Consider the following 536868-nt stretch of genomic DNA (forward strand, 5'->3'; position numbering starts at 1 on the left):
GTGAAACGGTAGGATATGATCCGATCATCGTTCAGGTTCACCCCGCTAAGCAGGCAAAGCACTATTTTCGTGTTCTATACGATATCCACCTTGGTCGCCACCTTCCTAGGTCACAATTCTCCTATATGTTCCCAGGCCCTCAACCTCAAGCTGCCCTGCGATGACAAAATATGGGAAGCCCAAACCGAATCTCAGTGGCATTCAGCTATCGAATCGTCGAATCATACACGAACCACGAATGTTGACTTCCAAGCGGCAGCACATGCACTCCTTATCAAGGACAGAATATCTGATTGTGGACACGAGTCGGCTGGCTCCTTCAGCCAATACGTGCTGTTGTGTGCAATCTCGGAGACAATAACTCTAGCGAGGAGGTCCCCATTGAATTATTCTTCTCTGACAGGATACCAATCCGGTAACATGGATGATTTTCTCCTACGAACTGACATGGTCGAGGTACTGAAGATATGTAGAAGCCTCTGGTGGGCAAGCCCAGAATGTCTGTGGGAAACATCTGCCTGCGCTCATCCTTTCTCGGAAAACAACCTTCTGCTACAATATATGCTGATCTCCTTGAGCAATTTCGAAAGTTCTCGAGATGAACTGTATGGCGAGTTCCTCATTGGCCTTGATGCGGCTGCAGAAGTGTTCTGCAGCTGTTCCAAGGTCGGGTTCTGTGAGGTATGTACCACGATATACCGCTACTTGGTTGGTTATGGCTTCTTACACTCACAGATCTCCCGCACTTGTCGCAAAACAATCAGTCGCCCCGGTCGGCATTGTGCCGTTGCCAGCGCCAGGTTCCTGAAGCGTTGGGCTAGTGGTGTTGACCCTTCTTCCTATCAGGACAAGAAGAACCAGCATGAACGGCTGATTTTCGGGCAGGTCTGTCAAGCTCTGAAGAGAGGTGCCAAGGAAGGGTTTTCAATGAACCTGAGTTGCCCGGAAACCTTTGAAGCTATAATTACCGACGTTTGGTGTACGATTCTTGGGGATCGCAATTGGATATGATATGGACGTCGAAGGAGACCGAAAACAATCGACGTTTCTTGGCTTGACATCAATCGCCATGTGAGGTCTGTTGCTCACAGACGAGGAGAAGACCCTCCAGTCCTTTCCGCAACCACCTCAGCGAATGTACCCACGATAGCACTCTGCATAATATCCGCAACGCTCACCTCAACGTGTACCGCAGTCAACAGCCAGTTCCTCAACTCAACTGCAACAAGTGAATCGACCCCCAACTGCGCCAGTGAAGACGATACCGACAGTTCTCCCGCAGCCGAGCCAAAGATCGCAGCCACTTTTCCCAGTATAGCCTTACTGTAGACTTCAACCAGCTCGGCCTTGGACCTGGCCCGTTCAACCATAATCTGCAGTGTATCACCCGCAGTCTGCTGCCCTTGCCCAGCCACGCTTGTCGTTGAATCTGTGATCCGCAAAGGTGCAAACCGCACATCATCTTGCCATGCGACTTCGTCTCCCTCTACGAAGGGGAATACTCCCGTAAGCAGCTGTCCTTGCCCGTCGACGCCCTGCGGGTGTCGTACCGCCAACTCGATAACTCTCATCACATGCTCGATCGACATCTCCCGGTGTCCAGCTTTTCGCAGACGCTCCGCCACTTCCTCGCGCTGTGCAACATATCCCACGTCCGCAATCGCGCCCAGATCTATACTCACGGCCGGGAGACCAAGGTCGATCCTGTACCGTGCAAAGGCGTCCTGAAAGGCGCCGGCGGCGGTGTAGTTTGCCTGCCCCGGATTGCCGGTGACGCCGAGGAGGCTGGAGAGCATGATGAAGAAGTGCAGGTTCCGTGGAAGGAGGTCGTGTAGGTTACGGGTGCCGACGGTTTTCGCGGCGAGAGTGGTTGACCAGGCCGTGTGGGACATATTCTCGAAGATCGAGTCCTGCAGTGCCATTGCGCCCTGAAAGACGCCTCGGATCGGAGGGGCAATTTCTGATAAATCGTGCAGGGCTCGCGCCAAGCCGTCGTGGTTGGCGACGTCGCAATTCCGTGCGTAGATGCAGACTTTATCGCCGCTCAATGCCTGTACCGCCGCCGAAGACTCTGCGCTTCGTGACAGGAATATAACGTGCTTCGCACCATTTTGGATTGTCCATTCTGCGATGCTGCGGCCTATGCCATCGACGCTTCCAACGACCAGGTAGGAGAAGTTTGGCGAGAAGAGAGGTCCTGGAGAGGACTTTTTGAGCTGCCGAGATTAGTATGATTTTGTAATACAGGTTGCTGAGAGTACTTACCTTCACCTCATCTCCAGCGTGCGGCTTGATGACAAGTTTACCGATATGCTTGCCCATCTGCATCTCCCGGAAAGCTTTCTCCATGTCTCCAGCAGGAAAAACCCTGACTGGATCGACCGGACGAATATTGCCTCGTTCCATAAGCTGCATGATCTCCCTCAAATTCTCGCAGATAATGTCTCCACGATGCTCAGCGACCTGAACAAGATCAAGCGCCGCGAACGTCGCGGCACGCCTCATCGGTTCCATATCCAAGAACGAATCCGAATAGATGTCTCTCTTACCGATCTCGACAAACCTGCCGAACCTTGCGATACAGGTCCAGCTAGCTGAAAGCAACGGTCCAGAAAGCGAGTTCAACACAACGTCGACACCCTTTTGCCCGGTCATAGCCATCACACCGCGTACGAAGGAAGCATCTCTGCTCGAAAATATGTGGTCGTAACTGATGCCATACTTGCGGTGTATGAACTGTCGCTTCTCTTCCGAGCCAGCCGTTGCGTAGATTTCCGCACCAATGTGTTGAGCCAGCATGATTGCAGCCTGCCCGACACCACCTGCTCCAGCATGGATCAGCACCGTCTCGCCACGTCGAAGATGCGCGATGTGGTAGAACGCATGGAAGGCCGTAAGGAAGACTGTAGGTATCGATGCGGCTTCCTCGATTGTCATTGTTTTGGGGATGACCGCCACGTGAGTGCTGGCTACGCGAACGGACGTGCTCCAGTGGCCTCCGATGACGCAGACACGGTCGCCGACTTGGACATGCGGGTGTGACGAGGTTTGGCAGATCTGAGTAACGACTCCACTGCATTCCAATCCCAGACGTCTGCCGTCGTCGATTTGGCCCATGGCGACCATTACGTCGCGGAAGTTCATGCCGAAGGCTTCAGCTCTTACTTGGACGTAGTCGTGTGGCAGTTCCCGCTGCAACGAAGCGTCTGTTGTGAAGTGGAGGGTGTCGAGTAGGCCTGGGGTCTCGATGTCGACATATGTGTCCTGATTGATCAGACCCTGATTGAGGGTCGAGGCAGTAGATAAGCTAGACCACTTTGCAAGGGCTGTGGATTGTTCCTCTGGGATCTTGCCAACACGCTGAATACAGATCTGCCCGTTTTGCTCCGCGAACTCGACGTCAAGAGCTTTGACATCGCGACGCTGCGCCAGTGCTGATTTGATAATTCTAGTGACGGCCTGCGATCTTTGTTCAATCACTTCTTCCCAACCATTTGCACGATCCAAAGCCAGTGAGAGGTAGTGTTTTCCTTGGTTTTCCAGTCTTAGCGTGCGGAGTAGTCCAGAAGCCAGAGCAAATCCAGGATGTGAATCCATAACCCAAATGACCCCTTTGGCGTTGGTCAGCAAGTGCTTTATCTTGTCGAAGTCATCTGAACTGATGTCTTCTAGCAGTGATTTCTGCCCGTCGTCTAAGACGATGCACACGCCATGCAAGCACGATGCCGCTTTGAAGTCGCCAAGCTCTGTCGAAAGCCCTGTCCCTATTTCCAGTTGCTGTGCAAATGCCATCAGGCTCGAGGAAGATATGGCCGAAGTGGGTGACCGTATCAGTGAAAGCTGCGTTGAGGAGCAGCCCTCTTCTAATGCTGTAGAGAGCATAACGCTGACCGTCGCATTCTCCTCCTCGCAGTCACCCACCTCAACGTCTAAACCACTGAAGCCTGCTTCCTGCAGTACACAGTCCCAAGCTCGAGCACTGATGTTAGGACCGTCTTGTCTCTCGACTTCCTCGCCTGCAGCTTGTTAGCAGATTCCCTTCAAGATAGAGCTTACACTTACTCAGCCACCACCCAGGAAGTGTACCGAAGATCATTGGGAGTTCGATAGTGTCGTGGACGATTTCTACTAGGATTAGCCTTCCGCCTGGCTTCAGTAGCTTCCGGACGTTTTGTAGTGTATCGTTCAGGTTCTTGGTGGCATGCAACACACCACTAGCAACAACGACATCATAGGACTGCACGTCGAAGCCTTGTGTTTCTGGATCCTGCTCGATATCCAGCGTTCGGTAGCTGATTGCGTCACCTCTGTCGCCAAAGTCTCGTTGGGCACCTTCAAAGAATCCAGATGACACATCCGTGTAGTCGAAATGGGAATATGGTGTACCGCCGATGATGTTAGCTTGATGTAGACCCTCGAAAACAGCCTTTGTGCATCCGCCTGTTCCAGCACCAATTTCCAATAACTTTGCTTTCGGGTGTTTTTCCGCAAGCATCTTCATAAGCATACTGACCTGTTTGTAGGACCGCTTGTACCTCAGGGACTTGCTGTAATAGTCTTGCAAGAGGTTGTCTTGCATCATGACCTCCAACGCGGAGGTCTTCTTCCGTAGAATGTCTAAAAGAGCCTTGCCCATCTGTCGAACTAGCTTGCCTTCGACGCTCTTGTCCGCGGCTTCCTCAGTGTGTAGATATTGGTTGTCCTCGCCTGAGCATACAGAACAGGTGCACTGGGACACGGTGCGAGTCTTGGACGCCTTCTCTGCCTGCCGTGTCATCCACTGCAGTAGCCTTTGGTGCTGCCAGTCCATCTGCTCAATGTCGTCTGGCGTCAAAGCGGCGAGTGTCTCATCAATGATCTGCAACGCAGCGCACACAACTGTTTCTCGGGAGCGCTGCTCTGATTCTTCGCTCTTGAAGCTCAAAAGCCTCTTCATGTCAAGCTCATTTGCCATGGAGATGTCGGGTACCCATTTCATGGTGTAGCACAGGTCCGAGTGACCAGTAACGCGTCCATTGACGTTCTTCGCGGCCACTGCCTGCAGAAATAGCCCGTCAACCGCGACGACCGGGGTTGTGTTATTTGACAATTTGTCCTTTGTCGTTAGCGAACACGTAAACCCTTGTTTGTTCTTGCTTGACAGTCTCGAAATGCTTTCAAATTCATGGCCTGGCTCATTGCTGATCTCAGCTGAAATGAATAGTTGCTCAATTGATCTAGGTAGGGTCAAGACCTTCTCGTTGGTCTGAGGCAGGATTGGATATGCAGCTTGAAGGACGGAATCAATCGTAGTCGGGTGGACTTTCGGCGGCTTCTGCGAGCGGTCGAAGTCCATTGCGCTGACATTGTCGACTGCGAAGACCGCCATTGAGATATCTTCGCTGATTACGATGTTCGACATATTCTGGAATCTGGGCCCATGTTGAACGCCAGCGGCTCGAAGCTGGGCATAAAGCTGACTGGGATCCATGCGATCCTTGCTTTGTATGTATCCCTGTTCGTCCGGGGTGCACTGAAGCTGAACTGCATCTGACGACCTCGTCTCATCGCTAACGTCTGTCGAGGAGCTGCCAGACACGAAACCATGGCAATGCTCTGTCCATGTACCTTCTGGTGTCCGGCAAGACTGGATGGAGAAGTGCTGCCACTGATGAAGCTGGAGGACTCTTGCATCGTGACTTTCAACTGACAGGTGAACCTCGATGTTCTCTCCAGTCTCTGGAATTGCGAGGACGTTTTCGAAATGGATGTCCTGGAACTGATAGCCTGCGAGTAGGCCCTGGTGAATTTCGCCCAATGCTTCCACGACCATGCAAATATAGCCCGCAGCGGGATATACTATCTGGTTCTGTACTCGGTGGTCGGCGAGCCAGGGCATGTTCTCTGTGCTAACGAAAGTCCTCCATGTCGGGACAGAAGGGTGCAAGCCAGTGGTTCGAGGTCCGAGCAAAGCACTTTGAGGTCGCGATCTTTGCCGATATTCTCGATGCAAACGCGGCTCTTTCCAATAGGCTTTTGAGTGATTCCAAGCATAGGTTGGGAGTGAGTGCAGTATCGACATACCTTCGACGCCGTAGGGGAAATTCACGGCCTGCAGATCGAGCTTGCATCCATTTCGCAGGAGATTGCATGCCAAGTCGTGCATTGTTGAGACAGCGTTCTGGTTCCTTATCAGACAACTGCCATATGCGACGTCCTGCCCGAATGAACCCAAGTCTGAGATTGTCTCCCTGATTGGTCCAGCAAGGGCTCCATGGGGACCCACCTCAATGATCATGTCAACGCTGCGGCTGGGCTGGTCGGCAGCCGATGGGAGGTCGGAACACATAACCTGTAGAGCCTGCATGAAAAGGACCGGTTGTGTCGAATTTCTGACCCAGTGCTCTGGTCCAAGCTGTCGACCAGAAATGATTCTTCCACCAGTGACGGGAGAATAGTACCTCACGCTTCCAAAGTCGCCTACTTCACCAAGGTCCTCGAGGCAGCGTTGATAGTCGGAGGCCATTGGTAACATGTGGTGAGAGTGGTAGGCTGCCGGTACTCGAAGTCTTCGGGTGAATATCATCTCCGTTTGCAGCATCTGTTCAATTTCCTCAATGGCTGCTGAATCTCCTGATAACGTGACGCTGGAAGGACTGTTGACACACGCCACTACAAGTTCGCCGGATATGACCCTATCGACGTACGACTGCGCCTTCTCTTGCCCCAGGCCAACCGCGAGCATACCACCCTGTAGGCCAAAATTTTTGACATGTGTGGTGCCGACCATGACGCGGAGAAAAACGGCTCGCAGAGCTTGTTCGAAGGATAACACTCCTGCAGCGAAGGCAGCTGCATACTCGCCGCTCGAATGGCTCGTAATGGCTGATGGATAGACTGACCATGAGTGCAGGAGCCTTACTAGACAGAGCTGCAGAGCAACACAAACAGGCAAGCTCAGTTCCCAATCAACCAGACGGCTTGTTACGGAATCGCGTCCAAGCTCATCTGCTTCTCGTCAGATCATCACAGCTTCAACTTCAAAGCTACCATGCACTTACCTAGCAATGACCATGAAGATCCCATACTCGTGAACAATCTGTCAGCTTCGACCACGGCATGTTGATAGACAGGATATGCGTTCAAAAGCTCACGACCCATTGCGTGCCACTGTGCCCCCTGCCCATTGAACACAAAGCCAATCCTGCACGAAGAGGGCTTCTGTGCTGCAAGGGTGGTTTTGCTCTTCAATGCATCTTTGAACTCTAGTAAACTGCTGGCATGGATTGCAGTGGTGTAGGCGAAGGAAGAAAACCGCCGGATTAAGGTGTATGCTATATTGCCGAGTGCAATGCTGTTGTCCCTTTCATGCTGCTCTAGATACGCCAACATGCTGGCGGTCAGGTCGCTAAGTGAGCTTGGCTCCTTTGCTGAAATGGGAAACAACCAGCGACGATTGTCTGTATCCTTTTCGGCAAGGGCATTTCCATCGGGAGAGGTTTGGATACCTCGCTCTTGAAGCGCCAGATATTCGTCTGCTGCATCGATGATAGCATGTGAATTGCTCCCACCATATCCAAAATTGTTGATTGAAGCCCTGACCTTTCTGTGTGGGGGCCACTGTTGAGCCGCGCGTGGTATCTCCATACCCCAGCACTCGAGGTCGATTTGTGGGTTTGGTTTGTCGAAGTGTATGTTCGGCGGAATCAGCTTGTGCTCCAAAGCAAGCACGACTCTGATCACGCTAGCAAGGCCGCTTGAAGCTTCACTATGACCGATGTTAGGTTTGATCGATCCCACGAATAACGGCTCTCCTCTGCTCCTCCCACGACTGAAGACTGATCCTATGGCCTCGGCCTCCACAGGGTCACCTGCGAGCGTGCCTGTCATGTGGGCTTCCACAAACGTCGTGTCAGCTGGATCGAGCCCAGCCTTTTCGTAACAAGATTTCATGAGCTCTTGCTGTGCCTGAAACGAGGGAGAGGTGATAGTCTGAGTCCTGCCATCTTGGTTGATGGCTGTCTGTCTTATCACAGCACGTATGGGATCACCATCAGCAATTGCATCGTGTAGAGGTTTCAGTATCAAAGTGGCAATTCCTTCGCCCCTGCCGTAGCCAGACGCTCTGTCATCCCACGAGTAGCATTTTCCTTCCTTAGACAAGACTCTAGACATTTCTGTAAGCATGTGTCGACATTATGGGTTGTGTGGACTTACCCAATGTTAGAAAGCGCAATGAACATTTCAGGACCCAGCAATAGGTTAGCAGTCGATACAACAGCCATCTTAGACTCTTTCTGCTTGAGGCTCTGGCATGCCAGATGTAGCGTTGTCATCCCAGTTGAGCAGGCAGTATCGACGGTCAAGCTAGGACCTCGAAGGTCGTAGAAGTGAGATATACGATTGCTCATCATAGCTGATCCGTTGGCTGTCAAAGTACTCCGTGGAAGCTGGTCAGCATCCTTCAGCAGACCCTCAAAGTAGTCGCGCGCAAAAACTCCAGCGAACACAGAAGTGTTCGAGCCGGCAACAGCGGGTATAGATAGGCCGGCGCTTTGGAAAGCCTCGTATGTCGTTTCCAATTGCATACGTATTTGGGGATCCATTGTTGCAGCGACTTCGGTAGAGAGATTGAAGAACGATGCGTCAAATGATGAGACATCATGTATAAAATGCGCACCTTTGGCTGGAAATGTTCCGGTCACTTCGCTATCTGGATGATAAAAGCCGGTTGGATTGAAGCGATCCTTGGGGACGGTCGACCATGCACTGCGCATATCTGTACATAGCTTCCAGAGCTTCTCGGGATCGGTGACTCCTCCCGGGAATCTGCAGCCCATACCAATGATCGCGACGGGCATAGTATCATTGGAGGATTCCATAGTGGTCCCCATTCTATTGAGGAAGAGCGCTCCAGTAAGCAAGTTGTTGCGGCATTAATATAAGACGGATGGGCTTCGGCTGCGTTCTTGGTCGATCGGCTGGTTTTCTGGAAGCAATCATATCAGCATGAGCCGGCGTGCCTGTAGCAATCTGTCAGGCTCCAAGGCATGACGTGTCGATGGTTCCTAGCTGATCAAAGCGTGTTGTGTCGGGCAGTCCCTCGACATGTTATAGTACGCCGGTGAGGATGGAGCCATGGATGACGGGAATTGTCAGGGTACTGCAACTCCCAAGTATAGCACACAGCAGGCAAGGCTATTTTGGTGAGCATATCGTTGGAGCTCACCAGGGAAGCCTTGCGTGCGACGATACTAAGGCCCGTTCATCGTGGCGCTATCGACTGTGCCTTCGTGATGATGCAATCCGGGGGACAAACCATATAGTGGATGAGCCAAGCATATGGTCTAGATGGAGCTGTGGTGTGAGCATCTCTACGCAAGCGCGGAGATCATGAATGGAGAGGACGGATGAGGCAGGAGTGAAGAAGCCAAATGGAGAATCTCTGTTCATGGTGCCAAATTCAGGGCCACGTGGCTCGGGAGAGAAAATAGACAAGATCTGAATGCCTCAGGGACGGGCTGAAAGGTGCGTTGGCCACCTAGTGAAGTTTCCAAAGTTGCCTCGCTTGTCGCTCTGCTTGCCTAAGTTTATGTTTCGTGAGCAGCAACGTTGAATGTCCGGGACGTTGCCGCGATCACGTGGAGCTACCGTTGCTTGGCGCCACCAGGCTACGCGCGAAGCAGCTACTAACGATGAGAAAGTGGATCACAACATCATGAAATGCATCCGTCCATTTTCGCGCGATGAAGCTCAATCAACCACCTCTCGAATACGCCATCTTATGTGAGTGCCAGCCATAAACTTTCTGAAACTATCACTCCAGTAGGCACCGTGGTAAGCTATGTCAGAGTTATAGGGAGTTTCTGTCTAAACCTGGCCTAGGTCTCGCTTTACTCATGTGAGTCGCAAGATGAGCTACTGGCTAAAGGCTAACAGTGGCTTTCCGACGCGCAAGCACGATGAGTTCTACTATCGGTATCGCGGCCGTCCGCGTCAATGTGCTCGGCACATGCATTAGGCGAGCCTGTTGCTGGTCACAATATACTTGGTTCCTAGGTACTGTTCGAGACCTCAAACGAGGATGTAAGCGGCATGTTTCTTCGCCAATTGACTATCTATAGAAGAGTGGCTTCTGCTGCATATGGCTACTGACGGATCGAACTTTGACGCGTATGAGCGTGTGCCTATCTCCCACAAGTCATCTACCATGATCGAAGGTTCAGTGACTAGACGGACCATGCTATCTTGGTCGAAGCTATTTGAGTGACTGCATGCTGAATCCGTTGACGTCCCTCGAAGATAGCATGTCGCCCAGACTCATCTGTCCAGCCTCGATCATGTATTCCAAACGTGCTTGCCTTCGGCTACTGCTGCATCTTCCTACTGTAACGTTCGATCCTTACACCTCGAGGCAAAGTCGCTCAAAGAGCACAATTATAGACTAAGGCCGCTCAAAGGGATCTCAAGTGCCTATGGGCCACGCTGGAACCTTAATGAATGATGAGTGCTGATCGTGTGTCACGTTCTATTCGTGGCGGTCAAGGACGAGATTAGAAACGGTCTTTGGAGGGTTTGGATGCCCGCATATCCTATCATCAGAGTCTATATAATGGCTTCATGCTGCCACTCAACTGTTTGCATTCATCATCACAGCAATCACTTCAAACATCACACCTCCGGATTTCCTACGAATTCCCTTACTGTTTTCCTTTGGAACACTCACTTGAACAAGTTCATATTCTGTCACTGATAACCGAATCCCAATCACTCGTCAAGATGGTCTCAGCAACTACATCCACCTTGCTCATCGCGGGCACAGTCCTCACCCTCATCCAGCCTTGCCCAGCACCCGTCGTTGCAGCAGGCATTGCAGCAGGTGCCGGCATCGCAACCGCTGCCGGTACCGCCGTCATTGCTGGTGCGTCAGTCGCGCAAGCTGCCCAGAAGCGCGACCTAGACTCGTTCTCTGGCGGCGTACAGACAACCGGGCAAGCACAAATCACCATCGCGAGCGACGGAACAATGCAGGTATCTGGCCTGTCCGGCACCGGAATCGAAGACGTCGTCAACAAATGGAACAGCTACCCCAACATCACTGCTTTGGAAGCTGCTTATGGCAAGGTTGCCATGGTCGACACCGACTCCCTGATGATCTGGGACTACCCTGCTGTCATGGCTGACTTCGTCATGTGGGGACTGCCTGATGCGAGTGCGCCTCTTTCGTCTGGCGAATCGAGCACCCCACCTTTCTTCTTCAATCCGGGACCGTTCCGCTCTGATAATGCTGATCAAGTTCCACGAATCACTAGAGTCAATGGGCCGGATGCCGCCGTGACGGATGCCGTCACTGGCCCTACTGGCCGATTCAATGCTGCGGCACGAAAGGCCTGAGATATCAGTAAGCATGTCCTCGTGACACGTTGAGCAATGACAGAAGCTAATCGCAAATAGAGTGGTCTGAAACAGTGATAGGAAGTGGTGTCTAAGGGACTATAGTTGCAACGACACACGACATTCGGATTTAAACCGGTTTTACACATCACGCTCGTTATAGGCCGGACGCGGTCTGTCATTGTACTGGGAGTTTGCATGCGTTCAATTGATCTATAAGCAATAATATATCACTCGCTTATAATGTATCACTCCGTTACAGGATTCCAATCCTCCATACTGTTTCTAGTGCCCTTGTTCATCTTTGAGCTTCGCAAGCTGTTTCGACGTTGCTATGATATATCAGTCGCCTACATGGCAGGACAAATGGTCAGGATGATAGTGGGTAGTCTGTGTCATATGGGGCTCATCCAAGTATGGAGTGTCTCGGAAGATCTTTGTCTTGAGAACGGAAGTGCTGCAGGGTCTACCTGATGGTTGTCGGAAACCTTAGGCCAGACGTTGTTTGGTTCTGGTTCGCTGCTAACATTGGACTATGTACATAGAACCCCCCGGTAATGCCGTCTCTAGTAGCAGCGGAGGAGGTACATATCTCGCCAGCGACCCTTTCAGGAATCGCACCTTTGCTATCTCTGGCCACTCCTCTGGTCGATAACCAATGCGACCTAGGACTCTTCGGCCGTCCCGTAGTGGTGGCAGGTTTAGGAAACTGAGATATGGATAGGTTAGAAGATGGGGATCATTGCCGGATGACAAGTGGTTTCAGGATGTCTATGCGGCATCAGAAACATATGATTATACAAGGTATACTACGTAGTTTCCCGCAAGCGTCCTAACGTTCTATCACCAAGATCATAGGTACACTATAAGTAGGTTTGGCGCCATGCGACAGTATATCGAAGCGCTCCGGACAGCTGCTAGAGCCCGGAGAAGAGCGTGACCATGCTACTAATAGTCAACCTTCCATGGCCCTCTTCGTTTAAGCGACCTGCCCCAACAAATTTTCTACACCTGCTGGTCGACACTATTGTGAAAACTACATTGAGTGTTGTAGGATACGCACAGTGCGTAGGTTCCAGCATATCCTGGAGATGAGATTATGCGACTCCGTCCAGCGACTATCGCCATATATGGAAGGAGTCAAGGGTGTATGATCGCCCTCGGGAGCGGGCAGGAAGCCTTGGCATGCCGCCAAGATAGTGGGGAACATTCCTCATCTGGTAGCCAAAGCGGTTGTCGGAAAACTATGAACACGGTGGGGAAACTCCTTCGGTCGCCTAAGCTTCAAATAATTAGAGGCCACGGGCAGGATCATCTCTCCTTCCGGGCATCGATTGGTGCCCGTGGTGCCTAACCATTTAGTGCATGGGCGGCCGAAGGGCTTTTCCCACCGTGTTCATAGTTTTCCGACCACCGGTCTGGTAGCCACTGGCAGTGCACGAAAGCCTCTATCTTTAGCATCGGTGCTTTCCGATGTACTCTCATAGCGTGAACTGTGCGACCTAGCTGCTCGCATTTAATCAACCTAGATACAGAGTATTTCAGATTGTAGCGAATGACGAGTGAGAAAAGCGGGGTAAGTACGGCCCAAAGATTCCGAAAATACATAAACCCCACGGGTTCACGTATCCGAGGCCTACCGTCACGGTCCTCAACAGTATGATGCGCGGAGCTAACTTGACACGAAAGCCAGTGAGGTACAACATGCTCTGAGCACCTGGGTAGGCTCAACCTGAAGAACGTCACATCGAATATGACACTGCGAAGCCAACCTTCGTCAACACGGTACGCCGTCATTAGGCCGCGCATGTACAAGGAGCTGAACCATGGTATACTACAATGTACTATTTTCTCCCCTCTGTAGCGGCTCAAGTAGGAACCATGTGCGCTACACGGCTACAGCTCTTAATAGCTACGATCTCGGCTTTACACAGGACACCAAGCTGGTTAGTTGCTTCAGTTCTAGAAGGAACACCAGCATACCGTCAGATGGAATTACTCGAGATGACCGGATGAATACGGTTCGATATCCTAAGGCTAGCCGCAATCCCTTCGCAGGTCGCCGAGGTGTCTATAAGACTTTGATCCCATGCATTAGCGCGGACTTCACAGCGACGCCAGCACGAAGCACTAGACAGGTATCGCAGCACGAAGGTTCCAGAAGTACGGGTATAGACTAATATGCTACCTATGCCGCCTGTGTCAGGTCGCTCTCCGAGTGGAGTTTCAGACCTTCAGCTATCTCACCGTCATCGTATACATGATACGCCAATTTGCGCCCCCAACTTCATCTCCAGATCTCTGCCCTTGGGAGAGCACCAACCCAGCCTTCCAGAGGTTCACTAACTTGCCTCCAAATCCCACCCACCATCACCTCACCTCACCCCACACTCCATCTTTCGAAACATCATCTTCGGCAACGACCAAAACATAAACCCCCAAGTCCAGATATGCCCCACAACCCTACTCAACCCGGGCCACGCCCTCATCATCTTCCCCGCCCCAATCACACCCCCAACCCTCCCAGCCACCTCCTCAACCTGCATCGCCAAAACCTGCATCCCAAACCACCACACATCCTCCCACCACCCACACCTCATGCCCACCGCCCAAGTCGTCATCCCATGCGCCACCCCACTCAGCCCAAAAACCACACACACCATAAGTATTCGTCCGGCCACACTCCGACTCTTAATCCGCAGTATCCCCAGCACAAACCCCGCGACCGACGTAAACGTCGGCGCAACGAGTCTATGCCAGAATTTGGCCCAAAAATTACGGACAGATGTAGTATGCCGGATTGACCCGAAGAGGGGCGGCCATTCGTCTGGGGTGTCTAGACGGAGGATATCGATGGAGAGGAGGGAGAAGGCTGTGTGGAAGAGGTTGTCGACGATGTAGGTGGAGAGGACGAAGTCGATGACTGTGAGGGCTCGGAGGGCTGTTTCGGGGAGGGTGACGGTGGCGATGGCGGTGGGGAGGCGGCGGATGTAGGTTGCTTGGGTGTGGAGGGGTGTTGTTGTGCGAGGGAGGATGGTGGTGAAGGCTGAGGTTATGAGGTTTTGGTGGGTGTGGTAGGCGGCGAGGAGGGCTAGTGCCCAGAAGAGGCGCTGTGGGAAGCCTGCTGGGGGAGCAGCGTTTGGTTTCTGGGAATTGATACTTTCTGCGCCCGGGCGCTGATGGGAACCTGGTTGCTTTGTGTCCCCGTTTTGATGGACCGCATTGTTTGACTTGTTGATACGGCGAGGATTGAAGAGCATCTTGTACGTGGCAAGGTAGGTTCGAGGTGGCTTCACTTGCTCCTGCTTGCTTCCATAGTCCTCCAAAATCATGCAAGTGATATGAAGCAGCCAGATGAGTACGAAGAGCCCCAAGGCGCTGCGTATAGACAGGTCGGACGTGACGTTTGTGACGCCATTGAATGACGATATTCCGAGGTAGTATATAGGTAGAAGGAGGGAAGTTTGAAATAGTCTGTGACTGGTCTGGAGCGCAATGAACGCCAGTATCGTGGCGAACGCGAAAGTGATGAGTGGTAATTGGGTTGAATAGTCAGCGTCCATGATGTACGTCGCGGCCGTCATGTCGTATTCAATGGCTCGGGACGTTATCACTGGCTCCGGAATTGTCAAAGTGGTAATCAACGCATAGGCAGTCAAGATGGTGACTATAGTCGTTTGAAGGTGCTGAGGTGATTGAGTGAATCACTGAATGTTGTGCTAGCGATTCGAGGCACAAAGGTCGGAAGGTGAACCGTGAGTATTAGCAGAGATATGGCTGACCGACCATCAAGATTTAGCTCGTGGTCGCCGAGGAGCATACGTTGCACTGCAATACTGAACGTGTCAAAATAGAGCGACCCAAATATGGCGTACGCTAAGTAAGCCCCATGTTCGAATCCATCTCAACTGGCCTGGTGTTCGCCTAGATGCCTCCGAGCTAATGATCCTTTGCGGCCCCCAGAACATCGTTAGGCACAGAGCAAGAATAGCCCTCTTCATCCATCAAAGTTCAGACTGTTGGCATGTCCTGGAAATAGACTAATTTGCTATGCACGGAGCTCGTCAATTTTCTCTGCAACCTGCCATGGTCTCTCAACCTCAACCTTCACCATGAAGTCAAAGAACTTGCTACTGACTGTGTTGCACCACAGTCTCCTGCTGTCGGCAGTATTCGTGGCGTTCGAGTGCTTGAGACTCGTCGCCCAGGCCAAGTCACCGTTAGTCGTTGTGACCTCCGAGTCTATGGAGCCCGCCTTCAGTCGAGGCGACGTCCTATTTGTATGGAACAGGGTCCAGGATATTCGAGTCGGTGATATCGCAGTTTGTTGGTTCGAAGGCAGAGAACTTCCAATGGTCCATCGAATCATCTCGAGGACTACAATCAGCGCCAATGCTGATAGCGTTGGTTGGCATGCATCCTCAACTTCGACAGCGTTTGTGGAAGGGCCAATTTCGCCTGCACATGAACAGCTGGGTCGACAGTATGCCTGGCTGACGAAGGGCGACAACAGTCCGGTGGATGACAGATCCATCTACCCGCCTGGCAAGGAGTATTTGGGACGAGAGGATATTGTTGGGATAGTGAAGGGGTATCTGCCAGGTATTGGATGGGCAGCTATATTCGTCTCTGAGACCATAAACGTAAGATGGCTGTTTTGGGCATTCATTGGATTATCCTGTGCGACATCAATCGGTAACGCACCGGCAGAACGTCGTAGATCCCTGAGGTGAAACTTCGTCGGCCTTGGTACTCTGTCAGTGAGCAGTACAATAGAATGAGAGGCTAGAAGAGAAAACTGCTATGAGTTCGATGCATACTCTTCGAGAGCAGACCTCACACGCCTGCCTTGGAGTCGTCGCTCAAAGAAAGTCGTTATGCCTGTACATATCTTCCTAGCAGTGCCCGCAGCACCAACCTTCCGCCTGTCATAAAATCGTGTAGAACGTGTTGTACAGTATGGATAGTGATCAAGAGACCAAACAATGCAGTCCTGCTTTCGAATATGGTTTCGTCCCAAGCACATGTGAAGCGCTGCGTCCTCCTGATCCGCGCATGAACCTCCATTTCAACGCTTGGATGTTGCAAGTCCTGGTGCAACCAAGATATTCCAACCCCCCAACCTTGTACCTGATGGTATGCTCCAAAACCCAATCCTTCCACAAGATCTTGACCCTGTTATAGATGCATTTCATATGTCTCGTGCGTGCCCAGTAATTCAACCTTGTGTCAGTGCCGTCCTACTCCACGATCTCGAGTTCTCCTTCTCGTTCCTTAGAGAATGTGTCTTTGTGTTGGTCCCAAAGACTCTTCAGCTCCTCAACGTAAGCAGCGTGAACTTCGTCAAGATATGCTTCGTCGACCTTGCCATCAGAACCGCTACCACCTTGCTGCTGCACGGCAATCGGCTTTCCGACGACAACATTAACAGCTCTCCTGTACGGCATGAGTCCAACATCGTAATTGAAGATACCCCGTGCGTGAAAGAGTGGCACTGTGAAGCCCATCAGCTTCTTCACAACAAGCTGGAACTTGTGAATGTACGGATGGCTGACCGAATCGACCTGTTCGTACAGCTCGTTCTCGCCAAAAGCTAGCACCGGAACTAGGTCTGCACCCTGCCGAATGGCAATCTTGACGAATCCTTTTCGTGAGTTGAGGACCAGCTTCAGCTTATGAGGTTGCGCATCCAAGGACTCTTTTGCTCCACCTACCACAATAGTAACGGCTCGACCCATACCTTCGTTGTTGTGACCACCTCTTGATAGCAAGTTCTCGATCGACTCACGAGAGACTGAAGCAAGGCCCAATGCAAGGGCATAATCGCGGTAGAACGGCACTCGAAAGTTCGAGTCTAGGGTGAGGAGTGTGTTGGTGATACCTGGGAAGAGGTCTGAAAAGCCAAGGGCTTCTGTGCCAAAGGCTGCAAAAGCGCCGTGAGAGATAATTCCATGGGGATGGTAGCCGAAGATGTACTTCCGAGTCGGCACAAGAGGAACAGTTCGATGAAGACGAGCTGGGAAGTAGGAAGCAAAAGCTGACCAGACTTTGGAACGTCTCATGAAATCTGAGCGTCGTTTGAGTCGACCGTCTGTCGAGTCTTCGGAGAAGATCAGAGTGTAAATCAAGTAGGGGATGAGTAGTGGCCAGGCCAGAGGGATCGATGCGAGTAAAAAGAACAGCGACAGGAACAGTGCAATAGACGTGGTGTGCCACAATACTGCGATCATCTGAATTCGTCGCTGTAGGGGGACATTCATAGGAGCCCAGCGTATCCTGTGAGTGAGTCAGTATACTCCCATACAGGTTAGTATGGCTGGAGCGTACGCTGATCTCTCCCAGCCTGCGCCAGCTTGCCGACCAGTCTGCAGCTGCGTCTTAGTAGTATCTTGCTGACCCGAGATACCCTGCTCCTTTGATCTGCTTTTGGGCTCTCTTGACGCATCCCGAGACCTTGGGGCAGTCTCTTGGTTGTGCTTCAAGTTCTCTTCATAGCTAGGATCAGGTTTCACACTAGTCAACACTGTCCCATTGCCATCCGAGTACTTTTCAAACTTGACTTTGTTCTCGTCAACTCTCTTCCCAACGTTAGTATCGTGGGACGATGTCCGTGAATGTTCAGCGCTGCCGCTGTGCTTTGCATCGCCGTTAACGTGCTTGTAGTCGCTGCCTTTGGTTTCCTGGGTTGAATCACCGTCTACTACCTCTTGAGCAGCATCGGCATACGACTTCGGGGGAAGTTGCTCGTGAGCTCGGTCTTCAGGATCAGCAGGTTCAGGATTAAGCAACCCCTGCTGTTGTTTAGTGCTCATCGTCGCGGTTGAGGTTGGGTCAGATATTGAATATTCCGGACCGAGATGAGTATGTATGGTAGCAGCCCGTTCACGAAACCATTGATATTCAGAGTTATCTCTGCGCAACATATGTTCTGTCAGACGGTGGATCTACTGCGTTTGTCACGCAACTCAAAATGATCCATCTTCGCATTATTTTGTGGAAGCTGCGACGGCATCAACGTCCATCCGGTCGCAGTTTCCTGAGCTCGAAGAATATGACGTCGATGAGAACGCGTTCGTTCTTGCCCAGTTTAGGGCTCCGCTTCAGGAGTCTGCCAAGTTTAGGCGCTTTAGGCGGGTAAGAGCCCTTGCGCCGCTCGGAAGTCAATCACGCAGACTGTACAACGTGTGGGAAAAGCAGATTTCAAGCATTTCATCCTTCCTCTCTGTGGCTATCTTCACCTCGAGCCATACCTCAGGTTTAGGGGCTTGTTGCGACCGCACGGCACCAGATAGAATCACTGCGGCAGCAAAGAGAAATCTAATGATGCAAGCGACAATGATTCACGGCCGGGTCTGCGCAAACTTCGTCTGAACTTCACTCGCATTCTCCTTATGAAGCTATGTGCCGTCATGTCTCGTGAGAGAATTTCCATAGCTCATCCTCAGCTCCTCAGGCAGTGAAGTCGTTGCATTTGATCATGTTATTGTTGAGACAGTGCTCCCGGCAGCCTCAAGATCAACCATCCTCTCCCGGCGGTCATCCGGTGTTTTGTCACCAGTGTTCCCCTGCGATACCCCGCTTACAAGTCCTTTGGTGCGAATCCAAACCGCTCGTTATCGGCATCGAACACCGCAAGGACAGCCTTCAAGAACACATCGCCATAGATCGACAAGCCGATGCCCTGGTTCCCCTGAAGGCCACCAAAGCACTGAGACCCCCCAACGTTACCCAAGCTCATCAGGCTAGATGGGATGGTAGCTTTCCCAGTTCCAATACCTAGGACGAAGTCCGGTAGCTCAGCGCTGCATGGGAACACATATCCGCCCTGGGTTGCATCCATCTGTGCGCCCTCGACCTGGCTGTAGTAGTCCTCAACGACAGAGTCATCCATGAGAAGCAGAGTAGTACCAGTGTCGGCGATAGCGTCAATGGACTGCTCTTGGAAGTTTTCTTGGCCAACTCCGTATCCGGTACCGGTGAACTCCCAGAAGCCCTGGGAAGTATTGATGTCTGTGTAGACGATCTCGCCAGAGTATTTGCTGTCGTCGATGAAACCGAAGTCGTATGTTCCTGGCTGGCCGTGCTTCAGGTCAACGGTGAACAGCTTCTGCTCGAAGAGGCCTTGTGCGATACCGCTGTCGAACCAGGTAGTCTGTGCCTTGGGTTGGACAGTATTGATAGAGCTGAACGCAAGACCGAGGAGCCCATCGTTTTGTGTATCTTGAGCGAACTGAGCTGAGACTTTTTGAGCGAGCTCAACGGCCTGTCCTTTGACGGTGATACCGCCGACCTCGACGTCGTCAGTGTAGACGTCTCCAGAGGCGCCCGAGCCATCGCCGTATTGGATCTTCCAGGTCGAGCCACTTGATTTCTTTGCGGTCTTGGACTTGGTTGGATCGTAGATGTCGTGGCCTCTGGTGTATTGGGAGGAGAGTTCGGAGGAGAAGACCCAGCTGCACAAATTAGTTAGTTTTTGGTCAAACCGCAAGAACATGTGAAGAGATTCAACTTACAGATCAGCTGATCCAGTATCGAAGTCGAGGTTTAGTGTCTGCCCTCCAATGCTGACCTGGCTTAAGTATGCGACATCTGATGGCTCGGGAACGGCTGGTACACTGCCACTAGTGCTGGCAGCAGCAGCAGCGACGTGGTCTGGAACAGCCTTGCCATATTTCTTGTAAACATTCGCGAGTTGAATAGGGTAGGCAGGAAGTGGCCGTGCGACAGTGCCAGTGATGGTGTAGCCAGAGCTTCGCTTGGTCGGAGTCTGCTGGATTGGTGCTGCTAGGGCCACCGATGCTAGGAAGGCACCAGCTGCCAAAATTGAAGCGAAAGAAGGCATCTTGAGTGGTCGGATTGCTACGAAAGACTGACTGATCGTCGGTCTGGTGCTTTTGGTGGATGCTAAAAGAGTGTGATTGTGAACGAGCGAAAATGATCAAGTACGGAAAATGAGTGACTCTGCCGGAGAGGTGCGAGATCGATGCTGGAATGGAAATTGAAGTGAACAAGTGATTGAGGTCGAGAACTTATATTCCAGTGAAGGTCAACTGAGGCGGGGTCCATCCGGTTTCGAATTCTGAATTCACGAATATCGACGAATTGCACGACGGCACATTCCTTGGCTGTACGAGCAAAAGGTCCTTGGCTCATACAGATTCAAGATCAGCAGACTCAGAGCATATTGTGATTGTCATCTGTGTACATCCATCTGTGTATCGAACGGTCTTGACATCCGTTCTAGGTAGCTCGCAAGATAAACAAGTGCCGACGGGGTTAAAGCATGTTGAAGGCAAGCTCACCAAGGCAAACGATTCGACAGTCAAGCATGCGGAAGACTTGATAAGCAATGCCACCATGCGAGCTTGTTTGCTCCTCTCTTGTCATCGATAGTGCTGCAACATTGCTTCAGGGTCGCCATTGGTACACCTTTGATCACGGGTTGTCTCCGAGTGACTTCAAGTGTCTAAAGTGGAAAACAGAGTTACGGGGAACAATTGAGGAAGGAGGGTAGAATACACAACGTGAATGGTACACTGGCTGCAGTGTAATTTAAACAGTCAACATGCGGCAGTATGGTGCAACTCTGTAGCGCGTTTGAGAACACTGAGACGAGGTGAAGAGGGGAGAAGCGACGTGAAGCTGTACAGAGCCAAGTCGCCAAGGAGAGTGCTTGGTTGGACAAGCCTTAAAGGCGCTAACCCTTGCTTCCGAGACGTGACCGACGCTTCGCCTTTCTATTGGCTCTCTCTACCGAGATGAGCTTCGATTGTGGATCTGAAGATCTTGAGCTTCAGCGCCGCTGACTCTGCAGTACAGTTGGCGTGTTTTCTCTGCTACTCAGGGTGCAATGAAACTTGACATTCATGGCTCGACACTGTCACGTTGTCGCTGTGATCTGCACGGTCTCGATGTGTATTATACGAGCTTTTCTCCCTCGGCATAGGAATAAGAGACCTGCAGAAGGTCTCGTCAGGTCGTGTTCCTGCCACTTTGCCGAAAGACAGCGACCCTGATCACTACCGTGGCGATGACGATGGCCGGATAGTGCAAGGCCAAAGTGAGAGCAAAGGATGCCCTGTCATGCACGAGCCATCGGATGTGGACTAAGCATATCATTCCGCGCCAAGGGCTGCAGCTTGGTGAAGTCGGCCTTGGAGCTGATAGCAATAGCTCGAACATGTACTGTATGTGATCCGGACGTCATAACAAAGAACCACTTTTTCTTCCGTCCTCAATGAAGCGCAAGCTAGGGTATAAGATGCTTGACACAGTCTTGATAGTGCATGGCCTGCGTGTATAATAGGAATAGCCATGGCCTGACATCTGTAGATGTTGAATCCGACGTACTGATGATATTTGAACAATTTGCAATTCACATTCTTGATCTATCATGCCGCTAAACACACTCTCATGAGTATATGCCCAACCCCCTCCTAAATGCGGGAACATCAAAATGATAATCGCTTGTAATGAAAATTCAGTCCGAGAAAACCAGTGCTTTGGGTCATGCCGTTCTCCTCCGCAAAATTCAGCCTGGATCCTGCTGGGGCCTCGGGGTTCTTGATTGACTGTATGAATGCTCTCGATCTGCCAGCGCAGCCAACGTGTCTGCAGCCTCGCTCTCAGACTGATTTGGTGTGTTGCGGGCCGGTCCCTGTCTATATGCCATCGCCTCATTCGTATAACTGTACGAATGGACTGCATTGGGTGTTGCCAGCCCCACGAAACCACTAGCTGATTTGGTAGTAGTTGTACCCGCCGACTGTCGGAGCGGCGGCAATGTTCTTTGCGAGCTCGCCGCGGGCGAATCTTGCCCGTGGTAAGGATCAATGAGCTGCGAGATCGGCACTGAATTCGTCTGTTGCGCGGGTATCGAAGGCCCGACAGTGTAGTAGGACGCATCGGCACCGCGATCATGCCAATGATCCGTGATACCGCTTGGGCTTGTGGCTGCTGCTTCGGGGGCCGAGAAACCGTAGGTCGTTTGCCTATTTAGCCACGGTTGACTGACTGACCCGAAGCCATAATCTCGACGTCCAGACCTGATCATCGTAGTAGATGGTGATGGAGAGGCCCCAGGAGAAGTGCCAATAGACAGGGCTGATGCTCGGGACAAGGCGTCTGTAGGATCGAATCGTGGCGTGCTAGAGTCTTCCGAGATGGAGCTTTGAGTAGACGCTTGAGTAATCAATCGCCTTTCTGGAAAGTACTGATGCGGGGAAGTGCCTCTCCGCCTGCTTGGTACGTTCGTCAATGGTATGGTGGCGATGGAAGGCAAGGTGGACGACACTGCTTGCGAGGTGACACTCGCTGAACCGTTCGAGAGCTGGCGCGCGTGGCCAGGTATCTGATGAGCTAGAGCCTCGGGATTTTCGCCGGCTGAAGTGCCGCCAGATAGGCTAGAGCTGCCATGATGATCCAACTTCGGTCTCTTCGTCTCGCCTTGAGCGGCATTCTTCGCCTTGAATTCTGCGAGGTACTGCATATATTCCTTGTAAGCATCTGTCTTTTTGTAATCAGTAAGTTCTTTGTTATAGTTCTCCTTAAGCGAGCTAGCATGAGATTCAAACATTTCCTTCTGGCTCGGGTCGATATTCTGCCATCTCTCGCCAACTAGGCGGGCAATTTCGGTGAATGATAAGTTATCCGCTTTCACCTCTTCCCGTATGCGGTTCGAGAAGAGTACATAGGCTGAAGGCGGCTTCTCTGGCGCGTTCTCGTCGGGCTTGGGATGACGGCGATACTTTCGCTTCTGCTCTGTTGCATTGGCCGATACTCGTTCCTTGGTATTGCTCGATTGAACAGCATCTTCCACTTTCGGAACTGATTCGTTACTTGAAGAATCTCGCGGAGGAGACCTTAGTGGACGATCATTTGCAACGCCTCTATACTCCGCTATCGCCCTTTGCAGTTTCTACCAGCCATTAGCTCCAAGATACCTGTGTTTGGTGAATCCAACTTACTCGGCGGTGGCCAAGCTTAACGTCGAGGCTTTTGCTAAAGATGTGTCAGCTTTGCGGCATCCGCCTGATCCAAAGCCACGTACAGATCATTTTCTTGAATGTCCAGCACTGTCTCCCATGTATCAAACCCTTCATCAAGGAAGGCTTGATAGTACTGGCCGAGGCCGAGACCCTGTAGCACTGGCTGGATGTCTGTCATTCAAACGGGTCTCTGCATTGGGCTTCGTAGCAGATTGTAAGTGAAACTGTAGGGTATGTGCCTGTACTAAGACTCTGAAGACGAAATGCTTCAACCCGTTCAATGTACAGGGACACCAACAATCACTGATGAGATTGCCACAACGGAATCTGGGTCTCGTAACTCGAACCTCCTCCGAGGGTACTCCTGAAAGATGGTCTTTCAGCGGTTGCCCCAATCCGAGTATCTCGTAAACAGCGGCTAGCAAGGACAAGGCGTACCGGTGGTTGGCACTAGCACTGAATGCACTGTACATAAGGATGGCGATGCTGTGTAAAATCTGAATCTTGCGATATCGCAAAAGACCGTCGAACAACCTTAGCTTGAACGGAGTGGGGCACAGTGCCTTCAGATGAGCTGCATTAAGACCCTTGAAGATGTATGTGGACCGGTGCGGCTCTTGAGCACTGCAGCAGGGTGCTGCAACGTGTGGTCGGATCACGAAATCCAGTGCTGGTATGGAGCAACACGAGGCAGATCGACAGACGAGAGTAGTATAGCCGCAGTCGAGGCAAGAGAAAGCCTGCTGTTTGCCTCCTATAAGTGGATGATAGAGATAGTGGGCGACAAGCGCCAGTGTACTGAAAATCGATGGCAACCGAGGAGGGTGGGATTGGGCAATGACTCGGATGATAATACTGTGATGATGCTACCGAATCGAGGAAGAACCTTTGGTGCTTTGTACAGGACGGCCTGTGTGGGCCCACATAAAACCATGCAAGGGTTTATGCACTTGGGTACTGCTGGAGAGTGGTTACTCGTGGAGCATCAAGACCCAGGTCTGACCGCTCACCATACTGTTTAGCTTCGTACACGGTACCTGCATGCCACAGTAAGCGCAGGTGCTCAGACCTACAGGTGGAAACTCGACGACCGCTCCTGTGGGAAAGCAGAACACCATGGTTTGGGGATCTCAATCACTATCCGCTGCCACCTGACTCATTAGCCACGGATGAAGTATGCATGGCAGCCGTGGTTTCGATGCGCGATGAGGATAAGACGTTCGGTACCTCAGCAAATGGCCGCCAAAAGAGCGGAATGCTTGGAAACTAACCAATCGGCGCTGCTGTCGTCTCACAATGCTGGCTCAAAAGCCGCGCGCAAATACGAGTATCAGTTCTAACTTCGCATTGAGCTAAAGCAAGACTTGAAGTGGCCTTCGCACTAGGTAACGAGAACCATGCTTGAGCAGGACTCTTCACCGATCGTTCTGCAAAGTTGCGATCGTGGCGATAAGCGGTGCAAAAACGATGGAAAAGTGATAGTCCGAGACACGAGAGATGCTGCACCAAATTCTCGATGTCCAGCTTCCTGGTTGCCAAGCACGAAAGCAGATCTTGGACAGATTCGTCCACGGCACGTCCTGTCCAAGGTTCTGGAGAACACATGATGTGGTCGTCCCCCGGGCCGATGGTTTAGAATACATGAACTTGTACTTATGTTTGCCATAGACGGCAAAAGGAATCGGCCGATACGTTGCCATCTATAGCCACTGTAATCTGGACTACTGTGACATACTGAGGGCCAATACAACAAGCATCACAACTCTATCGCACCTGTCTAACAGCGCTCTTCCAGCGGAATAGTCCGAACAGGGTCTCACAAAAGGGCAGGCCAAGCCATGGTCTCCTGGCAAGCAGCCGTTACCGAGTCGGTCACTCGCTATCAACTATTATTGAAACTGGTGGAAGGCAAGAGCAGAAGCCATGGAATGAGATCGTCGATGATCGGATAAGGTTTCTGCGCCCCATAGATTTCGAGCCGCGCTAGACGTGTATAGAATAGCGCAGAACACGGGGCCAATCGCCTTACAGTGCATCGGTGATCTCGGATTGTTCTCGCCTCTCACTCTGTTTGGTAGCTTTTCACGTACGAGTACTGCAGGGAAACGTAGGTTCGCCGCAGTCGAGATTACGAGTCAAGGTTTACCGGTGGTGCTGAAAGATAACCCTCGGATAACAACAACCACGGTTCCGGTTCCTGCACAGACAGCACGGCGTGCACGGACAGGCAAAGGACAGGTTTCCACTCTCAGCTGCCGCGATACTCTATCTTGGCAGTGGCGGAACCGAACATATCAAGAGATCAATCAGTACTCTCAGGTCTGCGCAAGCATTATGGCTCAATCAGACAATCGTGATGGGACGCGTAAACCGAACGGCGAGCCCGCCAACCTGCAAAATTCGCAGCAAATGGCGGCTGAAATGGCACAGGTATGATCCCCGCCGACCTCAGAGCAAAAAATCAAGCTAATAAGAGGCCAGGCATTTCAAGAACTAGCAAAGTAAGTCCCCGCGTTCCTAATCTTATCAGTGCCTTACATAGGTAGGGGCGAACAGACAGCATCCGCCCTTGAAAAGCAGCTTGACGGCATAGAGAATCGCATAGACGAGCTGTTAGCTGCAGCAGAGGCTAGCGCAAATACAAGCGGAGACGATTCACAGGGCTCAAGTGGCCGAGTCAACGACGACACGTCAAACGGACGAACGAAAGAGCAGTAGGTGATCTTTCAACCCTTGCCATGACCGCAGCTCAACAGCCCCGTGATGGTTTGAGCTTGCTACATACCACCAATGCTCGAAGGCTTAATATCAGCCTCTTCCTTCGTCATGCTGGCGAATATTGAATCGAAGTTGAAGTTCAAGCTGCCGCTGGCCTTTTCGACGACTCCAACTTCAGTAATGATACCGTCTATGAGATTCGCTGGCGTAACGTCGAACGCTGGATTCCAGACATCAACGCCGATGGCAGCAGTGCTAACCGTCGCGGGCTCACCAAAACCTCCTTCGGGAATGACCTGTGGACCTCTCACTTGCGTGACCTCGTGGCCGGCACGCTCTTCAATCACAATATCTTCGCCAGATGCTGTGGCCCGATCAACGGTAGTCCGTGGCGCGGCAACGAGGAACTTGACACCATGGTGGCGAGCCAGTACGGCCAGAGAGTATGTTCCGATCTTGTTAGCAGTGTCACCGTTCGCAGCCACACGGTCAGCGCCAACAATAACAGCTGCTATGTTCGACCGCTCTCTAGCCATTATCGAGCCAGCCATCGAGTCAGTAATTAGTGTTGCTGGTATGTTGTCATGGACGAGCTCATATGCGGTCAGTCGCGAGCCTTGATTGTACGGTCGAGTTTCTGACGCATAGGCGCGCGTTAGACATTGAGCATTGTGCAGCGACCGGATAACACCTAGCGCAGTTCCATAGCCGGCAGTGGCCAACGACCCAGTATTGCATATTGTCAAGATGCTCAATTCCTGTGCAGCATTTGAAGCTCTGGACTTGCCAGCTTCTGTGTTCTCCATGATCCATTTTGCACCATTCGCTCCGATAGCCTTGTTGTCAGCAACATCATCTACCAGCATGCGTTCAGCAGCCGCAATATACTCTTTCACAACAGCTTGGGAGTCGGTAGCCGATGAACTAGCAGCAGTAGTCACGATCTTGCTCAACTTTCCCACAGCATCTCCAAGATTCACAGCGGTCGGCCGACTCGTCTTCAAGTATTCTAGCCTTTGTATGATATGGTCTTTCGCCTCCGCCGCAGACTGAGCTCCATCGTATGTTGTACCCAGTTCTACCGCGAGAGTGAGGGCAGCAACAATGGCTATGGCCGGTGCGCCTCGCACTTTCATCTGCTTGATTGCCTTGAATCCATCTTCGCAGTTCTTGATCGGCTCATACACCGTCCGATGGGGTATTTGAAGCTGATCGAGGATTTCGAGGGAGGCAGGGCCGTCACCAGAGGCTGGCGTGTACTTGATCGCCTGAAGCACCATCAATGCAATTACTGTCCTGGCTTCCAGGTCAAGGGGGTCTTTCGTCTGACGGTTGCGGCAGTCAGAAACAGACTACGAGTGAGCTACGAAATACGAGTAGTTTCCAACTGCAAACACCTACGATTTCCTGAAACTGCAACATGCAGATCTTGAACCGGAACAAAAAAACTTCCAGGAAACGATTGTGGATCTGCGGCTCAAAGTGGGGCAAGCCACTGGTCCCTCATTCGTACTACTGTGTTCCCATCCACAACCGACCCTGCGCCCAACTTCCTGCAGCAAAAGGCCCGTGACTTTCCGAGAAAGCAATCTTCTTGACTCGTCACTCGTATCTGTGCCCTCGACTGTGCTACCCTCCCGAACAACTCCAGCCAATTACGTAAAGCCAGGGTGCGAAACTGTTAATCAAACACTCCCCATGTCAATCGCATCCGTAGCCCAAACAGGCTTCGCATCTTCCACAGCATACGATACCCACCGACCATCGTATCCTCCCGAAGCAGTAAACCGCCTGATTCAACTCCTCGAAATCGAAGGCCAGAATGGCGTCAAAGTGCTCGACCTAGCAGCAGGAACCGGCAAATTCACCCAGCTCCTGTCTGCAAGGCCCGAGTCCTACGAGATCATTGCTGTCGAACCCCACGATGGCATGCGGAAAGAGCTCGAAGACAAACAGCTCAAGAATGTCACGGTGAGGAAAGGTACAGCTGAGAACCTGGAAGGTATACCAGACCAGGAATTTAGTGCTGTGGTGGCTGCACAGGCATTTCACTGGATGGCTAATATGGATGCGTTGAGGGAGATACACCGTGTGCTTAAGCCTACTGCTGTGCTGGGACTGATATGGAATATTGAGGATTACAACGCGCCCAAGGATTGGCAGATACATGAGGGCTGGCAGTCGACGATGAGAGATGTTATGCATGAGCTCGAGGACGATCATCCTCGGTTTCGAGATCAGCAGTGGAAGAAGGTATTCGATGAGCAGGGGAGCAGCAATCCTATCTCGTTGCATTCCGCTGATACGTTGTTTGGTCTACCCATTGGTGAGGAAAGCTTTGAATTTGTGAGGTGGCTGCCAAAAGAGGATGTGTGGAAGACATTCAATACATATAGCCAGGTAGCTAATCTGGATAGCGACAGGCTGTCGAAGGCCGAGAAGACGTTTTGGGAGGCTATCGACTCATCGGAAACCGAAGTGGACGAGCAGGGAAGGGTCGCTGTGCATGGCAAGACTGTGATTGCCTGGACTAGTAGTATACCAGATATGCCTCTTAAGAGTGGTGGTTGACCTCGAGATCAATCCTTCTTTCTGCCTCTTGAAGATGCTGCAGGTTCACGCACCAGACTGCTTCCATCAAGATATTATCAAGCTTCGACCGTGTGCGCACAACGCTCCTGCCCACCGCTTGTTCCATGATTCTTAGGCCTGCTCTTGCCTCCAATCACTGATGGCCTACACCTTTTACGTTTGAGCTCGTATTTGTTGTAGGCATCGCCCTTTCCTCCTCAGTATGCGCTTCTGAAAAGTACTCTGCAATTTTTGAGTCCTCACATTCCAGATTGGTCGCTTCGAATTGGCCCCGTCGATCTTAATATGGCCCTCAGCGCCTTTTCTCCTTCAAGTCGAAATATACAGCACATTGTTCCCTCGCACAAACGCATCACCATAGTTCCTCCGCAGCTGACCATTCACAAACTCCTCGCACTTTTCAAGCGCGATATTCATGTATCCATCGACAGATTGTAGTTCGCCCTTGTAGACCACGCCTGAGTTGAGCTTGACGGTGACGGGTGCTCCGATGATGCTAGAGAGGAAACTGGCTGGGTCTTTGCTGTCGCCAGAGTGGTTCTCCATGTTTGCACCGTAATTTTGTCGAGGCAGCAACGACAAGAGGTGATGGATGTATCGACTGAGATATGTGTGGGAAGTTGTAGTGCTTTGAAGTGGAAGGAACTCGTATAGTGAAGATCGCTTCAATATCGCAACGGAAACACCCCGCGTTAAGAACCTTGTCAACGCGTCGTCTAGAAGTGAATCAGTGAACACTTTGAGAACCACGAAATTTACGGCGCTCACCGCTTAGTCACGACTGAGTACTCACACCATGCATAATCGAGCTCTACATAGACACCGGTGACATATATCCCACCCATGGCTCTCAAGAAATCACTCTTCTCCAAGCCAAAATGGGCTGCGAAAGCAGCTTCACCCGTTGAGGTTGACCGCCCCATCTTCGAGCAGAATGTCTACGAAGATATCCTCGAAGTGAACCGGAAGAAGGAGGAGAAAAGACTAGCTAGACAGAAATTGAAGGAAGAAGAACGCCGGCGCAAAAGCGAGAGTCGAGATACGAAGGTTGATGAGGATGACAAGCCTGTTAAGAAGCAGCGCATTTCGACTGAGCCCATCCACATCGAAGAAGATGGTGATGATGATTTCGACAGGAGAGGGTCAGACTCTGACTCGGACAGAAGCTCAAGGAGCAACAGAAGTCGTAGGAGGAGGAGCGTGACACCAGAGAAGAAACAGGAAAAGCCCGTCTTACGGAGCAATCCCAAGAAGGACGAGCAGATAAGTAGTGGCCTTGACTTGAGATCACCGAGCAAGCCTACGTCTACCCCAATACCGCTTGACGCGGACGATGACTTTGCAATCATCGAGGTCGAGCCAGCACCCACCAAAGCGAATTCGAAGCAGAAGCCAAAACCACCTCCACCACCCGAATCAGAATCGGATCCAGAGGAGGATGAGTATATCAAAGAGCTGAAACGCCAGGCAAGAGCAGAGACAAAGGCCAGGAAAGCCGCAGCGAGCGCAGCAGCCGCAGAACAGCAAAGTGCAGACTCACCTGCAACGGATGGAAGATCAGCCTCCTTCAATCCACTACCTGGCACGGCAGGATCGGTATCAGCCAGTGCGACACCAACGCCAGGAGGCCAGGACCCCTCCGACCCAGAAGTCCAAATCCTAATCAAGACCCTGATACCCAACTGCGAACCACTGATCGTAAAACGGCGTGCTTCTCAACCACTATCGCAGGTACTGACATACTACATCGAGAAACATCAACTGGGCTACATGAGCTCAAAGCTCTTCTTCACATGGAACGGCACAAAACTGTTCAAGAGCACGACCATGAAGAGCATACTCGCCATGATCAAGGCCAAGCACGGGACGAAGAAGGACGGCAGCGACCTGGCAGAAGGCAAAATCGAAATTGAGGCTGTGACAGACGAGATCTACAGAGATAAACAAGCGTTCAAGGAGCGTGAACGGATAAGAAGAGAGAACGGTGATCAAGATCCTGAGCCTCAACCTGGCGGTGACACAGCTACGCAATCCCCAGCTGAAGATGAGGCGCCGAAACGAGGTCAGGGAACAGTGATACACCTCAAGTCGAATGATGACCCGACTCTACCGAACATGAATCTGCGTGTTCATCCGCACACGACTATAGAGAAGATCGTGAGGGGATATAAGCGGAAGATGGGCGTTGATATGGGGAGACAGGTATATCTTGTGTTTGACGGGGACAAATTGGAGGAAAACCAGACTGTTGGGGATGTGGGATTTGAGGATGGAGATTCTGTTGAACTCGGGGCTAAGAGCTAAGTGATCAACCACGATACTGTGACGGATGTTGCAGAAAGTAAGAGCGAAGTACAGAGGGAAAGAAGTTGACGGACATATCATTGAGGCACCTTGTTTGGACCATGAGCGAACAACATGCGGATGGCGAACGAGCGCACGCGAAAATACTATCCAGGCATCTGGCGTTGGCGAGCTCGAGAGACTTGCTAGGAATCTCTATAGGGAGAGTCGTTCGGTTACGAAGTTGAATCATGAGCATTAGTTGGTATGCTATTAGTATCTCCTGGATGATACGCAGCTTTGTATCTTTTTGATCTGATTTAGCAGAAGAAGTCAACAACAAGATTACCGTTGGTGTCGAGCTCATAGCATTTTGAGTGGACGATTCTTCCCGTTTGGCGACCAAGTGCCAGGTCTACCTCAGATAGCCACAGCAGGTTATGTATCGAAACACAAGGTGTCGATCACATCTATTGTTATGGTGACAACGGCTCAATGGTACTTGCATAGAGAAGTGCACATTCGATCCCGCACAGACTCGATGGATGAAGACGAGTGCCACTCACTAGTTGCATCAGATACAGCGTCATTCCAGCAGGTCATTGACACAAGTCTCCAGAGCTCAAGCAAGCCCATTAGCATGGACCAAGTTAATAGATGAGATGTGGGTTTGAACAGCCGCCTGAATTTGAGCATAAAGATCAGAAAGTGAGTATACACGAACAACGCAATATGAGGAGGAAGGCACGACTCGAGGCAGAACTTCTTCACATTACACTTTCTTAGGTATTTAATACCGAATATCCCAACCAATCAACTCTTTGGCCACCTGACTTCCAGGTCCCGATCTCAACCCTGTCAAGCACCGAGACGTCCACTTCGACTCTCCAGCTTTTACCCACATAGACACAACACCAAACCAACCTCAACCCCAGACGCCGTGAATCAATCCCCAACGCCAAAACCCAACCCCAAACTCCTGAACGCCCCAACTCCCCAACGCCCCAACGCCGGACCTCCTGAACGCCACGCACTTCGCCCGCGAGCGCAGTGGTCCTTCACTCCTCGGTCGACGATCAGTCAGTCGGTCAGTTTCAAAGCCACATTTCACTCGAGCTTGTGAAGACCCTCAACGAAGTCCCTGACCAGGACACTCGACTTCAACCCAGATACCTCAGTAATCGTCTGCAATGAGGTGGCGAGGAAATGTGCCCAGGGTATCTGGTTTTGTCTGAGGACGCCATACCTGCTTACCTACCTACCTACCCAATCAGCCACTTCACACAGTGCCTAGTCCTTGGACTCCAAACTAAACACTTCCGGTTATGGAGGGAGTTCTCTGGCGTGATAAGGGCCGGGACCGCAGTCGCAGTGTCGGGCTGAGCGCTTGCGCTAAGCTTGGCCGGTTCCTGGCTGTCTCGTCTCGCGAGTTCTTCGTAGTTCTCACTGTTCAGCGGTTCACCACCGGGATTCTGGTTCTCCTCCCAGGCCCATGCGTCGCCTCGCTTTGCAAGTTCGCCGTCTTCGCTCCTTTTACTGTTCAGTGGTTCACCGCCAGGATTCACCTCGAGTCCCCAGTTCCAGGGGTCGTTTCGAGTCGGGAGATCCAGCTCGCTGTTATCGCTCGATGGGACAGATGCAGAGACAGTAGGACGCATTCCCTGCCCGAACTGACAGCATTGATCGGCTAGAGCGCCGCAGACGACATAGCCAATCGGACATAGGTATCGAGGTGGAACGATGACGATAGTGGGTTTGTGATCTGGGGTTCTGGGGTCGTGCTCGTTGACCTCTGAATCCGAGTCCGCGGCCTCAGCGATGGCGATGTCCGATGTTGATGGTACTGGCGGGAGTAGGGCCGGTGGAAGGCCATTGGGCTCTGGGAGTGTCATGCCGTCTATACGGCAGCACTTGATTGGTTCAGTCCCGCAGAGCAAGAGGCCTGGTGGGCATTTTGCTGCTGGTAGGGGGAAGGTCGTCGAGGTTGATGTTGGTGTCGATGCTGTTTCGACGGTGGATGTTGGTCCGGGGGACAGGATTGTGACGGACCCAGATGGCAGGTCTGATATGGGTCCTTTGGCCGGGACTGTGGGCGTTGGGATGGCGACTGGGGCGGCGAGGACGGATACGGATGATGCGCCGACAATGGCGGTGAGGAGGGTTGTGGGGATCATGGCTGGTTGATGGTTGTGACGACCAAGTGCCGTTGGAGTTGTGTTGGTGAGCGGGTATGTACAGTACTTATCAGTTAACTTATGCAGTCTACGAAGAAGGGTGAGAAATGCGAGAGGAGAACGCGAAGGGAAGCAATGCTATATACCCAGGAAACGTGCGCATCCCGTCAAATGTGGTTCCAACAGCGTGCGCAGTAGAAGCGGGTGAGCAAGTAAGAAAGAATTTGAAGTCTGGTACCAGGCGCACTAGCATGGTGTACCATATATCATTCACCCAGATTCGTGCTCTCCGTTGTTTGGGAAAGTTTCAGATTGATACACCCTCCGCTCATTCCCCACTTCGGTTTCCCTCACTCCAGCCTGAACTGAGTCTTACTTCTGCAGAGCTCATGACCTGAGGTGGTCGCGCTGCTGCAGCGAGGCCACAAGACGCTCGGGAAGCCCATGGACGAATCTTACTTACACTGCTGGACAAACATAATTTTGAACCCAATTCTTGGCTGCACAGGCAGTGTAAAAGCCTTATACATCCAGCCTGCGACATTTCACTCAAGACCGCACCACAATGGATATCGTACCTCGAATCCAGAGCATCATCGCCAGTACAGCACACCCATACTCGAAGCTCACCTCACCTCACTCTTTCAACTTGGCGCGCTTGTCGATCTCTCCAAGCAAGAAGACGGCCCCAGCAAGTCAGCGGAACTCAGCGCAGCCTTGAATGGGCAGGTCAGCTTCCGCAATCGAGTCCGTGGCGCAAGCTCGGAATAAGCTGCTAGGCTCCAAGCATCGACGACGGTTTATGATCAGGTCGCAGCCCGTGAATGTTTTCCCACTAACCAGAATCAATGCTAGTGGCCAATCACTGGTGTCTTTCATGGTTGAGCAGCGATGTGGTCCGACAAACGTTGAGAAATGTGCTCGAGCATGATTGTTAGCAAGGCACGATTTGTACCCGGACAATGCAGAAGAAATTTCTGAGTAATATTGTTCAGTTATTGGCTAGCTTACCTTACTACATGTGTACCAGATTTGCTTTGATGCGTAATGTCGTCCAGTCTCAGACTGACATTGTCCTGGCACCACCACTAACAGCCACGGGCAACGGTAATCTTGGCATCTGATTTCCCTCTCGACTCCTTCTTCGCTCTGTGCTAGCTTCGGAGCTGACTGTCGATCTTCGTGGCGGTGTCTTGTACATATCACTTGTCTCACTGACTGCTTCCGATCTATTCGAGTCTGACCTCCTCTTTAACCACCGACTCGAAATACTCGAGATTGTAGATCGAGCAGGAGCACGAATGTTGTGGTGTGCGTATGCCCTTGCGTGACCTGAACCTGTACTGCTTTGGGAGAGGTTGCGCTGTAGTTCGGTTTGACGTGGTATGTGGTGCTCATTTGAGGTGGTTGGAGAGGCCAACCGAGACGTTGTAGCACGCGAGTGTTGCACGCCCAAGCCGAACAGAGGTGCACCCCAGCGAGGAGGTGTAGACGGTGCCTCACTGCGAGTTGCTTGTGCAGCGGTGACTTCTGACCCGGTTGAGTACCATCTCCTGTTGAGAAACGAGAATCTGCCTCGACCGCGTGGCTGTGCTTGTGCTTGTTGGGCATGGCTCAGTGAGCCCCGACTTCGTGATCGACGGCCAAAAACGATTCCTGTATCTTGAGTGGGCGATAGCCAAGCAGGTAGACCCTTCTCTATACTTGTCTCGCTACTGAACGTGTCTGATCGGCCGCTACTTCCGCCCTGATAAGTCTGGTATGCCTTTCGGCGCCGAACGAGACGGAAGAGGAGGTAGAAGGTTGTGGCGAGGGCGACGAAGCCGAAGACTGCTGCAAGCACGATGCCTGCTGTGCCCAGGGGGCTCGAGCTGGCTTTCGACTCGAGGCGGGAGTCTGCTTCGGTGACCGGTGTTGAGTCTGACTGGCTGAGGGATATTTCGCTGGTTCTAGCTGAGGCTGGAGTATCTGTAGAAGCTGTTGCGGTGACAAGTGGCAAGGTTGATGTCAGTAGAGTGGTTTGTGTTGTGCTGCTGGCGATTGAGCTCGTGGGAGACGACGCGGTAGCTGCTGTTGGAGTGGCTGATAGTGGTGACCGGGTTCCTGGTTTATGATGATCTTCCTCGTCGTGATCGTCATCGCTGAGCTCGCTCTCGTCGTCGCTAACTTCTCCTTCGTCATCACTGTCATCATCTGGCGGAGGTGGTGGGGGGTATGGAAAAGCTGTAGTGGTTGGCATGGCTGAAAAGCTAGGGATTGAGGGTAGGGTCACAGACACCATGTCTCCTCTTCCAGATCTTGCTCGTGAAGTTGCGAGTGTCCGTTTTGGGAACGAAGGATGACCAAGGGAGAATTGTCAGAAGCAACGTTAGAATGTAAGGAAGGGTCAAGTGGGACACGAATCAATCGCGCTTCAAGTCGTCGACAGCAACGGCAGGAACGAAACAGGCCAGCTGCTTGGAAGAAGCAAAGGAGGAAGGCATAAACATGAGATGTATCATATATGAGCCGCTCATACGCACATACCTTCGTCCTTCATACCTGTCAAGTCAGACGGCTTCAAATTGGAGGCACACCATCGACGGCTTGCCGCAGCATAGAAGTTTGAGGAGTCCCGAGTATCGAAACTGTCTGTGTCTCGACTTCGCATCTAGACCAGGGACTATGCTTGTGCAACGACTGGCTTTGAAGGTTCCGAGAAGATCTTTTGTGAGCCAGGCTCTTTCGGAAGCACTTGGCGAGGCTTTGCCTTGAAGATCATGAGAGAGACGTGTAGGAGCTGCCGCTTGACGACTGCTTGGTTTAGACCAAGACGCCGACGGGTAAGGAGGTGTCAGAGTACACGGAGCGAGCATGGATGTGACAACATGAAACGTGCTCGACGCGACAGCCTGAAACTGCGGGGAATTTCTGATTGGTCGAAGCCACATATCGAACATGAATCAGTGCCACTCGTGCGAGGCGGTTATTGAGTCAGCAAATACCCGGCAATGTGGGTCTGGTGGTCCGGAGGGATGGAAGAATCAATCTCTTGGAAGAGTATTTCGATTGAACATACAGGATTGCTACACGCTAATTTGCAAGAAATGCCGACACACCGGCTCACTCGTAAAATACCAGACATCTAACCTCAATGCTGTGTCGACCAGGAGCATCTGCTGGAGAGTTCGGGTCGACAAATGCGGTATGAGGAGTCTTGCCGGCCAATCCTTGAGCACCTCCAACATCTTGGCTTCGTGAATCGAAGCACTTGATGAACATGGCTTCTTCAGGAGTCATATCCTTCATATAAAAGAATTTGTGGTGCTCGCTGGGAGCTACACCGTATGTCTCGCCCTTGATCTCATAGCCTTCATACGAGTTTTGTTCTCTGTCCTCCACTGCCTTCTCTTTACCTCGATCGTCTCCATCATCCCCAGCCTCTCGTTTCGGGTAAAGCAAATCGACCTTTACGAAGTCCTCTGGCTTTGTGCTTCTCCAGTCCACGACAGCGAGTGGGAAATCCGAAGCAGGATGGCCAATTGGTCGCCAGACATTGATGATCTGATATCGTCCCTTCAGAAGTTCATCTGCTTCTTCTGCTGGAACATGCCTCCTGACTCGAACCTCGGCGGCCCCCGGGGTTTGATCGACGTGAACTTGCTGTACGGGCTGACGTGGCGATGCCTTCTCGTTCCTTCGAATGGTGTGGTCGAAAATGACAACCTTCTTGATACCTGGTAGCTTATCGCGCAATAACTGTTCTACCTCTTTATAGTATCCCTCCTCGACCTGCTTGTTGTCTGTGAAAGACTTCTCTTGCGCAGGGTAGTGATAGACACCGAAGCCGGAGACATCCGGTCCGAACTTGTCCTCCTGGCCTCTGATGTTCTCGACCGAATGCTTGCGATCGGTGTAGCGGAAGGATCGGCCACCATCATCGACCTTCCCCCATGGTTTGACAAAAGGCTCGGAACTGTCGACGTAGGATGTCGGGTCCATATATTTGAAAGTGGCGGACGTCATGGTTGAAACCGGTCTAGAGCTGTAAGTGCCTGCAAGTCTTGCTGTACGGAACTGAGGTTTGGTAGCTGCTCGAATGAAGGTTTGTGTTGCAGGTATCACGAGTCGCATAGATGAGAAAGGGAGGACGCTGATGGTAGTATGTATCTTTGTGAGAACGTAAGGCACGAACTTACCAGACTGCGGGTCATTACTTTATATCAGATACTCATGCGGTGGAGGTGGCCCTTCGCTTCTAGAACTGCATAGTCGCCGGCATGATTGCGTGATAGAACTGCGTTGAATGCCTCGGATTTGAGGGACAGATGACGTCGTCTTCAAAGAATTGCCAGGCCTGACAAACCTTGGTCGTTTCGAGACAGACATGATTGGAGGATATTTTGAAAAGCTCTGGCGGCTCTGACAAAGCGCTCTCGAGATTTTGGCCTGATTTTATGAAGTCCGGGGCTTAGTGCTGCATAAGTGGCCGCGTGAGAAATGCATAATTTTGTGGTCCTGTATGTGCTTGAATCATAGCAATAATGATAGTGCGGTGAAAGGATCTCTTGCTGCTACAGTAATCTGTGTGGTCTGTGTACTCTCTGTGTAATGTGGACAAGTCAGGAGTTTCAGCACCAAAAGTGGTAGATTCAGAAGCATATTCGAATGCCTAAGACTGGCGACGGGCTTCGAAATTCAAGAACGAAGCGGCACGTATGACATCTTGCTTCGTCGCTGTTTCCACACGGCGCCAGAGTCGACTTCAGGTTGTTGGCGAGAATGTGATGTATCGGTGAAGGCCTTGGGACAGATTGAGAGGACAACAAATCGAAAGTGAGTAGTGCGACAAGTTGAGCAGAAACAGCATGACAAGGCTGAAACTCAGCCTCATAGATCGGCGATAGCCTTAGGCAGTAACACGTGAAAGGACAAAGCCCCAGGCATGGATGCGCAGAGCAACCGTGCATTTCCCTTTCCCTGCGAACAATGCCTACCTGATACTTGTCGCCATTTCTTCTCTGTAAATTCCTAACGTCGACTTCGTGGGCAGAGACTGTATTACTAGTTTCTGCTTCCATCATAGCGATCAATTATTTGGGCGGTCGCGATGTCTAATATCAACCAGTTGATCCTCGGCGACGACGACGACGATGAATCAGAGACTGAATTCAACCCTGGCGCAGAAAGAGGTTCGGACGATGAGCAGTCCGATAACGAAGACCGAGACACGAAAGATGGAATTGCACCCAAGGCCGAAAGAGAGCAGACTGTTGACAGGATCAACGGCAACAAACCAAAAGCCCGAGACTCTCCGTCCGACGAACTGAAAGAAGAGGACGAGGATGACGCTGAAGGTGATCTGGACAATGGAGAGGATGATGAAGGCGAAGGTGAAGACCTCGGCAACGGGGACGACGATGACGAGGAAGATGAGGATGAAGACGAAGATGATGAAGACGCTGTCACTGGTAGACCTAGAAAGCGCAGGAGACGAGGTCTGAACCAGTTCATTGAAGAGGAAGCAGAAGTCGATGAAGATGACGACGAGCTGGAAGCAGATGAAGACGACGTCGCAGAAACTGGCTTCATCCAAGACACCCACCCTGACGACGATCTCGGCCCTGAAGCAGATCAAGACGATAGGAGGCATCGAGAACTCGACCGTCAACGCCAGATGGAAGCATCTATCGACGCCGAGGCTGCTGCTCAGAGACTGAAAGAGAGATACGGCAGAAGAACAACACAAGGTCTTTCCAAAGGTTCATTTGTGCCCCAAAATCTGCTCATGCCTAGTGTGGATGATCCTAGCATTTGGGGCTTTCAATGCAAGCCTGGAAAAGAAAAAGAGATTGTTATGGCTTTGACCAAGAAGATCCAGCAAAGAATGATTACTGGCAGATCTCTCAAAATATGCTCCGCCTTCGAAAGAGGTGGGCCAGGCGCTCCCATGCAGGGGTTCGTCTTTGTAGAAGCCAAGCGCAAACAAGATGCTGAGGACGCCTTGATTGGTATCTCCGATGTTTACGTACGACGGCAGAATCTTGTGCCTGTCAAAGAGATGCCAGATTTGTTGCGAGTCAAGAAGTCAAAGCCATTAGAAATAGGCGCCTATGTCAGAATCAAACGTGGTCCATACGGTGGAGATCTGGGCATGGTCAACGAGTTCGAGGAAAATGGAAACGATGTTGAGGTGCGCTTAGTACCACGTCTCGACTACGGACTCAACGAGGATGTGAACAAGCCTGTCCAGGAGAAGCGGAAACGCCCAAATGCTTTTACGCCAGCAGTGACCCCTGTCAATAGGCCCCCACAACGACTGTTCAACGAGAACGAGGCCAAGAAGAGGACTTCGCGTCTGCTGCAAAACATGAGCACCCTCACGGGCAGAAAGTTCATCTACGCTGGAGCCACCTACGAAGACGGTTTCCTGCTCAAAATGTTCAAATTGAATGCTCTCGAGACAGAAAAGGTAGATCCCAAGCTGGAAGAAATCACAAAGCTTACAAAGACTGCCGCCGATGGCTCAGAAACGCTCGATTTAGAGACACTGGCACACAGTCTGAAAAGTTCTGCTGCAGAAGGCGCCTACGTTCCGGGCGACGAGATCGAAGTATATCAGGGCGAGCAGAAAGGCATAATTGGCAGAGTGGAAGGCGTCATTGGCAGCATTTTGAGAATCAAGGTGTCACAAGGTGAACTTACCGGCAAGATCGTGGAGCAGCCTCTCAAAGGTGTCCGCAAACGATTCAAAGACGGTGACCATGTCAAGGTCATTGGCAGCAGTCGCTACAATGGCGAAGTCGGCATGGTCCTCCGAATCAAGGACGATCGAGTCACTGTTCTCACAGATACCAGCATGCAAGAAATTACCGTCTTTAGCAAAGATTTGAGAGAAGCAGCCGAAGCAGGTGGCAGTGACAACAAGTCGACTGGTTTCGACGTACAGGACTTGGTCCAGATCAATGCCACAGAAGTCGGCATTGTTATCAAGGCCGACCAAGAGGCTGTCCGGATATTGGACGAAAATTCGTCTGTTATTACTCGGTTACCGTCGCAATTACAGAAAGTTGAGGTCAAGAAGAACACGGTCGCTACCGATAGAAACGGTTCCGAAATTCGCGTAGGAGACATCATTCGTGAGGCGCAAGGCGAAAACAAGTCCGGTCGAATTTTGCACATACATCGAGCTCATGTCTTCGTTCATGACAGGCAGAAGATCGAAGATGCCGGTCTTTGGACGACTAGATGCATGAATGTGGTTACGATTTCCTCCAAAGCCAACATGACACAACAATCTGGTCCAGACCTGACCAAGATGAACCCGGCTCTTGGTGGCAATAACGGAGCGATGGCGCCACCACCAAAAACAATCGGCCGTGACAGACTCATTGGCCAGCTCATACACATCCGTAGAGGTCCATACAAGGGACACAAAGGTCTAGTCAAGGACACCACTGCGTCAGCTGCGAGAATCGAGCTCCAGTCGAAGAACAAGGTCATTAACATCGAAAAGCAGGATCTTGCTGTCGTAGAGTACGTAAACCTAATCCTTTTGTTAATGTGACCGCTAACATTTCTAGTAAAAACACGAACAAGACCATGGACTACAACACTTTTGCAAACTCACGAGGTCCACCACGCGCAGGTGGGATGCCAGGATCTCGTATTCCTGACAGTGGCTTCTCAGGAAGCAGAACGCCAGCCGTCGGAGGAGACGGTGGTCGGACACCCGCCTGGGGTGCATCTTCCGCCCGAACTCCAGCTTGGTCTGGCGCTGGAGGTGGCATGGACTCTGGTCGCACACCGGCTTGGAAGCCATCTTCTGGGTCTGCAACATCATACGGAGGTTCCGGTGGCATGACATCGTATGGTGGCGCTGGTGGTATGACATCCTACGGTGGTGCGGGCAACTACGGCGCTTCAGGTGGTGGCAGAACGCCAGCTTGGAGCGCGAGTGCCCGAACACCATATGGTGGCAGCGATGGCTTTGGCGCTGGTTCCGGCAGCTCAGGTTACGATGCCTTTGCAACTGGTTCGCGGACGCCGTATGCCGGTGCAGGCGCTTCGCGAACTCCAGCGTGGGGCGGTCCAAACAGTAATGCGACGACTGCGCCGACACCAGCAGCACGTCCATATGATGCTCCTACACCAGCAATCTCTGCGCCGACACCTGGAGGCTTTGACGGTAATGATGGTAGCTACACTGCTTATGGCGCGAATGCTCCAACACCTGGTGCAGGCTTTGACGCAGGAGCCATGGACGCACCTACCCCGGGATTTACTCCTGGATTCGCGAAGGGAAGCAACAGGGAGGAACTGAAGTACAACAGATTAACAGTGCCGGTGGCCGCTGCAACGCCTGCTGCGGGAGGGTATGATGCTCCTACGCCTGCGGCCGGTGGACCTAGGTATGCTGAGGACGATGACGATGAGTAGTCATCGCAGTCGGTATCGTGGACGACAAATTGAAGCATTTCTGTTTTGGTTACCACAGGGTGACCAGGAGTATGACAGCCACGGGGCGTGGCTAGGGCTCCTGTTCGAGCACGATCTTGCTGTCACAACATTTCATCGCATGTAGAACAAGAACAAATCGGGGTCGTTGAGCATTCCCCTGCTGAAAAGCATAAATAAAAATGCAATCATTCCGTGGCCTTGACGTCATTCGCTTTCAATCATCGTTTTGCCATGCCGTGATCAGTCCAGTAACGATGACTACTGTCTAACCCGATATTGGAGTACGAAGTCGGCTTTTACGCAGGTCTGTGACCACAGCAAAACACCCAGAAATCTATCTACTCCCCTAAAATTTAAAGAACACCATCCAACGAGGATAACGACAATACTAATACTCCTCCTGTCCGCGCAACTGGCGCGAATACGCACGTTATTGTAAAGCGCCCCAGCGCCCCAGCGCCCAGGAACACAACTCCATACACCATGGACTCAGCGCCACCCCAAGCCCGCCCCAACGGCGCCCCCCGCTCAGCAGACGAGTTACCACCCGAAGCAATCGCTCTCGCCACGCGAATGTTCGACGCAGCACGAAAAGGCGATGAGAGGAGTGTCGCGTTACTCACTCAGGCGCTGGGCCGGGGGTTACCGGCGAATTTGACGAATGATAAGGGGGATAGTTTGGTAGGACACTCATTCCCCCTACCTTACATATCACTGTCTTCACGGAGCGCTCTACTCTACAGCCAGTAAGTCGTGTGTTAATGAGGTAGCTAATAAACCACCAGATCATGCTCTCCTCCTACCACGGCCACGCCCCCCTCGTGCGTCTCCTACTCCAACACGGCGCGGATCCAAACAGACTGAATGATCGGGGACAGAGTCCGTTGGCGGGGGTGGTGTTTAAGAATGAGAGGGAGTGTATTGAGGTTTTGCTTGAGGGGGGTGCGGATCCGGAGGTGGGGGAGCCGAGTGCGATTGAGGCTTGTGGGGTGTTTGGGATGGGGGAGTTGGAGGGGGTGTTTAGGGGGCAGGTTGAGAAGTTGAGGGGGCGAGGTAATGGAGGGAGGAAGGAGGGGAGGAACGAGGAAGGAGGGGAGGGGGAGATTAATGGGGTGTCGTAGTTTGTGAGTGAAGTTTTGGTTGCGGTTGGAGGCTCCTTTGCGCTACGTGCAAGCACTCTGTGCCTGGTTGATCGGTGTGACCGCAGTTCCTGCTCTGCTGTAGCACACTGTCGACGAAAGGCTTTTCGTGCTCGGCAAGCTTACAGAAACCGGGTGCCTTATTTCGGCCTCCATTTGGCAGCCACCAAGTCTCTACAAAGGCAAAGCCGTTGCCTTGAGGATTGAGGCGTGCTCGAGAAACTCGTGCTATTTGGAAGGAGGGTCGAGGCGAAGATTGGTGCCTTAGGCATGAAGTACTCATTAAGCAAATCGCCTACAGTAAGTAGATGCATCTGTAGGACGACTTCAGGTGGTGAAGGTTTCTCACGATCAACACATCAGGGGTGTTCTCCACACGCAGAACGAGAGTTGGTACTCCGTAGATGCTGCTGAAGAAACGAGATGGCACCGTGTTGTGTACCTGCATTAGATGAGCCGATGATGGATTTATTGTCCTTCCTGAAGAAGTCGTGACCAGAACTCGTGGCCATCAAGGCTGAGAAAGCCACCTGGAGACCCTTGTCCAAGAGTGTCTAAGCTGGTTTTGTAAAGCCTATCCGCCACCAATGAAAAAGTATCCGGCGGGCTTAATTTAGGTCCAAGAAATTTTTCTCGGCGCCACGAAACCTACATGAAGGACCGCCAGCTGCAGGTTGGATGTAACACGACTTTATGTTCTGCATCTCTTCAAACAACACCGAGTTCATGTCACGCTACGTCTACCACTCGACAACTGCAGATACGAGTACCTTTCTTCGCCTGGCTGACGGAACCAAACCCAGCTGACGTTGCAACAACCACTTCGCTGCATCCGGAGGCTGACGGAAGGTTGCGGTTGAAACGTTCTCGATTCGATCACACCGAATGTTTCTCATCCTCCACCGTTGTCTCAAGACTTCATGTCTCCATCAAAACACCACCAACGCGATATGGGGTGTTCCAGCAATAAGAGTATCCCCTTTCCTTGAGATGATTCGTGCTTGATGAGATCCTTTGCTTATCTTTGCCTGTTTTCACATGCTGCTGACGACTCATTCGCCTGTTCCTTTGTCTGGGAACATTATTCCTACATAACCTGCCTCACAGACACTGACCTTTTGACGATCTTCGCAACCCTTGTCGATTCCACAACGAGCACAACCTCTAGCTCGATTTGTATCTCAAGTCCAACTTTCTGCCCTTGGGCTCAGCGTACACAAGCAATCGGTCAAGACTTACTCCCAGAAGTATCAGATCTTGTGCTTACGTGGTTTGCGTCGAATCGTCAGTAACATCCTCCCGGAGTTCCGAATACTGGTGGTCCACCTCACGTCAGTTGTGGTTGCACATTTCATACACAAAAGAGAGTCAAGCCTGCTTCACGACATATCTCAACCCGGCTCAACTCAACCCGCATTCGCCTGTGCTACCCACTTGTCACACAAGTTCTAGGTTTCGGCTGTGTTGTTCTTCTCTAGTCCACCCATCGTCATCCTAGACCCGCAGTTATATCAGCAAAGTCGAACCTTACTCAAACACGATTTGCTTACAACTCGCTATCCTGCAGGAATCCAGAAGAAGATCATACACTCAGCAGTGGAACCTCAACAGCTGTGAAGGCCCTGCATCTTTGTTGGTGTGATCCCAACTGTGTCTCCAGCCTAGTCTACAAGTTGCCCCGGATCGAGATAGTCTTAATCACTTGGCACGTCACTCGCTTCATTATTACTACACTTGATTTCCCGAGCGTTTGAGCCTCATCCTTCCAGAATACACGTCGAACACTTCTACCAAAAGCATATCCTTTGAACAGCAGATCGGCAGCAACATGCCTCAATCATTTGCAGACTATGATTCTCAATACCTCTCATCGAGCAGCCGTCGGAAAGGCCTCAGCTTCCTCCCCACTTCAAGATCATCCCACCAAAAACGTGATCAACATAAATCTACCTCCTCGATTCCAGCACATCCGTCACCACTGAATCCAGAGGTTGCCAGCCAGCAAATCAAACACAACCGGCATGAAAGCTCAGCGTCAGCGGCTACATCGGCAGCTACCTCAAGGTCGTCTACCTCCACCTCAACGACCTCTCACCCCTCACAAGTTCCTATGTCTATTAAGGAAGCTAGTCTAAAAGCTCAGGAGATACGGCCAACAGCGGATGTGGCTGAATGGGCACATCAGATGCACATGACACAAGGACGATCATACTGGTGGTGCCAAGGATGCTTTCCACGTGAAGTCGCTGAACCTTTACACATACCCAAGGCTGTTGAGAAGGTCATAACAGGCCGCAGGGTGAGGATCAATGAGCCTAGTCATTGCTATGATATATGATTTGTGGTACATTAGGTGAATAGTTATGTTGTTGAAGGATTAGCGATTAGATTCTTGTTTATTTTAGCGATAGACAGCGATAGATGGTTGCGATGACCTGGATCTAAGCTTAGCGAGGCGCTGGTTGATTTTCTGATTGCTTGCTGAGAAGCTCGTCAAGGCATGTCTACACTGGTTTGTATACAATACCCAGCTAGCAATGCTGAGTAGCACGCGTTATGTAGCGACTTGAGGGCAATTATTGGTAGTTATAGCTATCAAGTGCCTTTTCTCCTCTAAGCAGCTATATCCTGACCCACCTTTCAGTGTAGCCTCACTTCAACATCATCTTGACAAGCTCAACCTGAAGTACCCAGGTAAGTAGTAAGTTTAGAAGAGCGACCTCGAGTGTCATATTCTTCACGTGCTCAGATAAGTTCGGGCTAGCACCCCAAATGGGGGTAAGCAGATCTTGACGCGACCATCTGCGACGCGTTCCTGCCATTCAGTTGATTATCATTTTCTATCTGCGCAAACACCTTGCTCAGCAGCAACTATCTCGCCAGATCGAATTCTCTGATCATATACCACTTCCATCTGATCGCGCACCTCGATCAGATCCATTCTGTGCGACCATGCCTCCCAAGAAGAAAGTCCCTGCGCGAAGGGCATCGACTGGTAAGAGCGTCTCATTCAGTGGTTCTCCTAGCACAATCATTCCAAAGACAGCTTCGTCACCTTCCGGCCGTCCTAGAAGAGAGACTGCAGGCGAGGTTGACTACAAGGACACCCGTTCCCGTGCTCCCAATGGATCTCCCAAGAAACAGGCTAAATCTCCTCAAGATGCTCCAGCTCCCAAAGCTGTCGCCGCAGACACGCCTAAGAAACGTGGCAGACCTGCAAAGGCTACAACAGCAGAAGTCGCGTCACCGAAAAAGGCTGCGGCTACTACAGCTTCGACACCAGTAAAGATCGGTCGCGGCAGACCAAAGAAGACTGAAACGGTTCCAGCTCCAGCTGTTACCAAGTCGCCAAAAAGAAAGAGAGAAAACGAAGAGCCTGAAGCCGCTCCCGCTAAGAAGAGAGGACGGCCTTCCAAAGCAGGTACTGATGCTGTAGCTGAAGCTGCTACTCCTAAGAAGAGAGGTCGCCCTGCAAAGGCAGCTGCCACTACTTCTGCCACCAAGACTCGAAAGCCACTCCCAGTCAAGGTACAGAAGGATGAACCAAAGAAAGTTGCTTCTAAGAGCAAGGCCGTTGCTAAGCCTGCAACAAAGAGAGGTCGACCCGCTAGTAGCACCAATAAGCCGACAACAGCCACGAAGGCGACCAAGCCTGCGAAGAAGGGCGGGAAGTCGAAGATCCTTAAGGAAGATCCTGAGACTGAAGTAGAAGACTTTGTCGAAGGTCTCACGCAGGACGACGAACAAGAAGATGGCGACCTGCAATACTGGCTGATGAAAGCTGAGCCAAACACACGAATCGACAAGAACGTCGATCTCGCTTACCCCATCGACAAGCTTGCAAAGGCTACTGAACCTGAACCTTGGGATGGTAAGTCAGGGCACTACTTTCACGAAACTTATACTGATTCTTATAGGTGTGCGTAATTATGTTGCTCGAAACAACATGCGAGCTATGCGCAAAGGCGATCTTGCATTCTTCTACCACTCCAACTGCGACGTCCCCGGCATCGTTGGCGTGATGAGGATTGCTGAAGAGCACGACGTTGATGAAACTGCCTTTGACCCAGCTCACCCTTACTTCGACGAAAAGTCCGATCGAAACAAACCAAAGTGGGATTGTGTCAAGGTTGAGTTTGTCAAGAAGTTCAACGAGGCTATCACATTGAAGGAGCTCAAGAACACGCCTGAGTTGTCTAACATGCAAATTGCCCAGAAGGCATTCAGTCGACTCAGCGTCCAGAAAGTGACACCTGATCAGTGGCAGTTCGTCCTTAAGATGGCAAATGAACCAGAGGATCTTGGTGTTACCAGCCCTGTCAGTGGATATGAGGCAGACACCAACGGCGAAACAGATAAGGAAGCTGTTGACGAGAGTGTCACGGGCGAGGAACCTGATGCGGAGGCAATTGCTGCCTACGGAAAACCGGACGATGCTGCTGAAGATGTTATGAATGATCAGGCCGTTAATCTTGCTGCCTATGGTGCACCTGACGATGTTGCTGACGATATCGTCGACGACGAAGACCTTGATGACGTTCAACCTCGAATGAACGGCCACACCGCTCCAGTCACCAGCTCTCCTTTGAGACGCATGGACGACCTTGAAAGAGACGAGACGCCGGTCTCTGGCGACGACGTCTAGGGTTCAGCCATCGAATGGTCCACACCCAGAGTCTCCTGATTTCTCTTGTCTACAACGTGTCGCAAGCCTCGAATGACTGATATCAGAATACCTCCAATGATGTACAGAGCAAGTCAGCAGAGGCATTCGTGTCTGTGATTATTTGGGGGATTTTTCAGCTTTCAATGCCGTAGGGCAACCGGATGCAGTCTGCAATGGCACACTATCATACAATTTGCTTTACAACTCTCGAGAGAATTTCAAAGTGACAAGGAATAGGCAGAGGAAAAGAAATAAATGGATTCCTTTCGAAACCATCATAATTCTCACTTCGGCCTCAATGCATACATTCTCACCGGGTACAAACTCTTCGGAAATCCACTCTGTACATCACTCCTCACAATCTTCAAACCCGCCTCCTCAAACAGCTGCTTAAATTTCTGATCTGACCTGGTGACCGAGGAATCAACATCATCAAACAAATCCTCACCCCACTCATCCGTGCTCAAATTCTCCTTCACCATAATCCAGCCCTGTGCCTCCCCTTCTCCTTCATCTCCATCTCCCTCATCATACCCAGCTAACGAACCAGCAGCTAGCTTTAGAAACATGACAGCCTGTTTATCGGTCAGATGACCCAGACACCACTGCACCCATACCAGGTCGTATTTCCTATCTGCTGGTGGTGACCACGACTCCAGGCCTACATTGAAGATCTGACCGACTTTGCCTTGATCGGGCGAGGGTTTAAGCTGTGATAGGACGTCTGTGAATTTGGGGACTGGTTCTACGATGTCGACTGTGTGCGCGACGTTGAGGAGGAGGCCTGATGTTATACGTCCGATGCCGGCGCCGCAGTCGAGGGCTAGGTTTAGTTTCTTTGGGGCGGGGCGGATTGGGGTTGCTGGGGATTTGCCGTTGTTTGAACTCGACGCATGTGTATCCTGTGACGGTGACTGACGTGATAATCGTCTGACCTTAGCGATGAAGTTCTTGGACGCTTGGAGATCGATTCGTGATACTTGGGGGTAGCCGCCTAGCATGCCGGTTATGTCGGCTGTTTGGGAGGACCAGTAGGATAGTTGGTGGGTGTGGGAGATTTGGGAGTCGAGGGGGGGATTGGTGGTGTCTGGGTTTGGTTCTGGAGAGGGGTCTGGATCTGGTGGGTGTTGGGATTGGGATTGGGATTGGGACGTTGTGGTTGCCATGGTGGGTGGGTTTGATCAGACGAAAGGAGTAGACTGTTTGTGGACGCTCTCTGAACTATTCGTTGATCGAGCGGACCTGTCTCGATTGTGCTATCTTGGCGAGCTTTTACCGGGTTGTTGGTCGCTTCGACAAGCCGTGCGCCAGGCTGATGAGATAGTCCTTTTGCCTTGCGACAATCCACCAATGATTCGAATTTGCTGTGTCTAACACTGCCGCCTAGGGATGTTTGTCTGGAGTTTTGTCTTGGCAAACTCTGACGGTTCCGCTGGACTTACAATTTGAAGCTCGGAATCACTTGCCTCAGCTTCGCCTCTACATGGGGCGGACGAGGCTTTGCTTGAACTCGCGCTTGCCGAGGCTTGATCATGCATAAAATCCTGTGAAGTCTAGGCTCAAAGTGGGAGGTTTATCCTTATCGTGACTGCCCCTCCGATCGGAGCTCTGCGTTTTATTGGTATCGTCAAGACGCGTCCAGGAGAGGAAAGCCTCCACGATGGAGGGGAAAGTGATATAAAAACATCCTTCAGGACTATAAACTCATGCTGTTCGGACCTCGCTTGCTTCTCAGCTCTTCCAGATTGGTACGATCTCAACTACGGCTCGAGAACTCACCCCGGATCTTACTTGCAAGGAGGACACGACTGAGCTGCGAACTGATCCCTGCTGCCGAGTCTCCGTCGAAGACCCTCCGAACTTTCAGCACGTCAAGGTCTCAGAAAGCAATGGCTGACCTAAAGGTCGATCTGATTGCTCCTAACGGCAGAAAGATCACTCTCCCTACCGGTATCTTCATCAACAATGAATTCGTAAAGGGCAACGGCGGAACCATTACGAGCATAAATCCTACAGATGAATCCGAGATTGCCACAGTATCTGCAGCTTCGGCAGACGACGTTGACACTGCAGTCAAGGCAGCCCGCAAAGCCTTCAATGACCCCTCATGGCGAGAGATGTCCGGCACTGATCGAGGTGCCATCATGTTCAAGTGGGCAGACCTGCTAGATGCGAACAAGGAGACACTCGCCACGCTCGACACCTGGGACAACGGCAAGCCATATCAAGTCGCGCTGAATGAAGATCTCAACGAAGTCCTTTCGTGCATCCGATACTACGCCGGCTGGGCCGACAAGATCCAGGGCGAGACCATCCCAACGACACCAGGAAAGAAATTCGCCTACACACTGAAACAACCAATCGGTGTATGTGCACAGATCATCCCATGGAACTACCCCCTCGCAATGGCCGCCTGGAAACTCGGCCCTGCCCTCGCATGCGGAAACACAGTCGTCATGAAGCCAGCCGAACAAACACCCCTCTCAATCCTCTTCGCAGCACAATTCATCAAAGAAGCCGGCTTCCCACCAGGCGTCATCAACATCCTCAACGGCTACGGCAAAGAAACAGGCCACGCCCTCGCATCCCACCTAGACATCGACAAGGTCGCCTTCACCGGCTCAACCGCAACCGGCAAAGCAATCATGAAGACCGCCTCCGTCAACATGAAGAATATCACCCTCGAGACAGGCGGGAAATCTCCCCTCCTCGTCTTCGATGACTGCGATCTCGAGCAAACGGCCAAATGGGCGCATCTCGGCATCATGTCGAACCAAGGCCAGATCTGCACCGCTACATCGCGTGTTCTCGTCCAGGAAACGATAATGGATAAGTTCCTGGAGGAGTTCAAGGAGGTCATCAAGACGACGTCTAAGGTCGGTGACCCCTTCGCAGACGATACATACCAGGGACCCCAGGTCACGAAGCAGCAATACGAGCGTGTCCTTAGCTACATCGAGGCTGGCAAGAATGATGGCGCGACACTCGCCACAGGCGGCGTACCGAAGAAGGACGTCGGCGACGGCAAGGGCTTCTTCATTGAGCCCACCGTTTTCACTGGCGTAACGGAGGATATGCGCGTGTACCAAGAGGAGGTATTCGGTCCGTTCTGTGTCGTTGTGCCATTTAAGAGTGAGGAAGATGCGATCAGGATGGCGAACAACACCACGTATGGGCTTGGTAGTGCTGTCTTCACGCAGGATGTGAACCGGGCGCATCGGGTTGCGGATAGAATTGAGGCTGGAATGGTGTGGATTAACAGTAGTCAGGACAGTGATGTGAGGGTGCCGTTTGGGGGTGTGAAGCAGAGTGGTATTGGACGCGAGCTTGGTGAAGCCGGTTTGGCGGCGTATAGCCAGACGAAGGCTGTGCATGTTAATATTGGGTTGAAGCTATGAGAAGTCAGTGGGTGAGTTAGGTATTGTGGTTTCACAGGACAGATTGTATTGGTCGATGAATGAGAGGATTGTTCTCTTCTACCTTTGCACTTCCATCTCCCCAGCCACGATCTTGCCGTCGCAACTTGCACCTTACTCTGACCCCACTTGAATCAACACAACGCTACTCACGTACTTATATCAAAGCAGCAGAATATTGTGCATAAAAGCCAATACATCGGGTCCGGTCTGATGGCCTAGATAGAACGGCGTTGCAGGTCCGACGCAGCGATAATCCCGACTATCTGGGGGATGGTCCCTTGAACGAGGAAGAGCCGTCCGGGGCAGTCTCGGGGATTTATCTGGTTGCCTTCAACTCGACGAAGGGGTAGTCATTGTGTTGTGCTGGGGTGGTGGCCAGCATGGCATGCTGGGCTACAGCTTTTTGGGTCTGTGGGAGACTGTGTTGGTCTTTGATAGATTGGAGTTGTGGGGGCTGGGTTCGAGTCTTGCCTCGAGGATGACGCGGAGTTCTGGTGTGCTTTGGGAGGTCAGTGAGGGCAATTGAAGACTGTGGCTGGGACGTGTTCACTGTGTCATTCACAGGTGTGGTAGTAGCACTGCGTCGCACGCCGAGTTCCGATAGGAGTATGACGAGACTGCGCAGACTCGCTAAGTCACTGAGCCTTTTTGGCGAAGAATATTCACATGCAATTGTCCTGCCTAGCGGTCAATCCTTGGGTTGCCATACCTAGGTATCAATACAGAGTCGGTGTATGGATTTGCAGTGACCGACGTTTCGTTCCCTATAGCTCGATTCACTGCCATCGCGTACAATCCTCTCACCAGCGCCTGGGTACACCCTCTAACGATCCTGGCTTTAAGTCCCGAATACCTCCTTCTACCAGCGCCAGATGCCCTACCGGGATGAAGACCGTCGCTAAATTTGCACTGAGTCCGTGCCAACTGGGGTTGCGTCAGCCCCTGAGCCCACTTCTCATCGTGTCGGTAACGCGTCAAGCTACATCGATTCTGCTCTCTCTACATCACAGACTCTTATCGTACTCAAGCACTCGTTGCAGACAGCGATGTCGAGTTATCGAGTTGGTATGCTCTTTATCCCAGTAGTAGAGAATTGCGTGAGGCTGCAGGATTTGCGCAGCTGTACTCGCTCTACCAGCTATCGTGAGTGTCCTCACGCTAAGATAAGATAAGACCTCCTGTTGGTTATCTCATGACAGCTTCGTCAGCTTGACCGACAACAGCATCACGCAACGAGCTGTATTTCGCTCATCGCATACGGATCGCCTGAAATCAGTCCGCGATCTGGTCGCAGACCACTCTCGGAATGCTGTGCGTTATCACCACGTAGATGGCTGTATCTTATATATATCTTTGTACCATAACCTCCCTTCACCCGGCTACTCCTGCCACACTGTAAAGTCATACAAATCGAAGAAACTTCGTCAATCATGGTATCACCACTTAACCAGAGAAAGCTCTCATGCTTAGCTACCAGCGAGCACTTCAACCGGAAACTATCGCGCCGCTTCTCCATCAACGACAAGGTAAGCTGCCGCACATCACGTGACTACCTCCCTGCTTACTCGATGACCCTAGGTCATCAGCTCTAATGCCAGCGAGCAATCCCAATCCACGCTTCTACAACTACCCTGCGAGGTCCAAATGCTCATCTTCGAGTCTCTCGCCGACGCCCCATCCCAAGTCGCTCTTGCCCTGACCTGCAAGCAAATGGCCCGCGTCTCATCGCAGATCAATCTATCCCGCTCACACGTATCAGCGAAATACGCCGGCCTTCTACCCAAGGAAGTCTTCGACATTCCCTGTCTCATGAAGCAACTCACCCCTTGGATGCCCGACAATCTCAGATTATGCGACCACTGTTTGACCAACCGACCGTGTGACGCGGAGTACTGGCGCACGGTGGCTATCTGCGCCGGTGGCACGTTCTGGGTGCAGAAGATCGGATGGTCTTTTTCTGATGCAACTTGGCATAAGCAGTTGCATAGTATATGTCCGCTGTGTCATGTGACGTGCAGCTTGAGTGATTATGTTGATTGTGATGGGTGTCGGGCGCTTGGGAGACTGGGGGATATTGATTGGAACAGGGTCGCTGGGTCGCGGAGGTGCCAAACTGAAGAAGAATTGCGGGCTGGAAACTGGACGACTTGAATGATGAACACAGGCTTGCTTGGGGCTTTTGCAAGGAGGACAGGTATGCAGGAGTGGTAAGATGTGCACACGGCTTCTGGTCTCGCGAGGCTATGTTCTTTCAGCGTACGATCATCCAGACGCATACGCCGCAGGATTGTTTGTTACCACTGGCCTTCCTTCCCCTTCTGACCTCTCATGACTCAGCTTCATTCCATCAACGACCTTCTGCGTCAGCTCGCCCACAACTTCACTCTCGAGCAGAATCAGCATAATTATTTCGAAGCCAACTACCTGCCCCCACCAATTCCTACCTCAACCACTGTTCGCACGGAGACTATCAATGCCCGTTTCCCCTTCGGCCAACCACGATGATAGACCGGGGCGTGAGCGGCGCTTGTGGTTACGGCTCAATCGCACGGACTCATTTCCAGCAAGACCGAGAACGGTGCGACTGATCATGTTTTTACCCATACAACATGATCAACAATAGGAGATGGCTCATCGATGGTGGCATATTCAAGTAGTGGTCACCGTCTCCATATCCCGGTGTAGCTGGGCAACGGGTATCGAGATGCTGTCTGGTATGTATTGTTTGCGGCATTGTGCCTGAGTTGGTCACTGGCATGTAAAGTGTGGCTATGTTTGGGCCGAATTGCAAAAAGCAGGACGATCATCAAGCCCACTGGTCGGAAGGTCGCGGTGTCCCCGCAAGCTGTGGTTAGGCGTGCATTTGTAGGATTCAGTCGGGTACATCGAACTTTGGAGCGTATTAACAAGGGGTAACAGGATAGCAGAGACGTGAACGCGGTATAGGTTCGAGAGTCTTGGTATGCATAGATAGTGGCATGATTAGCAACAGCAGACATAGTTGAGATGTGCATAATAGATCGAATATTCAGAAGTCATTCCAATATCTTACTTTCAAAAGCTCAAGCTAGATCGGCTATCATCTGGTATAGATTCTCGTGTCAACCCGTATTTCATGTCCCTCTTTTCGCTAAATGCCAATGGTATCTTACAAAAGTGCGACAGCGCCCACAATGGCGCCTAGAAGACCGCCAGCAGCCGGCACCGCAACTGGGTTCCCGAGAGCAGCGCTGCTGGCAGTAGCGGCGGCAGAGGAGGCAGCACTGCTGGCACTGCTAGCTGCGCTGGAAGCAGAGCTCGTGGCAGAGCTGGCAGACGACGCTACACCGCCAGTTGCAGAGGATGCACTTGAGGACGCGGGTCCGGAGGCCGAGGAACTCGAAGACGTACCGTTGGCGCAGGACGCAGTCGTGGGCTAATACCATGTCAGCACGTTCGAGCTTGCATTGCCATCACCGGACTTACAAGACTGGCGCCAACAGGCGTACAAACTGTGTTAGCATATGATAGAGCAGCTTGCTGGTCCGCTTCGTTGCAGTTGGTCTTGACGCAGCATGAGACGCTAGCTATCCATTCGGCGTCGGTGCAGATACATGATGGATTGCCGTTGCATTGCTCCGGGAGAGTGATACAGCTTGTTGCACCTGCGTAGGACAGTCCATGTCAGCATGTCTCTTCCCGTTAGGTGTTACATGGAGCGCAATCTGGGGAAATAGGCGGCCACCTACAGGTCGGGATGGATTGGGCGTAAGCGAGGCCCGCAATTGCGGAGACTGCCAGGACAACTGCTTTGTACATTTTTGCTGGTAAATGATGAGTGATATACCGATGCTGGTAATATTGCTGTTGCTATTAAGAATGTGTGATTTAGAAGGGACAGATGGTTGCTCTGCGCTGTTCATAAACGAGGACGCGTGCCAGCCCTTATGGGCGCCATTGATTGCAGCTGAGCAGGGTGTGTTCCCTAACTTGGTAAGCTTTGGTTCAGGCCTAGGGATCCATCTCTGCCTCTAAGATGAATCTGATTCGCGTAACAGGTTTGTGACCTTCCCATGGCTGGCTGCAGCATGGGTTAGCGGCAGCTCTGTTTGATCCCCAGAGCAGGTTCAGAGCTGGTGAGGGCTTCTGTTATCACAATTGCAACGAATCGGAGGAAAGCATCATTGAATTAAGAGCTTTAGGCTGTTAGAGCAGACCATGAAAGGTCTAGCTGCAACCATGGATGTTGACAGCTGAAGGCTGCTGCTGAAGGCGCACTGGCATGGCCATGGAGCTGAGGTGTTCGCACCATGAGGAGTTTCGTGCGCTCCTTTACGACTTCACATGATGTTGTACTATGACAGCAGCAATGTCGCTGAAGCTAGTGATTTTCGGCAACATGCCGCATATGCACCACCATGCATGGAGTTCACTGTGCAATATATTCAATCTATGTCTGTTGACAATCTGGATGAGACGGTGCGCTCCTAGACCTCTGACCGTGCTGACGCAGCACACAGTCTACTTTCTTGGATGGTAGGATAGGCACTTTTGTGGACGGTTGCCGTTGACGTTAGAGATTGAAGGAAAAGGTGCGATTTTCCTGTCTATGAGGCACTTGTCGGACGCAGTCATCAACCTCAAGAAGTTGAGTGTGAATCGGGGCCTGGAAGGTGTACTTCGGTAGGCGCTGGCGCAATACAGAGACTGAGCCATTGCAATGGATAAGGACGGTTCTGCTAATGTCCAACTCTGGTACGCAACGAAGAACGACGCTTTGGGTGATGCCTTGACTTTTAGGTGAGCAGATTTCTGGTACGTTGTGTGAACGACTTGGTTACCAGACATGACTCGGATACAGGCAGAAGAATATCCCATGGAGACAGATATAAAGTGCCAGGGCATGGTATCTGTCAATGCAGCTTTTTCAGCAGAAAAGGTTACGTACTTCCCGTGAAAGCTACCTACCAGTGGTGACCCTCCCCGCGAACAGAAGGTACCCGCCTCTGAATCTTGAAATGACCTCAGATCACAATATGGCGCCTTCTCCTAAGCGGAGAAAAACCTCAACACAGGTAGTAACTGACAGTGAACAACAACCGAACTGCGACACAACCAAGACCGAACCGACAAATCCTGCGAATGAAAGACAATCGAGGATACTTACAGACCTTCCAGTCGAACTCCTTTGCGAAATAGCAGATTTGCTGTCAAAGGAGGACGCCGTATCCTTTGCGCTATGCACGCGCACGCTGTACGGAAATGTGGGCAAGAAGAAGCAGCTTCTAGGTAGGCTTGTTTTCGACGATAAGGCCAGAGAGAGGTTTCTGGACGCCTACCGCCGTGATAGAAGCCCGGAATTGATGTCATGCGGAGGGTGCCATTTCCTGCATATCGTTCCGCAAAGGGAAAGTGGTCCATGGTATCAAGATCGGGACAAGAGGAAATGCGGCGATATCGAGCGCGAGGAGGCCTCCGATGACCATTTTCACGAAGGGTTCGGCTTCGGAGACGTTCAGGTGCTGGCGGAGATGGAACGACGCACTCGGGGGGACGCCCTGTGCGAAACGAGGCGTGATCATTACGCCATGCAGCTGTACAATTACTTGAATCAGACGTCGAGTTATGGGTGGTTGCACACCTTCGCCAAAGGTTTCCTTTTCGACTTCCGGGTGGGCGTCGGCAGCGACGGCGACGTCTATGTACGGAAACAGGAGTGGTATGTGGTACCTCGAGATGAGAGTCAATTTACTAGCATCTCGGTGAAGAACGAGACGAATTCTTGGATGGTCTGCGGGCACTTGACATCGCGAGATTTTCGCAAGGTGCACGCCAGTGACATTGAGAATTCCGAGAAAGCACTACGGTTCCTGAAAATACACAACACTTTGTCGGGTGTAGAGAAGGAAGTTGCAGACTCACATGTCAAGTTAACTGTCAACGCCGACTCTACTTGGGCACATCTCGGTCTACACCAGTGCAAATACTGTCCTACAGAGTACCGGCTTGATCTTGGTACAGCTTCCGACTCTGTGCTTGGCATTGTTCTTCCTAAGTGGATGCGTCTTGGGAGCGGGCGGTCAAGGGAAGACGGTCTCTGGCCGAAGCATCTTCGTCCCTCATTTCTTGATAGGCCCGTGCCTTATACTTTTGAGGCAGGCAGTATCATGGCTGCATTCGAGGGAGTCCCCGATCAAGAGCTGTATAGACCGTCGTGGCATACTGGTCTCGAACAGATGCGGGAGCAGTCAACACCATCCCTGTCTTAGCTCGTTTCGATTCAGCCTCAGTTCAGCCTCGGTTCTGGAGACGAAAGCAAGATTGGGATAAAACTGCGCTGAGCAGAAAGATCCTGACTTCTTCTGATATTCACGTCTCAACTCAATCTCAATCCGAAGATCAAAGCAAGGTTGAAATGCGACGGTGCTGAGCAAATATCCAGTTACTTCTCTCTGATCTCCACGCACGAACCAAAACAGAACCGAAACAGAACAATGCTCACATAGGGAACATCTGAAGCACCATGCACAAAAGCAGGCTAGCACATGTATCTTACTCATTATTAAAGGCACCGCAAGTTCATAGATTCAATATCCTCGTACAGTATCCCAATCATCACACATCATTTTGCCATCCCACATCTTACATTCTATCACACAATATTAATGGTATAAGTATAATCACTCGCAAACCAATAAGCATTCGTATGATCCAACCTCTCCTCAAAATTCATCATCTCGCTATCCCCCTTCATAACCTGCTTAAACCGATCCCAATTCTCCTGTATCGGCCCCTTAACCTCCGGCGACACCCCAAACCCCATCTGCGCATTCCCATTCCCAATCTCAAATATCCCCAACCTCTTAAACGTGCCCTTCTTCATCGTCGCGCACAAGATCAAGCCCTCGACACGATCCATCACGTCGATGACAGGAAGCAAATAAACCTCCAGCGTCTCAACCATTATCCCCGCACTCTCGTCGCTTAGTCTCGGCAGACGCTCATCGAACCACGCGTTCTCGAATCTGACTTCGCTGATCGTGCGGGACACGGCAAGAGAGAAAGAGCAATGACCCCAGTAGTCCCTCGTTCGCTTTAGGGAGCCCTTACCCATGAAGCCGCGGACTTTGATGCTGCCGCCTTCGCAGAGACCGAGTGGATCGTTATTCTTCATGTTTAGACTCACGTCGATGACCTCGAGACACGTCTGTTTCGAGGCTGCGGATGGTGCGGGTGAGGAGACCCTGCCGTCTATACTCGCCCATGTCCAGCTTGGCGCTCTGTATTTCCCTGGTCGTTTGCCGCCATCGTGAACACGCCAGAGGAGTGAATGGGGCATGGAGGGCCGCCATATCCCCGCTGCGTAATCTGAGGGTCGTAGGCGGTTGCGACTGAGATATTGCCGTGCTAGGCCGGATATGCCGAGGAGTTTGTCGGATGTGTATGTTTGGCGGCCCTCTGTGTACATTTCGACTAGGGTGTGCCAGTTCCCGGTTCGCTGGTGATGTGTGCGCTTGTTGAATGAGATCTTGGGCATGGGCAGGAGAGATCTACTTTCTGTGCTGGCGGGTGATGTTGGTGAGGGTCCTGCGCCGTTGTTCCGGAGTTCTTGTTCTGTCGCGTTTTTCATGGTCACTGGTAGACCTTTTGGGAATACTTCGGAGCAACACATCTGCTGGCACTCCCAGAGTAACTCATTGCGTGTGAAATGTAATGTTCGTTTACTTAGACATCGCTCTTGAAAAATCCAAGCTCTTTGTGCGATTGGAGATGTGTCGACTAAGTCGTCCCAGATCGTGCTTCGGAGGATCTTGTAGGATCCGGATGTTATGCCGAAGCCGTCGCCTACCTCGACCGTGGCTGGCTGCAGAGCTAGAACGTTGCGGTTGAAGAATAGGCCTGCTGAGTCGTCCGTGGCCCCTGTTGCTGATAAGTTTAGAGTCGCGTCGCCATATATTCTGTGCATATTTGCGACTTCTTCTAGTACTGCCTTTTCACTGTCATGCATTATGCAAAGGGCGTCAATCCAAAGATATCGGTAGCCGAGCTTAGCGGTCGCTACTGCCGCCTCAGCAAACGTCTTCGGTAAGCTCGAGCACGCGACGCCTTGTCTTAGTGCAGCCAACGTCTTCTTATGTAGTCGAATTCGTTTCATGTTAGGATCTCGCGATATGCCCCAGCAATGTGACAGCGTGACATATTCTGTGAAAGGGTCAAGAAATTGCCCATCGATGAGCTTGATCCCCGGTGCCCCTCTAGGGCCCTTGACTGTCACATCCAGTACATAGGTTGGCTTCTGAATAGGACCAGCTCCCTCATTCGCTGAGCACTTCATATGATTGAAGGAGCAGTCCTCGAGCCATTGTCTGGCGATTTCGAAACATTCGTCCGAAGATGTACTTGTGGCGGTCGAGCCAATGGTTCGCACGCCTGGTTCAACAGCATAGATAGGGTTCATTATGATCAATTCAACGCTCAGCTCCGGCTCCATGCGCCCAGCCGCTCCTGAGCTGGAATCTGTGCGGACCGTAATTTGAGATTCATTCCGCTGGAAGTAAGTCGCCCTCGCGTCTGCCGATTTGCCTTTCGCATCTGGAGATGTGACTGCCCCAGGAATTGGTACCCATCGAAAACCCAGTCTAGCTTGATCTCTAGCGATCGGATTGATGCTTACAAAGCCCCTGCTTAGGCTACCGTCATTGCTGTCTGGTGACGATCGTCCACCCTGCGTAAGGTCGATATACCTTTTAAAAGCACGGAGTGCGGATGGGTCGAGATTCATGTAAACTGTCACGCAGAGATGACAGCCTCTTTTGGCGGCCTCAGCCACACTGGCCAGGCTTTGGTGCGTTGCCTCGCCAGGTCTTCGTCCATCCTCAAATGACGCTTGAGGTGACGATGTCGTGCTCTCGCTATTGAACATCGATTTGCAAGCGGGGCAGAGCTGGCTTGTGGCGGAGGGTAACGTGACTGGATTCGCCAGTGTGTATCGTGCCGCGATTGTCGCATTGATGTTTTCGATGATACGGCTTCCATCCATTGGCTGGTCCATAACGGTTGAGTCCACCCTAGTTGTTGTTGCTACAGCGGTCATATTCGAGTACGGAAAGGACACTGTTATGTATCCCGGATCACAGGAGATGAGCCCCCGGCAGACGCGCCGAAGCGCTGAGCTCAAGGGAACCCGTGGTGAGGATCGATGGTGGAATTTTGCTGTACGATTAATTGGTGCTGCAAAGGCGTCGAGCGCGAGAGAACCGAGACAGAACGAAGTTGAGCGTGTAGTAATCCGTTCGCGGTAGCGAGATATGTGTAGGTATTACAGTGAGCGTACGTCGCTGTCAACAGTGACTGTATTGATACAAATGAGCGAAGCCCGTGAACAAGGACTGGCGACGATGTTTTCGAGGCAAAGACGAAGTCGGTTATCTCCACCATCACAGGCACGAAAAGGGTCAAGAGTAGAGACCCGCCCGATGACACATCAGGGGCCTTGCAAGCCGTGAGTGGTCTACCGGAAACTATTGAAGCCTGGCGAACACCGGGGTCAAATTGGGCCAACAGAAGGCAAAGCCCGACCCCTGGCCTATCGATGGTGAAAGGTCGTTTCAGCTTTGCCAAGCACAAGTCCATTCCGTATCTGTGATGGCGCCATGGCTGCAAAGGAGTCGTGATTCTGCTTCTTGAAATTAAAGATCCACCAGAGAACGATGCGCTCGCTCCGAGAGGCGTATCAGATTGCTTCGATGCAAGGACGCGTTCTCATAAGGCCCTATGATGAAGCTGCTCTGGCTGCGTTGTCTTTGTGGTTTTTATTCGTAGGCTCGTCACTATCGAATACGAGGATGCAATTCCAGGAATGAGCGATAGACGTGTTGGAATTTGGTAAGGCAGAATAGGGCAACGACTTACTCAGCTGCAGATGACCGGTCCGGCATCAATAGCCAGATCGAGCGAACCATGTTTCAGGTCGCCGGCTTAGCCTTCCAAGGCTGATGCCACATGGTAGCAAGACCGTGAAGCTTTTCACGTCCCGAATGCTTCAACAAAGCCACGAGGTTAATGTGCCTGCGGGTGACGTGCGTGATCGTGTTTGAAACGTCTGCGTATGCTTAGAATAGCATCACCGACGGATAGGGTTCGTTTCAAAGTACTCGGACAGCATGGAGCATTGAAGAGAGACGCAATGTTGCCGGTTGTTTATCCGCCAGTAGCAGGGATACGTTAGTCAAGTTCAGTCGTTAGGAAGGAAGGCACACGGTGGCTGTGCGACGACTTCTGGGGTAGACACAAAGGTAAAGGTTTAAGTGCAGGAGCCCCAGTCGCGCTCCGACTACAGATCCCCGTACATTCGCTGAGGCCATCGTAGAATGTAAGGAGAGGCAACAATATTTAATTGTATCTAAACATCTAACACGATCATCCAAAGCGGTCATGTAGACCTGCATATCCCCCACATGAACCATGAAATCTATCACCCAGATCAATGATAAGCCATCCTCGACCCAGTCGCCCCAACAGGAACACTCATAGCTGGGATATCCCCAAAATCAACACCATAAGCCTCCATATCCAGCCAACCGCCTCTCTTCGTCTTATCCTTCTTGCTGTCATTCTCCATCGCTGTACTGGTACTCCTGGTACCAGCCGAGCCATCAAAACCACGTGAGTTTCTGTCGAAATTATACTCTAGGCCGCCGGAATATCGGCCGATATGGGACGACTGACTCCTGGAAAGGTTCGATGGAAGTGGTGGCACATCGTTGATTTCTGGATGGAGTTCCTCCGCAAGCGACTTGCGGCGAGCATCGCGGGATGTTGGTCGCGAGACAAGGGAGTGCCGCGACGTTGGTCTGCTAGATCCATCGTAGGTCTTTGACCGGGTATGTAGCCGCGGCCGGGGCGGGTCATGGGTGCGGCGCTGCTGGTCGAGGACAGGAGAGGCCTGAGAGTTTTGTGAGATGTTGTTAGGGTCGAAAGGAGGCCGCCAAGCAAAGTAGTCTCCGCTCATAGATGGCTGCTGTTGCTGAAGACGGTCATCATGACTCGTAGATTGCCAAGGAGTGTCGGCATATGTGGTGTGTTGATCGGACTTGGCCTGAGCATTTTGACTCTGTATGTATTGTTCACGATCGGGAGAGGACTTCGCATAGAAACGATTCCCTGTGTATACAGGCTGATTCGAATGCCACGCATGAGAGGAATAGCCCTGCTCGGGGTATAAGCCATTGCGCCATTGATCAGGAGGCTGATCATATGATTGACGTGGTACAGGCTTCCGACGTACAGAATGAGACGGTGCCACGTGACGTAATGGCTGCTGCTGAACAGAACCACGGTCCTGCCCAGCCTCGTCCATAGATTCCCTCAATGTCCCACTGGCGGACAGTCTCCGAGCTCGCCATGCACTGGCCTGTGACGACCAACTAGGATATCGCGGCTCCCTCGTTCTTCTTTGGTGAGTGACATCCATAGGTTGGGGAGAATGGCACGGCAGCGGTGGTGGCTCGTCGTCAATCGCATGCTCGGGTTGCTCAATGTTGCCATCGGCTGAAGGTCTTGGAGAATATTGGGATGAGACGAGTACCTCGTCCGTTGGATTGCCAGGTTCATTCGTCTTGTCATCATCAATGTAGCTCGGTCGTGGCGAGTGAGGTGGTGGTGGAGGTGCCTCTTCTGGCTCGTCAATAGGTGTCGGCTCCGGAAACCGTGGGCTCGCGTACGCCAGCGGGCTAGGATGGATGGCGTAGCCATGTCGATAGGAGTAACGACGGTTGATTTCGTCCGGACTGGGCATTGGTGGCAATGGTGGAGCATCGTCCATCGACACACGTGCCTGATGCGGAAGCTTCCCTGGAATGCCTCCTCGATCATCGAAAGACCGGTGCGATGTTGGCTGTGTATTCCTTTCAACACTAGCAGACCTCCTAGCCTTCGAGAAATTCGAGGCTTCCACGTCATCCATCGTAGACTTTGGTCGTAGTGGCTTAGTCGTAATGTTAGATGGGCTTGTCCCTCGGTGGAATGATCTAGGCCGATTGCTCCGTGACACCGGGTTCGCTTCACATGGCTTGTTTCGCGCCATGTCATACGGATTGGCTCCTAACAGGTCTGCCACTGAGCCTAGGTCGCTGATGCTCAACCTACTAGGCTCGTTTGCCAAGGGTTTCTTCTTGGGCTCGTCCTTCTCGTCCGTCGACCGACCGAACCAACTCCTTGGCCGCGAAATCGAGCGTTTTCTCGTACGTGATTTGGATTTTGATCGCCCTTCTCGCTGTTCCTCCTCTGGTTCAGGTGATGGAAAGCGCAGGTCTTGCAACACAGGAACGAGTGACAGACGGGATGTATTGACACCATCTGTTGTATGGTCCTGCGTCTTGAAGGTCCTCTCTAATTCCGGTACAGCCTTCGACCGTTGCGCCAGATTGGTACGGGCAACACTTGGGACTTCGGGCACATTGAGACATTCTGTGGATACAAGCCGCTGCATCACTAAACCTCCAGCTACATCTGCTGTCGACTTTCTCCTTTGTTTTTGCAGTTTCTTTCTCTGCTTCTCCTTTTCTTTTGGGAGTAGAATGGACGAAGCCACGACCGACTCTGTGCCATTCGTTTCAGGTGGGGCACCAAAAGAAGAGGTCGAAGTCAAAGCAGACACAGATTCAATTGCCGCAGAAGTGGGAGATGGTGCCTTCGTAGAGGCCGTGGGCTCGACTAAGAGAGGCTTTCGGGACTTGTGGAAAGATTTCCGAAAAGCCAACATCAGCCCACGGCTTTCCTGCTTTTCCGCTATCTCCTCGGTAGGAGGTAACATAGTGCTTGAGGATGTGTTTGAGCTGTATCCACTGTCGGACTTAGTATTAGTGTTTGTTGAACCAAGCGCTGTAGCGTTTCGCGTGAGAGCCTCTTTGAGGGGAGACTTCTGCAGCCGTTTTCGTGGGGACATCGATCGTGTCCTTGTGGGCTGCAGTTCGACAGCTGATTTGAACTGTTCCTCAAGTGAGTTGTCAGTCTCCGGTACAGAGAAGAACGATGCAGGCGACTCAGGCCGTTCTGAGGCTTGCAGTGATGTAGCTGAGTCTGACTGATCAAGGGTAGGTGATGACCCGATGGCCTCATCGAAGAAAGAACGTCTGCTATGCGTCTTGTCTGTATGCCGTCGGACGGAGCTTTCTGACGTAGGGGTCTTCAGTACATCATGCGAGGTGGTGGACAGCGACTCGGCCTGGCTGTCTTGTTGGACATCCGACACCAGAGAGGGTGTGACGGTACCCAGCGGTAACTGCGCCTTCGTGTCAAGGGCTTGAGTTGAGACCGGAGGAGTTGCTGCCTCGTACGGACTCATGGGCAAATCTGCCATATAGTCCTCCGCCAGCATTTTCGTCTGGTCTTCCTCCTCAATAATATTAGATTGTTCGGTGTGCGCTGTCGGATTGCTGGGACGTCGCTCGGAATCATTGAACGTTGACTCACCCCCAGGCTTGAAAGAGAATGCTCGGTACACTCCTGGCATGGATTTACTTGCATCGTCTCCAGTCAGCCGGAGTGGTGGCTTATCCTCCCAAACACCTTTCACGCCCTTTCTCGACTTGGTTGTTTCGATCTCTGATTCAGCATAAGTGCTCGCTGAATCTCGCCGTTCTATCGCCCCGAAGAGAGGTCTACTAAGTCTGGAAAAGTCACTTGGAGCTGGTGACGAAGCTCCGTTCACCACGCGGAGAGAGCCCGGGCCCAAGCCACCAATGTTCGGATATCCCAAACCCGTTGGTGTGCCAGAACGGTTGTACTGTGGCGTACTATCCGAGCTTTCGTCTGCATTGGTTCGAAGTAGGTTTCTGACAACGTCCTGTACCGTCACAGCCTCCACCTCATCCACAGCAGGTTCAGTCTCCTCCGCAATTGCCTCTCTCGGCACGCTCACAGCTCTCGTTGCCATGCCTGGCGTGAAAGATGCTGTTCTCCTAGCTCGCGGCGCAGGATCGGCATTAAGGTCCTCGGTCGAAGATGCAGGGCTGACATTTCCAAGGTCCAATGCTCCGTACCTGTCCTTGCTTGATTTGCTGCTTACACTGGTCTTGTGGCTGTCCAAAGCTCGTTTACTACTCGGCGTAAGCGACACGGGGCGTTTAGGTAGAGTTGGAGAAGCGAGTGATAGCTGAGAAGTAGATGCTTGCGAGTTGTTCTTCTCGAACCTTGCAGTCATCAGCGCGACACTGGAGCGTTTAGACTTGGGTCTAGCCAGGTCCGCCTCTGAAGCTGACGTGAACAGGTATGATCGTAAAACGTCTCTTGACTCGTTCGGCAACATTGGCATCACGGGAGAGGAATCCTTCAGCGAAGCCTTACTCCGGCTTTTCTGCCGTGTCATCTGATGGATTGACAAAGACGACAGGTTCGTGTAGGAGGAGTTGGTTTGAGGCTTCGATAGACGCCTTCGGCGCTGGGGCTCGAGGTCTTCTTGGTAAATATCATCATGATAGACTCCGGACTTGCGACGTAGAAAAGCCATGGTCGCATGAAACGGTCGCTTTTAGCGAGGCCGGATCGTCAGTTAGGGCGCCGGCTCGTCGAGAAGTATCTCCATGCAGATAAAGAAAGCTTATTAAGGTTGTTGCGGTGAGATTCGACGTCTTCGTTCAGCCATTTAGATGTCCCAGGAAGCACTGCTGCTGCTTGAGCTGAGCTCGTTGTCTTGAAGATGTGAGATGGCGGAAACTTTTGTCTTGAGCACGTTGAAGCAAGATTCGGATAATTACAAGGATCATGAATGGGTTGCGATTTCAAACAAGGTACAGTGATGAGGCTTTGAAGAGCAGCACGAGGTCTTGTAGACGTGATTGGCTGTAAATACCTATGGTCCTCCAGATCGGAGATAGTCGAGAGGTTAGCCTCGAGAGGCTGCATCGCGCGGCGTGGTACCAGGATACCAGAAAGATTGTGGTTGGCTGATTACTGGCGACTTGTGGCAATGGAGCTTTTTGACTGGGTTGTTTACCTGGCCGTTGCTGCGGGAATCTTGGTTTCTTGCTTGTTTCAGATGGAGCTGGCCAGGAAAAAACACCCCGCCACAAGAAGACGCGAATTGCTCTAGGCCTCGTGGATCCTGTGATAATGTGGCTCAGCAGCTGGAGAGAGGTCGTAGGTTTTCTGGATCAACACTTTCCCGTGATAGAAGCTCGATTGTGGTGGCCTAAGCGCATTGTGAGTGCCTTGTTTTGTAAAGGGCACGGGCTTCAGCCACAGGCTAAAACAAGCGAAATAGGGAAGGAGCTGCTGACGCCATCTTTGCCATGGCTCGGCAGAGGAGATCCAAGTCCTGCCTTCTGTCATGATGCCGCAGTCCCGTTTCTCCATCTCCGTCGCGATGGACAATAATCAAGACTTCGAATCGTCGAGGCTGGGCCTGTGGCAGTTGCAGCTGCAGTTGCGGAGCAGGGACAATGCACGGCGCCCGCAGGTGCTGCCTGCCACCAGGATTGCCAAAGCGAATTTGTTGTAGAGCAACGCTGAGCACTTCTACTTACCCTTAAGGATCAAATTCAAAGAACACATATGGGTTATGAAGGTTATTTGATCTGTATACCGTAATAAGTTAAGGAAAGTGCATCAACTCTTTACCACGCAGCGCCAGGCTATTCAAAAGCAAGAACCGAATCTATGATACATGACCCATCACCACCCCGGACGCCCACACTCATCCTACCCACTGCGTCCCAGCAACGTCGTTGATCCCATCACAATGTCAATGTCGAGCCCAAGAAGTCGTCCAGTTTTCTACTGCCCATAGATTGATTAGCAACTGCCAGTACGGATGCACAGAAACAAGCACTGTATGGTCGATGAGGCGCTGGGGTAGGGAGTAGGAGTGGATCAGATAAACTCAAACTTCTTGTGACTCTAGAGCAAGCCCATCTACAAGATGTGCCCTCTACATATTACCGTAGCCAGCCACATATCTATCGATACAGCATTGAACAAGTGCATATCTCTGAGAACCTCCTCAGATACAACCCGGTCGTGCTTTTGTTGATACGTGACGTCAACTCTAGCCATCCACATATGCCATGCATTTCGAAAAGAGCTTGTAGTAGGATCCTCCAAACCAAGCAGCGTGCACCTCACAATGTGCGGGTACAACACAGCCTTCAACGCCGATTTCCTTCTTCGTACATATCTTCCCCATTGAAGCGCATTCACAATAAAGACATCATATCCATAGCAAGTCGAGGTGGTGGAACAAGTCCGTCGTGCAAAGAGATCAATTCTGATTGTGCATCTCCCTAGAATGCACGAGGGAACCCTGTTGGCTGAGGCGTAATTCCGTTGGTCTGTCCATACGGTGTTGGAGAAGGTGCTGAGCCGACTGGACCTTGGGTGAGCATGAGTCTGCCACCACCAAGAATGGGTGTGTTGTCCTCGTCTTTGGTCTGAGCAGCCTCTCGGGCCTTTCGCTCGTCGTTGTCCTTCTTGAGCTCAGCAATGGTGGATGCCTGCTGGCTCATATAGCTGATCATGAAAGGCATGGTGAAGTCGTTGAGGCCGTGTCGCCAAGAGATCTCCATGACGACATGTAGAGGAAGAAGGTCGTAGCATGCATAAAGCATACCAACATAACATTCGCGGCTGCCGATGTCGACGAACTATAATCTGTTAGCTGGTGCAAAAATACAAAAGAAGTGATTAGACTTACATATCTGATGAGCTCTTCGACGACTTGGGGCTTCCCAGACATTGCGGAAGTCTCGATGGCATCCTTGAAGAGCTTGTCCTGCTTCGACAGAGCAATCGATTTGTCCCATCGCTTCGTCTTTCGGTAAATTTGGGCTGCGATCTGTCGGAAGAAAACAAGCTCATGCTTCTCGAGTCGTTGAGCAAGCTCGACAGCATCAAAGTTGTCGTGGTTCTCAACCGAATCGCGAAGCGTCTTGTAGTCTTCCTCTTCGATCAGAAGATCGTGAATGGCGTTGTTAACGACACGCTTGTTCTGGTTTTGCACATTGAGCAGGAAAGGCTTGATGACGGGAATGTTATCAGACTTCTCGAACATCCGCACCACTCTGTTGACATCAACTCGCGGCGTGAGAGCCTGCAGCAGATCAGTCAACAATAGTGGCTGCTCTTGCAGGTAGTGGTTGAGAGCTCGGTAGTAGATCTCCAGGTTGGCCACCTTGACAATAATGTCCTTGAAGGAGTGGTGTTCCCAAGCATCAGCAGCACGCTCCATCATGGCAAGTGCGGCGTTATCCCATTCGTCATAGTGGCAGTATAGGAAGATTAGCTCTGGCCACAAATGTGCTTCCTCACAGGCACGAATCATCTTCGGGATGTTGATCCGCGACCAGAAGAGTTTGAGGTGCTCCATCACTTGGTCTGGGTGGTATTTGGAAAGAGCAATACCGAGCTCGGTGAACATGCCCATGTGTGCGCGCTCAAGACCGAGACCAGCCTGCAACAAAGCAATAAGCTCCTCAAAATAGCCCTCTCGCTCGTATTGCTTGACGAGGTCTTGCAGTTCTTCCGCATGGACGATGAGGTTGAGGCCGCAAATCTGAGCAAGCTTGAACTCCTTCTTAGCAACACAAGCCGCGTTGACCTCTTTCCAGACCTTGACGCTGTTTGCTCTTCGTGCACAGTCGACAGCAGCCTGGTACTCGCCAAGGTGAACAAGTGTCGTGGCAAGCTTGGCCCAGTTTGAGATGCTGGTGTAGAAGATCTTCGCAGCTTGGTGATAGCCCTCCTCATATGCCTTGTCACCAGATGCTTCGACATCAGCAACGTTTGTGGATCGCAAGAAGTCCTCAAGCTCTGGCAATTGGTCGAGTCTGGCATAACAAAAGGCCAGTGCAGTATCGACAGCAGGCTCTCTTTGTGTCTTTCGTGCCATTTTCAAGTAGTTGACAAGATCCTCATCCTTACCAGCATGAGTGGCAGTCTCGATGACCTCGTTATAGTTCGTTGGATCATTGGCCTTGATGTAGGACTCGATTGAGTCGGTGACTCGCAGTCCATCAAGTTGCGCTTTGGCAACCTTACTCCAGACTTCTGGTAGGTCGACTCGAGCGGCGTACTCCTGGGCCCTATCGATACTCACTATGTGATCGACAAGGACGTTAGTGGCAGCGGCGTGGTTGTCAACCTTCTTGTAGATTTCGAAGGCCTCTTCATACAAGCCTTGATCGATACACATCGAGGCAATCTCGTCAACACTGTACTCGTTCAGTTGTTGAATATAATCCATGAGCTTGCCCTTGTCCGCCTTAGCAGCAGTCAGCATCAACAAGTTCTGCAAGTTGGAGTTGTCGCTGAAAGGTGATGGCTCGAGGATGATCTTCTCGAGAAGCTCGATGAGCTCTCCTGGCATGTCTGCATCGAGGAAAGCCTTGACAGCAATGGAGACCTTGTCAGGCTCTGTCGACTCTGGAACAGCTGTAGCTGTGACTTGATCAACGAGCGATCTTCGGTAGACATTGTTGCCATTGAGGACGAATGACCAGACCTCGGGATCAGCACGTTCAAGCAGGTACCGGGCCTGAGCTCTGAACATGGAGTTCTCGTTGGTAATGTTGATGAGTTCGAGGTCGTTCTGGCCCTTGCGGTACGCAATGTACGCCAGGTTCGGGTCTCGCTTTTCACAGTATTTTCCGACCGAAAGTGTATCATATAGGTCGTTCTCTTTGAGAAATTGCTCAGGGTTGTGGTTGGAATCGATGTAGATCTTTGCAAGAGCATTGTATACAGCGGGCTGTTGGTTGCCAGCTTGCAGCGTGCTCTCCAAGAACGGAAGCAGAATCTTCAGTCGGTTCTGGTTCTCCACCTCTTGTACAAGTTCTTCCATGGGTACGGCATTAGGGTCGACAGAAGACAGCAAATTCTTGATGACACTCTCCTCACAGTCAAGTGCAAGCAAGGCACCCACCACGGCAGGTGTTCTTGATGGATTAACTCTTTGCACATACACTTCGATTGATTTGTAGTGCTGGTTTCGGTAGAGGTAGTTGACCAAGTCCTTGACGAAATTGAAGCGGTCGCAGACAATAATCAAAGGCAATTGTTCTGACAGTCGAGCTTCGATGAGGAAGTTCTTCACACGTTCCGCAGGCAGAAATTGATTTTCCCGGCAGATGCGCTCGACCTCTGGGAACTGCTGCATTGTAACAGCTGCTTCGAGGTACTTGAAGACGACCTCTGGGTCTTCACTCAAATTCACGATACTGCCAAGGTAGTAGTAGAGGCCCTCTGCAGTTCGATGTCGCTCGAACAGCTGGATCAAATTGCTGGGACCCAACAGCTCAGAAAATTTGGTAGCGATTTGCAAGACGGCCTGCAGGTTCTGTCGGATGTTGGCCTTCAGCATCGCATCCATGCAGTCGAGGGATTGCTCAACAGACATCTTGCCAAAGTATTGCTGAAGCCATTCAGGCTCGAGTTTGTCGGTCTGCACAATGATACGCTTGATCGAAGCTGTATCTTCGGTGTTCTCGAGTGCTCGCTGAAGGAGACCGGCCTGTTCACAGAGTCTCGAGATTCGTGCTCTGTCGTAATGCGAGAACATTTCGTTGCCTAGTATGGCATCTGCGACTTGTGGTGCATTCATCAGGTTCATTTCGAGAAGTCTTGTCTGCATATCTGCGTGCTCAGGCTGATTGTCCTTGAGAGCATCGAGTAAGAATGCAGTAGCCTGCTGGATCATGTTCTGAGACATGAAAATATCGACTACTCTGTTGACATCAATCAATGGACCTCCGGGGTTATTGGCAAGCGCTGTAGCAAATTCGGAGCCCTTGTCTGGGTTCGTTCGGACGAGATGCTGAAGGAGAGAGGTGAAATCTGGTTGATATCCTGTCTGCTGAGAATATGGCAGGATCTCTTCGATGCGGCCAGTCTCAGCAAGTGCTGCTACTGTCTTTGACGGCACGTTGGCTTCTCTGTAAATTTTCAAGGCCATCTCGGTATCGTATGGTCGAACGATATCACCAAGCTCTTCAGAAGACTCAAGCTTGCCTTCACCCATCCATTTGTCAAGAAGATTCTTCCGATTCTGCTGAAGGACCGGCTTGATCAACTCAACACTTTCGTAGCGATTTAGTCGGCCTTTGTCAAGCAGCATTCCGAAGTATTGCAGGATGACAGATAGTCCACCACCGGTTGCTGTGACACTCTTGAATCGGTTAATAGTCTCTGGCGTTCTCAAAAAACCTCTTGGAGAGTTCGCAGCGACTCTGGCGGCCTCTTGATAATTGCCCTGAGTGAACAGTTGTTCGAATTGATTCTGGTACAGATTTTCTGCTCCTGGGAGACCAGCTCGAGAAGCAAGCTTTACGGCAAGACCAGTATTGGCGTTCTGCAGGAGATACTGGATGACTGTTGTATCGTCGACGGTCACCGAGAGGACCTGACCCTTTCTGTTGATACCAACAATACCGGTACCGTCAGAGTCCCCTGCTGTGGTGAAGATGGTCTCGCTCGAGATGCGGTTCATGAAGATGCAGGTGCCCGACTCGAGATCGTACAGATGGATGAATCCATACTTCGTTACCATGTATATTATACTGTAACGAGATGAGATCTGCATGGCCACCGGGAAATCGTTGTGGGCCTCTGGTGGGAAGTATATGTCCATGGCCTTTTTGGCGTATCGCGCATTTGACTGATTGGGGTCGATTTCGACGATGTGAAGCTTGGCACCAGCTGCAGTTCGGACAGAGAAGGTGAATAGCTTGTAAGGAGCTGGCTGACCCTCAACCTCGAGTGTGCCAAAGGCTGCAGCATGACCTTCAATGTTCTGAGAAATGCCCCGGTCTTTCGAGTATAGCTGCATGGTTCCAGCCACTCTTCCCTCCTTTTGCGAGATACCAACGACTACCATCCACTTCTCGTCTTGGTTCACTCGGTAGTTGATGATCTGACAGCCGGCAAGGTTAGGGTTTCGCTCGAACATCTTGACAGGCACGGATTGGGACTCGTCGAATACGTTCCAGTGGTAGACGGATGTTTCAGTGACAAGACCCAGGCTCGTCTCGCTGAACCACTTCCAGAAGACGACATCCTCGTTCATGACAGTGGACTTCAGCTTCGACTTTGTGCCCAAGTTGAAGACCTGGATAGTCCGCTGCTGTGCTTTCAGAGCAAGGATCTCTTGATTCCAGTGCATGATAGCACTGTCAGCGCTGATGGCTCTTCTCGTGACCTCGTTGCCATTTTTCAGGTTTACTATTATGACTTGGGGCTTATCGTCATCGTTGAGCTTCTGCCGGACGCAGACGAAGGAGTCGGATTCTAATGTCTTTGCAGGGTTAACTGAATGTCCTTGGGAGGGGCCAGATACGACTTACACAAGAATTAAATCCTATGGATGCTTGCTGAATGGCGAGTTAGTTCGGTACTAGAACTGTGTTGCCTGTGTGAGCGCGCACGAAGCTCAACTTACAGCAATGTCATGTTTCGTCAACTAGAAGACGGTATTAGCAAGTAAGCCTAGCATCAGAGTCGCGACACTCACGTTCGTGATCTCTTGGAACTTGATGGGCAGAATATTTCCAGATCCTGCCATGGTCGCAACGGCCCCTTCGGCCTCATACACAACAATTCGTTATTCGTGGAATGGATGTAAAGGAGTGCGCGAAATGAAAGCTAGCGCAGCAGTATTGCGCGTCGTGATAGAGGGAGGTGGAAGCTATTATTACTGCGAAAAGAAGCAGAATGCGATGGTTGTAAGTTGAGGGAGATGGGAGTGGAAACTGAATTGCAGGAGGGAATAACTTGTCCTCCTATGGTTACGCCAAACCGCTCCTGACCGGGGAGCCTTGAGCCAAGGAACGAGTAGCAAACGCAGCAAACGTAGCAAATCTTTGGACAGTTCCAGAGAGCAGGCGTGCACCAGAGCATCAACCGGCTGCGCACCTGCGTCATCACGCACTAGTCTATCGCATTGTTCGTGCTATATTTCTTCACGTGGTAAAACAGTGGAAAGAGCTATCTGCAGCTGCCCTGCCCATTCTGTTCTTATCGCAAATGCATACAGTCCTTGTGAGAAGTAATCCAGTGTCTAGGATACCAGCCATAGTCAACAGAGCAACTCTTCGAAGAAGTTATTCCTCAGAAGCCCCTAAGCCTCCCTCCCCAGAGACCCCTCCCAAAGAAAGCACACACCGGCCCGGAGGACTAGGCGAACGGCTTCCTATCATCCCGTTTGCTGTCATTCTTGCCGCCACAAGTGGTTTGTACATGCTTATGGTCAAACGGAGAGCACAAGCACAGGAAGCAGCCGTCTCAACACCAACCACTTCCCGCTACCGACGAAACGCATAGTCTGTTTGCCTACCAGGTTAGCCATCTAAACAATGCCCGCCATTCCTCAGATAGACCCCACCTCAGGTGCGGCTCCTGAAGTCCAGCCGTCGATACCTCTTGCTTCTACAAACGTCACTCCAGCGTTCGACCCATCCAAGGTCACCGTGTTATTTATCCTGGGAGGTCCGGGTGCTGGCAAAGGGACACAATCAATTCATCTGGTGCAGGACTATGGCTTCAAGCATCTATCTGCAGGGGATCTATTGCGGGAAGAGCAGGACCGGGAGGGTAGCGAATATGGCCAGATGATCAAAGACTATATCAAGGACGGAAAGATCGTGCCAATGGAAGTCACGGTAACATTACTGAAAAACGCGATGCAAAGGGAGCTAGACTCGGGCAAGAAGTCTCGATTCCTGATCGATGGCTTCCCACGAAAGATGGATCAAGCCGTCTTCTTCGAGCAGAGCGTCTGTCCATCGAAATGCACAATCTTCCTCGACTGTCCAGAAGAGGTCATGCTCAAGAGACTGCTGAACAGAGGGAAGACGAGTGGCAGATCTGACGACAACGAAGAGAGCATCAAGAAGCGCTTCAGAACCTTCGTGGACACTAGCATGCCGGTTGTGGATCAGTTTGAGAAGGAGGACAAGGTCATCAAAGTGCTTGCGACGGGCAGCGAGAACGACGTGTACGAGAGACTTGTCGAGAATCTGGCCAAGAGAGACATTCATCCTGTGAAATAGAGGCTTATACGACGGAAGTCTTGGTGTCTCTTCTCTGCGCTCACATGCTACCGTTGAGGGAGATGGACGGAACAAGATGCTGTACGTGTCATACAAACGTAGCACACTGCTCACAGGACGGTCACACGGCGGAGCTGGAGGTGTTGCGAACAAGATATATAGAATTCATACACCCTTGCCGTCCAGATGTCAAGCGTTACGGACCTTGCCCAGCATCCCTCCACAAAACCTCTTATGTTATTTTTATAGAACGAGATTCGTTTCTAGCTTTGTGCCTGCAGCTGAAATTCCAGGTTGCGTGCAGTTCACAAGCAAATTAGTCGGCCAAACGCCGTCATATAGGGTCTAACGGTCTTCTCCGGGCGTGGTTTGGATAACCAAGCTCGCTGCCCTTCCAGGCGTGGAGGGGCCAGGTTGCTCAGCTACCACCGCTACTTCTGCGCAGTAATATAAGCTGATGCAGTTCCAGCTGCAACCACAACCCCCATGAACATTTCATGGCTACAGATTTGACACTCCCTGAAGTTTGGCACTGCGTCGAAAGAGAACCGTGGGTCAAGATTGTGAATTGAGGCCGTCCTGTGTTGATATACTGTATACTGCGTGCAGAAATTGAACCAAGGCGATATTTATACGAGATCTTCCAGGCAGCACCTCGAACGCATGACGGGCACAGAGCAGAATAGAACAAGCATGGTTTTGTGTCATTCGTACATCTCAATACAATCCAAGGATCTATCGACATGTACTGTATAGAAATCAGACATCTCCGTTCGACAAAAGAAAACCTTCCAAAAGAATGCTCAGGGCCGCCAATATCAAGCAAGCCAAGATGAAAGCCAGCACCAGATGTCCACCCAGCGCCCAAGACATCATGCCCTACTAATACGCAACGCCAACTACCTCCCCATCCCCCTCAGAACTCAACTCCGGCGTGATCATCCCATCCCTCACCTCCCCAACCCCACCACCACCACCACCGCCCCTCACCTCATCATAAATCTCAAAATCATCCTCCGACCCCATCCCAATCCCACTATCATACCGTCTCTTCCCCCTCTTCACACCACTATTCGCCTCCAACGCAACTCCCAGCCCCGCCCCCCGTCGTGCCTGATCATAGCTCACCAACCTGGGTACCTTCCTGTACCTCCCCCTCCCACGATTAACCTCAACACTCCCGGGTACACTCTCACTTCCACTCCCACTTCCACTCTCCTCCCCACCCTCAAAACCCTCATCGCCTTCGCCCCTCGCCACAACCCCATCCCTCTCAAACGTCTCAACCTCCGCAAACTCCGCAAACTTAACCACACTCGGCGTCCTCGACCCCGCCTCACTCCCAATCCCATACCCCTCCTCAACAACCGTAACCCCATCACTACTAATCTCCCTGTCATCATCCAACTCCATCTCCCAATTCGCAATCCGCACCTTCGCCCCATTAACATACCTCTTCCGCGCTTCATTGCCCTTCAGGACGGTCCGAACAAGCTGCTCCTGGAACGTCTCGACTGCCTCCGCGCCCTTCGCAACTTCAGATCGTACACGCTCCTCAAGTTTATTCTTTACGATCTTGAGTTTTTCGACTTCTGCGTTGGCAGATGCGAGGGCGGTGGCGAGGGATGTGATGCGGTTGTTTAGATTGCTGATCTCTGTGGTGTGTTGTTGGGACGATGTGAGATCTGAGGAATGGATAGTATTAAGTTGGGACTCGAGGTCTGCGGCATGACGCTTGGAGGTTGCAAGGGAGGTCTCGAGCTCGTTCATGCGCTGGAGACGTTGCACTGCGCTGATTTCTGCGGCGCGACGGCCGGTTGTCTCGGATGCGACGCGGGCTTCGAGTTCTTCGATTTTGCCGGCGGAGTGTGTGTTCTTGTCGTAGTCTTGTTGGAGGGTGTTGATTAGGGCTTCGAGACGGGCAATGTCGCTGCGGTACTTGTTCAGTGCATTCGAGAGGGACGTGATGTCTTTCTCTTTCTCGGAGAGATCGCGTTCGAGTTGTTGGCTGCGCATGCGCATGTGGAGTGTTTCTTCGGTTGTGGTGTCGAGTGTTGACTCGAGCTTTTTGATGCGCTCGTTGGCTTTTTCGGCTGCGATTATTGCTTTTTCGAAGTTGTTTTTTAGGTTGTGGTGTTGGTCTTTGGAGGATTTGAGCTCGTTTTCTTTTGCTCTGAGTTTGTTAGAAAGGAGTTTGGTCTTTGCGAGGATCTCGGGGAGGACGGAGGGGTTGTTGAAGCCGGTTGTTGTTTCGCCTGGGACTAGCCGTTCGAGCTCGAGACGTGCTGAGCGGAAGTGGTCTGCTATGACGGTTACCATGGCCATTGTGTCGTCTTTGTCTGTGTTGCCGAAGCCTAAGGATGTGATTTCGATGTCTAGGGCTGTGAGGGCAACCTCGGCCTCTTCTGCTCTGCTTGTTGCTTCTTTGAGACGCTTGTTGACATCCTGGTAGAAGCTTTTTGGTGTTTCTGGGATGCGGAAGGTAGAGCCATTTACTTGCGTGGGTTGCTGCTGCTGACGGACAGGAGTATCAGCGAACTGGAAGTCGAAAGAAGTGTTTACAGCTTGGTCACGGAAGGAGCCAAGAAGACTACTCTTCGCCTGTCGTGCTGCTTCAAGTTCGAGACCCATGGTGACAGCATCGGAATCTGCCACGTTCCGGCTTGGTTGTCTATGACTGCTTGGAAAGGGATCGGCGTCTTCGTCTTCGTGTATCATGATCGTATCACCTCCATCGCTACTCGGACCGTGCGTGCGAGGAACATGGTCCCACGATATGGGGTCGAGCTGAGTTGCGTTGTCGTCCTCGACAGCAGAGAAGCTTTGCCGCAGGGCTTCGAGTTCAGCTTCAACTTCATCCACACGTTGTTGAGAAGATGGGGGAGGCTGGTATGACTCCGGTGGCTGCAAGTGCTGCGCTTTGGTAGCCTCAAGCTCTGCTCGCAGTCTTTTGAGCTCACATTCCTTATCGGTCAGTTCCTTCTGCAGAGCGCTCTTCGTCTTCTTCTCTGCCTCGTAGTTGTTCATCTCCTCGCTCAAACCATTCCTCCTGATTCTCCTCTGGCATCGCTCGTCTAGAGTCTGCGTGAACGGAGTGAATTGGATGCTGCCTTCAATTGCCGGACGAGCAGGAGTCGCTGGTCGTCGTTGCTTGGTCATTGCCAAGGATGATCTTCGAAAGGCAGGAGTGAGCGAAGTGCTTGCAGCATTTGTGGGTGAGAACAAGCCAGGATCTGAGAAGCGGACTCGTTTCGATCTTTGTGTAGAAGGCGTCTTCATTTGCGTGTGGCTATCGGATGCGACCCGTGGCTTGGCTGGGGATGAAAGAACGCTGCTTCTGCGCTTTGGTCTGCGAAGAGCAATTGGCATGTCCATATCAGAGGTATTGAGAGATGCCATTTTGACGAATGTGGCTCTCAGCAATCACTTCCCTACAAGTATTGCTGCAAGAGACGTCCAACTCGTGGTGAGGCGTGATAGGCAATACTTTAGAATGGTTGCCTCAATCTTCTTCTCCTCCCTCGACACGCCTGTTGACTTTGTATCAGTTCTGTTCTTCGCAGCCGCTGAGCTTACTTCTCAAACTGCAATAAGGACGAGATTTCAAGGTCGGAAAGCCTCTTGTTGTTTATGTGGTCGCTGCACGGCCATGTTGACGTTTTTGTTATGCTTCCAAGTTAGGTTAGGCAAAACACCAACGGTATCCACATCTTAACTCACCTACACAGCACCGGCGTTTGCAATTCTGCCTGCACTTCGGAGCACGATTGGCTCTCCGGCTCTCCTTTCGAACACCCTAGGTTAGCCTCGTTGCTTGTCCTTCGTGTACGGACCCTGCATCTTGTCTCTCATGCCCCTTGTATCAACCTCGAAGCTCTTTGTCACTCTTCAGAGCTTCCATAGCTCTCTTCCCTGATGCACAGAAGCTCCGGAAATCAACAGCTGGCGGGGCCTTTATGTTGTCCAGGGCGACAGGGGAAGGCTCGTTCAGACTCTCGAAGGCTGAGCAATAGCATCGCATGCCGCTGTGAGGTGGCTAGCTCATCGCCGCTGCCTCGTCACTGTCGACATGCTGAGGGTCGATCGCGGAGCGCATGTCCATTTGTGACCGCTCCGTGATACTCAGCATGCCAGTGCAGTGATCATTGCGGCCCAGCAGAGCTGACTTTTTCTACGCACGCACGGCAGGTGCGCCTTCGTGATCATCAATCAAATGGGAGCGACGACTTTAGGAATGACGTCACGCGTTCTTGCAGCGGAATCGAGCCTTTTTCTGCGTGAGATGAACGAACATGACTACTACTAACAACTCCTGTTACCACTGACTCAACCTGACAGAAGTGTCTTCGATACGAACCGAATAATCGCGCGAAGATGGCGGACGAACCGTCGAAGGGCCCTTCGGACCACACCAAGTACCGCCTTCGAGTGACTGCCGGCCCAGCGTACGACCCATCCACCCACAAAGTGGTCAAGGTCAACAGCCCTGAAACCCTTACGTTCGAGAACGAACACATCATAATATCTCTGGCCGTCCGCCTGAAGCACTTCACTGGCTTTCCGTCTTCCTCTCCCCAGACCTCTTCATATTTCGACCATCAGCTACATAAATGGGACCAGTACTCAATAGCATTTAGTTTCGTACCTAAAGTGGACATACCTGGCACAGACTTGGTCTTCGGCAACGATTTCGACCGTCCCATTCGCGATCGGCTACCACCTGGCACAAACCAGGCCTTCAAGTTTGTCAAATGGTGGATCGATCCAGGTTTGGAGGGTGACATGTACGCAGACAAGCCATACTTATATGGTCCCGCCTTGAGCAGTTTCAACTACCTGCGCGTATGCGACAAGGTTGTTAACGACGACAAGATGGGCGACAAAGATGCTTGGAAGATACCCAACGCAACATCCTTCCATGAAGAGGTTGTGGAGGAGGGCGCAGAAGGAGATGGCCAGGAGAACAGAGCTCAAGCAAGCATTCCAGCCGATGCTGCGGCTAGAAAGAAGCACTTCCTGACAAAGGCAAACCTCGAAAAGTTCACGTTCGAAAAGGGAAGATTATACCAGTCCGATTTCGGTAATGGCTATCTGGACTTCAATGATTTTGCGTTAAAGCTGCCGGGCTTCACTGTCAACGTTATAGGATACGTCGATACAAAGACCCATGAGCTTCGGTACACTTTGAAGAACATGAAAACTGGTGAGGTATACTGCGTGGTCCTCTTTACGCTACTGTTTGGCGAAGAGCTGGAAGAAATGGTGAAGAAGGAAGGTGGTGATAACGCAGGAACTAATGAGGGTGAGCTTGCTTCGAAAGCTAAAGATCTGGAAAAGGGCGACAGCAAAGGCAACAAGAAGCAAGACGTTGCTGACGATGAGGAAGCACCCTCAGCAGACGATGTTGACTGAAGTTTTGCACGTATGAGATGAGCTTGCTACGAGGATATGAGGCACGAAGCATGAGAATGAATTCTAGAACATAGACCTAGTCGAACTCTGCGCGACACTGTTCAGGTATGACCGTACAGCACGAATTGGCGGCTTACTCCAAGAACGAGTATCTCAATCTCTCTCGTCCGCACGCACAACTCAAGCCCTCGCGGTGGTTCCTGGCATATTTGGCAGCTTCCATCTGAATTTTGCCATCTACCACGCGTCTTTCAATCGGGAGGAATAAGATCTCGAGAACCGGCAGAGGTGGTTGGCACCTCTTCTAACTTGGTCGAACACCAAAGCGTTTGGCAGCGCTCGCGAACGATCAGAGCACATGACCGACGAGGATGTTACGCCGGTGGCCCGGCAAGTTGAACCGACAGCATGCACGCCTGTCCTCAACGATTGGCTGCAAGCACTTCACAGGGCCCGCATTCACCGGCTCATCCTCGGTATTCATCTCGTCCAACCCCGCGGCGCGGCACCGAAGAGTTAAGGTGACCGACAGCCGGGAGTGATACGCATCCTCCGGAGGACAAAAAGTGTTCGTTACGACTGCCCTTCGCAAAGACTTTTCGGTATAGGGGTTTGACATGCGAGCTACGAATAGGCCTCCCCATATGGAGCTCCGTTTTTGGGTCAAGGAAGCGTCAAAGCAGTTCGGCAAGCCTCCACAAATACTCCACGGCCAATCACTTACTGAAAGTCTCTGGCATAACGTCGGCTGTTCATTAAAATGCACATACTCCAGCACCCGCTTCACCTCAGTAGCCGGCATGCACGCGGCTCAACTTCGCCTATACTTCGCCCTTTCAAGAGAAGCTCGGCAGCAGACCGTTTGATCGAGCACATATAAGGCGGGTCATCCTCAACCATGGCAGGCATCTCAGACAGATTGAAACAACTCGTTGCACACACCATGGGCTCAAACACTTCCGCCGCGCCGGACCTACCGTCTCTTGTGTCCAAGTTGACGCTTGAGAAAAAAGTCTCCCTCCTTGCTGGCAAGGATTTCTGGCAGACACATTCGGTCGACAGAGTGGGCATACCCACATTGAAGACATCAGATGGCCCAAATGGTGCGAGAGGTGGGCTCTTCAAGGGCGGTGTGACCAGTGCCTGCTTTCCTGCTTGCGTCTCCCTTGCCGCGTCATTCGATAGAAGTTTGGCACAAAGGATAGGCAAGGCACTTGCACAGGAGACAAGAACAAAAGGTGCCTCTGTTCTTCTTGGTCCGACAGTCTGCCTACATCGAGATCCTCGCGGTGGTCGGAACTTTGAGTCGTTCTCCGAGGACCCCTTTCTTGCTGGAGAGCTCTCGTCCGAGTACATCAAAGGTGTGCAGCAACAAGGGGTTGGCGCGACCATCAAGCACTATGCTGTCAATGAGTCGGAAACCAAGAGGTTCACCATTGATTGCCGCCTAAGCCAGAGAACACTGCGCGAGATTTACTTAAAACCATTTGAAATTGCCGTCAAGAAGTCAGATCCATGGGCAGTGATGACGAGCTATAACCTCATCAACGGTGTCCATGCCGACGCGAGTGAATTTTTCATCACAAAGGTACTGCGAGAGGAGTGGAAGTTTCCTGGTATGGTGATGTCGGACTGGGGTGGTACAAACTCAACAGCAGAGTCTCTGAACGCAGGTCATGACCTTGAGATGCCTGGACCTCCCAACAAGAGGACATTCGAGAAGATCTCAGCCGCAATCAAGGAGGGAAAGCTAACAGAGGAAACTCTGGACAAGAGAGTACTGAAGAACCTCGAGCTCCTCGTCAGATGCGACAAGTTTGCGCACCCGGAGGTCCCAGAAGAGAAAGCCGGCGATCTCCCAGAGCACCGAGCACTAATCAGAGAAGCCGGCGCAGAAGGCATGGTCCTCCTCAAGAACGAAAACAACATTCTGCCCATCCAACCCACAAAGCTAAAATCCATCGCAATGCTCGGTCTGGCCAAAGAATTCCTCGGCCACGGCGGCGGCTCAGCAGCCGTAAATGCCCACCACAAGATCACCGCCTACGACGCTTTCCAAGAAACCCTCGGCGACAAAGTCTCCCTCAAATACTCCGAAGGCGCACGCATCCTCCGCAACCTGAAACCTCTCAGCGAAAACGTCACCGACGACGAAGGCAAACCCGGCTTCACATGCCGCCTCTACACAGACGACTCCGACACCCCCATAGTCTCAAACCAGTCCGCCTCAGCCTTCATGTCAATCGAACGACCAACCCTAAAAAGCGTAACCCTAACAGCCACATTCAAGCCCACCACCTCAGGCTCCCACTACGTCTCCTTCGGCACAGTTGCCAACACCAAAGTCTCCATCAACGACGAGGAGATCTTCCGGCCGACGGCCCCTCAGCCGACATAATGGCCTTCCTCCTCGGCACAGCAAGCGAAGTACGTAAGCAATACACCTTCACCGCCAGCCAGTCCTACACCATCAAAATAGAAGCCATGGTCCTAAAAGGCGCAGACGAAGAAATGAGTATCCTCGCCAACCCCCTCGTCGGCTTCAACTTCGGCTTTGCCCTCCAAGACGAATTCGAAGCAGACCTGTATACACCCGCAGTCAACACCGCGAAGGACGCTGACATCGCAATCGTCTTCGTCGGGAACACCCCCACCCGGAAACCGAAGGCTGTGACCGCGACAGCATGGATCTCCCCATGAACGGCTCCCTCGATAAACTTGTGGCTGGCTGCGCAAGCGTGAACAAGAACACCATTGTCGTGAACTGCTCTGGCTCCCCCATCACAATGCCCTGGGTCAACCACGTATCAGCCATTCTCCAAGCGTAGTTCCCAGGCCAAGAGGCCGGGTATGCAATTGCAGACGTGTTGCTGGGGAAGGTCAACCCCGCCGGAAAACTGCCCGTTACCTTCCCGAAACGGATCGAGGATGCGCCCACGTACGGCAACTTCCCTTTTACGGGGAAATTGGAGGATCTCCACACCGATTACAAGGAGGATGTATTCATGGGGTACAAACACTATGACATTCATCCGGAGAAGGTTCTGTTCCCCTTCGGATTCGGGCTTTCGTATACCACGTTCACGACATCAAACATCAGCACATCAGCCTCGACACTCAAGCCCACCGATAGTTTCACCGTCTCAGCCTCAGTCAGCAACACAGGCTCAGTACCGGGCAGCGAGACGCTGCAAGTCTTCGTTGGCCCCGCAAGTGACAATACATGCGCCGTTGATCGGCCGCAGAAGGTCCTGGCGGGCTGGGCGAAGGTCAAGGATCTCGCGGCGGGGGAAAAAGAGGATGTTACCGCGGACATCAGTGTCAAGGAAGCGATGCAGTACTGGGATGAGGAGAGGTATAGGTGGGTTGTGCCGAAGGGCAAGTATATTGTCTATGTGGGCACGTCGAGCGCGGAGAAGGATGTGGTTGAGAAGATTGAGGTTGAGGTGGCGGAGGGGGGAGAGTTTGATCCTTGAGTATGTAGAGCTGTTGAAGTGCTTTGCACTTGATTTGCATGTTGTAAGTGGTGATGAGTCCACCGCAGATTGGTATTCAAAGGCATCGTTGTGCCTGTAAGATCTGCCAGCACCTCCCTGACATATCAATCGCGTTGACCACATTGTATCCTTTTACTCAGGCCCCTTGCTTCGTGAAGGGATCTCCTTGTAGTGATCCTTCGGAGTACTCAAGCTCCCCTGTGCGTCGCGATCGTAGTTCGTTCATCCGCTCCAACGCCACAACCTCCCAACATCACCGAGCCGGGGCACGACCGGAATACTGGAAGTCGGTCGGCCACGCACGCCGATAGCCGTCTCTACTTCCACCGGTCCCCTCGTGTCTCCGACCCCTCGTATTTCCCGAGTCTCTTGGTCTGCAGACCTGTTCTTTGCGATTGTCACGCCTGGTCTCGCCTAGTCTTCCTTCATCCTCGAAGTGCTTGGATAGAGCACTTGCTTTCGATATGATCTCGTCTAATGGGCAGACACTCGGCCTTGCTCGCGTAACCTGTTGTTGGCTTGTCTGAGAGCCTTGCTGTATGTTTCGCGGTCCTGTCCTCCCATTCACGATCTGAACCTTGTCCAGATGTAAGGGCGGGAAACGGGTATTCCTCTACCATGCTGTCTATTATTATGGATCCAACTCCACGGGCCTGCCGTTCTCCAATCTATGCATTGTATGAGCTCGTGACTTTTCCTAGTCTTGCCGTCCGTTTCTGTAGAACAGAGTTGAAGATGAATGTGCGCTTCGGATGTTCTGGTGACGACGAAGGCATTGGACCGGTCTATTCGGCGTTCATGTGGTCTGCGTGCTGCTTTGCATCATAGAAAGCTCTGACTCTCGGATTATCGTAAAAACGTGAACACGTTGTTTTCAGCCATGAGCAGCGTCCGATGCCTCCCGGCCCATGAGCCCCCAGATCTTGTCCATCAGCTGCGGGATCCTGAAAGGCTTAGTCACAATATCATCGACTCCAGCCTCTTTCTGCTCGTTACTCTGCTCAGCTCTCGCGTTGGCAGATATGGAGATGATTGGCAACCGGTCGTGCTGCCGTCCGGGGTAGCACGATTGCTGTAGTTGTGGCCGGCGGATGGACCCTCGGGCCTCGAGCTCGCGAATGGCTCTCGTGCACTCCAGACCTCCCATGACTGGCATTTCGATGTCCATGAGAATGACATCTACAGTCTTTACTGAAGACTCGCATGTGCTGTGTATCCGGTCAGTCCCGTCGACGGTGCTCGCTGCGTCTCCGTGCCATAGCTGTGTTGTCTTGAGGAAGTTCAGGGCCTCCAATCCATGTCCGGCGACAAAGACTGTGCATCCTAACCTCTTCAACTGCGTACTGAGCACTTTCTGGTTGACCATGTTGTCCTTTTGGAATCGTCAGTATCTCGTCGAAAGTGTCAACAGTACAGCCAACATACCTCAACAACTAACACACTGAGCTGCAAGTCGACTTGGTTCGTTTTCGATGGGATTGAGATGTTGGCACCAGTTGAACGCAGATTGACCTTGTCATGACCTTCCGCACTAAGTCCCGCGTTGAGAGATTTCATAGGCGACGTCCTCGGTGATGTGCGAGCTGGACTAGATGGTGGGGACAGCGGTGCTTCCGGCGCGGCCGTCCGTCGCGTCTGAATATAGAATGCAAACGTTGATCCCTTTCCTGCTTCTGACGCCACACCTATCTCGCCGCCTTGTAGTTCCGTCAGTTGCCTCGTGATGAACAGCCCTAATCCAGAGCCTCCATACTCGACATGTGTTTTGGGAGAAGCTTGAGAAAAACGATGAAACAGCTTTTCTTGCTCTTTCACACTCAACCCTCTCCCGGTATCTTGAAGTGAAAATTGTAAATATACAATCTCGCCGGATCCCCAATCGTTCTCCGTAAGGAAGTCGTCGGGAACCGATCGAGAAGCCGGAGCATATTGTACGTCTCCATTAGATGCTGGTGCTTCTAATGACGCCCACATTGTTAGAACTACTGTCCGTGTAGCTTCGTTTCGAGTAAACTTGATTGCGTTGCTGATGAGATTGATGAGGATCTGCTTGACGCGGGACGGGTCCATCATAAGCCAGTGGACGTCGAGGTCTTTATTGAAGTCATCTACCATTGTTGTGAACTCGATCCCGGCTTTTTGTGCATCCTTCTCGAACATTTTAGAGACATCTTGCATGACCCTGACTGGTTCGACTTTGACTGGCGTGATTGCTAAGAGGTGTGAATCCAGCTTCGATAGAGTCAGGACGTCGTCGATGATACACTTCTGATGAGCGCAGCAAGAAATAATCGTTTGTAATCCTGTATATCATGTGAGCTTCAACAGATGTGTGGCGCAGGTGGGTTCAAACCTTCCGATCCAATTCCAACTTCTTCAAGAAGCCTGTCTCTCAGCGGGGCTGGCAGGTGTTCGGTTGCTCTTGCCTGTACCAATGCCTGTATCTCGTTGATGGCGGCCAGGGCCGAATCGGCGCATTGCACCTAGTATACGTTAGTAAACATGTAACGGCCAAACCTGGGACGGAAGGGATGCTGGGTATATAGCGCTTGTATGTTTGAGCCGAAACAGACTGTGCAATATGTCTCGGATATCAAAGCATCAGGTAAGGCTTATTGCCTGGTCAAACCGTGACGGGCTGTTTAGGAAAGACGCACCATTGCACTCAAGGGATTTCTCATCTCATGGGACGTCATGTCGATAAAGTTTTCTTGTTGTCGCTTCGCCTCGAGCGCATCCTCAAGTCGAATGCGTTGAAGCGTCTCGGCGTATTTGAACTCTGAAATGTCAGTCAGCGTGCCGGTGCACCCCTGGAAGATGCCCTCGTTTGTGAACTCTGCGAAAATGCTCGCCAAAACCCAGAATTGTGCTGATCTGCCATCGGATGCGTGCCATACTCTTCTGGCGCGCATCTCGACCGTATTAACCTCTTTGTTCGCAATGGCTTGGTTGACAAGAACGTATAGCTTAGCGACATCGTCTTCAAGAAAACCTTCACCAATGTTGATGTCTTCGAAAGGTTTCTTCTTTGTAGTGGTCACTTCAAACCAGCGATCATTGCAGTAAGTCATTTTCTTGTTCGAGTCCAGGCTGAAGATGACGATGGGTGCCACGGTTGCAAATCGTATAAACCTTTCTTCAAACGTTCTGGCTCGTTCGAGCGCCTCAGCACGAGCATGCGCGATCTGCTCATTCAGTTTCTGAGTATTGATATCCGTCGTACAGCCGGATATGCTCTTCAGGTTGCCCTGGTCGTCGTACAGTGGCAGGCAGGCGGAAAGCACCCATTGAGCACCAAGTGCTTTCGCCGTTTTAGAACCCATATGCTTCCACCTCATCTCAAAGGTGGTTGGTTCACCGGTGAATAGCCGACTCCATGCGTTACCGATAATACCTGCGTCGTCAGGATGGCAAAGATCCAGAAATCTCATCTCTGTATGTGCCTGTGGAGTCATAGGATGACCGCTCAATGCATACCACGATTTGTTTGCAAAGATCAGTGTGCCCTCGAGGTCATATTCGAAAAAACCGACATCTAGCATGTCTACCGATCGATGCAAGCCATCCAGAGCTGTAGGAGCACTACCCAGGCTCACTAAGCCGCTAGGCAGGGCGACAGTCAGAGTATCGCCGACTTTCTGCTTGTTGGAAGAGTCTGTGCTGGATGTCGGCGTTGTAGAGACTGGGACCGCTCGACTTGATTGGACTTCAGTCGCAGAGGTGATATGTGACGGTACACAAGCCCTACTACGCTCACCGCCAGTGCGAGCAGCTGCGACATTGACGACCTTGTACCTCTTTTCGAGTATGAAGAAGGTCCACGATAGATCACCAAGAAGATATTCGGTCGATTTTGGAGCTGGTGAGTTGAGCCAATCAATGAAATCTGGTTCGAGTATCTGCCCGCTGATGATGAATCGTAGTAAGACGCCATACTGATCTGTGAATGCATCGTTGGCAAATTCCAGCTGAACACCCCTAGCGTATTTGGTATCCGACACGTCAATGATGATGGTCGGTCTCGAGTCGCTCAAGAAGACATCGCTGAGCTTGCAATGGGCTTCTTTGAACGTTCCTGAAGGTTTAAGTGCCATTTCTGTCGCACGACCTTGTGCTTTAAGGAAAAGCCGGGATCGACGCTCCCATTACTTAAGCATGACATTGTTGTATACTGAATTTTGTACCGTCATGTCTAAGATTGTCCTTGCGAAGGGCTCGAGGAGGCAAGATGCCGAAGGATGAAGGAAGGCGCAAACCAAGCCGCAACCACTCGGAAGGTGTGAGAAGGGTGTGAAGATTTTCGATGCAGGAGTACCAAGGCTCTGGTAAACTTTGAGGTTAGGAATTGCACTCTCGATACGTAGCAGTGCCGCCACGATGTTGAGCCACATGGACCCAACCCGCTGTTCTCTGGTGTTCTAGCCCGTCCAAGCCCACCGGATATGAGCTCCGTAATATTAGCTCGTGCCAGCACTTTCGTATGTGGCGTTCTCATCTAGCTTCAAATAAGGATCGAGAGAGTCAGAATCTTGCGTACATAACAGCTCATCAGAAAACGCGACCAAAGATCTGGCATAGCAAATAGTCAATGAATGTGGTCATGTTTGTGATCGAGTAACACCGAGCGTTGCGATGACAGGCGTCGAAGCACCTGGAGTTCTAGATTATCAAGTGCTGAGATAGCCGAAATCGGGGCTAATACGGAACCCTGCATTCACATCCAGAGGCAAAAGTTACAAATTGGGCGTCAGTGTGCTACAGAAATAGAATTGTCCACCAGAACCATCGGTCTAACAACTATCACCTAGCAAACACATTCGAGCCAGCACCTTGTATTCTTATATAGAAGTGCGTCTCTCTACTGACCTTCAGATGTCACACTTGTTCCATCTTCAATGCAGATGGGATCATCGAGCTTATTGCCAGCCCTGATAAACGGCGGCAAGCCAGGGAACTTCCTCTCTTCGGTCTTCACAGTGAGCGGCATAGATCTGGACAAGGTGTTTTCGTGTTGGACAGAGGCATGCCATGTGGTTTCCCGTCTTTCAGAGCACCACCTTCGCTCCCAACTTGGTCAGAACTCACATTATCACTTTCAAGCTCAGGCGTGCCCTCTTGAACTTCAGCTTCCCCAGCTTGCTGACCTGAAGGGTTCTCGCTTGTAGACAGCTCCGCGTCAATTGCTGCCATCCTTACAAGGAATTCTCGCTGCAGCCTCTGCATTCTGGTCAAAAGCTCATCGCTCTCAAGCGCGCCTTCTTTTGCTTGTGTTATTGTTTCCCGCATATGCACTGCTAGCTTTCTTCTCTTAGCCATCGCGATCGGCCCGAGATTGCCCTGCTTCGTGTTGTTTCGAGTGTTCAGGTCCTTCGAGACGCCAACAGCTATCTCCATCATCTCCTCCGGTAAGTCGACAAGCTGAGCGAGCGTCAGGCCATAGAATTTCTGCTCTTCCCTACCCTCGGACACTTTGTAGCGCATCCTCATCCTGCTGAAATCAGGGTCGATATCGACGCCCATGTGCATATTGTAGACACCAAGTCGCTCAGCGAGGATCCTTGGCAAATCGCGAAAGTGCGTAACGAACCAAACATACGCTTTGCTCTGGATCAGCGCCTCCGAGATGGCGATAGCAATAGCCAAACCGTCTGTTGTGCTCGTGCCTCGACCGAGCTCGTCTACAATCACAAGTGATCGTGCCTCAATGTTGCGAAGGATAAATGCCATTTCGCGCATCTCAGATGCGAAAGTCGAGACATTAGCCTCCATGCAGTCGTCTGTAGCCACACGGGCGAATATCTGCGATGTGATGGGAAAGGATGCATACTCGGCTGGGACGAAGCTGCCGACTTGCGCCATGATGGTTGCGAGAGCAATACTGCGGATGTAGGTTGATTTGCCAGACATGTTGCAGCCAGTAATGATTTGGAAGCGTTTGTGCTGCTGGGTTGCATATACATCATTAGGTACATATTCCTCCTTCTGTATCTTCTCGCGGATCGGATGTCTTCCTGACTTGATGGCTAAAGTTTCGCTTGAGATATCGGGTCGCACGTACGACTGAGCCGTAACAAGGCAGGCGAAAGATGTGAGGAGGTCGAGCAAAGCTAAGCCTTCACTGATCTTGAAGAGTGGATGAATCTTGGTCCGTACTGCGGTAATGAGTTCTTGGATACTGCTATCACTCATTGCGATACTTTCGTTGTGCGCATCTTTGATCTTTTGATTGTATTTGATCAAGTCTAGCGTCTGGCATTCGATTACCTTGCCTTTGCGGACAACGTTGACGAAGATATCCGGTGGAGTGGCAGCCAACTCAAGCTCGTTTGCTTTGATTTTGATGTAGAATTGCCGAGCAGTATCGTACTTCAGGTCGAGGGGTATTTCGTGCTGTGCTGAAATCTTAGCAGATTGTACACCACGCGAGGACGAACCGCACTCACCTTGTAACTGGTCTACCAACTCTCTCGCATCGCCAATGAACTCGTTGTACGATTGACGTGCGACATCTAGAAAGCCGTTCGTCCCGGCCTGCCCTCATCAGCTGAGCAACTCTTTCTGTGCTCCGTGTACGTACCCTGATTGCGAAAACGCGATGATTCCTCAGATCAGTCTGGTTCTGCGAGTACGTCACATCCGGGCTAAGTGCATAGTAGATCAGTTCCTGTACTTCGGCATAGTTTTCGGGACTACATAGCTATCCTGTATCAGCATCGGCGATTGCAGCTGGCTTGTATTCGTACTTCTCTGATCTTCAACAGTTCATCGCTTGACACTCCTGTCAGGCATTGCCAGATGGGTTTGATAGAATCGACGAAGGACTTGAGCATAAGGACATTGTTGACAGATTGTTCCATATATTGGAAATCGATGTTCTTTGGTAGCAGAACTAACTTCCACAAGTCAGCTTATCCATCACATCGTATTACCGCATACATTGGCAAGTGCTTTGTCTGTATCCACACATTGCTTTAGCTCTATGTCCACATTAGAACATGACATAGGCTCTTCTGACGGTGCGCTCACCCTCTCTGATGCCGAAGAAAAGTTCTTCTTTGGTGCTAAGCTCATTGACTGCCGCCCATCGCTGTTCAATTTTGGTTCTATCTGTTGATGGCTGTAGGACGTTGTTCTTCAGTAGTCGAGCACCCATTTTGGTGCCTGTTTCATTGAGTAGACCGAAAAGACAGTGCTTTGATTTAGCATTCTGTAGATTTTGTACAAGCTCAAGGTTGGCAATCGTGGAGAGGTCGATCATCATGGCCCCTTCCGACGACTCGAATTTGATACGCAAGGACTGCGCCGCGAAAATCTGGTGCATCCCTAGATCAATGAACCGAAGCACCTGACCACGTTAGCGACTCTCAGAAGCTCACCTTGTTCGAACAAACAGCAGCAAAACAGCAAACAGCAAAATAACTCCCAGCCAGTGATAGCTTCAAGGCCTCCAAATCATCTGGCAAAGCTAGTTGTCGAAGGTACTCATGGCCAGTAGTTTCTGACCAGTATCTTCGGTCGATTTGCGTCATCAATACATTGTTCTTCTCAACTTCTAGATTCTCCCGTACAATCGATAACAACTTCGAGTCAGTAGCGGTACATGCATAGATGATTTCAGTAGGACTAAAGACTTTGAGTTTGTGACATGTTCGAGCAAATGTTTGAGTATCGGTAAATTGACATAGAACAGCTTCGCAAGTAGATAGATTTACAAAAGCGAGGCCGACACTTGGCGAGATGCCACGGGATTCAGAGATTGCACAAAGGATGTCGTTGCCGAAGTATCCATAGCCCGTGGATGTGGCAGCAGTTTTTGGTCTTGATCTTCCTGTAAACGGGCGAGACCTCGATGTCGTGCCAGTCTTAGTTCGAGCATGTGATCTAGACATTATGGATCGTAGATGACGTCGACTGTGTTCATGTCTGACTGTATTATACGTTCTAGGAGGAACAAACGGAAGCTGATGGCCAGATAGGAAGCAGAACAGAACGATGAGAAGCTCTGAGCGAAGGATCAAGGTGACCTGGATGAATTTGGCAGGTTAAGCGACGGGGTCACGTGACTGCTAACTGCGTTGCGACTAGCTCGGCTACTCGTTCCTTATCACGCTTGTGTCCATATCCTGTCAATGCCACATTTAGGCGAACCGTAGTCATGTTCCGTTCTCACAAGACAGCGGCGACTCACGACAAACAGAACCGTTCAGGCGCCTCGGCCTTGATCGGCTCTCGCTTCTGCAGGTGAATAATGCCACGTATGAACGGTGCCCACTACGTATGCAACACTAACCTCAAACTAATTCCTAGCCGCCAGCGTAGTGCTTCGTGATACTCCGACCGACTTCTGAGAGCGATATAAGATGCCTCTCCCTCCCTTGAACCATGTCCTCCCATACAAGTATCAGTCTTACCGAACTTAGGGCCAAGAACTACCAACCATGGCTACAATCAACCCAGATCTTACCACTAGAGAAGCTCTCAGAGCATGGCTCAGCGAAGTCCACGGACCCAACGGCACCGCCTCCCTCGATGCTAAGCGCGTCGTAGATGATACCTTCACAGACGACATCGAGATCCGTTACGGGAACAACCCACCCATCACAGGGAAGCCTACAGCTTCAGCCATGTTCGAGATGCAGTATGGCGCTCTAGATGGCTTGACGCACGAGATTCCAGACTTCGACTTCATTGCTCCAGACAAGCTGTATCAGCCCGCTCTTACACGTTGGTTAGTCAAGGGAGACGACCCCGAGAAGGACTGGTACACGGTACAGGCTATGTCGACATTCTGGTTGAGAGAGGAGAACTCAAAGCTCAAGGTCAGGAAGGCTGAGATTGTGATAGACGTGAATGCTGTGACGGAGAGGATGAAGGCGAAAGGCTTGATATAATGAAAGCACTTCTTAGCTGAAGGGCAGGCACGGTGACTAAAGCAGCTGTCCGACTAGATGAAACGCCCTTCAATACGGCTGAGGCAGTTGATACCGATGAATGTACTGAGATGATACTAGGAAGCAACAGGCATCTCTGCGCTCTATTCAATATACACCTCGCTCTGCAGTAGATCATTGCAAGTGGGATACAACTTGTCATATTGCGAATGTAGTGGAGGGAAGGACGATTCGTCTCGGCTACTTGTGTGATAGGGTATACTCGATCAAATGCCGCCTCGAGGCGGAAGCTGACTACGGGAGCCCATACAAAGCGCACTTCATGATTTGTGACCAGCCGTAATCTTCCTCCTGTGACTCAGGCGGCCCCAACTGCATGCTCTCAAAGACTGTACTCATCGTCTTGAAAGTAAGTGCGCCGGTCGTGCTATGCAAACACAAACAGTAATATGAGCATTCCCTCCGCTCCAATAGCCTTGGAGTCTGGCACCTCGATCTTTACCAGCGACAATTACGCGTTCACTCCTTACGAGTACACCCTAAGCAGCACATCTTCCTCAGCCTCCCCAGCCTGGACAGGCGACGATACCTATCCAGTGTTCCCCAACGCCAACTACATTTCCCGATTCTATCACACGCCGGACTACGAAGCAGGCTTGACGATACTTGACCAAGAGCTCAACAACTACTGCTACCTACCCTACAACTCCGCAATCCACACCTACGACAAGCGGCAGGCCTCCAGTACTTCCACCTCGACCTCTACTCCCACACCCCGCCCAACCTACTTAATCGACGAAGCCCCCTGCAAACGCCAGTCAAGCATAAATGCAAACTGCTATTTCCAAAATACAAACCGCACTTTCGCAGGTCTCATCCCATACTCAGACCCACAATTAGAGACAGCCCTTACAGACCAACAAACATGCTATTGCAGAACCTATCCCTTTCTCGATTCCGTACTAGGCTGTCAAGCATGCTTCGAGCAGCACGGTGGAATAGAAGGACACCACTGGTTCCCCTCTGAATATGTCAGCGCAGTGAGCAGGACTTATTGCGCCGCGCCGAGCCTAACCACTGATTTCTATGGATTTGTGAGAGATTGGGCGAGTACGCAGACAGAGGTACAGGTCGGAAGTACCACCGCCAGTAATGTGTTGGGGACTGAGACGAGTATGGAGGCATATTACACGTATAATATAACCATACCGAGCTCTAGTACATCCACCAAAAACTCAATAGGAGGCATCAGTGCGAACCTGGCATGGACAGCATGTGCCTTGCTAGCATTTCATCTACTTTCCAATACAGTGATATGACACAGCTACCATACTCCAGCTACCACGAAAAGCTCGCCTCCCCTACCTCACAGCATCAGCAGTTCACTAACCATTACATTACTCATACATCCCACCATCACACCCAAAAATAAACCTAATCCGCTCGCGGCCGTCCAAACCACAAAACAACAACTTCCGCCCACCCATCCTACAACAACGCCCTCAATCCCCTCCCACTCCTCCCCAAATCCCCCCTCTCATCCAACCCCAAAAACCTCACAACCTGTCCCAAATGATCAAACCCCCAAAACCCCTCCTTCTCCCCCTTCGAGTTTTCGCACTCAAACCACGGCATCCCAAACGCCCCCCTCTCAAACGCCAGATTCGTATTCCCCACCAACCTATCCTTCACATCCTTCTCGCCCGTCCTCTTCACGATTTCCCTCGCGCGATCCTCATCAATCCCATCTACACTGCCCAACAACGCAGTCAACACCTCCGGACTCTTAACATCGAACTCCCCACCCTCACCTCTCCCCTTCGCGTTCTTCAGAACAGGGGACTGTGGACACCACAGCGCAGCCCAAAAAACATCCACGACTCTCTCGTACACCCCCCTCTCAAGATTGTCCTCCATCCCCAACGCAGTAAGAACCCTCATAGCACCAACCGTACTAACCGGAAAACCCGGCGGCGCACCATCGCGAATCGGGATAGCGAATGTCTCGGCCCACCGCTCTCGCTCGCGGTTAATCCACTCCTTTTTGTTCTTGATTAGGATTGGGGCGAGGTTGCCGCATTGTTTGTGGAGGCCGCCGAGGAGGATGGGGAGCGGTGTTATTTGGACGTTTTTGAATGTGGGGGAGTTCTAATTAGTACCGTCAGCACGTGTGTGCGATCGGCAAACGTGCACACACTGCCTCATTCTGAGTCATATCGCTAGGGTTGGGAGGCAGGGATGCTGTGCTGTACTGTGCTGTATCACACTGCAGAATGACTGAAGGGGGTTCCACAGACAGGACTAAGTAACTAACTCACCCTCAACATCCACCAAGCCAAATACCCAAACGGACTAACAATATCGATGTAGAAAGTGATCTTCGCTTGTCCCTGCCCTTGCGTTCGACCGCTTCCGGCGTCATCGTCTTGGATTTTGGCGACTGCGTCGTCGAGGTAGGATGCTCCGCCGGACATCGTGCTTGGGTTGTTGGCTGGCTGACTTGCTCTGTTGGAGCGGCAGTGTACTGTGGGAGCGTGGTATTAGGGCGCTGCGCGAGAAAACTACAGGTAATGAGGTGTTATGCAAAGTGTCTGTCTATGAAATATACTACGGATGGAATCACGTCGTCAGCGCCTGATCGAGCGTATATGAAGCTCACTATAAGTGAGGTCACGTTCAGCCGAGGTTCAAATGCATGACGAATTGGATACGATGTTGAAAGTCTATTTAGGCGTGGTGGACTGTCACAGTCAGGCAAATAGGGTACTGTACAATCCACCAGATGATTTGGAAACAACAGCGAAAACGATCGGAGGTAAGCTAAACGTGCTTTGATAAGTAGTCTAGCTCGATATGCTCACACGCCTGCTGCGTTGTATCTAGCCGTCCCCCACCTGAGCAAGTTGCTTCAGATACCATCAGCAGCAACTTCGGGCAACTGCGGGCTTGTCTGTCCAGATCTCGCTTTCTCCTCCTCCTCTCTATCAACCTCAGCACTCCAATCCTCAACGACCTCCTGCTTCAACAACTCCTTCCGCCTCTTCTCCATAGCCTTCTCTTCTTCCTTCTTCTTCTTTGCTTCGGCAAGCTTGCTCCCTAGAACAGTGAAGCTCGATCTCTGACCAACCGGCGCAATAGTCGGTGCAGCCATGGCGGCTGATCTCTTAGCTGCGACTTGTGACCAGCCTCCTGCTGCAGTGCTTGATGTGGTAGTTTGTCCTGCTTCATGAAGAACCCTTGGCTCAGCATGTGTGGAGGTGACATCGTACTCACATAGGATGGCCGATGACGCCAAACCTTCGCGAGAAACAGCAGCTGATATTATCGGCTGTAGTGTCTCTAGAAGAGTCTGCGTCTGTTCCTGTCCATTCCACTCGTTTCGCGGAAGTAGTGCTATACCATCAATGGAAGAGAGGAAGACGATGTCGAAGTCGTTTGTTGGCGCGACCGAACGAATGATGGGTCTGAGCTCATCTTCCGTCAATGCGAAACGTGGCTTCTTGAGCAAGAGACCGTTGTATTCCGGCAGCTTGACTTCGTTGGCCCGTGACTCTGGAGTCGAAGGGCGAGCGACAGGTGTAGCGACGCTGAGCTGCGCACGCTTGATCCTAGCAGCTTGCGCTAGCGTCTTCATGGGTGCCGCCACAAACTTGGGTGTCTTGAAGAGTACAATATGGCGGTGAGGTTCGGGATCCACGCTCTCGCCGTCGAAGCCAAAATCTTCGGCGAGGCTATGGATGAACGCTCGTTGTCGATTTCTCATGGGCCTGAAGCGGTATCGCTTTTCGTCCTCGTCAGCTGCGAAGATACGCAGAATCTCTTCTTGTTCGTGACACCAGGCGACGTTATCGACGTACATTTTCAGCGTCGTAGTCGAGTATGGGATATGATCATCGATGTGGTCGTCTGCAATGTTCAAGGCAACCGCCAACTTTCTGTTCCTCTCCAGCCTAGAACATTCATCATCGCACTTCAGCGAGTTCTGTCGACCAGGAGGATCTGGTACGCCAGCTCGGACATTGCATCTGACTTCCTCTTTCTTGCGTTGACAATCACAGGTAATGATGATCTTGAACGGACATGCCTTCTCCTCTTTGCACGTCGAAGGTGCATGACATGGCTGTTCGCAAGGATGACCGCATGTCTTCTTCGGCTTGCCGCATTCTTGCTGACAGTGTACGTGTGCATCTTCACATTCTCCTGGTCGGTGACAGGTCTTTCTGCATGCGTGACTACCGCATTTGAGACAGTTTCCACAAACCAAGCCGCAGAGCACATCGGCTCGCCAGCATGGCTGGTTTTTGAGTGTCTTCTTTCCACACAGACAGGGCTTCTCCGTCAAGAAGGGACATTTCGGGCACTCTTCTTCTTCGGTGTGGCAGTTGTGTGCGACTTGAGGATGACCACAAGACTTCTGACGTTGACAAGGAAAGTTGCAGGTCGGAGGTCGAGTACCGCATGGTAATGGTGCTTGCAGGACTGTTCGACCACAGTCGCAAGCGATGTCGTCAAAAATAGCTTCTTTGCAGGAACCACAAGGGCCTTTATGACAAAGGTCGGTGCAGTTGTGGTTGCCGCATTTTAGAGGTCGATCGCAAGGGCGTGTGCAAATGTGCTCGGCCTCGAAATCTTCCCTTCGGACAGGTGCAGCGTCGAACAGGGATTGCTTCTTACTGCGCTTTGCAGCCAGGCGCTGTGCAGCAAGAGACTCACCCGGACAGCATCGCTCACCACATTCATGTCGACCACAGTTTAGTGTGTGACGGCATGTCCGCATGCACCAGGGCGGCTCCGGTTCACCATAACCACCAAAGCATGTCGTCTCGAAGGTATTGCGCCCGCATCTACATTTGATGGGTATCTTCCGCAGACAAGGTGGGCATTCCCCAGTGTGACAGCTCTTTGAGCATGGATGACCACATCCTAGCTTCTTCCCGCAAGGTTTCGAGCAAGCTGGTATAGGATCAGTGCAAGCAGTCCGCTCGGTGGTTGACAATTCGGCAAGGCTCGTCTTGCCACAGGGACAATGTGTCACAACATCGGGCGACTTCGGGCAATGCGGTGTCTCTTCTTGCTGAGGATGGCAATTCTGCTGACAGGCGTGCTTGCCGCAATCCATAGCTCGATCACAAGTCTGGCCACAGTCAAAGACGCCAAGCCAGTCGTAGCTCTCCTTCTCGTCTGCTTGTTCATTACAAGGTATAGTCTTCTCGACCTTCCCGCAGTAGCACTTGGCAGGCACCTGCACTGTACAAGCGCCGCAGACGCCTTCATGGCAAGGTCTTTGGCAAGTATGCTCACCGCAGGGCATGATGTCGCCGCAAACCTCGCCACAACTCCATCCTGCTTCGTAATCTGTTTCCAGACATCTCCGTGTCGAGCTTTGTTTCCCGCAGAAGCAGCTCTGAACAGGACCTATGCTTGTACACGGCGGACACGGACCAGCATGACAGAGCTGATCACACGGATGAGGGCACGCTTTCGGGAATTTGCGATCTCTTCCGCAGGTCTGGCCACATGAGTGAGGTGGCAGACCTGTTATGACTTTCGGGTCCAACTCTTTCTCACACCAACATGTATAGGCAGATGGGTAAACCTCTTTGGGCAAATTGCAGCCAGGGCAACGCCATTGCTTGCCAATGTTGTCGTCTCCATTCTCTTCTCCTCGAGGTCTATGGACTGCGGAACCCTCGTTCTTTGACCATTTCTTTATGCAGCCAATATGGAAGACTGTCCAGCAGGTGCCACACGACCATATTTTCGACTTTCGGCCGACCTCGTTTGAGCAGATTGCGCATTCGTATATGTTATGGGAGATATCTTCATGGAGTCGAGTGGCGAGGTCAGGGGTTGTGGAACGTGATATCTGACGTGTGAGTGTCTGGCTCGATTTCGTTGTGTTGCGGGCGGGGGTGGTTGAGGTGGACTGCGGCGCTCGTGTTGCTGCTCTGGAGGGTGTCGGCGCCACTGACGAAGGTATAAATGCTGCGGCTTGTGCGCTGAGACCAGATGAAACGTCAGGCTGGGTAAGCTGGCCCCCAAATCTCCTACCAGTCGTCCTGCTGGCGACTTGAGGCTGTTGTACTTGTTGCAGTGGCGTTTGCGTGCTTGAATGATCGGTCGATCTGTCGTTGACCCTGCCCCGGCCCCTTCCGCCTCTGCCTCTTCGCTGTCTGTTGCCTCGCTGAGGTTGTGCTGGTTGTGGTTGTTGTGCAACTGGTGTGCTGACTATGGCGTCGGCCATGACTCAAACAATCGCTTCGCGGAATATGCTAATTTGCACCGACTGAAGGACGAGAGAATAGTAAAGAAATTGGGAGCTTCAAAAAACTATCTCCCTTGAACAGTTAGAGAAAGAACAACAAACAAAATGCGTAGTATTGCGTATAGCAGTGTATCAATAATTAGTGACAGCAGGAGGGAAGGCAAACAAAAAGAGCATGCGGAAGGAGCAACTGATCTCATACTTTCGGCCGGAATTTAGGAAGACCCTTGATCTTCGGCAGGTTTCCATCCTTGTCTCTGAGGCATCAATTTTTCGCCGCAGGGAGAGCAGTCTCTGTTCACATCCCTAGGGGGCTTGACCACAGGAAACTATCATGTGCCTATTTTGGCCATAGTCATTATTCAGATGCTACCGCAGACCATTCATACCGTGCCTAGCAACGCCGAAAACCAACACCAGAGCAATGAAGCCTGCTCTAGTTCACCTGGGTACCATAGCCTCGAATCTGATCAGCAAAAGCCCAGCTCTGGTTCTCCAGCTTCACATCTTCGTTGAGATCAACACCGTCCTTGGTGATGACTGCAATGCTGTACTTGTCCATACTCCGAGCATCTCTGTAGAACAGGACCTTCATGCATGCCTTGACCGCCTCAACCGCCTGTTCCTTGGTGACATTTGGCACGCTCTCCTCTTCGTCGGGCATAAGTCTTCTCAGAAGTGGTTGAGCCAAATGTGCGCCGAATCCTGTAGCGAGTGTAGGACTTGAAAAAGTGGTGCCGAGTAGATCTGCGCTTGCCAGGAATGGTTTGTCGTCTTCGTCGAAACCCGCCACCAGCATCATGTTCCATAGCGGGTTGAAATCGCTCCGTCTCTTGTACATGACCTTCGCTAGGTATGTGTGTAGGTTCTTTGCATTGAGGACGTGCTCTGTAGAGGAGAGATAGTTCTCTCTTATGTCGAGGGATTGTAGTAGTCGGTCGAGGTACTGCATATCTGATACATCGCCGCCGAAGCCAATGACACTATTCGGTGGGAACGTCCTTATTCTCTTGACGTCTGTGAATCGGGCGAGGGAGCCGTATGAGGCCAGATTGTCGGCCGCTACTACCACTCCATCCTTGAACTTGACGCCTAGCACTGATGTACCTGTTACTGCCGGCGATTGTGTATGTGTCTTGGGCATCGACGATTGCATGTACGAATGGTCGTACGGTCCGTACACATCATCTCGAGGCTGATAGTGCTGTCAGTACCTTCTCGTGAACAGGTATGGGAACAACTCACTCTGCCCCAAGCTTGCGGATGGTGGTTCATTGTGCCGGTTGATCTGGGAGTTGTATGTCTGGAGCCGGATCTTTATCGCTTGTTGCAGCGGGAAAATGTGGGAAACAGAACTTGCGCTTCAACTTGGGTCTTGCTTGCTAGCTGGAAATGATTGAAACAGTGTATTTGTGCTGCATACTGACTAGAGTATTGAGGCAGTCGCGTCACTCGTGCTTGCCTGCCGCCGATGAGGCTCCGCAAGATGTATTGCCTGAGGCAGCAACTCCATGAACAAACACTGTATCGGATCGCAGGTCAATGGATCCTTTGGCCTGGTCTAATGCTGATCTACATGCTACGTACCACAGCATGGTTGTAGCCTACCCAAGTCTGACTCGAGATGAATTCTTTCAAGCTGGCGAGGAGCTGACACGACTCTGCGAAGAAAAGTTGACAGGCAGCAGCTGGCTGAACATGAAATGGACCGGACACGAATTGCAGATTCAACAGAGAAGAAACGAAACTCCTGCGACAAGTAATCGTGAAGACACAGACTCGGACCCTGATGAGCTTGTGCAGGATGATTCAGTAATTGGCTGCCCTTGTCTTGTTCCACACATTCTAATGCATGTCTTAGGAGACATTTGATCGTGCTTGCAATTATCCAACCTCCAGCATAACGATCGACTTCTCTATCGTGCTGTCTCCCACTTATCAAGTGCCCGTTCTCTGGTTCAGCTTCTCCTCACAAGCCCCAACATCTGCCACAGCACTCGACCAGGTGTATGCTGTGATAGTGTCCCCTACTTCGAGAGACGGCCTTCGTCAGATAGGAGTGCTTGGCGGCATAAGCATTGCGGTACGTATCCTACTCTGACCTAGAAACTGTAAGCTGATGGGCACAGAATCACCCTATAAGCGACATGCCTGCTTTCTTCATCCATCCTTGCAGAACGCAAGAAGCCCTGGAGACAGTCCGACCAGACAACGAGATTTCTCCTTTGCAATATCTTCTCCTCTGGTTTGGGATCATAGGCTCTGCCGTCGGTCTTTCCGTGCCAGCTGATGTTTTCACAAGTGCATAGCCTCGACTGAGGGCCAGCGGCAATGTCAAGCTTGCGAAATAGCTGAGACTTTGCCTTCTACTTGGCGCAAGATCTGTCGTGGCGTGTCCTTGATCACGCTTCTCATTGTGCTTTCATGGAATATGACGGCGACCAGCAGTACTTCGATCTTTTTCGTAAATGCTGCTCAGTCATCATCATCTTCCTCCATAGGAGCATCGTCCTCGTCCTCCTCCATGGCAACATCTTCCTCCTCTTCCTCTTCAACCTCTTCTCGCGTTCTCTTCGTGCCATGCGGAACGCCGTCTGCCGCAGGCGTGAGACCATTCGTTACTGGCTTAGCTGGTATGCCTGATGGCGGTGCATTGAATATAGACTTCTGCAAGTCCGTGGACTCTGTTGTAGTGGCAGTGGGGGCAGTGGGCGGCTCGAAAGTCCCTCTCAGCTTGGGTATGATATCTGACGTGCCTCTCGCATACGTGATCTCCATCTCCTTGCCAAATATTTCGAACTTCTGCAATGCGCGCATAGCTTGTGTACTGGTCTGGACATCGCGAAAGCAGACGTGTGCCTGACCTCGCATCTGCTTGCCCTTCCCACTCCTTCTGCAAGTAATGATGTCGAGAACAGGCCCGTAAGTTGAGAAGAGCATATACAGAGAGCGCTTCAGATCCTCTCGATTGATCTTGTCGTTGAGGTTTCTGACATATAGTGTCTGATTCGGCGCTCCAGCATTCGCTGCTTGGTTTGGCGCAGCTTTCTGCAGAGGAGGTGGTGGTCGCGCAGCCATCTCGCTGGCGTCTGGTATATATCCGCTATCGCAGTAAGCGTATTTGCCTAGTAGATGAAGTCACTGTCGTCATATGTACAGCATTATTGAGTCGCGTGACTTCGAGACTTGTATCTACGAACAGACTTGGTGATAACTTGAAGCAGATCCGAGTTGAATCTTCAAAAAGTTCTCTTAGCGTCACAAAGAGACGGAGAGCAAGAGTGCGGGAACTTGAACAAGGAAAGGTGGAGACTCAGATTTCATAACCATAACGCGTGATCTCCTTCGTCTTCGGTTGGCGCATTCGAGGTATTCAAAGTAAGTTTCCTATGCTGTTGCGTGTTCGAGAGAGCTATCATCGCTAACCAACCTTGAAAAGTCGCTTTGGACAGGCCTTGCAAGAGAAGTGCAGCCACCACTCATCAAGCAGCTCACATTCCAGAAGGTAGAGGCCACTGCAGAGGATGTCCTCGTGATCCTTCGTACCTTGTACGAACGTGCTGGTGACCTGGGAATTGATGCCAAAACTCGAATCTCATTCCACGCCAACGCGCTTCTAGCAGCTGAGGGCGGGTTCAGGCCAGGAACTCTCGGCAATTACTTGAGAACATGTATAAGGAAACTGGCCGAATCTAGAATTGTCTTTGGTAGAACTACCTTCACAAGAAAGCTGATAGAGGAGGACTGCTGGTGGTTAAGGCTATCCTTTCTAGTGGAGACATCAAATCTACTGTATTCTCGATACCTGGTTATGCATGGAATGAAACAGCAGGAAGTCGCGACAATCTCTTCGTGAAAAGCGCTGCAAATGGTGAAAGCTCTATAATACCTCTACCTCAACATGGGATATTATAGCTTCACAGCAAAACGCTCCCTAAGCCATCCTCCGTAACGATACAAGAAGAATGGCGCTGGAAGAAAAGCCACGCCTATAAAACCTAGGACGCTATTCCCCCACCCAAGTCCTAGGTCTGCATACAAAGACGGCCCTGCCAATGGAATGAAAGCTGCAGCAAGAAGTCGGAGAATCACGTTCGCAGCCAACGCAGAGGCGGCAGCCTCAGCGCCGAAAGCATCTACCAGGTAGAGCTGAGTGGGCATTATGACCCAGAGAGAACCGAATCCAAACAAGGAGGTGCCGATGATGGGCACGATCCAATGAGCCTGCTTCTCGGCTGCCCAGCCATACCAGAAGATGCCGACGGGCACGGCGGGCATGACCCACATAATGGGCTTCAGGCGTCCTTCAGGTGTGGGCGAATCTCCAAGTGCCTTTTGCAGCTTGTCGCTCAAGGCGGCAAAGACTCCGAGAGAGACGGCCATTCCAATTCCAACGCCGAGATATGACAAGCCGGAAACGCCCGCGGAGAAGCTGTATTGTTCCTCAAAGACCGTAGGAAACGTGGTGAATAGCAGAAAGAGGAGGCCGAAAACGAACGCGCACAGGAGGGAAAGGAGGAGCACGATTGGTGACAGGATGAGAAGCTTTGTCGGTCGAACAATAGCGCGGAGGAATAGCTGGCGGGGGGTCAGGCCTCGATCCATTTTCGAAACCAGAGCAAGATTGCCAGTTTCTTTCCGGAGGCGAGTAGCTTTCCATCCTAGCAGCACGGCGGCATTGGTCTCGTGGAGGAAGAAGATTGATATGACAAATGCTACTCCTGCCTAGGTCGAACCGTCAGCGACTCGAGAATAGTAGGGGTTGTGCTCTACTCACCAGGATTACGATGATCCAAAAAGTCCATCGCCAGCCAATTGATTCCGACACAAATCCACCAATAATTGGGCCCAAGACCTTGAAAAATTGTCAGTGTCATGACGGTATGCGTGGGATAGTGCCACCTACTGGTCCCAGAAGTGGTCCTATGAAGAACAGAGACATTACTCTCCCACGCTGAGCTGGCGGGACGACGTCGGCGACGGTTCCTCCGCCAACTGTCAATGGACCCGAAGCAGCACATCCGGCAAGGAATCGGAAAACGAGAAACATGCCGGTGTTTTTGCCCAGCGCACATCCGATGATGAAGCCAATGTAAATGACATTGCAGGTGTGGTAGATCACCAGCCGTCCATAAAGTTCGGACAGCGGGGCAATGAACATTGGCCCAATGGCGAAGCCGCAGAGGTAAATGGACACGGTGAGACTGACAATGGTGGGACTCGTGATATGGAACTCCTTAGCAAGCGCGGCAGCTCCAGGTGCAAACATTGTCGCAGCGAGGTTGCTATATGTGTAGCAGTCAGTACGGGATTCGCTTCGTTCAAGGAGCGTAGGAGCTGCCTTACGCAGTGAGCAAAAAAGCGCTGGCGAGGACGACTTGAGTCATGCGTTTCCATGCTGGCCAATTCCGCGGATTTTGGGGATCGTCTGGCCCGTCCCAGTCGACGACATTGTCCTTTGTCTCTTGTTCAATTGCTGTTTGGTCAGGCTCGCTAGATTGTTGGTCATGGTGGCCGTCTTCCAATACGGCCAGTTTCTCATGGGCGGATTTCAAGTCGGCCGCCATGCTGTGTTATCGAGGCTGGTGTGACTCTGGGATATTGGCGTGTATTGATTCACCGGTGTCGGGCTTTGCTTGCTGTATATTCGAAGACAGCGTAGGCGGCCGGACAACGTCCGAACGAAGAAGATCCTGTAGGAAAGTCATGGCTATAGTTCTTTAAAGGCACGGACTGATTGTGCCAGCTGTTAAATCCGCGAAATGGTTCGTAAATGCGGAGCCAAAGTGGAGATAGCAGGGGAGGTAGGAAAGCGAGCGGACGCGGAGGGTCGGACGAGCAGGCATATACGGTCGAGCATTATGACACCTTGGCGTCGTGGACGGCACGGACGGTCGAAGCGGAGGGTCGGATGGTCGAACTATCGTTGCTTTCTCCATTGCCTCTCGGTTTGCGCCGCCAGACGTCTCCTTCCTCTTCTTGGAGTGGCTGTGAGTCTGTTTGAGAGCGGACCAGGGCACAATTCTGTTTTGGGCACACCCGGATCGCCGTGCGAGGTTGAGCTTCGCGAGCGCCTCAATGCAGGCACACCATGGCCGATAATGCTCAACGTCCGCGTCCGCCGCCAAATCGACGCAGAGACAAAGTCCAGCTTTCCTGCAACCCTTGCAGACACCGAAAGTACGTGCTCGATAGCCATCACGAAGTCGCGCACGCTTACCTTCGCCAGGCTGAGGTGCGACCGACAGCACCCATGCGGAGCTTGCTCAAGGCGTAATCTCACTGACTCCTGCAATTACGCGACGACACCTCCTTCTACGCTCGATGCTCAGCGGTCCGTTGCTCCGCGACAATCCACCAGCCTCCATGGCAGAATCTCTGAACTGGAGAGCCTAGTCGTGACGCTCATGAAAGGCCATTCACTCCCAAGTCCGCCCGCACCAGAATCGCCCAGACCAAGCTCGCTATCATCCGCAGAAGTGTTCCCTGAGATCTGGAGACCAAGAAAATCCCAAGATGAAGCTGCATCCCCGGCAGACCCTGGCACCCTAAAGTTGCGCGAGTCTGGAACCAGCTATGTCCAGAGTGTCCATTGGGAGGCCATTCTTACCAAAATCAGAGGATTGAAGGAGGACGTGATCACTGATAGCAAGGCTCCACGCGGTTCACACTTGTTCTATGGCCCGAACCGTCATGCAACTCGAGACGAAATACTGGCTGCTGTTCCTCCTCGTCCAGTTGTTGACCGCCTCATGGCCCTTCACTTCGATTCCTACCATATCACTCCGTGTCAGTACAACTAAGCTCTCTTTTCGCTCTCAGGGGCATTGACTGTGTGTCGTAGATCTCATCCATGGCAAGAAGTTTCTCCGAGAGGTGGGTTCTCAACCTGGCCGATTACAAGCAGTCTGACATTTGACCAGTACGAAACCTTCTGGAAAGATCCGTCTGCAACTTCTATCGCTTGGATCGGTCTCATGTACTCCATGTTATATATTGCTGCGCAGTTGCAGACCTTCACCATTGACATCACCGACGGACAAGCTGAATCGCTCAAGGCGGAATATCTCACCATGAAGGATGCCTTCCGGGAGAAGGCCGTTCAGTGTCTTATTCTGGCCAGGTATACGACGGGAGGACCATATATCCTGGAAACCCTCATAATGGTCCTTACTGGAGAGTTTGTACTTTTGAAAGATGGCGCTACTGACGGCTGGCTTTTGATCAGTATGATACTGCATCTTGCAATGCGCATGGGCTATCACCGGGACCCAGACCACTTTCCTGGAATCTCTCCATTCGAGGGTGAGATCCGTAGACGCATCTGGCTAACAATCCTTCAATTAGATCTCGTTCTCTCCTTGGAAATGGGCCTTCCTCGAAGTGCCACAGATAGGCACATCGATACAAAACAGCCCCGTAATCTGCGCGACTGTGATTTTGACGAGGACACGACCGAGATGCCTCCGCCGAGGCCAGAAACAGAATGGACGCCGGTGCTCCCTCTTATTGCAAGAGGGCGACTGATATCAGCTCTCGGCTTGATTTGCGACGTCAACACTGATATTAACCCCCCTTCCTACGACAAGGTCATCGAGGTCGATGCACTTCTTAAAGACGTGCACGATCGTGCTATTCCGCCCATACTACGGTGGGAAACTATGCCACATCCCATCACGGATAGTCCAACCCTTGTGGTACAGCGGGTAAGTGTAGAAACGACCTACTACAAAGCACGCATCCTCCTGTACCGGAGAGCTTTGATCAGCTACCCAGCTCGACAGTCTCAAGAGCGGGACATGGAGTCGGTGCGAATTTGTTTAGATTCCGCACTCAAGATTCTGTCGTTTCAACAGATGCTTCACGAAGAGTCTCAGCCATTTGGTCGTTTGTGTCAGCTTAGATGGAAGGTCACCCATATTTTCAACCAGGATGTTCTCCTCGCAACGAGCGTGCTCTGTCTCTACCTTCAAGACGTCGATAAATTTGAATTGCCCGAGACTGCAGGACAGACAACGCGGTCGCCTAGGGCTGAAGAGATTCGACAACGACTAACGATCTCGCACAAGATTTGGCTTCAAATGAGTACGGCATCTGCGGAAGCTGGAAAAGTAGCGAAAGCTCTGAGCATCGTCCTTGGAAACACAGAAGCGTCTGCCGAGGACGGTAGTGGGCACGCTTCTTACGACTTTCTGACGGATTTTGATGCCATACCTCTGAATGAATTTGGCGCAACGTTCAATAATCAATGTGAGAAGCACACTCGGTCATGCCGATTGCAACTAACAAAAAGACTTATCAGATTTTCCTTCTGGCTTCTACTCTCCTCTTACGTTTTTCGATAATGTACTGGAAACTCGGGGGACATGAAAATATGATTGTTTTGCTGTCAATATGGTCGTTACAGATGACATTCAACAAGCGCGCCACAATCAGAAATGCGGTAGCAAGCACGAACCGAGCGTAAAGGAATGCGATACCGAGACTGCATACGTTGTGACCGATGGATATTTGTTCTCGTATCCCTCGGCCTCTATACGACGATAGTCTCCATTGACCACATATTCTCAGGACCTGGCAGGTATGGCGGACAGTTTTTTCAGTTCAGCTCGCCAGTTCGTTAACTTATATTCGTAGTGCTGCAGTAGTCAATTTGCGCATCGTCGCACACCCACTTGAGGTTGGAAGCAAAAGGGGTTCGGTTGTGACAAAGAGAGACTCGCTGATGCACAGAGATTAACGGGTGAATTCAGAGAGCATTTTAAGGATAGAGAAGGCCTGGAGACTCAGAACCCTCTGCGCGAGAAGTCTGAGGCATGGAAACGTAGATTGGATGTGATAGGTCTTCACTCTTGAAGTTATAAGATATCAATGAACCTTCAGAAGCTCGTAGCGACACTTGTATTCCTTGGTAGGCACGCCCCAGACAGTCAAGATGAGCGCCTGTACGGTAGAGATTAGTGCTTGAAGCGCTCACGACGACCTCCCGTCACGTGATAGGATCTTAGCTCCGTTCACCGCTGTCGGTCCCATTTACGCCGAGGCCATTACGCACCTTCGAGCACATCCCACTACTCGTAGAGTAAGCTTTACCAGGCCTACAGTCTTGCACTCTTACCAACCTACTTTTCTACTCAACCAGCGGTAGTCGAGAGTCTCCTATCGCCTCTATCCAACCATGGCAGCCCCTGAAGTGCACCATCTCTTCCACCACCCCATCGCCGACCACTCCTTCTCATCCGACAGGCAGACCCTAGCCGTCGCAAAGGACAACAACGTCGAGCTCTACAACCGCTCCGGCAACAAATTCGTCCTGAAAGATGAACTCAAGGGCCACGACAAGACCGTCACAAGTGTAGACATTGCGCCCAACAGTGGCATGATTGTCACTTGCTCACAAGGTCCGCTCTAGCCACAATTACAGACCGAACCACCACTAACACATTCACAGACCGCAACGCCTACGTCTGGGAACCCTCCCCAACAGGCTGGAAACCAACCCTCGTCCTCCTCCGAATCAACCGCGCCGCCACCTTCGTCCGCTGGTCCCCCTCCGAGCGCAAATTCGCCGTTGGCTCCGGCGCCCGCATAATCGCAGTCTGCTATTTCGAGGAAGAGAACGACTGGTGGGTCTCAAAGCACCTCAAGAAGCCAATTCGAAGCACAATCACCACTCTCGCCTGGCACCCCAACTCCGTCCTTCTCGCAGCTGGCTCGACAGATTCACACGCCAGGGTCTTCTCCGGCTTCATCAAGGGCATCGATGACCGACCCGAGCCAAGCGTCTGGGGCGAGCGATTGCCTTTCAATACTGTCTGTGGCGAGTACCTCAATGACTCCGCCGGCTGGATCCACGCTGTCTCCTTCTCTCCCACCGGTGATGCGCTGGCCTTTGCCGCCCACGACAGCAGCATCACAGTCGTCTACCCTAGCGGCCCAGAGCAACCACCCCGAGCAATAATCAGCATCAGCACCCAGAACCTCCCTTTCACAAGTCTGATCTGGAACGGTGAGGCCGAGATCCTAGCAGCAGGTTACGACTGTGAACCGTACCGTTTCCGAGGCGGAGAACAAGGCTGGGAACTCGTCGGTTCAGTCGAGAGCAAAAAAGGACCAGGTGCTGGTGCTGCGGTTGAAGATTCTGCGAGGAACATGTTCAGACAGATGGATCTGAGGGGTAAGGCGAAGGATGATACGCAGTTGACTACTACCCATCAGAATACGATTAGTACGTTGAGGGTATTTTCTGGTAGTGCGTCGGGTGTCCAGCAGTTCAGCACGAGTGGTGTCGATGGGCGAGTCGTTATATGGAATGCTTAGATCGAAGAGCTACACAATACCACTCTATGGGGTGCATGTGAGGCGGTCAATACCGACTGCTATACCATAAAATCCAAAGCGAGATGCTTACGTCTGAGCCATAATTGCTAAAGCACTACCGCAAGTAATGCAGCCTTGTTGCTAGTGAGAGAGAAAGAACTGAACAATAGTATGCGAAGATACCTTTACTGTGAGTAACTACTGCGAGCCTATGCGACAGTGCAAGAAGTCGCATGCAAAAAGAACAAAAATGAATTCTAGTGTGCTTTCGGTAATGAAGTGGAGGAGGATCTACAACTACAACTATATCTACGCCTACAGACTCACCTGTACTTTTGTGTAGAATGTGCAGAATGTGAAGATAGGGGAGCACTCTCACACCACACCAACACCCACCACCATCACCCCATGCCTCCCATCTCCCCAGGCTCACTTCACAACACAGCGGGACTTAACTCCAGACTACCTACTACTACTGTAGCCTGAGAGCAACTCCCCCGCCGTGAGACCTGGACTGAATTCCCGCAGGCTGTTGAAACGAAAGCGGGTCATGCAGTATGTAGACTGAGATGGCTTAGTTGAGCGCAGAACGGTCGGTAGACCGGTGCACCTAACTCGGCCATGGGAGTGAGGTGCGGTGTGGTTTGTGTGATGCTTTTGTGGTCCATTTTTGGGAGTAAGATATATCATGGTGTGCTGAGAGTGAAACAGTGCTGAGTGACAGGTTGAGTGACTAACTGACTGATTGTTGAATTTGATTGCAAAAGTGACTATGCAAACGCGAACGTTGAACCCGATTCAGCAAGCCTGCGATAAACTGAACTACCTGGTATCGAAGCGTGCTCGCTTGTGGTGGATATCGACAGGTTCATGCTCCGACGACGGAGCCTGGTAAGGAGGGAAGGAATGCAGCACAGTCGGCTGCTATATGAACATTCGATCCTTGGGCCTCCAAGAACGTAGCCGCAATGTTGGAAGTAAACTTTGAAAGCCATCTACATCAACCCACCATACGGATCACTCCTCTCCCACGGTTCCCGTTTATGCCTCTCACCACTTCGCTCTCTTGTCCGCGGCACACCGCCCGATCCATATGTAATCCAGAAGCCGCCCCAGGACTTTCCACCGTTCCGCTTCTGTGGTTTGCTTTGAGCAATGGGCGTGCTCCACATGTCCACGTCTTCTCCCTCCCCTTGTCCCTCTTGATACATCGTCTCGTCTTGCACACCAGCGCCAGCATCAACAACCGCATAATCCGTCGCATCAGAACTCATCATCCTCCTCAGCCGTGCATTCTCCCGCGCGATCTTGGAGTAATTCACCTCCTTTACCAGAGCAGTCCCATCTACATGATTGCCGCTGTCCCGAACGTGCTGCTCGAGAAACGAAGTCGCGAACCCCATAAATTTGTTGATGTCTAGCCCGGCTGAGACAGATGGGATGATGTCCGCGATCTGCAGCGCGGAGAGCGCTTGTCGCAGCCAGGAGGTCGAGTCGTGAGTCGCGTAGACGGGGGAGAGCGCGTCGATGAGTGTTGATGTGAGAGTGTTGCTGTCGGTTCGTTTTATGGTTGTGCTTGTGGCTGAGGACTTTCTTCTTCCGGCGTCGGTGGGGATAGAAACTGGGGTGATTGAGCAGAGGAAAATTTTGAGGGTTGTGTTTGTGGGTCGTTGGACGGAGAAGGAATCCGGGTAGAGGCGGGAGAAGTAGTAGTGGTTGTCGGGCAGGAGTGTCTCTTCTTGTTGAGTAGATGGCATAGGTGGTGCACTCGAATTGCGGACAGATGTCTCCTCTTTGTGCTTGTGTGAGAAGTGAGAGAGGAGGCCGCGCTTATGTTGTCGTCTTGGTGAGGAGCTCCTGGACGGTGGGGCTGACGCTGAGATGTTTTGCCGAGTATGAGGGACGGTGAGCTGGAGACTCCATTCTGTGGTCTGTGGTTCATCTGGTGTTGTAGGTTTCGTGGCGAGAACGTAGAGCTTTGGACGCTTTGCCGGCGTCGAACTGCTGTTCGCTTGCGAGCCTGACTTCTGGCTCTTGAAGTGTTTCGGCATGATGGACATAATCTGATAGATGGATGATAGAGCTTGACGGCTGTATCAAGCGGGTACTACGGTAGACGCGCAATATATGTCGAACTAGTCCTAAGTTAGGGAGGACGCCTGGTTCTCATAAGCGTCACAAGGCACAATATCAATATACATATGAATTTAAGAACAGAGGGACCCACCGTTCAAGATGTTGGGGACATCACTCCGTGTATCATGTTATTGCCTCAACTCTTGGTGCAGCTGAGTTTCCGGAGCAAAAACCCTATCAATGATATGTGGCGATCAATGCCACAAGGCAAGCGAGTCATGACCTTGAGGACCCGCAACAGTCCATGCCCAGCTTCATTTCTTTGTATATAGCTCGATCTAAGCTTTCGTCATGGAGCTGTTGATTTGCATGGCAAATCCATAGAAATGAAGTAATTCTCAACGTCGATCGAGATGCGGAAAACTGATGCGTTGAAAGTTCCCATTGGCTGTCTCTGCACAGTGCGGCTGGCTTCTGTTAGAAACCAACAACTTCGAGCTCCTGTAGATGGTACTTCGCAGAGATAAGGAGCGAGCTGCAACGCGATGACAAAGGCTGGACAGTGTAATTTGGAAAGGTTCGATGTGGAAAGCTTAGAAGATGACCTCGGAGAGAACGTCGAGCTTCTGGAACGGCGAAGTCTCGGCATTTGGAATAGCCTCATCTACTGGTACTTCCTGTTCGTACGACAATCCTGTGCCAGCGGATGTGCTAGGAATCCTACTCTTACAGCATGCAGCCCAGCAGCCTGTCAGAGCGTCAGGGTCTTCTATCGTGATTACTTGAGACAACAAGGGGTCATCACAGTTCATGGAGGCGAACCCCCAGCTGGTTATCACAGCGCTTGGGCTTCGCTCACAGCACAAGCAAGATCAAGAGTTAGTAGTGAAGAGGACAAGGTCGAGTGAACTTAATGCAGAGAGGTATCATTGGTATCTTATTCAACCACTAATTACAGCCTAATCAATCCTTGATTCCCGCCCAAGATACGTGCGCTAAATGCAGCAGATGGTAAATATGTCCGAACAAAAGAAAGTCATAGGCGACATGTAAATCAATAGGCTTGTCCGGGCCCTTGATGATTCATTGGTTGGGCGTATGCACCAGGTATCGGCACTGCATCATACACCTGCTCGCCAGGTGCGGCAGCCACGTGATCGTTCCGGCGCTCTGCAGGTTCAGGCGACGATGATGGTAGCGGTGGAGATGGCGTTGTATGTACTGATGCTTCTCCGAAGCCGACTTGTGGCGTTTTGGGTGTTCTTGTTGGTGGTGCTTGTAGCTTGAATGGAGTGGATGTTGTCGCGGATGCGGGTGATGCGCCAAGTGATTGCTGTGAGTACCCGTTCTCTGCGGCGGAGTGAGGATCCTCCTTGCTGATCTCGGTCATTGCTGTAGGGAACCGTGGTGTTCGCGGCGTGTGCGCGAAGCCTGGTGTATTTGGTGCTGACTGAGTTCGAAGTTGAGCCAGATAGAGGTCGGATCGTGCCTTGTCTCGAGCGTCCATTGACTTCCTCAGACGGTTCTTCGAGTAGAATCGGTAGAAGACAACGCCGTAGATAGCGATGACGATTATCTCGACAACGATTTCAATAATGCAGCAAACTAGAGCCCAGTCTTGAAGCCGGCAGACCAAGGCGTAGTGCACATCATCCTGGAAGAGCTGTCGACGCTTGTTGTCCTTGCACGACCAGCCCCAGATGTCTTGGCCGTCGGAGTTAGCTTTTGTGCCTTGAAGCACAGCAGCGCCAACAAGCCACATGACGATGCTGAAGACGAAATAGCCCATGGCGAACATTGTGTAGTAGACTGCGACCTTCTCAGCTCTTCGATGGCCGCCTCGGCAATAAGCTGCCATGACGACAACTGAGAAGACTAGAGAAATTGCAGCGATTGTGAGGACAACAATTTGCGGCCATGGATTAGTCTTCGCCGACCAAGCTGGAAGACCATTTCGTGATGGAAGGGCTTTTGTAGCGTTGAAGATCATAAATGTCGTTGAGACCATAGAAAGAACGATCAGTGAGCAGGAGAAACTGACGCCTCGGAGGCCCATCTTTGCCATCCTCACTCGGGTCTTTATTTTCTGCAGCTAGTCAGTAACACGTTTCACTTAAAAGAGCCCATCGTGACCTACAAGATCTTTTGCTTGTTGCTTTTCAGTCTTTTCCTCTTCCCGCTCCAGCATCTGTTCTTCCCTGAAGGTTGGGCTCAATGGGTTGACGAGCCTGGTTGTTGTGCCTGGTGTCTTCATGGCAGACTTCAGCGGCGCCCCATTTGGCCCATACAAGACTGGTACTGTTGCATGTTGTTCAACTGGGCCATTGTCCCCAATGTAGCCAAAGCCGACATCAGAAGGTTTGTGCTCGGTGGTCGCCATTGCTGTTGGAGGATCTGCGAATGGCGATCTGTATTCACCTGGTCCTTTTGCTGGTGAATGCACCGAGGTTGCTTCTGCGAAACGAGTCTTGCGCGGGGTTGCCAGCCCGTCTGAGAAGGTACTCGAGTCGGAATCCGCTCGGACTGTTCTGGTCGTTACTTGAAGTTCCTTCTCGTCGAGATCGATGCTCTGAAAGCCGACAGTCCTGCTTCTTCGAGGTCCGCTAACTATGTCGGTAGGCGAAACTGGTGGATGCGCAGACGTAGGAGAGAGATATGACATGTCTTGTGGCCTCGGTTATTTTGGGTGGGAGGCCTGATCTTGCGTATGACAGCAAGGATACCAAGCACTCAGTCGTCAGATGAAGATCCGGTATACGAGATATCAGGCCGTAGCACAAAATTAGAGGCCTGCTCTTCTATATTTGCCCTTGCCGGTCGACGTTCTTCAGCCACACTGCCTCCGTAAGACGTCACAAGTATCGTGTGCCGAAGATACGATAGAGGCTCAACCGTGTTTCTGACAAACAGACAGAGGGTGCGTTGCCTTGCTATCAAAGAGTCTTTGACGATGGCCCGGCGACGGAATCTATGTTGATTCTGCTCAGAGTGCTGTTTTAAGCGCTTAGGTACTGTCTCGAAAGCGGTCGCTTCGGTGTAGCCTCTTAAAGGTTCCGATCAGCGGTCGAAGTATCTGGTCCTGCTGAGGTCAATGGGTAGCAAGAACGAGCAAAAGTCTCAGCGTAGCCTGCGCGAGAGAAACGGAAGATAGCGATATAAGTTTCCAAGAGAAACAGGTGCAGCAAGCGGCAAGAGGATATGGTACCTGTTAAGACGAGCAACGAGTATCGCGCTTGAGCAGCTCGTGTCTTTGAGACAGACATGGCACCTTCATTTCCGCAGGCCCTTCGACGGGCGCTTGAGCAAGACCATGAGGAGTGGGGACGAGACTCGAAGAGTCAATATGCCGACTGGTCATTCTGTGCAAAGAAAGAGACCTAGGCACCATGATTTGACTGGACGCGAAGAGATGGCAGAGGTGATGAGATGCACAATTGGCTGCAGAGAGTGTAGTAAGCGCCGACGGTAGAAGCCCAAATTCTGCAGTGAATGCGGATTTGAGCTTCTCATTGGTTGGGGATCTCGAGGCGCTAACGTCCTCGCATGAGCTGGCGACTCTTGGGCCAAGCGAATTTCAGGGCCTTGACTGCCACCACTGCTGGTCCCTCCACCTTGAGCGAGCATGAGACCCTGATATCTTCGACAGGCCCCTCGAGGCCTTCTACCTGATCGACCTGTCTAGCTTGCACCTGCTCAAAGTTGCAATGATGAACCTTTCGAGCAGGGCAAATTGCCTGACTCTTGTAAGATAGACCTGGTCGCCCAGAAGTTGGGATTAAAGCGATGTGCAATAATGCATTTGATTCATTTGAAAGGACTATTTACTACAGTAGCTATTTCCTCCTCGGTCAGAGCAACCGCTGGAAAAGGTGATGGATGCTTTTCCATCCAGACGTCTATTTTTGGCGAGCTGGGTGATCATGTGCTTGTGCCTGTGCAAGTGAAAGCTGCAGCCAAGCTCAATAAGTGGCGACTATGTTAAGAATAGCACTATTCTGACCATTAGGAGTTTTTTTGGCTTTTCTCCCGTCCTTCCACCTCGATAATGTACAGCCATTGGTGCGATATCTCTTCGTTATGCAAGGTCAATAGTGCTCCTGCAATGCTTTTGGCGATCATACCACTCCGCTCGTAACTTGTGATCTGCCACGTTGTTGAGGTGGCTCGTGCAGGATGCGGTCGCTGACATGGCGGAGGTCATGTGCTTTCGAAATCCGAAAGCCCAACGACAAGCAGGATAATGCTATAATGCATGAGGAATAGTCGAATATCGTTCGAGAACTCGTCAGGCCAACACTGCTTTGTGCTTCTCAGAACAGTATTCATCTTTGAAGTTCTGAAGTTCTGCCACACACATTTTCGATGTATCCACGCTGGAGTACTTATCGAGATTGCCTTTCCTACAGACCTTGACTGACGTGGGCTTCGATTGTTGGATATCTGCCTGACTGATGGTCAAAGATTGAGGCGCTTTGAGCTTGGCCGCCCTGGCCGCTGCTCTTGCTTCCTTCGCAGCTCTTTTAGCAGCCAAATCCTTCAGGACCTGTTCGGTCTCTACACGGTCCCGATCGTCCTGGCCGTCTTGCGTCATCATGTCGTTCTCGAGCCTTCGAGCCAACTCTTTCAGGACCATGTCATTTCTATGAATCATGTGATGGCAGAGTTTGACTTCGACTTTCGGCAGCCGTCGCGGAGCCATTTGCAGACATGCCTTTCGCCAGGGTGTATTTGGTACTGCAGATGCCAGATCGCATGGCCAGTCTCGCATGTGGGCTTCTAATTTGAGGTACTGCAGACCTGACAACTGCTCTCCCACTTGCATGCAGGCTTTGGTCCATCGTTCATAGTATTTGTCCCGATACCGCTGATGCTCTGTCATTTCTGGAAGTCCGTACCCTTTGTGGAGGATTTCAAGGTTTCTGATCGCCTGAAGTCCAGGTTTTGATGCAGTGTTCAGGAAGCGATGCAATGCCTTGGTGGAGGAAAAGCAGAATGTCGTACGGGAATACAGGTAAAGCTCGACATCATACCTAACTTGCTTGCAGGCTAAGAGCAGATCTTTTGTTATCCCTAAGCCCTGTTCGACCTGATTCAAGTCGAGGAGGTGGCACAGTCGTGGTCGTGGTCGTTTGTGCTCGACATTCTGCTCCGACCAGACATTCTTCGCTCTTGACAGCTCCTTGTTCGGTTTGTTGCACGTGATCAGAATACGGCATTCTGGAATGAGGTACTTATAGATCTCGTTTCGCAGTTCACCAGGTAAGGAGAGAAACCCCGTCTTCGCCTTCCGTTTAGACTTTCGCCGTTTTGTTCGCGATACCTTGCCCTTCGGTGCAGGTACCTTATCAGGCACGAAGACCCAAGTCTTGTGGCTTGAGTATGGTGCATTGCTGAGACAGCGCCAAATTCCTGGTTGACCGTCATGAAGTGCTGGTTGGCCGTCCACCCGCGGAGCATCCAGGCTTTCGCTCTTTACCCAGCAATCATCAGTCGCCGCAGGTGTGGGTTGTGCATTGGCTGAGGTTTCGTCCAGTGTTCTGTGCATAGAGTCTGGAGCAGATTGTGGTGGGACGAGCCCGGAAGGGGCATCGCGCTTGATGTGGTTGGGAATAGGGGAGGTATCATCAGCGCTTCGCAACGGCAGTCGAGTCTGCATACTCTTCGGACCAGCGTCTGGTATGGCATCCTTCTTAGCGGGATTGACGGGTGCTGATGGAATTCTTGGACAGCTCCTAGCTGAGTCCTGAATGCTTTGCAACAGTGCCGCGGTGTTGCTGATAATTTCTGGGCTTAGTCCGGTCGGTTTTGGAGCTGCCTCTGGTTCGTCATCTTCTTCAGCAACTCGAAGGCGGGAGCTCCAGCTCACGGACGGCTTGACCGCCGAAGGTTTGTATCGAGACCCTAGAGGCATTGTGCCACTTCAACCACACTGTATCACCAAGAGGACAACGCCTATTCTCGTAATTTGGGGAAAAGTTTGTGCTTTGACAGAAGTGTAGGGTTCAGATAGAAATACAAAAGTGTGACGAACCAAGGGAAGAGGTTATGGTACAGAAAGAATCGGTCGACCACTGGCAGGTGTCTCAATTAGTGCTTAGGCGAGAGGGGAGTTCACTTGTCAAGCCGAGTTGAAGTGTGGCATCATGACCTTCTGAAGATGTCGATAACCTTCTCGGTACTATGAGTCGTGGGTGAAGGTGGGGTTAAGAGGCTCAGCGTCTCTAACTATTACTGTAGAATCTATGGTGTGAGATCCTGAAAAGGCCAAAAGGAGCGAAAAGAGCTTAGGAAGTACTTTGTGGGTGACACGAGTCGGTACGGTACCAACCAAGAGTGTACCATCTTTCGAGGCCGATTGTTGCCTGATGACTCTGAAGCGACTCGTTTGGGAAGCCGCGACCATTGATCTTGCCTACCATCAGATTTGAGTTTTCCGGCGCCATGTGTCATTTCCATCAACTGGGGAAACGCTACTCATCCGTAGCTGAAGCTGTTTTGAGATCCTGACACGGTAATTCATCACTGACATGACTGGCAAGTCCTGACAAGCACGATGATTGTGAATAACTTATGATGCCAACGCCGCCCGTGCTGTTGGGACTTCTTGCTGCAGGTGGTTCATGCAAGGGATGAAAGACCTCAAGCTGCACAACACAGCCTGTTTGTTGGCTGGCTATACCAGATTAGGTCATCTCCACAGCGGGATTCGGCTTTCGATTGCGGCAAGCTAGGCAGACTTCCTGTCCGAAGTCCCCCATCAGAACCCGATGGCATAACATATCATTTGCCGAACCGAGCATACGACAGCAGCGCGCCTCTTGCTACTGTGACCATAAGAATGTTGACGATAGCTATGCCAGATGCAGCAAACGTTCTGCCTAGGAATTGTCTGATGAGAATCACTGCTCCTCATGCACTGCCTCTCACATCACGCCTTTCTCATCCCTTGGTTGAACAGTATCGATCGCATCAATTCATGCAACCATCGTGAATCCCTGCCATAGGTCGAGAACTAGGGTGTCGCTAGGACGATACCAAAGGTTCGCCAATCCCAACGATGTCGGCGGCAGCGTGCTCGACCTCACTACTCCATAAGACGAGGTTGCCTTATGCGGATCAAAGTATAGAGAGCGCGTCTTATTTTGCTCGTCTCAATATGATGCGCTGTATAGCTCATGACATAAGACGCAGAATCATGTTTATGACGAGCTCGACCTCAGAAAAAGAGGTCCGTCTGTGCTGGCTGGTCGCCCAGCACATATGAGTCAGGCCTTGACTCATTCGGGCACAGACACTGTAGCCGACCTCCAGCACATCTCACTTCAATTGACTGCCAACACTCATCTTAGCTTTTACCTTCTCAATTAGATCATCTCGGCTCAATTTCGAGTCTGGAGCGAAGCCATCTCTCTAGAATAACATTAGCCTCTCATAGTCCATCACCACCTGTACTCAAAGCATACGGTCCTCAACCATCTTCTCAACTCCTCCTCTGTCCATGTCTCAGGAGCACCTTTGGGGTCCTTTTCCGCTGGAAAGATGTCCCCTCCGAACAAGTTGGCAAGTGAAGCAACCGCTACCAAGCCCGCGAAGCCAAAGAACAAATTCCGTGATTGTAGCGCTCGGTCCATTGGTGTAGGCATGATCTCAAGCAGTTATTCCACGTCGTGTAGGGTAATGATGTACGATCAGGTAATTTGGAACGATAGTTGCTCAACAATAATTGGAAAATGACAAACACTTCGCAACTTCAAGTTGCCAGATACTCAAGCTCTCGAAACAGTGATGCCTTGTTCAGAAGGAGCAAAGGTGGCTCGAGCGCCTGACGTACGCCACACCTCTCATGGCAGCCTTAAATTCCAGGCATCTAGTATCCCGTCCACCCCACAAACAATTATCGAAAACGAACTCGGTATCTGCAGTGGTATCGACGAGCACAACCACAACCACAACCTCACGCTCATTACTGACCAACCCGAAAACCATACCAATCGCACACCGCAACCATGCCCCGAGAAGTCACAGACATCAAGCAATTCCTCGAGATCGCTCGAAGGAAGGATGCTACCTGTAAGTCAACAGTCGCAACCACAACCACTCTCAGTCGCAATCGCAGTCGCATCTACAACCACAAACATCGCACGACCGCACACCCACTACCCGAACAACTCAGATCTGGTTCCTATCAGCCGCGCCATACCCTACATATATCAAAGCAAAATAAGCTAACCAGAAACCACAAACAGCCGCACGAATCAAGAAGTCCTCGAAGCCAGGACAGAACGCAATCAAGTTCAAGATTCGAGCCCACAGATTCCTGTATACATTGACTCTCGACGATGCGAAGACTGATAGAGCCGATAAGTTGAAGCAGAGTCTGCCGCCTTGTAAGTTATCTACCTCTTGAATTCGAAAATGGGATGCACCGAGGATTGGTCAAGATGCGAGGGGTGGTCTGCGTGGGGATTGAAGAGAGGGAAAGAAGTGAAGAGAAGTGGAAGCAACAAGAGATAAGCGGTGCAGTCAGTGGGAATCAGGCAGAGCTAGCGCGATTGCATGGTGTCCCAGGGAACATGGTGTACAATGCAGAGAACGAATGCTAACGTTTTGTGTCACAGCTCTAAAGATCGAAGAGATCAACAAGAAGAATAAGAAGGCCAAGAAGGCGTAAATGTGACGAATAGGAGGACGATGGCTCGCGATTCTGCATGTAGAAGACATGAGGAGACGAAGGTATACAGAGCATCTGGACTCGGTAGATGCAGCAAGGCTCGCAGGGTCATTGCAGCATTGAACGAATCTGTCAGATAGCACGATTTGAAGACGAATGAGGTATAGCCATTTCACAATAAGAAAATTCATGCCAATGATAGACTGTGAGATCACGAGAAACGTCATTTGGACAGGTTCACTCTCAACCCGAGCTGATGACAGTACCGAGCGTGGTCGTAGTACTGTCCGACCTGCCCTCACCGTCCTTGATCTCTCTCTTCTCAGCTTCCAGCGGCAAAGCCTCACCAAGGCCATTCTTTGCCATTGCAGTCGTCGAGTTTCCCGTCTCACTGTGAGCGCTCCGCTCGTCCTGAGCCTCAAACACCGGCCTAACCTTCTCATCATTGCCTAATTCATACGCAACCTCAGCATAACCTTCTATGCCCCTCTCTTTCATCATCGTATCAACGTCCTCAGCCTTCAAGTTCGAAACTCTAAGCTCATACTCGCCAAAGAAGTTAGGAAAACCCTCCGTCGTCTTGAAGCCAAGACTCTCAAACAAGCCAATACTTTTTACATTCGTCTCTCCGATCTTGACGCGGTAGTAGTCCAGACAATCCACCGGCGTCATGTCCCTGGGTGCGCTGAAATACTCCTCCAGGATCTCCTGTTCGTGTTTCAGGACGTACGCAATGAATGTCAGGAGTGCTGCTCGGCCCAGGCCGCGTCGCATGTTGGATTTGTTACCAATCATGAGTTCGAGCTCGCCGACAAGAGAAACATTCCCACTGTCTTCCTCGTTGGCCAGTATGAAGAGGTTGACATCTCCAAGCATAGAATTCGTTTCTTCGTCCTGTGACTGCTGGAGGGGACTGACGATTTCGCTGCTCGCTGAGCTAGATTGGCAGGAGATGAACGTGAGCTTGTCCTTATCAGTGCGCCAACTCCGCTGCATGCCATATTCATCTTCTAGGCTTAGTGCTTCTGAGGCTGTTGCAAGCCGGATGTCCTGCAGGTGTTAGTTGCCGAGCTAAAGCTCGACATTTAGGCTCATACTGGGTCTTTCATCCATTCGTGATATCGCATGACATGGTGTTCACAGTACGGCACCAGCCTAACCTTGTTGGTATGAACGGCTAAATACGCGTTAGTTTCCTGGCTGTAAACAGGCTCTTGAACGTCACATACCTATGTCTTTGTTGATAAGCATATCTACCTGCTGCGATATGCTGACCCCTGATGCACGATAACGTGTATTGGAGTCCTCATTGGCGACCAGCGCGGTCGACCAGAAGAAACATCGATAGTTCCACACATATGTGATGCAGATCATGCTTAATCTGGTACCTGCGGCCAAACCGCAAAGAGTGTCTTGGCGCAGGAAAATAAATCCGAGCCATGCGGACGCGGGTTCTGCCTCTTGCGATTCAATCCGCCTAGTTCTTTCGTCATGTCCCCTCCGGCTGAACGTCGAATCTGATGATTTCGACCTCAAGTGTTTCTGTATCCAGTAGCACAATCTCGCCTGTCTCTCGAAATCGTGGTATGGTGAATAATCGGACCTGCTGTCCGGACGAGCCTTCGATCGTTGCTGTGTCAAAGCGAGGCTGGTTACCTGCGAAATATACATGTGGACACTTCGACAAGACAAAAGGATCTCGATCTTGGAAAGGATAGGACCAGAGGGTATCGGGTGCTGTTGGCGCACTTGACCTCCACCTCAGCATGCTCTCCATGACCTCAAGCCTCCCTTCTGCATCTGTGCCATCGGGACCACCAAGGTCGACGTACTTGAGGATATCATCTACTGGCTGGCCACTGTTGCCAAGCATGCGCCAGCCTTCGATGTCACTGTCCCAAGGATTGGTGACGGATTCAAACCATCCAGGGTCTTCCTCTTCTGGATGCACAAGATTCGTAGACGCGTATGCTCGTGAGTGCGGGAACATGGCTGGATGAATCGGCTGCTGAGGCAGGCCGTAGTTCGCTGGATCGAACTCGCCAGCCATAATGGTGACAGGAAGCGTGGGCAGCAACTCTGAGATAAAATTATCGAGGTGAGCGGTGGGTGCTGGATTGTATGCTGCCGCGTCGTAACCATATTTCTTCTCCTTGGGCCTCCTTGTCTCCTCCGTGCCGACTGGCTGGTTCACGATGACTTCTGGCGCTATTGAATTGCCTGCGATGACAAGACGAGAAATGTTGGTCGCTGCATCCTGATCTTCCTCGTCAAGTGCTTCTCCCAGCAAGTATTCCGTCAGCAGCGACAGATGGAGAGTATCAGCTTCGGTGCCTGAGATCTCTAGCCCACTCACAAAAGCAATCTTCTTGCCTTTTGTTGGAGCCCTATCAACTTTCATGCCATCCTCCTCTTCTCTTTCCTCGTCATCGCGCTTCCATCTTGGAGGTTGTTGAGGCAGGTCGGGAATGTGTATGTCCAGGACTTCGAAATCGCCATTAGCATTTTCGGTTCCAAGAACGGCAAGAATAACACCCGTAACCAGAAGGTTCTGCTTCAGCATAGCGCCTGCAAGCCGCAGCCTACCAGACGCATCCTCCAGCATGACTTGAGGCTCTCCGTCCGTAGTATAGTAAGATGTTCGAGGTGGTGCAGCAGAGATGAAATGGTCCTTGGTGACGTCTTCAAGAACGTTCGGCTTCAGTGGCAGATCAATGTAGATTGTTCCTACAACCCACGACAGTGCACCTTGACGAACGTCCAAGACTCTTTCAACTTTCTGAGCTCGTTCTCCTGCTATCTCAAAGTCCTCCCATTCCTGGGCAGCAATTGCCGTAACGGCTTTCTTGAGCTTCTCGAGACGCAGAAAATACATGTCTGCGAATTGCTGTGCATATTGCCGTTTCTCGCCTTGAGGCAGTCGGTAGCTGTAGAGAGGATTATATGTCGAAGGTTGTCGCTTCCGCTCGCCATACTTGTCGTCGGCACGCCATTCGTGCAGAAGGGTTTCGGGCCCTGCCATATTTACTGAAATGAGTCTGCGAACAGGCTGTGCATCGTCAACCAGGCATGTTGGGGTCAGACATAGGATGTGTTCCAATTAAATGCCATTTCGCATCTTCCTAAACTTTGGACTTGAGAAACCGCGACCACTAAACGCGTGACGCGCTGGAAAAGTGGAGCAAGCGCGCTCGATGTCCCATCGACATCCTGTTCCTTCCTCGATGAGTACAGAGCAGGTGAAGGCTTTTCGGAACCCTTTTGTTTTGTATCTTAACAAAGCTAGAAGTGGCTTGTGGTTTGCAGCATCTCACTCATAGTCATCGAAGGTGGTCAAGCGCTATGCCGCAAGATCGCTGCGCACAAGATTACGAAAGCAGTTGCATAGGTACTGTAGGGGGATACACAAGAAACCGAGGATATTGCAGCTGTGTGGTAAATGATTCCAATCTTCTTGCCACAGCTCATGTCGAGACTATTCTGAGATATGGTGGCAACAAGGTTATGCGACTGTGCCCGCAATCGCAAGCCAAAGTTCTTCTACTGTTGCTCATTGCTTTCTAAATTCGTTGTCGCATCTGACTGGCGCCCTCAGCGACTAACATAGGACCTTCTAATGTTTCAACTTAATAAGTATTACCTGTGATCAAGCAGGACCAGTGTGCGCCCAAAGAACAGATAGACGGACCTTGTCTCTTGCAACATGCGTGCCTTCACTAACTCGGAACGGCCAGCCTTTCGTCGAGATGCGTCAATCCCTACGACGGCCTCTTCGAATCAGCCGGTTGAGACTTTGAGGCTCTGCCATCTCTGCGACGCAATCCCAGCGAATACCCTGAGCTTGGAGCTTGGCTACGACCATTACTCAAGCATCAAACTGTTACGCGCCTCTGCTGGCTCGGAAGAGTACTGCCACTTGTGCCAAATGATGTGGGAATTCATAGCGACCAAGCAGAGGTTCAACATGGAAGGCGATCCAATGCTGTCAGAAGGCTGGCTCATCAGACTGTACGCTGTTCAAGCAAGTGGGACAGAATGGTCGTGGCGAGGCTATACGGCAATTGAGTTCCGCTCAGGCGATCGTACGAGCTCACAAGACTGCGTATGTCAACAACGCCTACCTGGTCATCGCCTGGAGTGGGAGGCACTGCATATCCCATCGTCAGTCGTTTCTACCTTCAACGAGGCGACAGTCCAATTCTCCGACTTACACTAACGCAGACCTGGATGCAAAATCGGCTTCAAGCATGGACCAAATTCGACGATGGTCCGTCAACTGCAGCTTGTACCACAGACATACAGATGTGAATATCCAGATTCGGTTACCGACGAGAGTCATTGTTGTAGATTCATGCTTGACACGACCAAAACTGTACGTGGATAGAGGACTGACCACAGGCCACAACGCTCTATACGCGGCGCTGAGCTATTGCTGGGGCAAATCGAAGGCAACAGTCACTACTACTAGAACTCTCGAACAGCATGCCACGTATGTTTTTGATCTTGCATCACTTCCGAAGACCTTACAGGATGCTGTCACCGTGACTCGTGCTCTCGGTCTACGGTACCTATGGGTCGATGCTCTGTGCATATTGCAGGGGAATGATCCTGAGACTAGGCGCGATTGGGACACAGAGTCTTCAAAGATGTCTTCAGTATTCAGCAACGCGTATGTCACAATCATCGCCGCAAGCTCGAGCGACTGCAACGACGGCATCTTCAGGAAGAGCAGCATCATTCCCACATCTAAGATCAGCACTGATGGGTTCCTGGACCGGAAGATCTGGTCCGCACATCGGAAGCTGGACTCAGACCTAGGCCTGTCAACGCAATACAACGTTAGAGCCTGGACATTGCAAGAAATGGTCCTTTCACCTCGAGCTTTGTTCTTTACACCATCAATGAAGTATTGGAAATGTGCCTGTGGCGTCATTGGCGAAGATTGCAAACAAGCCAGGTTCACGGCCGTTAAGAGTATGACCAAGGAGCTTGCTCAGAGAACTGGCATGCTGTGGTGCAAGAATACTCACGTCGGAAGTTAACAGATGGCGAAGACAAATTCCCAGCTGTTTCTGGTCTAGCACGTCAGTACCACGAGAAGCACCCCAGCCCATACCTCGCTGGGTTATGGGGAAACACTTTGCACAAAGACCTGCTGTGGCGCACAGAACTATGCGAGATATTAATGCCCCCAGTTCAAGCGTACCGGGCACCTTCGTGGAGCTGGGCTTCGACCAATGAATGTGTCGATTTCGACCCTGCGCCAGACAGCATCGAAGGAACAGACTACAGCGCTGATATCATCGCAGATGTTGTTCCGGGCTCGGTCGACCCTTTCGGCCGATCACACGAGCTACGTTGAAAGTTCATGGCAAGGTCGAAAGAGTCCGCCGCTTTGTCACCAATATCTGTCACAGTGCTGGTGATGCTATTACCGCTGATGGAGTTACTGTTCGTGCTTACATCGATCACAAGCAAAGATGGGAGGACGCTGAGGAGATCACATATGATTGCTATCTGCTGCTGATTACCCAAGCATGTGTGGCTGCTGATCAACCTTCCGACAAGGTGTCCGGTGAGTTTGGGCGAGTCGGTATGTTCGTTATCCCCAACAGAAGGAAGGCTACGCAGATTGAGGGTTGGCAGAGTAGGCCATTAATGCTTGTTTGAAAGGACCACGAGCCTCAGACACGCCAAAGCAATATCTGGTACGCGGTTGGCTTCCAACGCTACACAGACCAAAACCTGCTCAACACCATTATATGAAGCAATCGTAAAATATGATTCTAGACCTCAATACTTCCTAAAAAAAAATCCTTGATGGCTTTGATGCAATAGGGCATTCGTAAGGGTCGTGGACAATCCAAAGGATAGGATTTCTTCGAAAATGGGGCTCCTTGAGTGTGAGTACCCGTCGAAGTTTTTGCTCCTTTTCTGGTCTTCCGCAAGCGCATCGATGTGCATTCTGATTGCAAAGAGACGAGTTCAAGTCCCGTGCAGGAGCAAAGTCACGCCGGACGTCCCAGACGTGATTGTCTTCCAGGCTGTCGCTCACCTCGCTCACCTCGAATACCATTTTCTTTTTGTGCACCTTCTCCATCATCCACTTCTGCATTCGTTATAGCACTGCATCACCAGCCAGGGTTTGCTCTATGTCACACGTCCGCTGTTACAAACGAATACGTTAGCACCGATGTCAGAACGTCGCCCTTGACATTCAGCTCCCCTTCTTATGCATCTCCTCCATCCCCCTCTTCTCCTCCCTCCCAACCTTAACCAAAATCCTCCCCCTAACCCACTCCGGCACCAACCCCATCCCCCACATCTGCAAACTATGACTCCACCACCCCGTCACCTCCCCCCTCCCACACCCAACCTTCCCCAACACACTCCTCGCAAACTCCCTACTACTCGGCACAATCCAATTCGTCCCCGTCACCATCCCCCCACTCTGCACCTTCGCCGCAATAATACTCATAACCTCCACACTCTCATTCCCCGTCGCGACCATCTCCATCCTTAGACTCTTCGAGAATTGTCTATTAAATGCCTTCCCACCACTATAACCCACCAGATACGGCATTGTGACGGCCTCCGTCCCCACCGCACTCGCCATGTTAAGGATCAAACTGGGCTGATTCCGCTGTAACATCGGCAATACCGCCCTCGTGACCTGTGCAGGAAACGTAGCGTTCATATCGACCAAGCGCGTCAACTCCTCAACGCCGTATTCACTCAGCGGCGTGAACGAGCGCGCAACGTCCGGGTTCCCGCCTATATTGTTCACCAGGATCGTCAGATTTATATTCGACCCATTCAGCCGCTTAACCAGGCTGTCAAACTTCTCAGCCCACGACTCCCGGTCCGTAGCATCACAGATGAAACTCTCGTAGCTGTGATCTGGCCACTGCGTCCGTAACTCCGCGATTAACCCGTTTATCTTCGTTTGGTTGCGCCCATGGAGGATGATGTTGAATCCTGCGGATGCGAGTTCTTGGACGAAGCCGTAGCCTATTCCGTCGGAGGCGCCGGTGATGAGGGCCCAGGATCTGCTGTCATGTGTGGTAGTGTTGCCATTGTGCTGCTTGTTTGGGCTGGGACGGTGGTGGTAGAGGTGGAGCTTTGAGCGGTGGAGGATGTGTAGACGGAACCAGGAGAGGAGGGCGCGGGACTCCGGGAGGAGGATGCCGAGGGTGGCTCCAAGGGCGAGGGCTGTGTAGATTGTGGTTTGGGTTGGATGATCGGGGAAGAGGGTTGGGAGGAGGGATGATAGGGACATGATTGTGGGTTTTGTCGGTGTGGTTGGAACCAGTTTTCAGTGAGATTTGGTAGAGCACAATACTGTGTTGGCGTGCTCTGCATGGTCTGAATCAATGAATGGGCTCACTCCGATCTGCTGGGCATTCAGCTATACCTTGGATATGAGGCTGTCTGATATGGAGCTTCCGAGAGTTGCTACTTCAACCAGACTTGATAGCTAAGGTGAACCTTGGCCTCGGCTGCCATGTAATACGATCGTTAGTATTCTCCCGCGACGAACACTATTTATTTCAGCCTCACGGGCATTGGGCAAGCGTGAGGATGTCTTGCTTGTATTGTTCACCAAGTCTAAAGTGTGAAATTATGCATGGTGACGGGCAAGCAAAGAGAAGTACCAATCACATGCCAGCGAGGCTCCGTCCATAGTATTGAGGATGAAAGTAGGGATTCCAAGTGAAAAGAGCGAGTTTTGATTCATGCTAGTACATGCAAAAGCGTCTCATTCGTGATCATCAGCATCGTAGGTGTGATAGCTCTACTTCTCTAGCAAAGGCGCCTCGCGTCAAAAGCGTAAACAGCAAAACGTCGCAAACCCCAACCCCTTGCGTGACCCTCCCATCTAAAGCTCTTTCACCATTACCAAATTCAAGCCAATTCAAAACATTCAGGATCGAGAAACCACTGCCGTCAGGCGGTCTCCAATAGAAGGTCCCTGAGGCTCGTGAGGTCTTTGCGGCATAGGAGTGATCGGACGACTCGCACTCACAGCCTTCGGCAAACCTCCCGACGACACAAGCAGCTTGCCACATTCACCACAGCAATCCAGGTCCGTTGGTCGTCCGCTAAGGACGTCAACGGTTCCCTTCAGTGGTCGCCAGAACTCGTTCTTCGGTCGACGCAACTTCCAGTCTGTCTGCGTGGCCTCCAATCCGTCGTCGCCACCCATCGGGTTGAACACAACCTCAGAGCCTTGAACGCCAATCACAACTGCATTGCGGGGATCACTGTTGATCTCGTCTTGACTCTTGCCAGCAAACGTTTCTTCGAGGAATTGCATACATTTGATCGCCATTCTGAGAGCTCGGATCCGATCCATAGGTGAAGGCTTTCCACCTTGCTGGTAATGGCCTGGCACTGCAGCACGAGACTCGAATCTTCCGCGTGCTTCTTCTTTGATCATATCGGCTACCGCCTGGGTTGTGTAGGTGTCACTTGCGAGCTCGTTTCTGAGGATGATCTTTCCGGCTCTTGATGCACCCCTGTCGTGTTGAAAGCTCTCCCTCAGAAATTCGATGTCGCGAGCCAACATGTGGATGTTTATGCCTTCCTCTGGTATGTAGACCGCTAGAGCACCAATCGACAGGCCCGCCATGGTGGCAAGGTAGCCTGATTTACCGCCTTGTGTTTCGACTACGAAGACTCTCCGTCTCGAGGCAGATGCTGATTGCCTGATTGCATCACAGAACCCTATCAAGGTGTTCAAGCAGGTGTCGCTGCCTAGAGAGTATTCTGTGCCTGGGACATTGTTCGAGACTGTTGCTGGCAGGACGACCAAGGGTATCTTGAAGGAAGGATATTTGTCTCTGCTCTTTCTGATCTCGCTTGCGGCAGTAAATGCTTCGAAGCCACCAATCAGAAACAACGCGTCGAATTTGTAAAGCTCGAAACAGTAGGCGGTCTTGTCCATATCCTCACTCGGTAGACCCCGATTGGTTCCAAGCTCAGAGCCACCTTCGTTCACCCAAGGATCGACGTCGATCCATTGACATTCACGCACCGACCCTAGAGGTTTGTCATCATGGTGCCGCTGCAAGCCTGGAAACCCATTGTGGATAGCGATTGGAGTGTGGCCTCGAGAACGACAGTATGCAACAGCTGCTCGAGTCGCGGGATTCATGCCTCCAGCCGGTGCGCCAACATGAATGATGGCTATGCGCATTCTCTTTCCCTCTGGCAACCTTAGCGCAGTGTTGTCTGTCGACGTGGTAAGCTTGTAGCTGTCGAAGTATTCCTTAAATTCCACATCACGCAGTTTCATAGCTTTGGCGAAGTCTTTCTGCTTGATGGCTTCGGCTACCGACTTGGTCAAAGCAACACATTCTTGCAAATCTGAACGTTCGATTTTGTTCTCTCGGATGGTAATAACGGGAGTTTTCGTTTCGGGTGTGGCATCCAATATGGCATTCACGGCTTCCACGCCTTGCAACGTCGACAGCCAGCGGTCGAAGTAGGATGGTAGACCTCCTCGCTGTATGTGACCCAGCACAGTTTTGCGCGTGTCCAGGTTGAGTTTCTCGGTCAATACATTCACGACTTGGTCTGCCGTGATCTTCTTGAGTTCAGTATCTTGAGCACCTTCCGAAATGATTATGATGGTCCGACGCTTGCCCCAAGATCTGTGGCTTGTGACGATATCGCACATCTCCTCTTCCCAGCCCACACCGGGTGGCTTCTCTGGAATGAAGACGTAGTCAGCACCCGTCGCAATCGAAGCCATCAGAGCTAGCCATCCACAGTGTCTGCCCATAACCTCGATCACAAAGCCCCGTTTATGCGACGCTGCTGTATCAAAGACTGCGTCAACCATCTCGCAAATCCGCTCGAGGGAAGAATAGCAACCAATTGTGGCATCGGTGCCGGACATGTCGTTGTCGATGGAACCGACCAGACCGCAGATATTGAGGTGTTGGTATGGCTCGATCTGTTCCTGCTTTAGCTCGCCTGTTTTAACCAGCTCTTCCAGCAAGCCAGGCCATTCAGATCTGAACTTGTCTGCACCGGTCAAGCTGCCATCTCCTCCACAAATGATCAATGCATCCATGCCTCTTTCTATCATGTTCTTTGCAGCTTTCACTCTTCCAGGTCGTTCGTAGAACTCCATACAGCGCTTCGTGCCAATCAAGGTACCACCTCGTGAGAGGAATCCTCGAACATCGTCCCAGTGCATTTGCTTGATCAGGTCACCTCCTTGGACCAGGCCATCGTACCCCTCATAGACGGCATATGCCTCACAGCCCATATGTATTGCCATGCGCACGACTGATCTGACCACGCCGTTCATGCCCTGTGAGTCTCCTCCACTGGTCATGACACCGATTCGCTTCTTTTTGGGAGGCACAACTGCCCCGTTGAGCGGCGCCATGGTGGGCGTCAGTGTGTGTTTGAGTCAAGGCTGGTAGTTCTGCGAGATCGTTTGTGCTGTTTTGGTAAAGGAATTGCAGGTGAGAGGAGGGGTAGGATTGAGATGCGACACGTCTTTTATGTACTTCAGGGATGGTTGAGTGAATAGTCAGGGCACGTCAAAAGCAAAGAGGATCAGATGATAAGAGAGTCAATTATCAATGTTCTTGTACTAAGAATGAGCGAATAGTGTAGATAAGTGGTGGGCACGAGGTCAACAAGCTGCTGCAGGTCGCGGTCCTGCCTGTGGCAGTTGTGGTACAGGCACTCGCCTAACCGCCGATCACTTTTTCAGATCAGCCCAGAGTGGGGAGACCACCTAAACTTTAGCGATCCAAAGCTCCGCCACCCGCTAGTATTAAGGCAGCTTGTCGCCAAGTAGTGCTCCCATTGGCATACCTTACAGACGATCGCTTGACCTTGCCCAAAACAACTTCACTCAACTTTGATACCACTGCACATCGCACTCATCCCTTGCAACGACTCGGACGATCAGATCACAGCCTCGCCAAGCATATTCTTCATATCACTTAGTACATCTGCAATGCGAGGAGACAAACTCATGATGGCCTGCTAGCTGGCATGTTGATATGAACTCAGCAACCAAGCCGGTCTGATTCCCCGATAAACAGCCATCCTTGGGTTTTTGATTTAGGATCTCTTCATTACTGGACGGCCTGAAAGATGGCGCCCGGCGTGTCCTTATCTATTCCGCACGAGCTCAACGCTTCACGCAAGAAGGACAATATTCAAAGTCGAGTCCAGCAGCTTGTTCTACAAAAAGGTCCCTTTCGAGGTATCACTGAGGATAGTCTCCTCGCCGACATCCAGCGGCCTGCTGCAGAAGCCGACGATGATGAAGACCAAACTGAGGAAGAAGACGGTAATGCCTCAGAGACTGTGCAGGCTAGCAGAGAAAAGCTTTTCCAGACGCGAGTCGAGTATATGCAGATGAGTTCGTAGGTTGATATTCGAAAGATCATGATGGGCTCTGCCTACTGACATTGCCACAGATTCATACAGAACAGCCTTCTCACTGCAATTGATGGGATCTCGGCATCGCTTGCGGCGCATTCGAAGTATGCTGCCACGGCAATGTCGCCTGCTTTACAGCAAGTAGCTCCTGCCGGCTCTATCGAGACAAAATTGATCGAGTCTAAAGCTGTCTCGAAACCAGCATCGCGTCGAATGAACGACATCGCTACTGTGACTCAAGCCGAAGCCTTCACATCGGCAGCGGTACAGCTCTCCAGGGCTTCAGGCCGTCTAGTCACTGAAGCGCAACATCAGTCCAAATACTGGGAGCAGCTAGCGAGCTTGCGAAGCAACGGTTGGCCAGTAAGCAGAGTGCCAAATGACGCTAAAGCACTTGTCGTGCATTATGGCTCGGCTGATTCTGGTCCACAATATCGAAACAGAGGCGTTGCGGCACTTCGTCAAGACGAAAATGGTGACTTGACCTTCTCTGGCCAGGCCGAGTCCCAGAAACCAAAAACCCTGGTCGTAACAGTCCACCGAAGAGGAAAGTTGACTGGTCGATTTGCATTGAAGAAAGAAAAGTCGAGTAGGCGCTCGAAATTGGAGGACGATCTACTGCAAGCAAGAGAGGCATTATTTCAAGAAGAGCTTTTCAACGAAGCCAGCAAGGAAGCTCGTATCCTCGCGAACATGGGTGTGAAGACGCGTTCAAGTTCAATAGAGATCGCGGTCTCAGACGAATGCTCTGTGGCTGTCTCTTATGCTCGGCAGCCGCTTGAAGTTCCAGAAGTGTCACAAGCAGATGATAAGCTTGCTCACTTCGTAGGGAACGGCTTGCGACTGATGCTGGTTGTCGAGCATCAGCAGAGGCATTTGCAGAGAGCCGAACACAAACCCCTGCCCATGTCACAGAACCCAAGACCTGCCCCGGAATATGCTCTTTTGCGGCCTATCACATCTCTTTTACGGCATCATTGTGACATAGCCCCGCTGTTTGAGACGCTGGAGGATTACAAGGCGTCCTTTCGGCTGGCAGGTCTACACCTTTCTGTAGAACACCAGTCGAGCGATGGCACCGAATCCGCTTCCCCGGCCTTACAATTGCTGAGAAGAGTCGTCACATCTCAAGTGAGTATTACCTTACCCTCGGAAGACTCATTGAGTATCAGGGTGGAGACCCATCTTGGAGCGCCTCGTTTTGGAACACATTTCAGCTCTACACGGTATGACAGTGAATGTGGCTCCAGTTCATGTGCCGAGACATCATCTTGCAACGATGTTGTTCGTTTCTTGGGAGACGTACTATGCCGAGACATATGTACGTTAGTTCTTCGATTGCCGGGTGGCTCTGGTCAATGGCAGCTGAACAACAAGTATCCACTTGAGCTGTTGTTGGCAGATGGGAGTACGTCATTGGCAACCTTGCGAGTCGCCTGCGCTGATGGACGAATTTCTACTTCCTGTGTTGACTTGAAGAAGTCTTCGAAGCAGCGTGTGCAGTGGAACACACAGGAGATCAAAGTTACCGTTAACAATGAGCGGCAGGAACAGGCTAATCTAAAGCTCTTGGATATAGTCAATTCGATGGGCATGGAGCCAAGACCATGAAGTACGTTACAGAAATAGTAAGGCTCATGGGCTGCCCCTGAGCATATTGAAACTCTGTAAGCAAAAACGAGTCGTCTTCTGTACGGTGGTGATGCAGAAGCCTCTAAAATGCAGACGCGTCAGATCGCATGCCAGCTTGCGGGGTCATGATTGGTCACTTGCCTAGTCGCACGGACACCGCCGACGCCGACCGCACCTCTCTTCAACGACTCTGCACCTTCAAGTTTTCGTTAGCACTGGATAGAGAGGACCCTATCATCCGAACCAAACGGTGATTGATTTGATTGGACTTGCGTACACGTCCGGCTTAGACGACAGTAACGGTAGACGCAGCACAGCTCTTGGTTTGTTCTCACCACAAGCATTGCCAAACCGCTGCCAGCTTGTTCGCTGCAAACCCCTTACCACAGCCTCAGTGTGCAAACCAGAATGACTACCAGATATCGTGTCGAATGTACGGCCGACTCAGACCATCCAGTATTTGACCACCATTGACTGACAGATTCTAGATGCTTTGAAGGCACGTCAACCACCTCATGGACATAAACAAAATAATGCTAACGGCTAGCTTCAAGACTCACAGGCGAGATCAATTGGTATGACTACAGGACGTCAATAAGAATCCTTATTGACGTATAGCAGATTGAATGGATCAAGGTGTGCATCATTACGAGACCGAACACATTAATACCAATTTCTAATGAGAACCTCAGGGACTTCTCGCCGTGCCTTTCGTCTTGAACGCTCAACCAGCAGCACCCTATGATGGCGTCAGCTACGAGGACCTTGATAAGATGGCCCGGACCGCCCGCCAGCGGTATGCGGATATCTTCCGAGACGTCGAAGCTTTAATCAATGACCATAGTGAGCAGGCATCATCCAAAAGGAGCACTTGGCTAACTTGCTTGAGTTGCTCATCAAAGGACTAATTCTAGATCGAAGCTCGGCATGCTCGTTCCAAGCATTTCCACCTTCTTCACACCCCTTGCGCTGGAAGATGCATTTTTGGTGCAGGATGCTGCGCGTGCCATTTCGTCTCGCAGGTTCGTCGCGCCTTCCTTCAACGACATCAGACTCGTCTTGAATACTGCACAACTCCTATCACTCATTCGGCCTAAAGCAACTTCCAAGAGTCACTCAAATGGATCGATCCCTCAATCTCAGATAGAGCTTCTGACTTTCGACGGCGATGTTACTTTGTACGAAGATGGTGCCTCATTACTTTCACCAGAAGCCAATCCGGTCATCAATCGGTTGCTCCACTTCTTATCTGTTGATGTGCGGATAGCAATCGTAACTGCGGCAGGATATACACATCCTCAAAACTACTTCAACAGACTATCTGGACTACTCCTAGCCGTAAAGGAATCCACAACCCTTACTGCCAAGCAGAAATCGAATCTCGTGGTGATGGGAGGCGAGTCAAATTACCTGCTCGTGTTTGACGACACGGCCGAGCATTGCCTGCGATACACACATAGGAGGAACTGGATCCTTGATGTCATGTATACCTGGACTGAAGAAGCTATACAATCACTCCTTGACGTCGCTGAAACTGCTTTTGAATCATGTATCAAAACTTTGCACCTGCAAGCCAAGGTACTTCGCAAGGAAAGAGCAGTTGGGATCTACGCAGCCGATCAGAGCATCAAGCTCAACCGGGAACAGCTGGAAGAGACCGTCCTGGTTGTGCAACAAGTCGTCGAATCTTCATTGTTTGCCACACCGAAGCCTGCACATTCACATATACCTTTCACGGTATTCAATGGGGGTGCAGATGTATTCTTGGATGTCGGCGACAAGTCCCTTGGTGTGCAAGCATGCCAGAAATGGTTCGGCGGGATTCAGCCATCGAGTACTTTGCATGTGGGTGATCAGTTCCTCAGTGGTGGTGGTAACGACTTCAAGGCGAGAAGCGCTTGCTGTTGTGCCTGGATAGCCAGCCCAACAGAGACCCTTGCATTGCTGGATGAGATGATCGCGCTTGGGGCTTCAGCGTCGGATACTCGTTGAGCATAAATCAGTACATGGGTTTCGGAGCGCTTCTGAGATCATGCAGTCGCTTATGCGACAGTATGAGAACTTTGCGCAGCATTGTGTCGAGTCGCAGCTACCATATTTTCCAATACAATAATTGTAAACGAGTTTCAGTTCGCATGCATTCCGACACGCCTTTTCACGTGCGGCCGGCTGTAATCTACCTAAGCTCGGGCTCCTATCGGTATTTGCAATCCAAGCACATGCGTCATGAGGCGCTAACTTTAGGCAGACTCTGTTATCGATAAAAATTAAGAGAACCAGAAGACTGAAATTTGCCCTCCTTCTGGCGGCCTGAGCCAGTAGAAACTCTGGTTGCGGTCCATTTCCCAGCAAAAGCGCTGACCAAGGGTTGTCAACTTTTATTTACAGTACCTGGGAATTTTTCTTTTCTTACTTCCCTCTTAGCATAGAATATCTGCACGGCGCTGGTCGCATACAACTCTCCTCTCTTGAACCGACCTTTCTAGGTCTACCAACGCTGTGATCAAGAGATCTTGCTCTGGGCATTGTTAATTACCTCCAGATTATGCCCCACAGCGTGTCGCCCACCATGAGTGAGGCTACAGTCCCCGTGAAGACCGCCCACTCGGGCGTTGCCCCCTCCGCCGACGAGATTCACAGCATCCTCAAATCCATAACTGAGACAGAAAATGGGCAAACTGCGCTGGACAACTCCTATGCTCTGACCAACCTTCTCCTACAAACAATAGGCGTCAGAGGCCTTCTGACGTACGACCTAATCCCTCCGATCAAGAAAGCAGCAACAGACAAGAAAAATGCCACCAAACGAGACAGCGCTATGTTCATCCTCGGCGCCATGTTCGAGAGGTTTCCTCGCGACCAGCCACTGAGTGAAGTCGTCTTCCTTGTTCAGAATGGTGGCGTGCTCAACCTAGTGCTAGACTGTCTAGCCGACAAAGTTCCTTCAGTCCGCGAGTCAGCGCAGTATGCGGTAGACGAGCTGTTCAAGAATCTGTCGCCAGAAGCAAAGGTTATTGGCCTGCTGCCTGCGCTTACTTCCTACCTCTCAAAGTCGACTGGGAAATGGCAAGGGACCGTTGGTGCATACACGTTACTGGGCAAGATGGCAGATAATGCCCAAATTGGCGCAGAGTCAAAAGAGGAGGAGGAAGCCAAAGACGTACTCAGGGAATCCATGGGCAGAACCCTGAAAGACATCATACCCATTGTTGAGGGCGGCATGCATGATTTAAAAGCTGAAGTCGCCAAAGCTGCGCAGAAGACCATGCTGAGTCTGACCACTCTTTTACAGAACGATGATGTTGCGCCGAGGATATCCATGATTATGGACTTCATGAGAAACCCATCCGACAAGTCCCTGCAGAAAGCCATCCACGGACTTTCGCAGACTACATTCGTGGCTGAGGTTACGAGTCCTGTCCTCGCGCTACTCACACCCATACTTGAACGATCGCTCAATACGCCCGGTACATCGCAGGAAGTTCTCCGACAGACAGTCGTTGTCTGCGAGAACCTGACGAGATTGGTGCACGACCCTGCCGAAGCCAGAGTGTTCCTGCCAAAGTTGAAACCTGGTGTGCAGAAGGTGAAGGATCGAGCATCTCTCCCCGAAGTTAGAGAAATGGCGACAAGAGCAGTGGACGTCATGCTCAAGGCTATGGGCGACGATAAAGACAGTGTGACAAACCAGCAAATTGCGAAGTTGACCGCCGACGATGTGCTGAAAGTGCTTGACAAGGAGGTCAGAGCGCAAGGCGGCGTCTCGAAGGAAGACAATTCGCTCTGGAAGGATGGTCAGAACTACGTTTCTGCCATGGTTCGAGAGGACGTCAATGTTCGAAACTTCGACAGGATACCTGGCAGAGTTGGCCCCTACCTACGCTATATCCTGCCCGAGTCGTCGTCCAAGGCCGTCGCAGAAGGTGTGCAGAAGCACTTCCTGGAAGAAGACCACAAGAAGTATGGTGCGCCAATCAAGGACAATGATGACGAGGTCGAGGTCGTCAATGCCAACTTCTCTCTCGGATATGGTGGCATGTTGCTGCTTTCTCACACCAACCTTAGACTCCTCAAGGGCCATAGATACGGTCTTTGCGGCCGCAACGGTGCTGGAAAATCTACTCTGATGAGGTCTATCGCTGAGGGCAAGCTGGAAGGTTTTCCTCCCAAAGACGTGCTCAAAACTTGCTTCGTCGAGCACAATCAGGGCGAAGACGCTGACATCACTATCCTTGAGTACTGTATGAAGGATCCAGAGATCAGGGGCGAAGGCGAACAGAGGATCACTGAAGTTTTGTCTGAAGTCGGCTTTTCAGGTGGCCCAGAAGGAAAACAACACGACAAAGTCGGCTCTCTTTCTGGTGGTTGGAAGATGAAGCTGGCTTTGGCTCGAGCCATGTTGATGAGAGCCGATGTCTTCCTGCTCGACGAGCCTACTAACCATTTAGATGTTGCAAATGTTGCTTGGCTCGAGAACTACCTCAAGACCCACAACGAGATCACATCACTGATCGTTTCCCACGACTCTGGCTTTCTGGATAATGTCTGTACCGACATCTACCACTATGAGCAGAAGAAGCTCGCCCATTATCGAGGAAACCTGGCGGATTTTGTGAAGGTCAAACCAGAGGGCAAATCCTATTACACCTTGTCAGCATCGCAAATGTCCTTTAAGTTCCCACCACCTGGGATCCTTTCTGGCATAAAATCCAGCACACGATCCATTCTTCGAATGACGAATTGCTCCTTCACATACCCCGGTTCATCGAAGCCCAGCTTACAGGACGTCTCCTGCCAGCTCACCCTGTCCTCTCGTGTTGCCATCATCGGTGCAAATGGAGCTGGTAAATCGACCTTGATCAAGCTCTTGACAGGCGAAACCATCCCACAAACCGGCAAAGTCGAGAAACATCCCAATCTTCGTATCGGATACATCAAGCAACACGCACTGGAGCACGTCGAGATGCACTTGGAGAAAACGCCCAACCAGTACCTCCAATGGCGATATGCCAACGGCGATGACCGAGAAGTCCTCATGAAGGCCACTCGCGTATACACCGACGAAGAGCGAGAACAGATGGAGAAGTGGATCGAACTCGGCGATGGCTCGAGTGCACGACAGCTTGAGGCTCTCATCGGAAGACAAAAACACAAGAAAGTAAGTTGCACATCTCTTTTGACAGTAATCGCATGCTGACTGACTGTGATAGGACTTCAAGTACGAGGTAAAATGGCGCAATATGATCCCCAAGTTCAATACCATGGTCTCGCGTGAGACCCTCGTCGGATGGGGATTCGTCAAGCTTGTCCAAGAATTCGATGATCATGAGGCTTCGCGTGAAGGCCTCGGCTACCGCATTCTCGAACCTAAGGTCATTTCAAAGCACTTTGAGGACGTCGGTCTCGATCCTGAGATTGCAAACCACAACGAGATCTCCGGTCTGTCAGGTGGCCAAAAGGTCAAAGTTGTCCTCGCTGGTGCAATGTGGAACAACCCGCATTTATTGGTACTTGACGAACCTACTAACTTCTTGGACCGAGACTCGTTGGGTGGTCTAGCTGTTGCAGTCCGCGACTACAGAGGTGGTGTTGTCATGATTAGTCACAACGAAGAGTTTGTCGGCGCTCTGTGTCCAGAACAGTGGCATATCGCTGATGGACGACTTACACATAAGGGTCATCTGGCGGTTGATATGAACAGATTCGAGGACTCGAGGCCGGGTTCATCGAATGTGTCCAGTCAGGTTAGTAGTGCTACGGCGTCTGCCGTTAACAGCGGTGCCGAGGATCAGGGCGACCTGAAATTCAAGGCGAAAAAGAAGAAGAAGATGACGAGAACGCAGCTGAAGGAGCGCGAAGTTAGAAGAAGATTACGGCATATCGAGTGGTTGAACAGTCCCAAAGGGACACCCCACCCGAAGGACAGTGACGATGAGGACTGATCTCACGTGCGAGGAAGTACGGCGTTGCGGGATAGGACGATGTTGATACGACAAAACATAGATGGCATGGGTCACGATCACGGAGCATACTACGATTGGCATAGCGAAGGCGCATCTGATTTCTGGTCATAGACTTGTTATCTTTAAAGTGATGTTGGTAATATTTCGACGGAGTAGCTAGTGGAAACCCATAACTTGATAATCTTACAGGTAAAGCCGGTCACACTCCCACCGGCACATCTTCGCTAGTGGCGTGCCATGCTAGGATGAATCAACCGCAACTTGCGCTCTACGCTCCGGGTCTTTCTTCGTAGGGTTCCATCGGCTGGCTTGGCAGACTTGGCAGCATCGATAGGAAGCATTTTGACCAATCTTCTGCTTGACAAGCACCGAGGTTTTCTGTCTTGAATGCACCAAGCTCGAATCCACCGTCGCTTGGCTATCTCTACTCAAAGACACGGATTCCGCAGATAACCGCAGGATGCGAGAAGAGTTCGCCATCAACACCAGATGCTTTCATCTGGTTGCTCAATACGACACAACGTTTACAGAAGCCTAACGCATGGAAATCTATTAGCTATGCACCACGAGTATTATTGTCCCGAAGACCGGGCGGAAGGTGTACCCCAGGTCCCTCACGATGTACCTGATCTTCACCAGCCACCGATCGACGCTGCTCGGTCTCGGTAAGGAACCCTAGCAACCTGAAAGGATCCAATCACAAGAGCGACGTCATATTCTGGGGACAGCTGCAGGTCAGATGTAACTTTACACCTCGCGACCTGCTTCTTTGAGTATCGACACCAGGAACGTCTCCCCACCTTAACTTGATGCCTGCCTCACGCGAACAAGTAAGGTGAGCTCCGATTCGATCTGGCAGGATGACAACTGCCAGTCGCGCACCTTCCGCAAGCTGTTGCGGGGCCCGTATCTGATCGGCAAGCTCGACATGTGGCCAAACTGAAAAAAGTTGCCAGCGGGCAAGACACGACGAGGAAGGTGCCATGGGCTGAGAAGCATTTTGTTTAAGACTGCTGCTGGCCCTCTTCCTCGCGGCTGAGTTTCTGCTTCACCTCGACTCCGTTGTTAGACGATACTTCATTCTTTCCTAGAAAGCAAGATGAAGTCGATCAGTCAGACTGTGGCAGCGGCAGCGTTGGCTGCTCTGCCTTTGGTCAACGCCATCACACCAGAGGGTATGCTTGCCGCTCCTCGACGTGGTGCTGCTGTTGCCAACCCATCGGGTGTAAGGAAAGACACGTTCATTCATGCGAGCAGTGATTGACTAGAACTACAGGAATTCGCTGTCTTCTCCAACTCGAATTACTCCTTCGAGGAACATGAATCGACGACAATATGGGAGCGACTCGACCTGATGTCCGGTGAGATCTCGACTTGGTCCACAGATACGAACATCTCGGAGTTTGTCTTCGTTGGACCTACCAACACTAGCATTCTCTACATCAACGCTACCAACGAGGAAGGGAATGGTGGTGTCTCACTTTACACTGCAGACGCTGCCGACCTCTCAACCGCTAGCCTAGTCGCATCCCTTCCTGCTCCATACTCAGGTTTGAAGGCTGTGGCCACCGAGTCAGGCGATATTCACTTCCTAGTGTATGCATTGGCCTATCCCAATGGCACTGCCTACAACGCCGACACTGCCGAGACACCAGCCAGCACTGCAAGAATCTACACAGACATCTATGTAAGGCATTGGGACTACTGGCTGTCGGCAGAGCGCAATGCTGTCTTTGGGGGTGTGCTTACCTCTGGGGATGGCGGCTACTCGCTCAGCGGCGAACTCACGAACTATGTGACTGGCAAGTGCAATGCTACCTGCGCTGAATCTCCAGTGCAGCCATTCGGAGGTTCGGGAGACTACGATATCTCGCCTGATGGCAGCCAAGTCATCTTCTTGACCAAGAACATTGATCTGCCTCTTGCCAACTTCACCAGCAGCCAGGTTTATCACGTACCGTTCACTGGCACTGTCAACGATTCTGTCCCGATTAACCCGATTGGTGCCACCCCTGGCGCTGAGGGCGCGTCTGCAGCACCTACGTTCTCCAAGGACGGTTCCAAGATCGCCTACTTCCAGATGAATGGCATCGACTACGAATCTGACAGAAACATCATCTATGTTGCAAACGCAGACGCTGAAGACTTCAACGTTACCAAACTGGCGGGTGACTGGGATCGGTCTCCTGACGTCCTCGCTTGGTCCAACGATGGCAGTGTTCTGTATGTCGCTGCCCCTGATCTCGGCCGCGAGCGAATCTTCCCTATCCCAATGAGTGCGACCGCGGACTTTGTGCCAAAGAACATCACCGATGAGGGTGTCCCAGCTGCCATGCAAGTCCTACCTAACGGAGAACTCCTCGTCTCTGATTCCAAGATTTGGTCAAGCCGAGACATCTACACTGTCAACTCCCAAGGCGAGATGACGAACATGTACCTCCAGTCCAACCTCCTCGACGAAGCTCTTTCTGGTTTGGGGCCTGAAGACGTTTCAGAGTTCTACTACTCGACCAACTCCTCCGAAATCGACCAACAATCCTGGATCATCTACCCTGAAGGCTTTTCCGAGGACGAGACCTACCCACTCATGTTTATCGTTCACGGTGGTCCCCAAGGCGCTCACTTCAACTCATGGAGTACTAGATGGAACTTCAAAGTCTGGGCTGACCAAGGCTACGTCGTCATCGCACCAAACCCAACAGCCTCTTCTGGCTGGGGACAGAACCTCACCGATGCTATCTCAAGACACTGGGGAGACTACCCATACTGGGATCTTGTGCACGCCTGGGACTACGTCAACACAACGCTTCCCTACGTCGACACAGTCCGTGGCGTAGCAGCCGGCGCTTCGTTCGGTGGCTACATGATGAATTGGATTCAAGGCCACCCACTCGGTCGCCGCTTCAACGCCCTGATGACCCATGACGGTGTCACAAACAGTCTCTCTGACTACGCTACCGAAGAACTCTGGTTCATCAACCATGATCAAGGCGGAATCTTCACATCTCCGAATGAAACCTCAACCTACTACAGATGGAACCCAATCCTCTACTACGAGAACTGGGCAACACCTCACTTCGTTGTCCACAACGACCTCGATTTCCGACTTCCAGTAAGCGAGGGTCTCATGCTGTTCAACATGCTTCAGGTGAAGGGTGTGCCCAGCAAGTTCCTGAACTTTCCGGATGAGAATCACTGGGTGCTCAACCAAGAGAATAGCTTGGTGTGGCATACTGAGATCTTCAAGTTCCATAACTACTACTCTGGTGTTAGCAATGCTAGTAGTCCTTACTAGGGACTACATGCTAGATAGCGCAGAAGATGAAAACGTAATGATAATGAAGACCATCCATTGACCACCTCCACGACTTCTGTTCTTCCTACCGTTCAGCTCCAGTATGGTGTCCTTCCCTCGTGAAGCCTCCTGCATACTGTTCCTTGTTACAGTACAACAAATTTTGGTCTATCCGTCGTCGCAGCCCCTGTGTCGTGCATGCCTGCATCTTCCTCCTAGTAATGCCTTCCCCCAGCACAATACCGACACTGTTCATGGTCCATCGTAACCTGGACAAAGCTTACTAAGTTTTGTGGCCTTTACAGTCGATGTAGCTCGACCACGGAGGATACCCCATTCCCACCTTGTGCTCTTGCTACTACAGTGAGTACCCTCTGTAGCCCTGTGATAAGTGCACATCATGTAACTCACAAGCACGATCCTATCATCCTATACTCACATCCGACATGACATGCTGCAAAAGCTCCGTTCGGTACGAGTATAAATGAATGGTGGTTCTGCATAAATGAATGGCACAAGCCGATCTTAGCTTGATATGCCATGCCACGCCATGCCATACTATCCTACAGTACCCATGCAAGCAGTGGGTCTGGTCTGGTCTGCGAATTGTCCTCGTCCTACCTACCACGTGTAGCATAATGTACAGTACAGTACATAATCGAAGAGATCGCATGCAGTAGCCAACTTGAAGGGAGACTCGGAGTATTGCTCCAGGCAGGACGAGCGGTGACCTCCGTTGATGCCTAGAAGGGCACGGCTTAAGGGCGTACACGTTTTGGAACAAACTTGAATGGTGAACTCCGTAATGCTGGCGGGCTCCAAGCAAACGTCCGCAAATGTCTACGCAATAACCTCAGGGACTGTAGTCGTACACATATAGGAATTACTACCAGTGTGATCACGAAGATTGTGCTAGGTATAACACTCTTGTGTGTCTTGTTTGAGGTCTGCAAGACGTGAGTGAGCTGGTATGTAGAAAGGTCAAGCTGTTCGAATTTTCTGAGGGTCGGATGTTAGGGGCTTCGGGCTCTGTCATAGGTAAGGTACTGTACAGAAAGGTAGACACCGGATGGGCTCGTCGGGCTCATCATCCCCGGAGAAGAGCGCGATTGTGTCCGCGGCTGCGACCTGAATTGTTCAGGACCTGGCTGCCTCTCGGGGTTGTCCGCAGCTAGACTGTTGGTGCTACATCAGTTCTTATGGCAGGTCAGAACTCACTCTACGACAGCGGATAGGTACTGTACGTAGGTAGCTATACTGTACCTAGATATAAAAGCGAAGCAAGGGGTTCTACGGGCGAATACCCAACGGATGCAGAGCAATCATGTGATACAATATATTCATTTCCAGTGGACGGCAAGCTCGATATTTATTCAATCGTTAGGTGACATGCAACGTAGGTCCAAATAGAATGGGATCAGGCAGGCTGGCAGTGTGGATGAAATACGAGGTCGATGGGCATCCTGATATTTCAGTCGTCGCCATAGCTTTGTTCTTGCTGGTAATGATCATGACATTGCCAGTATCTCTCGGAGCCTCGCCGTTTCTACACTGCAAAGTGATGTAGAGGTCCGTGGTTGAGTACTGTAAGCTCGCTGTTCCATGCTTGTAGCGCTGCACCACCTGTCCTGTCTCCTTCACTTCTTCTGATCTCTTGTGATAATCTGTCTAGCTCAGCTCTTTGCAAACAATTTTGTCCCTCTTGGCCAAGCTTTGTGAGATCGTAACCAGCATCGTGTATTGTTCTGGACGCCGACTCGCATGACCAGAAGCTCATCTCAGACGTTCTGGACACCACCTACAACTGCCTATGCTTCGAATGTAAAAGCTTAATGACTCTGTGTTATTCCCATAGCGGCAGTATCTTCGGCCAGGTTGACCATGTTCGATAGCAGGGGTCTTGTGTTTAGTCCTACTCATAATTCATACTCGTACATGAATACAGGTCGGGTATGGCACGTCAGGAGACACCGTGTAACGCCGCATTGTGAATCTGGGAGTGAAGTGTGGTTCATAAGCTGTTCAAGGCAGACAGGGAAAATGAGGAGGAAATCATCATGCATTGTGTCGGCCAACTCGCCCTTCTTCCTCATCGTTGCCTTCCTCTTCCTCCACTTCCTCACCGTCCTCCTCCACCTCCTCTTCATCGTCATCCTCCTCCTCGTCCTCCTCCTCCGTCTCGTCCTCCGTCTCCCCCTCTTCATCCTCCTCCTCCTCGTCCTCGATCCTCACCTCCGGGGCGTTCGGGTTCTCCCCCCGATCCCGCGCTGCTGCCGGCGCGCCTGGCGGTCCCGCGATCGGTCTATGAACCCGCCCCACCCCGAGATCGTCCCCTCGCCCCTCCTCCTCGCCTCCCGCAACCTCTCCTCCCTCCCCTCCTCATCCTCCGCTATGTTGACCGGCGGCGTTGCCGCGTCGCTGGCTGGTTGGGAGGAGGGAGGGTCGGGACCGCGTTGGTCGAGGAGGCCAAGCGGGCGGCGGTTCAGAGGGATGTTGCCAGCCATTGTTTGATATATATTTTGTTTGTCTGTGGGAAGTCAGATTTGTCTGTAAAACGTTTGAAGGACGACTGACAGTATATTGAGTAGTGCTTCTTTGTGCGGTACGTGTTCTTGTAGCTCACTTGAGCTTTGTAGTGATTCTTGCTTGAAAGTGAGGTGGGTTGTGTAGTGGTCGCTTCAGTGTCAATTTTGTTGCGGCTTGTTTTGTCGCGGCTGGGGAGAGTTTAGCCGCACCATGTGAAGATTGATTGCACTATGATTTTTGTGCCTGGTGATCACTTTCCACGTGTTGACCTGTCATGCTGGCCGGCACCAACATTGTCCTTCTGCATTGCACCCAGTAACGACGTCCTTCAAATTACCTCCTGCATGCTCGATATGTTCCGGACGAGGCTATCTCTCATGCTGCTAAAGCTCGGAAATACCAGCCGACCAATTCCAGAAATCAAGGCAGCCTCCATGGCACACTGCAATTCACCCTTGGACCGTTCGACCTTATTGCAGCCCAGCCGACCAGCGCTAGCCCGAGCATCGACATGACCACAACCCTCAAACACCCTTGTACCTATTTAGTTGATTCCGAGGAATAAGAGGGATGGAAAAAGAGCTATACCGGAACAGCGACATCTGCAAAACACCGTATGAGTTGGAGGCCTTCATCACGCCGATGCAGCCTCCGCGTACCTTTATATTGTAGTCATACCTTTCGATCGACACGCCTTGTCGGATCCATTGACGAGGTCAGAATGAAGCAAAAACCGCAAGAACCAGCCGCAGGAAATTGCAGCTTCGCTAATACCGATCGCTCGCACAAGAGCGCCATCGCATATACCGGATAGTCCAACGACCCTGAGAACAATACATAACAGCTATCGCTCCGCACCCAGAACTAGAATGACTATGAGAAATCGAACCTGGCGGGCAGCAGCTTCCGTGCGGAAGGTTGCATGAGTTCAAGAGCTTAAGGTCCACTCGCATCGAAGCACGCAGTGGCTCCACGGGCCAGGCGCGACGAATAGATCATAAAACCTGGACGAGCCACGGCACAACCTAGCCCGAGTATGGTCTTCAAATAGTGGTCAAGGATCCATCCAAGATCTCGGTGGCGTCTGCGTGGGCAAGCTCTTCAAGGGTAACATCGAGGTCGTGGTCAGTACTCGTCCTTGTATACACGAAGTCTTCAGCGGAGGCCCCCAGACCTTGGCTTTTGACGTATGTCGACACCGGATTGTGTCCTTTAAGCCATGAGAAGCAGTGTCCAGTACCACAACAGGGGTCTCGGTCTTGCCAATGAAGGATGCTTCTGAGGGAGCAGCCTGCATCGTCAAGAGCCACGGTCGTGTGCGTTGAACCAGAACGTGGCATCCTGATAGGCTTTGCAATCAGCAGGGCTACATTTCAATCGGTGTTGTCGAAGTGGTCGTCTGCCACAACGTCTTGGCCCTCGTCGGGATGAACGACTCTGAAGGCCCTTGGTGCGCTGAGCAAGACCTGTAAGGACTAAAGCCTGAGTCAGCTAGCTACAGCGCTGTGAAGCACTAGTCATATCTGCCCTGAGCACTGTCCAGAGCCGATTAGCAAGGTAGGCTTCAAACAAACTAGCAAACCATTACCTCCAGCAGAACTGCTGCAGGGCATATGTACCGTGCTCAGAAGACGATGACTCCCCCGTATGCTTTGAGAAGGAGTTGACGAGAGCTTTGCTTGCTCGATAATGTCTGCTGGTAGCGCACGATCAACATTGCAAGTCCGTGAACGGCCTTCGTCTGCAGAGGGACCACGATTCAAGAAGCGGTCACATGGATGGGGAGCCGTAAGCCAGCATGGAGCTGGACTGTGGGTAATCTGACCAAAGACCACAGATGAGATGTTCGATACCAGGAACCGAGGCACGACAAGGGTGTCTCAGACTGGTTCTTGACGTACACTCGCTGTTTCATCGAAGCAAATCTGTCGGCAGCCCTTGCATTCTGGATTTTAATGGCTTCCGCGAGAAAGCCAGAATCACAGGTCAGAATTTGGACCGGGTGCATCCATACCGCAAGCCGTAGAAGGTGTTACCTGACCCTGCAAGGCATGTTCGGAATGCCCAATCGCAGAGTAGACCACACAGCATGCTTGTGTAGCAAAATGGTTGACATGTTCAAGGAGAAGGGACGGCCGGAATTCATGTCAGAGCTCTTACGCCTAAGCCCACACTGTATGTCTGGAAGAGCTCAATGAGGCCTGCACCCAAACACTCCTCCATTATCCAGTCGTAGGAGAGACCATTGAGAGCTTTCCACTTCTTGGTTTTGGCCGCAAGCACGTTCGAGAATTCTCCTCGGACACGTTTGGCCACAGAGACCTGGTTCTCGTTATTGTCAACATTGCCATTCCACCTTTCCTTTAGGAGGTAGGCTGGAGCCTGTCTATGCTTCGAGAACTGGCGTAATAGATCGACGAAATGATTCCGAGCTGCATCGAGCAGTTTGAGATAAGCAGCTATGCCAGGTATGGATAGTACGTGTTCAGTGCCTGGTGCGGTACTGGATCTGCGAGCGCCATTGACACCTCCCAGCGTTTCAAAGGCTGCTTCACCTCCAACTGCGGCTTGAGATCCGGAAGCTGATCGCGAGATTGTCGCAGGAGCGACAATATTTGTACCATTTCTGACTGGCGTACCCCGGGAGCCTTGGATGGATGGCGAGACCAGAAAGCCATGCCGAATCAGTGCATCAACGTGGGAGCGAGACAAGGATGAGGGAGGCAAAGCATATACTCTAGGATTCGCTTGCAAAGCCTCGAGAAAAGCAGAGACGACCTCATTTGGGAGGCCAGTCTTCCGAGCAGCGGCTCCATACTCTTCAGTCGTGATGAGAAACTCACTAAGACCACTGATGTCGTTGCCTCGACCAACGAGTTTGATTCGACGTACCTGATCGTCGGATAGCAGAGCCTGAATATCCCTCTCTGTCTTAGAAGAAGCTGATCTTAAAGCATGGACGTGTGCTAGCGAGACAACAGCAGGTAAATTCTTCTGGAAGTTGAGCACTTCTGCTATGCGCACACTGTTCATACCGGCTCTTTCGGGGAGTGGATCAAACATGGTTGAGCGGGTGTGTCTGATGGCTGAGAGGACGTCTCGAACCTGAGTTCTCTCAACGACTGCGAGGACTCTGCCCGGTCCAGCAAGATTGTGGTCTTCCTCATCTTCCTCATCATGTTCATTCCCTAGCTTGTCTGCCAGTGTTTGTGCACGCTGCAGTGTTCTCGTGCGTTTCGAAGAGCCGAAGGGGAGGGACAATGACTGGGACTTTTGGAGGGTGGCGGGCCTGCGAGGCTTGGTCACCCGCGACGAGTGCGATCCAGTCAAGTAGAGAGGCATCGTTGGCACTCGTAAACGGCGTGCTCATGCCAACAAGGCTTTGTGTCGTTGGGCAATGGCATCTACCCCCAAGTACGAGTACCGAGCGCAGGGTTGTTGTGGTTGTACGGAAGTACACCGAACATCGACCACAAGTCTTTCATGTGCTTCACATTTTACACGCGTCGATCATCGTTGCGAAGGCTCGGGAGGGTGTGGGCTCGGTCGAATCATGTCAAGATCTCGCCAAACGCAGGTTGCATCGGTCGATGACTACTGCGTGGAAAAGTGGAGGAAGCTATCCGGGTATGCAAGAGAACGAAACCAGGAAGTCGTGGGTCGCCGTTCTGCTAGCCCGCCTCGGCCGCTGTGCCCCAACTTCAGGACTAGCAGGGTTACCTGGCTTATGCCATGCTCACGCTGCGCAACCTGCATCATAGCTCTTGGTGTCCGCCATTTTATTTCCGGCGAATGGGCTTTGAAGCAGAACTCTGCTTGGGCATGAAAAAGCCCCAAATTAAGGCAAATAGCGCTCCATGCCCCTGGAACCAGCCTGACAAACCTGGCAGTGCGACTGGTTTCGGATTTCTCTGCCGCGTCATACTGTGCACAGATGCGGAATCTTCCTCCAAAAAAAAGTTGAGAACCTCAACGGCGACCTCAAAGTACTCATACCAGTTCAGCACGGACTGCTCTAATGGAACCACTTTGCTCTAAACGCAGCAAACCAATGCTGATTTTCGCTTCCTACTTTCTGGCCACCGGGAAATCTATCCCGGCAAGCACAATGCTACCGCTGTGGTTTGCCTATGACCTGTTTATGACTTGTTATCACTTCCGCCTGATATAATACCTGGCAACGGGTCGTCACTTCCGTTACGTCGTCGCTCACCGTGTCTTGCTTATCTGCGTTGCGTGGATTCGAGATTGTTCCTTCTTTCCCCGACCGATATATTACATTTAACTGTCGGTTCGAATCACCCTCTGTTCCTGCCTCAGTGCATCTTCACTTCGAAGCAGTTTCCTCAACGACTAGAACAGACACTTTGCCTGGCCCGCACACGAACACCACTTTATAATCTTCCTATCATCCCCATCCCTACACATACATATTCATACACCACATACATTTTGTCAGCGTCGCTGACCAGCCAACCGTCAAGATGGTGATGTTCGTGGTGACCCTCTTTTCACCCACAACCGTTGCCTTCCATTCGCCTTCTGATGCATCGCCGGTCAAGGCTGGTGCTTCATCCGCTAAGCAAGAAGGAAGCCAGAGTCCACCACAAGACTACTACAACCACAAGCAAGTACCAAGCCCTGAAGATGGTCAGACGCCTCAGCCACAGCATGGCCGAAGTCAAAGCCTGACAAATCCCCCAACCTTTACACAGGGCGTGGTCCAAACACCTGGCGCCTTTGCGAGAACCCCCGGTGCTACACTGGCTCACGAAGAATACTTCCGACCACATGGAGGCTTATCCTCAGCATATAGACTGACCCTGCCAGAGCGAGGCATGGTACGCAACCCATCAACATCAAGTCTACAAACGTTAGCTGCTCTGGATGCGCAACCCTCGTCCTGGGGAAAGAACCAGGATCTGAATCAGCCCAATTCTCTGGCCCAGACTCCACCTTCACAATCGATCTTCAACGACTCTGCTGCCACCCTGAATGCTGGTCAACCACCGACCAAATTTGCTAGACCCTCTAGAAGAGCGAAACCTTCGAAACAGAAGAAGAAAGAAATCGACTACACGACTGACAACTACACGGTCGAGATTAGTACCTTAGGTAATGCAGGTCTATTCGAAGCGATCAACGCTGCCGCGGGTGAAGATGACGCGCTTGAAAAGTTGTGGGTTGGTACTCTCGGCATGCCAACCGATGCGCTGCCAGAAGACGTCAAGCACCACATTGCTGTCAAACTCGAAAATGAGCACGAGACTCTAGCTGTATTCATTGACGACACTGACATGAATTCACACTACGAGAATTATTGCAAGAACATCCTCTGGCCTATGCTGCATTCGCAAGTGCCAGATGTGCCCTCGAGCAAAGCATATCAGGACAATTCATGGTCTCACTTCGTCAAAGTGAATCAGGCTTTCGCCGATATCGTCATCAAGAATTACAAGAAAGGCGATGTGGTCTGGGTTCACGATTACCATCTTCTCTTGGTGCCTCAAATAGTCCGGAAGCATCATCCTGAAGCACAGATCGGTCTGTACATTCATTCAGCATTCCCACCCTCGGAGATCTTCCGCATCCTTCCCTCTCGATGTGACCTCATTCTGGGTATGCTTGGGGCCAACATGATCGCTTTCCAGACGGAGGATTTTAGATACCAATTCTTGCAGACATGCAGTCGACTACTCAACATCGAAGCCACGGAGCATGGCCTGGTCCTTGAGGATGGTCGCTTCATTGATGTCTTCACAGTTCCGATGGGTATCGACATTGCAGCAATGAACATTCGCCGACAACTTCCTGAGGTTAAGGACCACATGAAAGAGCTCAGCGAAAAATTCCATGGCAAGCGTCTTATCGTATCCCGCGATAAGCTCGACGGCATCCATGGGATCAAACACAAGTTGAAAGGATACGAATATTTCCTCGATGCACATCCAGAATGGGCTGATCAAGCAGTCCTTGTACAGGTCGCCACTTCCACCACTACAGATCGTGACCTTAGGGACGAGGTTAACGGTATGATCACAAAGATCAACGGTGAATGGGGTAGTCTGAACCACCAGCCGATTGTTTATCTCAACCAGGACATTGATTACAGCCAGTATCTTGCTCTACTTTGCATTGCTGATTGCTTGTGGGTCAACAGTCTTTCTGAAGGCATGAACCTCACATGTCACGAGTTCATTGTCTGTCAAGACCAGAGACTCAGCCTCAAAGGACATTCTCCCCTTGTGCTGAGCGAGTTCGTCGGTGCAGCAAAAGTCTTTGGACAGAATGCGGTCCTTGTGAATCCGTGGCATCCCAGAGGCCTCGCTGAGGGTCTTCACAAGGCTTTGAAATTTGATGAGCCCGAAAAAGCTGCACGATGGAACAAGCTACATGCTCTTGTGACCAAACACGATGCCCGTACCTGGTACGATGCAAACATGAAAGGTTTGCAGCACGCTTGGGAGGAGCATGCAACACGAGACCCTGCAAATGTTCCACGAATGCAAATAAAACGTCTTCGACAAAAGTACGACGACGCTAACAAACGACTGCTCGTTATTGATTTCGAGGGGACTTTGACAACTTGGGATTCACCAAAGGAAAGCGTCGTCACGGTGCCACTCAGAGTCACCGAGCTGTTGAGTAGCCTGGTCGACGACCCAAAGAACATTGTCTATGTTATGAGTCAACATACAATGGACAGTCTCGAGCACATGTTTCGGATGTTACCTAAACTGGGTCTCATCGCAGAGAACGGCGCCTTCCTTCGCAAGGCAGGTCAACGCGAATGGAAGCAGATGGTTGAGTTCGACACCAAGGAGTGGCATGCAGGCGTCATGAACATCCTGAAGCACTATCAAACTGCTATTCCACGAAGCACGGTCCGAGTACTCAAGAGTGGAATAATGTTTCACTACTATGATGCCGAGGACCAGCACGACGCGGTGAGCAAGGCGGGAGAGCTGTCTAACCAGATCAACGAGATGTGCGAGAACCTGAAGGTGAATGCAACTCCCTTCGAGAAAGGGCTCTACATCCACCCGTCAATCATCAACAAGCGTCAGCCAATGGAAGCCATCGAGAGTGACCTACTGAAGAAGTCAGGAGCTAAGAACCCTGATTTTGTCTTGGTCATCGGCGACTCGTGGGAGGATGAATGCGTCTTCAAGTGGGCTCATAGTCTGAAAGGTCGCGTGGACGATAAGAATGTCTTGACCTGCGTCGTGGGCAAGCGAAGCACAGTCGCAAGATCTGCGCTTACTCAAGGTACCGAAGCAGTTGTACAGGCACTTGAGAAGCTTGTACTGTCGTCTGCTACCAAAGCGTAGGAGGCTGAAGAAGACGATGAAGCCTGTGCACCTACATATACATCGAAAAGGAGGAAAATGGTGAGATGGATGAGAGGACTCGTGCATCACGATTGACGAGCATGACTTAACATTCAGCACACATACTTAGCTCAGGCAGCAGCCCACCATGGCTTGTCGCCCCTCAGCGAACCTAGATGAAGCATGATACCACGGAAGCATGGCGTTAGCTGGAGTCAAATAGACATGTTGTCACATTGTCAAGGCTCGTTAGCATAGAATAAATGGTGTTCGAACACATGACGGTCCTTGCTCTTGTATTGCGTCTTGACATGTTGGTGATTGAAGGGTGTATGACCCTGCCCTCCTAAGCATAGATCGAAGTACATGTCTAGGGATCCATGTCGCAATGAGTGTAACAGAGGCAGACGAGTGTACGGCTACAATCTACCTATAACACCTATCTTCGGCATTGGTGATGAAACAGTGGGTGCTGTCGCGATAGAAAATAACTTAAGTTCAGTGAATCAATGTGATGCCCATCCAGGCAAATGATTCTATCACGTCAGCCCTCTGACGGTGTGATTTCGCCTCCAACGTGCCATCCTCGCTCTATGTCCATGTCCCGTCTCTCCGTTTGATATATACTTAATCTCACCCCCCAAACCTAATAACCTGTATCGCGTTCCTACGATGACTGCTTTCTGCGAAGAGCGCCTCGATTAGATCGACGACCTCGTCTGCGCTGAACTCGGCGGATAATCCCTGTTCCTGCCAGAGGTACTTGATTTCGACGAGGGAGCTCTCGAGGATTTGCTCTAGGTAGCGGAAGCGGAAGAAGGAGGGGACGTAGAGGGGTGTTGTTGTGGGGGTGGGGGCTTGGGTTTGTTCTGCGTCTGTTTCGGTATTTGTTGGGTCGGTGTTTGTGGTGGTGGTGTTGGTGTTGTGTGCAGCAGGACTAGCGAAGAGGTCTTCCAGCCCGCCAACCTGATTCATGAAGGCTACGAGTTTTTGGGATTCCGCCTCGGAGATATCCTCCATGTCTTCTATTTCTTTGATCATTTTGTTCATTATGCTGTTTAGGAGGGAGCCGATACTCTGACAGAGGTGGGACGGGCTTAGGATTTTTGAGCATGTGTTGTGGAGAGAGCGGAGGTAGTCGACCGTTGAGGAGACTGCGGTTTCGCAGACTGAGGCGCTGGGTTGGCGGGTGCAGCCAATGAAGCCTTGGGCGTTGTCGAGGAGGTCGAGGAGGATTTGGCGCTGGGTGGCGAGTTCGGAGCTGTAGAGTTGGCGGGCGAATTTGGTGAGGGTGTTGATGTCGGAGTGGAGGGACTTGAGGTCTGGGTTTTCGGAGAGTTTTTGGGAGAGGTAGAGGGCGTCGTTGTAGAGGTGCAGAGTTGAGAGGGTGGGGAGGGTTGTGGAGTCGGTGTAGGCTGTTGGGGCGGTGGCGCGGAACATGGCGAGGATGAGGGTTGGGAGGGATTGCAAGGCTGGGGTGGGGTTTGTGGAGGTTTTGAAGTAGGTTGTTGGGGAGGCGGTGATGGTCTGGAGGTCGAGGGTGTCGCGGCCGATTTGCTCGAGGATGTGGTCTGGTATGTCGGTTATGGTGTAGTTTTCTGTGAGGACGATGTGTTCTTCTTTAGGGCTGGGTTGTTGTATGCCGTTGGGTTTTGAAGCTTGGTCTTGTTTGGTTGGTGCTGTGAGGCTGGTTGTTGTTGTTTCTTCTTCGTCGCCCCAGCCCCAAGCTTCGGCTTCATCGTCGTTGGTCTCTTTTTTGCTCTTCTCCACTGTGGTCTGCGCCTCTTCGGTTTGATCGTCCGCGTCAAATCCCCAGGCATCAGCACTGTCTTCTGCTGCATCTTCGGGTTGGTTCTTTGCATCGGTAGCATTGTTCTCGTCGTCCTCCCAGTTGTCGGACCAAGCATCTTCCGTGGTGTCTTGCTTGGCTGTCTCTTGTTCAATCATGACTGTCTGCCGCTCCACACGCTCAACCTGTCTCGTAGTACCGGTAGCAAGCTTGTATGCATTGCGGACTGCATCCAGCGAAGCAGTACGTCTTCTTGCAAGCCAGGCATTGGGTACCTCGTTCACCCAGGTATCGAGATCGGTTGCCTCCTTGATACCCTGGTTCCTCAACCATAGCGCAAAGTCCTTGACTTGGTCTTGTAGTTCGTCCAGCTCCTTCAACTGCTCTAGATCTGTGGGTATAGCAGTGTCAAGCCAAGATTCAATGAGCCTGGGAACGACTAAAGCTGCCGTATCTTGGACAAGCGGGTCATGTAGTTTTCGAGGTGTTCGTTCATGTATATATCGGAGTAGAGTTTTGCTGATGGCAAGCATTTCTAGAGGTTGGATCCGTTCTTCTGACAGTGTGAGCCGCAATACAGAGCCAGCTTCTTCAGCTGTAGCAAATTTTCGCTTCGAAAGTCGGTGAAGATGTGGTAATAAGGAAGCTTCTATCATTTTTGAGATGTGGTGCTGCATGTCTTGCAGCGCACCAAGGTGTTCCAAAGCGTCCAAAGTCTCTTCTAAGGACATCGAAGACTCTGCGCCATTGCGTCCAGGCACTTCTGATATCGACAGTTGCACAGCTTCGTTGGCTACACCGATATAGCAATGTCGGTCAAGCTCATTCTTCAACTGGCTCCGCAGATTCTCGCTCAGGTCTGTGTGTATGCTGGTCAATAGCGAACGAGACTGGTCGCTTGGAATAGCATTTATGCTGGCACTTAGGGCGGGTAGTGCTTGAGAAGCAGGTACCAGTCGTTGTTGGCGGATGTCGCTGTCGACTTGGTTCAAAGCAGAAGAGACCTGGGAGATCAGACGAATTTGAGTTTGAAGAGCTTCATTGAAAGAGATCTCATCCTCCAGGAGGCCAACCTTGTTTCGCGTCTCGTTTCTCGTGTTCCTCAGAGCTTGGATGCGTTCATGTTCCTGGACTATATTTCTTGCATCCTCCTTACACCTAGCAATGTCCTGCTGCACCTGCTTTGCCTGAGCGATCCAGCCATTCACATCACCTGCTCCTTCCTTGCTGATGTCCTTGACTATGCTGCTCAACTCATCCTTGGTATACTGAACGGACTCGAGCAGAGGAGGGATACTCTTCGAGTTGAGTTCTGAAGACAAGGTTGACTCCTCCTCTGGAAAGGTACCATCCTGGATAGCAGTAGCAATTGCAGCGGCCATTATATTCCGTGACGATGCTGCCGCTCGGAGCTGCTGCAATACTCTTCAAAACCACTTGAATCTACTACTGTAAGAACACTTTGCATCATATGCTGCAGGAGCACATGCCACTCCGCACCTGTCCACTGCATTTCAAGCCCAACTTTATGCTCCGCAAGCCGAGGATTCGCCGAGAAGCCTGGAACTTTTTTTGTCGATTCATGCTGCAGTCAACTGCCAGTGGTCGCAAAGCACGGCTAGACACAAGACTGCAGTGAAGAGGCTCAGAAGAGACACGATGGCGGAGCTGGACGGTGCGCAAGCACAGAATATACGGTTACGCTTCACCACGCGAGAAGGCGACCTCGAGATTGGCGACAGCGCACCAGTATTAATCCCCACGACTTTCCGACGATATCAGCTTTCACAATATGTTAATTCTCAGCTTGATTTGGGCCAGCCGATACCCTTCGAGTTTCTCATCAATGGCAGCTATATCAGGACAAGTCTAGAAGATTACCTCACTCAAAACGGCATCTCTGCTGAAAACACCTTGACGGTCGAGTACGTTCGAGCAAGAATCCCTCCACGATACGTCGCAAGCTACGAGCACGATGACTGGCTCAGTGATGTACATACCACTCCAGACGACTCGAGCGAGCACCCGAGAATATTGACGGCAAGCTATGATGGCCGTATAAGAGTATGGAACACCTCGTCGCAAGTGCTAGCCACTTCTGCTGCTGGATTAGACGGCGGTCATCTATCCTTTGTCAAGTCCGCAAAGTTCGTCACTCCTTCTCAAATTGCTTCTGCGAGCTTCGATAGGACGATAAAGCTGTGGAAGTACCGGGACAGCGCAGATGGGACGTCCGCTGACTTGACTCCGACCCTCGAGCTGTACGGTCACAAAGCAGGCGTCGAGGCTGTCAGTGCCAGCGCTTCCTCAAACAGGCTATTGACCGCGTCTGCAGATCATTCTGTCGGCTTTTGGTCCACCAAGAAAACCGATGCTCCTCCTGCGCCCGAGAACCTGGTACCGAAGGCCATCACAAAGGAAGGCAAGAGGAGGAAACTCAATCCCTCTGTGTCCGTCGCACAACGTGGTCCACTGTCGCTTATGCGCGCTCACATCGCTCCTGTCTCCGATGCCCGATTTGACCTCAAGGATTCCACCGTTGGCTATTCATCCTCGCTTGATCACACTGTACGAACATGGGATCTGGTCACAGGTGCGCCCGTCGACACGAGAACAACAAACAATGCACTATTCTGCCTGGAACAAATGCCCGCTCTGCAGCTGCTAGCCACAGGTTCTGCAAGCCGAGACGTCAAGCTAGTGGATCCAAGAGATTCGGCTGCTGCGGTCGTGGCCATGACCTTGAAAGGCCACAAAAACCACGTGGTGACACTAGCACGAGATCCAAACAACGAATATGTGCTGGCAAGTGGCAGCCATGATGGCACCTGTCGCATCTGGGATGTCAGAAGCACGAAAAGCGGCAAGGACGGTGTGACCGGCCAAAGCATTTTCACCGTCTCCCGAGAGAGCCTTCACGGCAAGGCCGTGCCTCTAACCGGCGAAGGCATCAAGGTTTTCGCTTTGTGCTGGGACAATCGCGTCGGCCTATTGAGCGCTGGCGAGGACAAAGCTCTTCAAGTTAATCGTAGCGAGGACATTACCTGAAGATTGATCGCCCATAGTAGGCAGTCGTGATAGCAAGATTTGTGGCAAGCAAGAGCCTAATAACTATGCCGAGAGCCTGAAGCTTGCAATTTCCGGGTCCTAAAATCTCCATGTCGTACATGCGAAAATGTCAGGGGCGGACCAGTGGAAAACCAGCAGCCGGCACAAAAACACGAAGATCGGCATTTAGCAGCTCAACAGGCTTGCGTGGACTGCGTAACTCGGAGACTGCTCAAGATCTTACGCGTACAGGTACGGAGTTGGATGCGACAACAGCTGGCTGCAGGTCAACAGATATGCGCTCTACAGTAACATCAAACGACATGCACGTGTTGTTGAAAGCTGTGAGCAGTGACGTGATGCTCGTGACGGCAATCAAACTGATCCAGGAGGTTGGGCCAAAATTAGCTACCCTGACCCCAGCTTTTTCTTAGGCGGAGGGCATAGAAATTGCAACGGGAAGCAAATGTTGTTCGGCGTAAAAGAAGCCTGGTTACGCCAAATAGTGCAGATATTCCAGGTGTGCTATAGCAGTTCAGAATGCACCGTGTGCAGCTCTTGCAAACCGGCAGTCCGAAACACCGACTTTGATGACACTTTGATGCACTTCCTTCAACAGATCCAAGCCATCTCGCAGCAATAACGAGCCGGAAGACAGCCACGCACTATGGCCCCTGTCGGAGGCTGTCATCGAGTCTCAGCACCCGGAGCACGTTATTGGACGATCGGACATGGCAACTCACTTAAGCGGGACCTGCTTGCCTGCCTGTGCTAACTAGGCCCGAAAGTCTCAAAAAGAAGCCACTCACTCAGCAACTCTGAGACTAGTATTGTCTGCCCTAGCCAACTTCAGCCCACTAGCAGTGATTAATTGGCGAGCATGGAAGGCATGCCTGTTAGCATTATTTCCCGCAGTGAGCGCACCCGTAGATCGTCGAGTGCTCCGTACTGCAGTGCGTGGAAAGCAGTGCAGCATTATTTCAGTGTTCGTTGGTGATGGTCCGTCCACCAGAGAGGCGTCGACGTCTATTCTTACCATCACCATATTTTCTCAATCTATACTCTGTGGTAATAACCCATCATAGTCAATCGTTCCAAGACAGAATCCCGCAAGTACAGCGACCCGGGCAACATCTGACCAAAGTACCGAATCCCAGCCACACAGGTTGAACCAGAACCAGCAAAATCGATTCACACTCGCTAAGCAACCACAAATATAGCCAGCAGCAACATCTAGTGCGCAGTCTTGCTGAATAGACGTCTGTACAGTATGCTCTCTCCCCCTGAAGACAACGCGCCATCATATTTCGTCTGTCGCTGGATCAATCGCTAACAGTAATGGTTCATGCAGACTGCCGTCTATCCTTCGATCCTCGTCGATAATCTTTCGCCGATGACTTCTTACGCTCGTTAAAATCCTCAATTGCCTTGGACTTGGTCCCAACAACATCACTCCAATAGACAGAGCAATACCCGGCATCTGAAAAGAGAACACCTGCTCTATGCCTGGAAAATTCCTCAAGGGGTTCCCGCGCCGCAAGTCTTCTGGAAATGTACTGGACGACGTTCAGGACAACAGCAATAACAACCAGAACAGCAACAGAGACTCGGGTTCTTCATTTCGAGTCCTAGCAAGGCCGAACAGCCAGGGCAGATCTCTGGAACACGCCACTGCACCACGACCCATGACGAACAGACCGCAGCCACCGGGCAAGTCAAGCTTTGAGCTGGACAATGAGGATCTGTTTTCCGTCGTACGACACGATGCACCTAACCGGTAGGCCAGCCCCTTTGACATGTATACCACCACTGACAGCTGACAGTGGCAGTGGCGGAACTGCCAATTCCTTGTCCACTGCCCAGAACGACAGCGCCGCTTCTTCCGCAAGATTGAGCAGTTCATCTACGAATCCTTCGTCCGTTGAGACCAACTCAGCGAGAAATGTAAAACCCCCTGGACAGCGCTCCTACGACGATATCCCAGCACCACCACCGGCCGCCTCAAGGTCCGGGTTTCTGAAAAATGCCGGGAGAACTTTTAGTTTCGGTATCAACAGGAACAGCAGCAGAGAGATCAACGATCTGCCGCCGATTCCGCCGATACCAAGCGACAAAAGTCGGAGAAGCACTGTCACCAATTCAAGAGACCGAGCCATGACTGCCAGCAGTGTCACAACGGCCACCGCTCCGAGACTCGACGATTCGAGTTTCTCCATCAAAGAGTCGGATGACGACTTTGGCAACATGTTTGCCGGTATCCAACACAAATCAAGCAGAGAAGTAAGTCGCGACAAGCACCTCATTCTCTGTCACCTGTAGGCCTATTCATAAGCAGTACACTAACCCTTTTCAGAATCTTATAAGCATGCGCCCGGCTCCTTTACGGTCAGCACAGCGCGCTGCTCCACCACATCCAATACATGTAAATAATGGTGCTGAGGTCGAAAGCTCGCCTTATTCGTGGAATTCTCAAAACTCAAGAGATGGACTTATCGGCTCTCCCAGCCCATCGAGAACAGTAACACAGGCTAGCCCTCCGCCTTCCACCCTTCGAAACATCACCATGGGCTCCGTCCGCTCGGAAGCCACCAACGAGGACAATATGTTCGAAGACACCCCGTTGCATCGTTCGCCACAAGCTGCAGCAACCAAACCACATTTCTCGCCCACGTCTCGCGCTCCTCCGTCCGCATTCCCTTCCTCGATGATGAATCGAAGCAGAGCGCATTCAAATGCTGCTTCGAGGAGTCCGCAAAGTGATACGTCCGGTTTCGACATGCCTGCCTTTGACCCTGCGCTGCTTGCGAACGCCCAGCTTGCCAGCCAGTACGAAGACAAGCAGCAGTCTCCTGTGCATGCCCAGTCGAACAAGGTTATGACCCCTGCAGAATTCGAAAGGTACAAGCAGCAAAAGGAGGATACGCGACGCTACAACAAGGTTTTTGGCAAAGCAGATTCTGACGATGGAAGTGGTGACGACTACGACGACGAAGAGGAGGATTTGCAAGATCGAGAGAATCAGGCAGTAAAACAAAGGAAGAAGCAGGAAGCGCATCTGGCAGTCTATCGCCAGCAAATGAGGAAGGTCACGGGTGATGTGCCGACACAAGCAACCGTGGAACAACATAGACCTGGTACCAGTATGAGTGGTTATCAAGCTGGCAACTCGAGCCAATTCGATCTCACCAACCCAGAAACGCGGATGTCATCCCTTACTCTCGATGGCAGGCCGCCGGTACCCGACGAGCCAGAAGAAGACGAGGACGTGCCACTTGGGATACTGGCTGCGCATGGGTTCCCGAACAAAAACAGGCCGCCTACGAGGCTCGCAGGATCTTCTTCGAATCCTAATCTGCGGAACCTCGCGCAGAGTCAAGGTGGTGCTTCTACTGTAGGAGAGCCTCGAGGCAATTTGCCAGCATTTGCGCGACATCTGCCTGCAGACCCCTACTACGGTGCGGGTCTTGTCCACCAAGCCGAACGGCAATCGTTGGCAATGCACGCTTCTCCGTCGCAAGCGCATCTTGCTGCTCAACCCCAGCCATCCGGTGCTGCTACAGCTCACCCTCTGCATCCAGCAGGGCTCGTCGGTGTTATTGCTGGTGAAGAACGTGCACGAGCAATGCGTCGAGGAAGCCCGAACCCACAGGGAGGATATGATATGCCGATGGGCGCGGGCCCAAACCTGCCAGGCCGTGGTCCTCAGCAGATGCCAGGATATCCGCCTATGATGGTGCAGCCGCCAATGATGTCGCCTGCAGAACAAGCACAAGTCCAGATGTCTCACTCTATGACACAAATGATGCAAATGCAGATGCAATGGATGCAGCAGATGACAAGCATGATGGGTCAGAACCCGAGCATGCAGATGCCCATGATGGGCATGCCAGGAATGCCACAAATGCCTCCGACTCCAAATGGTGTCCCAGTCATGCAACAGCCGCCTAACTCTACCGCTGGTCGGCCACAATCCGTGCCACTACAGCAGTTCAATGGTGGCAACCAACAGCGAACGATGAGCACCTTATCACCAAGCATGGCTGGTTGGGCTAGATCTTCACCAGCTGTGCCACAGATGAACGGTAACGGCCCGGGATATGCTCCTTCGATAGCACCATCTGAGCGAAGCAACGTCGGTCTTGCATCAAGATATAGACCTGTCTCGACCATGAACCAGGAGACCGAAAACAACGATTGGGGAAAGAGGGCATCCACTTTTACGTCGTCAACATTCCGACCGTATACCAACGAGAACAATCAGCCCAAACTCGCAAATTCGACGATCCGAAATGTGCACAACGCCGATGACGAGGATGAAGAGCAAGGATGGGCAGAGATGAAAGCCCGGAGAGAGAAAAAGCAAAAGTCGTGGAAGCTCAGGAAAGGAGGCAACAATACCCTGCAAGAGCTCTATAATGCGCCGGCATAAGATGCTTCGGCTGAAAACTAGATCTGATATTTGTTTGGCGATTTCGAGATTTGGCATGCATAGCGCTTTTTGGTTCGGAACGGGCTTGAACAGTTTCGAAAGCGCTGAGGGGTGGCTTCTTCGCACAGAATTCACATATTACTACTTAACTAATGACTTGAATAACACTTGGATGGAAAAGTGTACAGAGAACTGTTGGATTCACAGATATGACAGACGGCATCAATATATGTATTTTTCCATCAAGCTTTGGTCACAATCACGCTGTGGCCATGTTTTTTGGTTCTTTTGCAAATGCAACTCCCGCTCGATGGTTGCGCAGGCAGAGCGAACGATCATGCGTAACGCGGCAAACTCGATGCGAGTCTCGATCTCATTCACTGATAAGAAATGCTCCGTACCACACGGAATTCAGCCCTGTCTTCCCAACCACGAGTTGTCAAGCAGCCGAACCACTTGAAAATGTTCGCCAAGACGGTAAAGCTTCGTAACAGACGTACGATGTTGGCTTTCAAGCAGAAGTCCGTTGTTAGTTGGAGGAGACGAGCTTTATGGACCATAAGCATGCAAGTTCATTATCACATTAGTTCAAGCCGTACCCTCCGCGGCAGGACAGTACGTCCGTCGATAAGCCTACAGATGCCTGCTTGAGGAGATCAGCGCTACCTTCCTATACGTGGACGAGAATCTAACAATGCAGGTCAGAAGCAAGTTCGTTCCAACCCAGCTCAACAGCAAGACTTGGCTGGCTACTTGCCCCGAAGAGGTAGGTAGTTGACAGGAACAGGATGTCGCACGTATGTATATAAGCTCTGCTTTGCCAGCAGATGAGAGCACAGGTAGGCCCGTACGTCTTGCTTCAGCACGGTAACGGGCTACAGACAGCAGCACCTTACACTCTTAGTCCAAGGTCCCTTTTTCGTTCAGACCTCTGCTGTCACCATGTCTCCGCTCAAATCAGTCACCGCCTTGGTCGCTCTCGTAGCGTCAACCCTTGCTATTCCAGTGCCCTCCCCAGAACCTCTTTCTGAACCACAGCACCTTCACAAGCTCTTCACTCGCCAGGACGTTCAAAGTCCCATCAACGGCAGCCTGCCCAATGTGACCATCTTCGCAACTGGCGGCACGATCGCTTCCCAAGGCAGCAGCAACACACAAACAGTCGGCTACTCAATCGGGCTAGGTGTCCAACAAATCGTCGACGCCGTCCCGGAGATCCTCAACATCAGTAACATAGCCGGCTACCAAGTATCCAACGTCGGCTCCGGCTCCATCAACGAAACAATCCTCCTCGAGCTCAACAGCCTGATCACAGCCGAGCTCGAAAAGGACGACATCGCCGGTGTAATCATCACCCACGGGACCGACACGCTCGAAGAGACAGCCTTCTTCATGGATCTTACCATAGACAGTCCTAAGCCCGTCATATGCGTCGGCGCCATGCGTCCTGCCACTGCCCTGTCCGCCGATGGGCCCCTCAACCTCCTCCAAGCCGTCACACTCGCTGCCTCCCCCAACGCACTCGGCCGTGGCACAATGATCACCCTCAACGACCGCATCGGCTCCGCCTTCTACACGACCAAGAACAATGCCAACTCCCTCGACACATTCTACTCCACCGAGGCCGGCCAACTAGGCTTCTTCATCAACCAAGTCCCCTATTTCTACTACGAGCCCGCCAAACCAATCGGTCTAACACATTTCGATCTCGCCGGGATGACCACCCTCCCCCAAATCGACATCCTCTACGCGCACCAGGACATGGACGCCCTGCTCTTTAACAGCTCCGTGCAGAACGGGGCGGAGGGCATCGTCTATGCTGGTGTTGGTGCCGGCGGGATGTCGAGTAAAGCGAGTGTCGCGGCTGAGGCGGTCTACAATGAGACGGGGATACCCATGGTTGCGAGCCACAGGAGTGCGGATGGGTTTGTGCCGGCTGATGACGGCGATTATATCATTGCGAGTGGGTTCTTCAATCCGCAGAAGGCGAGGATTTTGTTGCAGTTGGCTGTTGCCAGTGGATTTGGAGAGAGTGAGATTAGGGGCGTGTTTGCGGAGAGTTATCCTAGTCCTGGGGGTGGGATGAGGAGAAAGTGATTTTGTAGTTGTGGCTCAATGTCAATGCGTTTCAGCTTCAGCTTGCGACGTTGATGCTGCGTTTTTATTTCACCCGGCAATCGCTCTGATCAATCTGGTCCAGTCATAATATGCATATAGGGAGCAAGACCATGCCTCGCACTATGTAAGTCTCCAAAAGTTCCTACCTTCGAAAGACTTGATAGCACCTTCCCACGGATTGGTGGTCGCACCTTCTATCATGTACTCCCACGGTGGCAACCAAGCTGCCTGGATGCCTCTTGTCTGTTATGCATACCCTGCGTAATGTTCACTGTTTAAAGCATCGTTTAGATCGCATGTAATCTGTCAAGTCTTTTTATCTGTCCATCTTATTAGGCATCCGATGAGCGGCTATCCCGGCATCAGGAAGATAAGTCCCGGCGGCAAAATGCCGTTCCATGCGAGCCCAGCGGCTATCGTGCGTCTACACCTGCAGCTACACCGACTTGTGGACTCGATATCGAGATCTGAAGACGAGAGATTTTGATAGTATTCTTCATAACTCAACGGATCATACAGCAAAGCATCACCCAGCCAGAGCAAGTTGTGCGGAAATTAGAGGCTGTTCCTCATCCAGCCACTGACGCCATATGCGAAACAGGCAATCTCCAGCGGATGCCAGATGAACAGCTTCTAGGACATGCACGAACATCAGGTCATGATGTGAACGAGCGCACAAGTTTTGACTCGCTCTTGTCATCACCGGACGCCATAGCAGACGACGACTTTGATGATGGCTCCTCGAAGCCAAAGCGGCCCTCACTGCCCGCCACCAACATTTCGACCATAGCACGACGACCATCTGTTCTCGATGACGATGAGCAACAGTCACTATCGACAGCCGCTGCAGATAACGCCGCAGCGAAGACCAAAGATGAGCCGGTGACATGGATGTCATTGCCGAAGAAAGGTCAACTAGCAGTGCTGACTATAGCGCGACTTTCTGAACCTCTGAGCGAGAGGTCACTTGCCGCCTACATGTTCTATCAGCTACGTTGGTTTGATCCATCTGCGCCAGACTCTACGATTGCGTCTCAAGGCGGTTTGCTGACTGCAGCTTTCGCGGCTGCACAGTTCTTCACGGCTGTGTGGTGGGGACGGGCGGCCGATACGCCATGGATAGGGAGGAAGAAAGTCCTGCTTATTGGTCTTACCGGAACCGCAATTGCCTCTATTGGCGTTGGGTTCTCCAAGACTTTCTATCAGGCTTTCTTCTGTCGCGCTCTTGCAGGTGCATTAAACGGCAACATAGGTGAGACGGTTGGATGATCGAGTGGACACCACTGACATTCAATAGGTGTCATGCGAACGATGCTATCCGAGATCATCAAGGAAAAGAGGTACCAGTCGCGTGCCTTCCTGCTGCTGCCAATGTGCTTCAACATTGGAGTTGTGATAGGGCCCATTCTGGGAGGCTTTCTCGCAGACCCCATCTCCGCTTTCCCAGACGTCTTCGGTCCAGGTTCAACCGTCGGCGGCAAGAACGGTGTAGGCTGGATGACTGCATACCCGTACGCACTACCGAACCTTTTCAGTGGAGTTTTCATCCTCATCTCGGCCATGAGCGTGGTATTCGGCCTAGACGAGACACACGAGGCTCTTCGGCACAAGCCAGATTACGGCCGAAAGATCGGCAAGCTCATCGCTCGCCTCGTCTGTCGACAGCAGCGCGACACAGAAGGCTACAGTCAGGTCGCAACCGATGAGACAGAAATGCAACTAACGCCAATCACACCCTCAACGCCAGGTCAACACGTCTTCCCACGATCGGTACCAGACCCCGAGCGAGAGACACATGTCACACCCACCACGCTACCCCCAAAATCAACACCCCCAAAATCCCCCTTCCGTCAAATCCTCACCCGAAACGTCCTCCTCACCCTCACAGCGCACCACCTCCTCGCCCTCCACGTCAGCGCCTTCAACGCCCTCATCTTCCTCCTCCTGCCCGCCCCTCACTCTCAAAACAAAACTCACCACTTCCCCTCCCTCCACTGGACCGGCGGTCTCGGCCTAACTCAGGAAAAAGTCGGTCTGGCAATGGCAATACTGGGAATCATCGGTCTACCACTACAGATCTTGCTGTATCCACCGCTTAACACGAAACTCGGTACATTACCGGGGTACAGAACGTTTCTGCCGTTCTCGATAATCGCGTATATTGCTTTACCGTTTCTGGTGCTGGTGCCTGAACGGCCAGCTTGGCTCGTCTGGGTCCTCCTCAGTCTTGTCCTTGCATCGCAAGTGTTGTCTCGGACATTTGCGCTAACCGGGACGGTGATATTGGTTAATAATTCTAGTCCTAGTCCTGCTACCCTCGGGACTGTGCATGGTGTTGCGCAGAGTGCAAGTAGCGCGGCGAGGATGTTGGGGCCTACGGTTGGGGGGTGGTTGCTGGGCTTGGGGTTGAAGGGGAATTTTGTGGGAGGGGTGTGGTGGGGGATGGCGGGGGTTGCGTGTGCGAATTGGGGGTTGTTGTGGGTTATTTGGGAGGGGGATGGGAGGGGTGGGAGGGCGTAGAGAGTGTGGATTGCAGTGGAGGGATGTGTAGTACGGTGGGCGGTTGTTTGGTACTGAAACACTAGGCTGATGACTTTAGGCAAAAGCAATCGATTGATTCAGTGCTGGTCAGGTTCGGAGCCCGCCTTGCCTTGCCCTGCCTTGCTTTGCTTTACGCTGCTTGGCTCAGATGCACAGGGAAGCTCCTAAGTCAACAATGCCAGCTTTTGAGTCAAAGTCGAAATTGACTCTTGAGTGGGCTTTGTTTCAACTCGTGAGCTACAGTCAACTCTCGAGTTGGGCTTGGCATACATACAGACTGACCGAACACGCATGCTACAGCATACCAACTATGAAGTGGAGCAACATCATAAACTTGGCAACCTCGATACTCTTACTGTAACACTGTCTAGAAGATACGCCAAGACCAACTCGAGAGTTAACTCTTTGCGGGGAAAATCCAGCTCCCAACTTTGAGAGTCAGAGGTGACTTAGGTGTTGGCATCATTGAGCTGCTTGTCTGCTAGTCAGCTGCAAAACAGCTTCATGTTGGCAGGCAGTCGGGACTGTTGTCGTCCGTGATCAGCTTAGCGTGGCTGGTTATTCATGCGTTGCCGTCTCCGACTTCGCTTTCGATGGTGATGGTGATGGCAAAGGGATTCTCTATAGGGATCTGTTGACTCACTAAGTACGAGCTGCTGATCTGTCTACAGCTTTGTGCTCAGGAGCACCCGTAGAAGAGCTTGTCGTGCTTGGTGCTGGTTGGCTACAGTGGGACGGCCTTATTGGCCTTGGCTTTCTGACACTGTCCCCGCTCCTTCTACTTAAGGAACGTCGTATAATGAACGAGCTTATCCCTGTCGATACCCTCCAGCACATCATCGATGACATCTGACAGCCTGGGTCCCTCTTTATAGGCGTATAGATACGAATCGTCAGGATTGAAGATGCAGTAGTTATTGTTCGCATCCTTGAGCAGGTATGTCTGCTGATCGTCCTCGAGATGCCGGAGGACTGGTCCTAATCCGTTGATGCCGGTATCGGAAGCTAGGTTGCGATTGTCGTTTGCGTTGAACCACATGGAGTTCTCAATGTTCTGTGGGTCGTTTGTCCAGTCGGGGAAGAGACCTTCTTGCCATAGTGCGGGTGGGAGGGGGTAGTGGAGGGTTGGCTTTGCCATGTTGTACTTTATGGCATTCGCGAGGTTCTGGAATAAACAACGGGCGCGATTTGGAGTTGTGGGGGAGATTTGGGATGTCTTTGATGGGACGAAGCATTTGTGTAGGTAGGTGCCCTGTGTTAAAGTCGCACGCTGGTGCTAGTTGGTACAAGTGGGTTCAAGTACTGAACCAGTGTTTGTCGAAGCTTATTTTGCAGACGCCGGAGGTTCAGTCATGCGAAGCTATTGGACGTTTATACTCGTCACAACTTGCACACCCACTCCTAGGGCTCGTTAGGTGCAGATTGCATGGCCTTCGAGCAAGAAGAATGGCTCCTGTAGCAAGCAAGCCTCACCAGCCTCTGTTTGCAGGCGATCTGGACATCCCGGCATGGAGCAGAGAATGTAAATGCTTCGCACATTGGAGCAATGCCGAGCAGCCAGTGCACCCATCAAGAGGCCATCTCGAAGGCACCTATTTCCTCAGTGCTCAAGAAGGGCTGAAGACTGCGTTGCACAACAGATATCTGGCCGATAGTGAACTGCCTCGAGTGTTCTCACTGCTGCATACGGCTCAATATTTCCCCCCTCCTGTCGATCCGATATCGCAAAATAACAGGAGTTCGAACTGGGACCTTGACGTTATTACGTTGCGTTGCTGCTGGGTTTCAAGACCCATTTGTATTGTTGCTCGGCGGTATTGTTATGTGCTGTACTCGCACAGGGTCATATAACGCCGTGTCCTCGCTCCATTCTTCTCAGCTCCTGAACAAGTGGCCGAATATCGAAACCGAAGCCTCGGCTGAGACTCTGTACGAGGTCGCTGGCTGCGAAAGCGAGCTCAGTCTTTTGTCCCACACCAGCAGAAAGTGTTGATGGGACTGGTCGTACGCCTGGCCATCGTCTGCGAAAACGAATTTCATCGGTCTCTGCATCAAACGGAAAGCCATCATTCCTTCGAAGACTAGACGCAACACTGTTGTGGAGCGTGGAACTCACAAGCCATTGCAGCGGCAAGATGAGTGCTGCTCCGGCACTAATCAGAGCCGACAACGCCTGGTAAGAACTGAGTTGTTTTGTGCCGTTCCTATTTTCTCTTATATCCTTGATGTGGTCGGCCAAGAAACACAGATACAGAGCCCATACGGATGGCCCATTTTCCGTTATGCGCTGGTTCGGATTGGCACCACAAGCCAGTGCAGCCGTGATTACATTTTGGTCAACCCACGGACTGTTCGGACTATGCAGTGTGATCACCCAACGTGGTCGCAAGATATAATCGAGGATAGGTCTTCCAAGCTTGCCTTGAACAGAATGACCATTGATGCTCTCGAGCACGTATGAAGTCAGACCGAAATCGATAGCAAGGCTAAGAAAGTTACCCTGCTCTTCGTGCCAGCTGACAAAGGATTTCGTGATGTACCAGTAATCAGGGCCTTGTTCGACGGTGGCGAGACGTTCAACAGCTTCTCGTATGATCGATGCCATGGACGCTGAAGCTTGACTGAGATCGTTCGCCCACAAGGCACTCATAACATGACTGGCGAGACCAATGCTAAGCTCACTGCCGTGGCGAATCCGATCGAGTGCCATGAGCTGCACGACTCTTGCACTACAGAAGTAAAGTTCCGCATCCACAGGCCGACCACCAGTATACTGATGTAGAATCATCTCAGTCCTAGGAAGCGATAGAAACTCCCGTAATGAGCGATGCAGGAATTCAACGTTTATGCTGAAAAAGCGGTCCAACCGTTCACTGTAGCTAGAAGCTTCACCAAACTTTCTGGTATATGCTTCGAAGTTGCCGGAAGAAATACAACCCATGTCTTCATCTACACATTCCAGCAGGCCTCTGCAACGGCTATTGAGCTTTCGTATGGCGCCGTCTAGCAAGCCAAGGAGCGAATGCTCATTCTCGAAACCGAGGGAGTGGATATCGAAATCAGGCCTCAGGACGAAGTCCTCGTGTTGCTGTGCGATGAAGAAGGTGTCCACAAGTCTGAGGGAGAAAACAGATGCAAATCGTTCCTCCTCGTACAAAGCCAGTTGCAATAGTGCAGATGATTCTCGTCGGTGCTGTGGGTCAATTGACTCAATGATGCGCATGAAATAATCATCGAGATCTTGGGGACGTGATGCAATTTCTGGCGTAATTCCTCGAGGCTGTCCCCATCTCGTAGGTCCTGAAGAATATCACGCATCACGAGGCAGACCCATAGGAAGACACCTTCTGATCTGTCAATGATGTCCCGAACCAAATAGGCTGCTCGTAGGTAGTCATGTCTTTCGATAAGACGCCATCTGCGACTATGTTCGAGCCGAGATTCAACGTATACCTGGATATCTGTACGTGTCAAGTCCTCGAGCCGTAGTTGCGGGCATTCGCCAAAAGCATCCTTGTACACATTCCACGGCCTGCTCGAGCAGCATACCTTTACGTGGTCGAAAGCTGCAACTGCTGTGAGAAAGTCGCCAAGTTCTTCCTGCTCAAGATCGGTACCATCACATTCATCAAGACCGTCAACGATGAGGATCAGCCTGACGCTTGTGCAAAGGGCCTCCACCACAACCAGTAAAGCTTCATTAAGCTCCTTGCCGTCCCAACCTGCTGTAGAGACGCCGGAACCGTTCTTTCGTAGGGTGAGCACCACATGCTCAACCATATCTGGTCTTTGCTCCACTATCTGAGCCAGCAAAGAGCGATAAAAACCCGTCAATGATTTCTGCAGCAGAGTTCCGGAGTTCCAGAAGAAATGCTGGACCTTCATTAAAGGCCGCTCATTGCTCCATGCATCCAGACGATCTTGAACAGTCAAGCTCCTGTACAAAAACTTCATCATGGTGCTCTTGCCGCTTCCAGGTTTCCCTTGAATCCAATAGATATCGGGTTTGCAGCGAGGCTCGTGCAGCCATGTTGTGAAACAGTTCCATTGCTGCACCTCTTGGCCCAAAGGCTGAAGCATCCATTGGTAAGTGTCTGGGTATGCACTCGAGATCTGTTGCCTACGATCGTACATATGAGGATAGCTAAGGCTCGTCAGTAATTTCTGATATGTCTTGGCTTCGGAATCGTTTCCATTGTTTGTGTAGTTGTCGCCAAGGTGGACTATAGCATTCCCAGATATGTGCAGGTCTCCAGTACTGGGTGGGTTAGGCGGGAGCGAAGGGAATGGCAGTGCCGACACGCCATCAACCGGCCTTTGATGCTTAGCTATCATGCCAGCGGTCATACCGGGCGCTGGCACCGTTACGTCGTGGTTCATTTGTTATACGGTTGTGGCAGCCCGCTAACGCCTGGTTCGCGAAACAGGCAATTGCTAGGTGGCCAAGCGATCCATTGGTTGAATGCCAGCGGCTTGACTTAGCATCGACACGAAAAGGACGCGAGTGATGTTGTTCTGGAGAGCATGAGGTGATGACCAGTGAGGTAATGTGGTCGGAGACACATACTGCTGGTAGGCCCGACTGGCCTACTGTAGTCTGCAGATAGATCAGTCACAATATGCCACGATGTAACGTCGCACAATTCGATGTTTGCATATGGATCTTTCGCATCCAGTGGGCGTATGAAGTCAAGTACAACAACGTCAGTACAGGAGCCTCTCGAGAGCTGCAATGACAAGAAGCAGTCGCTTAACTGCTTTTGATCGCGCCTGCCATACCGGATTTTACCGCTCAGCGACTGCCGGTGTAAAGTACGGCACTATAGGGCACATGCATGCAGCGCTTGGACGTACATGAAGCTCCCTCAGAGGGTCATCACCGCAGAGACTATTGGGCTGCCGCATTTTGAGGATGAGCTTCATGCGATATAGCAGCGATGGATAGCTAGCGGATGGAGGTGATCACAGTAAGAGAATGCAGGTTTTGTTGAATGCTGCCAAGGCTCCCCGGTTCCAGAGCTATTCGAGTATGGAGTAAAAGCTACCCCTACAATTACCCATAAATACGGCACCGATGTATATGAGGCTGTCGATGTCTCCTCAACCAGATATGCGTAGGCATCCCAGGTCTAGCATGAGCTTCATGCTTCATGCTGACAGCTTTGGCTTCCTGGTAGCCGGGAAAGCAGCATGAGAGGCGGAGACCATGCAGGATGTATTCGTGCTCGTACTCGCGTGGCGTTTAGATCGGCCTTCACCGACATACGCTGACTCATGCAATGAGTCGAATAATGACTGAGATCCCACAATCACGAAACGATAATACTCCGAGAACATAATTGCGAACCGGTCTACCACAAAAATACCCTATACTTAGGAGAACGTGTTGCCAGAGCAGATCTTATCTTCTGGATAAAGATTGAGAAGACTAAGAGGACTTGCTTCGCCTGACTGTATTCACGAAGTGAAGCTCAAACCTTGATAGCAGGACCATAAACAAGCATTGCAGAAATATTCGCTCGACAAGTCACGCGGCAAGAAGATCGATTTCAATCATTGAGCAAGCAACAATTATGGTCACAAACATCCCATCTCAGAACCACCCCGTACCATCCGAACCTTCCGTAGGCACAGCAAGTCTCGCAACAGACCACATAATGTCCTCCCTCGATTCGAAACCAGCCATCTTCACGCCGGTCGTCCCACCACCGACGAATTCAAGCGATTCCAAACTAGATGGAACTCATATCAGCCCAGCCGAGCAAACAGAATCCCGCTCCAACCTCCGTCTGACCTTCATCCTCGCTGCGCTCTTCCTCTCCCTCTTCGTTGCCGCCCTCGACGCGACAATCGTCGCTACCGCCATCCCAGTAATCACTCATGAGCTCAACAGTGCGACAGGGTACACCTGGATTGGTGCTGCCTACCTCATCGCCAACGCAGTTGGGGCACCGATATGGGGAAAGCTAAGCGATATCTGGGGCCGCAAGGTCATAATGCTAAGTGCTGTAACAGTCTTCTTTGCGAGCTCAACCATCTGTGCCACGGCAACCACGATACGCACGTTAATCGCGGGTCGCGCCCTGCAGGGTGCAGCAGGGGGCGGACTGATATTACTCGTGCATGTCGTCATTAGCGATGTATTCAGCATGCGAAGGCGGAGTCTGTTCATGGGCATTACGGAGGCCGTCTGGGCTGCCGCCGGTGGTCTTGGACCGCCACTCGGAGGTATCTTCGCCAGTCTTGTCAGTTGGAGATGGTGTTTCTACATTAATCTTCCCATCTGCGGCGTTGCATTTGTGTTGCTGGTGCTGTTTCTGGATGTCAAACACGAGAAGACGAGCTTTGGAACGGGAATGAAGGCTATGGACTGGTGGGGTCTTTTCAGTTTCCTCGCGTTTTCGCTTATGATTTTACTTGGTCTTGACTTTGGAGGTGTTGTTTTCGCTTGGGATAGCGCAAAGGTGATTTGTTTGATTGTGATAGGGGCTGTTATGTTGGGGGTGTTCGTGTACTCGGAGGCGAGGCTTGCGCGGTACCCATTGATTCCATTGAACTTATTCCGGGACAAGTCGAACCTGGCGGCGCTGGGTGTTACAGCGTTCCATGGGTTGGCGTTCATCCCAGGCGAGTACTATGTGCCCCTCTATTTACAGGCTGTGAAGGGAAAGAGCCCTGTCGGGTCGGGGGTATTGCTTGTGCCATTGGTGGTTGCGACAGCGAGCGTCGGCGTCTTGAGTGGTGTTGTGATCCATAGGACTGGTCGATTCCGAGAACTCATCTGGGTGGGTACGGCTCTGCTGTGCTTGGCAGACGGCATGTTCATCAGACTGAGCCCCGAGACATCGCTGGGAGAGTTCATCGGACTTACTATTCTGTTTGGATGTGGTGCCGGTATGCTATTCGAGCCACCACTGATTGCGGTTCAGAGCCGATCGAAGCAAGAGGATGTTACGACGGCAACTTCGACAGTCGCCTTCATCCGTTCGATGGCTGTGGCGGTGTCAGTCGTTATTGGAGGTGTGGTCTTTCAAAACAGCATGGACTCAGAGTCTGACACACTGTCTCGAGCTGGTCTACCTGCAAATGTGGTGGAAGCATTATCTGGGAAGGAGGCGGCAGCAAACGTCGCACTTGCCAAACAGCTGACGGATCCCTTGCAGCAAGAGGCAGTCAAGCAGGCTTTTGCATTCGGGCTTCGGAATATGTGGATCTTGTATACGGTCCTTGCCGGAATGGGAGTGCTATCGGGTTTCTTTGTCGGTCGAGCGAAGCTCAGCAGTGATCATGTGGAGACTGTCACTGGTATCAAACAGGAGAAGAGCAAGATTAGCGAGAACATCGAAATGGCATAGCAGGTCATTGAGCTACCATGACTCTCAGACAGACACGGGCTCGGGCTATGCACTAGTCCGGCGTTGGTATTGACCCGGCAGCAGGAACATTCAGGTGAATGCGATATACTTTATGGTGAGAGCGAGGTTCGTTCCTTTGTCTCACGAGGCAGTTGGACAACACTTACAAAAGCAAGACTGGGATCCCGGCCTGGGTGTCACAGTGGGTGGGTCTCATTAGATTGAACTTGAGTTCATCTCTTGGTGGATTCAATGAGCACGAGGCAAGCTCGGATTTCAACTCATGGTTACTGTTGAATTTTGTGTCTCGACCGAGCTATAGGAGCAAAGAACAGCAGAAGTCTGAACTCGCATCACCTGTCATCTCGTTGCGACAAGCAAGCATCTGTAGTAATACTGCAAATTCAACCCAAAGCCCAAGCTAGAAACGAGTCGAGTCTTTATGGTCTAGCCTCCTAAGCCTTATCTTTTAGCTTTCGCAAACGCGCCGAACCATGGTTCTCTCCACCAACCATGCTTATCTAGGTACCGCTATCAGCGGGTTCCAGGATACCGGACCCTCGGTGCACCGCGCCTATCAAGTCGCATGCCTTCGTGAAGATAGACGATAGTGCTCTTGCTCCAATATCTCCCTGCCCTCGAGTGTCACTTTCGCATCACTGCTGCTCTCAGTACGACAAGAAATCTTAATAGCACTCCCAAAGCATTCTCTCAATATATGATCGAGCCTTCGACTGGACCTCGGCGCATCTACTTACGTCCCATCGCAAAGTCGACATACTCGGACCATCCCGACCGCACCTACAGCTCGACCTACCTACCGTTCTCGAGACTGAGTCGGCGTCGCAATCCTTTTGTCACCCAGCGTAAGCGACAAACTTCCGTCAATCCAGACACCCTCTCCATGCCGCATGAGAACGAATATGGGCACCTCGGACCGGGTGCTCCTTGACCCATCCTCCCCAGACGACCGAAGCACCAAGCACAAACACTCCATCTCAGGCTCGCACACGAATGTCTCTATTACCCCGTTCAGCGGCAACAGCACCTTCTCCAAGTTCGAAGGCGACATGGACGACGTCAAGAAACCTCTCACGGCACGAGTCGTCGATTCCTTCCGCCGCGACCCTGCCGCCTCAGTAACCCGCAGCAGTATCGGCGCCAACAAAAAGCGCGGCTTTGATGCTGAAGCAGCTGCCGCGGCCACGGCTTCAAGTCCGCTCATAAGAAGATTGAAGGTATGTCGAAGTAGAGGAAAGGAAATAAGTGCTCACGTGCAACAAGGGAAGACATCTACAAATGATTGCCATAGGAGGAAGCATAGGCACGGGCCTCTTCGTTGGCACAGGCCGCGCACTGGCCCACGGCGGCCCCGCATCAATATTGATAGCCTACTGCCTCATCGGAACAATGATGTACTGCACCGTCCAAGCGCTGGGAGAGATGGCAGTCATCTTTCCTGTGGCAGGTTCATTCGCTGCATACTCAACAAGGTTCTTAGACCCAGCATGGGGCTTCGCAATGGGATGGAATTACGCCATGCAATGGCTTGTCGTCCTCCCTCTCGAGATCGTCGCAGCGAGCATAACAGTCGACTTCTGGAACCCTAATCTCTCCCTCAATGCTCTTTGGGTCGCTATCTTCTGGCTCCTAATCTGCACCATTAACCTCTTCGGCGTACGCGGCTACGGCGAAGCAGAATTTATCTTCAGCACCGTCAAGGTAACAGCGGTGATTGGCTACATCATCCTCGGCACGCTCATCAACATCTGTGGTGGCCCTGGCGGATCCTACATCGGCTTCAGCAACTGGGTAAACCCAGGCGCATTCAATCACGGCTTTAAAGGGCTATGCTCAACCTTCGTCACAGCGGCCTTCGCCTTCGCCGGCACAGAACTAGTCGGTCTAGCAGCAGCAGAAACCCAGAATCCGCGCAAGACGTTACCAGTCGCAACAAAACAGGTATTTTGGCGAATCACTTTGTTCTATGTGCTCTCCGTCTTCATAGTCGGCACTCTCGTCCCATACGACAATCCACGCCTCCTCAGTGGCTCCTCCGACTACGACGCCAAAGCCTCTCCCTTCGTAATATCGATTCAAAACGCTGGAATCGAAGTCTTCCCCAGCATAATGAATGCCGTAATTCTAATCAGCGTCCTCTCAGTCGGAAACTCCGCCATCTACGGAAGCAGCCGCACGCTCGCCGCCCTCGCAGAACAAGGTCAAGCCCCTTCCATGCTCCGCTACATCGATCGCAAGGGCAGACCATTAGTCGCCATCCTCATCGCCTCCCTCATCGGCGCCCTTGCCTTCGCTGCCGCATCCCCCCTCCAAGTCGAAGTTTTTAACTGGCTCATCGCACTCTCCGGTCTGAGCAGCATCTTCACATGGGCCTCCATAAATGCATGCCATATCCGCTTCCGTCTCGCGTGGGCAAATCAAGGCTTCGGCCTCGACGAACTAGGCTGGCGATCTCCCGTCGGCATAACAGGCTCTTATATTGGCCTAACAATGAACACCCTCATCCTCATCGCACAGTTCTGGACAGGCTTCAGTCCAATTGGGTGGCAAGACAAATCCACCGCATGGCTCGTACAGAATTTCTTCCAGGCGTATTTGGCTGCGCCGGTAATCGTGGCGTTTTACATCGTTTACAAGGTGTGGAAGAGGCCGGGGTATGTGAGGCTGAGGGATGTGGATCTTTTCACTGGGCGTAGGGATCTCAATGTTAAGATGCTCGTTGCGATGGAGAGGGAGGAGCAGAGGACTTGGCCGAGGTGGAAGAAGATTTACAAGTTTTTATGTTGAGGAACAGAGAATTTTGACAATGGTATGAAACGATGGACGATTGTACAGATTTATACTTGTTGTGGAGAGTGTATAGCTTGTTATTGTGCTTTGGTATTGAGCGTTCTAGCGGGCTTTAGTAATGAATGAGATGATTTCTGACTTCCGCTACCCTCCGATGGTGCAGTGCTCTAACCTCCGGATTTGCCCACGTTAGACTTGGAGTCGGCTGGTGCAGAACTCATTTCAGACCGAGCCACAAGAGCACCAGCATGCCACTTCCACACGAAGCAAGAGCCATTCATTCTCGTCCCATCGGATACATGAAGGTGCGAACCTAACCACAAGGAAGGAGCTACTCACAATCGGAGGAAGGAGCAAGCAACCACAGCCCAGAAACGGAAGGCACGATCCACGCCCTGAGGAAGGAACTACACCCGTACGAAGGAAAGAGCGACCCACTAAAGGAGACGAGGAAGGCACGTATTCAGAACGGAGAGAAGCAGCGACTCTTAGATGCAATTAAGGAAGGAGCTACCCACGGTGAGGAGAGAAGGAGCGATCGACGGCGAGAGAGGAAAGAACGACTCACGGTGGGAGAAAGGAGGCAGGCACTACCTACTTACAGAGCATGAAGGAGCGAAGCACGTATAGGCGAAGGAAGGAGCTACCCTTGATGATACGACAAGGAAGGAATCACCCTGCGCAGGAGGAAGGCACCACTCATAACGGACGACAGGCAGGAGCTATCGATGGGACGAGGAAGGAGCTGGCCCCATGAGAGGGAAGGACCGACCCACTAAAGGAGAAGAGGAAGGCACGTGTTGTAGACGGGAGGAAGGAGCGACTCTTGCGTGCAGTTAAGGAAGGGGTTACCCACGTATAGAGGAGGAGCTACCCGCTATAGGAGGTAGGTGCTGCTCACCTGGAAATAGAGGAAGGCACAACCCACCTAGGAAACTGAGAAGGCACGACCTACGTATCGTGGCAGAGGAAGGAGCCACCCACTTCCCGAGGTAGGAGCTATCGGGACTGATAGGGCGAGGAAGGAGCGACCCATGATACCAGGAAGGAGCTACCGGCGTACGGACCAGGGAAAGAGCAACCCACGGCTTGAGGAAAGACCCACTCACACGAGAAGGTAAGAGCTACCGTTGACATGAAGAAGGAGCTACTCACGGGACGAGGAAGGAGCTACACACGACCTGGACACCGGCAGGCACGACTCGTGATGGACAGGAGGAGAGAGCATGAACATACTTTGGCGCTGGGTTGTCCATGAATCAATGATTGGTAAGACTGTATACAAGCCAACGTACGCGCGGAAACATAGCAGGTACGTTTGAGGAGAGCAGCGCACTACTACGAGGAAGGTTGTCAGGACACGAAGCGCAGAGTGGCCCTGTCGTGAAGAGGGATGTCGTATTGTCTCCTTGGGCATGGGGAGAGGCGGTGAAATATGTATGAGGCGGTGGACGAGGAGGACATTCGAGCAAGGCTGTGCATTTCAGGCATGGGCAGCCTGCGCGGGAGGCGGGACAACAGCGGCGAGGAGGTTTGGATCGGGCTGCAACGTGCTGGCATGCTAGTCGCGACTGTGTTTTGTCGTCATGGCGGAAGGCGAGGCGAGCGAACGTGATCGACAATGATGTCGATGTCGGTGGAAGTCCTGACCTGCAGTGGTTGGGTGTACTGTCCCCGAAAACGAGATCAGTCAGCTAACTGGTGGCTAAGGCAGCCAATGCGAAAGATGAACCGAATACCTGGTTGATATCATATTTCAAAGACTAAGGCAGGCAGTCAATCGCGGAAAGAGATATCCGTAAGTGAGAAAGATGTCTTCATAACGTTGGTTTTCGGTAAATTCCAAGCTAACGTTAGGGGTCCCCCAGCATCATATTTCTGGGGCTGGCAACCGGAACTGGATGTGATTGGTTCATCACGTTCCTGCGTCGTGTTTGCTTGAAGTACTTTATGTATCCGGAGGCATCATAGTGACATAAGGTTCATCATTACGCTGCTTGACGTAAGATAGTCATGTTCCTGATTGACGTCAGTTGTAGACGTGGATGACCAGCGACTTTCAAAAGGTATTTCACATCTTACCAGACCACTGCTTCCCGCTCAAACTCAGTCCTCACGAACCACCAAAGACTCTATTGAACTATATCACTTCAAACAAGATCAAAAACCAATACCACAATCAAAATGTCTTCCACTGGCAACACAAACCCAGGCAACTTCGCCAACCGACCTAAGGAGGAGGTCCAGGAAATCGCCAGCAAGGGAGGCCAGTCATCTCACAACAGCGGCTTTGCTTCCATGGACCCAGACAAGCAGGTAAGTGCCACTGCATCACCTGACTACCTACCCATGCACCTATCACCGCCCCTGTTATCTCGAAGAACGGATTTTGACAGACTTTCTGCAGAAGGACATCGCGTCTCAGGGCGGTCAAGCATCGAGCGGTTCCTTTGAGCCTGGAAGTGAGAAGGCCAAGGAGGCTGGACGAAAGGGTGGACAGAGCTCCTAGGATGTTGTCCTGATGATGAATGAACGATGAAATCTGTGCTCGCTTATGATTTTCTAACCCAAGACGAGGGGTTTTGGAGGTTGATCAAGGGCGTAACGCACTCATATATGAGGCATTGATTCTCTTACACATGTAATCTGGTCAGCACCAGTTATGCATGCTCAGGCAATGAATACTTTCAAAAACCTAACCAGACGTGTCCCACTATTGCCACCTGCTCAAACATTTGAACGTGACGCTGACAGCTGTTCGAGTCGCCTGTTACCTGGGATATTTCGAGCGTACGCATACCATTGTCTTCGCCAGGCTTGCTCTTGGTGGTCTCTCGGTGTTCTTCAACTCAACGTGCGGTCTCCTAACAAGCAGACGTGCTTAGGTCGAGATTTTGTTCGCCATCTACCACTCCCTGAACGGAGATGGTTTTCTGCATTCCTGATATAAACACGTCCACTGCCTTCGGAGGTAAGTGCGCACTTTTGCTCGTCCATAACAGAACTCACCTTCCTTGGGTGTGACTCGTAGCTGAGGATGGAATATCGTTCATGAAGTCAATCTCGCTGGTCGATACCACGGACTGTGCAAGGTGGCTGAGCTTTTCGCCTATCATCCGCATCAGTGATCTCTTTCAAGATATTCTCCCACACGGACCACTCGTGCAGGCGGCGTGCTTCGGGCGTCAAGCACTGCGTGGTTTGTCCATCCCTGTAGCCAACGCCTCTTCTACTTCTGTCTCGTTTTGCTCGCACGCGTATTGAGCTACAGCATCTCCCTGTGCCCTGAGCAAGGCAGCCTCTTCCACTTTCGCTCAGCCAACTGCCAAGTTCCTTGTATACGTCCCTGATGGTGCCATACACGACCTCAATGTCATTGTAGCTTCCGTACGCCTCTTCCACATCGTCTGTATCATCTGTTACGCCGCGTGGAAGTATATGCGGTGAAGAACCTTCTGCCCACTGTCAAGTCTCTTGATATCATCGCAATCGCGCTAAATTACGATTCGAATCCGGTCACAGTCTGGTCCTATGCGAGAAGTGATAAGTGGTCACCGCTAAAGATCTGGACAGACTATATTTTTCAGGAATTGATGCTCTGTAGAATTGCACGGAGAAAGGGCGCTTCAGGAACTTTAGCGGAAGGAGCCGATGCCGCGTGTGAGGAGTAGGAAAGTGCAATGCACAGCTGAAGAGCGACCGCCGACCAAGAAAGAACGAAACGTCGAAAAAGGTGAAGTGTAAGAGTTTTAGATCTCAATACTATTAGATCAATCGTAAAGACGAGTGACCCTTCCAATCCCAAAAGTCATGCTCCATGGACTGACTCGTCGAAGCAAACGCCGCCGATGCTAACTAGCACATGTATCCCCCATTATATGTCCAAAGCAGATCTAACCACATGACATCGCCGTAGAGAATTCGTCTAATTCATCTCTTCCGACTCCGTAGAAATCATGCTCAATTGAGCGTGTCATCGCTCATGCGCGCCGTAATGTATACCCCTTGCAAAATATTGCTTTTACCTGTTCCAAGCACAGTAGGACGCCATGCCATGCCATCTTTTGCAACAAAGGAAGTGAGGAAGTGAATGAGTTACCGGATATGGGTGAATTGAGGCGTAAAGGTGTAATATCGAAGTAGAATAGGATGTCGCGCTGGTATGTAGGCTACGCAGTTTAGTCCGCCTTGTAGCGGGTGTTGGCTGCCCGAAAATACAGATCATCGACATCTGAGGGCTGCCTGTACACCGATGTGTGTGTATCGTAGCGTGCCTGTTGCACGTACCGGATTGACGATAGACCTAATCAAGGCCAAGTCACGGGCTATCGAGGCTCGGCTCGAGATTCTGGTCGACAGCTTGCGGGTTGGAGATGGCCGCTCCCAGGGATCCAGAATTTTGTAGTTGGTTGAAAAGCAGTTGATGTCCTAGCTTCATCTTCCGTCTCTTCTTGGGTTTGGGTCGGGCACGAAGGGCGTACCGGCCCATTGGGCTTGTTCTTGTGCTTGGGTACGTATTTTCTGTTCGTCGGGTCGTCCAACTTCTGGTCTCGAGCCAGGCATTGAGCTCAGCATATCTTTTGTAATTGAGCGCATGACATAAGCCTGGAGCTCTCGCTCTTCCCTCTCGTCCTCTGCTCGAAGCCTTTGTTGATCTGGCTTGTTCATGCCGTCTCGTCGAAGTTTTCGGATTTCGTACATCATCCACAGTAGACATTCCTCAGGACATCGAGTACGTGGAAGACCGTGGCTAGGGTTGCGGACGTATCGTCGTGTAACGTCGGTGGCACCTTCGTTGGAGAAGGCGATGCAATATGCGAATTTGCGATTCCAACCTAAGAATATGTGAGCAATGACACAAGAGATGAGGGGTGAACCTGTTTACCTTCGGTGTAAACGCGAGGAGCGTCCCATAGCTCCTCGCAAGGGTCAACATGTACCCATCTTTTCTTGTGCAAGCTGTAAACCTCAATCCATACCGAGTCCTCGGAATTCCAGACCCACCGCACACGGGCACCGGCAGCACGACATAGCATGCCAAAGCAGTTTGCAAATTCGCCTGCTCTGCCACGCTTGGACTTCATTAATATCCAAACGTCGGAGTATCGTGGGAAGCGCTCGTATCTGCCGCAGGACTGGCTCTGACATCTGTACAGCTCGACTCTTGTGGCTCCGTAGGCATTCTCTTCTTGTGTCGCTGGCACTTGTCCTTGAGCGATAGTTGCACCATGGCATCGTGAGCAGCTGGGATTGCACACGAACTCGAAGAATTCTCGTTTGAACCATCTACACAATCAAGTCAGTCCGCTGTTCTCCAAGTCCAGGCTGATCAAGCGCTTACCTTAACAGCGAGCGTACCACACAGTCTTGGTAGCCCCATTCCTCCTTTGAGCTGCCTGTTGACGCAGCCATTCCTTTCATGATGCTGTGCTCCTCCTCAGCCTCTGAGTATATGCGATCTATTGGGATATGCGTCAAAGCCTCATCGAGCAGACCAGGATTCTCATATTTCGTTGGTGTTACAGATAGAGTGAGCAGTAAATTCCTGAACTTCAGCGATGCAGCGTCTTGTGGTGCGCATGGTACGAGAGGTGTATTTCGATAAGCATTGTACTTTGGAGGGATATGTTGCTGTTGCTGTTGCTGCTGCTGGGCGGCCGGCGACTGTGGTGGAGGTGAGAATGGTGACTGTGACCTCTGCGACGAAGACGACGGTCGTGGTCCTCTTGCCTGCTCTTCTAGCTCGTTTAACCTTCGAGTCCGCAGTAACTGTTCAAACTGTTTTGACAGGTCACCAGCGCCGAAGTCGAATTGCTCGTCTAATGAGGTCGGTTGTACGTTTCCATTGCCATTCCCCGCCATGTTCGCGATGTTGAGTATGAAGTTGCTGTTTGTTGGAAGACAGGAACTAGAGCAGCTTCCAGTGACGGGAGTGGGTGCGGGCAGAATCGACTTCAAGTCTGGCGAAAGTGCTGCGGGTGGAATTAGGCGCAGTTTGGGGGGAGTCGACTTTGCCCAGCTGCACAGCCTTCCTTCGCCACAACGTCCAAGATCTTGAAACTATGCACTTTCGTCCTGACAGCAATGGGTGAGGGTCGATAGTTCAGCGACAGCGACGAGGTTATCAGCAAGTATGGAAGGCGAGTAGGTGTCGTTGCAAGATTGCGTGGAAAGCGACAACGTCGTGAGCATTTCGGTCTAGAGTGCCTAACTTACGCAACCTCTGCTGCACACACGCAAAGCCTAGGGTGCTTTTCTGGCGACGAAGACGTGGCCCATGGCAAGAGATGGGTCCACGGAAGCCAAATTTGGTCCAACACGCCTGTTAATTGGTTCTATGGGCACAGATGCCCAGCATTTGTAGGGACTAGAACGCGCGTACCAAAAATTAATCCGCTACTGCCCTACAACCTTGTGCGACCTCAAGTGCTCGTGTTTCATGCATCTGAAAGGAGGAGGCTTTCTTTTGAAATTGTCGACCTACAAATACGATTGCGCCTGCTCGTCAACAACCACCATAGCACTCGTTGTCGATAGTCATGTCCGTGCGATACCTATTCGCCTGCCAAGGCCTTGCTTCGTTAACCTTCCTTCGACCACTGGCAGCCAAGAGGGATATGACCGCTTCCAGACCGATGCCTCGTGTAGCCTTGGACACGCAGTCCCACTACTCCTGCTTTTGGGGATTCGTACCTGCAAGATCGCGCCTTGTCTGTCCTTGCACTGGTCAGTCCGGGCGTCTGATCTCGATTCCTTGACGCGCATTAAATAGGATCGTGCTCCGGAGCACGCTACCATTGTAACCTCTGTAAACATCTTGCACCAATTCATCGCTGATCAGTTAGAGGGACCGAGCATCAATACAATATTAGAACACGATACGTATCCACATCCCTCGGCCTATCTAGGGACGCGTGGCCGGCCGGTAAGATGCGATCCTTGTTGCGAAGCCGTCAGCGCTTTTGACAAATGCATCGCCACGCGCAACAATCGCTGATCAGATGCTGCGATGTCCCATCTCTCATGTGGCAGTTCTTACAAGCACTGTATTTGTTTAAGATCAGAGAAGAGCCGGGAGCATTTCGATGTGGTTAGAAGCCGGGTGACGAAGCCCGCCGCAGATCTCTCGGATCCTGACTCCGTCTTGCGTATGCCGCTAACACAGATTCTTGCCTTTTGTGACTTGGTCTCTGCCCCCCACCGTTCAAGTTGCACGTTTTCGTGATTCTGTGTCTCCATCATGATCCGGGATAAGAACCCACTCTCGGTATAGGTAATAGTATTGCTTCAACGACCACCCCCTACGAGACGATTGGGTGCTCCGACAACAAGACTGCCAGGCATCTTGAAAACCCGCCCGCATCCTGAGACGGCGTTCCTCGAGTTGGCTGTCACCGAGAGTTCAAGTCGTCGCAGTATTGGAGTCTTGCCTGAACGTATCCCACCGCGGTGAACGTGTAGCTCTGAATTGGTCGAGCAAATTGTTAACCGCAGTGCTGCCTCAACCTGTGGCACAAGGAGCGTGAGCGTCGCGTCGCATGGGCCTGAGGGGCAAATTCGTCAGCAGTATAGGTTGCCACCTCAAAAGAGCCACCAAGCCCTGAAGTGGCCTTGAAAGATTCAAGAATGTGAGCCAGTTCTATCATAACAAATGAGCGCGCGTACCGCGTGGCCAGTGTAATCGTGAAGAGTTGCGACGAAGAGATGCGGTGATGGACGTGATTCTAGATCCACGGTAAGCAGATAACACGCGTCCTTCAGGGAACGTGCCGCATGGAGTTGGTGTTCAGTTGCGATGTTCGGCATCATCGGTTCAAGATCGTGTTGAGTGTGACAACCGACCTGTGACATATGCTGAACAGCTCATCGAGCAAGGGACCTTGCACTCGATCATCGGATCTGAGAGCTAATGCAGTGGCCTGGACACACGTGCTGTAGTTCGTTGCCTCGATGTGGCTCCTATGATATTAGTGAGAATCCCGATAATGGTATAGGGTAGTGTCAGATGCTTGAGCTGGTGTTAACAACTCATCAGTAGGTTCGTCAATGCAAGTTCGCATACATGTCGCATTGTGATTTCTGAGACGAGGGAGGAACCACGGAGCACCTGCCTCAGAATATTCGAGAGCTCCACTTGGAAATGCCACCCGCTTACCATATTCTTCGGAGGTAACAACAAACGCTGACTATGTGTTTGAAGCTCGGACCCGACTATGTAACAACATTAACCATCGAAATGGACAGCACCCAAAACATAGCCCTCTAACCAGAACTTGACAAGCCAAGATCACTAACCTAGACACATGTTCTCACCTTCTCGGCTCACCGCGTTATCCCACTCCAAGCGCACCCTCTCCTTCTCGCTGACAGCTTTAGCAACACCGAACTTCTGCTGTAGCACGACCCATTGAGCAAGACAAATAACAACCCTAAAGGTAGGCATATGCTTCGTCTCAAAGCACTTATCAACCAACTGCTCAAGACCCTCGGGCTTCAAGAAGCCGAGTTTCGAGATATTCTCTGTTGTGACGAGTCCCTTCAGAAGCTTGTACAGCGGTCCATCCTTCGGGTACTGCACCGGCGCGCTGTAGGGGTGTTTCTTCTTCTTGTAGATTTCATCTGTAATGAATGGCTTGCCAGCTTCGCGAAGCACATACTTCTCGATCCACTCGCCTTGCGCGTTTCGGTGGATCTTCATGCTGGGTGGCAGACTGTTGACGTACTCGGTGAGATGGTGGTCAAGGAATGGTGTTCGTCCTTCGATGGAATGAGCCATTTCTCCACGGTCACCAAGGTTTGACAAGAGGATGTTTTGTAGATGTGCTTTGGTAAAGACGTATTGGGCAGTATGAAGCGGATGCCAACGCTCGTTTACTCTGTCGAGCATCATGCCATGAATACACTCGGCATATGTGAGCTGAGGGTCCACCTTGTTGTTAGCAGGGAGAAATTCCTCTTTGACGGGTAGAGGTGGGAAAGCTGCAGCCATTTGAGCTGGGGTCAGGGTATTATTGAGCTGTCGACGCGCGACCGAGGTACCCTCAAGGTCTAAGTTGCCACCATAGATCTCGTTAAGCGTGTCTTCTGACTCTTTCAATGCCTTCAAGCGAGCGTCATCTGGCACACTCGGTCCATTAAAGGCATGATCGGGCTCTCGAAGGAAGTCCGGCAAGAAAATGTTGTATCCGCCAAGAATCTCGTCTGCTCCTTGACCATTAATATTGACCCTGTAGCCTTTTTTCCGAAAGAGTTTGGACAAACAATAGGTACCGATGAAATTCAGGTCCGGATTCGGTTGTTCGTCAAGCCAGGTCGCATCCTCAAAACTATTGGCAAGCTCCTGCTCGTTCATGTGCTTCTTGTAGAAGTTGACTCCGAGGTGTTCAGCTGTACGGTTAGCTGTGGGTGATTCATCAAAACCGCTGTCCTCATCAAAGGCAATGCCAAAACAGCTCAGGCGTTCACTGACGCCCTCGGAGCCTATTTCGTTGCCCCCTCGTATCAGATGATTGACCATGCCGGCAACGACACTGGAGTCAATGCCACCACTGAGTGAGACTCCTACCTTAACATCAGCGCGCAGCCTCTGCTTGACCGCATCCAGCAGACGGTCACGCACGCCTTGAATCATCTCCTCTTCTGTCCGAGGGTCTTTGATTGTTTTGTCCGGGTACTCCGAATCCCAGTATTGCTGCTCGTGAATGGTTCCAAAAGATCGACACATGAGCACATGACCAGGTCTAACCTTCTGCACCCCCTTGAAGATCGTGGCACTGGCTATTTGGAAGTCACCGCCAACGATACTCTTGATATCCCACTCCGGTTTCCAGCCAAGAGGTAGAAATGCCTTCATCTCCGCAGCGACCAATAGCTCACCCTCTTGAACAGTCCAGAAAAGTGGTTTAATGCCATATCGATCTCGTACCGCCAAGAACAATTCTCGTTCTTGGTCGTACAGACAGATCGAGTATTCGCCGCGTATCTTTGACAGAAACGACAAGCCATAGTATTTGTACAGTGCAAGGACAAGTTCTGAGTCAGAAGTGCCTTGGAATTGGTAGCCAAGCTTTTCCTGCATCTCGGCTCGGAGCTTTTCATAATCGTAGATTTCTCCATTGACAACCGCATGCACAGTATTGTCAGTTGAATGCAGGGGCTGATCGCCTGAGGGTGTCAGGTCATTGATTTCCAGTCGCACATGGCCCAAAGCCACTCCGCCATCGTTGCTGATCCATTTTCCCGTTGAATCGGGTCCGCGATGCCGAATCTTCTCAAAGCTTGCATCGAGGCGTTTGCAGATGTTGTCCTTGTCCTTCTGGTTCAGCCTTCTAGTACGCTCGTCAAGAGCGACTATGCAACTGATACCACACATGTTGGCACCAACCAAGATGTCTCAATGAACGACTGCGGTACAGACAACGTAAAATGAGTGTAACGTGCTGGTTATGCACAACGAGGTAGAGACCCAAGTATGCAGATATACCGGATGGGCGGTAGACGAATAGATGAAACGATATCGTCAAGCAGAATAGTAATACACAAATGCTAACCAATAGTATGAGATTGATAAAGGTACAGACAAGAGAAAGAAGCACTTATCCTGTTTGAAGTGTGATCCACACGTACTGCATCCATCGTTCTCCAATCTGTCACTTTGCTTGATATCTCGGTTGACAGGTGCGGTGACATGCTGATGGGGAAGGCGCGAAGGGCGGTCAGCGAGATCGAGTTTCACAAATTTTGACAGCTGTTGCCACAACACTGCTGGATTTCACTTCTTGAAAGGCTGGCGCAAATGTGTTGGCTGCTCTTGCGACAGGCTCTACGACCTGTAAGATAAGCATGAGTCGACCGGCAATTCGGCTTTGCGTGAGGCTCCTCAGCTCGAGGTGCGTGAATCGGTACACCGAAACCAGGGGAACTCCAGAGGGCAAGTCCTCATCACCGTTCCGTAATTCGGTAACCTGACGTCATGCTGATATGCGTGTGGTCTGTCCGTTATCGGATATGCGGATGCGCCTGCCTTCAGCAGTACGATTGGTCTGGACTCACAATATTAGCACGATCTGAGCATCGACCTCTGTAGGTATCGCACACTCGCTGCCGGACATCTAACAACGTTGCTGCCACAGATACAAACGTGGATAGTTAGGTCGAGCGGCGAGCTTAGTCTTCTGTGCGGGGGCAGCGTCACGTCCAAGCAGCATAAAAAGGGCTTCGGTCGTAATAGCTCTCCCTGCGTATTCTTTGACCCAATGCTTCCAGAACGAATTGTGTGATATACATATCATTAAATACGAACGATATCTGTTACGTATATATCGCTAATATGATCGTTCATGGGTATCCAAACAAAGCCAAGCAATATCACAGCCAGAGGGTATAGTCAAATTTGTTTTGCTTTTCACTCATCTATGCCTGATGATCAGTCTTTTTTCCTCGCTTCTCCTTGCCCGCTTCAGACCACGGCATGTGAGCAACTGGAATGATGAAGAAGCTGTTCGATGTATCGGCGATACCGGCCAAAGCGTTGTACCATGCAAGGAATGCTGCCATAAGTCCAAACGCACCTCCAGCCTTGACGCAGGACGGGTTTGGCGATCCTTCTGCGTTCTCGTGCATGTAGGCAATGGCGAGCATGAGGAAGGCAAGGTCCAGAGTGAAGAATAGCGAGAAGAAAGCGACCGTGGATTTCAGCGTGCACATGAGGAGGATCGACGTGAAAACGAACCATCCCTGTATTGTATTAGTTGAGTGGTAAAGTGAGTCTGGAGCGAGACGCTTACCCAGAGGAAGAGTGAAAAGGAGTTGTGGAAATCTGTTAGGCTGCCGTCCGGACCCTCCAGAGATGACTCAATGGCGAAGCCACCTGGTGTTAAGATAATGGCGAAAGCGAGCCAGAAACCACCATAGGACGATAGTGCAGTTGCACCGAATGTGTTGCCGACAGCCATTTCCCTATATCTGTTAGCTCGGCAATGCGTTTCTGCGAGCGCGTGACATACCACATGCCAGCTAGAAGCTGGACGAGTCCACCATAGCCGAAAGCCAACGCAATCACGATGTTGGGCGCAGTCAAATCGCGAGCGCCAACGTTGATTAAACTTAGGACGAAAGTCGTGAGCGCGAAAGCGGAAAGACCGAGAGGTGCAGGATTGGCGAATTTTCTGTTTTCGACACCTTTGTAGAGACCTGGCTGGAATTCACCACCGAATGCTGTATATGGGTCAGCGCATGCATATACAGTAATCTCGAAGAAAGTACATACCAGGTAGCAACCCGCCGGAGTCGTTCGTCTTCATATGTGCGAGAGGCCCATATCCGAAGCGACTAGCCTGAACAGCTTTCTGCTTCTCTTCATGGCTCATGCCCTGTGTGACTTTTTCGAAATCTTGATGAGATGTACCGCCATTGGCATGGGCCGAAGCAGGGTTCTCATATTCGTTATGTGCTTGGTTGGTCGACATCTTGAAGTGTAGTATGAAACAAATGTCAATACGTCTAACAGGTGTTACGATATGTCACGGCAAGCGCGAAGGAAGGGTCAAACAGAGAAAGGAAGCAGGGGCATCTCCTGGCTTATGTATATTTGACCCATCAAACACAAGTGCCGGGATTTGCATTTCTGGAGCTGTCAACTAAGATTTCATGACAGCTGGTTCATACGACGTGGAGAAGTGGATGATCAGGCTGGGCCACCGTAATTATTGTCTGGATCGTCAATAATGCTGACCAGTCATCGTTATGCTTGAGATGTACATGGGGCAGCGCGTTCGCTATCCAGCCGAGATGAAAGGTCATCAGGCGCTACTGAAGAAGGCCTGCTTCAACACGATGCGTCGAGGTTGTTGGAAAAGGACGAGCGTCATGCATGATCTTAGGTGGAATGATTGAAGTGGAGCTTTCACTTGCAGCCATCACAACGTAACCTCAAGCAGGCAAAGCGCATTCGAGATGGCTCTTTTGCTGCACTCTGATTTGTGCCGACAACGCGAAGAGCCAAAGCTCGTGTGAGAGCGTGACCCCGGATGGGACAAGTGCGGGTGCGCCAAAGGTGAACGGAGTAAAGCTTAGCACGTCGATATCGTCATAGTGCTTCAAACTTGGAGTGCCCGATACCCGCGGCGCTCACATCTCCCGCCTTTGGAACCTGACTGTACAGCTGGGAGATCTTGGCCATCACTTTCTCCTCATCGACTTGCAGCGCCTGTGACGTCCTTTTTCTTAGCATCCCTCTTCAAACGCGAGATCATCTTTGCAATCGAAGATGCATGCGCAGCGAATTTCTTGGGCTTGACGACCTCAAAAGCTCCGCATTGTGTCCCGGACTGCAGCACGTTTGGCGCTTCGGACAACAGGCGAAGGTCGACCAGCGCTGAAAATAGCCAGTACAGACCAGGTTGATTTCGGCAGACGGCGGAACTTGATCATGTGCTGAAGCAGAGATCATTTGCGGAGAGCTCGGAACCCACCTTACCGCTAAAAAATAGCGAGTCTGATTATTGTTGCTTACTCGTACCTCTGAGGCGTACTCTACGGGGTACCTGTAGGCCAGTGCTGTTAGGCCAGAAACCTTCGAAACGTTGTCCTTCATAAGCCATGGGCATGCACCATCCGATTTTAGCCAAAAGCGCCACAAATCTTACTTGTGCATAAGCTTCGCGAGGCGATTGCCAAAAGCGCTTCACTAAACGTCCATCGCAAGGGGGAAGTTCAATATCATTCGAAAATCGATCAGGACACCATTCTATTGACACTCGTGAGCGACAGCGTTGGCTACGCCAGTATGAACGAGCGCCGGCATGTTCTGTGCCCGTTCCGACTGTCCGGAGAAGCTTGAGGAGGAGTGATCTGCTGAAATTCGGTCCTCGCATTTGTCTCGGTGCTAGGTTTGTCAGATACTACTGTAGATAGCGTTTACTCCTCCACGCAGCTTCGATTATTAACCCCATCGATCCACTCACCCGCGGAGACTCGTGTTGTTAGCACTAACAAGTAGAGAAATCCGGTAGATTTAGGCAAATATCGAAACCAACGAATTCGACAGTCTAATCCTGTGCGCGCCCTGCACCTCTCTTCGGAGCGTTGCATAGAGAGTTTTGTGAACTCAGGAGAGGCGGCGTGTGAGGTTCGAGACATCCCGCTGCTCCGGCACACGTACCAAACACTCTTCACGGAATTCGTGGAGACCATAAGGTAATGGCAGAAGCTACTGTACGATGTACGGGAGACCCAACCAGACTATCGGACTGCGAGATCGACAGGGCACCAAAGATTTCCGGCCCGTGATGACCTGAAAGTTAGACACGTCCGGCCTTCCATGTAACTTCCGCGGCATCTTAGAATCCAATGCTCACATGTCAAAGCGAAATTTATCCTACTCTAGGAGGCTGTCTCCTTCACAGCCAGCTCATTATGCACATGCAGTCCTGCTTTGAAGAACCGAATCGCCTGCGCTGTCGCTCGAGAAGCGTGCAAGCGCCGAAGTGAGGCTTTGTTGCTCATGTGACGACTCCCCATGTTGCACTGCGATGAGCCAGAGGCTGAGTGAAGCCTGTACCTCGTTGAGCAACTCATCGCAGGAAAGTGTCTGACCTGAGGCGCGATGTCGCAAAACGAAGAAACTCCAAAGAGGACAAGCGACCAAAAAACGAGTTCAGTAGGTCATCAAGATAAGATTCACAATGCGGTGAAGAGGAAGTATGGGAGAAACACATGAATGTCTATTGAAGCCGCAGGCAATGCCAAAGTTCCCATATTGAGTGCAGCTGAATCAACGTCGTCTATAGTAATCCCAGCTAGTCCCACAGCCAATTCATCTCAAACATTGGTACACAAACGAGACCTTCGGTCCACAAAATGCTGTCGGACTGCCGATGTCCAGACGCCATCATCTATCATATCCATCATTCTGAGCGCCGCCAGAACCACTAAGCAACCCTTGCTATCGTATCTTCGCAGACATCATGTAATGTATCCCCTTTTCAGCGCCAACGAAAACTGCCGAGGGCTGCTTGCCCAATCTATCCATTCATCCCATCTCAGCAAAAACTCAAGCACGAAGACTCTCATACCTCGACCCCCCAACAGCAGGCGCCCTCTGCTCAGCACTCAGATCCTCTCGGCTCCCATCCCGACTACCAACCGCACTATTCGACGCGCTCGTCATCACCAACTTCTCACCGGCACTCGGGCTACCAGCTCTCCCCTGGAAACCCTTCATGCTCCAATGGCGCCGCAGCGCAAACCCAGGGTGGAAAGCAGTAAGTGCAATGCAGGACAGTATGATCATCGGCCCCTCCAATATCATGAACGTCAACTGGTCGTTCGCGAGCTCTCCATCAAAACCCTCCTGCAACTCAGCCAGTCGGTACGAGGATCGAACGAGGATAAGGAACGTCGCGACGCCCAGTGCCCCAATGAAGCCCTTGAACATCACGCTTGTCTTAATGGATGTATAGTCAAGTGCGCTGTCCCCGCCCACCTCTTCCGATCGCCGCATCCAGGTAGGTCGTCTAGCGAGGCCCTGCGAAGGTGGGTACGTCGTGTCGGCATCCGTGACGGTGAACCGCATCTTCTTGCTGACGATGCCCTTGTATAATCTCCAGGCGAAGTCAGAGCACAGACCGATGAAGATGAGCAGCGAGACCACCTGGAACGCCAGACCAGCAATCATGACGTTGATGCCCATGTCGGACCCTGCCTGGTCATCTGCTGTGGCTGCGAGACCGCCGCCCGCGGCCTGCAGGATAAGCGAGATGATGTCGAATGTGACGAAGATCTTGGTGTATGTCATTGGCTTGAGGCGCGTGTGCATCAGGTTCGGGTCTAGGATGTAGATTACCCGTGCGAGACACAGGTAGATGCTCGCTGTGATGAAAGCGGGTGCGATGGTGAGCGGGATGAGGTACATCAGGAAACCGTTGAAACTGAAGATGTTGTCGTTTAGCATGATGCGGCCGATGTAGCCGACTGTTTCGCCGATGAGGCCCAGGCATAACCAGGACATGAAGGACCATGTTTTGTAGCGGATTCCGAAGGTGAGGTTTGGGATGATGAGGATGGCGAAGAGGGCGGCGTACGCTGCGTTACCGGCTAGGGTGGGGATGTAGTGGATCTGGCCTTGTTCGAGACAGCATGTTTCTGCAGTGCAGAAGTCGGATTCGATGGTGAAATTGCAGGTCTGGGTGAAGTCTGATGCGGAGACCATCGTGATGGTGCTGGCTCAGGGGAGTGTTGGAAAGGAACGAGGTGGTGCAACTGTGGTATGAGCCGATGTGAATGTTGGTCACAAGCGTCTCGGCTGTGGTCTCGAAGGAAGTGCTGCAAGCTCAGGAGCACTCCTGATGAGTGATAGTTACTAAGAGGCTGGTGGTGGTGGTTGATAGCCGGGAGGATGAGTGCTGGTCCTGTTGCTGAAGTATGTTCTGGTGTTATGGCTAAGTACTGCCATGGTAGCGGATGCACCTGGGTTATATGCTCTGTTGACAGCAGTCGATGCCAAACTTAGCAGTGACATTGTGTCAAAGCTGCGAGTCCCCATAATGCGAGCTGTAGTTTGCAATGTTGATGCTCAGCCATCTATGTTGCGAAAACGTGCAAGAAGGCATCAACGAAGCTAGGGTCAGCATAGAAGCTAAACCGTTCTCGGAAGGAAAAGCGAAGGAAATTGCTGTGCTTGACAGGACGAGACAAGCGAGCACAAGCTCGGTAAGGCAGACCTATCAAATTCAGGCACCACACTGGACGAGCTCTTGCTTCTGGCAGCTGGGGACAAGCTTTCCAGACCGTCGGTATGGTCACTCGTGCACCCGCCGATGCCACTGACTGACCGCTCTAAGCACAGTTTCACACGGGTTTGACGGTCGATCCATAGTATCGCAGGTGCAGTGGTATGCTATTGCCAAGCAGCTACGCTGTCGCCAGTTGCTGTAGCCGCGAGATGCCGGAAATCATGGGCTGAGTATACGCAAGCCCAATAACATGGGTCCATACGATACGAGATGCTCCATTATCATCATCAGGCTAGACTGTTGTTTTGACAGATTTTGCTGGTATTTCCCAGCTTGACAACGAAATGCGCAAATCGCACTTGAGCATGGACCCATTCGTGGCTGACAAAGGCAGCCCTCGGCAGCCAAGAAAACATGGAGAAAAAGCTAGGAGCACGACTTGGGTGGCCTGAAACAGATTCAACCAAAGCTAGCGTCCCTGATTCGTTTCAAAGACCGAAAGCGAAAACAGCCGCGTGGTTGCACATTCGACAGAACAATCAAAACACAAATTATTGATGCTGCAATGAATACTGTATAGCTTGGCCCACGTCTTCTTCGAGGGGTATCAGTTCGTCCCATTCTCTCCAGAGCTCTTGGTGACCATTCAATTTTGCGGCGAAGGTAACACGTGTGCCTTGCTCGGTGGTGACAAGAGTCCGAGCGTCGACGATACTTCCACCCTGGAACCTGATACCACCTGGTATCATCTGGCCTGTTCCGCTTTCAAGTTGTACCACACGCCGACATACTCTGAGAGCTTCTGTTCTACTCCATAACCCCTCTCTTGCGGGCGCTCGCTCCAGTATCGATATAGCTTGCCATCGTAGGTAAGGATCCCTGCATTTGAGAACCGTGAGATACAGTGGAGGTATTACACCCATCTCGAACGTGAACATAGGAGTATTGCCTTTGTCGCGCGACACTATTTTTTCAGCTTCTCTCACAGCAATCCGAAATGAGTTTGTGTGTTTGTTCCAAGCCCCTTCGTCCCTGTCCATGCAGGTTGAAAGCCATGCGACTGTAACTGTATGTGTCAGCAGCAAATTGGCCTTGTAGTAGTCATCCATTCCCGAAGCGAACCGACTAGTCGTGCATAGGTGATCGAAAGCTTCGAGCCAAGCAGCATATGCGGCTAGTTGGACTCCTTGTTTCTGGAAACATTCCTGCACTGTAGGCTCGTCGAGGTCATTGACATCGGGAGAAAATCGATAAAGCCTGGTCTTCACGATCAGTTCATGACTCTCTGCAACGAGCCAATATAAAGCGCCACGAGCTTCGTCCAAATCCTCGAATTGGGAGAAATTCGCACTGATGTTGTTGTATAGTATGGTATCTGGCGACCTGAAGTGAGGAAGTCTTTGCCCAAATAGTCGAAGCAAGACCAGCATCCGCTCGAATATGGGCAAGAAAATCTTCGCCGCCTCATTCTGAGTAGTGGCAGAAGGTTCGTATAGCTCGCGCAAAACTTTCTGCATAACAGCAGCACCGGTCTGCAGCAGCTTGTGAGTCTCTTCTTTGTCGCCGCGCAAGCAATGCAGGCACAGGAAGAGTACGCATGTCGCCAAGGCTACTGTGTCTGCTCTTGGCTGAGCGACTCGCTCTGCAGTAGCGGTCAGCGCCTTGCTATACCTCTCAAAATGCCTCCTTTGGGCGTAACTAGAGTCATGAAAGTCTTGAGTTTCCTGCACTTCCCAAAGATCGCTGACTGCGAATAGGGCTTGCTGGATGGCAGGCTCAGCTTCACTCAACTGTAAGACTGATGTGGTCCAGAACTCGGTATCCACAGCACCGCCCAGGATGTTTGCGACTTTGACCCGGTAGTACTGCAATGCCCTCGCATCGCCATGTACTGGAGATGGAGTGCGAGGAGGAGTTTGCAGACCAAGAAGCCCGTTGATGCGATTGCGCGCATATTCCGCACTGGATATTTGCGTTGAGACGAAGACATCGTCGTATCCCTGACAGACTCGATCGGCAGCGACGCATCTGTAGACCTGTCAGTTTTCACCGCCAATGCTTGAGCGTTTACCGTACCTCCTGCACACAGGTTTCGCTTCATCGCATTTGACTTTCCTGGCTCTTCGTAGGTCAGAAATTACCAGTTGCGAACATGACTTTATGCATCTTACTTGCATGTCAGACAGCCGGTCTTGCTCTTCTTCGAACCTAGTCGTCCGTTGGGTTTAACCAATGCACCAACATTGTTCGGCGATGGAGGGCTCATAGTCATAACATAGTGAACAGATTTCAACTTTGATGGCTGAGCCCGGAGTTCACAGCTCCTTTTGATACAATTCCGTCGAGTACATGATTAGATAATAACCTGAAGAGTTGAGGATGAATGCCTTGCTAAGAAAGTGAAGTCAGTGTAAGTTGCGGTGATGGAACGCGGCTTTTAGCCCCCACGGGCATGGATATCGGTCAAGTCTCTCCACTATTGCTTCGATGATTGGGCCTGTAGCCACCGAAACTGGGCTTGTAGGGGCATGCAGGCAACCACAAATCAATTTCACCTAGCATTTGAAGACCGGAAAATGCTATTCCTAGAAGTTGCTGAACCAAATCCCCTTATCTGGAAGAGCTTCATGGTGTAATAGCGAAAGCCACAACAAGGACGCAATTGAGGCTGATAGGAGACGAAACCTCTAGTCGCATGAAAGACATGCAGCTCGAGCTGCAAGGAGGTGCAACACTTTACGGGACCAGTGGACTTGCGTGAAAGTCGTCAAAAGTATATCTTTATGCTTGACGAGCAGCTTGACAGTCAAGAGTTCCGTCCTTCTGCAGACTCAAGATGGATTGACCGTTCGGCATTTACGTCGTTCGAGCGGCTTTGCTGCCATTCATCCGCTGTTAGTCCGTGGCGCAATCCCGTCACGATGAACCCAACAACGATCCGGATTGCAAGAGCAAGCACTAAACCGACTGGACAGTTGACGATTGCGCACCTTTATTATGCTGGCGTACCTCGAGTCATTGAGTCCAGTTGTTGAATCCTGTAATTGTGCGACTGGGTCGTGTGCTTCGTCCATAGAAGCCAGGCAGTGGCAGCACTGTTACTCAAGAGACGACTCAGAGCGGCCGGCATCCTCTAGGGACCACGAGACAACCATCTCCGAGTACTGTGGTCCGTACTGTTATTTTCGATATTACTTTAGCGTCGTCCGTCAACGCTGAGAAAGTCTTGGAGACGTGAATTCGATCTTCCTCTTTCCAGCAGTAGATTGAGCCTTCTTGGTCACTTCCAGCTCGGCGCCGAGAGCCTGCTGACTCTTCAGTAATTCCTCCTTGTAAGCCCAAGGTGGGAACAAATTCATGCTGAACACCTCGGATGGCACACTGGAGGCGTATTGGGATCGAGATGGGAGATGGGAACGCTCGAGCAACGAAGCGAACAGCGTCGGGTTTTTGAAAGAGCTCTTGCCAGCAAGATCTTCGTTAAAGTGCACGCCCTTGGCCTTGAGCTCGAGAAAGCGCTTGAACCTGGCTGTGATGGCAGGATCTGCTTCAGAGGCCGCTTCGGGTGGGAAGGATGCCATTGGGTGCGAAGGCTGGGTGAGATAGCGAAGCAGATCCTTTTCGGACATGGATGGCATTTCTTGCTTGGCGTCCTCCTCGTATGCGTCCTGTACGGTAGCACTGGCATCATCAGGCCTGCTCGGACCTACCATAGCGTCCACAGAGACCGGGGTGAAACTCGATACATTTTGCCCGTCCGTCGAGACAGTCGCGACAGCACCATTTGTGAGAGAGGATTGCGACTGTTGAGGCTTGCCAGCGGAAGCTGATATTGGAGCCTCGTCTTCCTCATCGCTGCTGCCGTAGCCGACGAGACCGTTCATCGCCGGCACTATAGTAGCAGGGCTTCCCGTTAGGCTAGGTACAAAGAGTAGCAACCTTTGCTGATATGCTTTAGTGTATCATACCGGTTGTTGACTGAGCGAGAGGCAAGGACGACGGCTTACCTTCCCGTTTCGGTGGGGACCGTATCAGATTTGCCTAAGGCAGGAATGTCCAGGCCGCAGTTAACTTACATCACGCGTAGTAGACTTGAGCAGCAGCAGCCGTTGCAATTCAGCATAAGTTACACTTCTTGTTGTAGAGATCCAGCGAGTGTACTTTGTTCCGCCTTGACCTTCGACTAAACCCCCATTACCTCAAACATGGCGTCGTTAATGAACCACGCGGCCCTCCCCTCCGAAAACCCATCATATTCCTTCTCAGAAGCATCAACGATACCACGGACTGAGGCCTCGTCAGGTCCACGGCAGCATGGCTTCTACCCGTGCGTCCTGTGATATCCGAATCCCAAAGGTAGTAATTAACATCCCTCTAGATACGCAGACAACGGCGGTTCGACGCTCGGCATAACAGGCGACACCTTTGCCATCCTCGCTGGCGACACCCGGTCAACCTCAGGCTACAACATCAACACCCGCTACGAACCCAAACTCTTCCGTATCGGCGATGATGATTCCTCACCTATCGTCCTCTCAGTGGTTGGTTTCGCAGCAGACGGCAAAGCCTTGAAGGAACGACTCGACACGATAGTTAAGATGTACAAGTACCAGCATGGCAAGCCAATGTCCGTCAAAGCATGCGCACAAAGATTATCCACCATTCTTTACGGAAAGCGATTCTTCCCATACTACGTTCATGCCATTCTTGGGGGACTGGATGAGGAGGGCAAGGGCGCACTCTACAGCTACGATCCGGTGGGAAGTTATGAGAGGGAGCAATGTCGTGCTGCTGGTGCTGCTGCGAGTCTGATCATGCCCTTCCTGGATAATCAGGTGAACTTTAAGAATCAGTACATTCCTGGTAGCGGGTCAGGGCTATCGTTGAAGGAGAAGCCGAGGGAGCCCCTGCCGCAGGACACTGTGCTACGATTGGTCAAGGACGCCTTCACGAGTGCTACCGAGAGACATATTGAGGTTGGTGACGGGCTGCAGATACTGATCATCATGAAGGGGGAGATCAAGGAGATTTATGTGCCGCTGAAGAAGGACTAAACGGGTTCAATCTAGCATGGGCATTCGCAAGGCGTACCGGATGAGAACATTAGATGCTGGCGTGTTAGTTCAGCGATGAATATCAAATGGTCAAGGTCTCGAAATTACTGGTTTGTGACCACCTTCACAACTGTCAGCCCGGTCAAATCACCTCTAATGGGGAGGCGTGCATCGCTTGTGGGAGTTGGCACACCTATTTGACTCACAAGACCTATACCCTGTGGGCTCTTCCCTCGACCAGCGGAGGGGCTGCACTCTTACTGATCTTGAAATACAGCCAGTCGTGGCGTTGGCAACTCTGACTGCTTGCTGATCAAACTCTTGGAACACAGCAGATTACACTAGCGGAAGAAGCAGACATGTATCCGAAACCAAGTCCTTTGTCGCTTCCTACCTGATGCAGACCCTCAAGCCGTGCCACACTCATCTCACTAACACGCCTGTCTCTGAGCTCATTACGCCACAGCAAAGGTCGCTCTGTACGACTGAGAAGCTTACCTAAAGTCGAGAATCTTCCCAAGGAGCGCAGCTCGCTCGTACCTGGGTTCCCTCTCCCACTTCCGCTCCGGGCGATAGAGAGCTGAATGCCGTTCGACACGTCCCTCAATATCCACGAAGCCCGTGGTCACCGGCATTCAACTTCCCGCACAGTCCGAACCACTAAAGTTCGAGAACTCTGATGAATTCTCGGTATATTCGGTCTCAACCCAGCCCTCATGAGACGACAGGTCGACGTTTACTTGCTCAAGCTCAAGCATCTTCAGAAGGACGCTTTGCACGGGAAGGTGTATGCATGGCCTCTCGGGGCCGGTAATGCTATCAGGCTCAAGCCGCTGGAACGCGCGACACGTTTTACGTTTCGAAGGAGGGGACGAGAGGCATTGAAAGAAACAGAATTATCCCATTCTTCCCACTCATGCGTGAATATCGTAACGACATATCTCGTACCTTAACCCTTCGCAATGGTCTTTTTTCTCGTCATTTGACCAACATACTGCACATATGCCAATCTAATGACCTCTAAAATCTCTCCTTCATCCTCCCCGCCACAGTCCTCAAATTCCCATAAACCTTCCCCGGCGGCGCCCCCAGAATCAAACTCACAACCGCCTCCCTCGCAATCCTAATATTCTGAAACCCACCCAAAATATGTATCTTGCTATCCGCCAGCACAACCCTCGTCTTACTCGTGTTCTCGATCGCAAACTTCGTCTTGCCGTCTTTCCCCGCTATCCGCCCTATCGCACGACCCAGATGCTCCCCACTCAACGTCTTGACGTCCTTGATCTCGAATGTCTCGATGTATAGATCATCCAGTCGTAGCAGCGCGATCGCATCGTCGACGTCGAAGCCCAGCGTGAATGCGCGGAGGAAGTCCTCGCCTTTCTGGAGGGAGTCGGTGGATGTTGTGTAGCGCGATGTGCGCATCTCGACGGCTTTGGATTTGATGTTCATTCGGACTTGGAGTTTGAGGTGTTCGACGAGGGGAGGGTAGATCTTTGGCCAGGCGTTTTTTAGGGGCGTGAGTCTGTGGGGTGGGATGGGGACTTTTCTACTGTGGATCTTTGTGGCGAGGGTTGGTGTTGTTTGGGTTGGGGAGGAGAGGATTGGGTCGGTGGAGGGGGAGAAGTGGGGGCAGCCTTCGGGGTCGATTTGCATTGTTGTGTCGTCGTCGTCTTGTTGCTGTTGTTGTATTGAGTCGTCGGGCTGTAGTGACTGAGGTGGTTGTGCTTGTGGTTCTGTGACGATTTCGATTTCTGTTGATCGGGGTTCTGGTTGCATCTCTTGGTCTGTGATGAACTCTTCGGCGAGTGTTTCGGGTGCGCGTTGCAGCGCGGTAGGAGCAGGCATGTTGGAGGGTATGGAAGGCGAACAGAATGTGGTGGCTTCTGGAGTGACCGAGTGTGGCTTCGTGTGGTGATATCGCAAATGGCCGGGGCAGGAAGCAAGAAAGATATATGACCTTTCTTTGGCTGCTAGTACAAAGTCTCCGTATAGGACCTGGAATTAGATGTGCGGCGGTGTGTTAACGTGCAGAAATGCCACTGTGCAAATATTATGGTCCGCCGGTACTGCAAACACTCGAAGCGAACAAAAAGTTACAGAACACTAGCGGCTGCCAGTGTGTGGAGAGATAGCGACGCTTATCGATAACAGTATTACATAATCAAGCCGGCGCTGATCTCTTCGTGAAGCTCGAGAGTTCCAACAGGCTCATGACACGCCGACAAGTTCATGTTGAAGGGAAATTCTCACTTCTGATCTTCCGGCACAGAGTCGTCACCTTCTTCATAGCCGCCCGCTGCGCCCTTAGCCCGCCTCTTTCTCGATTCTGCAAGCTCCTTCAAATGTCCGCCCTCGCCCTTGACATACTCATAAGTTCTGAATTCTGTGTTTACCCATCCTGTCCCACTCTCCTCACCTGGGTTGTCTGACCAGTCCTCTGTGAAATAATGCAGAAACTGGCGATAGTTAGCAAGAATCTTGCAAGCAAATGAACAACAATAATGCAGGGACAAGAGCACACTTACACCGCCGTGCGCTACTAACGCGACATGCTTGAAGTCGAGACTCTTGATGAATTTTCTGAGTTCCACGACGTTGGTCTCGATGTGAGGAGCGTCCATCGTCCACTTGCCCTGGTTTGAGGACCAGTCTTCAACCATACGTCTCTCATCGAGTTTGTCGCCAAATTCCTTCTCGAGTGCCTTGACGCTTGAGCCAGTATCACTGGGCTTATCGCTAGTCTCCTGAGCACGGGGAACGAGGATGAGCTTGAGCCCTCGCTTTTCGATGGCTGGCTCCAGGCCTATCAGCGCTGTCTGAATGGTGCGACGGATGGGAGATGTCATGATGCAGTCGATACCGTCCAGGTATGGGAAGCGATCCCGCAGTCTCTCACACTGCTCCCGACCGGTTTTTGTGAGGTCTGGGTCATGGTACTTCTGCTCGTTCTCGGGGGACAGGTTGTGGTACCCTTGGGCATGCCTGATGCAGGTCAATATGGGTGCCATGTTTGTCGTTTGTGAACAGTCTTTTTCCAGCACAGCAAGTCTGCTCTCAACGACGGAGCAGTATTCATTTATATGCTATATCTTTTTCTGCAATGACGAGAACGTCGTCAGAATGCCAAGGCACACGGCCATGCCATATGCCGTAGCATCCATTACTTGGAGCAGGCACAATCGCATCGCATGCTGCTGAAACTTTTCCTGGACATGAACAAGGCAGAGGAGTGACTCGCCTGCAGCATGACGTTCATATTTTAAACTTAACTAATGCCAAGTAGATGTGAATTGCTGAGCTTGACCTGGTAAGACGACCGACTTTGAACCTTCTCGCCAAGCGCGGAAGGTCTATACGAGTAGCTCCAGATGCGGAGCGATTCAGCCGCAGGCCCGGAGAACGTACCTCGACGGCATTGATTGAAACACTGCCATCTGGCGGTTTTTGCTGGGCATTGTGAAGAACCATCATCCTGCAAGTCAGTACTCCTGCTGTATGCATGGGGAGAACCTGTTATATGAGCACGTGCGGTATAGCACCAATTGTCTCTTTCCGTAGTTACTATGCCTGCCGAAGCTTGTCCTAGTAGCACTGCCAATGCAGCGATGCTAGTCAATAACCCCGAGGTGCTTCACTTACATCTTCCTCACCCTCAGATTAACACAGGATACTTCTAAATATTGGGGAGCATAATGACCTGAAGTAGGGCGAATTGTTTCCGAGCAGAGTCCTTGGGAGGCAGGATAGAGATCGAGCGAGAAGCAGGCAGGCGGTGACAGACCCTGACAAGTATCCGATCCTCAAGAAGTTTCTAGCAGCCACAAGCAGACTTCTGCAAGGATGTGAAAGTCATCAGTGGAAGGGTCTCTGAGGCGCTTTTAAGGTGGTATCAGATGTAAGCACTGTCACAGTGTGCTCAATAGCATCGCTAGTCCGATGGCTACATCTGTAGCATGGTCGCGGATGGGCTAGGAATGTTGTATAGGATTCGAAGGATACCACGTACCCGTCAAGGGAGGAAACTAGGGGCTGATCTCTGAAGATAATGGTTCGAGGTACGCCAGCCTCAAGTTCAACATAGTTGTCGCAGCGACTAGGAGTCACTTGTGTGCCACGAACACGCAAATGACATGCAAGATGCTCAGAAAGAAAGGATCCGCTGACAAGCCTAGGGGTGGTTGTTCCTAGTTCGAACTCGGTAGTGGTACGGGTCCTTTATGTGGTGAACAGTAACCTGCGTATTGTTCGGGCTTAAGATGAACATCGCGCTGTGAGCGGAGTCTTCATTCTGCAGTCTTCGTATCTGAGACGATCTAACAAGTGTGTAGCAAACAGAAAGATGGTCGTGACAAGGGAGGTCAATGTCCTGCGAAGCCTGGATTTAAGTATGGAAGTCCGCCGACTTGGCGCCAACTTAAGCGTGCTTGAGAGCCGATTGGCAAAGGCGTTTCCGGTACGAGCAGAGTAGGGCGCAATCGAGCTTTGTCACTGTTTGGGCCTCAATACACTTCCTTCCGCCACTACGTGTTGTATTTGTAAGGTATATTCAGCATTTCTAGCGACTGCAAGTGATGAAAACGACATTGGCCATGTACTTGATACGATGAATCTATAACGACTTACGCCGACACGAACAACATGGCGACGCCGACAAGGCAATCTGGTCATTCGCGCTTCGAACAAGTCCTTGCGAACAACGATCCAATCCTCAGTTCTCTCATTGCACAACTGCCCAGCGAATCGATACTGAAACTCTACCATACGTCCCCCTTCCTCAGACAACTTCTCCGCAACACGCCGACAACATGGAAATACATGTCATGGCGGCTACATCAGCCTGTCCCAACTCAGTCCCCTTCGAACCTTGCACAGGGAGGCTTGCAGCAACGGCAACCCTGCAACTATGCACTGGACTCGCTGATGATGTATGTGATCATACCGTTTAGTACACGCCTGACGAGTTTGGACTTGGACAATACATCCGTTAGTGGTGCGACGCTGTTCCAAACAGTAATGATACTGCGGAAAGACACACTCGAGCATGTCTCTGTTCGAGGATGTAAGAACGTCTCGCTGAAATACCACATCAATCCCTGGCTCTTGATGCACGCCATGGCACTGGAAAATCCACCAGTCATGCGTCCGCCGGAACTGCAAAAGCTGGCATTAAAGAGTCTCTACACATACAGATGCAGACACCACAGGAGGAGGCCATACCTGCCCAGCAGTTTACTCAGAAAAGAAAGCGATAGTGAGCCCACTCATGAACTCGTACTTGCCTGCCACAAACTCGGGATCTGGACCGATACAGCCTGGTGCACGACCCCCGGTCCAAGATGCTACAGGAGGCGGGGATACGCGATGTTGAGAACGCAGCAAGATCTGCGCGAAGTCTGGGTTGTTTACGACAGGTTATGGCGCAGTCGCAATTGGCTAGGTCCTCCACCAGGTCGTAATGGAAGCCAAAGGGTTCGGAAGCGGAAACGTGAAGGTCGTGTCTGGGAAGAGGAAGAAGCTGCAAACGGAGAGCCGGTTGGCTTGGGAGGAGAGGGCAAAGATGTCCCCGCGCACCTGCGCCAGTCGTACAAGCAATTTGTCGAAAACATCCATTGTGACAATTGCTCGGAGGAGATTCTAGAAAGATGCGAGCAATGTTCGGTTCAGATGCACTGCTCAGGCTGCAGGAAGACCCTCTGTGCAAGTTGTGCCTTCGACCGTCCATATCTCAGAAATCAGGGTGCTTCAGAAGAAGAGAAACAGCGGTTCTGGTGGGCTCCAGGCTATGCCGTCTCGCCAACCTCAATGCAGGACAGTCCTCCGGCTCAGGCTACGTTTGGGGCGCCCAACCAGGCAAGTACCTTTCCCAACAGTAAGCTGAAATGGTGTTGTATGGAACCCGTATTCACTGGTGGTGGTGGAATCACCTTCGGCAATAGTCAGAATCATCCCGACATAGACCGACTGCGAGCGGCTCCATTGCCACCGGGCCATGGATACGAAGACGCAGAGTTTGCAACGCATAGCCCTGATGATGTTCATGAAATGGGGACCCCACTGAGCAGAAGCACAGTATCCGGCCCAGGAGGACGATGGGCATCACTCGCCGAAATGTTCCGGTATGGCGCTCAGATTACCGTGAGCGAAGAGTCGGACAGCATATCACGGATTCTATGCGATGAGTGCTACAGTTCGGAGCAATGGAAGATCAAATGCAAAGGATGCTCAGTCGCCCTGTGCCTGAAGCATGATGTGAAGGAGAAACAGCGAGTGCGCATCTGTGGCTATAAGGAGTTGAACGTCGAGAAGCAGGAATTGATTGCACGGTTGAAGGCCACAAAGCTTTTCAAGTCGCTCTGGCTGAAGAGGAAAGAGCAGCAAAAGCTCGAGGCTAATAAATCCAACAAATCAGAAGCGCTAAGGATCATGGAAGAAGCACAACTTGCGCTAGCAGCTAATGTTCTCTTGGAAGAAGGACACCCGAAGTACAACGAGCTCGCACAAGTTTCGCCGCACCTGTTTCCGCTAGATCGAGGGACCTCCTCAACACTTCCGATTCGGACGGCCGAGCCGGCAACATCAACCGACTCGGAACCGATAGGCCGACCACTCTCTCCCGGATCGAACAGTACAGGACCCTTGAGCAGAGCGTCCTCTCCTGCTCCTTCCACAAGATCGGTCAGCGCTACACCAGAGCCCAGCAAGGCTGGAGAAAGCGCGAACCAGCCACTCATAATGCCAAGCAATTGGAAAGGTTGTCAAGCATTTTTCTGTTCCGCCAGTCGACTACCCGGCGACAACCGCAGACGTTGCAGCGCGGTCATGCGTCAATGTCACGACTGCAAGGTCTTCGTTTGCGATGATTGTACTGCGGGCCTTGACAAGTCATGCCCTTGCAAGGGATGTCGACTTACCGATGGCGAGACCGATTCAATCGCAGGCGGCACAGCTGCTTTCTTCTGTCCGAATTGTCGGCACGAACGAATCGTGTCACGAAAATGTAGACGGAAACTGGCATGTCTTAGCAGAAGTACGGTGTTGAAGATGCAGAAAGAGAGAAAGTCCCGGCCGAAGATGAGTCCACAAGAAAAGATCAGTCATATCGCAGATATCTTGCTTGACCAGCCGCAGTTGGCTGGCTTTGGCGATACTGAGTTTACGCTTGACTTGTTCTATGGTAGTGTTGATCATGAGTTGAGGGAGCTGGAGGAGATATCAATGTCTGCGGTCAGTGTGGTCAGGAAGGTCCAAAGTTTAAGGTCGCAAGCTGCGCCTGGATCGCCTGCTGCGTTGGCATTGCCGCACATCACAATCGAGGGGGCAGATTTGCCAGAGGTTTCAAACTCGAATCAATGAGGAGGGGTATGGTCATTTGTTGGGCTATAATCGCTGTGCGATAACAAAATGACGAACGGTTGTTTCCAAGCCAGGCGTTACGGATTTGGATGGGCTCGGGTTCTACAAGGGCATCTCAATGGCAGGGTGGATGGGCAATATAGGGGAGCATCTTTACGATCTCAATGACATGTAGGAATGATAATATTAGCACTCTTTCGAGATTGATACACGTCTAAAACACCGTTTCTTCCCCGATGCTCGCCTCCAATAACTTATTTTGCTCCAGCAACTCAGCTGAGTCGCTCACCAAGGATGCTTGTGTGCCTAAGGCAGCTTTTTGCTGACTGATATCCTTCCGCTAGCGAAGTGAGACATGTCCGTGTCATCCGCTCCTTCATAAAATCCTCGACGCGCTCGAATGTGCGTTCCTTACGGACACCATCAAGCATGTCAGGCTTTCGCGACCAGGTCTTCTACGACAGCAGTCGCGACAATGGTTTCTTCTCACCTATCACCGCAACCGCCAACTTCTGCGAGGAAGATTACGCCATCTCCTATTACATTGGCGAATTCATCAGCACCTTGTCGAACGTAGCTTACATCTACTTTGCCATATATCCGCCGAAGCTATCTCTACAGTCAAAACCGTATGGCAAAACCAGCAACTCGCGCATGATCTGGGATGTACATACGGCGTCGCTCATGTCAATCGGCATAACATCAGCAATCTTCCACGCATCTCTACGAAGCTTCCCACAATTCCTCGATGAAAGCTCTATGTACTTCCTAGTCGCGGGTTTCTCATTCGACCTTCTCACAACAAGCTACAGAACCATCGCTGGCAAACCCGCTATTACGAAGCACCATCGCACTCTCGCTGCTACAGTAATCCTACTCGCCATATGTACAACAAGCGTCATCACACTAGTGACCGGCGACCTAATCATTCACACCTTCGTCTTCGCCACAGGAATCCTCATCTGCGGCATCAAAATGAGCGGACTGATTCGTAAACACGACAAGAGCACACGCTCGAAACTGTACTGGCATCTATTCACAGCGGACATGGCACTCAACCTTGGCTTGGGCTTGTGGATCATCGATTGCACTCCGGCATACTGCGCCATGTTGCGGAACTTTAGGGGCCAACTGATTGACACGTTCCCTGCGCCTCTGGGTCTCCTACTAGGGTTTGTCACTGAGCTGCACGGCTGGTGGCATTTCTTCACGGCACGTGCGGCGGCAGAATTCATCAGCTTGATTAGGTATCTCACGACAACGGTTCCCGATGAATTGGACAGGAAGGAAAGCAAGGTGAATGGCACAGTGAATGGCAAGGTAAACGGCAAGGCAACGTAATGCAGCTTACTCAGCTATCTACCTGCAAACCGGTCGCCTGAAGCATGATGTTTGTGGCGCATTGCTAGCCTGTGAGTGGACAAAAGGGGCTTGAGCCTCAACAAGTCACGTGCAACGCCTCAGATAAGCTACGTGGCTGGGCAAGCTGCCTCGGCCCAATCATAATCTTGTCATCAACCACCTCAGATTCGATATCATGAATCTGGGCGAAATCACTACGTACTACCACATTTTCTTGTACCATAGATAATATTTTTTCAACCTACGTTGTTTGGCAGCTACAACCTGCGGTTCTTGCATATATTGCAGCTACCAACCGGCCTTCCGACCACGATCCCTTTTACCAGCATATCATACACCACACTACCGTACTAAGAAGACATTCTACTGTCCATTGCGAACAGATCGCGCACCATGTCAACCACCGACCTCCTCTCCCGCCACAACCTCAACTTCAACCTCTACCTCCTAACAGCATCAGCCATCTTCGCCTCCGGCTTCGCCCTGCACTCCCTCCTCTCACAGTCCCAAAAACCCTCAGCATCAGGCACAGATCAATTTCCAATAACCCGCTCCCCACGTCACACCCTCCTCCCCCACCTAACAGCCCCCCAACGCTCAGCGCTCCCCTACCCCCCCGACGCCCTCCCCTCCCCCCGCGATATAAATTCCCCCTACGGCACCCTCCGCGCCTACGAATTCGGGCCCGAAGATGGACGCCGCGTCCTCCTCATCCACGGTATCAGCACACCATGTCTGGCCCTCGGCGGTCTCGCACACGCCCTTGTGGAGCGCGGGTGTAGAGTTTTACTCTTTGATTTACCGGGGCGGGGGTACAGTGACGCCCCAAGCGATCTGGAGCATGATTTAAGGTTATTTGCGAGTGTGATTTTGATTGTGCTTGCTAGCTCACCCTTGGGTTGGATTGGAAGTGGGAAGGACGGGGAGGGGTTTGATCTGGTGGGGTATAGTCTTGGCGGTGGTATCGCGGCGGGCTTCACGTCTTACTTTGGACATCTCGTACGGAGTCTGACGTTGATTGCACCGAGTGGGTTGATTAGGGATGAGCATATTAGCGCGACGAGTCGGGTGTTGTATGCGAGGACGACGTTGTTTGAGCCGATACTGCTTCGGATTGTGCGGCGGAGGTTGAGGAAGCCGTTGCAGGAACCGAGACCTGGGCAGCCCGATGTGAGTGGTGAGCATGGTGCAGATGCGAAGGACGCGGTGCAGGCGGAAGTGAATATTGAGGGGAATCAGCGCGTTGTTCTGTCGCGGAGTCACCCGGATATCACGATTGAGGCGGCGGTGAACCATCAGATTGAGTATCATGAGGGGTTTGTGAAGGCGTTTATGAGTTCTATTAGGTATGGACCGATACAGAGGCAGCATGAGCTTTGGAGGAGGGTTGGACGGGATTTCGAGGAGAGGGGGAAGGAGGTGTTGGTTGTATTGGGGGAGAGGGATCCGATTATTAAGTGTGAGGAGATCATGGAGGATGCGAGGGAGGTGTTTGGGGGGAGGGTGCAGTTTCGTGTTATGGATGCGGGTCATGAGGCGCCTGTTGCGAAGGGGGATGAGGTTGCGGAACATATTTGGGGGTTTTGGGAGGGACAGTAGTAGATGGGTTATGAGAACTTCATTTTCGAAAGATCATTCTCGTCTGGTCGACCACCTCGAACCCCTGGGTATGCTTGTAGTTTGCCATGGGTCGCACCATGCCGAAGGGGAATTCAGACATTGATATCGTTTCGGACCTGTTAGTCTTAATACGTGGTGGACATTTGCATGTCCCATTCCAGGTAGTTTCTCGCCTGCTAGTCGCAGGGCGTAGACGCCGAATCGTGTGAAGTCAGGTCTTGTAGGGTACACCGCACCCATAGCGATTTGTTTTTGCAGCGATGCAGAAGGCTGGGTCTATACAACAACTTCGAAAGAAATCTAGGTGATTGGGAGCTCTAAAATTCAGTAGAATCTTGCGTATAATCTCAGCCGGTAAGTTGTTAATATGCATCATTGTGAGGACTGCAACGTAGGCCTCAGGTTGTTGTCAGTCTGTTTGTTAGCAAGTAAGGCACGGACTCCCAGGTGTGTTCTGCTCATGTACTCTTCGAAAGCTGGCCGTTCCTATGCAATAAACTAGAGAAGCTAAGGTTCTGTGACTTGCCAATAGTATGTGTCTAGGTAGTCACGGTGAACAGTGAATTGGTTACAGAATGGCCTGCTTAAAGTCCTTTCGTCAAGCAGTCTCTGAAGCGAAGCTTTGTAGTGTTATCTGAACAGTAAAATTGCAAGAGACCTCGTATGCGACCAAGATAAAAGGGTGCCTCGACGGGAGTTCGAATGCATTGTATTCGTAATTTCATATGCAGCTTTCACCACAGGGTTTCAGAAGCCCTGTGGTCTCTGTCTTTCATAATTCATGGCTCTTGCCGTATCATGCTAGATGCATTTCTTTCTCCGCTAGTGCAAGCAGTCGTTGACCAAAGCTCATGCTTATGCTCAATCTCATCGCGCTATTCTCTGCTTAACCGAATCTGGTCTCCTTATCCTTGATCGGCATATCGCTTCCAGTAGTAGACTTGTACTGTCCTCGAACTGCAAACATTATCAGTTTCAATCCGTCTTTCCTGCTCATGGCGTTTACTTACTGAAATCAGAGATCTGCTCATCCTTGGCCTGTTCAACAGCACTCTCGTTGTTCTGTGGTCCTGCACCCATGAACTTCTCCTGGACGAAGTCGATTCCTGTTGACCATCAGTCAGCAACTTATGCTTGGTCTGACCACTGAACATGTATGCATGCTGCACATATTGGTAGCTAGAGAATACGCACCCTTGTCAAGGTAATCCTCGTTCTTCTCGCTGGCCTGACCACCACCAGCTGCCTCGTTCATCTTGTTACCAATACCGCCGAAGAAGCCACCACCGCTGGAGGAGCCCTGCTGCTGGCCCTCCATGGTTTGACCTTGGGTCTGTTGGGTCTGGTTGTTGCCGCCCGAGAATTGGTTGGCGAGGCCTTTGAGGGAGTCCATTCTGATTGATAGGTGTAAAGTGCTTTAGGGTTCGAAGAGATAGATTCTGCTTTGTTTGTGCAAGGAGGTTTGGATACAGAAGATGCTGTAGATGAGTTAAAGTTTAGAAGCGAAGACCGATATCTATAATAATATCAGGTGCAAACGCATAGAGGGGCAGGAGCATGCGCAAGGGCTATCTGGGCAGGCACGGGCAGAGCTGGGCAGATCGTGTCACGCGTGAGGTCACTTGTTCGTCGAATCATGTTTCCACGTTTCAGACCCAGTATGGACAAGGGCTGTGTTTGCAGAAGCAGGGCATAAATCATGTTTCAAAGCTGTCAGTTTCCTGGTCATAAAAGCAGTTGGTCGGATGTTGCTTCAGGATGAAAGCTCCTGCTGGCAACGTAGCTGAAAGTGACGCTGACGACGTATGCCAAGGCTATATGGCGTTCCAGTGGAGGAAGCCATGCCTAAAACGAAACGGCTACCCGCTATCGATAGCGCCTTGAACTTTATCGTGGGCGGGTATCGCACTGCTCGCGTGTCGTCGTATGGTGTAGCAAGACGTGCCTTGAAATGCTGTAGATAGTGCCATAGAGAAGCAGACGCGGAGCCTCACAGGCGACAAGCCAAGTCGATTACTACTTCGTGAATGAATAAGCCATTGGTGCCATAGCTTAGAAGAGCTGTCTTCTATCTTGCTGCAATTTCGGGTGTCTATATGATCAAATGATGCCTTCACCACAGGCAGCGCCCGAGCAATTGTCCACCTCTTCCGGAACACCGACCTGGACCACATGATCCGATATTCCTACACTGATATAGTCCTTCACTTCATACACATGGCTCTTCGGAAATGAAACCCGCTCCGCGTTTTCTTCTTCCATAGCCACATCCCAATATCAATCGGTGCCTTGAACAGTAGATAGATCAGATAGACAAACACCAGTATCGTGTTCCCAACAAAACTCCCCACCCTCTTCGTCCACTTCCACAACCACGGCCTAAACTTCGGTTTCCTGGGTTCCTTGTACGTGTTGGTCAGGCTATGCACAACACAACACGGACATTCAACCGGTACTTGATGTCCCCATTCGTTTTCCGCCTGCCGCGGTAACGCCTTCTCCAGATCCCTCTCCCAACCCGTCGTCCGCTCCATCTCGCGCGTAAGACACTTATTACACGAGAAGATCGAGCTATCCTCCCTACTCGACTCAGACCACGTCTTCAATATATGTTCGTACTTCTTGTTATTGCTCAGTCTCTTCCACTTTTCTTCTTCCAATTCCACCTTGATGTTCCATGGTAGTTTCTTCTTTTTCTGTAGCTTCTGCCGGAAGTAGCCTGGGTCTCGTGGTAATATGCGCTGGCAGTTCTGACAGTACCGTAGGCGCGATTTGTCTATCCAGCCGTGCGCAAGGCGTTGTATCAGTAGGTGTCGCGAGGGGAACTGATCTCCTTTGAAGAATAGCCATGGAGTCCACGGGCTTGCTCGCAGGTGTGGAGAGGTGATTGCTGATGCGGCGAGGGATTTGCAGGTGAGGGCTAGACAGGCTCGATCGATGGCTGGGAGGTGGGATAGGATGAGGCCGTGAAGTTCGGGTGGGAGATTCGCTATGCTTGAGGGGCCGCCGGAGAGGTCTTTCTGCTGTTTTTGATGGTTGAGATCGACCTGTGGAAGATTAGTCTTATTGCGTGCTTCAGTATGCCTCGACTGACATCTTGTGGTATCCTCAAGAACGTGCTGCGCCCTGCCTCATCCATGGGCCATATTCTGTTACCGATTGGACGAGCCATGGCTGCTGCCATGCAGCGAAGTAGGGTAGCTGAGATATCTCGTACATCTGCTGATGATTGTGTGTCGTCGGAAGACATAGGTTCTGCAGGATAATGGTTCGGCCGGTTTGTCTAGGGACACTCTAGTGAGTGCACAATTGCTCAATGGTCGACCATTTCCTGATGATCGCACGTTTGGTAGCACCACTGGGACTTTTTGAAGCGCGGTTGATGAATATGCGCCCTGCTTGGTACAGCCTGGACGTTGGCGAATGGACTATCCTAGAACATCGAGTGTAGATACCGAGTGTAGAAACCTGAATTAACTAACTCATGCATAGATGGCTCAAGCTCATAGCGACCTACACGTGTGAACGTCGGTTAAGGTCAAGACTGTGCAACACTGGCAGAGCAAAGAGCAAATCCAGGCTCTAATTGGCGACGGGTGCTGTGTCGGCTGCATATGACACGAACTCTACCTCTGGCTTGCTCTACACGCGTCACTAGCCATGCAGGTGAGGTATGGAAGCACCCCTCATTGCTCGCTTGGCGATTGGTGGAGCACGTATATCCAGTGCCTTTTCACAGCTCATAGCTACGAGTGTGAAGCGTTCGAATTGTACAAAAGCTGGATGGTAGAAAAGAGAAATCTAAGAAATAGATCCTGCGACCTGATGTATAAACGCTACTGGAACAATCGATAAGACCACACTTGGGGAAATTGCCCTGCCTGGTTAGTGCTCACCGGCCCAACACCACTGCCAATGCACCACGGCCGTGGATAGACTTTGATGATCCGCAGTCAAGCATCGACAAGTGGCAGTCGCTTGCTCCAAGAGTATTCTTAGCTCCTGTATATGAGCTTGAGCATTTGCTTTGAGACCAACCTAGTGCTCCTACTCATTATAACGTGATGTAAACTTGTTCAGCTATCAAGGGTATCATGCTGCGGCGCGCCTTATCCGCGCAGTTTCCTTCTGTGCTCGTCCGTCATCCTTAAGCGTGCCATTTCACAGTCTCTCGTGAGGCGCTATATTGTCGAGACCCTGCGTCGCAGCATCGTAGAACACTGTATGACCAGTCGGTCCTGTATGATGACCGGTGTCGTCTCTAACAGCCGTGCTTGTAGTGGCCGTGCCAGTTGATATTGTGCTAGGTCCGCTGTATGTAGCATTAGGATTGCTAGTCAGAAGAGTATTGCCTGCTGTCCCGTAACCACCCGCACTGCTGGGAGTAGGCGTAATTTCGTCAGTCGCCCTGCTCTCTACTGTGTTCAGCCTGTTGTCACCGTCATAACCACTGTGGTGATGATGCGTAGCTACGACAGCATCCGGAGCGACTGCTGAGCTTCGGCGTCGAGCTGCTGCTGCCGCTGCAGGTCCTGCAATGCCCGAGACAGATTGTCGGTGACCCTGCCCTGTGAGCTGCTTGAATGGATCGCCGGAGAACTCTGCGAAAGCGGTCTTGTTGTCGCGTTGCTCGTATACTTCGGCGGCGCTCATTTGTATGTCTCCGACTCCATCGAGTTGGGTCTCTGTTGTGAAAGTCAGTAATGCAGACGCGACAGGCCCGATATTTACCACGTACTGTTGACTGGTTTGCGACCATAGTACGGATCATCAGTCGGATGGAAGCCAGACTTGGTACTGTCGCTGAACCTTCGAACGTCGGCACCGTTGACGCTGTATTTCCTCTCCCTGTTCAGGAACTCTTTTTCTCTCGTCAGACCAGTCTCGCCGACATTGTGAATCATAGCCGCAGGAATTGGCTTTCGCTGGTAGTATGGATCCATTTTGCCATCCTTGCTCTTCGCAGTCCAGAAATGTCGAACATCACCTCCACCTCGAGAGTACTTGCGCTCCCTGTTGGTAATTTCTTCAGCGGGCGTCAGACCACTGTATCCGACGCCATCGACGAACTCGTCTACTCAGTGTTAGCAGGTCTCAGCGCGTACAATGCGACAACGTACCTGGAACCCGCTTGCGGTCATAGTATGGGTCACCGCCTGCTTTAGACATGATGCTGAACGCTGGTATGTGAGTTGAAGTAAGCTTCGCAAACTAGGGTGTTCAGTGTACGTATTCACACGCGCCCCGAATGTTGCGAGGAATAGACCGTAGGACCGTCATGGCTGCATATATACCGACGTAAGCTCACAAGCCTCGAAGCCAGCTGCACGACGGCCATGCTTCCGGGTAGATGCTGTATGGGAGCCATGCCCAATCCGAGGTGTGGGCGTGACCATTCGGATTCATGATGAGTCGTGCTCAGAGTTGACCCCCCGCCTTTCGTATGTGAGAGATACGAAAGAAGTCTGGATCAGGCGACGAGATCGGCTAGATGCGAACAGGGTTTGTCGCTTGCACTGGAAGCTTTGCCTTTTCGAGACCTGGGAGGCTCGACGATAATTTTAGCGATCCCAGAAGAAGCTGGGGAGCTCAAAGGTTTTGGTTCGACATCATCTGCAACGATTCTTCAACTGCATTTTGTCTCAGTTCATCAGATGACGAGGATTCTTTAATGTACACCTGGTTTCAAGCATTCGAGACTCTGCATCAAACTCGTCCCGGCTGAGGGCCTCATCAGTTGAGGAAACTGTCAAGATGTGATGATATCCCGAGGTCCCGCCAAGCTGGCAGTTTCGAAGAAAAGGGCCGATTGGGAATCCATACCTCCTGCCACTGTCGTCGCTACAACTTTCGGCGTTCGAGATCGGGATAGCTAGTTTCATCGTTTACCATTGAATGTATCATCTAATTCTATAATCACGTCCCTGCTGCCACGTCCGACACCAGGCTAATTTGCAAGAACAATGCCGAAAAGGGTGTACGGGCGGCAAGTCCAAGCGACCAGTCCTCCCATGGTTGCTCTGTCGAATAGACTGCATGCTCAGGCACAGATACAACACAGATCAGGTAGAGACCAAGACTCAAGAAGACGATCTTTTGACGACCCTATATTGAGGACGCCCACAAGGTGCTATGTTACCACGTTTTAGTAGTCAATCGACGATGTGTCAAATCTAACTGATCAATCTTCATCGTCCTCTTCATCACTATCATCCTCGCTACCTTCGTCGTCTTCCTCTTCATCCTCGTTTTCATCACCACCATCCTCGTCCTCGCCAGCCTTCAGACCATAGTCATCCTGGAACCAACTCAATTCGTGTATCTCAGGCTTGAAACCAAGGCTCTCAAGTCCAGTCTTAATTTGCTGCAAGCATGTTAGTCAGTGTTCAAACATAAATTGAAAGAATGATTGTGGACTCACCTCAGCCAAGCCGACCGCACAAGTGCAAAGGATATCCGCCTTGCCGGGCCGGAACACGTCAAACACAACCTTCTCCAGGCTTTCCTTGATCTGGTCAACCGTAACGTCTCTGACCTTTCTAAGCATAACCTGCATGTAGTCCTCCGGCAGACCACGCATCACCTGTCTTACAAAGCTCGCCACAGCAGCGCTGGCAAGACTGGCCTGTTCATTGGCAAACGAAACGACGATAGAACTGATGGCACCCTCCAACATCAACGGGTCAAATGGTGTACTGCCGTCGATGTGCGCCTGGACTACGTCAGTCGCTGCCTTGAGCGCCTTGTATGCGTCTGGGCTGCGGTACACATCGATGTGCATGAAGCCTGATTGGATATCGTAAGACATCGTGGTGCCGTAAGCAAGACCTGTACCTCTTACTGCGGTCCACAATGGCCCTTCCACAGCGTTGAGATAAGACATTGCGACCATCAGAGCTGGCACTTTAGGGTCATCGTAAGAGATTGGGCCACGAGACGTCGAGGACAAATAGCTGCTATCGATGGTTGCCATTGGGACCACGTGCGAAGATTTACCAGGATGCTGACCAGCAACACTGAGTCGATCAAGTCTCCTGCCAAGAGGATTGAGGGGTGGTGGCTTCTCGCGGTCCATATTCAGTTCAGATAGCAGGGTGTTCCAAGACGTTACCGGGTCTTTCAACTTCTCTAGGTCTGACACCACAACAACTCGAAAGTTGCCAAATTCACATAGGCTCTTGCGAAAAGTCTCTAGCTGAGCTATGACTTTATCAGGGTCTGTCTTGAGGAGGCTCTTGATGCGTTTGAGATAAAGAGCCTTGGTCAACGTCGATTTGGCACGTCCAGTGGATTCCGGTGCCAGATGGACCATTAGGTGGCAAGCTGTAAGCATATTATCCCCGCTCCGCTTAGAGTCTGGTACGTCTGAGAGGAGACGGCTATTGATGGCCTGCAGACGCTCAAGATCGAAGATGGAATGGAACAAGAGTTCTCGTATCCACCGGATTGCGTCGTCGTACTTTTCGATCTCGACCTGGAACTCAATGCGCAGGCATTCGGAGTTGCCGAGGCCAGCGGCGGTCTCGATATCGTAGCCTACTGTCTCGCGCTCGAGTTCGACGACGACTTGTTCGAAGGGGATGGTTGTGTCACCGCGTTTGAGAGGAAGATTGAAAAACGCTTCTATGTAGATCGGAATGAGAGGTCGCAGTTCGACGGGAACGTTCTCAGTTGAAATCATGAGATTGACGCGGGCGAAGTTCGAGGGAATGTGTTCGAAGTCGATAAAAAGTGGCATGGACTTGTCGTCGGCTTCTACGATCTTCTGGTACTTGTTGTCTGGTCTGCCTGCTTGCAGGGCTGGTCCAATGCGAGCGGAAGATGTAGTGACGAAATGAATCGTGTCTGTTGGGGGAACTTCGAACTTTGCGAGGACAGAGTGTGGTATCTCCCGGTCGTTCTCGGTCATGGCGTCTTTGAGCTTCTGGCCACGTTTCTCCAGGCCTTCAGGACCTAGCTTCTTTACCTGGTCTTCTACTCTTTGTGCTTCGTCTTTCTTGAACTTCTCTGCCAGCTTTGAGGAGGGCTTGCCGAGAATCGAAATGTGCTTCGCATCGGAGATATATGTTCCGATAAAGTCTTTCCATTGTTGCTCAGTCCAGGCTTTCAAAGTCTTGGTGTAATCGTCAAGAGTTCTCGTGTTAGACTCGAGCGTCGAACCATCACGGTTCCCAAAGAGGTAGTCGGCAATTATGTCATTAACGAAAGCTGTAGCCGTAGTTTCGGACTGGAACTTCACAGTGCGCACCTGCTGATCGAGGCAGTCATGCAGGAAAGTCATATCAAGAGGCTTTTTCATGGCGTCTCCTAGCACTTCGAAGAATCGAGCTTCGACTTCTCGTAATTTGCCAGTCTCGACGCTTGACAATGAGAAGGCGATTTCTGTCTTGGGACGGCTGTCAATGGTGTAATAGACACCGCTAGCTAGTTGCTCCTTCTCAACGATAATGTTGTCCAGAAGTGCTGCAGATGATCCAGCGAGGTACATAAGCACGACTTGTAGAGCAGCCGTTTGCAGAGAATCAGCGCTATTTGGTCCCAAGAAACGAACATCAATTTGACCGAAAGATTCGTCTTCTTCCGGAAAGTCGACAACTTCGATGGTCGATTCTTTGAGAGGTTTGAGCTCTTCTGACTCGATCCAAGGCCGCTTGAAGGGAGATTCAGGGTCTGGAATGTCGTCCATGATAGAAGTCTCAAACTCGGTTAAGGTCTCCAATAGCTCCTCGTGGTTGACCTCGCCGAACAAGGCTAGGCAGAGGTTCTTAGGCTGATACATGTCTCGATGAAATTGTCGTATGCGTTCTGGCGTCAGCACACGAAGCTGCTCCATCATGCCGCCAGTCTCGTATCTGAAGCCGCTACCCTTAGGATACAGAAGCCGTTTACTGCGAAGATCCATAAGTTCCTGAGCTGTGTTTTGCACTCCTTGCATTTCAGAGTAGACAACTCCGGCATCCAGACCCTTCCCGTCGATATGCCATACCTCTGTCAAACATCCTGAGTCCGTGAGAGTCGGCAGAATGACATGTTCCAGATAGACCGGCAGAATCTGTTTGAAGCCTGCCCATCCAGCTGTCTCTAGTGTATATGCTGTGTGGTCTGTTGCGGTCCAGGCATTAGTACCCGAATATGCTCGAGTTGCCAGTTTATCCAGGAAACCCTTGTACTTGTAGGTCTTCGATCCCATGAAACACAGATGCTCAAGCGTGTGGGGCGCGCCAGAGTCATCATGTATCTCCGTAGCTAAAACGAAGAAACCATACAGCTTCGGTCCCTCCTGGTCGACCACGACCACCCGCATCCCAGTCTTTTTGGATTCATACTGGGTGATGCGGTTCGGGCAGTAATCTGGCGTGAACGACTGAAGTGTCGTGAAGTGCGACGATCCACCGTATGAGCCCATCTTGTAGCGTCTAAGCCAGGATTCTTTGGGCAGACGAAGGGTGTTGATTATTGATAGACTGAAATTATGTGTTAGAAACTGGTCATGCAAGTCTGAGCTATGTTGTCTCGAAAATAGTGTCAAGCCAACGCTGATGATGCAAACCAAAGCGCTGACTAGTAGTTTCAGCCGGCGAGCACGACACATTAGAATGCTTAGCGACTTCTGAGGTGATGCGCCACACAAACACTCTTCGAATCAGCTTGGACGGCGATTTAGCCATTGCACCTGACCTACCTTTGGTGACACCGGCCGCTATCAGCCAAGCTTTTCCAGGCTGCAGGAATAGAATGCAGCCTTCAGCTGCTTGCGCGTAGCATTTTGAAGCGGCCTTACGCGCAGTTATCGTGGTGGCAAGCCCTTGAACTGGCGTCTGTGTTCGCACTTACTCAGCGATTGTGCCGTGGCTACGATAATCGGGTGTTATGGCAGGGAAAACGTACCACGTCGAGTATGGGTGAGAAGTAATATAGATCGCAAGAAAGCTGAGGCTCACCTGGGATATGCGAATACAAGCAATCCGTGTCGTCCAGGTCGAAACAAACGACGAGTCGGATGACTTCAGTTGTGCCAAGAGTGGAGTTTTCACGCGTTATGATTGGTCGACAGAGTTTGAGGGTTGATGCATCCAAAAGAATTTCTGGATCGTACAGTATACGAAGACTGCGTGCTTTGCCACGGTAGCAATAATGATTGCCAACAGATGCCAAATAGTGTTAAACTGAGCGCAAAGCCGAGTCACTGCTTGTAGTGCGCGTCGCCTCTGTAGCAGTCTTAGGCCAACGAAGGTTTTGGATACACGTGCTTGATCGGAGATCCTGTCACCCAGAATAAATTTCGGCAGCTTGACAATCGTCTTTATCGGAGTAACTAAGTGAGCAGGTCGCAACGACGCAACCATACTCGAAACATCGGTCTCAATGCGCGGTTCGTGTTGAAGGAAAAACCCATCCACCGGTAGCTCGTTGTATACGCCGTGGTCAGACAGGATGACAGGAGAGTTGGGATCTGGCCCAGTGCTGTCGACCCCAGATAATCACATTCTGACTGAGATCGAACCTAGCACATATAGCGAGCCTTCGTCGACTCTGCCTGACGAGCAGTTCAAAATCCGTTTCGAAATTGATAGGACTATTGAAGAAATTCGGACGCAGCGATGGAAACGCATTGCGCTCCAATTCCCTGACCACATGTTGTCACAGTCTGCACGAGTGTATCAACTACTCGCTCGAGGCCTCTCAGGGGATGAACACCTCCGCACAAACCAATCAAAGGCGACTGATCAGGCGGATGCTGATATATCCTCACTCAGCCTGAATAGCGCCACGCAACCGCTGAAGCTGACCATCTTAGCTGATACGTCCTATGGATCTTGTTGCGTCGACGAGATCGCCGCAGAGCACGTCGAAGCAGACGCCGTGGTTCATTATGGTCGAGCCTGCTTGTCACCTACAGCTCGACTACCAGTTCTGCATATCTATACGCAGAGTGATCTCAAGGAAGCAGACGCTGTAGAGGCGTTTGTCGGGGCTTTTCCTGACCACGATGCCAAAGTCATACTCACAGCCGATATTCCTTACGCTTCTCACGTCCAGCCTGTAGCCAATAACTTGCTTGAGCTAGGCTACACAAACATATTTGCGGCGGACATTGTCCACAATCCATCTTCACTGATACCGAACCGTACCGTTCCGCAAGAAATCTTGGACGATGCAAAACAGCTAAGTGACTGGCACCTCTACCACATCGCCGAGCCGCCGACAGCTCTTCTATTAAACCTGAGCTCTAAGGTCCAAAGCATACGCATCTTTACACCTGACCTCAGTAATTCCACTGGCAATGCACAAGCACAAGAAGCGAACACGTCCATGGTGCTCAGACGTCGGTATGCATTAGTGACATCGATGAACACAGTATCGACCTGGGGTATCCTGATCAACACGCTGAGTGTCAAGAACTACTTGCACGTGGTTGATCACGTCAAAAAGCAAATCGCGGCGGCTGGGAGAAAGTCTTACCTCTTCGTTGTTGGCAAGCTCAATGCGGCGAAGATGGCTAATTTCTCTGAGATCGGCGGCTGGGTCGTGATAGGATGCTGGGAAAGCTCGCTCATAGATAGCAGAGATTTCTACAAGCCTATCTTGACGCCATTTGAGCTTGAGCTTGCATTGGCGAATGACGATAGCAGAATCTGGACGGGAGCTTGGCGGAGTGATTTTGAGGGTGTACTGGAGAATGTACGCACACTTGTTCCAACCACAACAGAGCAAGACGGCAGCGATGAAGGAGAGGCGACTGAGCAAGAAGAGGAGCTTGACATGGATTCGGAGGAGGAATCTGCACCTCCGGAGTTCGATCTTCGGACAGGCAAATATGTTTCGCAGAGCAGACCGATGGGTCGTCCGAAGTCCGGTAGCCGGCAGATCCAAGCCAATGGTACGGGACACTCGAAAGCCTTGACGCGACATGCGAACGGCGACATCATCGCGGTCAACAACGTTGCCTCTCCGGCTGCCGAATTTCTGGCACAAAAACGGACGTGGAAGGGCTTGGGAAGTGACTTTGAGATCAAGTATGAGGACGAAGAGGAGGAAGGTGGTCTTATAGAAGAAGGCAGAACAGGCGTCGCTCGGGGCTACACTGTTGGCGATTCGATCAAGACCTGAATGTACTCTGGTATCAAGCCCCTTATCTTGGGCTTCGGACAACTCCGCAATTCTTCACCTCCGTTTCTTATACTGAAAGTGACTCTGAGATTCACGCACACGCTCACAGCCATGGCCAAACACCTTGTGTTTTATGGTACTATTGTTCATTCTCAGGACATTGACCATGTGGATATTTTGGAGAACACCTTAATATTAACAGGTGAAGGCGGCGTCATAACTGCTTTGGAGCGGGACGTCCCACCAAACCAGCTCGAAGAGAAATTGAAGGCACTCGGTCTGGATACTGGAAATCACGAGCTTCACCAATTGCACCGAGCCGAGTTCCTCATCCCTGGATTTGTCGATACACACAACCATGCACCACAATGGGCACAGAGAGGTCTTGGTCGCGGCCTCCAGATTCTCGATTGGCTGAATCAAATCACGTTCAAGAACGAAGCAAAGTACGCAGACGTCCGATACGCCCGAAAGGCGTACACTCAAGCCGTCAAAGGTTTCCTTAACCAAGGCGTAACGACAGCATCTTACTATGCCTCCCTTCATGGACCCGCCACCAAGGTCCTAGCTGAGATCTGCTTTGCAGAAGGTCAACGAGCTCTGATAGGCAAATGCAACATGGACCGCAACTCACCTTCATTTTATGTCGAACAATCGGCTCAGGAGTCATTGGCCGCTACTAGAGATCTGATCGATGCCATAAAGCAACTCGACCCATCAGTATCCCTCATCAAACCGATTCTGACACCGCGCTTTGCCATCTCATGCACCGATGAGCTGTTGCGTGGTCTCGGGCAGCTCGCGAAGGAAGATACCGACCTACCGATTCAAACACATTTCAACGAAGCACAATCTGAAATCGATACGACGCTCTCACTCTTCCCAGATTTCACGAATGAGGTAGACCTCTACTCACACTTCGGCCTGCTCAACGACCGCACGATCTTAGCGCACTGTTGCCATATGACGCCGTACGAGACCCAGAAATTCAAACAACTCGGCTGCGGTATTGCTCACTGTCCCGTCGCAAATACAACAGTCGGAGGAGGCTTCATGGCAGCTCCGATCCGCGAGTTCTTGGAGCAGGGTATCACCAAGATCGGCCTTGGCACTGATAGTGGTGGCGGGTTCAGCTCGAGTATCCTTGATGCCATGAGGCAGGCTTTCATCGTCTCGAACGCAAAGGAGATGATGACGGGTGGAAAGGATAAGAGCTTGAGCGTTGATGAGTGCTTCTACATGGCTACTTTGGGTGGTGCTAAGGTGTGTGGTCTCGACCACAAGGTCGGAAGCTTTGCTGTCGGCAAAGAGTTCGATGCTTGTCTTGTGCGCACGTGTGAAAGTGGTGGCGAAGGTATGGAATGGGACTTGGATGTACCTCTAGGGGTTATGACACCGATCGAGGCAGGGGACAACCCTAGGACGATCTTCGAGAAGTTCGTGATGAGCGGGGATGATAGGAATATCGCCAGGGTCTGGGTCAAGGGGGGATGTGTGAAGTGAGATCTTCGTTCCATGCAGGGGATCAGATCTGGTGCGGACTTTCGCCGTGCGACGCCAGCACTGGTAAGATTCAGCTGATTGGCACAGTTGCTGGAGGTGCTTGACACGCTTGTGCTGTCCCTGCAGCACTGGTCCAGTCGAATAACGGAAGTTGTCCTCCGAGCGTAGCCGAAAAATCTCCTGCAGTACAGTAGCTCGTGAAGATCTGCGAAACGAAGATCGTATGCAATGGCGGGATTGGATCCCGCCACTGCGTTGCTTGGTTTTCGCCAAGCACTGAGGCTTAAAAAGAAGGATTGAAAAGACGCACTATTTAGCCTCTTTACCAGCCACAACTGAAGTTTGAGAAGCAGGTTTTGGTCTACTCCGCAAACTCGTGCCGGCCTGCTGGGACCGGGATCTAATAAGCATGTGAGTTGCAACCTTGTCATGATCGTCACGGTGTGTAGAGTAGAAAAGTAACGACCATCGTCGATGCTGACCTTGATGGACAAAGGCAGATGAACGAGCCTGTCGTATCGCGTATGTTGCATGACCAGGGTTATTGGTACACACTATTAGCAACCATCGAAACAATGAGCCTGGCACTCATTTCGCCTATTGCCTTACAGGTGCAGGCGAACACGATGGATTGCGGCGGTGCATGGAGAATACCGGTAGCAAGACAGGCCGGTCGCAGAAGTCATCCGATTACCCTGTGTAGAAGGTGGGTCGAAACACATTTCTGCGACGTCACCTGCGGTTACTACCATAGTATCGACCATGAAACCGGTACTGTGGTAGATCTGAGAGTTTCGAAGGACGAGGCGGAACGTGTCAGCAATTCTAGGATCGACAAAAGTGTATCGTAACAGGAAGCGTGTGCTCAAGCCAAGCGTCGAGATGATCTAATTGCATAGCAGGGATATCCTGGTGATGAGAGCAGCTCCCTGCAGAAGGACTTGTGCTAGGGTCATTATTGCGGCTGACGTAGTTTCGTCACAGAACGGCTGGAGGCGCTTGATCTTCATTACTTGTCTTGCCAGCTCGGGATAGAGTACGAAGTTGGTTTCTTGATGGATTATGGTCCGGCTCACGAGTCAACCCGAATAATGCTCGTGTGGTCTGCAACGATCAGCTCAGAACGTGTCAAGCCTAGAAGTGGGGTGTACATTTGCTCTGGTCGTGGTGCTGTTGTGCTCGAACATAATTGTTGCAACGATAAACCATATCAGCACGGTACGTGTGACCAGACATGGAGCATCGCAAAAGTTGGGTCTGTAGCCAATCCTTGCAAAATGGCCACTGTTGCCATGTTGCTGTATATGTTGTCGTCGACTTGACAATGTACTGTAGCATGACTGGGAAATGAAACTTTGGTACTCCAGCGAGCCACAAGTCGCAGAAGGTAGATCCATGTTTCACGTACGTACAAGCATCTTGCCAGTTCGAGCCATCTGTTGCTAGCAAGCAAACACAAACGGTGGCAGCTGACGCCACACACATGTCATCCCAGAACAACAATGGACGTCCGGTCAGTTGATTCTCATTGGTCGGAGGTTGATCAAGATGTCGCGCCCTTGTCACGCGTACTGAAATAGCTCAGCCACTAACCACGAAATTCGCCAGTGATCAGAGATCGTGCCTGACCTCAGGCCACCGGCATGCATAGCAACGAGGATGCCGAAGGGTGCCCATATGGTAACGTGGGCTGTCATCCAGCGGCCCGCTGGACGCCAGGGAGAATTTATCTCGCAGCTGAAAGGTGAAGCGAACCAGTCGATCATAGGTGATGGGCACATCGCTTCGGAGTGGTCGCAAAGGCAGACAAGCTGGGGGGGGCCCGACCAGCCACCGATGACATCGGCCCTTGGCGTGGAAAGAGGCACAGTACTGCAAGTGCGTCAAGCATGAAGTAAGACCAGGCTGCATCGAAGCCCTTGACCTTTGCATTCTTTCATCCATACTGTGGTCCCTTTTCCTTGCTGTGAGGGCTTGGTTGGAGCAGCTTCAGCAGAGTAGGTCAATTTTCCGTCTCAAGCAGAACAGACGGGGCTGGTACATGATGATAACGAGTAGAGTACAGTAGACGAATGAGACGCTACTTGGGCACAGGAATACTCGGAGGACTCGCCATTTGTGATTGGCGAAGGGTGACGAAGCTGTCTTTCAATTCAGGCCATTTGAATGGCGCTTAGCTGATCCGAGGTGCTTTGGTGTCTGGAGCAGCACCCTCTAGTGCCTGTGGCTGTGGCCCACATGGCCTCTTCGGCTTTAGCCCGCTTTTTCTAGCTCAGCCGTGGCGCTCATAGCCCCAAGCATGCCCCATCCCTCCGACTTTGCGTTTCTTGTGTCTGTTCTTTGCTTGCGACTGCCAAACTAGCACTAAGTTAATCGGCAACTGTTCCCAAGAAACTGCATTGCTGCGTAGCTTAGCGTTACTTTGTCTACAACGTTTTACACTGAGTGCTGGCCACTGCGCTTCTTTGCTATCTTCACGACTCTTAAGAACAATTACACTGCTGCAGCGCCGCACAGTGCGAAATCGAGCCACACCAATCGCCATTTCTCACCAATAATAATATCGGTCCGTCCTCGAACGAGCGCTCTGAAATTCAGCATTTTTACCTCGAAGTGACTGCGCATCTGCAACAGCGCACGTCCTCGACATCACAGCACTCTTCAACGTTCAGCAGTGGTGCTCGCGCAGTACTTAAGTTGTGGCGCAGTTCTACCTCAACACGCCCGACGTTGGCTGTTGTTTCCAACCGTAAGAGCGCTGCAGCGTAATTCGTGATCGAAGGAGGCTGCATACATGGCCGTTTGGATGCGATCGTGACGTTTGCGGCAAGCGAAGGAACAGGAATACCCGCGAAAGCTACCACGGAGAACGTTTGTTGTTTGTGGCTAGTTGAGGCTCCTCGAAAGGACTTCTGTTCCGCCTGTCAGCCACATCCATTCTGTGGTACTACAGAAGGTATGGGATAAAACTCTCGTTCTTGCGACACCCTCTCGAAACTCTTCTGCGACATGCGATTTGTTTGCTGCAGTTCAGGCTGTTTGTATGACAATTCCAGTCATGTTGCAACACAAAGTCCAGATATCATACGAACCGACGCATACTCCAATTCCTGCATACCATTGCCTAACCCACAAATATGTTGTTTTGGAACCGTGATGCTGACGAGTCTTTACCAGTGCGAGTTCAGGTCATTTAACCCCGGAGACTTTTGATGGCCGAACAAGGCACATCTTCTCCCTTGGGTCATTCACAACTTTCTCAACCCAGCTCAATTAGATCCACAAAAATCAGCCACGGTTTTGAAGAATCAGGCCGCCCTGGTAAGCGGCCTCGCTTACAGAGTCCTCTGCGGATGACGGCTGCTGCCGCACATGCTGAGGAGGGCCAGCAAAAATCACCAGCTGCTTCACTCTTGCAGAGTCCAAATCCTCAGGCAAAGGCTCTCGGAGCCTTGATGGGCGTACCGCAAAATGCCACAAGTCCAGCAAGCGAGGCCTCGGCACGAAGCGCCAAAAACAACCCAGCAACGACCATGAGCCACGGCATGTCTATGGTTGCTGATATCATGCAAAGTCCAGCACCCGTATCGGGAGAAAGCAATGCTCAAACTAGCCCCGTGACTAGTGTAGGCACAATCGGAAGTGCTCTTGGTCCGTCCGGCGCGGGAACTGCAGTTGCCAGCCCCCAGCCTATGGAGGGCACAGCAAGAGTAGCTAATGACCCAGTGTCTCCACAGGACCCGAACAAGGCTATGTCGTATCCCAATCCGTTTTTGCAACCACAAAGCGGTCAAGGGGCCCGGGGTATGAGTCTGCCAGGCTCATCGACAAGGCAAGGTACTAAGTCACCTTCGAGCAACAAAAAACACAGATGTCCGTATTGCTCGACCGAGTTTACGCGCCATCATAATCTCAAGAGTCATTTACTGACGCACAGCCAAGAAAAGCCATACGTTTGTTCGACATGCAACTCTAGATTCCGACGATTGCATGACCTCAAACGACATACCAAGCTGCATACCGGTGAGAGACCACACGTGTGTCCTAAATGCAATCGCAAATTTGCTCGCGGTGACGCACTCGCTCGTCATAACAAGGGACCGGGAGGATGTGCTGGCAGGCGGTCTAGTATAGGCAGTTTCGGAGACGAAGACGCCGAGGGTGACGAGACAATGGAAGGGGTGGTCTATAATGAGCCCGAGACGATGGAAGACGAGGAAGGTGGGATGCGTGGGACGCCTCAGATTCGGAGGCAAGCACCATCTGGAGACGAATCGATGGATAATTCGGCGAATTACCGGATGCATAGCACGTATCCGCCTATACAAGGACGACCTCCAGGGTCTTTCCCGCCTCCTGGTTATGGCTCTTCCAACGCTCAGCACGGGTCACAGCCGTACGCTGGAGGCTCTGCTTCGAACATGAGGCCAGGAGGCCAGGTCTTCAATCAAAACCCGATGACGGAAAGTCCGACGCCGATATCCCCAGCTCAACGGCAGAATACCGGAACTATTGACAGCATTAGCAGGCATCGATCGCCAAGCAACCCCCAGTACGCGCAACCTTATCCTCCTCGCGGTATAGGTGGGTCAAGCTCGTTGACAGTCCCACCGCATGGTCCTCAACTTCCCCCCCGCACGGCCTAAATCCTCCGGACCCGAGGTTTACTCTACCAAGCCAAGCAGGTCCGACACATCCGCCAACTCAACCCAGTGGCCCACCGACACATATGGGGAGCGGGCCACTATCGTCAGCCAGTAACAGTTCCAGTCATGGCTTCTCTGCACATGGTAGTGGTGAAGGCTCTAAGGGCGCCTTTCCCACCAACGAAGAACGTCTCTGGGCTGTGGTTAGAAGCATGGAACAACAAATGGGCATGATGCGTGAAACGATTGAAGGACTGCGCGCAGAACTTGGAAACCTCAAACAGGCAGTCGAACAGCAGCAACATCGAGCATGACTATATAATTAATGCCACTAAGAAGTGTGTTGCTCGTGTGGCCGACGTCAGCTGGACCGTTTACTGTACCATGATGTCGCAGCGAAACACAAGTTTTGGGCGTTGGCCGCAGTGAATTGACACAGGATAACTGGGGGTACTCGAAGTATATGAGTATCTTTATCACCAAAGTTGATGACGGGTAGTGGAACGACTCACAAGCGTGGTAGGTCAAAAGCATAGGGGACTCTGTAACACCATCCATTCGTTCTCAATGACACAGAACACAAAACGCACACAGAGATGAAGTACGGAACACGAGCATTGGAAGTCTACACTGTATAGTCTCATACAATATACCCCGACAATAATGGTCCTATGGGGTCCAAATGTATTATCAAGATTGTGAACTATTTTGACCTTACTGTTGATCCTTGATGCCTCGAAACACACATGCGTGCGGGCATTGCCGCCAAAACTAACATGTTTTTGCGGAAAGGAGTCGAGTTTGTCAGTGACACTTGGGGAATTAATAGAAAGGATAACTCAATGATGACCTCCTGACTTCAAGCCAGGTAATAACATCGTCGCGTGGCCGCAAAGTATTGCTGGCACCACCTAAAGTTTGAGTCTAATCACTACATTCTTGTGGTCAGCGACTAAATCGAGTGGTTGGATCATGACTAATCTCATCGTGCCGGGGCGTCGCTGAAGCGGCCAGAACAATCGGACATCATCTTAACTTCCTCTAACAACATCTCGCTAGGATGGTGCGTTACTACCTTCAGCGACAATTTAGCGCCACCTCCGGAGGTTGTGGTTTCTGCAGCTGGTGGTAGGAGTAGCTCGATGGGCTCGGTTACAATGTCCTGGGGGAACCCAAGCACTGAGGCGCAACAACACATAGAGAAGTGGACGAACAGTAGACCCCCTTCCCGTAAGGTGACGACTATCCCTTAGCAAACACCACCTACAGCCGTGGCCGTGATATGGTGCGATAACATTAAGCCTGATTGAGATACACGTACTGAAGCCTGAACGGACAGTGTAAGTCTCAAATAGCAAGTAGAAGCAGATGGCCTGGAAATAGAGGAGGCTGGTCGTTTCGGTTGTCGGAAAGCACAGCAGACGCAAAGATGCACAAAAGGGATGCACAATTTGTGTAGGAGTATGCTTGGAGGCATCGATTTGTGTATGAACTTATGCATTACGGCCGCCCACTCTGACACTCAGCGCAGAAGTGCATAGCTAGATCGCATAAATGCATGCCAAGCGTTTGTGCAAGCATGCGTGAGATGCGCGAAAAGCTCGCCGAAGTGCAATTTCGAAATTTGGCAGTCGCGACCCGCGTCACGCGTGAGCCCAGCCACAGCTAGACACTTTACGCGTCGGAAGTCACATCGTCGGCTATTGAACTTGAGTTGCATCCTCCGACCATCGCAGCTTCCATCCCACGCATCGTACAACACAACCAAAAGCAGCAACCACAGTCCTGACTCGCGATGGCTCCTTCCGTGCTTGGGAAAAGAACCAGAAATTCTGAGGAAGGTACGACTCGATCGCTCCTTCCTAATTTTGAAAATCGTACTGATTGTTCATTCACAGTCGCGTCTGCTCAACCACCACGAAAGCGAGTGACCAGAAGCTCAACACCACGGATTTTCGAAGATGCAGAGGCCTCACAACCTGCTGAGCTGCATAATGCTGCATCGACAAGAGCTCGTGCAGCTCGACCTCAGAGGACGAAATGCTCCATCCTGAAATCGAAGGTTCAGAAGCGCGTCGAACTAGACATCGAACTCCCAGACGCGCCTACATCTGCACCAGCTGAGCAAGATGAGAACTGCCCTCCAACATACACACCCGTCTCAACTCCATCAGCGAACAGGTTCGAGAATGTTCTCGACAGCACGCCGAGTACGCCGAAACACAGAGTACGCGTGTTAGGAGGTCTTCTGACGCCGCGAACTCCGAGAACTATCGATGCGATAAGCCCTCGGAAACAAAACGTCTACGCACAAGCAAGACAGCTATTCACTCAATCTGCAGCTCCGGCGAAACTCATTGGCCGCGAGTCCGAGAGAGAACAGGTCAGAACTTTCATCGAGAGTGCAAAGGCAACCCAATGCGGAGGATGCACATACATCAGTGGACCGCCAGGGACAGGAAAGAGTGCACTTGTGCATGAGGTTCTCCAGGACTTCGAGCATGATTCGCAAATACAGATCTCGATCGTCAATTGTGTGAGCTTGAGAACTGCTACAGAAGTCTACGGCAAGCTGGTCGAAGATCTGTGCCCGAAAGCATCCGCGAACAAGACGTCCGCAGAAAATCAGCTGCGAAAACTGTTTACGAGCAAGTCCGGGAAGACGACCCATGTGGTGATGCTCGATGAGATTGATAGTCTTGTGGATGCTGAGTGCGAGATTCTTTACAACATTTTCGAATGGGCCATGCATCCATCATCATCCCTAACATTGATCGGTATCGCGAATGCTCTCGATCTGACCGACAGGTTCCTGCCACGACTTAAGTCAAAAGGTCTAAAGCCCCGACTGCTTCCGTTCCTGCCATACACAGCACAACAGATCTCGAAAATCATCTCAGACAAGCTCAGAACACTTCTGCCAAAGGACAACACAGCCGCAGCGGACTATGTGCCGTGCCTTCATCCAGCGGCGATCCAGCTCTGCGGCAAGAAGATCGCCTCGCAGACAGGAGACCTCAGGAAAGCCTTCAACCTTGTACGGCGAGCTATTGACCAGGTTGAAAAAGACAATATCGCGAAACAAGCACAAAGCAGCCCTTCCAAAAATCCACTGGCAGAGCTCACCAACGCCTCCATCGTCTCTTCACCACAATTGTCATACATAACAGCGCAATTAAGCTTCACAGCAGAATCTGCGCCTCGGGCGACGATTGCGCATGTGGCTAGGCTAGCGTCAAGCATATTCAACAACGGTACAATATCTCGACTCTCCGGCCTCAACCTGCAACAAAAAGCTGTTCTGTGCTCGATAGTAAACAAGGAGACACGAAGACAAGAACGGAATCCGTTCATGACACCTACCAAGTCCTCCAATAAGGCACCGTCGGTAGCAGAGCTCTTCACAAAATACACTTCGCTTTGCAAAAGAGATGATGGTCTCCTCCAGCCACTGAAGGATACAGAGTTTCGAGATGTGGTTGCAAGCTTGGAAACGCTAGGCCTAGTACACGAGTCCAAAGCACGGTCTTCAAGCATTTTGACGCCAAGCTCATCATCGAGGAGTGGAAGAAACAACGATGAAAGATTAATTGTTAGTGCTGTTGCAGAAAAGGAGATGCGCGAAAGCTTGAACGGGGCTGGGGCCGATTTGTTACGAAGATTACTTGATGAGCAATGAGACGGCCTTGTTGAACGAGGTTTTGTATCGAGTTTTGTACATGAAGGGAGGCATTTGTCCAACTTTGGTTTGGCTTTCTGATAGCGTTCCATTACGAGCGGGGTTTTGTCGTACACGGTACGAAATCCTCCTACTTGTTCATTATTAGACAGGATAGCAACGAAAAGTATTTTCCTGATCACAAAACGAGCATGATGGTGATTGCGTAACTTGACAACCCACAGAGCCATGACAACCACAACCTATCCATATGTTGGGTCAGAGAAGAGCACACCGCCAATGAGAGTGGCAGGCTCTTGAAGTAGCGGCTCACATAACAAGCTTTTTAGTGATTGCTTATCCGGGCTATCGGTTTGGGGCCACGCGTACTCTAAGCCGCGAAAAGCCCCGAGTGGGTATCTCCAACGATAATCCGAGCCCAGCCTTCGAGTGGTGAAGCGGATGCAACACGAGCTGACTGTTCACGGGCCGCGAAGAGGCATATACTTTCGCTATGGGGCTTTATCGTTACTCATATAGCTTACAGGCATCAGTATGTTCCTCTTCGCCCATGACTACTTTTCGGCCTTCCTCTGCGACACCTAGAAAGAGTCGCGCTTTCCACCCCGCATTCTGCCTTAAATGGCCGACAGTGAACCTCATCTCCGCGAACAGCACGCAAGCGATAAGTACGGCACCAAGCTAGTCGAGAAAGCCGGTTCATGGCAAGAAAAGGCGCAGAACCTAGTGGGCAAGAGCGACGATGAGAAAAAACAGCCCTCAGGCGGCTACGACGCAACTCCCGTCCCTGGAGCACCACCAGGATACACAATAAGGATCACCTTCCATCGAGCAGAGAACTTACCTTTCACGGACTTTCCGAGCTTCTCGACAGATGCCTATATCCATGCAACTCTCAGGACCAGTCTGCCGAAAAGACACAAGCAGGATCCGGATATGTTCCTGCGCACACCAACCATCCATCGAAACACGAATCCCAGATGGGAGACGCAGTGGGTGATCGCGCATGTGCCTGCTTCGGGATTTCACCTGAAGTGCAGGCTCTACGATGAGGACCCGGCCGATCATGACGATCGACTGGGCAATGCCCACGTGAACGTACACGGCATATCAGAGGGATGGCAAGGGTTCAAAGAACAGCGTTTTGACCTGAAAAAGCGCATGGCCAGCAAGAGAGCATACACATTCAGAGGTGCCGCACATCTAATCAGCAAAGTCAAAATGAGTGCCCACTTGTACATCAGTGTTGAGAACTTGGGTCGAAGCCCAGGTGAATCTGGTGGGAGATGTTTTACTGTTGCACCTCTTTCTTGGTCGCGGCATCATTCTCCTCTGATTGGACGTATTGCAGGCACAAAAGACCGCGAGGAGTCCAAGAATGGCAAGAAAAGTGTTGAAAGGTACAACTTTCAGGCTGTTCAGATGCAACTGCGAGGTCCGGTCCCGGCTGCTATGTACCATCGCTACGTTGAGTTCAAGCCTTTCATCGCTGGCATGTTCACGGACGTCACCCTACGTGGTCGCATATTGAATAGAGCTCTGCATCATCAACATTCCAGGGTCTACAATTATGACACCTCAACTGTCTACGGTATATTCGAGAAGCCTTGCATCGAAATGACAAAGCAACTTCTCGAATTTTGTCATTACGACCAAGGTGGCAGAATCTACACCTACGTGCTCAGCCTGGATGGATTATGGCGCTTCACAGAGACTGGCAAAGAATTTGGCATTGATATGCTGAGCAAGCACACCATGCACAGCGATGTGAGCATCTATATTGCTTTCAGCGGCGAGTTTTTCATCAGACGGCTCAAACACCCGCACCGTCAGCGTCGTCAGAGTCAGGGTGGGGGCTCTGATAGTCATCACGATCCCATCGGCGATATCGAACCCCCTGCCAGTGATCCTGAGAACGATGATGACCACAAAGATCAGCATAAACACGAAGACATACCCAAGGATCCCGCATACTACGAACTCATCATCGACAACGACAGCGGCACATACCGACCCAATGCAGGTCTCCTTCCCCTGTTGAAGGAATACATGTCACAGAACTTCCCTGGTCTTCGCGTGGCAACGCTAGACTCTCAGAAAGACGCAGAAAGGATGAAGAAGCTCAAGAAGGAACAAACCGACAGGAAGGAGCACTCTGGCAAGAAAATAACCTACCTACAAAACTCTAGTATGAGCAGTATCAGCTCAAGCGATGCAGAAGAGCTAGATGCCAGAGCCGAAGGTCATGAACGACCACATGGCCACAAGAAGCAGATGGCCAAATTACAGGCTTACCACAAGAACAGCAAGGACAAGGGCCCCGATCCTACTCCTCATGAAAATGGGTTGCTACAGCCCAATGGTAGACCCATGATGGATCGAGCGCTGCCGTCCGAACCTGACTCGCGGGATCTCCAATCCAGTGTCAGTGCTGGCTCCGAACCATCACACCAAAGTGAGCGGCAACGAGAGGAAGGCGTAGAAAATGGTCGGACACGAGACGATAGTGGTTACGCGAACAAGGAGTTACCGATTCTGCTGAAGAAGGATGAAAATGGGCATATACCAAGACCCCAGCAATATGGGAACGACGGCCAAAGACTGCAGCCACAGCCCGAGAACGGGGAGCAGAGGCTGAACAAGCCCAATGGAGAGGTTTACAACTCTCCTAGTGGTACGACTTATGGCGAGCCCGAGACGGGAGACCATAAACCTGCGGGTGGCATCTTGTATGGCACGATCTTCAGTACCGCCGGGGTTGAGAAAGGATGCCCGCTGGCAATAGGAGACAAGGACCAAAGAGAGAACAAGAAGGAGAGATGCATGGTTAATGATGGATTCAACGTGGTATGAGCGATGAATTATGGCCGAGGGAGGAGCGCCTAAGCGGAGGATATTTGTTTTACTTGATACCCTGATGAATCATGACTACTATGCTTTGCTTCAAACATCGGTGCCACTTGTATATGCCCTCAACCATCATCTTCGCGTGCTATTCTTTGCGTCCTCGCGTGACCATCTTGGTTGCCACCTCTAGGCAAGTGAAGGTTGCGCAAGCACTAGATCTACGCTAAGATCGTGCTTACCTAACGATTTCGTCCAATCACAACCACGGATCTCGCAGCACTTTCCAGAAACAGCAAGAACGATCGAGCCATTTCTCGTTGCCACCAATCACTTTCGAGAAGAATCTGGAAACTACAGGTTGGTTGATTTTCGATCAGCACGACTTACACAATCAGATCTTTGCCTGGCACCTTCCACGGAAAGAACCAAGATGTATATAATGTCCTCGACAAGACGATCAACGGTGTCCACCTTCATCAAAGCAAGACAGCACAAACACTACAAGTAAGACAAGCAACCACGACCCGACTACTAGTACATTGAACCAAGTCCAATAAGCACAACCACAATGGCCTTCTACCTCAGACCAGTCATCGCCTCCCCCCGCTACTGCGCCCCAGCGTTCTTCTCACGACCAACACCATCATTCCCAACACCCCATGACATCGCGCCCTTATTCAGCCTCTTCGACGAGACCTTCGCCCAGCTAGAGCGCGCACACCGACAAGTACAATCAAGAGCGCACTTCAAGCGCCCTTTGAACCCCAAGTTCGACGTCAAGGAGACAAAGGAGGCGTACACGCTCGAGGGCGAGCTTCCCGGATTTGACCCCAAGGATCTGAGCATCGAGTTCTTGGATGATGGCCACACCCTGCAGATTAAGGGCAAGACCGTAAGCGTCAAGGAGAGCCGGCAACAAGCCAAGGCGGTGGAAGCTTCGCAGTCCGAGGCAGAAGCACCAAAGGCAGTCGGGGCTGCACCAGCACCAGCAGAGTCAAAGTCCGAAACAAGTTCTGTGAAGAGCCACCAGCCCACCGTGGAGGACGCTGATGACACCGAAGAACCCGCCAACGCCTCCGCTGTTTCCCAGTCTGAACAAGCACAACCTCAACCTCAGCAGCAGCAGATGCAGACCGTCGCTGAACCCTCGAAGACCGCCGAACAGCAACAACAGCAAGATGAACCCAAACACTGGATCTCCGAGCGCTACACAGGCTCCTTCTCTCGATCATTCCAGTTCCCAAGCAAAGTCAACCAGGAAGCCGTGAGGGCCAGCTTGAAGGATGGGATTTTGGCCATTACGCTGCCTTTTGCGAGGAAGCCGGAGAGCAGGAGGATTCAGATTGAGTAGATGGTCTGTGGTGTAATTTACTATAGGGGCCTACTTGGTTTGCTTGGTATGCTTGGATCTTGGGACCTTAGGTATCTACTACTCTACGATGTTTAGCAGCACAGTGGTACTAGAGTAGAGTGCTCCGGGGTATTCAAGGATGACTTCGTACTCGGTGGGTCGGGTAATTTTGCAATCTACTGTAGATCTGGTATGATACCTACAAATTAATATCTATGCCATGATGACAAATTTGAACTCTCTTCCTCTATCGCGGACAATCAGGTCGTATTTGAGTGATTTCCCGACCAAAGCCATGCTTAACGGCTTGATGCCCGACCACGATGCACACACGGTTGGTTGAAGGCCACTGCAAATAGACACCGCGGTCCATGCGTGCTATCCTGCTTGCCATTAGCTGACTGGGGTCCATACCCGAACAGGTCATGGAGTCAAAGCGGACTCTCAGGACGAGTCCAGTCGAGATCCCGTCTCAACGACTCAAGCCTCGACCTCGGTGAAACGTCACTGGCTCGCCTGCAGACATCGCCCGGCTCGATCTTCTCGCTGATGCTATTCTTATTTCCAGTGTGATCGGCCTCCGAGTTCACTCGAGTTGAGCCACCGTATGAACTCTTGCGCTCGCTTTCACCTTCACCCGTGCCCTCGTCACTCTCAGGAAGTTCGAAGCAGGCGGTATCATCCTTGATACACAACCCCACAACAAGCCCACACCCACCAAGGAAGAAACAGCTCATGGACCAAGCACCCGGTGCAACCCAGACATTGAAGTACTGCACCATTGCGCCAGCAATCACAGCCCCACCGAGCATGAACGGGCAACAACAGGTGTAGACCGCACCTGCATATTGCCCCAAGAGATGCGTCCGCTTATTCCACAAGATCTCCTGTACATCGTTGATAGGCAAGCTGACCATGACGCCAAGCGTGAGTCCAAACAGTGCCACGAAGACGAGACCGCCCTCGAATGTGCTGACCGTGAACCAGCATGAACCGATAACGATGACGGCAACGAAGCAGGCGATGGCGTGGATCTTCCGAGCACGGAACTTGTCGCACATTGTGCTCCCTAGGAGGCGACCGGGCAACTGGCACGCATTCAGCGTGACGAGGAGGTACACTGCGAGCTGGGATGATTGTTCCAGGTTGACGCCAGTGCCCGTTTTCACGTCCTCTGAGACGGAGATGTGGCCGCTGCGTCGAGCCCATACCTCGACGAAGAATGGTATGGCGAGGACGCCGAAGTAGATGAAGCTCATGCTGATAACGTGGGTGACGAAGACTTTCGACTTGAAGGCACGTGTTGGCCACCAGTTTCTGAACTGGCGAGCATCGCCTATCGCATTGCGTTTGAAGTCGGGAGCTGGCGCAGCGAAGACGGCAATGAAGATGGAAAGGGCGGCTGATATGCCTGCGAGACAGGCGACGCCTACTCTGAAGCCATGGCATTCAACCAGTGTGTCGAAGATCAGCGGCCAGACCGCACCGCCGATTGCGGCACCTGAATTGGCGATACCCATGGCTAGGCCTTTGTGATTCGGATGCCATGTCTTCGCCATTTGAGGTGCAGCTATGAAGTAGATGCTTTGTCCTATGCCCATGGGAATGCTGGCAAGCAAGATGGCCCAGTAATTGCCAGAGTTGTAGTCGTCATCACCAGTGAACGCGAGAGATACCATTCCGCCTGTCAAGAAGAATCCTGCCACGATGTTGAGGACTCGCTGATGACCGGCATCTAGCAACCGCCCCCATGGGAGTGCGAAAGCCAGGAGACAGAACGGCGGAATGGCGCCTGCCAACACGACAAGGGTCTGGTTTACACCTGGTATGAGGTATCGTACGTAGAATGCTAGGACCGTGCCGTACGTCATGATGAGACCCCATGATAGCGATTGAGCAAAGACGCCAGCTATGATTGCCGTAACTCCACGCCACCGGACTGACCTCAACCGTAAGGCGGTGCGCACATGAAGAGGCACCTTCGTCTTTGGAGCACCCTCAGAGACTGGATGAAGTTCCTCGGATTTCTGTACATTGCCAAGCACATTGTCGGAGTTTCCAGAAGTAGAGCTTCGACTGCTGACAGGGGAACTTGGAGGGACCGGTCCCTTCTCAAGGTCTGTTGTTCGCACACGAATATGCGAGGCCAGTCCGCCGTCTGAGGACCGTGTAAAATATTCTCCTGCCTCGCCTTCTCGGATGATGTCGAGGTTTGGAGGCGTAATGGCAGGGCATTGCCCGTTCGTAATTGGCATGATGTATGGTGAATACCTTGTTGTGCTTTTCTCGTGAGAAAGTGTCCCATACCATGCACCGATGGACCGGCTTCAGCTGGATTGTTATATAGAAAGCTCATCGCAGATCGTTCCTGTCGCTGTGGTCAAAACCGAGATTTTCATTGTTGTCCCTTGACGGATCCATGTGCGTACGTTGCTCGACTCCAAGTTTGTCTTTCAATGAGCGATACCCGGGTTCGACATGTTATGGTTCTGTGCTGTGATGCGCTGGTATCTCCAGAGCACATATTGCCCTCGTGACTAGAAAGTCAACGATCCATAATGTGGATCACTCGCAGCCAAAAATGCACAAAAGCACAACTTACCTGCGATGGTATGCGATCATGAGCGCATAGGTACAAGTATTAAATGCTTCCTTCTCCGCGTGCCATAACTCCTCTTTGTCCCTGACCAGGTTTCTTGAGACTTCATTGCAACTGACGAAACAAGCTGTGCAAGCAAAAGTTCGACGCAAATGAACCTTTTGTCTCATCCTGACGGTACTGTTGCAGCTTCAGCAAACGCGTCCGAGCAGGATAAGGCCTTAAACAAGTACTGGGTTTTGAAAGAGCAACGGCGAAGTCGTCACGAAGTCTTGTCGGCAAGCTTGGCCTTCTTCTCTGTTCTTGGCAACTTGGCTCAAACATCATGCTCTAGTCAACTTTCGCTTCCTGGCACAAGGAGGCTGAATATTCGACCGCTGGAACTTCCCTCGTTCAGGGCGGGTAGGTAGAGTCCGCACTCAATGGTCCGAAAACGTGCTTGCGTAACGTCGTGAGGAGGCTGCCAAGCAACCCGTCCGACAAAAGTGCTCACCAGCTGACCCTCATAATAATGGATCGTGGTTTGGGGTAGCATTCTGTTGAAGTCTAAATGTGAACCAAACTCTCTTCCCCAGCCTGCTTTGTGTACTATCGAGTTCTGCTTATGGACTCATCGCAAGGCTTTGATGCGATTCACCTCCACTCTCATTTGTGCTGATTCTATCTTCAACGCACGACTCCTTGCCTTGAAAGACTCGCTCCTGCTTTTGAGCTGTTCAAATTCCGCCCGTAGTGCTTCGTCGTGTTGCAGACATCTTCCTTCCTTGATGGCCTTGTCGGAAAGGGTTTGGGCGTCTTCGATCAGTTTCGCAGCCTCTTTGTCGAGCTTGTCCATAGCGGCCACGAGTTCGTCCATTCGGCGCTCGAGGGATGCCAGTAGGGTCACCCGATCGTTGTGTCTTTGTGCTCGCGAGGATTCTTCGTGGAGATTGAAGAAAACTAGATGTTCATTGTTAGCATCAGTAGGAACGAGGAATCTCGAGCTCACTTACGAGGAAACATAAACGCCATGGCTTTCGGGGACGGAATACCACCGTTATGATGTCCGAGCTAGAATCTGACACCGTCGCCGTCAAGCTGATATGGTGGATGACAATGCAGCGATTGTGTTTTATGTATGGAGCTTTGCTTGAGAGCTATAATGCAATAAATCGCTGTAGAAAGAAGCAAGAAGACGTGACTCGCCGATGCAGAAGAAATCGAACTCGTAACTCGTGGCAGGTTCGACCTGACTGTCCCACTACCCGACGTGGCAAGCACGCTTTAACAACTGCGCGATAGACTGCGGAAGGAGGGAATGAGTTCGTGAAGCTCGAAATAGCATTCCTATGAAACATCAACAACTATTAGGCACTGTGTAAGAATCGCATCGCTCAAACTATTTGCAAAGCATCCCATATATCCAGAAGGCCTTGCTCCCGCAGTGTGCTAACGCCGGGGTGTACTTTCGTCATACATAAGGACAACATCGAATGTGCCGATTGTGGCCGTGTAGCTTCGTAACCTCATTATCAATGGCGTTGTACTGATCACTTTCCCTTGGTGAAGTTGGTCCACATCTGCCCAAGCACACCCGGTTGAGCAGACTGGTCATTAAAACTTTGTCTCTTGCCATCCGTTGAGCTTCTCTTGTGACCTTCGAGTCCACGGTATTTCTGGTCGGTAGATGACTGCAAATATGTAAGTAAATGGCTGTTCGTCAGACGGTGGAAGCTTACTCTGCGTCGACCAGCTTGTGCTGCAGTTCCTGGCTCTTTTGTGTTGGCAGCTTGTTGTGCTGGCTGTGTTGTTGAAGCCGTTGACGCTTGTTCTGCACCGCTCTGCGAGGACATGCTGCCAGTCCTTGGCTTATATCCTGTCTGCTTGAAGAACATCTTGAAGGTTTGTGGATGTAGGGCTTATGGTCGCGCTGTCAATCTTGAATAGATAGGTATCTTGCTGATAGACGAAGTGCGGGTGGATAGAATAGGTAAGCGAGACGACTGATGTAGGATATGCTCTTTCTTTGTATCACATACTATGGTGACGTAGGATATGTCGGTCGCTTTGATAATCCCAAATCGTAGCAGGGGCATGCGAGGAGCACATGGGAAACGGTCTAGGATGGGGTAGCTGCACTTTACCAGGAAGCAGCGATTGGCCAGTCAATCACGAGGCAACCAGTCCAGGCCTGCTTGCGAAGCTCCATCCATCGATGCTCGACCAAGACTCTTGTTGCTCATCGAAAGGCCTATATCGACCATCAAGTGGGTAGGGGTTCGAGCATGCTCGACAGAATGAAAAGTGCTGGCGTACACCCGACAATGATCTGTATTGGCATGGATGCTTCCTGCCAGCTGAGAAGGACCGCGATGTGCATGCTACGCATCCTTCGCAGCTGACATATGCAATCCATGCCATGTCTGTGGTGAGGTCAACAAGGCAAGGGAAACCGAAGACGCTGATCGAAAGGTCAAATCAGGAGACAAAGCTAAATACCCGATGACGCTAACGAGGAGCAACTAATGTACCCCGCAGTCGAAGGACCACAAAACAAGCTGTAGAAGCACGGGCAGTCGACTCGGATGTCTTAGTAATTCACCTTGCAAGGAGTCTCGGCCGGCAACATCAGAATGGCTAGAGGTACGCACAAGTTGTGAGACCTGGTGTGCTCTCGAGCCGCAGAACCAAAGACTCATCGAAGTCTCGTAGGTTCTTGAGTCGACTTCAATATACTGATAGTGCTCCCCTGGTAATCCTTCTTTGCAGGGCACTGGAATGCCGCTGGAATTGATGCAGGCGGCTGGCCTGACATTCATCCGGCCAGGAGCTTGCAAGGGTTAGACACCATAAGACCACTTGAGCAGAACAGGGTATTGATGAGATCGCATTGAAAACTGTCTTGGGATGCTATAGGTCTTCATCTTGGAAATCCATTCTCGTAAACTTCATGTCGTGCCTCGGCCTGCTGATACCAAAACGATTGTGCTCCAGACACACTTCAGACATAGGTGCTCGAACCACGCCATGCAAACGCAAGCCACGAGAAGCAGACCATTCATCTAGCCTTCCTTCTCAATCTTGCAGATCAAGTCCGAGCCAGCGACTGAATCTCCTTCTCTTACACCAAGGTTAGTAACTTTGCCGGCATGCGGCGCGCTGACAACCATCTCCATCTTCATGGCACTCATGACAGCAATTGGGTCGCCCTTCTTGACACTCGCGCCATCTTGGACTCGGATCTCGACCAAGACACCAGCAATCGGTGCGCCGACCTGACTGCTATCACCCGGATCGGCCTTCGGTCTGCTCGTGTTCTCGACGGCTGCTTTGTTGTCGTCAATTGTGACCTGTCGAACTTCACCGTTCATCTCGTAGAACACTTCTCGCTGTCCCGTCTCGTCCGACAGAGGTCCAACTGCGAGCAACTTGAGGATGAGGACTTTTCCTTTCTCGAGCTCAACAGCGAACTCTTCGCCGATCTCTGGCTTGTTGAGGAAGTACTTCGTTGGCAAGACGGACAAATCACCATATTTGTCAACAAAGCCCCGGTACTCTTCAAACACCTTGGGATACATTACGTAGCTCGCAATATCAGTCTCACTTGTGGTGTTGAAATTCTCCTTCAGTTCCTTTTTGATCGCGTCGAAGTCCACAGGATCCATGTAGAGCCCTGGTCGCTTGTCCATCTTTCGTCGGTCCCGAAGAGCATCTGATCGCAGTGGTTCGGGGAAGCCACCGTATGGTTGTCCCATGAGCCCCTCGAAGAATTCAAGCACTGATCCGGGGAAGTCCAGCTCCTTAGCCTTCTTCTGAACATCGTCGTAGGACAACTTGTTGGTGACCATGAACTGGGCCATATCGCCAACAACTTTGGAGGTTGGAGTGACTTTGACAATATCTCCAAGGAGGTCGTTCGCTTGTTCGTATGCCTTCTTTGTCTCGAGCCACTGGGCCCCAAGACCTAGTTGAGAGGCCTGGAAGATCAAGTTAGTTAGTTGTCCTCCGGGTATCTCATGCTCGTAGACCTCCTATCGTCGCATTAGTAAACCCGTACCAGATCGAATTCCTCATAATGACTTACCGGATCTGGGCCAGTAAGGCCAGCTTCGAATGGTGAGTAGAGCAACCGCAGCTGAGACCAGTATGTGTCGAGAGCTCGAACAGCATTGCCGTTGAGGCCTGGGTCCAAGTCACTGCCCTCCAGGGAAGCAAGAATGGCGCCAATGCTGGGTTGAGAGGTCATGCCAGACATGCTGTCAGAGGCGGCATCCACAGCGTCGGCACCTGCCTCAGCACAGGCAACCATCGATGCAACACCAGTGCCGGCAGAGTCGTGAGTATGAACGTGGATAGGCAGATCTGGGTACTTCTCGCGGATCGAGCCTACTAGAAGTCTTGCAGCCTTAGGCTTGAGTACACCTGCCATGTCCTTGATACCGAGACTGTGAGTGCCGATCTTCACGATTTTGTCGACGAGGTCCATGTAGTAGTCGAGGTTGTACTTCTTCTTGGGGTTCTAATTTGACACAGTTAGTGAATGTTATGGTGAAAAGTGACTTGTAGAGAATTGGATGGTGTCCAAGAGGGCCCAAGAAGCGCAGTCCGGTCCAGTTAAGGTGTTTTTGGTGATGATATGTACATTCAGTCCTGGTTGAGTAGTAGCGGCATCATCGCAGACACCGAGGGGGACCTCCGAGCAACCTTGTCAGCAGCGTGTTTGGCTTGTTCCACGAAGTCCCTGACCGCGCTCTGGTGGTTCTGGCGGCCTTACTGGGGTGCACCCGGAGTGTGAAAAGGTGTTGCAGCTGAGCGTCGGCACTGAGTGTGATATTGCAGACCGGGTCGTGATTTGAGCAGGTTTAGAGATACTCGTTGTTGGCTCTGGGGTGGACTCCATCGCTGAACTGGGGACCATTGTTCTTGTTGCAAAAATCGATGAGGTCAATTCGACTGGGAATGGCAGTAGACTCTACAGTGAGCCGATTTTGACCTTGGGGAGGACGCCAGTAGTTGTAACAACGAAGAAACCGGAAAAGGTAGCCGAGTCCTTTCTGAAGTTTGTGGTCCATATGAGCAAGGTGCGCATCCATGGGAAGTAGAAAGAGCCATCATTTGACGTCGTCCAGGATAGGAGGAGGGTGTCAGGTCCAATCTAGCTGGTGGGTAAAGATCCTGGTTCCGAGAACGAAGAGAGCCATCCAGGTCGACACTATTCGGATGACAGATATCTCAGGAAGACTGGATCCGAAAAGTAAGAAATGATCATCCGGGAAGGTGCCAGCCAACGAATCCTCGACTAAAATAGGCATGGGAAAGGTACAAGCTCAAGGCTCAACTCACCAACACTGCAAAACAGTTAGCAAGTATCAAGAAATAAGGACAGGGTAGACCCGCTATCTCCAGAGTAGCACATGGTGCCCTCAACCACACCACCAGCTTCCTGAACTGCTTTCATGCCGACCTCGAGCTGATCAATGTCATTCAGAGCATCGAATACGCGAAAAATATCCTGGTATATTGAGTCAGTGGGATTGTCACAGTGGAATGGGTGCTGTAGAGGAACATACCATTCCATTTTTCTTGGCTTGTTTGCAGAACTGGTAGATGGCATTGTCAGGTAGAGACTTGTATGCGACGCCATTGGCACCTCTGAGCAACATCTGAAACGGAATATTCGGTACGAGCTTTCGCATCTTCCGGAGACGATCCCATGGATCCTCATACAAGAATCTCATAGCAACGTCGAACGTTGCTCCGCCCCAGCATTCCAGAGCGAAAGCGTTGTCGAGAGCATGACTTGTGTGGTAAGCGATGTTGCACAGATCAACAGTTCGTACTCTGGTAGCAAGCAGAGACTGGTGAGCATCACGCCATGTGGTGTCCATGAGCAGGCAACCTTTGTTGGCTCGGACTGCCTTGGCCCAACCTTCTGGACCTTGCTGATCGAGGATTTGCTTCCATCCCTTCGTCGAAGGCTGGGAGACGTCAATCTCCTTGCCTTCTCGGTCGTGTAAGGTGGGGTAGATGATGTCGCCCTTGAACTTCGACTCGCCAATTTGTCCCTTGATCTGACTGCCGTTGACGGCGAGGTCACCGAGGTATTGCAACAATTTCTGTGCACGATTCTGACTGCCAACCAGTTTGAACAGTGCCGGGGTGTCATCTATAAATGTCGTCCAGCAATTGCCGTCAATGAAAGTTTGATGGGTCAACAGAGATGCCAGGAAAGGAATGTTTGTTTTAACACCACGAATACGGAACTCGACCAGAGCTCGCAACATCTTTCTGCGCACAATCTCGTATGTGGAACCTCTGCAGGTACATTTGACAAGCATAGAGTCGTAGTGTGGTGTAATGACTGCACCTGCGAAACCGTTACCGCCATCGAGACGGACACCATTGCCACCAGCAGATCGATAGACTTCGATCTTGCCAGTATCCGGCGAAAACTGGTTTGCCGGGTCTTCGGTTGTGATACGGCACTGGAATGCAAAGCCTCTTGTCGAGATGCGGTCTTGCGTCAAACCCAGCTGCTCAAGAGTGGCGCCTGCAGCAATTTGGATTTGCGCAGCAACAATGTCTATGCCAGTGATCTCTTCCGTAATGGTGTGCTCGACTTGGATACGAGGGTTGATCTCGATGAAATAGTACCGATTCTGCTGGTCTACCAGGAACTCGGCAGTGCCTGCGTTTCTGTAATCGGCAGACTTGGCGAGTCTGACTGCGTCGTTGAGGATGGCATCTCGAGTCTCTTGAGGTAAATCTTTGGCAGGTGCAATTTCGACGACCTTTTGATGCCTCCGCTGGACCGAGCAGTCTCTCTCGTACAGATGCACAACATTTCCGTGGTTGTCACCAAGAAGTTGGACTTCAATGTGCTTCGGCTTGTCGAGGAATCGCTCAACGAAGACTGTGCCGTTTCCAAAGGCGGACTTGGCTTCAGAAGTTGCTCGTTCGAACGAGTCCTTCAGCGATTCTTGGTCTCGAACCACTCTCATACCACGTCCACCACCACCAAAGGCAGCCTTGATGATGATGGGAAAGCCGTACTCATCAGTGAAAGCTTTGACATCCTCGTACTTCTCCACTGGGCCAGGGGTACCGGGCACAACGGGCACGTTAGCCTTCGAAGCAAGTGTCCTGGCGGAGACCTTGTCACCAAGATCGTTGATAGTCTTGTATGAGGGGCCAATGAAGATGATTCCTGCCTCTTCGACTTTGCGTGCGAATTCAGCGTTCTCGGACAGGAAGCCGTAGCCTGGATGTATCATCTGAACTCCATGCTCTTTCGCAATCTTGATGATCTCGTCCTGAGCAAGGTATGCTTGTACAGGTGTGTACTGTCCACGCTTGCCGATCACATAAGCTTCATCAGCTTTCTGTCTGTGCATGCCCATTCGGTCCTCATAGCTGTAGATAGCTACTGTTTGCAGGGACAGCTCGTGTGCTGTACGGAAGATACGGATGGGGATTTCTCCTCGGTTAGCTACCATGATCTTGTTGAGCTGCATAATAGTAGAGTTCGCTCTGAGACGGTGGTGAACCGTGTGCTCGAGAGGATTGTGCTCATCCTGGGGAGTAGAGGTGCCATCTTTGGTAGCCATGGTCGCTGTCTCTCGTGGCTCGAGCAGCAAGGATGGCCTCGATGGAGGGGTCGAAGCTGCGGTGGAAAGCAGCTATAAGAGCTGCAGGTAACAATGCGGAATGAGTGTTGGTCAGATAAGGATAAGAGCTCCAAAACAAAGAAGAGGAAGGCCAGAAAGTGTGTCAAAGAAGCTCTTCTATTGACTAAGGTACTGTTGACACCAGCCAAAAGTTACGGAAGGGACGAATGATGCAAGACAGATTCGCGGCCAGGGCGATAAGAGCTATCGAAGCTTATTTACTGGTGGTGGCAGGTACAGTTGTACCCCACTTGTTCCTCCCTCGCTGCTGCCCTCGGCTTTCATTCTGGCGACGACAATGTCACGGTTCTTACGTTCCTTTCCTTCGGATTGCTCACACTCGGTACACTTCCGCCTCATAGGTTCGGAAAGTTTTGGAGGTTAGCAAGTCTCATGGGTGACCTCGGACAAAGGCAACCGCTGCCCATGCTCGGCACGGTCTCGACGGCCAACTACTGCACGGCAACCTGAGGCCGCACGGATCGCCCTTGCTTTACCGAAACCGCTTGCTCGGATCTAGCGCTTCAGAAGCTACATTTGTTAAAGTTGCCGCTCATCGTGTTGATTCCATTGTGCATGCCACTCGGAGTATACTAAAACTTAGGTAACGACGCGTCCAACAGGCAAGGCTTTCCCGCGGTCACGATCTGGGCGAATATGCATATGTGAAAGAAACAATTTTCCTGAAAAGCAAAGTGGCAGAAAATCCCACATTTATTCAGCACGTCTTCAAGTTTATGTCATCGTAAACACAACGATCAACCAGGACCCACGTCCATGATAAGACAGAGCCGCAGAAAGGGGAAAGGATTAACGAGACTGTTTCGATAAGCGGATCGATTACGAGAAGAGCTCTTCTTTGGAAAGCCTTCGCCGGCCACGGTCAGTCATGCTCTAACAAGGCAGAAAGGACTTGTGCAGGTAACTACGTTACGTATATTTTTACCATGAGCTCCTTCATTTGACAGGTCGCATGCACTGTCTTCACGTTGCAGGGGAGCAGAGGCAGCAAGCGCAATGGTGTCACCATTCGTGGTTGTAACAATACTGTATTGTATCATACCAATATTGTGTTCGTAGAGCCATAACGTCGTCAATCGTCAAAATATGTTACACGAGCACACAGGTCAGGCTAGTACTCTGAGCTCATCTACCTCCAGTCAGGTAAGGACACCAGCCAGCCTCTCAAGCCGAGCATTGAAGCTCTTCAAACTCTCCACCATGCCTGCTCCGTTAGCCGAGCTGACATCTGCAGCAACCTCCCTAAGCATGAGCTCCAGACCTGCCCCCTCTTCAGCGACTTCGTTCGTATCGTCTCTACTCAAAGCATTTTCGACCCCGAAAGCTGCCTGACTGGCTTCAAACTTCTTCCGACTAAGAACTTCACCCTCCCAATGATTCCGCCTGACTGCGTCTTTCCTGAGATCTAGCTGGTCTCTCTGCCGTCGAATCTCCAGCCATCGAGCTTGTAGTTCGGCCTTCTCTCTTCGGATCTTGCGCAGTCGGGTCTCCATGGTCAGCCGCTGGTCTAGACTTTGCGATAGGTCGAAGAGACGAGTATCGAGCGACGTCCGGAAAGATTCGAGTGCCGTCACCCGACGACCGAGGCCTGCACGAGGAAGGCCTTCCGACTTAGCTCTTGAAATCGAGCTGTCAATGGATTCACGACAGACCTGGGCTAAGACGTCGACGGCGTTGGGCATAGCCCGAGTTGTGATTGTTGGCGGCGCTGGGAGCGAGAGCTCGTCTGCGTCGGAATCGTGTTGCTGATCTTCCTCTACTTCTCCGGCGATGGTGGGGAGAGCTTGAATGTTGGTCATACGATGGGTCATGATTGGGAACGTGGATCTGCGACGTCGCTTCGTTACTCCAGTTGGACGGGCGCCAGTTGCGTTGTCAGAACGCCGATGGCGAGCTGTCTTTTGTTGTAGTTTCTGTTTTGCTCGCTTTGGAGCCGGTGTCGGCTCAGGTGTTGCATCATCTGGTAGATATGTCTCGTCTACGTCGTCCTCATCGCCGTCAGGCACTTGTTCTAGTACTTCTGGTCTGAAGCGTTTCGATCTGGCTGAGACGGAGACCCTCTTGCGACCAGAACGAGGTTGTTCGTCTTCCAATTCGTGCTCTGGTTGCTGTTCAGATGCGAGTTGAACAGAGAGCTCATTAAGCTCGTCCGCTCCCTCCGCTTCCTCCTCGGCTTGTACTTCATCCTGTGGTGGCTCGTCCTCGTCTTCAATGCTTGACACTATCTGTGAAGGCGTAGATACTGCACCAGATGAGCGCCTTTTCGTCTTGCCCATCACAATGGACTTTCGCTTCTTGCGCCGCTTCGGCTCAGCTGATCCAGAACCAGCTTCCGGGGCAGGCTCTGACGCAACCTTCGGCTGGTTTGGTGCTTGGTGCACAGGAGAGGGAACCGGTGATGGACGTGGTGGTGGGTCACTGCTCGCAATGCTCCATCGGCGGCTGCGTCTTGCTGAATGGCTGTTCCTTCTCAGCTCTTGTACCGGTAGCGTTTCTTCTTGTGTTTCAGGAGGAGTAGGCTTAGGCGACCTAGGTGTGCCGAAATTGCGCTTCTTCTTGAACAAACTTTGCTGCCCAATCGACTTCCTCTTCCGTTTCTTTGTCGATGGCTTCGGAGCTGCCGGACCAGTGTGTTCATTTTCCTTGTCTGCGCCATTTGTTTCCTGAGCAATGTTGTCTGGAAAGAAGAGAGGTGATGATGGCGCATTCTGATCTTCTTCTTGCAAGTCAGAACCACGTCCCAAACCCGGCGCTTGAGTGTCATCTTGACCCGGCTCTGGCTCTTCTTCGATGATGTTGTTGCTGCTCAGTAGAGCAAAAGGTGAGCCAACGGCTGAAGCGCTTGTCAAGTTTGACACCTCGCTCAGCCGTCTTCTCTTCCTTTGTGGTTGACTAGTAGGTTCATCCCTGTGTGCGACCGGACTCTGTCGGCTTCGAGTCGAGCGGGCGCTTGATAGGCTTTGCTGGACGTTCTCTTGTGCTGGCGGAGCTGGTGTCGTGCGTAGGCTTCTTGATTGGCGAGTCGCAGTCGCTGGTGTTTTGCTTCGTGATTGCGACCTCCGGCCTCTCACTGTGCTTGGTGTCGCGAAAGCAAAGCCAAAATCGATGTTGTTGATTTGCCTGTTACCAGCACCACGTTGGCGCATAAGCTGTCGCTCTTGCCGCGAACCAGCACCGAAATCAAGGCCGAAATCAGTGTCGCCGATATCTCTCGTGCCTGCACCTCGCTGTCGCATGAGCTGGCGCTCATCCCTGGCATCAGTCGCCATGCTTGTCAAAATGGTGTCCACATGGAAGATTGCTTGCTGTTCTATTTGCGAGGTACCCCTCGACGTCTTGCGAGCAAAGTCGTGTTAGGACGCGTCGGGGGATTGATTTACGCGTCGTAACTTTCCGATGCTGCGGAGAAAACTCTTGGCAAGATGTCCGGCGAGCTCCCAGGCATCGAGGTGATTGAGTAGTAGATGTCTTATCCAAGATGTTCATCTCCAGCTAGCAACTCTAGAATTTGCATCGGAATATCAAACGGTAATTCACGATGAGCTGGTTTTGGGGAGGAAAGAAGAAGGACGAAGATCCCACCAAATCTCTTGACAGTGACCTCAAACACTTTCTCGATTCGCAGCAGCCCAGGCCATATGCATTACCAGAGAAACCTGCGCCAAAGCAACCTCAAGCACAATCACAGAAGGAGCATGTCAAGACGAGGTTGGAGCTGTCACCTGAAGAACGACCTCTGCCCAAAGAATCACTTTTTCAGGATGGCCGCTACAAAGACCTGTGGAAGACTTACATCCCGCAGTCCGAGCTGCCTGACCCAAACAACAACCCAGCTCAACGAGTGATGGATGCGAAGAAAGATAGAAAAGCGACACTGACCCACGCCGCTCTAGAGAATTGCGCATTCGAGGAAGAGCTGAAGAGGAATTGCTTCAAACAGGGAGATACTTTGGATAAGCTGAGGGCCAGAATGACCTTGTGTAACCGAGAGACCAAGGCTTTCAACCGCTGTTTTCAGCTGCAAGCCAAATTCTTGCAAGCCCTGGGCTATCAGGGCAATCCCTACAGTCCAGTGGAAGAAGACGAGGCTATACAGATGCACGCAGATAAACTCTACCATCGCATGATGGACTACGAAGCGGCTGTTGATGAAGCAAAGGCTCAAAGAAAGCCCGTCCCTCCATTGACTTCTGTCTTTAACCCGAACAGACCGGCGCCTACCATAGAACAGATCAACCTGCCACCTAACCTGGCTAAAAGTCTGAAGACGCCATTGCATGAGCTGCCTCCCCACGAAAGAGAGGTTGCCGCAAAAGCCATACTAGAAGAGACCAAGGTGGCACAGACTCATGCAGACGATTTCTTCAAGTATACCACCACATTAAACGAGGGAAGAATTGACCGGCAGAAGAAACTTGTTGATGCTTTCGGAGAGACCTTGGGCAAGTTCTTCATCCCGGACGCCCCTGCAGAACACGAAGTCAAGACTTTTGACAATAAGCAGCTCGAAAGAGATTTCTGGAAGAACGACCCAGCGCCTGGCAAAGGGTGAACAATACCACAACCACAACGATATCTCTAGGAACACAATCGGCTCTGTTGAAAGCAAGCATTACTTCTCCTCGACCTTGCGATACATCACATCTGTCCTCAGAGTAAATTTGCAGCCTTGCTCAACCTCCTCTCCACTATGGCGCAGACCTCGATGTTGAAACACCAAACACGCGCCAGTCGCTGGATTCACGTCATATGTGTTGTTTCCGAACCTGAAAAAGCGAGTCGCACCACCCTTCAGCGGCTTTTCGTGGTCTTTCAAACTTTCCTCGACCTCCTTACCCGCCGCGCCCTGGCCGTTCAGATATATGTGAACTGTCAATAAACTCCGTTCCTCGCCATCGGGTGTCACATAACTGCCGTCACAATGCTCACGAAAGTACATGCCCTTGGTATACTTCAGAAAACGCAGCCGCTCATTGAGTCGGGTCATCTGATAGGTCTCCTTCCGCTTTACTGGACCAGGTCCTGTGATATGGCCGGAATCTTGGATCGCTATGACAGATTGTGGTAGATGAGGCTTGATGCGTTCAAGAAGCCTATCGACGACTTCTGGCGTGTCCCATATGATGCGACCGCAGTCACGGATGTCGGTCATAAGTCTTTGCTGCCCACAGCCGATATTGACCATCGCGCCTTCCCACTGGTGGCCTGATGATTCTTCAGCAGCTTCAAGCAGTTCCTTGCATTCGTCTGGCGAGAGGAGGTCGTGGATGAGCATTGCAAACTTGCCTTTGTACTCTGGCATGCCTATCTGCTCAAAGTCGAACATTTCTGCTCTGCAATTTGATGGACGCTTCGCTGATAGGGTATGCATGAGCGCATTGGGCGCAGGCATCCTTGTTGATGCCATGATGACGAACTTTGGTCTGGTCGAGGTGACAACGGCCTGTACTCGACGAAGTACGGCATACAGCTCGATAGAACGACATGAAGGGGCGACGATTGTATAGTGTTTGGATGTGTATATACCTTATGTTCAATTGAAGAGTCACGAGTGGGGTCTAACATGGTGGTTGCCTTGATGCAAAAGTAAGTCTAACTATCGTGTACTCGGTTGGTCGCCTAATGGGTCGCCCCACCAAATAACGGGTTAATAGTAGTTCTTGTTGTCACAATCTATTCATTGATAATAGGGTGTCGGTAGGCAAAATCTCAAGCGGTCGCGACTTGCAGCAGGGTCACCAAGCCGATGTTTGGACCTAAAGAAGTAGTACTTTCCTTATTTTGGTACATGTCCAGCACTGACCGGTCAAACAGTGGAATCTGCTTTGGCTGAAATCCCGGGGCCATTGTTGTTTTTTGGTATTTTGTCCGCTCAGCCACGTAGTATAGGTGCAAGTGAAGAGTGCTTAACGGAGAAGAAATGAAGTTGGGGATACTGTTGTATTGTTTGATTTATCAGCGTGCGGCATCCACGCCGCTTCTTCATATCACCACCTACTGCAAGTGGTCGGCCTTGTCAGCTTCTTCTTCCTCTTCCACATCTTGTCCGTCATGTCACAGATCAACGACCCGCAGGGCAGCAACAACACGTTCGTGCCTAAGCAGGCACTCGCGCCGACCCCACAGCTCTACGATGAGCTCGTCGGTGACGGCATGCAGAACTTGGCCAAAGCCACCGTTGCCGAGATCGTGCCCATCGAGGAAGGCTCCGTAACCCTAGACGATGGATGCGGTACCGGTGCTGGAACTGCTGCAATCGCCGCATCCGTGAGCAGCCATATACTGTCAACACTTTCGATCAAAGGTGTGGATATTAACGCGGCGTCCTTGGAGGCCTACACACAAAAGGCGGCCAAGAATCAATGGCCTGCTGAAGCCATCAACGCAGATGCTCAAAACCTTACCACTATCACCCCCGACTGCACCTTCACCCACATCATCGGCACGGCCTTCCTCTTCGTGCTCCCTGAGGATGGTGTGCCAGCTATGAAAGAGATGGCCAGGACGCTCAAGTCGGGTGGTACCGCGGCTCTCAACTCGTGGTATTACGTGCCCAACATGGACCCGATCAGGATTGCTTCCCAGAAGACCCGTCCTGCAGGCACACCTGAGATTCGAGGCGGCCTCGACAAATGGTCGGACCTAGACTTCTTGAAGTCAACTATCGTCAAGGCTGGTTTCTCGGAAAACAACATCACCTTGGTTCGGCGCGACGTCTACTGCCACGCTGCTGAGTTCGACCGCTACGCAAACATGCTGTGGAGCTTCATCGGGGGTACTACATCTGTTGGGTGGCTTCAGTCAGACGAGGAGAACTGGGACAAGGCTATCGACATTGTCAAGGAGGAGCATCGGAAGACGCCTGGATTCGAGTTGATGGAAGACGGAACGGTGAAGCTCAAGTTCGTAGCTAACATTGCTGTCGTCACCAAATAGGTTCCTGGCTGGTTGGACATGCTCCTTGACTGAGCTGGGGGACGTTAGGGGCGATGGTGCCGCCAGTTGGGCGAGCACAAGGCACCTGCAGGGTGGTTTCAACCAATCCAAGAACACGATCGAACGAATGGACCATGTCGAGCGGGTGCGCGAAATAGATCGCCAGTTTTCTCCTCCTCATGTTCTAGGCATTCTAGGCACGAATAGCGCCGGCCCTTAGGCGTGCGATTGTGCCTATAGCGCCTAGACTTTAACGAGTAATCTGAACAACCGATTTCGCGAAACCGGGGCGGCCATCTTGTTTCCGCACCGGCTCACTGGGTGCCTAGTATAACTATTACAGTGTCAACATCTCGAATTGTAAGCGAGAAATTACCCCTCGACGGTTCACAACAGGAAGCTCTCCCGGTTTGTGTATAGAATGCGGCTGGACAATCCCTTGCAGCACAACAGACACTGTCTTCTCTTTATATTCATGCCGGATTTCTCCGTTTGCGAGCATCATGCCGATATCTTGTGTCTTGACAGAAATCGTAGGTTATGGAAATTTTGGTTCTGCGGCGGGCTGATGAGTTTGCGAAGTAACATAGATTCAGCATCGGTGAGGTGCAATGCAGAGTCTTCTTCTACCTTTTCGACTAAGTAGCCCATAGGCAGACGTGAGATGAATCTTACCAACACTACCTTATCACACAGTGCTCCCTGCCCGGAGATCACCGCATTGCCTGACTTAGGACTTCCCGGACAGGACTCAATGCTCTGTCACTGAAGAGCAGTCAACCTGGAACTCTTTCCAACGCTCAAATTCGTACATAGTGACTGGCTTTAATGGGCCTCTTGATGATAGTGGATTGAAGCAGCCAAGGTGGCGACTCGGGGTATAGCTGCTTCCCACTGTTCAGTCTGATTCGTCCATCATGACGGCATTACCTCCACCAATACGTCCATGTTTATACAATTAGGAACTCTTGACCACGAGGTATATCATTGATATTTCTAGCCAGTCATCGAAATCCCAATTGTTCGGATAAGAACCATCATGGGTTTCTTCAACAGAGCGCTATTCTCGTCAGCATCAGAGTCTAGTCGAGCATCGCCTCAGCTCTCAGAAACCTCAAGCGAGAGTAGAATGGAACTCGCCCAACATGCCGACCAGCAGCCTCGTCCTCCAACAGCCCCCATACTCAAGCTACCACCAGAAATAATCCAGCACATCCTCTCCTTCCTCAACGTCCAACATCTCCAATCCCTCTATCGAACATGCCATGACTTCAAGACCCATGTCGAAGACGAACAACTCTGGCTACCATTGCTAAAAGCAAGCCTTCCCGACCACGATGTCCCTCCCACCCCCCATCCCGCCCCTTCATACCGCCATCTCTACCTCTCCCACCACCCCCACTGGTTCCTCCCCCACCACCGCATCTGGTTCAGCGACGACGCCTACAACGGCAAACTAATCCTCATAAAATACAACCCCGCCACAGCCACAATCTCCGGCTACCGCCTCGCCGCCGAACGCCCCCCAACCCAACCCCAACTCTGGAGCATAAAACCCAGCGTCATAATCCACCAGATCGAGCCGCGCGTATATGTTAGTACCGACGACCCGGTCCTCCATCTCACATACCCCTTCTCATCCGAAACCAACACAAACACCTGGACGCCCCAAACCGAAACCCCCATGCGCGTAGGCCGCCCCGAACAAAAAATCAACGCCTCCCTCATGCTCTCCAAAACCCTCCCCGAATCAACAGCGAACACCCCCTCCGTCATCGTCTGGCCACCACGTACAATCCCATCTATGCCACGCACACGCTCCTCAACGGGGAATAACAGCAGCAACAGCTTCATGGCTAAGGGCCACAAACCGTCTACGATTGACGAAATCAGTACTACGACGTTTAGACTGCGGACGTGGAGCCATTTTACGCAGGGGATGCGGAGTTTGGGGGTTAGGGTGGGGGAGGAGGTGAGTACGTGGAGTACGCTTGATACTAGTCTGTATACGCCGAGTGCGACGAAACCGTATCAGGGGTTGTTTGTGGGGGATTATGCGGCGCATGGGTGTGAATTCTTGCTTGTGCTGCAGACGGAGAGGGCGCCGCGGTATCAGAGGGAGGCGATGGGCGTGGGTGGTGATGGTGGTGAGGAGGAGGGTGGGGGGACTAGAAGGGCGAATTACATACAGGCTGTGCTTGCTGCGTTACGAGAGCAGCAGTTTAATGATGAGGAGGATGAGGCGGACGAGCCTGGTGTGGGGATGGAGAAGACCGCGGCTGGCGCAAACGGGGCAAGTGTGCAGGGTGGGAATGTAAGTCCCAACGTTGCGGATCCGGATGGATCGATCCACAGGGGCAGCATCGAGGCGATCAAGATCACGGGGGATGTGAATGTTCCCAGAGGTGAACACACGTTTATCGCAGATGATATTGGGCCGGATGGGACGATACGTATCGCGCATGAGGAACCGTTTAGGGGGGCGAGGGTGGTGAGGAGTAGGGGCCATGTTGCTGCGAGGGGGTTTAGGGATGGTGAGTGCTCGCCTACTTTTCTATGTTGTGCGAGGAGTGAGTGTGCTAACGAGGTGCAGATGAGTTCATTCCTAGTCAGCTGTTCTTGATCAACCCGGATTTGCTGGCGCAGTATTGGTTGCCGTTTGGGCATATTTCTTTTTACAAGAGGATTGATGTTGATGAGTTGATGAGGGGTGTAGCGGTTCAGAGGAGGATGAGCGAGTAGAGAGATAAATGGGTTTGTGCAGTGCGCGAGAAGAATAGGGATGAGACTGTGGTATCGCAGTTGATGGATATTATGGATCTTTGGGGGCTGAGCGGTAAAGTGGTGCGGCAAGCATAGTTTGTGCCCGAGTGTATAGGCGATTGGCAGCATCCGTATCATGGGTCTTGGACAATTGTGCAGGCCATTGAGGTTACTGGGCAGAGTGAGACACCACCTCTCACTCGGTTGAAAGCATCAGCAATGAGATATCCTCTTCGCATCGCCCTCTGCTGTGGGCACAGATTGCTGCTGCCATGGACGGTGCTTGAGCCTTCCAAATTCCCAATGGTTGTAGTTTCTGTCATGATTGCTCTCTTCGTCGCGCCCTCTGGAAGAACGACTGAATCACTCCCAAGCTCTGTTCCCTTTCCAAATAACGCCGGACTTTATACAATATCCCAGATAACCATATATGCTGTACACATCATCTCTTGCGCTCAAAGTAGCCGCTGCTGCCCATGACAGCTATTGACTGATCCATCACCCACTCGCCCACCCCGAGATACCGGTCGACCCATGATTGTGCTTCTTTGTTGCTTTCACCGAAAGTGCTCGATTTCAAGCTAGCAGGCCTGTTGTGTCAGTCAGTCTGGCATCAGCAGCCGAACATCAAGATTGCGGAGGGACCGGAGAGAGTGTCGCCATGCATCTTCATGCGGTGTGCTTGAATGGTACATACGTGAGACCGGTGCTTCTTCTTACGCCAGCGAGGAAGGCAGATACCAACACAGCGTCGAAGGCGTAATGGGTGATTCGTCCTAGCTGTGCGTCGTTAGTATTGCGCAAGGGTGTGTTATGCCATCAGGAAACGTACTACCATGTTGACGTTTGATTGCGCATGTATCAGAGTCGTTGGTAGGGTGTGGCAGGCGCAGGACTGATCGTGAATGAGTCGTGTGCAGTGCAGTGTCTTGTCTTGATGCAGTGGTTCAAGCACATGTGAACGAGACGCACCGTCAATGTCAGCCAATCATTTGCGGGCAGCATTTGTAGCCTGCGGTTGCCCCGAGCACTCGCTTGAGTTTGGCTGACACATCCGTCGGCCAGTGTTATCTTAGCGTCAAATCATCCTTTCGGGCAGGACCCTCAGCGCTAGAAGTGCCCCTCTATCGCTCCCAACTTTTTGGATGAACAGACGTGACGGGTCTTCTTGTTGGTGTTGAGATTATCTGATTGTGCTGAGTACTAGACACTTCGGTCGTCGTGTATGTGCCCTGGCATAATGGACACTGATGCCGCCAGGACTGCCCCGGACCCACGGACAGCTCTCAACAAATGTCCGACGGAACACAGCTGGCTTCGGGCAGCGAGCTCAATATAGATGCCCGTAATAGCACACTGCAATATAAATGCAAGGAAGCTGCAACGTGGTGAGCTATCTGAGTTTGAGATCAACTGCTCCAACTTATCGGCCCTGTTTGAGTGACGCACTGGCAGGTGCGACTTTTGCTAGCTGGCGGAGCTTATGGTCGCGCGTGAACGTGTTGATAATATCTAATCTCAACCATCGTTGCTTTTTTCTGCAAAGCCCCTCCACTCAACGTGCTGCATTATCTCTACTGTCCAAGCTGTGTGACGTCCACAGAGGTACGCGATACGCCTGTCATGATTGTTTATGTCGCTTGCTGACGATTTCCCAGCTCATATCACTTAGATCCGTTGCTGACCGCTCCCTCGTACATCCATACAATACTCCTACAAAAAGCATCCTTACAGCAATAGAAAGAGAAGTCGAATAGACTATCTAACTATGGGTGACGCTCTGGACCACTTGAACAATCGGACCAAGATGGAGTGGCACTCCAGTCTCAACATCGACTATGCTCCCAAACGAAACTACCGCCGAACGAGCATCATCGGCACTATCGGTCAGCAGAGAGCACCAATGTGGTGGTGGTAGACCTAACACGATGCAGGTCCAAAGACCAATAGTGCTGAGAAGATCACCATGCTGAGAAAGGGTGGGAGAACTCCCGATCTGCATGACAGGCCAAAGTGCTAACATAGACCAGCGGGTCTCAACATGGTCCGAATGAACTTCTCTCACGGCTCCTACGAGGTATGTTTGATGTTCCTCCAAACGAGAGGACTCAACTAACCAGACTAGTACCACCAATCTGTCATTGACAATGCTCGCAAGTCCGCCGAAGAGATGCCTGGTCGACCTCTGGCCATTGCCCTTGACACCGTAAGCAAGAGAAGGGCAAGAGTAGGAGGATATCAAGGCTGACGAGAAGACAGAAAGGACCTGAGATCAGAACAGGAAACACTCCAGGAGACGTCGATATCCCAATCAAGGCTGGCCTTGAGCTGAACATCACCACAGATGATCAGTACGCGACCGCATCAGATGACAAGAACTTGTAAGATGGGAAGCTAGGCGCAGAAGAGCTAAGCTGACAAAAGCAGATACCTGGATTACAAGAACATTACAAAGGTCATTGGCGTCGGCAAGCTGATCTACGTCGACGATGGCATCCAGTCCTTCGAAGTCCTGGAGATCAAGGACGACAAGACAATCCGAGTCAAGGTTCTGAACAACGGCCAGATCTCTTCGAGAAAGGGTGTCAACCTACCAGGCACAGATGTCGACCTACCAGCTCTCTCCGAGAAGGACCAGGCAGATCTCAAGTTTGGTGTCAAGAACAAGGTCGACATGGTCTTTGCTTCTTTCATCCGACGCGGCGACGACATCAAGCACATCCGATCTGTTCTCGGCGAGGAGGGCAAGGACATCCAGATCATTGCGAAGATTGAGAACCAGCAAGGCATGAACAACTTTGACGAGATCCTCAAGGAGACCGACGGTGTCATGGTTGCCCGTGGTGACCTTGGTATCGAAATCCCAGCTGCTAAGGTCTTCATTGCACAAAAGATGATGATCGCCAAGTGCAATATGGCCGGCAAGCCTGTCATTTGTGCCACTCAAATGCTGGAATCCATGACCAACAACCCTCGACCAACTCGTGCTGAAGTCTCGGATGTTGCCAACGCCGTGCTGGATGGTGCTGACTGTGTCATGTTGTCGGGAGAGACGGCAAAGGGAAGCTACCCGAAGGAGGCTGTCACCATGATGCACGAGACTTGCTTACTTGCTGAAGTTGCAATTCCGTATGCCAACGTGTTTGACGAGATGAGAACGAGCCTTCAACGACCAATTGAGACCAGCGAGTCCATCGCCATCTCTGCTGTTGGTGCTAGCATGGAACTGAACGCCGGAGCTATCATCACACTCACCACAAGGTATGTTCATGCTGACCATAATGGCCAAAATACTAACAAGCATTTTTAGTGGCAGCACAGCCCGTCTCCTATCCAAGTTCCGACCCGTCTGCCCGATTATCATGATCACGAGAAACGCACGAGCTTCGAGATATGCTCACCTGTACCGAGGTGTATACCCATTCTGTTTCCCAGAGCCAAAGCCAGACTTCAGAGGAGTCGATTGGCAACAGGACGTCGACAAGAGACTCAAGTGGGGTATCGCACAGGCCATCAAGCTGGGTGTGTTGAACAAGGGTGAATCGGTGGTGTGTGTGCAAGGATGGAGAGGTGGTATGGGTCACACAAACACCATCCGTGTGGTACCGGCAGAGGAAGATCTCGGTCTCAAGGACAATTGACTAGCCGACAAAAGTACGACGGACGATGAAGTGTTCAGAGAGGCACCTCAGTCACCTCATCGCAAGAAACCTACGGCCAAGTTCTTCGACACCTTGCCAGCCCGGATGAGAAAGGGAACGTTGTGATGATTGCACTGTCGACAACTTTAAAAGCAGGTATCACGAAGGGACGAGACGTCTGATGTTTGAGTCCCACGAAGTATGATGATGAAGTTGAGCGAGCACAAGCAATGTTCTATAGAAATGAAATACCCGTTATCGTTCCATCACTCATGCTCGGTCTCGTAGAAATAATGGCCCGGAGCATCCATAAACTGGGCGGTTTGAGCCCCTGGAAGGCCTTACCCAAAAGGCTTGTCTTAGCTGGAGTAGTGGAGACGAGTGACCAGTGACGGCTGACTGGCCTTGCGCAACCACGCCTGATGCGCCTGGGTTTCAGATACAGCTGCCAGGAATACTCAGCAGCAACCTGGGCAATCTCGTTTCAGATGTTTCCATACGAACTTATTGGATCTGTACACATTCTCTTCTTTGCTTACAGTGATGTTGCAATAGATATCTCTATTCAGCGACACCTATACCCTGTCTAATTCACGAACCACGAAGTCACTACCCCAACGATCGCATCCAGCAGACAGACTGTACCGACCCTGCTCGATCTCCCCTTCCTGTAGCCGACGAAGTGAATTACTATCTTCCTTTCTGATACAACGCTACGAACATGACGACTGAGACAGCTCAGCCGCCGGCGAAGAAAGCCAAAGGGCCCAGCTTCGTCGACTCGTTCTGGTCCAGCGACTATGCTGGCGGTCTCGGTGTTCTATTCACCAAGCTCCAACAAGGAGTGGTAGAGAACCAGCAGATACTCACCATAGCGAGCATGCGCGCGGAAGCAGAGGAACTGTACAGCGAAAGACTGGGCGACATTGCGCCGACGATAGATCGCATGAATGGAGGCTTCAGCAGAGATGATGGAGCATCAACGCGGAAGGTAGGATGGTGTCCGACGCTGTATGTGGAGAATGAGCTGACATGTCTGCCTAGGCCTACGAAGGCGTGCGCGGCGAGATGGTCGAGGCAACGAAGAACCACCAAAAGATAGCGGGCAATATCCGGGAGTTAGTCGTTAACCCGTTCTCCAGATGGTGCGATGCACATGCGCAGCGAGTACAGAACTCCCAGGACGACCTACAATCGAAGATCAAGGCACATGATAGGCAGGCCGAGGCGGTCAAGAAGCTACGGGCAGCATATTTCAATAAGTGCCGCTTGGTAGAGGATCAAGAGGAGGAGAACAAGTTCGCATTTCAAGATCCGCAAGATAAAGGGAAGGAGAAGGCGCTTGACAGTCCCAAGCCGCCGATGAGTCCACCCCCTACAATAGTGGTGCAGGAGGAAGTCGAACAGCTGCCTGTCGAAATTGGAGATCAGACATACCCGCCGGATCAGCTGAAGAAGCTACTCGCGCATATGCTGGGGACGATACCTATGGGTCAGACGAAGGTGCCGATTCTGGGTGTGTATGAGAATACATCGAGCGGCTCAGATATCACACAGTATATACAGCAGCACATGAATGCTTCGAACGTTGGATATGCGGAGAATATCGGACAGGACCTGGTTGATCGAGGATTTCTGAGGTTGATTGGCAATGTCGGGAGCACGTTTGCGAATAGCTCGAAGATGAAGTACCAGTGGCGGCCGAGGACATTTCAAGTTTCTGGTGTACCGGACAAGAAGAAGGGGCTCGGACGAGCATCTACCGTGTCGTCTCTTGATGGGAACAATGCAGAGTCGCCTGTGGTCGGCAATCTGACCGAGACCCTACAGGCATGGAATCCTCTGAATAATCCATATCCGAACGAGACGCCACCTGAGCGACTGCGAAGAGAAGCGAAAGAGTCGGATGAGAGATACAAGGCTGGTGTCATCAAGCTGGACTTACTGAGATGCGAGCTGGAAGAGACGATGATGACACACCTCAAATTCCTCGAGCGCTGCGAGACAGACAGACTGAAAGCGATAAGATCCGTCATTCTGGATTTCTCGGGCGCTATCAGCAACAGTATACCCTCTTTCCAGAGCCAGGTCGACCACATGATGCTCTATCAGGAGACGATCAATCCTTTGGGAGATCTGAGATATTTCCTGGAGAACTACAAGACTGGTCCGTTCATACCGAAAGTCACGCCGTACGAGAACTACTATGGTAGCGTCGATAGCCAGGTCTTTGGTGTGGATTTGGAAGCACGAGCGAGAGCCGACAAGAAGAGGGTGCCGTTGATTATTACTGCGCTCCTAACATTCCTGGACAACCACTATCCTGATCTTGATGGGGACGACACGAGGAGGAGTATATGGCTTGTGGATGTGCCACTTGCAGCAACGCATCATCTGAGAAACGCTATAAACCAGGGTGGCCCCATACCGAAAGAGCTGCTCGAGAGATATGAAGTACCAATCGTTGCGAGCGTCCTGAAGCTATACTTGCTCGAGCTGCCTGGTAAGTGATACATGGCCCCTTGACTACAGCTCACCTGCTAACATTACTAGATTCGCTCGTCTCCTCCCAAGTCTACGAAATCATCAAAACAATCTACGACACAACCTCAGACGCAACACCAAACCCAATCTCAAACGAATCCGTCGACTCAGCCCCCCGAATCAAAGTCCTCCAATCAACCCTCGGCCAACTCCGCCTCAACAACATCGCAACCCTCGACGCAATAACAACCCACTTCACCCGCCTCATCGACCTCACCTCCGCAGAAGACGACTACATCACAAGCCTAGCCCAGACCCTCGCCCCCTGCATCCTCCGTCCCCGCGCCCAAAACGCCCTAACAATGGAAGAACGCCATCCCTACCGCCTAGTCCGCGACCTCTTCGACCACAAAGAGGCCATCTTCGGCGAGCTCAAGCGCCAGGCCTCATCCGCCGCATCAGGCGCAACGAGAGCAGATTCAGCACGTCAACGTGCCGTCTCAAGTACAGATGAATCCAGCCGGCGCGCCGCAATGGAAGCCCGCGCCCGCGCAATCAACAGCGAGCGACAGCGCGCTAAGTCGCCCGCCCCCAATAGCCGTCACAGAAGAGATAAATCCACAGATGGAAGTGGACCAGGTCGATTTCCCGTCGTGGCTAGCCCGCGTCCCGACGGCAACCGCGTCGTCAGCAGCGCCAAACGAGGAAGTCTCGAGGTCCCTGGGAGTGCAGGCTCGTCTCCTGTCTCAACACGACATGGCGATGCACATACCAATGCCAATGCTAGTCCGCCGCGATCCGATACGATAACGAGTCTGTCTGCGCAGGCTACATCGCCCGACTCGATTACGGGTCCTGCGGTCCGCAATGGTGATGGGAACGCTAACCGCGACTCAAGCGGGACACATACCTCCGACTCCAGTGCGCTCGAAGCGATCCCCGACGGCGAGATGCCCGGCGCATTCACATCTGGACCAGGCCCACATATCCCACCGCCGATTGATGATGAGGAGACGGAGACGGGGAGGGCATCGCCTAGTATCTATGCGTCGGTCACGTCTCTGGAGAATAAGTCGAGTGCTGGGTCGCTGAAGAGGGTGACTGGACAGGCTGGGTCTGGGAGACGTGCGGCTCCGAGTGGGCGGTATGGAAGTCTCAAGAATAGGAGTGGTCTTAATCTTACGGGGGGTGATAATGAGGGGAGTGGAAGTGGGACGCCGGGTGTGCAGTTGCAGGATCGGGCTATGGATGAGGATTTCTCTTAGGGGGTGAAGTTGAGTGCGTGTGATAGTTTTCGAACTGAGGTGTTGAGTTCGTCTGACGGGACAGATGGGCAGCTGACTAGTGGCGGCTGTCTGGATGCGAACGTGCATGTGATGGAAGATCCGTTGCGACAGGGCGAGTACTTTAGCTTCCGCGCACGGAAGGAGAGGGAGAAGGCGGGTGAAAAGATGTTGTTGGTGGGTTTGGGCTATGTGAAAGCGCAGCTCTGAGGGCTGCTACGCGAAGGTCTACTAGTATGGTGGTGGAATCATGCTACCTTGTGATGTAGTGTCTAGAGACACCGTTGGTTGGGGCGTGGTTGAGCGCAGCGCAGCGCAACGGGGGACACAACACATATTGATACTGGATGGAGCAAGCGCAATTGAGCAAGCAAGCATGACTGAATTAAAATTGCAGGCGCTACAGTACATTCTCTTTTCGTTCTTGTATCTCCGCTTCTCCCCTTTCCTTGCGAGTGCTGGGATTTGAGCTTCCCATTGCTTGTACCTTCTATATCAATCATGTCTGTGACGCGCTTGCCTACGTTTTATACATAATGGCTGGTAGTCATTTCACCATTAAATTATCGTCGTGCGCCTTAGGACAGACAGACAGACTCAGAGCTCCTGGCACCCTTGATCGGAGAACCTGATGCATTAATCCGACTGTATCAGTGAGTGGCAGGACTACTTCCCCGAACATCGTACGTAGTAGTACGACCCTTCTTCCTGCCAGTATGGCAATGATGGCATCCATTTCTTACCCACCTAAGTTACGTAGCTCCCTATGACGGACCACCACATCACTCTGCTTAGCCCTGCCAATGTCACTCACTCACTACTTTGAGCGTTTACCCAAAGCAGAGCGTTGCATAAGCAAGTGAGTGGTCTTTGCCATTCCATTTGTAGATGCGATGCTGCTCACAAGCCAACCGCCGCAGCATTCATGATGGTTAGATCGTCAGCGTGTCTCCTCGATTGAGGCAGAGCTTGTGGATGGGACAAGAAAAATGCTCCTTCACGGTAGACGTCCAGAGACTATTTCCGCTCCATCTGAGTTGATTTTTGATGGTGCTTCCGACTAGTCGCTGGGCGATATGTAGTCTGCCTTGTTGTACTGCACTGTACAGAACTCCTTGCAGATTTGTTTCCCAGTTCTTTTGTTCCTGCCTTGACCACGAACCAGAGGTGTCTTGAGCATCGCGCAGGGTCCGCCACGCACGCTGCTGATATCCTACCTTTCTGCCTACTTTTCGCGCCATGCAATGCTGTTCTATTCAGAAAACTCGTGACTTTCTCCAGACATGCCTGACGTCGTTTTTCTCTTTCTGCTTTCCTTTCCTCGATGAGCCTTCGCTCCTCCTCCAATTGCCTTCAGTACCCAGCCTCCACTCCACATCCATCTAGCAGTCCCCTCACATCCTCCTAATAATATCATTCGTCACCTCCTCCGTCGTCGCCCGTCCACCCAAATCCGGCGTCACAAGCCTCCCCTCCGCAATATTCGCATCAACAGCCTTGTAAATCACCTCCGCCGCCTCCGGCAAATCCATAAACTCAAGCATAACACCCACACTCCTGATCGTCGCAATCGGATTCGCGATGCCCTTCCCCTCGATATCAGGCGCGGACCCATGGCACGGCTCCCCAATGATGATTCCCTCGCCTACGTTCGCGGATGGCACAAGACCCAGACTACCTACTAGCGCGGCTGAGCCGTCGGACAGTAGATCGCCGTAGAGATTCGGGGCGACGATGACGTCGTAGTACTCTGGCTGGAGGAAGAGCTTGTAGACCATGCTGTCGACGATTTGCTCCTCGATCTTAAGCGCGTTGAAGTGTGGTTGGGAGAGGGCTTCGCGCGCCGTTGAGCGGAATAGCCCGTCTGTTTGACTGAGCACATTACTCTTGTGTGTTATCGTGACCATTCCGCTCTTGGTATGTGAGACTTCCGCCCCGCTTGCCTTGCGCATCTTATCGCGGCGCAGCGCGATTTGGCCTGCTATGTCGGCTATGCGCCAGGATGCTTTGCTGCTTATGCGCTTGATTGCTTCGGCGATTTGGGCTTTGCCGGTTGGATCGCTGGGGTCCGGGTAGGTCTTTTCTTCTTTGACGTAGAGGTCTTCTGTGTTTTCGCGGACGATGACGAGGTCGATGGGGGTTTTTGTGGGGGAGGGAAAGGTGGGACTGAGGACTGTTTTGCAGGGGCGGACGTTGGCGTAGAGGGAGAGGGATTTGCGCATGGCGACGATGGGGGAGGAGTAGCCGGCTACTTTGGTTGAGGGGGAGCTTTGAGGGGGATTTGTGTTAGTTGGGTGGTGGTTGCTGGGGTCGTTGGAAGGGAGATGGGGGGCGTACCTGACTGCTCCGAAGAGGGCGCCGTCACATTCTTTCTTCAGGGTTTCGACAGTTTTGTCTGGGAGGGCGGCTCCGGTGCGTTTGAAGCAGTCGAAGCCGGCGTCTAGGTCGACGAAGGAGAAGCTTAGGCCGAGGGAAGAGGGGAGAGACTCGATGATCTTCTTGCCGGCCTGTGTGATTGTGAGCTGTTGCTCGTGTGAGATGGTGGGTTGGGATTTATACTTACGGGAATGACCTCGCGGCCAATGCCATCTCCGGGGATGAGACCTTCATGGTGTCAATATTTGTGTGAGAGATTGTGATAGATTGTGGAAACCAGCTGACCTATTCTTAACGATCTAGCTGCCATATTTACAGCTGCCAGAGCTTATGGGTGAGCTCAATAAGTTGAAAACACGGGGACGGACTTTCCAGAAAATTGTGCCGATCTCGCTGCCGTTGGAGGAAGGTACACAAGGTGCCTAAGGCAGAAAGATATCAGGAATATCTTCGGCTCTGTACTCGTGGCTTCCCGAATTGTTTCTCGAACGCAACTTCCACTTCGGGTTCTTGTTTTCCAGTTGACCTGGACAATACGCACTGTACAGTCAGCGTGTAATTGGTGTGTTTCAGAGATCTCGATAACCCGTCAACTACGTATACTGAAGGATAACTGCAAACATGGCTGAACCAATTCCCTCCGCAAACGACAATGAAGAGGTTCAACAGCCTACCAATGCCGAGGATCGCAAGGCGGCCGCAGTGCTCGACGCGCTTAATGCGAATGACATGAGTCAGGAAAATGGAGAGACTCAAGGGACAAAGCAGCCGAACGCTGCTGACCAAGATGCGCTGATGAAGGCCATTGGGAAATTGGAAGCTGCTGCGGGATCAAGCGCAAAGAGCAGCACAAATAAAAAGGCCGACGAAAAGAAAGAAGCGGTGAGAAAGGATGCGGAAGTGAAGAAGAAGGTCAAGGTGTCTCAGGAGGATGTGCAGTTTCTGGTTGGTGAGTTGGATTTGTCGAAGACCAAAGCTACGGATTTGTTGAAAGCACATGATGGGAGTCTCGATTTGGCCGTGAAGAAGTTTGTTGCGCCGGCTGCTAAAGCATGAGAGGTGTCTTGTGATGACCTTGTTGTGGGCGCCTAAAATCTTCATCCGACGAGGGTGGCATCTCAAGCAAAGCGGACCGGCACGATTGGTCTTCAGAGTGCTATTTCGGCCAGCAGGGTCGCTTATATGTTGCGGTGGTGTATGAGTTAAGAGAACACAACCTTGGTTGGTTAGTGTTCGCACGGCTGACTTTGAGACGAACGGAAATGAATGCCCATACAGCTTTGCTGCATGCGTGTTGCTTGAGAAAGCTCGGTCAAATTGCCTGGGACAAGTCGTGTCATGCCACCGAGTCGGCTCCGACCGTTGTGGTATACTCCCAACAAGCGCAGCCAGGATGGGCATACAGCGCGGTGGCTTCTGTGTGTCCTATCTGGAGCACACCCATGGACTTGCAGCACTTCGGATGGGTTTAGGGTTGATTGAGCGAAGAGGACATTGCGTCGGACCAGTCAGTCCATTGATTTGGCAGCTGCGCCGGGAATTGATGCAGACAGGCTCAGGGACTGGCAAATGATGCATTTCAAGGACTCGACGACAGAGCTGATGTAACGCGGAACTGAGTTTGGAATGAAACGGTTGGGCAGGCTCAATGGCAGTGACTTCAACGGCATCCATGAAAAGTAGAGATTTCTTGGCACATTATGCAATGCAAGGAAGTAGCATCCGGATAATTCAGCCGAATTCTTGACGTTCATACGTTTGAAATGCAACACCCTGAGATAAAGTATATTAATCATAAACGAAATTCCTGCTACGACAAGAGTTACAACACCATGAGTAATTGATAGAGCTTGGCTGGAAACACGAATTACGACTTGTGGGATCACCTCAGAGTACTACTAAGAATCTACAACCCTAGACACAATCATGAGTGTGCAACAGTGGAAGGTCACAGAGGTATGGAATATAATCCAGGCCCTGAAAAACCTGGACACTCACTGCCGTAGCCATATCTGCCCACCCGCTGCAGTCTGGGTGAAGGCGTGTTTTACAACGAGGAGCGCCACGAAATACGCTTCTTGGTAAGTGGTGCCGCAGCCCCCACAAGACTTATGTTCACGGTTGAAAGGACATCAACAGCTCGAAGCTGTACACAGTAGATCTGCACAAAGGTCCGACGTCCGTGAAGGAGATCGACACGGGTATGCCAATAGGCGTTACTGTGGATATTGAAGGCGTCGACTCATCGGAAGTCGTGCTGGCTGGTGCCAAAGACGGAGTCACCAAATTTAACTTGAAGACTGGCTCACACGAGTATGTGGCAAAATATTGGAATGGCGCGCAAGCTGAGGAAAAGGCTCGAAGGTCAGATATTGCCATGCCGTTCTGAAGTCCGATTCGCTGACGTGCAATTACAGAATGCGCTCTAACGATGGCGCCGTTGACACTGCTGGTCGCTTCTGGGTCGAGGCGTTTGTCGATCCTGAAATTGAGGAGCCTACCGATGAAGCCGTGGTCTTCCGCCTTGATCCCGATGGAACCTTGAAGACGGTTTATGAGAAAATTGTGATTCCGAACGGCATCACGTGGAATGCAGCGGATAATTTGATGTACTTGACAGATACCACGGCGAACAAGATCTGGTCGTTTAGATACGATCCCAAATCCGGTGATATCTCCGACAAACAGCCTTTCTACCAACATGAAGGGCCTGGAAACCCAGATGGCCATACCATGGACGAGGAAGGCAATATCTGGCAGGCGTTGTTTGGAGGCTCAAGGGTTTTGCGTATATCTCCTGAAGGCAAAGTTACTGGAGAAGTCTTGTTGCCTACCAGAAACATTACTTGCAGTGTTTTTGCGGGAACAGACCTCTTCATCACTTCAGCGAAGGAGGACGACCCAGAGCAATATCGGGAATCTGCTTCTTTCGCTGGGAATCTGTTCAAGGTCAATGTCGGCGTGCGAGGTGTACAGAAGCCCAAGGCTCGTCTCCAATAGCTTGATAGATCACCCGTTCGTGGATCATGATAGATTATGCAGTCAAGTACGGGCCACGTGTGATGGCCTCCTTGGCAACGTCTGACTTGAAAATGAGCATGGCATCGGGTATCTTTGTTCTGGAAGGGAAGGCGCGACGTTCGGACTAAAAACGTGTCTAAAGTCCGAAAGCTAGAAAGCGCTGGCATGACAAATATGTCTATCCTTCTCCCCGTCGCGTGGCTGAAACGCGCCATAGCTTGTTTTGCAACTATTTTACACGAGGTCGAGTGTTGCTTACCGTAGCTCGTGCGCGAGGCGAACCTCGTGCCATTTCTAGCAGCTCTGTGCGAAATTGCTCGCCTGAGTAGAAGGCGATCAATGAGAGACCAGTACCTAAGTTGATGCTTCAAGTTGCGACTCGGAATATTAGAGGGCACCCGCTAGAGTACTGCAAGCTCGGCTTACCGACGCCCACGTGGTTGGGGTCCACATCACCTCGCGTCCGAGGGCCCGGGGAGGGCAACCCGCATTAGGCGACATGCTCATAACCTCAGCATCCTTCACTTCCTGCACGTACCTTAGTTTCGCTTTTGCTGCAATGCTGGCCTGACGCTAAATTGCATCGACATGCGTGGCATTTATTGTTGCTATCCCGAACGACAGCTACTGGTGGCTGCAGTACTGTGCACCAAACGCGTCACCCTGCCTCATTGTTTGGGCTCAATTCGGAAGTCACATTCACCTTTCCTGCATGCCAACAAGGACAAGGCTGGTCGGGCATGCGCGCTGCAAAAGTACTGGTACCAAAGGCGGAAGTCGTTGAGACAGGCTTCGGAGTGTTGGCAGACAAGGGGTCCTTATCCCTCAGCCACTAACAAAGCAATGGCTAGAATGCAACATAACATTATTGATGAAGAGGCGTACTCATCACCTTTCATAATCCCTCGGCTATTGTAGCGATGAGGAATGATTGCATGCCTATTTGTTTGTCAGCAGCAAGTCACAGGTGTACACAAGAGCAAAGCTACGCTGTAGGCTTGAGCCCGGGTAGTTCAACCACGCGGAAGACAAGCCTCACCGCCCTGGAGGCCTCCATGGAGTAGCTGCTTTGCTCCCAACCTTGCAGACCAGTACAGTACGAATAAGCTAATTCGCGAAACAATATGGCGTGCAGCCATGCAGCCAACGTGCATGAGATGGTTTTGGCACACTTGCATGCTGCATACATCCTGGTTTCATGCCACGAATAGTTGCCTTTATTCCCCGTGCAGGCTTCATGGAATGGGAACTTGGATCGGATCTTTGAAATGCAGCACAGAACGATGATGCACTTCCGCTCCCTCATACCCACTGGACACCGACCATGTTTCTTAAAGCGTGCGGAGCCAATCACTACACTATCATTTCTGTTTCATTGGTCGCCGCAGTCGACGTCTTCCCAGGGGATCACAACTTTATCAAGCCGCATTTACAATAGATTGACTACCCGCTTAGCGAAGTTGTGATATTTGTAACCAACAACCTGTTTGAGAGTAATGCATCATGAGTCAACCGAAACCGAAGCATAAGTTACAATATGACATGATTGAATGCGTGGCTGGCGTCTATAGCCGTGACCTACCCTGACAGCGCAACGTTCTATCGAACCTGAAATCGATTGCGTGATATGCGCTTGGCCTGGCAATTCTCGCCTCCTAAGATCGAGTGACGAAAACACCGCCAACATTACGCTCACTGGAAGCGAAATGAGTAGCCAGAGTGTCGCAGCGCCGATGACGTTCAACTCGTGGATGAAGCACGACTACTCTACTCGTACACCCTCGCTTCCACAAATGGTGGCCTAAGCCGTGGACCAGCATCATCGTTAGCTTCGAGCATGATGATTGCATATCGTGGACCAGATGAAGGCTAACCGCAAGAGTATCGCCCGCGATCCATGCACCGCGCAGCGGCCCTTTGCGATGGATCAGGGCCACTGCAAGCCTTTCGAGACCTCGGTATCATACAATAATAACATCTGCCGGTACCAAGCTGTGCTTCAGCCGTTCACACCGATTAACTAGCAGAACACATTCTGGTGTACCAAACAGCAACTGCGGCTAGCTCAATCACAGCCAAGCAATGTGATGACTGGGGCCGAAGGGGTTGTTTTCCTGTTCAATAATGTCTCGTTACGAAAGTTGCGCATCCAATGGCGCCAGCTTTCTCGCGGAAGGCAGCATCAAATCTACCTCCTTGTCGTGAGTATTTCTTGAAGCACTCAATCCTGCTTCAGCAGCAGACAAACTGCTCATCGAAGATTAAGTTTGAGCAGTTCCTCGGGGTGCATACGGAGCAGAGTACCCCGTAAGCAATCTTCAGCCATCCACGAGTGCCGATTTCGCACTATCACCGGATCATTTTTCTACATGGTTCGATGGTCGTTCCATTTCTCTGGCTAGCCATGTGCCTGACACGATTGCTTCGAGTCCTCGATGTCAAATCTCTGTCATTTAGATCCCAGGCCATGAACTATTCAGCAACCATGCAGATGTTGATCCAGAATAGTTGAGGCAAGATTCTGCACCGCCTGTCCAAGTCGAGGAGATTTCGTGACGCCTATAATGACCGACACAACTGTTATAGCTTTGAATATAGCCCGCTGACCTGCAGCGGCACAATCGAGAAGGAGAATAAATACTGATCACGAGCATGGCCGGCCATACTACCCTAGTTGAACTGGGCATCATTAACGAACCAAAATCCAATCACAAAATGGAAGTCAGATCGTGCCTTGTTTGACAGTGGATTAAATGCATTTTGGACATTTCCTCTGCAGCGCTATGCTCAGGCGCTAGTAATAATAAGAAGCGTGTGAGGACCGCCAGCTGTTGTGGAGCTGCATAACTGAGTTCGGCTTTTTAGGTCTCGATGATCCTTGGAATCTACCAAACCTATGGGCTGGGTCATCGAAACAATGCTTGCAGGTTGGCTCTACGTGTTCCACCGAGCCAGTTCCCACTTCTAACGCCCGTCACGCTCCCACCCGGTTCAACTTCATCACGCCTTCGTGCATCATCATCACCCGTTGCTGCCCAGCAAACAGTGCCGCGCTACATCTCGCGCGTATGGTGGAAAAATCTGCACTAACCCTCACTTGTCATGTTGACTTTGGAGGCTGTTAGCTTCCTGCATTAAGTACCTCCCCTTGCGGCCCACTTCCCTCTCGAGGGCGGTGCCGGAAGACATGGTGCTCATCTGCCCTCGAAGTTCAGTCGAGAGACCGTCAGCAATCCTTGAAGAGAGTTGGAAACGCTAAGAGACAAATCATCTCAATCGTGGTTCCAACGTCTCGACTCTATCCGCGTTCCCCGAGTCTTTACTTCCTTCCCGAATCTCAGCAACGCCTACCGGCTATCGCGTAGGCTGACCTTTGAACTAATTCTTCAGTCAATCTTTTGCTCTACCAGTAATCTTTATATGACAGCTCGCAACTAGGTCTGTCTCGAAATCCGCTTGTGCTGAGGCAACAGTCCTGTTACGGAGGTTTTCATCACTTCAATCCTTTGATTTGTTACACAGATCTCCACCAGTACGAATGAACCGAACTCTGTCGCAATCCACGTGCAAGAACAGTCCACGCTCGAGATTGCTTCTTCTTGGGTGCCTCCTTCCTTGAAAACTACTCAAGCGTCCATAATTCCAGTATCCCTGCTTGACAGGTTTCTTTTCCGTCCCGCATACATCGCGATTATCTGGTACCAGGCCTCATCGTACCACATATCGCTACACCCAACGAGAGCTGCTACATCTGGTCTTTACAACTCACTACCCTCGACAAACTGGCGCAGGTTCAAGTTGCACCATTCCCTAGGCCACATTTTCCCTCCGGATATTCAAGGCATCACTGGAACACCGAGGCACATAGCGACGCCAGACGTCCGGACCCACGTGGGCAGTGGTGGAGGAGGGAGCATTGGGAGCAGGGCCTGGGTGATACATGGTCGCGAACGGGAGATCTCCCACCAGAGGAGAAAGTTTACATGCCACAGTCATCACCTTCAGCAGAGTATCCTCCGCAGGCGTCATCAGGCCCACGTGAACCAATTGCGCCTGCGGCAGCAAATGTATCAGGTGCGGGACACTCGGATAGGCTGGAATCAGGGCCGCAGCAGGCTCCAACCCTACCGCCAGTGGCCTCGCTGACGGGGTATGGTGCTGCAATTCCGCTACCGGCAACGCCTACGGAAACAGGCTCGCCTATTGCAGTACGACATCTGGGCATGCATAGCATTCTCAACCCTGCAGCAGAGAGCGCATCGTCCACGCAAGCACATAGGGTGACTCAGTCGCCCGCGAGGAGCACAAGCGTCACTTATGGTGTCAGTCAGCCGCCGTTACTTTCACCTCGAATTCGGAAAAGAAAAGATGATGCTTCCCCAGGACGAGCCCCACGAGTGCCTTCAGATGGCCGACAAGGCAGACGAATGTTAACTCCAAAGTCACCTGCCCTACGCTCGATGAGTCAGACCGTGCGTGGTTCTCCATCAGGAGTTGGACTGCCAAGGAGCTCTCTTGTTCCTGCAGAAGGTCGAATGTACTATGCTGAACCAGGCGAAACGGTAGGTGGCACAGTTCCTCCACTACCCAACATGCCGCCACAAGGTACAGCTCAAAGCAACGATCCCGTGTTTAGCACAGCTACAGCAGGTCATGGCAACACAGCAGCCTCTTATCCTGCAAGCAATCCAGGCTACGTCGGAAGCCCAGCAAGCTCATCATATGTGGCTGAACGCGAACATACTTCGCCTTATCAAACTTCAGCCTCAGACTCCGGTCCTCGAGCTTCGGTTGGTCCACAGGCCCCAGCAGGACAAGAATCTCAGGCTCGTGCTCCAGTCAGGCCTTATGGACCTGGTCAGCCATCGTACCAAATGCAGTTGAGCACAGATCAGGGGCCGATGATTCTTGGGGTTGAAGTTGACGTTCAGCAAGCATCGAAAATGGCTGACGAGAAGAGAAAACGAAATGCCGGCGCTTCAGCAAGGTTCAGACAGAGGAGGAAGGAGAAGGAGCAGGCAGCCGCCAGCACTATAGGTGAACTTCAGCGGCAAATACGCGAACTCACCGAGGATAGGGACTTCTATCTTGGCGAAAGAAATGTCTTCCGTGACTTGTTAGCACGGGCACCGGGGACACAGATGCCCCCTCGGCCTCCCTCTCCTCGCGTGCGTCGAGCTCAAAACCCGGTGCAATACACTCCCCATCCAGAACCATCTCCTAGTTTGGACTACGGGCGTCACGATATGGCAGAACCGTCACCAGCGCAGCGACGGAGAACTAGCGACTATCAGCCATCTTTTGCAACAGGCCCAATGGTGCCCACGACCTATCCTCCGCCATATCAAGCGCCTCAACCTTCACCTTACGCTCTTCCGCCGCCTACATTGCCAGCACCAATGCAAGACCCACGCAATCAAGCTTCGGGCCCTTTACGCTCAGCGCACCCAGGACCTCCTCCACAACTGGGTCACCAGCCGCCGCCGCCTCCACCTCCACCTCCGTCAGGCATGCGATCTCAGTATGATCCTTTTCGTCGAGACCCGAATCCGAGGTGACCGAAAATCTACATTTCAATCACGACACCCCTTTTTAGAAGGTTCTACTACTCATAGAATGCAGAAACAGAGGCAACTCAGTCTTTGATATTATCTTGTTTTAATCATTCCCACCAAACTTTATTTTCACAACACGCGAACACAGCACGATAAAGTACACAGCACAGAGTGTAATGGACAGCACACCATAAAGAGCATATTCAGTTTCGTTCTCCTTCGATGATACCCCCTATACCTATCAGTTTGTCTTTTTAGAGACCCGGCGTCAAGCAGAGCTTGAAGTGGAGGCGATTCACAACAAGCCTACGATTACAACCGTCTCACGACCATTATGCAGTAACACGGCCGAACTTTCTTATCTTTTGTCAAATATAGTCCTTTGTTAGCGATCGCTGGATCAGGTTGCTCTGGCGGAAACCTGGGACCGTTGGCGGGCCCGAGAAGTAGTTTGAAATTATTATTTATCCATTGTCTCAGTTCAGTGAACAGAATGGGGCGCAGGCGAGACGTACAATCTCGTGCAGGAAATGTCAACGTTAGTTCAGCACCACGAGATAGCAACGCAGTTTGCGGAAGCATCAAGCTGTTTCCAGTGTGCCGTTTCGAGTTTGGTGCCACTTTCAGCCTCTAGTCACTCTGCAATCTCTATGGTCACGGAACGTACTACCTCGACCGTTGGCTATACCCATGCTTGTACCAATGGTGACCTCGACAGTGCTCGATCAGATGATGTATGTTGTCAAGACTCAATCGATGCATTCAATGGCCAGCAGAATATGCATCAGGGACCTATCAACGTCCTCGATTGCACATAACATTTCCTGATTCGTGGAGTTTTCACATAGTTATGCAGACCAGTAGTGGTGCTGCATGTACTGTACCATCTGCCTTAGCTCAGCAGACGCACGACAGACGTGATAGAGATGGACTAAAAATGCTCTGTGACCTGCAGGCTCTGTTTTCCTAGCCTGAACGGACCTCGCACTTGCTGCCCAAAGAAAGGCAGAACTGCACTTTCCACATAGGCGGCCTCATTATTCTGGCACCTGCATTACTCGTGGCTTCGAGTCAGCCAACCTTGAGTCTTGCCATTGAGGGACAGATATTAGCTCAACACAAGTTACTTCGCCAGGCCAGATATAGCCACACCGCCGGTGTCTCCACTGGCCAGATACTTATGTGCGAATGGCAACAACCCTTCCTTCAAAGTAAGTGGACGCATCACTCGCCCGAATTCTCGTCACCGCTGCGTTCCAATCTGCGAGTACGTCAGCATCGCTTGTGGCAGCACTACGATCTGCCTGATCATCAACAAACCCTGTGGTACAACTACATTGCAGCCGATCTGGCACATCGAGGGAGTAGATCGAAGCACGATGGTCATGCTGGGTGACGATAGCTCCGGCTGTACATCGCGTGACGATCCAACTTCATGTCGTTTAGGCTCAACGAGTGATGTTTGATGCTCAACTACTGTTAAGATCTCCCCACCACCTACCATAAACGTGCAACCTCACCCACCGCCATGGAAAGCTCGTCGCATCTACTTTCGATAATCTCGGTCCAACCTCGCCTCGGTACCAAAGCGCTCCACTTGTGGGTGGCCTAGCAATGGTTGGCGATCGAACAAGAATCAAGGCACCTTTGCAGTCCGCCTTCTCAGACCGCTGCAACGCTTTGACCGCCCGATACCGATCTTGGGGCACCCAATTGAGCTCTGTACCGCTAGTCGACCCACCGGCGCCTCACTGGTATGCAGCACCGGAGTGACCATGGGGACTCCGGTAAAGGATCTTACATGCATGCCGACGAACGACCGTGCGTTTTTGGGGCACGGGGCGAGGCCGGAGAGCTACACTACTGCCTGAGGCCCCAAGACTAGCAATTCGGGCCGCATCGAGGCCACGTCACGTTATGAGGTGCATCATGCATACTACCCAGTTGGGAAGCCCCACCTTGTCGCTCCCACCAAGGTTTGCGCGGCGTGTACTATGCCGTGGAGATCAACAGCCATCGGGTTCCGGGTGTCTGAAAGTGGTGATAGTGCTATCATATCTTCCAACCCAAGGTCTGCCCGTACGAGTTGATCTCAGAGGTCAAGCCCTTACTCACGACGTCTAGCCTTGTGCTTCCAGACGGCTACGGGGTGAAGAACACGACTCGATCCGTTCTGCTGCTGCATCGATCTCCTAGCACCACTAGCGCCGCCCAAAAACCGTTCGAAGAAGCGGTGTCGAAAAACCTGACGGCGGCCAAACCCTAAATGATTAGCCATGAGAGACACGATCACGGTCTTGCCTAGACCTCGGCGGTGGCCCGTGGCGTCTAACTGTTCTGGGCCTGGCTACACCGTCAGTTCTTCCAACATCTGGTTTTACTCATTCAAGTTAAAGCAGATCTTTACTGCTTTAGCTGTGGTAGTGCTGCACTGATCACCTGAAGTTCGTGAAGTCGAATCGTTGCTGCGGAAAGTGCTAAAGGCTAGCAGAACCCTCTGTTGACGCCAACGCCGACGATGCCAGTTCTCGAGCCTGAGCCCACCGTCCGACGGTACCCGCTTTCAATACTCTCCTCCCGCCAGAAATGCTCATCTACTTCGTGGACGATAGCCAGTTGGAGGTTCAGCACAGTGTAGCACTCAAACTACCGCTGTTCTGATGCATTCCACGCTGCACTACATTCTCACCGTAAGTCACGTCGATGCATTCAAGGTTCGCTTATGTCGCGCGGATGCATCATAAGCTTCCACTACCTCTAGCGCGTTACCTACCAACTGTCACGCATTGAGTTTTTGCAAAATCACGCCAAGTATCGTTCCCGCCAGCTTCCGCACAGTATCGTCACAAGTTCATGTCCTTGGTGTGTCGTGCATCCTGCACACGAGGATGCGGGCAAGCATCGTCTCACACCGGTGTGAACACCAGCAGCGCCATCCACGCCAGCCTGATCAAGCACGAGTTGGCTTCAGCGATGATCAGTGTCCCAGAACTATCGAGCACACTACTCGCCATACAGTTTTCCACTGGAACGGGTCGCAGCACGTCATTCCACCCTGGTTCTTGGTGAAGCAATAAAGGGAGTGGGCTGACAATAGTTCATGGGGTCACATGCTGGAAGCAGGAACGAACGGCTGCCCCTGCTGTGGTGGAGCAGATGCGCCCTGGATTTTATGCAGGCACGAGCAGAGCCCCAACAGCATCGATGCATGATCATAACGGTAAGTTGACCCCCTCATTACCTGCAAGATACAATAATTTGGGAAGGTAGGTCGATGCTTGCGATCGTGCTGGGCATCCTTGAGACGCCATTGATACACCTTCTAGATGAATTGGTCTCAGACTCGGGGCTCTCGGTATTCGTCTCGAGCAGTCCTGCTTCGCTGTGCGCTCCGCAGACATTCTCGTCATTGTTGGTTACAGTACATGTCCTTCAAACACTACGGGAGCGTGATGATGGTCCGTGGAGCTTTGCATGTGTTTGTTGGCCTATCCTGCTTACAAGCGAAATTACCCTGCAGTACGTCTGTCTCAGCTCAAGTTCCAAGATGCCCCATCGCTGGCGAGCATCCGAGATCGTTGCTGTGACAGGATCATGCGTGCGCGAAATGCCCTGGTGCCTTCCTTGTCAACAAATGTCATTGTTTACTGCCGCAGCTGCGATACGTGTTGATGGACAACCCAGGTCCGAACAGGCTCAGTGTCACTGCTACAGCTGTGTGCAAGACCTCAGCCACAGTGATCGGACATGTCCAGTGTACTCGAGTATATCATATCTAACATGCGACAGGTCACACGAAATCTCCCTTGGCTTGCAGTATCTGCCCACGCGGTCTCACTAACGTGGATCTCCGAACAGGGGTCAGCCATATTCCGAACACTCGCATCCGAGGTAACGTCACGCATCAATCTCGAAGTCCTACTGACTGGATCTATCTCGCTTGACTGAAGCGAAGAGAAAAGCACGACGCCTTTGCATGTTTGTCCTTGGACGCTATTAGTTGTACTGTAGCGCTCATGGCGGATATGAGCCATGTACATTATTTGAGGCTCAATCGACACCGTCTCGGAACCATTGACTCCAGGGACATGGCTCTGGAACACCAAGCTATTTCATGCATGTGCAGGGACATGGAGCGGGCGGGACGGTTGACTTGCATGACGTGGATGCGAGATGCTCGATTAGGAGTTTCTGCATCTCGGTACGCCGCTTTCGGCAAAGCATGTTGCGTGTTCCCAAGCCGATGCAGGAAAGCAAAAGTAGTTACGTTGACCCTTATTAACTTTCAGCACACGGGGGATGAAGGTGGTTGAACTTCACCCTCTGCTCTGCTATGTCTTGGTGTTCTTCACGAGGTACCAGCTTTCAGACGTAGTCGGACGATGCGCCTTTCGACCCTTATTACACTATGCTGTCAACCTGTAGAGTGGCCAAACAACTAAGCATTGTCGAGACGCTATTGCATGCTCAACTCATTAGGCGGTTTTCTTGTTCACGTGTGTAAGAGGTCTTGAGTCAGCGTGAGACCATATGCTCATCCCACCTTATGCAGCACAGATCGTTCTGGTCAGTTTTCCTCTGGTGACCGACGAGTCTCGTCTGGAGCATGATCATGAATAGTTCACGTGTACAATGGCGTGGGCAGACTTCTCCTCGAGTCCTCGATCAGAATAGCAATCGAGGATTGTGGGCTTCAATAAAAACGACGACATCATCAGATCTCGGTCAGAGAGCTTCACTATTCAAGGTGACGACCGGGAGCACTTGGTCAGGGTCAACTTAGATTAGCATTCATGAATAAATGAAATATGTTAATGAGTTGGCGACGAAGAACCAGTTCAGAGCTGAGAGCACTTCACTAAGCTAAGCTAGAATCAGTTAAAGTGTTGCTATATTGGCACGTTCGGTGTACCCTTAGGTCTAGTAGTACGGTTAATCTTAACAGCAATAGACGCATTCGGCGGACCGGACGCTGCAGGATCGACATACTGGGCAGGCTCATGCCATCGAGCCGAGCAGTTCTTCATCACGTTGAGATAATCAGCAAGGACTTTGGTGGTCGATACAACCCAGCCGCAATCCCAAAGTCGTCTGTTCAGGCCTGGAACTTCTCACCGAAGCTCAAGCCGAACTGCTCTTCCGATAGTCTCAGACAGTCGTGCTTGTCTTTAGCATTGTCGATCACAATGGGAGGTGGACCGCCGCAGAACTCAGAGTAAGTTTTCAATGCAACAACCCTGTCTGCCTCGCAGTGTCAATCAAAGCGGTACGTTTGTCGTGACACTAATACCTCTGCACAACGCGCCATGACCAGCGCAAAGGTGCGATAACCAACTGCTGTTTCAAGCACCATGAACTTTGACACACTGTTGCTGTCTTCATATTCAACTGCGATCGCGCCGTTCAATCCTGCATAGTCACAATGTTAGAACCATATACTAATGGCATAATTTCCCCTTTGTCCAGCCTCAAGAAGCTTGTTAAGCGACTTGCGGAACAGGGACCATTCAAGTCACTTGAGACGCCAAAGCGTATTAGACTCCTCTACAACGGAGCCTTCATTGCCGATACCTCGAAAGCATTGTACGTTTGGGAACATGAGTACTACCCACAATACTACCTGCCTATGGAGGCCTTTGTCAAACCTCATGGATTTGACGTAAGGCTGTCTCATGGAGAAGCTATCACATCAGATGATGGCAAGATTGTTGGCGGTGGCTTGGAGATGGCTGTTCGACGCGAAGGCTCCAACGAAGAATATAAAGTGTTGACCGAGATGGTCCTCTTTGCAGCAGATCTCGAAGGTCCAGCCTTGCCTCTGAGGAATTACGTGAAAGTCATGTTCAATTCAGTCGGTCCGTCACCCATTCCTGCCTCGGGTACTGAGTTACTCTAACATGTGTGTTGACAGATCAATGGTTCGAAGAAGACACACCAATATACGTGCACCCGAAGGACCCGTATAAACGCGTTGATTGCTTACAGTCAATGAAACCGATCCGTGTCACGATACCTTCAAATGGCGTAGATGTTGTCCTGGCAGAATCTGCCACATCAGTTCATCTATACGAGACCATGCTCCCACCTCGATATTATCTTCCCTATACTTCACTACGCACGACCTACCTTCAACCAAGCACCACGACAACAGAGTGCCCTTACAAAGGGGTTGCGCAGTATCATGACATAGTTGTGGACGGGCGGAGGCACGAAGACCTTGTCTGGTGGTACCGAGCGCCAACCGCCGAGTGCATTGCGGTCACTGGTCTGAGATGCTTCTACAATGAGAAGGTCGATATCTGGATGTTAGAAGGTTCAGAATGGATTAAACAAGAGAGGGTTCAGAGTCATTTTGCTTGAGCCTTCGGAATGGTTGAGCTCTCTTGTTGCAACGGGAATATGCCCAGGACGGTATTCGACAGGAAATGCGAAGCTATCTTCGCATGGCAGAGCGGAGCACAACTGGACCCGAGGCGTTCTCAACGATCCTGTATCGGTTTGGGGAAGCTGTGCGAGTACGACGTTGGCTGGTTTGCTTCGCAGACAGGAATATCGACAGGATTCGATATATGAATATGGACTTGGCCGTTCTAAATGTGCGGCGAATCTTGGTTATTGGGCGTTCGACACGATGACTAAAAGATGGGTTGCATGCTCGCTCTGGTCGAGCTTGATACCAAATGATCTTGGCTATCTTGAAGAAAGGGGAATAAGCGGTATGTTGAGGCGATTGACAAGGCTTGAGGAATCACTCCGACTTCTGGATAACAACTAAGCTGCGCAATTTACTACGAGCACCGACCTCGATGCATTTTTGGGGGTCAGCCCGTGCCCATCTGTAGCATGCCGAGGGTGCAATAGAATTGCAACAGATGTATGTCATTCGACTGCTCTACCTATCTCGGGTCCGATCTGAAAACGGGACGATAGCAGCTGTTACAAGCTTCGACTGCGATTATGACTACGCCATTTCCTTCTCGGCTTCGCTCGACAATACATTAACCTCTTATCCACCGCAAACACATACTCAGAGTGAAGTCGCATTCTCGACTCTCACTCTCCACTTGCTAGAACCTTCAGAAGGCCGACTAATCCTTCGCGGACCCAGGTGAGCACATTTAATGCCCCACAAAGCAACAAGTCGTGCCTGCCAAGCCCATGGTCCGCGCCATGAGCAAGTTTCCTCTCGAAACGGGCCAATCAGCATCCGTCTCACCACTTACGGTAAGTTCTCTTCGTGCCTTGCAAGGTCGCTTCCTGTCGAAGGTAAGCTCGTCCCTGCAGTGATCGCAAGCCACATAGCCTTCGCTCAACATTGCTCAGTCTAGATTCCGGACATCACAGTCAGAAGCAGTGGTCTTGCAAGCAGCAGGTCAAGTGGGCGTGACATTTATGCCTGACCACCGCCCTTCTCAAGCACTTTCTATCTATCTACCTTCGATTCTACCTACAGCATACAAAAATCTACTTTGAGCCCCACCTTCGCCGCTGTATATCCTAGTACCACGAGATACCTCATTCGACGAACTGCCCATAACCGAAAAGCCAGAACGACCAAACCCACCATGAAGACCGCAGCACTCATAGCCACCGCCCTCCCTCTAGCAAGCTGCCACTTCGGCCTCACATACCCATTATGGCGCGCAGACTCCCTCGCCGAGACAAACGAGTCGATCTCCCAATGGTCCTACCCATGCGCCAACGTCCAACCTATGCAGAACGCCTCTCAGGAGCGAACACCATGGCCAATGACGGGTGGCTCAATCCAGCTGGAGCTACACCACCCGTGGACATACCTCTTCGTCAACCTTGGCTTCGGCGCTGAAGTGACGAACTTCAATGTTTCTTTGAACCCTGATGGCGGCAAGCTGCTCAATGAGACGGGCAATGGCACGTTCTGCTGGAATGAGTTGAGGGTGCCGCCTGTTGAGATCCTGGGGCTGGAGGTCACGGATGGGATGGAGGCTAGTATTCAGGTTGTTACTGTTGGGGATAGTGGGAGTGCGTTGTATAATGTAAGTGAGCGTTCGGGAAAAGAGTCCTCATTCGTGTTCTTGTCCCTCCCTGGCTCTGAACATCATGCGCATCCCCAATTTATCGTTGCTCGGAGCACTTATTGACATATCTTCGTTTAGTGCGCAGACATTGTCTTTACATCCAATGCCACCCTGCTTCCTTCCGATCAATGTGTGAATAGCACCGGTGTCTCAGTTGCAAGTGTGGAGGGTTCCGCAACCTCAACGGAAAACGATGAAAGCGCGACTTCTTCGGGGTCAGCTGCTGCGAGCTCTGGGACGAGCGCTGGGTCGTCGATGGCAGTGCCAGGTGTGCTCGTTATGTTGGCTGCTGGACTTATGGCTTTGTGATGCTGGAAACGGACATGATCGGGGACATTAGGTGCTGAACTACACGTGGCATAACGCGCTTCATGATATAGACGGCTAGCCACGAATCGACTAGCGACGACTGAAAAGCTTAGTATCACACCAAAGTATAGACTGCACCGTAAGCATACCTGATTCTATGGATCTTGGACGCGATCACTTCTGAGAAGGTATCTTAACTTCATTATTCTTGCTTCTATCCTGTGTGTCCTCCGTATCTGCCTTGCTCTTCTCGTGCCCTTGATTGCTCTCCTGTTGTTTCTGTTTGCCCTTCGTCTCTTTCTCTTTGCCGGTACCACCCAGCTTGCCACTGACTGTAAGGTCAATCAAAGTCTCGAGAAAGGACATCATGAAGGCCTAAGGAGTTCCGATTTCTTTCAGGTCGGATGAGTCTTCGCTTGTGGCTGCCGATGTGCTGTAACATTTGCCTCGTTGGCAGCGCCGTCTGATGAAAGGTGTGAACTGGACTTGCTCAATGTGTTGAAGATAAGCACAACGGCTGCATAGGTAGGTGAATGTATCCCAGAAGGATGTCGGTTGCGTTCTGGGGCCACTTGATGTTGCTGACCCAGCGACATTTTGAATGTTGCCTAGAACAATGGCAAGTCGTGCTCGAGGGTGACGCTGAGGTAGGCTAATCCAGAAAGTTCTGGTGGAGGTAAGGTAGTGACGGACACTCGAGACGACGTGCACAGCAACGCTCCGAACATCCAAGGTAAGTCCACATTGTGTCAACCACCTCGAAGCCCCAAAGTCGGCATGTGCAGTGCAGCTGTACCGTCAGGACCTCTTATCAGCTTGAGCCACCTTGTCTTCAGACTCCATGTTGTTCACGTACCTACTTGTAGCAATCTATAACTCCTCAGCTTTGACATCTCCTTATGGCCTCTTCACAGCTTTTTGACCACTCCTATCATCGACCTTGACCAGAAAATCAATCATTCTCTCACTGGCTTTGGACGCTATCAATCCGTGAATATGGCAACGCGAAATGGCATGTGCCAGTCTTGCATCAGTGACCGAAGAACAAAGGGCAGAGCATTACCAACAGGCATTCAGACCTGATCGCGAGCCTTACATCAATGAAGGGACGAGACATGTGTAGCCTCAATCAGACTTGCACACCGTCACTCGTAGTCATGATAGGTCCAATGACGGAATGGATAGGCTGATCGCGCTGACATGACATCAACGTCTCCGAGTCTGTCATCCGGCAATTGAGTTCCATCTGACTATGTCGCGAAGACAAAAAGATGCCCAACGCTGGCGAAGGACGCCGAGCAGTTCCCTAACTAGTAGCTTTCAATATAAGTAATTTATGAGGCAGTCGCGAGATGATGGCCTGCTCCGTAAAGCATGCACCTTCTAAGCGTCAAAAATCACCAGAATGACTGTGTAGTATGTTATCATGTGGTGATCGCAGCGCGCTTCAGGTTGATCGCAGCTACCCACTCGAAGAAGGTCCATATGGAGTGACATTTCCGCAATCGAGCCGGAAGAGCAATCGTTATTGCTTCATGCTTCGGTATTGAGCTGCATAGGACAATTGGTCTGTAGCTGGCAGCTCCACAACAGCTGAGAGGATCGATTGAGGTTTTGATTTGAGCGGTCCGCGAGTACCTGGCCAGTCACAGTGTTGACACGGCTTGGACAACGAATCGTCGACCTGGTGTAACTCCGTCGTCTGTGAGACACAACAGACCGAAAAATATGTACTTGCAGGACAGCCAAAGCTGCCTTGCCGTAACCGGGGTGGTTATACCCCGTCTCGAAGGTGGCTGGAGCTTGAGGACACCAATTCACATCGCGTGCCAAGAGGCCGGTCTGCACAGCCACGGTTCCGCTACCTCCCTCAAAGCCAACCATAATCCTTTACCACAGGCACGTCCTCTATCGGAACCACTAGTCGCACGTCCTGGCATTTTGGCATCTCGGCGTGACTACGACCTCATATCGGCGCTTTCAAATGAGTATACATCACAAGAACCAAATTTCTGCGCTCGCCCAAAGAGCTTGACATTAGCAAGTGTCGATAGATAGATAGCACTACTCACATCAACATGGAATCAATTCAAAGCAAGATCACAGCTGCTGCACCCCGTAACCGGGAACTGTTGCAGACGTTAGCTGAGACCGATTATGCTAAGCCGGCCCTTGAGCAGCAAAAACGCTATATCGCTGATGTCGAAAGCGAGATCAAGCAACTTGATAAGCGCATCAAAGAGCTTGAAGAGAAGCGCAAGAAGGAGCTCAAAGAGCACGAGAAGTACCGTGACTCTACCATGAAGCGATTTGCCTACAAGGTCAGTCGCAAGCAGGAAAAGTTCAATGTCAAAGCCGAGAAGGAGGAGCGCGAGTATTTCGAGGTTCTACAGGAGGAGCACAAAGCCAATGAGATGCGCAAAAATTTGGGCCAGACTCTCGCCGAAGCTCAAAGAAACAGGTCGGAGCTTGAGGGCACTGCTGCTAGGCACGATCAGGCGCAGAGATGTCTCGACGAGCTGTACGACTCAATCTTCGAGGGTCCGACCCCTGGCTTCCCCGAAGAAGACTCCCGAGAAAATTCGGCAAATGACGCCCTGAACCAGTACCACAACATGCGGGTGCGTGTCGAAAGTGAGACACAGGTGCTGAACAACCTTGGCAAGGCTCTGCAGAAAATGAATATCGCCAAGTACGCCCTCGCGGAGGCGAGATCACATTCACAGATGGATATGTTCGGAGGCGGAATGATGAGTGGTAAGTCTCACTCCCACCGGCTATAAAGTCTTTACCCAATCTTCACTAGCACGGAATCTAAATCGAGTAAAGACTTTATGACCCGAGGGAGTCACTTCAAACTTCTGGGAATACGCTAACGTTGCCTCGCAGATATGATGGAAAGGAACGCTTTGAGCAAGGGAGAAATTGCGTTCACAGAGGCCAGAATGCTGGTCGAGCAAGCTTCTCGCATGTCTCCTGACGTACATCGGTTGCCACAGGTAAACGTCGCTCAAGGGAATCTCATGTCTGACGTCTTCTTCGACAACATCTTCACCGACATGCAGTTCCATGAGAAGATAAAGCAATCACAGTTCGAGCTTGAGAGAGCAGACAGAGACCTACAAGCTCAGAGAGGCAGTGCTACACAGCGACATTCCTCATTGAACCTGCAACTGCAACAGCAAGCACAAGGTCTTGAGTCTGCACGAGTAGCCCTCCAAAAGGTCAGAGAGAATGCATTCCAGCGGCATGCGGCAACTCAATGAACTGTGAGCTAGTCTTTCTCGCTTCACAGAGCACGAGATTCGAGGTCTTTTGCTCACCTGATCATCTATATACTTTACAAGCTCTCCGCGTTTCGTGCGGGACGCGTGCCTCGGTCCACTTCTCCTCTATGCATAATCGGCATAACTCCAGTCTCGGTTTCGCATCCGAGCCGAACACTTCTAACTTATATCAAGATCAATCTATTGTTTTGGGATACTCTATCTCCTAATGCTGGTGGCCTAGTAGTCGATCTTCGCCCCGATCTCCGCGCCGAGTAACAATCGCCTTAGAATTGAAACGAGGTTCCGGTTCCGGCGTATCGAGGCCTCCAGTCAGGCAACCGCTGCCCAGACTATAAAGCTTGCTCGGATACAAGGCTAGTAGAAGTACAACACACTTCTACGACCGCAATCCTCTTCACCTCGACCAACCGACAAGTCTCACATCCGCAACATGGCTACCACAAACGGCACCACTCCAACCCCCTCCACCACCGACGTCGATGTCCTCATCATCGGCGCCGGCTTCTCCGGCATAAGCACCATCTACCGTACTCGCAAGCTTGGCCTCAAGGCCCTGATACTCGAGTCAGGCTCAGACTTCGGCGGCGTCTGGTACCACAACCGCTACCCCGGAGCCCGCGTCGACTCTGAATGGCCCTACTACCAACTGAACATCCCCGAAGTCTACCGCACCTTCTCTTTCTCCGAGCGCTTCCCCGGACACGCAGAGCTAAGGAAATACATGGCCCACCTCGACAAGGTGCTCGAGTTGAGGAAAGACTGTATCTTCAACGCTCACGTCAACGATTGTTCCTGGGACGAGAAATCTGGACGATGGACGGTCAAGACGCAGCAGGGCCATGTTGCGACGGCGAAGTACCTGACGCTGTGCACCGGCCTGTTACACCGACGGCATTACCCCGAATTTCCCGGCCTAGAGAACTTCAAGGGTGCAGTCCATCACTCCGGCTTCTGGCCCGAAGACCTAAGCACAGAGGGCAAGAAAGTCGCGCTGATAGGTGCGGGTGCTACCGCCGTCCAAATCACACAGGAAGTCGCGAAGGACGCAGATCAACTAACCATCTTCATGAGACGGCCGAGCTACTGTCTACCCATGATGCAGCGGAAGCTGAATGAGCTCGAAAACCGTGGGTTCCAAGCTTACTATGACATCCTGTTCAGAGAGGGTCGGAAGAGCATGGCAGGGTTTCCATCGAACAGGTCACAGAAGAGTGCACTGGAGGGTACACCTGAGGAGCGTGAGGCGGTCATGGAAGACCTGTGGACGAGGGGAGGTTTCCAGTTTATGTTTGCGTTTGCGGACACCACTGTCAACAAGGAGGCGAATAAGGTGGTGTATGATTTCTGGCAGAGGAAGGTGGCTGCGCGGATGAGGCCGGGTAAGAAGAGGGATTTGATGGCGCCACCGGTGGATAAGATGCCTTATTGGTTTGCGACGAAGAGGGCGCCGCTGGAGCAGGATTATTATGAGTGTGTTGATCGGGATAATGTGGATGTTGTGGATATGAATGAGCAGAGGATCAAGAATTTTGCGGATGGGGGGATTGTGTTTGAGGATGGGACGGAGAAGGAGTTTGATATACTTATTCTGGCGACTGGGTTTGATAGCTTTTCGGGCTCGTGAGTGGCAGATTTCCTTGTTAACATGGAGAATGTGCTTGCTGACATGCTGACAGGGTCACCAACATGGGTCTGAAGAACAAGGATGGCGTTGACATCAAGGATGTGTGGAAGAATGAAGGGATCAAGTCATATATGGGCATGACCTTCGAGGGCTTTCCGAACTGTTTCATGATCTACTCGCCTCACGGTAAGTCTGCCCTAGGAGTCAGGTAACCAGGTCGGGAGCAAGCATACTGACATATATTGCAGCACCGACGGCCCTCTCCAACGGACCAACGATCATCGAGTCCCAAGCCGACATGATCACCGAATTTATTTCAAGCCTCGAGACTGCAAAGGCTAAATCCGTCACTCCCACAGCACCAGCACAAGAGCAATGGGTCGAAACGGTCAACGACCTCGCAAACATGACTTTGCTACCACTCACAAACAGCTGGTGGACAGCCGCCAACGTGCCGGGAAAGAAAGTTCAAAGCTTGACGTACATCTTGGGCATACAACAATACGAGGCCACATGCAGGGAAGTCTTGGACGGAATGAAGGGCTTTGAAGTCGAGTACGAAGATGGTAAGACGAAGATCGATCAGGAAATGCCGACGAAGGCTACCGCTGCTGCGTAGATATCTGTGAAGAATCACTGCCACTGCTCTTGTTCGTTGAGACATGGCTCCGTTGACTGAAAATGCTCATATCGTATCGTACTCGAATTGTTCCGCTCCCTTCAAGAACTGCTGGCTCCCACACCCTCAACCTGGTCCTTCGCATTACCAGCCTTGTCGCCAACCGTTTCCTTGCTCTCGCTCTGCTTCTTCTCGGCTGCTTGCTTCATCCCACTGCCTTCCGCATGAGCAGCAGAATGTTCGGTGCCGACTTGTTGAGCTGACTCATGGAGATCGCCACCTGCTTCGGGATGTTCTGTGTCTGATTTGGCTGCCTCTTGAGCGCGGGCTTGAGCCTTTTCGACTGCTTCTTTACTGCCGGACATCGTAATTGTTGAACTCGTGTATGATCTTCTAGCTTGTGTTTTTGTTCTTGTAACTGGTAGTCTTGAGCTTGGAAGTGATGAGAGGAGTCGTTTTGAGAACATACTTGAGATAGGACCCTGATGCGTCGCTTGTTCGTAATATGCTCTTTTGTTTGCAGGGATTGGTCTGGGCATACATACGTGACACTGTTGTTATCTATGTCATCACGATTCGGGAGTCTAGAGCCGATGCCATACGGTAGATCTCTGGCCGAAGTGACTGCTTCAATGTGAGCTAACCCGCATCAATTCGCGAGGAAAGACCCCTTAAGTCTGGGGTAAGGCAAAGGCAAAGCATGACTGGATGTTCATTGGGTAGTACTGGATGCTGGTCTCGGCTATCATGTCCGGGCAGCGAGGAGCAAACTCGCGCGCATCCATGGTCGCAGCAGTCTTTGGCTAGCGAGCACAATGTCCACGACTTCGTGGATAAACATAGTTGTCCGATGAAAGCTGACATCAAGAGGAACGCGTTGGAGATAAAGTGAAGTGGGGAAATGGAAAGGGACATACACAAACCGCGCCTTAGGTACGTTTGATCTACCGCATAACTCTATGGAAGATTTTAGGAGCTCCACACGCGATGGTCAACTCGCTCCTGCCGAGACTGCCATACCTGAACCAACAGTCACCACCACGTTCATCCTGTACGGCCACGTAGCCCATTCGGTCTGGTCGTTATTACCCTGTCAATCCCGAGAGTCTTCTCCTCAGATCATTCCTTACACAATCGCACCCTCCTGTGTATCTGGTGGTGGGCATCACGATGTCGTCTCTGTACAACTATCTAACTGCTCACCAAGCTCCTGGATACGCCGCTCTTCCTCTTGTTTACCCAAATTACAATTTGAAAAGGCTCCCATCCCCCAACATGACCTCTCAAGTTTATTCCTGCTCGACCACTGACGTTCCGATCGAGTCATCGAATGACGAACTGTACCACATGTGTCGGAAAACGGCTTCGTACTTCCTCTCTTCAGACAAGAAGTGATCGACGATGCACCGCTGCCTCTGTTCTCCTTCGATACATCGACAGAGGAATTGCTCCCACGCTGCTTTCGCTCTGCTGCTCTCCTCTCCTGCTACTCGTCGCGTGTGCGAGGTCGCTTCGTATGGCATCAGTATGAGTGTTTTGAGGTCAGGGAAATCGTTGGGTCGTAATATAGTATTTGTCAGTGTCGAGTCGGAGTCTGTAAGAATAGTCTTGACGCGCCGCAGGTGGCAGTTTGGTATCGTAAGCGATGATGCCTGAGGACCTCGAAATGAAATGAAGTGGATAGTTGAAAGCTTGCACCATAGCTGCTGAAGTGCCTCGTTGCGGATCTGGCTGTTGACGCGCGTGATACTGAGCAGTTGATTGCATCGTCTGATAAACTTGGACAGACTTTCATGGACGTACTTCGATACCTCGGGTTTGATGAGTATTAAGGGGTGCAGGACTTGGACACCACGCTCTTGGTACGAGGCATGCACTTCGGTCTTGTCGAATAGGATATCATATATCTGGTTGCGGATCTCCAGAGGGAGAGTCAAGAAGGGGCATGTGTCAGTCTGGAGTTGGCTGACTGGTGACAACCATGGTATGTCATCGTGGTGGTGGGCTAGCTTGTTGTTTTGGAAGGTGGACTGGGCTGTTTGCTGTAAGTATGAGATGCTTGCTGCTTGGTTCTTGCGTGCTTTCCTCCCTCTTCTAGTCGTACAATTGGCTTCTCGCAGGCTAGGAAAGTCCACCGTCCCGTTGTCAATGTCGTTGTTGTACCACAAGTGAGGTTGTGCCTGGATTTGAAAGGGCACCATCGTCAAGGAATTTTTTGTTAGTTAGACAAATGAAGATGCTTGCCAAAATTCCGAAAAGTCTAGCTTTAAATACTTGGTGCAGAAACGTGAAATCTTTCAGTTCCCTGCCCGGTGACCGCCAAGTTTTATGATCTAAGAGAAGGTGACAAGCATCGTACCTAGGTAGGTAGTGAACCAGACGTATCACTGGGCAGTGGCACCATTCCAATTGTGGATAAAGACACTTGAACGTGTACTTGCACTTGTGGTGTCTGCGAGCACGAATGGGAGTGCTTATCAACTTTGCTTCGTCTGACAGATTGGTACATCACGACCATAGCACAGCCACTCGATGCGAAGCGACACCCACATCCGTAGAATGGTCTTCCCAGGCATCGAAATTGTGCAGCCAAAGCCTCAGTGACCTGCCTAGATCAAATGGGAAATGCTTCGGTACAGAACATCATCGGTGTATGTCGAACAGCGGGCCAAGTAGTATCTAATCTTTTGCGCATCGCCCGGTTGAACACTCAAGTGAATCTGTCTCAGATGCCGAAACATATAGAGGCTCTTTGTTAGCTATGTTTCCCGATAGATATTGTCGATTCCTGGTTCAAGACAGCTTCGACGCCATGCAGAACGCGATGCTACCCAAATGCTAGAAGAATCTCCAGCACTGAACCTTCTCCGATGAACCGTCTCAGTACGGCTTTCAGACGAACAATGCGATGCCGTTCGCCAAACACTTCAGGCGCAGCAAGCGGCCAACCCTTCCCGTTATGCCATAGCATGCTTGTTCCAGTCGAAACCACGGAGTGACTGTAGTTACCATATAAGCAGGAAGACAGCCTCTCGAATATGCCATGTTCTTCTCCTTAGGCAGAAAGCAAGCAGTATATCTTTTGGAAGCTGGACTTCTATCAACCACCGCGTTAAAAACCATTAGACACCATACGATAAAGCTGAGGCTTCGTTAAAACACACACCAGATTGACAATCGACTAAGAAGCAGCATGCCACGATGTGTTCTGGTGAAAAAACAGTCCGAAGCTGAAGGATAGGGCGATGATCGGAAGGCCCAGGGCTCTTGGCGAATTGAGCGTGAGGACCAAACCAAAGGACTATCCTCTCACATCTGCAACAACTCTCTGTTCTTCACCTCAATGCGAACACCTAGTCTCAACGTAACCCAAGACGACAACCCTAAAATTCAGATTGAAGGAAGAGAATATCCGATCGAAGGCATCGGTAATGCAACCGTTTATGTTGTTCCACCAGGTCCCGCCAAGAAGAGAAAACACCCTTGTCGGAAGGTAGTGCTGAAAGATGCATTGTTCATCCCTGATTTCGAGAGGGCGGCAAGCCAGGATCGTCTAGAGTATGTCAGTGTGATGGACCTGGATGCTATCTGGTCGTGTTCCGGCTTTGCGACACATAGTTTGGGGAAGATCTGCGAAACTGATGGAAAGCAATATTTGTGCGATGATCTTGGCAAACAAGTCGCAGAACTAAAGAACGGCTATCTTGTTGTTTGTGAGCAAGATCATGAGCATTGTTCTGCTTGATGAGGTAGCCGAGAGGACGAGGGAAGCGGACGACTGCACGACGGCTTAGTACAGCTTGTCTTGGTAAATCAACCTGAAGGAGAACTGCGTGATTGTGGGCTATCAGAGGTTTTCTTGATGCTGGCGTTGGGTATGTGAGGTAATCAAGTGGTCAATGGAGTTGCATTCCTTACTCACCGCTGTCCTGTGGTCGACATGTTGCTGCTAGACATCAAACTCGTATATCAAGAATCTCGCCGCTTTTGTAGTTAGTGCTATCCGCCTTGATTTCTGGTTCGCACTGGCGACGTCTTCGTAGCAGGACTGGGTCATCCAGGGGTCGAGGTCAAGTACAGTCTTGGGTGGCCCGGACGATCAGTGAGTGGAAGCACACCGCGATATGTCCGACGTACGATGAATACACGTCGCGAGCACAAGTCAGTCTCCAAGGAGACGGGAGCATGATCATAGTTGTCCGCAAAGATAATCGAGAGATTGAAGCTGATAGTAAGATTGAGAACACGATTCTGTCGCTTGTGGTAAAGCACTCCCATCGACCACACGACGTCATAGCTACCATAGAAGTTGGGGATCGTTCTTGCGTCGAACAATTAGGCGCGGAATTGAGCAGCTAATCTGAGTGCGCTTTCGATCTACTCACGACGTTTGGCAAGCACATCAACCATGATGTCCCGACACGCACTCACATCATTACGGCAGCTGCGCCAGAGCTGCCATAGCCTACGCCCACAGACTACATTCCGCGCATGTCTGCGAACATACCACATCCCATCCCATCAACCACGCATAATACACCCCCAACAGCAAAAACCGCAAATCATACGCGCCTTCTCAACCTCCCCATCATACCTCGCACAACCCCCCACAGCCGACGCCCTAATGACAACCCTAACGGACCTCTACTCAACTGCAAAAGACGAATTCGAAATTGCAGCCGAAGAAACAGAGAAGAAGACGGTCTACGCGGCTGATGATCGCGAGGCGGCGAAGGAGGCGCTGGAACTTCTGAAGGAGGCGTTTGACCGCGCGGTCAGGGAGAGTGATCCGGAGACGGCGAGAGCTGTGCAGAGTAGAGTTGGGGATCGGATAAGGGAGTTAGAGAATGCGCTTGTTGCGGTTGAGGAGATGGCTATGGAGGATTAGGGGTGATATTGTGGTGTAATTCGTTGAGGGAGGGGGTCGAGGGGGAATCAGTTGGGAGGCATGGAGATGTATATTAGAATGGTCACGAGGCATGATGGGAACTTGGGACAAAGCGAGGCGACAGATCGAGAAGTGCCCCTATATCTGCATGAGAGCATGCTATTGCGCTAGAGACGGCGAAGTCATGTGCTCAGCCGGACGGTCACGACGAAGTACTGGTGCAGCAGTGTGGTAGCATAATGGCGATTGATGGCGATTGCTGGAGAAGAACAACCAAGATATACGGCGTGGACAGCTGCTTCTGGAAAGACCCCAGTCTAGAGTAATGTTTTGGGTCGGAACTCAAACAGTGGCTTTGTGTGAATATTGAATTTTGGCATTGCTGGACTGCCAATGTATATCAGAACTTTCTGACCACCGACTCCATCATCAGCATTTCAATGCACAACGATCATGCGAATATCATCATGCACCTTCTATCATCTCCTTCAAGTTTAGTACTTCTTGCCCTCCCTAAGGACATCACCAAACTCCTCCAGCGGCGATCTCGTCAGCTTGTTCTCCGTCCACAGGTTGGGTGTCAGGAAGCCGTATGTGTTGCCCACAGCCACGAATGTAGCCTTCAATGTGTTCTCGAGTGTCTTCGTGCTACCGGCAGAAGATGTGTATGCATCCTGCACACCAGCAAGCTGCAACAGTCTCTTGACAGCCGGCGATGCGACAAGACCAGTACCTCGCGGGGCAGGGATGAGTCTGACGGTGACGGAACCGCACTTGCCGGACTCCTTGGTGGGGAGGGAGTGTGGCTCACCAAGGTTGGTACCCCAGTAACCTCGTCGGATGGGAAGGACGGACAACTTGGCGATGATGATAGCGGCTCGAATGGCAGTTGCGACTTCCTTGGAGGTCTTGATGCCGAGACCGACGTGACCCTCAGAGTCTCCGATGACCACGATGGCCTTGAATCGAGTTCGCTGACCGGCTCGGGTTTGCTTCTGGACTGGCTTGATCTGTCACCACGTATTAGTATCGCAAGACCACATCCCGTATGCATTCTGCCGTACCTTCATAACCTCATCCTTCAGCTTTGGCAGGAAGAAATCGACGATCTGGTACTCCTTGATGGGTAGAGAGTGTAGGTAGATCTGCTCCATGCTCTGGATCTTGCCGGCCTTCACAAGTCGACCGAGCTTGGTGACTGGCTGCCACTCCTTCTCCTCCTTGTTGCCGCCTCTTCGTGCACCTCGTCGACCACCTCGTCCGCCGCGACCTCTGTCTCCTCGACCTCTGTCGCCAAAGCCGCCTCGGCCACGGTCACCGCCGCCTCTTGGTGCGTCAGCCATGATGTGTGTAGTTTTGTGGGATTCGGTTGGTATATGGAGTGGTCAGACTACTCTTGCGACGACGAGTAGTTGTGTGGTTGACTGCGCGATACAGACCTAGAGTTGGCTGGCAGCGATGTGGATTCGGGGAAAATCAATGCCAAGGCTAAATGTTTCGTGCGGCGGAAGGTGCAGACAAGGCTGGACGAGGCAAGCTTGCGATAAGATAAGAGATGCATGTTCGAATACGGCAGGCTAGCCGCAGGCTACTGATTGCCGGTGACGTAGGGTTCAGGAGCCAAAAAGATAGCTGGTGCTCCTTGAAGATCGGCGGCCACTTTCTGAGTTGCTGACTTTCCCATCACGATGGTCAGGTTATGACCTTGTCAGGCGTAATTCGAAGAAGTTTACTAAAATGGTCCTGCGGTGGTATCAAGCGAGGCTCGCAGCGCGTCCTCTCCTGACCCAAGCAGCCACAACAGCTGTGCTCTTCGGCGCAGGAGATGCCCTGGCGCAACATGCAGTCGAGAAGAGAGGGCTAGAAAAGCACAGCTGGGCCCGTACAGCGCGTATGGTTGGCTATGGCGGTCGTATGTCAAATCGAACTCGGATCCGGATCTCTACTAACGATACGATCTGCAGTCGTCTTTGGCCCAGCAGCAACGAAATGGTACCAAATCCTGTCGAAACACGTCGTTTTACAGTCCAAGACAGCGACGACAGTAGCGAGGGTTCTAGCAGATCAGACCGTATTCGCGACTACAAACATGGCGTTCTTCTTATCGACGATGGCTTATCTCGAGGGTGAATCCGTGCAAAAGAAGCTAGAGAAAGCATATATACCCGGCTTGAAGGCAAATTGGGCGTTATGGCCGGCCGTGCAGTTTGTCAACTTCACTTATGTGCCGCTTGAGCATAGGGTGTTGATTGTGAACATTGTGAGTTTGGGCTGGAATTGTTTCTTGAGCTATTTGAATTCTGGGTCTTAAGTGAGCTCTGGGCGGGCATAAGACAATCAAGAACAGACCGCCGTACTGAGACGTTACACAGACCGCTTGCTCAGCTTGCGTGTACAACAAATGGTGCAACTGTTCAAGGTACATGGGGAGTAAGAGGCCAGGTCACATGCAGGCAATGCTGAGGACAGTGGAGGACGCTCTATTCGAGGATCCTCATGATATCTGAGCCGTTGGCGCAAAAGGGAATCGCGACAGGGAGAAAATGGACTTGGATTGCATATTGTGAAGGTACGATCCAAGATTTTGCAAGGCTTGGGCCGGTATGGTAGCCCTCTACAAGACACATTGTTGAGCAGAGTATCACCAATACTACGTCCAACAATGCCAGTGTGTTCCACGTCATTGTTTGCGTAAACGCGATAGTCCAGAAACAACTAGAGGTGAATCTTGTCCAAAGCGGCAACCGTAGTACGGCAGGCGTATCATCGTGAACTGCTCTCGGGGCAGGCTAGCGCTCAACTGATGCAAATCTGAGACGAATTTGGCCGCAACTGCTTCGTTCGACTCGAGAAGTTTCATGGTCTCGCCTGCACATCGACGTTTGTAACAAGTCGTACTTGCCGCACCATAACAAAGTCTCAAGCCTCTTTGAGCCTTTATTTTCGCGACTCCTACCTGTCCGACCTCTTCAACCACGATCTCTTCAACTTCCCGCGCACACTTTTTGATACAAGAAGTATTACTGTACCACAAATATCTCAATCAAAACCACAACCATGGCGGACGTAGCAGTTCAACAACCGACGGCGGTACCTACACCCAACGACGAGAACTCAGCTCCCACCACAGACGACCAAATTAAGACCGTCTTCCACGATGTAAACAATTTCAACGTCAAACACCCTCTCATGAATCAATGGTCTCTCTGGTTCACCAAGCCACCTTCTGGAAAAGGTGACAACTGGAATGATCTGCTAAAGGAAGTCGTCTCGTTCGACTCAGTTGAAGAGTTCTGGGGTGTCTACGTGAGCTCACCACTTGTACTTACCGTCAAGCCCGAATACTAATTGTTTGCAGAACAACATCACAGCCTGCTCCGACCTTGCAATCAAATCCGACTACCACCTCTTCAAGAAGGGCGTCCGACCAGAATGGGAAGACCAACAAAACAAACATGGCGGCAAATGGGCCTACCAATTCAAGGACAAGAAGTTAGTCAACATTAACGAGCTCTGGCTACACACTCAGCTAGCTGCCATCGGTGAGACACTCGAGGACGAGGGCGACAACGAAATTATGGGTGTGGTCATCAACGTCAGGAAGGGCTTCTACAGAATTGGTCTGTGGACTCGAACAACCGGCAAGGGTGGTAGTAAGGATACACTGATGAAGATCGGTACGAGGTTCAAGGAGGTATTGCAATTGCCAGCCACCGAGGTGTTGGAGTTCTCTGGTCACACTGATGCTGCTCATGCTGGTAGCACGAGGGCTAAGGCTAAGCACACTGTCTAAGCTGCAGCTGGCAGAGCGAGAACGGCTGGATCTTAAAAGCGTTGCCGAGCTGCATGTTTCACAGGTGCAGAGAGGCGTCGGTATCGAGGAGTTATGGCGCAAAGTGGTACGGATCGCATGAGCTGATATGAGTATAGATACCCAAATGCTTGAGCAGAAGGAGGATTATTCGAAAGGCTATGCCATCATGATAAGTGTACAGCTGGTTTTAGAACAGCTGAATTTCACGAACATGGAAATAAGATCAGACCTTCCTATAATATTCAGTGACCTTGCACATGTGCTCCCCTGCTGCTCACAGTGTTATAGCTACCGAACTATGAACGAAGCGATACAGAAGTCAAACCAACTCGATCTGTCTGCGCAGCCTCAGCACGCAGCGCACGCCCGAGCGAATTCGTCAGAGATAAAAAGCATCCAAGCATAACACCACCAATTTCGCATTTGCAGCCGGCTATGTGATAGCGCTATCGCACGACGCAAAAGCAGCCCTCAGTAGCATACGCCCAACTCGGCAAGAGATTCAGTACTGTACCCCATGACACGCCTACCAAGCAGTCCAACGAGATTTCAAGCCTTTGCAACTCACTCACATTCTGACACGCTCCTCATACCTCTCTCATTTCCTGGGGCTCTCGTGACATTACGGCTGACCACCGCGCCCTCGAGCAGCAGCCGCCCACCACGTGAAGTCGTGGTTGTTGTTGACAAATTGGCAACGGCAGCTGCTCCTTTGTGGGAGTCGTCATTGTTGTAGGCACTGTCACTGACTATTGCGGTGCCATGAAGCAGCAGTCGGCTTTAAATATTGACGTGTTCGCCATCCGGCTACTACGATTGAATCTAATGATTAGGCTACGGTTTCCGTGAACATTGCGTGCATTGGCGTTTCTTTCTGGCTGGCTAACTGAAAGAACCCTTGCCTCACCGACCTGCACCTAATAATATTGATGCTTTAGTTCGACGGGAGGTCGTTGAATGGATGGTATGGTGGTGGGAGTCTTGCTGCAATCAGCCAGGCAAACCACGCCTTGGACTTTGGCTGGGAATCAGTATTGGTTGTAGTTGGGAAGTCCGTCTCCAGGTAAACACCCCGATTGACGACGACATCGATACATGCACGGACGGTAGTACTCAACGGCCTTGTTGGTATACACGGCAATCGCTCCGTTGGTTGATGTCAAGCGCGGATGAGGGATAAGAGCGCTGCAAAGATCGAGGGCGCTTGCCGTCTCTGGAATGACATATGCAAGCGCCGGATTTCTCTGAGCATCGAGCTTGATATCTGGGAAACCATCGAGAAACGAGACATATCCACAGTCTTCCTCCAGAGACATCGGAGTTTGAAACGCTGATAGAGAAGGCTGCTCAGAAGACGAAGATCACGGCCTCTAATTCCAGCAAGTCAGGTGAAGACAACCACTTCGAGGCTGTTAGATACGCCTTCAGCGCGAAAGATGACTGATCATGGCGCACGAAGAACAAGCACTGCTGATGAGTTAGAAAGCAGAGTTATCTCCCCCGAGCAGCGGGCCACTCTCAGGGCAGCCGGGCTTTCTCCTATGTTCGAATTGGAGGAAACCGGTAGCGACTCGCAACCTCCTTTCTCACTGCCCATTCACAGGATGGAAAATGGTGATGTTGTCGATGCTGATGGCAACATCCACTTCTCCTGCTCACTTCCATTGCACGGCAAGCGGGATGCAAGAGAAAGTTAGTACATGTTCATAGAGGTGAAGAAGTTGGAAGTTGGTGGTTGAACGCGTCGACGCGTAAGACAGTAAAGTTTTGTCTGTAATGCATGCAGTTCACTGTGCTTTTCCTAACTTCTGATGTAACCACAACCACTACTACAACCACCATTCAGCAGCAGCAGCAGCATCAGCAGCAACAGCAACAGCAACAGCAACAGCAACAATGTTGTTGCCGACCTCCTCATCCGCGCCTTCGGGCCTGAAGACCCCTCCGCCGGCGCTCGTGCCCTCTCCGTAAGTCTCAAAAGCGATCGAAGTGAAACTGAGGATATGTGCACTTACATGTCTAAATGAACTCAGCTGCATCTGCTTGGCTCAGCCCTGATTGACTATTGTCCCACTCACTTCGTCAATTGTCAAAGAACATAGAGACTGACATGCATGCACAGTGCCCCAGTAAGAAGCACGTTAGCGTGGCCTTCTGGCATGCTGTCTTGGGTGGTCCTCGTGGCCGTTATCGTCCTCCTCTCGCTTCTGGTGGGCAACTGGAAGAACGTCCGAGACCTCTTCGCCGAGTGTCGGTCCTGGGCCAGTTGTGGTGGGCGTAAGACCGCAGCTACACTGCAACGAGAGCAGCTCGATCGAATCGAGCAGCATCTCGTTACAGTGATTGAGCGGCTGCCTGCCCCCGCAGACCCAGACCTAGCACCAGACTCAAGCTCAGATGAGCCGCGTGCGCCCTCCTCAAATCCCAATCCCGTGGTTGAGGAGGGTCCCAGTGAAGAGGGAGATGCTATTGAGATGGAACCTTTGTTGCCGGTTTTCTCGCGTCGAAGCGAGAACCAGCGAACGGTGCCGTTCTGGTAAGTTTGTATACCATGTTGACTTCATCACCTGGGTTCAGCAGGAGTTCAGCGTCAGTTCGTTGCTGTTTTCGAGGATTTCGGAGTGGATGGTCAATCCTGACATGTGACGTCTTCGGCACCAACTGCACTGCATGCCAACAATTTTCCTCCCCACTCTGGCAGGAGCGATCTCATGCCTCGTTAGTCGAGCGGCCATTGTACCTGCCCGTATCAGCGCACATTCGTCATCTGCAGTCGCAGCTAACAGATTGTCCTTCCAGAATACCGAGAACGAGAACAGAAGTGCCTGCCGTGGTCTGCCAGCGTCGCAACGAAATCAACCTGCCGATCCAAAACATCTACAATTGTGCCCACCTGTCCATACAAGCTTCGAAACGTTATCTACCAGCGGATTGTAGCGCACACGACCTTCACTACCCCAGTACCAAGAACTTCGACGACATTTGCACGAGCTACATATCCAGAGCACAACTAAAAAGAACAAAAACACCAACAAGATGTCGGGCGAGGCGTGGTTATACCTGCTCGCGGTGCTGATAAATGCGGTCAACCTGTTTCTCCAAGTCTTCTTCACCATTATGTACAGCGATCTGGAATGGTATGCAGGATATCTACGCAGCAACAGCACGCATGACTGACATTTGCAGCGACTACATCAACCCCATCGACCTCTGCAACCGATTGAACACCTACATTGTCCCCGAGGCTGCCGTACATGGATTCCTGACCTTCTTGTTCTTGATCAATGGATACTGGCTGGCACTGTTGCTCAACTTGCCCATGCTTGCATTCAATGCGAAAAAGTACGTACAAAGGGATGACCAGCAGGGAGGGGTGACTGACAGTGGACAGGATCTTCGACAACCAGCATTTGCTCGATGCCACTGAGATCTTCCGCAAGCTCAATGTGCATAAAAAGGTACGCGCCCATGGATCCGACGCTGCGGCATCCCACTGATCAGACACCAGGAATCGTTCATTAAGCTTGGCTTTCACCTACTCATGTTCTTCTTTTATCTCTACAGCATGATTGTTGCCTTGATCCGGGACGAGTCGAACTGACTACGGAATGGAATATCTCATGCCATGCATGGCGGACAGTATTCATGATAGAACGACTCCCACGGCCAGACCACTGCTCTCGAGGGCCAGTGAACGACAATCACGAGTTATGAGAGCAATTGGGACCTTGAGCGTTAAACAGGCAGGTTTTGTTCCGATCGAGCAGTATCGTTACGCATGTGAACTATCCACACTTACAGACTTCTCTTTGGAGATATTAGTGTTGAGGGGCCTTCGCAAGCATGTTTGACAAGATCGGTTCTATGGGTGCGAGTTAGTTCGCCTTCTTACATGCCTCAGCGAACTCGCTCCTAGGTGAGGGAGTCCGAGCGAGAGAGATATGCTCACTGAGGGCAGCTCGAAGCCCGGGTGTCGTAGATAGTATAGACAGAAGCTGCCCATACTGCTTGATACAACTGTTCAATTCGAGCCTGATTCTGCTACGTCACATTTCTGTTGAAGTTGATGCCTCAGGCTTCGTAGGTCCTCGTACTTTTTCCTACCACTTACTCTTGTCTTCGCATGGCCATGTGCCTTATTTATCCTCACAAAGTAGGTTGCGCATAAGTTACGACCATGACTAGTCTTCTTGGTGCCGGCTATGCATCCAGCGACGATGAGATTCCTCAGTCCAAGCCCGCGCCGCCGTCGCGAACGGTATCGGCAGCGCCAGACGTGTCGCTAGAGGTTGGGTCGCTTTTGCTTCGTGGTAAAGAAATCAAGACTAATACTCAGCAGGGTAACCGGGAATTGCAAACAGCTTTGGCCAACCCAACGAGCAATGCGCTCACATACAATGTCACGTACGACAACCTTGCCCGTCCGAATCAAGGTCCCTCGAACCCATTCAAAGCCTCGAATGGCAACGCGCTGAAGAGAAAGAATGTGCCTACCGGTCATGCTGAGGAGACGAGTATGTCAGACACAACCTTCAACGCTCAACACAGGACATATCAGAGTCTAGGCTACACTCAAGACCCTACCCAGAATGGCGCGCTTGTTGGCAACCAGTCAGCCATGCAGAGATATGGCGGCAAGGATGTGGTCCAGCTGCGGCACTCCAAATCTGAGAGTGGCGTGATCAGGTCGAAGAGACAGAAGAAGGGCGACAGCAGCATCGTCGACGGCGATGGCGCATACTTAGGGCCATGGGCCAAGTATCAGGGTGATGATGTTGCATACGAAGAGGCAGAAGCAATGGCAGGTCAAGAGCTAGCTTCAGACGAAGAATGGGTGGAAGAGGGTGTGGTTGCGCCACTACTAGCTCCCTCGAAGCTTGCGACCGACTACAACAAATCCGATGCATCCATCACAGAGACCACCGAGTTCACAGGTTCGCAAGAGTTTGACTATCAAGGCCGGACCTACGTGCATGTTCCTCAGGATTTGGACGTCGACCTCGGAAAAGAGCAAGGAAGCCAACAATGCTTTGTGCCCAAGAAGATGGTCCACCAATACAAATTCCACACCAAGCCCATCACATCTCTTAAATTCATCCCTCAGTCATCACATCTCCTCCTCTCTTCTTCAGCAGATACGAAACTGGCGTTGTGGGATGCTCATCACAACCGAGAACTCCTGCGTACATTCTCTGGCCATACAAAATCAATTACAGATACAGACTGGTCACCCAGTGGCACGCAGTTCCTATCAGCAAGTTATGATCGATACATGAAATTGTGGGATACTGAGACTGGAAAGTGCATATCCAGATTCACAACAGGGAAGACGCCTCATACGTTGCGATTTCAGCCTTCAAATGGTGGGGTCGAGTTTATTGCAGGCATGAACGATAAGAAAATTGTACAGTATGATACGAGGTCAGGGGAGCTAGTCCAGGAATACGATCACCACCTGGGTCCCATCAATACTTTGACGTTTGTGGATGAGAACAGGCGATTCATGTCCACATCAGACGACAAATCCCTGCGAGCCTGGGAATATGGCATCCCGGTACCTATCAAGTTCATCGCAGATCCATCTATGTTCGCCCTCACAAAAGCAGCGCCGCATCCATCGGGGAAATACGTTGCATATCAGTCAGCAGACAACCAAATCGTGGTCTATGCCGCAGGCGAGAAGTTCAGGCAGAACAGGAAGAAGGGTTTCCGAGGCATGAATACGAGTGGTTATGCTATTGATGTTTCCATATCGCCTGATGGTGGTATCATAGCATCTGGTGATAGTGGTGGATATGTCTGCTTCTGGGACTGGAAGACCGGGAAGATGTGGCATAAGATACAAGCTGGTGGTGGGAAGGAGGGTGGTGTTGGTGGTGCGGTCACTAATGTTGCTTGGCATGGTCAGGAGACGAGTAAAGTCGTTACTGGTGGGTTGGATGGGATTATCAGGCTGTGGGACTGAAAGTGCTGTTTGCATGACCAACACATCGATATGTGTTCGAGCATTTGGAGCATGAAGGTTGGTTGAACTAACCGGTTAAACTAGACTATCGTGTAGCAGCGGAGCTTGTCTCATTGTCGTCGACATCCTTGTCCGCCAGATTATTCTTTTCCTCGTTGCCGCCAATCTCAATCATTCAATCGACCTCCGTTGGAAGGTCCGTCTGACCAGCATCCGTGGATTCTCTGTGCTCGTGTATCATCTCACAGATATCAAGATGATAGTCCGCATCAGGAACGGGGTTTCGTGTCACAAATGCAAGATGACTGATATCATTATCACCATCAAGCTCAACGTCTCACCGTCCTTGCCTTCCGGACAGTCCGGTGGTAGCAACAGATACAACTTGAAATGTTTCATCCGATCCTGGTTCACCGCCCAGTACCTAGGCTTGTCAACGTCCCGCTTATACTTCGCTTGGGCTCTCTTTGACTTCATGGGAGCCTTCTCAACCACAAGGCAATTCCCGCTGTCTTCTTCCGTCTCCAAGTCAGGACGGAAGTGCACATTATAGACTGCGACACAACGACAAGCATCAGACGGCTCGTTAGCGAGGTATATGTGAACGTCACCACAAAGCACCGTTCCGCAAGCTTCGTCATCCTCATCGTATTCGCCGTGGGTACTCCAGAATGGCCACATGGACGTGCAGGTATGTTTCGAGTCATTGTCTTTGGACGCTCGCAGCTCAACTCGCCATTCGCGCTGCACATTCTTGTTTTCTTCGCCTTCGCACCTTCGCCATTTTGTCCTCGGGCTTTCTGGTATGAGGTTGCCATGCTCGTCGCGTGGTGGTAATTTAGCAATGTGACTGTTCACACTCGATTTGCGATGTGCTTCACTAACCTCTGCGGATGATGGTTGCCGAGAGTCCCTGGGTGATTCTGGGGGCTTCTCGTTACGAGATGATGAGCAGTCGCTTTCTTCGGATGGCTCCATGCTTGAAGGATTAGGGAGAGCCATTGTGATGGAGAGGCTGTTATTTATGGTGATTCAAGTTGTGCGTTACTGCGCCTGATTGCACACGCTGCTGCAGCTTGCTCGCTACCACACGCAGCAAACTCCTACTGATTGCATTTGTTGTAGGCGCTGCCCCAATCGAATGATCCAAGATCGTGCTCTGCGATCAGCCTCTTCTCCTTCATTCACGTTTGACATTGACCAACAAAGCAACGGCCATATGTACCAGCAGCGTTTCCGCCCACCGCCGTCGGCGTATGAACGCCACTGGTTATGCGAAGCCTGTGGGGCCAGACCTCAAACCACAACGTCTGGTAGACTTCCCAGCGGACGTCCAAGGTGTGGTTTCCCTAACAGTATCAAGACTCCAAACCTGCTGAAGTGCATCTCCAGAGGCATAACCCGTCTCCGCTGATCATAGCTGGTCAACCATCTTCAATAGCAGGGAGCATGTCGTCGACAATATCCAATGTTGACCCAGAAGAACAATGTGTGAGCACGACCCGTTCCATGCAACTCTACCCATGGGCAGCCTGTCTCTACAGGCCCTGCCATTCGCAGCTCCAGATTCTGCTTCTTATTGTTCTGATCGTCCTCTCTGAGCCCTGAAAGTGCCGAGGACCCTCTCTTGGGCGCTGCATGACCTTGGTTCTCAGAAATTCTCCTGGTTGATCAAAACACTGTGCTAAACACACCGAATCCCGGGACCAAGCGACTACGAGTACCACAATTTTCTTTCGGTGTGCACATTTCCCACCGACAAACTAGCCAAATCGGCTCGAAGACGAGACAGGTCTGCTCACCTTCATACCTGCTAACATTCAGTCTGTCATAAATCAAGAAGAAGATGTTCAAAGACTCCTAGCAAGCGCCATCGTCGCATCCGTTTTGTGCGCTGCAGAAGATCTAGAGTGCAAGCAGCTCTTCCCCAACGAGCCATCTTTTCAATACGACTGTTATCCACAGTACCGCAGGCCAGCGCCGAGGCGTGACATGTTCACCGAGACACCACAACCGCGCATGACAGACGACGTACAGCTCTCAGTCAATGCCACTTTCGACTGCGAGGCACTGTTAGGTAGTAGCGTCGATGGAGACATCGACTACCACCAGTGTCTAGCTTTGAACACTGTAAGCACAACACACACATCACGACACGGAGATCACTACTAACATCCATCAGGGTTCATTGCCCCTCTCCACCCTCCTCACCACACCATTACCCACATCCGATACCAATACCGTCAACGCCACCCCAGAAACGACACCCAACCCTCGACGCAGGCAAACACCGAACCGCGACGGTCCCTGCCTATCAATGACCCAATCATGCTACGACTTCTTCGCAGCTTGTCATGGACAGCACATCGATCAGGGTGTATTCGGCGATATTCGCGGTCCCAAGGACGACTGGAAAAGATCCGTATGTTGTATGAGTTTGTGGTGGGAGAGCTCGAATTGGGACCTGAGGAGCCTCCGAAGATGGCGTGGCCGCCGGGGTGGTGTACGTTGCCTGGGGAGATGGGGTAGGCTTGAAGTGAGAGCATTATAGACGTGAGATCCTGGCTGTGATACTTGTGAGGTCTGACTGGTTGATTGGACGTCGGCAATGACTGCGGATCCGCCTCGGATACTGACTATGCCACCCTCAATACCACATATCCTCAATTCGGTAGCTGCCTCTCCAGCTCAACCACCTCCGGCATATCAATCCCACCGACAACCAATTTACTCCAAAGCCTCTCAAAGCCCTTCTCAACATCCGGCCACGGACCCCTCGGCGTGATAGCTTTGGGATTAACATCATAATGACTCTTCGTATAATTCTCCTTGATATGCTTGAAGTCGACGGTTGTTGGTCCGAACGCGGTAATCCTCCGTCTGCTTCCGTCACTTAGCACGATCTCGTTCTCACCCCAGTATAGTCCCCTCATGTAATTGTTCAGCACCGGGTAATCGTGCCGTATAGTGCCTAGATTACACTTGAAGTGCTGCACGTAGACTGTGTCGAAGCGTATCAGCGTCGGATACAGTCTGATGTCCACCTCTGTCAGCTCCGCGCCGAGCGCAAAGGGACCGCCGTGTTCCTTCACGATCTTCTCGAGTTTATTCAGAGCCGCGAAGACGGGTACGACGTTTTTATCGTATGTTTCTTGGTCAGGTGCAAAGCCGGCTTTGTAGACGCCCGTATTAAGGTGTGTTTGCATCCATTCACAGATGCTGTCGATTTTGGACCGGAGATGTTCGGGGTAGAAGTGCAGTGATGCCTCCCTTGATTTACCTTCCTCGATCAGCACATCATCGAATGCATTCTGTAGATTTCGGAGAAGGTCGGTCGACTCGTTGTTCACCATTGTGTTGGTTTTTGTATCCCAGAGTGCTGGGACGGTGTAGCGCCCTTTATACTCCGGGTCTGCTCTGAAGTACACCTGGTGGAGGTACTCGCTGCCGAAGAGCCTGTCCGTCGTAGCACCGGGGTACTCATTGTCGTCTTTTGGGAATCTCCAGCCTGGCCAGCCGTTCTCGTCGCCTTTGGGGTATGCGCGTACGATTGAGATTGGTATGGCGTCTTGGAGACCCTTTAGGTGTCTGACTAGGTTTGCTCTGTGGGCGAAGGGGCAGAAGAGGCCGATGTACATGTGGTAGCGGCCTTTTTCGGGGTTGAATGGTCCGGAGGCGGAGAGTGTGCTGTGCCATGAGTCGGTGCTGCCGGATAGATGCTCTGCTACGGTTGATTGGCGGGGGCGTTGGGGGCTTTGTGCTTCGGTCATGATGGATCGGAGCTGCTGGAGTCGTGGGTTGGTGGTGGTGGTTCTTGGTGTTAGTGATCTGAGCATGAATTAGTGCTGGGTGAATCTGAGGATATATGGTCAGTGTAGTGAACGCGGTATTCGAGATGGTCACGGTCATGAGTTCCTTTCATAGGAGCAAAGTTCTGAATTACTTATTCGCATACCGACGGCGGTAAGACGTGTTGTTGCTACATCACTGGTTTCATTCAGGTTGTTGACCATTACTAAAACCACAACGTCAGTGGCCTGTCAAGGCGGAATAGCTCCTCTCAGGATGCCGCTTTAAGCACAAATTCAGGCAGGTCGAGCGGTTCAGATACACTTGTACGGGTGATCAAGACCACATATTACCGCAGAAGTTGATATTGGTCAGGGGCCATTGAGCTTTGCCTGAAATGGAATAAGCGTAGTCTTCGGCGCGGATACGCGAATCGAATCTCCGTCTTCAGGATGCTTTCGATCGCTTGACCCTGAAGTCTAGAATCAGAACTCACAACATGAACGGACTGGAGATATTATTCTTCAACCCGATCTCGTTTTGCAAAAAGTGCTAGATCGTCGAACCCGCGGACACCTCCCAGAAATGCACAATTCCTGGTACAGAGATCGCAAGTGAGAGTCAACCTTTGAATAATCGTGAGAAGGTAGAGTACTGTACGATTGATCAAGGCTTGTTAATCGCTAGCAACACAGCCCGAAGCTATGGAAAATCATCATGGCGTCAAGACCGTCTCCGCAGCCTTATCTATCGAACTTGTAGCCTTCTACTGTAAGAGAGATCACTTGTTTACACGGGATGCGAGCTCCATATGGCTAGTCCAGAGACATCGATGAAGTTCACACTACGCTTTCTGCCACAGAAACAAGAGCTTGCAACAACGTGGACCGCTTCCCTTCCAAGGCAAGAAGTCCTTACAGCTTCGACTCGCTCAAAGCTCTGTGAATGTAGAGGCAGGCTGGGTATTTTGAACCAATGAAGCTGCCTTGGAAACTGGACATTCCAGAATTCCTCTCCTTCAAACAGTGATTTGTTAGCCGCAAGATATGAGCACGAGCAGAAGGCCAAGGCTTTTGTGCTATGATTGGCTGTAATGGTTGAGCTTCTCAAAGTGGACGAAGCGCGGATCCAGCGATCTGCCACTAAGCAAGGGGCTAGCTATTGGCACCAACCTCACCGAGGTTAGTCTCCAAGCCTCCCCATCTGCCACAACCCCATCCTAGCCAAACACATCTCACCGTCGAACGCCTTGCAAATTGCGACGCTGGGGAGCGTAAGTGCTAACGAAGATTCTCGGTTTCAGCAACAAGAGCATCATGCGCATTGTGCTAGTGCTGCCCTATCTCGTCCGTGTCTGGTACTAATGGTGACTATCGCTTCCTCTGCATGAAGTCGCTGTCCTTGAAACGACGTTGAGCTCGTACACCTCTACAGGTCGCGCTGCTGGATGTACGCTACACGCATTCTTCGACGTTGGAGGTCTCCCACAGCTTAATTACACGCCTTACTCGTAAAACGAGCGTCGATCGGAACAGTGTGAACCTACAGGATGGAGGCTCTACAGCGGCAAGCAAGTCTTACTCCGACTATCAAATGTTCGACATGCGACTTTGAGGTCCCGATGCACCTCCTGGCAGAGCACATCTGCGGCAGAGGTAAGCGATATTGGATGCATTTTCCTGCTCATGTTGACGAATGATAGTATCTACAACCCCAATATTAGAGGAGCCTGAGCAGATGCCAATACCGAACGTTGAATCGAGGCCGACACAGACGACATTGCGCAGGCCCTCACGACCCTTTCTACCTCGAATAGATTCCTCAGCCTCCAGCAGGACGATGGGGCCGGGCGAGCTTACACCAGCTAGCAGCGGTCCGGGAAGTGCAGCAGCATCGCCTATCAGTCCAGGCTCGGGCAGGGGATCTCCTTTCCTTCATCCACCTCGCAAAGCATCTGGCCCGGCTGTGAGACGGCCACCGTCTCCCGAATTACTAAGTCAGGACTGCGCATTTCCACCTTTTCCTACAAGCAAGACGAAGAAGAAGGAGCAATCGCGAAACAATGCGAGGGGAAGGATTTCGGATGCGCATAGCCTGAGGACGTTGGAGCAGGGAAAGCAGCGTTCTGTTTCTGTAGGCGCACAAAAACCGAGGATACGCCAGGGCACTGGTGACTCCTCGAGGCCGTCCACAGCCAACAGCAGTCGGAACCCTTCACTTAGCAGTCGAGCTGGAAGCAGACAAGGCAGCATAGATGAAGTGCCACCGTTGCCACCGCTCCAACCAACCATTTCGTTAACTTCCTCCGATCCAGGCGCATCGTCGAAAAGTCCGGAGCAGGGTAGCACGTGGCCTCTGACACCCGACGCGCCCCAGACACGCGACATTGTATCCAGGGAAACATCGCCAGTTCCAGATTTGACCACGGTCAACGATAGCGACGTTGCAAGTCCCGCGCCCAGCTTTCCTGTACAGACGACCAGCGTCGAGAACACTTCCCCGCTACATAGCCCTGCCGCGGACCAGGAATCCCGCGAACCATCCTACAAGGCGAAACGGCCGCCACCAATAGCTAATATGCCGATCAACAACTTCGTGCAACCAACGATACCCGGACCACAACCAAGTCCCATTTCACAAGCCCCTCCGACACCAACCAGCACATTTACGCGCACGTTGACGAGTCTATTTAGCAAAAAACGAGCCCCGTCCACAAGCTCAAAGAAAAGTGGACTCAAAACTCCTGCAACGGATGGTCCTCGATTTATTGCGTTATCTCCAGATCCTGACCCGCAAGATGCGCCCCGACCAGATCACTCCGCGCACAGCTCTATCAATACAGAGATGGCCTATACACCGCCCGTTCATGGCATTCAGGAAGTGCCGGGAGCATCAACAGGCGTACTACTAACAGGACAACCAATAATGGAGCCCTCGCAAGCTCAAATTGCACAGCCTGAAGATGCGCATGAAGAAGACCATGACGAGGATTACCACTCACAGCGCAATACTGTGCAGATGGAAGAAGCACTCGAGCAGCGGCTGGCCGCCATGACTGGCGCACCTCGACTCTCTATTGTGGAGGAGAAAGCGGACGACGTCAAACGGGCATCGGCTGATTCAGCATCGTCGTATGGCTCTGTCGGCTTTGCGCGTAGCACCACAAGTTCGACATCTTTCCACACCTTCGAGGGCCATTCGATCGGATCGAGCATCTCAACGGCCAGGACTATGAGCTCGAGCGAAGATCTGCTAGTGCCGCCTTCATCCAAGTTCAGACATTTTGACAACGTACCAGACTCGCCTACAGATCCTTACCTACAGCATGGACGACTCGCACCAGTTCAAGAAGCAGAGTCGTCGCTCGAATCTGCAAAGGACGAGCCCACTGATTCTTACTTCCAAGCAGGGAGGTTGACGCCAGTTCCTGAGATGCTCTCATCGCCCGAGATAGAGAAAGGACAGCCTACACCGCCTATTGCTCCACCGCCAGAGCCTGAAAATGACGAGTTTGAACTTGTCGCTTCCCTGCGACAACGGCGGCCTTCAACACCAGGTGGCATAAAAGGCATATGTCGAGGGTGCTCTAAACCTATCATGAGCGGGCAGAAATCAGTCTCTAGCAAGGACGGAAGACTGACTGGCAAATACCACAAGGAGTGCTTTGTATGCATGACTTGCAAGGAGCCGTTCGCAACAGCAGACTTCTACGTTCACGAGGATCATCCATATTGCGCACACCACTACCACGTGCTGAACGAGACTCTCTGCGAAAGCTGCGGCGATGGCATTGAAGGGCCCTTCCTGGAAACATCGAACGTGACGGGCCATGGCGCTCCAAAGAAATTTCACCCTGATTGTTTGAAATGTGCAACATGCAAAGTCCAGCTGGGCGACGACTACTTCGAATTGAGCGGTAAAGTGTACTGTGAGAAAGATGCCTTTCGAATGGCTAGTGGGCCACGAAGTCCTTATGACACAGCACCATCACGACCCAGCCCGCTCAACCGCGAATATGTGGCTAGTGGTGCACCGGGGCAAGCCTTGACAGCTGGCAAGTTCCCTGAGCGAAGATTAACGAAACTCATGACCACCTATTAATATTCTCAACACCCAGCTATCTGCTTTTGTCCATGCGATTCAGCGACTCATTCCCGATACCCAGCAAAGAGCATATGCAAGAGTTTGAGCTGGTATCAAGCATTGGCATTTGCCGTTTATATTGTGTACATAGAGGTCACGACACGATTTGGATTCGTATGGATATAGACATACTGCTAATGTATAGTCGCAATTACTACTTTTGGCGAGCCAAAAATGACTCGATCTTTCTTCTGGTCCATCGGGGCCTTCTTCACGCATCGTTTTGTCCAGTTCGTGCATCTGACGATCAGGGACAACACACGCATGATTGGCATGTCGCCTAACCTTTGTGCATGCCGGGCCATCGTGCATGACGCTAGAGTCACCGGCTGTCACATGCCACAGCGTGAGCGTTGATCTTGAGGCATCTGTTGTGAAACCAAAAGACGACTTCTATAACATTTTCCACGGCTTCCGCAGCAATTTTGACGAGCCACTGTTCTTACGCGCAGAGGTGACGGGAAAGCAGAGCCTCGTTGGGGAAGAACAAGTTCAATTCTGGGCACAGAGCACAGGATTTGCGGGAGTCTGCTTTCTCGTATCTCGTATCTTATCACCTTATCATATCGTTGGCCTGGAGGATCCTCCGCAACTCCACGAAACAATGCACTGCTTGAGAAGTCATAGGTTGGCATGTTCATCGACCTTACAAACGGCCTGCTATATTATTCTGCTAACCTCTCTACGAAAAGTTGCGGTCAGCAGCAATGGCTCCAAAAATCAATGTCGTGCTTCTGGGCTGGTGGAACTTCCACATAATCAAACCGAGCAAGCGGCACCACGACATCCGGACCCACCTGCAGTCGAGATACAAAAGCATGATCAAGGGAGTCGTTCTTTCCTTTTCCTCCTTCAAAATTGATTGAAAGCAAAGATTGTCGAGGATTGACGTCCAGCACAAGCATCTTTACCTCACCAAATCAAAGGATCACCTTTGAGTGGTCCACCACACCGCCAAAACGTTCTCCAATCTTCTTCCTTCGTAAGTACACGCCTCGAAGTTTCAGGCGGTGCGCTCATGCAGCTGCCCGCCGGTTTCGAGATCACCACGTTGTTCATCGGCCATATTGCAAATGCGTCGATAACCATATTGTTGTGGCTAACATGACTTCCGCAACAGGTCTCACCACCCGTTCAACGGTAGCCGACGTTCTGCTGCTCGTGCAGGGGCGTCGGATTCACCTTTCACTCTATAATTTGTCTGCTGTCAGCACAATCAAACTCATCTCTACCAAGCAGACAATCTAGGTGAAAGTCAACATGGCGCCTCACGCAGTTTCAGAGGCCGGCTACTCGAACGGGTACAGTAACAATCATTCCACAGACTCACTTCCCTCGCAGAAAGACGAGCTCTTTACTGTCAGCTCTCCTGATGTCGTCTACACTGATGAGCATATCAAAAGCAAGTATGTCTACAGAACTACCTCGGTCGCGAAGTCGAGCAATGGTAACTACGTTGCCACGCCGAAGGAGACCAACTATGACTTCCAGGTCGACCGCAAAGTAGGCAGGGTTGGTATGATGTTGGTCGGCTGGGGCGGCAACAACGGCTCCACCGTTACAGCTGGTATTATTGCGAACAGGCGTGGTCTTGTCTGGGACACTCGAGAGGGCAAGCGTGCGGCAAATTACTATGGCTCTGTGATCATGGGCTCAACCGTCAAGCTTGGCACTGATGAGAGTACCAGCGAAGAGATCAACGTACCCTTCCACAATGTTCTGCCGATGGTCCATCCCAATGATCTTGTGATAGGTGGCTGGGATATCAGCGGCATGAGCATTGCTGATGCTATGGATCGTGCACAGGTCTTGGAGCCGACACTGAAATCCATGGTGCAGAAGGAGATGTCCTACATGAGACCGCTGCCGAGTGTCTACTATCCAGATTTTATCGCTGCAAACCAGGAAGACCGTGCGGACAACGTATTGCCAGGCAACAAAGCCTGCTGGGAGCATGTAGAACAGCTACGAAAAGACATCAGGTGAGTAGTCCCTGCAAACGCCTTGTATGATACTGACGCAGGAGCAGAGAGTTCAAATCTTCAAATTCCCTCGACAAAGTGATCGTCCTCTGGACCGCCAACACCGAGCGGTTTGCCGACATCATTCCAGGTGTGAACGATACCGCAGACAACTTGCTACAATCCATCAAGACCGGACACGAAGAAGTCTCCCCATCAACAGTCTTCTCAGTAGCATGCATCCTCGAAGATACTCCATTCATCAACGGTTCACCACAAAACACCTTCGTGCCAGGCGCCATTGAGCTTGCTGAGCGACACAACGCGTTCGTCGGTGGTGATGACTTCAAATCCGGCCAGACGAAGATGAAATCCGCCCTTGTCGACTTCCTGATCAACGCCGGCATCAAGCTGACCTCAATCGCAAGCTACAATCACCTCGGTAACAACGATGGCAAGAATCTGAGCTCCCAGAAGCAGTTCCGGTCAAAGGAGATCTCCAAGTCAAATGTAGTGGACGACATGGTGGCAGCCAACTCAGTTCTGTACAAGAAGGGTGAACATCCAGACCACACGGTCGTCATCAAGTACATGCCCGCCGTCGGCGACAACAAGCGAGCTTTGGATGAGTACTACGCCGAGATCTTCATGGGCGGACATCAGACAATCAGCATCTTCAACGTCTGCGAAGATTCCCTGCTGGCCTCTCCACTCATCATCGATCTTGTCGTACTGGCAGAGATGATGACCAGGATCAAGTGGCGCGCCTCCGGTGCAGAGGAATACAAGGGCTTCCACAGCGTCCTCAGCATTCTCAGCTACATGCTCAAGGCACCCATGACACCACCTGGTACACCCGTCGTCAACTCACTCGCCAAGCAAAGAAATGCACTCACCAACATCTTCCGGGCCTGTGTTGGCCTCCAGCCAGAGTCCGACATGACGCTGGAGCACAAGCTGTTCTAGCGGTGTTCATCCGCTCATAACGATGGCAGCGCCCCTGACTGCTGCCATCCATTTCAATTCGTGTCTCGAGTGCATGTGCATGTGGGCTAAGAGTCGGGAGGCTAGACTGAGCGTTCTCTTGCATCGTCGTTGCGGTCATTGCATGGCAGGGTGATGGAAGGGTATGCACAGAAGCGAGGATAAATTGGACAGGACTGCACAGACTTCTTTTTGGTATACATTATTTAGGACAAACTCCGAAGTCGGTCATTACAGAAGATAGGCTATATAGTAGCGATGATAGAATGAGAATTGCGGGCTTGCGTTGCGTTACGACGTTCTCGTCTGGGCATCAATCGTTGCTGTCGCTTGAAGTCCAGACATTCTAGTACTGACATTATTGTTATTACATACATCTTGACGAACAGCAGACCAGCAAAGATACCATGTGTAAAACAGACAGAAAGCTCACCGCTACTACAACAACACTTCGGAGACCAAACGACACCTCGTATCACGAAGCCACCCTTCCGTCCGCAACAAGCTCTCAGCCACCGCAGTCTAACACCCAAACCCAAACCAGTTCCAACGATCCGCACAGTGCTTCCACCGTCGTGGCACAAGTTGCGTCCTACTCTCGTCCTCGTCCGTTGCACCATCATCAGCAGCATCTGATGTTTCTGTTGATCGCGGCGCGTGCATTGATGGGTCAATGCATATGATCTGTGAGGTGTTGTGTCAGTCTGGTTTCACACATGCGTTACATCACCGTCGTGCTAGATTAGGTAGGGTAGCATAAGGTGAAACATACTGGGAACCTTGGCGAGTTTCTCTCCTGAGCCACGACGCAGTTCATGTCTGTTGCTGCTGGGGCGGCGGTGACGATGCTGAAGCCGGCGAAGGTTGTGATTGCGAGGGTGAGGAAGTGCATTGTCGTGGTGGGGAGGTGCATGGCGGTGATGGTGGCAGTGCGGTGTCGTGTCGCGAGGGGTGAAGCCGTGAATGTGTGTATATGCTGGAAAGGAGAAAGAGCAGGAGTAAGAGAAATTCGGAGGACGAGTCGACAGGAGATGTTTTTCGAATTCCCCTCCAACGACTGTGAGTCCATATGATGCGACTGTTGTACCAAGTACTCGGTTGTGTGAGAAGAACGGACGAGTCTGTGATTGGTAGATTATGAGGAGAAAATGTGCTTAGTGGACATGTGGAGCGCAGTATAAAGTTCAGTACCTAGTTATCGCAGAGTGGACCTCTCCGGTGCCGAGCATTGCACACTGTGGTACCGTAGTGTATGGATGTGTTGTAAGTGGTATGGTGTTGATGAGGTGCGGGGGCAGGTGCAACCAGTATATGTAATGACTCGGGTGGTAACTGCCTAACAGCATCTACTGTTTCCCGCTTTCGTCTGGGAATAGGTGCGTACTGTGAAGCACGAATCCAGCTTCTAAATTCGGCTGGTGTCTCGCAATTGTGTCCTTTGTTCCGCGGTACAGCTCGCCCGCATGGACGTCCTGTCGCAGATCCTTGGTAGTGCGTTGATGGTCTTTTCCGCCTGAAGCACGCTTGTAGCCATACAACTTCTCACTCACTTCTGGTCTTCTAAGTCTCGCGATCCACTAGGATATGCCGACTCTGCCGATCTGATATTTGTTAGAGCCTTTCGGGACGGCACTCATCGCGCGGAACCAACATCTGCTCCTCCTGTATTCAGGCCGAACCGGGATTCTCCGCCGTCACTGATCCCTGGCGCTTCTCGACCATCTTTGCCGCCACGTCCCTCTCGTACCCCTGAACACAAGGTGCGAAAAAGATCTGTCCGGTGTACGCTCGCCGTGCAGTCTCGGTCGCGATGCCTGCCCACAGCAGAACCACTGCGACGCTGAAAATGGTACCGAGGTTTCTGAAAAAAGCGCTTGGCAAGTGTTCAGCCAACGTACAAGTCGCAACAGCATAAACACCGATTGGGAAAGTGAAACCCCACCAACCCATATTGAAGGGAAACTTGCTTCGGGAAACGCTCGCCAGTGCAAAGAAGAACCAGACTAATCCGAAGCCCCAGATGATAAGTGACGCTAGGTGACCAACAGCGTAGAAGATCTTGCCCATGTCTTCCATCTGAAAGGCGTTCGTCGGTGGGAAGACCCTTAATGCGACTTTGCCAAGCTGCATCAGGGCGAAGGAGCCTTGTCCGAGCGGTCCTAGCGGCAGGAAGACTGATACGATGACCTCGCGAGGCGGAAGATGGTGCACTGTCAGTCTATGGAAGTAGATTGTCAGGACGATCATCGCCATGGGAAAGCCAGTGCCCCAGAGCACGTATGAAGTGATGATCGTCCATAGCGCATGCTGCGGGTTTGGGAGCACTTCAGCCACGATACCACCACTAGCTGCAGCAACGATCGTGGCTACTATTGGTAGTAACCACGCGGCTGTCATCGTGCTGAGATCGCTTTTGTGAACATAGATGATGATGAAGGGTAAGTAGAAGCAGGAAGCAAGTGCTACCGCCACGTCAATCCACCACAATGACCATGCCAGGATGACCGCGCCTTGACCCCAGCTTGGGACACAAACAAATACAATCATGTTGATGATTGTAGCCAGACCCATGGGAAAGGTGCCCATGAAAAGACTTTGCGCTGGATGCTGGATCATTGCTGTGAAGATTCCTGGAAACATTGTATATCGGACGACCGAGATCGCGAAGAAGCTGATGAAAAGGACGACATTGAGACAGAAGATGATGACCGAGAGCCAATAAAGCCAGATGGCGTTGTAAGGCAGGTTATGAAGCAGGATCGATGCAATACCAGTACCCATTGTGACTGCGAACCATGATGGCGTGAAGTTGAGAACGATCCGTCGCCACCCTTGGTTGTTCTTGGTATGTATGTGGTCTTGCAGTGCTTGTGCGGAGTCATGGCTCATGCCAGAGGTACATTCAGGTGGTGTGACTTGTCTGCCATCTCGTTGCCTTGCTTGGCAGTTTCGAATGTCGTCAGCTGGGTCCATAAAGTCTGTTAATGAAGTGCAAAATTGATCACACTCAAGCAGAATGAACTGAAGGAGCGGCTCTCAAGGATATTCAAAGCAGATCGCAAGAGACGCGCAATCACTCAGCAATGTCCACGTTCTTACGCAGTTGGCCAGGATCTCGGAGACTTTCGTCAGAAATGCCTCCATGTACTAGTCCTCATCTGGGCATTCCATTGCCTGACGCTTCTATCCGAGCGTTGACGAGCATTACTAAGATTCGTTCATCCCACGTACTCAGCGTCCGACGAATCGCTGTTGCGGTGCATGTGGTTTCGTTGCGGAGCAAATGTGGCATCTTCGTCATCTGAACTCGTACCCTTATGTCCTTGCTCCTGAACGTTCTTCCGCCTGACTCCTCGGCTTCTGCTCCTGTCATACTTGCCTCGCCTACCCTTTCCTGCGATCTTCTTGTATTCTTCGAGGTCAAAGTGCGGATGTGCATGTCGGATGTGATCGTAGAGCCTTGTCGATCTCGTGTAAGTGTGGATCCCCTGATGGCAATCTAGAACCGGACAAGAAAGTGTTTCATCGCCGCCGGTCTTCCCTCTGACAGGCAATAGAAATGTGCTCGCTACTTTGGTAGGAGAGTCAGGAGGCTGTGGAGACTGTTGGCCATGTACACTGCTGAGATGTCTTTCCAAATGGTAGCGCTTTGCGAATGGCTTGCCGGAGATGTGGCGTGGACAATCTTGGTATGGACACGTCCTTGAGTTGTATGGTGAAGACTGATCGCGGATGTACATGATCCCTTCATCATTGTCCAGCCGTTGCGTGCCTGCAGGCGTGACATCGGTCGATACTGACAACAACGGTTCGCTTGCTGTTGGTACGTATGCAAATTCTTCCTCGAAGTAAGGCTCTTCCTCATTTTGACCTGCAGCATCACCGCCGCTTTCATGGAAAGTTCGGAACATCATGTTTTGACCGAAGAGTTTAGCACATCGTTCACTAGCCCGAGCAATCGTCTCGGTGTTCCAGCCTGTAAGCGCAGCCATACCAAGCACATCCGACCAATCTCGAACTCCGAAGCCTTTGCCTTTCGTGCCGTATTGCCTTGTTGCTGATCGTACGCGTGACCGAGATGCGGAGATCTTCTGACTGGAGTCGTCCTCTTGAGAAGAAATGGACCTCTTTCTTTTTCTTCCCCGCTTTCTACTCGCTGCTCGGCTGCCTGAGCGTACGAAGCGTTCGTCATCTGTGCTTTCAGGTCTTGACGTCGACCGAGATCGCGACTCAGGGTCTCGTACTGCATATGCGAGCCTTGCTTTGTGTAGACCTACAAGGAGGTCGTCAAGCTTCGCAAGAATATGTCGCGTTGATGGCAACAAGATTCGGCGGGCTTCGTGGTCATCGGCGGAAAAGAGGGGTATGTCATCCTCGCTTTTCGATGTTTCTGTTTCACCTTCTGACGAGGACTCCACAGCTGCCGCAAATGCTTGTGAGCTGAACGTAGCTATACTCGGCGGAAGATTGAGCTCGGGTGATGGTGAAGGTTCCCGATCCTCAATGTCAGTATTTGTATCTACTGTGTAATCTTGACCATCATTGCCCTGGCCGTCGGGCTTGTCATCGTCATCATCGTCTTCAAGAAGGCCAGAGTGTCGAAGCTGTTGTTTCGTTAGATCCATCTCAGCTTTCCAGTCTCTCTTCCGACGGTCGACCTGTGGCAATTCCGGCTCCCTCTCTCTCTGGTTCCATTGCTCTTTGGCGTGTCGTAAACTTGTCGCGATTAGTGCGTCTTCCAAAGCTGCACTAGGTCTCGAAGTGTTGAAGCTTGACGAGCTGTGCTCTTGAGGTCCAGCGCTGTGGGTGTTTCTAGGCACATCTCGAGCTCGAAGCGGCCATGCCGTCCAAATCTCTGGTGGCGCAAACAAAGGTTCAGGTCCGTCGGTTTCGGCTGACCTTGCTCGGCTTCTCGAACGACTCCGAGACCGAAGTTGTCCACCATTTGCTGATGCAGCCATCTGTTTCAGCGCAAAAGCATTGAAGAGGTGGACGCCAAGATCCGCAGCACGTGAAGCGTAAAGTACGTCTTCAGCCACAGCCCTATCGCCTGCTATCCATGACCGCCAGGTCGATGCTGGTCCATAGTAACGGTTCGGTCGCGTGAAGTAAGTCGGTTCTGCAGCAAAGGGATACGTTTCGATATATGCCTGAAGTTCCGAGTCAGGCAGGGGTGAATTCGACGGAGAAGAAAGAGGTTGCATTCCTGGATTGACTGGATCAGGATTCGGAACTTCATCCATTGTTGCTGGTCAGCCAGGACGTGATACCATCTATCTCTCAACTTCTGGGCATGTGGTCGTTCCAAAATGTAGTAGTAGATTGACGGTGTCACCCAAGTTCGTAGCTTTCACTTCCTCGTTCGTTAACCTCCGGCAGGTGCATGCTGCGCCTATGGGTTAATACTGCCGGTGAAGGTGGCAGAACTCAGACGCGTACAGAATTTGAATGATACAAACGTCAAGACTCAGGTCACCGCGACTTCTGAAGATGGCAGTACTATAGCAATTTCCTTGCTAAAGGAATGTATGATGAGAATCCAACTGAACGATACTCGCTTTTCTAGAGGATGACAAAGCTTCTATGTTATGCTGTACCGTACTACGGTGGTCTTTACGGCAAGTCCTATAGCGCGTCTGTGCTTCTCCTTGTCACAGCATTTTTCCTGCGCTCAGAACCACCTGCAGTCGGCACAGATCGAATGCTATACGTTACAGTCATATCATTAGAAGCCCCATGGCATATGTCCTGGTCATTTATAGGTTGTGGCTGATGTCATAGATCTTCATTTGCTTCCGTCAGACGGCGGCGTTATTTCGCCTTGAATTTTGGATTATGTGAGCTGAGAGCTATCAACCTTGCAGCTCACTCTCAACACCGCCAATTGTAATAGTCTTGACGATCGAGTACTCATCAATACCGTACTTTGAGCCCTCCCGACCAAATCCAGATTCCTTCACACCACCGAACGGTGCAGCAGCGTCTGAGATCAGACCAGTGTTGACACCAACCATACCTACCTCCAACGCTTCAGCCACTCTGTATATTCTGTTGACGTTGCTGCTATAGAAGTAACCAGCCAATCCGACATTGGTATCGTTAGCAAGAGCCACCACTTCCTTCTCTGTCTTGAAACGGAACAGTCCAGCAACAGGTCCGAAAGTCTCATCGGTGGCGATCTGCATTTCGTTTGTCGCGCCAGTGATGACAGTTGGTGCGTAGAAGTTTGAGCCCAGGTCTGGCAGCTTTTGACCACCAACCAGCACCTTGCCACCCTTTTTCTCGGCATCCTTGACGTGAGCATCGACCTTCGCGATTGCTCGATCGTGAATGACAGGGCCATGCGTGACACCATCGTCGAAGCCATAGCCTACCTTGAAGTTCTTCACCTTCTCCACAAATTTCTCAGAGAACTTGTCATAGATGCCGTCTTGAACGTAGATCCTGTTCGCACAGACGCATGTCTGACCAGAGCTTCTGAATTTGCATGCAATGGCACCAGCTACTGCTGCTTCGAGATCTGCGCAGTCGTCGAAGACGATAAATGGAGCATTACCACCCAGCTCAAAACTGACCTTCTTCACGGTACCTGCAGCCTGTTTCATGAGAAGCTTGCCGACATTTGTGCTACCTGTGAAAGAGATTTTTCTGATTCGAGGGTCTGTGGTTAGTGTCTCTCCAACCTCCGCTGTGTTGTTCATTGCTGTCACAAAGTTGACCACGCCCTTCGGAACGCCAGCTCGGCGCGATAGCTCGGCAAGTGCATTGGCTGTGAATGGTGTCTCGCCGGGTGATTTGGCTACCACTGTGCAGCCTGCCGCGAGAGCGGGAGCAATCTTTCTTGTGATCATGGCAGCTGGGAAGTTCCAGGGAGTGATCAGACCGCAGACACCAACTGGCTGCTTGATTGTATGAACTCTGTTTCCTGGTACGCTGGCTGGTACAGTCTCCCCATGAGCATGAGCAGCTTCCTCGCTGAACCACAGGAAGAAGTTGGCAGCATATGTAGCCTCGCCTTTTGCGTCGTTCAATGGCTTGCCATTCTCCCAAGTAATGAGCGTGGCTATATCAGCAGCGTTCTTCTGCATCTCATCGTACCACTTCCTCAAAATGGTTGCTCTTTCTCGTCCTGTGGTCTTTCTCCATGACTTCAGAGCTTCTTCTGCGGCAGCAATAGCTTTCTCCGTATCTTGTTTGGTAAACTCGGGACAGGTTGCGATCTTCTTGCCCGAGCTGGGGTCTGCGGCTTCGAAGGTCTCACCTGATGCAGCATCAACGAACTCGCCGTTGACGTAGGCTTTTTCGATGAGGAGGGATGGATCGTTGAGCTTTGGTACGTTGTGGCCCATGTTTGCGACAAACTTTAGTGGAAATGGTCGGAATGGTATTCGTGGTACTGGCGATGGTCGAGCCCTAGATATGGTAGATACTAAGGAGAACCTGCTCCTGAGAGTAGAGGAAGCCATGATGAAGCTCTGAAGTGCCCGCACGCAGCAACTCCAGAATCGTCATCTGCTGTTAAATGTTCTGCTAAGATTCGCTGTGACATATTATCCAGACAGCCGAGCTGTGGACCGCACAGGCGTGCCCCGGAGCAATAGCGTCATCGTCCGGGAGCACTTGCTGCCCTGCGGAGTAGACCGGTATCCTGTGTCGGGTAACTTGTCGGACATCTCCTGGCCGTTAAAGACCGGGCTGGCTCAAACAGTAGGTAGAATACCTGCCTTACCTCGCATAGATACACATTCAGAAGCTCGAGGCGGAAAGCAGGGCGTGATGAGAGATCGAGTCTTCCAACTGCTAATGAAAACATCTTACGAGATTGTTCTCTAGTACGTAGAGCACAAGACACAAAACGCATTGCGCCCGAAAAGATCTTTTCTGAATAAAACGCATGAAATCACACCCTTGACCGCTTCAACGGAGTGAATCTCATCGCAAGGACAGGACACAAGACAGAGTGTGATCCCTTGCTACAATAACGTTGCAGTTTTGGAACGCATATCACTATAAGACTGTCCTTGCGCTGCATCGAGCTGTTTTGCTACGGGTCGAGCAGCTTCTCGTACACTCAAGTCTCCCATACTCTTGACTCTTTGGATTGTCTAGCTTGGCATGGCATGGAGGGAGGTATCTCGCTTGCTGACAATGTTCTCGTCCACCGTTGCATACTGCTCAGAACGCCATCAAACTCGAGACCAACCCCAACCATCCAAATCCAGAAAGATATGTTCTCTCGCTGACCTATGTCTGTCCCAATAACCAGACGATGAGATCAGAAGCGTAGTAGCTGCAACACGTCAGCCCGATCCGACCTCATCAATGTTATCAAGCATACCGCGATCAGGCCATAAGTGCAAAGATAGCTAGACCAGCAAAGCCAACGGCGCCTCCGGGGCTCAAAGCGAGCGCATCACTAGTGCTGTTACTGCTACCACTGCTGCCCTTTTTCTTCTTTCGCTTCTCGAGGTGGACAGGTGCTGGAAGTCCAGCGCCCCCGACCAACATAGGCGCTGCTTCAGCTTCTGGCTCACGTGGCGCAAGGTCTGCAAGCGGATTGGCTGTGGTGTACGAAGCAAACAGAAGGACGGCGATCGCCAAGGTGATGAGCTGGGAGAAGTACTTCATCGTGTTATATTGTACTGTTGATACTTGTAGGTAATGCGCAAAGACCAATGCTGCGTTTAGGACAAAGCCCGAAATTAGATATTACTCAGACCTTGAACACGATCACAAAGGATGGACGACGTGATAGATATATTCCATGATGCAACTTCTGGTCCTTTTGGAAGGAACGAAGATCGCTAAGCTATTGCCAACTAAATCTTGGTTGCATTTTGCTGGCAGAAGCTGATGGGCTGATGCTTGAGCACAGCCGCCCGTCCAGCTTCTAAGCGACACTGCATGAACGCGATGAAGGACTGCCGTCGCATTTGACATCACCAGGTTGGTGAGAGAGCTACCGAGGCTACAAGCACGAATTGGTGTCTGGCTTGGCGGTCATGTTAGTATGCCAAGCGTTAAGCTTGACCGGTCCTAACTTCGTGCAATGCAGGGGGCGCATCCTGGAAACTCAGTGTGAGCACAAACGTGAGCACCTCGTTACGGTAAACCTGCCCAAAAATCGCGGACAAATGCTGGCCAGACTGCGCAGCTTGATTTCCTGGATGCTGAGACCGTGGGAGTGGCTGTGCTTCTAGCTCCCCGAGCCCGCACTTCCTTTCGGGACTGGCGTGGCCAGCTCACAATATGATCAACATGCTCGACGTTGGTCACAAGACACGAAGTCGCGTGGCCATCAGATGCGAGCTACAACGATACACTCTGACTGTGCCATCCTAGCAGATGAGAGATCAGCGCTGCGCCGCTTGTGGCTGTTGAATCTTGCGATGATTCTTTCAGGCAGAATTGAGTCTTGGCGAGGTTTGCAGCATTCTCCCTTCCTGTTCGAAAATGCGCCTCTCGTGTTATGGGAACCGAACATGGCCGGATCAATGAAAAAACATGGAAGGCGACTTCAGGTGCGTTAGCAGGAGCCACATTGCAGGATGCTGCCTGCTAGCTCAGACTTAGTCAACGATGGGAAGTGGTTCATGAATGATGTTGCGGTCTGTCATGGGATAGATGCACTTCGATTCGCCAGTCACGAGCGGTAAGCGAGGCAAGAGCGAACTGAACTCGTATCGTAACGCTACTCTATCCAAGAATGAACAAGGAGACGAACTCTTGCCGATAGCCCAGACACCTTCGAAGTTTGCTACATTGACACATTGGTGCCAACGAAAACAGGAGGCGGACAGCAGCCGGATTGATACATTTATGCTCAGTAATACGTTTGGCGATCTGCTTATTCAACGGCAACGCTTCCCCGCAGCTGGTAGGTCTCCAGCTCTCGCAGTATGTCCTCAAGGAAATGCAGCGCTCACTTTGACTTGTGACAGTCGCTCCGATCCGCAGTGCGACAAGCGTTTGTTGAAAAAACAGTAACATCCAGCTTCAGAGCGGCGGTGATCGACCATCAATGCCAATCAGCTGCTGCAGAAAAGCTACAAATGTTGACGAGAACAAGAATCGACCGTGATCATGACCTATGCCGTCTGAATTGGCCGCACGAATGGCATCGCCTCGGTATCGGTCGGTGTGCAGCATCTCAGAGCTACCAAGTGGAAAACAAACCCCTCTGAAGTCGTTCGGCAAGAAGTCCAGACTCCAATGTAGCGTTCGAGCTCGTTTCGACGGCGACGCCACCTGCAACGAATGGCTCGTTGGTCGTGACGAGGAAGGTGAGAGTGTGATGGTAGTGGTGTGGCCTTTCTTTTGTTGCTTTATGGTAAGTCAGCCACGATACTGCCGGAACACAATGCCATGACGGCAGTATACGAACGATATGAAATGGCGTTTCGGTTACTTTTTGTTTGAACAGCCACTTAGCGGGACGCTTTGTTGCTTTGCCAAACCCTTCCAGCATAAACCTTAGGTGTTCTCGTCTTCATTCCCGGCTGCTTCTGGCAGTCATGTTGGCGTTCTTGTCCAGGTGTTTGCTGAGCACGACGCTGAATCAAACGTGATATATGCAGGTGCGGGCGTTTTCGCACAACGCACGCATGTCATGCACGTCTCAGAACGACAACTCAATTCATCTCTCACATCATGTCCTTACCCATGCTATGTGTCGCATAACCAATTCGTGCGCTGGGACGGAATGCGCACCAGCACATCGCAGTCTTCGTCATGGCTTCTCGGACTGCTATTGATGACTTCGACTTTCAAATCACGCATGAAGCTGGCGCGTCCAGCCCAAAGTTGGTCTCTTCGTCTGGCGCAGACGCCTGCGTTGACTGCGTGTACTGCACGCGTCTGTCTATCTCATCGTGGGCTCCTGCTGGCTGTGCGGTTGTCACGAACCATTCAGCATGCGTGTAAAGGTCCATAAAAGCTCAGCTTCTGAGCGTGGTTCTGTTCTTTCCTTCATCCATAACACATTATCCATTTGAGTATATCAAGTATACCCAGATCAACAAACTCTATCAGATTCATCTGAACAAAACACATCTCGTTCAACCAAAACCACAAACACCAAATCGACCCATCAGTATGTCTTCAAAAGGAGAAGCTTGGTGGACTACCTCATCTGGTGGAGCCTCATCATCTGGTTCCTCAGGATCCTCTGGATCAACCTCAGGTTCTTCAGGTTCTTCTGGATCCTCGGGGTCCACCTCGGGCTCCAGCGGGAGCACCTCTTCGGGCTCAAAACCTTCGAAGTAGGCACCTGACCTGCTTCTTGAACCGACTCGTCCCTGCAGCTCCTACACGATGAGCTGATGTAGGATGCTGCATTATCAGGGGTCGAATATCACCAAAAAACCATCACGAGATCGCTAGCAGCATAGGAAGCAGTCCGTCGGACTTGCAAAGAGCTGAGCCATGGCACGTTCGAATGTGACTGCGAACAACAATAATCGAGCTTTGAAGGAAGTGCTAGCTGGCTAATGGGCTTCATTGGTAACAAGGAGGACAGCATCAATGGAGAAGGATTGGAACGGTGCTCGATGGGTTGCTGGTTTTGGACACATTAGTTTTCGAACGTTAGTGTGGGATCATTGTTGAAGGATACATCAGGAAAGTGCTGGGACACGAGCTGTCTGTTGTAGACCTAAGGAGCTGAATCAGCTAGAGCTGGTCTACTGCAGTCAATAACATCATCAACAACCAACACTTCCGTTCCTGCTTAGAGATACTCCTGCACTGACATCGTGCGGACGTTCAGTGATTTCGTAGTTGGCTGATCCGTAACCTTACTTGTACATTTCGTGCCTGTGTGGTCTTGCCCCAACTGCCTCATGGACGTCAAATCAAGATTGACGGAGTCTTCCGTCGGGGTTCCTTTTGGTTGCGCCTCCGGTAAGCTCGTCCGAGCAGCAACGTGCCTGCCTTGCTGATAACGCTACCTGCCACGTCCAAGCTGGCGTATGAGTTTCTGTGTTTGTGATTTGCAGATCATATTCATGGTGGCGCAACCAACTCGGCTCGTGATCCGCCCCTCAGAGCCCGATCCTGCCTGTACAACTCCCAAAAACGAATCGAGCGCTGGCATCTTGCCATCATATGTACCAAGCTCGTTTTCGTGCCTGCTTGTATTCGCACGCGGTCTCCTACAAGACATCCTCTCGTCTTGATGGCGCCGGTAAAGCAGGATTCGCCTTGTCGAGTCATGCCTTCGTCCCCGCGGTAATTAGCGTACACAGCACAGATCGTCCATGCTTGTAGATTCGTGTAACCTGTTGTCGGGTTACTTGAAGGTCATGGCTAGGACGTGCGAGAGGTCGTTTTTCTCTGCTACTACTGAGATGCCGAAAATCAAGATCATCTTGAAATAGCTAGTGCCGATGGCCATGAGGTTCAAGCTATGACCAGCGCGACTAGGGGTGGGCTCTTGGCACCAATTTACCGCGCTCGCGTCCAGACACGTTGTCGGTGGTATTATTGCTATCAAGCGCTCTCTCGGCTTCTTTGACTCTGCAGTACAAGCACGGTGACCAAGAGAAGAATCTAGAAATAGACCGAGAACGTCCCTGCAGTTCCATCATGCCAGTAACTCGTAATTCCGGCAATGACAAACCATCTACAGTGCCTCTGAAGCGTAAGCGCGACATCGCGGACTACTCCGGTACTGGGAGTGATTCAGAGAAGGAAAACGACACCGAAAGTGCCCTAAGGTCGGAACAAGCAAAGACAACGAAAGCATCGAAAGCAACATCAAAATCAAAATCATTACCAGGAGCAAAGCCAAAGTCTAAATCAAAATCCGACGCATCAACAACCACCACAAGCAGCAAAGACGCCAAGAAACTATACACCATCACTCTCAAAGCAATCGACAAACGCATCGCCGACCTAGACAAGAAGATCAACATTCTTCTCGACAGGAACCCAAACAGCGACGCAATCACAACCGAGACGTCCGCCCGTTCCCTATTGCCGCATATCCCCATAGTTACAAAGCTAGCCAGCATGGACGGTAAGCTCGCGTTCAATCTCCTACTCAGCATGGCGGATGCCTCCCACACAGACTGTGACTCCACGATCAAGATGTGTGGGACGTGTTGCGATGACACTGGGGACATCTTCGGCATGCTGGATAAGCTGTTGTTGAAGCAGATTGAGAGCATGCTTGAGATGGAGCCGGTGACTGGCGCGGGGACGTTGACGGAGGTGCCGAAGCGGTGGACGGAGGCTGATGCGCCGGAGAGTGAGAGGCGGAATAAGAGGCAGAGGAAGGCGTTGTATAAGCGGAAGGTAGGGCTTGAAAATGAGAGGCGGTTGGCAAAAAGGATGCGACGGGAGACGACGGATCGTTGGGCGGCTGCGGCGTTGAATGACCTTGTGGAGGAGAGGGATCATCTAGATGCGTATGGAGTTGGTGGGTATTTGCTGGAGAGTATTGCGAGGCTGGAGGAGCTGTGTAAGTGAGTTGTTGGTGTATGGCTTTTGAAGTTGTAGCGTAGTGTGCGACTTTTTTCTCTGTATAGATTCTTTTAGTGAACACGAATGACGTGCTTTTCTGGTTTCAAGAAGCCGTGCACCAGGCGGTGTTCGTATGGCCATCCTTCGTCCAGGCCATCGGCAAGGATGCGGATCCAAGGCATGTCATGGCTAATGCAGCCTGTGTCACGACTTGTAAGTCTTGTCAACATCTTGGTGCAAGGCACGTGGAGCGAACGGCCGTATTTGCTCTCTGCGAAATTTCGAAGAACATATCGAGCTAGGGGAGAAGCTGAGCTGTTGCGAGCGATCGAGATGCAACAACAAGTCGCTCGATGGTATGCAGGATGCATCATCGATCAATTGGAGATTGCTGTCCTGCATACAACAATGACAGCCTCATCGATGCCAGTGCAGGGCTCCGTGTTGGTACGATAGCCGTCTCATTGTTTCGGAGCAGCCACCACAAAGAAGATAAACGTTCATATTCTGCATCAGCAAATTTGTGTTCAAGCTCAACAGCAAAGCCCCGCCATAGCTCAGTGGCAGAGCGTCAGCCTGTAAAGGACAAAGAAAAATGGTTGGGATCCATTGTCCACAGAACAGCTGAAGGTCGTGTGTTCGATGCACACTGGCGGGAATCATTTTTGCTTTTTTAGCCGTCGGAGACGTCCTCTGCAGTGACCCATTGTCTGCGTAGCACCTGCGTGGTGGATTGCACCTGTTGCAGCAGCGACTGTAGGCTGAATTGACATTGTGAAAGTTGACCTATGACTCGAAAGGGCTTCCATATCCAGACAGAATGCGATCTGCCAGTAAGCCAGAGGAAAAGTCCGTGTAAACATAGCGAATAGACTGGAGCTGGGTACATTGGGCAAATCGAGACCAGCTTTTAAAACCAACGAGTTCGGATACTGAAACCTCAAATGTTCAGTCGAGCCGCTCTGTCCGGGTCTTCGCGAGCATTGCTGCATATTCGGTCCGCCAGGCGTTCACGTCACATCAAGAGAGTGCCGCGCCAGACATCGTATTGACCATAGGGCCAGTGCTGCTTCCACCGCTTTGAAGCTTACTGACCTGTTCACCGATCAGCATCCGTCAGCAGATTTGCACCAGAACCCAATACATGAGAGTTGGGAGTGCCATGGCGGGACTAGTCCTGGATAAGGCTGCTGCCATAGGGGTGGCCAGTGCGTCCAGACCTTGGCACAATGCGACCAAACAACATCTCGACAATTCTGAGATTTCTGCGATGTTTGAGCAAGCAACATATGGCGTAGCGCACTCTGGTCAGTAGACCAGAGCCAACGAAAGGCAGATGACGAAATTCACCTCAAGGTCCGTTCCACCATCGCGAAGCAGAGTTATCGGGTAATCTTTTCAGTACCTCCATCACGTGTTGTCCCATGAAGCGATTCATAAACAGTCGATCTGCGCACAAAGGCCTTTCTGCGACACCATTGTACTGGGAGAGTTCATACAGTAGTAGTAGTAGTAACGATTAGCAGGCAGCCTTGCTCGGCGAGGCTCGTGACTCGGATCAGAAGCTAGCCAGAAGCATGCTAGCGGCTTGGCAGCCAGAACGCGTTGACCTGAAATTCTGAACCTGCCGTCGCAACTTTTCTTTCCTCTTCTTCAGATCAAAAAAGCAACAGAGCCGTGAGTACCTACATTTGTTCTCATTACAAGCCTTGTACTAACATTGTGATAGAGCCACGACCATCGTTCAGCATTTTCGACAGCGATGTGTTGCCATGGGTCATTCGTGATCCAGCGGCTCTGGAGATCAAACAATATTCCTCGATAGGAAGTTCTTTCCTCGTTGGGTCTTCTTCAGTGAAGGCGATGAGGCTCGAATGTCGACCATGACAGGATACATATTATGATAAAACGTAGAATGGAATGATGAAGGTCGATGAATGTCGAGAAAAGCCTCCGCAACTTGTTTGTCGAAACTCGAGATCGGTGATGCCGGTCGAGGGTAATCAACGGATGTTGACAGAATTTTCACAGCTTCATTTGTTCTAGAAGGGATCCCAGACCTTATCAGTCCTCCTGCAATGCAATTTTGCCTGGCGCAAGATTGAGAGACTGCCATGCGAGAATGCATATCTTTGCTCCTGACCAATATGTGGTACAATTGGCAGCTCCAAACGAATATTGACGCTCACATACCAGTAAGTGTACCGTGCTCAGGCAACCTCGACTCTGTTTGTTGTGGTTGCTGGGAAGGTTGCGCATTCCACGCATTCCAGGAAGGCTCGAGCACAACCAATTTGAACCTGTCATCAAGCAGCATTTATAGGTAACATGGCTTTCGCTGGCTGGTTGTTCTTTCCATTCACCAGAGTCTTCCGGTCGTTTCCCAGTCACTCATTTTCTTGCTCTTGAAGCATAGCCACTCGTCCCATACTAATTGTAATAACCCCGGTTACTCAACAGTCTCAGCTTCATTCGCTCAGGAACTCGACAATCCTATCAGAATGCAGAAACGATCAACTCAACTTGCAACTCTGCTCGCAGCATCTGCCTCCGCTCAGACCATCACCTCCACCATCCCGGTCTGCCCAACTGCCTCCTCCACCACTATCACCCTCCCAACGACTGTGACCTTCTGCCCAGGGCCACACTGCGGCGGCGGTGGTCCGGCGGTCACTCCTGGGCCAACTCTTAGCCCTGGCATGCAAGGTGTTCACCTAGGCGAATATACCAGCGTTGGTCCAGATGGAAAGACCGTTGTCCTCGGAATCTGGGAAACCGTCTTCGATTCCCTATGCGAGACAGGTCTTGTGCCAGCTACCTGGACTATCACCGAGGATTGCGGCTGCACAGAAGCACCAGCGCCAACAGTCATGCCACAAGGCTTTGAGACAACTGTTGTGCCGTGCTCAGTCTGCGGTCCACACTCGACTGTCACTCTTACACAACCTTGCCCAACAGGCCCATACGCCACTGTAACCCCGTCTGTTGGTCAGGCTCCAGCCGCCGCTGCTCCAGCTCCAGCTGGTCAAGCCCCGGCTGCCGCATCTGCGGGCGCTGGATCAGGCGCCGGTGCCGGTGCTTCTTCAGGCCCAAGCGGCGCTTCAGCTGGTGCTGGATCTGGTGCAGGCGCAAGTGCCCAAGCTGCGCCAGCATCTGGTTCTGCACCAGGCTCGGCTTCCGCAGGTGCAGGCTCAGGCTCAGGAGCCGATGCATCTGCTCGAAGTCCAAATGGTGCTTCAGCTGGCGCTGGTTCAGGATCTGGCGCGTCCGCTCAGGCCGGTCCAGGTGGTGCTTCAGCCAGTGCCGGATCTGGTGCAGGTGCAAGCGCGAATGCAGGCACAGTGTCCCCAGCCAGCGCTGCCGGTGCTGCTCCAGCTGGTGCCGCTCCAGCAGGAGCAGGCGGCATGAAGGTCGCCCCAGTCAACAGCACAGTGGCAGCCACCAATGGCACGAAACCAGCCACCAACGCACCAATACAATCATATGTCTCATCGGCCACACAGGCATCGATTGCAGGATTCACAATTTTCGCAGGAGTCATCGCTGCGCTTTTGCTATAGTTAGGAGGTTTGTGTAGGATTCACTTATGACGATTTTTATGTTAAAGAACGAGGGCGTTGTCGCATGCACGGAAAATACGTCAGGAGAAGACAAGGACGGTCCGGAGTGTGGGGAGGTTTGGTGAGAGCATGTCGAAGTGCGAGTAGGAGATTTCACGATGTTTCTGAATGTTGAGATTTGATACAGTTATCTGATGCAATGATGAGAATTTGTTTGACACGGGATTGAACGTCTTCCGACCTACCCTGCATCGTACCTCCGAACTGTTCATGCCTTCTGAATAAACATCGTGTTTGACGCCAGGTGGGTTGGTAGCCTTTGGCGCTAGTATGACCAAAGTTATCGTGGCCAGCCAAGTCGGACCTGCCTTTCGTGAATTTGACGCGTCACAGAGACTCAACGAACAGCCATAGGTCTTGCGACCACTCCACCAAAGGTCACACCTCGTTACTTTCTCCTTGTAGCGCTCGATGCCCAAGATCAAAGAAGGGGCCCACGATATACACGCCGTTCCGATCAAGAGTCACTTCAGTCGACCAATCACAGTCGACGATGGCAGGAAACGCAGCTAAATGGACCTTGGCCGGGCGGCTACACGCATGGCAGTGGCCGGTTGATATCATTCGTCCTCGCCTACAGCGGGCGGGCATACTACCGTACTGCATACGCGGTTGTGGTGAGGCATGAGTATTGCCAACTTCTGTCGCAAGTCGATGCGGTCTGGCGACTGTTTCATCCTGCAGCAACATTCCGCTTTTTGGCATAGGTCTGCTGCGGCCACACCGAATCTGTGAGTGCTATTGTCATCGTCGTTGCGACAACCCACTAGCACCCCGCCGCAATACGTTTAGCCCGAGTCTACACGCTCCTGAGCACGACCAGGATCCGGCGCAATGAGCGCTTCCGGGCAGCATGGCAGACCAGGCGACGAGATGTTTCTGCAGCGGAAGAATACAACAAACGAATCTCCCATAATCGAGCCCCTCCGCATCCAGAAACGTTCCTCTGCAGCCTCACCCTCCAGTATGTCTGCCGCCGATGTTCGTCAGCCATCTGGTGGCAGCCAGTACCCGATGCCGTCCCTACCTCAGATGCCTTCCCTACCCTACCCGGACGACGCAGCGAGGCAAGCCCAGATGCAGGCGCAGGCCGCCAGAACAAATGGGACCTCTGCACCATATCAGTACCCGGACCCCAGAAGAGTCGGATCGCCGCAACAGAACAGGATGAACAGTGCTTCGCCCTTAGACCCAACACAAAGAGCAGGATCAGCAGGTGCTGGAAGGATACCAATAGCCGCAGAGCTGCCGGCGCAGTCAACACTGGCAGAAAGGCGGGGCGCGAACGTGCCCAAGCCTCTGCCGGATTCGCCTGGTCCTGAGGCTCCTGACAAGGACGGCCTTTTCCAGAGACCGGTACAGAGATACGATAGCATGCCTCAGAGCGCACCTCCAGGCACTACCTCGTTTCCCACCCCTACCATCGGAAATGCTGCCCAGGCTGCCTTCGCTAGACTCAATATTAGAGACCCGAACACGATTGGTCGTCTTGATTCTACTGCCTCGAATGCCACTACAAAGGCAACTAGGGGCTCGCCTCCTCCTCCGGAAACCCCAATTGGACCTGAGCAGCATACTGCGTCGTTTGGTAGACCGCTGACCGACATCGAGCAACGATTCGCCAATTCAGGCATTGCTGGGACAAGCACTCTGACCGCCCTACAAGCGCAACAAGCACAGAGTGCAGCCGCACAAGCAAGAAATGCCACTTACGGTGGAAGGAAGCCCAGTCAGCCCCAGCCACAATCACAACCTCCTCAGCGACCTTGGACACCTACAGAACAGCCAGGTTCTGCGCACGCTGTGCCGATAGTGTTTCAAGGGGATAGCGAAGTGCCAACTCATGGACAGCAGCCACAGCAACAGCCTATGCGCAGGCCGTCTCAATCGCAACAACACCAGAACAGCATACCACAACCAGGAGCCCCATATTCCGCGCGATCTAATGCGCTCGAGAACGAGACCCAACGATTACCTGTCGCAGACGAGCCACCTCCTGCATATTCCTCGTTGACTGGTGTACGGCCTGGCCAATACCCAGCGGAGAAGGGTCGATATCCTAGACAATCCACAACAAGTCCCCAGCCAGTCAACCCCTCCGCCCCAGCATCCTCCAGTATACAGCAACCACAACCACAGCAGCAGCCACAGACGCAACCTCAGTCTCAAGCGCAGCCCCAGCCGCAGTTACAACAGCATCCTGCTTTTGCAAATGAGCCCCGACCGCAATCGGGCCAATCGCCGGTCCATCAGCAGAATGGCATGCAATCCCCCATGCAGGCCGGTATGCCTCAAAGACACCCATCTGAGCTCGTAAGCCCGGCTTCACCTCCACCACTACCTGAGGGCTGGATTGCACATCTCGACTCCAACTCTGGTCAGTATTACTACATACATCTGCCGACACAGTCCACACAATGGGAGTTTCCGAAAGGGCCAACACCACTCAATCTGGACAATACACCCATGTCTCCGACTGGTAGCATGGCACCATTAGCATCTCCTGGTCTGTCTTTCATGGGTGGCAAACCGCTTCAGTCGCCTGGTCTACCGATGACTCCTGGCTTCGACCAGCAAAGTGTGATGAGTGCGTCAAATTCAGTAGCTTTCACTGGCCCACCGCCATCAAGCGGCGTCGAGCTGTATAAGGTGGCTCCTACTAATGGCGTATACTTTGGACCATACCTAAGGTATACGAACATGGATCTTGAGCTTGGGTTCTGGTATGGTTCAATCATGCTTGTCACGGATGGTCCTCAGCCACCAACGATACACATCCACCAAAGTACTGACCTGTCACCAAACCCTCGACAGCTAAAGGGACAGAATATAGCCCAGCACCAAAGGTGGTCATTTTACAAGTACGATGTTGACCTACGCATGGAAATTGACGGTCCTGCGAAATGGACGTACGCAATCACTTCACACCTCGGATGCACGAGATATGAGTTCCTTGTGGCTGGGCGATATGAGACGAATTGGCGCTTCATCGCAACTTCTGGTAACGATTGGTCTCTGAATACATCTGCAAACGAGCGAGCAAGGCTCGGTGGTCCAGGCTACATGTGGAAGGATATCATGCAGAAACATGCTGAATGTGGTGGCTTCCATACACAGCTCGGTCTGGGAGGCCAAATATCTGCGGATCGATTGTGGAAGGAAATACCATCGCTAAAGCAGTGGCTAGGTCAGTCAGGAAAGGACAACAGGAAGAATGCGGCTTGGACGGCAGCACATGAGGAGGATGTGTCACATGCTTACTTTCATTACTACACGAGCCACTTCGATCAGCCATTCCTACGAGAAGCCTTCGCGCAGATACCTCACGTGTGCACAATCGACGATCACGACATCTTTGATGGTTTCGGCTCTTACCCAGACTACATGCAGTTCAGTAACATGTTCAAGAACATTGGTCGGATAGGTATCGAGATGTACCTTCTATTCCAGCACCACACTACGCTGGAGATATTGCGCAACGTTTCTGATGATAGAGATTTGTTTACGATAACAGGTACTGGCTGGCACTTTGTGAAGTTCTTGGGACCAGCTGTGGCGCTTGTCGGACCAGATACGAGATCAGAGCGGAACCCTCATCAAGTGATGGCAGGTCCGACATATCAAGGTATCTTTCCAAAGATCGCAATGTTGCCACAAAGCGTCCAGCATTGCATCTTGATGATTGCCGTGCCATTAATCTACCCGAGATTGGAGAACATGGAACAACTGGCCTCGACGGTAGCGACGGGCAAGAAAGCAGTGACAGGTACATACAACATGCTCGGAAAAGTCACGTCTTCAGTTGCAGGCATTGTTGGTGCCAAAGGTGCTGTCGGCTCTGGCTTTGACACAGTCAAGCGAGCAGTCGGCAAGTCCGGTCTAATGGGCGGCATCCTCAATCCGTTCGGAGATATCGACGTCCTAGACGAACTCAAGGATCAATGGACGCACGAATTCAAGGTATGTCTTTCCAATCTTCGCACGAACACTCACTAACAGAACACAGGACCTAGAACGAACCTACTTCATCCGCACCCTCCAAGGCATCGCCCACAACCGCAACATAAGGTTCACATTCCTCTCCGGCGCAGTCAACACCTGCGGCGCCGGTCTCGTCCACGACCCCTCCCACCCGCAAGACCACAAAACAATGTACCAGCTCATCTCCTCCTCCGTCGTCGCCGCACCACCAAACAGCTACATCCTCAAACTCCTCAACAGCAACCGACCACTCTACATCCCCGCCAACGGTCAAAGAAGCACACCGTCCCAACCAACCGATACAAAAGAAGACATGATGGAGATATTCACCGTTGATGCGGCTGGAGCGCCAAACAACGCGAATAGACGGTTGATGGCGAAACGGGGCTATGTTGCCATCGTGGCTTATGATCCTGAGGTTGTGAATGGGACGTTTGGACGGCCGCAGGGACCGGGGCAAGGAAGTGGGAAGTTGAGTCTTGCTGCGGACTTTTTGGTGCAGGGGGAGGGGGCGTATGGTGGGGTGATGAAGTATGGGCCTGTTGTTATTCCTAGTCTTGAGTTCGGGAGGTGATCTGAGGTACGAACTGTGGAGACGGTGGAAAGAGAGAGATTAGAAGAAGCATCTACTTCGTCCTGCACAATCCAGCAAGTGCGGTGATTTAAAGCAAGAACTTGTTTTTGGGAAGGTACTTGGCATTTTACGGAAATTGAGTAGCTAATCAGCAGGCGATTGTGGACTATTTAGCATATGGTTAGTACTTTATATACTTACTTGAATATACTAAAGATTCAACGAAACTACCATTCTACTAAGGTACTCCACCATTCTACTACCAGTGCACCACCACTCCGTCCTAAGTTACTCGTCAGGTACAGTGTGCCCTTCCTTATACGGTGTTGCTTGCCTGTCGTCGGCACATGCTCGCTAAGGCATGGGAGAAAGTGGAGTGAGTCACTCGCATTGTCCCCAGGATTGCCTCGCATCACGAAGTAATGATTGTACCTTCCTTACACTACTGTAAGTAGATCATTCCTTCTTGAGAACCGGTGCATGTTCTTTAACTTATCTCACGCTGCTTCGTACTCGCGCCGTAGTGCGCTGTACCTCCTGTAAAGGACAGCGACAACGTCGGGTGCAGATCTCCGCTTCGCTGTACATCCGGGCCGCCGACCCATCGGCTTAAGCGCTAAACATGCCTAAATTGTGCTTAGGGCGCTCATTTGAATTGAGCGGCGAGTGCCTGTACTATGGAAGTTTTCTATGTGGCGCGGTTCTCCGTCTGGGCCGTGGTTTTTTCGGACAACATCGCACTTGTTGTGTCTACAGTAGTCTTGCCTCCATTGGTCTAAATACTCGAGTGCTTTCCTCAGCATACGATCCCTCTAGGGGTTCATCCCTGCAATGTGCGGATCGTGCCTTCTGCGAAGTAGCGAGCCTCAGCTGTGCGAGCAATGCTTTGGTAAATTACTCTTTGCAACTCAATTAGTTCAGGTTATGAAAATATGCCCCGGAAGTTTAGGTGCTACGGGTGCCGGCCAAGCCCGGAGAACAACGCTGATCAAGCCTAGCCAGCCTATGCGGGAAATAATTTGCTGGTTTTCAGATTATGTCGGACATGAGTACCTCGATTCGAGAAGCGTTTACTCCTCACACGTTGGATACAGTGAAGCTAGGCTAGATCATACGATACTATCAAGGTACAAGAACATCTGTGGGTAATTCTAAAGGTAATTGCAGCCTTTCTCGTTCGCATAGAGCTCTGAACTTGTGGGGCGGGCTCAAGTGTGTATAAATATGAGACCGGCCAATTGTTTCCCGCACAGGCTGGGTAGGTACGAAAGGCTGGAGCGTGTAGAAATACGAATCGGTGAAGTTTTTTCTATACAGGCTTACTGGGCAGTAACTCCTCCACGCTCATGGCAGCGCAGGTGGGTCGTCCCTTCTATGTATCCCAGACCATGGACAGTACCTTCCTTTCCGATGCCTACGCTGGAGCTGCGGCCGCACCTGCCTGCGTCATACTGGGGGTTAGACCTTCATTGCGCTGGGTCGCGTGGTCCTGTGGGCTTGGCTCCTATTTGGTCGCATCTTCCCCGCTAGATGAGATGATACGGGCAGTGTGTGACTGGAGAAGGTGATGACCACGTGCCTGCCTGGCTGATTGAGCCTCCTCGTTGCAGCGCCGCTGTGCCTTCACCTTGGGGAGGTCCTGCCTTCACAATATACATTGGGCTGCACCATTTCACAAGACAGACAGATAGCTGTTACCTTATTTGCGGCCCCACTCCTTGCACTGAGTCGTACTTTCCTCCCATGATTTCTTGGTTAGCCGTACCTTCTTCACACCGAATCGCGCCTTCCTCTAGAAGAGACTGATCGCCACTTGCCAGTGCGGCCATCTAGTCGGACCATATATGCACGCTGGACCTTGCCTTTGCCATACCTGGTCGCGCCCCACACATAGTCGCTCTTTCCACACTGGACAATCACAGGTTGTTTTTGTACAGATGAGTACGGCATCGTGCTTGCCATCTTAAACGGTCACCGGTATCTGCCTCGTGGCGGCTGAGATCGTTCTTCTTTAAGTACATGCTGCACTCCTGCCTCGCTAATTTGTGCCTTCATGTCAGCTTGACACGATGATAACTGGACTGAAAGGGCGGGTTCGAGCTGCTGTATCGTGGTGGAGTCTTTAGATGCTGCTGAGCTGATGGGGTAAGCAATATCGTGACAGTATGCTGACTGGTTGACCAAGCATGCTCGATAATCGCCGGATGTTGATGATTTTCTGCTCCCGAGAAATTGTCTTCGTTGTGTGACGATGAGTCTCCTCGGCTAAGCGTGGCATTATAAATGCCGCGTATATCCTGAAGCTTCAGCCTCAATGGATATCCCGCACGCTGCCCGCCCCATACGTCTCGAGCTTCCGCTCACCCATCCTGAGCATGTACTCGATTGTGCCGAAGTCCTTGCGTGAAACGGCGTGCTGGTTCTTCCGGAACTCATTGCGGATTACGCGCTCGAAGTTTGGGCGGGTTTCTGCTGGTTTTGTGCGTGCTGCGCGGAGACAGCGGCGGTAGAGGGAGAAGATGGAGCCGCGGATGGTCATGGTTATGAATGATGCGATGATGAGGTGTAAAGAGCTGTTGTTTGAGATGGATAGTGTGGTTCAGTGTGTTCGTACGGGAACGTTCCGGGGTGGAATGGGCACGTTGACGTCCTTGACGTCACTTGGTACGGTTGCTGATTTAACCCTATTGGGCTTCGAGGTTTTGATGGTAGGCTCCGCCCGGACAAGCAAAGTGGCCGCTCTTTAAGCACAACTCAGGCAGGTTAAGCGTACAGAAAGCGGCCAGTTTGCTCGTCCGGGCGGAGGTAGGTTGGAACAGGTACTCAGTTCAATAATGATACATCGTACCACATCTCGCAAGTGCTACAATCCCATACCTCTGTGACAGCTTGTGCAAGTAGAATCAATACCCTACCGAACTCGTGATCGCTGCACGTGCGGCGAAGGCTCGATGCTTGGGCAAATAGTGATCCGAAGCAGGCGAATAAATTCATCAATTTCTGTGATAGGCCGACATCTTGCTCCAAGCTATATGCACCTCCTATACCGCACTGTCCTAGACGATTTCCGACAGACCATCGTCTGCCTCCAAAAAGCTCCCAATTCTTATCTTTCTCGTCAGATATCCCCAATAAGTCAGAACTGACGATCCCTATCCTTCCCACTCCCGAACTACCAGTACATCAACACCAATACAGCTTCAGACTCTCTCTTCATTGACCCACTCCGAGCATAAAACAGCACCTCAACACGGTCACAGACACCGCAAGCACCACAGAGAACCAGCCCAACTGCCGCCACTCCGCAGGATCCAGTCTCCCCTGCTGCCCCAAAACCAGACAATACATCCCAAGCGCACAAACATCAACGACTAGTATTTCACTTTGTACGGTCTTCCACACATTGACTTCCTTCGTATATCGCGGTAGCACACCGCTAGTGATTGCGACATAAGGATACAGCGCACCCTGATTGTGGAAGAACATCACTTAGTCGGAATTGTATCGAGACATCGAGGCCGCAATATACAAGTCTAGCACGACATCCGGCGTGAAGAGACCATGTAGATCGTCCATGGACAGATGTTTGGGTCGAAATAGAGGAACCAAAGTCTGTATGGTAGCGGATACTGAGGGTGCTGATGCGCAGCATATTGGCGGCGTAACGAGATGGAGTGAGACGATGCGGTGAGACGATGCGGTGAGACGATGCGGTGAGACGACTCGGAGAGAGAATTGTGCTGTTCGGCAAGCACAGTGCGGGTGCCTTATAGCAAGGAGTTGCAAAAGCCACTATAAGGCGGGCTTGGTGGGACGCCTTCGGAGCCTCATCGTATTCTGGCTTTTGTGAAGAGGCAAAGAAAATGTTGGCCTGAAGTTACGCTCGGGCGACAGAACGACAAGCTTGTGAGCGCTTCCGTCAGTAGCTTCGTTTCAAGTCGGCCTCGTTCATGGGTTGCCGAGGTTGCGCGACGGAAGAGGAGGTGGTAAAATTGGCGAGATAGCGCTGCTCGTCGAGATCGCGTGGGTCCATCCCGACGCATCCGGGAATTTCCTGTTGGTGTTGCCAGAGATTGATGAGACGCTCGTGATCCTGGTAATGGGCTCATGTGGCAGTGGCTTGCTGGTACACACCACATTGGCTTTGCTCACAGGCAACAACGAGGGCGAGCTGGCTGGCGAAGCCCAGTCGCAAGTGCACCGCCTGTTATCCGCGAGACTGTCCATGTGTCCGTGATTATAGCACAGTTGGAAGGCAGTCCATCCAGGCCGCACGTCGAGCCGATGACCTTCAAAGAACCACGAACCGTTGACGTAGACGAGCACTTCATTCATGCTGCAGAGTATGCGTAGGCAGCCTCGAATCTGATCTTGATCTTGTGTCTCGATCACATGGAGGCCGTAGCTGTGTGCACTGTGCCACACGTAGAATAGGCCTAGTCCCCGACCGAGAGTGATCGCCACGAGGAGGACAGCAGTGGAGTAACACATAACGAACAGGTTTCCTCCATACTGCGCGGCAAAAAATGCCGTCAGCAGGATCAGGATAAACCCTTCGACGAGGCCGGTGAAAAGCGTTACTAGAGGGTTTCGTCCATCGGTGGAGAGATGCATAAGAATCATCAGTGGACGCCACCTTCTGGCTGCATCAGGAGGTGAGTGCTTCGCCGAACCTGCTTTCAGAAAAGAGACTGGATGCCTGTAGTTGTCTTTACAGGCATAAAAGACAAGACGCACATTATGCAATATTCGATCGAAGAAGCCGAAACTCCCAGGTAGTACCTGGTGGGCTGTGGCATTCTCTAGACTGTGCCTGCTACCTGTCGTTGAATGCTTGCTCGAGCCGAGAGCGCGGCGAACAGCTGACCCAATGGCGTTAAGAAGTGGCGGATATAGAGGTGGCAGCTCGGACTCAGTGTGTGCAAACTTAGAGCCATCGTGCGAGTATTGCAAGGATGAGTTCGCGAAAAGCTTGAAGTTCGACAACGCCAGGTCGCTGAGGGCATACAGCTTGACACGCTCGTGCACTCCTTTCTCCCACATGGTGAAGCGAAAGAGAGCACTGATCACTGCTGCCAACAGCAGCCAAATCGATGTGATGTAGGTCCTGCAATCAAACAGGAGTAGTGGCGTACCGTAGGATAAGAACAACGGGCCAATACAAAGCAGGAACAGTACAACCTGAGATCCCGCAATGAGGACAGAGGGGATCTGCCAGTAGTGAGCCCTTTGCTGCCATTCCTTGGCACGTGTCTTGATTGATGAAAAAGCCCAGTCGGTAGACGCCAGCTCCTCAGTGATACTGTTGTCTTGAAGAGGATCGAAATCAGCAGACCATTTCTGCAGACTGCTCAGACTGAAACACTCGTTTGCTTGTCCTTTTTCGTCCTTACGAGACCGATACGTGTTCTTGCCAAATCTGGCTAACCAGTACCTGGCTCTGAAACCAAACGTACCGACATCAGCTCGCTGATCTGATCTGACGCCGCTGATACTGCGAACTGGTAGGCCAAGACTGAACATAGCTGACATGATACCTACCAGAAAGCTACTAGCAAAGACTTCTGAGCTCCGAGGCACGAACAGGTTTCCGATCGTGAGAAGTGCGGGTATCAGCGCCATCAAAGTCGTGGCTGCATTCATGCCTGCTTTGTTAAATTCATCGCCAGAACCTAAGGCCATATTGATGTTGGCTCGACAGGTGTCGTTGACTGGGAACCCGACCCCGAGATAGTCTGAAATTAATCGGTAGTACGAGACGGTCTTATTCTGCTCGGCTATGACTTGCTGCTTGTTGAGCTCATCGATGAGGCTGCCGGTTTTGTTGACAGGATCCAGTGTCGAGTTTAGCCAAGACGCGCAACCATTGTCCCAGTCCTCAACGGCACAAGCATCTTGCGGGAGATACCAAGCCAGATCACTCACAACGTAATATGGATATGTAACGTAAGAGGCATTGGGACAAGTTTGGTTCTTGGTGAAGTACGCTTCGTCATCCGTAGGACATACGAAGTTCACTGGCGCATTGAGTTCTGCGTCCGTGAAGTTCACATCGCGGAAGAATTGGAGCCACTCGGTGACACGAGCTTGAAATTGATCAAGCCAGTATATGTCAAAGTCATCGTTGTCCTTTGCTGTAACATTATATGCGAACGATGGTATCGGAAAGGTGAAATTCTTGAGAAAATCGAATGCTGGGGCGACCGTCTTTCCTTTGCTGAGCTGACGATAAGACTGGCCCTCTTGTGCAAAGCCGAGTTGAGCAAGATAGGCAATAGCGCCAAACACTGCTGCATTTGTACGCAGTAAGGCCACCATGCTGGCAACCTGTCAACAAGCACAGGATGAATGAGACCGTAGGAAGAGGGTTCTCAACTAATAGATTTCATAGTGCTATCCGGCTGAACGAGCAGTTAGATGCTGCGCGCCTTGAGGCTGAGAGTGGGTCTCGTCAAGTTGCTTGTCACGATGAAGTCTTGACAGCTCAATGCAACTTGACCGTGTGGTTGAAGCTGTTAAAGTTGTAGGGCCTGTTGTGACCTGGGACTTCCAACCAAAACCACGGTCTCTTCGAGGAAAGCAGGCACTAAAGTTGGTGGCTGACTTGTGCCGTCAACCAAGCAGATCTTGCGTTTGGCAATCATGATTGTGGTTCAGACCCGTTAGCGATGGACATGCAGAAGCGAGACCATAGCTAGCTCGTCGAGCCTGAGCACTGTGAGCCGTACTGTTACACAACAATATGAACATGTAGACTTCCTGGCTCAATGATCGATGAATGAAACACAAATTTGTGACAGGAAGATCAGGGGGGCCAAGCACAGAATGTGATTCGCTCGCTACCAAATCACCATTTCTTGCGTACAGACCTCGAACCTTGTTGAGCTTGTGAGGTCCCTAGTCGACCACCCTTAATTTACACCCTGCCGCACTTATGGGCCGCGAGAACGAGCATGGTCTTCACATACTGAAAGCTCACAAGAAGTTATGTACACTAATGTTAAAACGTGGTAATTGCTCCAGATTCGTGTCCTTTAGCGGACATTGGCGCACCGATCACGTGAGTTCTTTTGACACTTAGCCTACAGAAGTGCACACGACCACCCGCCGGAAAATCGGAATGGACGCAAATGGGCGCTTTGCCCAGCAGAAATTGTGCTTGTTGCGCTCAGTCCGTTTTTCCGGCGGGTGACGACCAAGGATCGTTGAAGATGAGTACCAGCTCCCTCGGGCCTAGCAGTCAACATCTTACTTCCAGCTGTTGACCATGTCCCGGGAGTACTTTGACAGACGTTGTAGCGGTCCGCTGCACAAGTTCAAGCGAGTCCTATCTGGCCCCAATGCAGGTGGGCTATTGTGGCTGTGGTAGGCGCCCAAATCCCCGGACGTGATTTGGTGACATGGTGAGAACGTTCGTTGTAACTGTGCTATAATCAATGAGTCTGCTGTTGTCTCTGGCGACTGCAATGCCTATTTCAGGCAAGTTGCTCACATACAATCGTGTTCACTAACAAGCAGGCTTTTCCTTGAGCATTCTAGCATCCATGGCCAGCGCCGCTGTTAGCCAGAGTAGACATACCTACGGCCAGAGCACGATCGATGGCGATGCCCGAGTTCAGCTGGGCGACGTTAATACATATTCCTACCACTACACGACATCAGACGCGAAAGACGCCATTTACAGCAACGCCCTTCTAATTCCTATCCGAGAAATGCTCGAGCACCCATCACTCAGAGGATATTTCGCTGCCGCAGGTCTTTCACGGCTGTTGTCCGACTCTCGGAGAGTCGCTATCCAGAAGAAGCTTGACACCCTGGAGCAATACCTATCACGTATGCAGGAGATTGAGAAGAGACAGATTGAGAGCTCGAGAGCACGCGACGAGTGTGCTCGGATCATCGGGATAGTTATCGCGGATGCTAGAGTCTCTGTATACATGCAGCATACCGAGCAGCTATTTCTCAAGCTATCTCGACTCGCCAAACGTCGCTGCTCTGAGAATAACATCAGCCTCTGCAATGACGACTTTTGTCATCTGACAGAACGCCTGCAGAGGCAAATCGCAGCTCGGAAGTCAATCGACAGAGTCGTTGGACGAATGTCGTCCGCTTTGCATCACATGAACGGGTCCAGCGCGATTATTGTCGAAGATTCCCACAATGCCCAGAGGATGGCCGTCGATGCCAATTCTGTACGTGCTCAGATTCAGCCAGATGTCGATATGTACGAGCTATCCGACGAAGCTCAGGAGTATCTCTACGCAACTCAGGACTTCTGGAGGCAGCTTAGCTCGGTATTGAAGAGCCTCGCTCTAGTCGAAAAACATTGTCTCAGGACAGTGCTTAGTTTCTTACTTGCGCCAGTTATTGCATACATCTTACTATTCGGACTGGCCAGAGGTATCATGATGCTGGCTGGTGAAGATTCTGGACAGGCGAACAGAATCGCACTTTCATTAGCGGCAGTGCCTGCTGGTATGATGCTTGTACTGATGGGATTGCTACTGACGATGAGCCCTTTGATCAGGCTGGGTCACAGATCCGTACCGGTGGCTATGGTTTAGCAGCAACAAATACAGACAAGTGTGTGCTTTCGGTAGCCTCCGTGGTTATCCGAACCACACGATTGGGTATTTAAATCCACTATGGAGGCGACGTTGCGTTCCAGTCACCTTTACCAGCAGCTCAAACCTACGGTCGGACCGTATTGAGGACGATCAGATAGGTACGATAGTTTCCCGTTCGATTGTAGCCGTGCGACGAAGCTAATGCTAACTAGAAGTCTACAAGCACAAACCAAGACCCACGATCACAGCCAGCGCGATAGCTGATATCGACTTCGATACTGCAACACCTAGCGAGGTCGATCCATCAGTGCTCTCGCCCTCTCCCTCTGTCAACGCCTCGCTCTCTTCCTCTGTCAACGTCGCGTTTGCGGGAGCCATCTCGGGTTCGCACCCACCACACTGCACAACGTTCAGCGCTCCATCAGCCGCGCTAGGGTTCGCTCCACCCAATGTCTTCGGAGCGCAGAATCGAACGACAGCTCCATCAGACGGATAGTCATCACCACTGCATCCCGACAGTGTCCCATCTACACAATAAAAAAATGGCGAGAACCCCCAATAGCCTGCCTGGCCTTCATTCAAGCAAGATCTGACGCCAGTCGGGCTGTACGCCCAGGACTCATTGAAATTGATGGAGTCTTGCTGTTGGAAGGAGGGTCGCGCCAGGTCGAAAAGCGAGTTTTTGGCATCCATAGTGGTAGTGTAATTCATGGTGCGGTTCAGCCGAAGATAGAAGTTGGGCTCCGCGTCTAGCGGGCATTGAGTGGAGTTGCAGTTGCCTGATGGTTGAACATTGCCTGCCTGATCTTCTGTGCAGTCGATGATGGCACTTATCCGGAAGGTCGAAGGGGTTCCGAGTGACCTGAAAGTGACATCGTTGTGGGTGCGTACGATTGGTTCGAAGCTGTCGCAATCGGCTAGAGCTGCTGGTAGGAAGGCAGCTAGCGCTGGGAGGAGAAGGAGGAGCGACTGCATGATGAATACTTTTGAGCTTTCGAAGAGGAGCAGGATGGGTTGAGTAAGTCTTCAGATGCGGTACGCAGAGAACAAAAATCAGAGTAGTGGAGCTGCTCTCGACCGTTTAATAATGGCAGCAAGCAGGGAGACCGTTCCGCTTCGATGCTTGGCTAAACGTGGAGGATGCACGGGTACTTCCTTGCCTAGCTCCCCGCGCCGACACCAGCGATCAGCAAAAGCATTCCGCTTCGATGCTTGGCGGACCGAGGTGGACGAATGGCGCACCGATTCTGAGTTTCATTTGTTGCCGACACCCGCGATCAGTTAACTGTGACGCTGTATTTCTATTTCTGGCTTTATTCCTCTGCCACCCACCAGGAAGTCGATGTGAGCACCGTTGTCCCGCTCAAGTTGCCCAAGATCTAAGTAAAGTAGTCTTCAGACTTACTCACGTTGACTTCCAGGGTGTGCCTCCTAAGAATATTATAGTTAGCGCTATTCAACCTACGGTTAGTCGACTCATATGGGAAAGCCTCATATGGGCTTTCCTGTTGCAGACACAGCTAGATTCATGCTGTCTTTAGGTCTTCCCGTACTACTACCCTTACACTGATCACTTACAAAGGATCCTTCGAGTCTGACAGGCAGGATCGGTGAGGTCATATCGATAGATGACGGGGGTCCAACTTGAAGCAGAGCATCACCGGGAGTGACGTCTTCTGATTGGTCCGTCATTCGTGCTCGCCGCTTAGCGGCCGTTTCACTAATTCTTACTACTCTACGGAGATGTGTCCCAGAAAGATTTACCACGCTAGCGATAGCTCAAATTGTAATGACAATCTCGTATCAAGATTCCAGGGGTGTCAAGCCTAGAACAGCGCCACATTGAGCCCCTTGAGGTCTGTAGATAAGAAAAAGTTAGGGCTAGCTAGTTGCTGAAACAGATCAATACTCAACCTCATCTGTAATTTTGCAACGAAGCTCGTCATTAGAGCGCCGCTTGCTGCTAGCGCGGTAGTTCTTTCTGGGACACATCTCCGTAGGCTGTTTACGTTCAGTCGTGGTTAGCCTAACGCGCAGCAGAAACAACAAGACTTTGCGATACAGCTTACAGGATGCTCTTTACAAGCTTCTTCGAGCGCCAGGCCAGGCAAGATTCATTCTGGTTTATCCTCTCTACCGTCGTACATTTCTAACACGAGCGGCAAGATACCGATCGGTACTGACAAAGGCTTTTCGTCGCAATGACTGAGCAGATGGGATGTTCCGCGAATAATGAATGGCACGGCGTTCATACGCAACATTCCTTGCTCCTGGTGATCAAGGCTATAAGAATCCGAAAGACTTGGTCGAATATGCTAACTACTCTGCTGTCCAGTAGTTCTGGTCAGTTACTTTGGCCCGGTCAAACTCGAACTTTCCTGTCAACCTTGCCCTCCAATCTTCAACACCTTTCTCTGTCTGCCTGATATACATGGATGGATCCTGCGTCATGTTGAGGTAGAAGGGCTGGTTCAGATGATCCACCTTATCCACCCACTTGACACCCTTTGTCGAGATGTTCCATTCCTCCTCAATCTCCTTCTTCATCGCTCTCGGTAGCTCCACTGTCATTGGGCACTGGTACCATTCTGCAAAATAGTCGATGGCAAGCATTATGCGATGGTGGTCGCTGGTGTTTGGCATGCCGGCATGCCAGAGGCGCAAGTCGCGGAAGCAGATGCTACCCTTCTTGAGCTTTGGTTGTACAGGTGGCTTTACCTTGGCGCGCTTTTGGATGGCCTCCTTCTTGATCCAACCGCTTTCTTTGGTCGCTTGTTGCTCTTCCTGCGGGTAGCAATCGTGGGTTCCGCACCAGATCTCCGTGACGCCATTGGAAGCGTCGGAATCCTGAAGGTAGATGTTCATAACGATGCCGAAAGGGATCTCGGGGAAGCGGTGGTTAACGTCGCTATGGACTGCTTGGCGGCCAGTTGCGCCAGGCACGGCAACGTTGCTGTTGATGAATCGCAATTCTGGGCGGGGTCCAAGCATGTTCTCGATTACACGCATCATGTGTACGTTGGCATAGAAGTCGCGGCTCAGCCATTCGGGCGTGAGTGGAGGCACTTGACTGACATTCTTGGTAGCAATGCCTTGATTATACTGAAGGAAGTTCTTGGAAAGGTATATCTCGTTGTCTTCGACGATCTTCTTGTACAGTTTGTCTACCAAGGCTTCGTCGATGGCATTCTCAAGAACCACAAGACCGTCGCGATGGAGATACTTGAGGCATTGTTGAATGGTCTCTGGCCGAGTCCTACCACTGTGAAGTTCTTCGTCTGTCAGGCGAATGGCAACAGGGTTGTCTCCATGCTGCTCGACGTCCGGAATCAGAGCCCCATCAACATACTTGGAGCCTTTACCAGGCATACGTGGGGTTGAATCAGTGTCTTCTGAGAGGAAAGGAGCCATTGTCGACGATGGTAAAATGAAGCTTGAGTTAATGAAACTCTTCTCACGTGGAATGCTGGTGTTGCTCTAATAACGAGCAGTTGTCTCTTTCAAATCACAGAATGCTAGAAGATAATGCTCGGCTGCGGCATGTATACCTATTTTGGTAGGTACTTAGCCGAGCAATCTTTAGTCAGGTGGGAACCACACCATATGAGATGCCTCCATTTTCGCCAAACGAATCGCTGTTAGCAAGGATAATATAGTGGCTCATGGATTGGTGTCTTTGACTTGCCAACGGACCACCTGTCAAACAAGTGGTAAAGTGGGAGCTGGTGGGAGTTACATAGCAAGATGGTGCGAATCGCACTTGCCACTTCTGGGCCTGTTATCGCTGCTGCGGCACATATACCGGTTTCGTCCAAACGCGGCCCAGATATGCGAGCCTTTAGGCTAAAGCCATAAAGTGTGGGGTACTTATATGGATATCCTCCTGAGCCTGAGTCTCCCCAACTTTGCTTGATCCTCCGTTGCGGACTGTATCCCATGGCAGTCTCGGTACGTGATCAACTTTGTAGTGCTCCAAGTCTCCATTCCACGTGCTGAGGCAGGTTCACCTGCTAAGCAACGAAGTTTTTCTAACCATCTTCGGCGTAACTCGTACACGGTGCGCTTCATCCACCACATTAGGATGGCATCAAAGGACTATACTATGGCCCGACTTCGCATTGGGGAGGGTCATGTAGCCCGAGGTAGAAGACCGTGGTACCCGCCACGTGGAAGTGCGGAAGTACAAATGCATCCCTCCCCTTTGCTCAATGCATCCGGCGCAAGCTCTCTTCGTACCGGCGGTGTCGAACTCTGCTGCAAGGCGATTTGAGTAATTCGAGCTTCTTGCACAACGCAACAGTCATCTGTCAACATGTTACAGTTTCTCAAATCCAAGAACGAACCAGTCATTGTGGCGGGCAAGGAGTTCCCCACAGTGACCTGGTACAAGCATCGATCCCTCATCCACCTTCACTCCCTGGTTGTCGTCTTGCTTCTTTCTTCTGCCACGAATGGGTTTGATGGGTCTATGAGTATGTCTCCCCTCCTGCATTGCCGCAATCGCTAATTGGGGCAGTGAATGGTCTGCAGACACTGAGCTACTGGCAAGACTCCTTCAACCACCCATCTGCTGCAAAACTTGGCCTTCTCAATGCCATCTTCTCTGTTGGCCAGGTCGTCGGTCTGCCTCTGGTACCGATTCTCGCAGACGGTATCGGCCGGAAATGGACGATCCTATTCGGTAGCGCTCTTATCTTCACAGGCGTTGTGATCCAGACCGTCAGCATCAACATCGGCATGTTCATTGGTGCCCGTTTCATCATCGGGTTGGGCATCTGCTATACGCAGAGTTGCTCTCCTATGCTCATTACCGAACTGTCTCATCCCCAATATCGGGCCCGCCTGACAACTATCTACAATACTCTATGGTATCTTGGCTCCATCATTGCCAGCTGGACAACATACGGGACACTCCGGATGCAAAGCGAATGGTCCTGGAAGACGCCGAGTATCCTACAGGCATTTCCGTCTGTGATTCAACTTTTCCTGATCTGGCTTGTTCCCGAGAGTCCTCGCTATCAAATCGTAAAGGGCCGACATGACTTGGCAAGGAAAACCTTTGAACGGTTTCACCGGCCGGCGTCAGGTCAAGAATTCGTCGATGGCGAATATCAAGAGGTCATGGAGACGATGGAGCTGGAGAAGGAGTTTGCGAAGCGCGGCATCTCCGACCTCTGGCGGACTAAGGGCAACCGCCATCGCTTGCTTATTGCCATTACCGCTGGGTTCTTCAGCCAGACTGCCGGTGCTGGTATCGTCTCATATTACATCTTCTTGGTGCTGAACCAGATCGGTATTACCGACTCAGACTCACAGCTTGTCCTCAATGGATGCTTGACCATCTTCAACATGTCTATCGCCACTGGCATGGCATTTACGGTCGACAGGTTCGGCAGGCGACCACTCTTTCTCGCCGCCACGATCGGTGGCTGTCTAGCCATGACAGGCTGGACCGTCGCAAGTCAGCAGAACGAGGTCCACGGTACTACTGCAGCAGGTCGCGCAGTGATCGCAATGATCTTTGTCTTCATGTTCTTCTACAACCTCGCGTGGTCGGGACTGCTCATCGGCTATGTGGTTGAGATCTCCCCATTTTACCTCCGGTCGAGGTACCTCACGTGCATGCTGGTCAGTGTCGCCGGTGGTTCCTTCTTCTCCAATTACGTGAACCCTGTGGCTCTCGAGCGGATCACGTGGAAGTATTATCTTTGCTATATTATTTGGCTTTTGATACAGTCAGTCGTCGTGTGGTTCTTCTACATCGAGACCAAAGGCCACAGCCTGGAAACAATTGCTGTATGTTTCGATGGTGACGAGGCTGCAGTTGGTGGAGACGGTGGTACCGTGAAAGGAAAGGAGTTGATTAATACTCTCCATCACACGCAGGATGCTAAGGCAACGAGCAGAGAGATTGAGATAGTCGATATGAAGGACTAAATCAGGCTCGGCTCACACTGCAGAAGGTGTTGTGATCGACCGTGCTCGATCGGGAGTCGGGTTTCGCCAAGGCAACCCATAACAAGATAGCTCTTATCATGAGATGTATTTCAAGCACTCTTTTTCCATCTATTTCCAGCCCCACTCCTTCAAGAGCTGCTCGACCCTGTATTCTGTTTCCCATCCCAGCTCTACGTTCACCCTCCGCAAGAGATCAAGAATGACCCGTCTTTCTTGAGGATCTGAAAGGCACTGGCCCGCCACGAACAAAGTCTGCGTCTGATGAAGATAAATGCAAGCCTTGGTAGGCGACGACATTGCAATGCCACATATCTCGCGGCTCCGGTACTGAATTTCGGTCTGTTGCGCACGGAGATTCTCGAGGTATGCAGAGATCGTGCTCTGACCTGAGGTGTTTGCAGGTGCTCCGGTTCTCGATAGTTGAGGATGGGGTAGAAGTGTGTCTGTTGCTGTTCTATGAACCAGGAGAAGAATGCGAGCAAGGTGGTAAGTTTGCATCGTTGAAGCGCACATTTTGCTGCTGTACCAGATGCAGGGGAAGGGATATTTTGCTGATCGCGTGGCAGCTGGTGTGGCACTGATGTCGTTGGCTGTATCCTCCTCTAGGTCATACCTTGCGTAGGGCTTGAAGCGCTCGGAAAGGCCCCGAAACCAGATATCGAGCTCCAAGCTAAGTTTGTTCCACTGCATCGCCAATCGTTGTTGCTGGTCCTGCCCAGCACCATTCTTGATAGCTGTGTAGTTGACGATCTTGGTGAAAATCCAGATCAAAGCGTTGGAAACCATGTCGTCCTTCATCGTATTGGCATCCTGTTCGTCTCTGCTGGGCATCACAAACCCTTGATCGTCGAGTCGTAGCCCTGATGCTCGCCAAATCTCGAGGTCCTCGGAGTCGAGCCTAGTCGAGCCCCCGAGAATAACTAGTTCGTTAGCTGATGCTCCAGGCTGCGCAAAGTACTCGATCACTTACAGGCTGCATAAAGATCCTGCCTCGCAAAATTCCAGAAAATGGACCGCCTGGCCCTGGATGGATACGAACTCATGTGCCACTTCTCCCGGTCCTTCTGCAGGTCCAAAAGCAACATTGTACCACTTAGATGTCGAAGCCAGTCCGTATCCGATGCGCTCATATACTCGTAGCAACACAATATCGTCATCGCGGCTAGAACCTCGTCCGTGATGCCACCAACATTGCATGCCACTCCCGGCGTGCCTGGCATGCTAGCTTCATCGTCGGAAGATTGGCTTCGACCTAGGTTTTCTCTGAGTAGAGTTATGGCCTGCGCATAGTATCTCGCGTCATACCATGCCCAGTCAAGCGTCTCAGAATCGTACCAAGGCCTCGTGCTCTCCGACCCCATCAGCGGCAGATGATATCTAGTTTTCGATTTCCTGGTCCTGTGCAAATGCTTAGCTGCATAAGCACAGACTGCATATTTGAGTAGTGGGTTCGTCAATGCCTTTCTCGGAACGTCGTGCTGGAAATAAGGCTCGGAAAAATAGAGGTCTAGCCTAGAGCGGCATATGTGAGCGCTGCGACGAGCGGGCGAATGAAGACCCTCACCATTTGCCAGGTTTCTCCGAAAAATGTTTGAACAGATATGCCACTGTATGATCTGTCTCAATTGGTGCATCACCTGGCACACTGTTATGCAACTCCCAAGCCATGGACCCCATCCTCGCGTCAGAGTCCTGGAAGTTTGTCCTTTCGTTCTCATCTTGCGGCCAGGGTTCGGAATACACAGGGTCCCATGGAAGACCGGAGTATTGATTAACGTGATCTGACGCAGGCGACGGGTTAAGAATTGGCTGCATGTCTTGCGCGGTTTCGGCTATCCGGCTACTGTCCGGCAACGCGATTGCAGCAATAGCTGCGAAGCCAGCAGAGTGGCATATTTCTGGCGAGGTATCAGAGCCTAGCGAACCCTCGTAATGTCTCTTTGTCCCTACGGATTGCAGAGCATGATGAGCTGCTTGGTGAGAAAGTGTCGCTGTAACAAGTCTGTTAGGAAAATTGATCTCTGATAGAGCTTCATGCTTCAGGGCTGACCGGATGGTTCCGAGCTTCTAGCAACAGCTGACGGCGAGGTTACCGTGGGAGACTCGTCAGGTTGACGACGTACGGAGCGGACCGGCTTTGGAGAAGGCTGAGAATGATGTCGCAACCTTAAGTCACTCGGCTGACACGCGCGTCCGGACCTACAGCACTGGCCACAAACAGGTCTAACTTCATCGCACTTGTTACGGACAAGTTAGCATTAGAAAGTGAGCACTGGTCCTCACTCACTTTACGCTTTCGTCGACGGCACGTCAAGCTGGAAATGAGTCAATGAGGCCTGAGTACCCGAGGTACAGGTCGACATACCATCCTGTCACAGATCGCATCAGGCAGAACAGCAAGCAAATTGCATTGTTGGGGACCGATAGCTGAACAGCGAAGGCAGAGCCCGGGAGAAATGGCGGAAGTAGAGAGGCAGCTGGTCAAGCAGCTAACTTGAAGGCCTAGACGGGCTTGGCAGCCGAGGCAGTAAACAGTAGAGTAAGGAGCAGGTCGACCATAATGTGAGTGTGTTCGACTCTTTAACCCTGCTACTGACGAATGTGCCCTGTTGAGTTAGCTCTGCTGGCCGCGCTTCAACATTCGTACAGTAATCATTGGTATGACAGGTCGTTATAGTATAATATACGATGCCGTCGAAGTTGAAGTATCGAATATTGACGTATCTAGCTAGCGCGAAGCTAACTTAAATCTTGTACGCGAACCGGCAGGCCGGGGCAGGGCACTTTCCTCAGGCGTCCCACGTGGCTATGGCGCAGGAAGTGGCAGGCACCCGGGCAGCTGCTTCTCTCGACCCGTGACAGCACTATTCGAACCTGACTTGTTGTATCAACGCAGTGCCCAACTCTCGTCCGTCACCAGATTCGATAGTTTCATCACTCGAAGTCGTTGATGCTCAAAATGATCTCGTGACCCTAGTTTCCGCAGCAAAATCTGCACACGTCTCACGATGGGGCTGTTCACCTGTTGCATCAATGATCGAAAACAAGGAAAGAGCGAAGCCGAAGCCCGCCATGCTCGAATCGTAGAGATCTACCGGCAAGCAGAGACTGGCTCAGCTCTGCCTACGCAATCACCTCCACCGTCCTACAACGAAGTCGTATTTGACAGCCTGTCAGGCACGACTATCATTGCGGATGAGAAATCCTCACAGCCTCCATCGCACTCAGCAGTGCAACCGCCTTATGCGAGACCTCCTATTTCTCGCCCTTCTTCCCCTAGGACCTCCATATACTCCGTGCCCTCAACTAGACTGACAGATATCACTTCGGCGCATACAGGCGGCACGATCGTGGCTTGTCACACACATCAGGGCGACTCCCCAAGATCTAGCCTTGCGTTCGATAGTGCGCCACCGTCATACTACGATGGGCGAAGTATGAGGGAAAGAAGCAGGAGTCCGAATGACCAGAGACCTTCAGATGAGCGTCAGCATCCTGTGATGGCTGAGGGTTGGTGGGAAGATCTCCCAACAGCCGCAGAGAACGATCGGAGACATGCTAGAGGAGCCTAGTAGCGTGTCGACTGTCTCTAAGGCCGTTAGTGTAGAGACCTGGGAAATTTCGACATTGCATAGGAGGCATCACTCACAACATCGAGAGGCATGGCATGTCGTCCGGCGAGTCAGGTGGATCTTGGTAGATCGAAGGTGTAATGGCTGTGGCACTTGTCAGACGCACTCAGTGCAGGTCTTCTAACATTACTGGGTTTGGAAGTACTAATATCGAAATGGTCGAATGGCTACAGCTAAGCGGTAGCTCCATGAATGAAACGAATAAACGAGGCGAAAGTCGAACGAATATGAGCACAAAAAGTTACAAATACCTGACTGGAAACACCAGCACCAAGATTACGGCGAGGCTCGAACCCGAGACCTACAGCTAAGTAGCAAAAATGCTAGATGGCTTCGCATAATGTCTGTCGCACCAGCGCCCGGTACATTGTACTACACCACCCATCTTCAGATGGGAATGTGACTATCATGTCTGTCATGCCAGTGACCAGTACATGGCGATCAACATTCCTCACATGGTTATCATAGTTTCCTCGTCCATGGTGAGTTATCTGGAGATGTGTCGGCATTTGTGGTCCAAAATATGGTGAAGCTCTATATGAGCTGCTTCTTGTGTTCGGGCCTTGGGACTCTCTGGCTTGGGGCCAAAAGTGCAAGCAATATGAACAGCATAAAGAAGTGTCACTGCCCGGTGAATGTCCACAGCTTCTGCGATCTGGTATTCACCTATAGCTTAGACTCTAGTTTCAGTACTCATAGCATTCCCTGGAGGACATCCCAGATCGACCCATCAGGATTTGGCCAAAGTAGATTTCGCTCAGCCATTAGTCGTGCTGTCAAACATTTCGTACTGAATCCACGATTTTGGTGACCTGAATCGATCCTTCCGTCTACAGCAGTGTCTGCACTCACCTTTCCTTCCCCTGCCATATCTGTCCACTCTTTACTGACCACTTCTCATACCTCTATCCAGTAAAAAGCCATAGGAATGCTCATGGTTACTCGTACTGTTAAAGGGATTCGGCAGAAGATCTAGGCGCCGAGGCGTACCCATGAAACCTAAATTTCCATAACCTCGGGGGCCTGCGACCCCATAATTCAGCTCACCATGACTCGTCGATTGGTTGCTTTCTAAGCATGGTTTTATGCAGCTATCTTACACAAACGAGAATACACGTGTTGTGCCATGGAAGCATCACAACCAAGACCAGCACGATCAAAAGCTGGCTGTTTGACCTGCAAGCGGCGTAAAGTTCGATGCAACGAGCAACGACCACGATGTTCGCATTGCGAGCGATTGAATCTGGCGTGTTCGTGGCCACCCTCGCGGCCGCGCCCTTATCAAAAGTCAGAAGGCCAGCAAGTTCCCTCGAATAACAACGCGCAGCAGGACTTCGACGCTGCACTTGGTTCGAACGCATTTGAAGGATTTGATTTCGCAAACATATTCTCGGATGACCCGGCAAATCCCGTATTTGCCAATTACTCCTGGCAGAATGCAGGCCTAGATATCGACTTTGGTACACCCGCACGACAAACTCCCTCGACGACAGAGGTGCCACAATGGGGGCAGTCGAGCCCTTCTGCAGCGTCCACAGGCCGAATAGAAAATCATGAGCTGGTCGAGAAATTCCTACAGATGAAAGTGCCTCCCATTCTGGAGCCAATCGAGAGCGGACCGAAATGGCATTCGACCCGAATATTGTTCAAGTCCTTATCTACCGACTCTCAGCTGGTTCGTCTCGCTATCATGGCATTCTCTGCAGTTCAGTATCAAGTGTCTGGGATGGATCCACAGGTCGATCATAGAAGTTTCTACGACAGAGCGAGCAAAGAGCTTTCCCGGACCTTGGTCGAGTGTGGGAAGGAAAGCCAACTCTCCCAAGAGTTGAAACACATTCTGGCGACTATATTCCTGCTCACCTACGCCGACCTGGTCACCGGCAGGTCCGAAATAGCTCACAGCAACCTCAAAGAAGCGCATGGTGCCATTCATCGTGCGGATAAGACTAAGATAGGGCCTATCGAACGCAAACTCATTTCGTGGGTCCGATTGCTTGATGCGAGAGCTGTATCCGCTGGTGGTGAAGGTCTCTTTCTGTCAGAGAAAGTCGAAACTGCTGACCCAACTCCAAATCGAGGGAGCCCCCTGTCCCTTTTAGCGACGCAGGAGACCATCGATGCCGAAGTTGAAGAGGTTCTGTTTGACACCCTCTACCAGCCCGGTATCGAGTTCTTCCAGAAAGTTCAGTCATTCGTTGGCCGCATAACTATGATCGACCGATGGCATCGTGGAAGAGACACTGTTGAAGACGAGACTGAAGTGATGGCGCTAGCTGCGATGATATCCAAAGACCTTGCGAAACTCTACGAGCAAAGGCCAGCTCTGATGGACTACGTCGTGGCGGGGCACGTTACGGACAAATTCTTGGCGCAAAGTCTGGTTCGTCCTGTCACGAGAAGCTTTCAGACGTACCTGGCAGGCTTTCATGCATGCTATATTCATCTACACCGAGTCGCCTACAATCATCTCCCTCGTTCCAAGAATGTTGACACAGCAATTTCCACCATCAGGTCACTGTCACATCAGATGGCTGATTCAAACGACCTCCTCCCAGTCAACTTGCTTTGGCCGCTACTCATGTGGGGTTGCGAAGAACAAGACCCCAACGAACGTCAATGGATTCTGCAAGCAATCCGAGGGATGGAGCATAACGCCACAAATGCAAAGAACATTGCTGAGCTCTTGGCAGAAGTTCAGCGTCGTCAAGACGCCACTGGGTCACGAGTGGATGTACGAGAAGTATCTCACCAGATGTTTCAACAAGCATTCGCTATTGTCTAGTTGCCTAGCCTTTGAGACTGATCTTCTTCTCGGTGGCGGCCAGTGGCTCTACCACTCCCATTATCCAGGCCCTCTTCTCCTCACTGGAGAATTGGGGATACGGCCGCCTGCAGTGGCTACTCGTCTCTGGATAACCACGAAGCTTTGATACGACCCATTTTGTGCCGTTGATTCCACCTTTAGCAAAGCCCCATTCCATCTTTGCAAGCTCTTTTTGAAGCGAGGTGGCCTCCTCGAATTGGCTTTTCCTCTGAAGATCGAAAATTCGAATACATGTCTGCGAGCACACGGTGAGTCAACGAACTAGCGAAGGGGCCAAGCACTTACCTTCGGGTACAAATTTGCAATACCAGTGATGCATCCTACGCTTCCTACGGCCATAGCCGGAATGAGCCAATCACTTTGTCCAGCCAGAACAGCAAATTCAGACGGACTGAAAGTTGCGGCAGCTCTGGTGACTTTCGCAATGCCACCACATGTCAGCTTGACACCGATAATGTTCTTGTGCTTTCCCAAGACCTCGAGCATTTCCGAATTGATATCCAGACCAGAAGTCACTCCAGGAAAGCTGTATATGAGCACCGGAAGCGGTGAATTATCAGCAAGCTCCTCGAAAAAAGCAATAATTGCTGCTTGGTCCATGGCGAAATGGAAATAACTGGGTACCAAGACAAGAACAAAATCCGCTCCTGCCTCCTTCGCGTCTACTGTCTGATCGCAAACATCCCGTGTGCAACCTCCGGAGCAACCAAGGGTGATTGGTAAGTCCGGTCGCCCTTGCGAGCGAGCGATTTCCCGAGTCGTCTGCACCAACTGCTTCTTCTCCGCCGCCGTAAGTGTAGCGGCTTCACCATTGGTACCAGCGATAACGACTGTCCGGAGTCAATTTCAAAAGTGCATCAGCAAAGGACAATGTGGGCGACTTACTGCCGTGCAGGCCAGATGAAACCAGGAACTCAATATGTCTGCTTTGAACGTCCCAATCTATCTCGTCTCTCTTGTCATCTTTGAAGAACGTCAAGGAAGGCACGTGAATGCCTGGCGGAAATGGCTTAGATCTACCGCCGACAGTGCCATTGTTTCCGTTCACGGCGAGTCCTTGGCTATCATTGGACACCATCTTGAAAGTTGTCTTGAGATGTGGTGGCTAGTATATGGATCAAGTTATTCTGATGAAGAGTAGGGCACGATTATTCAAGAGGAGAAGATGTATACTGTGCTTGCCATTTTCTTGTGCACATTCTGGATATGCCATCCAGAACGCGGGAGCCCACAGTCCACGACTTCGCTATCCACACAGTCTCCGGTACTCACCCACCAGCACTCGCCGATGCTATTCCGCTGCTTCGCGATCTGCAAAGAATTATTTGCGGGAGAAGGCCATGGAGAACTCGATAAAAGCCGAGCCGGTCGGGCTGTTCTCAAAAGAGTATAGCGTAGCCGATGTCTTCCCTGTTGTGGGCCTCTGTCCGCTCCAGACGACCAAAGTTTCGGGACCTTGTGATCGTCTCTTCAGGCAGTCGCGTGATCGCTTACGTCTGATTTTCACGCCAGCCCTCGGTTATGCCGCGCCGCGAGGGTCGAGGACGAACACCACTACTGCCAGGGCGGCCCATTCGAGTGCACCGCATGTATGCCAAAAACACACAACCTTCGAAATCAATGTCACGAGTACAATCGTTCGGATGGACGCTCAAAAGAATTATTCATTGTTCTTGACCTCAGCTTGAAGCCTTCATCATGTGCAGGTTGACCGGCGTTAGCGCCTTGCCTTCCAGTAGATATCTCCTGACATTCTCCATGGACAGCCTTTCAAAGCCCCAATTCGTCTCAATAGCCCCACCTGCATTATGGCAGGTAAGAGTGACTTGCCTCAGCTTGATGAGCTCAGCATGAATGTTCGGCTCGTTCTCGAAAACATCTAGACCGGCTGCAAACAAGTGTCCTGACTGCAACGCCTGGACGAGCGCTTCCTCATCGACAAGGGTGCCTCGAGCGATATTGACGAATCTTGAGCCAGGCTTGAACTTTGAAAGTGTCTCCTTAGTGATCAGCTTCGTCCCACCGAAGGGTGTCGCAAGGATGACACAATCTGAAATTGCTAGAAGACCATCAAGGCTGGGCTCATACGTCGCCTCGATTGCTGTTTCTTGTGCCTCAGACTTCTTGACGATATCGTGGTAATGGACTTTCATTCCGAATGCAAGAAAAGCTTTCTGAGCGATTCTGAAGCCGATATTGCCAAGGCCAATCACTCCAAGAACGTGGCCTGCCGGGTTGTGCGCAGTCATTGTGGCAAACTTGTGCGCGTCCAGCCACTGTTCCGGATCACCAGATCGTGCTGCCAGGTGTGACCAAGTCATGTTCCTGAAGACGGAAAGAATGTGAAAGATTGCCATGTCTGCGACTGCCTCTGCGGATGCAGCAGCGCCATTGCAATACAGAATGCCTATGCGGATGAGCACGGCAACCTATAGCCAAAAGGAGCAGAACTTACCATGGTCGGCAAGGACGTCAACATCAGCCCAGTCATACCCAGCCCCTGCGCTAGCAAATATTTTCACCGACGAAGGCAGCAAGGGAACAAGTTCCCGGTCCCATCGACCCATCTCGCCGCCCGTGTTCCAGAACGGACGGAACATGCCCTGGAAGTTTCCCCATCGCTTTTCGTTCAGCGCCTGGATGAAAGCTGGTCGTTGACGCTCTTCAAGGCTTGGTTGTATGATCGTGAAGTTCTCGCACAAGCGATCATACACCTTGGGGTTATGCTTGATAGAATCTCCAAGGTGAAGGAGGATCGGTTTCTCTGCTGAACCCATCTTGCGAAGACCAAAGCTTTGTGTGCTACAAGTATCAACGCCCTAGGGCACAAAGATCGAGAAAGTGACTTGCCAGATGAGACGGTCGTCTTCTTTACAAGTTGTTCACCTGATTTTGGTCAATGTTGCGCAGTCTTCCACCTACATTATTTTGCGATTCGTCCACCTTTGGCAGTGGAGCTTCACGAAACCCGAGGCGGTATGGGAATTGAATGATCATCAACAGTATATCGATAACAAGACACGCCGGCAAAGCCTTGTCCGAAGAACACGCAGAAAACGTGGTCGGTCATGGAGTACAGCCGATCGGGACGGCATTCTGGACCAAACACTCCACTCACAACCGTCGGAAACCCCAGCGATTGGCTAAGTGGATACACTCTACTCAATTCCATCGAGCTTGGCATGCTCCTCCAGGTTTCCCCCAACTCCACAAGGCAAAGTGTGCTTCCCCAGACGCAAGCGAGACGTATATATGCTACACCCTGCAACGTCCTCGGGCCCAGTACCCTTTTCCTCATCACCATTCACGATCTTTCAAGGCAGAAGCACTCACCATGGCGACCAACTCTGCTGATAGGAAGAACTCGACGGATTTCCATTTGGAAAGCCTGGGTACAGATGTGGCGGTGGACGATCCTGTCATCACCGACCGAGCAACGAAAGAGAAGGCTCTCCTGCGGAGAATCGATATTCGCATGATGCCTATGATGATGATCATCTGTATGTTCTGGTCCGTCCCTCAATACCGAAGACCAGCACTGACTCAGATCTCCTACCAGACGTATTGAACTACCTCGACCGAAACAACATCGCGACAGCTCGACTCGGAAACTTCGAGGCAGACATTGGGCTCGTGGGAACTCAATACAATACCATCATATCAATTTTCTTCGTCGGCTACATCTTGACTCAGATTCCAACGAATATGATTCTCGACAAAGTCCGCCCCTCGATCTTCCTACCGACGATCATGTGCTGTTGGGCAGTGGTCAGTGCAAGCACCGGAGCTGTTCAGAACTACTCCGGAATGATTGCTCTCAGGTGAGCATGCTGGCATACCTCTGTTCAACATTGGTTGTTGAATTTTGGAGGTTGCTCTCATGAACTTTTTCATTGAACGTTTACAGGTTCCTACTTGGCTTCGTCGAGGCACCGTTCTTCCCAGGAGCCCTCTTCCTGTTTTCATCCTGGTGTAAGTGGCTCAGGCACTGCTAAAAGTTAAGAACAGTAGACTCACAGAGGTACAGACACAAAGAAGGAGCTCGCAGCTCGTATCTCCATCCTGTATGCCGCTGGTCAAATGGCTGGAGCGTTTGGTGGCCTTCTTGGTAGTGCCATCATGGGCGGCATGGACGGCAAAGCTGGCCTAGCTGATTGGCGATGGCTCTTCATCATTGAGGGCAGCGCAACCATACCCATGGCAGTCGTCGCATGCTTCGTGCTGCCAGATTACCCAGCAACCACTAAATGGCTTTCGGACGAAGAGAGGAAACTCGCAGTATTGCGGATCGCCGAGGAAGCCAACGAGGAAGACGACCACAAAGTCTCTGCACTGGCGGGTCTGAAAATGGCCTTCGCCGATCCCGCACTCTACCTTGTCTGGTTCATGCAGCTGGGTCTTAACACCGCCGCGTCTTTCACCAACTTTTTCCCGACCATCGTGGCAACCCTGGGCTACCCACAGACTGAAACACTACTGTTATCTGCACCACCATACGCCTTCGCTGCCATCCTTGGTATCTGTAACTCTTGGCACAGCGTCCGGACCCGCGAAAGATGGCTGCATATCGTCTGGCCTCAAGTCTTTTGCAGTGTCGGCTTCATCATCTCTGCTTGCACTCTCAATATCGCTGCTCGATACACGGCCACCTTCATGATGATGTCTGTGTATGGCTCATTCGGATGCATTCTTTCCTGGGTCTCGACAACACTACCTCGTCCATCCTCGAAGCGTGCTGTAGCCTACGCGGTTGTCAATGCGGGGTCTAACCTGGCGTCTATCTATGCGAGTTATTTCTATCCGAAGAGTCAAGGTCCGCGATATTGGCAGGCAAACGTGGCGAATGTTGCGTTCTCGGCCATGTGCATATTTCTTGCTACTGTATTGAGGTTTTACCTGAGCTGGAGGAACAAGAAATTGGATCGCGCGGCCAGTGAGAGCGCGGTGGAGGCTGACAAGATCTGGAAGTTGGCAGCGAGCTGGCACTGTCACCCTCATTATAGATATACGTTGTAGCATGGTAGCATGAGCAGGCATACCGATTAGCGAGGATGTTCACGGTGTACCAAGACAAGGCAGCTGTGCGAGCCGGTATGAAGGTTACCAATGAGTAAGATATGAACATAACATGCGGCTTTATCTGGGTGCCTCTAAACGCATCTCCATAAAGTCAGCTATGGCATTGAATTCATCAGGTTCTGCAAGCCAGTGACCTTCATCGGCAGCATGTTCATACTCATTCCAAACAACATTGCAACCGACTCGCTTCAAAGTATCTCTCATCTGCCGTCCTAGGCTAACATTGATCCACTCGTCAGTTGTACAGTGACCCATGAGTATAGACGTCAGCTGTAAAGGATGTTCACCTCGAAGCAGCAGGTCTTTCTTCTCTTGTAGCACACTGCTAACGAAGCCCGAGGCGTCCACACCAGGCGCAATATTGTTACCAACACAAGTACCAGTCGCATCGTCAGCACCATTGTCGTCCATCCACAAAGTCAATGCTCTTGCAAAGACAAGCCAAGACCCTGTCAGCACAACACCTCCAATACTCTGCTTCAGCGTCGACAGTAACGTCCAGACCATCGCAGAGCTACCTTGACTTCGAGCAATCACAACCAGATCTTTGGCACTTCTACCGCTTTCGTCCAACCTAGCAACCTCGTCGTCGATACAGCGACCCAGATACGCCACGCTCTGTCTCAAACCCTCCATCTGAACCTGTTGATCCTTTTCCAGATCAGTGAAAGAAGCAATGTTGAACCATGCGGGACGTGTGTCATTCCACCTTTGGACATGACGCAGCGGAGCGCTTGGGAATACCCATCGAGCATGGGGGAAGCGATCACGAAAATGCTGTGAAGTCTTCGAGGCGAAGAATGCTTGCTCGAAGATTGGACCGCTGCTTCCTAGACCGTGAATCATGAGGATGGTCTGTTTGTGGGATTTTGTCGGATGGACGATGTGGAGTGGTGGATACTTTGGCTTGTTGACGTCTACTACGGATGCTGGGTCCATCTTGTGTCTTGCTGTTGTGCTGTAGCGATGTGGTTTTGTCAACTGCTGCGTCCAAGAAGCAGGAGTACGCGCGCGTTGGATCTTCTGTATGGTATTCGACGTCTGCCTAAACAAGCCAGGATGCATGGAAAGGCACATTACATTGGAATAGCGTTGCCAAACACGATTGATTCACGCGGTCTGTATGCTTACACGCGACGTGTATCAGCGCCAGGACAGGTCAAGCGCGGCAGGACAGAACTTTTGGTGACTCAGAAGCTGTGACAATCTATTTATGGGGGTTGAATCTGCCCCTTAATTCCTGACAGTGTAATGCCTGAGGCATATATGCAAGGATGATTCGCCTCCCCAGACGAGATGGGCAAGAGTGCTTGCTGGTCCGTACAATGAGGACAACATTGCATAAGTATCGATTTTATTTTGTCTGTCGCCGATATCATGAGCTGTGACCAGACATCTGAGAACCCCCTATCGTGCTCACTTTGTGGAGTGCCCACGAAGCAGAGACCTGGGTGCCATGTGGTGACCGATGAGAGAGACATGAATCCCCGGCTTTGAGAGTGCGAGTACCAAATGTGCTCTCGTCGATCAGATGACAAGGACAAGTGTATCATGCTGCAATATATTGTTGATCATGGCAAGCAGCATGATCTTGCTCTTCCCAATATTTGTTCCAACCATTTCGACCTCCACAGCAGTCCCCAACCACCAAAGATCGAGGATACGCCAGTGAAGATGATCAGAGGTCCATAGGATGATCCATATGCGAACTTGTCCAACGAGGTTGTCGCACCAGCTCTGAGGAGAGGCAGTCCGACAACACCACCCGTGACGTATCCAATACCTCGAGCACCGTTGAGCAACCCATACACCATGCCTGTGTCTATGGCCTCGTTACGTTGTGCAGCTTCACGTTCCATGTCATTCAACACTCCTCCCCAAGTGGCCGAATATCCACCAGCGAAGAAGCCAAACGTAATAGAGAAGATGAGCAATATTGCCATATTCCCCTCGCTCGTCAGGCCCCACAGCAAGAATGCTGCAAGTGCAGAGCTGACGGCTGAAACGGCTGTGACAGTGTTTGCAGAGAGCTTGAAGTGTTTGTTATCGCTAAGATAGCCGAAGAAGGTTGACGACGCGATGCCGGGAATGTTGAACAGAGTCAGGAGCAGTGTTGCGGACGTTTGTGAGAGGTGAATTGATTCGCTGGCGTACTCTGGTAAGTAACTTTGTGGTATGCCATAGCCAGCACTTTGGAGTGCGACTGCAATGCTGAAGATCCAGAAGGTCTGGTGATGGAGGAATTGCCAGGGTATCTTGCGTTCTCGAGTTGTTTCGGAGGGAGTGCCTGACGGCTGGGCTGGTATCAGGAAGATTGCTAGCAAGCTGGTTCCACCACATATCGCTGTCCAGGCCAGGATTGTCGTCCTCAATGAGAATCGATTAAGTAGTACACGAAAGAGAAAGGGACACGTTGACCCCACAATGTTCTTGCAGGATAAGGTAATGCCGTATGCAAGAGCTCGGTTGCTCGTATTGTACCATTCGCCTAATGTCAATGTTGTCGGGCTGAACATCAATGTACATCCAAATGCTGTGAATACTCCTTGTGTGATGATCAGGTGGAAGACATTAGTGCTCAGAGAGGACAATGCAAAACTGAGGCATGCGAGTGCTGCTCCGACAACTGCAGCTGTCCTTCGCCAACGAGCATATCTCCTTGTGAAAATGGCGAACAATATCGGCATGGACAGATACATCACTGTGTTTCGGAGATCAGCTACTCTGGTGCTCACGCAGGAAGTTCATACTGACCTCCATTCGTAGTTGTGCCGATGACACCTGTACTGTCTTGTTCACCTTGTATATGCAGGTGCTGCCACTCTGCCTTGTAGTACTCCTGAAAGACACCATAGCTCATTGCAAAACCTGATTCTGTTTAGCCGGCGGAATAAGACGAGAAGTATTGGCCTACCCCAGATTGGCAATTGCAGCAACGATTGGCCAACTAGGCACCGAGCTCGCTTCCCGCGGACTATTCGCTCCCCGACATCGTCTTGGAGGACATTTTGTTCAGGATCTGGTCCCGAGGACTGACCGTGTGATCGATCTGGATTCACAAGAACAATATCGTCGCTTGTCGACATTCTGGCCGCCAAGCGCTCACTCTAAGAGGCTCAATCAAGCGCTCATTAGCACAATGGAACGCCTCAAGAATGTCGACGAGCAGTTCTGATGTGACATTGAAGAGTAAGAAGATAGAGAAAGCAGTGCGTGCACGGACGAAGCTCATGACGGCGAGTGCTAAGTTGTGGTCACGCGACCAGACTCGGATTCGCTGATCAGTACCTAGTGGAGCCCAGCTCATGCAAGCCAAGGACCCTCGGGTAAGCCACTGCATGGTGAGGTTCATCGTCGGCAGCTCACGTGTGGTAGACGTAGCTAAGTCTGGGATGAACTCCCTTATGCCACGTTAATACACGACTCCTCGACATCGTCGAAGTAGTCTTTAACGATTACTTCGCCAATTCCCACCCTAACAAAGGCTTCCTTCGCGCCGCACTTGCTGAGCAACAGCACGTTCCAGGTAGCTTCGCCTTCCTCGTCCTGCTCATATCCAGTCAAGTCATTGAGAGATACCACAGCAGCAAGATACTCTTGACCAGATGCTGCTTCATTTGGCTCGTCCAGAGCTGCCCATCCTATCTCTCTTGCCTGAGGACGATCGTCCGCAGGCATTAATGCAAGAGACTTATTCCGCAGGCGAATGTCATAGACCACAGCAGAAGTTGCGCGCAGCTCAAGTTGTCTATCGTCTTGAAGCCTCCGCAGTGGTTGAGTCAAGGCAACATGCCTCGCTTTCGTTCGCAAGCATAGCATACGATCTTGTACATCGACTCGAGCACTGGGTCTTGCATCCGTAGCCCAAGACTCACGCAAGATTTGACCTCTCATACCCGCCCACGACCAAGTCGGTATGTTGTATCGTGGAAGGATGCGTGTTGTGTAACCACTCTCATCGTGAGCATACCACAGAAGCCCTTGATGAAGGCCGCTACGCCAGAGTCCATAGTAGTAAACATCGTTCGTCGAACCTCTTCGTATTTCTGCCAAGCCAGCAATCGCTACAAGCTTGTCACTCTCCCTAGTCAACTTTCTTGTGGTATAATCCTTGACAAGATGAAACCACGAGTCCTGGGTTCCCATAATCAGCTCGCCAGGGTGTCTGACCAGATCCATGCCACCGCGATCACATGCCACTGACTCCTCATTGCATTCCCAGTATACTTGGTCTTTGGCGAAGTAAGCAATTCTGCGGGACAGCAGGCGTTCTTGCATGGTCCATGCACGAGCATTCCAAGTGCTCTTTTCGACGTTGCCGCGAAAATGTGGTCGTGCCGGGATCAGCGTGAAGTGCTCTGGAAGATCAACATGCGCGTTTTTGACCTCTAGGTATCACGTAGCTTCAGGCCCAGCTTCGACGAGACAGCCTTCCGAGCTGTCGCTGGCAGCCGCGGCAACAACAGTGAGCGTTGCCGACCGGTAAACATCGACCATCTTTGCTGCCTCCCTTTCCCAATCCTCTTCGTCATCTTGAATGATGCAGAGGGCGTCAATCCACAAATAATGAAAGCCGAGCCTGTAAGAAATGTCCACTGCGTCCCGAAGAATCCTCGGAAGCGCGTCCAGGCTTACAGCCTGCTCGTGCGCATGAAGTGTATCTTTCGTGGTGCGCAATGAAGGTATTATGCCCCAGCAGTAGCTCAGAGCGACATATGGTTGGTCTAAGTTGTTAGCTGACACGAGGCGAATATCGTATGCTGTGCCTCTGGCACCTATTTCTATGATTCTGGCAGCAGCGATGGGTACTGTATCATTTGTCAGCTCTTTGCGATGACAGTCGTTCTGTGACGTGGTGAGATGGCGTTTGGCGTGCCTATCACGGCATGCGCCGAGCCTGTGAGCGATGAAAGCAAGAGCTTCTGGTGTTGCTGGACCACGTAAAATCCTGTGCATTCGAACAGCTCCAGATCGGCATGCATGAATATCTGTTGCTCAATCAGCATTCTCATAGCTCTGACAGCGGCGTAAAGTTCTACCAGGGTCAGCAACCGCGTTGAGGTAAGTACGCAGCTTACAACCGCCAACTCCAATAAGAACGTGTGTCAAGCCGTGCCGGCCTGAGCCGATCGCATAGACAAAGGGCTGTCTGTGCTTTTTGAACACAAAACCAGCTGGCTTGGCTATTTGTGTAACGAGGAACCGACAGCAACGGCAAGTCTCTGCAGATTCCTCGAGATTGTCAAAGGATTCGTGTAAGCGCACGGAGTCCTGCGAAAGAAGAAACTAGAGAGTAATGCGTTTACAGACTCGACACACAGTCATGTTCGAGGCATGTCGATTTAGCCACTATAGCATGAATGACCACAAGGTCTCATGTTCTAGTGATTGTGTACTCAACATCAATGCATATTAAGGAAAGCGAAGAGCAAGAAAGGACGGTAGGGCATAAGGATATAGGCAGATAGAAAGGTAAGATTTGCGACTCGAGGATCCCTCTCCTCTCTGTTTCACCGTACGATCTTTGTGGCCTAAGGCATCAAGCGCGCAGATCCGTACGGTTCGCCCTTAGGGTGGTGTTGGCGTGAGTCTTTTCCAAAGTCCTTCATCCCTTCCCTATCATCGCTCGGATATCACTCCAGCCGATTCAAAGTCACCTGTGCCACAGGAGTGAGATTTACTTGTAGTTCTGTCGTATCGATGGGATGAGTGCATAGGGTAGCACTGTCAAAAGACCTATGTACCACCGCCCAATGTTTTCGTACATGTTCCGACTGCCAAATGCAGGCATATGCGACGCTGGACGCCTGGAGCCACAAAATGTCAGGTAGGTTCCTGAACGTTCGTATTCGTATTATAAAACACATCATTTTCGCGATGCAAAGCACAGCATCTCAGCAATCCTAGCAATACATCTGTTGCTGCCTTTACTACCCTACTGTAATGTCAGTATTGTCCTGAAATCGCGACACATAATGCGCCAATCCCAAACTTATACCAGCTCAGATTACACACGCGACACCGGCTTCCCGCTCGTCTGGCTCGTGACCTGCCTCTTCACACGGCGGGCCAAGAAAAGTGCTCAGGATGAAGTTGAGGAGAATGCTGAACGGGAGAGAAAGGCCAGAGCGGGGAAGATCGTTGGGAAGCCGGCGCCGAGGGAAACCTCGAGGGCAGGTGTAGGTGCTGGTGGTGCGATGGCTGAGCAGAAGCGTTGCAACCGAGCGGGTCACGTGGAGGTGGGAGGACCTTGATGGGGATGTTGAGTGCGCCAATGGATCCTTGATGCAATGCATAGGATTGCGGTCGACGAGAGTTTAGTGAAGCACAAATGACCTCGCAATATTGTCAATCTACTGCGCGTAGGAAGGGACATTCAGCCATCGCTCGGCAGATGAAGTTCGGGATCAGATGAAGACGGGGGCGGCTCGCGCGACTACGGAGTGCGTGTCCCTTCCTCGCTGCTAGCTTCTAGCTGCCGTCACTGCCATCACAGCCCATCACGGGAAGCAACAAGCGTCTTAACGCCTGGAAACGTGAGGAACATTGATCGTCCAGCACGAGAAGACAAATGCTGTTATGATTCCGCTCTCACGAACGACATCGGTTTCGCGCCCTCACCCTCTTCGAAGCTGAGCCTCAACTCCGTTACCTTGCCAGAGGCTCCAACAACAAATTCCGCCTTAATCTTGGCCGTATCATACTCATACGGCACGCTCCTCACCTTCATCACAAAGTACTCACCACTTACATGCTCGAGCCTCGCCTCAAACGGGAACGTCCTGTCCGTGGCATCAATGAACAGCTCTCCTTTTTTGAGCTGCACCACGAATACGCCATACCCGGGGTTCTCATACCGTCCAGCATATTCCTCAGCCTTCAGCGCCATGGGCAACGGCACCTCCGGTCTATCCGGATACACATCCTCATCCTCATCCTTCTCGTCCTCCTCGTCCTCCTCTTTCTTGACCCTGTCCCGCACGATCTGCGCCCAGTCTCTTCTCTGCTCCGTCGGAACACCCAAACAATCATCCATGAGTCTATGCGCAATCACATCGCTCGCCTCACCGATACCGTTTGTGTTCCCAAATATCACGAATCCAAATTTCCGACTCGGTATGAAACACATAAAGCTCGTGAAGCCCGGCACCATGCCGCCGTGGCAGATGACTTTGACGCCGCGGTAGTACTCGACGTCCCAGCCCATCCCGTAGAAGTACTCATATTGGTCCTCCCCTTCTGGAACTTCCTTCTGTGGCGCATCGCAGAAGACGAGTGGTTTGTGACACTCGCTCAGCGTGTCCTTCGAGACAGCGTGAGAGAGGTATTTCTCCGGCTGCATCATTGCACGCAGCCACAACGCCCAGTCTGACACGCAGCTGATGATTTCGCCCGCGCCAATACCTTCGGGGCCGGATGTAAAAGGGGTGTCAATCCATGACTGGTTATCTTTGTGCCAGTGATTACCAGTGGCGACATGGTCTGCAGGAACCTTGCTGTAAGCATTGCCCTCTCGGCAGAAGTACGTGTTTGTCATACCCAACGGCTTCCAGAACTTTTCCGCAAGGAACTCCTCGAAAGATTGGCCAGCAATGGTAGCCACGAGATGAGCGGCGGCGGTGTACATGAAGTTGTTGTATATCCACTTCGTACGCAAAGGGCTGACGGCAGGGAAGTGTCGTAGCTTCCTGACAGTTGACCTCACATCATCGCCCTTATTGACGCCAAGCTCATTGGCATGGAGACTGCTGACACTTGCGTCGTCGTGGCCAGGAATACCTGTGCGGTGGGAGAGAACGTCCTTGATTGTAACGTGTTCTGTTAGGTAGGGGTCGTTCAGGACGAAGTCGTCGCGCATCAGATGTGAGACTGGTGTGTTCCAGGTAATCTTGGTGTCGGGATGCTTGTTTTCCTTGTCGTCGATCAGGACGGCGATAGCAGCTGCAGTGAACGACTTGGACATGGAGGCCGCATCGTAGAGGGTGCTTGCAGATGCCGATGAGCCATTCGGGCTGATCGTGCCGTAGCCCTGGCGGTCGATTAGCTCGATGTTGAGAACGTGCTAGGGGCCAAGAACAATTGCTCTGCCGTGCGGACGCTCTGATGCAAGAGACACATACCTTCGTGAATATTTCGTCGTCTTGAACTATGCCAAGCGACGCACCGAGAATCTTCCTCTCCTTCATTTGGGACAAGAACATCTTGTTGAAGTCCTCGGTCACGTAACGTGACGCGATGTTAGTTTGCGTCATGCTGCCGTTGTCAAAGTATGCTCTGACGATATCGTTGCTACAATGGTCTCTGCTGCTCAAATCTACTTCAAGGCCTCTCGCATACACTGTCTCGTCAACAAGTCTTGTTACAATTAGCAGACAGCTTGCAGTAAAACAGGCGCCATGGCTATAGATATGCTATGGCGCCAAGCCTTTCCGTTGACAGGGCAGTCCTACTTCTGGCCGACGTGACTCATGGTAGTCGCCTTCTCGCAGACCTCCCAAAGCCCAAAGAAAACCGATGACCGAAACATTGCAAAGATACAAGTGTCCAGGTCTTGAATGCTGTACGAGGGTCGTTCAGAGCTTGGCTGGTGTCTTCTCCTCGCCTCGGAATGCCAGAAAAGGCCTCAGGCCTCCCACGCCGGGCATGTTTTATTCATGGTACTGCACCATAGCCAGTAGCTGGACATGAAACCAAGCAGCTACGGCAATCACAGCATGGAGCATGCGTTTCGCGTTAAAAATTGGTTCTGCAGATAGAATGGAAAGAAAGAAGTATCGATTTCATTGGGTGATTGGCTCCGCTGATATCAGCTCTGCCATTGCTACCTTCGCGCAGTAGTCACGTGCTTTTGACTCACCGTAGATGCGATCGACAAAAGCGCAATGACGTTGGAGAAGTCATCGCAAGTTGTACAGTGTAGGTGATGAACGAAACCCATCCCCACGATTGATGCAAGATCGGACTTCGTTTGTGGCTCAGAATGATGATAACGCGTGTTTGCTCTTCGTATCTTCCCAAGAACTAACTCACAGAGACAGCAGCCTATACCCACTCAGCTTGATGTCTTGTTGAGCAGCGACGCTCTGGAGCTGCTGACCATCAGAAATCAAGCTCTCGTGCAAGATGGCCCAAGAAGCCCTGCCAGAAGGAGTCTTCTCCTTCCTGGATACTGATCTTTACAAGCTGACTATGCAGTCCGCAGTCTTGAAATTCTTCCCAGACGTGGAGGTCGAATATGCTTTTACAAATCGAACGCCCCAAATGCGCCTAAGCAAAGATGCCTTCAAGTGGTTGCAAGAACAGGTATCGAAGCTAGCAAACATTACTCTGTCCCACGATGAGCGGGCGTTTCTGGAGAAGCAATGCAAATTCCTCAGACCAGAATATCTTGACTACCTCCAGAAGTTCAAGCTACGACCAACAGAGCAAGTCCACTTGTCCTTTGAAAATGTCGACGGCGAGTACGGTGACTTGAGTATAGCTACGAAAGGCCTCTGGCTGGAAACGATCCTATACGAGATACCCCTGCTTGCCTTGACTAGCGAAGCATATTTCAAGTTTATTGATAAGGACTGGGATCACGAAGGTCAAGAAGAGAAAGCATATCGGAAGGGCATAAAACTGTTTGACGCTGGTTGTATGGTCTCTGAATTTGGGTCGAGACGGAGACGGGATCTACATACGCAAGACTTGGTCATTGGCGGCCTTGTGAGAGCGTCCACAGAAGGAGGCAGACCCGGTAAGTTGACTGGTTCGAGTAATGTCTACTTAGCCATGAAACATGGTATACCTCCTGTTGGCACAGTGGCACACGAGTGGTACATGGCGATCGCATCGATAACGAATGACTACGAGAACGCCAATGAGCTGGGTCTCGACTATTGGCTGAAGTGCTTCGGCGAGGGAGTGCTTGGAATTGCTCTGACAGACACCTTTGGCACTCCCGCGTTCTTCAAGGCTTTCAAGAAGAATATTCCGAGTGAGGCAGGTGATACCTCGAAGACCTATGCTCAAGTGTTTTCCGGCATCAGACAGGACTCTGGAGACCCGAAGGACTACACCAAGCTGGCTGCAGACTTCTATGCGTCACAGGGTATTAGCGGAAAGAGCTTGGTATTTTCAGATTCACTCAACACCGATTTGTGCATAGAGTACAAAGGCATCGCCGAGAGTTGTGGCTTCAAGCCCTCTTTCGGTGTAGGCACCTTCTTCACTAACGACTACACCAAAAAATCGAACCCCGAGGAGAAGTCGAAGCCGCTGAACATTGTTATCAAAATTTCGAAGGCAGGTGGACGACCAGCGATCAAGATATCTGACAATGTAGGAAAGAACACTGGTGACAAAGCGACGGTGAACGAGGTGAAGGATCGTCTTGGGTATTCTGAGAAGGGTTGGGCAGCTGGCGACGAGTCTCGTCGATGGTGAGATCCTTGGTAGCAAGCCAGCAAGGCCATTCTCTTCCTATCGTGTAAAGGTGACTCACAGCATATCGAATTCATTCACCGCCTCGAGCGCAGGATTGAAGATGTTGAGATGCGCGAAGAAGGAGAAATCATCACGTCCTGCCGCAGAGCCTCACATCACACGCCGGTCTAGAGCACCGTGCAAGCCTGCTTTGCAGACAGATGGGTGAATCAGCAAGCGCCATACCTTAAGAATGCACAAGCTGCGCGCGCTAGATCGAGAATAGTAATGAGTTCGCGCACCGGACGAATAGGAGAAGGGCCATGGACGTTGTTTTACAAGACTTACACGCTTAGCCCTTATCAGGCAGTTCAGCGACAGCTGAAGTATCTTACTGACCACAACCGATCTTACCAACCACACGGTGATTTGGTGCAGCTGCTCTTGTTGCTACAGGGAAGCTTGCTAGCGCAGAGACTCATGGTGCGAATCTACATGCTGTAATCTAGCTTATTCACGCCTGCTTGAGCAAGTACTTTTCGAAGTTAGATACCATAGAAAAGCGCATTACTTTTCAGAGGACTCGAGGACAGGACGATGAGGATGCGAGCGACGGTCGCAGATTTTCAGGGTTTGTTTCAAGCAACGACTGGAACGAATTGGTGGCTCTGAATCGTTGTGGTCCACGCCCGGAAGAGCTTGACTAGCAGACCATGGCGAATGTAGTTAAGGCCAACCACGCCTCCAACGCTGCAGTGGAACGTAGTGGAGGTTGCCAACGCTGCTAAACTCCAAGCAATTCCCAGACTCAGCCCCCTCAGCTCCGAGCCCGTTTCAATCTCGCTGTGTCAGCTAATAATTGGCGTCGCTGCCTCTTTCTCCTCGCCGTCGTCGTATCTAGCAGGCAAAACTATAAAGAAAGACATCTGCCTTGTCAGGTGACTGCATTGTGTTGCTTGCTTCGCCGCTCCTTCCACATCATCGATTTGCGAGGTCGTTCCTGCCGCAGTCACCTCAGTAACAATTTCCTTCCGATCATTTCGGGGATCACGTCCAAGCGCTTCGCCATATTCACGACACATTAACTTCTCTCAACCCGCAATCCGCCCAGGAGGCCCAACAATTCTTAATCGCAGTATCACATCACGATTCACTTTGTACTTCCGCATCAAAGCTGAACACATAACTACATCCGAGACATGGCCGTGAGTGCACACCTGCCATTGACGACCAGATACCGTGTTCAGGCGCTGACAGGAATCGACAGTACGAAAACTACTCTAACCAGCCGGCCGGCTATGGCCAATCGAACCCATACGGCGGCGGTCCGAGCCCGTATGGACAAGCCGGCAACCCTTACGATCAAGATACCTCATACGACTCTGGCAACCCATACTCCCAGGGACAGTATGACAGACAAGGACACGGTACGTCTTGTGCACTTGATTTGCGTCTGCGCGAAGCTAACACTTGCAACAGAAATGACCAACATGAATGGATCCGACCCCAACCGCATCCTCAACGAGTGCCGTCAGATAGACGCCGAAGTCGATCAGCTAGATGCTCGTCAGGAGCGATTGAGACAGATGCAAAGAGCTTTCATTGGAGACACAGATACTTCAGCAGAGTCACAGACCAGGAGACAGGTTGACGCGGAGTCCGCAGACCTCTTGCAGGACTACCGGGCTCTTGTTGCCCGCACGAAGCGAGTCAAGCAGGACAAAGAATCTGGAAACCCTCGAAATGCGCCTCAGGTCGGCAGAGTTGATCGCAAAGTCAAGGGATCGATGAACAAACTGCAACAGCTGGATAGTGATTTCAGAAGGCAACTGCAGGACAGAATGGAACGTGACTACCGAATTGTCCGACCGGATGCCTCAGATGCCGAAGTTCGAGAAGCAGTGCAGGACCCGAACCAGCAAGTGTTCAGCCAAGCACTCATCAGCAGCGACAGACGAGGCCAAGCGCAAAGTGTCGCTCAGAGCGTCAGAAGCCGACACAATGCCATTCAGAAGATTGAGCAGGATATGCTGCAGCTCGCCGAGATGTTCCAGGACCTCGATGCGCTCGTCATTCAGCAGGAAGCTGCCGTGACACAGATCGAGCAGAGAGGAGAAGAAGTCACAGACCACGCTGCAAAGGCTAACACGGAGCTGGATGGTGCAGTTAAGAAGGCACGGGCAGCGCGAAAGAAGAAGTGGATTTGCTTGGGTATTGCTGGTGAGTCCTACCCCCTCAACCCCTGCGACTTTTTGTCCTTGTTTCTACAGCAGCCATTCTCGAGTTCTTCTTTGCTGTTTTCTAATCTGTACTTTTCGCGTGTTTAGTGGCTGTTGTTGCTGTCATTGTCATCATTGTCGCGGTTGTTGTTTCTATTCAAAATTCTGGCAACAATAACAACAACAACTCTAATCCGGCGCGGCTACTGATGGCATTGAAACAATAGTTCTTATCATCGCTATCATCGTCATCGTTGTCGCTGTGGCGGTCACGGTTACCCGGAAGTGAAGAGTTGGATTTGTGGGGAATCTATTGCATTGGGCGTCCGCGTTAAACGACTATTTCACCAAAAGCAGGGAAAGAGTTCGTTTGTACAGGTTAGAGAACATTTTAATACACTATGATTCGGAAGCGTCATCTTTCACCTATCTTGCAGAGCCTACCAGGAGGTATGCACGTTTGTGGCTTTCATGATCGCTGCGTCGCAAGCAGGAAACTCCTGCGGAAGACTCTGCCGTGTGCGCCTTCTCAACAGCAGGTGCTCTTGACTCACTGCATTATGCCTCTTTTCCTGAGTTCAGCTATTCTTTCGTGGCTTCTCTTGCTCGCAACTTCTCTTCTTCCTCTGGCGTCTTCGTTCTTAGTTGCAGAGCATGGATGCCACCTTCCCTCTTGATTTCGTCATCGAGTAAAGCGTATACCATTCTGTGCCGAGCTGGTTGCATCTTCGACTTGAAAGCATCAGACACAATGTTCAGACTTTATGCCGTGTAAGCAATGATCAGAAGCGACAGCACACAAACGCACGCAAAATGGGTCTCCTTCGATGTAACTCCAACCATGGCTTTATGATGCGAATGCAGATGAGAATCATTTCTGATCTCTAGTACTGCAGGATGGAGGGCTTCTGTCACCTGCGGTCCTGGTTAGTCGGAATCACGCATTGGAATCAAGGTCAGCTATGACCTTTTGTCGGATGACATCTTCAAACGGCGTAGAAGAAGTCATGGTGCTCATGTGAGCTCTTCCAAGCAGCCACCGCGAGGTTAGACGAAGCAGCGACATTGAATATGTGAGGCAGGTGTGGGCAACGTGTCGGCGCAAAACAATATGCATGGTGGTTCGCGATGCCGAAGTTTATGCGGCGACTAAGCTTTAAGGACCCCAGATCCACGGCATCGATGCCGAGGGACGCTCAAGAGGGTAACTTTTCGTCTTTTGGATCCATTTTCTGCTCGTAGATCGCCGGCAATTGCAGTGCACTTCTACAGAGCTAACGCCAAACATGTCCCGAGCAGTATGCGCTCCTTCCATACTGCAGGCTCTTGCATTCGCTCGCTTCTTGCCCTGTCACGGCCAAGACGATCCCCCATAGTACCCCAAACCAGGTCGCACCTTGCTTCCTTCCGAATGGCATCAACTCTGCCCAACTCCTCCATCTTTCGGACATTGGCCAAGCACGATCCGCAGAACCTTGCGATTGTGCATAGCCAGTCTGGCAGGTCCTTCACCTATGGCAGTCTCATTCATGATGTCGCTGCAGCAAAGGACGACTTGTGGGAACGCAATGGACAGAAGTCGTTGAAGGGTGAACGTGTAGCCTTTCTTGCTGAGAATGGCTACGACTACGTTGGTGGGTAGCCTCTGCGTCGGAGTCAGCATCTGACTGACAAGCATAGTAACCTTTCTGTCCATTCTCGCCCACGATGCAATAGCCCTACCGCTCTCCCATGGCTTCCCGAGCTCCGAAATCCGCTACATTCTCGAGAATAGTGAGGCCAAGCTGTTGATCTCCACTTCCAAGTTTGAAGACAAGGCAAGAGACGTGCTGAAAGAAGGTCTTAGCTACAAGCCGCAGCTTGAACTTCTCACAAAGATCGAGACTGGTGCTACTTCTGCCGAGAATGTCACATTCAAGGACAAGGAACTCGAACGAGGCGGCTTCATGCTCTATACCTCTGGGACCACTAGCAGACCCAAAGGAGTGGTCCTGTCTACAAGCACCATCACAGCGCAGGCGAATTCACTGATAGAAGCCTGGCAGTATACACAGTCGGATCACCTGCTGCACGTACTGCCACTGCATCACATCCACGGCACCATTAACGCACTGTTTACACCATTAATAGCGGGTGCAACCATTGAGTTTGCATTTCCATTCAATGCAGAAGCTACCTGGAAGAGATTGGCTGCACCATTTGCGGTAGAAATTGGTCAGACTGAGTCGAATGGTCACACCAAGCTGAAGCCGATTAGCTTTTTCACAGTTGTACCCACTATCTATAGCAGGCTGTTAAACTCTTTTTCTGCCTTGGATGAAGGCACGCAACAGGCTGCAAGGGGGGCCATCTCTCCCAAGAACTTACGACTCAACATTTCTGGTTCCGCGGCGCTGCCAACACCAATCAAAAAAGCTTGGTCAGACCTTAGCGGAGGTAACGTGCTTTTGGAAAGGTATGGCATGACTGAAGTAGGCATGGCCTTGTCGTGTGGCCTCGACTTTGCGGACCGAGTCGATGGCAGTGTGGGCTGGCCGCTTCCTTCCGTCGAGGTTAGGCTATTTGAGGCCGAGACCGGACAAGTCATCAAGCCAGGCGAGGAGAAAGACTCAGAGGGTCGACTGCGAGAAGGAGAAATCCAACTGCGTGGTCCCACTGTATTCTCAGAGTATTGGCGCAATCCCAAGGCGACCGCAGCAGAGTTTGTGGCAGCAGACGATAGTGGTCAGAAGTGGTTTAAAACTGGCGATGTGGCTGCCAGGATCGAAGTCCCCGGAGCTGGGCAGAGCAGGCAGGCCTGGGCACAAGGACCGTTATACTTCATCAAGGGTCGCATGAGTGTCGACATCATCAAGACTGGCGGCGAGAAGGTCTCAGCTCTGGAAATCGAGCGAGAAATGCTGTCCCTGCCGGAAGTATCTGAAGCTGCAGTTGTAGGTCTCGAGTCTGATCAGTGGGGTCAGAAGGTGGCTGCAGTCGTCGTGCTAACAACCGAAGGCAAGACTGCTGGGAAGGGTGGGAAGCCCTGGGGAACCATGGATATGCGACGTGCGCTCAAGGACCGCCTTATCAATTACAAGATACCTCAAGAGCTTAAGGTTGTTGAAAGTATACCGCGGAATGCTATGGGCAAAATCAACAAGAAGGCTCTTGTGAAAGATCTGTTCTAGCGAACATCAGATGCATCCAACTCAGGTTGTATGGTACTTGTGAGATCACATCTTGAAGTGCCGCCCAGCTCCGCAGGCGAGTTAAAACACCAACCAAAGAATCGATGGTCAGACAAGGGGTCGGTGCGACCGGTCTCAGTTTGAATTGTACCAGCGCTCGACCGCAGATTTCGGGCGAATTTCCTCTTTATGGGACCGCGTCTGTTGCCACAGGGTCGTGCACTCAACTTCACTGGTAGGAAAGAGTGTTCACGCGGACTTTGGCCGATATGCGAGGGATTTCTGTACAGCCGACGCACTGTCGTCGCGCTGACAGAGCCTGCGACACGGCTATGTGACAGCTCATACGACCCTACCACGGGCGGCTTGTCTTCTCACCACTCTGCGCTTGCCAGTAGCATCATCGCTGAGCGGAAAATTTATGTCGGCAGTGGTCCAGACCAACGTCCAGGCCGCTGAAGCTATCCAGCTAAATCATGATCGAGCTTTTCAGAGGGGAAACAGCTTCTTCGAAAGTGCTGGATTTGGTGCGAGTTAAGAAAAGGTAGACTGGCGTTCTACCATACAGGTTCGCCGCGTCGTGGTGCGGGCGACGTATGTCGAGACAAGGACGGATGCGGACGGAAGGTTCAGGACGAGGCAATGGGGTTTTCGAAAGGACGGGGCGAAGATTGCGGTACAGCCTCCAGCAGGACGCGAAGTTTGGGGAGTTGGCGAGTGAGGCGGAGGGAGGTTAGAAGGGGTAGAGAACGAACAACGAAGGAGATATGAATAAAGACGTCCACTTACATGAATAAATCTTTGCATACGAAGACCACTTCCTGGTCCATACTGTATTGCCCTTGACATCCAGGTACCTCACTCAATACATAGAATAGCGCATATGCCTTCAAGCGCTAATCAGATCTAATATCGGCACGAGATATAGCCAGTCTTGCCGTGTCGTGCGTTCCAACAACAAGACCACCTACCAGTAGGTAAGTCCAGCCATATCACCAGCAAATCGCTCAACCAGCGGTCGTAGCGGTCGTCATTGTAGTCCGGAACACAATCGCGCCTCGTGCACCGACCCCCGATCGCTCCTGTCTGCAAAATCGCCGCCTCACTGCAGAGGCCGATCCGCCTGCCTTCCCTAGCGCACATAAAGTAGGTCATGCCTGCCCGGGAAACGCATGGTCGTGCCTGCTTTGAACGAGAACGAAAACGTGCCTGCCTCTTTCTTTCTGGCAACTGGGTCGCGCCTTACGCTTGGGTAGGCCGTGCCTTCCTTTCTTTTCGCCAGTACTTGGGTCGCACCTTCCTTCCCAAGTGAGGCGTGACTTCCCTCTCAGCAGGGTCTGGGTTGTACCTTCCGTTACCTGGGTCGTACCTTCCTCCACCGGGATCGTTCCTTCCCTTCCCACGCTTCCGATCGTGCCTGCCCGATATACAAACTATGGTCGTGCCTGCTTCGGCTGAGGACGTTCCTGCCTCTTTCTAGTGACCGGGTCGTGCCTTCCCTCCACCGGTACTCGGGTCGCACCTTCCTCCTCCTCAATCATCGTCGTACCTTCCTTCTCACACGAGTCGTACCTTCGCTCCTCACAAGTGCCCGGGCCGTACCTTCCTTCACCTGGGTTGTACTTTCCCTTACTTGGGTCGTGCCTTCCTTCTCACATGGAGCGTACCTTCCATCGTTCGGGTCGTACCTTCCTCCACTCGGACCGTACCGAAACATACCTGGGTCGTGCCTTCCTTTAGCTGAGTCGTACCTTCCTCGATCCGGATAACGCCTTCCTCCTTGGCCTCACCATGCCTTCCTTCACCGAGGTCACGCCTCCCCACCAGTTTGACCACACCTGCACTGCACGACAATTGTGGTCGCAGACATCACCAAAGAGCATTTTCTGAGAGAACCGCAAGAGATGAAACCAGCTAGTGCAAACTTCGTATTGTCCAAGCATTACCTCGATACGTGAACAGGTAATTGAGGGACTACTGTATCTACCGCTGTACCTCCTTCCCCCTCCCCTTCCTCTCCCAAACCATCAAATACCCCTCCCTCGTAAACAACGTCTCCGCCTCCGCACGCTCAACAAACAAATCTTGTATCTCCCTCCACTCGGGCAGATCCTTCTGCGCGCTCCCCGCAGCCGCTTTATCCCTAAGTTGCACCTTCCACTGGACTTTTTCGCCCTCGCCGCCTGCGGCGCGGTTTGCGGCGTCGGCGGCGTTGGAGTCTTCGCCTCCTTTTGATGTGCTGCTGGCGTCGAGGATGATGTTCGACACCATCTCGTAGATTAGCGGTTCGTTTGAGTGTGAGGAATCAGGGCTGGGTTCGACGTAGGGGGACATGTCTAGGCCACGGGGACTGGGGAAAGTGACGATTGTGGGGTTGCGTTCGCTGATGAATTTGTTGGTGCTGAAGCGTTTGATGTGGAATATCAAATATGGTGGTAGCGGATGCAGTAATCTGTGTCTGACTCTTTGGGAGGCCTTTTCTGAGGCTTGCAGGCCGTTGTATTTCTGGAGGAGGGTGGTCAGCGGGACCTGGGGGATGATGTTTTTGCTTTCGACGCTGTCGCGGAAGAGGGGGACGGGTGGGAGGTCGAGAGTGAGGATCATGTAGGGAGTGATTTTGCTGGAGATGTGGGAGGAGTCTTCGAAGCGGAGGCGGTCGCCGGTTGCTTCGGAGCGGGCGGTGATTGCTTGGGTTTCTATGCGGAGGCGGCCTTGGAAGGTGCGTTGGATGATGCTTGAGAGGGGTTTTGTTTTTGAGCCGCCGAGGGCGAGGTGGAGGTTGTTGAGGAACCAGGAGAGGAAGTCGACTGGGTCGGATTGTTGGGTTAGGGTGAATTTTTTGGAGGAACGCATGGCGATTTCTTGGATTAGTTCGTGTGGTGAGACGTGGTTGCGGAAGGCGCGGGTGTTCCATATCTTCCTGACTAGTGTGCTGAGTCTGATGGGTAGCTGTGAGGTGGTTTGTGGAAAGTTGTGGAGGAGGAAGAAGTTTCGTATTGGTGCGACGTGTGATAGGGTTTGAACCACGACATTCATGTAGTCGTTTGCTTTGATGTTGTTCATACCGATGTAGCCTGGCCTGTACCTCTTGTTGGCGAGATCAATTGACTGTGTAGGAACCTTGTCCAGCTTTTTGACGTCTTCTTCTGTGAATTTGGGATCTACCACGTATTTGATGTCCTCTAAGCTCTTGTTCTGTACTTCATAACCCTCCGGTAGCACGTAGACCTTCTTGGTCTCCATGTTGATGTAGACATGGTGGTCTTCTTCGAGAGCATGAAAATATGCATGCGACTTAGGTCCTCGTCCTTGAAAGTACTTTCCGCATACCAGACAAGCATAGACATTTATGTTTGAGAGTGTTATCGAACAGAGCTTCTCGAAGTCGAAGTCGAGAACCGAGCGGTTGATGGTGTCTAGATATAGATCGCTGTATCCTTGGGTCGGCGCATTCTGTCGCAGAGGTGCGGCCGCGACATTGTCCTCGTCCTCGTCCTCACCATCATCCAACTCGTCGATCTGCTCTGTGCCATTTTCTTCGTTCAGCCCATTTTCCTTCACTGTCGCCAAGTCGTCTCGTACGTCCTCCTCATCTTCGACTCGGGCACGCTTACTTGCAGGCGATTCAGTAAGAATGCTCTCCAAAGGCTCTGCGGACTTACGTTTCGACATTTTGCAATTGCTCACCAGGCAAACTGTCGTCTGCGGAGGTCGCGAAGTAGGAACCCAAAGTGCAAACAGAGCAAATCCTCAACTCTCGACCACCTTGTTCGCGATGAATAAAAATGGTCGCATATTGTTTGGGCACAAGAATGTTGATGGGATCATGTGTGAGATATTACATACTTGACGGAGAACTATAATGGTGATACACGACGCCCTGATTTATGATGCTGCGTTTCCTCCTTCAAGGCTACGTGGTCAGAACTTTTCCCAGCTGAACCATCGACCATAAGAGAGCACTACCCTATGTCCAACCTGCCATATAGCCCCTCGAACCAGACACTCCAGACCGAGACTTAACAGCAGCATGCGATGGTATTGCCACCTAGTAGTACCCGCATGACTGCTACCACCTGACCAGTCACCCACTGGAAGCACCGGAGAACCTCCAGCTGAACCTGTGACCGAGAAGAACCAGCTAGCCAGAGACCTGTAGTAAATCGCATCAATCGGCAGCATCACCAAGTTGGTGATTATCGCACTTGAGTGCCACGCTAGCGAATCAACCGCATATGTCGTCAATCGAGTTATCCGATATTGCCGGTCGTCCTTAGCTTTCGCTTTCTTCCTCGACGTCGTTTCCCTTCTAGCTTCTGCTAACAGTGCTTCCATCTCCTCGTCGAAGTCAGGTCCATTGGTTTCTGTTGGTCGACGGACTGGCCTCGGTGTTGTCGTGGATAACGAGGTTGCTCTCCTGATGCCGGGCTCTGGCGTTGCCGGTGCTTCTTCGTGGTTCGTGGGTGGTTGGCTACCCTCGATGCCTGCGGTTGCTTCTTCGTCCTGTCCTTGCCGTTGCCCTATTATCGAACCATGAGGAATAGCCCGGTATTCTTGCGCCGCGATAAGAAAGTCTTCTCTGGTCGTGATTTCCTGTTGCCAACTTCTAGCCGACGGCATGCGCATGACCGCTTCTTCGTCTTCCTCTTCGTACTCCAGCGCCCAAGAGTCGATCTGAAGCGACCATTGATCGATATCCACGTAAAAATCTTCTTCGATGTCCACCCCGAGGCTTTCGAGGTTACCGATGATGTTACGAGCTCGGCGGTCTCTCTGTTGGGAACGGCTCATTCTGTCTACACCTTCGTTATGCTCCATCATCGCACACCGCATCAGTGTCTCGTTCTTGATCTCTTCCTTGTTCGCTCTTTTCCTTAGTATGATTGAAAGCCATGGGAATGCGACGGGGAGCACTGTCCAAAAGTCCTGAGGTCCATAGTATCGGCGGTCGGTACCGGGACCTAGACTGCGGCCAATCCCCACTATCGATGTATCATCGACAAAGTCATCGTCGTTCAGAGCCTGTATGGACAGCTCAGTCGGATGGTGTGGCCTGGGGAGTATTTGGCGCAGTAGACCATAGATTCGCCATCCCATTTGACGTTGCAAATGATCTCGAAGTAGATACAGAGCGGTGGTGATGGCTAGCTGATGCGTTAATGGGCTGTTGAATAGCCAAGTAGTTGTTGAATGTCGAAAGGAGATTTCTCCCAGTGTAGTCCATATCGCGGGCAATACTACGAAACCAAGGCTCTGTAAGGAGGACGTGAACTCGAGAGGCAGCTCGATCGACAGCCAAACTCCGGCCTCAATCCAATCCCACAGTCGTTCGTGCCATGATGGAGCCGTCCGGCCAAGGTCAAAATCAAGATAGTTCATGCATTCGACAGGCTCAGTGATTTCTGTTCGGCGGGCGATTCTTGGTATTTCTGCTGCGACCCATGCAGAGAATCCGCTAAAGAGGAAGGGGACACGTCCTTGGGAGAAGCTCCGGCTGATGGATTCTGTCATAGACGGTCGAAAGGCTCCAAACACCTGTGCCCTGTTAGCAATTTCCTGCCAAAACTTGGTACTCGCTTACCATGAGTCTCTTTCTCAGAGAACTAATCCACCAGGTCAGGACATCACCAGCTAGTCTATCTGCGCACTTGAACAAGAGACCAGTCTTGTTCTCGTCTTGCAATGTGGTAAGCTGAGCGGCTTCGGTAGAATCTGTTTGGTCATGCGTCCGTCTTCTGTCTTCATCACGCCGGACAACAACCCCACACGCCGCAAGAACCTCATTCTGTGCTTTCCGAAACCGCTTTGCGCGGCGCTCAGACTCAAGGTTCTGAGGATGACCACGGTCGTCAAATTGCTGAACATAACTCTGGTCATCGAAAGCACGAGCTTGGCCACCAAGCACAAGATTTCCATTTTCGTCCCTGAGAGGTTCATCGAAGGCAGAGCGCCCCAGCACGACTCTGGAAAGGTAAGCTTCACGGCCCATCGTCGAAGGATAATCTTGCACAGAGTTGCAAGCCAAGGACGTTCTTGACCAGCATCTTCATGAGTCAATCTCGACAGAGTGTTGTCGACAATGTTGCTACCTAGGAAAGGAAGGTGCAATGGCAGCGCGTCAAGTGAGAGAGTAAGAAGTCACAATCGCGAAAAGCACGTTGCTCGCACGTCTTCAACCAGATCTGCGCTGAAGGTAAGTGGCGGACACTTCCGCGCTAATGCACGTCTAAATATGCTCCACTAACTAATTATCGAAACTTTTTACGTTGTACGAAGCAGCGTTTCTTCGCTAACACCCCATGTAATCATTCTCACCTTCAACTTGAAAGGCGGAGGAGGTCGGCTATGCAAACATGGCTTCCAAAGTGTCAACAAAGACCACATTCAAGGAGTACCGAGCCATCGAGCCATTCTACACGGGCGGCGAGATCACAGCGAACAAAGCTGGCACCTTTCTTGCATCTACGGTTGATGACGAGGATTGCTTAATCGTGTCTTCAAGCACGGCAAACCCGCTATGCAGGATAGAGGGCGATGGTGAAGCGATCACGAGTCTAGCTTTGACACCTGATGCCGACCATGTCATAATTTGTTCGCGATCACTGTCGATGAGGATATATCATCTTACACATGTGGACGGAACAGTCACTGCTGAGCTTACACGAACATTGAAACCTCATGCGACACCTGTTGTGGCATCAACAACAGACGCTACAGGGTCTCTAGTGGTGACAGGTGGAGCGGATGGCATCGTCAAAGTCTGGGATATCCGAGGTGGTTATTGCTCTCATACTCTTCACAGCCATGGCGGCGTGGTGACAGCCCTGGAGTTGTTTGAGTCCAAGGCAGCAGCTCAGGAAACGAAGACCAGCTCGAACAAACGCAAGGCCAGTCAGGCGCAGACCAACGGCTCTGCTCAACAGAACGCTCTTCTCCTTGCTTCAGGTGGCGAAGACGGTCGAATTAAGGTGCATAACCTCAATACTCGTCAGCAAATTGCAGCGCTAGAGTCGCACGTCAGTGTCGTGCGCAGCCTCAAGTTTTCTGCAGAGCAGGATCTTATCCTATCAGCCAGCAGAGATCGAACAATTGTCCTGTGGGATGTAAAGACATGGACCGCCAAGCGAACACTGACTGCTACCGAAGAGCTCGAGGCAGCTGGGTTCATTGCAGACGGACAGTATCTCTATGCTGGAGGAGAAAAAGGTAGGGTGCGAGTATGGTCGGTATCAGGTCAAGAGCTTCAGACGCCCGAGGGTCGTGACCTGGAGACTGAAGCAATCGCTGCAATACTACCTGTACTCGGACAATACTCCTTGCTTGCTGTACGAAGCAGCCAGGTTCTTGAACTAATGTCGTATCAATCTCTTGAGCAGAGAGTACAGAATGGGGAGGACGCCATAGTCTCAGAACGCACATTCTCTGGCAACCTTGACGAGATCATTGACATGGCGTGTGTTGGCAAATCCTTACTAGCCATCGCAGATAACACGGAGACTGTCAAGCTCATCTCCACAAGCCCGCAGGATGATGCTATGTCGGAGCAGAAGTTTGGGAGTAACGTGGATGCCCTCGAAGGTCACACCGATGTGGTCATATGCATGGACTCGGATCTTCATGGTAGATGGCTAGCCACTGGCTCAAAGGACAACACCGCACGAGTATGGCGTCGCGATCAAAACAGCTCCAGCTTGGAGTGCTTTGCTACGCTAGCTGGCCACACAGCGTCTATCGGAGCTGTCGGTCTGTCGAAGACGTCTGGAAAGGCGCAGGTACCTCCGTACCTTATCACAGGATCAGAAGACAAAACGGTCAAGAAATGGGATCTATCCAAGCTGTCGGACGCTGCTCCAAAAACACCACATGCCGTGGCGAAGGCAGCGTTCACGAGGGTAGCACACGAGAAAGATATCAATGCAATCGATTCGTCGCCCATAGCACCTTTGTTTGCGTCGGCTTCTCAGGATCGAACCATCAAGATCTGGTCGATAGAAGACGGCTCGACTACAGCAGTCCTGAAAGGCCACAAGCGAGGAGTGTGGTCCATCAGATTCTCACCAGTAGGCACTCCAGCGCTAAACCTGGCGGAAGGTGGTTCATCAGGCAACCGAGGACTTCTAGTGAGCGGTTCAGGCGACAATACGGTCAAAGTGTGGTCGCTGAACACATATGCTTGCCTACTCACATTTGAAGGGCACCAAAATTCAGTATTGAAGGTCATCTGGCTACCGCCTCTACCAACTAAGGGTCCGGACGATGAGCGCCAACAACAGAAGAACAAGCCGATGATCGCGTCAGCCTCCTCGGACACCCTGATCAAGCTCTGGTCACCATATGCCGCATCCGATAGCGACCACCTACTAGCAACGTTGGACGGCCATACAGACAGAGTGTGGTCTCTTGCCACACCTCTCTCAGTGACATCATCACAGCACGACCCGAATGACGCCGACACGAGACCTCCCTACAGCCTGATATCCGGCGCAGCAGACGCAAAAATCAGCTTCTGGACCGACACAACCGCGACAACTGCCATTGAATCCTCGAAAGCAATGACCGAGCGCGTCGAACAAGACCAGCTCCTCCAAAACCACATCGTAGCGAAGAACTACAAAGAAGTTATTACACTCTCACTAGCGCTAAACCATCCTGGGCGACTGTTGAAAGTCTTCCAAGAAGTTGTCGGCCTCCCTGAGAGCGAACGAGAACCGAACACCTACATGGGCGTGCAAGCGGTGGACGATGTACTGGCGAGCTTGAACCAAGAGCAGATCTACAAGCTGCTGGAAAGAGTCAGAGACTGGAATACAAACGCGAGGACAGCGACCGTTGCGCAGAAAGTGCTGAATTGCCTGTTGAGGAAGTATCCGCAGAGCATGTGGACTGATATGGCGAGGGATAGAGATATTCTGAAGCTGGCAAGAAGTACGAGTAGGAATAAGAGTGCTGGAGGCAATGCTATGAAAGATTTGTTCAGAGCGCTGGAAGCATATACGGACAGACATTACAAGAGAATTGAGGAGCTGAGTGACGAGAGCTATTTGCTTGAGTATACGTTGAGGGAGATGGACGAGATAGCAGGAACTGCCGCTCTCACGAATGGCGTGGAGGCAAAGAGCACGAGTGAAGATATGATAATGGTATAGACAAATGGATATTCAAAGAACTTGTCACTTGACTCGATGGAGTGAGTAGCAAGTCTTCAGGGAGCACATGTCAGCACTGGGAAGAGACATGCGACTACGTTTCGATGAACTCCGTCAGAAGTCCAAGCTGAGTTCTCGCTGAGCCTAATGGACGCCTTGCTAAGCTAGAAGTGACTGAAGCAGCTCTTATCATAAGCAGATCTACCCAATTTGCACTCGATCACGCCAAATCAGGCACCGATCTAGCCTTCACAGTCTACACACAGTCTTCTTCTGCCCTTCCAGTTGACCATCCGCTCTTCTCATACTTGACCACCCACTCCTCAATTTACAGATTCAGATCCAAACACCCATATCAACCCTACCACAACCCAAACCAACCCAACCACAATGGCAACTTCCACAGACGCCGAGAAACTGGCATATGTCATGACAGTGCTCAAGAACACTGAGTTGCCTCAACCAAACTACCACGGCGTCGCCTCCGACATGGGCGTCAACAACGCCAACAATGCGTATGCCACCTCCCCATCACCGTCATCATGCCCAGCTTGACTAACACATTCCCCAGACAAAAGAAGTTCAAAGCTATCGTCGAGCAAGCCGGCTTCAAGCTGATCAACAAGCAAATCGTCCCCAAGGACGCAGACGGCGCTACTACACCAAGCACACCTGTCAAGAAAGCAGCTCCAAAGACTAGAACTCCCGCTTCCTCAGCAAAGAAGACGCCAGGAGGAGGACGAGGAACGAAGAGAAAGGTGCAGGAGGTCGTTAGCGAGGATGAGGACGGTGCTAGCGATGGAAAGTTGAAGGAGGAGAATGAGGAGGAGGTCGAGATGATGGGTAGTAGAGGGGTTAGAGCGAGAAGCGCTACGGTTAAGGCTGAGGAGGCTGTGAAGGAGGAGACTGAAGAGGAGGATTGATCGGGTCGTCTTACGATCGTACAGTCTTGCGAGACGTCTTCGAGGAGAGCCAAAACTAGAGAGGTGCAAAGAGCTAAATGTACACACGAGTCATCATGAGCGAGCTTGGACAATACCAACCAATGTGCTTGCCGCTCAAAATAGTAGATAGCTGCTTTAACACTCTGGTGCACGCCATAGAGCCATTGAATTTGTTCACCGCCTGTCCCTATCTCTATGCCGTCTATCGTCTCGATCGTAGTCTCTATCTCTGTCTCTGTGCCTTCTGTCTCGGTCACGATCTCGATCTCTGTCCCGGCGTCCACCCGATGACCTCGAATCGTAACCCTCATCGTCGTTTCTCCGCCTCTTCTCCCTCGAACGACTCCGACTCCGATGCCGTCTCGACCGACTCGACTCATGCCCATCATCCTCCTCCGGTGCCCTTCTCGAGAACGAACTCATCTTATCTTTATAGCTATCTCCATCCCTCTCATCATTCCTACCATCATCTCCCCTCCCCTTCTTCTCCAAATTCCGATCGCGCCTCTCCCTCCAATCATTCCCACCACCACCACCACCACCCCCCTCCTTCCCACCCCTCTTCCGCCTCTCCAACTCCTCCTCACTAATCGTCTCCCCCGTAACCTTATCCCGCACCATAACCGGCGTAAAAAACCCCTCCCCCCTCTGATTCTTTCTCATATCAGCCTTCCCCCACGCCCCCAATTCAACACCCTCCATCCCCTTCGCCGCCTTCGCCCCAATCCCAAGGTATCCCTCCTGTTTCCGCTTTTTAACCTCCTTCTGCTCCGTACTCTCAAGCGAAATCACCTCCCCATTTGCGCGGCGCTTCTTGCCCATGCCGCGGAGCATCGCCATGCCGAATTCCTCGACGGGCATGGCGGCGTATTCGTCTAGTGTTGCGCTGTCGGGGTGTGCGGCCACGAGGGAGGCGAAGTCTTCGGTGGGGGCTGGGAGATCGCGGGCGTCCTCCGCAGCCTCAATAACTGCTGTACCGCGCGGTCTGTTCTCGTCGTCTGCTAGCAGTGCCTGGAGCGCTTCTTCGTCTGCGGTTTTAGGCTTGTTTTCTGGACTGCTATTGATTTCCGCGCTGCCATTCGTTGTACCATTTTTGCCCACGGTGGAGGACTCGCGACCCGCAAACTGCAACCCACTAGCCTTACTGACCTCGTCCTTCTCAACCATCACGACGTCCCCGCCGCTTCTCAACACCTGCACCGCGGCAGGCAACAGATTCTTCCCTCGGCCCTGCGTAGCCTGCGTCTGCGCCTGCGCCTTCCTCCTCCAATCCGCATTACCCGCATTTTCAATGACCAACTCCTTCTTGTGCTCAACAGGTCTACTGAGTATCGCGCCGGAGGCCCCAAACCCGGTTAATTCCTCGGCTTGTGGCTCCTCATCATCGGGATCTTCGTCGTCGTGGTCGCGCAGCGCGGAGGGTTTAATACTGTGTTTAGGCGCGGATTTGTGGAGGGGGGCCTTTCCGGGGAGTGAGAGTGAGATTGAGGTCTTGGAGGCGGGAGTGGATGTAGATGTAGACGTGGATGGAGACTGACCTTTCGGCTTACCGAAACCGAAAGAGATCGGTTTCGACGACATGTTGTGGCACCAGTGTTTGAACGGACGTGCTCACGAGGACTGAAATTGCGAACTCGAGCACGAGGCAGATGGACTTTGCGGAATAATTTCGAGGTTGCAAGTCAGCCTTGTTTGATATGACGTATCCATGCCTCAGGCAGCTATCGCCAAACTGATCATCGGTATAATTGATGCTGTGTCTGAGATGACTACCCCTATCTATACTGCGTACTCGTAGACTTGACCATTGACATGAACCACCACCAGCGTACTCCTCGACACTAATACAGCTATCCAAAAGAAGTCCACCACAGTGTGCCCAGCATCTCCTCACAGACGTGGAAGGCAGCTCGCCGAGCCAAGAACCAGTACCAGGAGACATCATAGACCCGGTACAAAACCCAATATACAGCTGCGTCCCCCAGCAATTCACAAACCTCGCATACGATAGCACTTTCCGCGCCCCCAATTCGTCGGAAATGATTGAGTCCCTCCGCAGACAAGTTCCACAAGCCGTGACATATCGCTGCCACAACTAGACTCCTCCAAGCACCGGGTGCACCCCGTTGCTGAGCCCACCCTTTCGCGGTGCACGCCGTTATCATGCTGTGAACCACTGCTCGAAAACCGCTCCGGAATAAAGACACCTCAATAGCCCGCACCTGGAGTCCCCAGGAGAAGAGTCCCCGCATGTCTACTCCTTCCAGCTCTGCTGCGGCAAAACCCATCCCAATAGCCCATGCGTACTGAAGGTAATGGCGCTCGAAATCGACGGTACCCCCGAACGCTCGGGCGGCCACCAGGAACATGAATTTGTACGTTTCTTCGAGCAATCCAGCACCGATCATGTATAGCCACAGTATGAGAGTCAGATGCCGATATGGTTGATTCAGGGTCGCGAATTGATCATAAAAGTAGTCCGTTTCGTTGCTGGTGCCCCCCTCGGTTGCGCCTCGCAGTGAATCCAGGAAGAGATCTGCATCTGAGCCAAGCAGCCAGGCTGCGGAGACCTCTGCGAATTGCACGGAATATGGGATCATCCATATGGTGAGTATAACACTTGCCACATATGTTGCACATAAAACCTTTCTGTTGCCTGCTTGATACAATGGCGTCCACCAGAACAAGAACGCGACAACCGCAGGGCCAGTCGCAATGGCAATCTTGACCGCGATCATCAGTAGTGTAGAATCTGGGTTCCTGGAGTACGCCCGACTTGGTTCAGGCCATATTTTGTACAGGTCGTCGGCGGCCATAGTTGTCCGAAAGTGACGTGAAATAGAGGTTTGGCAAAGTCAAAGTGATGAGAATGTGAGTGAAGATCAAAGGTACTGGTGATTTGAATATGGTGAAAGAGATGGATTTGTCGGGGCGGGTGCAGCGGCCGAAGGTTTCGTACTGTGATCTCGGGAAGGTGCCAGCCTGCAAATTGCGACTTCCACGAATGAGCCAAGTACGGCAGTAGTAGCTGCACAATTGCGATCGCATGGCCTTAATGTTGGGAAGCAGCGATCCGCAACCTGCCTCAAATGATTGAAACGTGAAGGCTTGGTCATCGCTGCTTACTTCTTGCCGTTAACTCAGATGTAGCTGACTTTGATTTCACTGCGTACCGATACCGGGCAAGAATCTGAACAATAAGCAGTAATCACACATGATCTCCCCTACTCGGTTTGTAGAAAGGCTCGTCCACTGGGTTGATGTGCATGAAAGCCGCTATATCATGAGCTGACAACCTCGGTGGCATGCTTGGTTGGCCGCTGCTGTCGCCGGCACTTGGTTGCTGCAGGCCGATCCTCGAGCTCCCAGGATGACCAAGGTCCATTGCCGCAGCGTGAAACTCATGGTTCGGGAAACTGAACACACCACCATACGGAACCTCCATCATCTCCTCATCTCCCTGAAGATACGACGGCATGTTCACGCCTTGCGTGCCACCATCTACGTTTTTGAAGAACGGCCGTGCCATAGTCACATCAGGGCTCAAGGACCAGCCCTGTCCACCCCCTGCGAATACGCTTGTAGAAGATACTTGTGACGCACTCGATGGTGCACCACTGTCTTGCGAACCTGCACCGATTGCTGGATTATACAACTCTTCCACATTCAGAGCTCTGGCTTTTGGTTTTGTTGGAGTAAAGTCCATGGTGCAGCATGGTTTCGTTTCGGCACAAATTTGATCGAGATCTACGTCAACCGCGTAAGACACTCGTTTGATCAGCCGCCGCAGGACCTCCAGGCATCTGACTGAGCCAGTATCAGTTGTACATGCCGTGCATGCAAGCAGTCGAACCCCATTCTCGATATTCTCCTTGGCTTCTGGTGCTGCGGTGCCTTCCTCTCTCGTAGCGTACGAGAATATCAAGCACACAACACTGATGAAAACAGTATAAATACTTGGCCAGGAAGCTGGGCACAGCAAACCTTTCTGTTGGTGCTCAATGCTGACTTCAACAACCTTTGCCGCCATACGTACACATGTCCGTGCGTAGGAAAGTTGGCGTTGGCCGACTGATTTGTCTTCATGTTGTTTAGCGAGATAGTGGAGGAAGGCGCGATACAGAACTATCTGCGTAAAGTAATAGCACACATACATCTCGTATTTGATGCTCTGTATCTCAGTTGAATCACCTGGATAAGAAATGATATCATCGAGGGACTGAGCCCAATCGCGGAATTGAGTCTCAATTCCTTGGAGTTTGGTGACGCTGACAGAAATTGTACCATTGCGCTTCGTCGAATCTGGAGGATCGTGAGGCTTCGGGTATAGTGCTTGCTGTCCTTTGCAGACTATCCTCATCAGTTCGATGTGTTTAGCTGAAGCGGCCGTAGCTAGTCCATTAGCCGAGGACAAATGGTTATCGGTGTTGGCTTCTTTGAGCGCTGCATCTATTGTTAAATCGATGGCAGGATCGACTGCTGTGAGGTCCATGAAGTGGGGCAAACCAAGTATGCCACTGACATACATGTCAAGGTTCATGACAGCCCAGAAGACTTTGCGACGCACTCTTCTTTCGCTGGCAGTAAGGGAGGCCTCATGTGCGGATCGGAAATGTAGCCCTTGCCTCATCGCGGCTGCGCAGGCAACACCAAGGAATGCATGCCCGGAAGCCATGCGTGCTGTAGATATTAGGAAGAGGATAAGTGCTATGACGGTCTGCAGTGACACGAGTGTTCTGAGATGTGCGATATCCAGCATAAGTCGCGCTGCAACGAAATGGCGCATGCTGTTCGGGTTAGCTCACTGGTTAACCGTGTGGTGGACAACAACATACCCCTGAGAGACGGATGACCAGCATCCCTGCCTGTCGTGTTCTTCCTTCGAGAATAGGTGTCCAAGTGCCATGACGAGATGTAATAGTGGCAGAAATAGGTGATCGCGTTCCTTGTACTGATGTGGGTCTATTTGATATATCCTATCAGTTGACTCATGGAACTCTTGCTCACACATGAAATGGAACATTGGATATACCTGTGTGAAAACAACGCGAAGCAGCTTCGTGGCTGTTTCCCGCGGTGGTAGTCGAACATCGGCTGTGTCGAGCTGCAGAGTTTGTTTAGTCGGAAGAGGTGCATCGAATAGCTGTACAGCAGCCGACTTATTGGTATTGTCGTCTTCGATCTCTGTACTGCCACCAGAATCTGAGTCCCCGAAATAGTTCCTGGCTCTCTGAATCCATGCGAGACCCGATGCAGCGCCATAGAAGTCGCGCTCCATGATCCCATTCGTGTCAGTACTCATCTGACCATATGAGTCCATCATACTTTCGAGCTTCTCATGATGATCTTGGTCGTCGTCTTCCGAGCCAGCGACGGGCTGTCTCTCGGATCGGGCAGATTCATCAGTCGGCCCAAGCAAGGCATCGAAGTCGACATGCGCCAGCGATGGCGTACGTTTTTGCGCTTCATTGAGATACGCTCGTGCACGCCTTAACCTATCTTCAAGGATACGTATCCTTGTTCCAGAACCAGTGCTTCGGCCAGCAGAAAGGTTGTAAGTGCAATCTGTGAATGGTCAGTCCGATTCGACTAGCATCATACCTGCTTGCATACATCTGTCCGTTGATTGACAAGCCTCGCACGGTTGCAGACCGTCGCATTTGGATTTCCTCATACGACATTCGTCACAGGCCCGCGCGGTCCGCTTGCCACTCCTTTTCTTTTGTGTCGCCTCGATTGGCGTCGCATGCCTTGACTCCGCCATTTCGTCCCAAGGTTCGGATACATTGATTTTGCTCGTCAAACTGGTCTTCAGCAACACGCACTTCGCGGACAAGCGCCTATGAATTTGTGTTAGGCCACTAGACCTTGGGATTCGCCTTCACAAGTGTGCAAAGACCTTGGTGACGTAGTCGGGTTCTACGGATGCGACAAGACCGCTGTTGTGATGAGACGCGTCCAGGAACCCAGTCGTCTGTCGCTAAAGCACAGAGTTGTAAATGCTTGATGCATAGTTGGTGTGCAGGGACGTCTCTACTGGACAGCATGATGAGTTCAACAGAAATCTCTGATTCGATGGTTTGAAGCAGATTTCTTCACTTTGCTGGGTCTAGACCTTTCGAATTTTGCTTGGCATTCGCGTCCGGATATATCCCGCCGGAACTAGTATCCTTGAACTGACTAGCTTGATCACTTCTCCCCGCATCAGTTCTCCTATTCTTGATAGCAGTCAGCCCTACGACCTCCTACTACATCCAAATGCGATAGGATAGCAGTTCTTGCCAACTGCTTCACCAACATTCGAGCATGTTCTCTTGGACGTGCCGCACGGACTCATTCTTGCAATGTGCCATTGTAATCGAGTCGTAGGACTAGCCCTCCTTACGATTACAAGCACGTCTTATGCTCCAGAAGGTGGCTCCGGAGCCTCAACTTGAGGTTCCAGACTGGAATCAGTCGGATTGAAATGTACTGGTACAGGTCCCGGGGGTGCTCTGTTCGCAGGAGTCACGCCTGGATCGCCCGGAGTCACATCTTGAAGCGGGTCAAAAAAGCGGTCTCTCAGCTGGTATTTGCCTGTCCAGAAGACCTCGAAGATGAACCAGACATAGCTCTGAACATTGGTTATCTGCAGAAGTACACGTCAGCTATCCGTACTCACGGTGGTAGTAAGTTTCTTCCTACACATTGGTTGGCTGATATCTGCTTGAGCCTCAGACTGAGCCACGGCGTTCGCGCTTCCGTTGGCTGGTTGAAGCCAGCTAGCTGTCCTTGCGGAAAAATCTCATCAACCACCTCAACTCCAGCGTACGGCCTTGTCACGCCAAACCAATGGATAAGTTCGTGCAAAAGGTATGCACTCGAGGTCCACATCCCAGCTCCTGGTGTATTGTAAAGAGCAGCCGCTCCATAATAGCTTGCCCAACCTCCGATGAGCTGAGGATTGACATCTGCGATGCGGCGAAATTGCGGTTCGGCGAGTAAACTTGGACACACGACCATATATTCGACGTTCTGGCTCAACTGTTGTCCTGAAGGGTCCCTGTCTTCGATCACAGCAGCCCTCGACCAGGCGCAGAGGTTCGGCCAGACAGGAGGCGAATTCCACCATACTGTCAAAGGCCGCAGATTTGGATAAGGGACGCAAGGAGGGCCTCCGGCATACAGTGGAGCTCCGATCTGTCGCACGAGACCTTCGAGCACTCTCCTGACGCGGTCTTCTTGATCATCACGAAAATATCTCTGGAATGAGCTGAGTGTCTTGTCGTTGTTCATATTGTTCATGGCACCATAGCCAGCAAGCAGCATGTCGATGGCTTCTATCAACAATGATGCGATAGCGTTCCGAGTGTTCACGTCTGGGAAGTTTCGAAAGACGAAAGTCTGAAAGACGGGATGGTTTGGCGGTGGAGGATCGACTAAGCTCGATCGCTCAGACAATATAGTGTCGGCATGGTAGAGAGCTGTAAGGTTTTGGTCCGAGCACGCAACATTGTCGTCTTCCCGAACTTGTTTTGCTGCCTTGATGGCTTTGGTAGAATTGATTCTTCAGCAGAATGCGTCAGTACAGTGCAACAGATGCATTAATCCTTACGTACCCAGATTCAATGGGAGCTGCGGTACCAACCAACCAAACCAGGAGGAAGACTACTTTCCAGGGCTTCATCTCTATCGCTCTGAATTCACGTTGTCGAAGTTAGCAGGACAACACGACTGTAGGTTGGTGGAGGTAGAGAGCACTGCGAGAACTAAATTGTCAGACTGTCTCTTCTAACGAGCAGGCAGGTGCCGTCGCGTAAGTCGCGAGACATCATCGCACCTGCCAACCAACACTTTCAGGCACAGTAGTAGAAGAGCTTGCGATCGCAGTTGCGAGCCATGCACTCGTAGATAAGTAATACTTGGCATAGAGATGCTGGGAGCACACTGATTTACGCGAAGCATGCCAAAAAGGGTTGCAGACATGAGAGATCAGCGCAACGTTCTCAAGCTGCGTATACTTGAGGTTCTCATTCCAAACAAGTGCTTGAAGTTCTGCGACAAAGGCTGACGGCGCTGGTGACGCTGCTGCGCTCCCTTCTCTGCGCGTAATATCGAGGTTGCCGTCCATAAGCCTTAGCACAGTTCTATCTCCCTATACGCTCAGCCACCACCGCCTGTGCGTGCCTTCTGTAGCTGCTGTAAATCAGATCACCATCCGAGACCATCCGACTCGTACAAGCGTGGACCACTATGCTCGGATAAGAGGTTGATTGGCGTGTGGTTCAGCAGGCGAGCTCAGCATATCAGCTGAAACGGGCTAAAAATCGGACTCGGTGAAATCCTGCGGCGTATCTTGCCACTCTGGTGTATAGCCAAGTTTGCTGGAGACGTCGGCAGTCCAGTAGATCTCGAGCATGAACCACTGGTAGTTGCTATCGTTGACCTTCTGTCACATGGTTAGTTGACATCAACAACACAACGAATGCTCATGGACAAATATACGTACGCATAGCTCTGGCTTGACGCGCCGAAGTTCTTGACATTGCCATGCCGTATATGCTTTGATCTCTTTGGACCACCCAGCTGGCGTGAACGGCTGATCAAAGATAGGGTCGATGCCAGGCCAGTAGACGTTCCACCAGTGTATAAGCTCGTGGGCGATGTGAGTGGACGAGGTCATCATGCCACCTCTTGGGAAACTTTGTCCATACCCGCGAGCGCTAGCGAAGGAATCTACCACTAGTTGAGGAATATCGACCTGATCAAGATCACGTGGTGGCGCTCTCATGACTGGATCATACGAACTCGAAGTCAACATTGCGGCACAGAGCACAATGTACTGCGGCACAGACTGGCTATTTGCTGGGGCACCGTTGTATGGCAGGGTCTGAATGAAAGCGCTGGTTCCAGGGTGCTGTTCGCAATAAGTCTCCTGGTCTTTTCTGGCGTATTTGTAGAAGATCTTCAGTGGTAGTAGTTGAGGTTGCGGGACGCATTGCGGACTCCAGTTCGGATCCAGCACCATACCTGTATTGAGACCAAGCTGAGAGGTGATGTCGGAGAAAAGTTGCTTGACGGTGTCGTAGTCCTCATCTCGGAAATACCTCCTGAAGGAAACACTCAGCTCATGTGCCTGCATGTTTTGCATCATCAAGTGGGCAAGCCACAAGAGTCTGAATGCTTCCAGCATGATAACGCCTGCAAACTGTTCATCATTGGTAAGTGACTGGTCGTTTGAGCCTGGAAAATTGCAGAGTTCGAAAATCCCAGAGAAAGGGTGACCTGGAATGTCACGGCACCGGAGAGCTCGCTTGAAGTACGACCGACGAGCCTCGTGTCGCCAGTCATGTTGCTCTATATCTGATAAGCGGTATAGCGACGTCAATGATACGTTTCTGGGCTCGTCTGTGAGCGGACTGACAGCGTGCAAGCGCCATGGGAAGAAATTGCTAGATGCGGACATCAGCAGAGCGGGCCAACATATGAATGGGATCACTGACCTGAACCAAGAAAGGATCACGGCAAGTGCGAGACACCCCGCGAAGTTCAGAATGCTCTGGAATTTCATGCTTATCGTGTCCCGCACTTCTGTGTTAGATATCTGGGCGGCTTCTTAAATCTTACCAGCCTCTTCTTCGTCACAGTGCTGGTATGGCGTTAGTAGACCTGTGGGAACGATATCAATGTTGGTCGCAATGATATTTGCATTACCTCTGTGTACCATCTGATCAAAGTCATAGACACTGCTGGCCCTGTGGGAGCAAACGAGATGCTTGGCACATGGCATATCCCATGAAGCCTGAGACAGCATTGATTATGATATCCTCATCTAACCTCATCGCTATAGTATACTGATGTCTGAGTCACCTGCTTCACGCCTCTGAGCGTGTCGATTAGTCGACACCAGCACAGTAAACATACAAGCTAAACGGCAGGAAAGTAATCTTGCTGCGGATCCACAAAATCTTCTGGCGACCGGCATCTGTCTTTCCAGTAATGTTCGAGTATGAAATAAATGTAGTTCTGGTCGTTCAACGCCTGCCGAGCATGTGTCAGTAACGGATAAAGGTAGGAACGGACATACTCACAGCTTGGCCAGCCTCGTTCAGCCTCAATTGATGGCAGAGCCAAGGTGTGGCAGCACCCACAGCGTAGGGAAAGCCAGGCGGAGTAAAGGCAATATCGGCAACGTGGATACCGACCAGCGGCAATGTGATTTTGCCCCAGTGCAGCAATTCGTGCGCCAATATGATGGCGGTGAAGAACATACCAGCTCGCGGGTTTGACATGTCTCCCCAGTCGTGGCCCATTGACCTACGGCTGAACAGTCGATCTGGTCTCTGGTGCGGACTTTGTAGGTCGAGAATCGGTCGCAGACAACAATGAACTGATTACCGTATGGTGTAGCTGCCGGATCCGCTTCCTGTTTGTACAGAAACGCGGCAAGGTTCGGATTGTTGTCGCAGCTGTGGTCATCAGGACCAAAGGAATTGCGATATATCTGGAGAGGCAGCCATCCTGGAAACGGCGCACAGTCGGAGCTCCACCCCTTCACGGCCGTCCCTAGCTGTCTGTTGAGTGCGAGAAGCACGTTCGTGACCTTTTCGTAATCGCCATCTGCAAAATATCTCCGGAATGATGGGCTGAGCGAAGTCGAGCTCATAGATTTGATTGCTCGGTAACCTGCAGAGAGCAAATTCAGCGCTTCGATAAATTGGCTGACAACGAATCGTCCATGATTGTCATCGTCAAAGCCATTGAAGTTGAAGATATGCGACAGTGGATGTGAAGGGCCCATTAATGCAGAAGAGCGTGCCGTGAAGTTCGAGTTGTGTTCGGTAGATACACTGCTTTCCAGAAACAGAGAAGACGCTGACGGTCCTCTAGGAGTCAGTACATTGCGGTAGTCCTCGCTGGTAGCGTGCCATGGAGCTGCTTGACTGAGGTTCGGCAACAACGGCAGCGCTATACCAAGATATTTAATCACTTTGAGAAGCATCTTCGCGGAAATGCTCAAGCCACTTGGCACTGTGTACTGGTAAGTTGTCAGCAAGCGCCAAAGCTTTGCCAGCTGGATAGTTAGTGTTGGAATACATGACGGACAGGTTGAGTCCCCATAAAGTAAAGGATTCCTATCAGTGACAGTAAACGATGGCGTGCAAGAAACACTTCGCTTTCACTCTGCTTAGCAGCGGCCAGTGCTGTGTTGGTCTGGATACATTCCGGCATAGAGCGAAGCAGTAAACATCAGTGCCCGATGCCGTAGTCCAAAATTAGCTGAGTCAAGGAGTGACACTTTAATATCTAGAGGTACGCCCGCGACGCCATATTCGTTGTGCATAACTTTGCGACGAAGGGTCAATTTGGCGGAAATGTCTGATGGTCCGCGGACAGGGTATTCCTCACACGATGCCGCCAATATGTTATATTCTTGACTCTCGTCAGTGAACAGTAGTGGTCTCGCACGCAGAGAATTAGAATCATCACTGCCGATGCAGGACCTTCAAGGTGCTACGATGAGGCTCGAAGCATGGCCTGTTCCCGTGAAGCTCAGCTGAGAGCAGTATATTGCGATGACATTGAACGCATCGAACGACAACGAGAAGATGTCCGTGCTCGATGAGGCGCCATCGTGGTTCCAGGGATGATGGAAGCGTACAGCGCTTCTTGTGAGCACGTTGATAACAATGAGGCGGATAGTCACCGCAAAAAATGTGCAAGTGGTATTGTTCGCAAACGATGAGTGGAAGGGGTTGGTCAACCTGAAGTTCAAATGATTCAATCACGTGACAACGTTCGCCGGCAAATATTCGGTTGAAGCGTGCCAAACTGGTCCATCTTGTCTTGCAGCCTCACGCGCCTGCCACTTTCACACTTGAACCAACCGCCTTGAGAGTCAGACTCTCTATACTCAAAGATCGCCACTCGCTCGAAGCCGGTGGTCACTCAACTTCAAAGGAATAGAATCGATCCTGCATTTACAGGCAGTAATTTCTACTTGCTGTCCATTTCACTCCCAACGACCAAACGAAATTCCCCCGCGGTCAGCGGCTGGTGCAAGGTGGAAGGACAGTGAAGATTCGGTCAACGCAAACTCGACAGTAAACTTCAGATTACGCGTGCAAGAAGAGTCACATACGTTCTGCAGAATAGAAGCCGGCAAGATGGCCACGGCCAATGGCGGGTCAGTCCAAACCCTGCAAAAACATATCGAAGACATGCGCAGCCTGGTAATGTGCAAAATATGTCTGAAACCATTCTACGAGCCATACATCCTCAGCTGCGGCCACACATACTGCTATGGCTGTCTCAACAACTGGTTCAATGGCAGCGCAGAGAGGCGAAGGAATAACAAGAACTGCCCAGATTGCAGAACGGTGGTTAAGGTGCAGCCTGCGCCGAATTACCTGCTCAGAGACATGACGCATATGTTCATCGGCCGGATCGAGTTATTGCCTGAGGACGAATCTGTGGAGGAACACAATCGAGACAAGGACGAGGAAGCCTCGGTCCTGATTAAAGATCGAATGGGACCAGGCTTGTTTAGAGGGATTTTCAAGAATGGTGCGCACAGATCTCTCATGCCCTACGGACCTATACGAGACCATGAAGATGGCGTCATGAGATGTCCAGAGTGTCATTGGGAGATCGAGGATGGAATCTGCATGGGCTGTGGTTTGGGTCTAAACGCTGACAGTGATATCAGCTTGTCTGACAGCATCGGCGACGAGATCTCAATCTCAGACGACAGCGATAGCAGTGAGGACGAGTCAGCTGTCGAAGATCTGCCAGTGCCTCAGCCGATGCAACAGTTCTACGGCGTTGCCTCTGACAGCGAAGACGACGAGGAAGATACGCACTATGACGGATCACAGGATCTGGACAATTACGATGTCCACGATGATTTTGTTGATGACGAGAACGAGATCGATGCTGATGACATGGATGCGATTGATGGCATCGTTGGGTACGCCGAATATCCTAGTGAACCAGGCACTCCACATTCAGATGGCACATCCTACACAGTACAAAACGACGACGAACATGAAGCTTGGGTACAACAACAGTTCAACGACATGTTTGACCAGGCACCAGGTGTCGAATTTGGTTCCGATGTGGACGAACAGCAGGAGGAGGGAGACGAGCCAGCGGAAGAGGAGGAAGAGGATGACGACGACGAGATCATTCGGCCAGCTTCCAGATCTAGACGGCCAGCGCCACCCACAGGTCCAGTTCCAACATATCGAAGAAGACCCGTAGTAATCAGCGACGACGAAGAAGACGCAGAAGAAGGCCAAACATTTTACCCTTCCGCGACAGTTGCAGCGCCATTACCCATCAGTGAACACGAGGATTCCAGTGATGAAAGCGAGGAAGAGGCCGATGACTCAGAAGCAGAATCATCAGGCTCGAGTTCAGACAACGATAGCGATGCATCGACTGACACCGTCATACCTCCACAATCAAATCGGCTTCGCAGACAGAGACTAGAAGTACACAGAGCTAGAAGACCTGCACCAAACAATCGACCTGTGATAGACCTGGTTACGTCACCTATTCCTCGGCGCCAACAGCAGCCTCAGCGTCAACAGCAGCACAGTCGCTCAAGGCCGGCTGCTGTCGATGTGGTGAGAAATGCAAGGAGGAACAGAGTATCTGTACACTAAGTAGCGATGCAAGAAGTGTGTCTCAGGATAGAAACAATGATACCTTGAATAACGACGAACGATAATGGCAAACGAATGGAGGGGACATGGCGGCGACCATGTATGTATTTGAGATACCCAGAGGCACATGAGCTATAGAGGAGCATGTTTCGCAATGTTCAAGAAAAGCAGACGGAGCACAGACTTCGGGTCCTGCTTCTTGTGGCCTTGAATATATCATAATTCGTGAATGCGCCATCGCTATGCTTTCAGGTGCTTGTCTGCTATCACCCTTCTCAAGACTCATTTTCGAGTTAGCCTCACCATCGACCAGCAGGTTATATCATGACGTTCTGCTCATATCTGGCTGCATTGCAGGCACTCTGCCGATGCCGTAACGGCTGGATTGCCACCAGTATTCTGACTCGAGACCATTTCACTCCCTCAAAACCGGGGTGTCTCCTTCTAAGCACTCAACACCTGCTTGCTCGTATCATACTCCAGATCCTGAATACCATCCTTCTTAATCACCTTGACCGTCATGCCCTTGAAATCGATCGGCAACCGTCTCTGCAGCTCATCGGTACACATCCGTAGAATCTTCATTCCTTGCTCGAAGTTGATGTCCGGGTGGTGATGTTTGTCGAGGATAGAAAGGCAGTAGTATCTATCCACGTTAGTACTTATTCCCACACGCTGGCCATGCAGCTGATCACGAATCGAGTAGATCCTCCACTCGCTTCGCTCGGGCGTACTTACTGCGCATACCCATGAGCCGCATACGGCAATCTCGCACTACTAGCCAGATAATCCAACCAATACAAACTCGGCTCCTTAGACACCGGATCAACACCCCCCAGCAACAAATTCACATTATACGGCTTCCTGCTCCTCAAACTCTTCGCTAATTCACCCCGAATGAAACTCGCCACCGCACTCGGTCCCAGATCCGTCTCGTTCCGCATGGAATACAGCGCGATGTTGGCCTGGATGTACTCCGCGAACTGGGTTGTGTCGCCTGCTTCGCCGCTGAATGCGAGGAGGTTGTGTTTGTTTAGGGCGCGGGTTTTGTCGTCGGACGATTTGAGGATTGTGGCGCCGCGCATGGCGGCTTTGGAGGCGCAGATGAGGACGTAGTCTTTGCCTGTTATGCCGAGGAGGACTTCCATTTTGGGGGTGGGTTGGGGTTGTGGTGGGTGGTGGATGCGTGAAGGCCTGCGGGTGAGGTTGTAGTTCGTTGTAAGTTGTCCTTAAGAACCTTGACTTGCAACGGTAGGAATTTATTTGGGGCCTTGTGGTTGAGAGGTGGCTTGAATAGGTTCTTATGCTGGTTGAATTGAGGTTTAGCAGACAGGTGCAAGTGTAGTGGATGATGCTCGTTCCTGCCTCCAGTAGCAAACGCGTAGCAGAGGTGCCTTCGCCCAGAAGGGAAGTTGCGGCGAGTATGCTCGGGTTATCTACGGCATATTTCCTGCCTGATAGCCTGAGATCGGCAGACCATGAACTTTTTGATGGAAATTATTCTCCAACTCGTCTCGAAGTCGTGAGCTTTACATCTGGCAGACTCGACATGCTATAGTGGCCACCCAGCATGTCCTCCTTCTTCACGGCGCCAGCATCGCAAAGGAAGCGAAAACGTCCAGAAAACGATCGACCAGGCAAGCCCAGGAAGCGGCAAGATGTGGATGGTGGCACAGGTAGAAGCACGGACAGACGAATGAAAACCTCAGACCGGACACGGCAACCGCAACGGCAGGCACGAGAACGAGAACAACAAGATGAACGAGACGAATCAATATCCGGCAGCGACGCAGACACCGACGAAGGCTCAGTGTCAGCAGGTTCTATAGAAGAGTCTGAAGCATCCTCAGAAGAAGACGAGACAGCCGCCGAGCGCAGGGTTCGACTTGCCCAACGCTACCTAGACAAACTCAAAGGTGAAGTCGACGAAGCAGGGTTCGACGCCGAGGACCTAGACAAAGACCACATCGCCCGTCGGCTGAAAGAAGACGTCGATGAAGCGAAAGGGCGACAGTTCCGGCTCATTGCGAATACACTTGACTTCGAGAACGCAGATCACGTCAACTTTCGGGCGGATACACTGTCTACGACTGCGGTGGCGGTGTGCAAGCCATATGTGTACACCACAAGCAAGGACAAGACGTTAATAAAATGGCAACTGCAACCGCCGAGTGAAGAGGGACGACAGAGGAAGGGTGGTGTGAAACGGAAACCGAAGCAGATGGCATTCGTGAAGGGGATCAAGATCAAGGCGAGCTCATCACAGCAGCATGGACATACAGGCGCAATACTGAGTCTGGCGGCTAGTCCAGACGGCAGCTACGTGGCAACGGGCGGCGCAGACAAGAAGTTGATCATATGGCGGGCCAGCGATCTGACACCGCTGAAAACATTCTATACACATCGTGATGGTGTCACAGGCCTAGACTTCGCACCCATGTCCTCGAATCAGTCGGGCTTCGGAGCACAATTATTCTCTGCGAGCATGGATCGAAGCATAAAAACATACAGTCTAGCCGGCGACGACAGCCTAGCCTACGTCGAGACCCTCTTCGGCCACCAAGACCACGTCCTAGCTGTCAGCGCAATGGCCCAAGATCAATGCGTCAGTATCGGCGCCAGAGACCGTTCCGCGAGGCTATGGAAGGTAGTCGACGAAACACAACTCAAGTTCCTGGGTGACTCCTCGCGGAACGACGAGTATCAGACTGGAAGTCTTGACTGTGTGGCTGCGATATCGCCTCAGAACTTCGTGACTGGGTCTGACAGTGGTGCACTCCAGCTATGGAGTATGCACAAGAAGAAGTCGCTGTTTACGATTCAGACGGCGCATGGCGTGGACGAGCTACCGCCGTTGAAGGAGGTAACTAGTGAGTCGGATCCGAAAGTGATCGAGGAACTGAAGAAGAGCGACAACAGACGGCCGACGCCAAGGGGTATCACAGCTCTCATTGCATTACCAGGCACAGATATCGTGCTAAGTGGAAGTTGGGATGGCTGGATCCGGATCTGGAAAGTCAGCGATGATAAAAGAAGCATCGTGTACCACGGTGTGCTGGGCAAGTCAGAACAATCTATTCATGTAGATGGGTTGCCCAACGGCATGACGAACGGCCTAACAAACGGTGACCATCCCACTACTGCTGAAGCCAAGCTCAGCGCGGGACCAATCCGAGGTGTAATTAACTCCCTTGCTGTCGTCGAGCGGCGGAAAGAAACGACAAACGAATTCGGCGGCAAGAAAGAAGGAGAAACAGAAGGACTGTGTGTCGTGGCCGGGACCGGAAAAGAGATGCGCCTGGGAAGCTGGTTGAAAGCGAAGAATGGTCGGAATGGTGCGATTGTGTTCGAGATACCTCTCAAGGACGCAGCATGAATTGATCCCCGTGATACCCTACATAGCATGTCGAGCAATGTACAGAATTGAGGTCTTGTCTGCATGGTTTACAATATCGAAAGTCAACCTCACCAGCTGTAATATGTGGCATTGGGTCATCCTCACTCCCATTGGCAAGAGACATCCAAACGCAACAATGGCGAATGAAGGTAATACCAAAAGAATAGTGCATATACGTGTTCTTCGACATAGCACCCTGTCCTCATACCGATATGATCATCCCCTAGCCCAATGAGCCCTGTACCCCCAGCTCCCACGCATCAGCGCCCTGTCCGGGTCCACTGCTCAGATACCACTTCCATTACCGCTCTCATCAGCGCAAGAACCACAAGGATGAGAGTCATCACAAGCGGCTCGAAATCATGCCACGTCAAGCGCCGCGCTCGTTCCCTCTACAACGGCAAGTCCCCGTCGGTCTTCGCTCAACTATTTCTGGAGTTGACTTCTAACATAACACATCGCACAAACTACAAGACGTACCTGTGTCCAATAATCTCCATCTTCACCAGATGAAAAACCTGCTATCGCACCCGTGACCTTCATTCTCCACGCAAGGAACACAATGTATACCTTGGGAGCTCTCTTCCCCCCATACAGTGCATTCATTATCACGCAGTGCAGATCCTTCCTGTCGTAGTACTCGTGTGGACGCCTACCAGTCAAGACCTTTCGAATTCGTCCCAAACTAGTGGATGGCTCATCGCACTCCATCACAGGCCCTGCAATAGATATCCGCAAGTAACCTCTCATCCACAGCCGTAACTTTGTTTCAGCCTCAGCCTTCGCATGCTCGTCACACTGAGCGTGGAGGATGCGAAGCGCTGTGCTGCGCCATTCGTGGCAGACTTCCGTGGGGCGTACAGTGGGGTTATGGTCGAAGGGAGGTGAGGTACGAGACGTGACGAGAGAGTAATAGTAATGCTCGAGGATTTGTGTGAGAATTTCTGGTGGGAGGGATGATATGTTTGCAATTTGAGGGGGTGCTGTGTTGTGTGAGCAGAAGTGATGGTGTGTTGCAGTTATGCGTATAGATGTGGTTTGGGCACCATGATCGATACCACGGGCGCCGAAGTTCGTCGAGTACCAGAAATTTGCTCAACTGTGTTTTGGCCGTCCTCGAGTGAGTCGGTTTCCCCTTGTAGGTTCTTGTAAATCGAGCTCACCTTACTGTCCTACCTACGCACCTGAGCTGGAACCTCTGGGCAGTCGGGAATGGACCCTTCCAACTCATGGGCGAGCTGCACCTTGTAGAAGAAGAAGGCGATGTAGGTATGCGGAGGCTCCGTGTGTAGCTCTGTATAGCGCTTCCTCCCACTTTCGGCCCAGCTTTTGTATTCTGGAGTATGGTACCAGTTTTGCGCTTTTCTATTATGACAAGCTGCACAGTCGGCACCGTGGTAGTCGTATCTGGGCTCGAGAAGCTCATGACTCAGAAGTCGCCAGGCTCGACAAACTTGTGTAGGCGAGAGTATTTCGTCGTAGGCCAGCGCTTCAGGGCCGTGGGGAATCGCGAGAGATTGGAAGAGCTGCTTGAGGATGTTGAGGTGTAGCTCGGGTGAGAGGTCTAATAGCTTCGCCGTTACAAAACGGTGCCCTGGGTCGTGTTGTGGTAGTAGTTGTGGATGTGGGCGATGGCTTGCTTGCGTTCTCATGCCTGGTTTCGAGGCGACTTTCATAAGTGGCATGTATCGATACTTATCTTGTACATCGCAAACTGCTCCTGCCAGTCCTGGCGCACACGACGTGTACCATCTTCTGTCTGTCGCGAGATCCTGCTCAATCTTATCTCCTACCCTGCCTGTCTAACGCATCGAAGTGTCGCACATGCAAGAGATACTGCCACAGGCTTACACGTTTGATATCCTACCTCTTCCTCAACTCGTCGCTCAAGGCGACGACAATGATGAAAAGATGATTGATAGAGCCAAAAAATGCGGCGGTCAAGCCCACGAATGAGTTTGAGTAAAGCCTGCTACCCCGATGTGCAATGGAGAGCCTTCTTCACGGCCAGTCGACTTCCTGATCTCGACAGCCCCTCCAAGGTAAGTATGAAGAAAAGGAAAAGAAATCAGACAGTGTTGACGGGGAGGACGAGTTTATGTAGTCGAAGATATCTGCCAAGCACGCTATTCACTTCAGGAATGGTGTGATCCGCAAGTAATCTTAGGCAAAGGCAAGCGTGACCAGTCCAAGGCTGAACAGCGCCAAGTCCCAGCGCACAAGGCTGAGAAGAACTCTGGGCAATTTTCAAGCGCAGCAAGTGGGTCTCGCACGCAGCGCAGACATTCATTCTCGATTGATCCTCGTTGTCGGTCGCTATTTCGTATCACGACAATACCGACGAGATGGCTCCCAAACAGGCAGAGGCTAAGCCTCAGAAGTCTGGGTACATTCGAGGGCCGAATGCTGGTCATGTAAGTTGCACATATTCGAGAATGAGCACGAGAGCACAAATTCGAAGTCGAGGTTGAGGTTGGTGGGAGGGCAGCACGAAGATGAAGACGAAGCATGATTTCGACAATATCTCACCACGGACCTGGATCTAAAGCGACTACTACGAGCACAAAGCAGAATCTGGGAAGAAGCGCATCATCACAATCGACCATTACCACGACATTTCAACTCAACCATACGACGTCTTCATGCTTCACCCTCCCACAACCACCCACCTCTAACCCACACCTCTCCCACCACATCTCATAACCGCACATCCATCTATACCAGCCCACTAACACCCACCCAGAAAGTAACCCCCTTCGCCCCACGAACCAAAATCTCCCGAAGCAAAGGCCACCTCTCCAAGCGAACCGCCTTCGTCCGCGACATCGTCAAGGAAGTCGCCGGCATGGCACCCTACGAGCGACGAGTCATCGAACTGTTGAGAAACAGCAAGGATAAGCGTGCGAGAAAGCTGGCGAAGAGAAGAGTAAGTTATTACACTACCTTTCTACATTCCAATCTATCATACTGGCGAGCACGAGCAAGGGAGGAGTGCGACGGTGCAAATTCAGATGAATGCAATGTCATGGAATGTGTCGTGTCTTGAATCTGTGCTAATATGTTTCTGCAGCTGGGTACCCTCGGCCGAGCCAAGAGGAAGGTCGACGAGATGCAGAACATCATTGCACGGTCGAGAACTGCTGGTCACTAAGTATTTGTCAACCACCACGCCAACCACATATCCCCGGTCTTGACAGATTTGAGGTCATGAAAAGAAACAAGTGAACATGGCAGATGTGCTATTAATGGGAGGCAGGCATGACCAAGCAAGGTCGGGCGATCAAGGACGTATACTGTTTTCACCTTGACACAGTTCGACGAGACTGCAGACATGGCACAGACGAGACGACGGTGTGTTGCTGCATAGTCAAGGAGTAGCGCGAATGCATGATTACAAATGTGCTCTCACGCTCACGTTCACGTGGAATGATACCAAGTTCAAATCATCAAGTCCAGCGATTGGGTCAAACCCTGAGACATCGTTTTCGGTTGGTCGTGCTACATGTTCTCTGTCCCATAATGCTATACATCCCCCATAGTGCTCGCCATCCTCTTCCGGACCAGTGAACCATTTATCACAATCAAGTGTTCGCTTCTCACTTCTTTCCCAACCCCTTCATTAACCATTTCGGCACCTTCCCCTTCCCACCCCCACCACCTTCCTCCTTCTTCGGCGCTAAATCAACCTTGACACCCTTATCCTCTTCATCCACCGTCTCACTCACCACCTGCGGCGCAACATACTCCCTCGCCTGCTCCCTCAAATCCGCCCTCAACACCTCCTTCTTTCCTCTAACATCCACACCCGCCTTCTCATCCCACCCAAACACAACCAACACCCGTCCCCTAAGCTGAAGATCAAGAATAAGTCGCTTATCCCCCTCAACGATCATCCCACCCTTATCTCTCACACCCGGATTCCTCAGCACAAACGGCTCAGACTTCAGACTTGGTTCTAAGCGCTCCCGAACAAAGTTGTATAGACTCGTACTCGTATCGTTTTGTCCAAATTTGGAGACCATCCGACTCTGGTCAGGAAACCGTATCATGATCTCTACGCTCTGGATTTTGGATAATTCTTCTCGCTGCTCTTGCTGTCTGGCTGCTAGCTCTGCATCTGTAGGCAGTCTCCTGTTTCTCGACTCTTGTTGCAGTAGTCTCTGGTGGATCTGGGCGTGTTCGACTGTGGGTGTGTAGTCGCTTTCGTTGTGGGTTATTGCGGGTGGGCCGGAGGATGTAGGTGGGCGGAAGACGGAGACGGGGCGGGACGAGACTGTGGTCGGTTCTGACGATGGTTGTGTACTTGAGGATGGGCCTGCTGTGTCTGTGGGAGGTTGTGATGTGGGTTGATCTTGTGTCTTGTCTGTGGATGCTGACGGCTGTGCGTCCTGCATCTGGTCGTCTTCGAGCCATTCCGGCTTGACTGGCTCTTTCTCAGGCTCCGCTGCCACAGAAGATGATGGTGCAGGCTCGGGCTGTGAAGTTGGAGCCGGTGGGTCCGACTCGTTGAAGTAGTGCTGTATCTCGTTCATTGCCTCCTCGAGTGGTGTCTCGCTCGTCTTGAAACTCAACTTGATCAACGCACTGCCACTGTTGAAACCCAGCTGTGACAATGTCTTCTGCAGGTCTGTGAAGGTCGATAGCTGTCTACCCATAATATCCAGCATCGGTTGCTCGTAGTATAATCTGCCTGCACCTGCATCTGTCGATGGCGCACCTCTTGCCGTCAAGTTTCTCTTGCTAGCAGACCCAGCTACGCCCGCCTCGAACTTCCGCAGCAGCAGCCATAACGTCGTTGTGCTGGGAAACTTGTCTGTCAACCGTGCTTGCGCTGGAGATGGGGCTTCAGAGGGCGGTAACTGTAGTGCTACGTTGACAACACCAGTGGATTTCGACAATTGTACCAGTTCGAGCTTCGCGCCAGAAGAGAGACCTGACAATCGTATCGTTCTCGACAGGTCAACGGCCTTGTTATTGTGTCTGGGATGATTAATACCAGTGGTGGAAGAGGACTGTAGTGGGAACGCACTCACTTCAGGCCATATTGGCTAGCATCTGCGCCGAGCTTGGAACATGATTCTGACAGCACATCACTGAGATATGTTCCTGGCGTAGTCTTGACCACTGCCCGCCTCGCCGTTGAGTCTATCACCACCACGTTGGTGGCCATGTTGGGGGTGTGCTAATGGAGGCTGAGAATGGTGGTCGGTCACGGCGATATATTGAACGAAGGATGTATATGTCACGATTCGTAATATCTTCAGATAATCTCAATATTATTCGCTTACAGATATCTTCAAACACGCACCGAATAGTCTCGAAAGTCAGAAACGCGGACAAGACAGGCAAACACTCGATGTCATTATCAGGCAATATGTCCACCAATTAGGGCAAGCTCACCGGTCCATTAGCGCAAGTTGCGGCGAAGAAGGAACGCGTTTCATGTGCAGCCTTGTCCAGCTGCGAATGATGTGCAACTGAGGAAGGTACACCCCAGCAGTTGGACTATACCATCGACCAGCGCAACTCCTTCGACACCTCTGTATCGACCACTACCAACTACTACTGTAGTCGTCCCCTCTCACATTCGAAGTCACTGCCACACCGCCCAAGATGGTAAGCTCCCACCACTCCCACATCCATACCCTCACCACAAGCACCCAACTAACACATCCACCCAGTCCTCCCCCTTCGACATAAACGGCGGCGCCTGCGTCGCAATGGTCGGCAAAGACTGCGTAGCAATAGCCTGCGACCTCCGCCTCGGCCTCCAATCCCTAACAGTATCCAACAACTTCCCCAAAATCTTCAACTACGCACCCAGCGTGTTCCTCGGCCTAACCGGTCTAGCCACAGACGTCCAAACCGTCAGCGAAACCTTCAGATACAAAGTAAACATGTACAGACTGCGCGAAGAGCGCAATATCTCCCCCCAAACACTCGCGAATCTGGTGAGCAGTAGTCTGTATGAGAGGCGGTTTGGGCCGTGGTTTGTGAGCCCGGTGTTGGCGGGGATTAATGGGACGACGGGGAAGCCGTATATTTGTGGGTTTGATAGTATTGGGTGTATTGATTTTGCGAAGGACTTTATTGTGGCGGGGACGGCGAGTGATCAGTTGTTTGGGACTTGTGAGGGGTTGTGGGAGCCTGATTTGGTAAGATACGAAGAAGATGTGTTGTGGATGAGAAGCTAATGTGTTGCTAGGGACCGGATGAACTGTTCGAGACGATTTCACAAGCTCTGCTGAATGCGGTCGATCGAGATGCGCTGTCTGGTTGGGGTGCTCATGTCTACATCATTGAGAAGGATAAGGTGACTAAGAGGCTGCTCAAGGGACGACAAGACTAGAAGAGGGGAGGTCATGATGACTTTCTGCATCGCGGCATGGTATGGCGTCTGGCGCAGGAGCGAATGAACAGGCAGGAACATGGTGTTATGACCGAAGGGTGGTCAAGATGTGTGGCCATAAATACTTCTTGCGCCACGAGATGAGAGTCTCGAGCTCTCCTATATGGTCTTGATCTTGACAGCCAATACACCGTCAAGAGCATCTTCCCAGCTCTCTCTCAGACCACCACAATACTCCTCCACGTCTGCCTCGTCTTGAAGCGTTGCGATCTTGTCAGAAAGCTTTGCGTGATCTTCATTGCCGTCCGCACGACCAAGCATAACATCGACAAGCTTGCCGAGCACACCTGAGGCACCCAGACCCTGTTTGAGCTCTCGTGCTTGACTATAGATAGCCTCAGCTTGCTTGTTGATCATTGGCCGCAGCTCCTCCAAAGACTTCATGAATTTCTCTGTCACATCCTTCTTGCCCTTGCCTGTTTTCAGCTTCTTAGACATGATAGCTGCGAAGTGTGCCGCTGTTTGCAGCATCTCGAGTTTCACGAATCGATGGTGCAGCCATTTAGCGTCTGGATATTGGACACCATTGACGCTGACAGCCTTGGTTTCTCTGGTAGGCTTCGACATTGCTTCAATCACCTTGTCGAGATCTTGAGAAGTACCATCCTTCTTCTTGCCAAGCTGCAGTACGACCGTAGTGAGGCTGTGGTATACCGCTGCCGCTTCCTGCTCGTCGGCCGTGAGATCTGCGGCGTGGGCTGAAAATCTCGATTCTGCTTTCACCAGGTTGTCCAGTGCCATCTCCACAACTTGTCCTGGTGCGCCTTGATTTGCGGCACCGAGCTCGGCCATAAGGTAGGTGAGTAGACATTCATGCATAGCCATTGAATTGACCCAACCTTGTCCAGGTCTGGGACCGCATTGGAGGAGCAACGCCAGATCCTGATCTTCTACACCATATGTGGGCATGAATGACATGTCTCGTAGATCGGTGAGCGCGTCTTCGTATGGGTCAAAACTGTGCACAGCTGCCAGACCCAAGGCTCTCTGGATCTTGCATTGCTCGATCATATAGAGCTGTCGGTTCAAGCTGCGTCGTAGATTGTTCTTCAGCTCCGCCGTTCCAATGACATTCGAGTAGCTGCCTTGCTTAAGACCGTCAGCAATAGCTCGATCAACCGATCGTTGCGAGTTGCCAGAAACGTATAGGGCCGTGTCGAGAGCGCCCGAAGGATTCAACGAGTCGTCTCCGCGTCCATGTTGACGTGGATGCAGAGTGGAGATCCGCGTGAGCAGTAGGTGCCCAACTGTCTCCCATTGCATGTTCTTGACACTCAGGTGCGCAAAGTTGTCCATTGCGAGGTGTATCTGTCCACTTGCCATCTGTACTTGTACCAGCAGGACGTGTAGCGGGTAGTAGTCTTTGAACTTTTTGTGTGCTGTATGTAGGACCATGCTCGATTGTAACAGCGCGGCTGAATCGCCAGACTTGTAAGCAAGTCGAAGCAATGCAAGAGCGGCCAGGAACACTGCCTCGGCAGCGATGGACTCGTTGCCTTGAGCTGCAAGGTAGAGATCTAGAGCCTTTGAAGCAAAGCTGGGAAAGTCTCGTGCACTCGATGGTGCTGTGCAAAGGAGATAGTATTCCAGCTTGAGTAAGAATAGGCTGCGTGCTGAAGGAGTGCTTGAGGGTGGCTCGTCGTTTAGTCCTCCTTGAAAACCGCTGACCGTTTCAGCTCCTGCTATGCGCAAGCGCTGAATAAGATCATCGAAGCAGAACGCTTTCGAGCCGAATGCTTCGTAGTACTGCTGACAAGCGTCGAGAAGCTTCTTCGATGAGTTGCTGTCTTCTTTTGCATCGTGGGCTAACACCTCAATCTTTGCTAGGAGTGCTTGCCGATGCCGTGGCTGTTTGGTAAGAATGGTATCAAGCTGCTCTATGCACTTTCGTCGGGACTCGGATGCTATAGCAGATTTCACAAATAATGACCAAACTCGATCATCCTCTAAAACTTCAGCCTCAGCTTCACTTGATGTCAGCATCTGGCTGAGGATATTTTCGCTCTCGGGGAATTCTGGGTTGCTTTCAACGGCCATTAGGAGTAGTGAGTCCGCATGTGGACGATCCTGCTCAGTAACAGATTTCAAGCTCGTGCCTTGCAACAGTGACACCAGTTCGGAAGTACTGCCTGTCTTAACCAGAACAGCAGCCAGTAGGCTCAACTCTTCAGGATTTGAAACCATCTGAATTCTGTTAGCACCGTGATTATGCATGATCAGCCATGTTGGGTGCTCCCCGCTTACCTTCTCTGGGGGTCCAGACTGTGCTGCTTTCGATATCATCCGGTTTGCAAGAGTACCAAACAGTTTCCTGTCCTTCTCAGGCACGTTCTTGTCCTCGTGTATCAAATAGCACATGAGGATATTCCAGAAGTCATACTGCCGTTCTTTTGGAAAGGCTTTCTTCAGAGCCATGGTGGCCTGTCGAGGAAGGACCCCATGTCAGCCCAGCTCTTACATATTGACCACGACTTTCACACCTTTTGAGCACTTTGCCAGTCGCTGACTGCTATTGAGTTGTTCAGCCATGTTTCAACGAGGTCTTTGTCTGATGGTTGCGCCGCTACAGCTCGTTCCCATAACTTGGGGCCTTCTTGGGCGTCAAGGTGTAGCAGTGATAACGAATCTTGTAATTGGTGTATGGCTTCGATGTTGAGTACCGGAGTCTGCCTTCGACATAGTTGCAACGTCTCGTTTGTGCCCTTCTCTTGGTTCTTGCCGTCGGGTTGACGCAGCAGTACTGCTGCTTTGAGAGCCTGTGACGACGATCAGTCCTGTTTTCAATCCGATGGACAACCGGGGTGCACTAACCAGGAACCTATCTGATGCCTCGCCCTTCTTCTGCCACTTCTCGCATTCTTTCAGTGCCTGCTTCCAATTGCCGGCCGCAATGGCGTCCTGGATTGGACGCACGCGCCGCTCAGTCACAGATGTGTCTGCCATCGCAGGGTGGTCTTTCGCATTGAGAGATTGGAACGTTTTCACACTTGTGTTCAGGGTAGATATATGTAGTTATACCACACGATGAGGAGGTCGACATTCAATAGTGACATGGTTCCTTGCTGCAAGTGAACGAATTAAGGTGAAGAGGTTGTACAAGTCACACGAGTGAAACAAGCAGAAAGTGGGATGTTGGTCCACGGCATGGCCGGCGAAGATGTGCCAGTTTGGACATTCTCGTTGCGACCATCGTCTACCACAAGGATTGTCTACATTGTTCTACATTTTGCTCATATGCAGTTGCTACTTCCTTGTTGTAACACTGGCTCTTTCCACCAAAAGTTCGCAAACGCCCATCGCTATGCAGGAAAGCAGCGTGCCTGTGCTATCGCCTTTGTTCTTACAGAACTTCGTCGAGAAGAGATTTATCTTGGACATTCAACGGATCCTTCACATCATTATTTCCATCTCGCCTCTCGCATCTGCTGCTGCTGTAGTGGTTGTCAGTGCATGATCGAACTCTTCCTTTGTGTCGCGCTTACCCATTCCTTCTTGCAGTCTCTATATGCTCTGAAACACGCTCTTGTCAGTGCGCATGCTCCTATTGTAGATGTCATGCCATCCACACTTACTGGAAGAAGTCCTGACACATCTCTCGGTCTCCGTTGTTCCTGTTCATGCACCTTATGCTTTTGTTCGCGGCGTCCTGACATGGGTCATAATATTTCGACACACTCTTTCTATTACAATATCCTGGTTAGTCTTGCATGCCATATTTCCCGCACTAGACTCCTGCTGGCGGAAGAGTGATTGGATCGTACTTCTTGAATTCGTCTTTGTTCTTGTCCCATATCGTCTCTTTGCCGGACTGCTCAGCTTTATCCCCGACAGTTGTTGGCATTCTTGGGACCGATTACGATGCGCAACAATTCAACACGGATGCGCAATGCGTCAGGCGGAATGGCGATTGTCATAAATACATGGTGAGGTTCCGTCTCCTACCCATCGCTGGCTGCCACTTCTTCAATTCGCAGTCCACGATGATCGACATGATGCACGACATCAGAGTTCCGAGTGGAGCTAGAGTGAAAGTGGTCTAGTGCATCCACTCCCGTGCCGAGATAGGTAAAGCAAGTGCTTACAGCAAGGGGTTTCATCTCGAACACTCGAGCACGTCCACGATAGCCGTAGCCAGGAACATAAAGTCTGAGCGACCACATGCGCTGCAGTTTCAGACTCGACGCGGCTCCGATCGCTCAGCGTCACCACGATTATGGCCTGTTCTACGGCGTGACCTGTCGTGCTCTCCCAAAGAATGCTCTACAGAACGCTACATACATGGTTCGAATCAGGTTCACAGCGTGATCAAGACATCAGTAACACGAACAAGCACATCGTCTCTCGAGCTCCGGTACCAGTGGACACTACAAGAGGCATGTTCTACAACAATGAATGTGCTTATGAGACGATCATGTCATCGCCTGATACGTACTGAGTGCTGGAGCTCATCTACGCCAGCGTCAACAGCGAAGCGTTGTCTCCAGAATTTTTCACGATGCAATCTCTTGGTGGATGCCGTGGATCTGGTCCTGTATCAAATGTCTCAAAGCCTGAGCAGCGGGTCGCAGCTCTATGGTCTTGGTATTTCAGGCCAGGACGTAGAAACAGATGGGGACAACGGCATGCAGGAAGTCACGACCGTTACTAAGGAACAGTGATAGGCAGATGTTGATGCTGCGAACGATATATGACAAAGGCAAGTGCTACTGACGTAATACTACAGCGCAACAGGGCCGGAAGAAGTACAAAGAAACACAGACAACCTACGGGCATAAAGTTGCCCCAACCACCGTGCTGTTCCATATCGGCGCTCTCACTTCTACCTACTTGACTAGCAATACCACTTCAGCTATGCAATCGAATACTGTCCTCTTCCTAGTCGTCTCTGCCATCATGACTTCAGTCGTCATGGCCGACCCCGAAATCAAGCTTTGTGATCAAAAGGACCTAGCTGGAACATGTGTGACCAACAAGATTGTACTGGACGAATGCCACCAAGTCTCAGCGGGCTTCGCTAGGAGCACGCAAGGCTCCAGCTTAGTTGTATGTTCCACCGCTCCTTCCTCTACCTGCAACCTCACTTCTCGACTTGAAAATGTGCTTCGTGATCTTCTGCTGATATTGATTATAGCTGCTTGGCATGGAGGACGCTTCCATTACCTGCACTCTCTATGAGTTGCTGGAGTATAGGGTTAAGGATAGGGGCTGCCAGCTGGAAGCAAAATCGTTGCCCGTGCCTGCAGGTTCAGCTCCCCTCAACTTTGAGCCTGACAATAAGTGGAACGATTACAAATGTATTGCTGCGACCAAGTAGGTAAATCCGTGCGATGGCCGAGACTTGAGTGTTCAGCACCATGGAGCGGACTCAACTCGGTGGATTATGAACGGACGAATCTGGATGTTCACCGTGTGGAAGATTGTGAGCGTGGGGTCTAAGGTAGCTTAGGTAATGACAGGTCCTCCGTTGTCAAGAAGATCTAATACCCGATATACTGTCAATTCTAGCTATTTCTCAGCGCAGCCTCATCTCACAATCTGCTTGACGAGGGCAGAATTTATGAGCTGACCTCCTTTTATCTCAACCTTGATGCTGGCGACCAGCCAAGTGACGAATCATACACTTTATCCCGAGTCAATACGGAAATGTGACAACAACATTATCGAAGACAACAGATCTTTGCAGCTCGACAAGGCCGTCCACTGGGAAACTCACTGTGGCGGAAGTCATCGTGACTTATGCAATACGTTCGGCAGCACTCACAGAAGGTACTGTATTGCTGATTTATGATTTCGTTGACCGGCTCAGATAGCAGAGTAAGTACGGAGTGAGACAATTAGGCAAGCTTCATCTCGGCTCATGCTAATCTTACACCATCTCTGCTCCTGAATGCCGTGCGATTCCATGGCATCTGAGATAAGCACAGCGAGCGGAAGCCGCTGACTTGTACCAGACTGCGCGCTTTTGTTCAAGGAAGTAGCTCGCAGCATGAGCAAGTTTCTGGTAGGCATCAGCCAAAACACCATGGTCGCGGTCACCCACATTCGATTCCATCGAGATACTATTCGACTTGTACTGCACACTCTCTTCCCTCCACACCACTGCGTACGACCTCAATCACACCACGACAATGTATCGATTCAACAATCTCATGCCCACGAAGCGCTTCAAGCGCATGTTCGATCCACTGATGCAGACAGTCGAGGACCAACAAACGAACATTACCGATCTTCCTGCAGAGGTCCTGCGTTTTGTCCTAGAGCAACATTTTGCGGAGCTCGCTGAGGACATCAATCCGTTCGCCGCAGACCGTCGGCCCATCTTCGCAGCCATGCAAGTATGCAAACAATGGCGAGCCACGGCCTGCAGCATCATTTGCATCCGATGCGATACAGGAACTATGATGTCTCCTAACAGCAAGGGCCAATATAATGTGGAGGCGACGACGAGCTTTGCCGAGGACGGTATATGCCGCTCATGTAAGAAAATGCTACACAACTGCTATCGGAGCGCAGTCTTTGGCTGGCAGAGCATACCAGTACCAAGAGACAAGACTGCTGTGCATCAGCAACAGCTTGCAGAGCAGCAGCTCAAGTGCTTGGAATTGCCTGCCTCATATGAAGCGTTCTTAAATTACCAGCTTCGACAGGCGTATTACCTACCATTGTTCCATGAGGTGGCGGTGATTACACATCCCTCGTGTTCAGATGGGTCCAACGACGAGACAGTGCCTCGCAAGAACAAGACTCTGTTGGATACAACATTCGGTGTAATCGGCGCATATTGTTCTTGGCGAAAGGGAATCGAAACGAAGAGGGAGCTTCCTGCGGATCACGAAGTACTGTAGATCTACCTCGAGTCATTGATCGAAAACTTCTCTCCCGGATTGACCTCGTGAGCTACAAACCCAACGCATGCCTAACCAACCTCTCATAATCCACCACAGCCCTCTCCATATCCCTCACCGTAAGCCCCTCATCATCCCCGTGCGCAACAAGAATACTCCCCGGCCCATACAAATACCTCTTCACACCCTCCGCCACCTCCAAATTCGGCACATCAGTCCCATAGTTCACAACCATACTCTCAAATCCCTCCACATCAGTATCAAGCGGCACAGGCCCATATCCCTGAAAGATATCAACCTCCAACTCGCCCTTCGGATCCGCCTTGCCAATAGCCCCCAGTATCAACTCCCTGATACTCTCCGGCGTCCCACCCGCAAGCCGAAACGCAACCCTCGCCTCCGCGAACTTCGGTACTACATTCGCCGCGACACCGCCGGTCATATACCCCACGTTCACCGTGCTATTCCCGAATTCCTTGCTGCGCGGTAACCCGCCGTCCTTAGGCGCCATATCACCCAGCTTATCGAGTGCGAGCAGCGCAGGCAAGATCATGCTGTTCGCACTGTGACCGAGCCAGGGGTACCCAGAGTGCGCCGCCTTCCCATGCGCGATGATATGAGCCATTGAGATGCCTTTGTGTCCCGAGGCGAGTTTACCTTCTGTTGGTTCGCCGAAGATCACGGCTTTTAGGTTAGATGAGATGGAGGTGTAGAGAGTGGAGTTGGAGAAGAATTTCATGCCTGAGCCGTTTGTCTCTTCGGAGACGACGAAGAGAAGGGCGAGGTCGGTGGGGTTGATCGAGCTGGAGCCTGAATTGGAAGTGGAGAGCAGGTTGAGAACTGTCTGGATCTGTGCTGCGACACAGGCTTTGTCGTCTACGGTTCCGCGGCCGGAGATGAGGATGTCGGAGGCCGACTTGGAGTGTTTTGGGCGGGAGAGCGAGTAGGGGATGTAGGGTGGGACTGTGTCGATGTGTGAGGATAATATCACTTTTGGTTGAGCTGGTTTGTCTTTGTTCTTGGCTGGAGATGAGTCGTGGCTAGAGGAGTACTTCGTTGCATCGGGTACAGCGTAGATGTTCCATCGTTTGGCGGAGGCGTTGTTGACGTCGGGGACTGATTGGGTTGTTACGCTGAAATTGTGGGCTTCTAGAGTTGAGACTACGAGTTCGCCGACGGAGAGCTCGTTGCCGGATATTGATTCGACTTCTACCAGAGCTCTGTGAAGTGAGAGGAGCGATGAGGAGGATATGACTTTTGCGAGGTCATCTGTTTCATCTTGTGTTATGGGTTGTTGAGGTAGTGGTGATAGAAGCTTTTCGTCCTTGGGAAGGTGTGCTGCTGTGCTTAAGCTTGAGAGCAGTAAGCTCGTTGTGAGGGCACTGATGAGACGCATGGTTGTTTAAGAACGACCACCCACCGTCGTGTGCAGTGCTGTGGGTATCCGCGGAGCTTCTATCGCTTCCTAAACTGCCAAAACTCGTTGCTAGCACAGGATCTGATCTTCTAGAAATATAAGCACTGTAGCTAAGCTCATGGATATAAATCTTCTGATGCTTTGAGGCTCGGAGAAGTGCGCTTGCGAGCCAATCCGCATTGACTAGGATAGGTGTGGAGTGCCTTTCATCGAATAGGAACGCAAGACAAACTGGCTCATCAGCCCACATGGCAGAGAACATGATGTCTCGACTTTACCAGCCTCACAACCAGGGTTTCATCGAGCACTGGTGGCATCTCGCTATTACTTGTGCCGTCAAATGAGCTGTGCGACGCAGGATGCTTAGCTGGCCGGCCAGTCCAATGTCTTTGCCCACACTGCAGCAGAGTTTGGCCAGCCGTCGATGATTCGGATTAGCGCACTTGTCAGCGGTCGCATTGGCAATAAAAACAAGATCGGTACGGCGGGGCGGCAAGACCTCATATCTGAAGATCCTCAGCGATAACATGGACTGTAGATGTCTGCACAGCTTGTTTCCTCGGATTCCCAGGTTGCAGAAGTTCGAGACGCTCGTTGCAAATCTCTGGAACGACTGGTGCACACCATAGATGTCGAGTCTGACTTGAAGTGCCGGCGAATTGACCACACGGATCAGATGGTGGTGATAAGAGGTTCGAAATGATGCTCGCTCGCTTCGAGAGTTGAATTCCTGAAAGCTGCCGGTCTCGTTTGTGGTTTGGCAGATAAATCCCACTTCACTCGCGCTGCATGATACAAGGCCGAATTGATGACCGCACGACCTCTCACATTCAATTTCTGCCCAATTGATGTACATGGAATTCGCAGAAATCTTCGTTGAGGCATATCAAACAAGTCCAGGTATCTGAGCATGGCAGTACTTCTACCTTAGAACAGTCTCATTTGCCAACACTCAGGAGCCTCCAGGCGGAGACTTCTGGCCGCTACCTCTTTCGGAAACTTCGACATGTCCCGGTGACATACAAGGACAAGCTAATATCACATTCGCATAGCGAGACACATATGAGTATAAGTGTCGGCTTTGCATATCGAGTATGAAGACTTGCAACCGATTCTGGTCACAATCAAGGACATTCTGCTTCTGCGTTGAGCAAGGGGCAAAAAATCCATTGCACAATTCCAGAAACTATCCAAGTTATGACACAAGATGTGTCGCAATGTAAGTCTCTGATCGTTACGAAGGGCATCGGGGTCTTGCTGACTGCCCAAAAGCGACTGGTGACTCATGGAAAGAGCTTGCCCAAAAGAGCCGTGGCTACAAAGCAGGAAGTACAACACAGAGTATGGTTGCACGTATGAACGAGATCTGGCCCTTTTCGACAGCACGTGGTCTGTTTGACAATGGCTGTGGTACAGGCGCTGTCATATCGGCCATTCTCGATGCTTACGGTGTTGACATACCTGCTGCGGCGAGCGTTTTGGCCGGTGATTTCAGCCAGCCCATGCTCGAAGTTCTTATTGAAGCAAAGCAAAGCAAATCCACTGCTTCGGAACCCGCCTGGGACAGACTGGAGATTCGCCAAATCGACGCACACGATCTGTCAACGATTGCTACTGCTTCGGTCTCACATGTTACCGGCGGACATCTCTATTTCTTACTTTCCGATGCTCAGATGGCTCTCGCGGAGACGCATCGAGTCTTGTGTCCTGGCGGTGTGCTTGGAATGACAAGTGGCAAAGGCAGCCAGCATATTGATACGCTTCGTGACGCATTTGAGCAAACCAAGCCAGGAACAAAGCTAAACTTGATTCAAGAGCCATGGTCCTCAGAAGAAGGCGTGAGAGGAATACTGGAAGCTGCCGGCTTTGTAAGCGTCGAGATAAGTCTGGTGGAGTCTGAGGTGGCGTATCAAACGTATGAGGATTTTGCGGAAACGCTCATGCTTATGCCCGTCGTGAAGAATATTACCGCAAGCTACGAGAAGGAAGAATGCATTCAGGTACAGCAGTACTTGACCAGGAATCTCCGGGAGATCAACCCAAGGGCTCCCGGAACGTTGAAAGGAGTATCAATTATTGCGCATGCCCGCAAAGCTCCCACGAGCAGTAAAGAAATTTAGCAAGTCTGGAAAAGTTTCTTCTCTGGCTTTTTCGATCAAATCTGGTTCTGGTTCATCGAGATGAAGGTTGAGAACACTCTGCTTCGAGAACACATGAGCACCCAAAGCCGTGCCAAAGATAGTCTCCGGTCGCACGCTCCCTTGCTGTGGTTGCGAGTACAGAGATGCGACGACACCAACAGTCAGACCAGAAATCAAGAAGGGATGACAATCTCACACACCGGACGTTATAAACCTGTCAGTCTTTACTTCGCCTTCCCTATGGTAGTCCTTGGCACAGGTTTGATGATACATTTCCGGCAACCTCATCAGAATGTGGGCTATGTTGTCATGAGCTACCTTTTCGTCAATCTTGGATTTGGCATCTTGATGCTTATGGTTGAGATTGGCATTCTGGCCGCTGCTTCTGCACAACAATGCTTTGCCATCTCAATTGTTCTACTCAATCTGTTCTGTTACATTGGCAATGCCATCGGCTCTACAATCTCTTCTGCTATCTGGCAAGCCACGATGCCTGAGAAACTCGCAGCATATCTTCCTGCTGAAGACCAGGAAAATCTTGCCCTGATATATGGCGACATCACACAACAGTTGTCTTATGAGTGGGGCTCACCGACCCAGTTGGCAATTCAAAGAGCCTACGGCGACACTTGGCGATTCTTGTTGATTGCTGGTGTCTCGACCTGGGTTGTGGGTTTCGTGGCGATCCTCGCATGGAAAGATATGAATGTCAAGAGCGTCAAACAGAACAAGGGCCGCGTCGTGTAGTGTTCGAAGACAAGACGTTATCACAACAGCCTGAAGAATGACTTCAGGCCATGAAAGGAGACGGAACATATACGAAGCACTCTATTAGAGAAGCGACTAGACAAGGAATACCTGCCGAGCGTACTTGATTATCTACGACGCAGTATAGATCTATGTATGAATGGTTGTTTTGAGAGAGTCGTATCGAGTTATAGCATGCCACTTCAATTCGAACAATCTCGCGAGTACCTGACCCTTCGTATGTTCGCGGTTTGTGGCAGCCTACTCAACGCTTTCTCCGCCGTACTCTACACCACTTGACCTGAAATGTTTGGGAGCCAACAATTGTACAAGGAGAACTGACTATTCATATCACAAAGCCTAGCCTGAAGCTCTCTTGGCCGAGCCTGGCATAAAATCGCCAGCGGGAGCTTCCACCCGGACGTCCTTCTTCTCCGGTGAACTCAGCTTCATGGGCGACGGCTGATCCTCATGCAAAGATTTGACAAGCAAGGTGCTGTTGTCACTTTCCAGCACCACATTGCCTTTACCCTTTGCAAGCTCCATCAGCTCATCGCTCGCCTTAGTCCTTTCGCCAGTTTCCTTGTTCCAGATCCAACCTTCCTTCATCCACATCCAAGTCATCCAAGCTCTAAGCTCCTTATCCATCGGTAGTACCCTTTTCCACTCGGGCTCAAATGGCAGGTCGCCTTCTGCTTCTGCATCCTCCCCATTGTACGCACTTGCGAGACTGCGCAGCTCGTCCCTACAGAACATACGCCAGCTGTCATGACTATATGGACCAAGACCTGGTAGATGCGAGATCTCCCACCCTACTCTTTCATCTGCATCGTCGACCACCTCGTCGGCCTTGATATCCTTACCATTGCCCTTCTTGGGGTAGTCCGGTTTTCTCCGCCTCCGACCTTTGATAGGTGGATCTTCGACCCACCCCTTCGCCATAGCAATGCATTTCCTTGCCCTTTGATTCTGAAAGCCCAGCTCGCGAATGATGTCCGTCACATCACTTTGCTCAGCCTTAGAAAGGGCCTCAGGCGTAGGATACTTCTCCATCAACTTGAAGAATATTGGCATAGCACGGCTGCCTGGAGTTTTGTTGAGAAAGATTGTCGCAAGGAGAAGACGGAATGGATCATGGCACAATCGCTCTTGCATTAGACCGAAACGCTCGAGATGCAATGGCGGAAATGGTAGGGTGGAAAGAAAATGCGGACGTGGCTTGTGTGGATGAGGGAAGTAGGGAGACTTTGTCAACCCATTCTTCGGCTTTGATTTAGCCTTGGGTGTTTCTTCTTTGACAGCGACGAGTTCTGCATCTTCAAGCTTGACCTTCCGCAATGATGTTCTCTTTTTGCGCTGTGATTTGGCTGCTGGTGGTCGTGAGAATGGGTCAGGACCGATGTCATCTGGAACGTCAGTCAGATCTGAGTCCGAGGATAGTTCGTCCACATTCAGGCCATAGAAGATCCTCGAGAAGGTCTTTTGCTGTTGCTCGGCAGGCGCAGCCAGGACCTGCTGCCATGGTGCAAGCACGGATTCCTGAGTTATACCCTGATTGCTTTGAACCTCGTTGGCTTCAATAGGCTTCTCCGCATCAGCGACCACATGCGCCTTCCTCTTGCGCCTGTTGCCGTTGGTCGTGCCTGCTACGACTTGTGCTCCTTCTTTCGCAGGGTTGCACTCAACAGTTGGGTCATTTTCTGCAGTCTCTCGGTCACTTTTACTCGCATGCTTGTCCTCTTTGTTGTTGTCCACTTTCCTCCTCTTTCGCTTCCTTTCTCCCTGCTCATCCTTCACTGCCATCTGCGGCTGTGAAAAATGCCTTGATACATATTGAAGCGTTCTTCGCTTCCGTTTTGCAGGCTTCAGATCATCCTTCTTCGCTGGCGAAGGTGACTGCGTTGTATCGGTGATCATACCACGATCATCAGTAGCAATAACAGGGACATCATCGAGATCTGGAGAAATTGGAGGCGACCATGTCCGCATCAGTAGCGCCGCCTGCGCCGAGGTTGCGGTTGCGATCTCCATCTGCGAATACGAAGATCTTCAAACACCGCGCCGAGCTCTTGAATCCTCTCTGCGCCTCTGAAGGAGATCTGATATACCGACACGATGGAAGTGCCATGACTCATTGAGGACGGTCGCTGCATAATTTGCCAGTGCAAGCTGACAGATGCTTGCAGTGCATTCCACTGAGTGAAGGTCGCTTCACTTACCTTTCGCTCAACTGCTCCATTTCTTCACAGCTCACAACACAAAGAACATCAGTCAGCTCGGAAGTGAGCATGATCATGCCACCACATTACCGTCATGCAGGCAATATGCGACGACACGTCTACTCATGCAACTGTGTGCGACACCCAAATCCTTTGAGAGCGAAATGGCCGAGCTCATTTGACGGAATTCCACGTGGTTGGCGGCCAGTGATTTGGTCTGCCAGGGCAGTACCGGCCCCCCGACTTTATTCCCATGCACCTATTTTCGGGCGGCGATCAACGCAACGCATGCCCCGGCCGTCCTTGGCAGGCACGAAAAGATGACCTTGGCACCGCAGCAAACCCGCCAATGCTGCTTGCCTCAATAACTTCTTTCTTCGTGATGCGAGCAAGCCGGTAAGACAAGCATGCACAGCATCGCCTGACTGATGGGCTGGCGTACTCCACGGTCACGAGCTTCAATGCTGCAGTTTTGATACCAGTAGCAATCGAATCGAAGAAGTTCATAAGGTAGGGAAGTCCCAGTATGTTTTGATTCCGATGCAGCAGCATTCCAGCCTTCTTGTTTCGATCTCCCAGCATCACTTTTCTGCTCTCAGCCTTCAAGTTCCCAACCTTCGACAGCAACATTTCATTTACAATATCAGCGCTCACCATTGTCAACATTGTTCTTTGAGACATTTGCCACACGCACAGACAACATGCATTCATTCTTGACAGTCATCGGATCTCTCGCAACCCTCAGCAGCATCACCTTGGCAGCCCCTCTCAAAGCCCGACAGGATGATCCTCAATGTATCGACGGTCTCAAGAAGATCTTCATGCCAGAGATGCACAACATCTACATCTACGAGGACGTCCCAGAGTTTCCATCAACATCCACCATCCTCAATGTCATGAATGGCAGCTCTAGCAACTCCGTCCAAGACCAAGTCGCCGTATGGTCCAACATTCCTTCCACAGCCACCCAATGCTCCCTTGGCTGGGCAGTGACAGAAGATCGATCCTTCAGCGTATACGACAATGGTCTGATCCGATTTTTTGAGCTGTCGGGTGTCCCTCCTGCTGGCACAAACATCACAGCAGAGACTATTGCACCGTTCATGGAGGAAGGTGCAAAGAATGCAAGTATCGACTTCACTTTCTGGGCTGAGCAGACAGGTGCACATACTCATGGTGGTGGTCTGGTCGATTGCAAAAGTGAGATGGCTTTCTACTTGACTAAGGATATGGTCAGTGGTGGTCCTGGATCGGTCACTCTTGAGCAAAATGCTCAGAACGGGTTGTTCTTGGCGATCGATTGCTAGAAACCAAATTGGAAAAGGTACAGGATAGGATGGGATTTGTCACGAAAGGATAGGTCTGAGCGTTCAGCAAGGTGTTCAGGATCACGACTTGGAAAGGTTACTATGTACCTAAAGGGCATGCTGCGGCGATCATGGGATCTTACGTAGTACATAAAATGTGAAAAGAACTGAAGCAAACTGCGAATTCGATCCATAATCGTTTCTTCATACTATCGCGACTCTATACTTGCATCCACGACGTGGTATTGTTCCCCAAAATCATATGTGCACTGCAGGCATCTTGCCACCTCGGGACCGACATATACAAATGCTGAGTCGTAGGAGTGCGGCCATTTAGCTAGCTGGCGGGCATGCATGTTTCTAGTTATCCAGGAAGAACCAACACCGTCCCCGTGAACTCGAAGTCCACACGTATAACAATACAACAACTCGATAGTGAGCTGTAACAGATTCCCCACCCACATAGGAGCAAAGGTTGAACCATTCGGACTGTCTCAAGGTATAGACTTCGCAAAGTCCAAGCGGCGTGCTTTCTTCTGGTCTGCTTGCATGCTCAGGTGTAACCTGTTCCTTCCCCGAGGACAAATCCCTGAATGATTTAGGGCGCAGGCCAGGGATCGTGATTTCGATCTCACATTCTGGCGCCTCGGCACCTGATATCCGGTGTTTGCGACCTCACACTCCGTAATCGCCATAGAGATGTACGACCGCTATAGCGTGTGTGCTACGAGGAAACATAGACCCTTAAGGACCATAGATCTTTGAAGTTTGGCGACCCGAGGACGAATGCTTCGACATCAGTTATCGGCTGGGCAATAGCTAGCATCTTTTGGTACGGACCACAATCTGCTAATGCTTGTCGTGAACCTCCTGCTGCGTATACACCAAATGTAGGTGAGAGCGGTTGGTGCCGGCCGGATGTCGCGATGGTTAAGTAAAAGTCGTCTGCAGCGTTTCCAGAGTCTGCCAAAGACGGCGTACTCGTAGGCATATACCAAATGCGGGTGGATTGACGACTATAGAGAGGGCGGTAAAAGCTTCCGCAGATGAATGCAGGGTATGCTTCCATGAGGGAGAGAACATCGGGCATATAGACGTTGCTATTTCTGACAATGTCAAAACTGTTGATGGATACGCCAGGAAGCGTGCTTTTCGGCACGTTGAATGAGGTGGTTGAACATGTGGAATTGCTACTTGTCATAAGGGCATTGACTAGAAGTAGCAGAAGTAGGTCGTCTGGCATGTAGTGAAAGTACATATCGACGGAAGTCGGTATGGTATCGACATCGCAGAGAAATGTTTTCGTCGACGTGTCGCAATGACAGCAATCGTATAGCTGAGTACTGCTGCGATGCGTCCAGGACGTATGAGTCGAGCGTCACTTGATTCACTTGATACTCAAATGTTGCAGTCCGTATCATCTTCTCACCGAACTCCAAATCGTTCTCGGATGTAAGCATCACAGCACGCGGCTTGCTCTTTGCGATATGTGCATATGACCATGAGTCGGGTAACCTTCATCGCAGGACGCAACATATCGCTGTTGGTACACACAACCAGCACTCAACCGTACCTCTCCTTGCCACCACAGATCAAGCCTAGCTTGATCTTTCCAAGCACAGAGAAGAATTGAACCAGCAGCGAACCTCGACCGCTTACGGATCTGGTCCCGCAACCGATATCCAGAGATAGAGTATCGCAGCCATGTCCATTGTACGTGGGTCTGACCGCAGTAAATGTTGCAGGAAGCTGATCCTTCACCTCATACTCGAAGGTCACCTTGTTGCTACCGGTATGCTGCTTCTCGACGATTGAAGAGTTGAGATGCCAGCTACGATAGTCGCGCAGAGCAGACAACAACATCATCTTTGTGTAATGGGTGACTCAATTCGCAAAGGTTCTTGATGTACGCAGAGAAGTCTCCATCAGTCGCTGGGATATCAGGACTCAATGAACCTCGGTGATGTGGTGAGGATTTGGTGAAGAGGAACTTGACAGACATCAAGAATGAGACGCCTGGAATCATTAAAACTCTTGCTTTCGACGCCACCATAGGTATGTTGTGCCTCTGGAAGTGCAATCAATATATTCATTGAGGGGGGATGGTGTCAATTCCTGCACAGTTTATGTGATATAGCCCGTCAACTAGCGAGCTTCTGGAGGCCAGCAGTGATAGCAAGGGCAAAAGATACTGACGTGGTCTGAAAACCCGCTCGTTTAGAAGTCTAGTAGGTGCGTCGAGGCCTTGCGGCATGATTTTCGTGAAGTCGCTCGGTTTAGTAGGCAAGTCCCGTGAGCATTGATATCTGCTCCTGCATTCAGTAGTATCTTCACCACCTTATGGTGACTGCGGTCCAGTGCAGCCTTCAATGCACCACCAGTGGGCCTGGTGCTTCAGCATCAGCTCTGTGACTGAACATTTGCTGCACCACCTGCTCATAATCACGAGGTGGAGCGGCGTTCAGTGCTTTTCCGAATCTGCGAGGAGCAACTATATCGACCTCTCCTTGAAGTACACTGCTGATGATTTCAGTGGCTCTGGTCAAGCCTGCACAAAGAAGAGCCGCAAGAATACCAGCAGAGTGTTTTCCACGAGCCCCTCTGGCAGTGAGGACCCAGCAATATCCGCAAGTTGCCTCGTTGATATTTGGGCTGTCCGCCGAGGACCGTAAGCTTGTTTGAGACAGTCTCCCAGCGCACAGCCATAGCATCGCTGTTGTCGATGGATCGTAAATGAGCAACACCAAGCGTGAAAGTGTTTTTCTTGTACACAACCCACCGTTTGACAAAAGAGGTATCATCGATGGTTTGGTGAAGCAGTGCTTGTGTCTGATGACATGCCTTCTGCCGAATGGTTTCGTAAATGCTGGGAGGAGGAGAACCGTCAGTTGAAGTTATATGCTCTGAGCATATCCGGTACCAGCTGAAATGTTGTAGAAGAGACGTACAGGGTATTGGGACGGAAGATGGCAATCGGCTGCGGTGCGCACGCGTTGAGACTCTTGAATGTAAGCCTTTTTCTGATCAGCGTCCGGATGACTGCTTGATCAGAAACCGGGATTTGTTGCTCTGATTCGAGTTCACCGGCTATGAATACCTCATTCAAAGCACGATCTCGCACGTTGTGTTTGAGGACGCAGCGACCTGGTTCCATGGTCGAGAAGTGCCTTGAAGCCTTTGCTTGGAGACTCAGACGAGCAGATGAGTAGCACAGCTTGTCACAACACAATACAGAAACGGGCATGATAGAGCCATATCGAAATGCCGGTGTGCTGACGAGGTTGGATTGTAGAGCGAGTGCGAGTAATGCTGCGAAAGTGAAGGGCCGTCAAGCTGAAGAAGGCGAATATGGTGTGATGAACAGTGCCATGGGACTGTAGGACAAGCCATTGTTGAGCATAGAGTGTATCTTGGTGGATTGATGAAAATTGGAGTGATGAAGAGAAAGGACGAACATCAGGAAACGTACCGCTTGATATACAAATCTGGGAACCACTTCGTTTGCGAACCATATTTCCCGTCGTAAATGCTCAAGCACTCCTGAAACAGAGCTCCAAGCCTTGACTTGCAGCACAACACTGGACGTGTCACCCATCGACACCAAATAGGTTTGAAATGTGGTCCTGCCGGAACATTGTTAGCCACGTATTACGCGAAATGACTCACTATCCGGTTTGATCAGTGCCTGGATCAGCACCAGGCTCGTCGGAAATGCATAAGCATGCATTTCGAAACTTCTGGCGTGGAGAAGAAGCTGATCCGCATGCAGGAACCAAATTCCAGTCTTTAATTTGTGTCAAATGCTGATTGTATTGCTTTCCTCATACTTGTCCTTGCATGTTATGTACCGGATGGGCAACCTGCAAGTCTCGCGACTGCATCAACTCGTTTGGCTGTTCTCCCTACTCATACCTCTTCTGACGTTCACCGGAGACACTGCCGCATACGGATCTTCATCCGAGTCATCTGCCGTGTTTTGCCGCACGTCGACGTCCATGATCTCCGTTTCAGCTTCGCTGGCACTGCCCTCGGCTGTGCCCTCCTCCGAAACGCGTCGCGACTTGTTTGGTGGAGGTGTGTCAAGATCTGCAGCAGGTGTCACGAGCGCACCTTCAGGTCTGGCGCGATACTTTTCCAGCACAGCTTCTCTCACAGCTTCGTAGAGGAAAGAGAATTGTACTTCCCTGATGACCATCATCATACGCTGATCTCGCAATGTATTTACCGTCTCATAGATGAGATCATGCTCATCCTTATCGAAACCATCTTCCTGCGTTGGTGTGCTGACCTTTTGCGGACCACTCTTACCCCAGGTTTCAGTTTTGTTGATCTCGCTGTTGGCTTGTACTGCATTCTGGTTATGGGTTTTTGGAGTGCCCTTCATGCTGTCAAGAAGTCTATCTTCCTCAACTTCGCGGATCAGAAAGTCCAAAGCGATCCAGGTCCCGGTCCTGCCAACGCCAGCACTGCAATGTACCACACGAGGACTGTTGCCAGCTTCGTGATAGGTCCTTCTTGATAGCTCTATCAACGCCTTCCTGTCCGCTGCTTCTGGTTTGCCGAAATCTGCCCACCTACCGAACAAGTAGTGCAAGATGGTTTTGGGGATGTTGTCGATTGTTAGCCGTAGCTTTCGTACCTCGCATCCTACACTGCTGTCAAATTCTTTCGAGAGGAGTGTGATCGTGTCCGATGAGGTAGTGTCGGTTTGAGGGGGCTCTATCGCCGTGGTCGAGTCATCGATATTGTTTGCTTCAAAATTATCAGTACCAGAACTAGTAACATGATCCAGGAAGGGGTCGTCACCATCATTAGCCGCACCAGTATCACCATTTTCTGACGTCTTCTCCTCATGCAAGAGCACCATTGTAGGATCCTCAAGATCAACAGGATAGTATTGGGCGCATTTTTCTTTATTCTCTTCGACTAGCTGTGTCAACATGATGACAACCCCGGTATCACCCGGTGTTTCTTGATGGACCATATGCCAGAAATGAGATTTCTGGCCCTGTTTTGGCCCTTGAGTCGCAATATACTTCACCTCGGGTGGAGCAGATTTATCCCTCGATTCCAGCGAGGTTCGACTGCGACTTTTCAAAACAATAGGAGACGCATTGACATAATCTGAGCCACATATTGGTGTCTTCAGTTTGATTCTCGAAGCATCCCATGGCTGCACGTTCCCATACCGATTTCGACTTATGACAACCTCGGATCGATCAACCTTGTATGGCGAAGTGTCTGGATGCTCCATAGCATGGAACAAGCGGAAACGTTGTTTCCATTCGACCTCTTGAAAGGTCGCCAAGATCTCTATAACACCGTCAGTTGTTGGGGGCTAGCACTAGGCCTTACTCACCACTCCTCGATTTCTCCAGGTAGGCGGGGATCCTGACGTTTGCTTTTAGTGGTGTCCTGCTCGGCCTGGAGCTCGCAAGTTTCGATCCATTTTGTCCAGCGGAATCGGGTCGGGGATGGGGATGGGGGTCACGGCTGTCCGCCGAACGTTGTCGTTTTGTCGAACTAGCTTGCGGAGGGGTGCTTACTAGCAGCGACTGTGGCATGATTCTGGTTATCTCCTCGATAGTGGCAGCATCGGATTGAGAAGGAGACTGCCTAATGGTGGTGACTGATGGAGACCCGCCGGAGACTGCAGTTGGAGCCGTTGGCGGGCGGAGTGGTGTTGGCGACTTGCCACGCTTGATCGATGGGTGGATGTGGAGACGTTGTAATAGAGAACGTTGTCGCCTCGATGGCGATTCCTCAGAAGAGTCGACTCTTTCTGTGGCGGCGCCTGAGTGTCTGTCGGAGAAGAAGCGAGAGACAGTCGTGATGGCTGATGTGGGATTCTTGATTGCTCACGAGTCTGCTGAAGGATAGGTGAAAGCGTATGGTGCTACGGCAAGATGCTCAAATTCAAGTACTGACTGGCAGTCGCTTTCGTCGATACAACCAAAAGTGTTCAGGAAGGTCCAAAAGAGCAAGATTCAGCAAAGATGATTCCAAATGCAAGTCCAGCCTTGCAGATGCCTCAAGGAATGGTATATATCGAAGTAGACGTGCCGCTGCAAGTTAGGAGACCAGGCGCGTAATGGGGCGAATCACCGCCCAGGATGAAGCCTTCAGGTGCCAGTATCGAGAACACTTGTCGCTAAAGTGGCTTCCACGGATTTTGTCTTCAGCAATAATTAGGCATGGCAAGAGCGTATGTCAGCGTGATTCGTGACAATAATATGGATATGGCGAAAATGATCTGACCTCATCTCCAAAGATACGGCACGAATAAGGCCCGAGGATGGTTCGCTGGTGGGCCGTTTCACGCCTTGGGAGCCTGCCGAGCCACCAGTGGATGATGTCGCTTACCTAAACACTTGAACTCGTCTTTCGCCTCTTCCATCAACTCATCCCACTTACAATGATCGTTTCATGGTAGATGTTTGCAACTCAATCCACTTGTCGTATAAACTAGTATGATAACAGTTAATTGTGAGTCAAGATGAGTTGGTTGTGGATGGTTGAGGTAGGTATCCTAGATCCATCGACGACGTGCGCATTTGCTGATTGCGACAACAGCGCAAGCTTGTCGAGACTCTCCTTCGAAGTCCTGCTTTTCATCGAGGCGTGCAAAAAGTGCACAAACAGATACATCATCTGCAGCATGGCAAGCCACCGGAGTACTACGGTGGCACCAGCCTTGAAGATCCTGCGAGCAACGGCGGTGTGAAGAACTTTGTAAAGTTGTTCTGGGAAGAGCTCAAGTCGGGTCACAAGCCAGGAAGAAATGAAGGGAAATAATGCTAGACTGGACTCAGCAAGGTGTCTGGCGTTTAAGAGGTGTCATGGACGGTTACGTCGCAGACTCATATCGCGTTAGCACAAACACAGTACTGTTGGATGGTCCATGGCTAGGGTCGAGCAGGTGCTCATGTTCACGGACACTGGGGATCCTTTACAGGACCCCAACACATCGAAGAATCAGCAGTGCCATCCTCGACATGGTATTCACCCACCTGTCTGCGCTCCAAGAATGTCTCCGATCTCGCCCGTTCCGAGAGTACCGACCCATCAGGAGATATGGATACGACTATTGAAGCCGTTCCAAAGATCATGCAAAATGCTCTATTCCCTGTCCAGTTGCAGGAAGCAACACTCGATGGCAGAAGGAAAGGATTGTCCGAATCTCCGAGACAGGCACGAGCATTCCCACACACGGCATATTTGTGGTCATCCTAGCCACATGAAAGTTGTCCTACGCAATATTCGTGCAGTGAAGGACAAGATGTTTGCTCCTTAGCACTTTATGCCCTCCGAGCACATATCGACCCTACCTTGGAGGCATGAAGAACCTGAGCCATTCTTGGGTCCTCGGCATTTGATTAATATCGATCATTGTGCTACCGAAGAAGACAGCGCACAGTCAGGATGTGCGGGCTTTGCAGATCTTTCGAGACTCGTCTGATTTCGCGATCTGACACTTTACGGCAAGGCTGCCAGATGTGCCTGGGCTTTGCAAGGAGGAGATAACAGGGATGGTCCGTTTTCGTGTGCTGTACATAACAGAAGCACTCCCTCGAGGGTTGGGTAGGGCAGCAGCGCATCAGTCCCTGCATATATACCATCACATTAGTGTTCGAAAGTCATTTACGATAATTGCATACGGGCTCACAGACAGTTCGGAATGCGACTAAGTCATGCTAGCTTCGACTATGCAGCCGAGAGACAAATATCCAGGAGGAAAGCCTGCAAACAGCTGCATCTACTTGCTAGTAGCAGATGCTTAGCTGCATATTGAAGTATAACGGCCGCCATGTGCTGGACCGTACCAACCTGAGGTGTCCGCTGTCAAAATGTGCAACGATGGAATCTTTGGATACGGAAATGTAACAGTGGTTGAGATAAAATTGTCGTCTCTCCTTCCTAATTGTACTACGTAGGTACTTGTGTTACTCAGCTACTAAGCGAGCGGGACATTGCAGACTGGACCGACCCGAATAGGGCTAGACGGCACGATGTTCAGCTCAGTACGGCCTTTGCGCTGTTGTGGTAGTTACAAACAACTTGAATCGTCGTCGAAGGCCTTCAACAATGCTTGAGTGCGTTAAGCGATGCAACTCGACGCAACGACCGAGTCTGGCAACCATCTCTTCCAGGTGTAGATGGAACTAAGTGCTTGCATGTTCTTTTGTATCAGCTGCGTGCCGCATCGCAAACAGCATTATCGACCCTCGCGTGGGAAGACTCCGGCTAATCGAGAAGCAGCAAACATTTGAGTCTCCCCGTTAGCGAATCATGCATTCCTGGGATTGTGTCAGTGTGATTAGTCCCAGCTCATAGCTTATAGCAGGCCGGTTGCAATCGCAATAGTGCCTAACTCGAAGCAGCCACCTATATCCGCATGTAACATTGTGGTGAGCACATCCATAGAACACTGATATGGGCGTCCTCTTGACTTGAAGAGTTCGTAGTGTACACGAGAACGCATCAGACAAGACATCAACATGAATTGTTCCAACTCTTGCTTGGACGTTTGATGGAAAGGTTGCACTTGCAAGACCGTCACAGGAAAAGGGAGACATCGAATGCGTTTGAAGTGACTTGTCTGCACAAGCAGATATGTGGTGATAGGATCATGCGGATTGTGCCGTGTGCAGGATCGACGATGCGATACCCTTGCCCGTACGCTAATGACGATGACTCGTCCAGGTGTGATGCATAACATCGCCGATGCTGTCTTCTAGTCAGACCGACATGGTGCTTGAACAATGTTGTCAATTTTCGTGGCGTTGGCTGCTAGAACATCATTGTCGATAACGTGTAAGAGGCCTCATCGGCATTGTGGCCATTCAGTGAATCGGATTATCATTCGCTGTATCATTGCTGAGAAAGTCCAACCAACAGTTTGCACCGGAGACGGAAGGGGCAGGTCAGCATATGTACACTCTTACCAACCGATGATAAATGCTCAAAGTCGCGACCAATGCAAGGCTAAAAGTGGAAGTTATCCAGCCAACATTACGCTGAAGTGCGAGCTCTTAACGTATATTGGGGTCATGAAGAGAATAAAGTACTCTGCTGTCATACGGCAGCGCGACGATGAGCATTATGTTGGTGGGTCAGAACGATGAATATCAATAATATCGACTTCGTGTTCGCGTGTACATACAGTAACTTTAGATCGTGTACTGCTACCAAATAGGGTAAACAGTGCTCTCGTGCAGCTACGGAGGAATCGCCACAACAAAAGAAACGTGGTAGCCAAGCAAAAATTCGTGTTCGTGATGCCATCTTGAAACCAGCCAACAGCGAAAGCTCATCGAACTGCTGACTGCAGGTGCTGCCAACCAGATCTGGACCCATGAGTGATGTGGCATTCGATCTAAACATCGATCATGTGGCTGCGCCGTCGCTGTCTAGTGTTCTTTTGCATTTCGAAGTCAAGATGACTGCATGAGCAACTTGACATGATTGCAAATGATTGGTGGACAAAGAGGCCGATGAGGCCGCCTGGCAGGGACCATCTCTGGAGAGATCGACCAACGATAACAGAATCCAGATCGCGTCGTGACTGGCTGTAAACAGAAATGATGACCAAACGACAAGTCTGGGTGGGAAATACACTTCCGTGCTCTCCGATCTCAAACGGTAATTGTGGCCCTCTGTCCACGTGTAGCAAAGATCTCCCGCTTTCAGTTGCTTTACCCGCAGATAGCAGAAAGCCACATTTTCGAGACCGCAATACCAGAAGCCTGAAACCCACCAGCTCTACCGTCGGCGCCATATGACGAGAAAAATACACAATCGCAGTATCCAGACATATACTCTACTCAGCTGACAAAAGCCGTGCCCGAGTTGCGCTGGGCCGGATCTGTGTTTTGACGAGATTTCGCCATTTTCATGCATCAGCCAGATGTGTCTGCAAGGAGATCTGCAGGGATCGGGCAGCTGTGCCTTTGACGCTATGATCGTCCAGGGTCCAGCGAACTGGACGACTTTGCAGAGCTCAGCAAGCTCGCGTGGATGAGCTTTCTCTAGCTTGCTGTATTGCAGTGAAGGCATTATCGTCGCCGTATCTCGAAAGGCATAGGGGCGAGTGTGCCCTGATTTCATGCCCGACGTGTATGCAGTGTACTGTACAGTACGTATCGAGAATCATGTCACGCCACCACTTCGAATCTCCAGCATCTGCACTAGCATCAGGAATACGAGTGCAATCACGATGTTGCTAAAGTCCGTCCTTCAAATGGCGTCCCGCATACTTTGCGTACTGTACATCCAACTTCTAAATCTCTAGTGAAGCTCGCCCATCGTAGCGAGATCATTCCCGTGGTGGATGAAAGCAAGGCGGCTCAAGGTCACACGCCCACACTGTGCCCGTAGCAACCATTAACAAAAACGTGCTTCCCAGCATTACTTCGGGGATCCCTGCCATGTGCATTCAGGCCGAGAGATGTACGGGGGTGTGACAAGATGCAGTGATCATCATCATTGAGAGAGATTAAGCCGCCGATCCAGTAGTATCTGGTGGGGCAGGATCTGTGGCACCTTGCCTTCCTGGCCTTAGCTTGGTTGGTCCGATGAGTCAACCTGATGGATGTGGACCCCGGCCAGTGTCCAAGAGCCAAAGAAGAGGTGTGATGCAGTGGTCATTTTTACGTCGTCTAAGAGCTTTACCATCCACCCACTCGCACTCAGTAGGCACAAGTTTGACAGAAATGGCAGCAATTAGCTAATACTCGGCTAGGTCTAGTTTTATGATCAATCTTTGCGGTACAATAATGCGGCCCTAAAGCGGCGTGTAGGAGCAAACGACTCGTGTCCTTGATCCCACCCTAGCAGCGTCGGGCTTCGTGCCTTCAGCTCATTCGGCCAGGCTTCTAACATGTCCACAGGTACTAATTCCCTCGCTTTTGGCCCGCAAAAAGCTAACGGCGAAACACGATCTCTTGCACCTTTGCAGGGGCTCGCCATCCAGAATCCATCATGCCGACGTGCCCCTCAAAAAGTCCACTAGCTTAGTGTGCGATCTCTCGATCTATCTCCGTCGTGTCTTGGAATCTGCAACCCAGGTATCCGTGTCAATGATCCTAGTATCGTGGACGCCCGTCCACTGGCATGCTCGCATTCCTTTGAACCCTTCTTGTGCTGTGTGAATCTGCCACCGTGCATCTCCCGTTCTCTACCTCGCCTAGACTTCTCTCAAGCCTATTTTCATTGCTTCTCTGACGCTTCTTCCGTCAGGACTTTCCGTTCTTTCCACCTTAACGCACTTCTCGATTCTCTGTGCATCTGCGCCACGACTCCTACCTTCAGCACTCATCTCTTCACTGTAACACAATTGTTCGAGGCACCATACCCACCGATTTACAGCTCGACCTTACGACTTTCCTAGCATAAACTCATTACCGACGATTGCGAGGCTCCTTTGTATCCTGTTCCCTGCTTTGGACTTGGAATTGGACATCGCGCGGGACGCTCGAGCTGGATCGCATGACTAGAAGTTTCTTGGGAATAGTTTTGCACGATTGACAAATATTGGACGCTGTTGTGGGGAAAGGATAGTGTGGACGATACGTTGATACCTCTCTGGTTCACGCCTCGAGTCGAGTCTGGCTGTGATTGCATGTGGTGCGCTCGTGGCAGTCCTACCTGAAATTCGGCCCGGGAACATACAGCAATCGCGAACCGCTTGCTTTGCCGTCCACATGGTCAGAAACCCATCCGTGAGCAACGAGGACATTATTTCATAAGCGCCTACTTTCACTGTCGAAAGTATGGCGTCGCTGGAACCTATTAGTCGGCAAAGGTACGTATTAACACTTGACAGTTCATCTACATGTGCTGACTTGTTCAGCAGAGATGCTTTGCCGCCGATAAATAACTTCGATTTCGACAAGTATCGCATCGAAAACGCCGATCACACCCGATATTCGCTGCCAAATCTGAATGCGGTCTCAAAGGGTACAACGAGCAGTCCGCCGTCAACATATTCTGGGCCACCCCCTCCGTATTCGTCGGCCACATCCACCAATCCCGGGCAAACTATGTCGGGCTACATATCACCGCCGGAATCAAGCTCAAGACGTTCGACCAGAGATGACAAAGAGTCCCCCAAGGGTGCCACTTCGCTACCCTCGATATCAGAAGCATTAAAAAGCACGGACATGGCGTCTTCTACTCAAAATTTCACTCCTACCTCAGCAGCAGGTTCAGCGGTTGGTCAAACATTTGGAGAGGCGCCAAGAGGTCCTGGCAACCCATTCTCACAACCTTCTGCGCCAGCATCGGCCTTACGATCATCAATTTCTGCTATGCCCGATTCAAACTCGATAAAGCCCGTACCTCCTCCACCAACGCCACCAGACATCAGACAACCACCATTAATTGGTACTCTTGGCTCTCCGCGATCCTCACATCACAGGCTTCCCGGGCCCTTATCAACTACCAATGTCACAGCAGATGCTCCCCTCCGGTCTTCGTATTCTACAGAGCCCACGCGCCCCGGCTATCCATTTCCTGAATATCATGCTCAACAAGTTTCCATGCCTCCACCATCTACGAACACATTCAATTTCGAGCATCACGCAAAACTGGACGAAACTCGGAATCCGTTTGTGAAGCCCGAGTCGAGGCCATACAACGAAACCGTGAAAAGGCATCTCGATGTATACGATGCCGAGCTTGCCTTGAGCGAGGTAAGACAATTGTTCTAGCGGTATTACACCTCACTAACGGATTTCAGATTGCAGAAGCTTCAGCGCATACATTGGATTTTGCCAAGATATGGGGTCAAAGACATCATCAAGCCAACCGTTCGAGCTTTCCCACCGACGGTCTTCCGGGAACCACAGACGTCGACGAGATGATCAGGTATTCTCACCATGTTCTAGAAAATCTGACGCGGTTACGCGACGTAGCAATTATGCAACAGAACGCGATCAACGAACAAAGAGCACGTGCCGCTCAAGGCCAACAATACGACGACGACTACCACAGGTTATCCGATGACTACAAAACAGGAGGATTCGCGGGAGGTGATGCGAAGAAGCGTCGCGGCAAAGCCGCACCTCCTGGGCGGTGCCACAGCTGTAACCGAGCAGAAACCCCGGAGTGGCGCCGCGGCCCCGACGGTGCTCGAACTCTTTGCAATGCATGTGGTTTGCACTATGCGAAATTGACCAGAAAGATGGGAGCCAACAAAGCTGCCATGGTGACTGGCTCTAATTTACGTCCAAAGAGCCTGTCTGATACTCGACCCTGAGCCAGGCAGGCTCAGCAACATTTGGCCCTCGAAATTGTCAAAATCTACATTTCCTTTCGGCTTATCACACATATTACGATTATATTCACGACTGTCTTAGAATGGCGTTCAACACCGGACGAAACACGTTTACGAGCTTCGAAGGCCGATACACCTTGCTAAATTTCTGACTGTACAGATTAGCGATTTGAAAAAGATTTCCTCTGAAATCCGGGTTGAAGAGGAGGCATATGTGCAGTCACCTTGCCTTATTAGAGGCATTCTTACAGCATAGCGATGATTGTTATTGGGTCTGGGTCATGGATGATACCCTATTCCGCCTTATTAGAGGCGATGAAGCGATTTCTTTGTTGGAACAGTATTTGCTTTGCTATTTCGTTTGTGGCATTGGGTTGCTAAAATGAGTCTGTGCATATGATTCATGAAGATATGGTTTTCTCGTTATAGCTGAGGAAGAGGCTATCAGACACAATGTATAGTTCTAAGCTAGGCTATCATCACTTTCGTCTTTCTCGATTGCGCGCACAGTTACTCCTTGACTGGTCCTGATGCTTCTTGCTGAAATGTTGCTTTGTTGATCTGATCCGATAAGCCAGCGCGTCGAAAAGGTGGTCGTGTATCGGTTGTGTTGCCATGTCTACCCGGCCACCAATTCCTACAATCGGTTTATTGATACCCAATTTCTCCAATCCAGCCTCTGCTCGTGGCGACCCCGGCAGCATTGACGAGCATCTAGCAGTGACGATCGCGCTGATATTGATCTCGCTACTGTGATGATCATACCTTCCTTGGCCGGAGCCTACAGCACAACAAATACTGCCAGTGTGCAAGGAAGCTGCATCACGTGATAGGGTCGGATCGAATTTAGCATCACTTCGAGCCACTCATGCAACACGCTTCCCTTGTCCCTTGTCAGCAACATCCCAGTAGCACCTAAATCCGTCAATACCGTACCGGTATCAGATACGTTGAACTCCACCAATCATGCGCTCATAACACCTCGCCAACAGGCACGATCGATGATGCTCCCAAGGCACCAGCACAACCGAAATCTGTCATCAATGTTACGGCAATCTTTCGTCAAAAGAGCTACCCTGCTCCTGGATACGATTCGAAGTAGTCTCGTGGCTTTCTCACGTAACGTTTCAAGCAGCATGCTTCCCTCCTGCTACACGGCAGGATCGAGTAACCCACAGTATTGCTTCTGTGAGCCGGCTCAGTCGCTAGAAATATCTGTGACAGATGCTAACGTGCTTTCTGACCTACAATGGCGTTGCCGGCTCCACATCGCTTAGACAACCATGTCACGTCAGTCGCATGATCTGCAACCGAACGGAATCTGGCTGTGCGTGAAGGCGCTCGCTAGTCGAGAAAAGTTGCCCATCGGCGATTTACTGCTTTTCGCAAGCAAGCAGTACCGGAGCACATTCTCAATTCGGTAAATTGAGGAAACTGACGAACTATCGCCAAGACACAGTGGGAAAGCATGAGCTCACTTGGAAGTTGAGGTTGAGCATCGAAAAGCATCATTAAGGGTCCTTGGCAAGCCATTTTCAGCGTATCCATCAGCGACGACCGCCGTGCCGCTCGCATTCTTCTGTGAAAATAATCATATGGATACACTTTGAACTTATTACTCGAATTCTAGTGAAGGTTCCGGACTGTCCGCGGCCGGTTTCTGATGCCGCCGGATTCGATCGCATGAACATCCGAGATGCAGGACATCCGAGCATTGATCATTTGGTGCCTAACGTCGATCAATAATGAGCGTGAGATATGGCTACTCCTCAGGGTAAGAACATCTCCTGATTTCTGCCATACTTTCTACTACTGGACGTTCACAATCACAGGGCATGTGATGCGGAAGCCACATTTACGAAGACCGTAAGCCACAGCAGACTATGTGGCTTATGCACCATATGTCACGTGAACGTACGGTTAGACTTCCAGGGGGGCAGATCATCACTCCTAATTCTCATCAAATAATGGGCTACACGACCAATGATTCCCTACTCCCATTTTTGGACGGGCCAAACCTGAGTGCTACAACACCGGATTCGCATGAATGTTTGTACTCTATGGATCCAGCAGCTCTTCTGTAGGGCGACCTCGTGTTTTGGTGTCCTCGATCCACGACTCCGAACGTAGCCAGCGAGCTACACATTCTCCGTAACCCCAGGCGACAAGTTCTCGAGTCTGACCGTCAACTACTTATGCAGATGTTCTGGCATTCCCTGCCAGCATCACTGCGAACCGATTGCGACATTTTCTTCTCTTGGCACTCGGACAGGTACTTGCCATGACTACCCACTCCAGCATTCACACCGTGTACTAGTGTCCGGCTGCCTTCCTCGGAAGTACGTCTGAAGATCGAGGCCATGAACTTCACACGCATAGTCTCACCGCCCTAGCGAAATCAGAGACTCTTAGATTCGTGGTCGTGACCGGCCAATGATCATATCTCCTGTTTCCGGCACGACGATCGCTTCGAGCTAATCGACCTGACATGGCAATACATAGGTTCGCACCGTGCAGAGCCGACACAACAAATGGGCCAGGTTGTGAGGAGTGCTTGCATACTTTAGCATGCTGCCTGGTTAACGGGACATGTAGCTCGAAGCAGGTCGACATGACACTGATTGACTACGTAGGCAGCGAACCCTATGAAACGGCTCAGTCAGATCTACGCCCTTTTCTATCGCTGAACGCGCATTACTCGAACCCCTCACCTCTTCTGGCCAGCACTCTGCATCCGCAATGGCTAATCCGGGTTGCTACACAGCGGAGGTGCGATTCGCCTTAATGACCATTGCCCTTCTACCTCCTTCCATCCTGCTATGGACCCATCACCCACCCACAGACGTCATTGTCCCAATGCTTCCAGACGCCATCAAAGCACTTGTACCATCTTTGATAATGCGGATGCAGGATGATCTTGTCCTTCGACTGGTCGTTCGACCCGGACGGTGACAAAGGTGGCTGTGTGTCACTACTACTTGCAGCATCAGGTTGGCACTGTGATGTGTTAAGAGACACAGAAGATTGTGCACCAGTAGTGCTGAACGTCTCTTCAGGCTCTTTGCTAGCGATGGTGCTAGGTGGTGACCGTGGGAGACCCCAAGATCGAGAGGCACCAGATTCGAAGTCCGCGAATTGTGCTTCGTGACGACCAGCGAGACCAGGATTGCTTTGAAGGATTGCTGCTTGGGCTGTGTTTGGTGCTGTAGCAGTATCGAGACGCCGAATACCACGGAGCGCTTCTTGCGCCGTGTCTGGTGCGTTGCTCGGAGTCAGTGGCGAGAGGGGTCGCTGGTTAGCGAGTGTGGCGATACGACGGTGGACGTTGGGGCATGATGACTGTGCCGGGGTTGAGGGAGTATGGAAAGGACGTGAGACGATGGCCGTAACCGGAAATTTGTGACGACGGCTGTGCTCGAGTCGTTCGACGGGAGGTGTTGCTAGGAGTGCAGGGTCTATGGTACTCAGAAAGAGACTCTCAGTATCTGGCTGGCGGACAGCGGCGGCTGAATCAGCAGTAATGAAATCGTGAGAGGCACCAGCACCAGCAACAGTGACGTTTATTGGCTTCCCATCTACAAAGTAGGTTAGCACAGGGTGATGGACTCTGGGGGCATGACTACCTGGTGCAGTCTGTTGTCTTCGTGCCTGCATGTCTGCAGCAGCCACAGGAGGCGTCACACCTCTTCGAATCTGCGATTTGGCAGCTTTGTTGTTTCGAGGACGTCCAGGGGCGGGTCTTTTGGGAGCATCGTACCTTTGGATGATGTTAGCGGGCCCTTGATGGTGCTGATGCCAGTGCTTGACGGCAGAGTTTTCGTACAGGTACTTCTTCTGGCATTGGCCGCATTCCCATGGGAAGCTGTCTCGTGCTTCGGCGGTTCGGCGACCGGCATATGTGTCGGGCCAACTTTGTGCTTCTGAGGTGAGGTCTGAAGTAGTCGATTGCGCGCCTTGAGCGGGACTTTGATGATATGCAGTTGATGCTGGACTTGAGGATGTGTAGATTAGACTTGGAGGTGAAGGAGTGTGATGAGGCACGTTGTTCGGGAGTGTAGCTTCTCGCGAAGAGAGCTCTGCAACTAGGTCATCGGCAGGCAATATCCACTCCGAGTTTAGGCCAAGCACAGCTGATGGACTAGGAGGCTTGGGATATGCATAGACCCCAACACCGGAACTGGTCGGCATTGGTGGATAGGCTGTGTATGATGGTCCTGCGTCCTGGTCGACGTGAACGGAATAACGTCCATTGTCAAAAAGGGGAGGATATGCATCGTGGTCGACCTCAATTGAGTTGTAAGCTGGAGAGCCTTGACTATAGTCATACAAGGCGTTGGGATCCTCGAATGCCGTTTGTGGTTCCAAGGATGGAAAACCAGTGTAGGAGTGATCGATGGGGTCAAGGAGACCTGCTCCCTGAAGTGCTGCTTGAAGACTGTACTCATATGCCGCCTCACTCGAGTATTCATTCCTGAGTGCTTCGTGGTAAGCGTCAGTATCAGACGAATTAGGATTCGCCTGGTTGATCAAAGGATCTGAGGACATGTTGTGTGAAAGTGGCTGTGACGTGTCGAAATGAACAAGAGGCGAATGTGGTGAGTCGTATCGGTTGATAAAGGGGTCAAGTTGATTTGTGACTACGTTGTGTGTGGAGGAGGGCAAAGGTTGCAATTTTGAGTGACCATGGAAAATTGAGAACAGACACATGCGGCTCAGAATGCGGCACACCAGTCGAGTGAAGTGTGGAAGTCACGAGCACCTTCACTATCACAAGGCTGGAGGCTAGCGCCGACATCGTTCACTTCTCGAAAAGTGAACGTCGGAGCCGGCAGACACTTGCGGCGTCCATGATCTCGAAGAGCCGCCCGTAGCTGGTAGAACGGCCACGAAGGTCACTAGTCAGTCAAGAGCTGGAATAGAAACTTACCGATGCCATAGAGTCGGTTCAAACGGCACCTGATATCGGTAGTACGAGCGCGCAAACACCAGTGATCTGTTCGGCTCTCTCCCTGCGGTAAGGCGTGCCTCAACAAGCTCCAGCAACAGCGACAATGGCCATCACAGGCACAGGTACGAACACAGATTGTTGATCACCATGATACACAAAGAGGTAACAATGCAGAATCTCAGGCGAGACATGCCGGCGAACAATATAGGGCGGAGCCGTCATATCGGAACGACGCGCTTCCGTCAAGGTCTGAGAAAACGGCGACACTGCTATAAGCACAATCGGAAAAGCAAAAGGTACGAAATATTATGAAATACTAGCATGAGAATATGAAGAGTTGTTTTGGGGTGGGGGATGGGATATAATTGACTTACCTATACTGACTTACCTTGCGTCATCACGCGACTTACCTTTTACCTGCTGGAACTTTCTGATATCTGTGTTGTGGCTTACCTGTCTTCTTCATCTTGGTCAATCTTGTCCTTAACCTTGTCTGCGATCTTTTGCCAGGCTCGTTTGTGATACTCGTCCTGGACTGATTTAGGAATGTGCTTGCCCTGGCTGTAGCTCAACCACTTTTGCTTGAGAACTCGGCCTGTCTTGGTGTCAGCGACGTATTCGACAAGCCATTTCTTTTTCTTTTTGTCTAGAATGCGCTGTATTGAATTGTCGAAGCCAGTGGTCTGTACCGGTGTTCGTGGCGTGCCGGCAGTCTTCGGGCGCTTGGGCGTGGGAATCTCATCATGCTCTGCCTGGGTCACATCGGTGGTGGTGCAGAGCGTCCGTGAGGGGCCGGGCATGCCGTTGTCAAGCCGATCGATCTTTCGCTTCGTGCTGGCACGATTCTCATAAGTTGCATCGTTGGTCGAGCTGTTGACTGTTGGCACATAGTTTGCACCAAACATCGGCTGGGTTTGGGTGAACAAGTTCACGCCATCTATCGTTGGTGCTTCGAAAGCGAATTGCTGGCCCGAGTAGAACAGGTCTGTACCGAACCAGATGTCTGCTGCAGGAGGCGTCATCCGGCATGAAACAACCGCTCAGATCATTGTCCGACACCCGATACGCTTGATACGGATCTGTTTGTGTAATATCATCGATGGGGTCGAGGAATAGGTTGGGCTCGGAAGCATCTGCAATCTCCTTTATACCTTGTATTGTCGCATCGTCAAGGTTGAGAAATGCACCGAGGATGTCATCTGGCTTACTGGCTGAACCTGGTAAGGTCGTGCCACTAGTGGTATCGAATGGCGGCCAAGGAAGAGCAAGAGATTGACTCTGGACACTAAATTCCGTGTCTGGGGGTAGAATGGTAAAGTCTGTAAGTGTCCAGCTAGCCCTCTCATCGACACCTTTGTACCAAGGAGAAGGCTCGAATGTCTCCTGCGGAAGCCCTCCTCGGCGCTCAATCTCTGTTCGAACAGCCTCTAGCCGTACGGCAAGAGCATTCGCTGAATCGAGGCTGTCGACCCCGGGCTTGTAATGGGACCTGGCAACAGTAAGCTGCTTCCAGAGCGTAGCTAGTCTATCGTCAGCCTGTTTTCGAGCCCAACCTGCAAGGGCAAATTGCACCCAAGAGTTCATCGTTTGAAGCGATGCAGCCATAGCAAGAATGGTGCGCTGTCTAGGCCTGCTAGAGTACTGTTGTCCTTGGTGAGTTCTTAGTCCGGCTAAGAAGTGCTCGATAATGTGCGTTGCGCGATGGTGAGTGAGCATAGTCGGTAACAAGCTTTCACCTTATATACCTCCTGAGGCATGATGGGAAAGTGGCTGCTTAGATGCGTTGTTACTTGACCGTTGTATTATCTTTGTTATCGATACAATGCAGCATTGTCTCGAATTTTAACTTTCGACCGGTCATTATACTATCATTGTGAGGTTGATACAATGAAGCACTGTCTCTAGATTGAGCTTTGTCTTCGGGCAGCGCGTTGATGCCAAGTCTCCTTCTGTCTCGCGTAACCCAGTGCTGCAGTACTAAATGCAGCACGTCGACGACCTGTGCCAACGTACCTTCTGAGCGCCGGACAAGCAGTACCATAGCGTCGCCAAATTGCCAATGTACTCACGATATGCTCATGAACGCCAGCGAATGGTCAAACCACAGGCGAGAGGACGATTATGGTCCGGTTGTAGTGAATGCCACTTCTTCTCGTCGCTCGAGTCGATGGTGATGATAGTGTCGAGTGTGTTGAGTGCAAGGGAAGGAAATAATCTGTAGCGTTGGAACTGGTCGTATCGCACTGAGGCAAACGTTCGCCGCGTCGGTCGTATATTTGACCTTCTTATTGAAGTAGATTCTGGACGCCTTGCCGCGGTTTGCATAAGCAGCGTTCGACTGGGTGAGCGAGTCATTACTGACTTTCGCCTCACAGTGACAATGCGCTGATTGTGCGAAGTGAAATTCATTAGCAATTGCTGACGTCGCCAATAGATGAGCCCTGTTTGCACCAACGCAAGACAATCTAGGATCTTTCAATGTTTCTCAATTGATACCAATATTGTCTAATCGCATTGTTGACGTCGAAACCATATCCACAAAACACCATGAACAAGAACAGCGTTCGCGACCGCTTCTTCTGGTCAGATACAGTGTACGACCCTCTAGGTACGCCAGCCACAGCCACAGCCACGATAGGCGTCATCGAAAGGCGGAAAACTGATCATACACGCCATGATGACTTGAGAATCGCGAGAAAGGATTTGGTAAGCAAGCTGTCGCAGCAAGCTCGAGAGATGGGCTGGTCTGAGAGATCTTGGGATGCATTCCACAGACTTGATAACATTGAAGGTGTTGAGCTTGAGACTGTGGCAGAAATCGATGGAACGGCTCGCGCCGATATAACTGTGTCAGTGCCTGACATTGACGCCATGCTAGCAGAAGATGCTATAGAGATGGAAGATATTCTCGTCGAGGACCTCATAGACATCGACGACGACGATGGAAATCCAGTGACTGATACCGCGCAATGTCTGACACAGCAGATAGAGGCTCAGGACACCCAAGGAGGAGCAGCGTCGGCTACAGATTTGACTGCAGATCAACGTCGAGTGCACATTCTCGCCCAAGTTGTGACCATGCGACAGAATGTCCAGAGCAGACACTTCGAGGACAGTGCTGAGCGAGACAAGATACTGCACGAGCTAGCTGGCATAGAGCATCGTTATGGACCATACTCGACAACTGGGCGTCATGCATGACTTGTAACAGGTATTCAGAAAGATGGGCTGCGTAGGCGCCAAGTCGAGCTATATCAACAGCGTATCGTCCGAGCGACAGCGGTTTTTGACTGGACGCGGAAGTGTATCAAGGTCCCAAGGACCGACATCCAGGACGGACGAGGAAGCGATGGATAGGGCCTGTAGGTCGAAGAGGGGTGGTCCGCAGGCTAGGACAGGAAGAGGAAAGTGGTCACGTGGAACCACCACAATTGGGGAGGATGAGGCAGTTGTCCCGTCCCGCTACCCAGAATACACCCCTCATGCACCATTGTCCGACTTCGTGATTGGTCGGTTCGACACTGAACGAGACGTCCCTGTGCACAATGTGTCATGGGCTGAAGGGGTAGGGGAGGCATCTGGGCAGGTATAAGAGGTGGCTCTGCCTCACTACCACCCGCTACCTTTCCCTTCCTCCTTTCCACCACTATCATCAAGCATCATTTCTATCCTTATCAATCGACATCTAAGCATACAGACCCGCTGTATGTCACGTGCAGTCATCGAGGTTGATCCACGATCAATGATGTCGCAAACAACAAGTCGGGAGTACACCGTCGATGACGAGTCAGGTAGGCGCTCGTCTGCTACCGACGTTGATGCGTTCTCACTGTCGCAGTGTTTGCGGATCTTGAAAGCATGTCATCAAAGAGCACACCGACGCGCAGACACGACGTCTGCACGTGCAAGGATGCAATCGGCACATATGTTAGAGCAACGCCTCACCAGTCATCCTACGTGCCTGGAACGACCGCGATGGAAGACCGATACTTGAATCTGCTGAGGGTGATGAATGAGGCGTCGACGAGGTTCCCGGAAGCCTCAACAAGGAGGACATAAAGAGCTGGGCTCTCAGCAGTTGTGAAGCTCGGCAAGTGCCCCGCACCACATGCTGTCTGCTGATACAGGTGTCGGGTGGCGGTCATCCTGGTGGTCATCTTCTCTGAGGTAAGAGAAGACCCGTATTGAGCAGTGACGATGACATGAATACAACGAGAAGACGTCGCCGGAGCGCTTGGTCGAGCACGACATGGTGCGATATGTGCTGATGATGTTCGATGGAACGAAGTGTCATAAAACCGTGCTTGGCAGCTGCAAGCGTAGAAGCGCAGGCAGACACGGCAGGTATCGTATGCCAAAGACGCAGGCTAGCTTAGACTAGAAAGATCATCCCAGACAGGCATTATTATTGGCTTGCGAGATTTGGTGTGTTTCGCACTTGCTGGCCTACCACCTCTCCGTACGACCTCGAGCTCTCCTTTTGCTGTGCGCTTGACCTGCCTAAATTGGTGCTTATGGTGGCCGCATGTTGTCGATCTTCTCTTGCTCAGCATTTCTATTCCTGGTTTCGTTTTACACCACTAGCAGTTCCTACACCAGACGGCCTTTGACTTGTCTCTTCCAGGAATCGCTTATCGGAATCCAAAGCAGTCCGTCGACCGGCTGGGGCTACATTCTCCACTTCGCTATGTTGCCAGCTTCTCGAAGCCTGCCCTAACGTCACTTGCGTCAGCACAGAGACTGCAAATGCCCCTTGCCACTTTCACCGTGTGCTCTTGTACGAATGGGCATATGAGGGTCAAGAATTAGGCCGTAGAAGGCCAATATGAGCGATAGCTGGCTCGAGTGACCGAGGGGTTCATGGTAAAGCACCAGGATCATGCAGACTGCAACGAGGTGGCAGGATACAAGAAGTGTTACATTTTGTTTTTCAAAGGAATACCGGAGCCATGATAGTTCGTGCGCTTCGTGGGTAGGTTTACAAGGACGACTGCAATTCTACCATACCAATGTCATGCATACTCACCTTGCGGGACAACACTGGCAGATCGAACTGTGTCAAGACACGGAGTTCGTCGAAATGCCACGCGATGCGGTGGCTTATGTTCACGTCCTGCCAATCTATCAGGCCCAGATGCTTACTATGCATGTCTCTTTAGCACCAAGTTCTAGTCACATTTTCTTTTGTCAAAAAACGGCGCCGCATTCCTAAGCCCGAGCATTTGTGCCTGGCGTAGGGGAAGCAGACCTCGAATTGCTACAGCATACCACAGTACAATGAAACACCGACAGCTGCAGGTTTCATCGACAAGAACACAGCAATCACAGATTTGCAGATCGTTAATGACGTGGCTTTGAGGCACCAGAGCATAACAAAAGGTAAGGTTGATCGATTATCAAGTGAGACCGATTCATCGCAACCTCAAAGTACCTGCTCATCAGTAATTTCGGCCGCATCGCAGCAATGGATGAATAGTGGATGCTAACCAAGGATATCCATGCCATGCGGATGACAGCAGCAGGATCTGAGCAAAGCTTGGCTGCTTGCCGCATTGTCTAACAATACGCTGGTAGAGGACGTGCGTGCTCAACTTTGACCGCTTTGCTGCTACATTATTGGCACTACTCGGCTTGAGCCGGGGGTTGTCTTTGAAATGTTAGCCAGCATGCCCAGGTTAGTGTCAATGATTTTGATCTAAAGTTGCTCCTACAGGATTGGAACAGACCTCGCCTCGGATACTCAAAAATAGGAAATTGTGGCGTCTGCTGCGGCTCGTTAGCGGGCTTGGCAATCCTGCCTTAAATCCCCATCATGGCTGTACACCACTTGAGACTGTTCTCATGAACAACTCGAACTGGAGTATCAAATTCGCTCGTTTCATCTTTTGCTCAATCAATTTTGAGAGAGAAGTTGCGGTTCACCTTACTGTCGAACAATATCACGAAGACTTTGATATACTACCAAAAGAGCCTCCCAATCAAACCTCCCGATGTCACATCCAGTGTTCAACCCTACTTGCCCAGACGGTGGCCAATGGTATGCGTGCGGAACAGGAAGCAAGTTCGTTGGATGTTGCGCATCTGACCCATGCGGCGATGCTGGATGTTCTGCTGGGAACCTGCGAACCGCCAGTTTCGATGGCGCCCAGTTCGATGCTCTTGCGGACCAGCAATGTGCGAGTACAGCTGCAAATTGGTATACGTGTAATTTCACAGTATGTATTCTGGAACGGCAGGAACAAGCAGAATGTTGATTTGAGGATAGGTTCCAACCTTTTTAGGATGCTGTGCATCGAACCCATGTGCAACTACGACTGGATGTCCTCAAGATGACCTGCGTCAGGGAATCCTGTCCGAAGTGGTTTCTGCTGCTCAACTCATGGATCCCGAACCACCTCTACCCGGCGCCGACAGCGGTGATAACAGCGGTGATAACAGCGACGGATCTTCATTGTCGACCGGTGTCATCGTAGCCATTGCCGTTGGGGCAGCCGCCATAATAGCTATTGCTTTAGGATTATTATGGTGGAACAGGAAGAGGAAATCCAGGAAGGCGAAGGCGATGGCGAGCAAAACCGTCGACGGCCCATTCTCTTCTCCACCACGCAAGGACCAGCAGTATTATCAAGGTAGGCACAGAGCACGGGAAGTCAACACCTAAGCTGATCATTTTCAAACAGATACACCTTCCATGCCGGCATACTCTCCAGCACCAGCCTATGGCTTTCAGCAGCAGATTGTCCACGAAGCAGATTCGGGCAACCAGACACATGCAGGTTATGCAACTGTCCCGGCATCTTCTCCACAGCCCCATCAGAGATACGGCTCAACAATGTCAAATTCGTCGGGCTCACCTCAAGTTGGCACTATGCAGTCTTGGCGTTCACCTCCGATGCCACCGCAGGAGCTCGGCAACGACACTGGGCATTTGAAGGGTTTGGGTGTTCACCCTGGTGTTCACCGGATTTCCACACTCAATCAGCAGCCGGTAGAGTTGGCCGACACTGGCGATGACCCAGCTACACATGGTCAAACCACACACAAATGACTGCGGTATATACATCCGTCATGATTGAATAGCTCACGAGACGATTCGTTTCGTTGTTGAGCCGAAGCTTCATGTACGCAGATCTGTACCAAGAGCTTGCTTAATCACAACCTGTAGAAACATGTTGCTGGGTAAATGACCAACTCTTTCGGCGTTTCATCGGACCGACCAAACCAGACCGCCGAAAGGTGATGAATGACAGAAGATAGACTAAAAAATTGGCATAGGCAGACACATACCAACGTTGATGACAACAAGTACCTTATTGTGCTATGAACTGAGTGGCATTCGCGATGCAGCTATCTGACTCCTTGACAAGCCATGTACTACAAACGCGCTATGCCCGAAGAACATCGTGCTGGGGTATCTTGATTGATTTCGTAGTTATCTTCTTCGTGGACGCCTCATGCCGCCTTCACTTCCTGCTTCTGAGGCGTCAAGCTGCCATCTGGCGACGATGAACCCGGCTGAGGAATGCCATGGCTGATAGTTCGTGTAGCGCCGGGGTGCTCCTCCCAGCCGTCAACAACCTCGTCGTGGAATTGGTCCAAGTCGAGACCCATCTCCTCGGCTTCTTCGCTGACTCGCAGACCAACGAATGGCATGAATTTCAGTGCGAAGAGGAGGATGCATGACATGACGAAGGAGTAGGACAAGGTAGCACAAATATCGGCGAGCTGGTAGCCAACCTGGATACCGTTGCCGTCGATAGCGCCAGAGTACTCGCTTCCTAGACCGTCAAGGGCAGAGATCTTGGAGGTAGCGAACAGACCAGTGAGGAAGGAGCCAACGGCACCGCCGATACCGTGGAGTTTGAAGACCTCGAGACCATCGTCAATGCCGATCCAGCTGCCCATACCCTCCAGAGAGCTGCAGGCAGCGCCAGTGAGGACGCCGATGACGACGGCGAGCCACGGCTGGACGTAGCCAGCAGCAGGTGTGATACCAACAAGACCAGCAATGATACCCTCACAGGCAGCCTTGACGGACCACTTTCGGCCGTGCTTGAAGTATGAGACGAGTGTGTATCCAACCAAGCCCATAGCTCCGCCGAGAATGGTATTGAAGACAGCGACCATGGATCGGATGCTTGCGTTCAGTGCTGAACCGCCGTTGAAGCCAAGCCACCCAGCAAAGATGAGGATGGTGCCGAGGAACATGGTTGTCAGGTTGTGAGGCTTATGGTGAGTGTTGTCGATGGCTGAACGGCGCTTGCCAAGGACGAAGGCGTAGGCGAGTCCAGCAGCACCAGTTGACATGTGCACTGGGGAGCCACCAGCAAAGTCTAGGACACCGAGTTTGTATGCCCAGCCGTTGGAGTTCCAGGTCCAGGAAGCAATTGGACAGTAAACGATGGTGACCCAGCAGAACAAGAAGATCATTGATGGGATGATCTTGCCTCGAGCGAAAGCACCTCCGATGACGATAGCTGCGGCGGTGATGGCGAACAGCATTTGGTACATGCAGAAAAGGATGTCCGGGATAAGGACCGATCCCGTTGAGGGTGCAGCCATGACCCCTCGTAGACCGAAGTTGTCCATGTTGCCGATGAAGGAGCTGCCAGTTCTGGAGAAGGTGAGGGAGAAACCCCAGAATATCCATTGGAAAGCAACGACTGATATGACGGCGAAGGATTGGAACATCATGGCCAGTGCCGACTTGCGCTGTGACATTCCTCCATACAGAAGACCCAGACCTGGTATGATCAGGAAAACGAAGAAAGCCGTCAACAGCTGATAGACGGCATTGAATTCTAATCCGCTGTACTGAGCGTTGACGTCGGTCGCGAGGGGGTTGCCGCCTGCCGGCATTGCTTCGTTGTACTCTGGCATGACCAGGTCATGGCGTGGTGAGAGCGTCGACATATTTGCGACGATGAGGCTGACTTGCTCGGTCGTCAAAGGGGGGTTCAGAAGCCGGAGAAATTGCTGAGGGAAGAAGTAAAGGGCCTGCAGGTGAAGTAGCAGGGGAGTGCTGGTACTTGTATCCGTTGTCGTACGCGATTACACCCATCGCCCCACGCTCCGCCTAGAACACCAAGCGAGCAGGCCGTGAAGACAAGAAGCGTTTCATCTCGGCGAACGGTCTGCTGCCATCGTGTTGGCCGAATGAGGATATCGTAAGAGAATGGGAGTCCCACATGCGGCACACCAAGCCGAGACGACAAGAACGTGGTGCTGCAGGGAAATTGTCCGGCGGCTGAGCTCGCGAGATTCGGTAAAGCATGCAATGAAAAGGCGCGTTGGATGCGCACGAGAGGGTGAGGTGTTGGGTGTGTTCTTATCAGTGGAACAATGTCAAGAACTCAGAGCCAAGTCGGTGCAGCACATGTGCCAAGAGATAAGAGAATGGGCCAATGAGAACGTGTCCTACCGCTCGGTGGCTGCTGAGACCCCGGCCATGGCGGTCTTAGCGGAACACTCTATTGAGCCTCCAAGCGAACGCCTGTATCACCCGATAAAACTGTGGTTGACATGTTGAGTCGGCCTTATCTGTATTCATTATTTGTATGTGCGTTGGCTTACAGCTTGCATATGGGCGTCTCTGACTGATTTCAATCAATTGCCTTGTTCGATTATCTGATCTCAATTACCATCAATGATTTGATTGAATCCGGCATGGACAATTAACGTCTTTGACCCAGTCAACGCGCACCCGTAGTCTTCCGCGCACTGTATGATTGGTCAGTAACTGTAGCGGAAGTGGGCTTAGCGAATACGATCTGCTTTAGAGCACAGTAAAACCAGCTTCCATTCCTACGCAGTCACAGCGATAATGATCTAACTTTAACTTTCACACCGTACCATCAGCGGGTGTAGGCATAAGTATAGAATAAACTAGAAAGCGCGCGGAAAAGTAAGGGTATGCGTTAGTTAGGTCAAAAACGGTAGGTCCCTGTTGTCCAGACGGAGTTGGGATCAGATGTCCCGCATGGCTTTCGCATACAGCTCGAGAGGTCAATAATATTACGCAAAGCAGACTCTACGATGAGACATGTACACTCTCGAGACCTTGGCGCACGTCCGTGACTAGAAATGTGATACCTGGGGATGTTGTGCCAGGGGCGAGATGATAAAGACTGCCACGTACCGGAAAGCCAAGATGAGCGCTTCTGAGCAAAATATTTTAGGAAAGTTTAGCGGACGACGTGCTCACGTTGACTTTCCGGGACGTGCCTGCCATGTCACCTAGTCACGTGAGCGCACGTGCCTGAGCTTAAAAATCGATCTCAGTCTGCAGGCGCTGTCCGGAACAACTTTTACGCATTCAAGGGCACCGTTCGATTTGTAAGTACAGCCCCGCGACGCATCCGCAAGGGACCATGCAGTGGGTCCTGTTCTATAGCCGCGCAACAAAACTACAGCCTCTGACCTTGTTTCGCAAAATGTGCGGCCCACCGAGTCTTTATGAGGAGTCTATAGCACGTTCGCCGGAATGCTGTTTCAAGTCTCTGCAATCACTCTTGTGCAACAACTTCTTGATGTCGACCAGGCTGGATCATTGAGCTACCGTGTATGGCCCATATAGATCGGAAGCAATGCCCTCAAGGTCGTATCAGCCGCCTCGATGGTTAAATCGTGGTTGATGTTGCTGGATTCTAGCGACCTTCTCATTCAAAATACGCTTTGAGCAGTTCACCATGCAGAAGTCAATGTGGACTACATCTCGAGCTCTAAAAGGCCCAATATGTGTTCTCCATGATAGCGCGGTGTCCACTTCACATACGATGAATCTGGCAGACACGCGTGGAGACGCTTCAGTGAAAGCAACCTACTCATACTTGTACGTGTGACAGCTGCATAGATGACTGGCGCAAAGCGTTCGCCCAACTCAATGTCCCAAACTCACGATCGAAAAGCCTCGACTCGGCGAACCTTCTTCACGAGTTGGCAGGTTTCACGGATGTGTTGTTTTGTGAGAGAGCACTTAACTCCTCAGGCATAATTTAGGCTTTTGGCCATGTATGGGAACAGCTTTAGCACACCGTGCTAGGAAATTCATCTTCACGACGCCAGGTTTGATGGACTGTGCGCCAGGTGTAATGTGGGCGTGCGAACGTCTCAGCGAACTAACGTTTGCCCACCTGACGGGCCTCGACTTTACCTATCACGACACTATCACCAAGACAATACCCGCCACCATTCTTGAACGGCTCAATCCCACTACGACATTTGAGCTCATATCCACATGAGCAACGATTCGATTTCAAAGCCCGTTTCTGGAGTTAAGGGTCTCTCCAGCCGTATGTCGATCGCTCATTTTGTCTCGATCCTTGGTTTCGAACCACACTGGACTTGACAAGAACGGTTTTTTCTGGCTAGTGGAATCTTGCAACGCATGGCAGCTTCTGATATCGGCGTTTGAGTATCCGCGTCAACAACCCCGCGATGTCTGACCGTCGGCCATTCGTCGTTGCTGCGTCTAGCATCTGGTTCATCTCCCGGACAAGCAACGTGGCCCCCCTCAAGCACGAAAAAGGAAGGTCAAGCGGTCATCTTGCATGTCCGGAAGTTGCTCGTTCTGGTTCTCATGGCGGTGGCTAAAGTGTTAGCGTACCTGGAGGCTAGAACAGTATGCAACCACAAAAGGAGCCGTCCGTCAGTCAGTGCCCACCATCCAACGCATGACCCTGGAGACGAGATACCATTATACTCCTCCGTACGTTTTTTATCCGGACACTTGGCGAGATGACGTCGATTTAGCTGATCCACTGTAAACAACCGAGAACGCGTTCCTCTCGTTGTCGGTTAAGACTGAGTTAATTATAGTATCGTAGCATATAGAATCGCATTTAATTATAACCCCGAAAGAGAGAAATAAGCTTTATAAGCGTAGAAAGCTAACTGACCCGGCTACACGCGTAATTATAGTAGATAAGGTATTAAAAGGCGTTCCTCTACAAGAGATCGCTAATAAATACCCTATATCGCGTTCCGGAGCTAGTAATATCGTAAAGCTTACTTAGAAGCGTAAGATTAATAAGGTTAAAGGCCTAGGGTTAATAGTAATTAAGGAGGATAAGGAAAACTTTAATCCGTACTAACTAGAGTATATTATACCTAATATATATACCTAGTATCGGCTACCTATATTAATAAAAGAGAAGATTAATTAAATGATTAAATATATAATCTTATATAAGGTATAGAGGTATAAGGCGTAGCTAGTTATTATATAAGAGTATAGCTTTAATATTTATAAGATAACGGTATATAAGTACTTCTATAAGAGGGGGTATATACGAGTTAAGCTAAAGAAGAAGCTATCGTTAATAAATAAGTAAAAGATTATATATAAAGACTTTACGCTTCATCTATTATATAAGCTTCGTATAGAGCCTAATATCTTAATTTATATAAACGAGGTAAAGGTAATAACTAGTATTATTAGCGAGCGTTATATAACGCGAATAGCTAATAAGTTATAGTATAAAGATTATATAAAATAAGAGTACGATTAACGATCGAGCCTAATATTCTTTAGTATTATTAGTAGGAACTTTTAAAGTAAATACTATATCTTTAATCTAGAGAACCTAAAGGAAAAGTAACGAATTATAAAGGAATAAAAGATAAAGATAAAGCTATAGCTTAATACGCTATTAAATAATTATAAGAAAAAGCTTAAGCGCTATAAATACCTTAAGCTATAAAAGGATACTATATCAATACTTACGGCTACTTAAAAGATTAAGACTAGTTGATAACCGACTAAACCGACTATAAAGTTATTTGTTACGGCGCAGCCGAACATAGCATGCCATATGCGCGTAGCCCGAAATCGTGGCCAAGATTGGCACGATTCTGTTACCTTTTGCCGGGCAGACCGCTGCGCTCTGACATTATTCCCGTATTAATCCGAGAAGGTTAAGAATATTAATTAGTATCGGTATATTAATAAGGTTATAAATTCTATTTTAAAGTCTAAAATCGAACGTTTTATAAACAAAAAGGACTCTTAGTACTCGCTATTACTTATTTAGGATCGTACTACTACTTATAATAAGGCTATAAGTAATAGATTCTTTTAAGACCTACTACGCTAATATATACTTTTAGATTAGCCTAGAAATAGTTCTAATCTTAACCTAATTAAGTATATCTAGAATTAGATTTAAAGGTAGATACTAAAGAAGTATAGATATTTAAAAGCTAAGTAGGTTAAGACCGTATAGTTATAAGAATAGGAGCTAGTACCGATAGAGGTTATTAACGGTACTATAGATTATTTAGAAACTACGCTACGCCGATATATAAAGTAAGGCGGTAATAATCGGTTTAATAGGTAGTTTTTTCTATACCTATAAAGTATCTTTTATATAAATTATATACTCTATCGATAACTTTTATATACTTAGTAGTTACCGATAGTCTAGAGGTAGAACTCTAAGGCGGTTTACTACGACCTACGCTTAAAATGTCAGTTTTTATCTAGTAATAGTGATATTAATATTAATATTAAATTAAAGCCCGTAACGAGCTACGTAAGACGCAGTTATCTATTTATTATAGAGATAATTATGTATCAAGTGGTTATCTAGTTTATTAATATTGGTTGGTGGTAGTACGGAGTGAAGAAGTGGGGCTGTCCGGATAAAAAACGTACGGAGGAGTATAATGGACACGACTCTGTTGGGCGACAATCCAGGTCATGGTAACCCCGAGGCTGCTTACAGATATCCGACTGAATACGGCGTGAGACTGTCTTTAAGCGTGCTATGTAGGTTCTTACGACTTCAAGTCTCTGTATCATGGCTGTCTTCACGGTGCAATATCATTGTTGTCGACTCAAACGAAATCTCTAGGTCCAATCTAGCGCCTTGTCACACTAATGGTCGATGCACCATATCCAAGCTGAGCTTCGATGGCTACGTCTTTACGGGTGTGAAATACGTATATGATTCCTTACAAACTACACTGACAAACGTCAGGCATAGGCGTAGTTCATGAACAGCGCTTGCCACTTCCGCTGATGTAACTGCAAAGACCATCCAGCTCCAGCCTTCCTGGTTGAAAAGGCGCACTCTCTCGAAGGATCTCGCCAAGGTCTATGATGGGGCGACAACCGGACCAGCATGTTCTCGAGATGCGCCAAGTCTTGCCACTACTCTAGGTGCATAACTAGTATCTCACGCTAGCACGTTACTGCAGAACTCAGGCTTCTAGAAGTGAGCGGCCTGGAAATGGTCATGGCCGTCTATCTACACACGGGTCAGAACATTCATCTTGACATCAACGTCTCGTTGTCCGTTCAGGTAGTCATCCTTCTTTGTGAGCCATATGTACCCTCAAACCACAGTCTGCAGAGAGTTTTAGTCTAGCCTGCCGCCAAAACTTCGGTCGCACTATGTCCCAACGGGGTAGTAGCAGCACAGAACCCACAACTTGGTTCGTAGCCCAGTGCTTTGTTGGGCCTTTTAAAGTTGGCATTTCCAGCCACATGGTCGCAAGAAGCTGTCGAGACCATCTCTGAACTCAAAGTGCGGTACCCGCTTGCAGTTCCGAGATGAACTCACCAATAATGAGGCCCAGATCCTGACTCTTACTTCCTGACCAGACAACACCTCGGCACTCAGCAGCGTTCTGCCATTGGTTCAAACACTTTCTCGAAATCTTCACGATGATCTCCGCCCAATCAAAATGCTGGAGATATCCTTGGCCATGCTGCCACGCTTCTTGGCAGCCATGGCGTGCGTCGTTGTGCGGAGAAACTTTCGCAGAACCTGGAGATGATCCACCAAGACTGAATTGAGGGACGGAAATGGAAGCGAACAGCCAGGCGCATATGGTGTCACGACCGACCATGTCCGGCTATGAACATATGAGTTTAAAAACATCGCCATTGCCGCTTCTACCTTCTCGCACTTTCAGTCGAGCCAGTTCTAGCATTCACCACCTCCATCCTCATTGAGTAGCCAGAGACTTGGGGCCTGCTAGCTCAACAAGATGGGTTTCAAGCAGGGATCAGAACAGCAAGAGCACGACGTCTCAGAAACAGTTTCGCTGGAGAAGGAGCAGATTTATCAAATCGAAAATGGCTCGTCCGAAGAGAAGCGAAAATACCTTCGAGCAGGCCTCACCTCAGAAGATGCAGACTTTCTGCTCGATTTGACGCCGAAGCAGAAGAGTGCAATCTACCACAAAGTCGACGTGCGGGTAGTGCCAATGGTATTACCACCACTTCTCGATGCTGCATAAGCTAATGAACTCCACCTTGCCTTGCTGTATCTCATCGCCCATTTGGTATGTGGCTTTCTTACCAATACTAGTTTCTGAACTAACGAACACAAGGACAGAGCAAACATCGGCAACGCCAAAATCGAAGGCATGGAAGACGACCTAGGTATGTCGGGCACAGACTACAATATCGCGGTAGCGACGTTCTTCGTATCCTACATCCTGGTAAGCGTTGCTCATCGGATAGGTCATCACCTGCTGACGACGGATAGTTCGAAGTGCCCAGCAATCTGCTATTGGGTAAATTCAAGCGACCATCCTTCTACATCGGCTCTCTAGTCTTGGCATGGGGTCTGGTCATGACATGCTGTGGCTTCGTGCAAAATTTCTCGAGTTTGTGCGGATGTCGTTTCCTCATTGGCCTATTCGAGGCCGGCTTCTTCCCGGTAAGCCACCTTCTATCAGATGGTCGCCAATCTCGCTGACACGTGCTCTAGGGCTCAATGTGGTTGATCACACAATGGTGAGTAGCTGCTCGGCTCGAGCTTGCTTGAAGGTGCTGACAGTTGCAGGTATCCTCCCGACCGTACCGGATTCCGCATGAGCTTGTTCTACTTCTCTAGCGCAGCTTCCGGTGCATTCTCTGGACTGTTGGCGGCTGGCATCACCAAGATGGATGGTCTTGGAGGCCAAGAAGGTTGGCGGTGGTAAGACTCTTTGGTGCACCGGACTTTGGCCCTTGCTAAACTTTTCAGGATCTTCATTATCGAGGGACTCGCCAGTGTTGCTATCGGTGTCACCACCTTCTTTCTGCTCCCTGATACCCCAAATCTGTCAGGAAGATGGCTCAAGCCGGAGGAACAACGATTCCTCAATCTCGTGCATCATGCCACTCGAGGATCGGCCAGGGATCAGCTCACTGAGCCAGGTCAGAAGAAGCGACTCGTCAAGTGGTCGACTGTCAAGGCTGTTCTTACGGTAAGCTAGCGATCGTTTGCTCGATATATGCCATCAGTCAGCTGACAGACTTCAGGACAAGCATATCTACCTCCAAGCACTGGTCTACATGTCAAACTCGGTACCCAATTACGCTCTCAAGTTCACCATGCCACAAATCATCCGCAACATGGGCTTCACATCAACCAACGCTCAGCTGCTGACAGCACCTCCATATTTCATGGGCGCATTTTCGGCAATCGCTTTCGCCTTCGGAAGCGACCGATTGGCTTGGAGGATGCCGTTCGTCCTTGGTCCTCAGTCACTCGTCATCATTGCATACTCCGTCCTTTTCGTCTATGCAGCTCAAATCGCGGACAATGTACCGCTTTGCTACGTGATGGTGGTTATTGCCTGTATGGGTGTTTACCCTATCATTCCTGCGACAAATTCTTGGACGATCAACAACCTTGCCGGTGCGGAAAAGCGTAACATGGGCAGTGGGTACTTTATCATGCTGGGGAACTGCGGTGGTATTGTCGGGTCATTCATATTCCTCGAAAACGAAAAGCCCAAATACCCGACTGGTTTCGGATCCTCCCTGGCGTTTGGTGCTGCTGGTATCGTTGCTGCACTGACCGTGGAGTACTTCTACTGGAGCCACAACAAGAAGTATGAGCGCATTACGGAAGAGGAGGCGAACGAGCAGTTCGGAAGGGCGAGCATTGACAAGATGGGTGACAGGAGTCCGCTTTTCAAGTATCAGCTGTAGGCTCGGATGGTTATCTCAGACTTCGATGCTAGTAGGCAACTAGACCAAGTCGATCGATGGAGCTCATAGGATAACTTGACCCCTTCGCAAAGGTAGCTCAGCCCAATATTATCACCGAGTGGAAAACTTACATAGTAGAAGAGCCTGATGTCTGATAGCGTCTCTGACCACCGGTATTGACGTATTGTGGTAATACTGCCTTCAAAGCCCAGCTTTAGTAGAATCTTCGGGAAAACACCAAAGCCGACGGGAAGCATGTGGCTATCGGCGAGCAACGCGGGCGGGCCCGTAACTCGGAGCTCAAGTTCGAGGCCAAAGTTGTGGACTGGATTGGCCTCAACGAGGAAGAGAGTTACGGATCATACTATATACTATAAGCGAGTCTTCCGGGCCAGTCTATCATGATACTTATTCACAAGTATTGAGCAGGAGAAAGCGAATGCATTGAATACACGAACGATACAGAGAAGATTAGCATGGCCTCTGCGCTGATGGTGAGCCCATTTCGTATGATCGTCTCGTTATTGCAATGGCGATGTCAAATCGTGCTAGTACTCAGATGAGATGGTGCGTTGTTTTCATGCCATGAGTAGAGAGATGAAAAGCATAAAATATTGAATAACACGTGTGAGGCTGATAGACCAGGTTTCGCGGGACATAAAGAGCTGGTGGCACGAGACTGAGGGCAACAGCGACCAAAACGAACCAGCAGCGCACGTGACTTCAAATGTTGTCGCAAAATGGCTTGCAGACAAGACTCGAACACAAGCCCTCCAGACAACATCGACTTCGCGCACCTTGGGCGGGCACCAGACAGCCGAAAAAATGGCAAAAAAAACGTTTAGCTTCTCTTTGATTGAGCGTGTCATCCTTAGTGCAGGGGCCATGCTAATCTTCTCTGTATCGTTTCAAATTGACCAAATGTCCCCGAAGGGACGAGATACAATTATTTGCGTTGAAATATATGAAGGGCAGCGACAGGCGGCAGAGCTATCGCCACCTGGACGAACGCCCAAAGCTGTGGGAGACAGGGACTGGTTGGGGCGCAGTTTTGGCGACGTTTGGGTGATAGTCGTGGAGCCAAAGGTGAAATTCGTAGGGGCGAACCAGGAGGCGGACGAAGTGCTTGGCAGGAACCGTAAATAGTTGCAGCCAGCTGGCGTTGTAGAGTTTTGCCTGCTTCGCTACCGCTTGCCTGAAGGCATAAGATTGTGAGTGCAATGCGACGCTATAGTGAACTTTGAGTAATGAACAGAGGTGAATACTCGGTAGGTATAACGGTGTTCAATAATGAAATTCGAGTGCAGCTTTAGAACTTGAAAGTGCGACTTCCTTGCCCCGCGCATCTGCTCATGCTTCGTGCGGGGTCTTGCTTATGGTACACCGTACTCCGGAGCCTCCTTAGAACCACCCTATTCGAGTTCACTCAGGAGTTCGACTGCCCACACACTGTTACATCTGACCATCGAAGTCCGTGCACTGCTAAAGCTACAGAAAACACTGCACATCTCTATTCAAGGTCCGGACTCTGCCAAGTATCAGAAACGAAATGTTAAAGTACAACCGAGCGTGCTGTTTCCGAGCCTTTGTCGTATTCATGTACTTCAACTCATGATCACCAGAGCGCAACGGTGTCCTCCGCAGTACTATTGAATATGCCTGAGCGTTCTTTCGTGTGTACACGATCTTCCTTTATGGTCAACCGGAAGGATAGGTACATAGCCATTCAGTACGAGTGAAGATGGCTGGAGGCAAACATCTACGTGGCTAAGCCTAAGTCTCTATCCGAAACGGGTGTGCTCCCGAGACACGGAATGGGGGTACTGGCGTGCACTGAGTCAAAGACACTGTGAGGCGTTGAGGCGAGGCCTTGGAGAGATCGCATAGGGACGCAATCGCTGACGCGAAGCGGCTGCTAAAGCGTCAGAGTAAATGGTGCCAGTACTCAGAAACAGGATCGCCTGATCCCCTTTTATCTGCGCTACAATCAATATCAGCAGATGATTACAATATTGCAGCAAGATGGCCTTTTGGGCTTTCGTAGCAAAGGAGACTCTGCTAGCAAATTGTACCTATTAATGCAGCAAGAGTTGAATGTTCATTTCTGCACATTCCTTACTAAGATGGATGTCCTAGAAGACATCGGTCAAGAGCTTGTTAAGATCAGCAAAGTGCCGCAGACAGAGGCACAAAAGCGCTACGAATCTCTACTACAGCTACCCGGCGACCCTATTCTGTAGCAGTTATAAATCGCATTCTCCCAGCTGCGCGACCCTGAGCCTACAGTACTTCCCTGTCCAAGAATTTGCGAGCACTGAGTGAACAATACTCACGTTCAGCCGGCCCGCATTATTTTCATCGTGGTCTGAGCCACCGGCGTCCTCCCGAAGCAAGAAAACAAAGCATTATCGACGCTTCTCGAGTACATTGTCGAGCCAGCTATCGGCTAACCAATCGAGCGTGGCAGAAAGCACGTATTCGGACATGGCACCCTCCCGGAGGTTCAAAAATGCACCCCCACAACTTCCGAAATGTACGAAATTTGTATCAATGGAACATCATGATTCAGAACTACTCAACCATATATTGCGCCGCTTAGCACCACCGGCACCCTCCCAGACCTACTAGGCATGCAGTTACGACAAATTTTATGTCTAGACATTGCCGAAGGCCTCGATATTCCGCCAGCTTACCACAACTGGGGTCCAGGAGGATACCGCATTATGCGGCAAGAGGTTATGCGAGGGCTCTTAGCATCCGGCTTTATGCTGGCAAATGGCCTATCCCAGTTTTTATCGGAGGCTGCACTAGCTGTATTTCACGAACATATACGGCAGTGGCCTCAGGGTATGGTGCTGCTTACCGACCTGAGCTGGGAAGAGCGCTGGACCTCCGTCTGTGGCTGGTCTCTGCCGAGCAGCCTCGGGAAGAGTGAGTTCTGTGTGAGGTTCATGTGAAAGGAAACAAAAAATAGTTTGAAGGCAGCTCGCTTTAATCCATGAACAAGTTATGAACCACAGCTGCACACTACTATAAGGAATCAACGCAGAACGCAGATCTTGTATACCTAAGACAGTTACAATATTAAGAGTGCGAGGTCCTTACGGAATGTTGATATCTGGTGCACAGCTTGTTCGGCAACTGAGACTACATCTTCTGAGTCGAGTTTTCAAACCCGTTCACATGAATCTTACTTCGGATTCCCTTCGCTCGCGCCGTTGGGAGTGAAGGCCCGTTCCAGCCCACTGCTCGAGCTCGCGGAACCGGAAGTGATAGAGGCCTGGTCCTTTATGTACTAGTCTCTGGTGTTGGATCCTCATCTATAATCACTTGCAAACGCTCGATTCTTGCTTTTGCAGACATGTCTATCTGCTTCTGCTGTTGCTGTGATATGGTAATGTTATCTTCGTATCTCTCAAGCAACGAAAGTTCTTCTGTAGTAAGATCTTCGAACCTATAGCTCGATAAGCTCGAAAGGAGGTTTGTTGGTGGTATCCTGCTGTGCCACAGTACGAGATAGCCTTTTGCAGAAACTAATAGAACAGTGGCTTTGTTCATTTCTTGTTCGTTGCTTGTTCCAGGTCTGAGGCGCGACTCGATGAGACCACCCTTCAAACCCGTTCACTTCAGTCTCATTGCGAATTTTGCTTGCTCGCGCAGCCAGAGGAGCGGCAGGTCGAGGCTCACTTCGGGGTGGAGCTCGAGCTCGAGGGGCATAAACTGGTCCTTGGGTATTGACCCTAAGTCCTTCTCATGCCATCTCTTCTTTAGTGCTGCATCTTCTTGTCGTGTCCATCGGTCTGTACTAACTGCCTGACCTAATGGGAATGCAGTGTTAAGTGGCTGGGTCGCTGCTGTCTCTGGTAGCTTATTGTGTAGCTGAATCCGGATGAAGTATGCAAATTCAGCGCCTCTGGGAGCCAGATTATGCTTCCAGGAGATATCCGATAGAAATTTGAAGAGAATGCAACCAGCTGTCTCTAACGTTCGATGCATAGCGGTTGATGAACGTGGGGTATCGGCGATGGTAGCATGAGCGCATGGACTGTCGCTGCCTGATCAGAATGCATTGTGCTGGTCACTCTTGCATGCGAGCGTCGCAATATGCCACGAATATGAAACTCTGTGCGTGAGGCTTGGGGAGCACGCCAGCATCAAACCCAAGCCGGCGAAATGCCGGCATCAGGGTGCTTTGGAAGGGACTCACAACCTACGAAAGACTGCCGTTATAGAAACTCCAGGATCATACAGTCTTGAGCTGTGGTTCAAGTTGAGAGGTCATGAATGCGGTGCTCGCTGTCTGCAATTCATCCACCTTTTGTAATCAGGCGTCCCCCCCATGTTCAACTTCTAGTTTGTGCCCTCTGAATCACGCGTTGATTCTTCCATCACTGACCATCGCCCTCATTGCCTTGATACTGCCCTCAACCGCCGTCTGACTCATCTTCGTCCACTTCTCAACATTCTCCTTCTGCTTCTCTACTGGAGTATCCTTAGGCATCAACCACTCAAATTGATACGTGAGGTATATCTGACCATTTGCTGAATCTGAAACAATGTTCAGAACCTTGGATCCATCCGGCATCAGGAACTTCACAACCATGTCAGTTGCATGTCACTCTTGAGCAAGAAATCTACAGTAAACTCACATCGACCTTGACACCCTCGTAGAAAGTGCACACTTCTTTCACTCGACGGTCGCCTTCAGCAAAGACGACTTCTCTTGTGATTACCAGACGTCCGTGCTCATCTTTCGATTCTGAGAGGACTTCCGTGGACTTGATTGCCCCACCAACAAACTCCTCAGCATTGCGGACCTTCCTGTGCAGACAGGCCCAGATTTGTTCTTTGCTGAGCACTGGTGAGGATTCGGAAGGATTGATTGGGGCTGTAAAAGCTATGTAGGCTGCTGGGGTTGCCATTGTTCATAAAATCACCCAGCTCACAACAACAAAATCGGGAGATCTTTCAGTCTATCTTGCACAGGAAGCGGAGGACTGGTATGTACGTGCTTGGTAAGTGCTGGCGGTACGTCGTGACTCTCTATGAAGTTATCGGTCTGCTGATATGCAACATCAAAATGTGTCTTGTTCTAACGTCTCGCTGAAGATTGGTGCGAGATGATTATAAAGATCACGTCGAAACATTCTAAATCATGGTCGGCATGACGTTGATTTCGTAAGGCAGCTCCGCCCGGACAAACCCGACAAACTGCCCGGTGGCCGACTCTGTGCCCGTGCTTCGTTAGGGGCTACAAGCCCAAAGTGCAGAGCCCATACGATAATCTAGGCGTCCATCTAGGCTCTGTTCGTTCCCCAATGCTACGGTCGGATGTTCTGACATGCATAATTTCTGGCCACTTTGTTCGTCCGGGCGGAGGGTAGTAAGCAAGAGTTTGGTCCCGGAGATTAGCGACTACACCCGCATTACGCCGCGGGAGCCCGGAGCATTCCTAACCCAGACTATTTCCGGTCGGCCACAAGATGTTCATGTACTGTACCTCAACTGATCATTCCCGGAGAACACTATTGTCCTCCACAGAATCATTATTGCTTGTGTCTGCGCGTTCTATGCACGACTTTTGAGGCCAGTCAGAGAACTAGGCAAGGATCGCCCGTTCCAGTACTAAGCAGAGATGGCTGAAGGCAAACATCTACACATCAGGCCCGATGCGAGGAATGCACAAGGCGACGAAGATTTATGGTTACGTTCAAAGGCAGATCCTCACTGATGCCATGATGATGTATACCACATGTGTGCCTGGTCCGCAGCAACATCAAGCCTTGACTACATGACCCAAAGACGGTTGGGAAGGAAAAGTATTGATTCTCTCTATACATGCAGATCAAAGGCTCGAGCCATCATATTTGCTCTCCATCCTGGGCATCACCCGCCTGTCCATCTTCCCTCTTAACTTTCTTCTTTTTCTTCTTCTTCTTGACAGCTTCTTCAGCCGGCTCGTCCGCAACTTCATCAGCCTTCTCCTTCTTAACCTTCTTCTGCTTCCGCTTGACCACGACCCCTTCCTCATCTACACCTTCAGCAACCTGTGTCCTAGCTTGTTCCTCAGCTCTGGCTAGCTCAAGCCGCTTCCTCTCGACCTCTTTAAGCGCAGCGGCCATCTCCGCCTCCTCAGCCAGCCGCCTCTCAACCTCAAGCTGACTTGCTCCGCCTTGGTCAGAATTGTCGAGCAATGAGAATGCACCAAGACTCGATGAGTCGACTGATAGCAGATTTCTTCTTGTCTGCGATGCAGGTACAGATGATGATGATCCCGTGTTGGAGAGCGCTCTTGAGATCGGCCGCGGCGCTCTCCGCTCGTTGAAGGAGGACGAGAGTTGTTCTGATGATGGGTCGAGTGTTTCGTCCGCCGCAACCACAAATTTCTTCTTCGGCTTCTTCTTTGGCTTTTCTGGTGCGTGGTGCTGTGGTAGTTGACTGACGTCGATCTTCAGATCCACGATAGGTATTGAGTCGACGTCGAGATCGCTTTGATCTCGGGTTATGATGTTCGACATCTCGTTCGCTGGAGTGTTACCTCCGCTAGGAATATAGAATGGGTCGTCCTTGTTACGAGCTGCTCGTTCAGCTCTTCTTCGTGCCTTTGTCGTTGGTGACTCGGGCGCTTGCTGATACGACGTTGGCTCGTCACCGTCTGACTCGATATATTGTGCGCGGCTTGTAGGCTGGAGCACTGTCGGAGCAGCTACTTCACGTTCGTAGTAGAATCTGTTGAATGCAGCGATGTCTTCATCGTCTTCCTCTTCCGCATCTGCCGACTGCGAAGATTGGAGGATTTCATTTAGCTTGGGATTGATTGGGGTGTCGAGGTCAAGATCTTCTGGGACCGGGACCTTGCGTTGCGCTGCAGCTGAGACAGGCTTGATCTCGGCGTCTTCGAAGAGTTCAGGTAGAGCATTGATAAGCAGCAATGGTGCTTCCAGTGAATCATCTGGCAATGCGGACAGCGCCTCTGAACATAGTTTAAGAAGTTCGAGGAACTCCACGCTCCTCTCTTGCACTTCTAGGTTGGGATGAGCAGAAAGGGTTTCCAGAAAGGTCGTGATTCTGCCCAGCATGAGCGCAAGCATTCCTTTACGTGATGCATTCCATTCTTGATTTGTTGTCTTCGCGATCTGTGAAAACACCTTTGTCATCGCTTGAACGAATGTCGTGATCGTGCTTGGAGCCAGAGCATGGGTGTAATCGTGGACGATTGAATTGACGACTTCATATGGCGAGCTCAGGTATACAGCATATTCGCCGCACATCCACCCAGCTGACTTAAGCACTTCGTCTTGACCATTGCCATGTGCTGCAAATAGAGTGCTACGACTCGAGACGAGCACTAGGATCTCCGCGGCCTTTACAGCTTCAGGGCGTAGCTCTTTCACTCGCACAGCTATGTCAAGGAGCTGATTTCCAATGCGAGACGCTAGTTCCGTTGTCTTGTCTTTTCCACCAGTTGCAAGGTCTGCCATCTTGGCCGGTAGCTGTCGAATGAGCTTTACGAGCGTCTCAATGTACCACTCAAAATCGGTGACGCTGGCGTATGTATTTGCAGAGCACATACCCAGAATGTTGTCAATGATCTGAAATCGATACTCGTTTGGGACAGGCGAAGGGTCGGAACCTCTTTCATCGGCCACGAGTTTCTGCTCAAGGTCCGTGTCGTCACCCTGGTCCGCTGCTCCGTTCTGCCGTGTTTGTTTCTCGTCCGGAGCGTTCATCAATTGCTTCATCAGGCGGTCGACCACGTTTTGTAAGTTGTCGCTGTTTACCATGCCAGTCGCCAAGTCGAGCGCTTGTAACCTGATGGATATGTCTGGGTCGTCCAAGCATCGCAGAATGACATCTTGTTGCATGGCTACTAACGCTGGATGTGTTGCAACAATCTTGTTGAACGCTAGTAGTGCGACATATTTCAGGTTTGGATCGCCTTCCAATACAATCATGCCTCTTAGCTTCGATATGCACAAATCAGCTACCTCTTCAACATTCACACCGCTGTCAGCGCCATCCAGTATGCCACCTTGGATAATGCCGCTAACACATTCGTAAAGCAGTGACATAGCGGTCGTGCTTTGTATCAGATTCGTTAGTGGCCTGACCAGCTTCTTTACTAGCCTTGGTTCGAGAGGTGTAAGAACAGCAAATAGCTTGATGATCTTGATAGCCATCCAATTGTTTCCTCCATCGATCAGAAGCTCGAACAGCCGCGGCGCTAAAGGTAAGAAATCCTGTGGGCGTCTCCATCCCAGCTCGCATACCACGTTCACCGTCGCAGCAGTGACACTCGAGTCCTCATTGTCGTCCAATAGTCGGTCTTTGATCTTGGGCCAGGCCACTCTGAGTGTCTCAGGATAAATCAATGCCAGGCGGTAGAGTGTGGTAAGGGTCTTCTTCCGAACGGCTGGCTGTGAGTGAGTCAATCTCGGTAGCAGATCCGACAAGATCGAAAGTGCTAAAGAGGATGTGATTATATGAGGAAGCGTGACAAGAGGTAATGACAGTATCGGTATGGCAGGAGAGGTGAGATCTTTCTTCAGCAGATTCTCAGCCAGCATGAGCACTTCAGTGTCAGGCCGAAAACTCTGAACGGCGGCAAGATAGCCAACGCGCTTTTGCGCGTGTTTTGCAGACGACATGACCTCCAGAACATTAAACGCGGCCCAAGTCATGTCGTTGCCAAACATTTCCAGATAGATCAGCTTGAGCAGGGCTGTGGCCTTCACATCCATGTCCTGAGAGCGGACTTCGGATCGACATTCTTTGATAGCATTCTGGATGTATTCGCCCTCACGACCTTTGTGCCCTCTCATACCTCTGATGAGGTCCACCAACGATTTTTCGAACATCTTGATGGGTCAAGGAACGACTTCTTGAGTAAGATTAGTAGCGTCTTTAGGATGAGTGTCTTGTTGAAAGTTGTGGGCCTGGATTGATGTCCGTCATCGCGTCGAGCTTCAATGGCGCGGCGCAATACATCTGGCAGTCATCTCCTGTTCATAGCCATATTCATGCCTTGGTACGAGGTGCACTCCGGCGAGACGTTCGAGGTTACGGAGGACATCTGATTGATGGCATTACTGATGAATGTGGCATGGGTCTTGAACAACGCGATTCGTCAGAAGCCACTATCGGTCACGTGAATGCCCCACACCAGGCTGGAGTGCATCTCAGGAAGTTGTCCGCGATCACATGAGAGACACAGTCGCAAACCAATGCTATGCACAAGGATAGTCGATATCAGCGATCGAAGTAATATAAACACCCTGGGATGAGCACTTGAAGATCGCATACGACAGATTTAGGGGTGGAAACGGCCAAGCAGGAACCCTCCCACGATGTCTACACAAATCCAATACTACAACCACGATGATCCGGCAACGGCCATGAGTCTGTCGCAAAGGGCATCAACTCTATTGTCGAAGTCCTCTCTGAAGAACAAGTCACAACTCCTTTCGATAGTGTCTGCGATAGAAGAACCGTCGGAATGGGCAGAGCTGGAACAAGTCTTCCTCGCATGCTTGCGAACGGGCGACGATGAATCAGCACATTTGTGTCTGGAACGACTCACAGCACGATTCGGTGCAGAAAACCACCGTATAATGGCTCTCCGCGGCCTCTATCAAGAAGCCGAAGCAAAGACCGAGGAGGATCTGAGACGTATCCTGCAGGGCTACAATCAAATAGTAAAGGAAGACCCAATGAATATACCAATTCACAAGCGACGCACAGCACTGATACGGTCTGTGGGCATGCCAGCAGACGCTCTCGAATGCCTTGTCCAGTTTCTGGCTTCCTTTCCATCAGACACTGAAGCATGGTGTGAGCTGTCAGATCTCTACCAGAAGCAAGGTCTCAACCAGCAAGCAATTTTCTCCATGGAGGAAGCCCTCTTGCTCGCGCCAAACGCATGGAACTTGCATGCGAGGCTAGGAGAATTGAATTACCTTTCAAGCCAGTCGGCTCAGGAGGGTGCCGCGGCAAACGAAAAGTACCTTACAGAAGCTGTACGCAGGTTTGCCAGAAGCGTGGAACTCTGCCAAGACTATCTTCGGGGGTATTATGGCCTCAAGCTTGCTACGGATAAGCTGTCCAGCATGGCTCCAACTAAAGGTGCCGAAGCAATGGCGCCAGAGACCGTGCAGCAACTGAACGCAACAGCTGTTACGAAGCTAAAGCACATCATCAAGCAGGACTCGTCTCCGGTGTCTGGCCCGAGGAAAGCCGAGCTGATAGCCGCTCAGGCGTTGTTGGACCAGTCGAAATCTTGAGAGGACACATACCCAGGTCGTGTCAGGCACCATGTGGTAGACAGCATTGTTGAGACGGGACCATCTACGGCCCGAAGCGCGCTCAACCCAGTCTCAGCTATTCAAAACCATCATTTTTCGGCCAATAATGCATGTCAGCATCTTGCTGTTGCTGCAATGGCCGCTCAGAATAACAAAGATGACGAACCATCATGAGGAAAGTGGGTCATCGCTAGTTTGGGCTTGAAGTTAACGTTGGGCAGCTACTGCACGCCACCTACCGTGGCACGATTTGAGAGGCCAACGTGCTTCATGGTTGCCCAATGTCAGTCGAAAGGCATCAGCAAGCTTGACAGCCACCTACGCGCTTGCAGACATTTCTGCGTTTCTTCTTTTCAAGCCAGCCCTGTCAAGGCTCGCTTCTGGCAGTTCCTGCCCGAAGCACATCTTTGAAACATGGGAACCTTCCCAGTCAAAGCCTGAATATAGCAAGCTGGGTCCAATGTACCTGACAGTTGGAATGACATGGCGGAATGTTACTAGGTGACTCATGGAAATACTAGCTAGGAGGAAGTAGCTCAGATGTTGGCTGTCCTATATAGACATAGCACTCGTGACGTGCCACGAAGAGAAGGTCTTGCATCAAGCCTCTCCGAGCACTCAGCATAGCAACCAAGACGTCTAGATTCTGTGCGACGAAGTGATCTTCACGCACGAGCCAGAACATATCCCACCAATCCCCGCAAGCTCAATGTCAATCACCAAATATTACTGCAAGTTGTCCTTGAAGCGAATGCGAGAAAAGCCCTGAACATCAAGTCGTCCCTGATTTGTTGCCGTACCTTGTACAAAAGTGTCATTCGAGCACCGAGGGGAACGCCTGCAGGTCGTTGTGGTTACAGAGGCACAATCGGCTGTTGAGGTTGTTCTGTTCCTCCTCACCACTCTGACAAACAAATCGGGCTCCCCTCTCTCACAGTCTTGATATTCATGACAACATCACCATCTAGCAGCAAACACCGATAGCTAGCAGCTCCTGTCAACGAGCTCAAGCAACGTGCACAACGTCGAGCATATTAAAGACCACTCGACACATTTTCAGACTAGACGCTGCACTCCATCGATCCATACGTTTCCAACGCTACCAGAGTACATGATTTGAAGTCCACAGCTGACAGCTTTCCTCGAGTCTTTCAAGTCATCATACGCCAGCCCTTACATATCTGGCCATCTTTAAGCGAGCGTTCTTCCGGCTGCCATCGTGTGTGGGGATCGTCGATTTAGGACACCCATTCTGATCGGACATCACATACACCTCGGATTATCATCGTCAGTTTCCCCAGTACACCTGACAGACGAGGCAATCGAGGAACAACAGCTATCAACTTCAAAAGTCAATAAAGTCATCATCGTCGTTGTGTTCGAGTCACAAGACGCGACGAAAGTACGGGCATTGAGAGAGCCTAATCTAGTGCTAAATTCTCTTCTTCTCCAAGCCTATCAAGGACTAGCGAAGCCCCTCCTGGCCCACAAGTTTAGACCTCTCGGGCATCAGTCTGGGATCATCTACAAGCGGCTCCCTTGATCTTACCCTTGCAACTTTCAATATCCCACTCTTGGGTGCGCAATACGCGCTTCTACTCAATAACAGCGACCTTCTTGTCTTCTGACACTGGTCGTTTCTTTGACATCCCGTCGACCTATCGGCAGTCTGGTCTCTTCTGAGGTCACTGTCGCAGTGCTCTACAGCGTTCGGTTGGTGCATCTCCTGTCGATCGCTCTCTCACCGCAAGCGCCGACCTGCGCTTACTGCCTTCACCCCTCCAACAAGGCCTGCTTCTGCAGCTGTGCCATTTGAGCAAGTCGCAGTCATTGCACCTCCTCGGTCTTCCACTAACAACTCATCAAGGCTATCACATCCTATCTGGCCTCCAGGCTGGCTTGGATGCGATAATTCCTTGCTTGCAAGATTCCTAATGGGGTATGTGACCGCTATTCTTAAAGCCGAAAGCATGCTAACTTCTCGGTAGTTCACAAACTCCGAGTATACACATCAACATAGATCAGCCCCGGCGATACCAAGAAAGACCACCCTCTCCATCTGTGTCAGAGGAAGACGAAGACGGCGTACAGGTGTCGCCCGAAGAGATATCCCCAGACTATTCAGTCGTGCACGCTACAACCGCCAGCCAAAGTGGTTCGTCTCAACAGGGTGATCACTTTGTACCGTTATCATATCCGGAAGAACTGCAAGAAAGCGAACCAGACGTCTATCCATACCAGGTAGTAGCAACACGCTCACCACGCAGAAGTCTTCCGCGCTCCGAGGCTTCAAGAGAAAGCTCAATCCACCGCGAGCCATCACGACGGGCGGTGCGGCTCCAAGGCCCGCACCACCCTAGACACAGATCGCGCCATCATCAGCCTGAATCCATAGCCGACGACGCCGACTCGACTGAGAACTTCCTGCACCAACCTGATCAGCCGGAGTATGGTTACAGGATGCCTCGCGATCAACAATACCATGGCCAGGGTGGCTACACTCACAGCAGTTCTTCTGGTTCCTATACATATCCTCCAGTTCCACACCATTCACAGCACATGGTCCCGTATGCCCAACCGGGAGCACCACCACAAGCGATGCAGCCCTACCAACATCCCCAGATGGGTGCTCCGGCTCCATATGGCTACCCTCCACCAATGCCGCAGCATTCTCAACCAGCACCTCACCCATATCCACATGTGAATACACATCATCCGCAGATGGCTTCACCATATTCACAATCGCCATATGGCGCCCCTTCTGTCATGCAGCAATTTCAGTCCCCCCAGAGCTACTTTCCCCAGCAGTACCCTCCATTTCAGCATCCCTTCTATATGCAGCAAATGCAACAGTATCCAGGGATGCCACCTCCAGCTATCCCACCATACATGCACTACACTCCGCCGCCACGCGAATCTCCACAGCCTGCTGTTGCTACTCCAGCGCCAGCGCCAGCAAAACCGGAAATCGACGAACAAGCAATTATGTCCAAGTTCGAAGCTTTGCTCCTTTCCGAACGTGCTGAACGCGAGAAGAATGAAGCAGATCGACAAAAGGCCATTCAATCCGCTGAAGACAGAGCAGCTGCAATGGCACAGGCCGAAAAAGAGCGCCAGGAAGAGGCTAAGAGAATCCGCGCTGATGCTATGAAGGCGGCCGAGGAGGAAGCAGCACTTTTCCGGAAGATGCAACAAGAGCGTGTCGAAGAAGAAAAACGCATTCGACTCGAGGCTCTGCGCGCGGCAGAAGAAGAGGCTATCGCGCAGAGGAAGCGTGATGCTGAGCGACGTGCAGAAGAGGCCAGGATCCGAGAAGAAGCCAAAAGAGAGGCGATCGAAGCCGAGAAGGCTCGAATTGCCGCCGAGGCTGAGCGCGCTGCTTACGAGCAAAAGATTCGGAAAGAGGCTGCTGAGGCTGCACTAGCTGCGGCTGCCGCGTCGCTCAAGGCTAAGCAGGATCAAGCTGACAGAGAAGCCAAGATCGCGGCTGACGCAGCCGAAGCTGCCAACAACGCCGCCGCAAAACAGGCCAAAGAGATGGCCGAAGCGGCCGAAAAGGCTGCGAAAGAAGCCGCAGAGTCTGCAGAAGCAGCTGCCAAGGCTGCCAAAGAAGAACACGAAGCGAAGATAAAGGAGGCAGAGGCCGCTGCTGAAGCCGCTAAGAAGGAAGCAGAGGCTGCCGAGGCAAAAGCAGCCGCAAATGCGCCAGTTGAGAAGAAAGCGCCCCTTCGCTTCAAAGACGCACTCGGCCGCAGCTACAACTTTCCCTGGGACCGATGTTGCAAGTGGGATGATATGGAAGGTCTCATTCACCAGGCTTTCTCCCACATCGACAAGATCGGCCCTCATGTGCTTCACGGACATTACGACCTGATTGGTCCTGACAAGGAAATCATCATGCCTGACTACTGGGAGGATTCTATCGCGCCAGGCATGCAAATCACCATGATGCTCTGGCCCATACCCGAACCTGAGCCCGAACCAGAACCGCCCATGCCAGATCCACTCATGGATCCGGAGCCATTGCCACCGCCTATGGACTCAGACATTATTGACATTGATGCTTTGCTTAACGGTGTGAAGAAGACCAAGAGCACCAAAGAGAAACGTAGGTTACTTAACCCTCAGATTGATCCACGCTAACAGACAATAGCACCCGCACCTAAGAAACGACCAAGCGGATTCGCTTCATGGATGCTGGGCGGGGCAGCTGGTGGCCGTGGTCGACCGGCGTTAAAAGATAATAAAAAGCCTGATCTAGCCGCTGTTCATCAGCACGGTGCCGTCGAACAAGGCGCATGCACCGTTATGTGAGCTTAGCCAGGAACCACGAAATTTCACGATTACAGCGACAAGACTTGCAAGCAGAGAAGTATTGGCAAGGACAAGAACGACAAGACAAGAGGTGGAGAGAGAAGCGACGACTACATTGGGAGGCAACTGCACATATTGAGTTTCCGATCCATTTCGACTCGACATTTTCACTTTTTGGCGACAAACAACAAAAGCGATTCGTATAAGCCTTCTCCGCGATCGAGCGATGTGGCGGTGATCTGATGATTTCGTGTTTTCTTGGTTGAGCCGCATAGGCTATTTCAGGGGGCATGGCTTTTCCTCTCGGCACAGCCGGGATTGGTTTTTCATGCCTCGGGGGACGAATTGGATTTGTGGTTTTCAATGAACATGATTTGACGATTTAGCAAGCGAGTGATTTTTGGTTGTGATGATGATTTATGAACATTCTGAAGGCTATGGTTGGAAAAAGGGACAGCGCAAGCAAAACCAAAAGTTCAAGCATGAGCGCGAGCATTTGGAGCTGGAGTCGAAACAACAAGATGAAGCGATGATACCCTTCTATCTCCTTGAGCAATATAGCGATTTTGGTCATGCTTGAGCGATATCTTGAGAGATCCTGTCATGGGGGTCGCGATTTTCTTGTCTCTTTGGGACTCTTTGTCAAGCTTGGGAGAGAATAATAGTCATTTGATGAGGCTCTTCTATTCGGTCTGGTACTGAAAGATGAGCGGCGTCGATCCATATCTGGCGTATCAATTAGCTGGCAATACTTCTGGCACAATCCTATGGTCATAACCATAATAGATTCCTCTACGTGAAAATTTGTTTCGGCGACAGGCTTCGTGTCCGAACGTGCTGAAAGATGTGTATGGCAGCGTCGCCCAGTGAGCTTATGGTGCTTGTTTGGGCGACTGGTGGATCTTTGGGCAGTTACCAGGTCGCCTGAAGCTCCCTCAAAAGGCAACGTCATCGCCCAAATCTAGAAGCTGGCGTGCCTCACAAGCCTAAGGCAGGGATCGCCTTGTTCAAGTTGAGAAACCAGGACTCTTACAATTCGTTACAGTACCGCCAGAATTATTTCTTCCTCACTCACGGAATCCTCAGCATCTTTCGTCGGTGACGATCGTCGAACGGCTTCCCCGACAATCATTCAGGTCCATAAGACGGGGCACAGCGACGAGGTGACACCGAGACGACTTACCCGTTTGACATTTCAGCTGAGTCGAAATGGTCGAAAGCAGCGCTCATTCATATTGTCATCTTCTCTCGGCTGCTTAGAATGCCTTGAAAAGTGAACCCTGTATAGACGACATGATACTTCTACTCTAACATTTCCGTCAACCTCAATCCTGCTTCACCGATTGTTCCGGTCAAATACGGAAGGACCTCACGTGCACGATGTCGGTCAGAGTCCTAGTCAGCGACTATCCCCATAGGACACTCGCACTTGCCACGGATACATATGTACTGCTCTTCAAACATGTACACAGCGGCTCAAATGGAAACCTTACCAGGACACCCACTTCGTCCACCACTTCATCGCAGCGAAAGGGCGAAGCACCAAGATGTATGGTCGAGTTTCTCCCCAAATCTGCCATTGATCTCAAAGGCTACCGGACCCTCACCACAGCCAAAGGAACGCTTGGTCTGATCACTCTCGGCGATGACGTCTTCGTCGCTGTTGCTACAGGCAGCCGCGAGGTCGCAACCGTGAGACCGAACGAAACAGTAATGCAACTGTTCGCCGTGGAATTCTATTGCCTCAACCGTTCCGACTATGATCATGCCGGCGGCTATGGTGCAGGCTACAGAGATGGCTATCGAGAGCCCAATCCATACTCGAACACACTCTTTGAGGATACCGAGGCCGGTTATGATACGGGTGAAGCGGTCTCCGAGCATCCTTTCATGGCGCTGAAGAAATTGCTTAGCAGTGGCACTTTCTATTATAGCTACAACTTCGACTTGACTAGACGGCTGCAAGATCGTGCAGATGCAGACTCGACGTTGGACATATCAAGCTTGGATGAAGGACTGCTGTGGAACAGCTATATGATCAACCCACTTCTGTCATTCCGCAGCCGCCTGTCAGAGGAAGAACGAGAAGCATTGGACCACTCTTCCATATTGACGAGCGTCATTCGTGGCTATGTTGGCACGATGACAGTGCCTCAGAGTGCAAATCCACTCCGATCAGTCAAGTCAAACTATCCAGCCACATTGACACTTATCTCGAGGTTATCGGCTAGACGAGCAGGCACGAGATTCAACTCGAGGGGCATTGACGACAATGGTAACGTGGCAAACTTCGTTGAAACCGAAACTGTCTTCTGGTCGCCTACAGGTATCTGCTTCTCATATGTGCAAGTGCGAGGCTCGGTACCGATATTTTGGGAGTCCATGTCCTCTTTGATACCAGGTCAGCAGAAGATCACAATTACAAGAAGTCCAGAAGCGACTCAGCTGAGCTTCGATCGGCATTTTGACAATCTGGCAGGAACATATGGCGCTGTTCATGTTGTCAATCTGCTCAGTGAAACGAAGCCAGGAGAGGTTGAGCTGACGGATCGGTACAACTTGCATATGGGTCGAAGTCCTCTGATTAGACGTGAATTCGACGAGAAAGCTGAGAGCCACAAACACGATCTACTTCGCAAGACTGAATTCGATTTTCACGAAGTCTCGAAAGCTGCAGGTGGATACGACGGTGCAAAGAAGGTCAGACCACTGATCGCCGAAAGTGCTGAAGGCTTCGTCTACTTCCTGACTCAGGAGGTAGAAGATGAAGTTGAGACAACAGATCACGGCAGAGCTGTGCGCAAGAAGATAGTGAGGCCAGTCATGGTCATGCAGCAAAATGGTGTCTTCAGAACAAATTGTCTTGACTGCTTGGACAGGACAAACTTGGTGCAAGGCATCATTTCTCAAACGGCGCTTGAGCTGTTCCTCGAGCATCGGGGAGAAGTAGCTAGCAGCTCTAATCTGTCAGTGTTTTGGATGCGGCATAGCACGTTGTGGGCGGACAATGGCGATGCGCTATCGAAGATCTATGCTGGGACAGGTGCGCTGAAATCTAGCTTCACGAGACATGGCAAGATGAGTTTCGGTGGTCTAATGGCTGATGCAAGAAAATCCGCCACACGACTTTACGTCAATCACTTCGAGGATAAAGGTAGACAGAACACCACGGATCTGCTTCTCGGCCGACTCGTGGGGCAAGAAGAGGTTGAGCTGTTCGATCCTATCAGCGACTGGGTTCAGGAACGCCTTAGGGCAAAAGCTGATGAGTACGAGACTTCGGAAAATGTCCGTGTCTGGGTTGGAACCTACAATCTGAACGGAAAGATGATGGGCGATCCGTCTGAGTTGCACAAATGGCTCGACGTACGTAAGGAAGAAGGATTCGAGATGGTCATTGTTGGCTTTCAGGAAATTGTCGAGCTCTCACCACAGCAGATCATGAATACCGATCCGGACAGGAGGATCAGGTGGGAACAAGCCGTCAAACACGTTATCAATGAGTCGACAATCGAGAAGGACGAGGACCGGTACATCCTGCTCAGAAGCGGCCAGCTTGTTGGTGCAGCGTTGATGGTTTTCGTCAAGATATCAACATTATCGAAGATCAAGAATGTGGAAGGTGCTATCAAGAAGACTGGTATGAGCGGTATTGCAGGCAACAAAGGAGCAGTCGCAATTCGCATGGACATCGAAGGCAGTTCGCTTTGCTTCGTGACAGCTCATTTGGCTGCCGGGTTTGGCAACTACGATGAGCGAAACCGAGACTATCAGACTATTGTATCAGGTTTGCGCTTTCAACGAGACCGAAAGATTGAAGATCACGAAGTTGTGATTTGGCTAGGTGATTTTAACTATAGGATTGGCACACGACCGGAAGATGCTCGAGATCTAATCGATATCTACCGGAACGCAAAGGGACAAGGCACGAAAGCTGAGAATGCTTTGCATGACCTTTACAGAAACGATCAGCTGAACATCCAGATGGTTGCTGGTCAGACCTTCCCGTTCTATCAGGAAGGAGCAATCAAATTCCTGCCAACGTACAAATTCGACCTGGGAAACGATAATTACGACACAAGTGAGAAAGCTCGAATACCAGCATGGACTGATCGAATATTGTACAAGGTCGATGCCACCAAAGGCACGGACATGCGGCAAACAGAGTATACGAGTGTGATGGATTTGAGGTTTAGCGACCATCGACCAGTTTACTCTACGTTCAATGTCAAGGTCCGAGTGATTGACGCAGAGAGGAAGTCCCACCTGCTGAAGCAACTCTACGCTAAAAGAACTCGACAGTTGCGGGACGATGTTGACGAGGAGGACGACAGCAGTGAATCAGCAGAAGAGCTCACAGGCTACCAGAGCATCGCGCCCGGTCTGCCACCAGCAAGCAGCGATAGGAGGAAGTGGTGGTTTGATGGTGATAAGCCAGTGACCAGCCAAGTCAAGCCTCCGCAGGATGGTATGAAGCTGAATCCTGACAGAAACGGCAACCCATGGCGAGAAGGTGGTGAAGAAGACTGGGTAATGGTAGATAGAGATACAGAGAAGAAGTCGAAACCAGAGCCACCTGCTCCGCGAAAAGGTGCTAGATCCACCAGAGCAGACTCAACAGCGACAGATCTCGAAAGCTCATCCCGAACGCCACCAAAGCCATCACCATCGCGAAACTCAGAAATGAATACACCACCTACCAAAATGGCAGGAGCATGGCCTCAGTCACGTAACGTCAGTCTCGCAAGCACAATGCAGCCACGACCATCACCACCAGCTCCGGCAGCACGCAACAGCAACCGAATACCATCTTCCTCAACGAACACTTCGCTCCTTGACTCTGATACCCCAACAGACCTGCCACTGAGCAAACCGATACTTTCAAGAACAGCATCCCAAGCATCAACAGCGTCAATACAATCGAAAGCATCAAAGCCGCCACCCCAAAGACCCACAAAACCATCCGCCCTCTCCGCCCAGCCAACCTCTTCAAGCATCGCAAGCGACACAAGTCAAAATCAAATGAGATCAATCTCACCACGCCCGGAAGCAACCTCGCCAGATTCCGACGTGCAACCAAGTCGCCCATCGTCCTTCCACCCACCACCACCAACGAAACCTCAACGTCTTTCCTCCGTTCGCAGCGTCGCATCACAGCGGTCACCGTCAACGGCGAATACTGACACGGAGAGACCACCTCCCCTCCCGAGACGAACGAATACATCCGCATCTATCGCGTCTACCAGGTCCAGTGCACCGTCGTTGAATGCGTCGGGGCCTGCACTACCGCCGAGACGGGGCACGGGTGTGAGTACGCCTACATCAACATATAGTAACAGAGATCTGTTAATGGATGGGGCGAATGAAGAGAGTGGTGGTGGGAGGGAGTGGAAACCGTTGTTGCCAAGTCGGTGATGCTAGCTATAGACCGCACCAATGTTGGATGTGTGCATAATACTTGGTTTGGACGGGACCTGCTCTGCGAGCTTTGGCCTGCAATATACGATGCTCGCGCGTATTCCTTTCTTCCCCTCGAGTCCAGCCCAACCAGTATCGCCCCACCCCCACGAAGTATTGCTTCAAGAATGACATGCGCCACTTACACGCCAAGCAGCTGGTCAGCCGGGACAGAGTACCCTCTTCTCCTTATAGAAATCCTAGTTTTGTTCATATGGACTTTGAATCATACCTCCACCGAATAGCGGCGGCACCTGCCTCATGGTGATCGTCCCTTCCTCATTAGACTCGACCGGTCACGCCTTCCCAATTATACTCGAATCTCGGTTACATCTTCCTCATACCGGTGGTGCCCCCCTTCTTGGCGGGTCGTGCTTCCTCCTGTGACTTCTTTCACAACTGTGCCTTCCTTCTTTGCTGGTCCTGCCTTCTCGGCACGGCTGGTTCCTGGTTATTCCTTCCTTTCTTCAACAGCTACGCCTTCCGTTGTTCCGATGTCTTAGTCGTGTTCTCGACGCCTTGGTCGACTACGATAGCTTCCTGTGTAGAGGAAGAGATCCGGCAAACCAACAGAGACTGGTGGTACTGCTAGAGCAGCTGAGGCGTTCAATGCTGACGATGGAGTACTCGGTAGCGGCGACTGCTATTTGCACTGGGCGTATCCTGCTTCCATTCCTCGACATTCGCAATATCAGACTAGCTCAGTGCCTAAGTGGGCTAGGGAACATCTTGGAACGGGCCGTGATAGAGTCGTATTCGTCATCTTCTACGTTGGTTCAACTGATGGTGATGCGTTGTGCTAACGCCTCTTCGCAGCTGGTGCCAAGCTATCATCCGGCAGTCCTCCCCGCTTCGTGCCCGGCAAACTACTCGTGCCAATATCGTTCGTCTCCGTGCTCACGCGTCGATGCGGGTATGTCTCGCTCAGTCCCTCGAAGCAGTTACTCCTGACCCATATCTCTCCGTTGTGTGGTCCGTCATCTGTACAGCGGAAGTACTCGTGTTCGAGGGCTTGTGCTGCCGTTAGGCGTTTGTCGGGATCATACTCGAAGAGTCTGTCCAGGAGATCGTAGCCTAGTTTTCCGGGAGATTTGTCGGGTGGGTATTGGCCCGCACGAAGTTGGTGGTTGTACCATGTTTCTAGGCCTGTGGGTTGATTCTGGCTTTGTTGGCGGTGGAGAGCAGATTGGGATGTCGGATAGAGGTTCGGTGGTATCCCGCCGCGCGAAATGATGAGTTGTTGGAGTTGTTGGAATTCTGGCATGTGGATTAGGCCGGGCCAGTCTTCGCGCTTGGGCATACCGATTATCTCGACGATTTTGGACATCTGGTTGCGTTGGAAGGGGACTGTTTTCTTCGAGTCCATCTTCGTCTCTTCGCCTTTGAAGATGGGACGGAGGGAGAGGAGCTCGGCGAAGATGCAGCCTACGGCCCAAAGGTCGATGCTGGCTGTGTAGTGGCGGGCGCCGAGGAGGAGGTCGGGACTACGGTACCAGATTGTGACGACTACTTTGTCGCCGCTGTAGAGGGAGGCGAGGGGTTTGTCGAAGCGGCGGGCGAGGCCGAGGTCGCCTATGCGGACGGCGCCACCGGAGGTGACCATTATGTTTGCTGGTTTGAGATCGCGGTGCATGACCCAGTTTTGGTGGAGGTAGTGGAGACCGTTGAGGAGTTGGAAGAGGATCGATTTGATCATGCTGGCGGGGATCGCGCGGCGTGGAGGTTGCGTGTGGTGGTGAATGATCTGGAGGAGGTCGTGCTCGCAGTATTCGAAGACCATGAAGACGCATTTGTCTTCGAGGATGATTTCGACTAGGTGGATTAGATTTGGATGAGTGAGTTCGGTGCACAAGGACATTTCACGGATTGCTGATTGGGAGAGACCAGTGTACTGGATGTTGTCGCCCTCCTTCTCTGGCTTGAACTTCTTGATGGCATAGAGTTCTTTGCCTGTTGTTGGGCTTGTAGCGTCGGTTTTGGGATTCCGTTCGACAGCTTTGTAGACTCGGCCATAGGTTCCGCTGCTGATGAAGCCAACAATGTGGTATTTTTGGTTGATCTTGGTCTTGGAGGTATAGCTGTTTCCTGGTTGTCGATGCTCAAGACCATTTCCGAGGCCATTGAATGCGACGTGACCTCGCTTCTGGTACTGCTGCGCCATGGAGAGGCCAGCCACGAGGCGTGACATGATGTCGAATTGAAGAAAAAGCTATAGCTTCACAGCTTGTGTTCTGAGGCTCCAAGAAGTACACTCTTGCTGGAGGGACAAAAGGCAGGTCACGTATCAGTACAGTAATGGTGGTAGCCTACCAACCTTCGGGTTTTAGGGGCATATCTTCAAATGTGCACAGCCATGACCTGTCAGTGGGCGCCAGCTGCTACAAGAAGCTGCCGGCAACGTTTCACGGATTCATCATCTCAGCATCAAGCAAGTCGGATGTGAGATACTCTTGACTCTTTATGCACACGATCCGAGCGGATCAAGGTGAGATTGGGAGTTTATTGTACAAGAAGCAGCAAAGGGGCTGGCTCAGGCTTACAAAGGGTTTTCAACCTTAGCTTTCGGCACATTTGGGTGATAGGGGTTGTCCGTCGCCGAAGTTGCTCCCCGAGGCTCCCGCAGCTTGGCTTTTCGCAGGCGGGCGGTTGCCTGTCGAAACGTGGCCCTAAGGGTTCTTAGCGGGGTGCAGCCTCTACGTAATGCACATGGGCAATCTGCAGACAATCAGATCAGGTGGGCTTGACATATTCCAGTCTTTGTTCATATCAACTATAACCTGCGCTGCTCGTCCTTCCCAACGACCTATGCTAGAAGACAACCTCGAATACATACAACATGGCCGAGTCGCATCCTACACCAGGCTCTGCAATGAAAACAGTAGCCGAATCAGAGTCTGAAGGTGAAGAGACGATGGAGCAGAGCACAGAAGCACCTGAGACCAGCACGTCTGGCGCAGCGAAGAAGAATAAGAAGAAGAAGTCGAAGAAAGCAAAAGTCGCATCTGCGCTGGGCCTGGACGCCGACTCATCAAAGCCAGCAGCGAAAATGTCAGACAAGAACATTGAGACACTACTTAACAACAACCCAGCGCTGAAGGGCGAGCTCGCAAGCGCACCACCAGGCAAGTCTGCGAAGGACATTCTCAAGAACATGAATATCGACGAGCTGTTGACCGGTATGTCGTTGACTGGCAAGAACCAGAAGGACATGGCTTCATTCAAGTTCTGGCAAACACAGCCCGTCCCTCGTCTGGACGAATCTCAAGCAGAAAGAGCCAAGCTGCCAGATGGACCAATCAAGGAAGTTGTGCCGGATCAAGTCACGAGAACTCCTGCGCCGCTACCAGAAGGATATGAGTGGGTTGAACTCGACTTGACCGACGAAGATGAACTCAAGGAGGTGCACAATCTTCTGAACCTCCATTATGTCGAAGACGATAATGCTTCTTTCCGTTTCAGCTATTCAAAGTCCTTCCTTGACTGGGCACTTAAAGCTCCAGGTTGGCGGAAGAGCTGGCATGTTGGCGTACGAGCCAAGGGCAAGAACAACGTACTGGTCGCTAGCATATTTGGGATACCTACCAAGCTACGAGTAAGAGAGAAGCTCGTTGATGTGGTCGAGATCAACTACCTTTGCGTCCACAAAAAGCTGCGGGCTAAGAGACTGACACCTGTACTGATCAAGGAGATTACCAGAAGGTGTAATATTGAGGGTATCTTCCAAGCCATCTACACAGGTGGCTCGATATTACCCACCCCGGTGAGCACTTGTCGGTACTTTCATCGACCGCTCCAATGGATGAAATTATACGAAGTCGGCTTCTCACCCTTGCCTCCCAAGATGACGCCCAGTATGATGGTGAAGCGGAATAGAGTACCAGAAAAACCAAAGACGCAAGGCTGGCGAGAAATGGAAGAGAAAGATATTGACAATGTCCTGGATTTGCTGGCCAAGTATCTCAAGCGGTTCGACCTAATACAGGACTTCACGCGTGAGGAGGTTGAGCACTGGTTCCTCAACCGAATAACAGACCCTAGTGATCGAGTAGTATGGACATACGTGGTTGATGATGGCAAGGGCTCATTATCAGACATGGCCAGTTTCTACGACCTGGAAAGCACGATTCTTGGTGAGGCATCTTCGAAACACCCAAAGATCAAAGCAGCTTATTCATATTACTATGCGTCAACTACCGCGTTTGAGGCAGGAGAGAAGGGACTCAAGGAGAGACTGACAGGTCTGATGGAGGATTGTCTAGTTGAAGCCAAAAATGCAGGGTTCGACGTGTTCAACGCTCTTACGTTACTAGACAACCCGCTCATTCTTGAGGATCTCAAATTCGGAGCAGGCGATGGTTTCCTGCACTACTACCTATATAACTGGCGGACAGGACCGATCAAAGGTGGCGTCGACAAGCACAATGTGCCGGATGTGAATTCAAGAGGAGGTGTAGGTATGGTCATGCTGTAGTGCGCACTATAGGCAGCTCTTCAGACACGCATGACTACTGTGATTGAGCTACAGCTATTCTTTGGATAGGTTCGGGTCGTGCTTCTGGCGGTGGGACGATGGGCCTGGCCCTCTCAGATGCAGTGCACCAATAAAGTAGTCGTTGGTGGCCCGCAAATCATCGACACCAGCGTCGGCGGGGAACGAGCCGTGCATGTTGCCTTAGTGCCTTCGCTATCGTAACAACAAGAAATGCCCACGGCGCTGTGCGAGATTCATAGGACACGGACCTTCAGTGAAATTCCAAGGTGAAACATCATCGACAACAAACACCACGCGTTCACGACCTCGACACCTTTTTCTCCCTGCACGTAAATCACCTAGAACCTTGAAAGTTACCGATCAAGAAATATCCCCAACTTCTGGTCCCGCGCTCAATTTACTTTACGCGTGAAGACACTCCTCCAAAAAATAATTTCGAGTTTCAACCTGCACGCCCCATCTCTGACTTGGGATTTTGATCGTACAACACCGCGGCCTACAAGATGTCTGCGCTCCACCCGGAGTTGCAAGGCGCATTGGCTCAGCTTTTGCAAGGCCTCAACTCCTCCGACAATGAACTACGAAGCAGATATGAAGAGTCGCTGGCAAATGAATGGCAGGCACAGAAGCCAGATGCCCTACTTATGGGCCTGGTGGAACATGCCCATTCCTCGCCAGATGAAAAGGTAGGCGAACAACGGCAGTCATCTTGGAGCCAGTCCATTGACCCGACATAGATGCGGTCCTCCGCTGCTGTGATCTTCAGACGAGTTGCCTCGAAAGCCAGGAAAGACCCCACGACGAACGAGAACAAAGAACTATTCCTCACATTATCCGAAGACGCAAGAGTACCCATAAGATCAGGCTTGCTACAGTGTTTGGCTACTGAACAAGTTTCCCACGTGAGGAACAAGATTGGTGATGCAATTGCTGAGATCGCAAGACAATATACAGATAACGGTGAAGCCTGGCCAGAGCTTTTGGGCGCTCTCTTCCAGTCGAGTCAATCACCAGACTCGGCCGTACGAGAATGTGCCTTCAGAATATTTACCACTACTCCAGGCATAATAGAGCGCCAGCACGAGAATGTGGTACAAGAAGTCTTTGGGAAGGCGTTTCGCGATGATAGCGTCAATGTATGTACGGTTGAGGATCGAGGTCGATCAGAGGCAACTAACTGTGTGTACAGGTCAAACTTGCTGGCATCGAAGCCTTCGCATCCTTTTTCAACTCGATAACCAAGAAAGCACAATCGAAATACTATCCTCTTATTCCCGAAGTCCTCAACGTCCTCCCTCCTCTCAAAGAAGCCGGCGACCAAGACAACCTGTCCAAGGCTTTTGTATCACTCATTGAACTTGCAGAAGCGGCCCCAAAGATGTTCAAGCCTCTGTTCCCGAACCTGCGGCAATTTAGCGTTTCAGTCATCCAAGATAAAGAGATGGATGATCAGATCAGGCAGAATGCTCTTGAGCTTATGGCTACCTTCGCAGAATTTGCTCCGAACATGTGCAAGAAAGATGCTTCATTTGCCTCGGATATGGTTACTCAGTGTCTTAGTCTCATGACCGACATTGGTCTTGACGATGACGATGCCGCAGAGTGGAATGCGCAAGAAGATCTCGACGCAGAGGAGAGTGATCTCAATCATGTTGCCGGTGAACAAGCCATGGATCGACTGGCCAACAAGCTAGGCGGTGAGGTTTTGCTGCCAGTCACTTTCAACTGGCTTCCACGCATGATGCATTCTTCTTCGTGGCGAGATCGACATGCTGCTCTCATGGCTATATCTGCTATCTCCGAAGGCTGTCGGGATCTCATGCTAGGCGAGCTGGATAAGGTCCTTGAGCTCGTTGTACCAGCATTGAAAGATCCCCATCCCCGAGTTCGTTTCGCCGGCTGCAATGCTCTTGGCCAGATGAGCACCGATTTTGCCGGCTCAATGCAGGAGAATTATCACCAGATAGTGCTTAGCAACATTATTCCGGTGCTGAAATCTCCCGAGCCACGTGTGCAAGCACATGCCGCTGCTGCTCTGGTCAACTTCTGTGAAGAGGCCGAGAAAGCCATCCTGGAACCATATCTAGATCCACTTCTAGAACACCTGCTCGAACTGCTCCAATCGGATAAGCGATATGTGCAAGAACAGGCTCTCTCAACCATCGCCACGATAGCAGATTCGGCGGAGAGTGCTTTCGTCAAGTACTACGAAACGCTTATGCCGAAGCTTCTACATCTACTACAGGGCCAACAAGACCGAGAATTCAGACTGCTGCGCGCCAAAGCCATGGAATGCGCTACTCTGATAGCCTTAGCTGTAGGTAAGGAGAAGATGGGCGCGCAAGCACTCGAACTGGTGCAAACTCTTGCTGCAATTCAAGACAACATCACAGAAACCGACGATCCACAGTCGCAATATCTGTTGCACTGCTGGGGTAGAATGTGCAGAGTGCTTGGCACGGACTTTGTACCCTTCCTGGAACGTGTCATGCCACCACTATTGACGCTTGCCGCCGCCAAAGCGGATATACAACTCCTCGAGAACGATGACGAAATCCTCGGGGAAGAAGAAGGATGGGAGCTTGTTCCGCTCAAAGGCAAGGTTATTGGTATCAAGACGCAGACTCTTGAGGACAAGAACACAGCCATCGAGCTCATTACGATCTATGCTCAGATTCTGGAGAAGGACTTCTCGCAATATGTGGAAGAGATCATGGGCAAGATCGCGCTGCCTGGTCTAGCTTTCTTCTTCCACGATCCCGTCCGACTATCTTCGGCAAAACTCGTGCCTCAGTTGCTCAATTCATGGAAAAAGCAATATGGACCGGCATCTCCCGAGCTGGGTCGGCTGTGGCAAGGCACCGTTGAAAAGGAGATTGAGATCCTGGTCGCAGAGCCTGCTATCGAGACCCTTGCAGAAATGTACCAATGCTTCTATGAAAGTGTAGAAGTTGTTGGGAAAGGATCCCTGACGTCGGAGTACATGGACCGGTTCATTGCCTCTGCAGAGTCGACGCTGAAAGAGTACGAAGATCGAGTTAAGCAGAGAGCTCAAGACAGAGCCGAAACTCAAGTGGATGGCGAAGACGAGGACGACTCTATGTCGCTACAGTACGCCATTGAGGACGACCAGACACTCCTGTCCGACATGAACAAAGCCTTCCACACCATCTTCAAGAACATGGGCCCCGCCTTCCTGCCTGCTTGGGAAAAGCTTATGCCATATTACGATCGATTTATCACCTCCGAGGACCCCACACAGCGGCAATGGGCCATCTGTATAATGGACGATGTGCTCGAGTTTTGTGGGCCTCAGTCATGGCACTACCATGGTCAAATTGTTCAGCCTCTCATCAGCGGCCTGCAAGATCCCAATGCAGCGAACAGACAAGCTGCGGCTTATGGCGTCGGTATGGCCGCTCAGAAAGGTGGCGCTGAGTGGTCAGAGTTCGTTGCAGCTAGCATCGATACACTCTTTGCTGTGACGAGATTGCCCAACGCTAGAGGAGACGATGATGTGTTCGCAACAGAGAATGCCTGCGCAGCTATCGCAAAAATCCTACAATTCAACTCACAAAAGGTACCGAACCCTGAGGCAATAGTCGGCCCTTGGCTGGACACCCTGCCAATTGTCAATGATGAGGAGGCTGCGCCGTATGCATACGCCTTCCTCGCTCAATTGATCGACCAGTAAGTCATCTGTTTCACGTTACATGGCACGTCACTAACACAATCGCAGGGGTAATGGTGCAGTGCGGGAGAAGGCACAACATGTGTTCCATCAGATCTGCCTCGCGCTTGAGGCTGAGACACTTCAAGGTGCAACAGCTAAAAAGGTGGCCCAGAGTGCAGGAGCGCTAGCCACATCAACAGGAATAAATGGTAATGAAATTCTGGCGCAACTGAGTCCAGATGGTCAGAACACAGTGAAGAGCTTCTTCACCTAGCGGCATTTGAAGCGCTACGATTCCGGCTTAGCCTGGTAACGGCTGCGCAAGGATGACAGGCCCAGAAGCAGAAGACTAACGCCAGCGCGTGAAGTCACAGGATAGGGGAACAGGGCGGAGAGCATTACCTGAGGAGGAGAGCATGACCCTATGTTCAGGAAGAGGAATCAAACGAAGCAAATCTCGGACTCGATACTCGTCGTATACCAGAGGTAGAATAGAGTCATGTCAACGTGCGAGTGAACATTCTCTGGCAGATACACCCCCAATTCCAAGCAGGAAGGAATTAGACAGGTACAGCAAATGTCACATTTCGGAGGCTACCTAGGTACTACTGCATTGCCCTTTCTAACAAGCCAGTGATAGAAAAAGCGTGGGCCCGCAGAATGTGGCGTCCTTGAGTTAGATCTACAGTAGTACCTAGGGCTCGATCCGTGCTTGTAACCAGATCTCCCGGGTTACGGTTGGGTGGATGTATACTCAACCGTAGTTAGGATCAAGATGGTTCGCGCTTTCTATAGCCGCACACCATGCCACAGACCGAAGAACCACATGTGGACCGTTCGGTCTGTAGCATTCCCGATTCCAATGCAACTCTAATTCCAATGTAAATTCTTTAACGAATCCTACGCCTACAGCCTAATTATATATAATAATTAATATCTAAAATTATAGAAATAATCTCTAGGATCGAGGCTATTTAATGATATATATTTTCTATAACTTTATCGCCTAAAGTATTAAGATATAATAGATTAAAAAGGAGACGCTAATTTCGGAAGTTATCCGAATCACAACTTTCTAAAGAAGAAGATAAACTTTTCAACTCAGCGCCGTACGATAGAGTAAGGGTAGAAATTTTAAGGATCAGTTAGCGAGTACGAAATTAGTATCTCTTCTCCTAACTCTTTTCAGGTAACAAATTATTTAAGGAGTTGATAGATCTACGTACATCTAAAGTTAAAACTAAGGGAAAAAGTTACATTGGAATCAGAATTGTATTAGAATCGGGAATACTACAGGCCGTGAGCCAGCCACAAGGAACGCAGTGGCAACCGTCTCTGCGCAGCAGAGCGGCGTAGCATAGTGTACGGCTAGGTATTAAAGTATTTCTTAGTCTAATGTGTCGTAGAGGCCTAATGTGTCACGAAACCACAAAAGTTTGCTCTTAGAATACAGCTCGCATACAAGATTCTTGTGATATATTCTTTATGTGTGTAGTATGCTGAGATAGAGTATCGATAGACGAATCGACGCATACATCTCTTGCTCGACTATTCGCCGTGGTGGTCAAGCACAACTTGCGTTTTGAAAGTACTCAAAATCAGCGATCTCAGCTCTGGGAAATCAGGGTAAATCTTAACAAAAAGTCGAAAGTTAGCCGAAGCTACTGGCGTGCACTAATTGACGAGCCGCCACAAACATTGACCAAGACAAATGCCAAACATCTAGTTCAGTACCACTACTTTAACGCTGTTTATTCTACTTCTTCAACTCATTACATTGATGGCCTATATGTACGCTGGCTGTCTGATATCTTCGCATAGTTACTGAGTGAGAGCTGACATACTATAGCTGACTATTGTACCAACTTGAATCGCAGGTTAAAGCTATAGTCTAAAAGGGAATGTTTACCGAACTCGACCTGTCTTTATGATAACGAGTTTTTGTTGTAAAATGTTTAAGTATGGATCTATATACGAGGAAGCTCGTACATACTACAGAGCGAGTAGGTATAGCTATTATCGTAGTAGTATAGTGCAGTGTCTGAGTAAGAGTCGAAGGTGCGGCTTTGGCACTTGTCTTGGTCAATGTTTCTGGCGGCTCGTCAATTAGTGCACGCCAGTACGAAGCTGACACATTAGCCGTCTGTGACACATTAGACTAAAAATAACCTACGTTACTGGCTCGCTAAATGGTTTCCGTTAGTAAGATAAGTCTCATGGCTAGCGAGCTCCGAGGTCTCTAAGCTCGAGGCAACAACACACGCAAGATTCGCTCTTTGCGTAACCTCTGTCCAACCACAGTAAAACATGAATCGTATTGACGATATGCACACGACCGGGTGTAGCAATGGAGCTCGACAGGAGCCTAAGGCTGCAGCACGCAGGGTGCGGACCCTTCAGTGCTGCATTGGCGATGCACTCGACCTCCACCGCGCATCTTAAGAAGCCTTCTGCAATGAAGACTTCAGAATTGCTTGCCTCCTGACATGTTGAACAAGAGGAGTCTGTGTGCCTGTCGCACAGGATGGTTCGACCACGGCAAAAACTCGTGGCTACAATCACGGTTTTCGCGACACTGACCCTCCTTCTCCTGGCATATCGAGAAGATCTTCGTGAAGTTCCTGATCGATGGCATGCGCCTTTTCTCAACCCGGAACCGGCTTCCTCGCTGAGATCACCTCTGGACATCTTCAATACCGAACCTGGACTGCCATCCGGTCCCCACCCAATCGATGATCTAGTGTCAGAAGAGAACTCGGACTTTGAGGGATTGCTCAACAAACAGACCTACAATGTCTCTGCTAGTGCAGCTGCTTACCGTGAGAGGAGAGGTCGACATCCACCACCGGGGTTTGACAGATGGATGGAGTTTGCTGTTGCGCATGATTGTGTAGTCATAGAAGAGTTCTTCGACCAGGTTTATCGGGACATTGAGCCCTTCTGGGGCCTACCTGCTAGCGAAATAAGAGATCAAGCGGCGACCTTGCCCAATACCATCAGCGTTAGGAATGGCAAAGTGACGAAGTCGACGGATGAGTGGCGTTTCGTTGATGCCTACTTCGATATGCTCAAAGAGATTGAGGATCGCCTACCGGATGTGGACATACCGATCAACGAGATGGATGAATCTCGCGTTCTTGTACCATGGGAAGATATCAATGAGCTGATCTCGTGTAGTGAGAAGACCAAGGACTTGTCCAAATTGCCTTCTGTAACGGCATTCAGCAACCTTAATGATCCTTCGGAAACTCTAAATTCACAAGAATGGCTTCACGAAGGACCGTACTGGAACATAGCAAGGAATGGGTGTCATTCCGACTCACCTGGCAGATCTGCAGATATCGATACAGACTTCTCGACTCCTCCCCAGTTCCCACCACGATGGCCGAGCCTGACACATCAAGGATTTGTTTCGAATTGGACCATCGCGAAAGATCCTTGCGTCCACGCCCATCTACGAAACATGCATGGAAGCTTCGTAGAGCCAATATCACAATCAACCACTACGAAGCTCCTGCCAATGTTCAGTGGGCCAAGCTGCCATTTAATAATGACATCCTCCTTCCTGGCGCAGTGTATTGGCGTGACGAGAAACGCTTCTCGATCAACAGCGGGCGGATCCCATGGGCACAGAAGAGAAGTGAGGTTCTTTGGAGGGGCAGTGCATCTGGGGGTCGAAACACAGAGATCAACTGGACTCGGTTCCAGCGCCATCGCTTGCTATCAATGCTCAACGGCACACAAGTTCAGATGGCATTAGAAGCAGAGCATGCGGCAATTCATGGAGAACACGACGCTCTTCTTACATCCCCTAGACCTAGCATTCCGCACAACTTCCCACTCCCAGACCGAGATCTCTACCCCCTACAGTCGCTCGCGCAAGGCCTCCTCCCCGACTGGCTCCGCACCCTCTCCAACGCAGCATTCACCTGGCTCGTCTGCTTCCCTCCAACCAAGAACTACGAATGCTCCTACACAGGCCCATGGTACCGCCGTGGCGCCGAAATGCCCCTTCATCGCATGTTCCACGCCAAATATCTTCCCGATGTAGACGGCAACTCGTTCTCGGGACGCTACCGGGCGTTCCTGCAGAGCAACAGTTTACCCATCAAGGCGACCATTTACAGTGAGTGGCATGACGATAGACTGTTTGCGTGGCGGCATTTCGTGCCTATGGATAATACGTTTGTGGATTTGTGGGCTTTGCTGGAGTATCTGGTCAGTCATGATGCGGTGGCGGAGGGGATTGCGCTTGAGGGGCGGAAGTGGGCGGAGAGGGTATTGAGGAAGGAGGATATGCTTGTTTATGTGTATAGGCTTGTTTTGGAGTATGCGAGGGTGAGTAGTGATGCGCGGGAAGACATGGGGTGGCTTGAAGAACGGAAGAGTGTGTCATGATACTCTCGTGCATTACGGTATGTATGACTACAAAGCGGCGTCTCTGTCAAGGACTATTGGAAGCCAACTGGACGTTCCCCATGAATGCGTTGAAACACAGCGGCTTACAGCATTTACTGTAGTATGCTATTTCAAACAGCGGGTGTATTATTAACTAGTGGCATGATATTAGGTGGGCTCTAATCGTCCATTGGCTGCGGTAACGATTGCGTGAGAGGAGCTAGAGCCAGAACGAGTTAGCACGAAAACAACCAACGATGTGCAGTTAAGAGCCCGCTGCTGGAGCTGGGAGCAGTTTTGACAGTGGCAACACTCTCTTGCGCGGAGCAGCGAGGGGTTACCTCATAAGTCTGATGAAAGTCATGGAAATATGTCGTGATCCGCTTCTAGGCGGGTTGTTTACTTTGAAGATTTATTTCTGCGCATCCTCGAATCTTTTCTGCCTCTCTAACATACCACCCTGACGCAGCTATACAGGATCACTAACTTACACATCTACTGAACAAAGCATCCACAATGAGCGGCCGACCAGAACCGTGAGTCCGCATGTCTGTGCTGCCAAACATGTCACTGACCACCCACAGCCTCCGACTCGGCAGCGTTGCCCCCAATTTCAAAGCAGAGACCACCAATGGCCCAATTGACTTCCACGAGTTCATTGGCGACAAGTGGGTCGTCCTTTTCTCGCACCCCGAAGACTACACTCCAGTCTGCACGACCGAACTCGGTGCTTTCGCAAAGCTCGAACCAGAATTCACCAGAAGAGGCGTCAAGCTAATCGGCTTGTCTGCCAATACTGTCGATAGCCACGGAGGATGGATCAAGGACATTGACGAGATTTCGGGCTCAAACCTGAAGTTCCCAATCATTGGCGACAAGGAGAGACAAATTGCTCTCGCCTACGACATGTTGGACCACCAAGATGCCACCAATGTCGACTCCAAGGGCATTGCTTTCACTATTCGATCTGTCTTCATTATTGACCCAAAGAAGACCATCCGAACAATCCTCTCATACCCAGCCTCCACCGGCCGAAACACTGCCGAAGTCCTGCGAATCGTCGACTCCCTGCAGACTGGCGACAAGCACAAGGTTACAACACCAATCAACTGGGTTCCAGGTGACGATGTGATCGTCCACCCAAGCATTAACAACGACAAGGCTAAGGAGCTCTTCCCTCAATTCAAGGCTATCAAGCCCTACCTGAGAACAACTCCTCTGCCAAAGGACCAGACAAGCGCTGCTGTCTAAATATGATACCCGATGCACAAAAGATTAGATAGAGGAATGAATGCATGATGAGACCATGACAGCTGATTCGTTACACAAGAGATTGATTGGGTGCCTTAATGACAGTAGTTCATCCGACGCGCCGTTCCATGTGCTTAGCCTGCTGGCATCAATATAGTGTTACCATACCTCCGGAATGCTACTTTAGTGCCATGCTCCCCTCCTCGCAATCCCTACATTAATTCCAAAGATCTTGTTTGACGGAGACGAGTATTGCTGCTATTGTTATGCGAAGCGAGACCAAACAAGTCTCACCTTGGCGCAGCCCACAGGAAGATCATCCACTTCACCAGGGCTGACCCACGCTCATGCAGAAGCCTACTGGTTACACCGCACTTTCTTCTTCTAGAATTCTAACGTCAACTCTATCTATACTTGCCATTTTCGAATAACCAAAAAGACGCTGAGCTGAACGATTTTGAGACCAGTCACTACCGCAGCAAATGCGCTGACCTCGGCAACCTCAGCCACCTCACTATCGATACCCGGTCCTTGAAACGACACTTTCTTTGTCCCTAAACCGAGACTCACTCCACGATCAACACTTTGATCGATTCATCCGCAGCAGATTGGGATTCTGTCTGCCTGACCCGCGATTTGTGGCTCGAATGGCATATCTCGTGGCAGTCTGATCGTTCTTTGTGAGAGGACGGCTCTTGATATACATGTATGTTCATCGACTTTTTTGTATCCTCTACCTCAGGAAGCATGCTGTGGATTTCAAATTTCGTGTTTGCTAACAATCATGGATCGCTTCAGAAGACGGAGTGTTCTACTTGGCTTACCGTCTCCCGTATCAGAAGGTAGCAATATCCCCTCACCTGTCCTCTCGCCTGTCGAACTCTCTACACCGGATTCGGCAAGTGACCGGGATCCCAAAAGATTTGCAGCACTTTTCGGTCGTTTCTCGAGCAGGTCTTCATCTGTGCAATCTGAATCTAAACCGAAGAATCTTCATGTCGATACTACTTCTGGATACCAAGCCTTGACATTACCGTTTGATGACAAGTCGCCAACGAAACTCGGCTCCTCACCACGACGACCATCACGACCTAGACATGTCCCTATCATAATACCTGACTATGCTTCACCTTACGGCCCTCCACAGAACAACACAAGTGTTCTGAACTCTGCAACTTCTCTCTCCGAGTCACTTCTCTTCCCAACTTCAGCAGATGCCACCAAGTCCGACACAGAATCATCGAAAAGTCGTGCGAAGGAAATACTTCAGAACGATTCGAAAGCCGCCATGAACACCAGCCAGCTGAGCTTGACCGCGTCAGAATCAGGACTTGACAGTGCGGCGAGCTCGATACACCACTCAAACTCTCAGACAAATCTAGCTCATTCCAACTCTCAGACGAATCTAGCTTCTCCAACCAACCAGCAGAATGCGGGTACCGCGAATGTCTCTGGGCTGGTCTGTAATGTACATCCAACTACAGGACAGGAACCTCCACCGCTTGTAGGCGCGACGACGACGATCCTAGGAGACAGGCTGTACGTCTTCGGTGGACGTGTCCACAGTAAAAGCCAGCCATACTTATCCTCGAAATTGTACGAACTGGATCTAATACGGCGGCACTGGTCGAAAGTACAGACGACTGGAGATGTGCCGCCACCTCGATACTTCCACAGCGTATGCGCTTTGGGAGACACAAAACTAGTATGCTATGGCGGAATGTCACCCGCTACGCAGTCGCAAGGCCAGATGAATGGGCACAGCGAGTCACAAGCCGAGGTTGTTGTGATGAGCGACATCCACGTCTATGATGTGCCGAGCAGGACGTGGACGCAGATTCAGCCCTCGAGGTCGGATAGTCCACAGGGCAGATATGCACATTGTGCGACCATATTACCTTCCTCAGCAGTCTTTGCTTCGGCTGACTCGCATACGTCTGCGATACACCACAATCCACCATCTACTGACCCACACTCAGGCACTATTGGAGTACAAATTGATGGTACCGGTGGTGCTGAAATGGTGGTAGTGGGTGGCCAGGACAGTAGCAACAACTACATTGCGCAAATCAGCGTTTTCAATATGCGAAACCTGAAATGGACGAGCAACACGCCGTACGACAGGAATTGTGGGGCTTACAAGAGCATGGTTACGGGTCTGCCTGGAGTTAATGCGCAGAACATTGGACGCGGGACATCTTTGAGCGAAGGGGTCCAGAACCAGTCTGGAACTTCCATGCTGATTTATTCGAATTACAACTTCCTTGATGTGAGGCTCGAGCTGCAAGTACGGACACCAAATGGCAGTCTAGAAGAGAAAGTTATGAATGGCCCTGTCTCACCACCAGGGTTGAGGTTTCCGAATGGTGATGTAATCAATGGTCACTTTGTGGTCAGCGGCACATACCTAACCTCTTCAAAGCACGAGTACGCATTATGGGCGCTTGACCTGAGGACCCTGACTTGGGCCATGATAGATACAGCTGGGACTGTGTTCGGCCAAGGCAGCTGGAATAGGGGAGTTCTCTGGAACCGGCGCAACACTTACGTTATCCTCGGACATCGAAAGCGAAATCTTGTGGAAGACTACAACCACAGAAGAATCAATTTCGCGCATTTGTGTCTGGTTGAGCTTGAAGCATACGGACTATACGACAATCCGAGGAGGAAAAGTCCCACATCCGCGTATGTATCGAATTCTGCTCCTTCTATTCCTGCTTCATTGCAGCAGAGTCTGCCTTCCAAGACTGCAGGAGGCAGAAGCATATCGACCGCAGCTGAACAACTGGGTCAGCAAGCACTACAGGTCAATGAGCTTTCCGACATGGAAATCGTCACGCAAGACAGGGAACGTATCCCCTGCAACTCGAGCATGTTAGCACGACGCTGGGGACCTTTCTTCAGTCAGCTCGTACTTGAGTCGACGTCTTCGCCAGACGACCTCCGCTCAGAATCAGCGACACTTCGACCGAGCATGACATCCCGAGCAGCCAGTCGAATATCAGCACTGACTATTACACCAAGCACGAACGGAACCATACCCGGTCTCGACGACTGGAGATCTCAAAGCCGCTCAACTAATCGGACGTTGGTCGAACTTCCCAGCAACAGCTCCGCGCCTGCCGCATCCCGCGGTCGGACACTGTATCTCCCTCACATGGCGTCCACGATTAGGTTACTACTGCGCTATCTCTACACCTCTTCGCTGCCACCACTCGGCACCCAGCTTTGCTCACCACACACGCTTTGCTCGCTACTACAGATGGCACGTCCCTACCAAATAGACGGCCTGCAAGAAGCGGTCATCGAGCGCCTCCACGAAGCCCTAGATGGGCGTAACGCAGCAGCAGTCTTCAACGCAGCCGCCATGGCAGCAGGAGGCGGACGCGCAACAGGCATGGACGGCCTCGGTACACTCGCCATGCTAGAACGACGCGAAAGTGCAGCGACGACCGTGGCTGAGACCAGCATCTTATCCAACAACTACGGCCCGAAGAAGGGCCACGGCCGGACCGGAAGCGGCGATAGCACGAGTACAGCTACGAGTGCGACGACTAGTACTACGTTCTCGGAGAGTGAGGGCGCAAATGGAAATATTGGCAAGGATACACGTGGGAGCCGTGAGTACAAAATTTGGAGTGGGGAGATGAGTAGTGTTATTGGATTGCAGAAGAGGGGTTTGAGAGGGTTGATGGAGGGGAGGAGGGCGAGGGAACGGGCTAATACGGCTGAGGGGGTATAGAGTAAGCTAGAGGTGGAATTCACGCAAGTGAGCTTGAGCATTTGTGAAGCGAGCGTTATTGATAGCGAGCGACGTTTGGCTGGTCCATTATAGTAGGGGTACTGAACGATGTAGCATTGCATGACGCGAGGCAGGTGCTACTTGTGAATAAAATGCGTAGTCGTGGCAGGTGCCATGGTGTGAATAAATCCTCTGCCAGTTGAGATGGATTCTGTTCGTGTCACTGTCACCTCTCTTTTATCTTGACATCACCTATCTATTTCTCGTCGTACGCTGCGTCCATTTGTCCATCACGTCGCATAGCACATGTGCAAGGCGGAAACGTGTTTGTGTCGCCTGGAGAAGTCGAACGACTCAATGTCGCACAACCGCCACAACAACGGGAAACTGACAGTCCTCGATTGTCAGGTGCAGAACACCTTGATCACTTGCCTCAAGCGCCGTTAAAAACGTCGCTACATGTTCTCCTCCTGCAACCTCGTATTGTTGCTGCATCGATATGCAAGGTACATCGCGATGACCGGAAGCGCTTCAACCACGGTCGATGAAAACGTGTGGATACCGTTTCAGAACAAAGCCACATTTTCGAGCGACGGAGGATGCTGACCAGTCGCTTAGGATTTATTCTTCGCGCTATCCCATCAACCATACTATTCTGGACGAAGCTTGGTCAACGGTGCCTAGACCAAGATGCAGGTACCGTTGACGTAGCTGCACAGAACCCTGGTGAGGTCTCGGAGGACTTCTGCCAGGCAAAGTTTTCAACCAAGCTGCATTTTTCTGGTTGGGACAACACAGCAGATCGATGACGAACCAGACGTTGCTTTGTCCACTGCTTTGGTCCCTCCACGAATGAGACCTTTTTGTCCCGTTCTTTCTCCACGGCTTACGACAACCGAAAGACGCTCAGGTAGGGAAAACTGGAGATGTTGAGCTTGGTGGTGCTTGTTCAATAAGTACTTGAGGTCGCCTGCGCTCGTGGTTCCTGCTTTGTTCCGTCTCAGTGTATTGCTATCTTACTGTATCATCAGTTTCTTCTCAGTTAAGTCTCTTTCTTTCAACAGCATCAATATGCGTTTCGCACCAATCCTGGCTCTTGTAGCCACCACACTCGCTGCCGAGAAGGGTTTCAACTACGGTGCCACCTTCAGTGATGGCACGATTAAGCACCAGGCGGATTTCGAGGGTGAATTCAACAGTGCTAAGAACATGGTCGGGAACAGCTTCCCTTCAGCACGACTGTACACCATGATTCAGGGCGACACCAATGGAGTCATTGAGGCTATCCCAGCCGCCATCAGCACAAAGACTACCCTGCTCCTTGGCCTGTGGGCTTCCGGTGGCGTGGACGGTTTCAATGCTGAAGTTCAGCATCTGGCGGATGCCGTCAATCAATATGGCACCGCTTTCACGGATCTCGTCGTTGGTATCTCAGTTGGCAGCGAAGACGTCTACAGAACCACAGATCTGGGCATTGCTTCGAACGCTGGTCCTGGTGTCGCACCAAATGATTTGGTCAACTATGTTAACCAAGTCAAATCAGCCATTTCCGGTACCGGTCTATCTGGCAAGCCAGTCGGTCACGTCGACACGTACAACACATGGACAAACACTTCCTACACTGCTGGCCTCACCGCTGCCGTCGACTTCATCGGTGTTGACGCTTACCCATATTACGAATCGAGCAAAGTCACAAATGGAATTGAAAACGCTCAGAGCATTTTCTGGGATGATTGGAATGCAGTCGTTGCCATTGCACAGGGCAAGCCACTCTGGCTCACCGAGACGGGTTGGCCGGTTGAGGGACCTACTGTAGGCCAGGCCGTTGCTAGCGTGGATAATGCTGCGAGATATTACAGCGAGGTCGGCTGCCAACTGTTCGCTGCCAACATCAACACTTGGTGGTTTACGCTTCAGGACCAGCAGCCAGTTGCACCAGCTGGAGGTGTAATTTTCGCCGTTACTGGGCCTGGTCTGCCACCGCCGACTACTCCTCTGTACGATCTCTCGTGTCAGTGAGGGATGTATATAATGTGTAACGAAACAAAAAGCTTATGATGGAACTGGGTTTAGATGTTAGATTGGATAGTATATGATAAATCTAATCATAAATGTTACTGTATCTTATTCTCCTCTTTAGTTTTGTTACCATGACTTTCGTGGTTGATAGCTTGATAACCAATACTGGACAGGTGCACGTTTGGATATTTTCAGCTGCAGACCATCGTTGTTCTGTTCTGTGGTACACCTTCCAACAAGAAGACGAGAAGCCCTCAACACCAGCGCAATGTTCTGAGCATATGATGTAATCATTGGTGCAGTACGGGAGGTAGCATTCCTTATCTGATTGGATGATACATGGCGCTAAAGTACCATTCTAACCTATCGCAGCCCACCCAAACAGAGACCCCGACGCGTCCAGCAAAACATAGGTCATAACAGCCTCATCTATTCATGCCCTTACATATTCTCAATTACAACACTTGCAACAAATGAACACCACACCATAGTCAACATGGTGCGAACACGAGCTACAGCAACGGCTGCGCCGACTGCGCCTCTATCAGCAGCTCCTCGTCGACGACTAAAGGTCACTCCTCTGGAGAAGGAAGAAACAAAGAAGCCCTCGAAGCCTGTCGAAGATGAGCCAAAGCCGATGACGCGTGCGACACGCGGAAAGAAAGCATTAGACGAACCAGTCGAGGAGCCAAAGCCCAAGGCTACGAAACCGGCAGCCACGAAACCGAGAGGTCGACCGAAGAAGGCAGAGACCATAACAGAAGAATCAGAACCACAACCAGAGAAACCAGCTGAGAAATTGGCTGATAAGCCAAAGCGCGCCACTCGATCAACGCGGGCCACAGCTACTACCGCGAGCTCTGCAGCGAAAGAGAAAGTAGCAGCACGGCCTACAAGAACCACAAAAGCGGCAGCAAAGGAAAGGCCAGCGCAGGAAGCCGAGCCTGAGGAGCAGGCTACAGCCAAGGAGTCTGCACCAGTTGCAAAGGCTGCTCCTCAGAAGAAAGTCACATTCCAGGACACCGCAAAAGACGACAAAGAGAATCAACCTATCACAACGAGAGGCGGAAAGAAAGTAGCCGCCTCGAAGTTGACTAAAGCGACCGAGAAGGCATCTGGCCTGCGGGCGAAGCCGGTTCGAAAGCCAACTGCGGCAACGAGATCCTCCAAGAGAACGAAGGATCAGGTCTCAGACGATGAAGACGAAAAGCCAAAGAAGAAGATTCAACGCGTTTTAACGCCCAAGAAGATTACACAAGTAGCAAAGGCTGCAACACCAGAAGAAGCATCAGAGGATGAGCTCAACGGCGGCAAGACTCCCATCAGAGATCTCAGCTTGTCTCCAAGAAGACTCCAAACAAATCTCACAGCCGAAGCCATTGCAAGGACTTTGTCTCCAGCTAAGCAGCTTGATTTCACACAGACTCTTCTACAGCAGTCTGCAAGGAAGAACGCAGAGGATGGAAATGGGGCACTGACGAGTCCGGCTCGAAGACCACCTACATCTCCTGCAAAGCTGTTCCCGCAATCTATGCTTCAGTCTCCAGCAAAAGGACTAAACAACGAGAACAGCAATGGTATGGCGAGCCCGGCTAGAAGACCGTTGGATTCACCGGCCAAGCTGTTATTCCCCAATGCCACCAAGCACGATCGCCAGGTGAATCTGAGCCACACTGCGAGCAAGCTCTTCCAAAGCCCAAAGAGATCGGCTGCATTCGATCCTGCACGCATGTTTGCTCATTCTGCGGTGAAGCCACAGAAGAACGATTTATCGAAGAGTACCTTCTTGAGCAGTCCGGCGAAAAGAGTGGGTGTGTTCTCACCTTTGAAGAAGTCTACCACACCACAAAGCACAATGAAGAGCGCCCAGCAAAGTACACAATCACCTGATGAGCTCAATGTTAATGACATGGAGGTCACGGAGCTCATGAACGATATGCCAGAGGAACTCACTGTTTCAAGTCATCAAAGAGCATCAGTCTCTCCTACCAGGACATACAAGTTGTCCGCAGACGAGCTACAGATGGACTTTGACGACTCTGTCCTGCAAGTCAGAAGTCCTCTGAAGGTGACTAGATCACCTGCAAAGCCGACAACACCGGCTGAACCAGTGCCAGTCCTCGGATATGATGCTGATGCGACCGAGCTCGACCACGAGATGGAGGAGACAATGCCTAGCGTGCAAAGTACTCCTCGAACTGCAAGTCATCATGATAGCACATTCGTCAACCTTCAGGCTTTGGAAGCCGAGGAAGGTGCAACCGTTGAAAGTCTACAAGAAGAGCTGACGATGACAGAGGAAGGCGACGATACACTCATTCTTCCGGAGAATGCAGAGGCCGTCGCAGCTACGCCTCGATCTGTGGTTGTGTCGTATCAAATTCATGATGAGTCGATTGATGAGCTTGCTCCGTCACCAAAGGAAGATGTGGTTAGGCAATTCTTGCGAACACCTGGTACTCCTGCTACGGTATATGAGCATGAGTTGACGAACATGGTGCCTTCCCCTGAGGTGGATGCTCCAACACCGGCAGCATGCGTCGCCCAAGTGAAAGTGGCTGAAGCACAGTCGCCGGTCAGCTTGCATGAGAATGAGCTTACCATGATGAGTGGAGCGCCGAAAGCTGCAATCACTCATGAACAGGCAGCTCTCGAGCAGGAGTCTCCAGCTAGCCTGGACGAGAACGAGCTCACTGTCATGGCCAATGCATTTACACCTAGACCAGCGAAGGCAAAGACTCCAAAAACTGCTGCAACACCCGCAAGCATCGCTGAGCATGAATTGACTATCATGGGAGGTACGCCGAAGTCTGCAATTACACCGCGAGCTGCTTCTGTTACGGAGCAGGATTCGCCAGTCAGTATTGCTGAGAATGAGCTTACTGTAATGGCTGACGGGTTCACGCCACGGCCAACCACGGTGCGGACATCGATCGATGAAGAAGACTCCCCAGTCAGTCTTGCCGAAAACGAGCTTACTGTTATGGCTGATTCCTTTACAGCAAGGCCAGCCAATAGACAGAGCCTGGTTGACAGCATTGTTGAAGCTCAGACACCTGCTAGTGTTGCTGAGCATGAGCTTACCACAATTGCTGACAGCTTCACTCCGAGACCAGCAAAGGCGCAAGCTCCCCTGAGCGAGGCTGCTGAAGCTCAAACGCCGGCCAGTGTTGCTGAACACGAGCTTACTGTCATGGCTGATAGCTTCACACCAAAACCAACCTATGCTCACACTCCCGCATCCAGCACCGCTCAGCCGAGTCATCAAGCACGGACACCAGCCAGTGTCTCAGAGCACGAACTCACCATAATGGGCCAAACGTCGCCTAGCAAAGATGAGACCGAAGACAACGAGCAGACTCCAGTCCCAGCTACCACGCAACCAGCCACTTCCACCCCAAACATGCCCATCCCACGCAAGTTCCACATGCACACCGTCGTCTCAAAAGTGCCCTTGAAGCCAGAAGCCGAAGACTCTCCAGCACCAAAACTCCAAATCAAGAAGCGGAAAAGACCACATTCTCTAGGTGCCCAGCCTGACTTCGTCGATATCTCGGACAGAGTCACACCAGCAAAGGCCGCACGAACAAGTAGCCCGGATGTCACGTCTACTCGGGCTACGCCTGCCAGCTCAGCTATCCGGACACCAGGCAGCAAATTGTCCTCCGAAAAAAGCACGCGACGCGTCGTATCAACGCCCGTCTCACGAACACCACTGACAGATGTGTCAAACAACAACGGCGACAGCAGTATCCTGCGCGGTACAACCATTTACGTCGACGTCCGCACCTCCGAAGGCGCAGACGCAAGCACGATCTACATCGAGCTCCTCACCAACCTCGGCGCCAGGATCGTAAGAGACTGGAAAGAAAATAGTAACCTGACACACATCGTCTACAAAGACGGTAGCCCGAAGATCCTTGAGAAGGCGCGTCTGTCGGATAGTGATGTTAAGGTCGTGGGTGTATCGTGGCCTCTTGACTGTGATGCGCAGAAGAGTTGGGTCGATGAGAGTGGGTATATTATTGATTTGTCGCCGGGGGAGAATGTCGTACGCTCGGTTAGTAGATCGGCGAAGAGGAAGAGTATGGAGCCGAGTATGCTTGTCACTGACGGATCTGGGAGTGTTAAGCGGTCAAGGAGTAGGAGTATGAGAAGGAGCAGTATTAAGCCGTTGGCTGAGACAGATGGCGACAACGATGAGGCAGCAGCGCTGGCGACGCCAACAGTCGATCCAGCGAAAAAGGCCGCCGATCTAGAGAAGAATAGTCTCACCGCGGCATGGAAATCAATTAACGCAACGGGGAATCTGGGTGAGGATACACCCGCGCGACGAACACTTGAACTCTTGCAGAAGAGCTACGAGGTTGAGAACCTTAGTGGGTGGGACGACTCAATTACATCCTCTCACTCCGATGATCAAGAGAACACAAACACGCCTCGGGGCCGTGTCAACATCGATGAGGATGAAAGTGAGATCATGGAAACTGGCCTTACACCAGCCCCCTACCGTCTCCAACCTACCATCGGCTCCGCACCAGCGAAAACGAGTAACAACGGGATAATGAGTTATCGGGAGAGGGTGGAGGAGATGGAGAGGAGGGAGGTGAGGGATAATGCGTTGGGGACTAATAAAGGCGAGAGAGGAGTCAAGGGTGGGAAGGGGAAGAGGATGACGATGTTTGGGGGTGGGAGTGGGTTTGAGCCTGTGAAGGGGAGTCCGCTGGGGTTATAGGTTAGTTCTGTGAAGGACGAGGATGAGCAGGTTTGAATTAAGGGTGATTCGTGGTGGAGGTGTGGTATGGTGATCTGATTGGCCTGGACTGGGTTGATGGCGTTTTGGTTTGCGTTCGGCAAGGCAGGCGTTTGATGGGGTTCTGACTTGGTTTTGGCAAATAGCCATGAAGCACAGATGAATTAGATCAAAGATTGGATTGGTTTGGTCGTTAATGCTGTCATTCTTACAGATTACAAGAATGAGACATGATGAACAACGCAATATCCCAATCTTCTGCGTCCCGTGTTCAGCTCCCGAGACGTGACTTACATCGTCCAGAGAAGTGTGACCCATGTTTCTGCAAGAGAAAGAGCGGCTTATCTGTAACGGGCAGAGAAGCCGCGATCCAGCCGGCTGTACATATGAGGAAGGCATGATCTTCGACGAGGAATGTACGCTTTAGGACCGGCCGGGAAGTTGTGATCAGCACTACGTACTACGACCAGGCAGGCACCTTTGTCGCTGCGAGGAGGTGCGACTGGTCGACAGTATTGTGGAGGAAGGCACGATCGGCTATATTACAGTGAGGTGAACTGAAGACAAGGCAAGTGGCGAGATACTGCAGTGGCGGTATAGAAATGGAGGCGGATAATCCTGGGGTTAAAGTGTAAGCTGGAGGTCGTCTGCGACGCGTGATCGGTTGAGAGTCAGACTCCAAGGTATTAAATCAATAGCAGAATAGATCATTAGATCTCAATCAGCTAGATGGGTATCAATAAACAGCAAAATGATCCAGAACTCCGATGCTATGCAGCGCTCGCAATGCAATGTTCAAACAAGAAACAAATCAAGTCTCTCGCCCAATCACCCATCATCGTAGCTCACTCGAGTCGAAACCTCTAGGCTTATAGCATCCCCTTCTTCCCCTTCCCCTTCCCCTGCTTCGCCTGCACCTTACTCATATCCACCTTCGGCACCGCAGGCGCCCCATGAAGTTGATCACCCGGATCCGGAAACCCAATACTATTCAACATAGTCGTGAAACTCGTCGCATTAGTCGCATGCTTATCTTTATTCTGCGCTCCAGGGGCAGGAAGCATGCTGTCGAACGTTGAGGTTGGATTTGCGCGGGCTGGCGGGTTAGAGTACGGATTTGAGAGGGCTTGGGATTTATATGCTTCGCGCGGTGGAGATGCGGGACCAGGACCTATTGGGGAGGGTGGCTCGTCATCGTGGTCTAGACCGTCGTCAAAATCGAAGTCTGAGACTGCGGTTTGTGGACGGGTTGGTCTTGTTGGACGGGGTGGGATGGTGGGCTGATTCCGTTGTTGCGATGGGAGGGCCTGTTGTGCCTTGCTTAGTCTTGATGAAGCTGCTAGGGCGGCGGCTGAGGGTGCGACTGTTGCGTAGGGATCGTAGCGGGCTGGCGTCAATGTTTGGGGTATTGGCTGGTCTTCTTCTGGTGAGTCCATGGTTGTGGCATCGTGGTATGTAGCATGCAGTGAGGGGGTGTTATTGCGCTGGATCTCTGGCTTCTTCTTTGGTGTTCGGAAGGGTGAACCGAATCGCTCTAATCCTGTACCTGAGTCACGACGTGGTCGTTGTGGTTCAACTGTGCCGTATGGAGGAGATATCCGCCTTTGGGTGTTCATGCCTCGGAGTGGAGGGATAGCTGCGAGCGGCACGGTTGGCATTGGAGGTGCATTACGCTGTTGTTCCTGGACGAGCTCGGGTGAGTAAATGCGGATAGTTTCGGGTCTGTTAGGATCGCTTACTGCTGATGGAGGGCTCACAGGGGAGTACTCCTCTTTCTCATAGTCTGGCCTGGCACGAGAGAAGTCTTCTTCGCTTCGGTAGCGTGCTACACGTCTACCTGGTGTCACAGGGACATCTGGCATGTTGTTCACATAGTTGATTGGAACATTGCTGTTCGCTGGTGGTGTTGGCATCTTCGTGTTCCAGAAGTCGACACTATCGACTGTCTGGGAGCGACGATGGGTTGAGAACATTGATTTTGCTCGCGATCGGGTCCGGCTCAAAAAGTCAGAGCGCTCGTTGCTGTGGTCGGCAGTTTTGATCGGGTTCGATATGAATGGACGTGCTCCATTACCATCCATGTTCAGGCCACGTGTGTTTGGTGCCTTAGCATGGCGTTTCGTGAGGACGACCCAGGCGAGCGTAGCTAGAATACCAACCACGATGCCCGGAAAGAAACCCGCGAAGAATACTCCGATTGGGAAGTTGGTCGTCTCTTTCACTGGAGGTGGGTTGTCTGAATCGATGCCAGACGCTGCTGCCTTTGTGGCTGTGGATGTGGAAGAAGACCCCGAAGTTACTGTAGTGCTTGTAGTCGAGGTGACTTTTGTCGTGGTAGCTGGACCGGCTCTTGACTTGTCCACAATGCAGATGCTTGTGCCACCCTGTTCGGAACATGTGTAGCCAAATGGACAGCATTTATCGCCACACGTGGGCAGTTTATCTTTCAGTCTCGTGGTAAATATTGGACCGGCATTGCTGCTGGCGTCCATCAAGTCGAGATTGCAATTAATAACACCGATTGAGTCACAGCTCTTGCCTTTTGGACAGCATATCGCCGAGCTCGACTGGTCAAGGGACTGACAAGTCGTATCAGAGCCACAACAAAAGTCGCTCGGTAGCTTGGAATCGACAGCTGAACATGATACAGGATTCGACGAAGGACATGTATCTTCTCTCCTCTCCAGCCTTCTCAGTGTTTCTGAAGGATCTGTATCGGTATTCCGACTGTGTACATATGCGTTGGCCGGAAGCGCGGCCAGAGCAGTGAGGGCGAATGCCCAGTATTTCATGGTGAGGTAATATCAATCGTATCCGAGATTAGTGGTAAGTGTATAGCTTATTCTGTTGCAAAGTATCGAAGAAGCGAAAGAGGTAAACGCGCTGACCAGCAGGCGGAGTCACGGTGATTATGAGTAAAGAAAAGTAGAGTCGAAAATAGAAGATGTGATTCCTGAACAAACGTGACAGAAGCAGCGACACAAAGGAAAGAATGGTTAACAAAGGAAAGGCTCGCAATATCCGTGTGGAAGAGGAACAAGAGGTCTCTCTTCTAGAATCCGGGTTTCTCTTGGTCAAAGAAGCAGACGGCGGTACATTGCTGTGGCTCACCGTGAGCTCGTGACATTTCATGAAATGCCATAAGAGCTCTAACATAGCCTCACTTAGCTGTTGGGGACACAAGCCATCTCAGTAGAACGAGGATAGCCAGTAGGTTGGCGCGCGTAGGTAGATTTTGACGAGATCCAGATCTGCAGCGGGGTATTGGCAGTATCTAAGTATGGCAAAAGGTCAAGTCGGTTGGTTGTGGCGGCAAAGAAGATGAAACGAACATCAGTCAGGAAATTGAGTGGAAGAGGAATTCGAGAAGGTCAGCGCGTTGCGGATGAGGTCCTTTGTAGGCGATCTGCAGCTTGTGATTGGCCAGAGGGAGGCGCGTAGCACTAACCATTTTGAGAAATTCATCTATCGAGACACTCGAGACAGACTGCGCTCGTATCAGATTCAGAGATGGATCTCATCATTGATATCACCCGACAATGATACTAAGACGGATAGCGAGGCCGCAGGCCATCGCCAAACAATTTGAGAAGATATCAGTGAGCATAAATACACCCTTACCAGCATCGCGCCCAGATTCCTAACCGTCTTCGCAGAGTCCAGCAATCCTCCAGCAATGCAGATTCAAGCACTCAGTTCCTCCCCTCGGCGGTCCAAACAACGAAAAAGGAGAATACTTCAGCGAACACGGCGTCCCTGGGTTCCTCTCCCCAAAAACATACCGGCAAGCATGGAAACAATACCAACAACACCTCGTCGACCAGCTCGATGAACTAACAGTCGGCTCCGAATACGAACACAAAAACCCCCATGTCATCCACACCCAAATGAGTCGCCAGCCACAATACGCATACCTCTACAACATCTCCGCCATGGCCTGCTTCAACCATCTCTGGTGGGAGGGCATATCAGACGTCAAGAAGTCCGTGCCCGAGAACCTAAGAAAGGACATCGAGGAGAGCTTCCATTCCATGGACAGCCTGCGCAATGAGATGCTCGAATCCGCCGACGCCATGTTTGGGAATGGCTTCGTCTGGCTGATGAAGGAGAGTGTCGGGCAGGCTGGGGTGGGAATGCACTCTAACCTCCGTATCCTCTGCACTTACAATGCCGGCTCCCCCTACGCCGAAGCCTGGAAGATGAAGCAAGACAAGGAGTCATCCACCGGTCTCAATGTACAAGAGCGGAACAACATCCAGATGAATAGACCGCAGAATACTGTTGGCTCGTTTGGGAGGTACTCACAGCAGGGGAAGGATGGCTCAATCAGTTCCAACAGCCTCCAGGCTATTCCGCTGTTGTGTCTTAATACTTGGCAGCACATGTGGATTCCAGACTATGGTATCTTGGGCAAGAGAAGTTATTTGGGTGCTTGGTGGGACAGGATAGATTGGGATGTGGTCTACCAGCGGTATAACCACGCCTCAAGAACGGCTGGAATGGCTGGAAATGGTTATCCATATCGCCGGTAGATGGATTGCAGCCCAGGCTTGTAACGTGTCAGAAGAGTCGAGCCATTGCGGCATGATAAACTGCTGGTGAATGCGCCGCACGTGGACCAACACCAGGGATAGTGAGCGGTGAAGCCCTGCTTCGGTATACTCGAGAGGATGGAGTGACGCTTCGGAATAAGGGACGCAGCTGAATGTCCGTCCTGGGAACGCGCCGACTGCGGCGATCGTGCCTCCTCAAACCGGACGACGATGGTTTCAAAGTCCTTCGGATGCGCGTCGACCTTGGGCGTGCATAGATGGTGGTGGAACAGAGCTTGCCAGACAGACAGTCTCACATATCGCGGGCAAGCTGGCCGATGTACCGTTGATAAAAATTCATGTATAGCTAGCTACCTATGTGATATCTCAAACAACCCTTCTTCACAATGCGGCCGGCTCTTTGCAGCTCGCATCCAATCTGAATCATGTAAGTAGAGAAGCAGGCGCAAAGTTCAGCTCTGTTCAGTTCAGAATAGAATCAGCCAATCGATCTTGATCGTGAAACTACCTACCTACCATGAATATACTGCCAAACGCTTCACACATGGCAAGTAAATGGAGCCCAGCTAATCACAGATTGCAGTAGCCAGCCAGATGAACAACAAGATTCAAAGACTGAATTCTCAGGTTTGCTTGCTGTTGTTTGTGCTAATTCATAGTCAGTCATACATCGTTCCTCATGACTGACATGTCGCTCGCTCAAATCGTTTCATGTTCGCTTGCCTGCTTGATCGCTCATTCATCTGCTGCTGCTGTACCTTCCGTAGGTGGTATGCCCAAGCACTCGTGTCTATGTGCTGCCCATCACATCTAGTTTCGTTACCGTTCCAATCGTGGCACGAGTTCATCTCTAACCCCACCCCATCAGAAGATGCGCATTCGTGCTACAGGCCCTTGTGCACCCTCATCACTGAATATGCAAGCCCGTGTCCAGACCCGCCCTCTTCGCGTCAGGCGCATCAGGCGCGAGACTACCCTCAATCCTCCGCTTCGCTTCCTGCCTCTCCTCATTCGTGACCTCGCTTTCATCCTTCTTCATGTCAGGCCGATACGGCTCGACGTCCGGATGGTGACCAATTGACATTCCAACACGAACCTAATAACTTGTTAGTACAGCCCGGAACATATACGAACACAATAACTTACCAAAGTCTCCAACGCACCATTGCTATTATCAACAAGGTCATTGTCATACACCATCTTGCCCGGCTCAAAAAACAACAAAATCGTACTTCCGCCAAACTTGAAGTAGCCGAGTTCTTCAGCTCTCTTGACTTTCTCACCTGCCTTGCGCGTAATGACAGTGCTGCCAACCATCATAGCACCGATACACACGAACATGACGCGACCATGTGATACTGAGTCAATAGGCACAACGACTCTGATGTTCTCACCGTAGACATCGAGCGCTGATCTGATGGCCATGGGGTTGACGGTATAGTACTCGCCTTCAATAGGCTTAGGAGTGCCAAGCACACCATCAACAGGTATGTGAAAGCGATGGTAATCTTGAGGTGCGAGTCGGAAGATACCCATGCTTCCACCCTTGTATCTCTTCGCGTCGAGCGGGTATGCATCGCCGAAGAGTTTCTCAATCGTGAAGTCTCGACCTTTGACCCATATCTTTTGTGCCTCGTCGATCTTGTTGAAGACAACAGTCCTGCAGTCCGATGGTGAGACAATGATCTCTGGCCGATCTGGTGCGGAACAGGGCCTTGCGTCAGGCTTTAAGGCGCGGTAAAAGAACTCGTTGAAGTTCCTGAAGTCTGCAGTGGGCAAGAGCACTTCCGACATATCCAGACGGTGGAAATTGATGAATGGCTCGATCTGTGAGACAGATGCTGGATCATCATACTTCTTACCTTGCTTGACAGAAAGCGATCTAAGCATCTTCTTGATTCGCTTCTTCTCCATTTCCCTGCTCCCGAGGGCTTTGTAAAGTAGGCGGATGCCCAGTCGGACGTATACGGACATGCGCTCTTCGTTGATTTGGCCCGTAGTACGGTCTTGAACAAGAATGTTGGCGGAGTTGGCGCCGAGCTTGTACCCGCCATAGCTGACCTTGTTGATGACCTTGGAGTACCACTTTCTTTGGGCTTGGGATTGCGTTACAAAACCACCCATCACAAGAGTATTGACCGATCGCCAGTCTTCACTAGCACAAGTTGCGATGTGAGTAATGATGTCGGCATCCGCTCGTTTATTGAGCTTCGGTTGATGGCAGATAGGACATTCGCGTATTTCAATGACGTGTTCTTCGCCATTCGAGTCGTCAGCCAGATCGTCTGCATCCAGAACTTCGCCTCTTTCTCCTCGGGCACCGTGATCCATGATTGAGATGGATGGCACTGCACTTCGGTGGGGATCCTCATTAGTAGGTGGAAGCGTGCTAGTCTCGGGCTTTGGAGGATTTACGGCTGATGTCTCTCCATTGTCGACCGAGGAAGTCATATGCATGGCACTCTTCACCTTCGATGAGACTGAAGGTTTCTTGCTCGTCTTCATCAATTGCTCTTCGAGACATATGATTGCTTGGTCGTACGAAAGGTCGGCTTCATCTACCAGTTCGTTCTCACCAGCAAAGCGCCTGAAGAAGCTGTCGATGGTGGACTCCCGCAGTGTTGATCCGAGTGTGTCTAACATGGTTGTCAGTTCTATCTTGCTGATTCGTCGGCTATCATCAGCATCATATTGCTTGAGCATTGCCCGCCAGAATTGCTGTCGTAGAGCATTGTATGGCAGGTACCGAGCCTGCAAGTGCAGTTTCGGTGAGTGCTTGTCTTCCCATCTGGACTGATTCTGAAGCTCGAGTGGAATAGAATACATTTGCATGGAGGGATCTTGTGGTGAGGGTGGCTTGTCTTCCTGACTATCCGCATGCATGAGACTGGCAGAAGTTGGTGCACTGGTAGGGATAGGCCGAGATGTACTTGGATCACCACTGCCATCGAAGCTCGACTGAGAATCTCCTTTCAGAAGCATTGGTCGACCACCATTTAAATATGACTGCGAATCTCCTCTTTGTGGTTCAGGACGATCGAGCTTGCTGATTGCTGACGACGAGGATGACCTAGATAGTGGTATACGAAACTTGGATTTGCTCTGTAGCGGAGCGGAATATTCCTGAGGCTCAGGTAGGACGTAGAGACCAGTCTGCGGGTTGGGTTCGGGTGCCGACTCGGTCAACTTTTGCATAGGAAGTGCAGCTGCGGCGATATAGTCGTTACCGGATAGTTTGTCCCTGTCCATGATGCTGAAGGTCAATGAGTACCCAATCTCATGTTTCATAACTTGGAAGACCATTTTCTCATTGTAGACGGGATTGAGGTTATGCTTAACGACCTTGGTTCTGAGGACTTTCCGGCCCAAGGCTGTGACCACAAAGGGATCGCAGTCGAAGGATGTGCGAGTCAGGTTCTTCTCTGGTGGAAGATCGGTGACTTTGAGTAGCTCCATGAATACCATTCCCGATATGTCGCTGTCTTTGCCCGAGAACTCATATGCACGAGCTGCTATGCTCTTCTTCCTCAGCATGCGGAGTTTCCTCTTCTTTTTCTTCTTGTCTGTCACAGAGCTTACGTCGGACATGCTATCAGTCTCAACATCATCGAGTGAATCACCGTCGTCGTCGTCTTCGTCGTCAGGGTCCTGATGCGAAGTCGCCCGTGATAGACTATCTGTATCATCTTCCTCTTCGTCAGCCATGATCTGGGCCCTGAACTTCCTTCGGATGTCTTCTGGACTAGCAGCAGGGTTTGCAGAGTCGATCAGAGCGAATTGCAATTGCACTTCTCCCGAAACTTCCGACTTGTGGCCTTTGGACTTTCTCTTTGATTTTAGTTTGTACCATTTCGGCTCAGCTTGTATACCCCCTCGTGAGAAGATGTCTTCGACAGCGACGTCGAACTCGCCCATGTAGTCTTTTCCGAATCGGTCCTTGTCCCAGCAAACACATTCGAGTAGAGGGATGCCGACCAAGGGCATGTCGAAGCATACCTTCCATTCTGGGTTGAGGTTCTTGCTGATAGAGGGGGTGCTTTGTTTGGAAGGACCCAGGTTGACAACGAGATACGGGTCACTCGTGCCAGATTTGTCCTTTGCCGCCAGGTTTCGTCCCCTAATAACGTAGACCTTCAGAATGAGCGGCTTTGTGTCGGTGGGAAGGGGTCCTCTCGCGGGACTAGAATTCCTTGAGGTCTTTGCAGAGCCGTTTCCGCCATTCTTGCCTAAATGGCTGACCCGGTGAGGGAGGATGTGCCTCATCTTGGACGCCATGGCTGCCGATAGATTAAGGTTTGAGGGTCTATCAACTGTGGCTGTAAGCAGGGCAAATCAGTAGAAATAAGAAGAGCAAGAAGGGACGCACTGAGCACTTCAGAAGGTGCAGCAGACGTCCCGCATGAAACGGCTCAGGGCGAGAATGCAGGATCCAGATGTGTCGGTATCGAGCTGCAACGTGAACCAGCTGCACTTCAAGTTATGCCGAAACGTGTTGGTGGGGTAGGCGTCATGGCTTCTCATTTGTGCAAGGGTCATTCAAAAGGTGGGATACACCACTTGGCCCGATGTTGCTATAAGTCGTTACTGCTTATGTCTACAGCGCGTTAACCTTGAGAATAATGCATGTCGATCGTCTTCAATTAGCAAAGAGCCTAAAACAATAATGACTTTAGGCTCGGCACGGTTGACCGGAGCTTTGAAGTTGTTCGAGCACTGTGCCCCTGCCGAGCGAACCTCTAGGCACTCGTACTGGCAGCCGTAGACATTAAGTTGTTAGCACTTTGAGCTTATTTCAACAGTAGTTTGCTGCAAACTAACAAACATGACTTCCTATGTACCACACGGCCCTTTTCCATAGTGACATTGTTTCCTGGACCATAGATCGTTTTGCATAGTAGTGGTGTTGAGAGCTGCGGGTGCAATTTAGGTATGGTGGGCTTTTGCTACCTGTCGGGTTGCGTTTAAAGTTGTTGACCCTCGCAGTTACTTGTAATATCTAAAGAACTTAGAACAATCTACCCTTTTCTGTCTCGAATTCTCTGGCCTTTCGAGTGCTGCGTCGCCGCTCATCGTAAAAACTGGTCGGAATACACAATCACTTGAATTGCCCATGATACACGGTCTCTTCGAAACTTCTCGCGACGCTAGAAGCCTGGACGCAGGAATGATATGGTGACGTCCGGTTGTAGTGCTATATCTGCGCATGGTGGGCTTCAGTCGTCAAAGTTGGCTCGGTCTAAGCAGATATCGAGCAGCTGTTGTTGGCACATCCTGTTGAGATCAAATAAACCCTCCGACAGAGGAAACGAAAGTCTGGGTCCTCGGAGACTACTAGTCGCCGGTTCTCGAAGGCTGACCATATGCGCCCTGCTCAAGCACATCCGGATGAACTGAGCATACAGAATATGGAGGAAAAGGGACAGAAAACGATGTCACGTAGAACGGCACCTTCAGAATTTACAGCAACCAAACAGAGCGAAGATAGAAGTGATAGCAATCAGATACTATTGGGAAGAAGCAGTACGAAGACACTGGCAGCCAGCCAGGGCACTATACTATTTCGGGGCTAGCGTGCATTTTCGTAAACAACTTCCTGACATGCGCCTTCACTCGCTCTGTTACATCGTAGTGCCCACTTCCTACCTCGACACCTCGACACACCACTCATTCTCTGCTCAAGTCACTGCCACCAATACGTGCCGCCCCTGCACACGCGACCATATCTTTATTGCCAACGACATGCGACAGCGATTAGCCAAACACTGACGGAGCTGGATCCTCTCTGCAGAAACACGAAAACGACGCGACATTTCCTTTCCTCATGACAGCTGTAATTGCGCGTCCCCCGCTACAGGTTCTGTCCATGTCACATATACAGAGTGGCTCGAGAAGGCACAGCGCGCGCCTGCAACAAAAAGAGGACAACGAAATCCCTGCGAGTACTACCACGAACGGCAAGAATGTCGCAATAACCACCACAGCAAAGGCACAGACTTCGGCAGCCAACACGAGGAAACGGAAGAACAACTACGATGAGGACGATGACGGATTTGTGTTTTCAAGGGTGAAGAAGAAGAAGCCGCGACAGTCGACGAGTGCACAGCAGGAAGCCCCACCGCCTCTCCCAACCCTGCCAGAAGTCCAAGATCATGCACTACAGCCACCCCCGAGCGATCAGCATCCCTCGAAACACGTGTTGGATAAGCAGGATGGCGTGGCAACGGCTCCGCCCAAGAAGCGGCGGAAGAGGATGTCTTTCTCTACGCCAGGAACGAAGGACCAGCAACCGGCTCGTAGATCAAAGCGCTTGTCGAGTGAAGCTCAGGAAGATCGTGGAAGCCCAGTCAGCAAGCCAGCACAAGAGATGCGGCCACCGAAGATAAGAAAAGAGAAGGTGGAAAAGCAGAAGCCCCCAGCTCAGCAAGATGAACCACTGCCACACACATCGAAGGAGAAGGTAGAAAAGCAAAAGAAACCAGCCCAGCAAGATGACTTGCCACAAGCGAGGAAGGCAGAAAAGCAAAAGATATCGGCTCAGCAAGATGAAGCGCCACCGCAAGAACAGATCCAGGACAATGCCAATTCTGCGACAGAGGTAGTACCACTCGAGGATGGCCATTCTTCGACCAAAATATCCCTACCATTTGCCGATACGCCTGTCATCTCGAGAAATAAAGCTATGCGCGAGGGGAAGTCTGGGAAAGGTGAAAGAAGGAGTAGTCTCGGCCTTCGCGGTAGACGAGCGAGCTCCTTGATAGATTCAGGGACCTCTAATGGTATGTCATGTCTTGCTAGAATAAGCGTCTCAAGCTAACAGTCGCAGCACTGCCACATACCGAGGTCGAACACCAAGACTTCTACAAGCATATAGAAAGCGATTTGATAGAGCCCAGAAGGATGAGGCAGCTGCTCACCTGGTGCGCAACTAGAGCTATGCATCCTAAGCCACAAGGGACGAACTTTGAAGAGGCAAGCGCTAGGTCCGCTGCTCGCGTCATCGAAGAAGAGCTCCTGAAGGACTTAGCCAACAAGTCAGAGTTGTCAGATTGGTTCAGCAGGGAGGATGCGCCTGCACCAGTGGTACCTTTACCAGAAAGGCCGAATCCGAAAAACGTGCAAAACACCGCAAAGATCACGGAGCTTGAGGAGCAGATCAAGAGGTAGGCATGTTTCACGGTTTCTCGGATTTCTGCTGACACGCACAGATTACGTTCTGAAAAAGACGCCTTGGAGGCATTGTTACGTCCGCCATCAATACCAGATTTGCCAGCTATGAAGGACGACATTGACTCGGACATTGATGCAGGAGGACTCTCTGAAACAGATGCTAATATCCTCAAGTCGCTCAAGTCCACCTCGGATTTGTCAGCGGATATCTCTTCTCGCGTCAACAAGGTCACCTCGGACTTGGGCCCAGCCATAGACACTTTCGCGGATGGAGTGCACAAGATTAACCAGTACAGAGTAGGGGCTGACGGTATGGCCAATCAAGTGTTGTCAATATGCGCGGAAAAGCTGGCAGAGCGAGAAAGAGCAGGAAGGAGGAAAGCTCTTGGTGTCGAGGACGACAGAAGTCCTGGCCGTGATCTGAGCAGCGTTTTGCGTGGCTTAAGCAAAGCAGAAAGATAATGACGACCAGAATAATGACGATGGCACGACAGCGTTTGGGTGTACAGGATGTGGAAGTCGCTTCATCTTCAAGTATACCCGTTTCCCAATGATACCCATTTGAACCTCATCCGGCCTCCGCGCGAATGGCAAGCTGGCCGCTGAAAGTGAGTTTCGGGCCACGCCAGCATCCAGTAAAGAGCGATCGCCAGAGAAATACTATTTGACTGAAATGAGGCCGATTCGCCAATCTGACGGACGTCCATAAGGGCTTGATCTCGTATCCGGGGAACGCGCCAGTTCTTGTTAACTTACTTGCATATACATCCGGCCAGGCTGATATTCGCGCGGAGCCTGCTTCCAGGTGTGACAGCCGTACTACTGGCGGATAGCATATCCACATAACGCAGCAAATCGGCTGGCAATACTCTACTGGTGTTCTCGAAATCGAACACATGGAGTACAGCACGATCTACAGAGGCGTAATGAGACACTCCAATTGCAGCTTCCAGCTTTTGCACGACCCAAGAGCCATACGTGCTGATGACGTTTCGGCACTCAATAAACCGGCTCTTTGTGTGAGGAAAAGCAATGCGTCCTACAACGGTGCGACGCATGCAGGGCACACCAGGAATGAACGTATCTGCATAATACTCTCAAGCTCTGTAGATAAGAAGCTTGTCCATCCTTTGCAAGCTTAACTTTTTTACAGATCCAAACGGAAAGCTTAGACAGTACTGACATCCTTGAAAGAACAAACAACACCAGTAACCATGGCAAACAACTACACCGCAATCCACCACCTGACCACATCGCCGAGTACCCATGTTTGTGGCTCTACCACAGGCACTACTACGCACGAGAGTCAAGGTGTCCCCGAGAGTAACAAACAGCCTGACACAACCTCTTTCTCACAAAACGACACGTTCACACCAGCCCCTCGCCAGAATCAGAACGACTACCCCCTCGATCGAAGCTCGCACGACAGTCAAGCTGGCCTCCAGAACAACACTCAACCAGCCACGACCTCACTCCCACAAAACGATACGATGAAACCAGCCCCTCGCCAGAGTGAAAACGAATTCCCCCTCGATCGAAGCCACGAACACGGACATGAACCACGTACATCCGTCTCACAGGAGGAGCGTGGATCGCTCGCAGGCACAAAAGGTCCGTTCCATGTGCCCACCACAGATGATGTGAACAAGAGCAATGTCCCGCCACACAGCTCGGTTGGCCAGCAGAATGCACCAGGAGCAGCAGGCTCGATTGGAGAGAAGGCTATGGGTGCGCTTGGATATGGTGGGAGTACTGTCGAGAGACCCAAAGAGGAGCAAGGGTTGGGCGAGAAGATTATGAACTTTCTTGGGACATGAGAGGTGTTAGACTCATAAGGTCCAGACTAGAAAGAGGGTTCATCAGCTAGCTGTACCAGATAGTCCATATAACGTGTATATGAAGCGCAAACACATCTCCTTGTCAGTCTTGTCCTATCGCCTGATACACGTATCACAGTGACTGGTGTTGAACTTGGATTCAGGCAGGTCTGGTGCTCGCAAGAAGCCTGCGACATCGCCGTTACATGCCTTCCTCTTCCTTCATCCTTTCCCCCAGCCGGCTCATGCGTCATTTAGGCCATCCCACTAGCCATCGAGATCTAAGCCACATCACGATCGTCGCACAGCCACATGTCGCTTCACAGCCACGAACCGAGATTGTTTCGTTAACTTCACCCAGTCCTTTTCCTGAGACTAACCATGCGCCAAGGACTTTCAAAGCCGGTTTTCAATGGCTGTTCCCGCCCAACTCTGGCTTGGCCATGACTCGGTGGCAGGCGCAGTGGGCACAGCTGGCCAACCGAAACAGCAAAGCCAGAGCTAGTGAGGTAAACATGAGGCAGGTGCCATGCACGCGGTGACACAAGGAGGATATATGTATCACTTCCTGACTTGATACGTTTCTCACCGTACTTAATGTCAAACCTGCGGTCTGCGTCCCACCTACCTCTATCAAACTTTGCTCGATACCATCAAATCGCCGTTTCAGCAGAATCAAATTATCTGTGAAGCACAAAACACGTTTATCTGCATTACACACCAAAACATCACAATGCCTCTCCTTTGGACCAAGGTAAGCTACCGTTCGCAAACCTCGACCTCTTCATATACTAACAGACGACCAGAACTGGGGCGGAAAGCATGGCGGCGGCGGAGTAACAGTCGACCGACACGGTGTACGACGAAATCCCTTCAGATTCAGCCTGGGTCGATTCAGCTGCTTCCGTTGAACAGGGCCGAAATCGCTTCTACGTGTCCCACTCCTTCAACAAGGATGAAGAATAAGAGCCCGACACAAATTGGGATAGCTAGGGTCCGCCCCCAGCAGAGTCAAGACGCGAATACGTATTTCAGCAGTTCAGCGCAGAGCAGCGCATAGCAGAGCAGAACGCGCATCATCATGATACCCGGCTTATGGATTTTCGCGAGGCGCACGGGGTTAGGTACCATAGCATCAATGCGATAATCAAGCAAGCTTCAAATCACAAACATCCAGTTCCGTTGATCAGCGATGATGCCTCGAGGTTGAATAGCAAGCTCAGGATAGCTATCGAAATGGTACATTTATGTCCACTGCATGCAGCGCTCTATCTGTTACATGGCGCATTCATGATCCATCACGTTCATTGCAAACACTTATGTTCCCATCTGTTGTTGTACATCCCTACCCTCTCTTTTCAATCAACAGCAAGCTTCTTCCTCGGCTCCTCCGAACTATCAGCCGAACTCGTAGCAGGCGTCATCTTCGCATTCATCCCACCATTCATCGTAGCATTCTCATCATCACTCCAATCATCAGGCTGATTCTCATCCCAATTATCCAGCTCTTCCTCCACACTCTGCGCTTTTCCCCTCCCGGCATTCGGCCCATCAATACTAACAACACCCGTCTCATGCTCCCCAACGGCCCCAGACCCAACCACCCCAGGTCCCTCCCCAAGCTCCAGATCCTCTTCAATCCCCTCCCCCGTCAACGCACTATACTTAGCCAACCTCCTCCTCTCAATACTCCGCTTATGATACATATTCGCCAGCCCCAACGCGCCCAAACTCCCCAGCACATTCGCGACCACATCCCAGCCATCAAAGTCCCGCTGGTTCGGAAGTAACCCCTGCGCGATTTCGCTGCCCGCACCGAGTATCAGTGTGCATACCACGAGTGTGATGTGGATTGTGCGCCGCCGCGCAATGTCGAATATGAAGTAGAATGAGGCTGTGAGGGCGAAGAAGGTGAGGAAGTGTAGGGCTTTGTCGGATTGGGAGGGGATGTAGGGGCGGGCTGCTTCGGGGGTTTGGGGGAGGGCGCTGTGGGGGAGGAGGCCGGCGGAGGAGGCGAGGAGGAGGATGAGGAGGAAGGAGACTGTGGTTGGGTTAGTGGTTGGTTCTGGAGGTGGTAGGAGCTTGGACGGTTGAGTACTTACATGCGAATGGGAGGCGTATGCGCATTGTCTGGTTGGTATGGAAGTGGTGTGATTGACTAAGATCGATTGAGAGGTGCTTACGAGCACGACAGGCTGCAAGCTCTAGGAGTGCATCATCAGGTTGCGTAGTGAAGATATGTCGATCTGTTTGGACTGTCACGAACTGAGGCTTGCACGCGTAAGCAGTGATCAACCAAGACTGTACACTTCTTTGCTGTAATTGGAAAGCTGCAACTACCTTAAGCCAAAGGACAACGAATCTTTAGTTATCGATCTGCATATTCTAGGCATAGATACGCTAATCACTAGGCGGACAAGCCGGAGTTCAGTTGCCTTCTAACCTATCAAGCAACCTACAGTAGTACTAGGTTAAAAGGCAGTCCTCGGTGTAGTTCCTGTGAGCGGCCGGACTAGTGCAGTAGTCGGTAGTCAACTTGAACCTCAATCCCATCGTTCTGCGCATGCACCGGCTATCGCGACCACAACTTCAACCATCAACCACCACCCCAATTCATCGAATCACGTCCAGTCAACATCATCGCTCGAACCAGCGACCTCGAAAGTACATCTGACACACCATCTCCCACCATCTCGAGTCACCCCGTCGAACAAACTGGAGCAGTCTTTCTGCCGGCGAGGGGCCGCATCTGGGGGTTGTCAGAGGCCTCTGCAGGGCCATGGCAACATGGCTGCCGGCATCCTCCAGCCACCACAACCACAATCACAATCACAAACCACCAGATCACAATCATAGCGACACCACCTCCGGCCATCTCGCCAAAGACATGTTCAATGGCCTACTGAAAGCGCCCTCCCGATCACATACGCCCACGCCATTATCCGCCAAACTGCGCGCTCTCAATAGCGCATCCTCACAGTCGGGGAACCTACCAGACCCCGAGCCCACCCTCGAAGATGACCCCCAAGTCCTCAAGTTCAAAGCACTATATGAAGAGTCCGAGGCACGCATCGCATCACTATTCGATCAGACGGGAAATGTCGTCGTCCCCCCGAAGCGCAAATTACCCGAGTCCTTCGATGCGACTGGACCTTCCTCCGCAGTCCCTGATATCATTGCGCCCGAGTCGCAGGGCCGAACTCAACCCTCACAACCCACGTCTAAGAAGAGGAAACTAGACGACGACTACGATGACTACGATGATGATGACGACGACGAAGACGCTGATGGCGCTGCATCCCCACTCAAGCATAAAACGTCTAAAGTTCAGATCGTGTCCGACCGTCATGCCTCTCCCGTGCCAAGGCCTGTCCCCCCGAGTCGTCCCTCCTCCGAAGCGAGTAAGAGTGAAGCCGCGAAACAGAAACAGCAGGAGAAGCCCGAAGATGCGCGCAAGAAGCTGGAGGAGGCGAAGCGTCTGGAGATCGAGACTGTCAAGAACATGTCGCGCCAGTTCTTCTTTACACTTGAGAATGATCGGGATGCTATGCTGGATCAACAACGGCTTGATGAGGCCGAGCGGCGCGCAGAGGCCGAAGCAGAGGGGAATGCGAAGGGTCAGAATGGCAGTGCGGCTCTGCAGCAACAAGGAAGTCTGTCGAATGCGAACCTTGGTGCGAGCAGTTTGACATTGAAGAACTTGATTGCGCGAATAGATCAGTATCGGAACACGGTCCAGGCCTCTGAATCCGAGTTGCGCGCCCTTATGAGCGAAGTGCGCAAGAACAGGAGTAAATGGGCCAGTGAAGACAAGGTCGGCCAGGAAGAGCTATACGAGGCAGCGGAGAAGGTCCTCAATGAGCTCAAGGCACAGACTGAACATTCTGGTCCGTTTCTCCAGCCGGTTAAGAAGAAAGATGCGCCCGATTACCACGTTATCATCAAGGCGCCGATCGATCTGGGGACTATGACCAAGAAGCTCAAGCAGTTTGCGTACAAGTCCAAGCAGGACTTCGTGGACGATCTACATATGACGTGGACCAACTGTCTCAAGTACAATAGTGCGTCGGATCATCCTATGCGGAAACACGCGCTGTTCATGCGCAAGGAGACGGATAAGCTTGTGCCGCTGATACCGGATATTGTGATCAAGGATCGAGCTGAGATTGAAGCGGAGGAACGCAAGCAAAGGATCGCTAATGGCGAGTTCGATGATAATGCCGAGGACTCGGATGATGATCAGCCGATTATGGCGTCTAGAGGACGGGCCGCGCCTGGTCAGGCGAAGAAGACGAGTAAGACTACCCAGGCCAGCCGGAAGACGAATGTGGTTGAGGGGACGCCCATTCCTGATTCGAAGCCTAATTTGTCGAATGGTGTCAGGGCTGATTCGGAGGTTGATGTGGGGAGTCAGGGGAACTCGACGCCGCCGCCGGGGAATCTTACGCCTGGATTTGACAGGGGTGCGGGGAGTGTCATTGATGGGGTTAGTGAGATGCCTGACTCGGAGGTTTCTGGGGCTCCGTTTGGTGGTACGCCGCCGGAGATCGAGGATGAAGAGTACCGATTGTGGAAGCAGAAAACGAAGAAGGAGAGGGCGCAAGTTGCTGCTGCGCGACATAAGCTCTTTCGTGGCGATAAGCTGAATGCTGATGAGGAGGCTCTTCTTCGAAGTAAAGCTGGTATGCGTCGTTGGCAAAGGCTTCAGCATGACCAGGTTGGTGCTCCATCTCTAGCTGATGCGGAAGAGGCGGCGGCGAATCAGTCGCGGGGTGGTCCGACTCTTGCTGAAGGTTTGGAGCCGGAAGAGGAAGAGTCGATGTTGCCGGATTATTACGATCCTGTTGCCGCGGTCCCGGATCTGAACCCTAACCTTCGCTGGGAGACCGATGCTGAAGGGAATGTGATCGAACAGAATGCGGACTACCTCAGGCTCTACCCTCAAGGACAATTCACTGCGCCTGAGAGTAAGCTCTCACACAGGATATCAGACAACATGCGCCAAATACAGGAGACTCGCAAGATCGTTTCGAAGATTGGTGTGGTGAAGCAGATGCAACTTCAGTCGCAAGTCTATCAGAACCAATTCACGAAATACGAACCTGCGCCATTCTTCGAGGCAGACGTGAAAGATCATGTTATGACGGATGAAGGACCGCTCATGGCACCATGGGTATGCAAAGCCGCCATGACAAGGAGTATAGGCGAGATATTCTTCCATGCCGGCTTCGAGGAATTTCAACCATCCGCCATCGACGCGATATCTGACATGGCTGGGACGTTCTTCCACACTCTCTGTTCAAACCTCTCAACCTATCTCACCGAGGAGAAGATCCCCGTCCCAACAACGACAACAACATCCGTACCTACCACAGTCCAACCCTCTCAATCCCAACCAGCTCTAAAGACCTCCCAAAACACACCCCACAAACTCACACCCGCCATAACCTCCGAAGAAGCCCTCCTCCACACCCTCCACACCTCCGGCCTCTCCCTAAACGACCTCCACTCCTACGCCACCGAAGAAACAGACCGCACCTCCGCAAAACTGCACACAATGTACGACCGCATGCGCTCGCACTACGCCGACCTCCTCCGCCCCGGCCTAAACGACGACACGGCAACCGGCTCCGGCAGCTTCGAAACAGGCGAGCAATATACATCCGGTGACTTCGCAGACGACTTGGGCGAGGACTTCTTCGGGTTCAAGGAGCTGGGCCTCGACAAGGAATTCGGCCTGATTAATATGAGTGTGCCGCTGCATCTGCTGCATAATCGGTTGAGTAGTGCTGCGAAGCAGAGTGCGGGCGGGGTGGAGGTTGAGAGTGGGGAGAAACTGTTTGTGCCGCCGCCGCCGTATGCGAGGGTGAATGTGGAGAATATTGAGGGGGAGGTTGGACTTGTGAGGGAGTTTTTTAGGGGGCGGTTGAGGGAGAATGGGGATCGGCCGTTGCCGGAGGATTTGGATTTGCCGGTGAAGCAGAGGAAGGGGTATGGGAGGGCGAGGGTGCCTGCTAGTGGGAAGATTGGGGATGGGAGGTTGGGTGGGAATGGGAGTCCGGTTAAGAAGGGGGGTGTGGTGGGGAAGGCGGGGGGTGTGGGGAAACTTAATCTTGCGAATGGGATTAAGAGTGAGAAGAAGAAGGTGGGTGCTAATGCTAATGGGGATGGGGATGCGAGTATGCTTGATGGGGATGCGGATGATGGTCCGCCCACACCGAGTCAGCAGGTGGATGATGGGGATGGTGAGAACGAGAACGACAGTCCTGAGAAACGGACGCAGAAGATGCCGAACAAGGCATTGCCGCTTAAGGCACGGCCGAGCGATGCAAGGAAGAATAGTGGGTTGCCTGATGGTGTTGATCATGACGAGGAAGTCAATGGCGATGGGAATGGCGACGTGACCATGAACGGCGACGGCGACTTCAGCTCTTTCGTGAACGGAATGGATTCTCCTCCGCCCAGTGCGCATGGGAATGAGCCGTTGAGTGGGAAGAAAAAGAAGGGGAAGGGGAAGAAGAAGCAGAGTGAGAGTGAGAATGGGAATGGGGAGGGTGGGATGATTAGTCCGGAGAGTTTGTGAGGTCGTCATCGTTGGCTACATGAGGTGTTGAGCGGGAGTTGGTGTCGATGTTGGTTAGTAAGCTCGAGGGACGGAGTGTGGCGTGGGAGGATCGTGCATAAGTGACATTACGGACGATGAAGATTTGATGCACGAGTTTCTTTGGGTTTGCATATTACTTTACCATATCTTGTTTTGATATGCTCCCTGCGAGGTACGTGGGTTGAGTGAGGGCGGATTGGATTGGCACTTGCTTGGTATGGGCGTTTGTTATCTGCCGCCGAGCGGTGGTACTTACTCTACGGAAGTGGTACCTGACTGGCTATAAGGTGCGCTGGAAATGTAAAGAGCCAGCACACGTCTGCTGTGCTATGTGTGTATGAATGAGTCAATGCATAATTGCTTCCTTCTTTTGACCCTGCCAGCGCGCGAGGACTTGTGCAGACGTGGAAGTCACCGACTTGCTTACATTGCTTCGATTTGGTTTTGGTACCCTCTAGCACTCGTTGTGTCACTAGATGAAGTAAGTACCTGCTTTCGCTCGCTCTGTCACGGATGTATGAACTCAGTGTGTGTGCGAACACAGTGCCAGCGCGACTGTCACCGCTACGATCCCATAGTGCATCTATCTACATGTCACTGACATGCAACCACGTTTGCGTCCCAAATACTATGTAATACACAGCTCCAGCCCAGATCCTTCCCTCGATATCTAACCCAGACAAGTTACTACACCCGATCACCTTTGTCTTACCAAACTTCGAGTGCAACCCCATCCAATTCAAAACAGACAATTACAGGAGCAGCACAAGTACTGTACCAGTTTCTTCAAAAGACCAACCAACCGACAACCATGTATCTCAAGAACCTCCTCCTCGCCGTCGTGGGCATCCCCATCAGTTGTGGCGTGCCCCTCCCTGCCAGAGACAACCACAACCACAACCTCGATCTCAACCTCGATCGAACCTTCAACGTGTCCGGCACAACGTCCGTCGACTCCCAATCAGATCCTCGCTTTACCGATATCAACACCAACACCAATTTTATTCCCATTATCATGTAAGTTGTTACAGTAGCGCAGTGATGGAGCAGCAGCCGTGTCTAACAGGTACCAGACCAAACGTTAAGCTCCTCTACCCCGATAGGGCTCACGATGCCGATGCCGGTATGATCTTGTTGGAGGACAAGATCATGTTTATCAAGAACGGGGTGCGGCATACTGTGCCACTGGTTGTTGATGCGAGTTGGAAGGGGTATCAGGAACTCCGAGATAGGTATGCGGTGCAGTAGATGGTTGAGTGTCGTGGTACAGTAGATGGGTAGGGCGGGCGCGATGATGATGGTGACGCTGATGGGGCTTGAGATAAGAGCCAGTGTAGCTGGGGTGCGTCCGTCCGTACGTACACAATATCGAGTGAGAGAACGAGGGAAGGTTGAATCGGAATGCGCTGAATTGGGTATCATCCGACTTATCTAATCAGTCAGCAACTGAGTTATCCACTGTGTGAGGTATCACTTTCTCCGTTCACGCCACACTCTCATGCAACGGGTCGACTTCCTCTGCCTCGAACTCGCCTTCTGCTGCATCTTCTTCATCTACGTCCGCCGTCGTAGCACCATCACCGTCATTCATGACGCTCACGTTCCCTCCCAAACTCTTAACCTTCGCCTCCGTCATCTCAAACACATACTGTCCCAAATGTTCCAACCCCGTGATCTCCACACTCTTCACATCATCCTCAACACCACGTTGCGTCGGATACATCTCCCCACTCACAACCTCAAGATGTCCATCACTATTCCCCCTCCCACACGCAATATCCAACCCCGGTAACTCCTCGAACAACCGCCGTCGTCCCAGTATATACAGCCCCAACCTCGCCCTACTCAACGCAACCGTCAACCTCCTCACATCCCTCAAATACCCCTGCGTCTTCGTCCTCACCAAACTCAGAATAACATAATCATTCTGCTCGCCCTGGTACCTATCAACCGTGCTCACTGCCCGTGGCATCCCAAACAATTTATTACCCCTACACCTATGCTCCAGCACATCACTAATCAGCGCTCGTTGCCCCGCATACGCAGCCAATATACTGATATTACGCGCCGGATACCCCAAAAGCCGCATATACATATACAGCTGCACCGCGCACTCCGCCTCGCCCAGATTCTGAATGAAATGCGGAGATGGTTCGCGTTCACCCTGGCCCTGGTAGTCGGGTACATCGATGAATTGGTACGGATGTGCGAAGCCCGCGTTTGCACGGGTGAACTGTGGCGTTGAGGTGTGAGGCAGACTAGTAAGGCCGGGATATCGCCAACTGAAGAGTTGTGTCAGCGACGGACGCGAACGACCCTGGGCGTCGAGGGTGGTGTATGGCACGCCCAGACGGATCAGACGGAGAAAGAGGGATTGCTCGAGATTCGCGTAGTCGCGGAGGGCGTGATTTTGGATCACGGGGGAGTTCTGGAGGTGGTCGCCTATTAGGACTATACGCTTTAGTTGGGATTCGCCGGTTGAGTCTGGGGTTTGCATGGCGCAGGGGATGAAGGATTCGATCTCAGTGATTTGGGCGGCTTCTTCCATTATCAGGGTTGAGTAATGGAAGCCCAATGCTGCGATTTCGGATCTGCGGATGGCGGCGTGGGTGGATGTCATTGCTATTATGCGGGCTGAGTGGACGAGGAGGTGGTTTGCTTCGTGGCGAGGGTGGCGGAGGATTTCGAAGGGGCGGATGGATTCGAGTTGGGTGAATATACGAGAGATGTGGTGTTGACAGCCGCGGGCTGTTTCGAGGGATTGCGAGGGGGAAGCGGTTAAAGGGAAGAGGTCGGGTGTGGGGGCGTTGCTGAAGAACTTTTTGAAGGGGAAGGCCTGGGAAATTGTTGGAGTGTCGATGTTAGGTGCGTCTGCGATTGTCCAGAAGCGGGTCCAGGCTGGCTTGATGAAGACTTGGTTGAAGTAGTCTGCTGTTTCGCAGGAGTTGCCGTGGGCGCCTTCTGCACCGATTGAGGCCGCGAGGCGGTTGACTTCGCTGAGGAGAGTTTGGCGGTTCTCCATAAAGGAGGAGACGCGGCCGGCTTTTCCGAAAGATTCTTCGGTGTCGAGGTCTCCTTCGCCGTGACCGAGGCGTAGGAGGTGTTTGGGGTCGATGTCTAGTGCTACTATCTTCTGGAATAACTGGTTCAGAGCTTGGTTGCTATGTGCCACGAGCAGGATTCTCTCTTGTGGGAAGTTATGGTAGAGCAGGTTGATGAGCTGGGTAGCAACATCAGTCTTGCCGGTTCCTGGGGGACCGACTATCAGACTGAGGCCTGGCTGTGTGCCAGACACTAGAGCTTGAACCTGCTTTGGCGTGAATCGAACTTGGTTCTTCTTGGGTTGATCAATAGGATATGGCCCTGTGTTCGGAGGTTTGTATGAGGACACTTTCATAGCGCCCGAGCTCTCCTCTTCCATTTGGTCTCGTCTTCGCTTCTTAGGATTGGCAGGCGCTGGTTCATCCGTGTCAGAGGCTAGATGAAGTACATAAGGTGGTGTTGGTACGTGGTCCCCATCATGCTCGACTGCTTTGCCAGGAAAGCTCTCTTGCAAATGATCCCAATCGAAGAAGGTATCCAGGAAGTCGATCTTGCTGATCTTCTCGTCGATCTGAGGATAGGTTGCACCAGATGGCTGACCATAACCAAGATAGACCTCCTGCAACCATGCCGGTAGTCTCGCATCGGAGACGGTCAATTTCTGTATGGACTCAAGTAATGGCTTGAAATTATTTTCCCGACCAGCTCGGCGAGCAACTAGGTTAATACTCTTGTAGACATCCCCTTTGCCCAGCGTAAGTCGGTCCTTGTCAGCTTGATAGGCAGTAGCATCAAGATCGAGCAACAAGCGTCTTGTCCGTCCTCGATGTGCATACCCATTCACGTTATCTTGGTCTCGTAATGGTTTACCCTTCTCATCCTGTACCTGAACAACCTCTGCCGCCCGCAGGAGCTGAATGCCATGAGTTTGTGGTGTGTCGAGCTTCGCCGAGCCATTTGTTAACGAGTGCGAATCTGATTCTACCGACTTCACAGCAAGCAAGAAAACTGTATCCTTCGGCTTTAGGCCATCCCACTCAGACCGGACTTTGTCACCGAGTCGGCCTACGTCTAGCACAACTTCTGCGCGTACGTGGCCTGGGACAGTCTCGCCGACCTTGGGAGGGGCGACATCGACGATGGCAGGCTTGTCTATGGGTATGGCCATCTTGGAGAAGCCGGTGAAGTTCGTGCCGCTGGGGTCTCTTGATGCTTGAGGCTTCAACTTCCGGACTATACTTTCCATGTCTTTTCGGATTTCGTAGAAGGCCTCGGCTTGCTGAAGCTGGAAAGAGCGCCATAGGAAGTCGCTTAGTGTCAGGTATTGGAGATTCAGCTTTGGCAGGGCTAATGGCTCGGAACCGGTATACGATTCGTTCCTGAGCAGTGTTTCGTCGTAAAGAGATCGTTCTGTGGGCATGACGGAAATTCTTTGCATAGTTTCGTGAAGGTCCGGGATAGTGGCAAATGTAGAGAGCAGAATCTGCAAGAAGAATGTGCGGCCTGTTACAATGCCAGCTGTGGGCGGGTAAGACGTGCGTAGGTCGAGGAGACTGCAGAGCTGTTCGAGCTCTAGGTCGGAAAGGACATCTAGGAGTGGTTTCAACTCGTCTGGCTTGCCAATGGTGGCTAGATTGGATAAAGCAAGGACTTTCAGTTTTGATTCGAAGTTCTGTAGGGCGATCTTCTGTAGTCGGGCCAGGGATTGCTTGTGTGCTGTATCTCGGCTTGTGGAGACTTCACCAGCATCATCAATCTGAAAAGCGCAGAACTGCTCCAAGAGGGCCGTAAGGTCGCGGATCAGGTTGGCGTCCTTCTTGTTATACATGGTTGACAGTCTGATGAGCGGCACAATGTTCAGATCTTTGAGCAGGATGATGGTGTATCGTCTTGTAGGTAGCTGGCTGACGATGTCAACAAGAAGCTCGAGGAAGCGAGCGCAGTAAGTCAGATCCAGGTTCGAAGTGGCTTGCGTATTCAATCCCTTGAGGAAGTCGAGAAGCATATTAAACAGCCAGGCTCTTTCTAGACGCATACGCAGCTTTCCGGCTTGGTCGGCTTGGTCGAAGCGCTTCTTTGTGGAGCGCCATGCTTTCCTCCTAGCCGGTATTGCATCTAGAAGTGCCTCTCTTGACGGGTCGCTGTGCAGATTGTCCCATATGCCGATAGAGACAAGAGGAGCGCATTCTTTTCGGACCACATCCTGCTCAAGCGACTGGAAGGCGGTGGTGACAAACTTGAGGATGATTATGCGAACAGCCACGGTAGTAGAGGGGTCAAGGGCCAGCGATAGGACTCGTCGGAAGAGCAGCGAGAAGCGATCGGCAGGCTCAGTGAAGGTTGGCCATGACAGTAGTCGGGCCTCCTTCTTGTAGTTGAGGAGGACGGCCAACAGTAGGGCATGCTGGTTCGAGGAGGACTCGTCAAATGTCGGCCACAACAGCTTCTCTGAGACCTGTAGGCTGTCGAGGTGTGCTACTGAAGCAATTGCCCAGGACTCGGCTTCGAGGTTGGTCCATATTTTGGAGATGAGATCTGGATTGGCCCGTTTCAGCGTTGATGACCACTGTGTCGACAGCTCGTCCCATACCGCTCCATTGCTCATACTTGCAGCGCCGTGTCCGTAGTAGTCGACAGCATTCGTAGTGACCTGAAGTTGTTCAATGCGCTTGGGTTCCTGCTCAAACTTGAAGCAAATACAAAATTATTGTCAGCCTTGATGCCTTATGATGTGGATCTTTTGTTGATGGGGGTGTTGCGGGAGTGCACCAACTTCTGATTGCTTCCGGCCTACAAAGACATTTGACATTCACACGACACCTCTCCCTACCTCTAACCCCCCTACGCGCAATGTCAATCATGAAAATTCCGTTGGTGTCGACATACCGACAGGTAGCAGAAGCAGCAACACAATCCGAAGCAGCACAGATCCTAGAGCGAGTCCGATCGATACGAGCAAACAGCAATGAAGATGGTCCAGCGCACACCTCAGCCATCGATACTTCCTTCCGAGAACTATTCGTCGAGCTGATAGCCTCTCTCGACATCGAATCTGACGACTTCTCCCCAGTCTGGTCTCTACTCGACTCAATCAACCTACTATGCGACAATGAGCTATGCGAATCTGCATTGGGGTTCTGGCTGGTGGAGGATCTACTAGACAGTCAGACAATACATGGCTGCCGTGAGGTCTTCAACTATCTCGAGTCGAGGAGGGAGCGCATGACCAAGGTCAACTTTGCTGCAAAGCACTTGCCTATTCTGAGATGCTGTAATGAGCTGTTGCGTCGTTTGTCAAGAGCTGAGGATACTGTGTTTTGTGGAAGAGTCTTCATCTACCTATTTCAGAGCTTTCCGCTCGGCGACAAGAGTTCCGTCAACCTGCGCGGAGAGTTCCATGTCGAGAATGTCACAGCCTACGATGAGATACGCGAGAAGACCGAGAATGGGGACGAGTCGATGGACGTCGATGATGAAGCAAAGAAAGAGCAGGACGCTACAGAGGGAAAGGCAAATCTGGATGACCTGTACCCTACTTTCTGGTCATTGCAGTCGCTTTTCTCTTCACCTACAAGGCTATTCGAGGACAATTCTATGCAGCAGTTCAAGGATGCCATGAAGCAAACCATGACCTGTTTCTCCAATGTCGCTCAAAACTCAGCTACAGCGGCAGTCCAGGATCCTGATAAGAGAGGGCTCAAGAGAAAGCGTGGAGATATGAACGGCGACCATAAGGAACCAAACGCTTCAGCCTTCAACCCAAAATACCTCACCAACAGAGATCTATTCGACCTCGAAGTCCACGATATCGAGTTCAGACGACATGTATTAGTCCAAGCTCTGATACTCCTCGACTTCCTCATAAGTCTCAGTGCCCAAGGAAAAGCGAAGCTCAGCAATATCAAAGAGAAGAAGGGCACAATGACCGCCCTCTATGACAAGTACACTCTCTCCGAGGAAGACCGAACCTGGGCGATCGAGACAAGGAGACAAATTGAGAAATACCTGGAGGAAGGCAATGGCACTGAAGGTCGATACTATCTGCGCATGGTGAACATGGTCCTATCGAGAGACAAGAACTGGGCATTCTGGAAAGCTGAAGGTTGTCCGCCAATATCGAGAGCACCTGTTGAAACCACCGTCGAGCAAGAGAGCCAGGACTCGTTGCAAAACATCACCAGCGCCGCCAGCCAACCCTTACCAAGACCCGCCGGTGCAGCTCAGCTCGAGTTTCTGTCGCATAGCGAACCACTGGAGGCGCTGAAGGAGAGAAGGCCGCATATACCCACCCTGGAAAACTACTACAAAGGCATACAAACCGACGATTTGGATCTCGATTTTGCGACCGAGGAAGAGAAGAAAGAGATCGAGGAGCGTAAGGCGGGCAAGCTTTGGCGCGCCCTGAGATCTGCTCGCGGCAAGAGATTCACGCTGTGTGAAGAAATTAGGAATGGCGAGAACCTTGGTGCGCTGATAGGGAAGGTTAAGGAGGAGGACAAGGAGCAGGTACAAGAACCCGAACAAGCGAAGCAAGAGGAAGCCCAAGACAAAGAGCAGGCGCAGACTGATGCAGATTCAAATGCAAATACGGTCGTCGCCGAGGCTGAAGAGATGAAGCAAGAAGCATGAATCAATTCTGATATTTAGTGATACCCAATAAGCAAGCGTTCTTCTTCTCCTACCAAGATCCTTCAGAGACAACCTCATCTTTGCATCGCTTGGTACTTGTTCTTCAGGTCAACCAATAAAACTGTGAACACAAGCCATGTTAGGCTGAGTTCAATATGGCTAGGGTCAGTCACTACCCAAGGGCGCGATCCGTACTCACTTGCCCCTCACACAGGGCTATGTGTCGTGTCGTTTCGCTGTTTATATTCGACCGCCTGGGGTATATCATCCAGGATCTCAAAGGTCAATTCTGGAAGACAATAAGCGAAGATCAAACACTTAGTTGGATGCAGTCCTAGAATCCTCCGTAGTGACAACACCCATCCTTCCGTCTTGATGTGCGCTAACTTCCATTGCCAGTCTTAGCGTGGAATGCGCTGCAGGAGATTCACGAACTGCAGGAGCAGGACAAGCTGGTAGGCTGGCACTGCCACTTTCTGTTCGACTGTCAGGTCCCGGGCCATACATTTCAGCATTGCAGGCTAGAAACGCTTGCACTTCCGTTTTCTCTTCTCGTTTGTAGCTGTGTAAGAACAGTGGTGGTGTCGTAGCTTCTCAAACAAGCACCAAGTCGGTCGCTGCCGTCGCAAAGTGTCACTTTCAGCCGACAAAACTCCGACGGACTTGGCGCCCGCGCTAAAACCAACAGCCTTTCATCGCAGCCGTGATTCTAGCAAGGCTCTTTCAACAATCATCGACAGCCTCATCATCTTATCGTCCATCAGGCTGAAGTTGATACTCCTCAAAGGTCCCTCATGAGCACTGTCAGTCTAGCCCATGGCTTCGCCTCCGCGGCAGCACCTGATGACACCACGACACAGGCTCTGCTCGCTGCAGCTCAGGCGGCCACAGCGGCACACGAACACGATGCATCTAATCCAATACAGCTAGAAAGCGACCTTGCTTCTTACGCCGAGCCCAAAGTAGAGAACGGAGATTCACTGGCACCACTCCCAACAGCAGAATCCCTTCCTGGTCGTGTCGCGAAACCTCGAGCCAGGAAAAGCCCTGGATCTGGTGCCAAGAGGTCCGAACCTTCCAAGCGGAAATTCATCTGCTCCTTCTCACATTATGGATGCGACGTCGCTCTCAGTTCGAAAAACGAATGGAAGCGACATGTATCAATACAACACCTTCAGCTTGGTTTCTACCGATGCGACGTAGGCTCCTGCAACCCCGACAATAACCCAAACACCCCACCACACAAGAAAGTCTACAATGACTTCAATCGGAAGGACCTATTCACCCAACATCATCGTCGGATGCATAAACCCGAAGGCAACTCAGGATCTGGTACCATAGTCCAGGATCCAAACAGTCAAGACTGGCGCCAATTCGAGGACAGTCTCGAAGAAGTCAGAAATCGCTGCTGGCATGAGAAACGCAAACCACCACAGCGCAGCACATGTGGCTTCTGCGGCCGCGTCTTCGAAGGCGAAGGCAGCTGGAATGAACGCATGGAACACGTCGGCGGCCACTACTCCCGCGACCTCCCCGAAGCATGCAAGGAAGAGCGCGAAGACGAAGACCTCACCAACTGGTGCCTCCAAAATGGCGTCGTCAAGGAGGCACCCAACGGTCGACACGTCCTCGTCGACCAACCAGTCAGCTCAGTCGACAAAACGTTCAACAACCGCAACATCGACATGACCATGTCCGATGCCCCACCGATCACCCCCACCAACGGGCAGATGGACGGCCAATTCATAGGTATGGATGATTCACGTCGTCAGAGCTTGCAGCAGGGCGAATACCCGCCCGTCAATATCAATGGCAATGGTACAGGACGGCCCGGTTCAAGCTCAGGTCAGCATAACGCTCCTCACCCTTTGTCTTGCTATTCGAACTCTTGGAAAGATGCTGTTCCTCCATTGCCAGAGTTAGAGCCTATGCCTAATGACCGTGATGATACAGACCGTCTCGAGGACTTGATCAATACTCTGATTAATCCCAAGAAGCCGCGTATGTCCAAGCGATTACAGTGGCGATGTGTGAGTGCCCCTCGCCCCACTTTACCCAGAATTCTACTAATATAGCCCAGGACTGTGGGCTCGATAGCTCCGTCGACTTCGCCGATGAAAACAACGACGATCACCGAGCTTTCCAGAATCTCGGGAAGATCTCAATCATATGCAAAGACAGTCAATCGCCGTATCTGAAGACGAGCAAGACGGAACAATATGAGATTATCCCTTGCAACGAGCTTCATAGATATATTGATAGGGAGGGTAAGATACCCACAGATCATAGTCTTCCGCGGCTCGAGGAGTCGACGGAGCAGGATGCGAACGTTGAAGGGGACGTCACGGCTCCAGCACTGGAGACGGAAGCGTAGAGCAGCTTCTGGTCGTGAACATTCTTCAGCTAAGCTGTGAAGGATGGATGGAGCATAGGCGTCGTGGTCCATGTCAGCGTTCGGGAGGTCTCTGTTGTTCTACTACCTGGGAATGTCGTTGTGCGACAGCACGGGCTAGCGATAAGATAGTGCTAGATATCGTTCACGTGCAGCTCATACGATAGAGCAAGAATTTGACGATGACCGTTTTCTCAACCACAGGTCCCTTCACATTTAAACCGTGACGGTAGACACGACCGGTCTCGACATTTCTTCCCGCGCCAGGGACATTAGTTGCATCGAACAAGGTAATGCCAGATTGGCCGGAGAAGGAGATCAACGTGCTACCACAGGCGAGCTACATGAGGCTGGCTGGAGACACTCTACCAGGGTACCCATCCATTGCTCATGTCGTATGCTGCCTCCAAGAGATGATGCTCATCTGATCTCCTCATGACCTTGACACTGCGACTATCCTCCAGCAGATCCAACACGCGCAGCTCCTCTCCAGTCTGGAAGTTGATGGATGTGCTAGAATGTGGTCTGGTGGCGTGAACATACACGGGAAGCCAGCACTGCAGGCGCCGAAGACGTTCAATCTCGCCGTCTAGCGTATTATATATCTGATATACATGGCTGGAGACTGACAGTGGCAGTGGCACGTGCTCGCGCAAGAGGTCCTTAGCTGAAAAGTAGGCGAGAATTGCTGTATGCTTGCCTCGTTGGTCACTGTAAATCATGCCGATGGTCACCAACGCCAGAACTTCCGGCAATATGGGGTGGAGGTGCTTATCGATGTGGGAGATATCTGTACCTAGGCTATGAACGATGACAGGCGACTGCAGGTCATTTTTTCCCTTCCGCAGACTTTGTCGTCTCATCAAGTCTCGGGTCACGTGTATGGGGACTGGCGGTTCATAACAGATACATTGCGTCTCAGGTTCGAGAAAGCGTGTCGCCGGGTAGCAGATGATGCGCGCTACATAAGCTTTGTTATCCAGATAGACGCGAGCTGGCCTACTATCGTCCATGGCAGCAAAGCCGCAAAACAATCGCAATAGCTCCGGGTGGTACATGTGGCTTCCTGCTGTCCATTCTCTTCCTATCATGGGACCATACTTCTGAAGCAGAACAATTTTGATCTTGAATACTGTGTCGGCCAGCTTGACACGTAATTCGCATCGGAAGCGTTCCACGGGGTCAGGAGAGACATCTTCCATGCATGAGATCAAGACCCATCGACGATCCTCGTCTTGTTCAGAAGGATAGGTGTGCTTGTCATCTGTCCTTGAGTCTTGGTGTTGTATGACTGCTGATTCGGCATCGGTATTAGCTAAGACGGTGCTCACCTGCATACTAGCAGCACGTATCGTGTCTCGGTCATCATCGAAAGACTGCGCGAGGTGTCGTCGAAGCAACAGGCTCCGGTTGCTCTCTACGCTACGTAAAAAGGTTGCTGTAAGCGGCTGAGCCACTTCAAGCCTGGCAGCCTTTTCATTCTCAACCTCTTCAAGCACCATGCGCAGACGCGTGTCTAGAGCCTGAATCTGCTCCTTGGACGCATTGTGCGAAGACTGAAACGCGCAGCTAAAAGTGTAAGTGCTCATGCTTCTAGAGCAATCCCGGACTTACTAGGTGACCATCGAGATTGCTATGCTCAACTGAAGTCTCAAATCACGGAGCTGTAGTCTCTTGGTTTCTGAATCGACACTACTCAAGTCGCTGTCTGTATTAGCGCTCACAGATACCCGCAGAAGCTGCAGCGCTTCGCAATAACCATTGATCGTGGACGCCAGCTTCGAAATTGGGCCTTGCCAGCCTTCGCCAGTCTTGAAATCATCGTCCTCGAGGTGGAATCTCAAACTTTCCAGAAGGGATTCTAGCTCATCGAGCTCTGTTCTGAGGGAGGTCGCTCTGCTATTGGTATTGTTGCCATCGTTGGCATTCGGTAAAACACTTCGAAGCCCGGCACATTCCGCTGTAGTAAACGCGAGCTGCTGGATCAAACGTTGAGTGTCAATGCTGCCAGCATCGACTACGACTGCGCCAAGGTCAAAGATCGCTCATTCATACGATGTTCTGACGTACACAATTGCCCATGGTTCTCGATATGGTTGTGCTGATCGCCAGCCAGCACCTGTCCGTGCTCGCGCACTTCGATCGAGGGATAGACGTTACCTGGCATTGCGGAGATGTCGCTCTAAGCGCCAACGCATGGCGGAAGTAGAACTCTTGTATCAGGCTGAACGTGTCGAGACATCAAGGCAATTCGATGGAAGCCTCGCCTGATCTAGCTGAACCTCGATACTCCAATTGGTCGACATTGGCGCTTCGTAGTTGCAGTACGCTAGGGTCTTTGAAGTATAGCGCTTCTTCATGCCATTGCGATGTATAATGGGTATCAGCGGCTCTGCCTCTCCTTGATCACAGGCTGGATATGTCGGGATATACATCTGACCAGAAGAAACGCTAGGAATGGGGTTATGCGACGCCAGAGAGGTCTTGAACGATAGGCATCCTCCTGCCGACGTAGTATGCCTATCACTATGGTCAGCTAAACATGTGTCGTTCCAGGCGGTACGAGGCTGCATAGCGGTTGGTGGGCAGGAGACTGGAGTAGATGACAGGAATGTCGATAGCTAGTGCTGTAGGTTAAAACTCCCTCTTGAATCTGTTATAGATATTTTGCTTGCCGCGCTATGACTTCGCAGCCCTTGCCTTCCTCCCCCTCCCGAACTTGAATTTCATGTCATCACTGTCGTCATCTTGCTCGTCGCTGTCACTATCATGCACAACCGTGACTGGCAAAGTCTTCTGCTTCTTAGCAGTAGCAGCCCTACCAGTAGGAGTAGAGCTTGCAGGTCTTTTGGCACCTTTCGTGCTTCTCGAAGTAGATGCTGTCGACCTTTTCGTGCTCTGAGTTTGTGTGTCTCCTCCTCTTGTCTGTCTGGGTGCGTCTATATCGACGGCGTGATGCAGCACACCTTCTGCCTCGTGTTGCAAACGTGCTGTTTCCGGACTGACTTGCTCAGTGTCGTCCTCAACTTGCACCTGACTTCCATCAGAATCACTGTCTCCGTTGACCGTAGCACTCCTCTGCGAAGGCCTAGAACTTTGCTTCTGACTTTGGCTTGACCTCTGGCTTGCTCGCTTCTTGCGTTCCTTCTCTCGTGCTGCTCGTTCCTTGTCCTCTTCTGTTTTTTCCCAGTACTTATCGCCCAGGCCGTAAGTATCCTTCTTGACTGACACGAGAGGCACAATGATCTTGTCCCGTGGACGTCTCGCGCTACCTGCGGTACCATTGGCCACATCGCGGGCTCGTCGGAAACCTTTGAAGTTCTTCCGGCCATCCCACTCAGGCTTCCAGGCCTCCCCACGGTATCCGTTTGTGCCATTGCTTGACTTCTCACGGACAGGTAGTTTGTATTCAGTTACCTGTACCAAATTTGCTGGGCCTGACATGCCTTCATCTTCAGCTTGCAGATCGTCAAACTCCTGTCTTTCTTTCTTGTTGGCCTCCTCCTCAGCTTCTCGTTGAGCACGTGCTGCTCCTCGCACATCAAGCAATTTAACCTCCTTTTTCGGCTTTGCTTTGGCCAATGAATTTCCTTGGGACATCGCTGACTTGACAGGCAGACCTTTCTCTTTTGCTTCAAGCTCTTGGCGCTGCTTCTCTTTGCGCATGGCAGCCCCGGCTGGGAGTAGTTCATCGAGGTCGTCGTCCGAATCAGCCACCTCTGCTGGCGTAGGAGATTTGTGCTGATGAGCACGAGGAGTGGGCTCTTCTTTGACATGTATATCATCTTCCTCGACTTGTGATCGCCCAGTTCGCTGAGTCCGATTCTGTGTTTGTACGATAGAAGGTTCCTCGTCATATGCGGCGATCGTATCTGGGTTGAAGTCATCGTCGAATGGGTCCAAAGCCTTTTTGGCAGGAACGAAGCGAGGTCTCTTGCGCGGTCTTGGGTTGTCGTCTTGCATAGAGGATTGCTGTGTGTTACTAGAAACAGCATCAGGATCGGCCGACTGACCACGCGAAAGAGGAGCAGCAGACGGAGCTTCTAGTGAAGCCTCCCGTATTCTAGAGTCACTCACAAACGCCTTGCTGGAGCCTTCTCGATGTCCATTCACTTGTGACTTCTGACTTTTTGCAGAAGCTGACTGCGACGTCGAACCAGCTAAT

General features: G+C 51.3%; 205 protein-coding genes and 1 non-coding gene across 206 annotated transcripts in view; 107 read left to right on the top strand and 99 right to left on the bottom strand.

Moving 5' to 3' along the window:
- Positions 1-1085: 1085 nt before the first annotated feature.
- Positions 1086-8861, bottom strand: PMZ80_004388 (Type I Iterative PKS; the record flags this gene model as incomplete). Its single annotated transcript, XM_064872813.1, has 5 exons — positions 1086-2216; positions 2266-4016; positions 4063-6987; positions 7041-8146; positions 8197-8861. The coding sequence occupies 5 exons, from the start codon at positions 8859-8861 to the stop codon at positions 1086-1088; spliced, it is 7578 nt and encodes a 2525-aa protein (XP_064731471.1).
- A 1897-nt stretch (positions 8862-10758) lies between these two features.
- On the top strand, positions 10759-11373 carry PMZ80_004389 (uncharacterized protein; the record flags this gene model as incomplete). Its single annotated transcript, XM_064872814.1, has 1 exon — positions 10759-11373. The coding sequence occupies one exon, from the start codon at positions 10759-10761 to the stop codon at positions 11371-11373; it is 615 nt and encodes a 204-aa protein (XP_064731472.1).
- Positions 11374-13748: 2375 nt separating this feature from the next.
- PMZ80_004390 (uncharacterized protein) lies at positions 13749-14957 on the bottom strand (the record flags this gene model as incomplete). Its single annotated transcript, XM_064872815.1, has 1 exon — positions 13749-14957. The coding sequence occupies one exon, from the start codon at positions 14955-14957 to the stop codon at positions 13749-13751; it is 1209 nt and encodes a 402-aa protein (XP_064731473.1).
- Positions 14958-16613: 1656 nt separating this feature from the next.
- DGA1 (diacylglycerol O-acyltransferase 1) lies at positions 16614-18185 on the bottom strand (the record flags this gene model as incomplete). Its single annotated transcript, XM_064872816.1, has 2 exons — positions 16614-17649; positions 17701-18185. The coding sequence occupies 2 exons, from the start codon at positions 18183-18185 to the stop codon at positions 16614-16616; spliced, it is 1521 nt and encodes a 506-aa protein (XP_064731474.1).
- A 767-nt stretch (positions 18186-18952) lies between these two features.
- Positions 18953-20215, bottom strand: PMZ80_004392 (uncharacterized protein; the record flags this gene model as incomplete). Its single annotated transcript, XM_064872817.1, has 2 exons — positions 18953-19826; positions 19887-20215. 2 exons carry the CDS (start codon positions 20213-20215, stop codon positions 18953-18955), a joined length of 1203 nt encoding a protein of 400 aa, XP_064731475.1.
- A 1689-nt stretch (positions 20216-21904) lies between these two features.
- On the bottom strand, positions 21905-23538 carry PMZ80_004393 (uncharacterized protein; the record flags this gene model as incomplete). The annotated part of the gene is made up of 3 exons (XM_064872818.1): positions 21905-23290; positions 23340-23373; positions 23423-23538. The coding sequence occupies 3 exons, from the start codon at positions 23536-23538 to the stop codon at positions 21905-21907; spliced, it is 1536 nt and encodes a 511-aa protein (XP_064731476.1).
- A 2231-nt stretch (positions 23539-25769) lies between these two features.
- PMZ80_004394 (uncharacterized protein) lies at positions 25770-26078 on the top strand (the record flags this gene model as incomplete). The annotated part of the gene is made up of 3 exons (XM_064872819.1): positions 25770-25790; positions 25842-25861; positions 25907-26078. The coding sequence occupies 3 exons, from the start codon at positions 25770-25772 to the stop codon at positions 26076-26078; spliced, it is 213 nt and encodes a 70-aa protein (XP_064731477.1).
- Positions 26079-26137: 59 nt separating this feature from the next.
- MRI1 (S-methyl-5-thioribose-1-phosphate isomerase) lies at positions 26138-27358 on the bottom strand (the record flags this gene model as incomplete). Its single annotated transcript, XM_064872820.1, has 1 exon — positions 26138-27358. One exon carries the CDS (start codon positions 27356-27358, stop codon positions 26138-26140), a length of 1221 nt encoding a protein of 406 aa, XP_064731478.1.
- A 418-nt stretch (positions 27359-27776) lies between these two features.
- Positions 27777-28649, top strand: PMZ80_004396 (uncharacterized protein; the record flags this gene model as incomplete). The annotated part of the gene is made up of 1 exon (XM_064872821.1): positions 27777-28649. The coding sequence occupies one exon, from the start codon at positions 27777-27779 to the stop codon at positions 28647-28649; it is 873 nt and encodes a 290-aa protein (XP_064731479.1).
- A 330-nt stretch (positions 28650-28979) lies between these two features.
- LSM6 (U4/U6-U5 snRNP complex subunit lsm6) lies at positions 28980-29216 on the bottom strand (the record flags this gene model as incomplete). Its single annotated transcript, XM_064872822.1, has 1 exon — positions 28980-29216. The coding sequence occupies one exon, from the start codon at positions 29214-29216 to the stop codon at positions 28980-28982; it is 237 nt and encodes a 78-aa protein (XP_064731480.1).
- A 297-nt stretch (positions 29217-29513) lies between these two features.
- On the top strand, positions 29514-30974 carry PMZ80_004398 (uncharacterized protein; the record flags this gene model as incomplete). Its single annotated transcript, XM_064872823.1, has 1 exon — positions 29514-30974. One exon carries the CDS (start codon positions 29514-29516, stop codon positions 30972-30974), a length of 1461 nt encoding a protein of 486 aa, XP_064731481.1.
- Positions 30975-32215: 1241 nt separating this feature from the next.
- PMZ80_004399 (uncharacterized protein) lies at positions 32216-33127 on the bottom strand (the record flags this gene model as incomplete). The annotated part of the gene is made up of 1 exon (XM_064872824.1): positions 32216-33127. One exon carries the CDS (start codon positions 33125-33127, stop codon positions 32216-32218), a length of 912 nt encoding a protein of 303 aa, XP_064731482.1.
- A 1060-nt stretch (positions 33128-34187) lies between these two features.
- On the bottom strand, positions 34188-35366 carry PMZ80_004400 (uncharacterized protein; the record flags this gene model as incomplete). The annotated part of the gene is made up of 1 exon (XM_064872825.1): positions 34188-35366. The coding sequence occupies one exon, from the start codon at positions 35364-35366 to the stop codon at positions 34188-34190; it is 1179 nt and encodes a 392-aa protein (XP_064731483.1).
- An 863-nt stretch (positions 35367-36229) lies between these two features.
- Positions 36230-37132, bottom strand: PMZ80_004401 (uncharacterized protein; the record flags this gene model as incomplete). The annotated part of the gene is made up of 1 exon (XM_064872826.1): positions 36230-37132. The coding sequence occupies one exon, from the start codon at positions 37130-37132 to the stop codon at positions 36230-36232; it is 903 nt and encodes a 300-aa protein (XP_064731484.1).
- Positions 37133-38216: 1084 nt separating this feature from the next.
- SPT5 (transcription elongation factor spt5) lies at positions 38217-41545 on the top strand (the record flags this gene model as incomplete). Its single annotated transcript, XM_064872827.1, has 2 exons — positions 38217-40642; positions 40690-41545. 2 exons carry the CDS (start codon positions 38217-38219, stop codon positions 41543-41545), a joined length of 3282 nt encoding a protein of 1093 aa, XP_064731485.1.
- Positions 41546-42049: 504 nt separating this feature from the next.
- PMZ80_004403 (uncharacterized protein) lies at positions 42050-42687 on the top strand (the record flags this gene model as incomplete). The annotated part of the gene is made up of 2 exons (XM_064872828.1): positions 42050-42247; positions 42352-42687. The coding sequence occupies 2 exons, from the start codon at positions 42050-42052 to the stop codon at positions 42685-42687; spliced, it is 534 nt and encodes a 177-aa protein (XP_064731486.1).
- A 2970-nt stretch (positions 42688-45657) lies between these two features.
- PMZ80_004404 (uncharacterized protein) lies at positions 45658-47350 on the top strand (the record flags this gene model as incomplete). Its single annotated transcript, XM_064872829.1, has 2 exons — positions 45658-46576; positions 46623-47350. The coding sequence occupies 2 exons, from the start codon at positions 45658-45660 to the stop codon at positions 47348-47350; spliced, it is 1647 nt and encodes a 548-aa protein (XP_064731487.1).
- Positions 47351-47655: 305 nt separating this feature from the next.
- On the bottom strand, positions 47656-48537 carry PMZ80_004405 (uncharacterized protein; the record flags this gene model as incomplete). Its single annotated transcript, XM_064872830.1, has 1 exon — positions 47656-48537. One exon carries the CDS (start codon positions 48535-48537, stop codon positions 47656-47658), a length of 882 nt encoding a protein of 293 aa, XP_064731488.1.
- A 723-nt stretch (positions 48538-49260) lies between these two features.
- On the top strand, positions 49261-50769 carry ALD2 (mitochondrial aldehyde dehydrogenase; the record flags this gene model as incomplete). The annotated part of the gene is made up of 1 exon (XM_064872831.1): positions 49261-50769. One exon carries the CDS (start codon positions 49261-49263, stop codon positions 50767-50769), a length of 1509 nt encoding a protein of 502 aa, XP_064731489.1.
- A 3194-nt stretch (positions 50770-53963) lies between these two features.
- On the top strand, positions 53964-54209 carry PMZ80_004407 (uncharacterized protein; the record flags this gene model as incomplete). Its single annotated transcript, XM_064872832.1, has 1 exon — positions 53964-54209. The coding sequence occupies one exon, from the start codon at positions 53964-53966 to the stop codon at positions 54207-54209; it is 246 nt and encodes an 81-aa protein (XP_064731490.1).
- Positions 54210-55805: 1596 nt separating this feature from the next.
- On the top strand, positions 55806-57038 carry PMZ80_004408 (uncharacterized protein; the record flags this gene model as incomplete). Its single annotated transcript, XM_064872833.1, has 1 exon — positions 55806-57038. One exon carries the CDS (start codon positions 55806-55808, stop codon positions 57036-57038), a length of 1233 nt encoding a protein of 410 aa, XP_064731491.1.
- Positions 57039-57421: 383 nt separating this feature from the next.
- PMZ80_004409 (uncharacterized protein) lies at positions 57422-59821 on the bottom strand (the record flags this gene model as incomplete). The annotated part of the gene is made up of 1 exon (XM_064872834.1): positions 57422-59821. One exon carries the CDS (start codon positions 59819-59821, stop codon positions 57422-57424), a length of 2400 nt encoding a protein of 799 aa, XP_064731492.1.
- Positions 59822-61252: 1431 nt separating this feature from the next.
- On the bottom strand, positions 61253-65278 carry PMZ80_004410 (uncharacterized protein; the record flags this gene model as incomplete). The annotated part of the gene is made up of 1 exon (XM_064872835.1): positions 61253-65278. One exon carries the CDS (start codon positions 65276-65278, stop codon positions 61253-61255), a length of 4026 nt encoding a protein of 1341 aa, XP_064731493.1.
- A 1771-nt stretch (positions 65279-67049) lies between these two features.
- Positions 67050-72319, bottom strand: CHC1 (Clathrin heavy chain; the record flags this gene model as incomplete). The annotated part of the gene is made up of 5 exons (XM_064872836.1): positions 67050-67409; positions 67460-72052; positions 72102-72128; positions 72197-72217; positions 72269-72319. The coding sequence occupies 5 exons, from the start codon at positions 72317-72319 to the stop codon at positions 67050-67052; spliced, it is 5052 nt and encodes a 1683-aa protein (XP_064731494.1).
- Positions 72320-73109: 790 nt separating this feature from the next.
- Positions 73110-73805, top strand: URA6_1 (bifunctional uridylate/adenylate kinase; the record flags this gene model as incomplete). Its single annotated transcript, XM_064872837.1, has 1 exon — positions 73110-73805. One exon carries the CDS (start codon positions 73110-73112, stop codon positions 73803-73805), a length of 696 nt encoding a protein of 231 aa, XP_064731495.1.
- Positions 73806-74687: 882 nt separating this feature from the next.
- PMZ80_004413 (uncharacterized protein) lies at positions 74688-77204 on the bottom strand (the record flags this gene model as incomplete). The annotated part of the gene is made up of 1 exon (XM_064872838.1): positions 74688-77204. The coding sequence occupies one exon, from the start codon at positions 77202-77204 to the stop codon at positions 74688-74690; it is 2517 nt and encodes an 838-aa protein (XP_064731496.1).
- A 975-nt stretch (positions 77205-78179) lies between these two features.
- PMZ80_004414 (uncharacterized protein) lies at positions 78180-79217 on the top strand (the record flags this gene model as incomplete). The annotated part of the gene is made up of 1 exon (XM_064872839.1): positions 78180-79217. One exon carries the CDS (start codon positions 78180-78182, stop codon positions 79215-79217), a length of 1038 nt encoding a protein of 345 aa, XP_064731497.1.
- Positions 79218-80115: 898 nt separating this feature from the next.
- Positions 80116-81615, top strand: PMZ80_004415 (uncharacterized protein; the record flags this gene model as incomplete). Its single annotated transcript, XM_064872840.1, has 1 exon — positions 80116-81615. One exon carries the CDS (start codon positions 80116-80118, stop codon positions 81613-81615), a length of 1500 nt encoding a protein of 499 aa, XP_064731498.1.
- An 86-nt stretch (positions 81616-81701) lies between these two features.
- Positions 81702-82693, top strand: PMZ80_004416 (uncharacterized protein; the record flags this gene model as incomplete). Its single annotated transcript, XM_064872841.1, has 2 exons — positions 81702-81887; positions 82046-82693. The coding sequence occupies 2 exons, from the start codon at positions 81702-81704 to the stop codon at positions 82691-82693; spliced, it is 834 nt and encodes a 277-aa protein (XP_064731499.1).
- An 895-nt stretch (positions 82694-83588) lies between these two features.
- PMZ80_004417 (uncharacterized protein) lies at positions 83589-86808 on the bottom strand (the record flags this gene model as incomplete). The annotated part of the gene is made up of 4 exons (XM_064872842.1): positions 83589-84086; positions 84140-85017; positions 85068-85197; positions 85372-86808. 4 exons carry the CDS (start codon positions 86806-86808, stop codon positions 83589-83591), a joined length of 2943 nt encoding a protein of 980 aa, XP_064731500.1.
- Positions 86809-87685: 877 nt separating this feature from the next.
- MSH4 (MutS protein msh4) lies at positions 87686-90035 on the bottom strand (the record flags this gene model as incomplete). Its single annotated transcript, XM_064872843.1, has 6 exons — positions 87686-89109; positions 89158-89245; positions 89292-89411; positions 89458-89607; positions 89651-89691; positions 89741-90035. 6 exons carry the CDS (start codon positions 90033-90035, stop codon positions 87686-87688), a joined length of 2118 nt encoding a protein of 705 aa, XP_064731501.1.
- A 1117-nt stretch (positions 90036-91152) lies between these two features.
- Positions 91153-91605, top strand: PMZ80_004419 (uncharacterized protein; the record flags this gene model as incomplete). Its single annotated transcript, XM_064872844.1, has 1 exon — positions 91153-91605. The coding sequence occupies one exon, from the start codon at positions 91153-91155 to the stop codon at positions 91603-91605; it is 453 nt and encodes a 150-aa protein (XP_064731502.1).
- A 449-nt stretch (positions 91606-92054) lies between these two features.
- PMZ80_004420 (uncharacterized protein) lies at positions 92055-92924 on the top strand (the record flags this gene model as incomplete). The annotated part of the gene is made up of 1 exon (XM_064872845.1): positions 92055-92924. One exon carries the CDS (start codon positions 92055-92057, stop codon positions 92922-92924), a length of 870 nt encoding a protein of 289 aa, XP_064731503.1.
- A 169-nt stretch (positions 92925-93093) lies between these two features.
- Positions 93094-94079, bottom strand: PMZ80_004421 (uncharacterized protein; the record flags this gene model as incomplete). The annotated part of the gene is made up of 2 exons (XM_064872846.1): positions 93094-93753; positions 93924-94079. The coding sequence occupies 2 exons, from the start codon at positions 94077-94079 to the stop codon at positions 93094-93096; spliced, it is 816 nt and encodes a 271-aa protein (XP_064731504.1).
- Positions 94080-94513: 434 nt separating this feature from the next.
- On the bottom strand, positions 94514-95747 carry FAP1 (FKBP12-associated protein; the record flags this gene model as incomplete). Its single annotated transcript, XM_064872847.1, has 2 exons — positions 94514-95630; positions 95743-95747. The coding sequence occupies 2 exons, from the start codon at positions 95745-95747 to the stop codon at positions 94514-94516; spliced, it is 1122 nt and encodes a 373-aa protein (XP_064731505.1).
- A 2559-nt stretch (positions 95748-98306) lies between these two features.
- PRE4 (Proteasome subunit beta type-7) lies at positions 98307-99145 on the bottom strand (the record flags this gene model as incomplete). Its single annotated transcript, XM_064872848.1, has 2 exons — positions 98307-99065; positions 99116-99145. 2 exons carry the CDS (start codon positions 99143-99145, stop codon positions 98307-98309), a joined length of 789 nt encoding a protein of 262 aa, XP_064731506.1.
- Positions 99146-100345: 1200 nt separating this feature from the next.
- PMZ80_004424 (uncharacterized protein) lies at positions 100346-101032 on the bottom strand (the record flags this gene model as incomplete). Its single annotated transcript, XM_064872849.1, has 2 exons — positions 100346-100973; positions 101028-101032. The coding sequence occupies 2 exons, from the start codon at positions 101030-101032 to the stop codon at positions 100346-100348; spliced, it is 633 nt and encodes a 210-aa protein (XP_064731507.1).
- Positions 101033-101779: 747 nt separating this feature from the next.
- On the bottom strand, positions 101780-103437 carry PMZ80_004425 (uncharacterized protein; the record flags this gene model as incomplete). The annotated part of the gene is made up of 4 exons (XM_064872850.1): positions 101780-102595; positions 102648-102725; positions 102777-103155; positions 103217-103437. The coding sequence occupies 4 exons, from the start codon at positions 103435-103437 to the stop codon at positions 101780-101782; spliced, it is 1494 nt and encodes a 497-aa protein (XP_064731508.1).
- A 524-nt stretch (positions 103438-103961) lies between these two features.
- PMZ80_004426 (uncharacterized protein) lies at positions 103962-106240 on the top strand (the record flags this gene model as incomplete). Its single annotated transcript, XM_064872851.1, has 5 exons — positions 103962-104143; positions 104232-104659; positions 104715-104746; positions 104794-106120; positions 106173-106240. 5 exons carry the CDS (start codon positions 103962-103964, stop codon positions 106238-106240), a joined length of 2037 nt encoding a protein of 678 aa, XP_064731509.1.
- An 808-nt stretch (positions 106241-107048) lies between these two features.
- On the top strand, positions 107049-108190 carry arc1 (ARP2/3 actin-organizing complex subunit Sop2; the record flags this gene model as incomplete). Its single annotated transcript, XM_064872852.1, has 2 exons — positions 107049-107271; positions 107322-108190. 2 exons carry the CDS (start codon positions 107049-107051, stop codon positions 108188-108190), a joined length of 1092 nt encoding a protein of 363 aa, XP_064731510.1.
- A 995-nt stretch (positions 108191-109185) lies between these two features.
- On the bottom strand, positions 109186-110241 carry PMZ80_004428 (uncharacterized protein; the record flags this gene model as incomplete). The annotated part of the gene is made up of 1 exon (XM_064872853.1): positions 109186-110241. One exon carries the CDS (start codon positions 110239-110241, stop codon positions 109186-109188), a length of 1056 nt encoding a protein of 351 aa, XP_064731511.1.
- A 1079-nt stretch (positions 110242-111320) lies between these two features.
- PMZ80_004429 (uncharacterized protein) lies at positions 111321-112928 on the bottom strand (the record flags this gene model as incomplete). The annotated part of the gene is made up of 2 exons (XM_064872854.1): positions 111321-112352; positions 112404-112928. The coding sequence occupies 2 exons, from the start codon at positions 112926-112928 to the stop codon at positions 111321-111323; spliced, it is 1557 nt and encodes a 518-aa protein (XP_064731512.1).
- Positions 112929-114551: 1623 nt separating this feature from the next.
- Positions 114552-116177, bottom strand: PMZ80_004430 (uncharacterized protein; the record flags this gene model as incomplete). Its single annotated transcript, XM_064872855.1, has 1 exon — positions 114552-116177. One exon carries the CDS (start codon positions 116175-116177, stop codon positions 114552-114554), a length of 1626 nt encoding a protein of 541 aa, XP_064731513.1.
- A 1406-nt stretch (positions 116178-117583) lies between these two features.
- PMZ80_004431 (uncharacterized protein) lies at positions 117584-117909 on the bottom strand (the record flags this gene model as incomplete). Its single annotated transcript, XM_064872856.1, has 2 exons — positions 117584-117676; positions 117730-117909. The coding sequence occupies 2 exons, from the start codon at positions 117907-117909 to the stop codon at positions 117584-117586; spliced, it is 273 nt and encodes a 90-aa protein (XP_064731514.1).
- A 363-nt stretch (positions 117910-118272) lies between these two features.
- Positions 118273-118937, top strand: RPL38 (60S ribosomal protein L38; the record flags this gene model as incomplete). Its single annotated transcript, XM_064872857.1, has 3 exons — positions 118273-118336; positions 118513-118653; positions 118885-118937. 3 exons carry the CDS (start codon positions 118273-118275, stop codon positions 118935-118937), a joined length of 258 nt encoding a protein of 85 aa, XP_064731515.1.
- Positions 118938-119180: 243 nt separating this feature from the next.
- On the bottom strand, positions 119181-120046 carry PMZ80_004433 (uncharacterized protein; the record flags this gene model as incomplete). Its single annotated transcript, XM_064872858.1, has 2 exons — positions 119181-119987; positions 120035-120046. The coding sequence occupies 2 exons, from the start codon at positions 120044-120046 to the stop codon at positions 119181-119183; spliced, it is 819 nt and encodes a 272-aa protein (XP_064731516.1).
- A 380-nt stretch (positions 120047-120426) lies between these two features.
- cdc1 (DNA polymerase delta small subunit Cdc1) lies at positions 120427-121959 on the bottom strand (the record flags this gene model as incomplete). The annotated part of the gene is made up of 1 exon (XM_064872859.1): positions 120427-121959. One exon carries the CDS (start codon positions 121957-121959, stop codon positions 120427-120429), a length of 1533 nt encoding a protein of 510 aa, XP_064731517.1.
- A 942-nt stretch (positions 121960-122901) lies between these two features.
- Positions 122902-123979, top strand: CDC60_2 (cytosolic leucyl tRNA synthetase; the record flags this gene model as incomplete). Its single annotated transcript, XM_064872860.1, has 3 exons — positions 122902-123039; positions 123159-123204; positions 123336-123979. The coding sequence occupies 3 exons, from the start codon at positions 122902-122904 to the stop codon at positions 123977-123979; spliced, it is 828 nt and encodes a 275-aa protein (XP_064731518.1).
- A 1175-nt stretch (positions 123980-125154) lies between these two features.
- Positions 125155-126216, bottom strand: PMZ80_004436 (uncharacterized protein; the record flags this gene model as incomplete). The annotated part of the gene is made up of 1 exon (XM_064872861.1): positions 125155-126216. One exon carries the CDS (start codon positions 126214-126216, stop codon positions 125155-125157), a length of 1062 nt encoding a protein of 353 aa, XP_064731519.1.
- A 645-nt stretch (positions 126217-126861) lies between these two features.
- PFK1 (6-phosphofructokinase, alpha subunit) lies at positions 126862-129339 on the bottom strand (the record flags this gene model as incomplete). Its single annotated transcript, XM_064872862.1, has 1 exon — positions 126862-129339. One exon carries the CDS (start codon positions 129337-129339, stop codon positions 126862-126864), a length of 2478 nt encoding a protein of 825 aa, XP_064731520.1.
- A 722-nt stretch (positions 129340-130061) lies between these two features.
- ISN1 (IMP 5'-nucleotidase) lies at positions 130062-133976 on the top strand (the record flags this gene model as incomplete). The annotated part of the gene is made up of 4 exons (XM_064872863.1): positions 130062-130336; positions 130391-131483; positions 132677-132827; positions 132874-133976. 4 exons carry the CDS (start codon positions 130062-130064, stop codon positions 133974-133976), a joined length of 2622 nt encoding a protein of 873 aa, XP_064731521.1.
- Positions 133977-134553: 577 nt separating this feature from the next.
- Positions 134554-137926, top strand: NEW1 ([NU+] prion formation protein 1; the record flags this gene model as incomplete). The annotated part of the gene is made up of 2 exons (XM_064872864.1): positions 134554-137142; positions 137195-137926. 2 exons carry the CDS (start codon positions 134554-134556, stop codon positions 137924-137926), a joined length of 3321 nt encoding a protein of 1106 aa, XP_064731522.1.
- Positions 137927-139046: 1120 nt separating this feature from the next.
- On the top strand, positions 139047-141242 carry dpp5 (Dipeptidyl-peptidase 5; the record flags this gene model as incomplete). Its single annotated transcript, XM_064872865.1, has 2 exons — positions 139047-139172; positions 139224-141242. The coding sequence occupies 2 exons, from the start codon at positions 139047-139049 to the stop codon at positions 141240-141242; spliced, it is 2145 nt and encodes a 714-aa protein (XP_064731523.1).
- A 2055-nt stretch (positions 141243-143297) lies between these two features.
- PMZ80_004441 (uncharacterized protein) lies at positions 143298-143746 on the bottom strand (the record flags this gene model as incomplete). Its single annotated transcript, XM_064872866.1, has 2 exons — positions 143298-143524; positions 143581-143746. 2 exons carry the CDS (start codon positions 143744-143746, stop codon positions 143298-143300), a joined length of 393 nt encoding a protein of 130 aa, XP_064731524.1.
- Positions 143747-145910: 2164 nt separating this feature from the next.
- On the bottom strand, positions 145911-147110 carry PMZ80_004442 (uncharacterized protein; the record flags this gene model as incomplete). Its single annotated transcript, XM_064872867.1, has 1 exon — positions 145911-147110. The coding sequence occupies one exon, from the start codon at positions 147108-147110 to the stop codon at positions 145911-145913; it is 1200 nt and encodes a 399-aa protein (XP_064731525.1).
- A 1142-nt stretch (positions 147111-148252) lies between these two features.
- Positions 148253-151099, top strand: TPS3 (Trehalose-6-P synthase/phosphatase complex subunit; the record flags this gene model as incomplete). The annotated part of the gene is made up of 1 exon (XM_064872868.1): positions 148253-151099. One exon carries the CDS (start codon positions 148253-148255, stop codon positions 151097-151099), a length of 2847 nt encoding a protein of 948 aa, XP_064731526.1.
- Positions 151100-151732: 633 nt separating this feature from the next.
- On the bottom strand, positions 151733-154270 carry YTM1_1 (ribosome biogenesis protein ytm1; the record flags this gene model as incomplete). The annotated part of the gene is made up of 1 exon (XM_064872869.1): positions 151733-154270. One exon carries the CDS (start codon positions 154268-154270, stop codon positions 151733-151735), a length of 2538 nt encoding a protein of 845 aa, XP_064731527.1.
- A 277-nt stretch (positions 154271-154547) lies between these two features.
- On the top strand, positions 154548-155936 carry YTM1_2 (ribosome biogenesis protein ytm1; the record flags this gene model as incomplete). Its single annotated transcript, XM_064872870.1, has 1 exon — positions 154548-155936. One exon carries the CDS (start codon positions 154548-154550, stop codon positions 155934-155936), a length of 1389 nt encoding a protein of 462 aa, XP_064731528.1.
- A 1502-nt stretch (positions 155937-157438) lies between these two features.
- On the top strand, positions 157439-160365 carry PMZ80_004446 (uncharacterized protein; the record flags this gene model as incomplete). Its single annotated transcript, XM_064872871.1, has 3 exons — positions 157439-157713; positions 157760-158216; positions 158290-160365. The coding sequence occupies 3 exons, from the start codon at positions 157439-157441 to the stop codon at positions 160363-160365; spliced, it is 2808 nt and encodes a 935-aa protein (XP_064731529.1).
- A 942-nt stretch (positions 160366-161307) lies between these two features.
- PMZ80_004447 (uncharacterized protein) lies at positions 161308-162462 on the top strand (the record flags this gene model as incomplete). Its single annotated transcript, XM_064872872.1, has 1 exon — positions 161308-162462. The coding sequence occupies one exon, from the start codon at positions 161308-161310 to the stop codon at positions 162460-162462; it is 1155 nt and encodes a 384-aa protein (XP_064731530.1).
- Positions 162463-163098: 636 nt separating this feature from the next.
- On the top strand, positions 163099-165003 carry PMZ80_004448 (uncharacterized protein; the record flags this gene model as incomplete). Its single annotated transcript, XM_064872873.1, has 2 exons — positions 163099-163735; positions 163781-165003. The coding sequence occupies 2 exons, from the start codon at positions 163099-163101 to the stop codon at positions 165001-165003; spliced, it is 1860 nt and encodes a 619-aa protein (XP_064731531.1).
- A 799-nt stretch (positions 165004-165802) lies between these two features.
- Positions 165803-166594, bottom strand: PMZ80_004449 (uncharacterized protein; the record flags this gene model as incomplete). The annotated part of the gene is made up of 3 exons (XM_064872874.1): positions 165803-166189; positions 166424-166431; positions 166591-166594. 3 exons carry the CDS (start codon positions 166592-166594, stop codon positions 165803-165805), a joined length of 399 nt encoding a protein of 132 aa, XP_064731532.1.
- Positions 166595-166867: 273 nt separating this feature from the next.
- On the bottom strand, positions 166868-169371 carry PMZ80_004450 (uncharacterized protein; the record flags this gene model as incomplete). The annotated part of the gene is made up of 2 exons (XM_064872875.1): positions 166868-168304; positions 168355-169371. 2 exons carry the CDS (start codon positions 169369-169371, stop codon positions 166868-166870), a joined length of 2454 nt encoding a protein of 817 aa, XP_064731533.1.
- A 1226-nt stretch (positions 169372-170597) lies between these two features.
- On the top strand, positions 170598-172379 carry PMZ80_004451 (uncharacterized protein; the record flags this gene model as incomplete). Its single annotated transcript, XM_064872876.1, has 1 exon — positions 170598-172379. The coding sequence occupies one exon, from the start codon at positions 170598-170600 to the stop codon at positions 172377-172379; it is 1782 nt and encodes a 593-aa protein (XP_064731534.1).
- Positions 172380-173302: 923 nt separating this feature from the next.
- On the top strand, positions 173303-175187 carry HIP1_1 (histidine permease; the record flags this gene model as incomplete). Its single annotated transcript, XM_064872877.1, has 2 exons — positions 173303-173617; positions 173664-175187. 2 exons carry the CDS (start codon positions 173303-173305, stop codon positions 175185-175187), a joined length of 1839 nt encoding a protein of 612 aa, XP_064731535.1.
- Positions 175188-177374: 2187 nt separating this feature from the next.
- On the top strand, positions 177375-177699 carry CON10 (conidiation-specific expression protein; the record flags this gene model as incomplete). Its single annotated transcript, XM_064872878.1, has 2 exons — positions 177375-177506; positions 177598-177699. The coding sequence occupies 2 exons, from the start codon at positions 177375-177377 to the stop codon at positions 177697-177699; spliced, it is 234 nt and encodes a 77-aa protein (XP_064731536.1).
- Positions 177700-179624: 1925 nt separating this feature from the next.
- png1 lies at positions 179625-181052 on the bottom strand (the record flags this gene model as incomplete). The annotated part of the gene is made up of 3 exons (XM_064872879.1): positions 179625-180025; positions 180076-180476; positions 180532-181052. The coding sequence occupies 3 exons, from the start codon at positions 181050-181052 to the stop codon at positions 179625-179627; spliced, it is 1323 nt and encodes a 440-aa protein (XP_064731537.1).
- Positions 181053-183480: 2428 nt separating this feature from the next.
- PMZ80_004455 (uncharacterized protein) lies at positions 183481-185562 on the bottom strand (the record flags this gene model as incomplete). Its single annotated transcript, XM_064872880.1, has 1 exon — positions 183481-185562. One exon carries the CDS (start codon positions 185560-185562, stop codon positions 183481-183483), a length of 2082 nt encoding a protein of 693 aa, XP_064731538.1.
- A 1040-nt stretch (positions 185563-186602) lies between these two features.
- On the bottom strand, positions 186603-187657 carry mug86 (Meiotically up-regulated protein 86 protein; the record flags this gene model as incomplete). Its single annotated transcript, XM_064872881.1, has 4 exons — positions 186603-186926; positions 186977-187148; positions 187196-187406; positions 187459-187657. 4 exons carry the CDS (start codon positions 187655-187657, stop codon positions 186603-186605), a joined length of 906 nt encoding a protein of 301 aa, XP_064731539.1.
- Positions 187658-190242: 2585 nt separating this feature from the next.
- RSB1 (phospholipid-translocating ATPase rsb1) lies at positions 190243-191400 on the bottom strand (the record flags this gene model as incomplete). Its single annotated transcript, XM_064872882.1, has 1 exon — positions 190243-191400. The coding sequence occupies one exon, from the start codon at positions 191398-191400 to the stop codon at positions 190243-190245; it is 1158 nt and encodes a 385-aa protein (XP_064731540.1).
- Positions 191401-192474: 1074 nt separating this feature from the next.
- On the bottom strand, positions 192475-194189 carry PMZ80_004458 (uncharacterized protein; the record flags this gene model as incomplete). Its single annotated transcript, XM_064872883.1, has 3 exons — positions 192475-193951; positions 194000-194044; positions 194095-194189. 3 exons carry the CDS (start codon positions 194187-194189, stop codon positions 192475-192477), a joined length of 1617 nt encoding a protein of 538 aa, XP_064731541.1.
- A 943-nt stretch (positions 194190-195132) lies between these two features.
- PMZ80_004459 (uncharacterized protein) lies at positions 195133-195807 on the bottom strand (the record flags this gene model as incomplete). The annotated part of the gene is made up of 1 exon (XM_064872884.1): positions 195133-195807. The coding sequence occupies one exon, from the start codon at positions 195805-195807 to the stop codon at positions 195133-195135; it is 675 nt and encodes a 224-aa protein (XP_064731542.1).
- A 321-nt stretch (positions 195808-196128) lies between these two features.
- On the top strand, positions 196129-196977 carry PRE7 (Proteasome subunit beta type-6; the record flags this gene model as incomplete). The annotated part of the gene is made up of 2 exons (XM_064872885.1): positions 196129-196250; positions 196302-196977. 2 exons carry the CDS (start codon positions 196129-196131, stop codon positions 196975-196977), a joined length of 798 nt encoding a protein of 265 aa, XP_064731543.1.
- Positions 196978-197997: 1020 nt separating this feature from the next.
- On the bottom strand, positions 197998-198828 carry PNO1 (pre-rRNA-processing protein pno1; the record flags this gene model as incomplete). The annotated part of the gene is made up of 1 exon (XM_064872886.1): positions 197998-198828. The coding sequence occupies one exon, from the start codon at positions 198826-198828 to the stop codon at positions 197998-198000; it is 831 nt and encodes a 276-aa protein (XP_064731544.1).
- Positions 198829-199229: 401 nt separating this feature from the next.
- On the bottom strand, positions 199230-199991 carry PMZ80_004462 (uncharacterized protein; the record flags this gene model as incomplete). The annotated part of the gene is made up of 2 exons (XM_064872887.1): positions 199230-199439; positions 199509-199991. The coding sequence occupies 2 exons, from the start codon at positions 199989-199991 to the stop codon at positions 199230-199232; spliced, it is 693 nt and encodes a 230-aa protein (XP_064731545.1).
- A 1630-nt stretch (positions 199992-201621) lies between these two features.
- On the top strand, positions 201622-204336 carry PMZ80_004463 (uncharacterized protein; the record flags this gene model as incomplete). Its single annotated transcript, XM_064872888.1, has 1 exon — positions 201622-204336. The coding sequence occupies one exon, from the start codon at positions 201622-201624 to the stop codon at positions 204334-204336; it is 2715 nt and encodes a 904-aa protein (XP_064731546.1).
- A 429-nt stretch (positions 204337-204765) lies between these two features.
- PMZ80_004464 (uncharacterized protein) lies at positions 204766-205677 on the top strand (the record flags this gene model as incomplete). Its single annotated transcript, XM_064872889.1, has 1 exon — positions 204766-205677. The coding sequence occupies one exon, from the start codon at positions 204766-204768 to the stop codon at positions 205675-205677; it is 912 nt and encodes a 303-aa protein (XP_064731547.1).
- A 414-nt stretch (positions 205678-206091) lies between these two features.
- On the top strand, positions 206092-207297 carry PMZ80_004465 (uncharacterized protein; the record flags this gene model as incomplete). The annotated part of the gene is made up of 1 exon (XM_064872890.1): positions 206092-207297. One exon carries the CDS (start codon positions 206092-206094, stop codon positions 207295-207297), a length of 1206 nt encoding a protein of 401 aa, XP_064731548.1.
- Positions 207298-208204: 907 nt separating this feature from the next.
- Positions 208205-208711, bottom strand: PMZ80_004466 (uncharacterized protein; the record flags this gene model as incomplete). Its single annotated transcript, XM_064872891.1, has 3 exons — positions 208205-208275; positions 208329-208424; positions 208513-208711. The coding sequence occupies 3 exons, from the start codon at positions 208709-208711 to the stop codon at positions 208205-208207; spliced, it is 366 nt and encodes a 121-aa protein (XP_064731549.1).
- Positions 208712-209522: 811 nt separating this feature from the next.
- On the bottom strand, positions 209523-210490 carry PMZ80_004467 (uncharacterized protein; the record flags this gene model as incomplete). The annotated part of the gene is made up of 2 exons (XM_064872892.1): positions 209523-210365; positions 210413-210490. The coding sequence occupies 2 exons, from the start codon at positions 210488-210490 to the stop codon at positions 209523-209525; spliced, it is 921 nt and encodes a 306-aa protein (XP_064731550.1).
- Positions 210491-211479: 989 nt separating this feature from the next.
- On the bottom strand, positions 211480-212487 carry PMZ80_004468 (uncharacterized protein; the record flags this gene model as incomplete). Its single annotated transcript, XM_064872893.1, has 3 exons — positions 211480-212003; positions 212057-212392; positions 212439-212487. The coding sequence occupies 3 exons, from the start codon at positions 212485-212487 to the stop codon at positions 211480-211482; spliced, it is 909 nt and encodes a 302-aa protein (XP_064731551.1).
- Positions 212488-213499: 1012 nt separating this feature from the next.
- On the bottom strand, positions 213500-216724 carry PMZ80_004469 (uncharacterized protein; the record flags this gene model as incomplete). Its single annotated transcript, XM_064872894.1, has 2 exons — positions 213500-213682; positions 213740-216724. 2 exons carry the CDS (start codon positions 216722-216724, stop codon positions 213500-213502), a joined length of 3168 nt encoding a protein of 1055 aa, XP_064731552.1.
- Positions 216725-217752: 1028 nt separating this feature from the next.
- On the top strand, positions 217753-219429 carry DPH2 (Diphthamide biosynthesis protein 2; the record flags this gene model as incomplete). Its single annotated transcript, XM_064872895.1, has 1 exon — positions 217753-219429. One exon carries the CDS (start codon positions 217753-217755, stop codon positions 219427-219429), a length of 1677 nt encoding a protein of 558 aa, XP_064731553.1.
- Positions 219430-219540: 111 nt separating this feature from the next.
- On the top strand, positions 219541-220932 carry PMZ80_004471 (uncharacterized protein; the record flags this gene model as incomplete). The annotated part of the gene is made up of 1 exon (XM_064872896.1): positions 219541-220932. One exon carries the CDS (start codon positions 219541-219543, stop codon positions 220930-220932), a length of 1392 nt encoding a protein of 463 aa, XP_064731554.1.
- A 3353-nt stretch (positions 220933-224285) lies between these two features.
- Positions 224286-225578, top strand: PMZ80_004472 (uncharacterized protein; the record flags this gene model as incomplete). Its single annotated transcript, XM_064872897.1, has 1 exon — positions 224286-225578. The coding sequence occupies one exon, from the start codon at positions 224286-224288 to the stop codon at positions 225576-225578; it is 1293 nt and encodes a 430-aa protein (XP_064731555.1).
- A 1795-nt stretch (positions 225579-227373) lies between these two features.
- CDC6 (AAA ATPase) lies at positions 227374-229257 on the top strand (the record flags this gene model as incomplete). The annotated part of the gene is made up of 2 exons (XM_064872898.1): positions 227374-227419; positions 227477-229257. 2 exons carry the CDS (start codon positions 227374-227376, stop codon positions 229255-229257), a joined length of 1827 nt encoding a protein of 608 aa, XP_064731556.1.
- A 621-nt stretch (positions 229258-229878) lies between these two features.
- Positions 229879-232110, top strand: PMZ80_004474 (uncharacterized protein; the record flags this gene model as incomplete). Its single annotated transcript, XM_064872899.1, has 1 exon — positions 229879-232110. One exon carries the CDS (start codon positions 229879-229881, stop codon positions 232108-232110), a length of 2232 nt encoding a protein of 743 aa, XP_064731557.1.
- Positions 232111-232672: 562 nt separating this feature from the next.
- PMZ80_004475 (uncharacterized protein) lies at positions 232673-233455 on the top strand (the record flags this gene model as incomplete). Its single annotated transcript, XM_064872900.1, has 1 exon — positions 232673-233455. The coding sequence occupies one exon, from the start codon at positions 232673-232675 to the stop codon at positions 233453-233455; it is 783 nt and encodes a 260-aa protein (XP_064731558.1).
- A 431-nt stretch (positions 233456-233886) lies between these two features.
- PMZ80_004476 (uncharacterized protein) lies at positions 233887-235710 on the bottom strand (the record flags this gene model as incomplete). The annotated part of the gene is made up of 1 exon (XM_064872901.1): positions 233887-235710. The coding sequence occupies one exon, from the start codon at positions 235708-235710 to the stop codon at positions 233887-233889; it is 1824 nt and encodes a 607-aa protein (XP_064731559.1).
- A 954-nt stretch (positions 235711-236664) lies between these two features.
- On the bottom strand, positions 236665-237065 carry PMZ80_004477 (uncharacterized protein; the record flags this gene model as incomplete). Its single annotated transcript, XM_064872902.1, has 2 exons — positions 236665-236993; positions 237047-237065. 2 exons carry the CDS (start codon positions 237063-237065, stop codon positions 236665-236667), a joined length of 348 nt encoding a protein of 115 aa, XP_064731560.1.
- Positions 237066-237583: 518 nt separating this feature from the next.
- PMZ80_004478 (uncharacterized protein) lies at positions 237584-237928 on the bottom strand (the record flags this gene model as incomplete). The annotated part of the gene is made up of 2 exons (XM_064872903.1): positions 237584-237724; positions 237773-237928. 2 exons carry the CDS (start codon positions 237926-237928, stop codon positions 237584-237586), a joined length of 297 nt encoding a protein of 98 aa, XP_064731561.1.
- A 1167-nt stretch (positions 237929-239095) lies between these two features.
- Positions 239096-243640, bottom strand: PYC1 (pyruvate carboxylase; the record flags this gene model as incomplete). The annotated part of the gene is made up of 5 exons (XM_064872904.1): positions 239096-240064; positions 240118-240552; positions 241357-241381; positions 241427-241545; positions 241604-243640. The coding sequence occupies 5 exons, from the start codon at positions 243638-243640 to the stop codon at positions 239096-239098; spliced, it is 3585 nt and encodes a 1194-aa protein (XP_064731562.1).
- A 1220-nt stretch (positions 243641-244860) lies between these two features.
- On the bottom strand, positions 244861-246990 carry PMZ80_004480 (uncharacterized protein; the record flags this gene model as incomplete). Its single annotated transcript, XM_064872905.1, has 1 exon — positions 244861-246990. The coding sequence occupies one exon, from the start codon at positions 246988-246990 to the stop codon at positions 244861-244863; it is 2130 nt and encodes a 709-aa protein (XP_064731563.1).
- A 269-nt stretch (positions 246991-247259) lies between these two features.
- Positions 247260-248273, top strand: PMZ80_004481 (uncharacterized protein; the record flags this gene model as incomplete). The annotated part of the gene is made up of 1 exon (XM_064872906.1): positions 247260-248273. The coding sequence occupies one exon, from the start codon at positions 247260-247262 to the stop codon at positions 248271-248273; it is 1014 nt and encodes a 337-aa protein (XP_064731564.1).
- A 60-nt stretch (positions 248274-248333) lies between these two features.
- PMZ80_004482 (uncharacterized protein) lies at positions 248334-249128 on the bottom strand (the record flags this gene model as incomplete). Its single annotated transcript, XM_064872907.1, has 1 exon — positions 248334-249128. The coding sequence occupies one exon, from the start codon at positions 249126-249128 to the stop codon at positions 248334-248336; it is 795 nt and encodes a 264-aa protein (XP_064731565.1).
- Positions 249129-249772: 644 nt separating this feature from the next.
- Positions 249773-250657, top strand: PMZ80_004483 (uncharacterized protein; the record flags this gene model as incomplete). The annotated part of the gene is made up of 1 exon (XM_064872908.1): positions 249773-250657. The coding sequence occupies one exon, from the start codon at positions 249773-249775 to the stop codon at positions 250655-250657; it is 885 nt and encodes a 294-aa protein (XP_064731566.1).
- A 1039-nt stretch (positions 250658-251696) lies between these two features.
- PMZ80_004484 (uncharacterized protein) lies at positions 251697-253399 on the top strand (the record flags this gene model as incomplete). The annotated part of the gene is made up of 2 exons (XM_064872909.1): positions 251697-253191; positions 253251-253399. The coding sequence occupies 2 exons, from the start codon at positions 251697-251699 to the stop codon at positions 253397-253399; spliced, it is 1644 nt and encodes a 547-aa protein (XP_064731567.1).
- A 463-nt stretch (positions 253400-253862) lies between these two features.
- PMZ80_004485 (uncharacterized protein) lies at positions 253863-254258 on the bottom strand (the record flags this gene model as incomplete). Its single annotated transcript, XM_064872910.1, has 3 exons — positions 253863-254010; positions 254118-254200; positions 254253-254258. 3 exons carry the CDS (start codon positions 254256-254258, stop codon positions 253863-253865), a joined length of 237 nt encoding a protein of 78 aa, XP_064731568.1.
- A 969-nt stretch (positions 254259-255227) lies between these two features.
- PYK1 (Pyruvate kinase) lies at positions 255228-257061 on the top strand (the record flags this gene model as incomplete). Its single annotated transcript, XM_064872911.1, has 7 exons — positions 255228-255306; positions 255355-255399; positions 255451-255497; positions 255546-255626; positions 255680-255801; positions 255848-256681; positions 256731-257061. The coding sequence occupies 7 exons, from the start codon at positions 255228-255230 to the stop codon at positions 257059-257061; spliced, it is 1539 nt and encodes a 512-aa protein (XP_064731569.1).
- Positions 257062-257782: 721 nt separating this feature from the next.
- On the top strand, positions 257783-260810 carry rga8 (Rho-GTPase-activating protein 8; the record flags this gene model as incomplete). The annotated part of the gene is made up of 3 exons (XM_064872912.1): positions 257783-258052; positions 258106-259564; positions 259615-260810. 3 exons carry the CDS (start codon positions 257783-257785, stop codon positions 260808-260810), a joined length of 2925 nt encoding a protein of 974 aa, XP_064731570.1.
- A 1412-nt stretch (positions 260811-262222) lies between these two features.
- On the bottom strand, positions 262223-263514 carry LYS12 (homoisocitrate dehydrogenase; the record flags this gene model as incomplete). Its single annotated transcript, XM_064872913.1, has 3 exons — positions 262223-263335; positions 263392-263432; positions 263490-263514. 3 exons carry the CDS (start codon positions 263512-263514, stop codon positions 262223-262225), a joined length of 1179 nt encoding a protein of 392 aa, XP_064731571.1.
- A 311-nt stretch (positions 263515-263825) lies between these two features.
- PMZ80_004489 (uncharacterized protein) lies at positions 263826-264260 on the top strand (the record flags this gene model as incomplete). The annotated part of the gene is made up of 1 exon (XM_064872914.1): positions 263826-264260. One exon carries the CDS (start codon positions 263826-263828, stop codon positions 264258-264260), a length of 435 nt encoding a protein of 144 aa, XP_064731572.1.
- Positions 264261-265130: 870 nt separating this feature from the next.
- CGR1_1 (rRNA-processing protein cgr1) lies at positions 265131-266204 on the top strand (the record flags this gene model as incomplete). The annotated part of the gene is made up of 4 exons (XM_064872915.1): positions 265131-265160; positions 265211-265285; positions 265333-265568; positions 265622-266204. The coding sequence occupies 4 exons, from the start codon at positions 265131-265133 to the stop codon at positions 266202-266204; spliced, it is 924 nt and encodes a 307-aa protein (XP_064731573.1).
- Positions 266205-270208: 4004 nt separating this feature from the next.
- PMZ80_004491 (uncharacterized protein) lies at positions 270209-271783 on the top strand (the record flags this gene model as incomplete). The annotated part of the gene is made up of 1 exon (XM_064872916.1): positions 270209-271783. One exon carries the CDS (start codon positions 270209-270211, stop codon positions 271781-271783), a length of 1575 nt encoding a protein of 524 aa, XP_064731574.1.
- Positions 271784-276966: 5183 nt separating this feature from the next.
- PMZ80_004492 (uncharacterized protein) lies at positions 276967-278140 on the top strand (the record flags this gene model as incomplete). Its single annotated transcript, XM_064872917.1, has 3 exons — positions 276967-276995; positions 277247-277635; positions 277692-278140. 3 exons carry the CDS (start codon positions 276967-276969, stop codon positions 278138-278140), a joined length of 867 nt encoding a protein of 288 aa, XP_064731575.1.
- A 1205-nt stretch (positions 278141-279345) lies between these two features.
- On the top strand, positions 279346-279900 carry PMZ80_004493 (uncharacterized protein; the record flags this gene model as incomplete). The annotated part of the gene is made up of 1 exon (XM_064872918.1): positions 279346-279900. One exon carries the CDS (start codon positions 279346-279348, stop codon positions 279898-279900), a length of 555 nt encoding a protein of 184 aa, XP_064731576.1.
- Positions 279901-280320: 420 nt separating this feature from the next.
- Positions 280321-280512, bottom strand: PMZ80_004494 (uncharacterized protein; the record flags this gene model as incomplete). The annotated part of the gene is made up of 1 exon (XM_064872919.1): positions 280321-280512. One exon carries the CDS (start codon positions 280510-280512, stop codon positions 280321-280323), a length of 192 nt encoding a protein of 63 aa, XP_064731577.1.
- A 1712-nt stretch (positions 280513-282224) lies between these two features.
- PMZ80_004495 (uncharacterized protein) lies at positions 282225-283412 on the top strand (the record flags this gene model as incomplete). Its single annotated transcript, XM_064872920.1, has 2 exons — positions 282225-282903; positions 283036-283412. 2 exons carry the CDS (start codon positions 282225-282227, stop codon positions 283410-283412), a joined length of 1056 nt encoding a protein of 351 aa, XP_064731578.1.
- Positions 283413-283866: 454 nt separating this feature from the next.
- On the top strand, positions 283867-285060 carry PMZ80_004496 (uncharacterized protein; the record flags this gene model as incomplete). Its single annotated transcript, XM_064872921.1, has 1 exon — positions 283867-285060. One exon carries the CDS (start codon positions 283867-283869, stop codon positions 285058-285060), a length of 1194 nt encoding a protein of 397 aa, XP_064731579.1.
- A 62-nt stretch (positions 285061-285122) lies between these two features.
- On the top strand, positions 285123-285679 carry PMZ80_004497 (uncharacterized protein; the record flags this gene model as incomplete). The annotated part of the gene is made up of 2 exons (XM_064872922.1): positions 285123-285246; positions 285309-285679. 2 exons carry the CDS (start codon positions 285123-285125, stop codon positions 285677-285679), a joined length of 495 nt encoding a protein of 164 aa, XP_064731580.1.
- A 101-nt stretch (positions 285680-285780) lies between these two features.
- Positions 285781-286044, bottom strand: PMZ80_004498 (uncharacterized protein; the record flags this gene model as incomplete). Its single annotated transcript, XM_064872923.1, has 1 exon — positions 285781-286044. The coding sequence occupies one exon, from the start codon at positions 286042-286044 to the stop codon at positions 285781-285783; it is 264 nt and encodes an 87-aa protein (XP_064731581.1).
- Positions 286045-289803: 3759 nt separating this feature from the next.
- Positions 289804-290567, top strand: PMZ80_004499 (uncharacterized protein; the record flags this gene model as incomplete). Its single annotated transcript, XM_064872924.1, has 2 exons — positions 289804-289812; positions 290157-290567. 2 exons carry the CDS (start codon positions 289804-289806, stop codon positions 290565-290567), a joined length of 420 nt encoding a protein of 139 aa, XP_064731582.1.
- Positions 290568-291061: 494 nt separating this feature from the next.
- Positions 291062-291910, bottom strand: RPS2 (40S ribosomal protein; the record flags this gene model as incomplete). The annotated part of the gene is made up of 2 exons (XM_064872925.1): positions 291062-291577; positions 291632-291910. The coding sequence occupies 2 exons, from the start codon at positions 291908-291910 to the stop codon at positions 291062-291064; spliced, it is 795 nt and encodes a 264-aa protein (XP_064731583.1).
- A 1714-nt stretch (positions 291911-293624) lies between these two features.
- Positions 293625-294360, top strand: TIF45 (eukaryotic translation initiation factor 4E; the record flags this gene model as incomplete). The annotated part of the gene is made up of 2 exons (XM_064872926.1): positions 293625-293873; positions 293926-294360. The coding sequence occupies 2 exons, from the start codon at positions 293625-293627 to the stop codon at positions 294358-294360; spliced, it is 684 nt and encodes a 227-aa protein (XP_064731584.1).
- A 1917-nt stretch (positions 294361-296277) lies between these two features.
- PMZ80_004502 (uncharacterized protein) lies at positions 296278-296921 on the top strand (the record flags this gene model as incomplete). The annotated part of the gene is made up of 2 exons (XM_064872927.1): positions 296278-296348; positions 296504-296921. 2 exons carry the CDS (start codon positions 296278-296280, stop codon positions 296919-296921), a joined length of 489 nt encoding a protein of 162 aa, XP_064731585.1.
- A 496-nt stretch (positions 296922-297417) lies between these two features.
- On the top strand, positions 297418-297982 carry ERV14 (COPII-coated vesicle protein; the record flags this gene model as incomplete). The annotated part of the gene is made up of 4 exons (XM_064872928.1): positions 297418-297518; positions 297568-297723; positions 297773-297839; positions 297890-297982. The coding sequence occupies 4 exons, from the start codon at positions 297418-297420 to the stop codon at positions 297980-297982; spliced, it is 417 nt and encodes a 138-aa protein (XP_064731586.1).
- A 576-nt stretch (positions 297983-298558) lies between these two features.
- On the top strand, positions 298559-300346 carry PMZ80_004504 (uncharacterized protein; the record flags this gene model as incomplete). Its single annotated transcript, XM_064872929.1, has 1 exon — positions 298559-300346. One exon carries the CDS (start codon positions 298559-298561, stop codon positions 300344-300346), a length of 1788 nt encoding a protein of 595 aa, XP_064731587.1.
- Positions 300347-300634: 288 nt separating this feature from the next.
- On the bottom strand, positions 300635-301348 carry PMZ80_004505 (uncharacterized protein; the record flags this gene model as incomplete). The annotated part of the gene is made up of 1 exon (XM_064872930.1): positions 300635-301348. The coding sequence occupies one exon, from the start codon at positions 301346-301348 to the stop codon at positions 300635-300637; it is 714 nt and encodes a 237-aa protein (XP_064731588.1).
- Positions 301349-303009: 1661 nt separating this feature from the next.
- PMZ80_004506 (uncharacterized protein) lies at positions 303010-304116 on the bottom strand (the record flags this gene model as incomplete). Its single annotated transcript, XM_064872931.1, has 1 exon — positions 303010-304116. The coding sequence occupies one exon, from the start codon at positions 304114-304116 to the stop codon at positions 303010-303012; it is 1107 nt and encodes a 368-aa protein (XP_064731589.1).
- A 1714-nt stretch (positions 304117-305830) lies between these two features.
- On the top strand, positions 305831-308236 carry PMZ80_004507 (uncharacterized protein; the record flags this gene model as incomplete). The annotated part of the gene is made up of 1 exon (XM_064872932.1): positions 305831-308236. One exon carries the CDS (start codon positions 305831-305833, stop codon positions 308234-308236), a length of 2406 nt encoding a protein of 801 aa, XP_064731590.1.
- A 1302-nt stretch (positions 308237-309538) lies between these two features.
- On the top strand, positions 309539-311205 carry INO1 (Myo-inositol-1-phosphate synthase; the record flags this gene model as incomplete). Its single annotated transcript, XM_064872933.1, has 2 exons — positions 309539-310260; positions 310308-311205. 2 exons carry the CDS (start codon positions 309539-309541, stop codon positions 311203-311205), a joined length of 1620 nt encoding a protein of 539 aa, XP_064731591.1.
- A 1686-nt stretch (positions 311206-312891) lies between these two features.
- Positions 312892-314196, bottom strand: SSU1_3 (Plasma membrane sulfite pump involved in sulfite metabolism; the record flags this gene model as incomplete). Its single annotated transcript, XM_064872934.1, has 1 exon — positions 312892-314196. The coding sequence occupies one exon, from the start codon at positions 314194-314196 to the stop codon at positions 312892-312894; it is 1305 nt and encodes a 434-aa protein (XP_064731592.1).
- A 245-nt stretch (positions 314197-314441) lies between these two features.
- Positions 314442-316466, bottom strand: PMZ80_004510 (uncharacterized protein; the record flags this gene model as incomplete). Its single annotated transcript, XM_064872935.1, has 1 exon — positions 314442-316466. One exon carries the CDS (start codon positions 316464-316466, stop codon positions 314442-314444), a length of 2025 nt encoding a protein of 674 aa, XP_064731593.1.
- A 609-nt stretch (positions 316467-317075) lies between these two features.
- On the bottom strand, positions 317076-318572 carry UGA2 (succinate semialdehyde dehydrogenase NADP+ linked; the record flags this gene model as incomplete). The annotated part of the gene is made up of 1 exon (XM_064872936.1): positions 317076-318572. The coding sequence occupies one exon, from the start codon at positions 318570-318572 to the stop codon at positions 317076-317078; it is 1497 nt and encodes a 498-aa protein (XP_064731594.1).
- A 5236-nt stretch (positions 318573-323808) lies between these two features.
- Positions 323809-324693, top strand: PMZ80_004512 (uncharacterized protein; the record flags this gene model as incomplete). Its single annotated transcript, XM_064872937.1, has 1 exon — positions 323809-324693. One exon carries the CDS (start codon positions 323809-323811, stop codon positions 324691-324693), a length of 885 nt encoding a protein of 294 aa, XP_064731595.1.
- A 540-nt stretch (positions 324694-325233) lies between these two features.
- PMZ80_004513 lies at positions 325234-325345 on the top strand. The gene has a single exon. It is a non-coding gene; the product is annotated as a tRNA-Tyr (tRNA).
- Positions 325346-327188: 1843 nt separating this feature from the next.
- Positions 327189-328247, top strand: PMZ80_004514 (uncharacterized protein; the record flags this gene model as incomplete). The annotated part of the gene is made up of 1 exon (XM_064872938.1): positions 327189-328247. The coding sequence occupies one exon, from the start codon at positions 327189-327191 to the stop codon at positions 328245-328247; it is 1059 nt and encodes a 352-aa protein (XP_064731596.1).
- An 894-nt stretch (positions 328248-329141) lies between these two features.
- On the top strand, positions 329142-332862 carry PMZ80_004515 (uncharacterized protein; the record flags this gene model as incomplete). Its single annotated transcript, XM_064872939.1, has 2 exons — positions 329142-332267; positions 332314-332862. 2 exons carry the CDS (start codon positions 329142-329144, stop codon positions 332860-332862), a joined length of 3675 nt encoding a protein of 1224 aa, XP_064731597.1.
- A 2311-nt stretch (positions 332863-335173) lies between these two features.
- On the bottom strand, positions 335174-335401 carry PMZ80_004516 (uncharacterized protein; the record flags this gene model as incomplete). The annotated part of the gene is made up of 1 exon (XM_064872940.1): positions 335174-335401. One exon carries the CDS (start codon positions 335399-335401, stop codon positions 335174-335176), a length of 228 nt encoding a protein of 75 aa, XP_064731598.1.
- A 1409-nt stretch (positions 335402-336810) lies between these two features.
- On the bottom strand, positions 336811-339180 carry PMZ80_004517 (uncharacterized protein; the record flags this gene model as incomplete). Its single annotated transcript, XM_064872941.1, has 1 exon — positions 336811-339180. The coding sequence occupies one exon, from the start codon at positions 339178-339180 to the stop codon at positions 336811-336813; it is 2370 nt and encodes a 789-aa protein (XP_064731599.1).
- A 1226-nt stretch (positions 339181-340406) lies between these two features.
- PMZ80_004518 (uncharacterized protein) lies at positions 340407-341426 on the top strand (the record flags this gene model as incomplete). The annotated part of the gene is made up of 1 exon (XM_064872942.1): positions 340407-341426. The coding sequence occupies one exon, from the start codon at positions 340407-340409 to the stop codon at positions 341424-341426; it is 1020 nt and encodes a 339-aa protein (XP_064731600.1).
- A 219-nt stretch (positions 341427-341645) lies between these two features.
- Positions 341646-342122, bottom strand: PMZ80_004519 (uncharacterized protein; the record flags this gene model as incomplete). The annotated part of the gene is made up of 1 exon (XM_064872943.1): positions 341646-342122. The coding sequence occupies one exon, from the start codon at positions 342120-342122 to the stop codon at positions 341646-341648; it is 477 nt and encodes a 158-aa protein (XP_064731601.1).
- A 1626-nt stretch (positions 342123-343748) lies between these two features.
- PMZ80_004520 (uncharacterized protein) lies at positions 343749-344840 on the bottom strand (the record flags this gene model as incomplete). The annotated part of the gene is made up of 1 exon (XM_064872944.1): positions 343749-344840. The coding sequence occupies one exon, from the start codon at positions 344838-344840 to the stop codon at positions 343749-343751; it is 1092 nt and encodes a 363-aa protein (XP_064731602.1).
- Positions 344841-345741: 901 nt separating this feature from the next.
- PMZ80_004521 (uncharacterized protein) lies at positions 345742-347366 on the top strand (the record flags this gene model as incomplete). Its single annotated transcript, XM_064872945.1, has 2 exons — positions 345742-345901; positions 345946-347366. The coding sequence occupies 2 exons, from the start codon at positions 345742-345744 to the stop codon at positions 347364-347366; spliced, it is 1581 nt and encodes a 526-aa protein (XP_064731603.1).
- Positions 347367-347495: 129 nt separating this feature from the next.
- PMZ80_004522 (uncharacterized protein) lies at positions 347496-349202 on the bottom strand (the record flags this gene model as incomplete). Its single annotated transcript, XM_064872946.1, has 3 exons — positions 347496-348307; positions 348358-348785; positions 348952-349202. 3 exons carry the CDS (start codon positions 349200-349202, stop codon positions 347496-347498), a joined length of 1491 nt encoding a protein of 496 aa, XP_064731604.1.
- A 1193-nt stretch (positions 349203-350395) lies between these two features.
- Positions 350396-350959, top strand: PMZ80_004523 (uncharacterized protein; the record flags this gene model as incomplete). Its single annotated transcript, XM_064872947.1, has 1 exon — positions 350396-350959. One exon carries the CDS (start codon positions 350396-350398, stop codon positions 350957-350959), a length of 564 nt encoding a protein of 187 aa, XP_064731605.1.
- A 1186-nt stretch (positions 350960-352145) lies between these two features.
- Positions 352146-353804, top strand: PMZ80_004524 (uncharacterized protein; the record flags this gene model as incomplete). The annotated part of the gene is made up of 1 exon (XM_064872948.1): positions 352146-353804. One exon carries the CDS (start codon positions 352146-352148, stop codon positions 353802-353804), a length of 1659 nt encoding a protein of 552 aa, XP_064731606.1.
- Positions 353805-353808: 4 nt separating this feature from the next.
- PMZ80_004525 (uncharacterized protein) lies at positions 353809-354924 on the bottom strand (the record flags this gene model as incomplete). The annotated part of the gene is made up of 3 exons (XM_064872949.1): positions 353809-354081; positions 354132-354676; positions 354732-354924. The coding sequence occupies 3 exons, from the start codon at positions 354922-354924 to the stop codon at positions 353809-353811; spliced, it is 1011 nt and encodes a 336-aa protein (XP_064731607.1).
- A 601-nt stretch (positions 354925-355525) lies between these two features.
- On the bottom strand, positions 355526-356623 carry PMZ80_004526 (uncharacterized protein; the record flags this gene model as incomplete). Its single annotated transcript, XM_064872950.1, has 2 exons — positions 355526-356253; positions 356302-356623. 2 exons carry the CDS (start codon positions 356621-356623, stop codon positions 355526-355528), a joined length of 1050 nt encoding a protein of 349 aa, XP_064731608.1.
- A 557-nt stretch (positions 356624-357180) lies between these two features.
- Positions 357181-358862, top strand: PMZ80_004527 (uncharacterized protein; the record flags this gene model as incomplete). The annotated part of the gene is made up of 4 exons (XM_064872951.1): positions 357181-357346; positions 357394-357667; positions 357754-357818; positions 357874-358862. 4 exons carry the CDS (start codon positions 357181-357183, stop codon positions 358860-358862), a joined length of 1494 nt encoding a protein of 497 aa, XP_064731609.1.
- A 120-nt stretch (positions 358863-358982) lies between these two features.
- PMZ80_004528 (uncharacterized protein) lies at positions 358983-360321 on the bottom strand (the record flags this gene model as incomplete). Its single annotated transcript, XM_064872952.1, has 2 exons — positions 358983-359875; positions 360315-360321. 2 exons carry the CDS (start codon positions 360319-360321, stop codon positions 358983-358985), a joined length of 900 nt encoding a protein of 299 aa, XP_064731610.1.
- Positions 360322-360496: 175 nt separating this feature from the next.
- Positions 360497-361785, bottom strand: PMZ80_004529 (uncharacterized protein; the record flags this gene model as incomplete). The annotated part of the gene is made up of 2 exons (XM_064872953.1): positions 360497-361626; positions 361680-361785. The coding sequence occupies 2 exons, from the start codon at positions 361783-361785 to the stop codon at positions 360497-360499; spliced, it is 1236 nt and encodes a 411-aa protein (XP_064731611.1).
- Positions 361786-362327: 542 nt separating this feature from the next.
- PMZ80_004530 (uncharacterized protein) lies at positions 362328-363203 on the bottom strand (the record flags this gene model as incomplete). Its single annotated transcript, XM_064872954.1, has 1 exon — positions 362328-363203. One exon carries the CDS (start codon positions 363201-363203, stop codon positions 362328-362330), a length of 876 nt encoding a protein of 291 aa, XP_064731612.1.
- Positions 363204-364900: 1697 nt separating this feature from the next.
- Positions 364901-365179, top strand: PMZ80_004531 (uncharacterized protein; the record flags this gene model as incomplete). Its single annotated transcript, XM_064872955.1, has 1 exon — positions 364901-365179. The coding sequence occupies one exon, from the start codon at positions 364901-364903 to the stop codon at positions 365177-365179; it is 279 nt and encodes a 92-aa protein (XP_064731613.1).
- Positions 365180-365502: 323 nt separating this feature from the next.
- PMZ80_004532 (uncharacterized protein) lies at positions 365503-367177 on the bottom strand (the record flags this gene model as incomplete). Its single annotated transcript, XM_064872956.1, has 2 exons — positions 365503-366954; positions 367046-367177. The coding sequence occupies 2 exons, from the start codon at positions 367175-367177 to the stop codon at positions 365503-365505; spliced, it is 1584 nt and encodes a 527-aa protein (XP_064731614.1).
- An 871-nt stretch (positions 367178-368048) lies between these two features.
- Positions 368049-369353, top strand: NPT1 (nicotinate phosphoribosyltransferase; the record flags this gene model as incomplete). The annotated part of the gene is made up of 1 exon (XM_064872957.1): positions 368049-369353. The coding sequence occupies one exon, from the start codon at positions 368049-368051 to the stop codon at positions 369351-369353; it is 1305 nt and encodes a 434-aa protein (XP_064731615.1).
- Positions 369354-370531: 1178 nt separating this feature from the next.
- Positions 370532-371637, top strand: PMZ80_004534 (uncharacterized protein; the record flags this gene model as incomplete). Its single annotated transcript, XM_064872958.1, has 4 exons — positions 370532-370537; positions 370600-370759; positions 370812-371552; positions 371603-371637. The coding sequence occupies 4 exons, from the start codon at positions 370532-370534 to the stop codon at positions 371635-371637; spliced, it is 942 nt and encodes a 313-aa protein (XP_064731616.1).
- Positions 371638-372962: 1325 nt separating this feature from the next.
- PMZ80_004535 (uncharacterized protein) lies at positions 372963-374721 on the top strand (the record flags this gene model as incomplete). The annotated part of the gene is made up of 2 exons (XM_064872959.1): positions 372963-373185; positions 373232-374721. 2 exons carry the CDS (start codon positions 372963-372965, stop codon positions 374719-374721), a joined length of 1713 nt encoding a protein of 570 aa, XP_064731617.1.
- A 1983-nt stretch (positions 374722-376704) lies between these two features.
- Positions 376705-378393, bottom strand: ubp10 (Ubiquitin carboxyl-terminal hydrolase 10; the record flags this gene model as incomplete). The annotated part of the gene is made up of 1 exon (XM_064872960.1): positions 376705-378393. The coding sequence occupies one exon, from the start codon at positions 378391-378393 to the stop codon at positions 376705-376707; it is 1689 nt and encodes a 562-aa protein (XP_064731618.1).
- Positions 378394-378642: 249 nt separating this feature from the next.
- On the bottom strand, positions 378643-380710 carry PMZ80_004537 (uncharacterized protein; the record flags this gene model as incomplete). The annotated part of the gene is made up of 2 exons (XM_064872961.1): positions 378643-380256; positions 380303-380710. 2 exons carry the CDS (start codon positions 380708-380710, stop codon positions 378643-378645), a joined length of 2022 nt encoding a protein of 673 aa, XP_064731619.1.
- A 364-nt stretch (positions 380711-381074) lies between these two features.
- Positions 381075-383867, top strand: utp13 (U3 small nucleolar RNA-associated protein 13; the record flags this gene model as incomplete). Its single annotated transcript, XM_064872962.1, has 1 exon — positions 381075-383867. One exon carries the CDS (start codon positions 381075-381077, stop codon positions 383865-383867), a length of 2793 nt encoding a protein of 930 aa, XP_064731620.1.
- A 390-nt stretch (positions 383868-384257) lies between these two features.
- PMZ80_004539 (uncharacterized protein) lies at positions 384258-384790 on the top strand (the record flags this gene model as incomplete). Its single annotated transcript, XM_064872963.1, has 2 exons — positions 384258-384382; positions 384439-384790. The coding sequence occupies 2 exons, from the start codon at positions 384258-384260 to the stop codon at positions 384788-384790; spliced, it is 477 nt and encodes a 158-aa protein (XP_064731621.1).
- Positions 384791-384985: 195 nt separating this feature from the next.
- Positions 384986-386392, bottom strand: spp2 (DNA primase large subunit Spp2; the record flags this gene model as incomplete). The annotated part of the gene is made up of 1 exon (XM_064872964.1): positions 384986-386392. The coding sequence occupies one exon, from the start codon at positions 386390-386392 to the stop codon at positions 384986-384988; it is 1407 nt and encodes a 468-aa protein (XP_064731622.1).
- A 269-nt stretch (positions 386393-386661) lies between these two features.
- Positions 386662-387627, bottom strand: PMZ80_004541 (uncharacterized protein; the record flags this gene model as incomplete). Its single annotated transcript, XM_064872965.1, has 1 exon — positions 386662-387627. One exon carries the CDS (start codon positions 387625-387627, stop codon positions 386662-386664), a length of 966 nt encoding a protein of 321 aa, XP_064731623.1.
- Positions 387628-388019: 392 nt separating this feature from the next.
- On the bottom strand, positions 388020-390575 carry GIN1_1 (Gypsy retrotransposon integrase-like protein 1; the record flags this gene model as incomplete). The annotated part of the gene is made up of 3 exons (XM_064872966.1): positions 388020-389598; positions 389647-390376; positions 390425-390575. 3 exons carry the CDS (start codon positions 390573-390575, stop codon positions 388020-388022), a joined length of 2460 nt encoding a protein of 819 aa, XP_064731624.1.
- A 636-nt stretch (positions 390576-391211) lies between these two features.
- On the bottom strand, positions 391212-395792 carry PMZ80_004543 (uncharacterized protein; the record flags this gene model as incomplete). Its single annotated transcript, XM_064872967.1, has 7 exons — positions 391212-391439; positions 391496-392357; positions 393124-393239; positions 393300-394242; positions 394294-394378; positions 394418-394439; positions 395064-395792. 7 exons carry the CDS (start codon positions 395790-395792, stop codon positions 391212-391214), a joined length of 2985 nt encoding a protein of 994 aa, XP_064731625.1.
- A 1165-nt stretch (positions 395793-396957) lies between these two features.
- Positions 396958-398460, top strand: PSH1 (E3 ubiquitin ligase; the record flags this gene model as incomplete). The annotated part of the gene is made up of 1 exon (XM_064872968.1): positions 396958-398460. One exon carries the CDS (start codon positions 396958-396960, stop codon positions 398458-398460), a length of 1503 nt encoding a protein of 500 aa, XP_064731626.1.
- Positions 398461-398904: 444 nt separating this feature from the next.
- On the bottom strand, positions 398905-399608 carry PRE1 (Proteasome subunit beta type-4; the record flags this gene model as incomplete). The annotated part of the gene is made up of 2 exons (XM_064872969.1): positions 398905-399106; positions 399199-399608. 2 exons carry the CDS (start codon positions 399606-399608, stop codon positions 398905-398907), a joined length of 612 nt encoding a protein of 203 aa, XP_064731627.1.
- Positions 399609-400030: 422 nt separating this feature from the next.
- Positions 400031-401836, top strand: RRP9 (pre-rRNA processing protein; the record flags this gene model as incomplete). The annotated part of the gene is made up of 1 exon (XM_064872970.1): positions 400031-401836. The coding sequence occupies one exon, from the start codon at positions 400031-400033 to the stop codon at positions 401834-401836; it is 1806 nt and encodes a 601-aa protein (XP_064731628.1).
- Positions 401837-404202: 2366 nt separating this feature from the next.
- rpl36 (ribosomal protein L36) lies at positions 404203-405008 on the top strand (the record flags this gene model as incomplete). The annotated part of the gene is made up of 3 exons (XM_064872971.1): positions 404203-404271; positions 404601-404783; positions 404928-405008. 3 exons carry the CDS (start codon positions 404203-404205, stop codon positions 405006-405008), a joined length of 333 nt encoding a protein of 110 aa, XP_064731629.1.
- A 445-nt stretch (positions 405009-405453) lies between these two features.
- Positions 405454-407027, bottom strand: PMZ80_004548 (uncharacterized protein; the record flags this gene model as incomplete). Its single annotated transcript, XM_064872972.1, has 2 exons — positions 405454-406837; positions 406891-407027. The coding sequence occupies 2 exons, from the start codon at positions 407025-407027 to the stop codon at positions 405454-405456; spliced, it is 1521 nt and encodes a 506-aa protein (XP_064731630.1).
- Positions 407028-407470: 443 nt separating this feature from the next.
- On the top strand, positions 407471-408206 carry PUP3 (proteasome core particle subunit beta 3; the record flags this gene model as incomplete). The annotated part of the gene is made up of 3 exons (XM_064872973.1): positions 407471-407473; positions 407539-408012; positions 408063-408206. 3 exons carry the CDS (start codon positions 407471-407473, stop codon positions 408204-408206), a joined length of 621 nt encoding a protein of 206 aa, XP_064731631.1.
- Positions 408207-408365: 159 nt separating this feature from the next.
- On the bottom strand, positions 408366-412107 carry PMZ80_004550 (uncharacterized protein; the record flags this gene model as incomplete). Its single annotated transcript, XM_064872974.1, has 5 exons — positions 408366-410450; positions 410511-410687; positions 410747-411022; positions 411078-411252; positions 412028-412107. 5 exons carry the CDS (start codon positions 412105-412107, stop codon positions 408366-408368), a joined length of 2793 nt encoding a protein of 930 aa, XP_064731632.1.
- A 1052-nt stretch (positions 412108-413159) lies between these two features.
- On the top strand, positions 413160-413580 carry PMZ80_004551 (uncharacterized protein; the record flags this gene model as incomplete). The annotated part of the gene is made up of 2 exons (XM_064872975.1): positions 413160-413309; positions 413398-413580. 2 exons carry the CDS (start codon positions 413160-413162, stop codon positions 413578-413580), a joined length of 333 nt encoding a protein of 110 aa, XP_064731633.1.
- An 814-nt stretch (positions 413581-414394) lies between these two features.
- On the top strand, positions 414395-415111 carry PMZ80_004552 (uncharacterized protein; the record flags this gene model as incomplete). The annotated part of the gene is made up of 1 exon (XM_064872976.1): positions 414395-415111. One exon carries the CDS (start codon positions 414395-414397, stop codon positions 415109-415111), a length of 717 nt encoding a protein of 238 aa, XP_064731634.1.
- Positions 415112-415163: 52 nt separating this feature from the next.
- On the bottom strand, positions 415164-416507 carry PMZ80_004553 (uncharacterized protein; the record flags this gene model as incomplete). The annotated part of the gene is made up of 1 exon (XM_064872977.1): positions 415164-416507. One exon carries the CDS (start codon positions 416505-416507, stop codon positions 415164-415166), a length of 1344 nt encoding a protein of 447 aa, XP_064731635.1.
- A 1218-nt stretch (positions 416508-417725) lies between these two features.
- PMZ80_004554 (uncharacterized protein) lies at positions 417726-418648 on the top strand (the record flags this gene model as incomplete). Its single annotated transcript, XM_064872978.1, has 2 exons — positions 417726-417747; positions 417801-418648. The coding sequence occupies 2 exons, from the start codon at positions 417726-417728 to the stop codon at positions 418646-418648; spliced, it is 870 nt and encodes a 289-aa protein (XP_064731636.1).
- A 261-nt stretch (positions 418649-418909) lies between these two features.
- On the top strand, positions 418910-419416 carry PMZ80_004555 (uncharacterized protein; the record flags this gene model as incomplete). Its single annotated transcript, XM_064872979.1, has 2 exons — positions 418910-418915; positions 418961-419416. 2 exons carry the CDS (start codon positions 418910-418912, stop codon positions 419414-419416), a joined length of 462 nt encoding a protein of 153 aa, XP_064731637.1.
- A 360-nt stretch (positions 419417-419776) lies between these two features.
- PMZ80_004556 (uncharacterized protein) lies at positions 419777-421447 on the bottom strand (the record flags this gene model as incomplete). The annotated part of the gene is made up of 1 exon (XM_064872980.1): positions 419777-421447. The coding sequence occupies one exon, from the start codon at positions 421445-421447 to the stop codon at positions 419777-419779; it is 1671 nt and encodes a 556-aa protein (XP_064731638.1).
- Positions 421448-422336: 889 nt separating this feature from the next.
- PMZ80_004557 (uncharacterized protein) lies at positions 422337-422942 on the top strand (the record flags this gene model as incomplete). The annotated part of the gene is made up of 1 exon (XM_064872981.1): positions 422337-422942. One exon carries the CDS (start codon positions 422337-422339, stop codon positions 422940-422942), a length of 606 nt encoding a protein of 201 aa, XP_064731639.1.
- Positions 422943-426822: 3880 nt separating this feature from the next.
- PTP1 (tyrosine protein phosphatase 1) lies at positions 426823-428506 on the bottom strand (the record flags this gene model as incomplete). The annotated part of the gene is made up of 2 exons (XM_064872982.1): positions 426823-428255; positions 428302-428506. The coding sequence occupies 2 exons, from the start codon at positions 428504-428506 to the stop codon at positions 426823-426825; spliced, it is 1638 nt and encodes a 545-aa protein (XP_064731640.1).
- A 932-nt stretch (positions 428507-429438) lies between these two features.
- Positions 429439-429737, top strand: PMZ80_004559 (uncharacterized protein; the record flags this gene model as incomplete). Its single annotated transcript, XM_064872983.1, has 2 exons — positions 429439-429462; positions 429516-429737. 2 exons carry the CDS (start codon positions 429439-429441, stop codon positions 429735-429737), a joined length of 246 nt encoding a protein of 81 aa, XP_064731641.1.
- Positions 429738-434713: 4976 nt separating this feature from the next.
- On the top strand, positions 434714-436200 carry PMZ80_004560 (uncharacterized protein; the record flags this gene model as incomplete). The annotated part of the gene is made up of 3 exons (XM_064872984.1): positions 434714-434745; positions 434797-435634; positions 435682-436200. 3 exons carry the CDS (start codon positions 434714-434716, stop codon positions 436198-436200), a joined length of 1389 nt encoding a protein of 462 aa, XP_064731642.1.
- A 2835-nt stretch (positions 436201-439035) lies between these two features.
- Positions 439036-441154, bottom strand: PMZ80_004561 (uncharacterized protein; the record flags this gene model as incomplete). The annotated part of the gene is made up of 2 exons (XM_064872985.1): positions 439036-440778; positions 441146-441154. 2 exons carry the CDS (start codon positions 441152-441154, stop codon positions 439036-439038), a joined length of 1752 nt encoding a protein of 583 aa, XP_064731643.1.
- A 461-nt stretch (positions 441155-441615) lies between these two features.
- PMZ80_004562 (uncharacterized protein) lies at positions 441616-442771 on the bottom strand (the record flags this gene model as incomplete). The annotated part of the gene is made up of 2 exons (XM_064872986.1): positions 441616-442172; positions 442204-442771. 2 exons carry the CDS (start codon positions 442769-442771, stop codon positions 441616-441618), a joined length of 1125 nt encoding a protein of 374 aa, XP_064731644.1.
- A 942-nt stretch (positions 442772-443713) lies between these two features.
- On the top strand, positions 443714-444367 carry PMZ80_004563 (uncharacterized protein; the record flags this gene model as incomplete). The annotated part of the gene is made up of 1 exon (XM_064872987.1): positions 443714-444367. One exon carries the CDS (start codon positions 443714-443716, stop codon positions 444365-444367), a length of 654 nt encoding a protein of 217 aa, XP_064731645.1.
- Positions 444368-447545: 3178 nt separating this feature from the next.
- On the top strand, positions 447546-448214 carry PMZ80_004564 (uncharacterized protein; the record flags this gene model as incomplete). The annotated part of the gene is made up of 2 exons (XM_064872988.1): positions 447546-447795; positions 447847-448214. The coding sequence occupies 2 exons, from the start codon at positions 447546-447548 to the stop codon at positions 448212-448214; spliced, it is 618 nt and encodes a 205-aa protein (XP_064731646.1).
- A 404-nt stretch (positions 448215-448618) lies between these two features.
- Positions 448619-450079, bottom strand: PMZ80_004565 (uncharacterized protein; the record flags this gene model as incomplete). Its single annotated transcript, XM_064872989.1, has 1 exon — positions 448619-450079. One exon carries the CDS (start codon positions 450077-450079, stop codon positions 448619-448621), a length of 1461 nt encoding a protein of 486 aa, XP_064731647.1.
- Positions 450080-456160: 6081 nt separating this feature from the next.
- PMZ80_004566 (uncharacterized protein) lies at positions 456161-458099 on the top strand (the record flags this gene model as incomplete). The annotated part of the gene is made up of 7 exons (XM_064872990.1): positions 456161-456382; positions 456506-456616; positions 456664-456837; positions 456889-456914; positions 456964-457098; positions 457147-457369; positions 457425-458099. 7 exons carry the CDS (start codon positions 456161-456163, stop codon positions 458097-458099), a joined length of 1566 nt encoding a protein of 521 aa, XP_064731648.1.
- Positions 458100-461720: 3621 nt separating this feature from the next.
- PMZ80_004567 (uncharacterized protein) lies at positions 461721-462095 on the bottom strand (the record flags this gene model as incomplete). Its single annotated transcript, XM_064872991.1, has 1 exon — positions 461721-462095. The coding sequence occupies one exon, from the start codon at positions 462093-462095 to the stop codon at positions 461721-461723; it is 375 nt and encodes a 124-aa protein (XP_064731649.1).
- A 373-nt stretch (positions 462096-462468) lies between these two features.
- Positions 462469-463021, bottom strand: PMZ80_004568 (uncharacterized protein; the record flags this gene model as incomplete). Its single annotated transcript, XM_064872992.1, has 2 exons — positions 462469-462690; positions 462749-463021. The coding sequence occupies 2 exons, from the start codon at positions 463019-463021 to the stop codon at positions 462469-462471; spliced, it is 495 nt and encodes a 164-aa protein (XP_064731650.1).
- Positions 463022-463960: 939 nt separating this feature from the next.
- Positions 463961-466957, bottom strand: APL5 (AP-3 complex subunit delta; the record flags this gene model as incomplete). The annotated part of the gene is made up of 1 exon (XM_064872993.1): positions 463961-466957. One exon carries the CDS (start codon positions 466955-466957, stop codon positions 463961-463963), a length of 2997 nt encoding a protein of 998 aa, XP_064731651.1.
- Positions 466958-467446: 489 nt separating this feature from the next.
- On the top strand, positions 467447-468379 carry oca3 (Inositol phosphatase SIW14; the record flags this gene model as incomplete). Its single annotated transcript, XM_064872994.1, has 1 exon — positions 467447-468379. One exon carries the CDS (start codon positions 467447-467449, stop codon positions 468377-468379), a length of 933 nt encoding a protein of 310 aa, XP_064731652.1.
- A 1955-nt stretch (positions 468380-470334) lies between these two features.
- PMZ80_004571 (uncharacterized protein) lies at positions 470335-472714 on the top strand (the record flags this gene model as incomplete). Its single annotated transcript, XM_064872995.1, has 3 exons — positions 470335-470339; positions 470389-472508; positions 472554-472714. The coding sequence occupies 3 exons, from the start codon at positions 470335-470337 to the stop codon at positions 472712-472714; spliced, it is 2286 nt and encodes a 761-aa protein (XP_064731653.1).
- Positions 472715-474094: 1380 nt separating this feature from the next.
- Positions 474095-478129, top strand: syj1 (Inositol-1,4,5-trisphosphate 5-phosphatase 1; the record flags this gene model as incomplete). The annotated part of the gene is made up of 1 exon (XM_064872996.1): positions 474095-478129. One exon carries the CDS (start codon positions 474095-474097, stop codon positions 478127-478129), a length of 4035 nt encoding a protein of 1344 aa, XP_064731654.1.
- Positions 478130-478970: 841 nt separating this feature from the next.
- On the bottom strand, positions 478971-480359 carry SSN3 (cyclin-dependent protein kinase; the record flags this gene model as incomplete). The annotated part of the gene is made up of 1 exon (XM_064872997.1): positions 478971-480359. The coding sequence occupies one exon, from the start codon at positions 480357-480359 to the stop codon at positions 478971-478973; it is 1389 nt and encodes a 462-aa protein (XP_064731655.1).
- Positions 480360-481007: 648 nt separating this feature from the next.
- On the top strand, positions 481008-482642 carry NMT1 (glycylpeptide N-tetradecanoyltransferase; the record flags this gene model as incomplete). The annotated part of the gene is made up of 1 exon (XM_064872998.1): positions 481008-482642. One exon carries the CDS (start codon positions 481008-481010, stop codon positions 482640-482642), a length of 1635 nt encoding a protein of 544 aa, XP_064731656.1.
- Positions 482643-483166: 524 nt separating this feature from the next.
- Positions 483167-486610, top strand: PSE1 (importin subunit beta-3; the record flags this gene model as incomplete). The annotated part of the gene is made up of 4 exons (XM_064872999.1): positions 483167-483349; positions 483401-483799; positions 483853-486353; positions 486403-486610. The coding sequence occupies 4 exons, from the start codon at positions 483167-483169 to the stop codon at positions 486608-486610; spliced, it is 3291 nt and encodes a 1096-aa protein (XP_064731657.1).
- A 2250-nt stretch (positions 486611-488860) lies between these two features.
- On the top strand, positions 488861-490734 carry PMZ80_004576 (uncharacterized protein; the record flags this gene model as incomplete). Its single annotated transcript, XM_064873000.1, has 2 exons — positions 488861-489705; positions 489819-490734. 2 exons carry the CDS (start codon positions 488861-488863, stop codon positions 490732-490734), a joined length of 1761 nt encoding a protein of 586 aa, XP_064731658.1.
- A 516-nt stretch (positions 490735-491250) lies between these two features.
- PRX1_1 (peroxiredoxin 1) lies at positions 491251-491985 on the top strand (the record flags this gene model as incomplete). Its single annotated transcript, XM_064873001.1, has 2 exons — positions 491251-491270; positions 491319-491985. The coding sequence occupies 2 exons, from the start codon at positions 491251-491253 to the stop codon at positions 491983-491985; spliced, it is 687 nt and encodes a 228-aa protein (XP_064731659.1).
- A 784-nt stretch (positions 491986-492769) lies between these two features.
- PMZ80_004578 (uncharacterized protein) lies at positions 492770-495727 on the top strand (the record flags this gene model as incomplete). Its single annotated transcript, XM_064873002.1, has 1 exon — positions 492770-495727. The coding sequence occupies one exon, from the start codon at positions 492770-492772 to the stop codon at positions 495725-495727; it is 2958 nt and encodes a 985-aa protein (XP_064731660.1).
- A 1071-nt stretch (positions 495728-496798) lies between these two features.
- PMZ80_004579 (uncharacterized protein) lies at positions 496799-497746 on the top strand (the record flags this gene model as incomplete). The annotated part of the gene is made up of 1 exon (XM_064873003.1): positions 496799-497746. The coding sequence occupies one exon, from the start codon at positions 496799-496801 to the stop codon at positions 497744-497746; it is 948 nt and encodes a 315-aa protein (XP_064731661.1).
- Positions 497747-498242: 496 nt separating this feature from the next.
- PMZ80_004580 (uncharacterized protein) lies at positions 498243-502481 on the top strand (the record flags this gene model as incomplete). The annotated part of the gene is made up of 1 exon (XM_064873004.1): positions 498243-502481. One exon carries the CDS (start codon positions 498243-498245, stop codon positions 502479-502481), a length of 4239 nt encoding a protein of 1412 aa, XP_064731662.1.
- Positions 502482-503368: 887 nt separating this feature from the next.
- Positions 503369-505291, bottom strand: PMZ80_004581 (uncharacterized protein; the record flags this gene model as incomplete). Its single annotated transcript, XM_064873005.1, has 1 exon — positions 503369-505291. One exon carries the CDS (start codon positions 505289-505291, stop codon positions 503369-503371), a length of 1923 nt encoding a protein of 640 aa, XP_064731663.1.
- Positions 505292-506038: 747 nt separating this feature from the next.
- Positions 506039-507031, top strand: PMZ80_004582 (uncharacterized protein; the record flags this gene model as incomplete). Its single annotated transcript, XM_064873006.1, has 2 exons — positions 506039-506098; positions 506156-507031. The coding sequence occupies 2 exons, from the start codon at positions 506039-506041 to the stop codon at positions 507029-507031; spliced, it is 936 nt and encodes a 311-aa protein (XP_064731664.1).
- A 928-nt stretch (positions 507032-507959) lies between these two features.
- On the bottom strand, positions 507960-511327 carry PSD2 (phosphatidylserine decarboxylase; the record flags this gene model as incomplete). The annotated part of the gene is made up of 2 exons (XM_064873007.1): positions 507960-508148; positions 508199-511327. 2 exons carry the CDS (start codon positions 511325-511327, stop codon positions 507960-507962), a joined length of 3318 nt encoding a protein of 1105 aa, XP_064731665.1.
- Positions 511328-512915: 1588 nt separating this feature from the next.
- Positions 512916-514681, top strand: PMZ80_004584 (uncharacterized protein; the record flags this gene model as incomplete). Its single annotated transcript, XM_064873008.1, has 3 exons — positions 512916-513828; positions 513876-514212; positions 514258-514681. The coding sequence occupies 3 exons, from the start codon at positions 512916-512918 to the stop codon at positions 514679-514681; spliced, it is 1674 nt and encodes a 557-aa protein (XP_064731666.1).
- Positions 514682-515433: 752 nt separating this feature from the next.
- PMZ80_004585 (uncharacterized protein) lies at positions 515434-516036 on the top strand (the record flags this gene model as incomplete). Its single annotated transcript, XM_064873009.1, has 1 exon — positions 515434-516036. One exon carries the CDS (start codon positions 515434-515436, stop codon positions 516034-516036), a length of 603 nt encoding a protein of 200 aa, XP_064731667.1.
- Positions 516037-517394: 1358 nt separating this feature from the next.
- On the bottom strand, positions 517395-518163 carry PMZ80_004586 (uncharacterized protein; the record flags this gene model as incomplete). The annotated part of the gene is made up of 2 exons (XM_064873010.1): positions 517395-518077; positions 518139-518163. 2 exons carry the CDS (start codon positions 518161-518163, stop codon positions 517395-517397), a joined length of 708 nt encoding a protein of 235 aa, XP_064731668.1.
- A 760-nt stretch (positions 518164-518923) lies between these two features.
- On the top strand, positions 518924-522619 carry SPT7 (Transcriptional activator spt7; the record flags this gene model as incomplete). Its single annotated transcript, XM_064873011.1, has 1 exon — positions 518924-522619. The coding sequence occupies one exon, from the start codon at positions 518924-518926 to the stop codon at positions 522617-522619; it is 3696 nt and encodes a 1231-aa protein (XP_064731669.1).
- Positions 522620-523451: 832 nt separating this feature from the next.
- PMZ80_004588 (uncharacterized protein) lies at positions 523452-523888 on the top strand (the record flags this gene model as incomplete). The annotated part of the gene is made up of 2 exons (XM_064873012.1): positions 523452-523657; positions 523714-523888. The coding sequence occupies 2 exons, from the start codon at positions 523452-523454 to the stop codon at positions 523886-523888; spliced, it is 381 nt and encodes a 126-aa protein (XP_064731670.1).
- A 235-nt stretch (positions 523889-524123) lies between these two features.
- Positions 524124-528287, bottom strand: PMZ80_004589 (uncharacterized protein; the record flags this gene model as incomplete). Its single annotated transcript, XM_064873013.1, has 1 exon — positions 524124-528287. The coding sequence occupies one exon, from the start codon at positions 528285-528287 to the stop codon at positions 524124-524126; it is 4164 nt and encodes a 1387-aa protein (XP_064731671.1).
- Positions 528288-528532: 245 nt separating this feature from the next.
- PMZ80_004590 (uncharacterized protein) lies at positions 528533-530311 on the top strand (the record flags this gene model as incomplete). The annotated part of the gene is made up of 1 exon (XM_064873014.1): positions 528533-530311. One exon carries the CDS (start codon positions 528533-528535, stop codon positions 530309-530311), a length of 1779 nt encoding a protein of 592 aa, XP_064731672.1.
- A 155-nt stretch (positions 530312-530466) lies between these two features.
- On the top strand, positions 530467-532685 carry PMZ80_004591 (uncharacterized protein; the record flags this gene model as incomplete). The annotated part of the gene is made up of 3 exons (XM_064873015.1): positions 530467-530475; positions 531052-532341; positions 532392-532685. 3 exons carry the CDS (start codon positions 530467-530469, stop codon positions 532683-532685), a joined length of 1593 nt encoding a protein of 530 aa, XP_064731673.1.
- Positions 532686-533068: 383 nt separating this feature from the next.
- PMZ80_004592 (uncharacterized protein) lies at positions 533069-534870 on the bottom strand (the record flags this gene model as incomplete). Its single annotated transcript, XM_064873016.1, has 3 exons — positions 533069-534272; positions 534318-534726; positions 534774-534870. The coding sequence occupies 3 exons, from the start codon at positions 534868-534870 to the stop codon at positions 533069-533071; spliced, it is 1710 nt and encodes a 569-aa protein (XP_064731674.1).
- Positions 534871-535382: 512 nt separating this feature from the next.
- PMZ80_004593 (uncharacterized protein) overlaps positions 535383-536868 on the bottom strand; it is a gene marked incomplete at both ends in the record, with an annotated part of 2571 nt that continues 1085 nt past the window's right edge. Inside the window, one exon of the mRNA XM_064873017.1 lies at positions 535383-536868. This exon is cut by the window's right edge and continues 1085 nt beyond it. Within this exon, the coding sequence (XP_064731675.1) occupies positions 535383-536868 (1486 nt within the window).

The sequence above is a fragment of the Knufia obscura genome (genome assembly GCF_036327395.1).
Source record: "Knufia obscura strain CCFEE 5817 isolate CBS 148926 chromosome Unknown scaffold_4, whole genome shotgun sequence".
Classification (NCBI taxonomy): domain Eukaryota; kingdom Fungi; phylum Ascomycota; class Eurotiomycetes; order Chaetothyriales; family Trichomeriaceae; genus Knufia; species Knufia obscura.